Source organism: Castor canadensis, chromosome 6 (genome assembly GCF_047511655.1).
Source record: "Castor canadensis chromosome 6, mCasCan1.hap1v2, whole genome shotgun sequence".
Lineage (NCBI taxonomy): Eukaryota > Metazoa > Chordata > Mammalia > Rodentia > Castoridae > Castor > Castor canadensis.
This window is the reverse complement of record NC_133391.1, coordinates 109,531,390-110,108,105: the sequence shown is the minus strand read 5'-3', so window position 1 is coordinate 110,108,105 and position 576,716 is coordinate 109,531,390. Positions and strand designations below refer to the sequence as shown.

Sequence of the window (576,716 nt, the reverse complement as noted above, 5' to 3'; positions counted from 1 at the left end):
CTTTAAACTAAAGGAGAACCAAGGGCACCCTCTGACTCTCCTTCTCTACTGTCTCTTTCTCTCCTTCTCCTAGAAAGTACAGGGAAGTTTTTATCTGCATAAAGATGGAAGGGGAACTTTCCTTCCCCCTGAAAGGGAACTCCTTCCCCAGGAATCTCATCAACCAGGGAAAATTAACTATATCAGCAGAGAAAAGAATGAAGGTTAACATCATACCATGCATAGACAGACTTTGTCAGGGGTTATCTGTTATTTTTCTGAAGGCAAACTTGAGATGACTTTTATTACCTGAAAAGCTATTTATCTGTACAATAAGTCAACCTTTATTCACTATACTTTTGCTCCACTGATGAGTCCAGAATTGGTACCACCTCTCCTCAGAAGCCTTAACTCCTACTCCTTTCTGTAGTTCAGGAGGCCAATAAGTTTCAGTCATCTCTCCCTCCTTATATATTATGAATCTTATATTTTATGGGATTCCTGTTCATATGCATATAATCAAAATAGTTTTAACCTGTTAATTTGTCTACTATCAATTTGTTTCAGAGGCAATTATGGAAACCTCAGAGGGTAGAAAGCTTTCCTCTCCTCTACAATTTCTACTTTCTCCACTTGAATTGAGAGATCCCTAAAGATTCTATTCTAAGTTTCTTCAAATCATCCACCAAATTTAACAAAGTGTCTCACACAGAATAAGAGCTCCACATTTATCTTTGTTCATATTTTTCTCTGTTCCTTTTTTTCCAATTACCCAAAACTGATCATAGTAGCATTCCACTCTTGCCATGTGTGCTTTATCTCATAGGGATTTCAGAGCCTGCAAAACATAAAGCAATGGGATAGTTAACATATCAGGAACTAAATATGTGATCTTATGGAAGAAAAAGCAGAGACTAACATAGTTTGTGTTCTGGGTTATTTGTAAGCTGGTTGTGGATTACTTATGTGCTAGCAAGCTGATAAAATTGAAAAACAATAAAAAAATTCCCAAAAACATTTCAGTAAATGCTTGAGAATTCTAATTTTGAGAAACTTTGTCTGCATGAATGAGAGGAGGTAAGCAGTTTTGGAGTTCAGAAAATGAGACTGGAAAGTATGATGCTTTGGTATGCTGAGCACTTTGACTGAAGGACATTGGAAGGGCCTCAGAAGTGAAGTGTCTTTCTGACTTTCTTCTCTCCTTTCTTTTATTCACCTTTCTCCCTCACAAGACCATTTACTTCCCTTTAGGCAGGTCATAGGAACTAGAACCTCTTTCCTCCCAAGTGAGCCATAAAACCTAGAATTATTACTGTATCTGACAACACATCATAAGGCTGTCATTCCAGAGTGGGTCTTGCCTCATGCTTGGGGGTAAGAAAACCTATGTGAAAGAACAGGAAACCATATGAAAAGAATACGAATGGACAGGCCTTGTGGGTTTTCTCTCTCACTTTATCATTATTGGATTATACCCTCTTTGTCCAATCACATTTCTATACAGTTGTCCAGCTTCATTGAACATAAGAATAATAATTTAAAAAAAAGTGGATTTGCCTGTGTCTTTAGGTCTACACTCTGAAAGAAACTGTGCTACAAAACTGATTAAATAAAGCTGTTATCCTTTTCTCTTGTCAATGTGCCTTTTGTTATAGGGGTGTCAGAGATGGGTGAGGATAAGTATCACAGATTTCTACCCCTGCACCACAAAGATATGTTCCATGGGAAGCACTCCACCATGTGAATGAGAACCAATGAATATTTTGATTCCACTAAACCAGACTATTTCACACATGCTCACATAGTCCAGGTATAAAATATTTTCATTCTGAGTTGTATGTCTGACTGCAAGTTCAGCAATGGACTAGTTTCACTTTCTCCTGAAGAAACTACTTTCAGTGCTAGAAAATACAGCAAAAGCAAACCCTGTAGGGAAAACTCACCCCAATGCAAAGAATCAACTCCCCATGTAGCAGATCATTATTTTCACTAATTCTCTGGGAAGTTCCTTCTCTTGTTTAGTTCCCTGCCACCCAATTCAGTCAAATTCACTTAGTTTTCAGAGTCATCTTGTGATTATCACTAATGCTATCAATTTGCTATTTCAGACAGCTTGGGCTCGAGTTCTTATGAATGAAATTTACTCTTTCTGATCCATCTGTTTGCAAAATTCCCCCATGGATTCTTTTCCTTTAAGTTGTAAATTTCTTTGGCACTTTGGTGTGATCTGATTTGTATATAAAGTAGGGTTTTTAGATATGGAAATTGGCTGGTTTTCATACACACACACTTAACAAAACCCATCTATGTGATGATTTTCATTTATTACTCTGCCTGTTCGGTTTTGAATTCCCATACATGATATGGTGATACTGTTTTTGAACCAGGTGAGAATTGAAATTTAGACTTATTTGATTTTTCTAGTGAAGGATTTTCATGCTGTTTTCTTTTTAATTTTGCTGTTTTAAATGCTTTTCTAAAATTCAGATATTTAAAAGCAGTAGAGGACATTTGACCTGAATGAGCAAACAAACATGAACAATTATCATTCGGTGAGCTACATGTATTTTTAAACATACAAAATAAAAGTTACTTGTAATTAGTTGGTGACTTTTATATGAGAGAATTTGTACTACAATAAGAATAATTTTATACAATAATAGAGAATGAATTATTAGCGAGCAAATCTCAAGTAAAGAAATCCCCTCCCATTCAAACTGGCATAAATATCATAAAAGGACAGATATGTATGTCTCAGGCCAGTTTCAGAGATGCTGCCAAAAAGGTTAGGAAGACCCTTACTGATGTGGGACAAGGGCAGAGACAATTGCATAAAGCAAAGACTCTGTAGTTCCCTGAGCCTAAGAGAAATGAGGAGGAGAGCCTTCTAAAGGAGAGGTATAAGTCTTTATTCTTATCCTGTAAACTATCTCTTTCCCACCAGAATTTAAAAGCATCAAGCCTTAAATGTTAAATTTTTACTTTCAGCAAGAGTAAAAACACTTTGAAATCTCCTGGAGGCAATCATTAACCCCTACCAATGGCAAGTCCTTAACCGCTCTGTGCTCCACTTTCCTCATCTTTGAAGGCTGTATTGCATGCCCCTCACCAGCTTCCATATAAAGAAAACTGGCCATACACAGCTTACCTTTCACTCAAGCAATACAGCTTTGAATCTTCATCACATGCTATTTTTATATAACTAAGCCAAAATGGAGAATTGAAGCTAATATGGAAAATTTAAGTTTCATGTATAATTTTATTCTTGAAACATTCAGTGAATGCCTATCTTTTTAAAACCTATTTAAGTCTTATAAAACCAAGCTGTTTGGCAAATAAAGAAATAGATGTGATATAGGTCATAGCCAGGAGCAACTTTGCTTTGACTTTCTGCTTCAGTTCCACTAAAATGATTTGTACTAAAGTCACCAGTATTCTAATTATCAAATCCAGTGGCTACTTTACATTCATTATCATAACTGACCTCTCTGCATCATGTGGTATGATGGAAATGTGGACCACTATCTCCATATTAAGACTATTCTTCCTTTTACTTTGGTGAGATATGGTAGAAGACACAAGGATACAGACTCTGGAATCATATTAGTTTAATCCTAATCCTACCACCCACTAGCTGGCAAGTTACTTGGCCTTTCTCTGCCACAGGGTCCTCATCTTTAAAATGAACATAATAGAGTTTACTTTACAAGGTGTCATATTACTTAACTTGTGCACAAGACTTAAACAGAGCTTCCCCACATAAGACAACATTCAGTAAATATCAACTTAATTACTCATAGCACCATTTTCTATAGATTTTTCTTCCTGTTCTATTCATTGTCTTATGGTCTTCACTGGTATTAATTTCTCTGTCTATCCCATACAATCAGTGTCATGTTCTCTTCTTGCTCTACACACTCATCTCTCAAGATGATCTCATTCCTCCATACTGTCATATAGAATCAAGAGATGAAAGCCTCTGATATGTCAGTCTTTAATCAGCTCTCTTTTAAAGGCCAAGCTATCTCTTCAACAACTTACATGAAAATTCCTTTTCATTGTATCAATACCTCAAATTTAATATGTACAAATAGGAATTTACCAGCCTTTTTACTAGAACTTTAACCACCAGCGATGAGGACATTCTACTCAAAACAACATGGTAGGGTACCAAGAAGTGAGTGTTTAGTGAAGGATGACTGTACTCCAGGCAATTTCCAGCACACAGTGGGTAAGCAAAGAGATTTTATTCTGAGAAGCTAAATCTGGCTTAGATACTTATGAATCTTGCTTATAATCCCAGGTTCCGTTTTGTAGTGAATGGGGAGCCATTCAAAACTTCTGATTAAAGCAATTTCTAAAAAATATTGTCAGGTTTTTAGCTCTCATGTCAGCCATCAGACTTTGGGGATATGAATTACCTCCATCTCTATCTCTGTCAAGAAAAATCAAAGATTCTGCTACTCTCCATTTTGCTATGCATGGACTGAAAAGGTCCAATATGTGACCATGAATTATTTCCACCATGAATACCTGAAAACCAGTTGATCTGCTTCTGTGGGGAGTCTACTGAAATGAGCTAATCCACTTCTAGTAGTAGGACATCAAGCCAGTCCACAGCGGTAGTTTCATGGCCAGTTGGACTGTGTTGTCTTAACTTGTACTTGGGAGAGTATTTTTCACAGATATCCTGAGTTATGTTAGTGATCACAATGACAACAGGTTTCAATTTCTTCTGCTCTCAATATATTCATGTACCAAAATTACTGAGATCAGGGTCCAAGTTATGCTCTCATTGGTAATAATTTAAGTAACCCTAGAGAGTTGGTAGGGTAGCCTGACAACTCATAGGATATGTCTCAAGGTATCTTTGCTTTTTCATCTAGTAAAACACAAATCACTGGAAGCATCCCCACCAAGAGCCATCATCCTAGTATAGGATAGATGAGCACAGGGCAAAAGAAGATCACAAGTACTTCTGAGTGGGAGTGATGATAAGAACCTCACAGCAAAGAAGAATAATTTCTGTCTGTTATATGCTTACCATGCCAAAATTACTCAGGAAGGACTCTGATATTCACCCCACTTCATTCAACAACTAGTAATTTAGAACCAGCATATTAGATGAGATACTATTATTAATGCCAAGAATATTCCAGAACCAACAGCCCCAAATATCCCTGCTCTAGGGATGTCTATGCTATTTCACTGGGGGAAGATTTGAGACATGGGAAGAAGTTAATTTAGACAATTTTCCTTAGTTGTTTTATTGAGACCAGATTCCTTAATTGTACATTAATCCTCCAGTATCAAAAAAGGGGAGGAAGAGAAAAAAAAAAAGAAAAAAGCACACCCCTATATATATGAAGACATAAATATATATTATATATGTATATATTCATCTATAATCATACATATAATTAGCAACACCATTCCCCTCACCCTCATATATTTCTGTGAGGGGGAAGGTGTTCATTCTCTCAGATGGTTTCACAGTTGAAAAGCAAAACAGATGGCAGTTCTAGAGGAGGCAGCTTGCTTGCTGAAATGTCATGGATATACAGAAATAAAACTGAAAATGAAAGGCAAGAAAATATTCTCATTTGAATAATGAACTATCTGATGTTTCCTCAGAGCTGTGCAGCTCAGATAATGAAAAGAAACACTGTCAGTCTCTTTGTTCTGCACTTACAACAAAACTCAAACCACATGGTTGTCATGTAACAAGCTTCTCTGGATAATTCCTTGAAGAATAATGATCATTGTTTGATGGAACCACTTGTAAAACCCAGAATGTACCCAGAAAAGTTGGCACTTGTAGTAAACTATCGAATGGATAATTTGTGGTGACAAATGATACATTGAATATTACATTTAAATTTTAAAACAATTGCTCACACATAAAAGAAAACCATTGGCAGAGCCTGTGTTCCACCCCAGCTTCCTGTCTCTGTTCATTTCTCAGTGTTTCCTATAGTCGAAGGAAGCCCTAGGGACTTATGACAGGGATAGCTCAAAATGATGCCTGTAGAGCTTTACTAATCATTATTATGTTAAATACATAATTTGATTGCTTTGTACTGTGACTATATGTGCTTATTTCAGCCTCATAATAGTTGCCAGATTTGTTTTATGATTTGTATTCTGCAAAGAGTTGCACAGGCCACAAGTTTGCCTTTCTGCACCCACTACTCCATCAGTACTGTGCATACCAACAATGCCCATCATTGACTCAGGTAGCTTTGTGTAAACCTGAAGTGACAAAAGGGAGTAATTTCAGACAAATCAACAGAATGTAATTACAGATAAGGAGTTGGCTTTACTTCTCCCAAAAGTCTTTGAGGCCTGGAATAAATTTTGACTCAACAATTGAACTGTTTTGAGGATCAGTTGTTTACTTAAATCAATTATATCCAGATTTCTCAAGAATCAAGATACCCACCTGCAAAGCTTGGCCAAAATTTACTGTTTTTCCAACTACCTTCTGGGACAGAGAAAATCCCCAGAGAAAAATTAAGTGAAAGATATTGGACATGTGACCTCTAGCACTGTCAGGATAGACCAGAACCATCTTGTAAGACCCATGGGATCCCCTTCATGTGACACAACCATTGTGTTAGCCCTATGATTGCCACTCCACCTTGGGTTCCTTCCTCTCACAGCTGCTTCTGAGAACAAAGCAATTTGCCAGCTACCTAGGAACAGATCATCCTAGGTCTGAACAGGCAGTTATTTTACAGAGGAAAAGATGAGACACACTAAAATCAATGTGAGTCAGAGTTGAAAGATTGAATTTTTTCCCCTAATAGTTATTTAACTGACTAGTAAGAGGCCAATTGTTAGGATCTGAAAACAATTCAGAATCTACAGAAATCCTTTGATTGTGTTCTCTCAGGCCCAGACTTTGGTCTCAGGAGACCGAAAACTCTCAATTAATCATAGCAAATGATGAATCAGTCAATAGGGGACAGCCATTCTCACTGCTTTGCAGTGTGACAAATATTGGTTTTTAAAAATCAGGCTTCTCTACCATATAATGGAGAAATCAGACAACACATTAACCAAGTGGTCACAATTAAAATTATTAAGGAAGGGTAGATTTTCCATTTTAAAATGAAGTCAATAACTTTATAATCGAGTATTTTATAATATCAGTTTCTAAACTTAAATTAGGCTTCCTTCACGTTTATCCTTTGTTCAAGATACTCCACATGTCTGGGCCCTGTATTTATTATCTCATTTATCAAGTTGTTCCAAAATGGGATGCTGTATCAGAATCAATATGTTCTTCCCTTCCTTTCTGACTGCTGCCAGTGCTCACATTGTTTAAAAATGACCAGAAAGCAGAGGGAGAGATCATAGTCCACACAGGTCAGACCTTCAGGCATTATCCAGGCAATAAGCTGGATAATGAGGGTGGAGGGTGGATATGGGGAACAAACAGAAGATATCTGCCACAAAGTGGTTTGGATTTGGTTGACTGATTTAGTAACACAGTGACATCAGTCTAGATCCATCCATTAATCTGCTGCCCACAGCTTTGGCTCCAATCTAAATTCTTTCCCCAAAAACAGAGAAAAAAAATATTCCCTTCAATTTGAATGTCAAATTTAGGTCTCATGCCCAACCATAATCCAAGAACTCGTTAGGTGAATGCCATGCTCTGATTGGTATTAGCCTCATCACCAGAATCCTCCAGGAAGGAAAGTGGCTGATCATGATGTGAATCCACTATTTAGAAGCTATTTCTTTGTTCTTGCACAAAGGCAGGGATTGTAATGGAGGCTGTCACATCAACCTCAATGTCCAGTACACATATAAAGCAAACATCATAGTTTCTGGTACAGTTGGGTGCTTAATAATTCTTCTCTCCCTATGTAGCAAAGCTCTGGAAAGCACTGCTCTTGTTTCTGTAAACATTAAAATGTGGTATCTGTTATCTTTTCAGAGAGTTTGTAACTCAGACAAAGGAGATAAAGCATATTGACATAAAAATATATAACCCAAGTTTACAGGTAGCATGCTGTGTTCTAGTTCATTTTCAGTTGCTACAGTAAAATACCCAAGATTGGGTGCTTTGTAAAGACAAGAGGCTTGTTTAGCTCAAAGTTTGAATGCTGAAGTTCAAGAATCCCCATCCATTTGGCCTCTAATAAGAGTATCATCGCAGATGGCAGCATGGCAGCATGTGAAAGAAAATCAGAGAGAGCAGGAAACATTCTTGCTTTCTTATAACAACTCATTATTACAGGAATTCATTCCCTTCCTTTGAAGTGCAGCACTACCAGTGACCTAATAATCTTCCACTAGTCCTGTCTCTTTAAGGTTCCACCTCTTCACATTGCACACTATTGGAGCAGGCTTCCAACATACATGAACCCTTAGAGAACAACCGTCTCCAAACTATCACACATTTTTGTGCCCAACTAGAAATACAGACGTAGGAAATTTAGAAAAGTGTTTTCCAAGACATTCTACTATGGATTGGTGTACAGAGTAGGTAATTGTAAGAGTTTGGGAATCTATATGCTCACCAAGCTCAGACCATAAGTTCTAGCCTCTAAGAATAATTACTAACACACAGAATTCCACCCCATTTCACTTTCCTTGGTTTCAGTCACTACAGCCAACCATGTGCTGAAATTATTAAGTGGAAAATTTCAGAAATAAGCAACTTATATGTTGGAAATTGCATGATATTCTAAGTATATGATAAAATGTTCATGCCACCCTGTTCCATCCTGCCTAGTTCATAAATTATGTCTTTGTCAAGAATATTTATGTTTTCTATGTTAGTTACCTGCCCATTGCTCAGTGTGTAACCATCTTTGTTGTCATCAGATCATCTGTTTATATTTGCAGCGTTGGGTTCAAATAACATGTATTTTACTTAATGATGGCCCCAAAGTTCAAGAGTAGTGGATATGCCAAAGAGAACCTGTAAAGTGTTCCCTTTAACTGTCATCACATCATCACAAGAAGATGATGGGTAAAGGAGAGAGAGAGAGAGAAGGAGAGGGAAACCATATAGCTTACACTATATTGTTAGAATTGTTGCTTTTTAAATTACTGTTGATATTCTCTTACTATACTTAATTTATAAATTGAACTTTACTATATGTATGTATATATAGGAAAAAACACAGCATTATATAAGATTCGGCACTATTCATAGTTTCAGACAACCATTGGAAGTCTTGTAACATGTTTCCAGAGGATAATGGGGGGACTATTGTGCAGTATGATATATATGATATATATACATATCTTGATCATGGAGTGGCCTCCTATGGTCTCCTCTGCAAGCAGTCTTCATGGACTAATGTCCTTACCCCTGATATCTATTTTCACATGGCAGGCTCACTAGTAAGAACATAGTGGCCATCCCCTCCAGGGCTCACTCCTGGACACCCATGACTACTACCAGTGGTGCCTGGATTCCTCTTCCAGTAACATCTCTTGCAGAAGTGCTGTGCACCCTAGCAATGCCAATTTTCCCCACCACCTGGGGCTTCTCAAGGCCTGCCTCTGGTCCCTGGTGAACAAGCTTCTGTGGAGGTAGAAAAGTCTACCCTCACATTCACGGGCATAGTGCTGGAGTCCTCCGAGATCTCAGATCTCCCCAGACCTCCAGTAACATGATCACCTGACACCTGGCTAGGGAAGCCGTGAAGAAAAAGCTTTTTAGCCTATTGGGCAAAGCAAACACTTGAGCCCCCATTGGGGAGGCAATCACTGAACCTCAATATTTCCAGAAGTTTGAGGCACGTCACAGCCCTCGACTAAATAGGCTGCAGTGAATAGAGATAGAGAAGCAGTTGTGTTCTTTTTATGTCAAAACAGCACATCACCAAAAAAGGAAGTTAGTGCTCTTGAGATTTTCAGATACCTTATAACTATTTGCCTATACCAAGTAGATAATAAACTCAAGGAACCAAGAAGTAATAATGGTAAAAAAAAAAAAAACAAGCTACTATTTGTAAAATATTTAGATAAAAATTAAGGAAAGGAAATCCTTTGCTTTCAATAATGATTATCATGTACCATGAAACTGAAAGGTATAATTAATTGTTCTAAAGTCAGAAAAGGAGAAATAAAGACAGACAAAGCAAGCCAGTGGAAGTAGTTCTCCAGACTTTTTCATCCCCCACAGTGTTGCTATATGCCTCCATCAGGACTTGGATCCTCTAGTGTCTGAAAGGGAGGAAAAGATGAGGAAAGTGATGGTCCACAGTGCCTGAAGGTCAAATTTGAGAACAGTGTTTCTCAAAGTGTGGTCTGCGAGCCACCAGTGTCAGTTATACTTGAGGTTCTTGATTTTATGCAGGTTAGTGAGCCCTATTCCAACCCCAACCTGGGAATGTGCATTTTGATAAACTCCTTAGGTAGTTCTCGCTCCCCTTATGTTTGAGGACCACTTCTGTAGAAGGTGCCTCTTCAGTCTACTTAAACAAGGTTGTCTTTCCTTATGCTGAGTGCAAAATACATTCCTATAAGCTAACTTGTATTCCCTGAATTTAAGGCTGTAAGCATCCAATGGAGGAGTCATATTATTCGCTGCTATAACAGGGAAGGTGGAAAAGAGGAAAGATCAGGTTTGTCATTCAGAAAAAACAACTTACCACTCCTTTATACACAAAGTGAAAAAGCAAGTCCAAGAAATTAGCTTGTATTAGTATTTCTTGAGTAATTCAAATAACTGGATGTTGGCAATAGAACATTAGCTGAGCTGGTATCCGTTTTAAACATATTTTATGTTACTTTTCTTCCATGGAATACATGGCAACTCTCCAGAACCCTTTTGTCTGTTGTTGAATTATAATATTCTTCAACACAGAGGGTAAAAGTTTTTTTTATTTTTCTTCTTCACTTTGAAATTACTTCCCATGAGTTTCATGAACCCTGGTAATATTCTAATACTCTTCTAATCAATCTAACATTCTAAGCTGCCAGAGGGGATTTTCTATGCTAGAATTTACTTGGCACTATGTAGTTAATATCTGTTCTACATAGATCCTTCTATTATTTTCCTTTTTCTTATTTCTTTTGTTTCTTGAGAGAAACATTTTGTTCACTTTAGACCTATGTCTCAAATTTTAAAGGGTTTATAGAATTCCATTTCCAGAAAACTGAATCAGCAAAATCTTGTTGGTAATTTTCTTTTGCCTTACTTGGGGATTGTGATTCACTTCGTTTACAACAAATCTAAAAGGAGAATTATTAAATACTTGAGATGGATAAGCTTTTTGATTGATCTGGTTATTGCATTAATTCATATACAGTGAATTCCAATAACAAGCTTGATAATTATAAAATTGTTTTGTTGTTCCTTTAGCATTCTGTCTCAGTGAATATACCAAAACCTGGGATTTTGTTTTGTTTTGTAAGTACTCCAATATAGTCCAGAATCATAAAAACTATCAATTTTTGAGCATAAATATAAAATCCTTTTATGTAAACATTTATAACTCATGTTTCACAAGTTGTTTTCATTGTCTTAATTACTGACACCTAAAAACACCATGCTGCAAAAACTCCATTATCTACCTGCATAAAATGAGCCTCTATTTCTAAATAAGACCCTCTGTGTGATTTCTGTTGACTATTTGATTTGGTAATGTGAACAGAAGAATAATATTTGTCTGACAATACAGAACACAATAGCTGTGTTTAGTAATACAACTAATAAATCAAAGAGTAACAATTTTGGTTCACTAGGTTGTTATTGTTTGGTTTTATGGATTAATTTTGGTTTGTAATTGCTGTCATAGTTTAATCTTCAATGCAGTGCAGTGCTATTTAAGAATCACTTGATGTTAGTTGTCTATGGGTCTACAGCCTTGCTGCTCACAAGGCGGGCTGAGACCAGCAGCAACAGTGTCACCTGGGTAGACTTGCAGAATCTCTATTGAGTCAGAAGATGTGTTGAACTGAATCACTAGATGATTTGGATGCTCTTTAAATTTTGAGATGGTTTCTTCTTCATGGTCTACTGACTGCCTTTTTTTTGCATTCATATTACTAACATGTCTCCAATTTCTGGGAGAAATTATTTTTTATTATATTTAATAAAAACAAGTAGGATCCCCAAAAGTTTTCCTTAGCTTTCTTTTTTCCAACAAGATGGCAATATAAAAATACAAGCTTACCTTACTTAAATTGACTTTCTCCTCCCAAATGAATTATATCATATGAAAAGGTCTTTATCTTAGGATCTGTCTTTAGAAATAACCTCTCTATGATATAACTTCACTATTGCTTCAGAGCTTCACCCAAACATGTCTTAAGGTTATAAAATCCAAACTACAAAGGTGAGGGAAGGAAAGAATGGCAGCAGGGAGGAAGCACATGCCTATTCTCTCTCTTGTCCAGGGAGATTTCACAAGTATTTTAAAAGAAGGATGAGTGGCTCAAGTGGTAGAGTGCCTACTTTGCAAGCTCGAATCCCTGAGTTCAAACCACAGTCCCACTAAAAAAAAAGTATGCACTTAAAAGCAGAAAGGTTTAGCTGCAGGAATCTCTGCTCAGTAGCTCCTCTTTGTTGCATCCTCAAGTCTAGTCTAGCAGTTTGCAAACTTTAATATGTTGAAGAATTGCTATAGAGCAATGGGGAGCAATAAAATTCATCTTGAACTCTATTGCCCTTTAGGTATTATTGAGCACATGAAGTTTATCTCTTATGTTCTCATTCAAAAACCTCATCTCTGTACAAAGTTGTTCTGTATTTTTTAATATAAATAACTAAATAACTGAAGTCCTTAAGTGTTTGTATCATGATCAAATATTCAGAATTGCTGGATTATTTTGGCATCCATTTAGCATTTTTTAGACATATATTTTGTAGATAAAACAGTTTATAATTCAGAAAAATGTGCTAATGTTTAATCAATTATCTGGACAGGATATAAAGTAATAGAAAATTTTAAATGGAAAAATTGTCTGATATACACAAATTAGACACTATTCTTTTTATGTAATGTCCCCTTAGCTATATTATGATACTTTAATATTATATTAATTTTGTATGTTTTTTGAGAACATACACTGAATAATTATATGCTGAATTCTATATGTTATTTGCATTTATTAAGGACCTATCAATCAATGGGAGGATGTGGTAGTGAATATGTTCTGGTCTTGGAACCATTTACCTTTGTGCTATTCTTATTTTGTGATATGGAAAATTAACTTTTTTAAAAAAGCATGAATATTAAAGATTGACTAAGAATATAGAGCCCTGCCAAGTCAGTGCTTGTGAGTTAGTAAAAATGTTGGTTATTTTGCAAAATGATCCTTTCTGCTAATTTGGGTTTAAGGCTAAATAAGCATTATATAAATACATTGAAACTAGAATGCTGACAGAGTGGAAATGTTTTGTGTTTTGAAAATACCACAGACAACTTCTAAAACATTTAAACTTTGGCATGAACTCAACATATCCTCCAAGTTCCTTTCCCCTATTTCAAAATGTGAATACCTATAAGCCCACATGTTTCTGATTCGTTTGCAACTAATTCATCAAAATTGGCAAGATTTTTTTGCTAACCACAGGTCTAGGAAACCACTAAACAAAAAGCATTCTCAGATCTTCCATTTAGAAGAGAGACTCAACCTTTGACTCTGAGTGTCCTGAGCGTTCACTGAACCCTGAGCAGACATCAAGGGCTTCCTCCCACTCCACTTTTTTGGTCTCTTCTGCCATCGGAAAGCCCCAAGTCTCCTTTGCTTGCTGTGCTCTGAGAATATGTGGGACATGTTTATTAATAATATTGGAAACAGTAAATTCTCCCAAATATTTGTTCTGAATGGTGTGCCTCCATTGTGCATAGACCTTACTTTCCCCATAGAAAAAAGTTATTAGAAGCCAGCTGTATAATAAATTCAATGCATGTAGTTTCCTCCAGTCCTAACTGATGGTGTGTGTCAGTACAGGTCTTTTACTTAAACCTCTCTGCAGCCCCAATGCAGAGGCTGAGTCGGCATATTAATAATTAAACGTTGAATGCCAACACATCAATCTATCTGTTCATTAATCAGTTAACAGTAGTGCAGGTGTACTTCCCACATCACACATTCTCACAAATGTAACTAATCGTAAGATTCACCTGGGCACTTACTTAATGTACAAAATCCCAGGTCCCTGCTCAGGGACCAGGGACTATACATGTTTAACCAATGCTGTACTGGTGAATAATACTTGCTATTAAGCAGTTTCCCAAGTGCACCTGATTTTGAATCATTTAATCTTTCCATAATGATAATGTTTTCAGGCTAAAATATAATACTTAATACACCACAAGAGCTTTCCTATTAATATAGTTAGTTATCAACTAGAAAATTTCCTTTGTCCGACCACTATAATTTTTACTTTGGGAGAGGGGTCTCTATAATAATAAGCATGAAGAAGGAGTAGCATGAAGGGGCTGTTTAGAAAGGAAATGGCAAATGTTACTGGCAGCCACCATCTTGCTTTGGAACTTTCAGAGAACAACATTTAATCTATATAAAGTTAATCTGAACTTTAAGGTAAATATCAAAGTTGGAAACAGAGTTTCATATATTTGGAAAGCAAAGAAGCCCTTTATGTCATTGCTTTGATTTTTTTTTTTCTCCAAGTATTTACTTTTTTTTCTTTTGGCAGTACTGGGGTTTGACCTCTGGGCCTTCCACTTGCTAGGCTGGCGCTCTATGGCTTGAACCACTCATTCCTGTGCTTCTAGAATATGTAGGATTACAGAATGTCCCAACATATTCACCTTATTTGTTGAGATGGGGGTCTCACTAACTTTTTGCTCTGGCAGGCCTTAAACGGTGATCCTTCTGATTTCCATCTTCCAAGTTGCTAAAATTATAGGCAAGTACCACCAAGCCTAGCAATAATACTTTGGATTTTAGGTAACATTCAAGACAGTTAAAAATATGTATTTTCATTAATGAAATGGCATTGATTAAGAAAGTATAATCACTTCTATTGCTGTAACAAATACCACAAACAGCACTTCAAAACACATACCTGTGCTGCAGTTGCTATGGCTCCAAGTCTGGGCACTGCTTTGGAGCATTCTTGCTCAAGGTCTCATAAGGCTGCAATCTCTGTGTTGGCTTGAATTGGAGGCTTGAGGAGGGAATAATCTGCTTCCAAGCTGATGCAGGTTGTGGGAGTATTCATTTCTGACTGCCCTTACCTCTTACTGCCTGTCAGCTAGATTACTCACAATTCCGAGGCCTTTTGACAGGCAGCTCAAACCATGGTTGTTTGCTTCTCCCAGGCCAGCAGGAGACTCTCTTCAGCCAAGAGGATGAGTCTCACCCAGGAAAGCAGTGATGAGAGTGACAGTCCATCGACTTTGCAATGTTCTATTGGTTAAAAGCAAATCACAGGTTTCATTGCTCAAAGAGAGGAGCTTTGATGAGGGGTGTGAAGTCATTAGAGTCATTCTAAAGTAAGTTCACCACAGAGGTATAAACTGTGGTCTCTAAAGTATGTTCTTAGAAGACAATTGGCTTGAAATATGGTGGTAGGGCCTCATACATGGGAATCTCCTGAACTGCTCATTTAGACTAACAGATTAAGATCCATGCCTACAGAATCAGAATGTCTTGGAGCAGGATGGAAGAAGCTGGGTATTCAAAAGCTCCTGGGTGGTTCCCATATAATATTTGAGGATATCCCTTCTTGATTCTATGATTTATTTGTGAAAATTTGACCTTAATTTAAAAGACAATGAAGACATCAAAGATAACTAAAAATACACTGAATTTCATTAAAATAAAAAGTTCTGTTTTTAAGGAATATTACCAAGAAAGTAAAAAGATGACTCACAAATTGGCAGACAATATTTACAAACCATGTATCTAACAAGGGTCTAGTTTCCATGATACATAAAGAATTCTTATAATTTAAAGGGAAAAAACCAAATAATCCAGCTAAAAATGAGCAGAAAATTTGAACAGACATTTGAGAGACAATAACAAGTGTTAGTGTGTAGAGAAATTGGAATCCTTATACATTGCTGGTGGCAAGAACTTCCTCCTTAATAAACCTTTAGTCAGCCTCTTTTTCTCCACTTGGCATCGTCCGTGGCTTATTGACCTTCATCTGCTGAGTCCATTTCACTGAGAATTGTGTCAGGCCAGTAAAGCAAGAATTACCTACACTTGGTGCCCAACCCAGTAATTTCTACCCGCAGAATCCTCCACTCTGCCAATTGACTGTTCATCCTCAGCTACCCTTGTATTCAGAACTGGTTTTTTTTTATTGCTGTGCTGGGTGGGGGTGCATTGTAGCATTTAAAAAGTTCTTACAATGTATCAAATATATTATACTTGAATTCACCCCCCACCACCACTCTCCTTTATCCTCCACTCCCCCCATTCCTGGAACAGTTTCAACAGGTATCATTTCTGCATATACATACATGTGCGCTCAGTACTTGCACCATATTCATCCTCCTACCCCTGTTCCCTGCCTCCTCCCTGCTCCCACTGGTAACAACCCCACCACCACCCCAGGCAGGACCCATTCCACCCTCCTATTCTCTGATTTTGTAGAAGAAAAAAGAAAAAAATGACATTTTTACTTTTTGAGATAAAGGTAGCTACACAAGGAGTTTCCTTGTGATATTTCTATTTATATATGTATTATAGCCCCAATTGTTTCATCTCTATTTTTCTTCATTCCACCTTAGTCACTTTCTTACGGTGCTTTCAGCTGGTTTAAGAACTCTATATTCATTCTTCTATAGAGAGTGTATCAACCCACATTCATCTTCTTCGTTTCCGTCTTTTACCCTACCCTTCTCATATGTGATCTCCACTTAGTGTGACCAGTTTTTCATAATATTGCTATATTTGTATTAAGTCTATATTCCATATATGAGAGAAAACATGCAGCTTTTGACCTTGTGAGTCTGGCTCACTTCGCTTAAGATGATGTTCTCCAGTTCCATCCATTTATCTGCAAATGACAAAATTTAATTATTCTTTGTGGCTGAATAAAATTCCATTGTATATAAATATCACATTTTCTTAATCCATTCATCGGTAGTGGGGCATCTTGGCTGTTTCCATAGCTTAGCTATTGTGAATAGTGCTGCAATAAACATGGATGCGCAGGTGTCTTTATTGTAACCTGACTTACATTTCTTCAGGTATATATATCCCTAGGAGTGGAATTGCTGGATCGTATGGCAGTTCTGTTTTCAGTATTTGAGGAGCCTCCATACTGTTCTCCACAGTGGTTGTGCTAACTTACATTCCCATCAATAGTGTATGTATGTTCCTTTTTTCCTACATCCACACCAACATTTGTTGTTGTTTGTGTTTTTGATGGTAGCTGCTATTCTTTTTTTTTTAACTTTTTTCTGTTTTATTGTTTTTACATTTACTCACATGTATATACATTATTTGGGCTACGCCCCCCCACCCTTCCAGGCAGAACCTGTTCTGCCCTCTTGATATCCAATTTTGTTGAAGAGAAAACATAAGTGATAATAACAAAAACGTAGCATTTTTGCTAATTTGAGATAAAGATAGCTATACATAGAGATTCCTAGTGTTGCTTCCATGCACATGTGTATTGCATCCTGCCTTGATACATCTCTACCAGACCTCTTCACTACTTCCTAGTCCCCTTCCCATAGTGGCCTCTGCCAGTTTAAGATTACTTTATTCACTCTACAGTGAGCACATCAACCACAGTCCAGTTTTAGGTTTCCTTCCCTTTCCTATTCCTCCTGAGCGCATTCTCCCCTTAGTGTGTGACCCATGTCCAATAATATTACTGCATTTGTTTTCAGACTATAATCTGCATATGAGGGAGAACATATGATTTTTGGCCTTCTGAGCCTGGCTAGCTTTGCTTAAGATGATGTTCTCCAGTTTCAACTTACGAATGACAAAATTTCATTCTTTTGGGGGCTGAATAAAATTCCATTGTGTATAAGTACCACATTTTCTTAATCCATTTGTCAGTAGTGGGGCATCTTTCCTGTTACCATAACTTGGCTATTGTGAATAATGCTGCAATAAACATGGGCATGCAGGTGCCTTTGTAATAACCTGAGTCACCTAGGAGTGGTATTGCTGGATCATATGGCAGAGTGGTATTGCTAGATCCTATGTTTAGTTTTTTCAGAAGCTTCCATATTGTTTTCCAAAATGGTTGTACTAGCTTACATTCCCACCAGCAGTGTATGAAGGTTCCTTTTTCCTGCATCCTTACTAACATTTGTTGGTAGTGGTGTTCTTGATGATAGCTATTTGAACAAGAATGAGGAGAAATCTTAGTGTAGTTTTGATTTGTACTTCCTTTATGGCTAGGGATGGTAAGCATTTTTTCATGTGTTTTTGTCCATTTGGACTTCTTCCTTTGAAAAAGTTCTCTTTTCTTTAGTTCTTTATTGGTTCATTGATTTGGGGAGTTTAATTTTGAGATCCCTATATATTCTGGTTATCAGTCCTTTGTCAGATATACAATTAGCAAATATTTTCTCCCACTCTGTGGGTGGTCTCTTCAATTAAGAGACCATTTCTTCTGTTGTGCAGAAGCTTTTTAATTTCATATAGTCCCATTTGTCAATTTTTTCTGTTAGTTGCTGGGCCACTTGAGTTCTACTGAGGAAGTCCTTGTTGATACCTATTGCTTCCAGAGTATTCCTTGCTCTTTCCTGTACTAACTTCAGAGTTTTGGGTCTGATATAAAGTCATTGATCCACTTTCAGTTAATACCAGTACAGGGTGATAGGCATGAATCTAGTTTCAGTTTTCTGCAGGCAGATAGCCACTTTTCCCAGCAACATTTGTTGAAAAGGCTCTCTTTTTTCCATCATATGTTTTTGGCACATTTGTTAAAATAAGGTGGGTGTAGCTGTGTGAATTCATATTTGAGGACTTCATATCTGTTTTTGTGCCAGTACAATGCTGTTTTTATTGCTACGGCTCTGTAATATAGTCTGAAGTCGGGTTTTGTGATACATCCAAGGTTGCTCTTTTTGCTAAATATTGTCTTGGCTATTTACAGACTTGTGTTGCCAAATGATCTTTAGGGTAGATTTTTCAACCTCTGTGATGAATATCATTGGGATTTTGATAGGAACTGTATTGAACATGTAGATTGCTTTTGGTAGTATAGCCATTTTTACTATGTTGAGTCTGCCAATACATGAGCATGGGAGATCTCTCTATCTTCTGTAGTCTTTGATCTCTTTCTTCAGTGGTTTGTAGTTCTCCTTGTAGAAGTCATTTACATCATTTGTTAAGTTTATTCCTAGGTATTTTATTCTTTTCGAGGCTATTGTAAATGGAATTGTTTTCCTGTATTCTTTCTCAGTTTGTTCATCGTTGGTGTATAGAAAGGCTACTGATTTTTGTACATTCATTTTGTATCCTGCTACATTGCTGAAGGTGTTTATAGTGTCAAGGAGTTTTTGGGTGGAGTTTTTTTGGGTCTTTGAGGTATAGGATCATGTCATCTTAAATAGGGATAATTTGACTATTTCTTTACCTATTTGTTTTCATTTTATTTCTTCTTCTTGCATTATTGCTCTAGCTAGGAATTCCAGGACAATGTTGAATAGGAGTGGGGATAGTGGGCATCCTTGTCTCATTCTTGACTTTAGGGGAAATGGTTTCAGTTTTTCCCCATTAAGTATGATGTTGGCTGTAGGTTTGTCATATATAACTTTTACAATGTCAAGGTACTTTCCTTCTATTGCTAGTTTTCTTAGAGCTTTTATCATGAAATAGTGTTAATCTTATCAAAGGCTTTTTCTGCATCTATGGAGATGATCAAGTGGTTTTTGTCATTGTTTCTATTAATGTGCTACATTACATTTATAGATTTGTGTATGTTGAAGCATCCCTGAATCCCTGGTATGAAGCCAACTTGGTCATGGTGAATGATCTTTCTGATATATTGTTGGATTTGGTTTGTCATTATTTTATTGAGGATTTTTGTGTCAATGTTCATTAAGGATATTGGCCTGTAGTTCTCCTTTTTGGATATGTCCTTATCCAGTTTTGGGATAAGTGTAATACTGGCTTCATAAAATGAGTTAGGCAGTGTTCCTTCCCTTTCTATTTCATGGAACAGTTTAAGGAGGGTTGGTATTAATTCTTCTTTAAATGTTGGATAGAATTCAGCAGAGAATCCATCAGGTCCTGGACTTTTCTTTTTTGGAGACTCTTTATTGCTGCTTCAATTTCATTTTGTGTTATAGATCTATTCAGGGGGTTGATATTTTCTTGGTTCAATTTTGGATGGTTATAAGTATTAGAAATCTGTCCATTTCTACTAGATTTTCAAATTTATTAGAATATTGGTTCTCAAAATAATCTCTTGTGATTTCCTGGATTTCCATGGTGTTTGTTGTTATCTCTGCTTTTGCATTTCTGATTTTATTGATTTTGGTTTTTTCTCTCATTTTAGTCAGGTTTGCCAGTGGTCTGTCAATCTTACTTATTTTTTCAAAGAACCAGCTTTTTGTTTCATTGATTCTTTGTATGGTTTTTTTAATTTCTGTTTCATTAATTTCTGCCCTTATTTTTTTATTTCTCTCCTTCTGCTTGTTTTGGGATTTGCTTGTTCTTGTTTTTCTAGGAGTTTGAGATGTAGCATTAGGTCATTGATTTGAGATCTTTCTGTCCTTTTAATATATATACTCATGGCTATAAACTTTCCTCTTAGGACTGCCTTTGCTGTATCTCATAAGTTCTGTTAGGTCATGTATTCATTTTCATTAGACTCCAGGAAACCTTTTAACTTCCTCTTTTGTTTCATCAATGACCTATTGATCATTGAACAATGTGTTGTTCAGCTTCCAATTGTTTGCATTTTTTGCTGTTGTTTTTGTTGTTGAGTTCTAGTTTTAATACACTGTGATCAGATGGAATGCATAGTATTATTTCTATTTTCATATATTTGCTGAGGCTTACTTTGTGCCCTAAGATATGATCAATTTTGGAGAAAGTTCCATGGGTTGCTAAGAAGAATGTATATTGTGCAGAAGTTGGATGAAATATTCTATAGACATCAGCTAGGTCCATTTGTTCTATGGTGTGATTTATTCTAGAATATCTTTATTGATTTTTTGTTTGGATGACCTATCTATTGCTGATAGAGGGGTATTAAAGTCTCCCACTACCACTGTGTTGGAGTCTATCTATGTTTTTAGGTCCATCAGAGTATGTTTGATGAAATTGGGTTCATTGACATTGGGTGCATGTAGGTTGATAATTGTTATTTCCTTTTGGTGTATTTCCCCTTTTATTAGTATAGATTGTCTTTCTTTATCTCATTTGATCAATGTAAGTTTGAAGTCTACTTTGTCTGAGATAAGTATTGCTATTTCTACCTGTTTTGGGGGGCCAGTGTCTTGGTAAATCTTCTTCCAGCCTTTCATCCTAAGCCAGTGCTTGTTTCTGTCGATGAGCATGGTCTCCTGTAAGCAACAGACTGTTAGATCTTCCCTTTTAACCCAGTTTGCCAAATGGTGTCTTTTGATAAGCGAATTAAGTCTGTTAACATTCAGTGTTAGTATTGATATGTATGTGGTGATTCCTGTCATTTAGTTATTTTTGTTGTTTAAGGGTCTGATTGTGTGGAGTTAAATCAGTGTTAATCTCTACTTTCTTGCCTTTTCTTCTCCTGTGGTTTGGTACTGCCTGCCCTTTCATGGTTTTGTTTACTTTCATTTTCTGTGTGCAGAATTCCTTGAAGAATCTTTTGTAGTGGTGACTTGGTGGTCATATATTGTTTTACTTTCTGCTTATCATGGAAGTCTTTTATTGCTCCATCTATTTTGAATGATAGTTTTGCTGGATAGAGTATCTTAGAGTTGAAGTTATTTTCATTCAGTACTCAGAATACCTCACTCCATGCTTTTTTTGCTTTTATGGTTTCTGTTAAGAAATCTGTGATTTTGATGGATTTACTTTTGTATGTTATTTGTTTTTTTTCTCTCCTTCAGCTTTCAATATTCTTCTCTATTCTCTGTTCTTGTTATTTTAATGATAATACGTCATAGGATAGTTCTATTTTTGTCAAGTCTGTTTGGTGTCTGGAGGCTTCCTGTTCCTTAATGGGCATAGTTTTCTCTAGATTTGGGAAATTTTCTGTTTTATTTTGTTGTCTATGTTATGAATTCCTTTTGCTTGCAGGTCTTCTCCTTCTTCAATGCCCATGATTCTCAGGTTTGGTCTTTTGATAGAGTCGGTGAGTTCTTGCATATTCCTTTCACAGTTCTTGAGCTGTTTGACTAATAGCTCTTCAGTTTTTCCTTTAATTTTCATTTCATCTTCAAGTTCTGAGATTCTGCCTTCTGCTTCTTCTAGTCTGCTGGAGTGGTTTTCCATTGTGTTTTGTATTTCTGTTTCATTCTCTCTTTTTTTTTTTTTTTGAGTTTTTTCCATATCATGTGTCACTTCTTCTTTAATATTGTCAATTTTCATGCTTAATTCATTTATCTCTCTACTTATGGTGTTCTCTGTTTCACTTTGGTGTTTATTTAGGGCTCCTATGAGTTCATTTATTTGTTTTTGTGTCTTCTCATATTCTTTATTTTTGTTGTCTTGGAATTTCTTGAGGGCCTCTTGTATGTTTTGGTTGATCATGTCTAGTAACATCTCCATAAAATTCTCAGTGATTACTTGCAGGATTTCTTCTTTCAGGTTGTTCTTGTGGGCTTAGTTGGGTTCCTTAGCATAGTTTATCTTTGTTTTCTTGGATCTGGAACTGGGTATCTGTTTTCTTCATTTCCCTCTGAATTCTGTATTAATTTACTTTTTGGGAAAGAATGATTTCCATCCCTTTTTTGTCTTCCCACCACTCCACTTGGTGCTGTTTCTGTCCCTGGTCTGTGTGTCATTTAGTATTAGTTAACTAACAATAGTAAAACTAACAAAACAAAGAAAGAAAGAAAGAAAAAAAAAGAGAGAACCAAAAGAATCAAGAGGTAGAGGTGGTGGACAAACAAACAGGGAACAAAACAAACAAACAAACACATAAAAAAAATTCCAGGTTCAGGAACAATAGAATTTCAATCTTAGTAGTTCTGGTGTTACTCCTTCAGTGTCCAGTCCTGGTATTTAAGCAGAAGCTCTGTCTTAGTCTTACTAGGTGGTTGGGAGTCTTCCCAGTTTTTTTCCTGTCTTTCAGCAGTAGCTGCTTAGTCAGCTCCTCCCTTAGTGAGGTGTGGCTTGTCCTCAAGTTCTGGAGAGCTGTTCTTTGGCCCACCAGCCCACCTGCTTTGGAATTGGGTTTTTGCTGCGTTGGTTTGTTGTGGGTTTGTTTCTTTGCCTAACTCATTTTCTCTGGGGCAAGATCAGAGGTCCATCAGCCAGCTCCCTGCTGTCAGAATGTTATGCTATTTGCTGGTTGTTTTTCAAGTTTGCAACACCATTTGACATTGCATGTTGCTCACTGGCTCAGGAGATGAGCTTTGTGGACTGCTGTCTGCCCTATTTCAGACAGGGGGCTATCACCTGCCTGCTGTCGGCCCTTCTGCCTTTCCAGTCTATGTTTACTGAAAGTTCACATGGACATCAGCTCCTTGCCACCCCCCTTCTCTGGTGTGCTTAGAGCACCCCACCCCCTCTGTTGCTACATGTTTCTTTTAAGTTCCTTGTTTATTATTCAGTTTTTTTTTTGTGGGCGGGGGTTCAGTCTGTCCAGGGGGCTATGCTGGTTTATCCCAGGGGTGGCTGTGGGAATGTCATGTGCTGTTTATTTGCTCACTCTTTGGTCTGCTGGATGTCTCCCAAGCAGGTTTGGAGCCAGCATCTGGTGGTGTGGAAGCCCTCCTGTTTTTTCAGTGTAACGTGGTGTGGAGAAGCTTTGTACGGGCTGGGGGTTCAGGGTGTCAAATCTTTGATTCTTCTTGGTTTTTTTCTGCCAAGTGTGGCTCCAGCATCTCAGCAAAATTTTTGAATTATGGAGCTCATGCTGCCTTCTTCTGTACTCAAGTCACCATCTTGGATCCCTCTCATTCCTTTCTTAATAAGTCGTTCCCATGTTCTGACAATCCTCTTCTCTGTCTTCTTTCACTCTACATTCCCCTTCTCCTACTTCTTTTCTGGTGGTATCTTCTGGTTTCCTAAGCAGATTCCTCTTTACTTTTGGGCCCATTGGAGCTTCCTCAGATTTGAACCCACTTCTTTGTTCATTGTATACTCTCCACATAAATATCTTGGTTACTTCCTAGGCTGTAACTGTGACCTTTAGGTCCAAGATTTAACAAACTCTGCCATTAGAGAAAACAGCAGAAACACGAAGGTCATTCTCACTTTCTCCCCATCCTTCTCCCCTGAAGCAGATCATAAGGCCTTCATTAGATATGTTCTCACCCTATACTGAAGGGAAGGCACATCTTTATCTCTGAAGACATGGGGTCACAGAGAAGAATTTGAGCAAATAAGCTAGTTTACTATCATAGCCCCTTTGTCTAGTTATATTTCTCCACTATATCCATTTCTTCATCAAACCTAACATAAAAAGTTCACAGGTTTACCTATTTCTTCAAGACTTCATGTCCTTAAGATTTCTGGGTCACATTATGTTTAGGTTAAATAAATCTGTATGTGTTCCTCTTCTTTTTTCTTTTATTACTCATATGTGCTTACAAGGCTTGGGTCATTTCTCCCCCCTGCCCCCATCCCCTACCTTACCACCCACTCCGCCCTCTCCCTCTACCCCCCACCCCCTCAATACCCAGCAGAAACTATTTTGCCCTTATTTCTAATTTTGTTGTAGAGAGAGTATAAGCAATAATAGGAAGGAACAAGGGGTTGTGCTGGTTGAGATAAGGATAACTATACAGGGAGTTGACTCACATTCATTTCCTGTGCGTGGGTGTTACCTTCTAGGTTAATTCTTTTTGATCTCACCTTTTCTCTAGTTCCTGGTCCCCTTTTCCTATTGACCTCAGTTGCTTTTAAGGTATCTGCTTTAGTTTCTCTGCGTTAAGGGCAACAAATGTTAGCCAATTTTTTAGGTGTCTTACCTATCCTCACCCCTCCCTTCTGTGCTCTTGCTTTTATCATATGCTGAAAGTCCAATCCCATTGTTGTGTTTGCCCTTGATCTAATGTCCACATATGAGGGAGAACATACAATTTTTGGACTTTTGGGCCAGGCTAACCTCACTCAGAATGATGTTCTCCAATTCCATCCATTTACCAGTGAATGATAACATTTCATTCTTCTTCATGGCTGCATAAAATTCCATTGTGCATAGATACCACATTTTCTTAATCCATTCATTGGTGGTGGGGCATCTTGGCTGTTTCCATAACTTGGCTATTGTGAATAGTGCCACAATAAACATGGGTGTGCAAGTGCCTCTGGAGTAACCTGTGTCACATTCTTTTGGGTATATCCCCAAGAGTGGTATTGCTGGATCAAATGGTAGATCAATGTCTAGCTTTTTAAGTAGCCTCCAATTTTTTTCCAGAGTGGTTGTACTAGTTTACATTCCCACCAACAGTGTAAGAGGGTTCCTTTTTCCCCGCATCCTCGCCAACACCTGTTGTTGGTGGTGTTGCTGATGATGGCTATTCTAACAGGGGTGAGGTGGAATCTTAGTGTGGTTTTAATTTGCATTTCCTTTATTGCTAGAGATGGTGAGCATTTTTTCATTGTTTTCTGGCCATTTGAATTTCTTCTTTTCAGAAAGTTCTGTTTAGTTCACATGCCCATTTCTTTATTGGTTCATTAGTTTTGGGAGAATTTAGTTTTTTAGGTTCCCTGTATATTCTGGTTATCAGTCCTTTGTCTGATGTATAGTTGGCAAATATTTTCTCCCACTCTGTGGGTGTTCTCTTCAGTTTAGAGACCATTTCTTTTGATGAACAGAAGCTTTTTAGCTTTATGAGGTCCCATTTATCTATGCTATCTCTTAGTTGTTGTGCTACTGGGGTTTCGATGAGAAAGTTCTTACCTATACCTACTAACTCCAGAGTATTTCCTACTCTTTCCTGTATCAACTTAAGAGTTTGTGGTCTGATATTAAGATCCTTGATCCATTTTGAGTTAATCTTGGTATAGGGTGATATACATGGATCTAGTTTCAGTTTTTTGCAGACTGCTAACCAGTTTTCCCAGCAGGTTTTGTTGAAGAGGCTGCTATTTCTCCATCGTATATTTTTAGCTCCTTTGTCAAAGATAAGTTGCTCATAGTTGTGTGGCTTCATATCTGGATCCTCTATTCTGTTCCACTGGTCTTCGTGTCTGTTTTTGTGCCAGTACCATGCTGTTTTTATTGTTATTGCTTTGTAATATAGTTTGAAGTCAGGTATTGTGATACCTCCTGCATTGTTCTTTTGACTGAGTATTGCCTTGGCTATTCGTGGCCTCTTGTGTTTCCATATAAATTTAACAGTAGATTTTTCAATCTCTTTAATGAATGTCATTGGAATTTTGATGGGAATTGCGTTAAACATGTAGATTACTTTGGGGAGTATCGACATTTTTACTATGTTGATTCTACCAATCCATGAGCATGGGAGATCTCTCCACTTTCTATAGTCTTCCTCAATCTCTTTCTTCAGAAGTGTAAAGTTTTCCTTGTAGAGGTCTTTCACCTCTTTTGTTAGGTTTACACCTAGGTATTTGATTTTGTTTGAGGCTATTGTAAATGGAATCGTTTTCATACATTCTTTTTCCATTTGCTCATTGTTAGTGTATAGAAATGCTAATGATTTTTCTATGTTGATTTTATATCCTGCTACCTTGCTATAGCTATTGATGATGTCTAGAAGCTTCTGAGTAGAGTTTTTTGGGTCTTTAAGGTATAGGATCATGTCATCTGCAAATAGGGATATTTTGACCGTTTCTTTATCTATTTGTATTCCTTTTATTCCTTCTTCTTGCCTAATTGCTCTGACTAGGAATTCCGGTACTATGTTAAATAGGAGTGGAGATAGTGGGCATCCTTGTCTGGTTCCTGATTTTAGAGGGAATGGTTTCAGTTTTTCTCCATTAAGTATATTGCTGGCTGTAGGTTTGTCATATATAGCTTTTATAATGTTGAGGTACTTTCCTTCTATTCCTAGTTTTCTTAGAGCTTTTATCATGAAATGATGATGGATCTTTTTTTTTTTTTTTTTTTTAGATTTTCTTTTTTATTTAACTCTCTCTCTGTCTGTCTGTCTTCATTCCACAGACTTACAAACACTGAGATACAGGCATGCACCACCCCACATCCAGAAACTAATTTTTACATATTAATGAACATATGTGTCTTATATGGGGTACAGTGATAATTTGATATGTGTATATAAAGTATAATGATCAAATCCAGTAATTAGCATTTCCATTTCCTCTAATACTATCATTTGTATGTTTGGGAAACTTTCAAATTCTTTTCTTCTAGTTATTTTGAAATGTCTAACAAATGTTCTATCCTGTCGTTACCCCTTTTGAGCTGCAGAGAACTATTTTTTGTATGTGGCATTCCAATCTTTCTATCCCTTTTTCCTCATGTCCTTCCTAGCATCTCATGATCCCCTGTCTACTCCCAAGTTTTATGTGATCAACTCTTTTTGCCTCTTCGAGTGAGAATGTGTGACATGTTTCTTTCTCTCCCTGGTTTCCATGGTTTAATATAGTGTCCTTCTGCTCCATCCGGGTTGCTTCAACTGACTGGATTTCATCCTTTTATGAGCAAATAATATTCCACTGTGTATATACACCAGTTTTTAAAATCCATTTGCTTACAAATGATTCCATATATGGCATATTGTCTATAGTCCTGCAGTCAACATGGGAGTTCATATATCCTTCCCCAAAACTGATTTCATTTCCTTACATACAAGCCAGTCGTCAGTTTTCTTTTTTTTTTCTTTTATTATTCATATGTGCAAACAAGGCTTGGTTCATTTCTCCCCCCTGCCCCCACCCCCTCCCTTACCACCCACTCCAGCCCCCTCCCTCTCCCCCCCACCCCCTCAATACCCAGCAGAAACTATTTTGCCCTTATCTCTAATTTTGTTGTAGAGAGAGTATAAGCAATAATAGGAAGGAACAAGGGGTTTTGCTGGTTGAGATAAGGATAGCTATAGAGGGCATTGACTCACATTGATTTCCTGTGCGTGGGTGTTACCTTCTAGGTTAATTCTTTTTGATCTAACCTTTTCTCTAGTTCCTGGTCCCCTTTTCCTATTGGCCTCAGTTGCTTTAAGGTATCTGCTTTAGTTTCTCTGCATTAAGGGCAACAAATGCTAGCTAGTTTTTTAAGTGTCTTACCTATCCTCACCCCTCCCTTGTGTGCTCTCGCTTTTATCATGTGCTCATAGTCCAATCCCCTTGTTGTGTTTGCCCTTGATCTAATGTCCACATATGAGGGAGAACATACAATTTTTGGTCTTTTGGGCCAGGCTAACCTCACTCAGAATGATGTTCTCCAATTCCATCCATTTACCAGCGAATGATAACATTTCGTTCTTCTTCATGGCTGCATAAAATTCCATTGTGTATAGATACCACATTTTCTTAATCCATTCGTCAGTGCTGGGGCATCTTGGCTGTTTCCATAACTTGGCTATTGTGAATAGTGCCGCAATAAACATGGATGTGCAGGTGCCTCTGGAGTAACAGTCTTTTGGGTATATCCCCAAGAGTGGTATTGCTGGATCAAATGGTAGATCGATGTCCAGCTTTTTAAGTAGCCTCCAAATTTTTTTCCAGAGTGGTTGTACTAGTCTACATTCCCACCAACAGTGTAAGAGGGTTCCTTTTTCCCCGCATCCTCGCCAACACCTGTTGTTGGTGGTGTTGCTGATGATGGCTATTCTAACAGGGGTGAGGTGGAATCTTAGTGTGGTTTTAATTTGCATTTCCTTTATTGCTAGAGATGGTGAGCATTTTTTCATTGTTTTCTGGCCATTTGAATTTCTTCTTTTCAGAAAGTTCTGTTTAGTTCACATGCCCATTTCTTTATTGGTTCATTAGTTTTGGGAGAATTTAGTTTTTTAGGTTCCCTGTATATTCTGGTTATCAGTCCTTTGTCTGATGTATAGTTGGCAAATATTTTCTCCCACTCTGTGGGTGTTCTCTTCAGTTTAGAGACCATTTCTTTTGATGAACAAAAGCTTTTTAGTTTTATGAGGTCCCATTTATCTATGCTATCTCTTAGTTGTTGTGCTACTGGGGTTTCGATGAGAAAGTTCTTACCTATACCTACTAACTCCAGAGTATTTCCTACTCTTTCCTGTATCAACTTAAGAGTGTGGTCTGATATTAAGATCCTTGATCAATTTTGAGTTAATCTTGGTATAGGGTGATATACATGGATCTAGTTTCAGTTTTTTGCAGACTGCTAACCAGTTTTCTCAGCAGGTTTTGTTGAAGAGGCTGCTTTTTCTCCATCGTATATTTTTAGCTCCTTTGTCAAAGATAAGTTGCTCATAGTTGTGTGGCTTCATATCTGGATCCTCTATTCTGTTCCACTGGTCTTTGTGTCTGTTTTTGTGCCAGTACCATGCTGTTTTTATTGTTATTGCTTTGTAATATAGTTTGAAGTCAGGTATTGTGATACCTCCTGCATTGTTCTTTTGACTGAGTATTGCCTTGGCTATTCATGGCCTCTTGTGTTTCCATATAAATTTAACAGTAGATTTTTCAATCTCTTTAATGAATGTCATTGGAATTTTGATGGGAATTGCATTAAACATGTAGATTACTTTGGGGCGTATCGACATTTTTACTATGTTGATTCTACCAATCCATGAGCATGGGAGATCTCTCCACTTTATAGTCTTCCTCAATCTCTTTCTTCAGAAGTGTATAGTTTTCCTTGTAGAGGTCTTTCACCTCTTTTGTTAGGTTTACACCTAGGTATTTGATTTTGTTTGAGGCTATTGTAAATGGAATCGTTTTCATACATTCTTTTTCCATTTGCTCATTGTTAGTGTATAGAAATGCTAATGATTTTTCTATGTTGATTTTATATCCTGCTACCTTGCTATAGCTATTGATGATGTCTAGAAGCTTCTGAGTAGAGTTTTTTGGGTCTTTAAGGTATAGGATCATGTCGTCTGTAAATAGGGATATTTTGACAGTTTCTTTATCTATTTGTACTCCTTTTATTCCTTCTTCTTGCTTAATTGCTCTGGCTAGGAATTCCAGTACTATGTTGAATAGGAGTGGAGATAGTGGGCATCCTTGTCTGGTTCCTGATTTTAGAGGGAATGGTTTCAGTTTTTCTCCGTTAAGTATAATGCTGGCTGTAGGTTTGTCATATATAGCTTTTATAATGTTGAGGAACTTTCCTTCTATTCCTAGTTTTCTTAGAGCTTTTATCATGAAATGATGTTGGATCTTATCAAAGGCTTTTTCTGCATCTATTGAGATGATCAAGTGGTTTTTGTCTTTGCTTCTGTTAATGTGGTTTATTACGTTTATTGATTTTCGTATGTTGAACCACCCCTGCATCCCTGGGATGAAGCCTATCTGGTCGTGGTGAATAATCTTTTTGATGTGTTGCTGAATTCGATTTGCCATTATTTTGTTGAGGATTTTTGCATCAATGTTCATTAAGGAGATTGGCCTATAGTTCTCCTTTTTGGAGGTATCTTTCCCTGGTTTTGGGATAAGTGTAATACTGGCTTCATAAAATGTGTTTGGCAGTTTTCCTTCCCTTTCTATTTCATGGAACAGTTTAAGGAGGGTTGGTATCAGTTCTTCTTTAAAGGTCTGATAGAATTCAGCAGAGAATCCATCAGGTCCTGGACTTTTCTTTTTGAGGAGACTCTTGATTGCTGCTTCAATTTCATTTTGTGTTATAGGTCTATTCAGGTGATTAATTTCCTCTTGGTTCAGTTTTGGATGATCATATGTATCTAGAAATCTGTCCATTTCTTTTAGATTTTCAAATTTATTTGAATATAGGTTCTCAAAGTAGTCTCTGATGATTTCCTGGACTTCCATGGTGTTTGTTGTTATCTCCCCTTTTGCATTCCTAATTCTACTAATTTGGGTTTTTTCTCTCCTCATTTTAGTCAGGTTTGCCAGGGGTCTATCGATGTTGTTTATTTTTTCAAAGAACCAACTTTTTGTTTCATTAATTCTTTTTATGGTTTTTTTGGTTTCTATTTCGTTGATTTCAGCTCTTATTTTTATTATTTCTCTCCTTCTATTTGTTTTGGGATTTGCTTGTTCTTGTTTTTCTAGGAGTTTGAGATGTATCATTAGGTCATTGATTTGGGATCTTTCAATCTTTTTAATATATGCACTCATGGCTATAAACTTTCCTCTCAAGACTGCCTTAGCTGTGTCCCATAGGTTCCGGTAGGTTGTGTTTTCATTTTCATTGACTTCCAGGAACTTTTTAATTTCCTCTTTTATTGCATCGATGATCCATTCTTCATTAAGTAATGAGTTATTTAGTTTCCAGCTGTTTGCATGTTTTTTGTCTTTACTTTTATTGTTGAGTTCTACTTTTACTGCATTGTGGTCAGATAGTTTGCATGGTATTATTTCTATTTTCTTATATTTGCTGAGTCTTGCTTTGTGCCCTAGGATATGATCTATTTTGGAGAAGGTTCCATGGGCTGCTGAGAAGAATGTATATTGTGTAGAGGTTGGATGAAATGTTCTGTAGACAGCTACTAGGTCCACTTGATCTATTGCATATTTTAGATCTTGGATTTCTTTATTGAGTTTTTGTTTGGATGGCCTATCTATTGATGATAATGGAGTGTTAAAGTCTCCCACAACCACTGTGTTGGTGTTTATATATGCTTTTAGGTCTTTCAGGGTATGTTTGATGAAATTGGGTGCGTTGACATTGGGTGCGTACAGATTGATGATTATTATTTCCTTTTGGTCTATTTCCCCTTTTATTAGTATGGAATGTCCTTCTTTATCTCGTTTGATCAATGTAGGTTTGAAGTCTACTTTGTCAGAGATAAGTATTGCTACTCCTGCCTGTGTTCGGGGGCCATTGGCTTGGTAAATCTTCTTCCAGCCTTTCATCCTAAGCATATGCTTATTTCTGTCGGTGAGATGAGTCTCCTGTAAGCAACAAATTGTTGGATCTTCTTTTTTAATCCATTTTGTCAAACGGTGTCTTTTGATGGGTGAATTAAGTCCATTAACATTAAGTGTTAGTACTGATAGGTATGTGGTGATTCCTGCCATTTAGTTATCTTAGTTGTTTGAAGGTTTGATTGTGTGTACCTAACTTGATGTTACTCTCTACTGTCTTGCTTTTTCTTATCCTGTGATTTGGTGCTGCCTGCCTTTTCATGGTTAAGTTGGGTGTCACTTTCTGTGTGCAGGATCCCTTGCAGAATCTTTTGTAATGGTGGCTTTGTGGTCACATATTGTTTTAGTTTCTGCTTCTCATGGAAGACTTTTATTGTTCCATCTATTTTGAATGATAGCTTTGCTGGGTAGAGTATCCTGGGGTTGAAGTTATTTTCATTCAGTGCCCGGAAGATCTCACCCCACGCTCTTCTTGCTTTTAATGTTTCTGTTGAGAAGTCTGCTGTGATTTTGATGGGTTTACCTTTGTATGTTACTTGTTTTTTCTCTCTTACAGCCTTCAATATTCTTTCCTTAGTTTCTGAACTTGTTGTTTTAATGATGATATGTCGTGGAGTAGTTCTATTTTGATCTGGTCTGTTTGGTGTCCTGGAGGCCTCTTGCATTTGTATGGGAATATCTTTCTCTAGATTTGGGAAATTTTCCGTTATTATTTTGTTGAATATATTATGCATTCCCTTCGCTTGCACCTCTTCTCCTTCTTTGATGCCCATGATTCTCAAGTTTGGTCTTTTGATGGAGTCAGTGAGTTCTTGCATTTTCTTTTCACAGGTCTTGAGTTGTTTAATTAATAGTTCTTCAGTTTTTCCTTTAATTACCATTTCATCTTCAAGTTCTGAGATTCTGTCTTCTGTTTGTTCTATTCTGCTGGATTGGCCTTCCCTTTTGTTTTGCAGTTCTGTTTCATTCTTTTTTCTGAGGTTTTCCATATCCTGGCTGTTTTCTTCTTTATTGTTGTCTATTTTTGTCCTGAGTTCATTTATCCATTTATTCATTGTGTTCTCTCTTTCACTTTGGTGTTTATACAGTGCTTCTATGGTTTCCTTTATTTCTTCTTTTGCTTTTTCAAATTCTCTATTTTTATTGTCTTGGAATTTCTTGAGTGTCTCCTGTACATTTCGGTTGACCCTATCCAGTATCATCTCTATAAAATTCTCATTGAGTACTTGTAGTATGTCTTCTTTTAAATTATTCTTGTGGGCTTCATTGGGTCCTTTGGCATAGTTTATCTTCATTTTGTTGGAGTCTGTATCTGAGTTTCTGTTCTCTTCATTCCCCTCTGGTTCCTGTACTAATTTTTTGCTATGGGGAAACTGGTTTCCTTGTTTTTTCTGTCTTCCTGTCATTGTCCTTGGTGTTGTTACTGTCCCTGTACTGTGTGTAATTAAGTATTTTCTAGCTTGTAATAATAACAATGGTAATATTGAGAATGGAAGAGTGAGCTGAGATGGAAAGCAAGAAGTTAAAGAAAAGGGGAAAACAAATATACAGACAGGAGGGAGAAAGCAGAACAAGGTGTCAGACAAGAGAGTTTCAAAGGTATAAACAGGGAGTGTTAGTGTACTAATCGACAGTAAGCTGAACAGACAATAGAGAGACAGAGAGAGGATTGAAAATCAAAGATAAAAAAATAAAAAATAAGTATATGGAAGTAATATCTATTTATAAAAATGAATTAAAATAAAATGGAAAATAGAAAATTAAAAAAAAAAAAAAAAAACCAAAAATCTTCCAAGTTTATATGCAATGCAATTTCAGTCTTAATAATTTGGATGTCCGTCTCAATCTCCAATCCTGGAGTTGGTGCCTCAGATGTTGCAGATGTTGTTCTGTAGTTGTCTCATCAAAGGGGATGCATAAAGTAGAACAAAACTACACACTCACACACACACACACACACACACACACACACACACACACAAAAGCCCCACAAAGTGTCCCCAGTTCAAATGCAATACAGTTTCAGTAAGTTTTTCGGCTTGCAGGTGTAATTCAGTTGTTCTCTCATCAAAGGTAGGGAGAAAAAGAAAAAAAAGCGTCTGGAGACAGTTCTGAGAGTGGTATCTGCAACTGTGGCTTGCCTGCCTGCTGCTCTCAGCCTGTAGCTGGCAGCGTTATTTATGCAGATCTCTGGGGTGAGCTAGCACTCACCTGGTCCCACAGGCTTTGTTTGCTCAGAGTTCTCCTGTGCGGGGGGCCTCTGCTACAGGCTTTCCCCTTTCCAAGCACTGGGAAAGGTGACACTGCCCCGCGTTGTCAGGCCTGCGTGTTTATTTACAGTTCATGTGGGAAGTGGGTCTTCCCTCCTCTCACAAGCGTCCCCGCTCCTGGTTGCTGGGCGCACCCCGCTCCCGCCAGAGGCTCTCCAGCCCGCCCGGCTTGTTCATTTACAGTCCCGGGAAGGGTTCCCTTCCCCCAATCTTCAGTGCTCAGGGCGCCCCACCCTCTTTCCAGCGTGTCTTAACTGTTCTTATTGCTTATTACTCAGTTTCTCTTTTTTTCCCGGGTGGAGGTCAGTCTGTCCAGGGGGCTATGCTGCTCTGGCCCAGGCTTGTCTGTGGGGCTACTGCGGTACCACGAAGCTCACCTGGTCTGCGTCTTCCCAAGCCGTATGGGCGCCGGCCACTGGCGGCCCCCGGGGCCCTCCTCGTTTCTCCGTTTATCGTGAAGTGGAGATTCTCTGCGCCGGCTGGAGATGTGGAGGAGTCAAAGTTATGCCTTTTCTCCTGTGATTATGCCTGCAAAGTGTGTCTCCAGCGTCTCTCCAAGATTTCACTATAGGAGGCTAGCTTTCTGCTTCCTACCTCTAGCCGCCATCTTGGAATCTCCCCTGATGTTGGATCTTATCAAAAGCTTTTTCTGCATCTATTGAGATAATCAAGTGGTTTTTGTCTTTGCTTCTGTTAATTTGGTTTATTACATTTATTGATTTTCGTATGTTGAACCACCCCTGCATCCCTGGGATGAAGCCTACTTGGTCGTGGTGAATAATCTTTTTGATGTGTTGTTGAATTCGGTTTGCCATTATTTTGTTGAGGATTTTTGCGTCAATGTTCATTAAGGAGATTGGCCTATAGTTCTCCTTTTTGGAGGTGTCTTTGCCTGGCTTTGGGTGTATGATGTGTTCCTCTGATTGATTAATTGGTCTTTTATTATAGGGGTCTCAGACATGAACCTGGGATGGGTGAGGAAAGATATTTATCCTACCCTACATTTGTTACAATAAACACCATGTGAACTAGCAGTCATCCTCAGGTCACATTGTGAGTGACACTGTATTTAAACACCATTAACACTAAATTTTCATTTTAAACAGATTATTTCCTCAATGGCACAGACCATCTTTCATTAATCTCTATGCCAAAACATCTACTAAGGCACTTGACACGCTTGCATCTATACTGTAGGATGAATGGACAGACACTGTCTAGTGTCAGCCTTTTTCAGGACTTATCATTTCCTCTGTGCAACATTCTGTATATTGCATCCTTGCAGGCCCCTTCTCAAGACTACAACAGAAAGAATCATAATCGGTACATAGGGTAAGAAACACATGATCTTTATAATTTTTGTTGTTGTTGTTTTATTCATTGTGGGCTCACAGAAAGCCCTGGAGTAGTCACTTCTGAGATAGGAGAGATGCAGTGAATCTATGGCCAGAGAGATTTCCTCAGCATATAGTATACCTCTTGCTTTTTGATGGACTTCCACTGTCTCTCACCTCATCACATGTATACTTTCTTGGCTACCCACCCAGCTTCATTTCACTTTGTACACTGTACACCCATTCCCCACTCTTGCCACTTGTTTGTTTCCCAGTACCATGGCACAAGCCTATGCACTTAGCAAACTTGAAGGGAAAGAAAGATGTTATATTGCAGCATGTAGAAAGTGACTTAAAATTCTATTATTAGACATTCATGTTCATAAAAAGTCCCTCTGCTTTCCCAATGGTTCATCCCTTGGGCAGAGCCAGGTGTCTCATCATGTTGCTGGAATCCTACTCTTTCCATAAATTCTCAATTCCTTATTCAAGCTATTTTTAATTGAGTGGCCCACACTGATGAATTTCCTATTTCTTGTGCAAAACAGTTTATTTCTCTCTGGGTTTTGTAGTCTCTTTTCAGTCTGTTAGATATGCAATTTTACAGATACAAATTAATATTGCAAAATATGTTCTGCAACCTAAATGCCTAATCTCAATAAGATGTGGATAAAATCAACAGCAGCTTGAATGCTCTTAGGCTGAAGTGGAGGATGAGCTTTGGAGATGATCCACTTATCTTTTTTTCTTTTTAATAGAACTCTTTTTTTTCCTCTCTCTGATCCTTTCTTTTTTTCTTTTTAATAGAACTCTTTTTTTTCCTCTCTCTGATCCTTTCTTTCTTCCCCCACCCCACTGTATGACACAAAAAACCTTCATAGGTTCATAAGTGAGACAAGCTATGAACCTAAGGAAGCATGTATATTTCTGACAATGTCTGCAGAAATGATTTATTCATTGCACATTAGTTACTTACTTGTCTCTTTTCTATTGGTTATTTGGGGATGGTGAATCCTTAAAAGCTTGTTGTAAGGTAGGTTAAATGCTTGTCCAAAGAGAACTGATTTGGATGTTGCACTAGTTTGGAAATATTAATACTTCTTATTTTCTTTTTTTACACTTAAAATGTATTTATTTGTTTATAATTTAATTGTATATATTTGTACACATTTATGGAAAGCATTATGATAATTTAATACATATATACAATGTGTAATGATTAAGTCATGTTGATTAGCTTTCCATCAAACATGTATCATTTTTATGTTGAGAACTTGCAAATTCCTCTAGTTATTTTGAAATACATAATGAGTTGTAGCAGACCATAGTTACCCTACTGTTTAACTCCTTAGGAATGAGGTAAGAGTTCATTGACTTGGAAATATTCTGGCCCCATTGATCCAGCACCATCATAACCCAGTCCCTTGGCTATGTATTCTGGCTATGTTTTATCACTCTTTTGTGACATAGTCCCCATTCCTCCCTCTTGGACCAAGCATATCCTCATCTGGGCTATGATGTCATCTTTAACAACTGGAATGTAACCTTGTAACACTTCTATTTCCCATACTAGAGTACAATTAACACTCTTTTAGCAATCAGATGCACACACACCACACAAACACACAGAAAACCAAGCTCATTTAGAAAATGATGACTTTTCATTGCTTTTTTGGTGTTCTTAAAAAAAATTGAGATTTACTTCACACACTGTAAAATTCACTTTTTTTGGAGAGGCATGGACAGGGTTGCTATGTTGCCAAGGCTGGACTTGAATATCCTGAACACAAGACCTCAGGCTCCTAAATAGCTGGGACTACAGTCATGAATCACCATGCCTGGCTCTAATCCACACTCTTAAATTGTGAAATTCTGTGGCTTTTATTACATTCACATGGTTTTGCAACCATCACTGATATCGAGTTCTAAGTCAGTTTCATTCCCAAGAGAAAGATTATACCTATTATCAAATACTCATCTCCTCCTCCCCCAGTTTCTGTCAGCCAGCGGTTTCCTTTCTTTCTTTATGAATTTGCCTCTTCTGTACATTTCTTTATGTATTGCTTTTCTCATGAAGCATAATGTGTTCAGTCATCTATTAGCATGTGTTAGTATTTCATTTCATTTTATGAAACAGTAATATTCCATTTATAGACATGCTGCAATGTGTTCATCAGTTGAAACACATTTGAGTTGTTTCACTTTTTGGGTATTATGAATAATTATGCGATCAACATTCACATACAAGTTTTTGTGAGAACATATGTTATGAATTTTATGGGGTATATATTTAGCAGTAAAATTGCTGATGATTCTAACATTTTAAGAAATTTCTGAACTGCTTTCTAAAGCACCTTTCTAAATTTTCACTAGTGTCATATAAGAATATGTCAGAGGAAAAAAAATTGCATTTGTAATGCAATGCCAAATCTCTTGTACTGCAGAGTGATGCAAGCAAGGGAAAATTTATCTAGGACTGTTGCAATAGGAGAGAGAAGTTAGAAATCAATTCTGAATTCCACTTCATTCCTGTACAAATAGCTACCATCAATTGGTGGGATCCAAGATGGTGGTTAGGGTAGGGTATCAGAAATCCTAAACTCCATGACTCTAGAAACCACTTGAGACACTGCAGCTATACTTGTATAATTCTAATTGCTTCTAGCCAAAATAATAATCACCATTACATTAGGTGTGCATAAAACTCAAAGAATGACCTTAAATCAGCCTTTAATTGCACCTAACAGCCACAAAAATCCCATGCAGCACAGCCAGAAAGGTACCCTGGCAGTTTCTCTTTATTTTCCCCCCAAGAAGCAGAAGACAGAGCATCAATCAGAATCAAACTCTGTGACATCCTGGCCTTCTAACCTGTGGAAAGCTTACCCATGCCACACCACTTCTCCCCACCAGCCAGTTTTAAAGCTGCTTGCATGAATCTACACAATGAACAGGTAAGCATCACACACCATGTGTGACCCCCCTACCCACCTCCCAGGAACCTAATCCAGAGCAGCCCCTGGGCAGACTGAAACCCCAACCAAAAAAACTGAAAAACAGCAAATTGTAGTCTAACACTGACAGCAGAGGTGGGGGTGGAATGCTGAACCTGCCCTGGAAAATGGGGTGGTGCAAAGAGCTGAATTCTCAGTGCTGAGTTCTCAGTGAACAAATGTGGGAAAAGAAGCAAAGTCTAAGAGAGGGGGTGGGTGACAAGCCAAGATACCAAAGTGGGACAAGTGGTGGATCCTGGAGCTGATCTCATGGGACAAAGAGCAGTATTCAAAACTCAATTGCCCCACATTGCTGAGGGAGGAGCTGACTAAACAGAGTTGCAGCTGAAGGGAAAGCAGCTACTGCCTGGGGAAAACAACAACAGCTCTGACCACCTTGCATGAACTAGTAGACTTACCTCATCTCCTAATTGCAACTAGCTCTGTGGAGAGAAGGAACCAAACACTACTCACAAGCTAGTCACCTGGTGAGACAACATCAGAGCTCCTGCTTATATACCAATACCAGGATTGGATGCCTAAGGAATAACTCCAGAACTTTTACCAAAAGATTGAATATTTGTTGTTCCTGTACCTGTTTTGTTTTTGTATTATTAACTTCACCATTACCTTTTTCTTATCCCTATTCTTACTCCCTTCACTTTCCCTCCTTTTCCTATGCTATAATTCATTGTTCTCCCTCCCAACTACTCTTTCTTCCCCTTCTCATCCACTCTCTCCCCCATCCTCACTTTCCCCTCTTGTCCTCCCCCAACCTGTCACCACACTACCTGTCACTCCTACACATTCACCACCCACTGACTAGCCTACTATGCTAACTGTACACAACCCCAGCCCCCTGAAATCCCTGACACAAACAACCTCTACTACAACAACAGAAATACTCCCAAACATGCACAAAGACCACAAAACTCAGCAGCACAATACACTTCCCCCACCTGCCCACCCCTTTTTCCACCCCCCTCTTTTTTAGTTCCACCTTTACCAATTACCCAATCTTCTATATCTAGCCTAAAATCCATTACCCTCACCAAGCTCCCACTGTTTATAGATATTATCACCAAGGGGTTTTCTATATAATATGTAAACAACTGGTCTGGCATTGAACCTGTGAATTTGTTATTGATAAATTACACCTCCAGGCCAGGGACGGAAAGAGGACATCAACCTAGCTAACAACCAAGTCAGTCACAACACAAAAATTAAATCAAGGGAAAGAAAACAGACATTTAAAACCTGTTAGCCCATCAAGAACATAGTTGCACAGCACCAAGTGGAGCAATGAGAAGAAGAACGGATGGAAACCACTGTTCTCAAAAAATAATTCAATACAAGATATAGTGGGAAATGAAAAAAAGGATACCCAGTTCTGACCCCAACAAAATAATGATAAATGTCACTAGGGAGCCCAGTGGTGCCCACAAAAAAATCCTCAAGAGGAACTCTTAGATGAAATCACTGAGAAATTCATGGAGAAGATACTAGACATGGTTAACCAGAATGTACAAGATGCACTCAAGAAATTTCAAGACACCAAAAAAAAAAAAAAGAACATAAGAAGACACAGAAACAAATGAACTCAGAGAGGACTTCAACAAAAATGAAACAAAGGACACTATAAAAATTAAAGATGACAACAGAAAATATATAAGAGGAGTTGAACAAAGACATGGAAAACCTGAAAGAAAGGAAGAAAGAAAAAAAAACAGAAATCCTGGGAATAAATTCCCTTTAGTTAGAAAAAAAAAAAGCTACAGTGGAAGGCCACTCCAACAGACTAGAACAAGTGGAAGACAGAATCTCAGAGCTCAAAGATAAAATAGAAACTAAAGAAAAAAACAGAAGAAATCTTAGTCAAACAACTCAAAAGCTGTAAAAGGAATATGCAAGAACTCAGTGACTCCATCAAAAGACCCAACCTGAGAATCATGGGCTTGAAGAAGGAGACGAGGTGCAAGCCAAAGGGATACATAATATATTCAATAAAATATAACACAGAATTTCCCAAATCTCGAGAAAGTTTTGCCCATTCAGGTATAGGAGGCCTCCAGGACACCAAACAGACTTGATCAAGATAGAACCTCCTCACCACATATTATCATTAAAACAATAAGCACAGAGTACAGAGAAATAATACTGAAGGCTGTAAGAGAGAAAAAACTAATAATAAAGGTAAACCCACCAAAATAACAGCAGATTTCTCAACAGAGACATTAAAAGCAAGAAGGGAATGTAGTGAGGTATTTTGGGCACTGAATGAAAATAACTTCAGCTCTAGGATACTCTACCCAGCAAAACTATCATTCAAAATTGATGGAGTAATAAAAATCTTCTATGATAAACAAGAACTAAAACAATATATGACCAACACACCAATATAGAAGATTCTACAAGGAATTCTGCACACAGAAGATGAAAGAAAACAAAACCATGAGAGGATGGGAAGTATCAAACCACAGGAGAAGAAAAGACAAGGAATCAGAGAGAAGCATTGACTTGGCTGCACATAATCAAATCTTTAAACAACAAAGACAACTAAATGGCAGGAATTGCTACATACCTATCAGTATTAAATCTGAATGTCAATGGACTCAACTCCCACATCAAAAGACACTGTTTGGTGAACTGGATTAAAAAGGAAGATATGAAAATCTATTGTTTATAAGAGATGATCCAAAACAGATCATATCTTAGGGCACAAAGCAAGCCTCAGCAAATATAAGAAAATAGAAATAACCCCCTACATTTTATCTGATCACAATGCAATAAAACTAGAACTCAACAACAAAAACAATAGCAGAAAACATGCAAATAATTGGAGGCTGAATAACACATTGCTCAATAAGCAGTGGGTCATAGAAGAAATAAGAGGAAAACAAAAGGTTCCTGGAAATTAATGAAAATGAACACATGACCCACCAGAACCTATGGGACACAGCAAAGGCAGTCCTAAGAGGAAGGTTTATAGTTTATAAGTACATATTTTAAAAGGACAGAAAGATCTCAAATAAATGACCTAATGCTATATCTCAAACTCCTAGAAAAATAAGAACAAGCAAAACCCAAAGAAGCAGAAGGAGAGAAATAATCAAAATAAGGGCCAAAATTAATGAAATAGAGACCAAAGAAACAAGACAAAGAATTAACGAAACAAAAAACCTGGTTCTTTGAAAAAATAAACAAGATTGACAAGCCCCTGAAAAATGTGACTAAAATGAGGAGGGAAAGACTCAAATTAGTAAAATTGGAAACAAAAAGGGGAGATAATAACAAACACCAAGGAAATCCAGGGAATCATAGAAGAATACTTTGAGAATCTATATTCCAATAAATTTGAAAATCTTGAAGAAATGGACAAATTTCTAGATACTTATGACCATCCAAAACTGAACCAAGAGGAAATGAACCACCTAAACAGATCTATGACATGTAATGAAATTGAAGTAAGCAATAAAGAGTCTTCCAAAAAAGAAAAGTCCAGGACCTGATGGATTCTTGCTGAATTCTACCAAACCTTTAAAGTAGAATTAATACCAACTCTCCTTAAACTTTCCACGAAACAGAAAGTGAAGGAACACTACTTAACTCAACAACACATCAGAAAGATCATACACCACGACCAAGCTGGCTTCATACCAGGGATGCAGGGGTGGTTCAACATACACAAATCTATAAAAGGAATACAGCACATTAATAGAAGCAAAGACAAAAACCACTTGATCATCTGAATAGAGGCAGAAAAAGCCTTCAACAAGATCCAACACTGCTTCATGATGAAAGCTCTAAGAAAACTAGGAATAGAAGGAAAGTACCTCAACATTGTAAAGGCTATATATGACAAACCTACAGCCAACATCATACTTAATGGTGAAAAACTGAAACCATTTCCCCTAAAATCAAGAACCAGACAAGAGTACCCACTATCTCCACTCTTATTCAACATAGTCCTGGATTCCTAGCAAGAGCAATTAGGCGAGAAGAAGAAATAAAAGGAATACAAATAGGTAAAGAAACTGTCAAAATATCGCTATTTGAAGATATATTATCCTATACCTTAAAGACCCAAAAAACTCCACCCAAAAACTCGTAGACACTATAAACAGCTACAGCAAGATGGCAGAATACAAAATCAACTTACAAAATTCATTAGCTTTTCATACACTGATAACGAAAAACTGAGAAAGAATATATGGAAACCATTCCGTTTACAATAGCCTCCAAAAAAATCAAATACTTAGGAGTAAACTTAACAAAGAATGTGAATGACCTCTACAAGGAGAACTACAAACCTCTGAAGAAAGAGCTCGAGGAAGATTACAGAAGGTGGAAAGATTTCCCATGCTCATGGATTGGTAGAATCAACATAGTAAAAATGGCTATACTACTAAAAGCAATCTACATGTTTAATGCAATTCCCATCAAAATCCCAATGACATTCATAACAGAGATTGAAAAATCTACCCTAAAATTCATTTGGAAACAGGGGACCGTGAATAGCCAAGGCAATACTCAGCAAAAAGAGCAATGCTAGAGATATCACAATGCCTGACTTCAAACTATATTACAAAGCATTAGCAATAAAAACAGCATGGTACTGGCACAAAAACAGACATGAAGACCAGCGGAACAGAATAGAGGACCCAGATATGAGTCCTCACAGCTATGCCCACCTTATTTTTGACAAAGGTGCCAAAAATATACAATGGAAAAAAGCCTCTTCAACAGATGTTGCTGGGAAAAGTGGTTATCCATCTGCAAGAAACTGAAACTAGATCCATGTTTATCACCCTATACTATTATCAATTCAAAATGGATTAAGGACCTTAATATCAGATCTGAAACTCTGAAGTTAGTACAGGAAAGAGCAGGGAATACTCTGGAAGTAATAGGTATAGGCAAGACTTCCTCAATAGAACCCTCAATAGAACCAAGCAGCCCAGAAACTAAGAGAAAGGATAGACAAATGGGACTTCATAAAATTAAAAAGCTTCTGCACAACAAAAGAAATGGTCTCTAAACTGAAGAGAACATCCACAGAGTGGGAGAAAATATTTGCAAGCTATTCATCAAAGGACTGATAACCAGAATATACAGGGAACTTAAAAAAATAAACTCTCCTAAAATCAATGAACCAATAAAGAAATGGGCAACTGAACTAAACAGAACTTTCTCAAAAGAAGAAATTCAAATGGCCAAAAAACACATCAAAAAGTGCTCACCATCTCTGTCCATAAAGGAAATGCAAATCAAAACCACACTAAGATTCCACTTCACCCCTGTTAGAATAGCCATCATCAAAAACACCAACAACAGGTGTTGGTGGGGAAAAAGGAAACCTTGTACACTGGCTGGTGGGAATGCAAGCTAGTGCAACCACTCTGGAAAAAAATATGGAAGCTTCTTAAAAATCTAAACATATATCTGCCATATGATCCAGCAATCCCACTCCTGGGGATATACCCAAAGGAATGTGACACAGGTTACTCCAGAAGCACCTGCACACCCATGTTTATTGTAGCACTATTCACAATAGCCAAGTTATAGAAATAGCCAAGATGTCCCCACTACAGATGAATGGATTAAGAAAATGTGGTACTTATACACAGTGGAGTTTGACTCAGCCATAAAGAAGAATGAAATCTTATTATTCTCAAGTAAATGGATGGAACTGGAGAACATGATTCTGAGCAAGGTTAGCCAGGCTCAGAAGACCAAAAATCATATGTTCTCCTCATATGTGGACTTTAGATCTAGGGCAAATACAGCAATGTTGTTGGACTTGGGTCAAATGACAAAGGGAGAGCACATATGGGAGGAATGGGGATAGGTAGAAAACCCAAAACATGAAAGTGTTTAATGTCCCCACTCCAGCGCAGCTAATACAGAAACCTTAAAGCAACAGAGGTCAATATCAGAAGGGGATCAGGAACTAGTGAAAAGGTCAGGTAGAGACGAATCAACTTGGGTTGTAACACATTTGTACATGGAAGCAATGCTAGGAATCTCTCGGTATAGCTATCCTTGTCTCAACTAGCAAAAACACTTTGTCTTTCTTATTATTGCTTGTGTCTTCTCTTCAAAAAAAAAAAAATGGAGAAATGGGCAGAACAGGTTTTTCTTGGAAAAGAGGGGGTGTGAGGGGAGAGGGAGAGGGCAGGGGGCCAGGGGGAGAAATGACCCAAACAAGTGAATAAATGAATAAAACATTTTTATAAAAAAGAACCTTTATAAATGCTATAGTGTACCCCTACCCAGCACAAGAATAAAGGGGAAAAAAATCTACAGGCTATACTACTTATGCTAAAAGTACTAAAGGAAATCAACTATATGGTGGCAAGAATCTTCAAAAGTTAACACAGTTAGGTGACAATGGCTCACTCCTGTAATTCTAGCTATTCAGGAGGCAGAGATCAGGAGGATCACAGTTCAAAGCCAGCCCAGGCAAAAGATTGGTGTATGCCCCTACTGCCTCCTGTCAGACAAATACTTTCACTTACAACTTTGCCATCTGATCATCCTAGATGTCATCAACCTAGTGATAGAAAGATGTCAAAGTACCTTGAATCAGTCTCGTTTAAGTTCAAACTTTGTTATTTATTTCATCAACATTGACAAACCATTTAGCCCTTGCAACTGTAGTTTAGTCATCTACAAAACCAAGTTAGAATTTCTAGCCACATGTTCGTTTTCACATAATTGTTGTGAATATTAAGTAAAATCATATTTGCAAAGTGATATTTCAAAAGGCTCCTGCTAAATTGCAATGTTAACTGAGAAGACCTTATTATCACCCATAGTCACATTTGTGAATGATTAATTCTCATTAGCTTCCTCTCAGAGTTGCAATATATGCTTGGTTGATCTCAAAAAATGTCCATGGTAGAAAACAAAACCAGACATTGGAAGGCTACTGAGAAGGATGACAACAAAGTCCAGAAGATGTTGAAGAGGAAACTTTTTCAGGACCAGGTTTACTGAGAATAGAATGGGCCAAGAATTAACAACATTTCAAAGTCCCTGAAATTTAGTGAAAGGAGAGATTGTATTTTGAACAGAAGTTTTGAAGATGTTACATTGAAACACAAACGTAATAGAAAAGACTGGAAGAAAAAACAGCTTAAGTGCTGGAATAACTACCAGCAGATTTTCTAGTGTTCAACATACATTCTGAAAATGGCCATTTTACAAAACTTCCTCTCTTGCCAACCAAGAAGCAAGTGGTACAGCATCAGACCTCTGGATGACAATTATTGACCTCAAGAACAAGAAGTTTCTTTTCCTGGAACCTCAAAAATCACAGATAACATGACAATGGAAAACATGTTAAATCAACAAAAACACCAACTTCAGAGAGCAAAAATCATGGATTTCCCTTCCAAAATAGAAAATGTTTTACATTTACCTGACCAAATGCATGCTTGTATTAGGTAAAGACAGAATATTGTAATATTTTTCACTTCTTTTTTCTTTATTATTATTAACACATTATAAAGAAAATGAAAGTAATGGGTAGAACAGAATGCAGATTAGATGTCTTTATGGTCTAATTGGTTCTGATTAACACAGCTACTATTAGGGAATTTCCCATGGAGAGGGATTTAAGTCTTTTAGCCTTAGGCATGAGAAGCAGAAGTGATTCTTGGTATAGAAATAAAGGAAGAAGAACAGGGAGATCCTCTGCCAAGTAAAGGATTCTAAAGAGAGCCAAGATTTCTTCAGTTCATTTATTCATTCATAAAACAAATCCACACATCAATTATTTATTGAGCCCTTTCTTATGCTAGACAGATTGCCAATGCAGGGGAGAAAGCAGGAGGAAGTTGGATGGGGCCCTTGCTCTTATGAAGCTTCCAGTCTAGGGGGGAATATTTATATTAAATAAGTGATTAAACAAAGTACCACATGACTGTTTGGATAGAGTATGGGGGTGTTGGAGAGAGATGAATAGAAACTCCATTGAGGCTATGGATACTTCATCAATGTTTTCAACTTCTTTTCCTTAGGCTGTTTGCCACAACTCTCTTGATTCTCTTTCTTTCCCTCTCTCTCAGCCTCCCTTTACTTTTAACCAAATAAAAGAAAATTGGAAAGATTTGGGTTGCATGTCAAAAACTGAAGAAATTCCTTGGCATAGCACAGGCACAGTGCTACTTTCTATAGAAGCCAAAGTTAATCTGTCCAACCCTTGACATTCACAGTATATATTGAGCTTTGTTGAAATTAACCTTAAATGGTTTGAGTAAATTTCTTTCATTTTTATTATGGTAACAGAATCTAATGACTTCCTTTTGTTTGTTTCTCTCTTTGCCTTTCAGTTTGATGGTGTTTACTGACATCATAGCTTATGCTAGGAAACTATCAATGTTTCTGCCTGTTTGCTACTCTCTGAAATTCCTTCAACAATGGAAAGAAAAGGAAGTGATGTCTTGTATTTCATGATGACAGCCAGAATAAATAGAGCTGTAGGATAAGGGCTCCATGAGCACAAGCCCTCTTCCCAAACACCTTTTTATATTTGTAATTTTGTATTCTTTCTCTTGAAGAGGGACCCCAAATACTAGACTCACCCTCAAATGAAATATTTAGACAAAATATATGTCCATTACAAATAAAAATGTTGACCAAAAAATATTCATATCATAGTAGTGGGGTAGCAGAGTAAAAGGCACATTTGTAGGTAGGACAGATGATCAAGGAAGGAAAAGTTTATAGAAATGTACACAGCTGACTTATTCTATCCTTGCTTGGGGTAAGCACTATTGAAACATTCAATCATTCCACAAATATTCACTGTGTGCTCACTATATTCCAGGCACTGTTCTAGAAAAACAATATACATCAAGAAACAAAGCAAACAGTAATGCCTGCTGTGTGGAGCTTGCATTTCTAGCAAGAGAAGACAATGAACACTAAGTGTAATAAATACACATTTGTTACATTAGAGGATGATAAGTACAATGAGGGTGGGAAAGTACAGTAGGGTAAGAGGAGTTGAAAGTCAAGGGTGAAAAAAAAATTCCACATTGCTAAGAAAAGACTGGGTTCTTCTCTGGGAAAAAGAAAACTTTCAATGAATCAAAACAACTCTCTTCACTGAACACTTCTTTTTTTTTTTTCCAACAAGCCAACTAATCAGCACCAGCCTCTGGCTTCTAAAAATAACCAATTAGGAGTAGACTCATTCCAAACACCACCTTTGAGTGCCTATCCACCAATCAACAACAGTCTCACTGGAGTAATCACAAATCTACAGATGAAATTCATGACTTAAATTCTGCCAATCCTTCAACCTTATGTCTTTCAAAACTTTATATAAGATCAACATAATGGTCTGCTCTCTGCTTGCTTAGAGGGATTGAGTGTAAGCAGCATATCTCTTCTTTACCATAGAAAAGCAAACAATTGAACTTTGCCTTTTTATCTCATTCATGAGTGATGGACAGTTGGGTAGAGAGACCCCAATGAGAAGAGGATATTTGAACAAAGAAATGAAGAAAGCAAGAATATTGGCTAAGCAAATATGTGGAGAGAGAAATATATATAGTGACTAGATAGTACGAAGGCTCTACAATGGCAAAATGCCTGTCATGTTTAGGAATAGATGAAGCATTTTCTTTCTTCACCAGGCCTATGACTGCCCTCCTTCACCTAGTAGCCTGGGGACACCAACAAGTGGTATGATCACAATAAGTAGCTCCAGTGTTGTAAACCTCTTTGTGTCTGAGATTCCTTCACCCTCCCAGAAACACTACAGGTCTGGAGATATCACAAGAAGAATCATGTTACAGAAAGTAATGCCAGTCCAGGTAATATCTTCTTTCCAGCCTAAAGACACCAGCAAGAGTGGTCCTATCTTTATAAGCACATGACTCAGTAAGCATTTTTTTTTTACTTATTTCATGAGTTGTTTATATCTTTTCTTTTTTTCTTTCTCCTTTTATTTTATCATTTTTATGTTTATTTATATGTGTATACATTGTTTATGCCACCTCCCCCTTTCTCCTCCCTCCTCTTTAAACAAAATCTGTTGTATCCTCTTGTTGTCAAAGAGAAAACATAGGAGATAATAAGAAAGACATATTGTTTTTGCTAGTTTGAAACACAGAGAGATTCCTAGCATTGCTTCCATGCACTTGTGTATTGCAACCCACATTGGTTCATCTCTACCAGACCTCTTCACTACTTGCTGGTCCTCTTTCTATAGTGACCTCTGCCAGTTTAAAATTACAAGGGCTGGATGTATGGCTCAAGTGGTAGAGTACCTGCTTTGCAAGTGCAAAGCCCTGAGTTCAAACCCCAGTCTCACCGAAAAAAAAAAAAAAAGTGATGCTCCCAGAATAAGATTACTTTATTCACTCCTCTACAGTGAGCACATCAACCACATTCAAGTATTAGGTTTCCTTTCCTTTCCCTATTTCTCCCATGCATGTTCTCTTCTTAGTGTGTGACCCAGGTCCAATAATATTTCTGTATTTGTTTTGGGTCTATAATCTGCATATGAGGGAGAACATGTGATTTTTGGCCTTCTGAGTCTGGCTAACTTTGCTTAAGATGATGTTCTCTAGTTCCATCCATTTACTTGCGAATGACAAAATTTCATTTTTCTTTGTGGCTGAATAAAATTCCATTGTGCATAAATACCACATTTTCTGATCCATTAGTCAGTTGTGGGGCATCTTGGATGTTTCCATAGCTTGGCTATTGTAAATAGTGCTGCAATAAACATAGGTGTGCAGGTGCTTTTGTAATAATTTGAGTTGCAATCCTTTGGGCATATCCCTAGGAGTGATGGATCATATAGCAGATCTATGTTTAGTTTTATAAGGAGCCTCCATATTGTTTTCCAAACTGGTTGTGCTAGTTTTCAGTAAGCATTCTTCATCTTCATCTGCCAAAGACTTCTTTTCTGCCTAGAGGCACCAGACAGAATGGACTGGACAATCTCTCTCTGCCTCCTCATGTCACATTTGAGGGACAAATACCCCTGTGGCATAAGGTAAACCAAGCAGGACAAAATAGCACTACAAAGGCTTTGCAAATTATATTGCCACAGGAACCACAGTCCATGAAAGTAGACTTGCAACTGAATTCTAACCCTGAATAGAATGACTACATCCTAAAATTAAAAATTTAAATAAGGCCTGTAGTTTTCCAACACAATAGCAAAATCTTTAGGATATATTAAGAAATCACAGCTCATCCCAACAATCATGAAAATTACAATTTGCATGAGAAAAATGATAATTTGCATAAGAAAAGACAATTAACAGTACCAAGATGAATCAAATGGTAGAACTATCTGATAAGAATTTAAAGCAACTAACATTTGTTTTGAAACAAATTGAATAGAAAGTCTTAGCAAAGAAACAGAAGTTTTAAAAACAAACCAAACAGAAACTATATAATCAAAAAATAGAATAACAGGAAGCAAATTGAAAACAAGTAATAAAACAGTATAATAAAATACCAATAATTACATTAAGTTCAAATGATCTAAATTTATCAATGAAAATATAGAGAATGGTAGAATAGCCACAGAGATAAGTTGAAAGTAGAAAATAAAGACATGTCACGCAAATAATGATTTTTAAAAAGGCAAGAGTAGCTATTAGTACAGACAGTCCTAAATTCTTGATGTTTTGACTTACATTTTTTTGACACTTTGATGCTGTGAAAACAATACACATTCCATAGAAGCTATATTTTGAATTTTGAATTTGTATCTTTTCTGGAGTTAGTGATACTACAGCACAATAATCTTTTGTATGATACTGAGCAGTCTCCATTATTTGCAGTTTCCAATCTGCTATATAATTATGGGGTAATTAAGAGATGCTTTATAGTATACTGTGATACCAGCATTTTTTGGATACATGTATTCAGTAAATTACATGAGACAATTAATAATCATAATATAGGCTTTGAGATAGACGATTCTGTTCAATTGTTCTCTGAGAACATTTAAGGAAGGCTAAACTAAGCTATGGATCTTAGTGGTCTAGTTGTATTAAATGTATTTTTCATCTATGATTTTTTTCAACTTATAAAGGGTTTATTATTATAACCAGAGGAACATCTGCATCAGATAGACTATTATGGCCTGAATACTTGTGTCCTCCCAAAATTCATATGTTGAAACCTATTCCCCAATGTGACAGTATTAAGAGGTGGGGCCTTTGGGAGGTGGTTAGGTCATGATAACAGAGCCCTCAAGAATGAGGTTCCTTCTAACAGAGGACCCAGAGAGCTGTCTGGCCCTTCTATCATATGAGAACACAGCAGAAGATACTATATAGTAGGAAATGGGTCCTCATCAGATGCAAATCTGTTAACATTTTGATCTTGGACTTAGCCTTCAAAATTGTGAGAAACAAATTTCTGCCTTTTAAAAACTAACCAATCTTTGGTATTTTGTTATAGCTGCTCCAATTACTAGAAGAAAAAGGAATATTATAGAATGATAAAACAATCAATCTACCAGGAAGACATAACCATCCCAAATGTGTATGAACCAAACAGCAAATATTCAAGATGTGTGATGTAAAAACTAATAGAACTAAATAGACTAACAGGCAAATCCACAATTATGGTGGAGGCCTTAATATCTTCCACTCAATAACTGATAGAATATAAGACAGAAATTCAGCAAGGATATGGCAGATTTGAACAACACAATAAACCAAGATAGAAGGAGTGTTTTATGTATGAACACTCTACCCAACAACAGAACATACAATTTTTTCATGAACCCAGGGAGCTTCACCAAGATAAACCATATGTCAGACTCAGCTGTGAATCTAAACAATTGTTTAAAGACTTCTGGCATTTACTGTGAATAAAATGGGGCTCACTGAAAGTATTGAACAAGAGGGGACTTATAAGGCCAAAGTGGCTACTGTGTTTCCTCTTGTGGGGAAATGAGGACAACCTAAACAAGGAATACTATGCAATTCCATAGTATTGAGACATAATACTACTAGCACTACATGCCAGCAACTATTAAACATACTACTTTATTTAATCTCCACAATAAGTCTACACACTTATATTCATATATACATGAATATGTATCCTAAGAAGTCCCTCAAAGGAACGAGAAATGGAGATTTTGCAACCTGGTGGTGAAACAAATCTGGTAATAGCAGAGCTTGGCTTTTAAATTCCACACTGGTTAGGGATTCCAAGCTTTCATAAGATTAGGATACACCTCTTTGTGAATATTCTGTGATTAACTATTGACTTTTGCAAACTCACAAATGATCTCTTTCCTCCAAGAAACAGAAAAATTCCTTCCTATCTTCTACCAGTCAGTATGCAGTCATTGAATGTACTGTCTAGCCAGAAAGGTAGTTAAATATGGGATGACTTTTTAAAAAATGTATTGACTATACAGATTTGTAGAGGACAATGAAAAACTCTTAAAACATAAAGGTATTCTTTGGCCTCCTCAGACACCCAGAGGTATCTCAGAACTTCCTGGGAATCAACCCTCTGCTTGCTTACCATTCTCTGTGCCTCTTTTCTTCCTACCTGCCTCTCTAGATGGCCAACGTCTCAGCATAGAACTCTACTCAAGACAGAACTCTATGTGTCTAGTGCAGCATTTGCCACATAATAAATAGTTATAATTAGTTGAATGAGTTACCTTTAAATGAATGAAAAAAGAATAAAATTGTGATTTGGATGGGACTTGAATTTTTGTTCCTCTTTATAATCTATCTATGAGTCAAACATACAGTCATACATTATTCAGCAACCTTGAGGCTGCTGTTTCTCACTTTTGAGAGTTATGATGCTGTCCTGCAAACACCCATTAAAAGCCTTATGCAAAATCGTCAGATGTTTATCTCTAAGGACATTATGTGACCTAAGGCAATATTTTGGAAGCAACAAAAATGCCACTTTAAGTAGTAGAAAGTGGTTACTTTGTTTTATGTATATAATAAATTTGCTGTCTTTATTGTCACCTTCAAAATAAGAGAAAATACTTGTGCTTTGGCTGAAGTGTGGAGATAATGAAATAAATAGTGTGTGAGAGGCCAAATCTTTTGCTGACTTTTAATGATTAGTGATAAAGACCTTCACAGTTCAAAGGTATTCCTTCTGAGGCAGAGCTTTTCACCTTGAGGCAATCTTCCTTCTTTGTAAAACCAAGCTTGCTAATTGTATCCTCCTCTGACAATACAGGCTGGGTTCCAGTAACTACATAGGTTTCCCAACTATCTGGCAATAATGGGGACAAGAGAAGAATATATTACCATTAAAGACTTGTCCTCCAAACTAGAAGCTTTGGCATGTGCAGACATCAAAATATGCTAGGTCACTTTCTAAAGTACATTCGAATTCTAATTGAATTGTATGTTCTAATTAACAGTAAGTGGAGAACTTAAAATACAATCGTACTTCTAAAGGTATCTTTTGAAAAACTTCTGGCTTTAGTTATATTGAACAGCTTTCCCTTCTCTTGATAACTACGTGGCTCATATAGATTTTATAAAGATAACAATTTTTATAAATCTGGCAAAGGGCTGGATGTTTTTTCCCTCGGTTTTTCTCACTGTCATAATTCAGATGCCTGACTCAGGGACAGGAAGTGAACATGCGTGCCTAGAAGATAATTTTGCTAAAAACCATGACTATTTTGTTGCATGTTTTTAAAAAATTATATGTAATGCAGTGAATTCAAATTGCTTTCCATGTTTTTTTTCTTCAAATTCCATGCAGGTTAGGTTTTTTTTCCTCTATTATTACATACCCTAATGGGATATATTAATTAAGGCCAAAGAATTACCAGATATCAGTTTGCAAGTTGATTATACTTATGACTCTTTTGGCTACAAGTAACAAGCCAGCCTAAACAATTTGCATATTTATTGTCTTGTTAAATAGAAAGTCCAGAGTCTGGGCAAACTCCAGGCTTTGTCACCATCTCTCTGTCTTTCCTCTCTTTTGATTTCAATCTCAGCTTCATCCAAAGGCTGGTTCTCCTCATGCTCCTAGCAGACTAGTAGGTTAATCAGGCCATTAGCCTTTCTTCTTGTCCAGTAAGAGAGAGAGAATCCTTGCCAATAAGCAAGTTCTTTGTTGTCAGCTTGGATGGACCATCTTGGGCCCTATGCCAGTCACACTTACCAGGGAATATGAACTGGTTTAACTCTTTGATTTACAATATGGTGGCCTCTAGCCACACATGTCTACTAGTCTAAAATGATATGTGCTATAAGTAAAAAAAGCATACTGGATTTTAAGGATAATATAAACTGGGCACGGTGGTATATGCCTATAATCCTAGCTACTAGGGAATCTGAAGTAGGGGGATCATGTGTTTGAGGCCAGTCTGAGCAACACAGTAAAAAAAAGAAAAAGTAATATGAAAAAAATGTAGTAAAGTCATTAATTTCTATAATGAAAATATTTTATATATGTTGATTTAACCTGATTCTATTTACTTTTTTTTTTTAATGAGAGTACTAGAAATTTTTAAATTGTATGTAGGGCTCCCTCTATCTCTGTTGAACAGTGGCAGCTAACTAACCAGGACTCCCTGGAGTAGAGGTTATGCACACACTTGAATAAAATTCAGGGTTTTTTAGAAAGAGGAAAGGGACAACCACTGTTGTATAAGTAACCACATGGTATTATTGTCCTGGAGAATCATTTATTTAATTACTCTTGCTATTTTTACTCTAATTTCTAATGGGTGGCTGAAGAATATAGACAATCATAGTTATTTGTGGTTTTCATCTGGAACCAGGCAATTTTCTGTGGTCTTTCCACAGCCCCTGTACTGCCCAGAAGTTTTGAGATAGCAGAGATTTCAAATACTGTCTCTGCTTTCCCTATAAGTCCACTTATGACTGGGAACAAAGCTGGATTGATTTCACGGGCCTGAGTCTTCCACTACTTGGCCTTAAACAATTTTGTTGCATTTCATATCCAACATTTATTAAAGCTATATGTAGCAGCAATACCAAATGTACAAATTGGGGGAGAAGGGGGCAGGAGACTTTCTCTAGGTGTCACTTAATGCTTTTTACTCAGCACCATTTCTTTTTTCTCCTTTTGTTTCCTGCCTTACACTCATTCGTAGGCTCTTCTCCAATTTACCTTACTGTAAGGCAGCCCATTATTCTGTTCAAAAGCTAATTGTGCAATTATTCTAAGAACAAGGAGTCAATAGAGTTTAGAGAACAATCAGAAAGCATGTAGCAATTACTAAAGAAAATCAGAATGAGTTCTCAACAAATTGTATATTATGGTGAAGATACCCAATTACGAATCAAAGAATTTTCCTTGAGTAAAGTTTTGCCTCTCCCTTCATTGAAGGTGTGCCACGGGGCAGGACAACATTCTATTTTAGGTTCAACTTGCCCCAGCGCTGATACTTCACAGGCACACAGCAGTGTCTATACCAGGAATTCTGTAGCAATCAGAAAATAGTCTCCAAATACTCCTTCTGCCTCTCTGGCTCTCCTGAAACCTGGCAGGGGAGATACCACAACTCTTGGTACTAAGGGGTCCTACAGGACTCTGCACACTTTTAAACAACCTGTCAGTTGTTCAACATTTTAAACTTACCTTACACCATTGAGATCAGCTTTTATCTTTCCAGAGAGACAAATGATAATAAAATGCTTGCTATAGAAATTAAGAAGGTAAATTAATACTTTGTCCTTGATGACATGATGAAAACCAAAATTATTGTTACTTTTCTATTGATACATACAGGTTAAACATTTCTCCCATAAGAAGAGCCTGTGAGAAGACCACTGCAATCATAGACATGATACTGGGACTATGTACATACAATGGCCACCTGTGTGAACTGAGAAAGGTCCTTAGTTTTCCTGAGCCCTCTGTTTCCTCATGGGTGAAGAGCAATAATGACAGTCCCTACTTCACAATGGTATGAAGGTAAAAATGACATAACAAAATGTGAAAGCAACTAGCTCTGACCCTGGTTCATCACCAAAGCTCTACAAACCCCAGTTGCATTAGAATTTGTAAAGCTGGAGAACAACTGCTTGAAAAGAGTTTTAGTAACTTTATTAAAGTAAAACACAGGCAGAAAATGCATCAATTAGCAGTGTTTAGTTTAATGAATTTTCACAGAGGGAATCCATGTAACCAGCACCATATAAATAAAACATTTTTCATACCCTAGGAAGCCTCTCATGCTTCCTTCCAGTCCTCCATCCCTAAGGAGCTTTTGATGCCAAACTATTTGAATGTTTCAGTGTAAAAACAATGCTGTACATACCCCTATGGGCTTTAGAACAAACAAAAAAGATTTTGGTGTGCTATTCTCCACACTGAGCAGAGAGCATGTGATAAGCCAAGTAGAAGAGTTAAAGGTAAATACAAAATCTCTCTGCAAATATGTCTTCCAACTCTGACCAAAGCAGTGTTAAGGGGGACAGCATTTGAGATTATGGCTCCTGTTTTCCAAGGTTTTTAACCAAAGGAAAAGTAGAAGCAATAGTCTGGGGATCAGAAAGAATAGTTTTTATATTCTATCAGTGAAACTAAGGCCTAGGATGGGGTTGACTGGAAGGATTTCTGAGAGTAATGTGGAGCTACTCAACACTTTTGAGCCAAGTGTGACAAAATGAAAATATTCTTATAGTAGAAGATGGATAGAGGAAAGAGTGACCACAGAGAATTACCCTGGGAAGCAATCTAAGCCAAAGGAGCATCAGAATCATCTGGGGGAGGTTGATAAACCACAGATTGCTGTGGTGCTTTCCCAGGGTTTCTGCATTAGATGGTCTAGTGTACAATGTGAGAATTTACATTTCTAATAAGTCCACAGGTAATGCTGTTGCTGCTGGTCTTAGTACCACACTTACAGAATCACAGTTCTGAGCCCATGTTTCTCACCCTTCACAACACATTAGACTAATTTCTGGAGTGTTTCTTCATCACCTACGCTTATACTTCATGTCCAAAAAAATTGGATTTCATTAGTCTAGGTTAAAGTCTGTGCAGTGACATTTTTTCAAGTAATTCTATTTTATAGCCAAGTTTAAGATGCACTCATCTAGACAGCAACTCAGTAATGTGACTGCATATCAGAATTACCTAGGGAGCTTATTAAACAGATTCCTGGGCCCACCCCAGGACATTCTCATAAAGGAGATCTGGAATGTATCCCTGGCTTTTCAATGTTTCATCTTCCCAGATGGGTAATTCTAATGCAGCCAGTTCCCACACTGGCTTTGGGAACTGCTAGTCTGGAAAGAAAAGTAAATGCACAAATCCTGGAAAACAGTATGAGGAGTGGCACTAGAAGAGAGGAGAGTTTCAAGATTTGCTGACTAGTTAAACGGGGAGATCATGAGAAAGGAATCTAAGCCAAGAGAGTAGAAAATTTATCTAAAAAATTCCCAAGAAAGCCTTGTGTAGCAGCCAAGGGATTGCCATGAAAAACTGCTGGTGGCTCAAAGAACCACAATTTGAATGAATTCCCTTCTTGACTATACCCTGACACTTCCAAATACCCCATCTTGTCAGACCTTGACAGTCAATGGAGGCTAATTCCTGCTGACTAAGCCTCAAACAGCTCAAGTTTCTAATGCAGCACAACAGTTGTTAATTTTCAATAATGACCAAGGCAGCCAAGCACTTGTAATTCCCCTACTGCGCAAATGACAAGGAAAGACAAATTGTAATCAGAAAGTTCTTGGGAAAGGATGGGATCAGCGCAAAGGGGAATTGGTTGCATGATTCAAGTATTTAGAGGCAACAGGCTGTAATTACTGGGTACGTCCTTCTCTATAAGTAAGTATTTGAAGCAGCTTGAAAAGGCAATCTCTGAAGGACAGTTCCAAATGGGCACAGCCAATATTTGCCTCTGTGATCTACCATGTGTATGATCCACTGTCAATGAACTGGTTAACTCATTTCTTTAGCTATATGAATATCCTTAAGCAGATGAGAACCTCATCTTGCTCATCCATGAGACATTATGTATCTTAAGATGATTGATATATCTCTCACCTGAGCAACTGTGTATTTTATAGGTTAGTTCTCAGAGGACAATTCCATTTTCCTTAATTCTGCATTTCTGGGTTGGTTTCTCAGTCTCACTGTTGCCATATAAAGTTGTTCCATTGTTTTGACAAAGATCTAGCTGGATTAGGGCCTAATATTTTATTAGCTGTACATGGTGGCTCATACCTATAAACCTAACTACTCAGGAAGATTGCAGTTCCAAGCCAGCTCTGGTAAACATTTAGAGACCTCATCTCAACCAATGAAAAACTGGGCATGGTGGTATGCTCCTGTCATCCCAGGTACATGAGAATTATAAATGGAAGGATCACAGTCCAGGATGGACCTGGCATAAGAGCAAGATCCTACTTGAAAAATAACTAAAGCAAGAAGGGTTGGCTTTGTGGCTCGAGGGGTGGAATACCTGCCTAGCAAGCACAAGGCATTGAATTTAATCCTTAGTACCACCAAAAAAATGCATAACGTACTTTCATAATTAAAAAAGACCTAGTTAAATATGAGTTTATGAAGCCTGTACACTGAGAACCCAAATCATGAAGTCACAATACTTAGGTCACTTTTCACTTATGGCTTCCTCAGAAAGCAGGCAAGCAGCAGTCATCAGAAGGAAAAGAATCAGGCTCTGCAAATGGGCATGCCAACCTAAACCTGAAAAATGGTATATGTCACCATCATGTTTTTGCTTTATAGTTACATTAACAATGTTAACATGAGAAATATATCCAAAATACAACATTTGGTTGACATTTCCAGGGGCAGGGTAGGAGTGGAAGTGGATATGAACTCCCCAAATGCCTATTTGTTGCTTAGTGATATCAGGAGGGGGATGAAGATGCAAGTGGGAAAGGCTAGAATCTGCTTTTTCAATAGGAGCAACAGGCTCTATCTTCTCTGATCTCTTGATACTCTTCTATTTATGTCAGGCCTTCTGCATGACTGTGCTCAAATTCTTATTTAAATCCAATTAAATACGAGACTTGAGTAAACACACATGTGTGTTATCCAGAAGACAGTATTAAAGGATTTTTACATGTATGCCAGAGCAGCTGTGTCTTTTCTGCTATTTAAGATTTGGTGTTTTTCTTAGTATCCTTGAAGCAAAAAAAAAAGTAGAAGAAATTGGCAGTAAATATTAGTATTTTCAATTTCATACAAAACTAAAGTATCCCCTTTTGCTGGTCTTGCCCCCTTTTTGGTGTAGGCCAGACTGATGGTCTTAAAACTGTGATTACAGCTTTGTCTTTCAGTCTTTCCCCATTGCCAACAGAATAAATTTCAGTTCCCCAGGGAGACCTGGGTTCCCTCCTTGCTTATTGACCTTCTATCCTGCTATTTCTTTTCTCACATAGAATATTCCATCAAATCCAGACTCTTGCAGTTTCCCTAGCTTGGAATAATTTACTTGTGTACTTTACCTCAATTTTGCCTACAAATGAGAATTATGCAGAGTGTGGAACAAAACTGTCACTCATTATGGCTCTGGTACTTTGTTAATAGTATGATCTTGAACACATTATCCTTTCAGTTTTCTCTTCTCTAGAGCAAGGATGATAATATCCATCTGGCAAAGTTGTTGGTAGGATTAAATGAGCTTTCTTGTGCAAAACACCCAGAGCAATGCCTGACAGAAAGTGCTTAATATTTCTCACTTCCATTTATACTATAAGACTAAATTAAACAGTATTTTCTGTGTCTTATCTTAAAGTCTTATCTGAAAACGTCTCTGCTCTACTGTTCAAGAAACTAAATTTATTTTATTTTCTCCATTGTACCTGTGTTTCTAATCATTGCATTTACCCCTCTTCAACCTTTAATCCACATTCCTCCACCCTCACTTCCATTATCATCACGTGAGCATGTGAGTGTCTGATCCTCCACTAGCTTGTGAAATAGAAGCATAACATATACCTTTCTTTGCTGTTGAAAAGTTTCTAGACAGAAGGTTACCTGTGAAGAGCAAGACTTTTAATTTATAATATTTGTCAAGGTAAACTATAAAAGATTATCAGACATCACAAAATCTTAGTGAGCATATATCAACCTTTCAGTACTCCATGGACATTAGTGTGGAGTGGATCAAACAGTCAAGAACTAAACTTGGAGCATAATCATCCTGAGATTAGCGAGGTGACCTTGGATAAGCCACTCGGTGTCATCTAATTTCTAAACTGTGAGCAGTAATAGAATATTTGCCCTCTGTACTTCAGGGAGATATAAGAAAATGAGACAAAATAATGTTTGTGGACACTTCAGAAATATTACTTTGAGGGATATGAAGTAATTCTCAAGCAGGAGTGACTTTGCACCATCTGTCAGGAACTATTTGCCAATATCTAAAGACATTTTTGATTGTCTCAAATAGAGATTGCTATTGGTAGAGGGGAAACAGTCTATAGTTTACAGGATAGCCATCCTACAACAAAGAATTGCCAGTCTGAAAATGACAATAGTGATAAATTAAAAATTTATGATGAAAGTTGTACTATGGTATCTCCTCATATCCAGTTCTGTAATGTTTTTTTCTTATATCTTTATTGAAGACAACAAAAGATGACAATCATACTTAAGTTTTATAACTAAACTCAGTGACTCATGGGGTTTATTGAATTGTAACTTTCTAATACGCCTTTCTAACTATCTTAGTTAACTAACTGCTATTACTTAGCACAGTGCCATTCTATGCAGTTTCTTGTATTAACTCATTTCATGCTAACAACAACCCTACAAGTCATGTACTTTATTTCTCCTATTTTACAGATGAGGAAACAGAGGCAAAATGACAAAGTGGGGTTTGAACTCAGTCATGCTCCAGGCATTTTATGCAAAAAGCCAGGTAAGACCAAATCCTCTAAGTAGGGTCACCCACTGGGAAAATTCTGACTTCCTCTTTACTATGTGTTTTTAAGGTTTTTCTTTTTTTCATTGTCTTTGGCAGAGAGATCGAAACTGTTCATTTACCCTTCTTACCAGAGGATCTACTGGAGAGGAAAACAGCAGCACAGAAAAGGACATAGGAAAATAAACTTCTGGAGAATTTGGTATTTGAGCCTGGTAATGCTTGCACTTTGTGAGTTGCAAGGCAGTGGTTTTCAAACTATAGCAATTCAAGAATTACCAGGAGGGCTAGTTACAAATTCTGATTTCCCAGCATTACCCTCAGACATTCTACTCAGTGAATCTAGTGTGTTGTCTAGGACCCTACCTTTTAAACCAGCTCCCAGGTGACCTTGATTCAGGTGGCCCCAGGTGCACACCTTAAGAAACACTGCTGTAAATGCAGGCTTGGAAAGGAAAACTAGCTAATCCCAGATTTAGGTTTTTGTCTGTACATAAATTCAAACCACCTGGGTGTGAGCTTATTAATGGTTCCCTGGTAACTGGCAAGCTTCAGGCCAAGGAGCTTGATTGAAAGGGCATTGATGAGGAGGAAGGAAAGGAAAGAAAGGAGTAGGGGCAATTAAAACCACCTTCCAACTGAGGGGATTGTTTCCCTCTGGACAATGAAGGGACTGTGGAGCACCTTCCTCTTTGTCAGTGTCTCCCTAATTGGCTGTTGTGGCTATCATTCTGCCCCAAGGGAGATTAATAGAAACAAGCAGAGAGAAGAAAAGGATGCCAAATAACTTAGAGCAGGAACAAAAGAGGAGCCCTGAGCTCATTTCCACTGCTGAGGAAAGCCTGATTTGTCTCCTTCCCCAAGGTCCTCTTTTACACCATTTATACAGTCTTTCCCCTCCTTTTTCTTGTCTCCCTCAGAGAGACCAATAAACATGAGTTGTCTGTACAAGCAACGCTTTCTTTATTAATAATCCAGGGAAACTTCCAATGGCTCAGAAATCTGCTATAAAGTGATACGGTGTTATTACAAGTGGTGGTGTCCTTAGCCTTTTTCACATTTTCTTGGAGATAAAGATGAGGCAGATGTGCTTTTATTTTAAGCATCTTTCCAAGACACCAATTGAGTTATTTTGATTTTCATATTTGAGCGTTATATGACATGCATTAGCCCTGTATGCTATAGACAACTTGCCTTTCACTGAACTAAGTAATTTAAAGTAATTTCAGCCATATAGTGCAGATAGTGATTAAGACTTCCTGGCTTCAGTCCTAGCCCTCCAAATTGCTAGCTCTGTGACCTTGAGGGTTACTGTACATGTCTAAGCTGCAAGTACTAATCTGTAAAATTGAGATAATAATAGGATTCCCCTCCTAATACTCTCTCTCTTTCTCTCTTTAGATTGCTGTGACCACCAAACAAGACAGTATATGTAAAATATAACCACAGTAAATCTGCAATAATGTTTATTTCCATCATTTTTATCTTTTTTCCCTAAGTTATTAATGTTTGATATTTTAACCTAATTATCTGGACAAAAACTAGCAGAAAGAAACAAAAAGAAACAATGAAACAAAATGTCTCCACTCATTAGCATTGAATTTCAAATGCTCCTAGTACAGTGCAGGACAACAGATGAATTTCATCCAAAGGAAAGGACACACATTTTGGGAACAAAACAGACATAAGAGAATAAGATAAATCACTCAGTTGCCTACCACACACATTGTGAGATACTGAATGTGGATTAGAAGTTCTTACTAATAGGTTTCTAACCATTTCTTGAATGCTTTTAGATTTCCAGTCTGCAAACATATGACTTAGATGTGTGAAAAAAAAATATGTAATAGGTTGGAAGGAAAATTCAAGTGAGCTGGAATACAAGGTGCTCTGAAGTTCTGGCACGTTGTCTTAGAGTTCTCTGCATCAGGTAATCCTCCTAGTGTTGCTGACAACCTTTTTATTCACATGCAGTTTCCTCTGGCTGTAACTGGTAACAGCCCCCAGTCAGTACAGGGTTACTAAGCAACTAAACTTCCACTGACCTATGCAATGAGAGAAAGTCTTGATTTTCAAAAACAAAAGAAAACCAAAAGCTCCTCCAAGCAGAGCTAATAATACAACCTACTCTTCTCCCTAAGTGAACGGAGCCCTTAAGCTAGTTCACCTTTGCCAGAGAGCACAGCCTCATGGAGATCAAATTAGGGAGCATGTTGCAATTTTATAAAGTAATGTCAGCGATGTTTTAAATTATCATTATTAAATTTTATGTTGAAGTGGAACCTCACACAGTGAAGGGTGGTTGTGTCATTTCTCAGTTGGGCACCTGAATGGAAGGCAATTGTCACTTGAAATATAGCTTTAGCAACATGGCAGACTTTTAGTTTTGAACTTAAAATTGCTCTACTGTTTTTTGTGTTATCTGAGTTATACAGTCTTATATTTTTGAAGTAGCTAATAATACAAAGATGTTGATAAGGAATAGCTGACTGGATTATTACAGTTTAATAATTCAATATAGATCTGCAAATGTTTACATGATTTCTACCTTTCCCTTTAGGAGGACTCAATGAGATATTTCCATGTTCTAATTCTTCCTTTGATTAACATTTATTGAACACTAGATTTGTAGAGAGAACTATATGATATACTAGAGTTGAAGAGAGAAAAAGAAGATACAAAAAGAAACAATTGGGCACCCAATTCAAAGAAGTATCCATTTTAATGGAAGAGACAGACTACACAATTAGTATAAGAGATGATGGAAGGAGGAATGATGAGGCTCTCAATTATATAATAGTCAGGTAAATCACTAGCTTTCAATTGACAAATTAGAACATCATGGTTCTAATTTTTATTGGAATGGGGGAGAGTAATACAGAGGGAGAATTAGAAAGTTAGAACTTCCCAAAAGAAACTGACTTGAGCCTGATACCATTGTTTACCTCCCAACCCTTTTCACATTATAATATATGTGATATGCATGTTCCTATATGTACATATACATCTAGATGTGCACATACACAAGCATCTATATGTCATATTGTCATTTTTGCATCAAGGCAAAAGAATTTAAGACAGAGGAGAATAAGGCATTAGTGATCTAGGCTTGTCTGGTTGCTCCAAGAATGCCAGGATTGGCACTACTGTAACCCAACATTCCTATTGAGAAGCTCTGCATAGTTGAGATATGTTGTATACATGGGTATGCCCACTACAGTGCCAGTATCTCAAATAGAATATGAAGGAATGCTGTCCAGACACAATTAATGGTATGTGTGATGTGTCATGCTCAGCAAGATAATCTGAGCTACAACCAAATTCCAGGCCCAACACTCACTATCTTCTGTAACCTTGGACAAGTTGACTCACTTCTCCAAGCTCTGGAAAAAATCTTAGTAATAATATGCAAGGTCCTGTCAATCCCTGTTGGAATCTGGGGCAAAAGGAAGAATGTATCCTATTGTGTACACTGTACACAATCAAAATATTGCCCCCTGTTTTGAATTAAGAAAGAAAAGTTCACAGAAGCTCTCCAGTGAAAAAGTACAACTCTATAAAGCTCCACATTGCCCAATCTGTTTGTGTGCTTTTGTCAGCCCTAATAAACTTGCTGGAGTGGGGGTGTTGCCTATTGGAAATGATGGTTACTGTTGCACAACAATACAGAGTTTTAGAACAAACAGCAGCCTGTTTTTATTTAAAGTGATGATGCTTTGTCCTCCATAAATATGTACTTCTTAAAAAATAATCTTATTAAAATATTTGAGTTCTGAGTATATCAATGCTTCCTTCAATTTTGTGCCTATGATGAATGCATCACTCTACTCAACTTAATCCTGGTCCTTAAAATGTATTTTCAAGGAGTGCTGTACCATTGCAGTATGGTTTTACAATACCTGCAGATATTCCATTGGTTTTATAGGGCACATTTGGTGATTACCTCTGAAGTAGCTGTAAGAACAATATGCACTTTCATAAATATGCTCAAAAGATACATAGTGAGTTCTACAAAAGCCTCTGGATCCTGTCACAAAGGAGGTATTGATGACCCTTAACCAGAATGTACAAGGAAAGGTTCTCACCCACATAGGATCTCTCTTCTTCCAAATTCTAGGAACACCTTGTATATCTCAAGCCAAATTTACATTCTGAAGCTGACCTGTTGTTTTAGACACCCAAAAAGTAAACTCAAGAAGTTTTTAGGAACAGCACAAGGTGTTTTATGCCTGTAATCCCAGCCACAGGTAGGAAGACTGCAGTCTAAAGCCAGCCTAACCAAAGATGTGAGACCCTATCTGAAAAAATAAGATAAAGCAAAAAGGCCTAGGGGTATGATTCAACTGGTAGAGTGCTTGCCTAGTAAGTGCAAGACCATAAGATCAAATCCCACTACTGACAAAAAATAATAATAATAAATAAGCTTTTAATCTTTGCTTTCACCAAAAATAATTTGTAAGTTCTGTGTTTACCAATAGATTTCTGTAGAAAGCTCTGAAGGCCTGCTTGATTGACTTGCTACAGTCGCTTTTGCTTCCTCAGCTAGGTAACTGTTCTTTCAGCTCAAAATTGACCCTAAGTGAACAGACCTGAGGTTCTTAAATCCTCCTATGGCAGGAAGAATAACTTCCTGGTGGTCCAAGAGTGGTCCCCTACTAGCTTTGAAGGTACCTGGGCTGCCACTGAGCTGCTTAACTTAGTGTCATCAGTAGCAACAGCTCAAAAGCTTTCCAACTGAACCACTGTGCTGCAGTTTGGATCTAGAATCAAAACAGCTTAGCCGTGTTAAAGACTTGGTCCTTAGTTTGCTGCTATTGTGAGGTGATAGAAACTTTTTAAGAGGTGGGACTCACGGGAGATCTGGGTCCTCAAAGGAGACTGTGGGATGTCGGTCTCTTCCTCTCTCTTTTACTTCCTGGCCACCATGCGTGAGCTTCTTGTTCCACCACAGGCTTCTTACTATGACATACTGCCTCCCATAGGCTCAAACGACCATGCAAACTGTAAGCCAAAATAAACTGTATCCGTTTATAACTGACTAACTTGGGCATTTATTATAGTACCAGAACAATTCTGTAAAACTTTGGGAAAGTTTTACAGAAAAAAAAAAAAGTTGCCTTTGCCTCTGAGATGACGCCCCAGCACAGGAAAAGAACTGATATATGGGTATGTTCAATGAATACTGAAAAATTAGCACCTTGGCTGTTTCTAAGTAACTTTATTTATTCTGTACCAGTGTCTAGAGGAAGAAGTTGCATGGTAATTTTGCAATATGTTGTTTTCAGCAGAGGAAGGCAAATACAAAGATGTTGCCTAGCTTTTCATTCCCTTGGTTGTTCATAGGGAATCAAAAAAAAATTCAGATTGTTAAATATTGAAAAATATTAGTAATCAAAAGAGAAAGTTCTTACAAGAGGGAAGATATGACAAAAAAGTAATATCTAGACCTAGCACCGGGCTTCTCTCTTCTGATGAATTTGCAGTCTAAACACATCACCATATGTGTCACCCAGATCACCTTGTTTCCACGGAGACCAGGGCTGACAAACAGCCTGTCACCAAGGGTTATCGCCTTTGTCGGCCCTGGGTGCTGAAGCCTGTATGAGCAAATGTGGGATGAATGTTGGCTGCTGACTTCATCCTCACTTGGAACCCTATCTCTCCCACTGCTGAGTCACTGAGGAGCTCCCAGATTTGCCTTAGTCTGACTCATTTTACATTCTGGCTTTTCTTGTGTCTACACTTTCATCTTTATGTTTAATAAAAATAATACAAAATAACAAATAGAAGATAAAAAGCAGAAATAGTTAAAAATCACTGAAAATTATCAAATTATTTTAAAGAATAATAAAAAAATAAATTCAAAGTAATATTCTTCTTCCAGACTTTTCCCTGACTCCCTCTTCTTATTCTCCATCCCTTTTCTTCCTTACTTATTTGAAATACCACCAATATAGTAAATTAGTTCTCATGATTTTTTTTTAATAAATTGACTCATTGAGTTGTGAGAGTTCCTTAGATGCTTCGAAATGTGATTTAAGAGGGGCTTGGGGAGAGGATCAGTGGCTATAATGTGATTGAGTTTTGTCTCCAAGTCATCCTTTAACCAGACCAGTTTTTCTTTTTCCATGCATTTTGTGAGATTTTGGTTGAAAAAGATATTTGGCAACAATAAAATAAAATACACATTCTGTTTAATTTTTCTATTGGGTATGTGAAATTTTGATATTCTGCTTTTGTAGTAGCCATTTGGATGTGACTACATTGATATTACTCTTCTGAAGTGAGGATGCTTCCATATGGCCTAAAAGGCAATCTTGAATTGTACCCATGTCCTCACCTATATATCCATGCCATATCCTATGGAGCCATATCCATGCATGATTGCCTTCTTCTGATAGTCACTGTTGATGCTTCCCTCTATCCCCTGAAGAGAGCAGAGACCTCATAAAGTCTACACTCATTCCTGGCTGCTTTTACCATAACTAGTGATGTGAAATTCAGACATAAGACTAGAGAATGGGGCAGGCTGAATGGCTCAAGTGGTAGAGTGCCTGCTTAGGAAGAATAAGGCCCACAGTTCAAACCCCCAGTACCACCAAAACAATAAATAAATAAATAAATAAATACTAGAAAATGTCATAATGGCTAAACCCAATGTGCTATCCAGGGACTGCCTGTCTGCACAATACACTGTTTTTCTTGGTATAGCACACAGCATGTACAAAATGTGGAATCTCAGTTCCCAATTACTCCATCTGGCATTATCACTACTTCCATCCCTTTCTCCCTCATATTCCTGTACTCATGAATGAAATCTTAGGTCTCTCCATGACTCATCATCTCCTGTTCCAAGGGTAACCATTACCCAGGATTACTGAGGTTTCAAGCCTAATCTAGAATTATTTAAGGCAAAACAAAAATTTTCAATGGTGGAAAAAATCCAGATTTCCACATGTAAATTAATTTTTTGTAACATAGAGTTAATAGAAAAAAATGCTTTTTACACATGATTTGCACACTGATAAATTTTATGCATTTATAAACTAAAACCATATTTAGCAATCTAGCTTCTACTTTTTAAAGAAATATAAATTTACCAAATGGGAATACATCAAATTAAAAAGGAGTATAAGTCAATATACAAGAGAGATATCCACACACCCACGTTTATTTCAGCACTATTCACAATAGTCAAGCAATGGAATCAACCTAGGTGCCTCAATGGATTAATGGATGAATAAGATGTGGTGTATATACGCAACAGAGTATTAGTCAACCATAAAGAAGAATGAAAGTATATCATTTGTAAGACTATGTATAGAACTAGAGATCATTATGTTGAGCAAGATGAGCCAAGCTCTAAAAGCCAAATATGCCATGTTTTCACTCATGTGTAGAATCTAGACCTAAAATGATAAAAGGACACAAGCATAAAAGGTGGGAGGGAGGGGCAGCAGGAGGAGGGAAGGGGAAAGACGAGGGTACTGCAGAGGTGAACATAACTGAAACACTTTTGTGTGTCTGTGTACGTATATATATATGTATGTGTATACACATGTATATATATGAAGATAGCATAATGAAACCCACTGAATATTCATTGAAAAAGCAAGAAAGGAGGGAGGAAGTTCAAGAGGGTATAAAGAAGGGTTGAATTTGATCAAAGTACATTGCATATACTTATGGAATTTTCAGGGTGAAGCCCCTTTGTATAATCAATATACATTAATAAAATTTTTTAAAAAACATTTTCACAACCTCCAAAAAGAGATACCAGTTTACATTAATAAAATTGCTATGGTTAATCTTTACATTAAAATTAATCCCACAGTATTTTAAGGTACCAATCATAAACTGATGACTTCCTTAGAAGCTTACACTTCAAAAATACCTTTTACAACCTGCTTCAAGGATGTTTTTGGCATATGTTTCTTGGTAATAAAAATGTATTTTATACTTTTAGTGTCATTTTGGAGTGATCATATAAAATCTTCTCAGATTAGTGGTTTACAACAAAACTACATGGAGTTTAAATTTCTGTACCTCTATAATATAATTTAATAATTAGCAGGAAAAAGACCTCCTTGCTAAATACTCTTACTTTTTTTCCTTAGGAGTTTTTTGATCATCTTACTTTTTTATTAATCCTGATACACTTTAGAATCATTTGATCAAGAATTGAACTTTGATTTTGCAGAAGTAATATTTTTTCCAGCTAAGAAAAATGACAGTGTCTTAAGACATGCATGATCTTTCAATGCAATTTGATTAAATATTGTAGACATTTTCCTTCAATGAGGATTCCCAGAAGCTATGTTGACCTTTAATGCCTAACATTTGTCCTCATTATAAATTAGAATTTGTGAGCACAGTGGGTGGTTCATTCCATTTTGACTCTCTGCTTTTCCCAGGAGAAGTCTGGAGGTGAGAGCATGTTGTCTGATCCATCAGCACCTCATGAAGGTGAGGTGCTATTGGATCATAAGTGCATTCCTGCTCTCTTAATGGGAATCATATGGTATAAGCTGCTGTTTGGGAAAATAATAGTCAAGTACAGGTGGAAAGAGGAAGAAATTTTAAATTACATGTTGGAAGGATGGTTATTGAAGACTCATTTTGGTTTTCTTGCAAGTTATTTTTTATTTCAGAAAATGTATTCAAATGTGTCCATACACATAGTTTCTGACTACAACACAAACTTATCACCTGTTCCCCAGCCTCTTCCTTTACTGTATGTTGTTTTAGGTCACCATGACCAAGGATACCTTGCCTCAGAAGATGAGATTTATTTTAAAGATGCATGGTGAAATGAAGACACAACAGTTCTTTCAAGGTAAAAGGAAGAATGAAACTTGTGTGGGGTTAAATATAAGGATGCCCATTGAAATAAGACTGACAGAAAATAACAAGAGTTTTACATTGGTACATGTTACATATTTTGAAGTGGATCTTGTCTGTTCTACCCATAAATACTTTGTCACACAGGTAAAGTAAGAAAAAAATGAAACCCAAACAAAATGCAAGCTGTGCATTTTCTGATAATTGATTTGCATATTAAATGATCCACCTTCAAATATTTTGACCTCTCTTTGACTTTGCTATGAACTTTCTACTTACATTCAACTAAATTGACTGCTAACTAATAGAGTTGCCCACTCAAGCTTCAACTAACTAACACAGAATTTAAACTGACATCTAGAATACAATGCTTTCTCTTCTCACCTGCCATCCTAATAGTGACATCGTTATTTCTGCTTTCACTTTGAGATCCCTGACCACTGCTCTCTAGCTCCCTCCAGTATTATCCTCTTTACTTCTGAGCTTCCTTTTACTCAGGGCACATGACTTCTTAATGCCATTTTGTGTTTTGTCTCCCTCATCCTATGCCACTCCACTCTGCCAAATCTCTGCATTTAAACTCATCAAAAAAGAAAATCTGATTAGTTCAGCCCATCACCATCCTTACTGAAAAGCTGTTGTAGTAGCCTCTAAATGGGCTGCCTTTGTACCTGACATCAGTCTCTGGTACCACTAACTGTGGCCAGGGCAAGGTCACATGGCATGAGGATTGATGCCCAAGGAAGCACCCTGCAGCTGCTTTTTTCATAAATACACCACGTATATGTCAGCTTGCAGAGTGGAATGGCCTGTTCGGTATGGGAAAGTTTTAGATTTTTATTCATGTTAACCAAAGTCATCAACTCTTATTCTGCCACAAACACTACTCTTGGCATTGGTCATTGAAATGACAGAGCACCACAGAATGCAACTCACAGCAGCCTGTGTTGGCAGCAGAGATTTCTCGACATCTCTCAAGCATCAGTGAGGTATGTTAGTCAGGAAAGTGTAGCTGCTGATATGGTACATGCACAATCTGTGTTTCCTAAGACCTATCAGTTGCAGATAGCATGTGAGCATCAGCCAAACAGTATTTGTCAAGGTCCATCCTCTTGTGTGCTAAAGGAACTGCTCCCTCCCTTAAAATCATTACTGAGAGAGAGCTGGGAACTCCCAGAAGGCTTCTCACTTATACACTGAGATCTAGGTCTCCCGATGACTACACAGCTTGCCTGAATTCTATCCCTCCTTTGTCTTGAATTTCTGTGATGAACAGCCTGGCTGCAGCTGATGCTAAGAGTAGCAACTGTGTCTCCTGCCAAAAACACCACTGCAGCTGCTTGTGCTGCTACCACTGCCTTCCAGGCTGAAGCTACTCCTTCTTACAGCAAGGAGGTTACTAGAACTACATGCTCAATGTCAAGGGCACAGACATCAGGCACAACTGCAATAAGGTCTGGTTCCACTAATAATACTGCTTTCACTGCCAGCATTGCTGTCACCACTGTCAGGGCCATGCCTGGGGCTGTGAGTCTGATGCCTAATGTTCTTAATGCCCTGGAGAAAGTCAAGGAAAAAGTATATGTTTGATCTTACTTTTCTTTCATTAAAATTTCATCTTTCATAAACTTGGTCATGAGTCTACAGGAGCTGAAGTAGGATATAATATAAGTAACAAATTGCATTCAGAAGTACCCTTCTATTATATCAGTCCACTGACTTCTCTACATCTCTTTATTTCTTTGAGATGAGGTTTTTCTCACAAACTTCTTAGTCCCTCATTGTCATAGGAATAAGATAGGACTCAGCTATCCCTAAAGTAGCACAGTAATTAGCCATTATAGATACATCTTGTTATGTGATTGCTAATTTAGAGGTCAATCAGGCTAAAAAAAAAGCCTATGAGGAAATATACAGATGTCTTGATATCTATTATTGATAAGAAGAATTAGAAGTTTACCAGCTATATCATTCCCAGTATAAAGAAAAATGGTCAACTGGGATTATAGAAACAGGAAGACCAAGATGGAACATATTGTTACATTATTCAATGTCATCAAGAGGAAGAAGACACTGAGCCTGGTTGAAAGCTCTCAACCACTACAACTGTACAGTCTATTATAGCACAAATACTTCATTATCCTTACCATGACTTGGGTAAATATTTCATCAAGATTTTTCTAGTAATTTTGTTGTATTTCTTTGTTCACCAAGACAGTCTTATGGACTATTGTATAAGTTCACTTTGAGCATTAATAAATTTGAGCATTTGGGTATGAATCACCCAAATGGACATTTTGTGTTGCTACCTGGGTATACAGTAAGAGAAGTCTGACCCAGAGACATAAATTGATGAGTTCCAGCATAAAGAAGAAAGCAGAGGTAGATGAAATCACCGGGAGAGAGAATATTAATAAGAGGATAGGGCTGGGAACCAAGTACCTAAGAGCTTCGCTACCTAAATCTGACTAAAAAGGAAGAGTGTGGCAAGTGAAATCAAGGAGGGGTATCCCAGAGAAAGACTAGAAAACTGGGGTGCCATAGAATCAAGACAGAGAGTAAAGTGCTCTACAATGCTCCTGGGTGATCCAAAAGAATGATTTTCAAAAAGTTAAAACTTTTTAAAAAGTTTCATAAAAATATAAAATTTTCACATCAAAACTCCCTTGTACTATTAATGATTTTTAATATATAGTATATATAATGTATTATATATTATTCACACTAATCAAAGAATTTTACCAACTTATTAATTAGGGAGGAAAACAGTGTACTATTAAGACTGGTTATGGAGAATTTCAAAAATGGAGACATAAATGGTCAAAGGTATACTGAAATTAATTTGCAAATAAACAGAAATTATATTTACTACAATGCAGTAAAATGTAGTGTTTGGAGTTCTACGTTATGAAAATCAGTTGGATCTGCTCTAAACCAAATTAATTTGTTGTAAGAATCATTTGCATTTCTCTTGGCTAAGAATTCCTTGCATTGATATTAGTTTTATCTCTACCCCCTACTGAGTTGCAACATAGTTTAGTCAGTAAAAACTGAAAGGTATATTCTCCTGTAGACTTATTTAATAACAAGATCAGCAGACAAAACTACTAAAAGAATAATTAATCATCCCTTATCTCTACTTCCAAATTTTGGATTCGTTTTCTTAACAATATTCATGTTATAGGAAAGTGTTCATTATATTTAGCAACGTAGAGATCGGTGGTGACCTTAACAAGAATATTGTAGTTAAAGGAGGTGAGGACAAAAGGCACACTGGAAAAGTTAAAGAACAAACAGAAGGGAGACACAAGGAGTGCAGGTGATTCCTTTAAGACCATGAGAAGTAATGGGGCAACAGCTGAAAGACATGGAGGGAAAGGCATTTGATTTTTCTTTTTTAAGATTGGAATGACTACAGCATGTAAGCTTGCCTGTCCCTTAACCTATGTGAACATTTTACAATTTCTTCATTTATTTTATTTCTCACTTCAAATGCTTTGAAAAGTTCTGTGTTTTTTCACAATACTCTTATCCGCTGTGGCAAAGAAAATGATGGAGAAATGGGACTATTACTCCAAGTGGCCCTTCTGTCACAAATCCATTAAGAAAAACGACTGCATTACCCTTCCATGGTAGGTAATCAAGTCAAAAGTGAGTTTATGACTCAGGAAGAGCCATCTAGAGGTTGGCCGCTAACCAATGAGGCAGGCTGACCTAAGAGTCCTTGAAGCAAAATTAATATCAATTACAAGAGCCAAAAGACCTTCTCTCAGAAAGACTGAAAGAGATATTCAAAACAAATGAACAACTGGAAATAGGAAAAGAAAGGGAAAGATGCAAAGAAAGGTAAAAGAAGCAGCCATGAGAAAGTGGAAGTCTAAAACAAGAACGATGCATTTGGAAAGTGGGAAAAGAGGCAGAGAGATAGCAATGACAAAGAGATACACTACATTACAAGTGTGACGAAGAGGTTAAGCAGGGGATAGAAGTCATGAGCTTCTGAGGGGAATGGTGCCACAATTTCCCTTCTTGTCACCAGTATGGCTGTTGTAAGTACTAGTGTCAAACACACCATCGATAGTAGTTTTAAACAGGAAGTAGCTTTAAACCATTTTATTTTCTGAACCAAGACTTGTAATTATATGGTCTGACAATAAAAATATGCTTATGGACCCAAATACATAAAAGAAAACTATTTAGGGGAATAGTTAGGCATGCTTAGTAGTGAACATAGAGATGGTTTTCTGTATCATATTAACTAAGTACACATTATATTTACTGATTATTTTCTACTTTAAAACTTTGGAAAGTTACCCAAACTAAAGTCATTGCTGGAACTTACAGGCACTTTCAATTCACAAACATCTTCTTTATCTTCCTAAATTCACATCTCTATTTATGATACTTGCTTTAAATAAGGAATTAGAGAGACATTGCTTAGGGTTTTTTTGGGTTTTTTTTTGTTTTTTTTTAGAAATAATACTCTTTCTGATACTATGGAGAATGTTTCCTTTGTGTAGAAAAAAGTATTTATACTGTCTTTTTCTCCCTCAGGCTACTAAACACTGTGGTAGTCCTTTATCAGCAGTGTTTATACTGCATGATTTTGCTTATTTAGACTCTTGTAGAGTGTAAAATTATGGGTTTGGTGGTTTGTAACTAAAATTTGCCTCTCCACTTCCATCCTTCTTTTACTTACATTTAAAATTTTTTTGGTATGATTTTGTTTTCCTCTGTAAAGAAGATAAAGAGTATGTAAACTCCCCAAGGAACACTCCATGGATTCATAATTAGGGAGAATTCCTCTCCAGTTTGGAGCCACACAATTTTCAAATCAAGTCATATAAGAGGAGCACAGCTTGGGTCATGCATGCTGCAGGCAGGACTTTTGATATCTGCAGCTTTTTCTTACTAGGGTAGCTCATCTACTTGCCTTTCATCCCTCCCAAAAGAGATTCTGTTTTCTCTTTAATGTAGAAAGTAACTTAGGAAACCTGATTGGCTGAAAGCTGTTAGTTCATTTATTCTCTGTTTGAAGCAAGTCTAAACCTACTCTGAAGGAATAATTTTTTTTTTAATTTTTAATCTTTTTTTTATTATTGCTGTATTGGGGGTATATTATGAAATTTTTTATATCATACTCAAATTCACCCCCTCCCTCATTCTCCTTTATTCTCCCTTCCCCCATTCCTGGAACAATTTCAGCAGGTCTCATTTTTCCATTCTCATACATGAGTACATAATATTTTTACCATATTTACCCTCTTCACCCTTTCTTTATATCCTCTCCCCCTCCCACTGGTACCAATCCCCAGACAGGACCTGTCTTACTTTCCTGCTCTCTGTTTTTGAAAAAAGACATTTTTGTTTGTATAAGATAGTCATAAAGGGAGTTTCATTGTGACATTTCCATGTATATATGTATTATAACCCAAATTGGTTCATACCTTCTATTTTTCTCCTTTCTACTTTAGTCCCCCTTCTATGGAGATTTCAACTGAAGGAAGAATATGGAATGGAGTTATTCACCTCTATTCTTCTAAATAGGTATGTTGCTATGTTCTTCTGGACAGGGGAACACTGACTTTTGTCAATCTCTTAGGTTGGTTTTAGCTCATCCTAATTTTATGACTTTTACAATCATAGGGCCTCTTGGAAGCTAATGTCAATCTGCCTTTCATAAAACTGCATGGAGTTATAGTTGTTGAATCCACCTTAGTATGCACAGCTATATAGCATTTTTATTATTGTTAGTTTTTCTTTTGTTTTATTTTGGAAGGTAGGAAAAGTCACTTGTTTTTGTGGTTGAATTATCTTCAATGATTCAGACAATGAAAAGGCAAGAGAATTTATTGGTTCATAGAACCTAAGAATTGAAGAAACAAAATGGACACAAATGCTTCTGGGCTTAGGTCAACTGAAAAACTTAGCCTGAATATTTTAATGTCCTTTCTCCCTCTCTCCCGCCCTGGCACTTCTCCAGGGTTTGCCTTCATTGTTTTTCACTGAAGGCTGATCTCCAGAGGGTAAACTGGGAGGGTGGGAAAGAGCTGACAGGTTCTCATGGCTCAGCTGGCAGTTGCTATGTACCAGACAGGTACTGAGTCTCTTCTTACCTGGGGATCAAAATGTCTCAGGAAAGAGCTTTGAATGGTTCAGCCTGAACTAATCAAAGGACTAATCAACAGTGCTGTCTTATAAGAAGTTGGCGGCTTTCACAGGAACCACAATCTGGACTGGGGAGCAGGAGGAAATTCCAGAAGAAGGGGAGGAGCAAGCATATCTGCTATTCACAAAGAGAAGGAATAACATGTACTCACTAGAAAAATATAGCGTTAGTATGCAGGTGTAAGAATATTCTTTATCTTTATGTGAGTGAGCCACCTTAAATAAGCTAATCTGTCACTGCTCCAAATCTAGTCCCCAGATTGTTATTTTAAATATGTGAAGAAAGAGGCTTATTTACATGTGCTTATGTGATAATTCAAGGTTTTGTTAATTACAAAATGTTATCCTATAAAATTCAAATCTTTCTTCATTTATTTGTTTGTTGATTGGCTGATCTTAGCACCACAATGAAGTTTGAAATGCTTTAAAGGAAACACATCTAGATTCCTTCCATTATCTACGAAATGCTGAAAATGAAACAAATCTTTCCCATAGTCAGTGCTGCAGACAAGCTAGGATTTCAATCACAAAATCAAAGCATCCCTGTGAAACCCACCCTGTATAAGTCACATAAAACTGCCACTTGAGTCACTTTTTATTTTTTCAGACTTTATACCAAAGGTTATGTAAGCACTGTGCAGTCCATGGTTCATCCTAATAATGGATAGAGGAAAACTTCAAAAATCTCCTAGGAATTTCCTTTGATTATAAATTAATAGAAAGGGTGAAATTTTTGTGGGTAAATGGATAAATTTGACAAATGATTACTCATTAAAAACATAAACAAAAAGAAACTGAAGCTATAATGGCTTTGAGAATTGACCTCGCTAGCAAGATTATTTTCCTCCCTTTTCTTCCCTTTTTCCTTTTTTTAGATAAAGCTAAAGCAAAATGCACTGGTTGAAAAATTGAGCAAACCATTATCTCAGTACAGCTTTCTTACTCTCCTTTCTCCAGTATTTATCTTTTCATGAATAGTTGCAGTCTATCTCAATAAGCATTGAGAACATTGCCCACTGGAGGGCAGTCTGGCAATTCTTCAGCCAGGTAGGCTACACATATTTATGATAACTTACCAGGTGCCAGGCACAGTACTAGATGCTGGGGTTATAGTCTAGAATAATCAGAGCAAGATGCGATCCTCATAAAATTCACAATGTTCTCAGACTTCTCCTCTTCCTTTTTCTATCAAAGTTCTATCCTTGGACTTTCCTTTTGCCTGATCTCATCGGGTCATCCTATTCAATTTCCCAAGTATATGGCTTTCAAAGCTGTACTTTCAGGAGTCCAGTAGCACCCAATAGATCTAGCTCCATGAGAAACAAACCTGACCATTCGGTGGTGACTTCAAATTTGGTGTATTCTAAAAAGGAATCACTATCACTTGCCTTCAATGTCCACCTCCCCTCATGTTCCCTGCATTTGATAATTCAGCCTCAATATACCAACCCTGTCATTCAAACTTAAAAATCATTCCACTTGCTTCAAATAAGTCTTTTTACTTCCCGTATTTCCTCTCCAATCCAGATTAAATATTGGAGGTCATTCTCATTCTCTCTCTGGAGATGACCCACTTTCAATCTATTGAAAGTATACTCCTTTCCCAATAAACCTTACTATCACTTTCACTACAAAAATATTGATATCAGAAGAAAATTTATGACAATAACCTAAAAGCTAAATACCATCATATGCCAGAAAAAAAACTTTGTAAACTTGTTGGTTCATTTTTATTTGAGGCATTACGTTACTACTCAGATGAGAAGTTTTCAATGACTATCTACCCTTTCAAATATGTCCCAAACTTGAACCGAACACTCATTGTCTACATTTTACATTTATTTGCCCTCAAATTTTCCATGCATTGGACAACTTGATTGTTGACTGTCTTCCTCACAACCACAGTGAAGACAATCCTCACTCAGATTATACTTTTCCTTTATCTGAGAATGCACAACTACTAATCCATTTGTTCTGTGTCCTCTTCTTGCCAACAACAATTTTAACTCAGCCAGGAGCAGAAGTCATGTAGTGGGAGTAATGGCATTCCACCAGACACAGGATAACTGTGACTTCATCATCCAGTTAGCACACACCTTTATTTGGAAATTTCCAGCTCTGTGAGAAGGCTACTAATGAGTGTCTATTTTGGGAAAAGAGAGCGGAAAGTTTTATGGGACTTTAGCACAGTAGGGGGCCAAACAATGAATGCTAGTTTCAAAAATGAAAATCAAGAAATTGTTCTTGTAGCCTGGGTATCTGGGCAGTTTAGTTTATTGAGTGTGGTGGGGAAGATGAGTTAGGGTTTAAAGCCCTTTGCAAAGGGAGGGGAAAAGAACAGTTCAGGGAATAAGGGCCCTTGAGGGCTGCAGTGGAAAATTCTCAGGGTTCAAATCCTACAAGATGCAGATGATCTCTGCTGTCCTAGAGAGCTAATGAGGCCTCTTCCAAATTGCAAAAACTGACTGGAAATTTTCAGTAAAGAGATAAATGAACAAATTAATGCCTGCCTTTTTTTGATATTTTTGTAGTTCATTCAACTTGACAAAAAATGACTAAAATTTGGAAATTTCCTGAGGATTTACTGTTTATGCTTGCCAGCACACCTGAGTAAAATCAAACCCTCACAAATTACCTAATCTAACTGTACAGGTGGCTTCAGGGAGGAATAAATATTTGGATGCTTAAGGGCAAGTCGAGTACAAAACGTGCTTTGTGAAAATACCTGATGAATTTTGACATGACATGTTTCAGTATAACAATGGATAATCTGATAGTAAGGGCTCTCATGCTTTTGAGGAGCATTGGTGTCAATTTTGGGAACAAGGGTAAAAGATTGCACATTTGAGCTTCACTGTAATGCTCTTTTATAATTTGTTTTTGAGGATCTTTTTATTTTCTTCAAGAGCTTTTTAGAAATGTTCTAAATTCAATGGAAACAACAAAACACAGATCTATTATAGCCTTTTATATTTAAGGTTCAAGATTTGTATCAAGCTATATACATATCTTCTTATAGTTAATCTGTGTAAACTCAATTTGGGGAATTAATATTAAAAAGTTAGAAGTTTATTTCTTAGTTATTCATACCAATTTTCTGTCTGTGTGTGTAATAGACTTCTCAAATTTAGTTTGCATTATTCTGAACTCATGCTCTCTCTCCACTAATCTGAGACATTTTCATCTCAGTAAATGGAAACATCACTCTTCCAGTTGCTCAGGCTATTAGCTTGGAGTCATCCTTGACTCCATCCTTGAATGTTATATCCCAACATTCAAATGATCAGTATATTCTCTGGGTCCTATCTTCACAATGCATCTAGAAATCAGTGGCTTCTCATTCCCTTCTTCACTACCTTCCTGTTTCAGGCAACTGTAAACTGTAGACTGGCTTGCTGTAATAACTAAACTCTGGCCTCCTTCTTTCACTCTTACTCCATATAGTTTACTTGCAATAGGACAAAGTGATACTTTTAAAAACCTCATATTTTTCTGCTTTCCAATAACCTCCATTTCTCCCAAAGAACTCCTTTAAACTCCTCCAGATTCATAGTAAATCCAACCTGTTCCCTCACCATCTCATGTATGTCTTTGACCTCACCTCTTACTGTTCGTTTGCTGGCCTCCAGCCACTTTTCTTTCCTGCTGTTTTTCTATTCTGAAGGTGCTGGTAGCACTGTCTGTGGCTCATTCCTCCAACCTGAGCTTTCTGCTCTTGACCTCTTAGGACCCAGCCCAAGAGCTACCATCCTTGAAGGTAGCAGAGGGAAATCATCAAGAAAGTACAGCCTTTAGCACACTCTTCTGAAGTCTTCTGTTGAAGGTGTATGAAGAGTAGCTTAATAAAGTATGATAAAAGTGGAAGGGAAGATGGCAATACCTAATTAACTGTAAAGTAATGGTAAAATGATTCCTAAATGTACCCCATATTTATATTTATATTTCTGTTTTTCATTAAAACTATAATTAATTTTTCTCCCAGTACTGGGGGTTGAACCCAGTGCCTTACATGTGCCAAACCAGTATTCAGTACTTGAACTATATCCCTGGCCTCTTTGTTTGCACTTTGCTTTTAAGAAAAGTCATGCTAGCTTTGCCTTGGCTGGACTTGAACTCTGGATCCTTCTGCCTCTGCCTCCTGAGTAGCTGGGCTTATAGGTATGTACCACTCTGCCATTTTTTCAGCTAGAAAAAATGCCTTCCCATGCCATTTAGAAGAGAGATAGGAACTAGAGATTTTCAACAGGTGATATTTCTTAGCTAACCTAGAAAGACAAATATCACATGTTCTCTCAAATACAGAATTTAGTCCTTAAAAAAAGGAGACAAGTTTAAAATGGAGGAGGGGAATGATTTGGGGTGAGAACCAGCTAGCAGGAGCAGGGAGGATGAAGAAGAGGGTAAGATAGTGGATATAATTGAAGTACTTCATTACATATATGAAAACAGAATAATGAAACCCATTAAAATTTTTTAAAAAGGGGGTTCAGGGATAAGAATAATAGAATGGTTGAATTTGATTAATTATTATTATTATTTGATCATTATATACATGTATAGAAATACCACAGTGAAACACCTTTTTTCAATTAATATGCACTAATAAAAAAAGAGAAAGAGAGAGAAAAAGCATACACACATAGAAAGAACATAGTTCCTCAGCATCCAACTTAAGCTGCCAGGATGAGGTTTTCTTCCAGTTTCTGAGAAACTCTGGTTAGCTTTGGCATATACTACATTTTCATCACTGACACTTCTAGCCTATATAAACAACTGCACAGGATTATGAATTTTAAGGTCTTAAAATCTAACCAAAGAATAAAAGAAAGCAAAGTCTTCCCCAAAATGCATGTTCTGCGAGGTACACATTAAGAAGCATTGAAAAATTCACCAAAGTAAGCATTGCTATTTTAAGTAAGTATTGCACATTTTCTCAATTTTAAAAAATTGTTCACATGATCCATCTCTAATGGGTTTTCAACAGTGATTCAAAGTAAATATCAAATTTCTAGGACTGACTACATATGTGACCATCTTTTGGGAATACAGGAAAAGAAATCTATGATGCAGAAATATTCATAGAGAGCAGCCAGGAAAGAGAGAGACCAAAAGGAGCAGAACAGACAGGAGAGCAAAAGCTACCCCAATGAGCTTGAAGTCAGTCATTAAACACCTTCCCAAACTAAGCTGGATGATTTTGAGGGACAGAAACAAACAAAAGAAGTTATTGGCATTAAACATCCCTTGTTTTTAGATGCACTGTGATTTTTGCTTGACTTCATCAATAAAAGTAAGCATTACCTGTCTCTGTGGACAATTCAAATTTTGTTTAGAAATTGGCACTCTGTTCTTATAATTTTCATATTTTCCCAACTCATTGAATTTCCTGAAATTCTTTATAAGAATTCCAGATATTTCAGAATCAATTTTATTTCTTGTTAAATATGTTTATTTTCATAAAGTAATGTGTGTACATGGTTAAAACATAAGCTGGTACAAAAAGGCTTAAAATGCAAAGCAATAGTCCCCTATTTGCACCTCCCACTCTAAGTCCACCTTTTTATGTACCTTGATCCTCAGAGAAAACCATGCTTTTATAAGTTTTCTTACAAATATCTGTAAATTTATATACAGCTCTTTTATTTATTAATTGTAGTCATAATTGCTAGCTATCTACCACATTGTATTAGGATTTAATTCATTTAGACATTTGTATGCTAATTTTTCCTCTTGCCTTTGCTACTTTTGTTTCTATCAACTATAAACAATATCTTTTGACGTTGATGCATGGTTCTTCCCCACAGTTCAGACAGCTATACTTAAATATTTATACTGTCAAATTTGATAATGTTTCATTGTTGCTGCATCAATGAATCTTTGTATTTTTACATGTAGTTTATTGTCTTAGATGACACCTTTTGAGTACTTGATTGGTTATGTATCAAGCAACTGTCTAAGTACTTTGTGTTAAGTAACTCATTTAAACTTCACAGCAAGCTATCTATGATAGATAAGTACTATTATTCACGTGTTATAAAAATGAAACTGAGTAACATGAAAATTCAGTAAATTTCTGGATTCGCACAGTCAGTAAGATTTTTAGATCCTGTTTTCTTATAATTGCGTACTATTGCTTTAAGTAGTCAATCAATCAAAGTTTAATTCAAATTGAATGTAAGTTTATATTCAAAGGACAACATGCACAGTATTCACAGCAAAGCCAAGTAGTGTACTATCATTATTAGTTTCTTATTTGGTTTGTTTGTTTTGTTAAGAGTTCTTAAATGCTTTTCTCCCTTACATTTCTGTCTCCTAAATTCTTTTAACGTCCCAAGGGTAGTATTAAACCTCTCTGTTTTTTTGAGGCTTTTTTCTTCCAGCCTTCAACGTTTCTGCTCCACACTGATGTCCTTCTGCATAGTTATTTGCTGGGCTGGGTCATCAGCCTCCTAGATCTCATGTTTTCTTCTATCTTGGGTTAGTGTCATATTGTGCTTCAACATGTACTCAAAGTAATATTCTAAGAAGTGGCAGCAAAAAATATCTTTCAGGGGAATTACATTTTCAAAGTTTCTATAAATGTGTTCTTGTTTGAACAATTTGACTTCTTAGGGGATTCAAAGCTAGAAATATGTTTCTCTCAAAACTTTGAAGGTGTTGCTTTATTACCTTCTAACATTCAAAATTATTGAACGGATGACCAATATCATATTTTTTACCTTATTGATGTTCCTCTTCTTTTCATTAGCATAACTTACTCCTTGGTGTTCTAAATTTTATGACAATATGGCAGTAACAGTAAGTGGGAGGCTTATATGCTATGTGCTTGGGACTCGGTGGACTTCTCATTGGTCTTCTTTAGTTTGAAGACTTTTACCTGACACTCTGGGAAATATCTTTAAAAAATTCATCCCCTCTGTTTTCTCTGTTATCCTTATAAAATTCCTACAAAAAGGATATTGACTTTTGGAATAAATATATATGTTAATATCTGTTTTAACATTTCTCTCATATTTTCAGTCTTTTCAACTTTTTGATCTTTATTCTATGCTTAATTAACAATCTCTCTCACCCCATTTTCCTTTAGTTTCTTAAAACATTATCTATAGTTCTTTTATTTTTCTACTTGCTTATTGTTTGTGGCATTCTATTTTATGTTTTATGGTGTAAAATCTTCTCCAATCTCTTTAGTACTAATTAGAAGGATTTTTTCCCTTAAGTTCTGAATTAGCTGTTTTCTCCAGAATTACTTTTTTCTATTTGTTAAGTTTGAAATTTGTTCTTCTTTGTTTCAGGATTTTCTCATGTTTGATAACCATTGCCTCTTTGTTGTTGTTTATATTTAAGCACAAAGCCATAGAAGAGCCTATTTGTGAACCCTGTGAGGTTAGGTGGACCTGATTAATTAGCAAGTTATGCTCCAGGTCAAGTGGTCAGGAAGCCAGCCTTTATACAAGTGGATTCCGAAATGACACTACACAAAGGGCATTTGCTCCCATTCCCTTCCTTGTCATCCTGTTTCTCTTTAGATTGTTCATTTGATATCATGAGTAAAGGTCTTTCTTTTTCTCATTGGTTTGTGTGTTGAAGGGCACATGACTGGCTGCCAGAAGTGCTGTGGAGGGGAAGACTATGAGAAGATATTCTGTTCTGCATCTGGTTCTTCAATTAACCCCCTCTTCTGTGTCTCCTGTTTCACTTCTTCTCTCCACTGTCCTTGTGGTTTTAAGAGCCATATCTCTCTGGCAGTATGCAGGACTGTTGGGTTTCTTTCTTGTTTGCTGCCCTCTCCCCACCCCCCACCCCCACCTCACTTTTCAGCCAGCTTTTCCTCCAAGTCTACTAACATCAGTTATCTTTGCAGTGATGAACTCTCCATTCTGACAATGGCTCCCTTTCTGCTGTCTTCATGGTCATGAGTGTGTATCTTTACTATTAATGTTCCCACACTACAATCTTCACTACCAGAGTGAAGTGGTTTAGCTATTGAACATTCTCTGCTAATCCTTTTTCCTCTCATAATGTACCTCTCTTCTGCCTTCTGGATCTGAAAATATTTTCTTCCAGTTCTTCTCATTGCCTTGCACCTCAGTTTAATTAAATAAGAATTTCTAGTGTAGGGCATGAGATTTTTATATTATTCTGTGGATGACTATAATATGCACTGGAGCTGAGAACCACTATTCCTCTATTTCTGCTCTCAGCAAAAGAGGCAGTTTTCAGCCTATTTCAGGGCTGGTGCTTATCTCTTTGTGTGACCTAATCAACTTCCCTGACATTGCAGATAGTTTTGAAAGACTTACTTGATTATATATTAATAATCATTAATCAAAATTTGCAGCATACCCTATCAAGCTACTAGAGTATTTAGTTGTCAATTACAAGTAACTGTGTGTTTAATGGTCATAGGATCAAGACATTCTGAGCTCTGCATCATCTCCACAGATCAAGGAGACTAAAAAATATCCTGTGGTGTATATTCACAGAAATGTGGGTTTTAAGGATACTGACTGATATAACCTTATATGAGGAAAAGTGTATATTACTTATGTTAAGCAAATATCTGATAATATCCAGTCTATTCTGTCTACAGATTACCAATGCAGTAAGTTCCTCTAAGACACTATTAGAAACAGGCATATTTAAGTGTGTGCATTTACAAAACTTCTACTTAAAGTATGATTGGATTCTCTTGATTAGATAGCCTTCCCTGCCACGTCTTGCTTTTAATTAAAGCTGCTATTCTCTGGAAGGTAAATTTCTTATTGTGAAAGAATTCTTAAATTCTAGTTTGCATCATCCAGTGAATTTATTAAAAAATGAAAAATCCTGGGCTCCAATCTCAGAAAGGAAGATGTGGGTTGGGGGGGAGTCCAGAAATCTGCATTGAATTGTCCAAATTATTCAGATAGAAAGGGCACAGGGACCTTGTATAAGAATCCCATTCTAAGGCATCAAGGAGGAGGAGGTAGATTAAGTAAGAAGCTTGTACCTTCTGATAAATAGTTTAAGAGGAAATAGAACAGAAAAATCAATATGTAAAAGTCTCTAAAGTGATTGTGTTCCATTAGATTTAACTAGGTGGTAATTCTTCACATTATACATATAAATGAGCCAAAAGGATATGGCTGTCATTATCAAGCTAATTTCATTTTTAAAAGAAAATTTCATTTACTTAGGTAAGGAAATTTTAACTATCAAAATACCAAACTGTGAAGTGGCAATATTTTGTTTGATATGTAAAATTCCAATTTTATAGCATAATGTGTCTTGTGCATACTGGATCAATTTGTCTCTTCCAAACACAAAAGGCATGTAAACTCAATCTGACCTTTTCAAATACATTGCAGTTTTCATACTTGTCTTTTTCCAAGAATAACTTATTCTCTGAACTCCTATGTGTTAGCTCCTTGTGTCAGGGCAAACTGCAAATTTAAAGACAATGTGAGCAGATAACATGTTGGAACTGGAAGAATTTCTTTGCTGTCAACTATTTCAGGGACAATAAAAATCACCAAAGGAAGCTATTTGGTTAACCATAAAATATTCAAATAAAGGCAAGATTACAGTCAAGCTATTTTATTCATGTTTTTAAAAACTGCTACTTTTCACTATTATAAATGTAGACAGGCAGAAACCTGCAAACTCAAACTGTGAGGTAAGGAAAGGTGACAGAAGTCTTTGTTAGATTCTTGCAGTAGATTGACTCATCTTCTCGGCTGTCTATCCCCAAGACAGGTGGTTGTGATTGCTTTACAGATATTCATTTCTGCAGGGAAGTTAGTCACTCTGATTGAAAGGTCTAATGTGATTTGGCCCCAAATACCATGGCAAGATTCTAAATGGAATTTCCCCCAAATGTGAATGTCTTGCCTGTTTCCACAATCCCAGTCAAAGGTTGCTTCACATCTTACTCTCTTCCCATTCTGTCCCTTAGTTTGGTAGAGAAAAAGACTTTGTAATCCCTTCCCTTAAGTTGTTTTTTGTAATTTACTTTTCCTACCTGGTTGAATGTTTGTAGTTGGTATTTAATGGCCAAAAACTAGTCTGACTTAGCAGTGCTTAAATCTACTCAGCTTGCAGTTTTAAAGATGTTTAACACAAAGATGATTAATTTCTTTGTAGACATAGAAATCGCCTCACTTTTTGGCTAGTCACACAGGAGAGAAGAAGAAAAAAAGGAGACAAAGGAGAAAGGAAGATGCCCCTGGAGGGGCCGTGAACCGCGTCCTCTGTGAGGCCAGCCCTAGTTCTGTCTTTGTACCCTTTGCCTTCCTTTTATGTAACAGCCTTCATGCCAAGTGCTAGGTCTTCTTTTTCTATTGTTTATCTCATGGTTTAATTTTTAAAAATGAGTTTGCCTGATTTTTAATAATAATTTTAATAATAAGATTAAAATCAAGAGAGAATGGTTTGATAATCCACGTGTTATAAAGCGATGAAAGCATACTGACCCTTTAGCCAAGTGTGTATCAGTGAGTCAATCATTTTTATATCTTAAAATGCATTCACTGATTGGTCACTCTGTGCTAGGCACTGAATTGAAATAAAGGTCCCACTGAATACCACATTTATTTCACCCAAACTTAGAAAAAAATGCAATCTTAATTTCTACTTGCATTTATTTATTTTGTCTTACAAAACTATTTTTCATTTCCTGCCTTTTGCCATTATAAAAATATTTCAAATATTTAAAAAATTTTTTTCTAATAGTTCATTATAAAATCAGTCTTCAGATTATGGTACATGCTAGCATGTGACTGCCATAAAACTTACAGTCTCCTCAAGGAGAAAAAGTAGGAACTGTGATCATGATTCTAATTTCAGGCAGTGTTTTTAACCTAATTGCTAACAATAACTATTTCCCAATTTTTTTCTGGTTATTAAGGCCAATGAATACTAATGGGTATTAGTATATTCTAGTATATATTAGTGTATATTCTAGTATATATTAGTATATATTAGAAAATCTATGCTAATATAAACAGATTATTATATTAAGCATAGATTATACAAAATACTGATTATCAAAATATTTCCATTTGATTTTAGTTTTTTCTTTTAATTATAATGGAGCATGAGTTTAGCTGTCTTCATTTTATAATATTTCAAATCAATGAAAATAGATGGTTCTTCCTGGTTCTGTGATTGAATTCTTTGGGCCCAGTGAAAGGATGGACTAGCTCTGTCACAGACAGTTGAATGCAGGATAGTGGGCAGAGCTGAAGTGCAGAGGAATGGAGGAGGACTCTTAGTGGTTACCAAATACTGTCAAATAAATAATTTAAGTCTAACTTTTTTGATTAATACTAAAAGGCTGGAGGTGGGGAAATTTGGGCTGTTTCCTGCTGATAACCAATGTAGCATGTAAATTACCAAGGTAGCATCCAAAATTTCTGCCACCAGTCTAGATTTACTGAGTTTGGATTAGCAAGAAAAGATTTGAAACTATTACCAACAATCTTGACTGCTAACCAAATGTCCCTTCCACTACATTATAATATCCTGCTCTTCAGCAGTAAATATTTTGTTGAAAGAACTTTTTATAGGACATGGAGGCAAGAGGTTGGCTCTACTATAGAATCCCAGTAGAATTTTTTAGCTTTAATCTATTATGAGCATCTATCACAAGCAGTACATTTTCAACAGAGACATGTGTAAACACCAGAGCTGGCAAAGGTTGGAAGGTGTGAGAAAGAATGTCCCTCTTCTCTCATGTCCTGCCCCAGACTAAAATGTACCCATGACCTGGACATTTCAAAGGGTCTTCTGAAGGTAAAAACAGCATTTATAGAGCAGCTAGATATTTACGAAGTATTGCTCTTCTTTTTAGCACCTCCCTAAAACTGAAATCCAGAGCAACTGGAATCCTGATTCCTGAATTAAACCACAGGGTGCAGAAACAGCTTTATGTGAAGAGGGAGACTATCCTATTCTACAATCTTATTATGAAATCTAATGCAATTTAAAAGCAACTAGAAAATTTTTTTCCTAATATTACTATTAAAATGTAGCATTAATTAGTTGATGAAACTAATAATGTAATGAGATGAGAAAACAGGATTTTACAATAATAAAACCACAGAGAACACTGCATTCAATAGAAGTTCTTAATACATTTTTCTTTCTTTCTGGAAGTGATAGATAACAATACCAGAACTTTAAGAAGTGGAGGTAATTCTGTGACAGACAACCAGTTAGAAGGGTCAAATTATGCCACCAATCATTTACAGCTACATATACCCCATTAACATTTATGAATTGATAAAAGTTAGGGGTCTTTGGTCCCCATAAATTATATTCACTATACCCCCCCAAATTGTATAGCATTCAGCCTCAATTTAAAGCAATTTTTTGCCAGCTATATATATGACAAAGGATTAATAACCAGAATATACAGGCAACTCAAAACACTAAACTCCCCAAAAATCAATGAGCCAATGAAGAAATGGGCAAATGAACTGAGCAGAGGTTTTTCAAAGGAAGAATTCCAAATGGCCAAAAAGTACATGAAGAAATGCTTACCATCCCTGGCCACAAAGGAAATGTAAATCAAAACCATGTTAAGATTCTACCTCACTCTAATTCAAATGACTATCATCAAGAACACAAACAAGTGTTGGCAAGGATGTGGGGAAAAAGGAACCGTCATACCCTGCTGGTAGGAATGTAAATTAGTATAACCACTATGGAAAACAGTATGGAGGCTCCTCAAAAAACCAAAAATAGAACTAACATATGATCCAGCAATTCCATTCCTAGGAATATACCTGAATTAATGTGAGCCTGGTTGAAATCGCCAAAAGAAAGGGACTAAAGTAGAAAGGAGAAAAATAGAGGGGATGAACCAATTCAGGCTATAGTACATATATGCATGGAAATTTCACAATGAAACCCCCTGTATAGCTACTCTAAACAAAAACGTCATTTTTAAAAATAAAAACAGAAATGGAAGGCAAAACAGGTCCTGTCGGGGAAAGGGAGTAAGTTAGTGGGAGGGTATAATGAAAGGGTTTGGGAATGTGAATATGGTGGAAATATCACGTACACATGTATGTAAATGGAAAAATGAGATCTGTTGAAATAGGGAAAGGGGGAGACAAAGGAAAATGATGGAGAGAGTGAATTCAACTATGATATATTGTAAGAACTTTTGTAAATGTCACAAAGTACTCCCAGTACAACAATAATAAAAATTAAATAAATAAAAATACAATAAGAGAGAAAGAAATTAAACCAGCAAGGGTGTGGTTGGTGAAGACTGAAATGCAAAACAATAGTGGCCAGATGTAAAGTGAAATTTGAAACAAACATGGCCTCTTGTTATACACATACTGAAAATTTAGTCTTTGTCTTTTACAAATAACATAAGAAACTGTGGAAAGTCTATGGTGATAACTAAAACAAAGTAAGGATAAATCCCCAATCTCCTTGATTAGAGATACCTGGAAAATGCACATGAAGATTTCTGGCTTGGCTTTGTGTTGAATTACCTTAATATAATTCCTGTAGATTCACCATTTTTTAAAAATTGTGCATCTGTGAAGTCATTAGAATAACAGATTAAAGGACACTATTGAGAGGCATGTTTGTTGGACATCAGCTAGAGTGAATATGTCTATCCTATACTTACACAAACACCCACCATATTATAGTAATCTTTCCTCTCACTTCTGTGAGAAACATACTCACCTCTCCAAACTCAAAGAATGGACTCAGATACATGGAGTACAGTGAAAGTGAGACTTTAATGGCAACCTTGCAAGGCTGGGTGCCTCATGGGCAGAGACCCCAGAAGCTGTTACAAGCATTATATTGTCTTGTGAACAAATCTTCAGTTCCTCATTGGCTGACTACTATGGGGTTTACATTCTTTTCATGGATGTCACCCAATTCCTATTGGGTCATTTAAAATGTGTCTCTTGGGATTGGTCAAATTTTAAAGGAAGGCTTTAGGTGGTTATCTGCCATTGTGGTGGAAAGGTCTCCATATGATATGTGCTTTCTGGCACATAACCCATTCCCTCACTCTATTGTGATTTTCCCCACCCAGTTTAAGTTCCCTTATCAGTTGCCCCTCCACCAACATCCACAAGCTGATAAGCAGGTAAGGGACCAGGGTTAAATATCTTGAAAATGGACCACCACTGCCTTTATTTCTAACACTCCTTTCTTGAGAATCTTTGGAATTTTGATTGTCAATTATTACCTTCCAAAAAAATAAACATTATTTAGACTCAGCTGTAATTTTTGGATTTTCCTTTCTTAGTTAATATTTTTTTAAAACCCACAGCTTTTTCTTAATACTTACATTTTTTTCCTGGAATCTAGCTTTTAGCAATTATTCCAGAAAGATTGTGTGGGTGGTAAACTTCACATAGCCTTAATATTAGTTCAGATTCTTTGTTAAAATAATTTTCCCACAAAAATTATGAAGTTCCTTCACTAATCTGAATTTGATGTTGCTGATAAAAGTCAATAGAATATATGTTGACATACACAAAGTAATAAGATTCTTGAGTTAAAAGCATGAAAGTGGTAAATTAGTGCAGACATTTCAGTGAGTGATTAATATGGAAAGGGAGGGTGGAATGGACTCAAGGAAGTGATTGAAAGTTTAAAAGTGGTAGCATTAATAGATCAGGCATTCCAACAAGGTTAAAACATAGTCGGAGTGAGGAATACAGAGTAATTATGATGCTTAATTTGGCTGGGCCATGGTGCTCAGATATTTGGTCAAACATTATTCTGTTTGTTTTTGCAAAGGTGTTTTTGGAAGAGACTAATATTTAAAATTGGTGTACTTCCAATAAGGTAAATTGTATTCTACAATGTGGTAAACCTCATCCAATATGCTGAAGGCCTAAATAGAACAAAAGAATGACCACTCCAGAGTAAGAGTAGGTGACCTTTGGATGTGAATGCCATCACTGACTTTCCCTGGTCTCTGGGCTGCCTGTCTACCCTCCAGATTTTGTACTTGGCAACCTCCATAATTATATGAGCCAATTTCTTAACATCACTCAATCAGTGTTTCTCTTTCTACCCCATATATAGACACATTCTGTTGGTTCTATTTCTCTGGAGAATGCTGACCAGCAGTGATTTAAAAGTTCATTGGTCAGATGGGAAGTTGATGACTTTGGATTGAATTTCCTGAATAAGTATATATAAAGTTGATAGGCTGAAAGCATTACTGATAATTTTCTAAAATGTTTAACTCATTCACAGGGTATAATAAAGCATAGGGAGAACACAGCCATGCATGTTCTGATATGTGTACTCTTTAGGATATATTTAAGTTTAAGCCCTATTCATTAGGATATACTTCAGATGATAAAAAGAAGTAATAGTAATCAAAACATTGGTAATTATAATGATGATGGCATTGGTAGCTATAATAATATTAAAAGCTAATAGTTAACAAGTGTTAACTATTAAGTGTCAGGCTCTATGTTAAACACTTGAAGTAGATTACTTCATTTAAACTTCGCAAAAACTGTGATCTGTAGGCTGGTTAGCTCCATTATCAGAAACTAAACTTGTGAAGCTTAAACAAATTGTCCAAGACCTTATAACAGCTATGCACCAGTGTAGTAATTGGGATCATATCTATTTTATCATGTACTTACCTCTGCATTTTTTATTTAGACATTAATGTATATTAATGTATAATGACCTACCATCTCTACCCTATCGTGTCTTACAATATCTGTCCATGTATTATTCTGTTTGTCATCTCCTTCCTAGACTTTAGTGACCTTTGCCACTAACTAGACATTGATAGTTAGATAATTCACATCACTCTGGACCTTGCTACAATGGGAAGAAGTTGGCCAAGATGACCCCTATACCTCTTCCTGCCCCTCATTTAAAGAGATTGCTTATTTTCCTGTCATTTACTTCAGTAATTATGTAAGTTTTCTATAGTCACTTAATAACTTAGCACAAACTTAATGGCTTAACACAACACAAATTTACCATCTCAGTTTCCGTGGGTCAGGAATTTAGGCTCTGCTCAGAGCCTTACAAGGCCTTACCTTGAAATCAAGATGCCACTTCAGGCTGTAAGCTCATCTAAGACTTGGGTCTCCTTCTAAGCTTATCAGTTATTGACAAATTTTGGTCCCCTGAGGTTGTGTATTACTGTCCCTGTGTTCTTGCTGGCTCTCAGTCAAGAACACTCAGCTTTCAGAAGTCACCTGAAGTTCCTTGATATGTGCCTTCTCTACAACAGTAGCTCATGACCTGAAGGGAATGGAAGAATTTCTCTAACTTCTCTCTGTATCTCCTTGGAACTTGTCTAATAGAGCTCAGTTGATTAGATCAGGCCCACTGACATTGAAGAAGAGGATTCTTCTTGATTATACACAGGACTGCATATCAGGGAACAGGAACGTTGAGAGAATTCTGCCTATGACAGTAGTATAAACACCCTACTGTTATCCCTAAAGTCATTGATAAAGCAATCTTCTTTTTTTTTTTTTTTTGAAGATTAAAGGAATACTTTAATGTTTAGAATATGGTAACGGAATTTGGTAAAGAATTTTGGAGACAATGGCTTAGTTTCTAATCTAATGAATGTCAGTAATAAAGAGAATCATCCAAGATTTGAGTGGTGATAAGGCTTTCTGATTATTATCATTTACCTGGCTTTATTAGTATTTCTAGGTTTTGAGAAAGATAATTATGTACATTTAGTTGCTATTTAACCATGATTTTCATTGACATAGTTTTTATTAGAGCTGAAATGTAAAGCAATCTTCTTGCATAAATGTCAACAAAGATACTCAGCCTGCTGACAAAACTTGGATCTTAGGCATTTTTTACCCTGGTACTCAAACATTTAACTGACTCATCTTGTTTTCACAGTAGAAAATACTGTGAAAGATACAGAGATGTAACAATAGAGAAAGAAAGACTTTAAGGAATTGTATCACATGTCTGAGGGCCAAAGAAGTCTAAAATCTGCAGGTCAAGTCAATAGGTTGGAGAGCTAGGGAAGAGGTGATATAGCAAGTCTTGAGTCCAAAGGCAGACTTCTCCCTTGAGGTGTCTTGACCTTTTTGTCTTAAGGTTTTCCACTAATTAGATAGAGTCTACCCACAACATGGAGGCTAATTTGCTTTTTTCTCAAAGTCTACTGATTCAAATGTTAATGTCTTTCAAAAATATATATTCATAACAACACCTGGAGTTGTTTTTGACCAAACAACAGAGTACCATGGCATAGCTAAGTTGATAGTTCAAATAAGTGACAGCCATATCAAATTTTACTCAATTGCATAAAAGATATAAGAATGAATGCACAGCATCACAAGATTTTATTTTTTTAATGCCAGTCCCTCAATTCTTTTATTAAAAATATTTAGAGGGGTAGGCTGGGCATGGTGGCTCAAGATGGTAATCCTAGTTATTTGGGAGGCAGAGAGCAGAAAGATTGCTGTTCAAAGTCAGCCTTGGGAAAAAATTCACAAGACACCATCTCATCCAGTGGCATATGCCTGTCATCCTAGCTACACAGGGAAGCATAAATAGAAAGATCACAGTCTAGATTACCCTTGACATAAAGTGAGACTGTATCACAAAAATAGCCAAAGCAAAAAGGGCTGGCCACATGGATCAATGCTAAAGCACCTGTCCAGCAAGCATTAAGTCTTGACTTCAATCCCCCAGTACTACCAATATATGTATATATATTTTCTCAGAAAAGACTTTACAGATAACTCTCCCAATTTCTCCTTGTCTTGTATAAATCATGTTCCTTATAAAACTTTCTCTCATAATAACTACCACTTTCACTCTTTAAACTCAAGACTACTACATCGTGCTATGACGTCAATATGTTCTATTGACTTTCATCAGCAAAACTGCAAAATAGTGAAAAATCTTTAAAATTTTCTGTGGGAAAACAATTTTGAACCAAGAATCTTAATTACATTAATCATAAATTCCATTAATTATTCAATGAATTTTTCTGTCCCCTACCAGACTGTAAGTCCCATAAACGAAGTGACTGTTTTTTCTGCTCACTATGTGTAGTCAATGCCTAGCACAAAGGAGATCAAAACATATTTGTTGGATGAAGAATGTTCTGCTGCAGTAATTTCTCACAACACAATGTCATTAGAATTATATAGTTGTGTATATTGATAAAACTTGCAGGAGGCAAGATTTCAAAGGCAAAACCCATGTCATACAAAGCAAGGGACCTAGAGATTAAGGCTCACAGGAGATCTGAGTGGAGCTGCATTATGTTGGGGTCCCCGTGGTCAGTAGCAGCCATTACTTCTCTCTTTTCTGTCAATAAAGCATGAAGTGTGTGTGTTAATGGGGCTCAAGGTCATTTTCCTTTGAGAGAGTTAATTGATGGAAGGTTAAATAAAGCCACAAGTTTTTACTTAAAGGAAACAGGGAAAATGAAGAATTACTTTAATTATGAGCAATGTGTCAAAAGAAATGTTTCCCAAATTAATTTTCTCTAGAAGTCAAACAAATCTTACTATAATTCATTTTAATTCCCTATCCTTCTTTTACACACACACACACACACACACACACACACACACACACGTGTTCATGCCAGCTCCTCCTTAGATTACAATAAACACCATGAATTAAAGTTTTTCTTTCCAAGGTGTTTGCTTTCAAAGGAAGGTTTTTCTACATTAGTTAGGGAGAGACACTCCTCTTTGGTTGAAGAAGAGACTCTAAATAGTGATGGCAAAAGCCTTAGTCCCCCACTGGTCCACACACCCAGATACCCCAACGTCACAACACAGAGGCCAAGGTCAGAAATGTTCCACATCCAATTGTATCAATTAAAGGGAACCCAGTGAAGTACTCATGAAGAAAGCAAGCAGAAAGTTCTTGAAATGGTTTGATAATTGACATTTGTTTTTGATCTATCAGAATTCTTCTACTCATGTTCACAGTTTCTGAGTACTCTCTGAGGCCTTTCAGAATTAGAAATCAGTTTTCATCCCAGTAGTAGGGTAGTATTTAAAAGGATGGAGGAGGTGTCCTTTTGGTTTCTTTTTTTTTTTTCCTTCAATGTCATTAAGAAAATCCCAAGACTTTTTTCTTAAAGATTTGTGTCACCTCTAATCTCCCTCTTCATCCCCCCACACCTGATCTACCTAAGGAAAATATGCCCAGCAAGATAGCAGTAAGAAAAATAGGATGGAGAAGGGGAAGTGCGTGGGTGGAGAAAGGCATAGATCTAAGTTTGAGGATGGTAAATGTAGGGTGAAATTGTCAGGACTTAAGTAGCTTCCTCTAACTGCCATTTGCTTTGTATGGTGACATTACAATCATTAGATCTTGCAATTTGAAATTCCAAGAAAAGCAGTGAAAAACGGTGAGTGGGGAAATTTGAGGTTTTCTATACAATAAACTTTCATGGCCAGCAGCCAAAATCTTTCAGGGTTTTGAAGTTATTTTATGACTAGCCATCTTTTTTGTTTGTTTGTTTTTAACATTATATACTTAGGCATATTTTCTGGAATTTCAGGAAAGGAGTTCTCATGTATAGGCTTTGCCTGGTGTGAGTTGTGATAAATGGTAACTCCATGCAGAGTTTAATGACACTTGGGTAAAGCCCACTCCTAAGAATGCATGACAACTTCCTAACAACTTCATATTATATTAAGAAGGCATGAGCAGCATGAGGTCTTTCAGTGCAGAGTAGCGTAACAGTAAACAGAGTTACTGAGGATAGATAAGTACTAAGGTTGAGTGGAAGGTAGCCAGCAGGCGATACAATGTCCAAAGAAGCAGGACATATATCTCTATACCTATCTCAGTTGAAGTCAACCAGATTTATACAGACAAATGACTAAGGGTCTGAAAAGAAAACACTGAGTCTCTTTTTTGCTCCCCACATGCAAGGGAAATGGGCATAGTCTTAGAAATAAATGAGGAAAGCCAGGAATGGTGGTACATACCTACAATCCCAGATACACAGGAGGTAGAGAGCAAGAGGATCAAAATTTAAGGCCAGCCTGGGCAAAAAGTTACTAAGACCCTATTGAAAATTTAGAAAAATATCTGAAGGGTAACACAGAACTTGCAGGAATGCTGAAATTAAAATAACTTCTTTCTAATGCTTTGATTGACTTCATGGGAACTTAACTTCTTATCAAGGTGGGTTTGGCTGGTGGCTCTGTACTCATACTAACTAGTATGTTGGTTTATCCAGCACCGAACTCCTCCAGGTCCAAACAGAGTCTAAAAGGGGCAGAGGGACAAGGGTAGGGACTCAGATACAGAGCTTGCACTGGGTCACTGTAGAATGCTTTTCTGAATCACCTTCCCTCTGAAGAGGTCACATTTGGAGATCCCAGAAACCCTGGGCCACTGGAAGTGCATATGGCAGTTTTCTCCTCACATGGCTACTCCATCTGAGATGAGACGGGCAAATGTAAGACTATGGCAAACCCATGGTGGCCAGTTTACAGTTGAACTTCCAATCTGTGCAGTAACAGAACTGAAGGGAAAATGTCTGTATTTGAGGTAATCATAGGCTTTCTCCCCTAATACCAGCCTGTCCTGACATAGTGTCAGCAGCACAAAGGTCCCCAGTATTTTTCCTCATCACAGAGTAAAAGATGCATCCCTCTGCCACTCAGCTCCCAGCTCCCTGTCTGGACAGGACACAGCTGGGCTTTCATCTAATGATGGGTGGATTCAAGCTGATTACTTTTGTTTGCCCTTTATCAAAGATAAGAGACCAGGAGGTATTTTACATTTGTTTTGTACTGGGGGTACCAATGTAAGATAATTTAAGATTTTTCTTCTCAGAGTGAAGGCTAATTAATGGTTAAAAATCAGAAATAATCTTTTAAAAAAAGGACCACTAAGAAAATCACTTATAATTCTATACAGAAAGCATATATTATAAGCTTTATCAGAAAAATAAAACAGCACCAACTTTAAAAAAGAAAAAGAAAATTACCTGCATATTTTAAGGAATTGTGTTAGGGCATATTTCATTGCTATAAGGAAATTACAGAGTCAGGCTACTTACGAAGAAAAAGGGGTTGATTTAGCTCATAGTTCTGGAGGCTGGAAGTCCAAACAGTGTAGTCAAGGGCTCCATGGAAGATGGCAGGATCACATGTGAGCTTTTTAGCTCACATCTCCAAATAGGAAGCCAGAAAGAGATTCAGGGGTCAGGCTCAGGTTCCCACAACAACTTGCTCCCCAAGAACTCACTCTAGATACCAGTATTTCCTTCCTAGGTAGTGGCCTCAATGACCTAAGACCCTTCCACTAGTTCCCCTGTAAATCCTCCATCGCCTCTCACACTGTCACACTGGGACGAAGCTTCCAACACATGAATCTTTGGGGTTCAAACCACATCCAAACCAAACCATAGAAATGCTTGTCTTAAGGACAAATTGTTTTCTTCTCCTCACTCTTTCCTTGGCAATTTCCTCTACCCCTTGGCTCCAACTTTTACATGTAAGCTGGTGGTCCCCCAAATTTGTACTCATCTCAGTCTTTCCTATGAGCCTCACCCTTAAATATATCCATCACATTAATTACAGACTCCTCAGACTTAACAACTCAAACACTAAATTGTTTTTGCTTTCATGACCCTCCCCAAATTTTTACCTCCTGCTAGATTCTTTCCTCATTAATTATGCAATCCATCATTATTTCAACTGTTCAAGTTATCCTATCTTCCCCTTTCCTCTTTCTCCTTTATTCTATCAATTTTATCTTTCCACTATTATAATAACTATCTTTTACTTAACATGTATTCTATGGTAGAAACCGCTCTAATTTCCTTGCATTCACTATTTCATTCATAAAATAGTGTATTTTCTAAAACAAAGATGTTTTATAACATGCCATATAGTGACATACAACAGGTTATACAAGATCAAGAATTCAGACCCAGACTGGTTAGGTCTACAGCCTTACTGTTAATTCTAGTGCTATACCACTTTCTAAAATTAAATATTTATACATAGGTATTTATATATATACATGTCATCCATCCCCATGGTTATTACTTAGCATTCTGACCATAATATATCCAAATGATCCATCCTTCAGAATGAAGTTCCTGAAGTACAAATGTTTTTCTTACTTAATTTCAGCAGATTCCTAAGAATGATTCCCAACTTACCATTTTTTAAATTCATCATTTTCACAGAGTTTCTGCAAAGTTGGAAAATGTGTACATGCTTTGTTTTGGCAGCTCCAGCAAGTGACAACTTTCTGTCCATGGCATGAGTCACACAGAACGCCGAATTGGGAGCTCACGAGGTGTTGGAGAGGAGTGCAGGTGGAGCAGTATGCTAAGTGGCGTAGAGATGAAAGTCAGATGGGCCAAGGAAGTGCACAACCCTATGAACATGCAGAAGTTTCCTGCTTTGAGTAATCAGACTAAGTTCTATTCAAACTGTGATGGAAAAGCTCTGCAATAGTTACAGATGCAAGTTTACTTCTTCGGGTGCCACCAGAAGTTCCAGTGTGCAAAAAGACATAGGAAGCTCACAAAAGTTAGGAAAAAAAATGTATCTGCAAGGTAAAACTCAAAGTTGTTCTCACATCTGCAATGCCATTCATCTGTTCTATGATCTCATCTATTATCATTTAACTTCTTGTTTACCTACACCCTAGTCCATTCCTAATGGCTTTATGTTCCGAGCATACTTTCCTCTTTCATGACTAGCTATCTAAATCCAGTCCTCTCTTGTTATCTAAAGGCTGGAGGCTGGCTGCAGGACCCTCCTATAGATACCAAAATCTGCAGATGCTCACTTTTGTTATGAAAATGGTGCAGTGTTTGTAAATAACTTTTGTATATTTTCCCACACATTCTTTAATTTTTTTTGACACAGAGTCTTGCTATATAGACCAGGCTAGTCTCAAATTTATCATCCTCCTGCTTTGATCTCCCTAGTGCTGGGATTATAGACATGAACCACCACACCTGGCTATTTCTATATACTTTAAATCACCTCTGGATTACTTGTGATACTTAATTGTGATTATTAATCTTGATTGTCAACTTCACTGGATTAAGAGATTAGTAAAGCACACTTCAGGGTGTATCTGTGAGGGTATTTCCAGAAATGATTGACATATGGGATAGCTGAGGGGAAAAGTCTTGCCCTGAATGTTGGTGGCACTATCAAATAGGCTGGAAGCCCAGGTAGAATAAAATTTGAAAAAAAGAGTGCCATTCAGCATGTGCATGTTCCATTCTTCCTGAGTGAGTGACTCTAGCTTCTTCAATCTTTCAATACAGACTCACAGCAATGACTCTCCAGGAAGCTTCAAGGCCTCCAGACTTGTACTGGGACTAGCATCATTGGTCCCTTTTGTTCTGAGGTTTCCAGTTTCTTGGACTGAGGAGCTACTGGGGTCTCTAGCACACTTGCAAAAGCAAGTGTGGGATATCCAGCCTCCAATTGTTTACACCAATCTAATAAATCCTCTTTTATAATTATAATACAATAAATATGTTATGATTATTAAAATATATATTATATAATTATAAAGCACATAATTATATACTAATATACAATAATTATTATATGTAATAATTATATAATTGGTTCTGTCCCTCTAGAAAACCCTGGCTAATACTCTCAAACAATATAAATAGTTATTATACTGTATTGTTTAGGACAATAATTAAAAGAAAAAAGTCTGTATGTGTTTAGTACAAACGCACGTTTTAGAAAATAGTTTGATCTGCAATTAGTTGAATCCAAAGATGCAGACACAAAGAGCCAACTATGTTCTATTTCCTCAGTAGAATGCCTTTTCTTTTTCAGAATTTAGCTTAAAGAGTACACCTCAAGCTACCCTCACCCTTTACACTTGGGTTTATTTTTTGAGGTAGCATTTTTTTTTATTCATATGTGCATACAATATTTGGGTCATTTCTCCACCCTTCCCCCACCCCCTCCCTCCCTAACTCCTCCGCCCCCTCCCTCTCCCTGCCATCCCCTCGCTACCCAGCAGAAACCATTTTGCCCTTATCTCTAATTTTGTTGAAGAGAGACTATAAGCAATAATAGGAAGGAACAAGGGTTTTTGCTAGTTGAGATAAGGATAGCTATACAGGGAGGTGACTCGCATTGATTTCCTGTGTGTGTGTGTTACCTTCTAGGTTAATTCTTCTAAAACTAACCTTTTCTCTAGTTCCTGGTCCCCTTCTATTGGCCTCAGTTGCTTTCAAGTATCTGCTTTAATTTCTCTGTGTTGAGGGCAACAAAGGCTATCTAGTTTTTTAGGTGTCTTACCTATCCTCACCCCTCCCTTGTGTGCTCTTGCTTTGCCATGTGATCAAAGTCCAATCCCCTTGTCGTGTTTGCCCTTGATCTAATGTCCGCATATGAGGGAGAACATACGATTTTTGGTCTTTGGGGCCAGGCTAACCTCACTCAGTATAATGTTTTCCAATTCCATCCATTTACCAGCAAATGACAACATTTCATTCTTCTTCATGGCTGCATAAAATTCCATTGTGTATAAATACCACATTTTCTTAATCCATTCATCAGTGGTGGGGCATCTTGGCTGTTTCCATAACTTGGCTATTGTGAATAGTGCTGCAATAAACATGGGTGTACAGGTACCTCTGGAGTAACCTGTGTCACAGTCTTTTGGGTATATCCCCAAGAGTGATATTGCTGGATCATATGGTAGATCAATGTTTAGATTTTTAAGTAGCCTCCAAAGTTTTCTCCAGAGTGGTTGTACTAGTTTACATTCCCACCAGCAGTGTAAGAGGGTTCCTTTTCCCCCCCGCATCCTCGCCAACACCTGTTGGTGGTGGTGTTGCTAATGATGGCTATTCTAACCGGGGTAAGGTGGAATCTTCGTGTGTTTTTAATTTGCATTTCCTTTATTGCTAGAGATGGTGAGCATTTTTTCATGTGTTATTTGGCCATTTGAATTTCTTCTTTTGAGAAAGTTCTGTTTAGTTCACTTGCCCATTTCTTTTTTTTTTTTTCAGATGAACTGTAGACCTACTTATTTATTTATTCTTCTTGGCAGTTCTGGGGTTTAAACTCAGGGCCTTGTGCTTGCTAGGCAAGTACTTTACTACTTGAGCCACACCCCAGCCCTGATCTATATGAGAAAGAAAAAGCAATAAAGCAGCTGGAGGAAAACAAGAAAATAAGTTTGTGACTTTGGGGTAGATGAATATTTCTTTTTTTTTGTTTTTGTTTTGTTTTGTTTTTTGTTTTATTAATCATGTGTGCATACAATGCTTGGGTCATTTCTCCCCCCTGCCCCCTCCATCTCTCCCCCACCCCCTCAATACCCGGCAGAAACTATTTTGCCCTTATCTCTAATTTTGTTGAAGAGAGAGTATAAGCAATAATAGGAAGGAACAAGGGTTTTTGCTAGTTGAGATAAGAATAGCTATACAGGGAATTGATTCACATTAATTTCCTGTGCATGTGTGTTACCTTCTAGGTTAATTCTTTTTGATCTCACCTTTTCTCTAGTTCCTGGTCCCCTTCTCCTACTGGCCTCAGTTGCTTTTAGGGTATCTGCTTTAGTTTCTCTGCATTGAGGGCAAAAAATGGTAGCTAACTTTTTAGGTGTCTTACCTATCCTCATCTCTCCCTTGTGTGCTCTCACTTTTATCATGTGTTCAAAGTCCAATTCTCTACATTTGATCAATGTAGGTTTGAAGTCTACTTTGTCAGAGATAAGTATTGCTACTCCTGCCTGTTTTCGGGGGCCATTGGTTTGGTAAATCTTCTTCCAGCCTTTCATCCTAAGCCTATGCTTATTTCTGTCTGTGAGATGGGTCTCCTTTAAGCAACAAATTGTTGGATCTTCCTTTTTAATCCATTTTGTCAAATGATGCCTTTTGATGGGAGAATTAAGTTCATTAACATTAAGTGTTAGTACTGATAGATATGTGGGGATTCCTGCCATTTAGTTGTCTTAGTTGTTTGAAGGTTTGATTGTGTGTACGTAAGTTGAGGTTACTCTCTACTGTCTTGCTTTTTCTTTTCCTGTGGTTTGGTGCTGCCTGTCTTTTCATGGTTAAGTTGAGTTTCACTTTCTGTGTGCAGAATTCCTTGAAGAATCTTTTGTAGTGGTGGCTTTGTGGTCACCTATTGTTTTAGTTTCTGCTTATCATGGAAGACTTTTAATTGCTCCATCTATTTTGAATGATAGTTTTGCTGGGTAGAGTATCCTGGGGTTGAAGTTATTTTCATTCAGTGCCCAGAAGATCTCACCCCACGCTCTTCTTGCCTTTAATGTTTCTGTTGAGAAGTTTGCTGTGATTTTGATGGGTTTGCCTTTGTGTGTTATTTGTTTTTTTCTCTCTTACAGCCTTCAATATTCTTTCCCTAGTTTCTGTACTTGTTGTTTTAGTGATGATATGCTGTGGGGTAGTTCTATTTTGGTCTGGTCTGTTTGGTATTCTAGAGGCCTCTTGCATCTGTATGGGAATAGATTTCTCTAGATTTGGGAAATTTTCTGTTTTTTTTTTTTTTGTTGTTGAATATATTATGCATTCCCTTTGCTTGCACCTCTTCTCCTTCTTCAATGCCCATGATTCTCAGGTTTGGTCTTTTGATGGAGTTGGTGAGTTCTTGCATTTTCTTTTCACAGGTCTTGAGTTGTTTAACTAATAGTTCTTCAGTTTTTCCTTTAATTACCATTTCATCTTCGAGTTCTGAGATTCTGTCTTCTGTTTATTCTATTCTGCTGGATTGCCCTTCCATTTTGTTTTGCAATTCTGTTTCATTCTTTTTTCTGAGGTTTTCCATATCTTGAGTTCCTTCCTCTTTAATGTTGTCTATTTTTGTCCTGAGTTCATTCATCTCTTTATTAATCATGTCTTTGTTTCACTTTGGTGTTTATACAGTGCTTCTATGGTTTCTTTTATTTCTTCTTGTGCTTTTTCAAATTCTCTATATTTTTGTTTTCTTGGAATTTCTTGAGTGTCTCCTGTACATTTTGTTTGACCATATCCAGTATCATCTCTATAAAATTCTCATTGTGTACCTGTAGTATTTCTTCTTCTAGATTGTTCTTGTGAGCTTCATTGGGTTCTTTGGCATAGTTTACCTTCATTTTGTTGGAGTCTGGATATGAGTATCTGTTTTCTTCATTTCCCTCTGGTTCCTATATAATTTTTTGCTGTGGGGAAACTGGTTTCCCTGTTTTTTCTGTCTTCCCATCATTGCCCTTTGTGTGGTTATTGTCCCTGTACTGTGTGCAATTAAGTATTTTCTAGCTTGTAATAACAACAATGGTGATATTTAGAATGGAAGGGTGAAAGGAAATGGAAAGCAAAGAAGTTAAAGAAAAAGGGAAAAACAAATAAATAAACAAGTAGAAAAAAACAAAACAAACAAACAATCAAAAGTTTCAAAGATATAAACAGGGAGAGATAGTGTACTAATCAATAGGAAGCTGAACAAGCAATAGAGAGACAGACAGAGGATTGAAAATTAAAAAATTAAAAAATAATGAAAATAAAAATAAAAAATAAATAAATGAAAAAAAAAAATCTCCAATTTCAAATGCAATAAAGTTTCAGTCTTAATAATTTTGGTGTTAGTTCCTCAGTCTCCAATCCTGGAGATGGTATCTCAGAAGTAGTTCTGTCATTGTCTCATCAAAGGGGAAAAAAACTAAAACAAAACAAAACAACACAAAACAAAACAAAAAACCCCACAAAGTGTCCCAAGTTCAAATGCAATACAGTTTCAGTAAGTTTTTCAGCATGCAAGTTTAGTTCAGTTGTTGTCTCATCAAAGGTAGGGAGAAAAAAAAAGGTCTGGAGACAGTTCTGTGAATGCCTATCTGAGACTGTGGCTAACCTGCCCACTGCTGTCAGCCTGCTGTTGCTGGAGGCTTTATTTATGCAAATCTCAGGAGTGAGCTTAACACTTACCTAGTCCCTCAGGCTTTGTTTACTTAGAGTTCTCCTGGGCACAACTGCCACTGCTACAAGCTTTCCCCTTTCCACATGGGAAGTGGGTCTTCCCCCCTCTCCTGTGGAGTTTTCCTCTCACTGCCACTTTTTCAAGCTTTCCTGCTCCTGGTTGCTGGGCGTGTGCCACTGCTCTTGCCTTTTCCAGCCGGTTTGTTGTGAGGGATTTCCCCTCCCCCTTCTTCGGTTCTCAGGGTGCCCTGCCCTCTTTGCTACATGTCTTTTTTGTTGTTATTGCTTATTATTCAGTATCTTTTTCTTTTTTCCCTGGGTGGGGGTCGGTCTGTCCAAGGTGGTGCTATGCTGATCTGGCCCAGTGTTGTCTGTGGGAGTACCACATACCGCTTAGCTCACCTTGTGGTCCACATCTTCCCAAGCTGTCTGGGCGCTGCCATCTGGAATCTGCGTGGGAGCCCTCCTCACCCTTTACACTTGGGAGACAAGTTACTGTTCTCTGCTATTTTATATTCATTCATTTTCTCACTTAAACCACATTCAAAGATAGTGTGCAATACATAATATCATAGTTAATAGCTCATTTTCCTGTCTCCCTCACTAGGCTGTAAGCTCCTTAAAAGTAGGGTCCTGGTTGTTCATATACTAATTCTGAGCATGCTGCATAACACATGCAGGTGCTGTATAAATATTGGAATGATAGAAGAAAGAGTATCTATACTAATTAGGTCACTAGGTCATAAATGTCATTTTGATTCAGCTGAATGACATGGATAATATGCTCCCTTTTTACATTATCATTTTTATGCTATAAAGCATAAAGTTCTAGAAAACTTTATTTCACCTAGTTGTTCCCTTTTCCTAAAGTAACATGGAAATGCCTATTATGAAAACCCATAGCAAAGGGCCAATGCCTTTTAGCTGAGATGCTTTAATACAATTGCAGGGTGAAGGAAAGAAGTTCCTCTGTGCCAGCAACTTAATGTCTTCCTGTTCCAGTTGTTCTGCCAGGGATTGTGATTCAGGAACTGATCTCAAGCTGAGCAGAGGAAAAACTGAGATGCTTCATGAAAATAGCTGAATGTCATCACAGTTATTCAGGGAGAGGAGCTATGTCAAGAGCCATCCACATGTAAAATGGGCTTTCACTGAATCCCAACCATCTGCAGGGTCATGAAAACTCACTGTGCTTATATCTCCTGAGGGAGCTTTTTCAGCTTTGTGCTTTTTCTGGCACAAAGAAACACAGACACTTGTGATTTACTACTGGGCACTTATAGTGATAGAGTGAACTATTTCCTAGGAAAGTCAAAGACTGAAATGAGAAATTCTGAAAATAAAAATATATTCTATGTTAGAAAAATATATATCAAAATGCTTGAAAGTAGAGAAAAACACCAGAACCCTGATGTTGTGAATTAACAAGAACCTGAAAACATTATTGTTTCCAGCATATTTTTTGTAATTTCTAAACTATATTAGTTCCCTTTCTTACCTTAAGAATTGCAATATAGTGACTTTCTGAGAGAAGCTATTCTCTCTGCTTTTTACTTCTCCTTCCCCCAGGAGGAATGAGTGACTTAACTAATTGATGTAATTGGAGAGAGTTCATATCAATTAGTTTTGGTTCTTTTTTCTTTTTAGAAGGGATAATACATCATTTTGAGTGGTTATTTGTGACCATTTTTTTGGAAGTGAAAGACTATCATCTTTGTTGTCAATCTTTCCAAAATCTAGAAGAGGGGATGAGTGATCCCAACAATAATAGTTGTGATTTCAGATCCAGATCAAGAAAGTAGAATAAAATAAGCCTCCTTTCAAGCTCAGGACTCCATGGAAATTCCAGTGATTTTTCCAAGAAAAAAATCATTTTGTTAACAAAGAAGAAAATGGGAAAGGGAGTTAATATCAGAACAGATATTCTAATAAATTTTCAAGAGACAGGAAGTGAATAAAAGCCTATTGAAATATCAAGCAGTGCTTAACAAAGTGCAGGTCCCAATCCACAAGGAGCAGACTACAGAGGAGATGGAGATGGGAAACAGTCATCTCATTGGAGACAAAATATTGAAGTTGGCAAATAACATACAAGGTAGAAATGAGAAGTAGAACAAACAAGAAGATTGTTCAGAGCTCTGAATTCACATAGCTACCAACTCATTCCATCTCTCCTATGTTTCCCTAGCAAGTAAAAGAGGTCACTGTGAGACTACTTAGACTTCTATTGAGGTACAGAAGTTTAAAACTTCTTTGTTGTAGCATTTAGTGAAACTGCAACCTTTCAGTTGATGTTGAAATAAAGTAGGTCGCCCTGGAATAAAGTAGGTCATTTAACATGGCCTTGTCTACATACATAACACTGCTTGTCAAATTTCAATGCCATGAAAGAGACTTTTTAGGAAAAGATATATTCACACACTAGCAAAGAAAACTTACAAAAATCATGTGGAATAATGAGCCTCATTCATTATTTTTAAAAGTGATTGGCTCTATATCTGTATCTATCTATCTGTCTATCAAGTAAAAGACCAAAATAATAAAACAGAGAAAAATACTCTGCAGAGCACAGAAGAGAACTTAATAGTAGCTAGTACTTACAAAGCACTTAATTGTTCCCAGGATTTTGTATATACATTAACTTATCTTTTCTTCACAACTATCTTGCAATGTATGTATTAATATTATCCCCACTTTATAGCTATAGAATCTGAGGCACAGATAGGTGCAGTGAATTATAACTGTGAAGAACATATAGCTATTATGTGGTAGAGCCATATCAGGGCAGTATAATTGCTTTCTTAATTGTCTGAATTCTAATTAATATGGACGTGATGTGGGAAGCCATTGCAATCATGTAAAAAGACTAGAATGCAATGAATAAGGATCAGCCAAGCTTCAACAAAGATATTTTACAGATTAAAAACATAACAATGAAAAATTCAATAGGAGTTGGAGGACTGAAGGATAAAATTGAAGACATATCAAAGAAAGTGAAGTAAAAGAAATATAAAATATGAGAGAAACAAAACAAAAATAAGACATAATAGGCTAATCCAGGAGGTTCAGTATTTAATTAAATTGAAAGAATAGAGAAAATGGAATGAAAAATATCATTTAAAAATAACAGGGGAAAATTTCTCTGAGCTAAAAGATTTTCATTTGAGTATTGAAATGCCCACATTGGAAGTAAGCTCTGGATGAATCCTTTTTGTCAGAAAATATGGCAGAGATGGCTGGCTATGGATTTGTAATATTGTCTGGCAATATTTGCAAGATTCAGTTCCTGGAATAAAAATGGCATTGCTGTGAATATAGCAGCAAATCTTAAGAGCTTGATGAGGCAACAGACATACCATCAATATTTTCATACTTTGCCAACTCTTCAGTGTTTTTGAGACATTATTATTTCTCAAAACTTGTCTGGTACTTCTTAGCCCAAATTCCTGGTTCTGCTTAACATGGCCTTATGATACTTTTTTTTTTTTAAGTTAATTCAGCCACTGTTGGATTGTGTTCACAGAAAGTAGAACTTTCTCTAGGATCAGATTCACTGAAAATGCCTTTAGCTTTTGTTGTACTGTGCTTTCAGTCTCTGGCAACTTTTATTCTTGTGTCTTGTCCAGGCTCCTCCTGTTTATTTCCTAAGGCTTAGAAATTTAAGAAGATATATGTCCATAGAAAGTCTTACAGGTGAAGGCCTACATGGCTCAGTCATATATCTAAATTAGAGAACCCCAAATGTCCCTCAACTGCTGAATGTATAAACAAAAAACAGGACATCAATGTAATAGAATGTTATTCAGCAGTAGAAATAGAAAATTACTAATAAATCTGTTACCAAAAAAAAAGAAATGTTCACATTGTAGTGTGTGTGTGTGTTAATTGTCACTATGTGGTAAAATTTCAGAATATGAAGCATATTAAAAGCTTTTGAAGAAAAACCAGGTTAGTTATAATGAAATAAAAATTACATTGGTCTCAGACATCTCAAAAGCAGGGATGGGAAGGGAAGCAGGCACTGTGTATTAGAGAGCAATGCAGTAATTCTTCAAGATTTTAAAGGAAAATGATTTCCTACCTAGAATTCCACACTCAGCCAAAATATCAACACATATAACAACAGTTAAAACATTTGGAAACAGAAAATACTAAGAATATTGATTGCCATGTCTAAGACTGTACTTAAGCATGCATTGGTTGGATGACAAAAGAGAGAATATAGAATCCAAACAACAGAAATTCCATCTGGGAGAGTAGTGAAGAGAAGTATAAGAAGTACAAACACGACAGGTCTGTTGCTGAGCTATGAAGATCTTAGGAACTGGAAATATAGGAGGAGCCCATTCAGCATATTTGAAAGACTAAATAAACCTGATGATAGAAGTTTACTAGAAACCCCAGGAAAAACCAATAGTTGTGCTCCAAACATGAAGTTCTAACACACAGCATAACTAAGGTAATTGATTTTAAGTAACTCATGCCATGAAGGAAAGAGAATATACTTGATATGCATTCTAATAAGTCTCTTCTAAATAGCCCAAACAATGAAAATAACTCAAACATAAGAAAAATAAAATATTATTTTAGTCACAGTACTGAAAAATATCTACACTCTTCACTATGTTTGGAAGTTTGCCTAAGAGGCCCATGTGTTAAGACTTGGTCAACAGCCTGTGTACTCACTCTTGGGAGGTAATGGCGTATTTAAGAGGTGTGGCCTAGTGGAAGGAAGTTGGGCTACTAGGTGTGTGCCCTTAAAGGTGATATTGGGATCTTAGCCCCTTCCTGTCTTTTTGCTTCCTGGCCACCATGAGGTGAATAGCTCTTCCTCTGCCATGAGCTGCCTCCATTCTGTACTGGAGGCACAGACCTACACCCACAGGGCCAAGCAACCACAGACTGAAACCTCTGAAACCATGAGCCAAAATAAACCTTTCCTCCTTACAAGTTATTTATCTCAGAAATTTTGTCACAGTGATGGAAATTCATGTTGTATAAGTCATTTATTGACTTCCAAATTTTGTAACAAACCTACAAACAAATCACAGAGGCCTATTTACAGTACACAATATAAACATTAACAACTTTGATGATATAAAATTGAAGGTATAATTAGCAAAAAATGGGAGTGAGAAAATGAATATGTAGTGCACCAAAATCTTCTCTTACTTAGAAAGGTTTCCAGGTACAGTTGAAACAAAAAAATTAGAGATATATACAGCTTAAAGTAATAAAGATAACCCCTGTTAAGAAAGTAAAACATTCCAGCACTCAGGACAAGGAGGCAGAAGAATCGTGATTTTGAGGCCAGCCTGGGTTACATATTGAAACTGTGTCTCAATAAAAGAAAGTAAAAACATTAATATTTGTCATTTACATATGAAATAATAAACATTGAATGGAAGAAAGAATACAGTGAGATAAATTCTCATTCTTCATAGCAGTAAGTGTCTAAACATCATAAACCAAGACATAGATGTAAAAATCTAAACTTTAAAGCTATTAATGTAACCATTTGAATAAGTAAAACAAGAAATTTAAAATAGGTTGCTTTTATGAAATGGCACTGAGATGCTCAGGGTCTTGTGCTTATTAGGCTAGTTCTCTACCCCATGCCACATCCTCTTTTGCTTTAGTTATTTTTTCAGTAGTGTCTCATGTTTTTGTTTAGGGCCAGCCTCAGGTTTCAATGCACCTACTCATTCCTCCCATACAGCTGGGATCACAGGTGCACACCCCAATGTGCAGCTTATTTGTTGAGATGGGGAGGGCATCTCACTAACTTTTTGCCCATGATAACCTTAAACTGTCATCTTCCTGGTCACCTTCTAGTGAGTAGTAGATTTGCTTTTCAAGATTAGTTCAATGTTTTTTGACGTTTTATCATTTGAAAGTATTAGTTTGATTTTAATGTATTTATATTTTTAAGTAGCATCTCATCTGTGTCTATATCACAGGGCTAGTGTGAAGACTGGATATGATCTGGATGTGATAATGGATATCATGAATCACCATACACCTAAGTCAATATATAACAAAGGCCTAGTGCCCAGTGTTTTACCTGTAATCTTAGTAATCTTAGCAATGTCAGAGGCAGAGATTAGGAGGATGTTGGCTCAAAGCCAGTTTTGGCAAAAAAAAAAAAAAAACAAGCTTCTGTCTCAAAGAAGAAAAAAGGGCTGACCAAGTAACTCAAGTGGTATAGTACCTTACTAGGAAGCATGAGACCCTGAGTTCAAACCCCAGTACAAAAAACCTACATCTATACAAACAACAGGACTATATATAACAAAGTAGCTGTATTAGGAAAGATGCAAGAAAATGTGGAGTGCTATACAAATGTCAGTTTCCAAAGACAAGTAAGGAACAACAACAACAAAAAAAAATTCATTGCTCTTTGAAATGCCCGGATATTGAGCCCTGGAGATGTCCGTTACTGTGACATCCATGTAACCTCATGAATTTCTAGTTCTTTATCTATAACACAATCTGCACAGGGGTTGGAAACTCAGATTCTAGAACCAGACTACTTGAGATTCAATCTGTCTGTTAGCATTTATGAGCTGTGTGAACTTCAGTAAATCACTGAACCTCTTTGTGCCTCAATGTTTGCATTAGCAAAATCAGAAAATTTTGAAAGTTAAATGAATTAATGTGCATAAAGCCTCTTTCAAAGTCACCCCATACACATGCTTGCTATTACTATCACACAACAGTCTCAAAAGATTTCTTTTCAGAGCCTCTTAATTCCCACCTCCTGAGGGTCATTGTGGGTGCTCTTTTCTCCATTTCTGTTTTTCCCTCCTTTGTCCTGCTTTGCTACAATGAATCTTTCCTGGCTTCCTAAAATAAATAAAGATTTTTTTTTCAGTCTACCTTTTAAAATTTCTTTTTGTAGGTGCTAATAAATCCTAACACGTGATAACTGAACAGCAACTCTAGGTCACTAGCAAAGCATGTTCTCCCTCATATGAGGATTATAGATCTAAAACAAATGCAGAAATATTATTGGACATGGTTCACACACTAAGGGGAGACCACACATGGGAGGGATAGGGAAAGGGAAGGAAACCAAAAACTTGAATGTGGTTGATGTGCTCATTGTATAGGAGTGAATATAGCAACCTTAAACTGGCAGAGGCCACTATGGGAAGGGGATTAGAAAGTAGTAGAGAGATCTAGTAGAGATGAACCAATGTGGGTTGTAATACATATATGTATGGTAACAACACTAGGAATCTCTCTGTATATCTATCTTTATCTCAAACTAGCAAAAAACTGTTTTTGTTTTATTATCTCTTATGTTTTCTCATCAATAAAGTCAGAGAACAAGAGGGTTGAAACAGGTTCTGAGTAGGGGAAGTAGCAAGTAGCCCAAAATGTACCCACATGTAAGTAAATGCAAAAATGATAAAATAAAATTAAAAAACACAATTAAAAAAAGAAGTACAAAAACACAACATAGGATTAACTTTAAAAGGTACTGAGATTTAGCAGAGATTGTAACCCAACATACATATAAACTCATATCTGCATAGTTTAGTTAGGAACTGAATGTAGATTAAGTGCCTTCCCATGTTGGGACAATGTAAGACATCATAAGGACTACAAATATGTGGAAGACCTGCCCATCAGACTGCTTAGAAGTACTCATGAATCTACACAGAGCAAGTAAACTAATTCTGAGATTCAACAGTACCTTGGCAATTTGGTATGGAGAAGTCAATGGGAACATGTAGTTTAGCCTCCACTGTGTAGAGCCAATGATCACCATTTATAGAGGAGAGAACTTCCTTCTCCACTCCCCTTTTCACCGCCTCCCAGATACATCCTCATTCCCACATAAAACAGGCTCACTTCCTTACACTCCGTGGGAAGGGAATTGTTTATTAGACGAAGGTAGTTTTTGAAGATCTCAAATAGAGACTAACTGCTTTGTGCATGTACAAGTGGCACAACAAAGCCTATGAGGTAGACTAACTCAGAATGTCCCTGTGAAGAAGATGGTGACTTCTTTATGGTCTTCTATTGTTCCCATTTCGGAATCCTGAGCCTTCCCTACTTCAAGCTCCCAAACACACTCACAGCCATATCAAGGTGTGGTGGAGAGGCTGCAGGATAAGGGGAGGGAACTCTCCCTGGTTATATCCACTGTCTGGCTCTCCTGAGTACAAGTCACTTCCTTCCCTCATCCAAAGGAAGGGAAAATTATCTCCTCGAGAAATCAATACAGGGATCCAAACAACCCTGTGTTGGTCAGACTTTTTTAAAAGCACACGACAAAGTCCTTTGTAGTTGGTGTAAGTAGGAAGGAATTTATTAGAGCATATTGAGTAGCTTGTAGATTTTCAGGAAGACACAATCCGACCCAAGATTTCAGGAATAACTCCAGCTTCTCAGCAGAAGACAATCCTGGTACAGGATCTGCTTCACCTCAGCATCACAACCAAATCTCAGTCACAATGAAGAAACTGCCTCTAGCCCACCAACCACAGTACCATGTTCTCTAAACCCAAATCATAAAGTCACTGTTACCATCACCTAATCTCTGCAACCCTGCCTCAATCAAACAGATCCCACTTGCTTGCTGCTTCTTCATGGAACTTATTTCTGGCTAAGGGCATATCTGATAGACATGAGAACAGAGGTCCCATGTCCTCACCTTAATGGCAGAAGAGTTGGGAAATGAACTACTTTAGGTTCTATGTTGGGAAGGTGGGTGGAGATCATTTTGCGGGGTGACCATCAAAACATTCCAAAATTCAAATTCATAGGAACAAAAAGCAGAATACAGTTTACAAGGTGTCATAAATTATATACTTAAAATGTTTAAATGGTATTTTATGTTTACTACAATTTTTTAAAAAATGAACCAAAAGAAACCTACCCAAAATTATTTAAAGATACTGAAGTAGTCATGACTGAGAAATATTTACTGAAGTTCCAGTCTATTGTCTAATTGCAAAAGTGAATGTATAGACATTTGAGAAAAGTTGTGAACACTTTATTTAAACCATTCTACACAAACAGAATCTATACAAATATGGAAAGAATGCATAGAAGGAAATTCCACAAATTTCCTTTGTAAACCCACCCAATATTTAACAACCCACATTATTAAGAAATTCTTCTTTATATCTAACCTAAATCCCTCTTGCTACATCTAAAAATATTTCCCTGCTACTCTCTTTTGTGGAGATGGAGAACATCTGGCCTATATTTTGTGTACTTCACCTTTAGGCTAAAATAATTCTAGTTAGTTTAACCCATCCTAAAAGGCTGTATTCTCTGTCCCATGATTTCATCTTCTTATATCTCTTCTGAATCCCATTCCATTTTCTCTGCAATTTCCTTTCATGGTTAGTTCCTGTCTGGGGGCTGAGCATGGTAAAAAAAAATAGTCATTCTTGACATTATCAACTCCAGCTCCTAGTTTACAAACAACATTGTTAGAAGTACTTGAATTCATATTGAGTCATGGCAAATAAACTACATCCTGAGAACACTGTTTATGAAAGGGAAATTATGCTGGTATCTTCAAGACATGGGAACACAATTAAGAGGCCACAGGGACAAGAAAGCAGTGGTGAAGAGTACACCGTGGGTGTAGCAAGTGGACAATGAAATGATTGGGCATGAGTGTGGGAGAGCAAGCTACTCTCCTATGTCTTGGGGTGGTACTCTGGGAGGAAAGCTTGGTGTGTGGTGAAGCAAGTAGGTCACTTCCCCAGGGTAGTGCTTATGCATACAACAGGAACTGGAGGAGGAGGTATGAATGAGTAATTTGAATGGAAAACACTAGCTTTAAGAATTATTTTGTCCCCTGGTGGCAAAGGAGGGGGCTCTTGCTATTCCTTTTGGGATGAGATATTGATACAGGCAGCATTGAAACACTGATCAGGTAGACAAAGTATCCACAGAATCAAATACAAGTAATATCTTACACTTGTTCAGTACATTCTGGACTGTAAAGTCACTTACACATTTTGATTTAGTTTGTACCATAGTTTGCCCTGTGTGTTGGTAGGCCATATGTGTTATCACCATTCTATGGGGAAGAAGATCCGTACATGACCATATGATCAGTACAAGAGTAAAGATAAACTGGTTACCCTCTGGATTTCTATTTTGGTGCTTTTTGCTACACACCACAATGACATTCCTGGGAAATTCATCAGTGCAGGTACTCAAATCAGCACTTTGTTGAGATTCTTTTGGAGAAGACTGCTGCATAATTAGCTAAAGACTTCCATCACCTAAACATAAGTCATGCACAAAGCATGAGCTATAGTGCTAAAAGGAGTGGTAGTTCACATGAGGTAAGGGTAAAGAAGAGTGAGTTACTTCCATTGAACAGTAGCGTATGGTCTCCTCAAATAAATGATTACCTTCAGAGATCATTGTTTACTGTGGCTTAGGAGGAGATGAAGGTCCATTTGACTATTGTTGCATTGCTTGGTAAATAAACACTGAAAAGAAAGAAGACAATTTCTTTAAATATGTTTCTTTAATAATATAAAAAAACTATATTCAAAGAATTACTAAAGTCATTTCTCATTAACAATACTCTAAAACTAAACATTATTTCAGACTGATTAGGTCGTGTACATTGAATTGTTCATGAGTCAAAGAAGAAATGAATACTCTATTGCAACCAAAAAGACATTAATTTTTCCCAAGTAAGAAAAGGCTTCTTCTTACCACCCCCAGAGTTTCCATACAGATTAGATAATGGCCTATTTTATTTTAACAAAGCTTTCAGCAAAATGTTGACAAGTCCCACATGTGGCCTTTGATCCTAGGAAGCAAAGAGACTGTTACTATTCCTTTGAGAAATACAGTTGACCCAACAGATCAGAAGAAATAGAAAAACACATTGGCTGTAGTTAGTAAACTCAACTAACTAGTTACTGTAGTTAGCAAGCTCAACGATCCCAATGATAGTATGAATTTCTCATAAGTTAATTGCCATCACAATACCAATTTTTGTTTTACCATATTTTCATAGTCCCAAATGTAAATCAAAGGTAAACTCGGTGTGTTCAGTTGTTCATTTATGTATCACTCTGAAAGGAGCATGGAAAACACTCAGTCTATACCATTGAGTCAGACCATTTGAAACCACCAGTAAATAACCACAGTACACCCATATAATTGACACATCTGTCTCACTAATCAGAAAGAACAGAAACTAGACATCTTGTGTTCAACCATGGATGTGTACTATGAGCTATGGAATGAAAAACTAATTCTAGATACTATGAGGCTTTCAGAGAAAAAGTACAGAAAATGTATTTTGTATTGGACCTAATAGTTACGTCACTTTAATCAAAATGTTATCCTTGGCCCCAGGAAGATAAGATCTCTTACTGATATTTCTCATCTTACACAAATTTTCTCTTTGTATTCAGAAATCTTTAGGCTTAAAACTTCAACCATGGGATGATGATATTTATGGCAAGCTGTAGTCTTGCATCTGCCATCCCATCTATGTCCTAAAAACATTTCATTTTATTTGCTCGATTCCTCAGCAGCATAGTTTTATCAAGTCATTCATCTTTCATAGTTCATGTTGCAGATAAATCCAGGTAGCTTGCTCAATTCGTCTAATGTCATATATTTTATACTTTAAGCAGTATTTTCATACTGCTCTATGACAACCCTTGAATACACTATCAGGCAGATGAGGCATCTATGGATTGTTTCATTTCAGACTGTAACCTTGGCATGAAAAACAAGCTCTTAAAATCAACTGACAGTACCCATGTCCTGCTGTGTAGACTGAATAAATAGCCCATTTAACACAGCCAATGATCTCACAGCAGAAAGCCCTCAGAGGCTAGGGAAGTCAGTCTGTCCAGAGCTTCCACTGAGAGCTATCTAGCTGTCTACACTGCCTGTACTGTGCCCTGTTCTTTACCCTGTTCTCAGCTGGGCACTCTCTTTTGGGCTTGTTCTGGGATGGCAAAGATCCTTGTTCCCTGTGTGAGTCTACAAACCTTTTAGTAACCAAGCCAAAAAGAGTGAGCAATGTATACCAGAGCCAAACACACATGTGCTATAAATTCCATGAGGGCATTAAACTGAACATGTTGTCTCCTTCCTTTGAGAGATAAAGTAAGGAGAGTGATGAATCTGAGTTCCACTTCTATACACAAAATATGCAATCCTTCAGGGTGATTACCCATCAGGAATCTAAACACTAATAATATGTAGAAGTTTCATACTATAAATGAGGAAATTGATAAACCAAGTAATGAAGCGATTAATCCAAGTCAGTAGTAGAATAATGTATTAGTTTCCTATTGCTGCTGTAAGAAATTATTACAAGCTTAGAACAACACAATTTTATTATCTCCAAGTTCTAGAAGTCAGAAGTCTGGGTTGGCAGGGCAGCATTCCTTCTGGAAGTTCTACTAAAAAAATCCATTCTCTTGCCTTTTCTAGTTTCCATGGGCTACTGCTGTTTCTTATTTCATAGATCCCCTGTCTATCTTCAAAGCCAGAAACATAACATTATCAAGTTAATTTCCTCTTGATGTCTGCTTCTGTTCTCATAACTCTTTCTGTGACTCTGATCTTGATGTCTCCTTATTATAAGGAGGACATTTGTGATATGGCTCACCTAGATGATTCATAATAATCTTTCTATCTCAAGATCTTTAACTGAATCATACATGAAAATGGGTTGTTTGTTTGGGTAATGTATTTTGTTTTTCTTCATTTTTTTTCTATATAAGGGTAAGGTAACATATTTACAAATATCTGGGATTAAGAAGTGGAAAGTTTTTGACAGAAGGAGCATTGCTCTGGATACTATAAATAATAACCAGAAAGTCTAAACCAGATCAGTAACTAAAAATCTAGCAAACACATATGTTAATTTCATTCAAAATACATTTAGTAATTACTTACCTAGAAACCAGGTACTGTGATGATAAACATGGCAAAGCAAATAATACATCTAAACTATTCCATAATTAATTTCCAAAGATTTGTTTTAAGCATAATTCACAAGTAGATAAGACATCTTAAGTTTCTTCAGAAAAGAAAAAAATGATAATGAAACTGCACTGACATGCAGGAGACAAAAAGGCAAATATTTAAAAATGATTTTACAAACCAAAAAGAATGAGCTAAACAACCTAATAGAAAACATAGGAAAAGAGAAGCAATTTATAAAAGACATAGAAATGGGTAGTACATATGTAATGAGGAATCTTCTTTTATCTCCCACATTAGCAAGTGCTATGGATTACATGCCTATGTCTCCGACTTTCAAATGTTCAAACCTTAATCTCCAAGGTGATGATACTTAAAGGTTGGGACTTTGGGATATTGTTCGAATCGGATTTGGTCTTGAGGATGGATCCTCGATAATGGGATACGTGCCCTTCAAAGAAAAAGGAAGGGCCATTCTTGTTCTCTACACCACATGAAGTTAAGAAGTTGGCTCTCTATAAAGAAAAAAGAGTGTCCTCACCAGACACCAGTTGTGCTGAAGCCTGGCTTACCTCAAGAACTATGAAAAATAAATATTTATTATTTAAGCCACCGAATCCATATTATTCTGATATAACAGCTCAAACTACGAAAGTAAGATTTAAGAGATTAATAATAGTCTTTACAATGGCCTATAAGGTCTGCATCAACTGGTTATTCTGTCCCTCTCTGCTTCCTAATCTAAATTTCTCCCTATCTTACTTGTTCAAGTCATAAAAATGCCCTTTTGCACACACACACACACACACACACACACACACATATATTCACACAAATAAAAATTTGATTTAGAGGCTAGGTGTCATGGCACATACTTGCAATCCCAGCAAAATAGGAAGGAATAGATAGGAGGATCATTCCAGGCCCAGCCCTGGGAAAAATGAGAGACCCTATCTAAAAAAAAGAAAGAAAAAAACCAAAAAAGGGTTGGGAACATGGCTCAAGTTCTCAGCAAGCATGAGATCCTGAGTTCAAACCTCAGCATTGCCAAAAAAAATTGACTTAGCAATGCCATTTATAAAATTTTAACATGCTTAAATATTTATACAAATAAGAAAGGTATAAAAATATAATTGGAAAAATCTGGATATAACCTAAATGTCCTTAAGTAGAGATTTTGTTCAGTAAATTATTATATACTCATAAAACTAAACACTATGCAACAGTTAATTAACTGTGTGTAGAAACATTTCATACATGTACTGACATGGGAAAATTTCTGGACTGAGTCCTTAGTCACATGTATGTTTATATATTATATAATTATTAGTTATGCTTTATATTATTTATAAAATAAATATGTTTCATTGCATGTCCTTCCCAAACATCTGAAAATGGCTGGAATAGGAATGAAAGTTATTTTACATTTAGCTGAGCTTCAACACATATAACCCCTGTGGCAGAGGGAAAAGGTATAGCTATACACAGATGTAAAGGAGATTCAATTTAGTTCACAGAGGCTTTCAAGAGGAACTTAATGAAAGAGAAAAAAATTGCTAAATGTACAATTCAAGAAAACTTCCTTAACATAAAAGATGACTTAAAACTATATATTTAAAGAGTACATTTTGTGCCAGGGAATATTAATCCAGAACAGTCAACACTAAGACACATCCAGTAAACATGTTGGATTTAAAGTTAAGAAAAGAACTGTAAGCAGAATAGTCAAGAAATTTATAGTGGAAAAAAATGTTAGGTAGTCCTCAGACTTCTCCCTGCCTTCTCCAATGCCAGAAGTAGTAAAGCAACATCTATAAGATTCTCAAGGAAGAAAAATGTGAAGTGAGGATTTTATGCCAAATTATCCTTTAAGGACAAATGAACAGTTTTGAACAGAGAGGAAGCCAGAAAATATTTTTCAAACTCTTTGTTGTTAGAAGACAAGCCTCCACCAACTGAAGTCCAGGAATTATGACAAAGTGTTGGTAGCAATCACAGAACATTTTCAAATGCAATTCAAAAATCAAAAACAAATGTGAGCTGAGTGTAACTGAATAGAATATAAATTTTACAAATGCTGGCAGTGTAGAAATGACACAGCTAAGAAAAATTGGGAAAGAAAAGGAAAATGAAGAAGAGAGCTTAAACAGATTTCCCTTTTGCCTGCTTTAAAATAGCTGAACATAAAAGGAAAGCATTTGGAGCAAATGAACCAAGTAATTGATATTTTAAGTCTATTTAATAGAAAAATTAAGCATTATGAAAGATAACATTATTAATTAAATTGGGTTGTCTGATTACATGACATTAAAGGCATAATCCATGAAAGAAATAATTAAGTTGGACTTCATTAAAATGAAAAGCTTCTACTCTGTGACAGACACAGTGAAGAGAATGAGAAGACAAGTCACAAACTGGAAGAAAATGTTTGCAAAAGACCAATATGGTAAAGGATTGCTATCCAAAATATACAAAGAACTCCTTATAATATACAATAAAAAAGTGAAGAACCCAGTTAAAAAATGGGGAAAATACCTAAACAAAAACTTCATCAAAGATTTACAGGTAGCAAGTAATATCACAGACTGGGTAGGTTATGAATAATAGAAATTTATTCTTTTCACAATTCTGGAGGCCTGCATAGTCTAAGAGCATGGTGTTGGCATCTGTAAGGATCTTCATACTGTGTCATAGCATGGTAGAGGGCAAGTGAGCCTGCATGCATCAGACAAAAAATCGGGCCAACTCATCCATTTAATCACCAACCCATTCATTTGATAACAGCATCTATCCACTAAGGAGGCAAGCTTCTTCATGACCTCATCACCTCTTAAGGGGACCATCTCTCAATATTGTTATAATGGCAATTACATTTCAAAACTTAATTTGGAGGTAGTGGAGGCATTCAAACCCAAGTACATATAAAAACAGGTTAAACATTATATATCAACAGAAGATTACAAATTAAAACTACAGTGAGATAATACTGTATGTATGAGAATGACCAACATCCAAACAATTAAAAACATCAAATGCTAACAAAGAAGTGGAATAATGAAAACTAATTTATTGCTGGAGGAAGAAAAAATGATACAGCCATATTGGAAGGCATTTGTCAGCTTCTAATACAATAGCACATACTTACTGTATGATCCAGCAATATGAACACTTTGTACTGATAGAAAGGAGTTGAAAACTTAGGTTAACACAAAACCCTGGATGCTTATAGCAGCTTTATTCATAATTGCCAAAAACTGAAGCAACCAGGATGTCCCTCAGTAGGTGAATGTACAAATAAACTGTTGAATATCCAAACAATGGACTAGTATTCAGTGCTAAGAAGAAATGAGATTTCAAACCATGAAAAAACAAAGGAGATACTTAAATACATATTACTAAAAGAATAAAGCCAATTTGAAAAGGTTACATACTTTATGATTCTAAGTATACAACATCCTAAGAAAAGCAAAATGATGGAGGTAGTAAAAGGATTAGTGATTGTCAGTGGTTGGGGGAGGAAGGGATGATAGGCAGAGCACAGAGAATTTTTAGAGTAGTGAAACTATATTAATTCATTTTCTGTTACTAATAACACAATACCACATTTTGGGTCTGTTATATCTAAAAGAGTTTTATTTTGGCTCATGGTCCTGATTCAAGGTTGAAGGACCAAATCTGGTGATAGCTTTCTTGCTGGCATAATCCTGAGGTGGCACAGAGCATAACATGGTGAGAGAAAGACTACCCAAAGTACTTCTTATGGCAGACCTACTTTTAAGATAACCCATTAGTTGCATGAATTGTTATCCGTTAGTTGCATGAATTAAAGGCAGAGCTCTAATCACCTCTAGAAGTTCTCTTGATCCCAACTTCTTAAGATGGCACATGAAGATTAAACTTCAACATGACTTTCAGAAAGCACGAACCATAGAAGAAATGATTCCATGTAATACTACAATGGTTGGTGCACAGCACTATATACTTATCTAAACTCATGGAATATGCAACACTGAGAGTGAATCATAATGTAAACTGTGGACTTTAAGTGATAAAAAAGTGTCAATATAGGTTCATCAATTTTAACAAATGTACCACGATGGTGTAGGATGTTGCAGGAGGGAATAGGGGCTATGTGAGACCTCTTTATACTTTCTACCCAATTTTTCTGTAGATCTAAGTAAAGTTTATTAATTTAAACAATAAAAAAATTGAATGTTAGATGAAAGGATGGGGAGAAAGGAAAGTTACTAATCTCCATTATACGAGAGACTGGAGAAACAAAACGTAAGAGTACTGCCATGGAGTAATGCTTATAAAAGTAAATCCTTGACTAAAAGTATGGAACTTCATAAGTTTCAGAGTTACTACAGAATTTAAGCAAAGCAAAAACATAGGAGAAACCACAGTGTGAGAATCCTTCGTTTTTATTTTGAACTATAAAAACACAATACAGACTCCTAGAATAGCAGAGCAAGAGCCTTCAAAAATTCACTCCTCCATAAAAGCAATGAGGACATTAGAAAAAAGTAGCCAAAGTCAACTTTGTAGAGCTCTAAAAATCAACCAAAGGCTTGTAATAACTCAAGGAGTGTTTATTCAAGAAAAATGTCTGAATCTCAATAAGAACAGTAGATTTTGTGGTTCTTTATCCTTATTTCCATCATTCTCTCCTCAGCTTCATGGTAGCCTTAAAAGTAGGCAGCCTCACAACCATGTTAGCTGTGAAAAGTTATAGGCTAACAGCCCCTGGAGATGGAATTTTTTTGGAACTCCTCCCCACAAAGACTCACTCCAGAAAACTGTCACTATTTCACCTGTCTGGCAACTTGTTAAAAATGTTCTATTCTTAGGGCTTGTCTTTATTTTTACCTAATTCAGCTCTCATATTGTGTTAACAGCTACCCACAGGGAAAATTAGTTGGAAGCAATCATTTAACATGGCAGTTGCCTGAGACATCATTACTACTTCGGGCTAACAAGAGGCTAACCAAAAAGTTTCAAAGAAAAAACAAAGGAATGACATATCCATAGGGGGCCTTAAAAAATTCTAATATAGTCCTGGTAATCTAGTAGGTTATGTGCATGTGTAAGGCTAAATGAATGTTCAAGACAGACCTGAGAATGCTCTCTTCACTCACTGAGGCTTTGTAAAAGCAGGAAGAAAAAGCTAAGGCAGAGTTGTAAACTGTTTGCCAAACATTGAAAATATCTAACATACATAGATCCCTTGGCAAAGCTTGGGAGACTTATGGTTCAATGAAATTCAAGGAGGAGTCTGTACAATCATTAACTGACCACTGACCTAACCTAGCAGACTTTAATGGCCAAGTATGGCAAAGAATATAGACTCTGTAGAATTCACGTAGGAAACTTGCTAAACAAACAAACTGAACAACTATAACAATGACATATGCTGGAGAAAGAGTAAATCTGCTTTCCAGAATTACCACATATTATTTTCAATGTTTCTGTGGTTTTTGGTTTTGGGGTATGTGTGTGTGTGTGTGTGTGTGTGTGTGTGTGTGTGGTACTGGGGACTGAACTCAGGGTCTCACTCTTGCTAGACAGGTGTTCAATCACCTGAGTCATGCCTCCAGCCCATATATTTAGTTTTTACCAAAAGCTCATAAATTATACAAAGAAACAGGAAAATGTGCTCCATTCATGGAAAGAAAAAAAAGAGCAGTTATTAGAAACTGGTACTAAGAAAGTCAAGACATTAGACTTACAAAGATGTTAAATCAGTTATTATAAATATGTTTTAAAAAACTAAAGAAAATCATAAATGGGCTTAACCCACCTAATACATAAAGGATAATTTCACATTGGATCAAATAACAAAACCCAACTCCATACTATTTAAAAGAAATATACTTCACTAGAAAACATTTTCAGATACATTGAAAATAACAGATTTGGAAAAAATATACTCAAGAAGTATGAACAAGAATGGACTGATCATGACTTGGAATTCAGGTAAAAAAGCATTAAATGAGTCAAGAATGGCTTTTCATAATGGAAAAAATGAATAAACATTTAATGAAGATAAAAGTAACATCTGTGTCCATAACCAAGAAAAATACTAAGCAAGCATAAATAAAAGATTGTGGAGAAATAGAAATGCATCAATAGTAAGAGATTTTAATTTCTTTCAAACTATGACATCTCCAGTAGACAAATGATAAAGATAGGGAAGACCAACATAACTAATGATAAATAATGTCTTTGAGTGATTTACATTAAGTTCTGTGCACTAACAGGGTAGAACATACCTTTCTTGGAATATTCATGAAATGTTATCTTAGGTCACAACAAATTACAATAAACTCTTGAAAGTAGATGTAGTACAGAGTACTTTTCACTTACAATATAATTGGATACGAAGTAAATAACAAAAGTTGGATACACACCTCACATTGATAACAGGGTGTCTAAGCATAAGACTCTCACATTAGCATTCATCTCTTTTGTTGAAAAGTGTGGAAGCATGCAAGGCCCCTTAAGGTGTAAATTCATAATTGGTGCAATTACTTCTATCAATTTTATTGGTGAAGCAAGTCACAGGAGTAGTTTAGATTCTTGTGGTGAGGAAACAGACAGACTCTAAGACTTTTTTGTGTGAGTGGTGCTGGGAATCAAACCCAGAGCTTTGCACATGCTAGCAAGCTTTCTATCACTGAACTCTATCTGCAACCTCAGATTCCAAGACTCGATGGAAGGAACATCAAATCTACATTCCAAAAAGAATGGATATAGGAAAGGTTAAGATTTGGAAATATTTTTGCAGTCAGTCGACCATACTATCAATGACCCTACAGAGATGTGAGAAAAATGACAGTGTACATAGAAATAGAATACTGGATAGACTGGGCATCTCCATTGCTCAAAATGGAACAACTTCCATTTTGAAATTCATTCTCTCCCTCTCTCTTTCTCCCTCTCTCAATCTTTTACTTGACACTCTCTCCTTTACTTTCTTTCCATTCTATTTTATTTTTTAAATATTATCATGCTTACATAGTCCTATTCAAATCCTTGTATCTCTTTCCTTTTCCTTGGAGAAATTTCTCTTTAACTTCAGTAATCTCTCATTCTTCCCACTTACGGTATGTACTTGCAGAAATTAAAGAATTAATTTCATGTGTTCACTACTGTTTTTATTGTTGGTTTTAGTTGGTGAGAACTCCATGATTTCACAGCTCAGTGTAATTTATTTCTGAGTCATTTGAATATACACCTTATTTCATTAACTAATAAAGCTATGCAAGAAGATATTTCTATCAATGATAATCAGATAACTGATATTTTGCGCAGCATTAAAATTTTTTCAAACACCTTTCTTATTCATTAGTTCATTTATTTTTCAGCACAAAAGTAACTATTTAAAAGAAGTTATTTCTATCTAGCTTACCTTTAGTTTGAGGATTTTGTGTGTTTAGGTCACTGTTTCATAAATTTCAGAAAAATGTAGCATTTAAAGGGAAAACAATTTAAGAGCTAGGGATGTAGCTCAGTGGTAGAGCATTTGTCTAGCATGCCCAAGGCCTTGAATTCCATCCCAGCACCACAAGAAAAATGAAAAAAAAGGAACCACTAGTGTTAAACTATTATTTTTATTATATTGTTAAAGCATACATATGTAAAAAGAATTATAAACTATTTTGTCAGTTATGAGACAACTATAAAATCAAAATAGATTTACAAATTGATTTAAATAAAATTACAACATAATAAAATATAATTGAAATTAACAGTCTACGTGACAGATTATATCTTGTGGAAATGAAGTTGCCTGTCATAAGGCAAAGAGAGTTCTCATGCCTACAACTATATGTGCCTTTTGAAGATTCAGTTTTCCTTGCAGGTTTTTTCAATTCAATGTTATACCTATTGGTGCTATCTGTTGCTTTCTAAGTGCAAAGCCCATAATTTCTAAATTGTCTGTGGTCATTTTTCTAATTAGCACACAATAGGACTCATCTGTTGACAACAATACATCTGCTATCAGTAAGATCACAGGACCCTGTTCAGGTGTAATCATTCAGAATATCCCAAATATACTTATATGAATTATATTTTACCTTATTGTTAAACCAAAGCATTGAATTTTAAAATTATGGTTCAGTGCTCTTCCAGATCTCTCTGTTCGAGAAACATTTTAGGACTTTAAAAATTCTCCTATTGCCAGACAAACTTGGTATATCCTTGGTGAGTGAAGCCTGATTTTTAAGATAACTCATGACGTGTGCTTCCTCAGTCTTGTATTGTGCCCAACAATCTCATTCTGTGGCCTCATTTAAAAAATTACGTCAGAGTGGAAATCTCAGGAATTCAATGTTTCACCTTTTCCAGAGTAATAAAAGATGTGACAAGTAAGAATTCAGGGTCTCTCTGCAGATTTAATGTGGAGTCAATTAGAAGATATGTCAACACTCTAGGATATGCAGTTTGAGGTCAAGGTCTGGCCTCAGTGCATAGATGGAGAAAGGAAAGAGTAAAAATATTAAGAACTATAAATATATATAAAGTGTTATTTCTAGTATATTACTACATACATAGAAGTGGAATTTTGCAAATATCAGAGGTAGAACCTGAGTCATCCCCAAAGACTCTCTCTACCCCAAGCATGGGGTCTGTGAAGCCTACACACTTTTCCCAGCTGCCCTCAACACCTCAACTTCCATTGGCTACAGATGCTTACAAGCCACTTGCCAAAGTTGAGTTTCCAGAGATGCCTCTTTTATACCCTCTTCTTTGCCTCACCTCCTTTCTCTGCCCACTTGTTCTAGAAGTAACTGCTGTGGAAGTCCCTTCAAGGCAATATGTTTAATGGAAGAAAACAAACAGCAACAGGTGCTTGAAATTTGTTTCCTTCTTGAGAATAAAGACGGGAAACAGTACAGGTCTGTCTTGTAAGACAGAATTAACGTTTAAGCATAACCAACAACCATAGACAGAATCAATCAGTTCTCGAACACATTCTGAATGTGCTTATAACTGATTTTTAAAATCTTGGCTAAGGTTAAAAACTCTAGGACCTGGATTATTCATTGCTTTCAATACGCAAACCATGATTTTACCATAAAAATCTGGTAAAAACATAGGCAATAAAAGCGTAGTAACTACACAGATGTTATCATGCTAGCCTGGTTTATTGAAGGCAAACCTCAACAAAACTGTCATGTTTAGACCCAGAATCTAGGTTCCCTAATAATAAACACATTAAATTTCACAAAAGTGAGATTTTATCCCCAATTTGCCATGCTTACATTGTTTTTTAGAGACTGTGTTTCAAAGATAGATTTACTTCCCTTGGGCTTTATTTCCAAATTACAATATTTAGCTCAGTGCTATCCCTAATCTGTGATGCACTAGCAAGAACTTGTGATACACAAAGTAGTGGCTAATATTATGAAGAGCTCTATTAGCTGTGTCCTGAAGTACATTGAAGACTTAGTAGCATTCATCTTGAGTAGCTATGAACTACACATGAAAGCAAAAATTGTCCTGTCATGTTTGGTTCTATTTTTAAGTTTTTTTCCAACATGATACCCCAAGAATTCTCATGATAAACTGCATTTTCTTCTTTTCCCCATCACAGATGTGGAGATAATCATATGACACAGGCATTTTCAAAAGTTTACGTACATTCACACATACAGCTCCTTATGCTCACCACCATTTTAAATATCTGGATGGTACACTCCTCGTGTATTGTGCTCTTATAAGTGGTCCTTGCAAACTAAGAAGTAACTTTGGTTTGTCTATTATTTTACTAGGATTACCACAACCAAATGTCACAAAATGGGTGATTTAAGCAAGATGTTAATTTTCTCACAGGAAGGTTGAAAGTTCAAGATCAAAGTGTTAGTAAGATGGTTTCTCCTGAGACCTTTCCTCAGATTACAGCCATCTTGCTGTGTCTTCTCATGGCCTTTTCTCTGTGCTCATGGCATCTCTCCCTCTTCATATGAGGACACCAGTACTCTTGGGTTAGTATCTTATTCTTAACCTTTTCAAAGCTCTCTCTGAAAATATAGTCACATTGGGAGATAGGCTTCAACCTAAGAATTTGAGGAGAACGCAATTTAATTCGTAATAACCTATGGACTCATAGAATAATGGAGCGGTGTTCATTAGTATGTTTGTAATTAAAAGCAGCAACACATTTCTCCTCTACACTCTACAGATATCCTCATGTTGTATAATTTTAAGCTCAGGGTACAATGTCATGCACCTAATATTAAAATGGAAACACATATTCATAGATGTTCTCTGCTGCCTGAATCACCCTAGAGTTGTCTTTTTCATTGTAGAGATTGTAGAAATAATTTTATCATGTGTTCCAACTGATCAATACATAAGTGGCTGAAGTTAGATCAAGTAGTACCTTTCTGTCTGGCCAAAAATTTTAATACAATCTTATAAAACATTCAAAGAAGGCTGAAATAATTCAGTTTAGAGATTACAAACTACTCTGACAGAGCACAGACTCTTACAGAAGCAATGTTTAAGGAAGATCCTGATAGTCCTGCAAGCAACAAAGCATCTGAAACAATAACACTTCATAACAAGTACTCTTTAAGTTACAATTGGAATTGCTCTTCCTACTTAAATAAAGGATGCTGGGATTATTACTTGTTTTACAAAACAGTAGAGTTGATCCACTGCCCAATACACAAAGATGTAGATATGATCTCTTAGCAACCAGACAGAAATTAGTGTCTCCATTTGTAAGTGTTTGTAGAGTACATTACATTCTTTATTGTAAAGCTCTATAATTAGGAATATTCTGAGTACCCCAAAAATGTAAACTTGGCAGAGACCTTTCATTCATTATCAAGGTACATCAGAAGATGCAGATTGGAACAAATCAGATCAGGAAAAAAAAACATGTACAAAACTTCTTAGGTTTCACTTTGAAGTTGAAGAGAGATGGCACTGCCCCAAAACAACTTTGTCATTGTTGAGGTCTCCAGATCTCAGATATAGCTCCCTCCTTAGTACTCTGAATCAGAAAGGAGCCACATAAGCCACATAAACTATATGAGCACAAAGTCATGTAGACCAATGGGTTAAATGTTGATTTGTGCAATTAGCCAGCCCTGAGAGCTTTGATTTTCTGCCAGAAGATTATTATTGTAATTGAAATTAAGAATGGAATTACATTTGAACCTAAATAACATGATGTAGATGTTAAAACTGCTGTTTATCTGTTATGCTGAGCTATTTGGAACAATGAGCAGGACAGGGTCAACTTGTGAGAGCACTAATTTTAATTTGGGGATTGCCAATTTGTTGGCCTTTCACTCTTCCTTAAAGGAAATACAAGGTCTGAAAGAACTTTCTGAAGGCCTATATTCAAGTAGAAAATTAAAGCTGCTTTTCCTCAGGAGATATTTAACTTCTTCCTCCTCTGAGGGTGGTGCAGGCTTCACATTCATGTGTCTCAAGATCTGCCACAAAATAAGAGATTCTCTCAGTTGTAAGAGCTAATTACTTTGGGAATGGTCTGTCCACTTGTGTTTGTAGAGCACATTATATTTCAAAAAGAAGAGGAGTGCTGAGGAGGTGCTACTATAAAGATGTGACTTATAGGCCTAGTGTATCATAGAAAATCCAGGTTAAAGTTCGATTATCATAAAGCATAATTCTGACAGTTAATTTTCTGGTATCGTCATCCACTGACACTAGCAGATGTTTAATGAATGGGTATCAATGACAAACATTCATTATATCTATATTCATCAGATGACTGAGAGGACTATTATGGTAATTGAAATCAAGACTCACAAAGAAGCAAATCAGAAATTAGACAGTCACAAGAAGTAAATCAGTGAAAAGTGGGGCAAGATTTGAAAAAAGAACAGGCAAGATCTGTTCTATGTTTTCACTAAATGATTGTACATTCAAGTTTTGTTCTCATCTCTCAAAAAATATAAAAAAAAACACATACATATTGTTATATCCAAGCACACAGAACTAGATGGGTCCTTGGAAATATCAACCTTCAGAGAAAGGAATATTATTACTTCAAATTTATTTTACATATATATACAATCTCACTATTGTTACAAGAATGGGCATATAATATATTTTTTCTATAGTATTTCTTCAGTAAACATATGGGTAACAAAAAACATTGTATGAGAAAGAAATTTATTATGTACATATGATAATAATTGAACTAATTGTTTTGAAACAAAACACAAGAACTATGCATTATACTTTATTTTTTAAAGTGAAAACTTAAATTTTATCCATAGCCATGTAGGATTGTTATGGTAGATGACTAGATAACTCTAGTGACCAAAACAAAAAATAAAATAAAAGAGGACAAATTTGTAGGAAAATAAATGTGGGGAAACAATGCAAGTTGCCTGGTTGTGACTTATTTTTCAACCAATTTTTTTTAAAAGGCCAAATATTTAAGTACTAAGTCTTCATCCCTTTGTAGAAAAATCTATAAACACTAGACAAACTTTTATCCAGAGTCCCTAAATAAATCATTACCTCAGGTAGAAACCAAATCAACCCTCCTTTAATCCTCTTCAGTAAGCTTTTATCCCAAGCAGCCTGATCTTCCATCTGTTCGAGTGCACTCTACTCATGTGAAGGAGAATTCTGATTCAAAGCTTTTTGTGTGGCCGACCTAACTAATGACTTTAAAGAGCACAATGGTCAGTAAATTCTCTAAGAAGGCTGATTTCTATGACCTGCTCTATTATTATTTTTTTATTCTGAGGTAATTCTTGGACCTAGTAGAAGGAAATCTTTGTTTATTTACTTTGATCTTACTAAGAGCTCATTTAAAGCACAGGTCCCAGCTGGGGAAATGCATGTGTGGACAAATGCACTAAGCATGATTGCTTAGCATTGTACTTCTTTCTAGCACATTACTTGGGGTCCCTTCTATGAGGACCCTTGAGGGAAATTTCTTTCTAGTATCAAGTACAGTTAAAAATACCTGAACAGTTCATTTGTTTTTACATTGTGGACAATGCAAACTTTGTAACAAAGCTGGTTTCTGATTTTGTAATATTTATAGTGTGTAACCTAGATGTCCCTAGACCCCACCAGCTTAAGGGCACAAATAAGTCACATTAACATCAATTCCCAATACTATTAACTGATGGGTCTTAACCCCTTACAGAGAAGACTCCCTGCTGCAAACATTTCTACATATCCTACGGGGATACCATGTGTGCTTACATTCATGGCTTGTAGGTAGCAAAAGCCAATTGTTTTAGCCTAAGCAAAGAAAAAGAAATCCCATATGATGATTAGAGATAATCTTTAGAATCTTTTGCCCAAGAGACACCCTTGACTCAGAAAAGCCGAGAACTAGAGATTCAAGTACCATGAGGAAGTTCCCTCTTTCACTGCTTCATGTTGTATTATATTCTCTCTCCTCCTCTTTTCTTCTTCTACTTCTTTTTCTTTTTCTACTTATTTTTTACTTCTTCTTCTTCTTTTTCTTCTTCTCCTTCTCCTTCTTCTTCTTCTTTCTTCCTTCTTCTTCTTCTTCTTCTTCTTCTTCTTCTTCTTCTTCTTCTTCTTCTTCTTCTTCTTCTTCTTCTTCTTCTTTTCTTCTTCTTCTTCCTTTCCTCTTCCTCTCCCTCCCTCCCTCTCATCTCCCTGTTCTTCTCCCTCTGTTTCATTTCCTTCTTTAGCTGATCAACTGAGAATTCCCAAGTTTAAATTACACTCTTCCAGCCACCTGGAAAGGCTCTGAAATTATTTCTTGCTCTCAACTTTGAAGTTCTGGAGAAGGAGCCTATAGTCACCATTTGAGAAGAGTCCCCACCTTTTCAACAGCCCCACATGGCAAGGATGGCAAGGTCATGTGGCCCTGCAATGACCTGCTGGCCAGGTGGGGGGGATGTGTGGTTTCCAGAGAAGAGGATGATGAGCAGAGCTCCCTGACAGTGCATGACAGTTTAAGGTGAACTTGTGTGGCACCTCAAGGGGCAGTGGCTTCTACATTCTGCAAGGTTCCTGCCCTGCCCTTTTGTAATGCCCTTGCAACAAATCTCAAAGATGCAAATTCTCAAGATGCTGAAATTCATTCAGCTATTTTGGAAAATATTCAACACCCACTAAAGGTGAAAATATAAATACACATATATGCTTTGTGATCTAGTAATTCTTCTGATAGGTATATAGCAAAAGAAAATATATACATCTATGTTCTAAAAGATATGTTAGAATATTCACAGCAGCATTATTTGTAAAAAACTGGAAATTGCCCAAAGAACCATCAAAAATTAAATACGTAAAATAAATTGCACAGCCAGGCACAGTGGCTCATGCCTGTAATCTCAGCTACTTGGAGGAAAAGATTGAAAGGATAACAGTTTAAGGGCAGCCCAGGGAAAATCTGAACCAACAAACCAGGCATGGTGGTACGCAGCTATAATCTCAGCTACATGGGAGGCAAAGGTAGAGTTTATGGTCTTAGGCCAGTCATGGACAAGAACTCAGATAAATAACTAAAATAACAACAAAAAAAATTAAAGCAAAAAAGGGCTGGGGGCATAGCTGAAGTGGTAGAGCACTTATCTACCAAGCACAGAAGCCCTGCATTCAAACCCCAGTACCACTAAAATTTAATTAATTAACTAGTTAATTAATTCAATTGTAGTATACTCATGTACTGCAACACTATACAGTAATTAGGATAATTAAGCTACAACAATATGGTGTGATGCTGAGTGGAAGAAACTAGACAGAAGCAGATGAGACTCATCTTTGCAGCTACCATGGAGGCCATGCTGGCAGGTAGTGTGTGGTTGGCAGGGATTCCTGTGGGGTGCTGGTAGTGTTCTGTTTTTTGATCTGGATCCTCGGTATCTGAGTGTGTTCAGTTAGTGAAAATTCGGGAAGTTGTGCAATTATATGTACTTTTTTATATTCATGCAATAATTCATTAAATTATTTTTTAAATGCATGTGGTATGTAGCTTTGCTTCTATTTCATGTTTTTCCTTTCAATAGACTTTTCAAAAGTGAGAATCTTGGAAAACAGTTCTTTAAAAGTTGATATTTTCATTTATTATAAATGCCCTAAAAGAAAATGAGTGGCATGTATTTGTGAAAATGACAGATTACTAAATCAATACTTAAAATTCTAACATATTCCCAAACTGTAGGGAGAAACTAACATAATTAAACTCTCTAATGTTCATCTTATAACTACTTTAAGGTTAGGAAAACAGAAACTCGACAAACATAATCTTTTTGGGAGAAATAAAAATTGATTCTAAGCTTTGGATCTTAGCCTGCCACCTTTGATAATGAGCTAGAAGACAGCAGGAAGTAGCAGTAGAGTGGGAGCCTTGGGCAGCTGCCTTGCTCTGGCACTGGCTGTACACATAAACTACTTCTCTGTGTCTCAGTTATCATATTCATAAAATTGGGATAATACATGTTTGCTAAGGCTCTTCTGAGGATTAAATGAATTAATATATGTAAAGCTCTTAAACTGATTTATCCTTGTTAGGTATTAAATAATTATGTACTATAATCTGATCCCCAATTAAGAATAAACACAACCGCTCCTAATAACAAGATTTGTACATTTTTTCACTAAAGTTTAAACGAAACCATACATTCCTAGTTAGTATGAAGTGCTAAATGATCTGGTAAAACGTGTATTTGCTTATTTGCTTTGCATCTTATTGAAAACAGAAATGTCTTCAGGTTTCTGTGTATGAAAGAAGTTTAAAATGAATAGCAGATTATTTTATCAAAGACACTGAAATCTCCCAGGTTTGGAAGATTATGTCTGAAGGTGAAACTATGACCACCATCATTTCAAACCATAATTGCTCTTTGTCAAGTGATAGCAGTTGAAACCCTGATTTTTCTTTGAATGCACATATGCTTTTCCTCAAAAACCTATGACATTTTACTGCAATCTTAAAGTGCTCAGACATCAAGTGTAAAAACATGTCCATATTTTCCTTCAGTATTGAAGAATGACCTGCATGTCTTCTAGTTATGCTCTAAACATCTCTATCTATAGTCAACAGCTTCATGAAAAAGGAAATCCTCTGAGATAAATTAAGTACAGGCATTCTCTTTAGGGTTTATTTTCATCATTTAGGGTTTCTGAAGATAGAAATTTCTTCTAAACTTGTGGTGTACATTTTTCAAGTAAATACTTTTTGATAATCAGAATTAGAATTTTTCCACCTGCATTTTGAATTTAAGATAAGGGAAAAAAAGAAAAAAGAAAAATGAAGAAAGACGATGTTTATTCAGGGAAGCTGGGCAGTTGCTCAGCAATGATTTCCAGATGCTGCAGCCTTGAAAGACCTCAGTTTCCTTGGAGGACCCTGTGTCTCATGGCATGAGAAGCCCAAGAGGATGCATTTCCTTTCAAAACCACATGACTTCATCCCTTCAGTAGTTGCAACTTAAAGAAAAGGATTTACTTACACTGTCAGTTTATGTCAGTCTAGCTGACAGGCCCACGATGGAGCCAAGTTTGTCAGAGAAATCAGAACATCTCAGAGGAATTTGAATGTAAGAAATACCAATTTATTATAGATCCTGCTGCTATTTTAATGCTGCTGCTCATTTATCACTGTTCAAAGGAATGGGGAGTTTTGTATAACCTCATGTATAGAAAACAAGAAAAGCCTGTACTTCTGTGTTTTGATGTTTTTTTTTCTTAAAGAGGAGTTTAGTGACTTTTTAGTTAGTTGTTAAAAGTAAAAGATTATAATTGGCACCAACACCTGAAGAAATAAGTCAAAGACTTAATTCTACAAGAATTGTTTTTGTGGATTATATTGTTTTTACAATGAGTTTCCTGCATGTCATTGTGCTTAAATTGAATGTACTTTGTGCAATTCTGTTAAAAGGAAGGCTTTCTGTTACCAGTTTTAACAGACTTGATCATCATGATAAATTTATTAAGCAACAGGGCAAAGCACTGACATTCAAACTTGTAGCTCATCCCTTATCTCTCTGCTTTCACATTGCCCCTTACAGTCTATTCTCTAAACTATAACAGTCAAAAAGGTGAACATTCCTGTCTTTACTCAAGAACCTCCAATAGGTTTCCTTTGCATTAAACTCTTGATCCTGGCTTTAGAAGTCCTCCATATTCTGGGTTCTGCTTACCCTTAAAGTCCTTTCATTGTCTTCCCAACTCACTCATTGTGCTTCAGCCATATTCACCCAGTCAAGACATATTCTATTAATTAAAGAGGTTTTCAGTCTATCAGTTACCACTTCCTATCTCTAGCTCTCACCTTGACCATTGAAGAAATCCCTAATTGATTTATCTCCATGTGCCACAGAGATCTTTTGAAAACACTAATCTGATTACACCAATTAACTGCTTGAGATATTTAAGTGGTACATGATAGCCACCGTAGTCACATAAGAAGCTCCTTAACCTGGCTTCATAATATGGCTGCTTTTTATCTCTCTTGCCTAAGTCCATATCTGATACTATCATCCTGCCCTGCAAGCCCATAATCAACAATTGCCACACTTCTACTACAGTGTACAATTTTTAGTCATGTTCTCAAATGACACTCAAAAATATTCTCTTGGACTAAAAAGTCCCTTCCATTTTTTTTTTTAACTTTAAAAATTTCCCACCCACGATCACTATGTGACCCCAATAGAACTTTGTTCTTTTTCATAGGATGCAGAGATGTCATCTGTTGTAATTATTTTACCCCTTAGACCAGATGTTGGCAAACAATGACCTATGAATGAAATTTTAGCCCACCACTTTTTGTAACTAAGTTTTTATTGGAAAATAGCCATATCCACTCATTTGCACATTGTCTATGCAAATTTTGATGCAAAGTTTATGTCTATTGGCTAAACAACTTTTTTTTATTGTCATGCTGGGTGTGAGTACATTGTAATATTTACAAAGGTTCTTACATCAAGTATGATGTATCAAATACATTATACTTGAGTTCCCCCCCACTTCTCTCCCCCATTACCCTTCCTCTAAAATAGTTTCAACAAGTATCATTTTTGCATTTATATACATGTGTATACATTGTTTGCACCATATTCATCCTCCTACCCCTTCCCCCCCTCCCACCAGTGCAGCCACCTATCCCCTCTCCTGGGGCAGAACCTATTCCACCCTCCTATTCTCTGATATTGTAGAAAACATAATAGATAAAACTAGAAACATGACATGTTGCTAGTTTAAGATAAAGATAGCTACACAGGGAGTTTCCTTGTGTTGTTCTCATGTATATGTGTATTACAGCTCCAATTGATTCACCTCTTCCAGTCCTCTTCACTCCTCCCAAGTCTGCTTTCCATGGTGGCCCCTGCCAGTTTAAAATTTCTATATTCATTCCAGTACATTGAGTATATCAACCTCAGTCAGGTTTTTAGTTTCCTTCCCTTGCCCTATTCCTCCCTTGCACAGCCTCCTGTTGGTGTGACCCATGTTCCATAATATTGCTGCATTTGTTTTAGGTCTGCAATCTGCATATGAGGGAGAACATGTGGCTTTTGACCTTCTGAGCCTGGCTAACTTCACTTAAGTTAATATTCTACAATTCCATCCATTTATCTGCGAAAGACAAAATTTCGTTCTTCTTTGTGATTGAGTAAAATTCCATTGTGTATAAGAACCACATTTTCTTAATCCATTTGTCAGTAGTGGGGCGTCTTGGCTGTATCCATAGCTTAGCTATTGCAAATAGTGCTGCAATAAACAAGGGTGTGCAGGTGCCTTTATTGTAATGTGACTCACGTTCCTTCGGGTATATTCCTAGGAGTGGTATTGCTGGCTCATGTGGCAGATCTATGTTTAGTTTTTTAAGAAGCCGCCATACTGTTTTCCATAGTGGTTGTACTAGCGTACATTCCTACCAGCAGTGTGTGAAGGCTCCTTTTCCCTGTGTTCTCCCAACATTTGTTGGTGGTATTCTGCTATAGATATTCTAACAGGAGTGGGATGGAATCTTAGTGTGGTTTTGATTTGCATTTCCTTTATGGCCAGGGATACAAAGCATTTTTTCATGGTTTTTTAGCCATTTGAGTTTCTTCCTTTGAAAAAGGTACTGTATTCAGTTGCCCATTTCTTTATTGGGTCATTGATTTGGGGGGAGTTTAGTTTTTTGAGCTCCCTGTATATTCTGGGGTTATCAGTCCCTTGTCTGCTATATAGCTAACAAAGGTTTTCTCCCATTCTGTGGGTGGCCTCTTCAATGTAAAGACAATTTCTTTTGTTGTGCAAAAGCTAGTTAATTTCATGTAATCCCATTTGTCCATCTTTTCTCTTAGTTGCTGAGCTGTTTGTGTTCTACTTGGCAAGTCTACAAGGAAGTCCTTTCTTATGCTTATTGCTTCCAGTATATTCCCTGCTTTTTCCTGTATTAGCTTCAAGGATGTAGGTCTGATATTAATCGACTTTGAGTTGATACTTGTACAGGGTGACAAACATGGATCTAGTTTCAGTTTTCTGCAGGCAGATATCCAGTTTTCCCAGCAACATTTGCTGAAGAAGCTGTCTTTTCTCCATTGTATGTTTTTGGCAACTTTGTCAAAAATTAGGTGGACATAGCTGTGTGGATTCATATTGGGGTCCTCTATTCTGTTCCACTGGTCTTCACATCTGTTTTTGTGCCAGTACCATGCTGTTTTTATTACTATGCTTGTCATATAGTTTGAAGTCAGGTATTGTGATACTTCCAGCATTGCTCTTTTTTCCTCAGTATTGTCTTGTTTATTCATGGTCTTTTGTGTTTCCAAATGAACTTTAGGATTGATTTTTTTCAATCTCTGTGATGAAAGTCATTGGGATTTTGATGGGAATTGCATTGAACATGTAGCTTGCTCTTGGTAGTATAGCCATTTTTACTATGTTGATTCTGTCAATCCAAGAGCATAGGATATTTTTCCACCTCTACAATCTTCTTCAATTTCTTTCTTCAGGTATTTGTAATTTTCCTTGTAGAGGTCATTTACATCCTTTGTTAAGGTTATTACTAGGTATTTGGGTTTTTTTTGTTTTGAGGCTATTATGAAGGGAATAGTTTCCCTATATTCTTTCTCAATCTGTTCGTTGTTGGTATATAAAAAAAGCTACTGATTTTTGTAAATTGATTATGTATCTTGCTACTTTACTGAAGCTGTTTATGGTGTCTAGGAGTTTTTTGGTGGACTTTTTTTTTTTTGCCTTTTATGTATAAGATCGTGTCATCTGTGAATAGAGATAATTTGACTTCTTCTTTACCTATTTGTATTCTTTTTATTGCTTCTTCCTGCCTTATTGCTCTGGCCAGGAATTCCAAGACTGTGTTGAATAGGAGTGGAGAGAGTGGGCACCTTTGGGTCATTCCTGACTTTAAGAGAAATAGTTTGAGTTTTTCCCCATTAAGTATGATGTTGGCTATAGGTTTGTCATATATAGTTTTATTATGTTGAGGTACATTCCTTCTATTCCTAATTTCATCAGAGCTTTTATCATGAAAGGGTGTTGAATTTTATTGAAGGCTTTCTCTTCATCTATTGAAATGATCAGGCAGATTTGCCTTTGCTTCTGTTAACAGGCTGTATTACATTTAATAATTTGCATATGTTGAGCCATTGTTGCATCACTGGGATAAAGCTGACTTGGTCATGGTGAATGATCTTTCTGATATGTTGTTGGATTCAGTTTGCCATTATTTTATTGAGGATTTTTGCATAACTATTCATTAGGAGATTGGTCTGTAGTTCTCTTTTTTTGGATGTGTCCTTCTGGTTTTAGGATGAGTGTAATACTAGTTTCATAGAATGAGTTAGGTAGTGTTCCATCCATTTCTATTTCATGGAAAAGTTTAAGGAGTGTCAGTATTAGTTCTTCTTTAAAGGTCTGGTAGAATTCAGTGGAGAATCCATCAGGTCCTGAACTTTTCTTTTTTGGGGAGGCTTTTTATTCCTGCTTCAATTTCATTGCATGTCATAGATCTGTTTAGGTGTTTAATATCCTCTTGGTTCAGTTTTGAATGATCAAATGTATTTAGAAATTTGTCCATTTCTTCTAGATTTTCCAATTTATTTGAGTATAGGTTCTCAATGTAGTCCCTGATGATTCTCTGGATTTCCTTGCTGTTTGTTGTTATCTCCCCTCTTTGTTTCTAATTTTATTAATTTGAGTCTTTTCTCCTCTCATTTTAATCAGATTTGCCAGGGGTTTGTCAATCTTGTTTATTTTTTCAAAGAACCAGCTTTTTGTTTCGTTGAGTTTTGTATGGTTTCTTTGGTCTCTATTTCATTAATTTGGGCCCTTATTTTGATTATTTCTTTCCTTCTGCTTGTTTTGGGTTTTGCTTGTTCTTCTTTTCCTAGGAGTTTGAGATGTAGCATTAAATAATTTATTCGAGATCTTTTTGTCCTTTTACTATATGTATTCATGGCTATAAACTTTCCTCTTAAGACTGCCTTTGCTATGTCCCATGGGATCTGGTAAGTGGTGTTTTCATTAACTTCCAGGAATCTTTTGATTTCCTCTCTTATTTCTTCTATGACCCACTGATCATTGAGCAATGTGTTGTTCAGCCTCCAATTGTTTATTTTCTGCTGCAGCTTTTGTTGTTGAGTTTAGTTTCATTGCATTGTGATCAGATAGTATGCAGGGTATTATTTTGATTTTCTTATATTTGTTGAGACTTGCTTTGTACCCTAACATATGATCTATTTTGGAGACAGTTCCATGGACTGCTGAAAAGAATGTATGTTGTGCTGTTGCAGGGTGGAATACTCTGTAGGCATCTATCAATTACTTTAGATGTATAGTGTCATTTATTCTAGGATTTCTTTATTGATTTTTTTGTCTATATGACCTATCTATTGTTGATAGAAGTGTATTAAAGTTTCCTACTATCACTGTGTTAGGGTCTACATGTGGTTTTAAGTCATTTAGTGTATGTTAAGTTATAATTGTTATTTCCTCTTGATGTACTGATGCTTTTATTAGTATGAAGTCACCTTCTTTATTTCTTTTGAGTAATTTAAGTTTGAAGTCCACTTTATCTGATATAAGTATTGCTGTTCCTGCCTGTTTTTTTGGGGGGGGGGAGTGGGCATTAGCTTGGTAAATTGTTTTCCAGCCTTTCATCCTGAGCCAGTGTTTGTTTCTGACAATAAGGTGGGTTTCTTGTTAACAACAGATTGTCAAGTCTTCCTTTTTAATCCAATTTGCCAAATGGTGTCTTTTGATGAAAGAGTTGAGTCCATTAACATTCAGTGTTGGTATTGAGAGGTATGTGGTGATTTCTCCTATTTAATTGTTTTTGTTGTTTAAGGATTTGAGTGTGTGCAGTTGATTCAATGCTACTCTCTGAGTGCTTGTCTGTTCTTCTCATGAGGTTTAATACTTCTAGTACTTTCATGGTTATGTTTGTTTTCATCTTATGTACATAGCATTCCAATATTTACTACTTGGCCCTTATAGGAAAATATTTTGAGCTCCTGCTTTAGACTCTTGAAGACAATGGATCATGTCTCTTTCAATACCTGGGCCATAATTTTTTCAATAGTTATTAAGTGAATATTTGAGTGAATGAGAATACATATATGCTCTAGTGAAAATTTGGAGTCACACAACCAGATCCAGCTCTGCTACTTCCAGCTATGTGACCTTTCTGAATCTTAACTTTTACTTGGAGACAGTAACATTTATGTTGCAAGGGTTTGGGAGAAAACTCAATAAGTCCATCTATCTCATGTACCTAGAACTCTGTCTGATCCTTAACATTTCTTTTTTATTGTACTGGGATTTGAACTCAGAGCTTTGCACTTGCAAAGCAGGTGCTCTGTTGCTTGAGCCACACCTCCAGCCCCCTAATGGTTTCTCAATAGAGGAGAAATAGGACTTCTGATAACTCAACTTTAACAAATGCACCAGGTACTCTTATGTGCCCAGCATAGTTTAGATACTGGGAATCAAGTGACCAAAAAGAGCACTGGGGCTTCAGGCTTATAGCACTTACTCTAGTGTAGAAGAGAGTTAATCTGGAAATAAATAAATTTTTAAGTTTTCAGATTTTGATTGCTGCCAGTGAAGGGATTGGCTATGAAAGAAAGGCTGCTGTAAATGGGATAGCCATGGAGATGATGGCAAGGTAGCATTTGAACAGTCATGTAAGAATCTATAGAAAGCACAGGGAATGGTGAACACAACTTTGGAGAGGGAATGCTTATGGCCAGTGTAAGAAACTGAGATGGTGCCAGTTTGTCCACAGCATGGTAGGAAAAGAAGAGAGTAGAAGATGAGGTCAAGAAATAGGCAGAGATCAATTAAGCCATGAAGAATCTGAAGGCCATAGAAAAAATTTTGAACTTAATTATATATATGCATATGTAAACATAGTACTTAATTAAATATAGTATATTATGTATATAATATAATGTATATATATTATATACTAGAAAACTGTTACATGTTTTTTTATTCATTTATTCATTCCCCTTACCACCCACCCCCTCTCTCTCCCTCTTGCCCCTCCCTCTCCCCCCTACCCCCTTGCATCCAGGCAGAAACCATTCTGCCCTTATTTCTAATTTTGTTGAAGAGAGAGTATAAACAATAATAAGGACAAAGCATTTTTGATAGTTGAGATAAGGCTAACTATACAGGGAGATTCCTAGCATTGCTTCCATGCACATATGTGTAACATTCTAAGTTGATTCTTTTTTTTTTATTTTTATTTTTTTATTATTCATATGTGCATACAATGCTTGGGTCATTTCTCCCCCCTGCCCCCACCCCCTCCCTTACTACCCACTCCACCCCCTCTCTCTCCCCCCACCCCCTCAATACCCAGCAGAAACTATTTTGCCCTTATCTCTAATTTTGTTGAAGAGAGAGTATAAGCAATAATAGGAAGGAACAAGGGTTTTTGCTAGTTGAGATAAGGATAGCTATACAGGGAGTTGACTTACATTCATTTCCTGTGCGTGGGTGTTACCTTCTAGGTTAATTCTTTTTGATCTAACCTTTTCTCTAGTTCCTGGACCCCTTTTCCTATTAGCCTCAGTTGCTTTTAAGGTATCTGCTTTAGTTTCTCTGCATTGAGGGCAACAAATGCTAGCTAATTTTTTAGGTGTCTTACCTATCCTCATATCTCCTTTGTGTGCACTGGCTTTTGTCTTGTGATCAAAGTTCAATCCCCTTGCTGTGTTTGCCCTTGATCCAATATCCGCATATGAGGGAGAACATATGATTTTTGGTCTTTTGGGCCAGGCTAACATCACTCAAAATGATGTTCTCCAATTCCATCCATTTACCAGTGAATGATAACATTTTGTTCTTCTTCATGGCTGCATAAAATTCCATTGTGTATAGATACCACATTTTCTTGATCCATTGGTCAGTAGTGGGGCCAAGTTATGGCTATTTCCATAACTTGGCTATTGTGAATAGTGCCACAATAAACATGGGTGTGCAGGTGCCTCTGGAGTCACCTGTGTCACAGTCTTTTGGGTATATCCCCAGGAGTGGTATTGCTGGATCAAATGGTAGATCAATGTTTAGCTTTTTAAGTAGCCTCCAAATTTTTTTCCAGAGTGGTTGTACTAGTTTACATTCCCACCAGCAGTGTAAGAGGGTTCCTTTTTCCCCGCATCCTCGCCAACACCTGTTGGTGGTGGTGTTACTGATGATGGCTATTCTAACAGGGGTGAGGTGGAATCTTAGCATGGTTTTAATTTGCATTTCCTTTATTGCTAGAGATGGTGAGCATTTCTTCATGTGTTTTTTGGCCATTTGAATTTCCTCTTTTGAGAAAGTTCTGTTTAGTTCACTTGCCCATTTCTTTATTGGTTCATTAGTTTTGGGAGAATTTAGTTTTTTAAGTTCCCTATATATTCTGGTTATCAGTCCTTTGTCTTATGTATAGCTGGCAAATATTTTCTCCCACTCTGTGGGTGTTCTCTTCAGTTTAGAGACCATTTCTTTTGATGAACAGAAGCTTTTTAGTTTTATGAAGTCCCATTTATCTATGCTATCTCTTAGTTGCTGTGCTGCTGGGGTTTGCTGGGGTTTCGTTGAGAAAGTTCTTACCTATACCTACTAATTCCAGAGTATTTCCTACTCTTTCCTGTACCACTTTAGAGTTTGTGGTCTGATATTAAGATCCTTGATCCATTTTGAGTTAATCTTGGTATAGGGTGATATACATGGATCTAGTTTCAGTTTTTTGCAGACTGCTAACCAGTTTTCCCAGCAGTTTTTGTTGAAGAGACTGTCTTTTCTCCACCATATATTTTTAGCACCTTTGTCAAAGACAAGTTGGTTATAGTTGTGTGGCTTCATATCTGGGTCCTCTATTCTGTTCCACTGGTCTTCAGGTCTGTTTTTGTGCCAATACCATGCTGTTTTTATTGTTATTGCCTTGTAATATAGTTTGAGGTTGGGTATCATGATATCACCAGCATTGTTCTTTTGACTGAGTATTGCCTTGGCTATTCGTGGCCTCTTGTGTTTCCATATAAATTTAACGGTACGTTTTTCAATCTCTTTAATGAATGTTGTTGGAATTTTGATGGGAATTGCATTAAACATGTAGATTACTTTTGGGAGTATCGACATTTTTACTATGTTGATTCTACCTATCCATGAGCCTGGGAGATCTCTCCACTTTCTTTAGTATTCCTCAATCTTTTTCTTCAGAAGTTTATAGTCTTCCTTGTAGAGGTCATTCACATCCTTTGTTAGGTTTACACCTAGGTATTTGATTTTTTTTTTGAGGCTTTGTAAATGGAATTGTTTTCATATATTCTTTCTCAGTTTGTTTATTATTAGTGTATAGAAATGCTAATGATTTTTCTATGTTGATTTTATATCCTGCTACTTTGCTATAGCTATTGATGGTGTCTAGGAGCTTTTGAGTAGAGTTTTTTTGGTCTTTAAGGTATAGGATCATGTCAACTGCAAATAGGGATATTTTGACAGTTTCTTTACCTATTTGTATTCCTTTTATTCCTTCTTCTTGCCTAATTGCTCTGGCTAGGAATTCCAGTACTATGTTGAATAGGAATGGAGATAGTGGGCATCCTTGTCTAGTTCCTGGTTTTAGAGGGAATGGTTTCAGTTTTTCTCCGTTAAGTATAATGCTAGTTGCCCATTTCTTTATTGGTTCATTAATTTTTAGAGAGTTTAGTTTAAACAGGAATAAAATGATCTGATTCTTGTTGCTAAACAAAGAGTGTATTACAGCAGGGCAAGAGTAAAAATTGGAAGACCAGTTTGGAGGTTAGTACATAGAACAAATAAACAAAGAAAAAAAATGGTAGTGTGGCCCAGGATAGTAATGATAATGAAAGAGAAATAAGTAGATAGCTATCCTATAGGAAAGACTCTCATCCAGGTCTGAATAGCGCAGGTCTATCAAAGCACGTACATTCAATATTTCCTACAACATCAAAAAGTGATATGATCAAATAAACTCCAGCATCAGTAGTAGGCTGTCACTCTCTCTTTGCCAGTTGAGCTCATTTGCCACCTTTCATCCCCATATCAGCACCAGATCAGACCCTTTCAGGATGAAATAATATCATAATAATAATACCATAGTCCCTTTGTTTACTCTTATAAAGCTGACCCCAAATGGGAAAGCCTAGCCATTGGACATGGTTTATATCATTGGATCTTTCCTTTTTTCATCTATGGAGTTCGATTGCAATATCCAGAATCTAAAGAATATGTTGTGGGAGATTCATAACCCTTCTACCCAGGCCCCTGTAAGCCCCAGGGCCTTGAGCAGCCAAAAATGTCCTGCAATATATACTTCAACAGTGCTTTGTATAATTACAAAATTATTATACATAGGACACAATTTCTCACCCTTCACTTTCACATGTTACTTTCACTAGTGATTGCCTTGTGTTGCGATCATGCTTTCTCTGAGGTTCTAAGGGGCCTGCACCCACCAGAACTTTAAAGACATTTGCTTTCAAGGACCTGCAAGAAGTATATACTTTTTTACATAAATTTTTTTTGTTGTTTCATAAGAAACAAAACATCTCATGTCCAATAGTAGTTGGTAAATTAGAGCTGTTTGGTGATAGTTGTTCCTCAATAAGAAACCAAGTCTGAGGTTTCCTGAATGAGAGAAACATGTAACTGACCTGCGTCTGAATGTAAAAAAAAAAAAAGAATAGAGATCACTGTTTCTTAGGAAATTACTATTCTACTATGCTCATTTCTTAATTTCTAGTGAAATTTTCTACATTTATTTACTTTAAGCTTATTGAAATTTATATTTAAATTTTTCCTTGTCTCCATTATTGGTTCCCCCTTTCTTCTTCTCATTTTCTATGAACAAGAATCTCCACAGTTGCCTTTCATCTATAAAACACCAACCAGTCTCTTTCCACTTGCATTGCTTCAAGAAACATGCATGTTCTTAAAGATTCCTTTGCTTTCATTGCATAGAAATTCTATAAATATTCTAGAAAGTGAGTGATATTTATAGAAGTACTGATTTCTAGTAGATGTTTCTTTGTGTGTGTGAGTTCTCTTTTCACCATTAAATTGTATAAGTTGGCAGGCAATTGAGAATGATAAACAACAAACATAGAGAATAGGAAATTATACAGAAAGAAAAATAAAATAGGGATTAGAATCTATTTTTCCTTAAAGAACTCAAAATAAATGAAAAGAGATTTCATAGTGTTACAATAACATTAATAAAAATACTTCCATTTAAATCCATTTTTAAATTTCTCTTTTAAAATTGACTTCATATCTCCATGATAACCAAATTATAAATTGAAAAATGAGACCTGGTAAAACTATACCAGAAATGGGGAGAGGAGAATGATGGAAGGAGTGAATTCAACTATGAGGTATTGTAAGAACTTTTGTAAATATCACAATGTACCCCCAGCACAACAATAATAGAAATAAATAAATAAGCAAAGAAAAAATAAACTGTAAGTAAAATAATTGTGTAGATTTTATTCAGATTTATGACACTGTAGCTTTAAATTAGCCATAAACTTGAATCAGCAATGGTGGAATTCTTTCTGATTTATTTATGCTGGTGTTTCAACTGTAGCAAGCAAGAAGGCTTGCAAAACATGGATTGCTGGGCTTCCTCTCTCAGAGTTTCTGATTTAGTATGTCATGATAGACCCTGAGAATTTGCATTTCTAACAAGTTTTCATGTAAGAATGGTCCCAAGATCACAAATTGAGCATCACCAATCTATACCAAACTCTTTTTTGGTGTGAATAGGTACTGTAACCCAAAAGCAATACCAGATACTAACTGTTTGACACAAATGAAATTTGGATGTTACAAATGTCGGGAGGAAATTACTGTGGGCAATTTTGCTTCTACTCTTTCTGACAGCAATGGCTTGGCCTGGGTAAACTTGAAGTTGCTTGCTCCCAGCCAGATTGTCAAAACAAATTCCAAACAAGGATACTTGGCAAATACAATAAAAAGATTATAAATGCAATTGAGTTTGTGAATACCTAACAATTGTCCTTGAAAACTATCAGTTCAAAGCTCAAATTATGGACATGACGGATAATTGTCGTAATGTAGAAATGAGAAATACTAAAAGCAAAAAAGACACAAAACTCAATAGTTTTGCTGCTAGGGACTACCTGGGTGGCATCATTCATTCAGTCTTATTCACATCTTTGATGAAGCCAAAGTTACTCTTCAATGTAGTCAAAATAAATATTAGCAAGATAAGAAGGAAGGAAATAACAAGAAAAGATTTATGTAAATAAGTGCCTTGTAGAGACTTGCATTTTTAAGCACTTGAGAAAGAATCCTAGCTTTTCTTCCATTAGGAAAATAAAAAAAATTCTACGTTGTGAATATAAATCATGATCATTTACCTCCACAGGGACAGTGTCTGCTTCAACAATGCAGTTTGCAGAGATATGTTGTGCTAGGCAACTGTTTTAGCTCCACCGAAGCTGTTTGAGGACACAGATATGCACAACCTAACTTCAGAAATGCTTAAGTTCACTTCAGTGTGGTCTTTATGAATACTTGCTCTTCCTAGGTCTATTTCCTAGATGAAATTAACTTGTTTTGAAGTAGATTTTAGTCCTTTTGTTGCAGACCTTCTAAGCCTTAAGCAGGAACTTCAGACTTCAATATATCACGCCTCCCCAGAAAGGCCAGTAACAACCATAAAAGTGCTTTGTAATTTAAGGTAAAAAGGCACAATTATGAGCCTCAAAACCCTAAGTGCCAAAAAGCATTTTAAATAGGAGAAGACTGACAGGCCTGTCAGTGGTAATGCATCTGTATTTGCATGTGACCTAAAAGCCCTTTCAATGTCTGCAAGGAGAGAGAGAGAGAGAGAGAGAGAGAGAGAGAGAGAGAGAGAGAGAGAGAGAGAGAGAGAGAGAAGAGAAAGGGAGAGAGAGAAAGAGATCAGCCAAAGAAAAAACCTACAAGAAAGATTAATGATACAGCAAACTGCCTAGTTCTGTTAGAAGTCCAGTTGCGACCCAGAATCTGATACTCTGTGGAATAAGCTCTGTCTTTAGGGTTATAGATTTGTTTTCTTATAGGCTAAAGTTAGGGCAATAAGGGCAAAACAGTTCCTGCTTGGAAGCAAGGGAGTGGGGGGAAAGGGAAAGGGCGGGGGGAAGGGGGGAGTAATGACCCAATCATTGAATGCACATATGAATAAAGGAAATAATAAATAAATAAAGTTAAGGCAAGAAGGACAAAAATAATGTAAGATGTAAGCATCTTTTTAACTGCTGTGAACCCACAGAATTGAAGATAAAGACTGAACTGTCAACTTGAATAGAAGTCTCCTTTGTAAAGACTTTAGTGTCTACTTAACTTCTGGTCTGTTCATAGTATTTGTAATTGTTTTGTAGCACAGGGAGTTAGAAAATAAGTATCTGTTTCATTAGATTGACAGTAGGCTAAAGTCTTTGTTGACAAAGTTTGAAACAAAAATGCACTTCTTTTCTGTTTAGCAGAATAAACCTGTATGTAAAGTTAATGAATAGGTCTTGCAAAGGCATGTACAAAATATTAAATGTTTTGCTTATAAGTTATTTGTCTATTATTCTGTGGCATTTGTAGCATTCTGTGACACTTGGGGAGGGCTGATGCACTGAAGTCTAAAGTTCCTGCTTAATGCTCAGAAGGTCTGTAAAAATGGAGTCATAGCTTCTGGTTCAGAATTTGAAGATAACCCTATTACAGTGCATATTGTAAAAGTATTGAAATTTGATCAAGTACATACGCCTTTGTTTAAAAAAAGGAAAGTTTTGAAGTAATTTTACAATATTTTCCAACTATGTCTATGTCCAGTTTCAGCTGCAATTAGCATAAGGAGAGCTTCTCTTGAAGCTATTTACAGAATGAAATGTCTCTAGGGGCTAGTAAATTGCATGCTTTTGAGGTAATTTCCTTAGGAAGAAGCTTTTATACCCCACTATGAAATCTCTTGGACACCTTCTATGGAACTGTAGTTGACTTTTATAAACAACATAATAACTACATGTCAAAGGAAGAGTGATAAACTGTGGGTCTTCAAAGAACACAAAGGAGCCTACAAGCTTCTTTCTTCTGTTGACATGTATAACATAAAATTAACCCACAAAGACATTTGAAAATACACTTTCTTTTGCAAAGGTAGGTAATTATTTTCAGCATTACAAAGCAACCATACCTTCCTTGTTTAAAATACTCACTACTGTTTTGTTAGGGAAGAAGAAAATTCTTCAACAATGTAAGGATTTTTAAAATATATACACCTTTAGAAAAAATCATAGTATGTACTTCTCTTTCATATCATATAGAAGAACAGTATATTGCATGATTTGAATTAGAAAAAGTGTCCTTAAATGTCTCTTCTAGAGAGATTTATTTAGTTCTTGTTAGTGTCTAAACTATTAACTATTACTGGCAACTATTAAGTGTAAACATTAAACTTCATGTGTCCAATACTTGGGGCTATATACCTCCAATGTTTAATATAACTACGCACATTCTTTTTAGAAAAGACAAGGTATGGATGATCATGGAATTGTAACATAATATGTGCAACAAATCAAGAAAAAATGTCTAAGTTCCCAGGGAATAACCAATTAAAGGTATAACTTCAATTAAAGGATAAATGCCATATACAAGCACAAATTTTTTCACGGAGAATTTGGGGAATCTTAAATGCTCTTCAAGTTTTTAACTAGAATCATGTAGCATCCTGTCCTGTCTTCTGTGTGTCCTTCCCTAAGTGTGTATAAATGATGTCACTGTTGTTCATGGCCATCTCATCATCTTATGGTGGCTTAGTGTAGAAGCATATATTCTGATTTGAGCATTGTGTGTGTGTGTGTGTGTGTGTGTGTGTGTGTGTTTTAATTTATTGAGCTATTCTAGGGACAATCAAATGCGGTGGTAAATCAAGATTTTAAGAAAGAACTTATGCTGCCAAAACCAATTCATTATAAAATAATTTGAATGAATTCATTTTGATAGTAAATATTTCCATACATAATAGAAAAAAAGCAATAATCATATTAGCTTGGAACTTAACTCAAAATAGAATAGGTTCCTTAAGTGAAAAAAAGTTATATTGAGATATTGGTGTTGTAGTAATTTATAACTTGTAATTTTTAACTACATTAAATTTCTTTAGTGCTTTTGAGGGCTTTCAAAAACACTTTCAAATATATTTTCTTTTTCTGTCTTCCCAATAGCTTCATAGAGCAGAGTTAGTCACCATTTTCCAAATGGGAGATTGATGCTCAAAGTGCTTCAGTTACTTGTCTGTTTATACAACAAAATATGATAAAGCCAAGTCTAGCACTTAGGTTATCCAATTTCCAGTACAATGATTTTTTTTCTGTGTATATTTCTAATATAGTAAGACATGGAAATATTTTCAAAAGAAACTTATCCTCAACTTTCTGAAGATTTATTTCCCATAGCACCCATAGTTGTAAAGAGCCACTACCTAAATCCTCCCTCCCAACAACTCCATCATCCAACTGCCACTGTCCCTCCCTAGAACTTCAGGGACCTCCTATGATCCAACAACTGATGGGAGAAGGCCTACCTAAGTAGGAGGCCTGAGGACCTCCCTCCAGCCTTCTAGCTGGCGTATCTTCAGAATGGTCAAGGTCCATGGCAAACTGGTCATTAAACATTTGAAAGTCACCCTTTGTGTCATGGCCTACCTGATAATGGACATGGGCCCAAACCAGTTAGCATGGTAAATAAGATGGCAACTCCTGAACTGCTTAGTTCCCTTTATTGCTTACCATAGAGTGTTTCACAAAAGAAAAATTGCTTTAGGATAAAGTGTAAACATGAAAAGAGGTATGTGGCTGACAAGAAATACAATAAAACAAGAAAAAAAAAGAATACCCACCCACCCCTTTCCCCCGTCCCTCTTTCATTCTTCCTAGTTCCCAAATTTTATTCCCTGGCATCAATCCTAAAATAAACTACCTTGATTCTGACTCTTCTTTCCAGGAAGAATTCAATTAAAGCAGATAAGGATTTTCAGTAGGCCATTGGAAGTATAGTTTTGGAGCTCAAAAGAGAAGTAGATATTTGAGATATATACTTGAAAATCACTATTTAAAAGCAGTATTTAAACCTTAGGAGTAAATGGTAGTAGGGGGGAAAAGGATAGAAGAGGAAGAAATCTGAAAAAAGCAAAAAGCTTCAGATATAACTATAGAGAAGAGTGTCATTATCAAGGGAACATAGAGGAAGAAGATGCAGCAAAATAGGAAGAGAAAGAATAGTCACAGAAGTAAAAATACAATCAGAAGATAGTCATGGAGGCCAAGAGAGAATTTCCCACAAAAACCCATTTTCTATCTGTGTTAGTGCTCTGTTCCATGATGCCTAGCATGAAAGAACGAGGAAACACTGACAAAAGTATGAAAAAAATATATAGAAAGAAGAAACAATGTATTGTGTAGAACACTGTGTATTTTCAGTTATGCACCAGAGAATTACACATGAGCTCATGGGCAATGCTGCCCTTCCTTCCGGGCACCTGGTAAATATTGTCAGCATGAGTTTCTAACTTTGATTTCCTGTAGTCTGAGCATAATTCACAGTAGGTTTTCCTATGTATTTTCATGAGATAATTTACAAAATAAAGTGCCAGTTGTCTGGGAAGTTTATCATCATCAGTTGACAGCCACAAAATGATCTAGAATATCCAAACAGAGTGATTTTTTCAGCTTATTTGTTCTCTTCCAAAAAGCCCTCGCTTCATTCCTTTATTTTCAAGTGTGTGCCGTATGCCAATATAAAAGTGGCTACCATTGGGATCTGAAAATTTTTACCTATTAAAAATACCTTTAGCCAGGTGTGGGGGTACATACCTGCTATCCCAGCTACTCAGAAGGTAGAGATTGTGATTAGAGGCCATTCCTACCAAAAAGTTAGCAAGACTCCTCCATCTCAACAAATACACTAGGCATGTTGGTATGAGCCTATACTCCCAACTATGGAAGAGGTATAGGTCGGAGGACTGCAGTTTGAGGCTTGCCTTGGACAAAAACACAGGACTCTATCTGAAAAATAACTAAAGCAAAAACAGGGCTGGGGGCAAGACTCAAGTGTTAGAGTACCTCCCTAGCAAACAGGAGGCCCTGAGTTAATTTCCCAGTACTGCCATAAATAAATAAATAATACCTTTATGTATTTGCCAACATTTGATATAAGGCATGTATTTTTCTCTTATAAGTAGCATAAAACAATTGCAAGTTTTAAAAGAAAAGCTAAATTGGACCGTATAAAAAGATTTCCTTCATAAATTGTTTCCTGCTTAGACCATCTTATCTTTGATGAGTTTCTTCTGTTTGCTGACTTTTATATCCAGCCCAAATAAATGCAGATAAATAAGTTTTCCTGTGAAGGCAGTTACCAACAAATAGAGGTAAATGAGGGACAGAAATGTTTTCTCTGCGCTTAGTCAAATAGATCAAGGCAGAAAAACTGTACACTACAGCAGCTTTCATTATGCAAGGATTAAAATACAATAGTCCTTATTGTAAATATGTGGTACATTAGCTGTGGATTAATTTCTCCCTCTAAGGAAATGTGTGAGAGGAAACTGACAAAACTTAATCTTAAAATTACCTGATTTTGAATCTTCTCTTCAGATGGTGATGTGTTCATATATTTATTTTTAATGGATTTCATTTGTTCAGGCTGGTAAATGTGTCAGCTTTTATACTGTCATCTGGGGTTCTGAATATTGAATGGGTTCAACAGAAGAGAGCTGAGTTTTCTCTGATAGGAACCTGAAATGTTTTCCTTTGATGATTTGAAGTGAAGAGAATTTAGTAGAAGAAGTGAAATTCTTGAACAAGTTTCTAATTCACAAAAGACAACTGTGGCTCTAAAGGCACAACTTTTGAACTCTACTGAGGATTTGGCTGTGGGTGAATCCTGCCAGTATTAAGAGTCTCTTTGGAGAGAAAAAACAAGTAACATACAAAGGTAAACCCATCAAAATCACAGCAGACTTCTCAACAGAAACATTAAAAGCAAGAAGAGCGTGGGGTGAGATCTTCCGGGCACTGAATGAAAATAACTTCAACCCCAGGATACTGTACCCAGCAAAGCTATCATTCAAAATAGATGGAGCAATAAAAGTCTTCCATGATAAGAAAAAACTAAAACAATATGGGACCACAAAGCCACCATTACAAAAGATTCTGCAAGGGATCCTGCACACAGAAAGTGACACCCAACTTAACCATGAAAAGGCAGGCAGCACCAAACCACAGGATAAGAAAAAGCAAGACAATAGAGAGTAACATCAAGTTAGGTACACACAATCAAACCTTCAAACAACTAAGACAACTAAATGGCAGGAATCACCACATACCTATCAGTACTAACGCTTAATGTTAACGGACTTAATTCACCCATCAAAAGACACCGTTTGACAAAATGGAAGATCCAACAATTTGTTGCTTACAGAAGACCCATCTCACCGACAGAAATAAGCATAGGCTAAGGATGAAAGGCTGGAAGAAGATTTACCAAGCCAATGGCCCCTGAAAACAGGCAGAAGTAGCAATACTTATCTCTGACAAAGTAGACTTCAAACCTACATTGATCAAACGAGATAAAGAAGGACATTCCATACTAATAAAAGGGGAAATAGACCAAAAGGAAATAATAATCATCAATCTGTACTCACCCAATGTCAATGCACCCAATTTCATCAAACATACCCTGAAAGACCTAAAAGCATATATAAACGCCAACACAGTGGTTGTGGGAGACTTTAACACCCCATTATCATCAATAGATAGGTCATCCAAACAAAAACTCAATAAAGAAATCCAAGATCTAAAATATGCAATAGATCAAATGAACCTAGTAGATGTCTACAGAACATTTCATCCAACCTCTACACAATATACATTCTTCTCAGCAGCCCATGGAACCTTCTCCAAAATAGATCATATCCTAGGGCACAAAGCAAGCCTCAGCAAATATAAGAAAATAGAAATAATACCGTGCATACTATCTGACCACAATGCAGTAAAAGTAGAACTCAACAACAAAAGTAAAGACAAAAAACATGCAAACAGCTGGAAACTAAATAACTCATTACTTAATGAAGAATGGATCATCGGTGCAATAAAAGAGGAAATTAAAAAGTTCCTGAAAGTCAATGAAAATGAAAACACAACCTACCGGAACCTATGGGACACAGCTAAGGCAGTCTTGAGAGGAAAGTTTATAGCCATGAGTGCATATATTAAAAAGATTGAAAGATCCCAAATCAATGACCTAATGATACATCTCAAACTCCTAGAAAAACAAGAACAAGCAAATCCCAAAACAAATAGGAGAGAAATAATAAAAATAAGAGCTGAAATCAACGAATAGAAACCATAAAAACCATACAAAGAATTAATGAAACAAAAAGTTGGTTCTTTGAAAAAATTAACAAGATCGATAGACCCCTGGCAAACCTGACAAAAATGAGGAGAGAAAAAACCCAAATTAGTAGAATTAGGAATGCAAAAGGGGAGATAACAACAAACACCATGGAAGTCCAGGAAATCATCAGAGACTACTTTGAGAACCTATATTCAAATAAATTTGAAAATCTAAAAGAAATGGACAGATTTCTAGATACATATGATCATCCAAAACTGAACCAAGAGGAAATTAATCACCTGAATAGACCTATATCACAAAATGAAATTGAAGCAGCAATCAAGAGTCTCCCCAAAAAGAAAAGTCCAGGACCTGATGGATTCTCTGCTGAATTCTATCAGACCTTTAAAGAAGAACTGATACCAACCCTCCTTAAACTGTTCCACGAATAGAAAGGGAAGGAAAACTGCCAAACACATTTTATGAAGCTAGTATTACACTTATCCCAAAACCAGGCAAAGACACCTCCAAAAAGGAGAACTATAGGCCAATCTCCTTAATGAACATTGCTGCAAAAATCCTCAACAAAATAATGGCAAACCGAATTCAGCAACACATCAAAAAGATTATTCACCACGACCAAGTAGGCTTCATCCCAGGGATGCAGGGGTGGTTCAACATACGAAAATCAATAAACGTAATAAACCACATTAACAGAAGCAAAGACAAAAACCACTTGATCATCTCAATAGATGCAGAAAAAGCCTTTGATAAGATCCAACATCATTTCATGATAAAAGCTCTAAGAAAACTAGGAATAGAAGGAAAGTTCCTCAACATTATAAAAGCTATATATGACAAACCTACAGCCAGCATTATACTTAATGGAGAAAAACTGAAACCATTCCCTCTAAAATCAGGAACCAGACAAGGATGCCCACTATCTCCACTCCTATTCAACATAGTACTGGAATTCCTAGCCAGAGCAATTAAGCAAGAAGAAGGAATAAAAGGAATACAAATAGGTAAAGAAACTGTCAAAATATCCCTATTTCCAAATGACATGATCCTATACCTTAAAGACCCAAAAAACTCTACTCAGAAGTTTCTAGACATCATCAATAGCTATAGCAAGGTAGCAGGATATAAAATCAACATAGAAAAATCATTAGCATTTCTATACACTAACAATGAGCAAACTGAAAAACAATGTATGAAAACAATTCCATTTACAATAGCTTCAAAAAAAAAATCAAATACCTAGGTGTAAACCTAACAAAAGATGTAAAAGACCTCTACAAGGAAAACTTTACACTTCTGAAGAAAGAGATTGAGGAAGACTATAGAAAGTGGAGAGATCTCCCATGCTCATGGATAGGTAGAATCAACATAGTAAAAATGTCGATACTCCCCAAAGTAATCTACATGTTTAATGCAATTCCCATCAAAATTCCAATGACATTCATTAAAGAGATTGAAAAATCTACTGTTAAATTTATATGGAAACACAAGAGGCCATGAATAGCCAAGGCAATACTCAGTCAAAAGAACAATTCAGGAGGTATCACAATACCTGACTTCAAACTATATTACAAAGCAATAACAAAAACAGCACGGTACTGGCATAAAAACAGACATGAAGACCAGTGGAACAGAATAGAGGACCCAGATATGAAGCCACACAACTATAAGCAACTTATCTTTGACAAAGAAGCTAAAAATATACGATGGAGAAATAGCAGCCTCTTCAACAAAAACTGCTGGGAAAACTGGTTAGCAGTCTGCAAAAAACTGAAACTAGATCCATGTATATCACCCTATACCAAGATTAACTCAAAATGGATCAAGGATCTTAATATCAGACCCCAAACTCTTAAGTTGATACAAGAAAGAGTAGGAAATACTCTGGAGTTAGTAGGTATAGGTAAGAACTTTCTCAATGAAACCCCAGCAGCACAGCAGCTAAGAGATAGCATAGATAAATGGGACCTCATAAAACTAAAAAGCTTCTGTTCATCAAAAGAAATGGTCTCTAAACTGAAGAGAAACCCACAGAGTGGGAGAAAATATTTGCCAACTATACATAAGACAAAGGACTGATAACCAGAATATATAGGGAACCTAAAAAACTAAATTCTCCCAAAACTAATGAACCAATAAAGAAATGGGCAGGTGAACTAAACAGAACTTTCTCAAAAGAAGAAATTCAAATGGCCAGAAAACACATGAAAAAATGCTCACCGTCTCTAGCAATAAAGGAAATGCAAATTAAAACCACGCTAAGATTCCACCTCACTCCTGTTAGAATAGCCATCATCAGCAACACCACCAACAACAGGTGTTGGCGAGGATGCGGGGAAAAAGGAACCCTCTTACACTGTTGGTGGGAATGTAGACTAGTACAATCACTCTGGAAAAAAACTTGTAGGCTACTTAAAAAGCTGGACATCGATCTACCATTTGATCCAGCGATACCACTCTTGGGGATATACCCAAAAGACTGTTACTCCAGAGGCACCTGCACATCCATGTTTATTGCGGCACTATTCACAATAGCCAAGTTATGGAAACAGCCAAGATGCCCCAGCACTGACGAATGGATTAAGAAAATGTGGTATCTATACACAATGGAATTTTATGCAGCCATGAAGAAGAACGAAATGTTATCATTCGCTGGTAAATGGATGGAATTGGAGAACATCATTCTGAGTGAGGTTAGCCTGGCTCAAAAAACCAAAAATCGTATGTTCTCCCTCATATGTGGACATTAGATCAAGGGCAAACACAACAAGGGGATTGGACTATGAGCACATGATAAAAGCGAGAGCACTCAAGGAAGGGGTGAGGATAGGTAAGACACCTAAAAAATTGGCTAACATTTGTTGCCCTTAATGCAGAGAAACTAAAGCAGATACCTTAAAGCAACTGAGGCCAATAGGAAAAGGGGAACAGGTACTAGAGAAAAGGTGAGATCAAAAAGAATTAACCTAGAAGGTAACACCCACGCACAGGAAATCAATGTGAGTCAATGCCCTGTATAGCTATCCTTATCTCAACCAGCAAAAACCCTTGTTCCTTCCTATTATTGCTTATACTCTCTCTACAACAAAATTAGAAATAAGGGCAAAATAGTTTCTGCTGGGTATTGAGGGGGGGGAGAGGGAGGGGGCGGAGTGGGTGGTAAGGGAGGGGGTGGGGGCACGGGGGAGAAATAAACCAAGCCTTGTATGCACATATGAATAATAAAAGAAAAATAAAAAAAAAATAAATAAATAAAAGAAAAATGAAAAAATAAATAAAAAATAAAAATACTGTGCTAGGCACCAAATCCCTTCCCTTATTGGTTTTTGTACTCTTTCTAAAAGTGGAGGGGGGAGGGAGGGAGAGAAGGAGGGAGAAGACTACAACAGCTGTTGATTAAGGAAATACATAATGTTAATGCCAGAGAGCTATTATACATTCACTGTCATTGGAGTAAATGTTTTATTTTAAAAGATTACAATAGCATCTATGTACATTTGAAGATACAGGTAATTTTCATGGGGGTTCTAAACAATGAAAGCACCAAAAATGGAACTTTTTAAGATTTCTACATGAGCATCCATTTTTTCAAAACACACCTGTTACACCATATGGTATACAATAAAAGACATCATGCTGCAGGAGCAAATGAGTAATATTGACAAGGATGATCTGACTCAATTAAAATATCCATGCATCTTGCTGTTTGTATATTTTTGTCAGGTATGAAATGTTTTAAAGATTTAAGTTGCAATGGTTAAAGTGTCTTTTTCTACATCTCATTTCTTAATTTACATAACAGAAAGAACACAGTTATAACATTTGGGAAAATGAATCAAGTTCTTTATTACTACTGTGTTCTTTTGAATATCATTAAGTTGGAACAGGTTATTTCTATATAGTCAAAGTAAGCAATCTTCTACTGTTTGCACAAGATGTAAGTGACTGAGTAATTTTTTTTGAAATTTCAGTGTATGTCTTGATGATTTTTTAAAATTTTCCTTTTACCCATTACAAAGCAAAGTGAAGTCACCATGCAAACTTACTTATTGGCTTCCCTGGAAAGTGAAAGCATGGAACCAAAGCTCAAATAATATGATCTCTCTCTACCCAGCTCTCTGCTCTATCTAGACTGGCTTACAAGAGCAATAGTTCTATCCATTCCAGTAGAGACACCTCTATATCCCAGGCTTTCCTGGATTGGGTTTTACTTGTTTAACTTGAGTCTCCTGCCCATCTCTTAGCCAATCACCATGGTCCAAAGGATGGAATGCTCTCATTGGCCAGAATTGAATTATGTGTCTACTTCAAGGAAGATTGTACCCACATGCGTTAAACGAAAATGGCAAGAGGTGTATTCCCAAGGGAAACTGAGGTGCTTTACCAAAGTAAGAAACTGATACTGTGCCAACAAAAGCAAAATTATTCAAGTTGCTCTATCTTGGAAATTTTTACAGGCCTGAATGCAGAAGTTTGCTTGAAGACCATACTCTAGTAGGTCCTTAGCCCACAGGGATCTGGCATATGGGAGCCAGAATGCAGCTGGATGCAAAGGGACCAGAGGCTGGACCTTGCAATGGTGACCAGTGGGGAATGCAGAGGCCTCCTCATACTGTGGATCCACAAAACCTGATGATCTTGATACAAATATGAGGAAGGAAACCAATAAGTGACTATAACAGAATTTTCTATCAGCTTGGAGTGTTGGGTGCTTGATGTTTGATGACTAAGTTTTATGTGACCACCCATATTATTTACAGAAAGTGTTTAGAGTACATACAGATTCATGCCATCGTTTAAAAGATTATATGACTGGATTTGAAAACACTCCCTAGATCTAGGTAACATTTTTCAGATGTGGAAGCTGAATACATTCCTAAATATGCCTAGCTCCCTTTTAATATGAAACATTGAGAATTCACAGGATATGCAATTAATAATTACAGCCTCTATGGATGCAGGATGCAGGTTTTGTAGGTAGACTACAAGGATTTAAATTCCCACCTTAAAAAATGTGTTTCACCACTTTCTAGCTGTGTGGTCTTGGCAAAGACTTTTAAAAGTCTCACTTCATCTTTAAAATGAAAATTAAGGCAGTACCTACCTCACAGGTTGATGTAAGGTAATAAAGTTATTACCTACAAGGCATTAATATTCTTGACATACAGTAACTTCTCAATAAATATCAGCTGTGATTATTAATTCCCAAGAAAGCATGAAATGTCCATCAATGCATTGGTGCAAAATGCTTAGCCTAAAGACTTTCAGATGCAGTTAGCTGAATTACTGAAGGGTACATTTGCCAAGCAGTGAAGAAGAGGTATACATATTACTAGTCTTATTTGTATTTGCTGCAACCCAGTTGTCATCTGGATGTTTTCCTACCTGTACCTGAAGCCATGAACCAATCAACAAGTCTCTCTACTCCTACCTGCGTGCTCCCAACATAAGATTAAGAACACTTGGTATAAATCCTCATTTCATGACCAGGAGCTTCCATGCTTTCCAGCAATTCTGACAATTTGTAGTGTGATCTTTTCTCTGAATCTGCATGTGTTTCCTTTTTTCAGCCTGTGCTGATCTAGATCCAAAAAGTCAACTTCTTAGCTGATTTCCACACCAACAATTTCATGAATACTAAAATTTTCTTAAAGTTTTACAAGGTCATAAGATGAGGTCACATTTCACTCTGCCATTTGGTTTTATGCACCATACTACCTTTTTCCTTTGCTTTGACCTCTCTGGAACCACAAGTAATCCTTACTCACATCCCTTGGAATGAACTTATCACTTCCCAGCAAAAGAGTACAGTTTTCTTACTGAGGAATGTCATCACAAATATACACAGATATTTTTAATTTTCATGACATTGTGTTGAACTTCGCTATATATTCCCATTTAGGAGGTGCACACTGTGTAGCCACTTTGCAAAAGACCAGAGCAAAAAATGAGACCTTGAGTAAAGATGCTATTGCTCAGTTGATAACAATGCCATAAACGTGCCTCAGTGTTCCAGAAAAAGTGTCAAGAATCAGCTGGGAACCAGTGGCTCACACCTGTAATCCTAGCTTCTTGGGAGGCTAAAATTGGGAAGATTATGGCTTGAGGCAAGCCTGGGTAAATAGTTCATGAAATCCAATTTCCAAAATACCAGAGCAAAAATAGAATGGAGATATGGCTCAAGTAGTAGAGTGCCTGTTTTGTAAATGTGAAGCCCTGAGTTCAAACCCAGTCCCATCTCCCCAAAAAAAGTGTCAAGAGTATAGAATCTCTAAATATTTTTAAATGAGATATTAGTGTTTCAATACTCAAAATTATTGTGGATATTTAACTGTTGACAATTATCAGACTTTTACCTCTGTTTTTTTTCAAAGTTGATATTTTGTGTAATTTGTATTTGTTTAATTAACTTCTGAGGATTACGACTAAAACAAGCAACCTGATGTTTCTGACCTACAAGAAACTAAGATTCCTTCAGATTATCTGCATTTTCAAGAGAGAACAATGCCAAAATTACAAATTTATTTGGAAAAGTAACAATGAGTATGAACTCCAGCAAGGTAGCAGCTTTGGGTCTTTGTTGCTGATTATGTTCCAAGCTCCTGAAAGAGGGTTTAGCAGGTACTTGGACTGAGTAACACGATAAAACTTCATTTATTCAACATGAATTTATTATGTTCTTCTTAGGTATAAATCTGGTTATAGGTCAACTAGAGAGTGAATTTTATTTTTAAGGCCCCCAAATATTGAAATTTTTAGCACTTTCTTAGAGAGATTACCAGCTCCCACAGTTAGGAAGATTTCTCTAACAACTACTGTTTCATTTTTTTCTTTATTACTTTTCACAACACAACCCTTCAATTTCCTCTCATGTCGCTCTTCACTGGCTCACGAACAATTAGCCAGAATCTTTTTCTGAACCATTTGGCTTGCCTAAACAATGCATTTTATTCCAGCCATGACCTCTGAAGTCATTTTGCAAGAAACTATCAGTCCTCTATGTCTACACACATTAATTAATTGTTGAAGCTGACCTTTTGAGATATTGAACTTTTATATTTTTGTTTGACATAATTGCTACTGAGAGTTCCCTTATCCCATTTGAAGGAAGTCCAGAATGACCACAGGGTAGCTACAATTAACTAAGATTTCAGCCTATGCATTTTGTCTCATACCTTTAACTCTTAACTAACTTCTCTGCTATTGTCACAGATGTTAAATCAAGTTTGCACTCTTTCCTTTACTACTTTTAGTTAAAATTTTTAATTTCTGTACCATTTGTTGGCCTACAACTGAGGACAAATCTTGAGATTGAAAGGTTCATTTTTTATCTTCATGGTAGATGCAAAATACATGTTCAACTTGGAGGCAGGTAATTGAATGTGACCTATTAAGTATTCATTCCTGTCTTCCTCCTTCCCAAGAGCAACCAGTTTTGCCTTTGGGTTATCAGTCTTCTACCACTCTGCAGCAGGCATGTGGAGCCACTTTTGGCTCCAGGAGTGGACTCTGATGTCTATCCAGCTATATAGGTAACTCTTAAGCTGAGGTAGGAGAGTTAATTTAAACTCAAGACATAAATACCATCTGACTTCAGGGATTGGTTGAGGCTGGTCCAGAGTTAAATTTACAAGTTTATGCCATGGCAGCAGAAAAAGAAACTCTGTCTACTGTGATGTTTGCAGATGAGAACTGGAACTGCTGCAGCTGTTTTGCTATCAAGACAAGCCAATACATAGAAGAAGACAGAGCCAAGGGAAGTACTGAGAAACTAGGCCTGATTCCTGGTCAGACCATAATTGAAGCCTACTCAGTATAGCTTAACCAATAGCTACATATGCCAATAAATTTCTTCTTTGCTTGAAACAGGTTTTTCTGTTACTTGGATCTGATATTTTCCAAATGTACACAACCACACTCATTTTTATATATAAATTTATTTCTTTTTGTTTTTATTTGACCAAGAAATTTCTCCCAAAGAATGATGAAGGGGTGAATTCAACTATGATAAGTAAAAACTTTTGGAAATGTCACAGTATACTCCCAATACAACAACAATGAAGAAATTAAAAAAGAAATTTCTCCCAAATATACTCTTCTAAAAACATCTTCTTTGTTTAATTTCTGAATTTAAAATAATTTAGTTCTAAAAACTTATTTAAATTATTTTCAACTTTCTATAATTTCCTATCCTTTTCTTTCTTAAATTCAATTCACTTGAAATTCTTTCCCTAACACTCCTTTATTAGTTCATTGAATTATTAAAATTCAAGGTCACCAGTAGCAAAGTTGTTTCTTAAATTCACACTGCAAATTAATTAGTTCCTGCCAATAAGCTGTAAATATATGTCTTTGCTTCTATTTAGACCACAGAAACCATGTCATGTTAGTGGTGAAAGGAAGCTTAGGGGTCAGCTAATCCTACTTAATTATTTTACAGATGGAAAAAATGGAACCAAAAGACATTAAGTAGCTGGGCATGATGGTGTATGCCTGTAATCCCAGCACTTGGGAGGCTAAAGTAGTAGGATCTTGAGTTCAAGACCAGTCTGAGCAATATAGTGAGACTGTCTCATTAAAAAAAACAAAAAGGAAAGAAAGAAATTAAGTGAATTGTCAAAGGTCACAAAGTTAATGGCAGGTATCCTGTGATTCCTGGTCTCTTTCCATTAAGTCATGTGCCCCCATGTACAACAAAGCCCACCTAAAGAAAATATACAAAATGCAGCATTTTAGACTAGTTATAAGAAGATCATGTGTGATAAAATCAGTGTGCCATTAACCAGAGTCAATATAAAATGAGCACTAAAATGAAATGAATTGATTTTCAAGTCTCATTGGAAATTAGCATAATTTTCCAAAGTTAAACTTATAGTCACTAAAAATTAATTTTTGATCCTCTTTGGATCATAAAACTGACTTAATTTAAGGAAAAATTGTTTAAGATACAATGTAGATTGCTTTCATAAAACAATAGACATTTCAGAGATCAAAGAATATGACTTTGGTAGACTTTTCTTTCCCTACCTTAAGACACTGATATTTAAATTTTAAAATATTTTTAGGTGCTTCCTCAAGAAGAGATAGATATTCTTCTTTTGTTCTAGTCGTCTGTTTCATGGTCCTTAAAACTTCTCTGATAGCCAGGTGCCAGTGGCTCACACCTGTAATCCTAGCTACTGAGGAGGAAGAAATCAAAAGGACCGTGGTTCGAAGCCAGCCTGGGCAAATAGTTCTCGAGGCTCTATCTCGAAAAAAAACCTTCACAAAAAAGGGCTGGTGGAGTCGCATATAGGCCCTGAATTCAAATACCAATACCACAAAAGAAAAAAGAAAAAAAAAAACTTCTCTGATATCAGGATCAGCCCTAGAATTTTTTAAAAGGGAAGATTTCAGCTGCATCCAAAATCAGAACTCCAGGAAAACTCAGATATCTTCATTGCTTTCTAAAAACTACTCTGGTAATTCTGCTAGTTGGTCAAGTTACAGGAAGTATATGTCTATAACATTCTATAATTATGCATATGAAAACATTTCACTGTTGAAAAAGAAATTTTAAGCATACAAATATACCCAAATACCAAACACTCATCCAGTGGACAATACGTGAAATAGTCATTAAGGTAACCAGTAACATCTTCTCTGTTGGTAAAAATAAATGTGTACACAAAATAAAAATTTCATTGACTCTGAGGCTATTTATATTCCACCAAGAAAAAAGCTATTAATTAATCTAACATGCTTAATTATTAAATATAAAATACCTTGTTATTTCAAAGGTGATAAAACATGTATCTTAAAATTGGTGAAGTATAGTAAGTTCTCTTGAAACTGTAGTTACAAAGGTGCATTATCAGTTTGAAGTAAAAGAGGAAGACCTCTAGGATGTTAAAAGGGGAATCCCAAAATAAAGATTCTGGCAAGATAGCTCTGTGGATCTTATATATATCTACTTCTAAGACTTTTCTGATAACCTGAAATCCATTCCTGCTAGCTCTGAGAGTTCATGAGGTCTTGGGGGGCTTTGAATAAAACTGATGGCCCTTGATCTAGAACTCTAACATTTGATGTATACACACACACACACACACACACACACACACTTCTCTGAGAGGTCACTGAGAAACAAAACATTGAAGGCAGAATATGCTTTTTAAAAAGTGATTTTTCACAATGATGGCATTTAATTGTTGTGTATTGAGGTGGTGAATTTAATTTTCAATGTATGCACATGTGAACAAATGAATAATAAAAAAATAATATTTTTAATGAGTTTCAAATTATCACTACTTCTACCAAAAAATGTAGTTATTTCTCTTAGCTACTCAGCTTGATTTTCCTGAATAATGGAGGAGTCCTTTTAGTTTGTTTCATTTTAAAAAAAGACAAAATTTAAATGAAGCAGATTTATTTTTAATCAGACAGTCGTTATTGAAAAAATACTAAATGTATACTCTAGCCAAAGTAAACTTTTCCATTTGTTTCTTGATATTCATTTATGAATAATGGCAAATTTGAATTTACCCTTCTTTTTTGTTTCAAAAATACCCATGTTAATTTCATGGACACAATATCTTATTTATAATAGTAATTTCATGTATTTTTAAATTTATGCTGGTTGCTTCACTAATTCTGTTTTTTTTTTTTTTGGTATTGACTCTATTGTCTCCTTCAGGTAAATGACATTGTCTATGTGGATTATATTTTTGGGTTGTGCATTCATTTCTATTATTGAGAGCCTTATTAGAGTGTTTGAATCATCTGTTTTTGTAGATTCTTTTGGAGAAAATAGAAATGCTGTAGTTTGCACAGAATGCTGTTTACAGGAAGAAAAGTGCAGCAGGGTAGGATGTGCCACTAAGCAATGGCTGCTTTCATGACTATAGATGATACCCATTTGTCTAAAACAACACCAACCATCAGAAACACTTCCCTTTCTCTTGAACCAACATGCCCATTTTTGTTTTTCCCAACTGGAAGCAGATTACACGTTTAGGTTTTATTGTCCAAGGTAGGAAGATGAACAGAAAGCTCAGTGTACATTTTTGCCTGCCACTGATGAATTCCAAATAACCATCTTATCAAATGCCTAGACCCCGACTATGCTTGGCTTCTTCTAGCACTGTCTGACTCCCACCATTAGTACTCCCCCAAACACATCCTGATTTATAATTTCTCTATTCAATTTAATTCCATCTGCTTTCTAATATTCATGAATTCATCACAGGTCTTCCAAGTTCTATAACTTATTTTCAAAATAAGTTATATATGTATACATGCTGCATTATATTTTTAGAGGTTTGATGAAAAAGAATTGGGTGTCTGTTTAATCTCTTCTCTTCTTCATATTTCAGGGAACTTTAGTTTCTAGATTCCCTTGTTTACTTCTGAGGCTATGTAGACACTGGCAAAATGTGGAATATTGGTTGGATAAGGCAGAAAGCCAGGATATTTCTCTTCCCTTTCTATTTCTTTTGGCAAAGTAATGTCTTTGTTTCCCCTGTGGCTTCAGCACCCATTCACTGTTTCCATATGGGGACCCTGGTAAAGACTGGAACTAAAGATGCAGGTGACACTACCAATGAGTTGTTACTAGAGCATGGGAATAGTGGCATCCCAGTGTTTTTTATCTTTTATTTCTCTTAATGTCTTCTGCATTTACTTCTCTTCATTTCCATCAGGTGTAACTAATCTGAATTAAATTCCTTTCATCTAAAAGATCTAGAATGATTTATTTCTTTAAGATCACTGAATGACACAAAGTAGGAGGCTGAAGCACATTTTCAGGCCACCATCTTGAAGTCAATGTCAAGAAATGTTAATATATTTTGAGAGAAGAGTTTAAGCACTATGTAATATCATGTAGAAAACCAAGAACCCACTCTCTATTTGACATCCAGAACACCTAGCTAAGTAATTTGATTTTAGTTGGGACCATTGCATAGCCCTGGGTTTTCCAATGTAGCTACAATAGTCCCTTAGTAATGATGCTATTATTTATCGAACACTTCTAGTTTCCATTGTGATATTTGCAACCTTGTCCAAATAAAAAACATCTTCAACATGTATTGCACCTACTGTTATATTCAAAAGAATTTTGATGTCAACTCCATCCAGGATTCACTTTCAAAACTAACATTGATTTGGCCAAGAGCATCCTTCAATTATCTATATCTTTTAATTGCTTTGCAAATTATTTTACCTAAATTGCTTCCTAATTACTCCAAGAAATCAAAACCATTCTACCTTCATTGTCCATAGAGATCTCCCTCTCTACATTTTTCTTATCTCCTGACAGGAGAGGAAACGACAATAATAAAGGAGCCAAAGTTTTGCAAGCCATATTTCTCCAAGGCCCCTTTCCTTTCAAGAACTCATTAGAAGCATCTCCCCAATTTACTCCTTTATTTCAACTAAAATTTGAAATTCAAATAAGCTATTATGTATTACTTCATGTAAATGATTCAGGATTACCCAGAAACTAGTTCAACACGATATTTTTATACTAGAGATTTAGAGGGCCAAACCTCTTTTTTAATGAATAGTTACATTGTTGAACTAAACTCAAGAGCTTTAAATCATCCCAGTGATAGCTTGTTCATATGTATTTGCAACTAAATGCAAATCTATTTTTAAGTGATCTTTCATATATGAGTATGTTTCATACTATGAATTATAACTATTCATTATAATATGATAATTAAAATTCTCAGTTTGGATCTCTCTTATATAAATTTCAAAAACCTCAGATTTTTTTAAAGTTTGGAGAAACTACAGTTTTATAGCCACATAGAAGCTTTTAAAAAGTGGTCTATGAAAGCCTGGGCATAGTGATGCATGTCTATAATCCCAGCTACTCAGAAGGCAGAATTAGGAAGATCAAGGTCCATAGCTGGGAAAAAGCCTTGAGACGGTACTGAAAAGTAACCTAAAAGCAAAAAGGACTGAGGTGTGCCTTAACTGGTAGGGTGTTTGTATGAGGCCTTGAATTCAATATCCAGTACCACTGGGGTAAAAAAAATAGTCTTTGACAAAACAGCTTTTAGCTTCCCTATGAGTTTTAAGACAGCTATAATTTCTAATCAAAAGAACCAGTTGGTTTATTCAACCTCAAAGATTCCATGGGGCTATACTCTGTGAGGATGGCCAAAAATTGCTAATATGTAAGAAAAAATGTTTTCAGCTTTGAAATTTTCAGTAGATGCTCCTCCATTCTGCTCAATCTCACCCACTAAGCAGTTTCTTTCACTCACTGGCCTGACAAGGTAAGTCTTATGTCCTATCTCACATATTTGTTCTGATGAAAAATGTCTTATTTTGGGGGGCTAAAACAAGACACCATGGAATATCAGTACCTGTATGACTAAAATTTCCTAAGAAAGTAGACAATGTGTATCTTTTTCTATACTCATTTATTTTCCTCAACTTTCCATCTGGAACTACCATTTTCAAGTAATCACCAAAGATATGTGAAGGGCCAATTTGGCAGACTGTAAGTACACATGCTTCAGAAAATCTTTTTATTCATGGCAAGGCTGATTCCACAGGGACAGTAAATACACTCACAGTCAGCATCAGCTTCAGTCTGGCCTTACTCCTTCCTGTCTGAATTTCTGAGCTATATATGCTTTCACCATTCCAGCCCACTGACTCATTGAAAAACGCTAAGGTGATAATTAATTAGAAAGACTGCGTAGACCTTTCCTACATGTTAAGTGCATCTTCCTGCTAGAATTTGGCTCTCAGAAAAGTCATGTTTTGACTTACGTTGGCTCACTTTTCATCAGATTCACCAAGCTTTGATACCTGTGGCTTCATATTCACATTTTTCTTGGACTTTCAACTTTATTCGAAGTGCATGTAAATTTCACAACCAGTTGAGACAAACCAGATGAAAGATTTCAACCATATTCACTCACCAAACCAATCTGTTGCTGTTTTCTTAGGTTTTGGGGTCCGCGTCTGTGTGTTTTGGTTTGTATGAGCACAGATTCAGAAATGAGTGGGAAAATATTGCCTAACTGAAGGAGTGTTAATCATTTCCATTTAATAGAGGTAACATTTTCATTGCTACATTACTGATGGAGCCTTTCCCCCAGGCAAGAAACAATAGCAAAATCCCTCCTACCTGCAGTCTCAAATGAGTTCTAATCTGTCTGGAGAATTACTATCCCCAAGAGATGTTTGTGGAATGTTCTCAGGGGTGGTAGTACTCCTTGGGATGCTCTGGGAAGTTGTGAGGAAGCTTAAGTAAGTATTGAATCAGCCAGATGCAAAGAATAAGCACTGAATTTGGATGCTGGAGTTCTGGGTTCTAGCATTTGTCTTTTCTCAGCTGTGACTTTGAAACAATCAACATTTATGGAACACCTTAAATTTGCCAACTTTTGCAGTAATTCTGAAGAACATTAGCAATACTATAATAATTATTGAGCTCCGTTTTACAGATTAATATGTGATAATGCACAGAGAGGTTCAATGACCTGCTCAAGCTTAAACAGCCAACAATTACAGAGCCAGAAACTAGTTCCAGATTTTATTTTTCTGACTCTGAAGCATATTGCTTTCCACTATACTATGACAAATAATTTTCCTTTTCTGGGTTTTAGTTTTGATTTATTTTAATCTGAAAAATACAGTGATTGGGCTAAACCTCAAAAACCTCTTTGAATTTGGATACCCTATGATCCTACAATTGAGTGCAGTTCTTAACTTGGGGAAATACAGTTTGGTTCAGTTCAGCCTAAACAATACACATATTTATAAAATAAAGTTGAGCACCATTGGGTAGGAGGTGGTATAACCTTTAGGGTCTGGTATCAATCTGTGAAAGCTTCCGGACTAATGGGTTTTCATCTGGTACAGGCAGGAAAAGCGGAGATGGCAGATGGCAGGTGGGAGGGAGTCAGATCAAGCCTTTTCAGAGCTCTGGAAATTCACGTTACAGAGGATTCAAAGTGAGAGGCCATTAGCAGGTCTGTCTGACCAAATGACAGACTCTGGAGATCAGGCATCTTGCTGAGGAAAATGGAAATGGGCCTCTTACTCAGAATTCTTCCCTCTGTGGGAATTCAAAAAACATTATTGACAGACTGACTGAGGTGAACTGAACAGCAGAACCGCTTTGAAGCCCATAGTTATAAGCTATAATTGAGAAACTGTCCAGAGATTCAAATTCGCAGAAAACCATGAAAGAATAATGTTTCCATGTTTCAGAGCCTGCCAAAATCTAAAGTTTCCTTTCTGCTGTTAATTTCCTCCCTCTTCTAATTCATTTTTTAAAACTTTTACATCAAGGAGAATTCTATTTTGTAACTATGCATAATTAATGTTTAGCATTTTTCTGTTCAGTCTTCAAAATGTTAGCAAATGTTGACAGTGTAACTTTTCTAGTATGCTAGGGAAAAAAGGGTACTAGTTGTAAAAATTGTAGTATTTTTTCCAGACTAAGTGAGACATTATTAAGAAAGAAATTCTAAGATTATTGCAATGTATTATCCTTACAGAAATTCTTTAAAATAGAAGAAATTTCAAAAAGAGTGCTTTGGTAATATGCCCAAGACAGCAAGATAGCAAAGCCAGGGTTGTAACACTGGTCTGTTTGACCTCTGGTACCCTGCTCCTTCTACCCTATACCTTATGAAAGACATGTTTGACCATCAGGCACCCTTGCATGTCTTCTAACAAAAGGTACTGACATAGGTGGGCTCCAGTGGCTCACGCCTGTAATCCAAACTACTCAGGAGGCAGAGATCAGGAGGATCATGGTTCGAAGCCAGCCTGGGCAAATAGTTCTCAAGACCCTATCCGAAAAATCCTTCACAAAAATAGGGCTGGTGGAGTGGCTCAAGGTGAAGGCCCTGAGTTTAAGTCTAGTACCATAAAAAGTTACTGACAAAATATTTAATAGTTATTTCAGAATATCTTTACACTAGTCCTTTACAATATTGCTTGAAATGTCTGTAAAGTACAGCAGCAGCTCCAAAATATTTCTCTTGCTTTGCCTAAAAGGAAATTTTTGATGTTGAAATTAATGTGTGAAAATATTAAGAAGAATAGTTGTGAAGAAATCTTTGCCAGAAAGTTAAAATTGCTGTTTAAATGGACCTCCTTGTTAAGAAGTAAATGCAAACCTGTGGTAGGCAGCCTTAGAATGGTGAGATCCTTCTACACTTACTAATGGTCACCTTGGAAGACAGATCTTGCCCTTAGCGGAATGGTACCTAGATTTGATATGATGGTGTCCAACTTGAGGAGGGAAGAAAGAAATGAGAACACAACAAATGTAGGGTAGAAGATGAAATATCAAGGGCCCACCATGGATGCTTGTCCACTCCAAACAACTTCCTCTCACATTTTTCATGATTATATGGACAGGGAAATTAAATGACTTCTAATCAAATAACATTTCTGATCTAAGTTTCCCTGAATTAATTTTGCCAAAGGAAAAAAAGAACAAAGGCTTATAGCAAAGTGGCTGCAAGACTCAAATTTCTCCAGGGGAAAATGAGAAGTTATATAGCAGAGCACAGATTGAGATTTAAGTAGGAAAAAAAGAATCAATAGAACTGAATACACATCAGTCTTTACAGCTGACTCTCTATCTAAGCTTTCCATGTTGTACACTTGGCATATTCTCTATAATACATATGTATTTATATATGAAGCATTCTGCATCATTATAATCCCCACTTTTTTTTAACCTTCAAATTTGAAACACACCGCCCATTGAGTCTAAGGGTAACCTTCTGATCTTATACTTACCTCTGACCAATGAGTTGTAGGCAGAATTCTTTGGTGAATATTTGCCCTCCCACATAAAGATGACATCTTCCTTTTCCTTCTTCCTATTTCTGCCAGGAATTCAAGTGAACACTACTTAATCCTGGCAATCTTGCAGCCTTCATTATGAAAAACTCTCAAGAATGCTGAAAGAGCAGGAAAATAAAGACTTCCTTGATGTTATTTGGTCCTAGTCTTTTTTCTAGGATGCTTATTAGATAAGAAACCTTACAGGTTTCAACCATTATTCCTTATGTTTTCTGTTTCTTTCAACTAAAAACAATCCTAACTAAAAATATGTATGTCTCTGAAATGCTTAATTCTAAATGTCTTATAGTCCTGCAAAGATTAATAATTAATAATTGCTTTACAAGCATAACACAGTGAATTGATAATAAACTGCTCCAAGTGAATCCCATTTCTCCCCAAGATAAGCAATGACATAAGGGCACAACAAAAATTTAATACATCAGCATTTAAACATAAATGGCTCTGCATGTATAAATGGATACTGTAAATTTAAAGTATAAAAACATACTTTAATATTAATTTTTTCACAATTTGACTTTCTAAGAAAAACTTTGCCCTTCTCAAAGGATCTCTACAATATAAGTAAGAAATTTTTGGAGTGCATTTGGTAGGTACGTCATCTTAAGTGCAGAAACAGAGGCCTTAGAAATTACAGGGATGTGTTCACTTTATTCAAGAAAAAAATTACAAATTTCATCAGAAATGTAAACAGAAAACAAAGCTAAGAAAGTAAGCCACACTGTGTGAGGAAATCAGAACGTGACAGACAACCTCTTGATCTACTGTTTCAACTCCATTGAAACAGTTTTTTCATACTCTTTCAGTCTGATTCTCTGTGAAAGTTGCTCCCTTGTTTATAAAGACAGAAGTTAGGTGTAAACACTAGGAATGAGGCAGGGGCAAACAAATGTGGTTGGCCCACAAGCTCAGAGCTACATCCCATGTTGCAATTTATTTTTTCAAGTCAAAACATATATAAACTAAGAAATACTGCTAAATTTCACCAATATGACTATTCCTAAGGCACTCGAAAAGCCTCAGACATAAAATTGTCATGGAGGGTTGGGTGTTTAGAAATGACAGCTGGGTAGCCTCAGTCAACAGATAGCATTTGGATCAACAACCGTTGCAAAACATTCGCTCCAGTAGATAGGCCTCTTTTTACTTATATTAGATGGGTTGATTTTTTGTTTATTTGTTATGTGTTCTTGTACTTACTCTTGTCATTAAACTAGTAAGTCTTTTGTTCAACCATTATTTTATTTTTTACATGTGTTCATGACTAATACAGTGTCCTCTCACTATGGTACCACTAATAAACTTTGTATGCCCTTTTATTGTAAACTTTTAAATGAAGGTAGATATTAAACAAAAAATTTTAATTTCTTAAGGTATTTAAGACCTTAAAAACTTTTTTTTAGTCTTTTACTATAGAATTTTTCCTTTTCTTCCTTTTTTGAAACAAAATAAGATGAAAAGATTTTCTTTCCAAATTCCCAAATTTAATTGGAAAACCTCATCTATTATAGCAATTGAGTATCATTTTAAGGTCATTTTTATACCAGAAAGTTGACAGGATAGATGGTAGACTTTGAAATTTTGTAGTGCATCAAACACCTAACACTGTCAGCCTTTCTTTCATGGACAGAACATGCCAACGTAAATGTGCCACTTCAGCTTTATTAAGGAGTCAAATTATCAATTTGATAACAACCCAGGAAGGTAATTTCTGCATGCTGACCTTAGTTCACTGAAAACTTTAACCTTTTATTACCCTCATGCTTTAAACTATATCCTAAGAAAACAGACATGCCCGCACATTGCAATAGGCAATTTCTGTAATAATAACCATATTCCCGGCAATAACTGCAATAAGGATCTTATATCTGAATGATCAGTAATCTCCCTCAGTAACACTACATTTTACTTTTAAATAAAAATCAAGCCTTCAGTTTTATACATTTGGATTAGGGACTACACAATCAATTCAAATAGGCATGATCTCTTCCCGATGACAGCTTCAAAAAAAAAGGTAATATCATCATATCACCACACAAAATGTACAAAAGCTTGATCAATCATATTTAAGTCCTCATTGCTAACCTGCCTTAGGATTTTTAAAAATGAAAAAAGAAATTGTATTTACCAGAATTCCTTTCAGGGAGGACAATTAAATCTTTCAGAAAAAGTACCATGGACACTTGAGGTTAAAGAAGAAAGATTTTTCACATACTTTTTTTTTTCACTGTTTTATTGTTTTGCTGGGTGGAGGTACATTGTAGCATTTACAAAAAGCTCTTATAATATATCAAATATATCATACTTGAATTCACCGCCTCCATCATTCTCCTTTATCTTCCCTCCCCCAATTCCTGGAACAGGTATCATTTTTCCATTTACATACATGTGTTCACAGAATTTGATACTTTTGTGCAAGACAAGGTGAAATGATTTCTGGGTTATATCTGAAAGATGTGAGAAAAAAATACAAAGTAAAGGAAGTAGGGGAAGGGAGGAAAAAAGAGAAGACAAAAAGCTGCCACTTCACAGTTAGTCTTCATTCCCCTAATGTTACCAGTAAAGCTACAGGACATCAATATACTTCACTTTGTGTGAATCAATGAATGAATGAATTTATTTATTTATTTATTAAAACAGGCAACAAGGAAAGCAGCTGAGATTAGAGAGGCATTTGCTGAGAAGTGCAAGAAGTAGAAAGAAGAGAAGTAAGGTTTACATTTTAGGAGCTTTGAGTTATATTTTACTAATACTTCAAGGGGAACAAATAAAGTGTAGGTTTCACAGGCTTTTCCAGACCTTTAGGAATACAGCATAGTGAGTCTATCGAGTGCAATGGTCTCACCTATGGAAAAATGTCTGTAAAGAATAGTATTCATTGTTATTTACCCTAGATGATGTGTTTCATACTAACTTTTTTAGTGAGTGTTTTTATATCCCATAGACTTACATTTTATATCTATAATTCTGAGTGTTCTCCATTTAATTCATGCCTGAACTGGCTCTAGACAAATGGAGGTATTCCAAGCGTCCTTTTATATACCCAGAGTAGGTTTCAAGTGGTGTGTATCTCTCAAAATGTTTAAAAATTGTCAAGAATCATGTTTTTAATGTATGAAGAAGAAGCAAATTATAAATTCTCTTTAGGTTATTACAATGAAGCAGTCCCATTTCAACTGACAAATGGAAGTACTTGCCACATCCCTTTTGATTTATGTGGGGAAATTAGTCTTGAATTATGCATGCTATTCAAGGTAATCAGGAATGCTTCTTTGGCATAGACTATGATCATCCCTGTTATTAAAGAAATTGTGAAAAACATCAGAAAGTGGCTGGCATGAAATATGGAACTTGAATGACAGAACTGTAACAGGTAAAAATGGGAAACTGTCATTTCAGGAAGAGTGAAGACATGGAGGCAAGAAATCAAAGGGTGCTTGGACAAAAGTCTGTGATTCCATTCATCTGAACGTTGAGGTATGGGACTCAGCCTTAGAAGCCAGTTCTTGGCACAAGTATTGGCATTCTCATAATGGAACAGTGGTCAGGCTCCTTCAATAAGCTTTTTATGCTTATTGAAAGCAAGAGATTGGAGGATTCCATGTGTTAACTGTGGCTTGCAAATGAGTGTGACTGGAACCCAAATTATTAACCTATGAGTACTGCCAGCCTTGCCCATCCTTTTATTTGCTCAAAAGTATTCTTTTTCTATGCACTTTTTCCTTTCTCCATCCTCCTAGTAGAGTCCTGCCTCTTATATCTTACAATCAAAATGAAAAATAGACATTCAGAGAGGCAGAAGGCCCATGTCACTATTATTGGTATATAATGGGATGCAACAATTTTCAGAAAAACTTAATATACAGGCTGAAAACAGTTTCCTTTGAAAAAATCCAAAGCAAATCTAGATAATCAGAACCAGAAGTTTAAGAAGTACACTCTGCAGGAGATAGCTCTGCACCATTGTAATTTGGACAAAAATATAATTTATATTCATTGGTTAGTCTGATCAGGGGCTATTATGGAAGGCATAAATGACAGGCTAACAAGATTTTGCTTAATTAGACAGGAACTAGGGAGTCATTGTGGGCTGCTGAACAACTTGGTGATATGATTAATATTCACCTTTAGGAAGACTAGTCTAACAATTAATCAATTTAAATGAGAGAAAAAAAATATGGAAGACAAGTGAAATCAGTTTGCAGACTGAAATGTGCAGGTGAAAAGTAATGAGGAAGTATACTAGAAAAGAGGAATGAGAATAAAAACAATATGGCAGGATATTTGGAAACTAAAATGAGCAGGACCATTTTAAGAAGAAAAAGAAAAGAAAAGGTTAACAATGTGATCTTTCAGACTTAGGAAATGAAGGAATGAAAGTGCCATTAACAGAAGTAAGGGTGCGGGAATTCAAACTGACTTCGGGGTAGAAATAATAAGCTCAGTCTTACCTAGGGAGTTTCTGATATACATGTGGAACATCTAAGTGAGACCTCCCAGTGGACAGTAGTAAATATAAACTCCAAAAGGAAAGTCTATGTCTGTCCAGCTCACTTTTCACCATCAGCTCTCTGAAGCCCAGTTTATTATAGGTGATCAATAATACTACTGAATGAAGAAAAGCAAATGCAAGTCAAAGAAATAACCAGAGTTTTTATGGCAAACATTTGTAACTTTCTTATGTTCATTTTTCTTTACTCATAGATTCTGAGTTGCATAATCTCTAAAGGAGATCTAAGTGCCTGAAACACATTAAACCATCAGCACATGCAAATACAATAAGTTAGTGGAAGCTCTTTTAGTTTATATACATCCCTATTCACAATTCTCCTCCCCCTTTCTTATGTTCAAATGAAATAAATAACCATGTGTTATATTAACAAACACATGAATATACATATTCAGAAAACTTATTTTAAAGAAAGATAATAAAAAAGTAATAAGTAACAAGTTTATTTCATTGGTTTGGGAATATAACTTCAGACATTTTAATATTTGGTAATTTCTCTTGGGCTAATGGCCACTTGCAGTGGTTAGAAAATATATTTCAACTACAACAAGCCTGGAAAAGACCTACAGGTAACAACTTGGAGATCATTTTTTAAGGTAAATATTTTCTACTTTCATGAGTAGCTAGAGTTTCCCCATACTTGGCACAAACATGTGACTCACTTTTATCCCAACACAAACCTTTAGAGCAAATACAGACTGCAAGGATGAAGCTCCCAGTTAGCTCCTGAGATGCCAAGCTCTTCCCAAAATCCTTCCACCACTGCCTTGCATAAGGAGCTTCGTGATGAGCATTGTTTTCTATTTGGGACAAGCTTACTCACATATTTTAGATCTAAAGGAGTTAATATATGAGCATTGCATATAATACATTTATATTAAAAGTCTCTTTGGTCATTATAAATCATGCACTGAAGATGTTCTCCATAATCATGGCTTAATATAAAATAGAAAACTTGAAATTTTAGTCTGCCATGATTTCTCCCCTTGGGCTAAAATGGCTTCATGGAAATTAAAAAGTGGGGGCAAACCTTTAAAACAACATGTGGGATTGAGTTCAGAAATGAAAACCAGTTATGATTCCTTATCCTTAGTTCAATTCACATGACTAGTCTTCCAGAATGGTGAAAGGGAAAATGATTACTAATTTAATTTTTGTTTTGTTTTTGAAGACATAACCGAAATATTTTAATGTTCAAAGTAGCGATGGGTCTTTTTTAAGTATACAGACCACCGTAAATATACATAAAGAATATTAGAATTAATATGATTTGGGGGGCAAAACATTATTACAATTCACATTCAAAGGATTTTTCTAAAGGCTAAGTAACAACAGTCAAATAGCCTTAATAAAGGGCTTTCAGATTGCTTTAAGAACTGGATTTTCAAGAAATTTAAGGTATATAGGTTCCCAAACAAAGACTCTGAGCAAATAACTATTCAGTTCAGCCATCTCATTGTTAGTACATATCCCATTTAGAATGCCATCATAGAAGAGAAAGTAGAATTTTTGTTTTGTGGAAACTTCAGACAAAGATTCATACTATAAAAAGAAGAATTGAAAACATGCTCAGAAACTTTTGGGAAGGTGATTAATAATATTCCAAATTGGTGCTTACTGTTTACCAAGCACCTTTCAGCTCATTTTATTTTACCTTTGCAATAATCTTAAAGTAAACTGAATACATATTATTATTCCCCTTGAGCAGATGGCAAAATTGAAATCTCCAAGCACAGTATGTTAAAATTACTTTCAAAGAGTTAATAAGTATTAGAATCTAGAACTTACATATCTTAGATCAGACTTTTTTATTGTTTCATGCTATCTTTCTACAAATTACTGAAAATCCAATAAGCCATATCCCTAAATGGTTGGTAGTTGGAATCTAAATTTAACTGCACTCAATCCTAGAAACATCTACTTATGCGAACCATCAGTATTCTAAAGTAAATATATTAACATTGAACTTATAATATCAATATGGTAAAGAATCCAATAGATCTGGAACTCATTACTTTGATGGGTTATTGTTATTAATGGATTTTTCGAATTGAGTTTGTAAATATGATTTCATTTTCTACTTGTTTAATTATTTCACATGTAACCTTTTCCATATCTTTCCATTCCAAGCAATTCTACAGTTATAAAACACAGGTCCTTTGTTCATTCAAGTATAGAAAAATGAATAAAATTGTCTAATGCATAGTCTGAATTAATAAGATTTATTTTTCCTGTTTTGAGGGCGTATAGAAAGGCATTTTTAAAAATCTGCTCTACATCTTACAAATGAGGAAGTTGAAATAGAATCTTTCCCTCTTTTAAAATGGGATTTTCTAAGTTTCACAGTGGCACAGCCCTTAAGCTATTTTTCTGAGTTCAGTTCTAAAATTTTATTCCAGAATTAAATTATCAAGTTTCCCAGAATGAGCCCTGGAACATTTTTTCCTCTCTTTTCTCCCTCTCCAGTTAATGGAAAGTAAATCCTATCTCTTTAGGTAGGATTAATAACAATAGACATCTTTCATTATTACACTTTAGTATTTCCAGGTGTGAAAAAGCAGAAGGGTTGAGAAAAATTAAAAAATAATGATAAAGTATTCTTTTGTGTACTTTTTAGCATATACAGTTTGGCATACTCTTCCAAACCTTTCATGTAGAAAATGTTTGCATTCTTCCTGTGCTAAAGAAATTCCAACATGACTTAGAGACGGGCAATAAGATATGCAAGGTTACATAGTCAGAAAATGGTAGAGTTGGATTAAGAATCCAGGCATCTCTACTCTGAAGCTGATTTGCAGGGTGTTTGCTCTACCAATTTTTCTAATTCCAAGGCTAAAATTGAATAGCCAGGTGAGAAAAATGTGGACCTGTCTGAAATTTAGGAGCTCTGAATTCTTGCTTCAGCCCCACACACCTGATTTAGTACTCGGTCAGCCATGACATCATAGTTCCTGGCGTGGGCTCTAGAAATATGCAGAGCTTGATTCACACCCCTATTCCTCTATTCACCTTCTCACTGAGCTTCAGCAAGCTAGCTCCTCTCAGTTTTAGTTTCCTCATTTGTAAACTGGAAAGTTAGGGATCTTAAATACAAAAACAAAGGTAGAATTCTTCACCACAATAAATCATTGCTACTAGCATTTCACTTTATGCTAATTCCTCTTTTGCCAATAAAGCTCAGCAACTGATAATATGTATATAAAATTTCTTGGAGGAAAGAAAATTGAAACCCATATAGTTTTTATTGCGTAGAAAGTGCTGAACACACAGAGACACTTTTTCTCCAGGGACTTACATTCTATCTCTTGTAATTGTTGCGAAGACCTTTGAATGCAGATGTACAGGAAACATTTCTTGGACTGAATAAGTAATATGTCTTGCATAGCTAGGAGACTGCATGTTATTTATTTCTGTTTTTCTGTTATATTTAATAACTAATGCATACTGAAAAGCTTTACTAAATTCCTTTGTGAATTTTCTTGATCAACAAATAAAGAATCAGTATAATTACAGATAGGGCAAGAAGGCATTGCTTTGAGGAAATACTTGATGTTACTCAAAAGAGATGCCAAGCAATGTTCTGAGGGAATTTTAGTTGTTAAACTTCAATCAACATGAATTTAAAAATACTATATTTTAAAAATCAGATGGTTCAATTTGATCTTCATTCCTAGAGATTAGTCTTTCTTTTCAAGGATCCCTTTCCTTGAATGTACCTATCAACTAAATCAAGTTTGTATTTGAAGAAATAGTTATAGCTGCCAAGGAATGCCTGTTTTTTCCCGTCTGCTCTTGATTTTGTAATCATCTCAAAAAATGTAGGTTTGAAATTTGTTAGTAGCAAATGTAAAGATTGAGAAACTCAATCCTAATTCCAGAAGGAGTTCATTCAAAGACATCCCAAATGCTTTTTTTGGGTTGTGATAACTTCATTAACATACTTGTGTGCATTAATTCAGAATATCTTTTCACATGTTCTCAGTCACAAGTAATAAAAAACTCAAAATGGCTTAAACATTAAAGATATTATTGGCATATATAGCTGAAAATTAGAAAATAAGGTGAACTGCAGGGGAAATATTGATTACTGATTCTGGTTGGATTCGCCTATCTTTGTTCTGCTGTACTACTTGTAAAATGTGACCCTCAGAATGGAATAGAATGGTTTCAGAAGGAAGACACAAACCCCACAATCACAAATGAGCACAGACACCAGAAGAAAAAAAAAAAACTCTAAGAAGTATCTCATAAAATGAAGAAAACATCTTCACAAATATCCCTACTTACTCCCTCACTCAAATAATTTTGATTAAAATTGAACTGCAGGCCCACTTGTGTACCAGTACTTGAGTCAGTGGGGTATAGAATTACAGCCTCCCCAAGGTCAGTTTCCCCCAAGTAATCAGCTGTGTGAGAAGAAAGTGATTATGATCCTGAAAAACAGCCCTTTTGGAGAAAAGTGCAAATGTTTTAGATATTAAATAAATTGGGTTGAGATATGAAATTTTTATACTTTGGCAAGAAACCATGTCACAAGGCATGGATGAGATTAAACCTTAAATTTAATGGCTGGGATAAATCCAAGTATAGGAAAACAGACCTCTGCAAATATGTTTCATGCACGTATAATAGTGCATATTGCCTCTTAAAATATAAACCAGAAGATTTCATGCAAACTAGCATTAAAAAGAAAGAACGAGGTTTCTTATGAAAAGCAATCCTCTTTGGGATTAAACATGCAGGACTGCTGCAGCATTGGGATTCCTATAATGACAGAGACTACTATAATGTACAAATTAATTTCAGCCAGTGATCTGTCCAGAACCTAGTAATAGAATCGAACTTCCCTGGAAATGAGATTTTACATGCAAGAAGATTTATATAACATTACTACTGTTAATGTTTACTGTAATTTTAAAAAGTAAAAAAATGAGGGATTTTTCAAAGCTCTAATGAAGCCAAGAGGAAAATACAGACTTTCTAAAATGGTATTTTGGACACTAATGGCTTCACAAAATAAGAAAAAAAAAGTTTAAATTTATTTTTATTTATTGTTCTGTTCTAAATGTGCTTCTAAATATTTTCCCCAAAGAAGCATCTTTCTAAAACCCATTTAAAGTGGAAAATTGATTATTTATATTACTTGATTATTTAAGTATTGATAGAACAAGAAGCACTATTATAATGCCTAATTATTGTCCTCAAAGACTTTAAAACCTAGTCTAGAAAACTGATCAAAAAAGAAAAAGAAACAAATGGCAATCAATAAAAGAAAGCTTTAAATTAATCACTATGTTATAAGGTATAAAGTAATTGATGTAGAAGAGTACAGATGAGGAAAATTGTGTTTTCAGGCAATTACTGAAGCCTTCCTAATACACTAAAATGTATCAAATCAGGTTTTTTCCATAATGTATCATTTAGTCTAACAACAACCCTACAAATCCCAATAACTATCATCAATATTTAATAGACAAGAGAATTAAGGCTTAAAGAGATTAATTTGCCAAAAGTGAAAAAAAAAAAGTAAGAAGGATTAGGAATTGAGCAAATATTCTATAGTCTAGTTGCACAGCAAATAAGATATTTTGCGTTTATACAGTAAGATAAACTTAAAAAGCACTTTGCATACTTAACAGTTCTTCCTTAACCAAGGACAATTAAGGGAACAGTATGAGTGAAGACATGGATGCCAAAGATTGTGATGAAAATTGGGTTTCTTAAAGAATCTGCCCAGACTGAGTTTAAAGTTTGGACATATAGTAGGGGAGAAAAGAGTAGCTGTATACAGTATGGCTGGATTATAGAGGTTAATAAAGGCATTTTTGAGTTTAAAAAAAATTTCTTGATATAAAATAGCTAGTTCAAGTTCTCTGATCTCTCTTTCTCATCCTTAGCTGCATTTTCAAATTTTAAAGCACTTAAAATGAATCGCCAGGGACCACCCAAAATCTTTTAGATGTTTAGATTAAACTCAAAAGTGTAGAAGTGTTCTTAATAGCTAAAAGAGTAATACTTTTCAAATCCTGAGTCAGAGTACCGCAGGGAGAAAGCAAGAGACATTTTGGTGACCTGGAAATCCCACAGACCCCAGGTGGCCTCCCTAGGCAGGTCCTCCACATTCCACACACTTTGCAGTCTAGATTTGCCATGTTAGCTTGAAACAGAATGCGGCCTAGCATCCTGTAGAGTCGAAATCCCTTCCTAAATCAAAATGGAAAGAGCTCCAAAATAGAGCTCACACTCATGTTTATAAATACGTGGATAACCTCTGGGAGAAAAAATAAAAAATGGTCATTGTGATTATTCCTGGGAAGGGTTGCTGGTAGCCTGGGGAGAAAAGATATTTAATTTTCCCTATCAATTACTTATACTCTTTCAATTTAGTAGGCTATATATTTGAAAACATTCATATTGCAAGGGAATTGGTATCTTATTGAAGGCTGTTATCATGTTACCTCAAAGTCTTTCAATGTTCAGGTGAAATACCTTTGATTTCTGATTTGTAGTGTCCTTTTCATCCTGGTTAAGTCTTTTCTGGTTTGCTGCATTTCATCCAAAAAGTTGGCACCTAAAACTAGACATAGCATTATAGGTATTATCTGGCCCAAAAGAGTATAGGAAATCTGTACTGCACCTCTTATTTATTGTAACTTTATTTATTTATCCTCAAAGCTTAGTTGTTTCAGCAGCAGAAACCTCTTGACTCATACTGTGATTATAGTCCAGTGTAAGTCCAGGTTTATCTTCTCCAAGACGCTCTTTCACAACTAGTATTTTTAACTTCATATGTATTATTGTTAAATCTCATTGTGCTTATGTTGGCCCATTATTTCAACTTATCAAGGCCTTTATTTGAATTTTACTCTAGAAGTCTCCTTTCTTGATTTCTGTCTCTATAAATTGATGTATGCATCATTAACTCATTCCTTGAGACCACTAGTAAGCAAGCAGAATAGAAAAGAACCTAGCTTTAGGCTGCCAGTGCCTTCCCTCCCTGTTTCCAGATTAAAGTTAGTCCTTCAATATTTTTTTGAGAAGAGTCATTTACCTGTTCTATTGAGTGCCCACTATGTGCTATGGCTGCTTTACATATTCAAGGTACAGATGTGAGCAAAATAGACCAAGCCTATGCCCTCATAGGACTTACATTCTAGACCACAATGACCAGTATTAATAAGAAAATTTTAGTATGTTTAATAGAGGTAGATGCTAAGGGACAAAACTAAAGCAGACCAAGGGGATATGGAAAGCTACTGAAATGATATTTGTGTAAAGACCCAAAAGAACTAAGGCAACTTAGAGGGAGAAGTTCCCAGACAGAGACAACAGCAAGGGCACAACACCCTGATAGCAAAATTTTTAACTTATTCAATAAGCAGCAAACTTGGGACAGGCTAAGCCATGGGGAAGTAGTAGAGATGAGTTATGACTGAAGTGTGAATAGGGGAACCAAAAGAGCTCACCACTGGAAGTTGTATTATCCACTTCAAGTGAATTTGGAGATTGTGGGAGTGACTTTTGTTTGTCCAATGCCTATGGAGCCTTACTGCAGTTAGGGCAGACAGGAATATGAAAGGTCTTGCAATATGAGGAATATTTTGCACATAAAAAAACTGTTTCATCTGAAATGACAAGCTCATCCAATGAGAGACCTCGAATAACTTTAGCCATTATATAAACTCTGGATTTTACTCTGAATGAGACGGGAAGTCATTAGAGGTTTTGGTGCAGAAAAATGAATAGTCTAACATATTTTTCAAGACTCAGATTAGCCTTTGCATTGGAAGTGAACTAGCCAAGATAAAAGCACAGAGACTAAGAGGCTTTCACAAATCTGAATGTGGCAGTACACACTTGTAATTCCATCATGCAGGAGGATGAGACAAAAGGGTTAGGGTTTTGAATTTAGGGTTGAGACCCTGTCTCAAAAAGAAAGCTGTCAAGATAAGCCATGCCAGGTCAGTAGGAAAGAATAGGTGAGAACTGGCTGAATTCTGGAAGTGGTGAAGACAGAGTCAATCTGCATTGCTTATGTATTAGAAGTGGAGAGTGAAAGAACAGTAGAGAATGGATCCAAGAGTTTTGTATTGAGCAGTTAAGAAATAGAAATACCACTCTTTATAATGGAACACAAAAAGACAAGATTGGGAAGAAGAGATTAGGAGGAAAAACCACATGTGACACCATGTAGATTGATAGGCCTACATATATAAGGACACACATTATATGTAGATATGGTTGCAAAGAGATGAAGACATAGACATGGATGTTGGCATAGATAAAACTACATAGAAATTGAAGCAGCAATCAAGAGTCTCCCCAAAAAGAAAAGTCCAGGACCTGATGGAATCACTGCTGAATTCTATCAGACCTTTAAAGAAGAACTAATACCAACTCTCCTTAAACTGTACCATGAAATAGAAAAGGAGGGAACACTGCCTAATTCATTTTATGAAGCCAATATAACTCTCACCCCAAAACCAGACAAAGACACCTCCAAAAAGGAGAACTACAGGCCAATTTCCTTAATGAATATTGATGCAAAAATCCTTAACAAAATAATGGCAAACCGAATCCAACAATATCAGAAAGATCAAACACCACGACCAAGTCAGTTTCATCCCAGGGATGCACGGGAGGTTCAACATATGCAAATCTATAAATGGAATATAACACATCAATAGAAGCAAAGACAAAACCACTTGATCATCTCAATAGATGCAGAAAACGCCTTCAACAAGCTCCAACACCACTTCATGATAAAAGCTCTAAGAAAACTAGGAATAGAAAGAATGTACCTCAACTTTGTAAAGGCTATATACGACAAACCTACAGCCAACATCATACTTAACTGTGAAAAACTGAAACCATTTCGCCTAAAACCAGGAATGAGACAAGGGTGCACACTATCCCCACTCCTATTCAACATAGTACTGGAATTTCTAGCCAGAGCAATTAGGCAAGAAGAAGAAATAAAAGGAATACAAATAGGTAAAGAAACTGTCAAAATATCCTTATTTGCAGATGATATGATCCTATACCTTAAAGACCCAAAAAACTCTACTCAAAAGCTCCTAGACGCCATCAATAGCTATAGCAAGGTAGCAGGATATAAAATCAACATATAAAAATCATTAGCATTTCTATACACTAATAATGAACAAACTGAGAAAGAATATATGAAAACAATTCTATTCACAATATCCCCCCCACAAAAAATCTAATACCTAGGAATAAATTAACAAAGGATGTGAATGACCTCTACAAGGAGAATTACAAACACCTGAAGAAAGAGATCGAGGAAGACTACAGAAGATGAAAAGATCTCCCATGGTCATGGATCGGTAGAATTAACATAGTAAAAATGGCCATACTACCAAAAGCAATCTACATGTTTAATGCAATTTCCATCAAAATCCCAATGACATTCATCACAGAGATTGAAAAATCTACCCTAAAGTTCATATGGAAACACAAGAGACCGCGAATAGCCAAGGCAATACTCAACAAAAAGAGCAATGCTGGAGGTATCACAGTACCTGACTTCAAACTATATTACAAAATAATAGCAATAAAAACAGCATGGTACTGGCACAAAAACAGATATAAAGACCAGTGGAACAGAATAGAGGACCCGGATATGAATCCACACAACTATACCCACCTCATTTTTGACAAAGGTACCAAAAACATACGATGGAGAAAAGACAGCCTCTTCATCAAATGTTGCTGGGAAAAGTGGTTGACCTCTGCAGGAAACTGAAACTAGATCCATGTCTATCACCCTGTACTAGTATCAACTCAAAATGGATCAAGGACCTTAATATCAGACCCAAAACTCTGAAGTTACTACAGAATGGAGCAGAAAGCACTCTGGAACTAATGAGTATAAGCAAGGACTTCCTCAATAGAAACCCAGCAGCCCAGCAACTAAGAGAAAGGATGGACAAATGGGACTTCATAAAATTAAAAAGCTTCTGTACAACAAAAGAAATTGTCTCTAAACTGAAGAGAACACCCACAGAGTGGGAGAAAATATTTGCCAGCTATACATCAGACAAAGGACTGATAACCAGAATATACAGGGAACTTAAGAAACTAAACTCTCCTAAAATCAATGAACCAATTAAAATATGGGCAACTGAACTAAACAGAACTTTCTCAAAAGAAGAAATTCAAATGGCCAAAAAACACATGAAAAAATGCTCACCATCCCTGACCCTAAAGGAAATGCAAATCAAAACCACACTAAGATTCCACCTCACCCATGTTAGAAAAACCATCATCAAAAACACCACCAACAACATGTGTTGACAAGGATGTGGGGAAAAAGGAAACCTAATCCACTGCTGGTGAGAAAGCAAGCTGGTGCAACCACACTGGAAAAAAATTTGGAGACTTCTTAAAAATCTAAACATAGACCTGCCATATGATCCAGCAGTCCCACTCCTGGGGATATATCCAAAGGAATGCAACACAGGTTACTCCAGAGGAACCTGCACACCCATGTTTATTGCAGTGCTATTCACAATAGCCAAGTTATGGAAACAGCCAAGATGCCCCACTATTGATGAATGGATCAAGAAAATGTGGTACTTGTACACAATGGAATTTTACTCAGCCACGAAAAAGAATGAAATTTTATCATTTGCAGGTAAATGGATGGAACTGGAGAACATCATTCTGAGCGAGGTCAGCCAGGCTCAGAAGACCAAAAATCGTATGTTCTCCCTCATATGCGGACTTTAGATCTAGGACAAATGCAGAAATGTGGCTGGACTTGGATCATATGACAACAGGAGAGCACATATGGGAGACACAGGAATAGGTAGAAAACCCAAAGCATGAAAGTGTTTGATGTCCCCACTCCAGAGGAACTAATACAGAAACCTTAAAGCAACAGAAGTTATCATGAGAAGGGGATCAGTAACCAGGGTAAAGATCAGTTAGAGATGAATCAAGATGGGTCATAACACGTGTACATGAAAGCAATGCTAGGAATATTTCTGTATAGCTATCCTCAACTCAATTAGCAAAAACGCTTTGTCTTCCTTATCAGGCTTATGTCTTTTCTTCAACAAAATTAGTGATAAAGGCAGAACAGGACTCGCGTGGAACTGAGGGGAGCAAGTGGGGAGAGAGTAGGGGAGGGGGGCATGTGGGAGAAATGATCCAAACAATGTATGCACATGTAAATAAATGAATAATTAAAAAAAAACTACATAGAAGTGGATAAACGCAGAAAGAAATCTAAAAGAAGCCAAAAATACTGACAAGAACTATCTCCAGTTTTTGAGGTCATTGATTATTTTCTACTTTTCCTTACTTGCATTGTAAACCATTACATTAAATGTCTTAGTTTTATGGAATGTAAAAATTACTTTTTTAATTTTATTTTTGAGTTAACATACATTAATCATACGAAATAATTTCATTGTGATAATTTGATTCATGTGTACAGCATACCTCGATATGCTTCTTGATTACGCCTTCTTCATATGCTGGGATAAACCAAGTTCGAAAGGCCAGATACCTCATGTTCTTGCTCATTTGTGCAACCTAGACCTAAAATGATGAAGAGGACAATAACAATGAGACATGAACATAAATGGGGCTTTTTAAGTGGGCTTAACTGGAACGGGGGAGGGAAAAAGAAGGGATACTGAGGGGTGAACAGGATCAGAGTAAAAGTTATTTTGAGTACCCACAATATAACACTACTTCACAAAGCTCACTTGTGACAAACCTCTGATTTGATTTTTCTGTTTACTGGACCCTTTCTACTCCTCTTTCTCCAACTGCTTACCCATCAGTTACCAGCTGACTCTCTACTCACAGATGCCACTTAGGGATTTTAGATCTCAGCCTTACTCTACTGTGGTTATTAGTAACCATGCAATGCATTTCCAGAACCCTAGGATTTTGTTCCAAGGAGAAATGGTGGAATTGTTTGCAGCTGGATGCTCTTTGAAAGAACAGGCCTCACATATTTACTAGAGCTTTGGGGGATTGTAGGAGGAGAGAAACAATTGTCACTCCAGTCCCCTTTCCTGGCAGCACCTCAAAGTTTACAAAGTGAGAACAGCAGTGCCCAGCTGCCCTGAAAGCCAAAGAGAGAGTGAAATTTAAAACTTGAATTGCGTCTCTCTTCTCATTATGTATTATTTGTCAATCATGGATAAAAGGTGGTTTCTGCCCTCCAGCTGCTAGCCCTGGGGTGCATATATCACTCAGTGGTGCCACTTTCTTGTGGAATATTGCAAGAAAAATCAATGACTGCACCTTTCTTTGAAAGGTGGGCTTTTTTCCCCTTCTTTTTTTTCCTTTTCCATTTTTAACCAAATGGTAAGGCAAGTCATTTGGAAAAGAAAAAAAAGCATAAATTTTGTTCTCATGATAAGGGACATCTTAAGCTATAAAATGATACCTTTTAGGACACATATAAGGAACATTCTGCCTTTTATAAGAAGTCAAAATATCTGAAATTCACTGGATTAATATAGTAGGGGGATACTGTACTCCTTTGTTCTGCACATTGCAAATGGGCAATAAAATAGACACCATCATTCACTGTGAATTACAGACCTTTATCAACAGATTGATTTTCATGCCCAAATTTCAAAATTATTTCACAATATCAGAATGCATTGCTCTTATTTGGACATTTTTCACGTGTAAAAAATCTTAGGAGTGAGAATCTTTTTATGGCACTGTGAAGGAAAGACACAAAGCTCAGAGATGTTTTAAGCTCATGTGATAAATGCATACTAAGCCATATTACATATGACATTTTGTCTAATGTTCCTAAACAAAGCACCAGAGAAGCATGCGATTTATCCAAATGCATTCATGGAAGAAGCTCTTTAGTACCTGTTTCTACAATTTGTATCTTTAGTTTTTATGAAAAAGAAAATTCTGTGGAAGAAATGCTGAACTTTTCTTAAAGTTTAATTAAGTACACTTTGAGAATTAGTGGTCACAGTATTTATTCTTTAATAAGATATCCATCACTAAAACAATTAGATTACAATAAATGTATATCTTTTACAGGTGAATCAAAATGCCAAACAATCGATAGCCTGGAACCAAACAGAGCTTTGTTGAAGTAAGATGGAAAATTTTCTCTCTCTTGTTATCTTTCTTTCTTTGTTTCATAATTTCAACTATGGATAGAAATTGATGCCAACTGGAAAAATTCAATAGTGGAAGCCCCAGAAATTCAAGCGTCCCTCTTGCTTATTTAAATAGTAACACAAGATGATTGTACCTATTGTCAATTTTACAGGTTTGGGCAGTGAAGACAGTTCGATGGTTTCAGCCCATCTATTTCTTTAGGCTTATAGTCTCTGGGCAGTTTGGGTGCCTTGCAGTAAGCTAAGAATCAAAGAGAAGTAAAACCACTGAGGGAGACCCAGAAGAAGGCACCGAGCTGCTCAGGCTTCCAGCTGAAGCTATGCAATGCCATGGCATTTCATATGGTTTTCATCTGAAGCTATGAAGGACATGTCTGACTGTACCTATGAATGTCTGATTTCAGGCCTCTATATAGGCTGGTTCTGATTTATGCCTAACTTACTCCAGGCTCCCTAGAAATGAACTTTGGTGAACTTGATATAAGTTCAATATTCACAACCAAATCTGAGCTTCCAGAAGTTTTTCCTGGAATTCAATTTCAAAATGAGGACATGTCTTTCCAAGGTACATGTTTCAAACTATTGGTGATTAATGTGGCCCTAATATCTGTCAGTTTTAATGTCATTCATTTCTGAATAACTAGAATACATACAAGAATGGAACTTTGGGGAGCAGCAACTTGAAGTGGATAGTTGTAGAATACCTTAGATTTCAAAGTGTATTCCATAAAGGAGCTTCAAAATAGATGAGGATTCTGTGGTGGCACTTTGCAACAAGCACTATTAGTTGTTTTGAACACTCTTCTTTCTCTCTATCTCTTGCCAAACCCACCCTACCTAAAGTAAGACATGAAATCAGCCAAACTGAATGTTTGCTCTTTCTTTATTGGTCTCCTTTATACCCTTTATCTGAGATAACTTTTCTTCCTTTGCCATATGCTTATAACTTCACTAATCATAAAGCCCAGTTTATATCTTCTTCATCCAAGGAGCCTTTCCTGACCTTGTCAACTGGAAATGATTCCTCTTTTATGTTGATTTCCAGAAGCCTATGGAGTGATCTCATCATCATGATGTATATACATATATTATCTCCCACATTTAATTATAAGATGCCCATCACTCAATGTTTAGAAAGATAATAGTCATTGACTGATATTTGTTAAAATAAGAATGAATGAATGAATATTCACTGTATATAAACATAAAGTGGCAGGAGGATTTGCACATAACCTGTAAGTTCCATAGTGAAAGACAGGATTTTAGAAAGCAGTGCCTTTTTAGGGCCTTTATTACTCTTGTGCATTGTCTAATTAATATCAGTCTTTCTATCACCCAGAAGGGTAAGCATCTCATTGTTCTCATCCACTGCTATATCAGTACAGTAACTGGCACATAATAGACACTGAGTAAATGTTTTTGAATAAATAACACAATGAATTAAAAAAGAAAACAAGGAATCTTTATGCAATGCAAACCTTTGGGCTTAAAAGGAGAAATTTTAAGACATCAGAAAATATACAAACAAAATAAAATTTAAAGCATCTTAAAGCAAACCACCAAGAAAGTCTGCCAATTTTTTCTTGTCCTTGTCCAAGCCTCCTTGAGCTTTGAGATGTCCTGCTGTTCAACATCAAGCCAATGAAACAGCCACAAATGATAATCTATGTAAACTCAACCACTCTCTCATTAGCCCAGAGCAGATTGTACAAACTGATACTGGCTCTTGAGAGTTCTTCTCTAAGGCAGTCTCTTATTTCCAAAGTAACTCCCAAGCTTGATAAAATAGATCCGAACCTTTGGAGAAGAGATTAACATCAGACTCAGTGGGGATTTTTAATCACATTAAAACAAGATAACATTTTATCTGAGAGAAAATTTATCCTCACTTCTAGTCTGTGTTATTTGTGCAACTTGACACATGGGAATTCTTTTGACAAGCTATCTGGTCCTTTTCATTTCATGGGCTTTATTGCCTTGACATCTAAATGTCTTTAATTTATAAGCATTCAAATGATTCTTGATTAAAAGAAAACAAATTTTATTATTATTCATGCTTTATTTCATTCCTAAAATAAGTATTGCAGTCAAACTCCTAAAGAGAGCATGTTAGTATCACATTTCCAATTAGAACTCCAGGTTCATAATATCAGTACCCAAATCTGACAACACAAACAAATTCATTTAGTTTTGTACTCACAACTTAATATTGTTCAGATGAAACCTAAAAAAAATTATGCACCATTCATGAAGAAAGATTGATGCATATTTTAACAAACTTAAAGCAAGTAATCTCTTGTTTCAAATTCCTCACAATTCTAGGCAGTTCTTGTGATTTTTGATGGCATCATATCCTATTTTAAAATACATAGAAAGGTTATTTATAGAACAAAATATTCACCTCTTTCCATAAAGATTTCCTACATAGTCCTTATTATTGCATTAGAAGAATAGAAAACATGTCTCCATTTTAAAACTGAAAATGAATATTATAAATAAAATTATAAGAAAAGAGGTTTAAGCTATAAGCTATTCAAATGTTTTTTAGTATCTTTAACAATCTAGTGAACATTATGCATATATTGATGAACTGGCCAGGAAATATTTCTCAATCACTAATATAAAATGAGATAAAGAGCCAAAATGTTTTATCTCCAGTTTTATGCAAATTACTATTAGTGAATTATTGGTTATTTTTACTTACTCATTATAAAGGTAGTTAGCACTAATAGACCTTTCTGTTAATCTGGCATTTTACTGTTTATAACTGCAATTAACAATCAAATATCTGTAAAATTGTTTCAAGAGCATACTAGTATCATATTCTCCCTTAAACTCCAGTTTTGTGATGTTAAGCACAAAGGCAGACACTTATTTTACTTTAAAATGTTAGGTAATCTAGTATGTTTGTTTGATATACATTCTAGGAAATACTCATGTCATGAATTCTAATTTCCAGATACAAACTATAATTACATGTATAATTGCAATTAGGAGCTGGACTTGTGCAGTAAAATAGCTTCAGAGTTTTGACAAGGAAAGCCTTTCATTATTTTAGGTTCCAAATTTTTCATTCAAAAACACAAAACAAGCACCTCAATAATGAGTTCAAGTATAATCATATGTTTTAAAAGGGTTACATTAGTCAATAAATAACAAATAGCCATAAAAATTAGCATTTCTTCTCTATCCTCACTCACTCATAGAAATAGTACAACCAGGCCAAAACTATGCTACCAGAGGACTGAAGGTGTGGCTCAAGCAGTAGAGTGCCTATTTTGTAAATTTGAAACATTGTGTTCAAACCCAGTTCCACCAATGAAAACAAACAAACAAAAAAGCTATGCTACCATATATTCCCTCTTTTGTGACAATAAAAACAGATCTATGCATTAGGCAGGATGGATATTTTCCCTGTATTTCATACATGAGAAATTTGAGGCTCTGAGAATCTGAGTAAGTTCCTCAAGATGACACAGTTGGTAAGCAGAAGACCCAGACTTGGAGAAAGAAGAGTACCTGTCAGCAAAGCTAATGAAATATTATGCACTCAGGACAGGCTGAACTACTAGCTCAATTTTCTATATTTTTCTGAGAACTCTGACTTCATTTTCTAAGGGTCATTCTAATTGATTTCTACTCTAAAATATGATAGTATGTTCTCCAAATGTGATCAGTTTATTCCATTCAGATTTCTATTTTCCATTGTCTTTGGATTCAAGTGCTGATATTCTTATATAATTCTTTCTAGATTGTCAATCAAAAGACTTACAAATTTTCCTTATTGTCAAAGAAATCTCTTCCTGACAGAAATCAGAAAACAAGAAAGTTTTCTGATTCAGGTCAAATCATATCTCAGGAAAAACTGACTTTGCATACAGTTACTCAACAAACATTTACTTGATTCTTTCCATGCACCTAGTAATGACTGAAGAGACATGACCTAATGCAGAAGATCTGAAGTAAACCAACAGATGGCTACAGTGTGCTACATTATCTGGTCTAATGAAAGGAACAAGGCAAAAAGCTTCTAGGAATGGGTAGGTGACACTGACAGAAATAGAGAAGGCTAATAGAGAAGGAAACAATTGAGATAGCAACCAAAATATGAAAAGAATTTGCAAGTAAAGAAGGCAAAGAAGAATAATCCAGGCAAAAAAGATAGTTGCGTGGCCAGTTATGGCAGTTTTAAGAATCTGGCCCTTAAGGATTTGTCCCAAATCCTTGGCTAGTAAAATCCTTAAGGATTTGTCCCAAATCCTTGGCTAGTAAATCCAAATTGTATGTCATACTAAAAATCTGACCCTGATCCTGAGATGACAGTGAGCCATTGAAGGTTTTTAAGCAGGGATATGCTTAGACTTGCATTTTAGAAAGATCCTTCTGGCTTTGGCTTTCCATTCCATACCTATTCCATTTCTAGAATATTAGTAATCACCACTGGAAAAAAAAAATCCTTTGTTATCCTCCAAATCAGCATCACAGCCTTACAGAAGAGCCCACCCAGCAAGTTTTTAATTGCCTCTCTATCTAACCCTCCAAGTATCTTTGGTATCTTCTTTTTTCATGAATGGCATGATGCATCAGACCACCAGGTAAAAAGCCTCAGGTCACCAATCAAACAGTTAAGAAATGCATAGAAAGATAGAGAATGGCTCCTAAATATCTCATTTCAAAACCATGTGTAGTTTATTTTTGCTATTATTTTTTAACAATCCAGATTTATTGAGATACCACAAAGCTCACCCAGTTGAGATTTGGCCTAATATGAAAATACAAATTGACTTTCCACTCTAAGAAAAACAAAGCAAGTGACATTTCCTCAGAGATCAACATTTCATTCCATTCAAACTGTCCATTCTTTCCAACTGTCTTAGTTGTAGGTCATTTGTCAACAAGAGGGTTGTTTATTTTTTTAACCATGTGTCATATGACCCAACTGCATCATCTATAATAATTTTCAAGAGTAAACCATACAACCAGGACCCTCTCTCAAACACAAATCCTGATAAAAAGTCAAATTGGCAGCTGCTGTGTTTCTGAATGGATTGTTGTAATTTAAATGTCTCATTCCATGGGGAGCTAAGTGAGGTGACAAAGCCCAGAAGAAGCTCAGAAGTAAGAGTGTTTGTGGGGGTAGCTGAACTGTGTGACCTCAGAGTCTGCCTTCCAATACAGTCTCTGGGGTCAATAAATATCCTCCAGAAGTACTAGGAACTCAGGACAAGCTTCTTGGGGGGTTTCTTTGAAATGAAAAGTTAGTCTGCAAGTAGGTGGATATGATCAAGGAGATTTTTTTTCTCTAACATCTTCCATAGAAAAGTATTTTTAAGTAGATAGCTAAATTGTGAATGGCTGCAATGATTCCTTTTAAGAGAAAAGAGAAAGTTGGTTTTCTTGAATAAAATCCATATTATAATGGAATAGCATTGGGAACCATTAACAGGCACACTGCTTACCTTAGCTCTATGCATTCCCTACTTTTATTTAAACAAAAACAAAACAAAAATGAAACAGAGATCATTGTAAAGGACTTAAAACACTTTAGTATTGTGATCAAATTTTCTCATGAAGGGCAGGTCTTATTTTTTATTCTAAAATTTCAATCTTCAAATTGCATGCTGAGTCAGCTTTTCTATGCAGTAAATTGTATCATTCATTTAGCACTCAAGAATGCCTAATATACGTCCCCTTAAAATTTAGCTTGTACAGTACCATAGTTCTATATCATATCCTTAAGGCCTAACTCTTAACATTGGCTAAATATTTAAGGTACAGTTTTTATTGTTTATAATTAATATTTTTTGAAGAAAACCTACAGTAGTATCTTTTGGTTAAGACACAAGCATTTTATAGATTTATGTTTTATTAATCACAATGAACAGTATTATATACAATAAATACTTTAAAAATATTCTAGTCAGTTTAGCCCTTTTTATCAATAAGGTTAAACTCACCACGAACACCAACATTTATGAAAGGATCATGATGAGATTAAGAAAGATTTAAAGACTGTCTATAATAGGTCACTGGATGTAAGGGCCTAATTATCATGGTATGAGGTCACGTACCATATCCTAGACCTTACTGTGAACATTGGATTCATGTTCCAAGTGATATATAACACCAATTTTAATTCTAAAGGATCTAGAATTTACTCATATTTAATTATTTATGTTATATATTGAACCAATTTCTCACCTTCTGTAAGAGCTGCCTCATAAGTTTTATGAACCTAAAATTTCCCCATGGGCCATCTCCATGTGTTCAGAAGTGTTCTGTGCCACTTGAATCAAGGTGCTGTATTTACAACCTGCAAAATGCTACACAGCTTCCAGTGATTTCAGACCGTGAGTGGACATTGGACATGGAGGCCTTCTCATTTTCCTAAAGGACCTCTCTAGACAAGAAATCTGATCCTGCCCTCTTTTGAACCCCAAATCTAAAACTGTTTCTGTGGTGCACCCTTAACCACTCTAAACACATCTAACCACACTGGAAGGTCCACTCCCAAAAGATGTCTTAAAAATAAGTTTAGGAATCTTCTCAGGTCTTCTCTGGGGCTCTTTTCCAAATTTGTGCTTTTTTGTTTGGTTTGAATAAGAACCGGAACCATTTCTCATGAGGAAACAAGCAGGAAATGAAACCAGTGCCTCCACAAATCAAATCCCAAAGCCTAGATTTGTCCTAACAACAGAGATGATTTTTCTTCATGAACTGCTGCTTCTTTTGGCCCCGGTCTACCTTAGTTCTTGAGTACTGGCTTTGGCTTTGTTTTTATTCTCTAGTTCTTGGCTTAGCCTGCTACTTGCGTTATTATGTTTAAATAAAACTATTTAAAGAACAGTGGTTAATGGCTTAATGTTAAATTCAAAGGAGTGCTTCAAAAAATCTGTGGTCATCTCCATGTCCTATTCTCATATTCACCTATTTCCATGACTTGAATAAGACTGCGTACTTGTTAAATTTTCAAACTGTATATGGTAGAATTGATATTAATGTATTTTATACTTATTGAGTGGTTTACTGTTTCAAATGAAATCTGCATATAATATCTCTCTTGATTCCAGATATGATAGGTACAGATGATAAGGCAAATTTCTTCTTAGTATGAAGGGTAGCTTTCCACAAAGTGACATATCCAAATGAAACAACAAGCCCTACAAAGAAGAGAGTTCTAGGAAATAAAGATACTTGAGTTGATGGTAAAAATTTGACTCTCAGGGATTTTGTGGAATGATCCTTGGTTTGAAGGAAAGTTTGTATTAAATGACACTATAATGAAAGTGGGGGAGGATTTTTATCAATTCAAATGTATTATCCATTTAAGAAACAAGAATGCAAACTACAATTTTCTTAAGATGCTGTTTGTTAAGATTAAAGTTTGATCACATGTAGTTGAGCAATTCATTGTTTTTAAAAGTTTACGCTGAAATTTTAACAGAAATCTGTAGTAGTATAGGTTTAAATCATGGCCTCTGGACAACACTAGAAATATGAGGTTTATTCCTCCTCAGATCAAATCAGCCAAATACTGAAGAATTAATGGAAATATCTAAAAGATTAAATTCAAGTGGAAGCAACATACATATGAAGACTGAAGATGTGGCCCAGGTATAATAAGAACAATAGGGGTGAGGAGAGCACAGAAAATGCTGAGTGCCCAGTTGAAGGGAGTGGGATTACTAAACCAGCATGAGCGCCAGTGACTCACTCCTGTCATCCTAGTTTTTCAGGAGGCAGATACCAGGAGGGTTCAAAGCCACCAGGGCAAATAGTTCCCAAGATCCTATCTCGAAAAAACCCATCACACAAAAAGGACTGGTAGAGTGGCTCAAGGTGTAGGCCCTGAGTTCAAACCCATGTACCACACAAACACACACACACACACACACACACACAAAATGTGAAACAAAAGACAGGAAAGAGTAATTTCAGAGTCTAGAAACCTGATAAATGCTACCACAGTCAGATTATAAAGGTTAACTTCAGCTGTCCTAAGTCATATAGACAGTATGTGCTATTGATATGATGTGATAAGAATGGTGCTTTACCTCTGTGGTCTTCCTCCCCCAAATCCGTAACTCTAAACTACTCATGAAAAAAACTTAAACAAATTATCACTGAGGGACAGTCTACAAAACACCTCCAAACTGCCAAGGTTATTAAAAGCAAGGAAAGCCCTACAAACTGTCACAGACAAAAGGACCCTAAAAAGATACGATGACTAAACATATAGTGGATGGGATGTTGAAACATAAAAAGGACATTAGGGAAAAAAACTAAGGAAAATGGAACAAAGTATGGACCGTATTTAATAACAATGCATTAATATTGATTCATTAATTGTGGCCAATCTTACATACTCATGTAAAATATAAATATTTGGAGAAACTGAGCATGAAGTATATGGGAACTCTGTACTATAAATCTAACTCTGTTTCTATAAACTTAAAGCTATTCTAAAATAAAACTTTATTAAAAGAAATCTAAATACATGATCCTGTCAGCAAGTAGAAATTCACAAAGGATGACAGAGTTTAAGACAGGAGGATTGTTGGGAGGTAGGAACTAGCAGAAGGGTGGAGGGTGAAAGGAGGGTGAAGGTGAGGCAGGCTACAGTACGGAAAGTTCAGGACTCATATGCTGGTTGCCGGGGATGGCCCAGACCACCCCCACCGGGCCAGGAATTGCCCATGCCCCTCCCCACTCTGATTGTTGGATGGGAATCTCCCTGTTCTCCCCCTCTCATGGGTTACTGTAGGTTTTAAAAGCACCTGAAGAGCAGAAACATGCTCTCTTGCTTCTGGCTTCCACCTAGGCCCACATGCTTCCCTTTGTATTTCTCTTCCCTAAATTTTAATAAATTCCATTTATACCCACGTGTCCAGCCCTGGATTCTTCCACACAGGACAAAGAATTTGGAAGTCTTCTGATCACAGGCCAAACCAGCGCCATTAACAAAAAGAGGGTGAATATGACCAAAGTACTTCATGCACATGTATGAAAATAGAATAATGAAACCCTTTAAGAGAGGGGATGAGGGAGGATAATAGGGGGTGAATTTGGTCAAAGTGTATTATATGTATGTATGGAAATATCACAATTTATGTATGCTAATAAAAATATATTATTTCCAAGAAAAGAAATTCAGCACTCATCTTTCAAAGTTGTGAAATCAGGTACTTTTTGAGACAAGGTCAGTATCCAGTAATCACTGCACACTGAGGGAAGGAATGATTATATGGCTCAGTGTATCTAAGAGGTGCTTTGCTAATAATGCTTTTTAAGAAAGAGTTGGTAAAAGCAAAAGGTAATGAGCTGCTCATAATTTGGAGACACATTAGTTCCTTCTGGTCCCTCAGGCTCCACTACATGTCCTGTTATAAAGCAATGGATTTAATCTGCCCTGAAGATTTATGTATCATAGTTATTCGTCACTTGGGGCTACTAAACCTTGAAATGTGGCTGAACCAAACTGAGGTGAGCAAAATACAAACTGGATTTGAAGACAAAAAATTCACGTATCTCACTAATATACTGCTTGCATGTCGAAATGATGTTTTGTCTATAATGGATTAAGCTTAATTCATTAAGCATTTATTTCACTTCTTTCCTTTTACTTATATTATGGATGAAAGTATTGCCATTTAAAATTACATATGTGGCTCAGGTTATATTTTTATTAGACAGTGGTGAATCAAATGTATCCTAGGAACCTGGAAAAGTTCATGGATCTCCCAAAAGCACACAGGAACTCTCCCAGAAATTGTCAGACCTTACTGTGAGTTTCAGGCCCCCAGACAAAGCAATTTCTTTAAGATGAATTTTCCCTACCATAAAAAAAAAAAAAAAACCACTGGCAGAGACAATAGGCTTCCTTGATTTTTCTCCTTTATTTCCTTGAAGATCACACTTAAAAAAGAAAGTTGGAGAGTCCCTTGAAGGATTTGTGCATGAGAAAATTAAAATACATAATGAAATATGTGTCACTACATAGAGCACTTTTAATAGTGTATGTGTGTGTTTTAAAAAAGAGTTTTCCTTGAAGGTGACATAGTTTCATTCAAATTCTATTTGGAACCAAATTTTTTTTTTAAACATGAACATTTCTAAGGTAGTATTCACATTACAACAAAGCAACTGGTAGAGCTACCAGACAACCAATGAGAACAATGAATGGAAGATGTATTATTTTGCTCGCAGAAGACCGAAGAAGAATGAGTTTCAACTACTACATGGGGAAAAGTGTGTGTGTGTGTGTGGAGAGGGAATAATTTTATTTTAAACTAAATTTTGTTTTTTTAAATGTGTACTTCCTTAAATACATTACCTTGAGATCAAAAAGAAAGGAAAGGCACATAGAAAGTTTCAGTTTTACTTAGCAACAAAGGTAAATCTGATTGTACATTTTAAGTTTTACTAAAGTTTGTCATTATAAACAAGGCATCTCAATTATCAGAATTTATTGTCACTGCTCTAAAAGAAATTATCCAAATGAAATAAGCCATGTTTTATATTTTTTTCAGGTAAGAGCCTTAGAAATTAAGATAGGTAGGACTGAGTGTGGAATTGGAGGATGAGACAGTATAAGACTACTAGTTATAATTTATAATTTTACTATTTATACAATGATGGAATTGCAGAAGATGCATCCCAAAGTTTTAGGAAATAACTTGGAATATCTGGTGAGACAAGTGAGCGCTGAAAGCCCAAGATATTTGCAGTTACCTAGTCACTGGGATCTGGGGGTAGGACTGGTGTTCTAAGTGAGCTTCTCAGGCTTGTTCACAAGTACCATGCTGGCAGGCACACCCAGCTAGTATATAGTATTGACATCTGTAGAACAACTACTGTCACATTGGGGAAGCAGAGGAGGATTGAGCTTGATTCTTTTCTTTAAGCACAGAGGAGAAAAACCATCTCTCATCTTTTTCTGTACAGTCTCCCACCGAGACAGTCCTGCTCAGCATTATGAATGCTGCTCTCATGGCTTTGTTGTGGCTCTGTCTGAATGGTGTCATTTTGCCTCACAGGCTCAATTCGATTAACTCAGATACCTGTGCAAAATTTTGAGGCTTCTAAAGCAATCACACGAGGCTCTTTGTAGGAGTCTCCATATATGTCCTCAGGCACATAGAGAGCAGAAACATGGCCAGTGCATTTCAGCATCTGTGCAGGACAGACATGCTCACCACTTTGCCCTGGCAGAAACCACCTCGGTTTGGCCCCTTTATTCAAGCTCTGAAATCAAGTATAGTGTTAAGGACCAGAGAGACCAGCCCGGCCATGCATGGGTGCAGAGCACATGAGAAATAATTTAGCACTCACCAGCTGCAGGAGTGGAAGCCCCTGCCAAATGCCAGTGATTCTTCTCCTCTACCAAGCAGTAGCTACTTCATCTCCTGGGCACCAAGCCATATTGCAGAAAGAACAGGACTGCTGATGACTGAGACAACACACACAGCCTCCTTAACAAGACACTACTGTGAACTCATCTGCACCCTTAATTTGTTTAAGAATTGAGCCATTAGCAGCTATGAGGATACAGGGAATGGTTCATTGAAATAATTGTACAGCTAATGATCAAATGCGAAGTTTTTAAGTGAACACATTATATGATTTAGAATACTTGCTTCTAGGGTAGATTCTAAGTAAGACCCAATTTTAAATACATGAATTCTGGAGCTCACTTTGTTTTCTAATTTAAAAAGAAACAAAAAATTAAAAACAAAAGAACCCATGAATAAATAAATGAATGCATAATAAACAAGCCAGCATTTCCTATTAGATCTCAGGGTGATTCTGTGGAGCCAGAGGGTTATCAATCATTCTAAACAGATGGAAATCAATAGACCCTAGTATGTGGGGTGGGGAGGCAGAGTTTATGAAATTTTGGCTTCCTCGGCAGTGTGGAAGACAGCTCGAATCCTCCTACCCAAATGTAAAGTCTCACCCCACACTCAGTCTCATCTAGATCGGATCTGTGATTTCAACATCAAATGCTGTTTACCATGGCATCATTGCTGCACTGTGTTTTTATTGAAAATGGCGGCTCTTTTCCAACAAACTCCTTGGCTTCTGTTTATAGCAGTCTAGGTCTGTGTTTGTTGTCAGCCTAAGGGGTTAAAATTCATTTTAAATAACAGCTTGATGGATGTAATCCTTTCTTTCACTTGCCTCAGGAACAGTTTGGTAATTTGCATTTAAAGTCACAGAATCTATTTGATCTTGAGGGCAAATTTTATTATGGTTAGACTTTCTTATTTTTGAAGATAAAAGAAAAGCTAACGTGTCTATTTAATGGTCATTGAACTAATATGGCATGTTTCAGCACGATTTTTGAATTCTAACAATAGGTTAATTCTGTAATATTTTTTAAAGATGACAATGCTATTGCAGTCAACATGTTTAAATTTTTTTTTTCAAGAATGTAAGGCCTTAAAGCATTCTGTGGTCTTAATCTGTTAGAAGTTCTAAGGAATGCTTTAGTCAATTAATAAATAATCCGTACACTATTGAAAGTCTTTGAAAGCCAACATTTGTGGTGATCAGGGAACATCAGTTAATCATATATTAGGGATAATTCCTTTGTTCCTCGTGTGAAAGTGGTTTCTAGCAGACATTCTTATATTCCCATATACAGTATTTATCTTGTGAAAGGCAAACTAATTCAAGCAAGCCAATGTGACCTTTAAACAGTGTTCTTTTTTGTCTCTTGGAAAACAATTTAAGAGGCTTCACTATATGAGTGGGATTTCCTTTTTTCTAGTCTTCAAAAGATTTTCTTTCATCTTCATTTTCTTTTTCTCCAGCTACAAAATGTGCTCATTATGGGTCTATCTGTCAGATACAAAAGGGAGGAGACGCCTTCTATTTCAGCAGGTATGAATTCCAATAGCTGCCTTAATCACCAGAGAGTTCACTTCTGCTCTATTTAATAAAACCCAACACTTTGGTTGGAAAAACTGAAGCCTTAATTTATTTGAGTATCATATGTAATTACAAGTTTATTTTCCCAGCGGGTTATATGTGTTTTCACTATTTTTTTCTTTCTGAATATTTCTGAAGGAAAACTCCTCATATGGAAAATGAAGACTAAGGAGCAATGAAATTAAAAATTATGCCTTCAGATAGCAAAATAATTCTATTACCAAGGAATTAGAGCAAGTGACAGGATGCCATTCTTTTCTACATAAACCAAATCTCCTTGAATATCATTGGCACTTTGTTGATTGGTTTTTCCCCCTCAACTAATCTGAAGCACATTTTTTGAGTCAAGTATACCTTATGGCATAATACAAAAGGTTTGATGACTTTAAAGAGCTATTAGTCCCTGTGGACTATGGAAATGACCAATACAGGTTATAAAATGTGTCTTTTGAAGCTAAAAACAACTCCAGTATTACATTAGTATTATAACAACTACAACCTATTAATTATTTTTCAGATTAACCATCTTTTAAGAAATTAAAATGTTACAACTAGTTCAAAGAGGAAAACATTCTAAAAATAATCAGTGTTAGGTCCCTGAGGAAGTGCATTTCTTCCATCAAGGTCACCCATATCTTGATCCCCCAGAATTCAATGTGTGAGTTTTAGGAAAAGTCTTCCCTCTGAGCCTAACTCATGGTTAATTCATATTATTAAAAAATGAATTTAGATCACCTTAGAATTTTTGAATCAGAAGAAACCCTGGCAACCTGTGCAGAGTCTGAAAGTTTTTAAATGGAGTTCCTAAGCTCCCTGAGTATGTAAGCAAAATTGTTTATAGGTATCAGTATACTTCATACTTCTAGAAAGAGGATCCTTAGGTTTTTATCAGGTTAGGTTCTAAGAAGTTTATGACCCAAGAAAATGTAAAATTATTAATTTAGTTTGTTCTCCATATCTATAAGAATTTTCCATATTATAACACATACCCGTTTATGATAATATATAAGAATACTTTTTCTAATGTAGCAGACTAAACCATCAACTGATGAACATTCTGCATGCAGTCAGCTTGTGCTATCTGACATTCTGCTCATGTAGTTGGTTCAGTGGATTTAATGAGCAAAATCAGAAACTTGGCAGCACAAATCAAAACTTTCTCTAACTTGTCCTTGATTTCCTAGGTCAATTATTTATTATATCCAGATAAATAAAACTGAAAATATTTATTTTTTATACATCAATGTTAGTTCTTAACAAATCTCCATTCTATATATAATAAAGTGTATTTAAAAGTTAATTTTTGTACATTTCCAGTTTTGTCAGTAAATTAATAAGGTGTACAGGGCTATAATTTTTAGTATTTATGGGCTGAAATTAGAAATGTGAATTTCATTGAGGAGTGAACTAGAAACCTGTAAAAATTATGGGTGACATATGTACCATGTGGAAAACATTGCTCAAAATTCAAATTGTACCTTTCAAGTATCTCTCACATCTCAATATGGTTTTGTTTTTCTAATATAAAAAGGTCAGATCACTGGTATTCAGTGTCTCTTGCTTAGATTTGACATCCTGCAGTACCAGCGAAACTGTTTTTGTTTTGTTTTCTTGCTCTGCTTCTTCTGGTGTTGGTTATTCTTCCTGTCTCCCTGCCTTCCTTATCCCACACATTTTGTGTTTTCCCCTTCCTGCTCAGCTTTTCCAACCAGAAAAAGAAAAAAAAAAACTTTTAATGTTATGCAAAAGTCAGCCAATGTAAACTATCCTGACAATTATGTGGAAAACAACATACTTACGCTTCATAAGTAATTGCATGTACATAGAGAGTAGTTCTCATCCAAATTATTTGGGACCAGAAGTGTTTCAAAATTCAGATATTCTCACATTTTTGAATATTTGCATACACATGATGAGCTTTCTTCTAGATGGGACCCAAGTACAAACATGAGATGCATTTATGTCTTATATACACCTTCTATACACAGCCTGATGATAATTTTATGCATTATTTTTAGTATGTCCACATTTGATTATGACCCATCATAGGAGGCATCATATTGCTATTCTAAAAGTTCCAGATTTTGGAGCATTTCAGATTTTAGCTTTGCAGATTAGGAATTAGATTAGCTTTGCAGATTTAGTAAGAAGAGTCAAAGACTCCTGGTAATCTGAAAATAAAGAGGAGGCATTACACTTTTTAAATTTATGTAAAATGTACAAAGACAATGAAATAGGATACTGAGTAGGTGGCCAGGGTTGGCGGGATTGCTCAAGTGGTAGAGCGCCTGCCCAGCAAACATGAGGCCTTGAGTTCAAACCCCAGTACCATCAAATAAATAAATAAAATAAAGGAAAAGAGATCAGAGTAGGTGGCTACAAATGGTGGTGAAGTTTCCTCAAGATCAACTCAAGGAAAAGGCTACACGTTTGGTACTGTTGATACCAGACAACAAGAGAAAGGCATTATGATATAAATGCCTTATACTAATTTCAACACTGATGACTTTCTTATTTTCACACTTCCATGCATTTAGAGGTATATGACATGAAGAGATCTGATCCTGGTGTCAAGTCATCAAGGTCTCCAGCTGGAGCTATCACTTGACTAATCACTGTTACTAGTGACTCAATTATGTGAAACTTTGGTTTGTTTAATGAAGATAATAGTGGTATCTATTTCATAAGTTTATTGTAAGTTTTAATAAGATCATAAATAGAAAACAAAATGCCTGATATGCCTTAACTAGGCTCACAAACATTACAATTATTTAAAGAGTTATTTATTATTGATAAACTCTGTAACTTGTGCTCCTGAATCAGAAAACATGCTTCAGTGTTGCTCCCATTGAGGTTGTAACTTTTTCCTCCTAACATCTTTCTGTACCAATGGTTCTCACACTTTAGCCTAAGTCAGTATCTCCTAGAAGTCTTGCTAAAAACACAGATCGCTGGACTATACTTCCAGAATTTCTGATTCAAAAGTCTGGAATGAGCCCAAGACATGGCACTTCTCACAAGCTTCCATATGGTCACTAATATGATAACCAAGAACCACACTTGAGTGTCAGTGATCTGTACCAAGGGTTGGCAAACGTTCTAGGAAGTACGAGATATAAATATTTCAAAAGCAGTCATAGACAATATGTAGACAAATAAAAGTGGCTGTGTTTTGGTTAGTTTATTTTTGTATGCTGAAATTTAAATGTTGTAACATTCTCAAGTCATGAGTGTTTTTGATGTTTTAAACATTTAAAAGTATAAAAACCATTATTAGCTTGTAGGTCATATAGAAATCAGTGGTGGGCCATATTTGGCCTGTAAGCCATTGTTTATCAGTCCCTGTTTGGTGCTACAGAGACCCAAGTACTCTTCACCTGCCCAGTCTGTGACATGATCACCTATCTTTCTCCCAGACTAATAGTTTGCTCACTACTGACATGATTCTCACTAGCAGGTTGGCTCAATTACTGGTGAGTCATCTACTTACTACTGTTATTCCTAGAGGTGCTGCTCCTGGTAACCTAGCTTACTAGCTACAGCTTGAGTCTTTGTTAGCATAAATACTTGGTTATTATATGTAGTGGTATCAGTTCATTGTCTCTGTAGTATTGATATCCTCCTTCTTTTTGCAAATGTACACTGATTTTCCTTTTAACTTTAATTTCCTCCACTGGTAGTAGTCTTGTGATATGGCAAAGTTAGGCCAATCAGAACATTCGAATTCTCCCGGTCATGGTTATTGGTTTAGGAGTGAATACTTAACCTTGTTCAGAAAAATGAAAGTGAGGGGGTTTTGCCAGAGTATTATGTAAAAGATGTTTATTTGCTTTTTATTAGGATCTAAGGAAGAGACCTTTTCTCTTGCTCTAGACTATCTAGCCAAGATGAAAATCTGGAATTGCTGTAGCCATTCATGCTGTGATGAAAGAAATAAGGGTGAGGCAAAAAAGAAATATGGAGAGCAGAGCTGGGAAAATTTTTAAAACAACCAGAGCTCTATTCCCAATGTGAACTTTGGGATCAAGCCACACGTGAATCTAAAGTATTATGCAGGACTATTCAGCTATTTGAGAGATTGGTTTTATTTTATTAATAAAAAAGATTAAGGGCAATGTTTTGTTTTTTTCTAACCTGAAACTGAACTCATCCTAATCAATGACGTTAGTGAGGTCTGAAATAAGTATAATGAGAAAAAAATAGAGAGGGATCAGGATGTTTATATTCTAGTTTCAGATTAACTATGTCTCTGAAACACTCTGGACCATTGGGTGAAATGAAAGGAGTTGATTAGATTAGTGGTTTTCAAACATTTTCTAAGACTGAGACCCTTTCATCAAATGAAGTTGCTAGGGTTTGAATGTGTTCTCCAAATAGCATATATTAATCCCTAGTGCAAAGTGTTGGGAGGCAGGACCTAATGGGAGGTGTCTAGATCATGAGGGCTCCACACTCATCAATAGATTAATGTCCACTATAAAGAGGCTTAAAGCAGCCAGGCACTGCTGGTGCTGAGATCAGGAGGATTGTGATTCGAGGCCAGCTGGAACAAATAGTTTGCAAAACCCCATCTCCAAAATAGCCAGAGCAAAATGGACTGGAGGTGTGGCTCACACAGTAGAGTGCCTGCTTTGCAAGCACAAAGCCCTGAGTTCAAAACTCCTTCACATTTTTAAAAAAAGAATTAAGGCTGTGAGTTCAATCTCTTATTCTCTCTTGTGCGCTCTCTCTCTCACATATACACATACACACATATCTATAAATCTTTCTCCTTCTGTCTTTGGATGATACAGCAGGAAGGCCCTCACCATACTCCTCATCTTGGAATTTCAACCTCTAGAACTATGAGCCAATGAATTTGATACTCATTATAAATTATTCAGTCTCAGTATTCTGATATGGAAGCATACGATGTACTAAGATAAAGTATTATGCAGAATTCAAAGAATTGCTATCCAAGTGGAAATCCATAAACTCCTACTATTTTCTCATTTCTGTGACCTTAAAGAATTTCCTATGGCTTTGAAGATCATTGTTTGAAAAGAGCCTGGAGTGGCAATCTGGATGCTGGAATTAGAGAAAAAATGATTTGGTGTTTGACATGGATTCAAAACTAAGCTGTGCTGCATTGACTACTGTGGGTAAGTTACACAACTTACTTAGCTTACTAACCTTCATTTTCATCTTCTATGAACATAATAATCATTATACCAATCCTACTAGGTAGGTTCCTGGACTAGGAGATAATGCACTGGAAATTTTCAGCACAGTTCCTGACACTGTGAGAACTCAAATCTTAACTCTGATTAAAGTGCCTTGTAAAATTCTTTGAGTTTAGCAACCATCAAAAAACTTCATAAATCTTTTTCCCTTCTTCTTTTTCTCTTGTGGGTTATACTTCAATTAGGCATTACACCCAGGAATAGGGGATAAAAAGACAAGTGATTAAACCATTTCTGTGATCTTAATTACCACTAATTTAATGAAGCTCTTGGAGTGGCAGAATGAAATGGTTTCTGCCAGTCTGTTATATCAAAAGATCATTTGGTGAGTGGAGGGATTTTCAAAGCAAGCTGGCAGGAAGTGTAAGCATCCTCTGATGTTGTTTCTCATTATAGAAAGGTGACCTCTGGTTTATCTAGAAACATCTGGAGATGCCGAGGGACCTTCCAGGAACTCTCTTTTTGTGAAAGAAGTTGAACATTCAGAAAGTGTTTGACAAATAAAAAGCATAATTATGACTTTTCAAGAAGAGATAGATAACACTTTTGACAAGTCTTGTGTTTTCCAGTATTTAAAAGCATCACTAAGCTGTTGCTTAACTTTATCTACTTGTCCTTGTCCTAGCAAGAAGATGAAAAACATTCAGCAACTACTTATCTTAGGAGATCCTGACAGGAGGGCACTTGACAGTGAGTTCTTCCTAGATTCTCTGGATATTGTAAGAGTCTCTGGAGAGTTTGCACGTCTTGAAATAGTCTTCCTCCAAAGGGAGTATGTTTAATATCACTATTTTAGTTTCAGTAACAGGAATGGAGTTTAGTTAATTTAAAGAAAAAAGAAGAAAATTAACGGAAGGAATGGAGTAGAAAAGTTACTAGAAGATTTGGAAGGCTTTCATGATTATTTCACCAGAGTACTACCATTAGTACATTTTAACTCTACTTATTCCAAGCCTCACTGTATTGCTAAACTAGATTTTAAATACCTGAGGGAAAGAATTTGTTTGCTTAGTTAGTCAAGTGTCATCATCACCTGGAAGAATCAGCAAAATAAGTTGAGTTGGTACTCCAAGAAGGTACAGTACAGAAAAGTTATGCTAACTACATATCACTTGAACACTTACAATCACCATAAAAGAGCTAGTGTTGAATGCAGGCATCTGACTTCTACAGAAAGAGGAAGTCCATTTTTGTTGAATTCAATGAAATCAAAATTTTTTATTTGATAAAGCAAATTTCAGATATATATTGAGTATACATCTGCATTTTGAGGGCCAGGCCAAACTAGATGCTTTATTTTCTTTTTGTTCAAATCTTCATATACAATGAACTAATAAGATAGAAGCTGTTTAAGATGCTGCTTAGTGATTATAAAGTTATGATGGACAGTTTGCATCTTGCAAGAGTCCTCTTGAAGACTGTTATCTGGAAAAATCAATATAGTATATGGTCACCAATAGTAGTAGCAATTGCAGCTTATGTGTAACATGCAGCCCTCTCATGAGGCCCTTTTCCCGTATACAAGCACTATAACGACTGGCCTGTCTCTAAGCCTAGCCAGCTTTTTCCAATGAATGGAACTGGAACTCACTCCAGAAACAACTTAGGTGGGCCTTGTCCTGTCAGGGTGGTGGTCGTGGGAGGGACTACATCTGAACTCAGTTTCCCACGGGGAATTTTGATTGCTACACTCTAGGTGCCGAAAAGCCAGTATCTCCTGTGGCTGCTCTAAACAATTAACTGGGCAATTTTGTTTGGCAGGTGAATCTGAAACATTTATTCCCTCAACCAAGGTTGTTTTCAACAAGGGCAATGTCCTTTTTCTGGAGTATATCTGTGAACCAGTCCATCTATGAACCTCTGAAGGATGTGTGGTGACTGGTTATCTGAGAAACGGCTCACTTTTTTGTCTATACATCTTTACCAGTCATGTTGTTCATGTTAACTCTGGACACTGCCAAACATATGACTGACCAAAGTCACATTTAGAAAGATTACAGAAATCAAGAGACTAGAGGTAGAATCAGACAAGCTTTGCCCCAAATGTCTGTTTTGTTTAATAGTGATTGTTAAAAGGTTATCTGGCAGGAGAGTTCCATATGTTTTGAGGGAGTTTCATTGTTATTCTTGGGATGTGTGTATGCAGGGGAACTGAATAAATAAATGTTTCTGTCCATTTAACATATATTTGCTTCTAGTACATCTGGGGTCTGAGAATAAGAGAATAGCTCATTGACTCAGGGTTTTGTGTAGAGTCAGGACAAATGTCTTACAAATATGATTATATTGTCATCACTATTATAGAGATAATGTTTTCCTTTTTGTGTGTGTGTTTTACTCTGTTACACGTCTCCAAATTCCTTCTCTGATTTGATTTCCACTTTTCATGTATGCACATCTTTACTATCTACCTGAACTCATTGAGGAGAATGAGAAAGCATTAATGATTAGGCATTTGGGATGCAAATTTGTTGCTTTGCTGGTTGTTCAGCATTTGAAACCGTCTCCAATATATGAAGACTCTGCCACTGTGTAAATCTTGGTGGGGACAAGGCCTATTGTCCTGTATCAGTGTGGACCAGAAGTTCTCTCCTCGCTCCTTGGTTTACTGGCTATCTGGACCGTTCTATGAGATAACAACAGTCTTCCAAAATATTTATTTTCTTTTTTTTTTTTTTTCATTTTTCTTTTATTATTCGTATGTGCATACAAGGCCTGGTTCATTTCTCCCCCCTGCCCCGACCCCCTCCCTAACCACCCACTCCGCCCCCTCCCTCTCCCCCCCCAATACCCAGCAGAAACTGTTTTGCCTTATTTCTAATTTTGTTGTAGAGAGAGTATAAGCAATAATAGGAAGGAACAAGGGTTTTTGCTGGTTGAGATAAGGATAGCTATACAGGGCATTGACTCACATTGATTTCCTGTGCGTGGGTGTTACCTTCTAGGTTAATTCTTTTTGATCTAACCTTTTCTCTAGTACCTGTTCCCCTTTTCCCATTGGCCTCAGTTGCTTTAAGGTATCTGCTTTAGTTTCTCTGCGTTAAGGGCAACAAATGCTAGCTAGTTTTTTAGGTGTCTTACCTATCCTCACCCCTCCCTTGTGTGCTCTCGCTTTTATCATGTGCTCATAGTCCAATCCCCTTATTGTGTTTGCCCTTGATGTAATGTCCACATATGAGGGAGAACATACGATTTTTGGTCTTTTAGGCCAGGCTAACCTCACTCAGAATGATGTTCTCCAATTCCATCCATTTACCAGCGAATGATAACATTTTGTTCTTCTTCATGGCTGCATAAAATTCCATTGTGTATAGATACCACATTTTCTTTTTTCTTTTTTTTATTTTTCTTTTATTATTCATATGTGCATACAAGGATTGGTTCATTTCTCCCCCATGCCCCCACCCCCTCCCTTACCACCCACTCCGCCCCCTCCCTCTCCCCCCCAATACCCAGCAGAAACTATTTTGCCCTTATTTCTAATTTTGTTGAAGAGAGAGTATAAGCAATAATAGGAAGGAATTTTGGGTTTTTGCTGGTTGAGATAAGGATAGCTATACAGGGCATTGACTCACATTGATTTCCTGTGCGTGGGTGTTACCTTCTAGGTTAATTCTTTTTGATCTAACCTTTTCTCTAGTACCTGTTCCCCTTTTCCCATTGGCCTCAGTTGCTTTAAGGTATCTGCTTTAGTTTCTCTGCGTTAAGGGCAACAAATGCTAGCTAGTTTTTTAGGTGTCTTACCTATCCTCACCCCTCCCTTGTGTGCTCTCGCTTTTATCATGTGCTCATAGTCCAATCCCCTTATTGTGTTTGCCCTTGATGTAATGTCCACATATGAGGGAGAACATACGATTTTTGGTGTTTTGAGCCAGGCTAACCTCACTCAGAATGATGTTCTCCAATTCCATCCATTTACCAGTGAATGATAACATTTCGTTCTTCTTCATGGCTGCATAAAATTCCATTGTGTATAGATACCACATTTTCTTAATCCATTCGTCAGTGCTGGGGCATCTTGGCTGTTTCCATAACTTGGCTATTGTGAATAGTGCCGCAATAAACATGGATGTGCAGGTGCCTCTGGAGTAACAGTCTTTTGGGTATATCCCCAAGAGTGGTATTGCTGGATCAAATGGTAGATCGATGTCCAGCTTTTTAAGTAGCCTCCAAATTTTTTTCCAGAGTGGTTGTACTAGTCTACATTCCCACCAACAGTGTAAGAGTGTTCCTTTTTCCCCGCATCCTCGCCAACACCTGTTGTTGGTGGTGTTGCTGATGATGGCTATTCTAACAGGGGTGAGGTGGAATCTTAGTGTGGTTTTAATTTGCATTTCCTTTATTGCTAGAGATGGTGAGCATTTTTTCAAGTGTTTTTTGGCCATTTGAATTTCTTCTTTTGAGAAAGTTCTGTTTAGTTCACGTGCCCATTTCTTTATTGGTTCATTAGTTTTGGGAGAATTTAGTTTTTTAAGTTCCCTGTATATTCTGGTTATTAGTCCTTTGTCTGATGTATAGTTGGCAAATATTTTCTCCCACTCTGTGGGTGTTCTCTTCAGTTTAGAGACCATTTCTTTTGATGAACAGAAGCTTTTTAGTTTTATGAGGTACCATTTATCTATGCTATCTCTTAGTTGCTGTGCTGCTGGGGTTTCATTGCAACATATTTATTTTCTGAAGAGCCCTGCCCCACTCAGCCTTTATGTTTCATTGGAAGTAGAGGATTGAGAAAAGCAGAAAGTGAAACTAGTCAGTAGTGCAGAAAGCAGAGACATTCATCCATGAGTCTGCAGTTCCGGGGCAGGGTGTAGAGGATTTCTCTATAGAGTAGGAAGGGTTTTCATTGTATGCTTCTGACAGCTATCAATATCCCTGTGATTGCATAGAGCTTCTGAACAATGGGGTAGGTAAGAAAGCTATGACTCAAAAAAGAAAAGAATAATCAACAAAATTTAACCAGCCAACTGTGTTTACCACAATGTGTGAGCTAACTGTGCTTCACTGATACTTTTACTCACTTTCTAATTCTTGATGGTTAGACATTTTCTGATTTGCTAAAATCACCTAGTAAAGAAAGGGAATAAATCTTTAAGAGAGAAAAAAAAAGATTTCAATTGACATGCATAAATTCTCTATAACACACTTCTTCAAAATGGCATCATTAACCTTGTTTTAGTAATTAATATTACTCCAGAAAATTTTTTTAAATGTTCAAAGCCAAACTCAGCTACAGTATTGTCCATGCACAGATTTTCTACTCTGTTTTCTAGTTGATTTGGTTGGGGAGGGTCAGGCTCTTGGAAATGTTTCAGTTTTTCAAAAGTCTCAAAGTGTATATAATTGAACACTATAATAAATGCCAGATTCTCCAGTATTTTATAAGGTATGTAAAATGAATGGAGAGATGTTTACCATTATTGTTATAAACCAGAAAACCAGGAAAATTCATGCGGTTGAAACTTTTGTGCCATGTAATCTCATATAGATGAATTTCATTTCATTCTTGATAGATGGAAAATAATTGAGTTTCTTCATTAAAAAAAAACTAGCTTACTGGGCATTAATTTTATATTATTTCTAGAAATTGGATCACTGTTACTCTGTTGTATATGTAAAACTTTCATTGACTAGTATATATACATTTTAAGTTTATTATCTTTTGCCTTTACAGAAAACCCTTGGCAGACTATTCTTAATGCATATATTTTGAAGACAACTGAGTCTGTTTCTTGTCAGTTCTAAATGTAAATGATTTGCTTTTTTGATGGTTGAAAATGCTTGAAGTCAAGGCATTAGAGGGTAAATTCAGTCCATTTGTGCTTCTTCAAAGAATTAAGAATTTACATGATAGATGGAAGTTTACTAAAACTGTTCACATTCTGGATTTCCAAAGGCAAATAAGGAGTGACCACCCTTTAAATACTTTTAATTCATATGAAACATCCAGTTTGAGAAAGTGAGTGTGGGAGAAAGAAAAAATAAAACAAACAAACAAACAAACAAAAAACAGAGGCAGAGAGAAAATAACAAAGACCTTTCATATTCTTGTGGGAATGAAACAAAGAAGAAAAAAAAATCAATAAAGCCACTTGGAGTAAGTCTGATGGTTAGAAAATGTCAAGCATGTATAAAAGAGTAGGATGTGAAATTCAAATGTACATGCTTGTCATTTATTTTATCTATTTTACCACAAATATATAGAGTTAAAAAAAGAAAAATAATACTATTATTCCTACCTCCTAAATAAAGCCATTAACATGTTGATATGTATTTTATAGTTCTTTTCCTGTGAATGTATTTGTAACATGATTTCATGTTAATTATGTGCATACTTTCATGTCCAATTTTTACTTTATTATATACATTTAATGGCTTTGTAAATACTGTTTTGTAGAATAAAAATAGTGAATTGTCAAATTTCCCATAAATTGGTCCTGTTCAACTTGCATTATTAAAATGGAGCCTAACCACACCCTGAAGGAGTGAAAAACTAAAGCAAAGGCTGTGAGTTAGAGGCCACATGGCATTCTGGCTGTGTGTCAAGGGGTTTGCTCCATCTGAGTGTTCTATGGAACACCCACAATCTTGGTTCACTGTCACAATTCCTGTGTCTGCTATTGTGTCTCCATCACTCTCTAAGTGTATTCATGAATATATATATATATATATATATATATATATATATATATATATATATATATATATATATATATATACATACATATGTACGTGTGCTTCCCACCTGGGAACCATTAGTTTCCACACTAAGAACTTAAAAAAATAATAGTTATCCTTTTCCATTTTGCTCAGTGTCTCAAAATGATTCAGAGATGTGGATTCAGACATTGCACTTTAGCTGCAGGTTCCTGCATCTGATGCATAGGTACTTCATTCAGATTCATGGTGAGGGAAGGGAATTATTTAAAATGCATTATGTCCTACTCTGTTAAAAACTTATAAAATACAAATGTAAAGCTTTTATATGTGCAATTTCAGCTTACAGGTAAGGTGGAATGGAGAGATATTTCCAAGTAACCCTGAAATAATCAGAAGTAAGCTGTCAAAATTTTTTGTGTATAAATGTATAAGCAAAAGACCTACTCATGCCGGTCTGAGTGAATATTGAAGATAACTTTTTAGCTTAAGTACATATGTTAACTTAAATACAAGCATTAATCTTAAGAGGGCACTGATGTGATTTGTGCTATGCTGTCCTTTTAAATATGTCATTTCCAGAGTGGAAACAATTTGTGTACAATAACAAGCTATAGGTTAAATAAATTATGTTATACCATAGAATACTGTCTAATTATTTTTAAATGTATAATAGCAAAAATCTGTAAGTTGTGCAAAGATGTTCAAAATACAGTTAAATGAGGAAGGGTGAAGCTAAAACTAGCATGTAGCATTTTATTCCATTTTGTAAAAGTAAACTGTGTATCTTTATATAGCTCATTAATGGTGGTACTTCAACTTGGCAGGGCTACTGAAAATCTTTATTTTTTTCTCTTTGAGTTTTGTACATTTTCTACAATTCACAGATTTTAGTTTTATAATGAGAAGCATATCATTTTTAGGTGTGAGATTAAGGATGTCATGGAATCTTATCCCCTATGTGATTCTGAGGGGGACTTAAGGAACCATATTTTTGAAACTCAGAGGAAGATAGGAAGTCTCTTGTATTTAGTAACTCTTACAGTGCTATAATTTGTTGAATTGGATTGCAAGTAACAACACATAAAGGGCAGAGAGTAGGGGGAAATAATAAGTAATTAAAGAAGACCTATAAGTATTTTATTTTTTGTTTTCTTCTCTTTATCTTCTTTCAAATTGATGTGGATATTTCCATTTGTATAGAATAGTCAGTGGGGGAGTTGATTCTTGCTGACATTTCCAAATAAATGAAATTAATGTAAGAATTAAGTCAAGAAAGTAGTAATAAGTACAAGTTCCATGAATATTTCCTATGGAATTAACTGCTAGTATAATCACACAATGTTTCTTATAGCACTTCAAAAATAACAAAGTGAGCTCCCTTGTAATTTCTGTGAAGGTGAATTTCTGAGTACCTTTTACAAATGTACAGCTTTTAGCCACAAGATTTCAAGATTCTCAAGGATATGCCTGGAAAAAAAATGTGACTCTTTCCTAAGAGTGCTGCCCATGTTTAAGAAACCGCTGAGAAATACAAATGGGGACAAGTTAGGAACAATTTGCACTACCACAGAGGACGGTCATTGCATTTCAGAGCTGGAAAGGCTTTTTGGAGATTTCCTAAACCAAATCTGAGATGAGACTTGCCCCCAAATTCTGTACCTTCCCTTCCTGTAAATGGAAAAGGAAAACTGCATTCACTTTCTTAGACTGAAGTTCTATTTTCATTCTGTTTTCTCAGTGTCTTTTGGCATTTGTGCCATAACTACAACTACATATACTTCATTGAAGGAAAAAGTGGAAGTAGGAAATGCATCATTAGCTTTGACTAGATTATGTGGACAATAATTCTAACTAGGATGCACTCAGGATATTTATTCCCTTTAAGAGAAAATTAAAGAATTTAGAGCTTATTTCAGTTTGAAGCTCAATAAATTTCCGAGGGCCAGTTTTTCTGGATTTCCATGACTAATTAAAAGATGACAAATTTAGATGAGGCAGAAAAGGCCCCTATGGGATAGATTAGGGAGTGTTAATGTACTTAAGTAGAAAGAAAACTCCTGTAGAATTGACTCTGGTAATTATGAGGTTCTGCAAAGTCTGCTGATCACACATGCCAGCACCAGCTCTCCAGTATTGTCCAGTGACCACTCATTTCCTTCAAACTCCGCTGGGTGTGATGTGCAGTGTCCAGGATCATCTATCATTTTGTTGGACTTCTTCATAGCTCCTCTGTTTCCTGGCTGAGTTATTTATGTAACACAATTCCACATGGGAAAGCCCAGCTGTTAAGTTTTAGAATCAGGAATAAGAACACATTTTTATTAGATCTTTCATCTTGTCTACAGTGTTTTTCTTGGTTTAAATAATGATAACAGTATGCTAGTTCCTCTACCATAACTCACTTCCCGCTAACTGCTTTTGGAGGGCAGAATGTCATTTTCATACTTCTGGGGTTACAGAAGGGGGCTTATATCAAACTAAATATGAAACCAATGTGTGGGATTGTGTAACCACTGCTGAGTTTGAACACTTGCACCTGGTGTGGGCATTGTACAAAACAACAAAACTTAAGGTTGCAGATTGTGGGCAGCACAGATGAGGCAGAAAAGGTCAGGGAGACCTGAGGAAAAGTTCAGAAGATTAGAAAGTTTTGAGATGAAGGAAAGTGGTACTGTTCATAGAAACTGGAAAACCCAGAAGCAGCAGATTTAGAGGGAAAATAGAGTTCTGTTTGGCAAATATTAAGTTTAGTTGCTGGGAGGAAATATATGTTGAAGGCTCGTAGAGGGACTGACAACTTTGTAATGTATCAACTTATTAGGCTGTACCCCATTTCCTAGAATTTCTTTCCTTGTAAAATTCTGGGTATTGTGGACCACAGGAAAGAACATTGGGGGAAATTTGTTCAGCAGAGGTAAAGCAGCAGTCATTTTTGTAGCTTGAACATAATGTCACTGGCTTCTTTCTGTAGGAGATTCACAGTACCAAGGTCAGAACAAGAACAAGTCAGACCATCCGTCCTGAAGTTTTTAGTCTTCTCTTCTTGAATACCTGCCATGGGGATTTCAGCTCCAACATCAGACCCAAGACAGCAGCCTTACAGACTGCTACCCTAGTTTCTTCAATTATGTACGGTCAAATATTTTGCCTGAGTCAACCAGTCTTTTCTATGGCTCAAAGTCCGGCATGATTTGGCCCATTTTTTTTCTTCACTCTGTATGTTTATTCTCCATGTTGGTTTTCTGTTTATCTACTATTGCAAATCTCAAGCTCTTTCCTGTCTCTGAATATATTGTCCCTTTTGCCTCTTTGATCCTGTTCCTTATCTGCAGTAGGTCTTAGCCTAACTATCAACTTCATACACTGGTCTTCTCTGGTCACCTCATTTGAATCATTTTTCAGTTTTTTTTTTCTTCAGTCTTTACTATAGGTTGTGCATACTTGCCTATTTTTTTTAAGTTGGTCTTCACTAACAATCTAAATTCTAGGAGTTGTATTTACCTTGTTTTACTAGACTACCCTGACCATGACAGATCTCAAACGAAAGGACTCATCTAGATATGGGAGCTAGGAAAGACTCTACCCTATAGATCAAGATTAACAAGTTATTAATTTTTCCACTTTGGAGGGCCTTAAGGTAATCCCAAGTTTACCTCACTTCTTCATGGCAAGTCAAACTAATTGCCTGGGGAATCAGGGATCATCTCAATAGTATACTATGCCAAATTTCTGTTATCTGTGGCAGATTCAATTAAACTTTTTTGAAGATCCTTGTGACTGAAATACTGAAAAGTAACAAAAAAACAAAAACAAAAACAAAAAAACCCAAAACCTGGAAAAAAACATTCAACTAGCATAATGTGTTGAGAACTGACACTGTATTTTAAGAGGTAAGAACAGTAACCCATTGACAGATGTTTACTTATAAAACTTTCCAGAAAACTCATCTAACTTGATTATCCTATATTTGTGTGCTACAGCTTAATTTCATATTGTAAAGTTCTTAAAAACATTTTATAAGCCACAGTTCTTATTTTCCAAGATTTACTAGTGGTGTTATTTGTAAGTTGAAAGCAAAAAAACTGCATTTCTACTAAATGAAATCAAACACCATCTTATTTCCAAGAGCCCCAATGCATGTTGTATTTTATTTTTACAAACTCATAATTTCTAAGATCAAATCCTTTTTTATAATCTTGAACCCGCAGATCAGTTTTAACATTTGGATACTACAAATATTTTTAATGCTGGCCTTCTTAAAATCCTATATGCTTTAAATACTTACTTTTTTGAACAGTTTAATATCTGCACATTGTTTTCACTACTTAGCCTACCTAGAATGAATACTGATCAAGTATGTTGGAAGTAGCTGATAAACTCCAGGTTTTGGCACTTTGGCAATAAGCCCTATATCCTTACACATTTGTTCCTAGGCATCTTCCCTGTCAAATAAAACTCTTAACAATAGTGTCTGGGTATTACAAAATTCCTGAGTGTTCTCATCCTCCATTGTCTGTGTGAAGTGATCCAACTTAATTTCCAAAATTTGTTTTTCACTTTTTTTTCTGCCCTATAGACAATTTTGGTGATGGACATTAATGTAAACCCTCTGAACTGAACAGATTTTGCTTCCTGAATAGGTTCAACGGTCTAAAGCAAAGCCATTTGGGGTTCTTTTGACTTGTTAGAAATCAGAAATTAACTTTTTCTATAAAGTCACACACCAATTGGTAGTTATAATGGAGCAACAAGGAAAGTTTACAATATACACTGAGGGAAATAACTACATACTCTTTTCCTATTCATATCTGGAATATGAGTTCTAAACCTAACTAAAAACAAAACCGTTGAAAATCATTCAGTTAGGTATGAATTAGGTTAGGTTAATCTATTAACAGGCTTAACAAAGTTTTATCTGTGTTGATCAAAACTTGGGATGGTAACAGTAAGATATTTTCCAAAGCAAGGCATATCCAAAAATGGATCTTGGCCAGCCATGAATTAACATGTAGGCAAAAGGTTTTTCTGTTTCTACCTTACTAAAAAGGTGACAATTCCAATTTTTTAACCTCTAAACAATCATTTCACTTATCTGGCAATAAGACAAAACTAGGAGGCTCTTGATAGTTCATTTGGACTTTTATTACATACCAGACATATGAACTTATCAGAGATTAGGATGATTATCTGTAGTCTTATTATCATAGGACATGTATTTCCATATCTTCATTTCTGATATTGGAATTCCATTTAAGATTATTTTGGGATTAGTTTGAGGGCAAAGTAAGAGAAGAGCTATGCAGATATTTTTCAGAAGCTAGCAGCAGTTCTGATTAACAGCAACAAAACTGTGCAATATCCACATGCTGCTGGTATTAGTGACATATTTCACACATTTATCATTACTGGATGAATTCCAAAGAAAGAGTGGTCCCCCCCAAACCTTTCATTCTTGTTTTCAGTTTGCTAGGATCCAGTAACTTCTCAAAGGCTTTTATAAAATGCAAGTCCTTGATTATTGAAGATATTTTCTGTGCACCTAGGAACTGCAGACAGTGCAAACATCCTTTTCACATGGATGGAGCATAAGCTTTTGAAGAGTTCCTGAAAACATTGACTCAAATGACTAGTTGCCTCTACCCTATATTCTACTTAGGTTTTTCTCTGGAGAATATGCTATGGCATTCCTGGTCCAAAATTAGCCATAGAAATATTCAACCTTGTTTGCACATGTATCAAAGAGAATTTTATTTTCTTCATGGAAGTCTTTTGTGTTAGGCAAGAAGGAAAATATACTCAACTTCAATTGTGAGGTAGGTAATACATAGGAATGAGAAAAATACAAGTCTCTTAAGATCTTACCTCTGTCCACCTTTTTGGCTTATGTGTTAATACTCTGCAAGTGGCACAAGCTTGGCATGTATAGTTCTGTACACCACTGTGTTTTTGCAAATGCTCTCAAGTTCATCTTATCCAATGCTTTTTAGAAGGAAGTTAACATCCTCATTGAATAGTCAACTCTTGTTTCCTTCTAGAATCCTGGGATTCTCTCAATAATAACTGCTATCACATATTTTGAATATATCACTTCATCTCTTACCTACTAAATTATAATTACAAGGAAGAAACTGTACTTATTTATTTTCAATGGCAATATAACATATGCATTCTATAAATACTTACTGAAAAAATATGTATTATTTACAAGTACTGAAGATTTGTCAAAAAAGAGGCAGAGATCTGTTCAGTTTTGACTTTGTAAAGTTGGAGAAGTTAATTCACTCAAACATCTATTTTGCCCTAAGTTAAAACTAGACTAATTATCTGATTGCCAAGACGAAGAAATCTATTACAAATTACTATTATCCCTATCAGGAAAAAGCTTGATTCAGGGTAGTGCCTGCACAGAATAGGGGTCAACGAAGACACTGAGTTTGAATCTCAATTTTTTAAGCTACAGGGGAATTTTACAGACTATGTAGCCTTTTGATTACCCATCTTGTAAGACTGCCTGGAAAGAAGACATGACCCTGTCATTGGCAAAGCTGAAACCAAGTGGAAAGTAAATATCAGAACAAAACAAATTCCAAGAGACATGGAATCAAAAGATTCTGAAGCCATAAAGGAAGCCAGGGAGAGCACCTGAACCTAGCAAGCTATGGACTTCACGGTCCATTCTTCAAGTCTTGCAGCAAGTCCATGTGACAGAGGCAGCACAGTTGATGGGTAAGTTGATCTTTAATTCTCCTCTACATTCCACAAGATGAGTATCTGAAGTCTGTGGGCTTAAAAGCCCCTACACTGTTCTTTGGTTTTAAAGTATAGTATTCAGTGGTAACTGAAAAAAATAAAGATGTTAACTGCTTTTCTTCATAAGATCCTTTGTCTTTCCCCCACCTCCTAATGAACTTGTGTTTAAAGACATTAAGAATGATTGGGATTAGAAATAAGCTGCCTTGAACTGTTCAGCTCCTAGGCATAGTGAAAAGTTTTACTATTTACCACAAATATTTCAGGTTAAATATTTCTTAAACGTACATTCCATCTACCTCTTCTGACATGCAAACTCAAGAAACGTCTTAAAATAGGTTATGTTAGATTTGTGTTAGCATATTAAAAAAAGCTGACAAAGCTTTGGAAGTCCAGTTGGCAGCAGAGATGTACAAGAGATGGTCACCTACAAAATAGACCCAGAAAGGTGACTTATTCTGAATGAATATGCTGACACAAGAGTCCTATTCTGGGATACCCTGACAATTCTTGATGTTAAACCCAATGTTACCTAATGTTAAACCTAAGGGAGTTCAGAGTAGAATCATAACCCGATTCCTTGTCCAAAGCAAAATATGCTACTTTTAACCACCTACAGATGTGAAAAAAATATAAGTACAGCAATATCCTACAAAAATGCTTTTGTTTTAAAAAGAAAAAAAAAGTAACACAAAATAAGCTTTCTTGATGCTCTCCTACAATTCATTCCAAGTACTTTAAAGTGGTCTTTAAACATTGGTGACTTAGCTGGGCATGGTGGTGCATACTTATAATCACAGCACTCAGGAGGCTGAGGCAGGAGGATCACCTATTCAAGGCTAGATGGAATACACAGTAAGACCCTATTTCAAAAAAAAAAAAAGTGGCTTCAAATTCTATACTTTGTTTCTACTGAAACAGTTACAACAAATTGAAAATAATTCCTAAATAATTTTTCCTTAAAAAAAAGTTTCTTCTTTTTACTCTTAATGGTTGAGAACAATATCTAATTAGTAAACGATAAGTACTTTTTAATCTAAAATTTAAGTTTCTTTAGCTTTGAAACAGCCAAATAGTAATATTAACCATAAACTTAGAACTGTGTATTGCAAATTTGTATCACATTACTAATATTTCTCTTGCCTATATTAAAATTTACTGAAAGTCTTCCTTCAGTATTAAAACTTAGACACATACAATATAACACAGATTAAGTAGATTTGAGAGCTGTTTATCATCTACAAAGTAACACAAGACATTCCAGTTCAAGTTGACAGGCAGAACATAAGCTCGATTTAAAGCGCTGCATTTAAAAACAAAACACAAATTCAGTTCATTTGGTGCAATTAAAATAAATGTTCCAACTTGAAGACTTGACACTAAAAAAGAATGAAAAACACATATAGGATTATCATTCCACAATTGTTCTAGTTTGATCTTTTCATTCTAAGAATGCTGTCATTTTCAGATAATGACAGCTAGCTAGCTGGTCACATTCATGCTTACGACATGTGTCCACACTTGATCAGAGGCCTCAGAGATTGCTATGCCCATTGATTAGCCTAAATCTTTTTATGTTAAAGATGAACATTTCACCAGTACCACTTTTAAGTCACATCTCGTTTATTTTCCTGCTTAAGAACTGCATAGGCTAGTTTTAAATATTTTAAACACCTGTAATAAACTACAGAATTTGCTAAGAGAAGAGGTACTCCAGTTAATAATCAAAATGATGTAGCCAGAGGAAGAGCAAGCATTATTAAATATGAATGCAATCCTTACCAACACAAAATTGAATCATTTTTCTCAATAAAAAAGGCTAGTCCAATAAAGGTCTCCTTTTATAAAGATTTATCATTTCCAACTCACAGTGAAAGGAATTAAGAATAATTTACTAATTTTTTTATACTATGTGCCTGTCTTAAAGATACCTTACTACAAACTGGTATCTGACACAACAGAATGACATTTGTAGAATGTAATATTGGAGAGACAGTACTGAGGTTGATTGTTACAGACCATTAAACTCTTTGTGTACTAAATGGTTACACCTTAATTATGTATATAGAACATTGGTCCAATAACAAAAATAGAGAACAACATCTAGAAATTTATCTCATTCAATGTTCAGAGATAAAAAGGCTGATATTCTTTCCATTATTTTCTGTAGGCAAGTCCTTGTTCATACTGAAATCTGATGGCAATTAAATTCTAGTATGTTTTCCAAGTTACTGGATAAAGAGGATGCTGAAGGCCATCACGATACAGCATACTGCAACATAAGGACTCTTTCGTTCACCTGTTGAAAATAAGATGTTCACCTTGATTAAATGAGTGACTAACACGAATTTAAGGTTATTATATCGGAAGAGGGACAGGTAAGAATCAAGATCAAGTTCTTATCTATGAGGTGAATATACAGAACAGGGGCAAACAAGGAACTAGATGCAACATAAAAACAAGTTCAACTAAACTATTCTGATTTATTTCTGAAACCAGCTTCTTTTGATGTACTTAGAAAATCCTGAAAGCACCATTTCTGTGCAACTATATTAAACCCAGATATTAAAAAATACAATGGAGACTGTAGAACAGAGATTTAAGGAAAATGATCTTAAGCAACTCAATTAAAGCCAAACAGTTCATTTTCTTCCTGTAAAAAAAAAAAAAAAAATCTACCTATACAAAGAAAGCCTAACATAATAATTAGCCATAATTTTTTTCATCACTAGTAGCAATTCAGGGCATTTGCAGAGGAAAAGAAAGCATTCATGCATGGATAAACACAATGGTCAATATAATTAATTTAAAAAATGGACATAAAATACATTTGCAGGAAAATGAATGGAACTAGAGTATCATCTTAAGTGAAGTTAGTCAGGCTCAAAAGGCCAAAAGCTGCATGTTCTCCCTCATATGTGGATTATAGACCTAAAACAAATGCAGTAATATTATTGGACATGGGTCACAGACAAAGGGGAGACTGTGCATGGGAGGAATAGGGAAAGGGAAAGAAAACTAAAACATGAATGTAATTGATATCGTCACTGTATACAAGAGAATACAGTAATCTTAATCTGGCAGAAGCCACTGTGGGAAGGGGACTAGAAAGTAGTGAAGAGGTCTGATAGAGATGAAGCAATTTGGTTTGTAACACACATATGCATGGAAACAACACAAGCAAAAACACTATATTTTTCTTTTTATTTTACATGTTTTTTCTTCAATAAAATCAGAGAACAAGAGGGGGGAGCAGGTTCTGCCCGGAGGCAGGGGTGGGGTAGGGACCAAATAATGTATACGCTTGTAAGTAAATGTAAAAACGGTAAAATAAAATTAAAAAAATGGACATAAAAAATGCTTAACAAAAAAAGTAGAAAAATATTTCTGAGACACATTTTTACCAGATCTGTTATAGGCCAAGTGTCCCTCATCTGAAATGCTTGATATGAGAGGTATTTCAGAGTTTTAAAAAATTTGCCCTCAAATCTGAAACTTTTTAAGCATTGTGTCTATGCTTAAAAAAGGTTTAGATTTCTGAATATCTCAGGTTAGGGGTGCTTGATCTGAGAAATGTAGAACTTAAAACCAACAACTTCTATATGAGGTAATTTTCACATTTGTTAAGGGGTGCTTTCTATCTGTAGACCTTCCTTTGTATAATGTGAACCTGAAGTTGGCTTGTGAAACTAATAAATAAAGATCCTGTGACTGTTAGTTAAACTTATCTTAACCTTTTCTATAGTAAATGCAAGGCTATACTAATTCATAAAACACTAGGTACAAAGAAAGCAAGAAGGAAGAAATCGTGTCTAGAAATAACTTTGAGATACATCTGGTATGCTCCGCTAGAGACAGTTTAAAGTGAGTTCTTTTGTAGTAACTAAGTGTTTTTAACTACCTCTGGAACACATCAATCTTAACTACCATTATTAATTAAAATTCTCAAGTTCATCTTCACTTTTAGAGTTTCTTCATTGATCTCACACTGCCATTGTGTTATTAGGTTTCCGTCACGGCACTATTCATAATAGCCAAATTATGGAATCAGCCCATCAATTGATAAAAGGATAAAGAAAATGTGGTGTATTTACAGAATGGATCTTTATTTGGCCATTAAGAAAAATGAAATTATGCCATGTACTGGAAAATGGATATGATCATGTTAAGTGAAATAACCCAGTCTGCCAAACACAAGTATCACATGTATTTTTTTTCTCATTTGTGGAAGCTAAGAGGAAACTAAACAAAATAAAACAAAAAAACTCAAAGTCATGGAAGTAAAAGGGGACTACCGGGAAGGTGGAAAGGGAAAAGAGGAAGGAAAGTGAGGAGATAAGAAAGACTAATGGAGGTAAATATGATCAAAGTACATTTATATGCTTATATGGAAATGTCATGATGAAACCCCTTACCGCATATATATAATTTAATACATACCAACTGAAAAATGGAAGAAAAAAAGTGCAATTTCAGTAAGTATTTCTAACACAAAAAAAAGTTTAAATCTTTTGTGTGCTCAATAACAATCCCAGAAAATATCACATATATTTAAAAAGCAAAAATTTGGTGATTTTCTGAACGTGTTTTTTAGCTCACAGACATTTAATAATGTACTGCATTCTAGAAAATCTAGAAAGTTAGAAATATTTTTATAATACCATCACCTCAACTGGAAAAAAACCCAAAACCCTTTTAAAGCTAAAGAATTATCTGGGTTACAATTTTAAACAATGCTAATTCACACATAAATTTCAGACAAATTTCATAAGCTAGTATTCTACTCTTATTAAGGATAAACAGCCTCATTATTTAGGGTAGCCTTATTAAATACCTAAAGGAAGTAATTAATATTGTCCTAAATTTCCCATCTGCTGAAAATTAATTTTTGAGGAAGTTATTTTCTTCATCTGACCTAGAATGGTATAATTTACATATGGGTTTCATTTTCCTGTTTTTAATTTTCTTAAAAGAGATTGCCATGTGTAGAGCTAAACATCTTAGGTTGAACTTGAATAAGAATGTTACTTCTTGTCTGGTCTTAGGACTGTGTAAGTGAATGTGAAACAGTTGCTGTAATGTGATGTGTAATATGATAAGATGATTTGGCGAGGTTTTTTTCCCATTAAAACTGCATCCTTTCCTTGTGGACAGATTGTGTGTCAAGAAAAAGAGGAGCATGTGCTTGAGAAAGCAGCATATCAACATCAACATTTCTAGGAACACCAACATTTTGCCAAAATATAAAGCTAATGTTTTTATACAATTGGTAAGAACAAATACTTTAACTGAACTATTCAACCTATAGCATTCACACAATCTAGTGAAAAAAAGAGAAATAACAACTAAGCAAACAAAAAAGAAAGGGCACCTTTCAGACATAAAAACAGATCATATTACAGGAAATCATTAAGAAAACTACAAAACAGATGTCTTAAAACTTTTATAGTCTCTTCAAGTAATAATCGTGAACAAAATGGTCACTTGGGTGACCACTGATGGCTACTGAATAAACTGTACACACTTCTCTATTATGTAAAATTGATTTAAAATATCCTAGTATTTTCCAAATGAGTTAGCAACATTAATGACAAAACTGAAATGGAAACTCAGCCTCTTAATACTAGACCTGCTCTGCCATTATTTTTTCTCTCTGCAGTATTCTTACCACTCAATTCCTTGGTAATATTCTTTTCTTTTGTAGGGTGACTTCTCTCTGAAGCAAGCATTTTGGCTGATATATATTTACATTTGCCATTAGCTAGAACTATTAACTATCGAGGGTGCTATTCTGTCTTTCTCTTCTTGGTTCCCTTTGAAGTGTTTAAGATTTCCTCTGTTATTTTAGAGTTTGCAGCTGTTGTACATGACTGAGTGCCAGAGAAGTCTGCACCACACATCTCTGCAAATGTCGGCCAGGCCTTCCGAACTCCAGCATTACTAACATCTTGGTCTGGATAATTACATTGTGAGGGGCTTTTCTGGGCATCCTACGATGTCTAGTGAGATCCCTGACTGTTGTCCACTGTATGTCCCCCACTCTGGTTTTGATAATCCGAACTTTCTAAATGTCCCATGACTAATACAAACTTATCTAGGCTACATCTGTGCTTTTACTAACTTAAGGTCAATGATATTTCTCCAAAAGCTGATTCTTAGGTCTTTCTTTATGAAAGAGAATAAAACATGACAAAGAACACAGAAGGAGGACAACTGAACATGTTAAGATCACACTGCAGTCTCTGGAGAATAATGTCTACTTGAGGGACACTATATTAGAATAAGGGTCTTGAAAAAGATATTTTTCTGTGAAGTCCTTTATACTTGTACTATGGTTTTCTACAAACCTAAAAGGTCATAGAATCTTATAATCTCATCTTCACAGATTTAGAAAGAACTTCTGGATAATTTAGTATTATGCTTACAATTGCCACTGTTAGTGGGATCTTGCCTATCATTAAAAGCTCAACGGAAGAAAAACTGTTCTGAAAATCAGTTTACTGGTTAATAACATAAGACCTTTTACACTAATTCTCAGGTCATCTTTAGAAAATTCTCTAAGTGTTATAAGAATTTAGTTTGTATTGTCCAATATCTAAACAATTTTGTTTCTTGTTATAAACCATCTTCTAAATTTCCTCCATCCCCAAGAAGCTGAAAACAAAATAAAGCAAAATACTCGAAAGGGAACACAGTTTTTCTAATGGAAATGACTCTTTTAATCACCCATTCTATTTAAAGGCCTAGGTTTAGGGCATTCAAGATGTTATTAAACTGGCTACCATTAAAATGCTTGATGTAGAAAGATTTTATGAAAGCCTGACAGCTTTATGAAAGAAAAGGTAGCTATGTGCAAAGTCAAAGTTAGAAGAGTATTAAAAATAAGTTTTGGTCGTGCAAATAGTTCCAAAAAGAACAAGAAATACTCATTTTTCAGCCCAAGTGGTGTAAGACAACACAAATGCCATACTGTGTTGTTTTCTTTTTAATTAGGCATACTTAAAAAGGGGTGTAATCTGTTACTCAAAAAAATGGCAAATTACAGCAATAAAATATATTTTAATTCATTCACTTACCAATCATTGAGTCTACTATGTGATGGGTTCAGTGTTAAATGTTTTATATATTTATATATATGTATACACACACACACACACACACACATATATATACACATATATGAATGGGATAAGAGTTTCTTATCTATATCTACATACTTTTTGAACTATCTTAAGCTGTTCATTAGATGAGAAAGTTACCGAAACAGCTTTTCATTAGATGAAAAGCAGTTATACAAGAAATAGAACAGCATGTTCCATAGTATGAACATATGCATACAAAACTGTATTATTTGTTTAAAGTCTCTTCAGAACCAGAAACTCATGGCATGTAATACATGAATCAGAGAGTTTTTTGTTTTATTTCCATCTCCCTGTTAATGAAATATTGTGAAAACCTCATCAAATCTAGTTTTACAAAGCAAAGAACTTGGAACTCTGCAAACTTTTACAAAAGTGCAAGTAAACGGGAAGTCTGTACTTTAAAATCTGACGTTTGATTTCTTTGAATAAAAGACATGAATAAATTGGCCAACAATTTATAGCTGAAAAAATGGAGGGAGATTAGATACATACCAATTCTGGCGCACTTCCAAAATATTCCCAATAGTCTGCACAGAATAAAACAGAACAAAAGTGGTTACTGATTACTGGGAATATCAAGTAAAAAATTAACCAAAAACTGGCAATTTAACTTTTAATGCTTTGGTTCATTTCTGAAATCTGCTTGTTTGACAGAGTCACAATATATGTACAAAAATAGGACACAATAGCCTACAAGCCATTAGTGAATAAAAACTGCTATGAGCTGGAATATATGTGTCGTAGGTCAAAACCAGGGTAAGTCAATGTGAGAGTGGCAAAAATTTTCAAAGGTTTTACTATAACTTCAAGTACTTTACCATTTTCAAAAGTAGCAAATTAAAATGCTTATTTGATTAAGTACCAATTTTGAGGAAATGATAAGTGAACACAAGTTTTAAATGAATTTCATCATTAAAGAATGTATTTCTCATAGAAGCAGATCTATATTTAAATTATGTATAATCATGAATTCCAATGATAGTATTTATCTGTGTCATTCAATAAGGAGGAATATAAAAATATATGATTTTAGTTCATAGTTTAGGAGAAACTGGATGAGTTCACTAAGTATGACATTAAAAACACATATTCCAAAACTAAGAATTACAATGAAGATGTTTCTTTCAATTCTATGAATAAACATATTATGAATTAAATACATAAAAGTGGATATTGCATTTATTTGACATGTAAAAAAAGCAAGCTTTGGAAAAAAACTGAACCTTTAATGAACAGAGACATCTGAAAGAAAAAAATACAAACATGGCAGATGTTACTTTGCTGGTCTGACAAGAGACTAGAATTATGTGATGGTACATTTGGTTACAAATTAAGATATATCAACATTATTTGTTGTTTACATTAGGATTGGTTCAACAAAATCACAATACTTAAATTTCAGGGAAGTACACTTTTCTTGTCCTCAAAGAAATGGCTGGCTAATGAATCATTACAACTGGATGGTTACAAGAAAAAGAAAGTACTGGTTCAATTACATTCTAGGTATAGTATTCTGTCAAAGTATAACATCATCCTGACCTCAAAGCAAAAAGCCTCTCAGTTCAGAGTAAATGGAATGGACAAAAATACAAGTTTATTTCAGAGAACAGACATTCTGATAGGTAAAACCTTATTATAGGAATAAAAGGACCACAGCCAAACATATTTGTAAAAATAATACAAGCTAATGTCAAGGCTAGATTGTGGATTAATTCAGTCCAACTTACAGGATGCACACTCGTGAGCAAGCTATTTCATCTTGTTAATAATAGCACCCACTTTTGTAGGTTGTTATGAGGAATAAATGAGTGATTATAGAGAAAGTCCTTGGAATACTGACTAATGTGCTATGTTCAGAAATACAAAGACAACAGGTTAGATATATGCAAAAACATATTGGTTCCTTGATTCTAAAAATCTACTGATCATAATACACACTAAAAATTTAAAGCTACTCTGGTTGAAAGAATGATTTGAAGGACCCAGAACAGAGTATCTGAAGCTCTTCCATGGGAAGCTTAAGAGCTCCACAGATAGAGTCAGTAATCTTAAGATCACAAAATCAAGTTTTTTTTCAGGGCTAATATTCCAGAAGACAGCATCATTAAGAAATTGGTACAACATCATTCTTAACTCACAAATGAATAAAGAATCTTAAATTGGTCTAAGGTGGGGAGGAGGGATAAGAGCAAATGATGGACGGGGTGAATCTAATTAAGATATATTGTAGTACAAATGCAAATGTCTCAATGAATCCCCCACTGTCCAACTAATGTATATTAGTAAACAACAACAAAAATTCTAATTTGGATTTAACTCAGACTTTCAAGTACCACTTTGGCTGTTTCAACATATTACTCTACTTAGATACATTTTTGTAATATCCCAAAATGCTACTTAAAGAAAATAAGCAACCCCATTAGCTGATAAAAACCAATACAATTATGCTGCTTAGTTTCCATGGCTGTATGCCAGTAAGTAAATCTGCTGATAATGCTATTAGGAAAAAGGCAAACTGGCGATCTTTTATTGCTGTTTAGTTCTATATTAAATAAGCAAAAATAAAGTTATTTCAATAGTAAAGTCACAAGCACATTTTATATAATCTATCTTGATATCTCTCACCTGAGCGTGGTAAATGTAATGAAACAAAGAGTTTATTGTGAGCCTCATAAAACATGTAATTGTAATAAATAGGGAAAAGAATTAAAAATTTCTTCCATAGAAAATAATCCCTATGTATAATGAAAATAAAATGGTCCTTAACATTTATAGAAGGAGAAGTGAAGATTTTTCTTTAAAGCTTTCAAACAGTTAACTGTATTAATCTATACTTTAAGATATAACAATATTTGGTCTGTTATGTATGAGAAATATACTACTACTCAACCTCTACTGTAAGGTTGGCAGCCCTGAGAACTCCTTTTGTAATGTAGCATGTTATGGATGTATTCCTACCCCTAGAGTAATGAGGGGTAGACATTTCCACATGCAACTTCCTCTTGAAAGAAAATTTCCTAACTGCATCAGAAGAATACAAATATTCTATTTTACTATTATGTGCTTATTCTTTAATGACACAATTTCCTAAATATTTTATTAGACAGATATAATACCTATGTATTGTATTAGAACCCAAACAACTGATAAATGAGAACAAAGTACTGAAGAATAAATACAATAGTATTTCAGAGAAAAAGATTAATAATGTCTACAAAAGAGGTGGGGCATTGTCATAACTGACAGACAGTGAGTACTTGTTTTCACCTCTAGTGTATTAAACAATACTGCTTTTCTCTTAACAGATTAAATTTCAGATCACTTTTGAAATTTAACTTAATTTAGTAAGATACTATGAATATAGTTTTTGGATTTTTAACAGTAGGGAGAAAATAATGTAAAAAGTTATTACAAACTAAATTACAAATAGTTATCTAATGACTTTTATGGTAATTTACATTCACTGTCTGTAAGAACAGATTTGGGTGATTATAGACATCATTAACAACATACCCAGTTTTATTTCTGTCCAGGAGGCTGGGCGCCAAGGACCGGATATAAGCACATGTACATATAAGCAGCAAGATTACAGTCAACAGACTCTGAAAATTGAAAATGGCAGACTAAAAAGAGAAAAAAAAAAACAAACAACAAATTAATGTCGCAAGAAAAACTACTGAGGCAGAATTGTCAGACAATTCCATATCAAGAATCATGCTTTTGTTTCTTCAAAAAGGCAAACAGAACATGTCCAACAACACTTAAAACCAGAAAAATAAAGTGTTCTAAAGCTGTACTTTCCTGTTCATTATATGGGAGGCAAGAAATGCAACAGGAACTATAAAATTTAAAATCTTGAAATATGTCAAGATTTCAAAATTGCTGACCAAAGCACTGTCAATATGTAGTTAACACAGAGGTCTCTGACTACTTAGTCCAGTAGACTAAGGTCTATTGGAACCTTAGTGGAATCACTGGCTTCTCTAAAGCTCTGTTTTGCATCCTTAAAGCAGGAGTGACTGCAGAGAAGATTAAAATCTGATCAAAGTTCCTTAAAATTTGAACTTTTTGGGGGGATAAATAAGCTGTAAATTTAAGAGAGCATGTCCCATGCTCTGACAGATATAAGGCTATTAGACAGTGGTAAAAGAAATGGACCTACTTTTTTTTCCACTATTGACTCTTCAGAAGTTTTCTTTTGGCAGTACTGGGGTTTGAATTCAGGGCCTTGCGCTTGCTAGGCAGGTACTCTAATTGAACCACAAGCCTCCCATCCAAATTATTCTCTATTTAGTAGTTCATTTTTAATTCTAAAAGTTAGCACAGAAATCGTAAGAAACCATAACTTTCCTGATCAAGCACAGGAAATTATAGGCTTCAAGTCGCAGTAAAATGGAGGAGGCCTTACTCTGCTTAAAACTCAGCTCCAGTGTCATCTGTTTTAAGAAGTTTCCTTGAATCAACTTTCCTCTTCCCATCTCCTGTTTCCTATCCAACTCTCCATTCTTCTTTTTTTTTTTTTTCTAGAAACAAGGTCTTACTATATAGCCCATACTGCCTTTAAAATTGCAATCCTCCTATTTCAGTCTCATTTCAACTATACCTATATATACATTTCACACAGCAGGCAGCAACATGGGTATTTAGTAAATTTAGAACTGTTTCTTGAAAGGTCAGGAAGAGTAAGAATTATAAAATTTAAAAAAGACTAACTTGTTCCTTGCAAATGAGTGCTTACCTGTAAAGTCCAAGAGTCTAGTGAAAAATGGTTATAGACTTTAAGAAAATTAAGTAAGGTAGCTGGGCATATAACTAAAATATATATGTCAACAGCCTTCACAATTATGTTATCATCTAGTTGAAAGACATAACAGACTCCATTTATGATAGGAAACATAACAAAAAGCTAAAATATGTAAGAATATGTTTAATAAAAAAATGTGCAACATCAGCGTCAACAGAAAAAGTTGATGGAACCTTAAAGCATATAGAAGAATGTAAGACTAGAATTAGAATATACTGACATACCAGGCTCTTATTTTGGAAGGCAACATTACAAAGCTAACTCATAAATTTAAAGTGAACTTACTACCAACAAATATGAATAGTAAGAATAGGCAAGAGAATTTTAAGAAAAGAACTAGCCCTGACAGAAATTAATATTCCTTTTAACTTTTCACATATTTATAATAAATTTATATAAACTACTGGGAAACAGAAAAGAATTACACATCTTATTTGTCAATATTCTTAAGGACTAAAATATTATGCATAATACTATTTGGAGAGGAAAAATAGGACACAAGATTTCATAGGCAGCATATCTTTAGTTATGTAAACCTTTATGCAAAAGTGGGAGAATGCAAAGATTATCTCTGAATAGATTTTACCTCATTCCCTACTTTTCCTGATTTCTCAAAGATTTCCTAAGTGTTACTTTTATGGTCTGAAAAAGATAAAAATGAATTGCAGTTACCATTTTAATACTTTTTTGTTATGCAAAGGACTTCTTCATGAATATACCAAAGGTAAATTTTAGTATGGCTGTTTTTAAATTAAATTGGTTGTTAATTTTTCATCTATGAAAGCAAATGGTAACTACTGATCAATTCTAGATAGAAAACACACACAGTACCTCACAATGCGTGTTTCAAAGGTCATACTATGAAGGTATATATGAATATATTATTAAATAGTATTGGGTAATAACTTCATGAAATCCAAAGCAAAACGCCTCCTAGCCAAAAGACTAAATATGTATTTAGTATATACTATCTGGGAAATGAGTGAGACACTGAGAATTTAAATAGGTACATGGCATGATTCCTTCCTTCATGGAGTTTATAGCTAACAATTACTGAAATTCATTCAGTGCTGTTCCACACTATTTATCCTCATGTCCAAGGCAGGTATTATTATTATCCTTATGTTACCAGATGAGACTATTGAGGCACACAGCGTTATACTGAAGTTAGAAAAAGACTATTTTCAAAACTAAATAGCAAAACATTATAGCATGTACAAATGATGGCTTGAATCATGGGAACAAATACAAGATTTCAAAAGGAAAAGCTTCAAAAACAAAGCAGGAACAGAGTCAAACCACAAAAGGCACAATCTAGTTGGGCTCAGAAAAGACAGAAATGTGGAGAAAATACCCCAGAGAAAAGGAATTTGTATATTTACGGAATAATGAACAGATTTATTTTAATAAGCAAAAGATTCCTGTAATGAAGTAGTTGGAAAAGAAATTTGCAAAGTGGGTTTATCATCTTCCTACTGAATCTAAATTCAAGATTTTGTCACAGCTCTGTTTCTTCCCCTGAATACCTTTTAAATATGCTTAAATGGTATGATGGTTAAGATTGACTTCTCACTATGTGTGTGGTGGGAAGAGAGTAGGGATGACAATGAAATGCTGAGCATATGAAAATTCATCCTTCCCTTCTTTTTATCTTTGTATGTTTGAAGTTTTTCATAATAAAAGATAAAAAGGCACTTAAGAACACACCTATTATTAAAGTGGAGTGTGTATGTATACATTTGCCTGTATGCAACCATTTACAAATGAAAACTTTACAAGCACAAAAATGATATATACAACTTTGTTCTGGGTGTTTGAAGACTAAAATTTAAACAAATAATTTTAGATGGCAAAGTCTTTTAGATGTACTTAGACTCTAGTCAAAAGAGTGTTTCTAAGTTACGGACATTAGCCTGCCACCTATAGCATCCTTTTTAATGCTTAGCATCTGTTGTTCACTAACATAAAATTGTATGCTCAGGGTTAGATGAAACAGATGTTCCTGTTTCAGTAAAAAAATAACTAGGATTTTCAATAAGAAAATGTTACTGAAAAGAAAAGAGAAAACTAAATAAGGAAAGATATATCATAAAATAGATGACAAAGGTGTAAAAGAAGTAAAATTCATTTATCAATTTAATATCCTTTAAATCATGAAATCTTTTGCAAGGTACTGTTTCTGTATGCCAACTGTTCTTGAATGACTTGTGAACTGACACATTCTACCAGTCTCAACTCAAGAGTTACCTCTTCTGTGAAGTCATCCCTGTCTGTACTCTACATTCCAAGAAGCCAGGGTTGTTTATATTTACCTGTTACAGACACACCTTCCTTTGATAGCACCCATCAAACTGTAATTGTCTCCTATTTTATTGAGATTATCAATAATCCTTTGACTATTAGATGAAATAGTATATAGTAGTCACTGGAAAATGGGGAATGAATATGAATATTGTAACAAATCCAAGAGCATTCTCAAGATTCCAAATTAACAATAAGCATTATTTTAAAAAGTACATAAGAGTGCTCAATATAATATTCTATTATTCAAGAGAAACTTCCATATACTGTTGTGAATTTATAATTGTTTGTCAAAAATATTTTGGAAAACCAAATGGAAAGAACTTCCTAATGCTTATATGAAAGACCTACAGGCTTCAAGGTAAAATAAAGGCCTGAGGTAATTTCTACCTAGTATCAATGCCACCCTTGGAACTCAGAAACTCTAATTTTATCAAGGGGCCAGCCTTGAAGATATTCACCCACTGGACAGGATATATTGTTCTGACTTCCTATCTCTTTGACTTTGAAGATCATTCAGACTTTGAAGGTTACTGACAGAAATGCCAAGTAATTCTCAAGTTTAAGGTTTACCTAGTTTTCAGTGGTAATCTAATGCTAATCACCTTCATTTTTTGTGCCATGATTATGACACTAATGTTTTAGGATTACAGACTATTTTCAACTTAAATTGGTTTAACTTAATGTTTTTTTGGCATTAGGATGGAGTGAAAAAAACATGTACTAAGTAGAAACTGCACTTCAAATTTGGATCTTTTCTCTGGTTAGTGATATGGATTATGATACTTATCTCTCCTGATGCTAAGCAGTGGTAGTGAACTGCAGTTCCCAGTCAGCCACTCACTTGTTCACGAAGGTAAACAACTATACATGGTAACACACTATAGTGTACTATGTTGCTGAGCTATGATGTTTGGGTGTATTAAATGCATTTTTGACTTCAATATATGGTATGTTTAGTGTGGACAAAACCACATCAGAAGTGGAGAAGCATCTGTACACAAAATTAAGAACTACATTAACAAAAATACAAGTAAGGTGCTTACATGATAAAGAATAATTCGTAAAAGGTCTCAGATGAAAAAATACACGCTATGCACATTTACTAAAATAAAGTGTAAATATTACCAAGAATAACTTAGTAAGATTACTGAGATATTATTCAAAGACATGAACAGGAGAGGATATACTTAGATTTATAAAAATGAATTCTATCTCCTAACTTCTTAGTTCTAATGTATATTATTTGATATTGCATAACTGGATGTATTAAACAGGGAAACACACTTTTTTTTTAAAATACTTCCCAGACACTATCTCAGGGTGTGACAAACCTCTGAGATTCCTCAATTAACTCAAAGCTAGCATGAACAAAGCAGTATGTATTTATAGGCAGACCTCAACCACATCATCTGGCATACTCTGAAGTAGCACTTGATTTTATGTTTTAAATATTTTTCTTATACTGGCACTCCGCTGTAGGATTTCTTATTACGGTACTCCCATAGATAGTCCTTAAGGCAGTAAGTTCAAGGCCATCCTGGACTACATAGTGAGACCTTGCCACAAAAAAAAAAAAAAAAAAAAAATTAGAAAAAAAGGAAGGAAGGAGAGACTGCCTTACTATCTCTTTGGAAATTCACATTAACCTTGGTCTGGGTCTCTCTAAAGAAGTAACTACTTATTTTTCCACTTGGCTAGAAAAATTACCTGACTTTGAAAAGGAAAATGAGTTCTCCAGGGCAAATACATCTTTCTCTACAGTTTTGCCAATTGTCCTCAAATAATAATCAGAGACAGAATTGTCCAATGAGAATACTAAAGCTTTACAGATTCATTTTAGTGTGATGTACATTGTTCTTGACTAAAGATGTCACATCAAATAGTTGATATTTTACATATGCAACCATGATTTTAAAAAATATGCAACAATTAACTATTTAATATCATCTCGAATTCAAGTACACCCTACAGTTTTCAATACCTTTGTTTCTGAAAAATAATACATTTTTCTCATAGGAACCATACTAAGAAATAAAAACTATCCCTGACTAGGTTCAAACATCAAAAATCAATGGTGCAAATAATTGTATTATAAAAGAAAGCTAAAGAGCTGAAATGACCTCTACAATTTAAAACATTATAAGACAGGCACACTAACTATCGAGGGCTTACCAATACTCTATGCTCTTGGTGGAAACTGATCTCCTAGTTACTAATGACATTCCTTCTCTTTATATTTTATTATTTTTTTGGGCAGTACTGGAGTTTGAATTCAGGGCTTCACCTGCTAGGCAGGTACTCTACCACTCGAGCCACTCCATCAGCCCTTTTTCATGTTGGGTAATTCTGAGATAGGGTCTCATGAACTATTTGCCCAGGCCACAAATCATAATCCTCTTGATCTCTGTCTCCTGACTAGGATTACAGGCATGAGCCACCCATACACAGTATATATTATATGAAATACATGGCCAATGTAAATAATTTAGAAAGCATAGATATATTCAGTATAAAATATAAACACCTTCATCCTGCTCTTTTCCCATTCCCTAGAGTAATTTAACTAAATGATCACTGTTAGCAAGCTGATGCATAAAAAGACACTCACTAGAATTCATTCAGGTTTTGTTATTTTTTAAAAGGATTGTACTACACAGGTAATTTTTTTAAAACTTCCTTGCTCTGGAATAGTTTTGAATTTTGGGTCTACTCAGTCCTGTGTGATCAGGGTCATGTTTACTTGATGCCTTAGTTTCCTATCTGTCAAAAAGGATATTATTTTACTAACGCTCATAAACAGGCAGTTTGTTTCCAAAATTTCACTATTATAAATAATGTGCAATAGCTAAACTAATCTATTCTTGCACTGGAGAAGTTCTTCTTTTTTAAGTGGGGCCATTAGAGTTCTAGAAATGCTGGATAAAAACTCAACATTTTACATTTTGATAGATTCTACTAGTTTGCATTCTATAAAGAAAGACTGAAAAAATTTGTATTTTTAGTGTGTTCATTGAATTTAAAAGAGCCTTCGTGACATAATTTAGATGGCACCACGCATCTCTTAAGTGAGCTGTGGAAGATGTTGGAAATAAAACTTTGCTCCCTAATGAACTGGTATCCTATTCTGTTGTAACAAATTACCACAAACTTAGTGGCTTTAAATAACACAAATAATCTTATCCTTCTAGATAGTCTAAAATAGGTTTGCTAATTTCTTCTGGAGTTCTGGGGAAGAATCTGTTCCCCTGCTTCTAGAGGCCATCTACATTCTTTGGCTAGTGGCCCCATTATCACTCTGTACCTGGCAAACACATTTCTCTATGAGTCTACAACTTCTTTCTCACATGGTTCCTTGTGATTAAATTGCCTCCCTCCTCCTAATCCAGGATAATCTTCCATATCAAAATTCTTACCTTGAATGCAAAATCCCTTTTGCCAAGTAAGGTGACATTCATAGCTTTTTTTTTTTTGGGGGGGGGAAACGACACATGGCATTGTGTTTACCATGTGTATAAATACCTTCTTCTTCTTTTTTTTTTTTTTAATAAAGACTTATCCATTGACCCAGGGCTGTCTGTGGCACCTTCTAGAACATAATACCAAATACAACAGAATTAAGTAGTTAACCCTTGGGATTGCAGAATGCAGCAGCCCTGCATTGAATTTAGATCACTGCTCTCAGAGTTGTGCTCATTACTTTAGAGGCACCAAAACGACAATTCTCCCAAGGCCCTTTCATTGTTTCTTTCCATTGCAGATCCATCACACCACACAGAACTAAACAAGCTTCTAATAAGCTAGTGCTCTAAGTCAATTTAAACAAACCAGAAGGAAATAAACTTGATGACTTACTTTGTATAAACATAGTGAGTAAATTACAGTTGGTTAGGTCTTTTAAAGTCATGACAATAATTCACACTTTCATTTGGTCACCATAGTAGCAGATGCAACACTTTATCAACGAATTAGATGGACATTGATCAATGCAAAGCTTTATGTTTTGAACAATAAATTACTTGCAATGTTGACAGCCTTTAAAAAATTCTCTACTTTCAAGTCCATTTGAAAAGGTGAGTGCTTGTTTAGTTTCAATTTTTAATCATACGTTAGGTATTACGATATATTTTCAGTCATTCCTGAATGCTAAAACTATATTAATTTAGTTTGGATATAAGTAAAAATTCAGTAACAGTGGGTTATTTGATGTATAAATAAAAATAGCATATCAAAAAGCTCAAGGAGTTTGTTAATAATTTAAATTAGAAACTGCCCAAAACATTAGAAACAGAGGGAAAAGAGAAAAAGATCCAAGCAAGAAAAAGTGTCAAAAATAATAAAAGCAAAATAAATACATTAATAAGCTAAGCAGGCTGTCTAGAAAATGCTCAGTAGTGAGTTACTAACTACACATAATCTACAGAAAGGACATTGATTAAATCTAAAGTATTTTTATTAGTATTTGTACCGCTTTGGCTCCAGGTAGCTTATTTGAGAACTGTCAAAACAAAATGTTTAACCAAAGTGTTGAATAAGGGCCTTCTTTATGCATTATAGTCTTTCTTAGAGCTTCAAATGCTGACTGATTATGTTGGAAGTTTTACTGACATTAATATCTCCAGCTTAACTCAAGTTCATTTTTAAGTGAGATACCTACTTCTTTTACATGGAGTATGTTTATTTCTCTCTGCAGGTAGAAACATGACCTAATTATGATAAAAATTACACAGCAGTGGAAAAGTGGGCCAGCATCTTAGCATTCATATCTCTAGGTTAGATTAGCATTTTCCAACTAGTTTCTATTGTAAACTCACATACACCAACATTGTTTGTCTCTGGAGGCTGGTACCAGTGGTGGGGGCGAGGATATAAGGAAAGGGAGAAGGAGGCTGAATGTGGTAGAAATATCATGTACTCATGTATGAAAATGGAAAAATGAGACCTGTTGAAACTATTCCAGGAATTGGGGAGGGGAATAAAGGAGAATGATGGAGGGGGTGAATCCAACTAATACATTTTAAGAATTTTTATAAATGTTATAATATACCCCCAGTACAACAATAATATAAAAAAAGAAAAAAATTGAAAACATGGAAATACAGGGATAAATGCTGCCTATAAATGAATATACAAACATATACACATCCCATTTGTTCAAGATAAGTGACCAGAATTGACTGGAACACATAATCTGTCTCTTCAGCAACAGTGGCTACTAAACACTTGGATTCCTTAACATATACATTTGTCTTTGGATAAATCCACATTTTCCTTATCAGTTTCATTTGATTCTATTGGTCTTCTTTCAAAAAATGTACAAAACCCATCTCTACTTACATTTCTCACTTAGAAACTTTCATGGTTATGAGTAAGGTCTGATCCAGTAGACGCATCTCGACTATGTTCTAGACTGGCAACACTGGTGGTCATTTGCAGTTCAATAGTAAAGTCAAAAATCGTAGAGCCATTAGTAGAGTTAAAGAATATGAATAGATGCTTCACAGGAGTCCTTGATAAAATGACGTGACAAATGAAGGTATTCTCAAGACAAGGGGTAAATTTGCTATGAAAATGTTCTTTGACCAAGCAATCAGGAAATGACAAAGCCTGGCTGATGAAATGCAAAACATTTTGAGTGCTGGGTGTGCTCTAAATTTTGGATGTTCATCAGTTATTTGGAGCCTAACAACCACCTTTCAAGTCTTTGCTCTCATTTCCTGCCCTCTTCTCTCCACCTCCTCCCCTTTGTCTATACATTATCCTGTTATACTAAAATAAATCCTTGCTTCAACTTAAAAAAAAAAAGTTCACAAATTTGGACTTAACTGGTGTGGGAATCTATAGTTTCTCAAAACTCCCTGAAAGTTTTTACTTGCTAACAGTTAAAGCAATTTGCTAGAGGATAAGCACCCACATCACATTCCTATGAGCTGATGCAGTTGTTTTCAAGGTAAAGTTCATGGAACTCTTTCATGGGTTCATGAGGTCAAAATTATTTTTTTAATACTAAAAAGATGTTTGTTTTTCTACTGTGATAAATGAAAATGCATTTATGATGCAAAAAGAATTGAGGCAATAGAATTATACCTTTACTCCCTTTCTACCCCACACCAACCTTGTTCTTCCACTTGGAATTTCTGTAGAATTAATGACATTATTGCATAGTAGAAAGAGCACAGGATTTGGTGACCAAAAAAAATGTTAAGCTGCCTCGAAATTTCTTTTGCAATTTTAACTTACAGTGCAAACTTTTCGGAGAGGCCTAATAACCTACAACAAATAACACAAACACATATTAAAATCCCAAAGGGCGGGGTGTGTTAGAAGGTCCCAGGATACACAGCACATTAATCGCCAAGAAGAGAAACCCATTGTGGAGAGAACTGCAGTCATTAAAACCAACACTGTAAGGTAGCATCTTTAGAGTTGAGAAAATGATACTGAAGGTGTGTAGCCTAGTGTTAAACATTAATAACACCTTGGGGGGGGGGTGGAGGGAAGAAGGGAGAGAGATGAGGAAGAGAGGGAGAGAGCACGCAAGAGAGACGGATACTTCCAAGGGTCCGTGCTCAAGATAACCTATGTGACCGCCGGGTACTGCATTATGGGAAGCTAACGCACTTCTAAACAAACAAGGCAGGAGAGCGGCCTCTGTGGGAGACCCTGGCTCCGCGACCCTGGGGTTTTCCTCGGATGGTGGGCCCGATTCTCCCTAGACAGGCGTACAGGGACCACACGGCTCCATGACCCGTGCAAACTCCGCGTCCGGGAGAATTTAAGTTTTAGTGACTAGGCTCCTTGGCCTGCGCACCCAACGTCGCCGAACTAACCCCCTGCCCTACCGCGAGTCCACAGCCCCTGGGGAAGCACAGGTGCGAACCGGTACCGCCAATTCTTACCATAGTGAGGCCAGCGATGCCCCAGCCACATCACCCTTCCGGGCCCGGGGCGGAAGAGGTGTGAACGTCCCGCCAGCTCTCTTGGCCTCTCCGCCAATCCGGTTTGGCCATTCACGGTGACTCCGCCCAGGCTCCAAGATTCAGGCATTGTAATAGGCTCCTCTGTCCAGGAAAAGGCGGAACTTAGAGGAGTAACTGCAACCCTGCGGAAGTAGCTGACACTCTAATTGGCTGTCGGTATTTATCTGCAGGAGCTGGCATTTTGGAGGAGACCGGAAGTGGAGTTACTGAGAGGTAGGACCCGGAAGTGGCGGCAGCTCCTTTAAATATTAATAAATGATTTGCTGTTTTCCTCTTTCTTATTTTTTAAAAGCCCCCTTTTATTTATCTCTAGAAGTATGGCTTGCGTGGGCTTTCCTTGCCTCGGATCTTCCTCAGTGGGACTTGTGCTGAGTTAGCGATGCCAAGTTTCCAGGCCTCATGCCCCTTAGGCATGCTTATTTTAGTTACTCCCCTGGCGCGGGAGGATTAAATGAGTTACTAGTAGTCATCTAGCCAAGTGTTTGCTATTATGTGCATGGCTTTCTCTTTCACTAAATTAAAAGCCCTCCTGAGGAGTAATGATAGAGGAAGGATTGATTTGCATATATTAGACACACAATAAAAGGTTTTTGAACTAAATTGGTATTGCTATTATACCAGACCACTTTTCCCCTATTTTTCTTACTTTGGGTGTAGTATTGCCAGTGTTGATGGTTTCCTTTTGCATTAGTTACTTTTTCATTCACTGATGTTTGCATATATTGACAATGGTTTTTTTCTTGCTTTCTCTGATCCTTAACTAGTTGAGCTTCTCTGTGTGTGTTTTTCCTCCCTGTGCCCTATGCATTTGCTTAGTCCAGTACTTTTAGATTATTACCTATAAAAATTTCGATTGATGTTTATAATTTTTTTTCATCTTAAATACTCTTTTAATCTTTCTCCAGGTTTTTTTTTTTGTGTGTGTTGGGGTTTGAACTCAGGGGCTCACACTTGCTAGGCAGGTGCTCTGTCACTAGAACCACTCCACCAGCCTTTTTTTTTGTTGGGTATTTTTGAGATAGGGACTTGTGAACTGTTTGCCTGGGCTGGCCTCAAACCACTGTCCTCCTGATCTCTGCTTCCCCAGTAGCTACCATTACAGTTGTGAGCCACTAGTGCCCATCCTCTCTCTCCATTTTCAACCTCATTCATTTGCTCTTCTTTGGAACAAAAATTCTAGAGTTCTCTATGCTCCATGTCTCAACTTCTTTTTTAGCTTACTTCAATATGGCTATTGCTCCAATACATCTCCAAGATTCCCTTATTAGTGTCACCAGGGGTCTTTGGATGTTGATAATTCTCATTCATCAAAATATTTGGCCTAATCAGCAGCTTTAGACAGATAACCAGTCCATTGTCCTTGGTATATTTCTTCACTTGATTTCCAAGACTATACTCTGGTTTTCCTCATCCCTCTTTGGTTATTCCTTCTTAGTCTGCTCTGCTGGATACTTTTATTCTTCCCAACTTTTTATTGTTTAAGTGCTCTAGGGCATAATCATTGTTTTTCCTTTCCTTTTGATGACATAACCAAATCTTCTGATTTTAAATATCTATATAACAAAAATTTCCACATTCATGTTTCTAGCCGCTTCTCTTTCTGAACTCTAGGTTCAGATTCACATAGCCAATTTTCTTCCTTAGCATGTGCATTTATGTTTTCAAAAATTATCTCAAATATCCCCAACTGAACTTCCTTCCTCCCAAACCTGTGTTTTATTTTTTCTCATCTTGTTGATGGCAACTCTATGCAGCACATTGCTCAAAATTAATGTTTGGAGTTATTCTTGACTTCTTCCTTTCTTTTATGATCGATCCATCAGCAAATCCTGTTGCCTCTCTGTATAAAATATATCTAAAATTCAACAGTTTTCTACTACTTTTCTGTTAGTACTCTCATCTCTTGCTTGGATTTCTGTTATTGACCACTGTCATTTCTTGCTTGGATTACAGTAATAATGTTCCCACTTGACTTCCTGCTTTCTTCAACCCTTGCCTTTTTGCAGTTTATTGTTATACACTAGCCAGACTGATGTTTTTAGAATATATCAAAAATTGTAGTAAGATGTAGGATTCTAAGTGCAACATGTTATCCTAGATTGGATTCTGGAACTCAATAAGAACAATAATGGAAAATCTAATGAAATCCCAATTAAGTGTAGAATTTGATAGTAATGTATCAGTGTTGGTTTCTTAGTTTGATGGTAATATAAAATGGTAATAATAGAGGAAACTGGTTGAGGGGTTTATGAGAACTCTGTATTATCTTTGTAATTTTTCTGTATATCCAGAATGGTTCCACAATAAAAAGATTATTAAAAAAGAATGTAACCTTATTTCTTTGCTTAAAAAATTTTTTATGGTTCCTCATTTGATGCATGGTAAAAGCCAATGCCTTTACATTGACTTGCAAGACATATGATCTAGTCTTCTCTTACTCTAACTCCATGTCTTTGCATGTACTCTGTCCCTTAGCTGCTATGTCTGTCTTTTTTTTTTTTGGTATTGGGGTTTTAATTGGGGACCTTGCTAGGCAGCCACTCTACCACTTGAGACGTGCCTAGCCTGCCATCTAAATTTTTAATACACTTGGCTCACTTCTATCTTCATTCCTTCTCAGTGGCTACCTTCTTTACTTGTAATGCTTTTTCCTAACCATCCATGCAGGTATTTTCTTCACCATTTTTGTGTACTTCCTCAAATATCACCTTTTGAGAAAGCTTTTTTTCAGCTTCCCTATTTAAAATTATAGCTTGCAATAGTCTATACTCTCCACCCTTCCTCTGTATTCCCTGGTTTATTGTTTCCTTTTGCTATATCAGCTACCATTAGATTATATATTTTATATTTGTTGTAAGTATTTTTGTTTTCCTTTATTAAAATGTAAAGTTACAGGCAGGGATTTTTATCAGTTTTGTTCTCTTAGGGGAAGTTCTAAAGACTTTGAGGTATAGAAGTACTGAATGGATTTTGGTTGAATGATTGAAATTGACTGAATATTTGATTTTGTAATTATTAATTGGCCATCCAAAACACTAACTTATCTATAATATTTAAATATCATTGCAATTCTTGCCTCCTATGCCTTTGCTCATGCAAACTCTTCTGCTTAGAATGTCCTTCTTTTTTCTTCTATCCCCTAAAATCCTTTTTATTTGCTTTTAATATTCACATAATATGTAATTAAAAGGAGCCTTTCTAAAAAGTCATGCTGGTTAAGCCCCACTTTTCAGAGGAGCTCTCACCCTGCCATTGTTCTTTCCATGCTCATAATTTTATTTGAGTATTTGTCTCACTAGCAAGTTGATAATGTGTTTTATTCTCTCAAACCTTGAGTACATGAGGAATAGTCAATGAAAGCTTTAATGACATGACCAAAAACCCTGAGGTATGAAGTAGTAGATTTCTGTTTTCAAGCTGGGTCTTCTAAGCATAAAATCAACGCTTATTTCCTATTAAAAAAAAATAAGATGGAGCCAGGTGCGGGTGGCTCATGTGTGTAATTCTGGCTATGCAGGGCAGAGATCAGGAGGATTGCAGTTGGAAGCCAACTTTGGGCAACTGGCTTGTGAGACTGTTCAAAAAAAACCCTTCACAGAAAAGGGCTGTCGGAGTGCTCAAGTTATAGGCCCCAGTACTGCAGAAAAAAAAAAAAAGGTGACTGTCTTTAAAATCATAGAAAAATATTCTTTTCACACAAGCAGGAGATAGTTAATGCAATTTGAGCAATTTGTTCCTTTGTCATTTGTGAACCTACTATTGTCAATGAGAAAATGAGTTGTATATTGACTGAAATAATTTATCAGAGGGTTATTGCAGTCAGCAAAATTTTAATGTTGATGACCTTTTGTTTTTTCAGGGAAAAAACACTGTTAAGATTGTATTATCAAAAAAAAAAAAAAAAAAAAAGCCATGCTAGAATTTCAAATTGCTTAGAAGCATTCATTTTTTTGTTAGATGCTGCTACAAACACCAGCTTTATAGTAAACTTTTGCTTATGTACCATTGGGAAATCCCAAGGTGTTTATAATAATTCACAAAGATTTTCTGTCGGTAATATGGACATTTGTTTTTAAGATTTATTTAATGATGATTAGTTTGTTAACATATTTATAACATTTGGTACAAAAATTAGGTAACTTAATTTTGTATTTAAAACTCTCTTTAATATTAGATAAGACTTACCCGTTACTCTTTATGATGGACATTCTGAATTCAAACTTAGCACATCATCATCGTTACTGCCTATAAACCAATGTAGGGACAAAGGGAAATTTCTCTTTTGCTTTCTGATACCTCACTGATATAAACTGACAAAGATTAGAAAGGAGAAAAGGCATCCAAATTTATTAACATGTAAATGAGTGAAAATCACAGAATGGGGAAACTCACATGAGTGTGATTACTTAACAGCCCCAATTACTCAGAAACTCCCTTTTGCTTTGGAGAGGGGGAGAATTGGGAATGTCAGAGGAACCGTAAATGGTTTTTAGGGGGAATCCATAGATTTGGAGAACATACAGTAGCTTGAGAGAAATTCTGTTGGGCTTACAGAACACACGATTAGTAAATGATCCTCTCTGGAATCTAAATAGAAGACAATGGTGAGTGACAAAAGTCTTTCCAGGTATGTTGACAGACTTCATATCTCTTCCTGTGATATGAGTTTAGTTAATGGAAACTTGAGGAAAGGAGTGGAGATAATTGTTTCCTTCCTTTATAGTCTAGACTTTAAGCAGACAAAGAGATATCAGAGGAGCAACCTCTTTCAGCATTTGCTGTTTTCTAGGTTCCTTTAATTTAAAATAATCGACATAACCAGTGTGCCATATGTTGGGGTGAAAAATATGACTCCTTTGCCAATGTATTATATATGTATTATACCTTCACCCAAGTCCTCAAGAACTTAATAAATCAGGAAATAGTTTAACTCTGTGAGGACATCAGCATTAATAATAGGGTTGAAAGTGATGATTAGGCTTGGGATTAACTAATCAAAAACAAGTCTTTCTTGTGAGCACTATATTCTGACTATGTGTATCATTCACAGAGCTTTTCTAACCCAACAGAAGTGAACAGATATTGAAACAGCAGAATTCAACCTGATTTTTATTTGAAAGTATTTTATTAGCTCACTTGTAATTTTCTATAAGCAGAAAATCAGAATATTATTGAGTAAAGAGGAATTTCATCAGTTGGAAGAGAAACAAGTGGCTGTTAGAAAATAAGATACAAGCATTGGTGAGGAAACTTGCAAAGTCCTGACTATAAATATTGACATACTGAGATGCGAATATTTATCACAGAATATGGAAGTTCCTGTTTAAGAAATGTGATCCTAGCACTGAAAACAGCATATCAATAAATGAGGAACATATCCAAATGAACAGCTGCTCAGAGAAAATGAATTACATCTTTCTAAGCTTTGGGACACTTAAAAAGTTAAAGTTTGAATGTTTATGATGTTTCTTTGGTAGATACTTATACTACATAGTATATTGATATAGTTGCATATGTGAGTTGCTGTGGGCTTTAAAAAATGACAGCATGGTATCTATAACTTTCTAAATTAATTTTGCTATGATACTCATCTATAAATTGAATATTAAAAACTTACTTTAAGTTTGTGTTTGGGAATCAACCTTTCATTTTTAATGTTATTTTTACAGAGAAATTGACTTAAGTCATGGCTTAGATATTACTTTTTGAGAACCAAAAGTTTGTGTGTTGACATCTTCCTAAATAGCAAAATTTCTAAAGTTTAGATTTGATGAGAAATCTGTGGTAGTTATCATTATCTGTCAACTGTGTTTCCGAAGAAAGTCTGTGGAAGATAAAGTACATAGAATTGATAATGTTTGGTTGAATGTCCCAGATTACTACTGGTAATTCCCATGTGAATATGACTGTAACTTAAAGAAGTTTAATGCGAATTAGGACAACATTTTCAGCTTTTTTATTGGTAGGAATCAGGCAGACAATCTTACATCCATGTTTCAAGTTTCTAGATTTAACTTAACATTAGTTGAATGACAGTTCAAAAAGAGTCCTAGAACAACATATACTGTAAGTATCAGGACTTATCCTCTCTTTCTCTTCTAATAGCAGAAATTGATGGCTTTTTTATAGTAATGTAATCATTTAAGTACATCATAATGTTATGAGTATATTGTGAAGAATGAATGAAAAATATAATTGAGATCATATATTCTGTCAGAAGCTACATTTGTTTGTATAAACAAACATCTTGATAAACATAAAAATACAAATTTTACAGGTTTAAAAAGACTCATAATCTTTTTAGTCATATTAGTCAAAGATAGAAGAGAAAGCAAAACTGTTTTAAAATGTAACTTGACTAGATCCCTCTTTTAGAGAATTTGCCAGTATTCTCAAATAAAATGTTGAATTTGCGAAGAAAACATTAGACTTATTAATCAGTAACTTTAAAAAAGTTTGAGAACACTTTTTAGCTATGTGACTAAAACTTGAATCTTTGTTTTAATAGACATACAATTTTTTTCCCTAGACCCTTTAGGGTCTTATGCAAAATATTCATTAGTTGTTTTCTTGAAGCACCTGTTATCTGTTATTTATTCTGTAATGATAACAAAATTGTCAGTGCTCTCAATGTTATGTGCTTTAGACTTGGTAAGATTATAAGCACATTTAGCTGGGAATATAAAAGTTCTTAATATTGAATAGTATGATTTTAGTATAGTGTTCCCCAAAGTGTACTACTCACATTAATGATGGATTATACACATTACTTATAACTTTTTTTAGGTAATATGAGATAGTTCAGGTTAAGAGAATTAGGTAGTTTGCTGAAGTCCACAAACCAGTAAATAACTGTAAGAATTCACAAAGAAGTCATAGTTATCATTTGTCTATTGTTTGAGCAAGCAAGATGTCATACTAAAATATACAAAAATTTAGCAAAACCTTGTTTTTGAGAGTTTCATAGTTTATTTTGGTGTATGTCTTTATTTGACTTGAAGCTAGGTCCCTTGTTATAATGAAAAGCATGTACTTTACTTGGCATCTTTGTGGACATTTTGTATTTTTAATATATCATTGGAAATTTGTTTACCTTGACCAAATTTGAATAGTCATATAAGCAGTATTGAATTTAATAATATGCATTGCACTTGTTAATAAAAGGAAAATTTGAAGGCATTAGAATTGCATTGTTGTAGCTTTTAGTGAATCTAGTGGTTATTGTTAGTATTTGAATTTTTCTCATGATATTCTTTTACATCTCTTGTTTTTATATTCTGTAATTTTTTTATATTGTAGAATGCAGCAACTTCATATTCTATCTGTTATGTACTCAACATCTCTTTCTTTTTATTTTGTTAGTACTTTATGTGCAAGTAGCAAAAATTATATACTGTCATATATATTATCTTATAATCTTTTGAAACTAGAAATTAATTATAATTTATTATAATTTTGGTTTGATTCTATTTTCTCATGTTCTCCTAACTGTATTGATGGCTTCTGGAAGGAAGGTGTAATTACTTTAAAAAAATTTAATCTGCTGGAAGCAATATTGGGCATAAAATTTCAAATAGTACTTCCTTAATGAATGTGTGGTACATTCAACTAACTTCTTGAGAGTTGTTATCAGTTGATTACTTCAACTTAATGGGAAGTTATGTTTCATATATTAAGTGACTCTGAAACTAGCTTAGTTTTGAATTGCTTTTTGAATCAGCTTTTTAAATTTTGCTTTGTAAAATTGACCTCTCGTATACATGGTGGTTTCATTTCATTAATTCTTTTAGAGAAGGGTTTGAATAAAAATTAAGTTTACTAATGCATATAACATTTCCAGCTTTTTCCTAATGAGAAAATTGTTCTTGATACTTCTGTAGTTTGAAGATTTTTTGATAATTTCGTTGTGCTTTGTAGGCATGACTCTCTGATTCAGTGCTATTTTTTTTTAGTGCTGTCTTTGAAGAAGTCTGGCAGTCTTTTAAGGACTTAGTTTAAAAACTGATGTTAAGTTGTAGGTGTAAAAAACCTATCTTTTGATTAATGTTTCTGATCAAAAAAGATAGATTCTCTTTCACAGGTGTGTAGCTTTGTGTCACTGCTGCCTACAACAGATAGTTCCACTTTTATAAGCAACTTTCTCATGTCCGGCACTGACATTCCACACTGCAGAAACACACCCTTGTAAATTTCAATCCTTGATAACAAATGACTTCTATTTAGATTAAATATATTGTTTATTTCTGTAGGGATGGAAAGGTATGATGCTTATTTCCCCAATCCTAAGAGTCATAGACAACACCCCTGTAACAAAAGACAGATTAACAAGAGAAAAATGTAACAGATTTATTTAATCAAAGTTTTACATGAGCTGGGTGCCTTTAGAATGAAGACCCAAAGACCCAAGCGATACTATTTTTGTACTTAGGTTTGATGAAGAATGGACAGTGATGTAGAAATGTGAGTGGATAAAAGGGTATGATCTAAGGTAATAGACTGAGGAGAAAAAACCCAGTAAGTCCTGTGTGTTCAGGTTCTTCTGGATTTCTGTTGTAATACTCCTCAGGTATGGGGGCAGGACTAGAGAATTTCTCATCTAGTCAGCTTTTATACAGAAAGACAGAGGATAGTCAGAGTAATATTTCTAGGTTTTATGGCTGGCATTGGCGGACAGAGGTTCTAGTTTTATGATTTGCCTTGGAGAAAAGGAATTCTGATTTCTATGACCTGCCTTGGGGAAGAAAGGGAACAGGAGAAAGAAGGACTAGAAAGGGTTAGAAGAAACTTTGCTTCTCATGCTCTTCCACTGTACTTTTAGTTCAAAGTACTCAGCATGCCAAATAAGAGCCATACTTTGGGGTGCCATTTTTTGAGACTGAAGACTTTATTCATATATTGTAGAAGCCAAAGCATGGGAATCCAACAGAGTAGTACTAGAATTCTGAGGCTATGAAAGTTCTATTTCAAAGAGTCATGAGCTTCTGAGTGACTTAGTGTGCATAATTGAGACTATGGTCCTTAAATGAAGAGAAAGCTGCCATAGTTTCTCTGAGCATGATTATCCTGGTATCCTTTCTATGTTAGACCCTCTTTTTTCATCTCTGATTGTGCAGTTATAAGATGGTTGATAGCTGGGGTCTTTGGATGCTGATCAAAACTGCTTTCAAGGCTATTGGACTTTTGAAAAGATGAATAGATTTTGACAGGTACAGACTAGTGATGGGTATTTCAGGAAATGGAACAACATAAGCAAAAGGTAAGCAATGGTATATTCAGAACTGCATGTGTTCATCCCCTTAAATCTTAGGCTCCCTTCCCTCCAGAAAGCTTTCTCTGACTGTTTCAATTCAGGTGGGCTCCCTGATACCTTTTACTACCATGTTAAATCTTTCACTGTACTTTTTTGTAACATGCTTATTTGACTCTCTTGTGGTAAAAGCAGAAATGTTCTGAGGTCAGGTAGATGTCTATTTTATTCACACATAATATTATGATATTTCTAGTACCTAGCATAGCACCTGACATTTGGCAGGATCTAAATAAACACTTATGCCTGGATAGCCATATTTCAGAATTAACTCACTTCTTGAGAAGCCATTTGGTTCTCTTTAGCCAGTAACAATAAAAAGTATTTGATTTGTCAAGTAAAGATGCCTTGTTCCAAGGGATTGGGAGCAAAGGACTTGGTTTCAAATCTGATAGAGGTTACAAACTGACAGCTTTAAAATTTGGACTGAAGTTTTCTTCATCATGCTGAGGTGTTCCAACAGAAACAGCCACTTTTGCAACTCTCTAACACCAAGTGGCAGTCCAGCAATTCATTGTCTATCCAGAGTTAATGTCAGATCCCACAGATTATTGAGCTCAGGCTGATCAGACTGTTCCCACTTCAGATTCTAGTTTCAAGTCTTGGACCAACCATACTTATGATCAGCTGTCTATAAATTCCATGCCTCCCCTCTTCAAGTTTGATAATTTACTCAGTGACTCAACAAAACTCAAGAAAAACTTACATATCTTTGCCTTTAGTGTTTTAATATAAAGGAGGATACAACTGAGGAACAGCCAGATGGAAGCGATACATAGAGCAAAGCATGGATGTGTGGGAACATAGCTTCAGTGCTCCCTACATGCTTTACCCTCTCAGCACCTTGATATATGTGCCAACTCTGAAGTTTTCCAAATCTCCTGATTTTATAGATTTTAATCTCTAGCCCCAGAATGGGGGTGAGGTGGGATTAATGGGGAGTGAAAGAAGACTGAAAATTCCAGCATCTAGTTACTTGGTCTTTTTGATGAACAAGTGAGAATGGTCTGAGGTTGTTTTGAAGATAAACCCTAAGTCATCTCTATAGCATAAAATCTCGTGGTTGAAAGTATTCTATTATGAATAAGAAAAGTTATTCTTATCACGTAGGAATTTCCAAGGGTTTTAAAATTCTGTGCCAAGAACCAGGCACAGAGACCAAATATATTCTTATTACACCACACTCACTTAGTGGTTTTTTTATATGTATACATATATATGTATATATACACATGTATATTTCTGCATTAAAAATAGGGATTTGTTAGCTTCTTGAGTAATCTTGAATAATCAGAATGGTAGACCAACAGGGCTGGTACTTACAGTTCTAACAATCTGATTTGTATTGATTAGTAACTACCATATTTATATGACCACCTTATAGTTTCCATTTTGACACAGTCCCCACTCCTCATGCAATGAATGTATATTGACTTCTATTGACCTGCATAGTTCTAGAGGTATTAGAACCAGAAACTTTGCTAAAGAGAACAGAGCTTGATTTAAATTTTAGGTAAAAATTTCAGTTCAGTTGGAGAATCCATCACCCAGGAGAACTCAAAATATAAACTCTTGCTTATATCTTAGAGCTTCTTCCCCATAGAGCTTCCTGAATATATTCATGAATGTGGTTGAAAATAACTTAGAAAATTTTGCCTGGGAAATAAATATGTAGTTACTCATCCATTTAGGAATATAAGTTCCCATGTGCTGTTTATAACTCTTACTATTATCTGAACTGAATGAAATTGCCATTTTATAGGTTAAAAATGTTAAATATTTGCAATTTCCTATGGTTCTCTTTTCCTGTCTTTTATTTATTTGTTTATTATTGTTGTACTGGGGGTACATTGTAACATTTACCAATGTTCTTAAAGTATATCATAGTTGAATTCACCCCCTCCATCATTCCCCTTTAATTCCCCTCCCCCAATTCTTGGAACAGTTCCAACAGTTCTCATTTTTCCATTTTCATACATGAGTACATAATATATCCACCATATTTACCCTCTTATACCCTTTCCCTACATCTTCCCCCCTCCCACTGGTGTCAACCCCCAGACAGGACCTGTTTTGCCAATTATATAGGTAAAAAATGTTAAACACAGGCAGTTTCCTATGATTCTCAAATATTATTGTATGGTTAAACTATAGGTAGTGTCAACAATTGATATTTTGTAGTCCACCCTGAGGATTGTCTAATTTCTCTTTTACCCCAGTCTTGTCATTCATCTTCTTGTTTGTTATTAATAAGTAGACAATAAATGGGTACAGTTGTAAGTAAATAATGGGTATGTGAGTGGAGGATAAGTACAGTGCATGTCTTGTTCCTTTTGCATACTAGTGCTTTTAGTGACATCTCAGTCTGAGCAATAGATTTTTCAAGTAGAAAAGACTGCATATGAGTTTAACTGTTGGTGTTTCATAGGGGTACCCTCACTTTTCTGAGACTAAAATAAAGTGGAGGTATCAAAAAGTTCTCATTGAAAAATGATTAGTGCTTTGTCAATACCATATTTCAGGTACTGTCTTATCTTTCCTCTTTAGTTGAGTGTCTTTTTTTTACATAAAACTGCACTTAGAACTAAAGCATTCCCATAACATTCTAAAAGTTTCTAAAATGATAAGTATACCCTCATTCTTTTTGCCAAAGAATGTAGCCATGCCTTTTGATGGATATGAATTAAGTCGTAGTTTTGGAATTTCATGTTCAATTTTAAGGGCCTTTTGGATCTGGGTCTTAGATTCTTTGTGGCAATTTATTCCAGAGTTATGTTATTTTATTGCTTTTTAATACTTCATAGGATAAAAGAAAAGAGAGGAATTAAAAAAATCATTAAAATCAATTTTTATTAATGGTGTGTATAAAAGATAAGCAGAGGAAACTATCAGTAATATATTTGGAACAGTAGCCACTGGTATTCCACAGTTGTAAAAGGTAATTGAGAACAGACTGACCACAGCAGACATGCCCTAATTTTAGACTTATTTTATGTTTCTAATGTTTTATTCTTGAAACATCAGATTAGTTTATTGTCTCCCTTGACCACAAACTATATATTTGAAGTTTTCAAACAAGATTATGTTTACTACTTCAGAGGGATGAACCATCTTGATTTTGTAAGCCACAGGACTTTCAGGCAAACCTAAGCAGGTAGTTCATTTTGAAAAGTATTGGAGTGGAGTTATTCCTGACATAATTAGAAAACTATTTAATAATGCTATGAATTGTTTGCACTTAAAGCTTAAAATATTCTAACTTGAAAATATTTCATGGAAGTATTTTTCTATAAGAGGGTTGATAATTTTCTTGGAAATTTGGAAATTTAAAAGTAAATTGATTTCATGATTTGTTTTCATAAATTTTAATTCTCCATTTAGTAATACCAATCAGCATGTGGATATGCTATTAATAATGAACAAGAATAAATTATCAATTAAGAACCTAAAGTGGGAATTCTGATATAATCTTTCAATAGTACATGTTGCTCTCTTTGAATATTTTAATGTGATAAGACAAAGAAAATCTGTCACCATCCTTTTGGTTTGCAATTACATTTTCTTTTTGTTTTTTTCCTAAAAAAATAAGATAAAAAAATAATGTGACCAAGAATCTAATTGCAGACTGTTAGCATCTTGTGTTGTGTGCTAATCCTTATTCTGAACTCACTTTAGGTTATCAACATACTTTTCTCAACAAGGGGGTACTTAAGTTAATTGCTTCATTAGAAACAGGCATTTAAACGTTTCTGATCTGTAGGTACAACTCTTTGGCAGGGTTGCAGAAGTTTGAACACCTGCAGTCCAAATAGCCTGAAAGGAACTATAAATGACTCTAAAGGAAAATGAAAGAAGCTCAAGTTCGGAATAGTGTTATCAATGATACAGTGTTGTAACTAACTTGGGCTGACCTAAGGAGTTGGCTTCTGCACTGCTCCCTATCAGCATCCAAAAGGGCATACAAAATTCTTTGTAAACTAATTTAAAAAGTGTCTTGTTTATTCAGAAGCAACTGTGAATGGTATTTGTTCAGACCAAGATCACGTCAATTGTGTACCAGCCAACAACTTATTTCTCTTCTAAGAGAGAGGCCATGTATCAAAGACAAAGTACTAAAGATAAGCTTCTCAATTCTCATCTGTTCTGAGCTCTCAATAAAGCTACTGATGTACAAATTGGGTGGGACGCAACTGTTTCCACCTGCAGACTTGTCTTAGCTCCTTGGCTCTGACTGGGAGAGGTGCTGTTACTAGTGTGACCTTCAGTGCCCGTAGAAAACAAAGCACAGGCTTTCTTATAGTCCTAATCAATTAGTCCTTCTGAAGAGCATTACACCCCCTTACTTTGAGTAGTCCTGGGACAAAAAACTGTGGCTGTTCCCATTTACTGGGCTGGTGAGAGCAGAGATGGTTGATTTGCTCTTACTGAATCCTAGAAGACATTCCAAGTTAGTCTTCTTTTTGTTTCTGTGGTTGGTTCTAAGATATTTTGTACTTAATATTTAATGAGAGGGTGATTTCAGTAAGTAAAAGAATGAGCTATTTTTGTCTCCAATAGTATCTTATCAGGAAACTAAGACTTGATTTTATGAAAACATTTCTGAAGCTATTGAAGCACACAATGGGGTTACTTATATATAATATTATGCTCATTAATATTATGCTCTATGTATTATTCTCATTAATATGTTAGGTACTTAAATGCAGTTCATAGGTAGCATCCAAGTTTCAAAACCAAGTGTCCTAAAATAACAAACTCTTTGAAATCAAAATCATTTAATTTTATATTGTCTAGAATTAGTCAGAAAATTGGACAATATTTGAAATGTGAATAATTCCAAGATAGATTTAAAGTTGATCCGATCTTCAGTGTTTTTGTTTTTTTTTTAACATTATTGAAATTAAGCCCTTTATATTGCTGTGAAAATAGAATGAGTGACAGGCAGGCATCTGAAATAGTGATTTCAAATGAATTTACCTCTATAATTAGAATTTTGTCACTAGTTCCAAATATGGTAATGAAAAAAGCAATGAAACTAATTGCAGTTTTAGAGTAATTCAAAGTGCTGTATTTTGCTTGCACAAAGTTAAGTTAATGCTAACAGAAGCCATGACTCTTAAGACATGTTTGAAAAGAATAATTTGTGTAAGTGTGTATGCATCTGTGTGTGTGTGTTTGTATATAAGTACTAAAGAGGCAAAAAAAATGGCATTTCATAAGTAGTTTTTGTAACATCACCCCTCCCAAATTGTGGGAGGTAAATTCATTAAAATTATGTGAGCCTCTAACTATATGTGATTTTCAATGATTGGCATAAAAAAACAGAAACATACATTTTCCAGTAATTTTCAAATTTAAGGATTATAGACTGTGAGTAATTTGCTGCATGTTAAATGTATTGACTAATTGATCTAGCAGTAATATTCACAAATGAATAAAGCATTTCAGAATAAAATACATCTAGGCATAAAGGACCTCATTATAGAAAAAACTTTTGAGTGAAGTACTTAAAAATATACTTTTATATTCAGTGATCATGATGTCAAACATAGAAATTTAATTACTTAAAACATTTTGGATGTTTAATTGGGGGAGTTTACAACATTTTATAATGTTATCTTTTATTGGAAGAATAAGTAGCTTTCTGAGTAAATAGAAATTAAATCTATGGCTAATTTTTATCAGTGTTAGACAGTCTTATTCTTTTAATTTTAGATTTTTTTTTTATTCCGAGATTCTCTCTAGCTTGCTTGTGCCTTTTAATACAAGGGGCTATAGTTTTAGTACTGTGTAACTAACTATCCGCTCCTACAACCAGAAGTTAGAAATTTATACTAATTTAGTCTTGCTTTGTGAGTCACTACAAAATAGGTTGTTTTCATTTTCATATTCAGTTGCAAATTTTAAAGATATGCTTTGTTTATGAGAACATGATATTTCAAATTGAGTAAACAAATTAAAATGGGTAATTTTATGGATTTGCAGTTGGTAAATTTTTTAGTCAGTTATCAATGAAATGCCAATTTATTTTGGGATCATTGTAGCCTATTATATATGTGGCATAAAAACTTAAGCATTTTTTACCCTTATTCCCAAGCAAGATAGTAAAGAATATTATTTTAGCTGTTTAAGGATCATGTAGAAGAGATTCATGCTATGTGATGAAAGAATAGTTCTTTCTAATAGTTTTTTTTTTATCATTGAAGTTTATGCTTTTTTTCCTGGTTTTGACATTCATAATGATTTTTTTCCTTGCATATTTATAACTTCTATGCTATTTCTCTAGTTTTGTTGGCTTCTTTTATTGTTACATATACTTTAATGAAGTACACGTGTTCTAAAGATATTCTGACGTTAGAAAAATATAGTTACTTGCTTTGAAACTACGTAATGTGTATCTGGTACTTTTAAAGTCAATCTGTACAAGATGCTAGGGTGATTTACCAGAAGAACCACTTTTGAATTCCTAGTAAGAGAACCTTTAATCCTGAGAATGACAGTAGGATCACTAAGTAAATTAGTTAATTTCCTTTTTTCAAAAAAATAGCATTGTTAGTCTTATAGAATAGGTAGTTTTGTTAAGAACTCTCTTGATATACTTGTGATTCTTGGAGGTAGGAGGGATATAGCCAAATATTACTGCTCATTGATGTCTGTTAGTGGCTCATTTCTATTGGCAGGGCACAGAGTTCTATGCTTGAGCTCATCCTACTCAACATTTTACATAAATAATTTGAATTCTTAGAAGAGAGGTTTATTAAGGTTTCCAGTGACAGAGTCAGGGAGAGATTGTAAATGTATTAGGTCAGAATGAAACTTGACAAGCCAAGTATAAAATATTAAATTGCATCCCTGCAAAAGAAATCAAGCAAGAATACCAAAAATGACAAACATAGGATGGAGTAAATAAATTTGGCTTCTGAATAAAATATGTGGAGAAACTTAGTTTTACTTGACACTAAACTCCTATTTGAAACTCAAATAGGAATTTAATATCAAACCAAAACAAAACACTATACAACCCTCACTAATCTAACTACCATTAAAAATAGCAATTAAAATTAAATTTGATATTTCCTTGAAGCTATGGAAGTGTACTTTATGATGAGGCAATAGTTTTTGTCTTTTTAATTGTCTATATCATGACTAGAGTTTGCTTTGTGGACTGTGCTTAGTGTGGTAAAGATTGACTGTGATAAATTCTGTAGAGAATAATCAATGTGATGAAGGCATTATGAATTATGATTTGTAAGAAATGTTTCAATTAACAGAAAATATCTGGTGTTGAGAAAAGGCCTGTCTTATGTAAGAGCATTTAGACTTTATTTATATAGTCCCAACTGATACTACTAGGAAAAATGGGTAGAATCTGTACATGACAGATTTGAAATATTTTAAAATAAATCCAAGGACAAGTATTCTTTACCTGGTAAGTTTAGAAACCAATTTCTTGCAGTCCTGGTTTTTCTTAACTTCAGCCTTACTAGACTTTTCATGTCTAATAATAGGCAAAGTTCTGTGGGCTTGAATCCTTGGACTATTACTTTATCTCCTTTTTTTTTTTGTCAGTACTAGGGTTTGAACTCAGAGCTTCACACTTGCTAGGCAGGTACTCTAACAGTCACTCTACTTACTAGCTTTTTTTTGTGTTGGGTATTTTCGAGATAGGGTCTTGAACTGTGATCCTCCTCATCTCTGCCTCCTGAGTAGCTACCATTCAAAATGTGAACTATCTCCATTTTTTAAATATTGGACTTTACTTCTGTTTTTTCATTCATAAAATGGAGATGCTAACAGTTGCTATATTCATATATGTCAGTATACCTCAATGGATTATTATTCAGTGACTAAGAATGCTGGGTGCAAAACTCTGTATCTACTCCAAAAATTCTTTTTCCACATAATATTATACGTTAAAATGGAATATGAACCAATATCAATTTATAAGGCCTATGTATATCTGTATAAAAGGACACGGAAGAAAAATGGACAGATTAGCAGTTTTTTTCCCCATTGTTCAAGTTCTTGTGAAATTACAAAGTATTAAGCCAGACATCATGGTACATGTCTTCTGGGGAAGTGGAGACAGAAGGATCACATTTTCAAGGCCAGCCCCAGCAAATGTAACCTGTCACAAAAAAACAAACTAACAAAAACCTGGGGGTGTGGCTCAAGTGGTAGAGCACTTGCCTAGCAAGCATGAGGCATGAGTCCCTGAGTTCAATCCCCAGTACTGTTTAAAGAAAAAAAAAAAAAAAAGGAAAATAAGAAAAATTATGAAATTTGTTATGATAGGGCTGGGGACATGGATTAAGTGGTAGAACACCTACCTCGCATGTATGAGTTCAAGCCCCAGTACTGCCAAAATAAATAAATAAAACCTGAAGAAGTATTTTATGATGAAGTATAGATATAACCTCCAGGATTTTTTGCATGCGTTTTTATTTTTTAATGAAGTCTGGGGAATGGTGCTTTCATGTAAATAGTTTGACCTCTTAATATGTGATTTTGACATTTGTAGGGTATGTTCTTTTGATTTTACATGAGATAGAGAAAAATTTCACTAGGATAAAGGATAACTATTAGTGAATATTTGGTTGTAATATCAAGTAAATACAGCCTTCAAAGTTATTCATCAATTGATGCACCAGGAGTATTCCAACTTAACCAATGGAAGTTTTCAATGATCTGATACAAGTTTAATTAAGAATTTTTTTTCCCTTTTCTGTTCAGGGCATGGAAATTTTCTGTCAGGTTCAGAGATTCAAACTTGAAAAGATGAGCTGGAGGTATAGCTTTAGTGGTAGAGTGGTTGCTTAGCATGTGCAGGCCATGGGTTCAATTCCCAGTACTGGAAAAAAAAAAAAAGAAAGAAAGAAAAGCCAAATGCTTATCACCATATATAGAGTTTTTTAGTACAGAAAGAATTTTTTGTTTAGAGCTTTCTTATAATAGTATTTGTAATATCAATGTGCAGCTGTATCTACATGTGAGTAGATACTTAGTCATTATGAGATCAGAGTAAGTAGATTAATTTCTTTCATTCAGAAATCACTTTCAAAATATTTAAAATCAACAGCAAAAGAAGTATGAGACCTCTCTTCTTAAAAGGAAAACAGTGTTGAGGGAAAGGGCTAAGTAATCAAAAGATATACCATCCTTATTTATTTGAAGGCTTAATATTAGAAAGATGTCAGATCTCCAAATTAGCTTATCAATACCACTGGGTACTTTTGTAGAATTTGACAGTCTGGTTTTAAAATTCATATGGAAATACAAAGGACTAAGATTAACCTAAACAATTTTGAAGAAGAGCAAAGGTGGTATAGTTTACTGCATTAGTTGTTAAGATTTCCTATCAAACTACAGTAACTGTGATAATATGAGATTGGTGTATCACTAGACAAGCTGACCAATGAAACTGAAATAGGAGAAAATAATCACAATATTCATCAGATAAAGGATTAAAACAAAATATATAAAGAGGTCCAAGATTTAAACAGCAAAGGGACAAACAATCTAATTTGTCTACAAAATGAATTAAGTAGACAGTTCTCAAAAGAAATACAAATGTCCAATAAATATATGAAGATATGTCCAACATCCTTAACCGTAAAGGAAATGCAAGTCAAAACGACACTGAGATCCCATCTCACCAGATCTGGAATGACCATCATCAAGAAAACAAACAATAACAAATGCTGGCAAAGACGTGAGGGAAAAGGTACACTGTTGGAGGGAATGTGAACTAGTCCAATCACAGTGGAAAGCAGTATGGAAGTTCATCAAAAAAATTACAAGTAGAGCTATCATATGATTCTACTATACCACTCCTGGCATCTAGCTGAAGAAGTATACATACAATAGGGATTACTGCACATTCATGGTTATTGCAACACTATTCACAGAAGGTATGCTGTGAATTAGCCTTGGTGCACAACAACTAATAAATGGGTAAAGAAAATGTGGTATATATATATATATATACAATGGAGTACTTTTCAGCCATAGAAAGAAGGAAAATGGATGAAAGTAGAGATCATCATGTTGAATAAGATAAACTCGAAAAGAAAAATATTACATGTTTTCACTCATGCAGAATCTAGACCTAAAAATATAGTAAGGCATGATTGTAAAAGAGGACAGTTTGGTGGGGAGAACTAGGGAAAGGGGAAAGGGAAAAGAGGTGTGTATGGTGGTGAAGTATATTATATGTGTGAAAGTAGCTTAATGAAATGTACTAAAACCTGTTAAAAGGGGGTGAAGAAGGAAGGGGTTTCGAAAAAGTAATGGATGAATTTGGTCAAATTACATTATATGAATGTATAAAATATCACAGTGAAACAGCTTTTTACAATTATTTGTTGTTAATAAAAAATGAGCGTGGATCCAGGAAAGCAGCTGTAGATCTATGCATACACATGGTTCTCATGTGTTTTAAAATGTCTTCTTTGAATGTTTCTTTTAACATCATTTTCCATGTTTTTATACTTCTACAAAGAAACAGATGGCTAAGTAAAAGCTGTTTGCCCTCCCCACTCGTTCTGTAAATTATCACAATTTTCAGATGACTACTTCCCCACAATCACCTGTGCTTGTCTGCATTGGCAGCCTATGAGGAGTCTTGCGTTCACAGCAAGAAAAGGGATTTAATCAATTTTCCTAGATGGGGAGATGACCTAGATTGTAGCCCTAACTCAAAGTATTCATCTCCAAACTCAAGTGCTCAAAAATACTCCATGAACTTTGCTGAGTTGAAGTACTCTAGGGAGAAGAGCAAAAGCTGGATGCTCCCTAGTGGGGCTGGACCTGCTGTGGTTATTCAGAGTGACTAATTCAATTCAGTGGATATTGAGTCAGTGACTATAACATACCTGACTCCATAGGGGATGCTATGACAAGCGCATGTCCTTCAGGTAAACTAAATCTTACAGGTTTTGAATCCTGAGAGGGGCCATGCAGACTACCAATGGCACAAGGCAATTCATGAAGTTTGCCCAATGGGATAGAAATAGACAGCATTCCACTGTAATGCAAGAGAACTGCAAGAGTCCTATGAAGGTGATCTCCTCTGCTTGAAGTTACGTGTTTTACCACCTAGCAGTTACACCACCGGAAAACTCACATGTGAGCTCAGGGAGACCTGCACAAAGACAGTCAGTACAGCTTTCTGTGTAATGCTTAAAAGTTAGAAATTATCTAAATACCTATGAATATGTAAAAAGATGACTAAATGAGTTATGTTCACATAATAAAAAATTTGAACAGACCAGAATATTAAAATGTTCAAAAATATATGAAAAAGTTCAGCGTCCATTATTCATCAGGGAATGTGAATTGAAACTGCAATGTATTACCACTACATAGCCACCAAATGACTGCAATGAAACAGGAAATATTTACAAGGATATGGAGTAATCTGAACTCGCAACATCAATTGTGAATTGGTACAATCTTTTAAGAAAACTATTGGCTACATAGTACCCAAATAATGTGCATATCCTTTAATCTTGCAACTACAGCATGTATGTGTGTATTTATATATATGTATATGTATATATATATTTATCTCTAACAGAAGCACATAGATATCTTCTAGAATGTTTATGGCAGCAGTATTTGTATTTGTAATAGTCAAAACCTTGAAAGTACCAAATACCTATCTGTAGAAGAATAAACACGTTTGTTTTTACTGTTTTGTTTCTGTTTTTGCAGTACTGGGGGTTGAACTCAGGGTTCTGTGCTTGCTAGGCAGGCCTTCTACCTCTTGAGCCCCACCACTAGCCCTTTTGATTTGGTTATTTTTAAGACTGTGCTGGCCTAGGAAGACAGGCGTGCATCTTCATTCCCAGCTTTCATTGGTTAAGATGGAGTCTTACAGACTTTTGCTCAGGCTGGCCTCGAACTACAGTCCTCTCATCTCTGCCTCTGAGTAGTTAGGATTACAGGTATAAGCCTGGTCTTATTATATCTTTATAATGAAATACTATGTAGCCCTTCTGTAAGACACAATGTGGATAAGTCTCTCAAGCATAATGTTGAGTAAAAGCAACCAAGCACAAAATACAACATATGTATAGTTATATATACATAACCTACAAAACATTTAAAAGTAGTTTTTGTTAGAAGACAAGATAGTGGAGGGAGTGGGACAATGTGTTTTGGGGTGTTAATGTTCTGTTTCTTGACGTTGGTACTGCTTACATGGATTTGTTCAATTGTAAAATTCATTGAGTTGTATTTTTGATTTCTGCTTTTACCTTCAACATAAATTTTTTAAGATGAAAATCAAAAGGTTATTTGTCTCAGGTCATGATAATTTGATATAACCAACTCTACTGCAGTGTTCATCTTTGTCGCGGACAGTATTTGAATCATAGAGCACGGGTGCCTTTTTCTTAGAGACGGCACCGATTGGGTTCTGAGATTTTCTTTACCGATGGTTTATTTTTATTTTCCACCTTTGTTTCATATGGTCTTTCTTCAGATAGCAATTAAAATACTTGGTCAAATTTATCCTCACTAATTACAGTCACATCCTAGCCCTGAGATAACTGCTAGGTAATTCACACAAGTACTTGAGACCATTTTTTTGTTTTGTTATAGAGCTGGTTGTTGACCCTGGGGGAAAGAAAAAGGAAAAATTACTCTTTTTATTGTTGAGATGGTAATTTTTATTTAGCTCCATTACTCATGCCAATCATTTATCATTTATGGGTCTCTGCTTTTCTCATCTGTAAAAATCATGAATCAGTGTTCAACTAAACTGTGATTCACTGAGTTCAGTGATTGACTGTATTATTTAGATTTTTGACTTTCTTTTTTGGGAGTTGGTGTAGTACCGAGAGAGCAGTACAAAAACATTGTCATTTGATAATAACAGTTTATTATAAAATATTATTTTTATTTTTTCCATTACAGGTTACCAGAAATGGAGAGAAAAGTAAGCAAAATCTGTCTTGCTTCTGAACCCAGTGTAATTCATTTTCTACAAGTGTCCTGGGAGAAAACATTAGGATCTGGTTTTGTTATTACACTTACTGATGGTCATTCAGCATGGACTGGGACAGGTAATATTTAAAAGCAATGCATTTAAAGTAAAATTTAACATGCCATTCTTCAGTCCTCAATAGACATGGGTAAAACTAATATTATTAACTCTTATTTGTTAAGACTGTCCAGTTTACACACAGCATTGTAATATTTAATGTCATTTTGTTAATTAATATTAATAGAAATATCAGCATGGACCTCAGCTAATTCTAGTCACCATAGGAGTCTTTGTACTTGTATTTGGTCAGAGTTTTAAAATGATCTCTTTATAGAAAAGAAACAGTACTTTTTCCTTATGTCTCCTCTCAGCATTCCAGGTAAATACTGGGAAGCAGAGAAAATGCATTTATTGGTTCAAGAATTTGTGTTGGATTGAGGGCATGGAGTCATGGTGCTTTTCATTTTACTTCATCTACTTATATATTTAGAATTATTTTCCAAAAAATATGTACTACATTTATAACAAAACAGAACTGTGGTCTAAAATTTTGCAATGCAAAGTTGGGCTTTTTTATGACACAGACTTTAAATTTTTGTAAGATTTTTGTTGATAATCTTTTAAAAATGCTAATGACCCTTAAATAATGTAAAGAATATGTTAGGTATAAAGCAAAAAAAATAGAATTATGTTTTGCTCATGTAGCAAAGTTTTAATATTCTTAAGTATTTTATTGAAATATTTTTAAAAATTCTGTAATTATGCAGGTCATTTCTAGAGTTGTTGTGAATGATATTTCAGATAAAATAAGTTTTCACTAATTTACAGGTTACTTTTACTTCCTCACTTTTGAAATATTTCTCTAATATTTTTACTATAATTACTACATCATTTTAAAGTTAAAATGCATTATGATTTTTTTTGTTTTTTTTGACTTATACAAATTCATAAAACACAGGCAAACTGAATTTATACTTGAGAGTTTATTTTCATTTGTTTTTTATTACAGACTGGGAATGTTGACATAGGGGTTATTGTAAAATAAAGAAATTTCAAGGGTGATGCTTGCAATACTCTTTATGGTGTCTGTGCAAGGTGTAAATTTCTATGTCATTGAAATCAGTTGTTGGAGTGGAAGATGTTTTTTCAGGTTAGCCCTGTGTGTGCTGGAGAATTGTAACCTGACGACAGTTCTTGTTTTAGATTAAGAAGAATTATTAAGGCTAAAAACAATGGCAGTAGATTAGCGCTGTTCTTTTTTTATTGAAAAGGTATCTTAAATATATAAAAGTGGTTAGAAAAAAATAAGCTGTTTACTTCAAAGTTAGCATATTTTTGAATGAAGACTCCATATTGAATGAAAAACTTTCATATTTACTTATAGTTGACATTAATCATAAACAGCATATTCTATCATTTGTTTTCTAATTATTGGAATTTAGAGTGACAAAAATATGATATCAAATTTCTTTCTTTCTTTTTTTTTTTTTGGGACTGGGGTTTGAACTCAGGGCTTCACGCCTGCAAAGCAGGCATTCATTTTTGTTTTCTTTAAGCAACAAGAGTTGTTTTCTGGATATCAAATTTCTTTATTCTCTGGTGGATTGTTGAAACATTTTGATTCCTGTACTAAACAGGCTGTCGAGCAATGGATTTTATAGTATAGATTATGATCATGTTTTTCAAAGATAGTGAATAAAATTTTAAATTTCATGCTTTATGCTTATCATTACTCATTTTTATTTTCTTATTTAAATTTTAGTGACAAAGTACATAAGCAAATAAAAACATTGTTTCTATGTTTAGTTAAGGATTATTACATAAATGTAACGGTACTTTACATATAGACAATGATATGATTAGAAACATTGAAACAATTAAATAATTGAAACATGAAAATAAATTTCCTTCCTATACCTCATCCTGGTTTTTTGTTGTTGTAATAGTTCAACTTTTTGATTGCTGCAACCTTCAATTTGGATAATTTTTTCTTTTTCATTTGAATTAAATTAAAAGGATGTGGAGTTCCTTTTCATCTCCCACACACTAAACTGACTGATTTCTTTCCTATTGGAAGTGTTTTATCTAATGAATGTTTTGGGGGTCTAATTATCTTATGGCCTATCATCACTTCAATATTACAGAGGATTGTATCACAGGGTTAATTTGCAAAGTGAGTTAATGATCTATGTGACTCTCGTAAAAGTTGATGTCGGCAATAAGAAACTTAACATCATCCAACTCTGGAGTAGTTTTAAGTTTATCAAAGAGTGATTCAGGCTTCGTTGATTACTTTATTACCAAATAATAAAACAACTGTCCTAAACACAGATATTGTTTTTCATATGGAAATGATGTGCCAGATCTCAGTGGAAAAGGGATTTTTAATAAATGAAATAATGAAATGTGTTTATGATGTGATAGTATTAAGATTACTAGTGGGATAATAAAGCTGCGTGTCTGCTGAACTCCGTGTAGCTTAGGATAGGTGCACTTTTTTGGTTAGTTGTGCATAGGCAAGAAGGAAAGAATCGTGCTTCATTATGTCTTCATCCACCTACAAACAGTGTTAAACAGACACTTGATTGGCGAGTAGTTTGAGAATAGTTCCTTGTGTTTTGGTTTTGCTCACCTTTTCATGATGTGATTGAGCTTTATTCTTTTGTTTGTTCGTTTGTTTTGTCAGTACTGGGTATTGAGCACTGGGCCTCAACACTTGCTAGGCAGGTGCTCTTCCACCTAAGTCATGCACCAGTCCTTGTTTGCTAAAGTTATTCTCAGGAAGGGTCTTGCAGAGTTTTTGCTTGGGTGGCTTCAGGTCAGGAGATACTCCTATATTTGGCCTCCCACATAGTTGGAATCACAGCCCTGATCTACCATGCCTGGCTTACTGATAGAGATGAGGTCTCCCTAGCTATTTGCCCAATCTGGCCTCAATTTCCATTCTCCTAGTCTCTACTTCCCAAGAAGCTGAGATTACAAACATTAGTTACTTCGCCTGGCCAGTTATAGTTGTGTTTCTTACAGATGTTCTTAGCATAAAATCCAACAGGTGACTCAGTTTGAATAGGTAGTCAAATTTTCACATTGAATTTTATAGGAAATGTATGGGTAATTTTTTTTTAACTAGTACTTCTTTTTACATTGTTTTTAAAGAGAAAGATGACTTCTTTTCATGTATTTTTTTTCTCTCTCCTGAGTACTTCATAATGAGAACAGAATTCATAGGGGGAGGAATAAAAGAGGATAGCTTAGATGATATCTAAAGCATTTTCTAAGATATGAACAGTCAAATGTGAGCTCCACATGACTGGCATTTTTGCTTGCATATTTTTTGTTGTATTCCTGGTGCCTGGAATGATGGGTGGCACATTGTATTTGCTTATGAAGCATTCTATGAATGGAGGAGTTGAAATATTAAATATTAAATATTTTCAGATAACCTTTCATTTTAATGAAATGTAGAATTCTTTAAGCTAGCTGTTTTACCAGTAGGTGGTCTTTATGTTCTAAGTTCTCTAAGTTCTCTTGTAGCTTCATTAAAGATGACATTTATTATCTATTTCCCTGTGAAATATTTTTTCTCCTTAGGTATTAGTAACTTTTAAAAGTAATTCAAACACAAGATTTTAAATTATTCCATAAATAATTTGACAGCATTCCTTAAATAATTAGACAGCATTTGTCATATTTTTAAAGACCTATTAGGGTAGGTCTACTTGAAAATTCAATAGCTTTGCTAGTGACAATGCTCTCAAATATGTATCTACTTCAGAGAGAGAAAAAAGTGAAAGTGTTTTAGAAGCTGTAAAATCATATAGGAGTCTGTGGTAATTTTATCTGTACCTCTGCTCAAAAGCATGTGAAATATGCAAATCATATTTCAGGATCAGAAGTTGTCTTAAAAACTGATCAGGTAAAATATATGGGCACATTATAAGATTCTCTCTTGTATTGCCTGTCATTGGGTCTCCAAATGCTTGATAGGATATACAAAGTAGCCATGAAAAGGTGTTTTTTATCTTAGGGATTCTTTAATTAAGATTTTCTCATATTCTGTAATGTTTCAGACTAATATGTTTTTCAAATCATGGAAGGAAATAATTTATTCAGTGTTTCTGCCTCACCTCAAAACAAAATAACCGGAGAGACCTAAGTATCTATCCCAGCTTTACCACTTAACCTGCTCCATCACCCAACACCATTACTTTATCTCTCTGAGCCTTTGTTTTCTGTTTTGTAAATTGATAGTAACCTCTATCTTTTAATGGCATGAGGAATGAAATAGATAAATGTAACCTAAAAGTATAAAAGTATAGAACCATTTTGGCCTTTTATCATTGTGATAGCCTGAGTTGACACAGGAAATCACCTAACTACACACACATTCCAAAGAAATGTTAGATTAAATTCTGTATTTTAAAAAGCAAACAAATATACACATTGTTGCTTCTTTTTAATTAGCATACATTTATTGTACAAGGGGGTTTTGTTGTAATAATTCCATAGATGTATACAATGTACTTTGAACAAGTTCATCCCCTTTATTATATTCCTATAAGTCACTCCCTCTTTTATATTATTACTTGTGAATTGTAAGAAAAGGAAAACATCAATGCCATGTATGCAAAGATATCTGAAAACCAAAGTCAGTGGTGAGAACCTGGAGCTTCATAGACTATCTGGGCTGTATTTTTCTCTAAGTGACTATGATTTTGATGTCTAAGTGGAGCAAGACGCTGAGACTGCAGGCCTGTGGAGTAATTGGAGCTGAACTCTAAACATAATAAAAGGAAACTGAAAACGTTATCAGCCTAATGAAATCATCTTAAAACCACCACTCTCTGGTTTGTAAATGCACCATAAAATCACACCAGTCCCTAAGGTTTATGACAGAGGAAGAGCTCCCAAAATGTTAGAATCTTATCCTGTTTTATGGATGGAAGGGACTTTAAAATTGAACTTTGTCTCAAGTATAAAACCCATATTAAGAAATTAGCTTTTTTTGTGCTTTTTAATTTATTTATTCATTTATTCATATGTGCATACATTGTTTGGGCCATTTCTCCCCCCTACCTCCACCCCTCTTTTTCCATCCCCCCACTCCCCTTGCATCCAGGCAGAACCTGTTCTGTCCTCTTCTCCAATTTTGTTGAAGAGAAGACATAAACAGTAATAAGAAAGGTACAGCATTTTTGCTAATTTGAGATAAGGATAGCTATACAGAGAGATTCCTAGCATTGTTTCTGTGTGCATGTGTATTAGAACCCAAATTGATTCATCTCTACCAGACCTTTTCATTACTTCCTGGTCACCTTCTCAAAGTGACCTCTGTCATTTTAAGGTTACTATATTAGCTACTCTACAGTGGGCATATCAAAAACTTTTAAGTTTTGGGTTCCCTACCTTTTCCTATTCCTCCTGTATGTGTTCTCCCCTTAGCATGTGACCCATGTCCAATAATATTACTGCATTTGTTTTAGGTCTAAAGTCTGCATATGAGGGAGAACATATGATATTTGGCCTTCTGAGCCTGGCTAACTTCACTTAAGATGATATTATCCAGTTCCATTCATTTACCTGTAAATGATAAGATTCCATTCTTCTTCATGGCTGAGTAAAATTCCATTGTGTACAAGTACTACATTTTCTTGATCCATTCATCAATAGTGGGCCATCTTGGTTGTTTCCATAACTTGGCTATTGTGAATAGCGCTGCAATAAACATGGGTGTGCAGGTGCCTCTGGGGTAACCTGTGTTGGATTCCTTTGGGTATGTCCCCAGGAGTGGGATTTCTGGATCATATGGCAGGTCTATGTTTAAATTTTTAAAAAGCCTCCAAATTTTTTTCTAGAGTGGTTGCACCAGATTGCATTCCCACCAGCAGTGGACCAGGGTTCCTTTTCCCCCACATCCTTGCCAACACATGTTGTTGGTGGAGAACATCATTCTGAGTGAGGTTAGCCAGGCTCAGAAAACCAAAAATCATATGTTCTCCCTCATATGCGGACTTTAGATCTAGGGAAAATGCAGCAATGTTGTTGGACTTGGATCACATGACAAGGGGAGAGCACATACGGGAGATATAGGTAGAAAACCCACAACATGAAAGCACTTGATGTCCCTACTCCAGAGGACTAATACAGAAACCTTAAAGTAACAGAGGTTAACATGAGAAGGGGATCAGGAACCAGTGTAAAGATCAGTTAGAGATGAATGAACTTGGGTTGTAACACATTTGTACATGAAAGCAATGCTAGGAATCTCTCTCTTTAGCTATCCTTAACTAGCAAAACCACTTTGTCATCCTTATTATGCTCATGTCTTTTCTTCAACAAAATTAGTGATAAAGGCAGAACAGGATCTGCCTGGAAGTGAGGGGGGGAGGGGGAAAGAGGATGTGGAAGGGGAGGCAAGGGGGAGAAATGACCTATACAGTGTATGCACATGTGAATAAATGAATAATTAAAAAAAAAGATGATGTTCTCTAGTTCCATTCATTTACTTGCAAATGACAAGATCTCATTCTTCTTCATGGCTGAGTAAAATTCCATTGTGTATAATTACCACATTTTCTTAAGCCATTTGTCAGTAGTGGGGCATCTTGACTGTTTCTATAACTTGGCTATTGTGAATAGTGCTGCAATAACTATGGGTGTGTAGGTGCCTATGGAGTAACCCAAGTCGCATTCCTTTGGGTATATCCCTAGGAGTGGGATTGCTGGATCATATGGCAGATCTATGTTTAGTTTTTAAAGGAGCCTCCATATTGTTTTCCAGAGTGGTTGTACTAGCTTGCATTCCCATCAGCAGTATATGAGGGTTCCTTTTTCCCCACATCCTTGCGTATATGAGGGTTCCTTTTTCCCCACATCCTTGCCAGCATTTGTTGTTGGCGGTGTTTTTGATGATAGCTATTCTAACAAGAGTGAGGTGGAATCTTAGTGTGGTTTTGATTTACATTTCCTTTATGACCAGAGATGGTGAGCATTTTTTCATGTATTTTTTGGTCATTGGATTTCTTCTTTTGAAAAAGTTCTGTTTAGTTCAGTTGCCCATTTCTTTATTGATTCATTGATTTTTGGGGGGTTTAGTTTTTTGAGCTCCCTGTATATTCTGGTTATCAGTCCTTTGTTTTATGGATAGCTAGCAAATATTTTCTCCCACTCTGTGGGTGGTCTCTTCAACTTAAAGACCATTTCTTTTGTTGTGCAGAAGCTTTTTAATTTCATGTAGTCCCATTTGTCCATCCTTGCTCTTAGTTGCTGAGCTGCTGCGGTTCTATTGAGGAAATCCTTGCCTATACCTATTGCTTCTAGAGTGTTCCCTGCTCTTTTCTGTACTCACTTCAGAGTTCAGGTCTGATATTAAGGTCCTTGATCCACTTTGAGTTGATATTAGTACAAGGTGATAAACATGGATCGAGTTTCAGTTTTCTGCAAGCAGATAACCATTTTTCCCAGCAACATTTGTTGAAGAGGCTGTCTTTTCTCCATCTTATGTTTTTGTTCCCTTTGTCAAAAATAAGGTGGGCATAGCTGTGTGGATTCATATCTGGGTCCTCTATTCTGTTTCAGTGGTCTTCATATCTGTTTTTGTGCAGTACTGTGCTGTTCTTATTGCTGTTGCTTTGTAATATAGTTTGAAGTCGTGTATTGTGATACCTCCAGCATTGCTCTTTTTGTTGAGTATTGCCTTGGCTATTCACAGTCTCTTGTGTTTCCAAATGAAGTTTAGGGTAGATGTTTCAGTCTCTGTAATGAATGAAATGGATTTTGATGGGAATTGCATTAAACATGTAGATTGCTTTTGGTAGTATAGCTATTTTTTACTATGTTGATTCTACCAATCCATGAGCATGGAAGATCTTTCCATCTTCTGTAGTCTTCCTCAGTCTCTTTCTTCAGAGGTTTGTAGTTCTCCTTATAGAGGTCATTCACATCTTTTGTTAAGTTTACTCCTAGGTATTTGATTTTTTTTTTGAGGCTATTATAAATGGAATTGTTTTCATATATTGTTTCTCAATTTGTTCATTGTTGGTATATAGAAAAGCTAATAATTTTTGTAACTTGATTTTGTATCCTGCCACATTGCTGAAGCTGTTTATAGTGTCTAGGAGTTTCTGAGTAGAGGTTTTTGGGTCTTTGAAGTATAGGATCATGTTGTCTGTAAATAGGGATATTTTGACTGTTTCTTTACCTATTTGTATTCCTTTTATTTCTTCTTCTTGCCTACTTGCTCTGGCCAGGAATTCCAGGATTATGTTGAATAGGAGTGTGGAGAATGGGCACCCTTGTCTCGTTCCTGATTTTAGGAGAAATGGTTTCAGTTTTTCTCCATATGATGTTGGCTATAGGTTTGTCATAGATAGCTTTTATGATGTTGAGTTACATTCCTTCTATTCCTAGTTTTCTTAGAGCTTTTATCATGAAGTGGTATTTATCATATCAAAGGCTTTTTCTGTATTTATTGAGATGATCAAGTAGTTTTTGTCTTTCTTCTGTTAATGTGCTGTATTACATTTATAGATTTGCATGTGTTGAACCACCCCTGAATCCCTGAGATGAAGCCGACTTGGTCATGGTGAATGATCTTTCTGATACGTTGTTGGATTCAGTTTGCTAGATATTAGCTTCCAAAAGTGATCCAGAACTGGTGAAACCTTTAAGGACTCTGAGAAGACAGTCATCAACTTTCATTTAAGACCACTTCCTCTGCCCAGTGCACTTGCCACTCTTGTCTAGAGGATATCCATGCTCAAATATAACAAAGCATAGAAGGAAAAAAAAAAAACCAAAAACCACAGAACAAAATGTGGTAACACACACACACACACACACACATGCACACACACACACACACACACACACACACACAAAAGCCAGGATTGGATTGTTTCCATAGGAAGCAAACATAAATATCAATTTGAAAAAAAAATTTAAATATGTTTAAAACTTTCTAATATTTAGAAGAAGCTATAATCATCTGTTTTTATTACTATCAGGAAATGTCTGAGGCAGGCTACTTTTGAAGACAAGAGGGTAATGAAACTCATAGTTTTGGAGGCTGATAGTCCAATATCAAGTGAAAGCAAGTGAGCCCATTGCTTTGACCTCTGGCAAGGACTAATGGCAAATGGGCAGTGAAAGCTTGTATAGGAAGAAGAGCTCACATCTTGAAACAAAACCAGAGAGCAATTTAGGATCAGGTTCACTCTTAGAACAACTCATTGTGATAGCTACGTTAATTCCTTCTGAGGGTCATGTTTTGAATGACCTAAGCATCTACTTCTATAGCCCTACCTCTTTTTAAAAAAATTTTTTATTTTATTCATATGTGCATACAATATTTGGGTCATTTCTCCCTCCTTCCCTTACCTCCCTACCCCCTTCCTGTTCCCCCCACCCCCTCGCTACCAGGCAGAAACTATTTTGCCCTTATCTCTAATTTTGTTGAAGAGAGAGTATAAGTGATAATAGGAAGGACCAAGGGTTTTTGCTAGTTGAGATAAGGATAGCTATACAGGGAGTTGACTTGCATTGATTTCCTGTGCATGTGTGTTACCTTCTAAGTTAATTCTTCTTGAACTAACCTTTCCTCTAGTTTCTGGTCCCCTTCTTCTATTGGCCTCAGTTGCTTTAAAGTATCTTCTTTAGTTTCTCTGCGGTGAGGGCAACAAATGCTATCTAGTTTTTTAGGTGTCTTACCTATCCTCATACCTCCCTTGTGTGCTATCGCTTTATCATGTGATCAAAGTCCAATCCCCTTGTTGTGTTTGCCCTTGATCTAATGTCTGCATATGAGGGAGAACATACAATTTTTGGTCTTTTGGGCCTGGCTAACCTCACTCAGAATGATGTTCTCCAATTCCATCCATTTACCTGAGAATGATAACATTTCATTCTTCATGGCTGCATAAAATTCCATTGTGTATAAATACGACATTTTCTTAATCCATTCATCAGTAGTGGGGCATCTATAGCCCTACCTCTTAATGGTCACACCATCTCTTATAGAGCCAAGCTTCTATTAGGACTAAGCTCCCAACACATGAAATGTTGAGGGATAAACCATATCCCAACTATAGCAGAAGGATAGGGCAAGAACAGGATATTATGAAAAAGAAATAAAGAGAATATCTAGAATTGAAAATTTAGCTACTGAAATAAAAAATTTTATGGTTGAGTAAAACATCAGTGTTAAAGAAGTCAAGACAAGAGAATTGAAAAGCAGATACATAGTATAGTATGTTATAGAGGAGATACTCAATAGATTTTAGTTTCCTTCCTATTCCTTCTTTTGTCTCCTCCCTTCACTCACAATTTCTATTTTTGGCACATGAGATTAGAAGAGTAAACTTCACTTTTACTTAATTTGAGTCTGCCCACATGAGTGAGAAATATATGGTAATCTCTAGAATCTTTGAGGAAGGGATAAAGATACTGTAAAATACTGAATTAATCATTGTAGGAAATGATTTACCTGGTTATGACCTAAGAGGAACTACTCAAAATGGTACTTTCTGTGGTAATTTAGAATGCATGTATTTCATGTGAAGACTGAGAAAGCATTTCAGGAGTTTAATGATTTTTAGATGAGATTTGAGACTAACTTAATGTGTTTGTAAAAAGTCACTAGTTCTACCAAAAAAGGTATACTTTGTCTCAAACACATGGGGTAGGGATTCATTCTGCTTTTTGTTTGAATTTGTTACATGTGAGATAAATTAGTAGTAACAGGTAAACATAGTTTCTCATGTTTAGAAATTTTTTATTTGAACACTTTTATTAATGATCTCCATAGTTTCTGCATCAGAGATTTCCCAAGAAGCTGATGACATGGCAATGGAGAAAGAAAAATATGTTGATGAGCTGAGAAAAGCATTGGTGTCAGGAGCAGGACCAGTGGACACATACAAGTTTAATTTTTTAAAAGAGTCTGGTCATTTCTCCTTTGAGAAATGTCTGAAGGATGTTTCAGTAAGTAAAACTTTTCCTAACTTTCTGAGTGGTAAAATGTTAAGAGCTGTGATTGAGAAATTATGTTCAATATTTAAGTAACTAGCATTTTATTCCCAGAAAACACCTCAAATGAAAGATTGGAAAGTACTTGAGTTCCAAGTTATAAGAATGCTTCATGGCTTTCATTAAAACCTGAAATTAATGATTGTGTAAGAAATTTTATTGGAAATTTATTCATTTTTAATGTTTAAAGTTTTCTTAAGTATCATAGAGTTTACTACATGAATGAGCTGGTTCAAAAAATAATGGATCAGATGTTTTAGACTATTGTTTCAAGGCATTGTTAGCTGAAGTTTGGGGAAATAGTTATTGTATGTTAGAATCGTGCATTTTTACCTTTGGATATTTCACAATTAGGACTTATTTTCTACTATATTAGAATGTATTTAGAATTTTAAATGACATAGTTAAGTGTAATAAGGCATAATTTGGAATTAAAACTACATTATTTTTATTTTTAGACTTAGAAATACTAAAATAGAAGGAGATAACTTTAGCCCAAACTTTCCAAAGCTTGCATGCTTTGCAGGCAAGATTATCTGCTACTTTATCTGCTGAGTTCCTGTGCTAATTCAGATCAAGGCAGTGGCTTATTTTTTTTAAAGTTCTTGCAGTTTCCATCTTTGTATTTTACCTAAATTGATTAGGGATTAAATTTTTTTAACCAGTGGTTTATTGATCAGATATGTTATCTATAGTAAAATAAAAGGAGATAAATCTTTACTTCATTAAGTTTGCAGACTGTAATTGAGAGTTTGTTTTAGAGTTAAATTTAGTTTAAAAATTCTTTTAAAATAGCCTCTAACTCAGAACTATTAGTGATTTCATCAACTAGAGAAATATTTGAAGAAATGAATGGTATAATTATTTCAAGTATGTATTATATATTGAGTGACTGGCTTAGGTAATTTCTATTTAGAAGATGTATACTCTTTCTAATTAGTTGTCAATTTACATAAGTTTCAATATGTTGAGTTCCTTATAATGGTGATTTAAAATAGGTAAAGTAAAAAGATTGAACTGACTGCCACAATTTTGTTATTTATTACACTTGTTCTTTCCTGTGGTCCAAGCTCAATTAGATGATATTAAACACAACAGAACTGCTGACTGTTTCTTCTAATATTTGGGCAAGGATCATTGTCAGATGGGAGTGATGCCATTTCTCATTCAACATCATTTGTATATTACAACTGACTTTATTTTGTGTGACCAGTTTCTAGTTTTCATCTGTTTTGTATATACTGATGCATAACATCAGTGAGGTACCTGTTGGAAAGCTAAAAGCCTTTTGGTCTCTTTGGCATGGTCAGATGGAGAACTTGGTACAGTAGGAATGGTTGGAGTAGTTGACATGAGTAGCATACATCTGGATCTGCTGCTTTTGTGAAGAAAGAATTTCACGTTCTCCTGACTCATGTCTTTTAGGCTTGACATATATAAGCATCAAACACACTCAATAATCCTGGAAGATTTCTTGCTTTCTGTCCTGAAATTAATCAATTTTATTTGAGTCAAGGACTTGAACTACTACCTTCTCAACAGCTTTTCTTAAGAAATGGAAATAGCATAAGAGATTCCCAGAAGTGTATAAGTGTGTTGGTTCCCCAAAAGAATATGTGTTAAAGCCGTACATTATAGTTTAGATGACTGTCTCCATAGTTATGCATTTATTTATTTGTTTATTATTAAAAAAGAAGGCTGCTCTCAGTTTGACAAGGAGTTTATTCATTGCTTGGCTTGCTTGCTCTCAAGTGAGAGTTCTTATTTTTGGACATTTAAATAAATAAAACTTTCAGTGCAGCCTTATGAATCCAGCTGATAAATTACAAGCTTATTTGGCCTAACAGCCACAGAATCTTCTAGTATTCAGGATGTGTTTCTGCAAACTGATTTTGGAGTGATAATATCTTGTAAATTGGAACCATTGCTGGATACTCTTTAAGGTTCATTGTGGTTGGATGACCTAAAAATTACAAAGGAATTTGTATTCTTTTCCTTGATGACAGAGACTTCTTATTGCTGCCAAAAGTGATCTCTAAAACTTAGAAGAAAGGAAAAAAAATGAACATAGATTCAACTCAAAAGTAGTGAATTCTGCTGTTTCTTGAAATAACATTGTTCCCATGGCAAAGAGAACTCTTGGAGTGCTAAGTACACTTGCCACCAAACTCATGCTTTTGAGAGTCAGGGTTTTTGGGTATTTGTTGTCATCAAGTCAGGGAGATGGCTTCACAATTTGAACATTTTGAATATCCCAGTCATGTAAGATTTGTTTGAAATTTACATTGTTATCAAATTTATATCCTGTGGCTTTCCCCACTTCACTTTTTGTAAAGCAAGTAGCCATTAAATTTTGTATACAAAAAGACTTGACCTTTGTGAATGAAATACTATCTTTTGTTGGAGTGTTAGAATTGTCAATTTTTGAAGTAAAGACATATTTTAAATGTAATACCTGTTTGTTGATGTTTAGGCTCCTTTTTTTGTTTTGGAAGTAATAGGTCCATATTTTCATGTGATTACTTTTGAGCTTATAGTTCTCCAAATTTTATTTATGTTCTGTGTTTTTTTGGGGGGGTGGGGCATTGCTGGGGTTTGAATGCAGGTCTTCATGTTTCTTAGGTTGGTACTCTACCACTTGAGCCACTCCACCAAGTCCTGTTTTGTGTTGGGTATTTTCAAAATAGGGTTGCTAGAACTATTTTCTTTTGGTGGTACTGAGAACTGACCACAAGGCCTCACATTGCCTTCTGCCACTTGAGCTCAGCCCCAATGCTTTTGCTTTTAGTTTGTTTTTCAGATAGGGTCTCATACTTTTTACCCTGGCCAGCTTCAGACTATGATCCTGTTACCTCTGCCTCCCAAGTAGTTGGGAATACAGGTACGACCCACTACCCTCAGTTTGTTTGTGAGATAGGTTCTCATTAACTTTTGCCCAGACTGGCTTCGAACTGTGATCCTCCTATCTCTTCCTCTGGAGTACCTGGTATTACAGGTGTGTACCACCATGCCTTGCTCTCCGCATTTAAGCTTAGTTCCACTGAAATTCACGTTGAGTGATCAATTAGACACTAATTTCTTTCCTTTGTACAATATGAACCTCTGTGACCCTTCCCACTAAGTGTTCTGCAATTGATAGTAGGTTGTTCTGATCGAACAATATTGTAGAGCCAATATTTGAAACTCATCTACCAAAGTGCTGTTACTCATTTAGGACATCATTCCTGTACTTGATATTACTGTTTTCTTTCTGTCTTTCACAATTCATACTGATTTTCAGGAGTGATCTTGTCATTTTAACAATGTGTCTTAAATTGGTCCTCTTCCTTTTTTCATTCATGAGTCATTTAAAAAAAGACATAATTATTGTTGATAGGGATAATGTTGAATAATCATTTAACTCAAATTGCTCATGACTGTTGTTTTCTCATCTGTAAATCTTTTTAGTGATTCCTTAAGCATACTGTAGTTTTATATTTAAAAAAATAGCCTTAGCCCTAATACAGGAAATCCACAAGGTAAATTTAAGTACGATTTTGTGTGTGTGTGTGTGTGTGTGTGTGTGTGTCCCTGACATTAGATATTGGATTAGGTTACAGTTGAGGGCTACAAATTTCTGTACATAAATAGCATAGAGATTTGTTTTTCTGTGATGTAGAAAACCAAATAGGTAGGTCTGGGTTAATGTTATGGCGTTATGATGTTAGAGACCCAGGATTTTTTTGTTGTTTTGTTTTGTTTTAGTGTATTGCTTTGTCCCTTTCAGCAGGTATTTTTTATCTCATAGTTCAACATTGTTGCCCTAGCTTCCTTCACTCTGGACTATTATGTTCATGTTTTAGGCAGCAAGACAGAGTTACAAAGAAAATAAAGAACATATGCCTTTTTTTTTTTAAGGCCGCCACTCCAAAATTGCATATATTTCTTTGCAGTCATTCCATAACTTAGTCACATGGCTTCACACAGATGGAAGGGAATCTGAAGTAAAATCTTTAGCTGTGTTCTTTGCCCAGAATTTTCCATTACTCTGTAAAAAAGGGTAGGATCATAGGATGGATATTGAAAAACAAGTAGCAGTATCTGCGTGTTAACATTCAGGAAAGAGTAAAACATTTGTCATTCAGAAGGATCCACTTTTTTGTTGCAAGGGTATTTCTCTAGTATTTTCATTACAAATAACTCTCAGGCATATTTTAGTTTAAGAAATGTTAGAAGATATAAAAAGGCACAAGCTATTCTGTCTCATTATATATATAATTTTTGTTGATTTACATTTTGGTGGAGAAATACATCCTAAACTCAAGCAGCCTCCTTATATTTAACTTACATTTCTCTGATATACTTAAATGAGGTAAAATAACACAGCCAGAAAAAAATCCAATAGCCAAAGTTGTTTTTAAAAACAGCAATCCAAAATCTTATATTACTGCCATGTGTTCCTGTGGTTTGTGAATTCAAAGGAACATTTCCATATGAAATATCAGAATTGGAGCATTTATTGTGGTACTCTGACAAAGACTTTGTCAAAAAGAGTAATGACTTTCAGGTTTGTGGGAGTTTGGGTTACAAATGTGTTGTTAGAATGCCTGAAAAAAGTAATCATAATATTCTTTATTTCTATGATACAGGAATTGTATTGTATTCCATTTGTATAGTAAACACTTCAAAATTTCCTTATCCTGTTGGAATGTGGGAACTAAATTAGTAATACACATGGTTCAGAAATTCTGTTCAAAGTATATATTTTACATATCTTGCTTTTCATAGAAAAACCTTGTTTTAAAAACATACTAATTTTTAATTATAGTATTTGGTGTTAAAGTATTCAAGCACTCCTTTTCTCTTCCCTCCCCCCTGCTTTGATTTAAAGTATTTCTTTTTTGAAAGAAACATCTTAGTCATTATACCTTAACTTTTTGTTACTCCAGGGTTGTTCAGGACAGAAACAGTTTATCAAAAGAAGTAGAAAGTAACATGTAAAAATTATGCTGTAAAATGACTTTTTAGTATTACTGATGTTAATATTTGCTTATTACTTTTCCATTAATCTTCTTGAGATGTATTCTCTCGTGTCATCAAGTAGACTTGATCTTTTCACTGCTTACGTGTGAGGAAGTAGGTGCTGAAAATATAAATAAATGTTTAAAAATCCAGAGGTAGTAAGCTAAACAGAATTCCCACCCCTGTCTTATGACCCCCCAAATTAGTTTTGTTAAAAAAGTTATTTTTGTTTAGGTGTAATATGTATGCAATAACATGTGCCTTTGTTATTCACCACACAAGACAGTTTCTTCATGCCTCTTTGCAGTCACCTTTTATTCCCTCGTCCCTTCCTAGTCTCCTGACAATAGACAGCCACTAGATGACTTTATGTCATTATACATTAATTAACTTCACCTGTTTTACAGTTTCCTATAAATGAACTATATAGTAAGTTCTCTGCTTTGCAATTTTATTTGCGTAGTATAATGCTTTTGAAATTTATCATTATGTACTGTGTATCAGCAATTAATTTTTCTGATTGCTAAGTACCATCCTGTTGTATGGATATAACACATTTACTTTTTGATGGATGGTAGCACTTGTGTGCTAACAAATAGCTGTATGCATTCATGTATTCACATAATTCTTCATGTGCGTATGAGTTTATTTTAAAAACAGCTTTATTGAGATATAATTATCATATAATATGTACATATAACAAATGTACAATCAGATAAATTTTAATATGTATACATAACCAAAAATCTGTCACTTCATGAGGATGATAAATCCTCATCCAGCACCAGTTTTTTTGTTCCTTAGTGTAATTTTCCCACCTTTTTCTCCTCACTCAATTTCCAGACAACTGCTGATGGGTTTTCCATCACTATAAATTAGTTTATATTTTCTAGAATTTTATATAATGGAATGACGTGGTGTGTACTCTTCCCGGTCTTTGGCCTCACCTCTCTTTCATTCAGTTTAATTATTTTGAGATTCATCAATGTTGTTGTATGATGCCATAATTTATTCTCTTTTATTGGTTAGTAGTGTTCCATTTTATGGATATACTCCCATTTGTTTATGCATTCACTTATTGATGGACATTCGAGTTCTTTCTAGTCCTGGACTCTAGTAAATAAAACTACTATATTTGTATGTGAATCTCTTATGGACATATGTTTTGATAATGTTTAAGAGTACAGGTTGAATTCTATTATAGTTGTATATTTAACTTTTTAAGAAACTACCCCAGAATTTTCCATAGTGAATATAGTATTATTTTATATTCCCACCAGAAGTGAGTTTCATGTCAACACTTGACATGGTCAGATTTTTAATTTTAGGCATTCTTATAGGTGTGTGATAGTATCTTGTTGCATTATAAATTTGAATTTCACTAATGTCTAGTGATGTTGTTTATCATCTTTAGATCTTTAAGTACTTGCTTAAGATGCTGTACGTATTTTGTGTGTGTGTGTGTGTGTGTGTGTGTGTGTGTGTGCGTATGTGTGATTGGGATTTGAACTGATGCTTTATCCTTGCAAAGCAGGTGCTCTGCCACTTGAGCCATGACTCTAGTCCATTTTGTTATGGTTATTTGGAGATGGGGGTCTTGCAAACTATTTGCCCAGGCTGACCTCAAACCGTGATCCTCAAAATCTCAGCCTCCCAAGTAGCTAGGATTACAAGCGTGAGCCACTGGAGCTCAGCTCTTTACAGATTTTTTATTGGGTTTCTTGCTTTTTTTATTGCGTTTGAAGATTTTCTTTTATATTTTGGATAGTAGTTATGTAACAGTATATGATTTGGGAATATTTTCTTCTAATTTGTGGGAGAAGTGGGGGAAATTCTTAATATTGAAGATGTTAATTGTTTTTTTTTTTTTAAATTCTAAATAATGGCTACTGCAAAGATTTTCTCCTGCTTTCACGAAAGAGTATTATAGTTTTAGGCTTTACAATTAGAGTCTGTGATGTATTTTGAGTGATTTTTATATATGCTGCAAAATAAAGATTGAAGTTCATTTTTCGGATATGGCTATCCAGGCATTCTGGCATCATTTGTTAAATTTCCCGCAGAATTTTCTAAGATGATAGTTGATTATTAACAAAAGTACTATCTATCTATTTGTGTATCATCTATCTATCTATCTATCCATCTATTATCTATCTATCAATCATCTATATGTCTGTCTTTGGACTCTATTCAGCTACATATATCTATTTGTTTCTGTGTCAACCACAAACTCTTTTAATTACCTATGGTGATAATAAATCTTTAAATGAGGTGGTATAATTCCTACTCTGTTCCTTTTCAGAGTTACTTTGAATATTCCATGTACTTCAAATTTTTTAAACAAGATTTTGAATTTGTCAATTTCTACAAACAAGTCTGCTGGAATCTTAAGTGGGAATGCATTGGATCTACATAATGGACATCTTAACATGTTGAGTCTTTCAAACAAGATATTGTTCTGTTTATTTAAGTTAGTATTTCCTAACTTGGGGAGATTTTGCTCATCCAGGGACTTTTGGGAATGTCTGCAGATATTTTGTATTATTATGGCCAGTTGCTGCTACTGGCTTCCAGTGAGTAGAGCCCATGTAGACTGCTGAGCATTCTACAATGTTCAGGACAGCCTTCCTAAACATAATGTTAGTAGGGTTGAAGTTTAGAAATACTCAGCAGTTGTTTGCCCTTTTCAAAGTACAGATCTTACTGATATTCTATTAGATTTACTACTTTGAAGTATAAATAGAGATCCTTGATTTCAATTCTGTCTTCTTACTTGATGCAGTAATTTGAGCATGTAAATTTCTTTCCAAGTACTGCTTTAATTATACTTCACAGATTATAGTATGTTGTATTTTCACTTCATTTAATGTACTTCTGTAATTTCTCTTTTGATTTCTATTTTCTTCTTCCAGTTATCTAGAAGTTTGTAGTATAGTTTTTCATTTTTTTGAATATTCTAGATATCTTTCTTTTACTGGCTTTAAATTTAGTTCCATTGTTGTTTTATGTTGTTGTAAATTTATCTGACTTGAATCCTTTTAATATAAGTCCCAAAAAAAGGAACATGTGTTATGGTCCTGAATGTGGTTTGTCATGAATATGATCTGTCATGTTCAATGATCTCTGTGTAGTGGAAAGTTATATTTATTCTGCTATTGTTAGGTGGGTTATTATATATATATAATATATATTATTATAATTACATTAATATATTATATTAATATATATAATATATATTATGTATATATAATATATAATATATATTATGTATATATTATATATACATAATATAATATAATATAATTAATATATAATATAATATAATATATTGTGTATATATTATATATAATATATATTATGTATATATCAATTGGCTCAAGCCAGTTGATGGTGCTAGATTGACTATATTCTTCCTTTTTTTTTCTATCTCTTCAACCATTGCCTAAAATCTACAAATGTAATTATACATTTCTTTGTATCTCCTTGAAATAGTATCAAGTATTGCTTCATGTTTTTTAAATCTTTGTTAGTATGCTCAGAACATTAAGCTTTGTCATGTCCTCTTGATGAATCCACTCCTTTTTCAGTATGAAATAACATTCTACTGATTTTCTTTGATCTAAAGCCTACTTTTTCATCTTTAAATATCTTTCTCCTGTATTTTAATTGAAATATTTATGTCGTTTACATTCTTTGTAATATTTCTCTAAAATACAAGCATGACTGTTTGTTTTATATTATATGTGCATGATTTGTGCTATAGTGGCAAAGTTGAATCATTGCACCAGAGACCTTATGGTGTATAATGAATAAATTGCTGACTACTGTTGTAGGATGAATCTTTAGGACTTTAGGACTGTGAGTTCTGAATTGTATGGTATGTGTTTATTTATTTAATTTTTCATTTAACAGTTATTTATTGCATGCTACTGCACTGTTTTCCAAAGTACTGTGTACCATTTTATATTCCTACAGAAATACACAAAAGATCTACTTTCTCATTAGCACTTGGTGTTATCAGTATTTTTTAATTTTAGGTATTCTAATTTGGTTTCTTATAGTATCTGCTATAGTCAGCTTTGTGTTACTATAGTAGAATACCTAAGACTGGCCAATCTTATTTTTGAAATTTATTTTTATTTAGTTATGTATTTTTGAGACAGGGTCTTACTATGTACCCCAAGTTGTCTTCAAACTCACTATGTAACTCAGGCTGGCCTTGAACTAGGTCAGGATTCTCCTGCCTCAGCATCCTGAGTAGTGCTGCGATTTCAGGTGTGTGCTACCATGCATGACAAGACTGAGTGTTTTATAAAGAACAGAAATTTATTTTCTCACAGTTCTGGAGGCTGAGAAGTCAGAGATCAAGGTGTCAGTGTTTTGTGAGTTTGTTTTTTTTTTAATGCTACTTCATTGCATGGTGGAAAGACAAAGTAGTGCCCACTCTCCCCAACAAGCCTCTGTAGAAAGACATTTAATCCTATTAACGAGGGGAGGAGCCCTCATGAATAATTATCTCTGAAAGGGCCCTGCTTGGAATATGATGATATTGGCAGCATCTGAATTTTGGAGGGGATTCATTCAGACCATAGCATTTTCTTTTTTTTTATTCATATGTACATACAATGTTTGGGTTTCCCCCCTTCCCCCACCCCTTCCCTTAACCCCCCCACCCCCTTCCTCTCCCCCCCACCCCCTCGCTTCCAGGCAGAAGCTATTCTGCCCTTATCTCTAATTTTGTTGAAAAGAGAGTATAAGCAGTAATAGGAAGGACCAAGGGTTTTTGCTAGTTGAGATAAGGATAGCTGTACAGGGAGTTGACTCACATTGATTTCTTGTGCATGTGTGTTACCTTCTAAATTAATTCTTCTCGAACTAACCTTTTCTCTAGTTCCTGGTCCCTTCTCCTATTGGCCTCTGTCGCTTTAAAGTATCTGCATTAGTTTCTCTGTGTTGAGGGCAACAAATGCTATCTAGTTTTTTAGGTGTCTTACATATCCTCATACCTCCCTTGTGTGCTCTCACTTTATCATGTGATCAAAGTCCAATCCCCTTGTTGTGTTTGCCCTTGATCTAATGTCTGCATATGAGGGAGAACATACAATTTTTGGTCTTTTGGGCCAGGCTAACCTCACTCAGAATAATGTTCTCCAGTTCTATCCATTTTCCTGCAAATGATAACATTTCATTCTTATTCATGGCTGCATAAAATTCCATTGTGTATAAATACCACATTTTCTTAATCCATTTGTCAGTGGGGCATCTTGGCTGTTTCCATAACTTGGCTATTGTGAATAGTGCTGCAATAAACATGGGTGTGCTTGTGCCTCTGGAGTAACCTGAGTCGCATTCTTTTGGGTATATCCCCAAGAGTGATATTGCTGGATCATATGGTAGATCTATGTTTAGATTTTTAAGGAGCCTCCCAATTTTTTTCCAGAGTGGTTACTAATTTACATTCCCACCAGCAGTGTAAGAGGGTTCCTTGCCCCTGCCCCCCCCCCCCCCCCCCCCGCATCCTCACCAACACCTGTTGTTAGTGGTGTTGTTAATGATGGCTGTTCTAACAGGAGTGAAGTGGAATCTTAGTGTGGTTTTGATTTGCATTTCCTTTATTGCTAGGGATGGTGAGCATTTTTTCATGCGTTTTTTGGCCATTTGAATTTCTTGTTTTGAGAAAGTTCTGTTTAGTTCACTTGCCCATTTCTTTATTGGTTCATTAATTTTGGGAGAATTTAGTTTTTTGAGTTCCCTATATATTCTGGTTATCAGTCCTTTGTCTGATGTGTATCTGGCAAATATTTTCTCCCACTCTGTGGGTGCTCTCTTCAATTTAGAGACCATTTCTTTTGTTGAGCAGAAGCTTTTTAGTTTTATGAAGTCCCATTTATCTATGCTATCTCTTAGTTGCTGAGCTGCTGGGGTTCCATTGAGAAAGTCCTTGCCTATACCTATTAGTTCCAAAGTATTTCCTACTCTTTCCTGTACCAACTTTAAAGTTTGGAGTCTGATATTAAGATCCTTGATCCATTTTGAGTTAATATTGGTATAGGGTGATATACATGGATCTAGTTTCAGTTTTTTGCAGACTGTAAACCATAGCATTTTCTTATTGTGATTTTAAGTGATCTCTAATGGCTAAGGTTGTTGAAATCTTTTTGTGTTTATTTGCTGTCTTTATACCCTCCTTGATGAAGTACCTGCTTAAGTTTGTTTACCCATTTTACTATTTGTTCTTTGCTATATGTATAATTCTCAGATATCTATTATTAGTCTTATGCTGGTCTGTTTTAAACTGGTCTGAGTTTATGTACATGGTCATAGTAGACATTCTTTATGTCAATTAAAAACCTTACCCCATACGAGGTGTACCATTTGAAATACACTATGAATAACATCATTAACTGTCATTCCAATTTGTATAGCCTTTATAACCTTTTAATACTTTTGGTACCTGAAAAAATTCAGAGGGGCTTGGGTCTCTCATGACTTCGAAGAGACCCTGTTAGATGTTTTCATATTGTTATGCTGTGTACTTTATTGAATACGAGTGTATCGGTAGGCTAAGAGCTTCCAATTTCTTTGCTGAAATTGGTATAGTAACATAGCATGCATTGATTATAATTGGCTAAATAGTAAATAATTTTTTATTCAAAAGTGGAAGTATCCAAATAAGTGAATTATTCTGAAAGAATATTTTAATGGTTACCCATTTAAAAGATACATCGTTATAATAATTAAAGAGTAGGGTTTTTTTGGCAGCACTAATGTTTGAACTCAGGGCCTTGCTCTTGCTAAGCAGGTATGTACAGTACCACTCGAGCCACACACCCTCCAGATGCTTTTTCTTTTTTTTATTTTTCAGATGGGGGTCTCGCTTTTACCTGGGACCAGCCTTTGACCATAATTCTTCTGCCAGTGCCTCTCAAATAGCTGAGATTACAGGAGTGAGTCACTGTGCCAGGCCAATTTCTTTATTTGCACAATTTCTGGTAACATTGTCAAATTTCTGCCTACAAGTAATCCAATAGCAATCCACTATTGGAGATATGCCTATAATGACTTGAACAATAAGGGAAAGTTATAGTGATATTTTATGATTTGTTATAGTTGTGGTCATTTATATGTTTTGACCTATTTTGATTGTTTCCATTTCCGACTTAGAGAAAAGTTGAAAAAGTAGTAAAATGAATTCATGCATACCTTCACTCTATGTCCTCTCATGTTCTCATACATAACTATATATAGTACAATTATTAAAACCAAGAGGTTGACATTTATATAGACACCTAGAGATGTTATTTGAATTTCACCAGCTGTTCCACTAAGGTCCTTTTCCAGGTCCAAAATCAATCCAGTGGCCCAAATTATATTTAATTATATCTTTAGTGTTTTGCAGTCTTTGCCAGTCCCTCAGATTTTGTTTTACATGACTTGACTCTTTTGAAGAGTGCTGGCTGGTTACTTGGTAGAACACCCTTCAATTTGCTTTTTTTTTTTTTTTTTTGATACTTCCCCACAATCACTTTAGCTTCATTGATTTTTGATAGTAATAGGAGTTATATGACATTTATATGCTGGCAATATTATTAATGGTCATATTAACTTTGAATAACTTGGTTCAGGCTGTGTGAGCCAAATTTTCTACTATAATCTTTCTATTTTCTCTTTTTATAATTAATAAGTATCTTGTGCAGAGAAACTTCAAGAGTATATAAATAGTCTATATTTAGTTATACTTCTGTACATTCATTTTAGCATCAATGAAAAGTTTAACTTTCAGCAGTTATTACTTGATAAACTTATGATTTTGTATTTTTATTTGAAATTCTATCATAAGGAAAAACTTTCTTTTCTCCATTTATTCAATTATTTATGTTGTTGTGGACTCATGGATATTTATTGCATGTAGTAAATTGTTATTATTTATCTCTTTGCTCATGATTTGGCCATTGGAAAGTTGTTTTTTCTTGGTCATACTTGGGTTTGAATTCAAGCCCTCATGCGTCCTAGGCAGATCCTCTGCCACTTGAGCCACTCCTCCAGCCCTGGCCATTGGAAGATTTATCAGTTGACTCCTTATTTTGTAGATAATGTATCAGGGTTGTATTGTCTTTCCTGACCCAGCTCTACAATCAATCTTTTCTCCACAGAGCCTTGCTTCCTTTTATTTGAAATTGTGTTTAGTAATCAAGATCTGAGTGCTAGCTGGGCACCAGTGGCTTAAGCCTGTAATCCTAGCTACTCAGGAGGCAGAGATCAGGAGAATCTCAGTTTGAAGCCAGTCAGGGCAAATAAATTCTGAGATCCTATCTCGGAAAAACTCCTTCACAAAAAAGGGCTGGCAGAGTGGCTCAAGATGTAGGCCCTGAGTTCAAACCCCAGTACCACAAAAATAAATAAATAAATAAATAAATAAATAAATAAAAAATCTTGTATTTAAAGAGATGAAGTAGTTTCAATTTGTGACAGGATGAATTAGAAACTTTTGTCTCCTCTCTATGGTCACAGATAGTCTACTGTCCTGTTAGAAGTATATTGTTTTATGTGTGCTGTGAAAATGGCTTATCCTTAAAGAAGTTTTGACTTTTCCTTTTACTTAAGACTGTCATCTCTTTTCTTATTATTCCTACAGGTTTTCTACAATGTATATTGAATGTTGCCACTTAATACAGAGATCCAATAGCTATCAGTGTTAGAATGCTTTTTGTAAAACATGATTGTCTTTTGTAGATTATTTTACAGACTGCTTATAACACTATGGAGTAGATGATTATTCATTAAGATGATTTAAAGATAAATGATTTTTCCAAAGTCCTGCTCCACTGCTGACTTGATGTTTGGAGAATTTGTTTTGTTGTTATTTTAATCTACCTTTGTACTGACAGTATTTTTAAAGTCTGTTTTGCCAATAAGTGGAATGACAATATAGAAATGAATATAAAACAGCTATCTGGCCAATTTTAAGATAATTCACTAGTTTATTTTGCAAGTTTACCCACATTTGCATTTCCTTTTAACTAAAAACACATGACTGTTAAAATTAAAAAAAATTAGCATTAATCATGGTATCAGTAGTCCACTTCTTTTGCTTCTTACTGCTGCTGATGGGTATTTCCTACTGGTTGTCATCTCATTTCATACTGAAGAAGTTCCTTTAGCATTTCATGCAGTGCAGATTTGCTAGTCATGACATTTTTTTTTTCCAAAAATGTCTTTATTTTTCCTTCAATTTGGGAGGAACTTTTCAAAGGATCCTGGACAAAGCATCTTGGAATAAAGTTGGTTTGTTTGATTGTTTCAGGAATTTCAATATGTTGGTTTCCTGTTTTCATATCCATTTTTTTTCAGATGAGCATTTAGCATTCATTTGAATTATTATTCTCCTGTGTTTTATTGTTTTAACCTTGCTGCTTTTTAAAAAAATTATTATTGTTGTGCTGGGTGGGGGTACATTGGAGTATTTACAAAAGTTCTTCTAATCTATCAAATAAAACCTTGCTGCCTTTAATCTGTTCTGTTTTCCTTGGCTCTCGGCAGTGTGACCAGTATGTGATTAGCAGTAGACTTTTAAAAGTATCTGTTTTTCAGAGTTGGCTGAGCTTCTTGAATCTGTAAATTTATGTCTTTCACCAAAATTGTAAAATTCTTGACTATTATTTATCAGTTGTTTTTTTCACCTCATTCTCTTTTTCTACTTTCTTTCTGAAAGGTCTAAATCCTTTTTCACATGTTTTGCTTCTGATTAGATAATTTGTATTAATATTTATTAATGTTCATTATCTCTTCTTTCACCTCAATCTCATGATCTAAATAAATTCATATTTTTTTGATATTTCTATCTGTATTTATTTATAGTTTCTTTCTACCAAGACTTTATCTTTTAATTTGTTATCATCACATTTTACTTTTCATCTTTGATTATAGCTTGTACAGATGATTTAAAATCCTTTTCTATTAATTTCTATATCTGGATAAGCTCTTATTAATCTCCACTAATTATTCTTTTAAATATGCTTTTATTTCTTCATTTTTTGAGGGTTTTCAGATGTTACACCAGACATTTTGAGGGCTGTATTATAGAGAGTATATTCAGTGAGACACATTTGATGAATATTGTGGTTTTTTTTTTTTTTTTTTTTAATCTTTTTCTTTTGTGTGTGTCTTTGAAGTCAGTTAATATGGCTTTACTCCAACTTCAAATTCTGTTTCCCATGTGGTGGGTGTTAGCTGAAATTTCAGGTCAGTTATTTTAAACTTAGCAGTGCTGCTTGCAGTCTGTTTTATATTGATGGTTTAGGGTTTTGCAAGAGATTTGAACTGTTTATCCACAGAATTTATAGCTTCCTTTCTCTGGTTCTCCTCTTTCTAGAATTCTCCACTCACTTTCCAAATGCCAGGATTTTCCTGAGAGCTTGTCCTTTGATTCTTCTGGAAAATAAGACTATGCTTTTGATTAAATTTTAGCTACTCTTCATGGGAGAGATTGAGCCTCTTACTCAGGTTAAAAGCCCTAAAAGTGGGTATCGTATTTAAAGTTATTTGCTTTTATCCCAAATCAGCTTGCTTTTGTTCACTTTCCTGAACATTCATGTCTGTTTTAAAAATACTTTTTCCAGAGTTTATGATTGCTATCTCTGGTAGGGTTGACCCTGTGGGAACAACCTGATCATTACTAGAAGCAGAGCTCTGCATTAACTTTTGAGCTCCTCAGTTCCTTATGTCTCATGGCTTTTCTCCATATTTCAACAAAAGTATGTTTACAGTGCAGAACTTTCTGCTTGTTCAGAAATTAGTATTCTGACCTAATTCTTTAGAATTAGTCTATCTGCTGTCCTAGTTTATGCCTTGTCTAATTAAATTCATGCTTGTGTTTGAAAAGTGGAACATTTCCCGGTAAAGTAAGCACTGAAAAAGAGTTTTATGAAAGTAAGCAAAGGGCTACTTAGGCTTTTGCTAAGTAGCAAAAAGTATCTAATGGTGAGATTTGTGAGACTAAACAACTGGCAAGGGGCCTTTCTCCCAGCTATTTCAAACAGAATTGGAAAAGTCGGGGGAAAAACAGGTAATAAGTCTAGGACATTCGTTGCCAATTGGACAGTTTGTGTTATCTCATAATTACCTTTTCTAGTGGCCAATAGACTATGGGGTCATTAGCAGGGAAGCCCTTTAGATTGTACATTATTAAATATGAGTATCTGAATTGGAATAGGAAAATGAATTTCTCTTAAAATTTTTCTGGGAAGGAAGGAATTATATGTTACTATTGTTTTGTTTTTGTGTTACTCAGAGTTGAACTCAGATCCTTGTGCTTGCTAGGTAGGCACCCTGGACTTGAGCCAAGCCTCCAGTGCCTGCTACTATTCATTTTTATGTGGTCTTCATGAGATTCTATAAGAGGGTGCTTGAGCTATTTTGTCTATATATTCCTAGCACCCAGCATTGTATCTGACACACATCCTCATTCAGTAAGTTCTTGTATCCTTTCTACTTTTTGCTGAGCTTTATTACAAAGCAACATACTCTCAAATTAATGTCAATTAAGGTTGATGTTTTCTATGTTTCTTCTCTATATTTCCTTTTTTTACCCCAAGTTCATAAATCTGAATTTCAGGTATTTAGGTTTTCTTTGTAGTTTTAGTCACAGGAAAATTAAAAATTTAGTTTGTTAGGAATGTGAAATGCTTTATTGGAAAACAGAATATCAAAGGATTTTGCTGGAACAGGGAATATTAAACAAAGTGGCTAATCATACTGAATCTGAAGTCAAATAGTCCTAACTGCATTCTGTCTATAAAGTGACTTTGACTTTGAATTCTGGCTACAGAGTATACTCATTTGGTGACTTTTGACAAATTTCTTAGACTATTTGAAGCTCAATTTCATTATTTTAAAAAAGTAGATCCTTTAATCCCAGCTTCTTGGAAGGTGAAGACCAGAGGATGGCAGTTGAGGCCAGCCCCAACAAAAAGCTATGGCAATCCTATCTCAAAAGTAAGCTACAAATGGCAGTGAGTGTCTATGAGTAGAACTACTCAGTAGGTGGAGGAAGAAGGATCATCATCCCAGAACAACTCAGGCAGAAGTGGGAGACCCTATTTGTAAAACAAATGCAAAAGGACTGGGGACAAGGCTCAAATGATACATAGAGCACTTGCCAAGTGTTTACCCTCATGGCCCTGAGTTCAGTTCCCAGTACCACAAAAAAAAAAAACAGTTTGGATAGAATCAACAGTTGAATCTATCAACAGTTGAATGGATGAAGAATATGTGGTATGTACACACACACACAGTAAAATAATATTCAGTCTTGAAAAAGAAGGAAATCCTGTTATTTGTGATGACTTAGTTGAACCTGGAAGATATTCTGTTACGTGAAATAAGCAGTTCCAGACAGACAAATGCATGATCTCACGTCTGGAATAAAAAAGTTGAACTCAGAGAAGCAGAGAGTGGAATGGTGGTTTCATAGGGTTGGACAAGGAAGAGGTTTGAAGAGATGTTGGTCAAAGGATACAAAATTTCAATTAGATAGGAAAATTCAAGAGATGTATTACACAACATGCTGAGTGTAGTTAAGCAGTGTGTAGTAGTCTTGAAAATCTCACAGAAATGTTTGCTTTTAATGTATATGGTAATTTTCTTGATTTACTCAGTTCACAATGTATACATATTTTAAGACATCATGCTGTAAATGAGAATTTATAATTTTTAATTAAAAATAAATCAATTCATAACATGTGCAGAATTCTACCTTATAATATGGCAAGATGGAATTTAAAATGAATACAGGGTATAAAATCATTTAGTACTATTTGTACCAGATACATAGTAGGTGATCAATAAAAGGTAGATATGGTCACTGTTTTTTCTGTTCATTTTAATTTCCTTTGTGGTTTCTTCTTTTTTGCTTTATTTGTTTATTTGTCTATATATTTATTCATACAGTATTGTACCATATAGCTCAGGCCAGCCTTAATCTTGAACTTGTCATCCTCTTCCATCAACTTCCAGAGTGCTGAGCTTACAGCAGTGATCTACAACACTCAGGCTTTTTGCTTTTTAGATAATTTGTTTTGATGTGGCATCATTTAATTGCTCTATAACCTTGAACATTTCTGGCTTAACTTTTGATCCTCAGTTAAATTGTTTATGAAATGAGGGGTTGAGTTATCCTTTGTGTCAACTCTGATTGATTGTGGAGCTTCTTGAATGGTGTTTTTAAAGGAGATTTAAGTTACTTTCATGGCTCACTGCACATGTGCTGTAATAGCAGGAATTTGTGAGGCAGATTTGACACCATTCCCTAAGTAGTCATAGCCTTGGTTTTTAATTTTCAATTGATGACAATATAAAAAAAGTCCTTAGAAACTTGCTTATTACATTTTCTAAAACAGCTTGTTATTGAGCACTCACTTTATGTACATCATGTTAGTGCTTCCATGAGTCTGCAAGGGATAAAAGTGTCAGAGATTGGATGACTTTTTCTGACATAACTTACTTAGGTCATTTAGACTAATAACAATGAATAATAACATGATAAATTGTACAAAAGACAAGAAATTAGAAGAGATTGTATCAAATATTTTTAAAATGACCATTTATGCTTTTGTAACAGTATTTAATAAGCTAAGAGTAGTTAAACATTTATCAGAAAAAGTAAGAGTTTATGATTTTGCTTTTGCAACATTGTACAGTGAATAGTACTATCTAAATATCAGAACTTTATTGTTGATTATTAGTGGTTCAGTTATCGGATTATATCATTGACATATAAATGTCAATATTTAACTTCTTAATAGTTTCTGCAGCCATGTATATATTTGAATCAATCCATTGGTAGTTCTTTTTGACAGATCCTGCAATGTGAGAAAAGTCTCCTCTGTACATAGTCTTACTTTTGGTTCTTTTTTTCTTCAGGTAATCAGGTTTAGCAGGTACTCTTCAAATGGCTAAACTATAATGAAGTATTACTTTATGTTCTGATACAGAACATTTATTATTTTTTTAATGTAGGAAATATATATAAAAGATATGTCACATGTTATACTTTTGTTATACATTATACTTTAATAGTAGCATGATGATTAAAGACAGCTTTAAAGCGAAATGAATTATTCATTTAACCAAACAAAAATTCAAATATTTCTAGCATTCTTAATTACAGTTATTGCTCTCCTTTTTCTCTTTTGAAGCCATGATCAAAGAAGTTGCATTTCTGTGTGACTCAGTATTTTTTAAATATTTAACCTCAATTCAAAGTAGTGTTTCCCACAAAGTGATAATGTTGTTAGAACTGTTTTATAAATGTACTGCTACACTAACCAAGTAAGCTGCTCGCTGGTATGTTGTACATGTTCTAGATGGTAGCTTGTTTCTAGGGTTTTGAGTAGTGAGAACAGAATGTGTTATTTCTCCCTATTAAAATAACAGTTTGTTTGGTATACTGTGTTTGAAACCAGCTGCAACACCAAAATGGACCACCCACAGAGAGACTAGTGAGGGATTACTGAGCCTTGGTTGACTGAACTACTGCCACCTAAACAAATATCATTGCCAGTGATTTAGTGGTTGGGCTAAGTGACTACTTAGAAGTGAGTCTTTCCAAGTGCTTGAGCTACTGAGATTCTATATTAAAAAAAAAAAAGCAGAAAGAAACTTCTTTGATAAAAGTTAGTCTGATCATTAAATTGAATCTTCAAAATAGAGACTAATTTACACCTCCTTTATCTTAATATATATTATAATTTTTAAATAGCATGCAAATACTTCTTGTTCAATATAATCATTCTTCATAAAATATTTTGCTTGCATTATTTGTATATTGTTTGGCATTACAGTGTTTTTTTTTTTAATAGCAGTTGTCACTCTGCTATCAATTTTATTGGATGTCCTAGAGTTATACATATTCATAGCAGTGTATTATAATGAAGTAATTATATTACTTTTTAGGGGAAGCTTTTGGTGTTAAAAGCTTCCTAAGCTTGATTTGGTATGTCAGGGTTTGAATGGCAATGTAACTGTGTGGTCTGATGATTTATTGTTTCAAAAGCAGAGGTCACTTGGAGTACAGAGTGGTTCCCAGGTAATTTAACTAACTGCTCAATTGAGGGGAAATGTCTGCTTAAAGATGAAGTGGCGCTTTCAATGGTCACAGAAAATATAGGTGCAGTAAGACTGCACTTCATGGTATTAACTGCTTACTGTGAGTGTGAACTGTTTACAAAGGTTCTACATAAACACACGCACACACAAGTCCTTACACTGATGGAATATGTAAAAAAAAAAATAAAAAAAAAGACAAAAAAATAGTAAGAAAAGAAAGGTTATTGGACTTTTATGCTCTGAGATTTATTCTAAAAGTATGACTTAACCCTTTGAAAATATTCTGTACTTGGTCTCATAGTTATAAATCATTGTGAAGCACTTCTTAGATTTATTATGGTTGGAATTATTACCTACATGGTAAAGATAAATCTAATTATTTAGAACTGTGTGTGTTTGTGTAATTCATAAGCTCTTGGTCAAGAAGATTTTTAAAATATCAGTATATGTACCTTATTAGGTATAGAGTAAATAATCTTAATCTAATAAATTTCAAAATAAGATTGATTTAAAATACACACAAATTCCTCAATAAACATTCTTATATAAACAGAAGCATATAGCATGTTTTAAGTGACTAGTTTGACTATGGCCCTCAACATAGACTGGCTGTGTAAGTTAAAAAATGAGTTAGTATAAATTATATCACAATTTTGTTAACTTTTATATTGAGTCATTTCCCAATACTTTATCTGCCTATATTTAATTCTAGCATGAAGATGCATCATTGACTACTCAATACTAGAGTAATTTAAAATCTAAACCAGGAGGCAGCTCCCTATATCATCATGGTTTAGATATTTTTCCAACATATCAAAATAATGTGCTTAAAATACTGTTAAAACTCTTAGATACTTTTAACATATAATTAAGTAATAGTAATTTTAGCATTTAGAATACTTAAAAATGCTATGTAGTTTTAATGTATTCATTCTAATACCAAGGCTTAAAGAAAACCTCTTTTTAAAGGAATTTATTTTGAGAATCATTTTAAAAACAGTTATTTCTACAATATTTTGTCTAAACCTATTGTTATTTTTGATTATTTTTCTCTAGCTTTGCACAAGTAATATGAATTGAACATTCATGTATTTTTATATAGTGATTTTTTTATATAAACTTGTAGATTGAAAGTAAGAACATAGGAAAAACAAGTTATTGTAAATAAATTAGTTGTGAAATGAAATATGCTTAATGAAAAATGACTGCTAATTATTTTATTTTGAAATTTGTAGAAGGGCAAGCCAAAAGAGAATACAGCATTTCACTTGAAATGAGGTCTTCATGTATCATAGCTTCTAATTTTTTCTTTCTTCTTCAATGCCTAAACTTATATGCAGTGAAATATACAATTTGATGAGATTTGAAGAAGTATATACCTATGTAACTACCACCTCAATCAAGATACAGAATATTAACATCATGGTAGATTGTTCCCTTCCATCAGCCTCCCCCACAGGCAGCTATTTTTCTGATTTTTCTCATCTATTTTTTTGGCTTGTTCTTTGACTGCATAGACATAGAATCATATAATATGAAGTCTAATATAGACAGCCACATTTGCACCCATATTAGTAGTTCCTCCTTTTTTATTATTGCATAATATTCTGTTATATTGATGTACCACAATTAATTATTCTGTCAGTGGATAGACTCTTGCATGATTATAATTGAAACTATAATAAATAAACCTATCAACATGCATGTATAAATCTTTTCTCAAATGTATGTTTTTATTTCTTTTGAATAAATACTAAAGAGGTATAGCATTTTGAAAGATAATTTTTTTCCTAATAAGAAATTGGCATACTGTCTTCAACAGAGATGGTACCATTTTACACTCTTACCAACAAAAAATCAGAGTTTCAGTTGTTTCTTATTCTCACTAACATTAAGTAGAATCAATCTCTAATCTTAACCATTCTGCGCATGGTATCCTGCATGTTCCTATTGTTTCTGCTGCCCTGAAGTCCTGTTTTTTTCCCTTCTCATTTCAGTGAGATCATCCCCCATTAGCTCAGGAAGATTCAGTATGCTTTACATTTCCTACTTGTGATAGCTACTATTCCCAGTCAGAAATCTGGATAAATTAGGAGTCATTTTGTGCAATTGTCCTGTCTTTTTGTGCCTATTGTCTGATGCCTGAAAAGTTACTTCATGTGTTTATTTCCAGACTTATGGTATTGGGTGTTTATCATATTAATATTATAAGATAGGAATACAAACCTGGCACCAGTTCTTGGCCTTGATCAGAACAGAGTCCCTGCTTCTCATCCCTTTTTATTAAATCTGTTTATTCAAAGAGTTTTCTTTGCTATACTCTTGACAATGACATTTTGGTTTGCTTTTGGGATCATTGTTTGAATATTGTGTCTACTGTAAATTCACTTATGAATATGTATTTGGTATACATAGTTTGTTTCCTAGTTAAGGAAATACTGCTTATGGTTACAATTCAAGTGCAATTATTTTAGAGTTAGTTTTGGGAACAATAAGTGAAATAAAAAGGTGAATATGCAAATAATTTTATTTTCTTTTATATCGATGTCCTGTTTGATTTTCAGAGAAAGGTAGAGGGAAAGCTATAAAAAATTTGGATAAAGCATATCCAGATATGGATTGTGAATGTTAAGACCTGTAATGAAAGGGAGAGGAAAAGTAAAACAATAAAATTTGCCTGACTGACAAACAAAAAAAATATGGCTGATTAGATTGTGATAGTCTCTTTTATTAATTTTTAAATACCAGAGACTGTTTATGTAGTGACTATTGTTCAAATTTTTCCACTTAACTTTCTCTTTTGGCAGATCTTATAAACTAGGTATATGGCCTATTAGCACAAATGCCATTTTTCATAGAGGGGGTTTTGTTCTGCTCTAATAGTTCATGTGTGGCTTTGGCTTTCTGTTTACATGGCAGAAACTCAGTAATTCACAAAGCCAAGGATAGTAGAAGGCATTTAAGAGCTAGCTATAATATTTTGGAGATGGAAGGGAAATGAATGACTTGTAACTCAACAAGTGGTATGGAAATAGGATCTAAGTGCTCTTAGAGAAGGTTGCTTCCAGACAAACTGATTGCTAAGCAGAGAGCCTCAGGAATTGAGGTTCCAGTTATGTGTAAAAGTGGAGATATAGAACAGTGGCTAAAATCATGAAGATTTGTTTAAGGCTTGTAAAGGACACTTAGACCACCCACACAGCCATATACCTATTTCTCTTTCCTCGCATTCTCAGAAAAAAAAAATAAAGAAAATCTGGATTCACAAGATCAAACACATCTGAAGGAAAATTGAGGGGCTATACAAAAACTATAAGAATTAAATGGGAGTCTGCATAATTAAAAATGGAAACTGGCTTTCTTATTGCTCAGTTGCAAGACTAGTAGCAGCTACTCTATAACTTTCAAGTAATAAGCTGGTCAAGAAAACAAAAAACAAACCTCCGATATTAGCATGTGAGGGGTTGGTGTATCTTGGAAATGCAATAATGTCTGTGTGACCACAATATGTTGCAGTTTCTCTATGTAGATTTTACAGTCATGTTTTAGTTCTTACTATTAAATATAAATGGATAACAAAGTTTGCCTGACATTTGTGGAAGTTGTGTGATATAAAAACAGTGATCAAATCAAATAAAAAAATATAAAAGACTTTGATTGAACAGGAACCTTAGGAGACAGAATAACTTTTTAATAACTTACAATTAATAGCTTCAGATGAATAATAGCATTTGTATCAGTAAAGCAGAAATAAGATGCAGGCTCATAAAAAAGCTTAAGAGAAAGAGCTCTTATAAATTAAGATATATTTAAAAATATATTTGGATAAAAAAAGATTCATGTGGCGAGTTGCCCAAGAAGCAAAATTAAAAGTAAAAGAAAAAGAAATAAGCAATTAAGAAGGAAAGATAAGAAAATTTGATGATCAATTTAAGGAATCCATTCTCTAGTACGTGTTCCACAAAATTTAAAAGAGGAAGGTGATACGAGAACAAGGTAATTTTTTTTTTGCATGTGACAAAAACGAAACAAAACTCTACAAACAAAATAAAATAGCAGTAACAACAACAATAAAACCTGTTATGTCAGTGAAAAAATTGTTTAAAAAAATTCGGATGCTGTATTATTGAAAATGCCAAGGCCAGGCACCAGTGGCTCATGCCTGTAATCCTAGCTACTCATCAGGCAGAGATCAGGAGGATTGCGGTTTGAAGCCAGCCCAGGCAAATAGTTTGCAAGACCCTATCTTGAGGGGAAAAAAAAAATCACAAAATAGGGCTGGTGGAGTGACTCAAGGTGTAGGCCCTGAGTTCAAGCCCCAGTACTGAAAAAAGAAAAGAAAAGAAAATGTCTATCCTTATTTTGAAATTTGTTCTGTGTCCTATTTGCTATTTATCAGAATTCTACAAATAGGTGGATAGTACATTATACTTAATGCAAATGCAGTTTGGAAATATTTATGCATACAGATATGACTGCTCCATTGTCTCTCTGCATGAGGAAGCACTCCACAAATCTAAATTCTTTTTTGAGATTTTATCTCTTGAAAGCTATGTGAACAAAGCGTTTACATTTAGTAACTTCATACTTTCGAAATGGTGATGTGTCCACCAAGTAAAGCACAGTAGTGTATCAGCCTCTGTCCTGGTCTGTTTCTGTGTTATGATGAAATACAAGACAACAGATGGATTCATGATCTAACAGTTTTATCCATTTGAAAAAAATTCTTGTTTTCTTTTTAATAAAGTCAGAAAAGCAACCATGCTACATATTACATTTTACAAGAGGAATTTGATCTCTTTGTAAATTGTGAAAATATCATTATTTGTATTCTAGTACCAATATAAAAGGTTTTTTTGATAAGATCATTGTTAACCTATGAAAGAGACTTTGTCTTTAGTACATTTAAAAAATAAACCAATAAAATTCACCTAATTTATATTAAATAAACAATTATTTCATGCAAAGATGTTAATAATGTCAAATATTGTGAAGTTATTATGGATTTTGAAAAACAGTAATTTATGAATTGACAAAGGCAATGTGGTATCTAGCTTTTATGATACATAATAAATATTAATATACAGACAATTTTAATTATAGGCATAAGATGAGGGTTTTTTGCCCCATTTACTGAAACTGCTTTCTTACAGTTATGAAACCAGAAATATGATAATCACAGAGAACTAATTTTTCATAAACATTGAGCCAAAATACAGTATGTTTATTTTGTTCCTAATTAGTATACTTATGCTCATTCCTTTTATTGTTCTCCACCTCAAACCCTCACCAAATTGTTTTAGTTCTCCAAATGTTGTATGCTGTGTGAACTAATACCATCCAACATAATAACATCCTAAACTGCACTGTATCCAAGTATGCAAAGTAAGAGAGGAAATATATTAGAAACTAAATTACTGTAACTTATGAAGTTTTGTGGAACTTTTGTTAATACAAACTTTTAAGATTAGTAAACAGAATCACTTGAAAAATATCATAATAATCATATATTAAGTTAAAATGTTTTATAACTTTAAAAATTACAATTCTTCCATACTTTTTAAAAAAGAAATTTTTAAAAAAATTTACTTATTTTCAAATAAAATCATTTTATTTGATTATTTATTGAAATCATATTTTTATCTATTTGAACGCCAGATAATTTGTCTTTAGTGAATTGATACCTTAATGCATGGTCAGTCTAGTGGGGGTTGTTGGAGAACACAACAATATTTAAGTGGGAATGTTTGACCCAGAGTGCTAGTGCATGAAGGTTCCAGAACACTGCTGTGTTAGTGAAACAGGTAGGCACATTGAAAAAAGAAATGTTTAGATTTAGGAAATTTGGTGAGCATGCTATAATGATGTAGTTATGCATGAACAAGACATCACTATATGTAGACAATCCTTTTTGGTGTGGTGATATGCAAACAACCATGATCTTACTTCATATAGGTTGAATCTCTTCTATGTACTAATGTGGAAATATGGAAGTTATTTTGTAATCATGAAAATTGAGGGAGAGGTAGTTAGGGGTAGAAATTCTCATAAAGATAACTAAAATATATGATAAACCCCAAATCTGCTGGGGCAGTGCATTTAAACTTCTTGGTAGGAAAATTCACATTGTGAAATGTCTCAAACACTTCCAAATAAGAGACACCTGATAGGATGAAAGAATATTCTATTTTACTACTTAAAAAATTGAGTTCCATTATTATCTCATGTCTCCTATATTGCACTATAAATTTTTCATATATCCTTTAATTTTGGTGATTTCAAATGCATAGAATTTTAAATTAAAATGAGTAATTTCTTACATGTAAACATTTAGAAGAGATTCTTATTTAAATATCTGTTTAATTGTTTTTGTTTTTGTTGTTTTTTGCAATATTGGATATTGAACCCAGTGCCATCTACATGCTAGGCATGTGCTCTGTCACTTGAGTCCAGTCTCTTTTGTTTGTATTTTGTTTTTGATTGGATCTCCCTGACTTTGCCGTCCTCGAATACTTGACCTCCTGCCTCTACCTCCTGACTTCCTGGGATTGATTCCTATGTTGAATTTTTCATGGAATTTTTCAATATTCCATGACAGAAAAAGTAATGTCTTCAAAAACCTCATTCAAAAACAAATATATTAAGCAGATGAGAAAACAGAAAGTTTGTACATTATATTTTAATAAGATTATTCTAATAGGTGGATGGATAACAGATTTCTTCTTACCACTAGAGAATACACACTTGTTTTTCATCATGCTAAAACATGACAGAATTTAACTGAACTAGTTTGCAGAGGAATTCTCAAAGAACCTTATAGTTAAATATTCTGTATTGACATAATTGTAAAATGACTATATCTCCAACAAACATAAAGCACAAGAAAATTCATGTGTCAAAAAAGAAATTAAAAGAAAGATTATGAAATATTTAAAATTGAAGAGCAGCCAAAACACTGCACATCAGTTAAAAAATTGGCATAGCTTTGAATGCACACTTTTCCAAAGATTGACAATTGATGAACCAGACTTTCAACTCATAATCTGTACTCTCAGATAGAAGGTATACAACAAGAGAATACCTAGGATTATGCTGGAGTGAGACCCAGAATGACGAAAATGCACTTGAGTTAGAGAACATAGTGTGTCTTAGAGCAGGTGATAGTCAGAGGGCCAGAAGGAATGAGTCCAAGGGTGCTGGTGGCAGAGGGTAGTTATCTATAGGCTTGATCATTTTGAGTTAGAGTTAAAATGTTCTTAATATTTTCAGTAGTTTAATTTTCTATCTTTTTAAAATGCTTATATTTTTCTTCTTAGAAAATTCATGCACCAAAAAGGAAATTAAAATTTCTAATTTCTTAAAATATAGACAGCTTCCAGAATTTATATAGCTATTTCATGTTTAAAATTATGGATGATTTTATATTTTACCAAATCTAAAGTAAGTACTTATTCCGCTAAGAATATATGCTAGTGTGACATGGTAGTTATACATACCTGTATTCTCACCCCTTGGGAAGCTGAGGCTGGATAATCACAAATTTGAGGCCAATTTGTGCTACATAGTGAGTTTGAGGCCAGTCTACACTATATTCTGAAGACCTCTCTCAAAAACAAAATAAATGTGTTTGTGTGTGTGTGTGTGCACGTACTGATTTTACTACTCTGAGTTGTAAATTTTGTTTCTTTAGAGATTGATTTTCTCGCAGTACCTGATTTAGTATAAGAAAAAAGGATAGGCCATTCCAGGTCATCCTTCCATTAAGCTAGAACAGCTGGAGTTTGACATTTTTCTTCCCTTCATCTAAAAACTAGAAATGTTCATATTGGATCTTACTTGTCTTTTAAATATTTGGTCTCCTGTGCTCTTTTTGGCTTGGCTTAGTTAGAGTGCAGTATGAATTTGAGTGAAAAAAAAACCAAAACAACTTCTCATTTCAGGATTCAGTGTTTAAAATAAACAGGCTGTGTGTTTATTACTGTGGAAACAAGACAATAAGTAGGACCATAAACAGAATGATTTCAAAAGCCTAAGTGTTTAAATACCATCAGGACTGCAACAATGCTATTATTCTTTCATAACCTTTGTTCTTCTCTAATTATTTTTGAATTTATGATGAATATTTTCCGTATATCTATCATTTTCATTTTAGAGCTTTAGTAGAAACTTAAATCACTTTTCCTACTGGCTAGAGAACTTGAAGATATACTTTGTTACAGCAATTCACTGCTAGAACCTTTTGAAGATGTTAGATTCACATGAATTATAGACTTCTTTGTTGGTGAACTGCCAGAGAAATGTTTAGTGACTTTGTATCTCATGAACTTACTGCATCCATCTGTTTTCTTGGATAGTCTTTTCAGAGCTGCCCACTCTGAAACCTAGCTGTTACTGTCTAATTCTTTTGTTTTTATATAACACAAGTAGTTATTTCTCTTTGCATTGAATAATTTTGTGCCTTGTGTGACATTTGACTAAAGCTTAGTGAGACCAAAGTTGCTGAAAAATGAATTCAGGTTGATTCTCATTCATGGTAGTTCTTGTATCCTCATTTTAAGCCATCCCTCTAGGTTTTCAGAAAAGTGTATTTTCTATTTAACTAGATTAGTTTTCTATTACTGTGCAATCTATTTTTACGAACAGCCATCTATTATGTCTGGTTTCTATGGGTCAGGAGTCTAGGCATGTCACAGCTGGGCTTTCTGCTCAAGATCTCCTGAGGTTGAAATCAAAGTAACAGTTGGGCTACATTGTCTGTCCCTGGCACTCTGGTTCTTTCAAGCTCACGTAGTTGCTGGCAGCATTTAAATCCTTGCTGCCTGTTAGCCAAGGTTGCTCTCAGCAACTAGAGGGCATTCTCATGACACTTTCTATCTTCAAGGCCAGCAACACAGAACTTCTCTCAAATCTAATTTTCACTTTTTATTTATTTACTTTTTTTTGGAGGTACTGGGGCTTGAACTCAAGTCTTCATGCTTGCTACACAGGTACTCTACCATTTGGCCCATGCCTCCAGCCCTTTTTGCTTTAGTGGTTTTTCATACAAAGTCCCTGATCATGATCCTCCTACCTCTGCCTCCTTAGTAGTTGAGATTATATAATATACCACCATACCCACCTTGTTCTTTGAGATAGGGTCTTGCTACCTTTCTTGACCAGACTGGCCTCAAACTATAATCCTCCTATGTCTGTCTCCTATGTAGCTAGGATTATAGGCATGATCCATGACACGTAGCCTAATTTCCATTCTAATGAATGAAACACAATCTCTCTTATGACTCACTTGATTTTATCAGGCTCACTTAAAATAACAGGAAAGAAAAGGATTATAAGGGTATGTATATCAGAGGTTCATAATCTTGAGTGCCATCTTAAAATTATTATGCCCAATTACTGAGATAGTAGATGGTAGTAGATATGTATTTCTTTATTTTCCATATTCAAATGTGTCTGTGTTCCCCTTTCCTCTAGTGTCAGGAAAGAAACCTTCTAAATTTAAATTCTTCTTCACTAGTCTTTCCCACACCTCCCAAACTTATACCTGCTTGTGTTTCCACTTGCACACTCAGATTTTCTCTTGAATTTTCAGTTTCCCCTCTCTACTTGCTCCCATTCCTGAAGTCCTCAATTCTTTTCAATTATATGAATCTGATTGTGCTTTTCTACTGCCAGGTTTGAATCCACAGTCTTTATTTTTTTCCCTTGGCTTATACTCATGCAAACAACTGATCTTCATGTCTAAGTCCTTCTACCTTCATCTGTCACCAGAGTGCATCACTAAAACACACACGTACACACACACACACACTCACACATACACACACACACACACATATTTGGCAGTACTAGGTGTTGAACTCAGGGCCTCAGGTTTGCTAGGCAGGTGTTCTAGCGCTTGAGCTATGCCCCCAGTCTCTAAAATGCAAATCTGATCTAATCATACTGTTCTTAAAAATCATTGGAAATCATCTTTGTCTTTAGCAAAGGAACAAATATGCTTTATAGATATGTGTGGGCCTTATATGTAGAAAAATTTGATTGAGTTTCCAACAATTAAAATCAGCTTTTACCTAAAACCATCTGGTTTTCTGGACTCTTGAGAAAAATTAGACATTGATTATACTGTGATGCAGTTACATAAGATTCACTACCATTTACTAGTGACTAGGAAATGACTTCTATAGTTTGCCATTGTAAAAACTTTACTCATTTATCATTTCTGCTTTGCCCCCATAGACGTTTGACTTTGTACTCCTTGGTTCAGTGCCTTACCATGGCATTCATGATTTTCCTAACATCCCATTCAGTCTTTTCAAATCCTGTTGTGATTTAGTTGCATGACTACATTTGTTTCTTCTGCCAGATCATAATTTCCATAAAGACAGAAAGTGTCTTTATGGAAATTATGCTTCCCTTCTCTGTCCCTAGCACAGTTTCTAATACACAGTGGATACTCAGTTAAGTTCCTTTGAGTAGCGTTCATTGTACTTTCATGCTGACATACTGATTTTATGTGTCCATCTACAGTTAGTCCTACGTATATATAGGTTTCCCATCCACAGATTTATCTAATAACTGCACATTGAAAATATCTCTTAAAAGTTACATCTGTTCAGAACATGTCCAGACCTTTTTGTGTTGTCATTCCTTAAGCAATGTAATATAACTGTTGATATAGCATTAGATGTTATCAATAATCTAGAAGTAATTTAAAATATTTTTGGGGGGAGGGTGTGCAAATACTATATCATTTCATATAGGAACTTGAGCATTTGTGGATTTTGATATCGGCAGGAGATTCTAGAATCATCTGTGGATACAGAAGGTGGTCAAAATCAACACATATGAAAGTACGTGTCAGATCACTAGCATTATTGAAAAATCTCAGAGCAAAACTTTATCAATAATGAACCAGCACAGTCATTTTAATTTGCAATGAATAATCCATAGTAGTACTATGATAGTTTAATGAAATTTCTTCAACATTGTCAGTGTCTTGATCCTTTCATTCTTTTATGGAAGTGTGGAAATTGGGACTTCCTGTCAGCGTTGTATGTTCAGTTTTCTGGAGCACACTGAGAAAAAATAGGGATTTTAGTTGACTCTGGGTCTTTTCTTTGGAAGATACTAAAAAATATTTTGTTTTTTGATATCTGGTAATCAATATTCATATCTTCTCTAAACAAGCCTTCTAATGATTGTTAGTCTTTGAAGTGTGTTTTAAACTGACTAGTGAAAGTCTTTTTGAGAGTGATAGGTTTGGTTATTGGTAAATTAAGTACTGATAATTAATGGAATTTCCATTGTGGTTTTTCATGTTTAGATTAGATTTAACATATGAAAATATAAATGAAATTATTGAAATGTAAGTCTAGAAGGATAAAATTTACACCGATGTCTACCTATTTGTATTGTCCTGATAGATTTTGAGGATGGCCCTTCCTCTGCAGACAATACTTCTGGTTTTCAGTAATGTCATATTGAACTATGAGAAATACATCTTTATTAACCAGTATTCCAGAAAAGTATTTTTTATGAAAGTAGAGTATCTACTTGTGTTAAAAAGAATCAAACAATGCTATTGGCAAGCAGAAGGAAATAATGTTTAACCCAAGACTGGGTGGCTCCTCTAGCTTACTTGCTAAAGAGATAATAATGGAAACATTTCCATCATTGCTCTTTTTTTTCACTCTTTGTTAAATTATGAGGTTCATTTTGTGATCTGGTTTTTGTGCTGTGTCTCACAGGTTCAAAACCTTCCTGGACTGTTTGCTTTTTGAGTGGTGGTTTGTAGTGATGACACAAATTGTCTACAAGAATATGTTTTCTGCTGTGTTCCAACCTCAGTCACTGTTACCATATTTTCTGGTTTCATATTTAGATATTATTCCAGAATTTCTTCATTATGTTTTTTCTTATGTTCAATCTATATTCATGAAAAAGAAATATGGATACAAGTAGTTCTTAACCACTTCACATCTTTCTGTTGAATTGGCTAGAGGATGACCAGCACACAGTGGCAGAATTTAGGTAATGATGTATCTTTAGGATATAACTACAGTTTCTATAAAGGTGCAATACTAGCTATTGCTATTTTTGGTACTGCAAATGTGTCTACATTTCCTACATATTGATTGTTCAGTTTTTCATGATGTTACTATTACCCAAAAATGTGCTTTCTATTTTGATATTAGTGTACTTGTGAAGAATATTGGATATATTAATGAGTGCCTCTAATAATTCACCCACATATATACATAATTTATTCATAAATCTTTTTGCATATTAAACACTACACAGGAGCATTGCTTCAGGAATTTGGTGTTTAGGTAGTTAGTAGATATTCAATTTCATAATATTTATAAATTATATGAAATTGGTTAGATTTTTTAAGATCATACAGAAGAGATTTATACAGATGACAATTTCATAAATTATATGAAATTGGTTAGGTTTTTTAAGATCATACAGAAGAGATTTATACAGATGACATTTATACAGATGCAAGTGTATTAGAAATACCTACTGAAATGAATATGTTGGTGAAGGAGAAGGTAAGGAAAAATTGGAATATGGCCTCTTTTGGTCCCAGTCACGCCTGGCTTCTAAGTGCTGTAAAACTCGTATGTGCTGAATTGAAGTATTAGCTTTATTCATTTAAGAATAATGTAACCTCATAGGAACCACCTTCTATTTGTTTGCTTAAAATCACCACTTCCCTGGTGACTCAAAAGAAACATGGAATGCGACAACAACATTCACTTAGTTTATAGAATCCCTTTGTAAAGAGGTTAGTTCAAGACACTTCAGAAGTAGGCAGCCAGACGAGTAGTCAGTTCTTTTGTGATTTCCTTTGGCTCATGAATTGCTCTAGTTAGCAATAACTGGGTATGAAATTTGAATTTATCCTAACCATCAACTAGTAAAATCTTGTCATGAATTTTAAGATTTTTATTTATCTTTCCAAGATGGGACTATATATATGTGATAGGCACACTGGGTAACATATCCCTTCTTCAAACTATAGCAAAACACTGATTTATAAATTTATGATAATACTTGAAGTTTCATTATTCCATAGATTTATAAGCTGTTTGGTAAGGAGGGTGTTTTTTAAGGTTACTGAACTGTAACCTTAATCATAATGACCAAAGCATTTCTTATCATTGAACATAAATCTTGGCTCTGACCTGTTAAGTCATTTAAAGAAAAAAATTAAAAATTTTATCAATTATTCATTTTGTCTGACATATTTTGTTTCTCCATGGATATGACTTTTCATATGGCTATGAGTCTTAGAATATATTGTGTTTTCAGAATGCCACCTTCTCTTCTGCTGCTCCTTGACTTTAAGTTTTGGAATTTTTCCCTTAGCACCCTGTTGATTACTAAATTGCCAAATACAATCACTGCTATAGTATTTGAATATTTTCTTGGCAGTGGGTAAGTGTTGTCATTTGAGATTGCTTCATAAAAACAGTTCATAGAAGTAGAACTATAGCATGCCAAAACAGTTGATTTCTTTTGGACCTAACTAAAACTGAGTTCCTGGTTTTAATATTTGCTAACAGCAAGGTGCTATTCTGTGTAATATGACTTATTTACATAGTTATCACACAATACTTGGTATTCATGTAGAAAGGACATTATTTCACTGCAAATGGTAATTTTAATGGTGTTAATATTTCAACTCTTTTTGTCTGGTCACATTTATATTTCAAGTGTTTAAATGTTGAAAATTCATGCTTGTGGTATTATAGTCGTGTTTTGTAATAATTTTTCTGAAAAATACTACTACTGCCTTTCCATTATGTAAAGGGGATATGCTATCTATTTTATCTTCCTCTAATACAGGCTGCCAAGTGAAGAAACATTGTTGAATTTAATTTCAAGTTTTCATGTAGAATTCTACAGAAACTTAGTGGCTACATTTAACATTCCGTATACTATTTTAATCTTATACCCAGAACTCACAAATTGAACATATTACCATTTTTTTGTTTTTGGCAGTACTGGGTTTTGAATTCAGGGTATCACACTTGCTAGGGAAGCACTGTACCACTTGAGCCATACCCCGAACCCTTTTTACTTTTGATTAGTTTTCAGGTAGGATCTTGTTTTTTGTCTGGGACTGACTTTAGGTATTGATCTTCCTGTCTCTGCCTCCCAAGTAGCTAGGATTTCAGGCATGAGGAATTTATTACTATTTTACTACATAAAGATTTCCTTCTGATGGTGCTGGGTTTTGAACTCAGGGCTTCCCACTTGCACTCTACTACTTGAGCTATACCTCCAGCCTTTTGTTATTTTGAAGATAAAGTCCCTCTTTTTGCTCAGGGTGGCCTGGACCCAGTCTTACTATTTTAGCCTTCCCATCTTTGCTGTGATGTCAAGTGCACACTGCCACACCCAACTGGTTTTTATTGAGATGGTCTCTTTTGTCTGGTCTGGCCACCAACCATTCCTCCTAATCTTAACCTTCTAAGTATTTAGGATTATAGGCATGAGCCATAGGTACTGAATGAAGATTTCTTTATTAACTGACATAATACCTGAAACTTAGCGAATACTTAGTACATGTTAGTTATTTCTAGTAGTATTAGAAAAATATTATACTAGAATTTTCAGATTTTTTTCCAGGTGTGGATCCTTAGAGTCATACTTACTGAAACTAAAAATTAGATTTTGTTCTCCTCCCACGATAAGAATATTTGGAAAAATATGTACATATGTATATATATATATATATATATATATATATATATATGTGCATGTAAATACATATATATATAAAAGGATATGTATAAATGAATAATCATTATTAGCAGACTTTCATAAATGTTAGATAAATTATTAGCAGTTCAAATTATTTAGACCACCATAAATGACACTAATTGAAAATGGATTAATGATGGTAGTATAGCTACTCCTAGCTTGTCTATTGAATAGTGCTAAATTATAATCTGTATCAACTATTTTAAATCTTTGGCAATGGCTCAGCATAATTCATTCACTCTTTTATTCAATCAAATACTTTTTGGGTGCTAAGAATATATTGATATAAAAGTTAGCTCTTTCATGAGACTTTCTCTTGGATGGGTAGGAAGACAAAATGCATAATTTAAAAAATTCAAGGTAGTTTTAGTTGACAAAAAGTGCTAAGATGAAAGTAAAGAAATATAATTTGATAAATAATGCTGGGTGGAAGCTATGAGAGGCTTCTCTGAACTTTCCCAAGAAGAAAGATGACCAGCTTTTTAGGTATCTTTTTGGTAAGGTCTCTTCCTTACTTGGGTTAATTTTGCAAAGAAATGTATATGTAGAAGTGATTTTAAGAGAAAACAGTCAACAAAGTACTGGGAAATGATTCTTCACATCAAGGTTAATAAAATTGCAGAAATTATTAAAATTTTATTTGTTTAATATTAATTAGTTACAACAGTGATGTTAGTGTTATTGGTTTATTATAGTAAAGATTTACTCCAGTAAGTTACCCCCTTTATTCATTGTTTTGACGACTGGCTTTAAATGGTGTTTGTAAAAAAGTGTGTCTGGGGGGTAAATGTAAAAAATGCAGCCTTTGTACTTTATGTGTATTGATTATTAACCTTTTATTTTGAAACAACCTTTGAGGTAATTTCAGTAAAAACACATAATGCTTGTACAAAAGCAGTGACTTTAAGTCAAATGAGGAGAGCTAATGTAGAAAGAAGAAGGAAATTTCTGTCTCAAAAAAGCTTTAGTTTTAAAAAGCACAAACCTTAATCATGGTATTTTCACTGAAGGTCCTAGGAAGGGACAGTGTATTACATTGCTCTCAACATCTACCAAGTAGTAAGCAGTAAAATTATCAGCTTGTTCATATAAAAACTTTTTTATTGATTTTGAGTCTTAAAAATATTGATCATGATATGAAGGGCTTTGAGAAACATAATAAACAATATTTTAGTTAGCGGTTATGGAGCTGCCTCTGCAAATAACTTTTTTTTTTTTTTTGTGATACTAGGGCTTGAACTAAGGGCCTTGCTCTTGCTAGGCACATGTTCTACCACTTTAGACATATCTCCAGCCCAGAAACAACTTTTCTTTATTTGGGGCTTCATTGAAGGCACAAGATAAAAATAATTCTGCAGGGATGAGAATGAAGTGGTTTAAGTATTTAACAAATTCAGCAATGTACAGAGCATGAGACAAGAGTATGAAGACTGAGTTTGGGGTGAAGGACTACCAAATATTTTGGTTAAGAGGCTTAAAAGTGGGCAGTTGTGAGAGATCAAACAGGCTGCCACCATAATGGGTCTTACCTTGTTGGTAATAGGAAGACTTTAGAGTCTTAAGCCATGATTGACATTATCAGATTTATATTTTAAAAGATCGTTCTGGTAAATGCTGACTAGAAGCTATAGAGGGTGTAGTTAGAAGGCTGTCACAGTAATCTAAATGGCAGTTAATGGGGCTTATAATTAAGATAGAAGTAATTGAGATGGAGACAAGGTGACAAATTTGAACTATTTAGGATGCAGTGTTGACAAAAATTGGCAATCAAATGGGTAACATGATAAGGAAAAAGGAAAAGAATGAATGATGGTGTTGAGTTTTAATTTGTGTTACTAGGTGGGTAGAGGTTTTGGTTATTAGAAGTGAAGCAGGTTTTGTGGCAAATGAATGAGTTTAGTTTTAAACATGGTAAATCTGAGTAATCTTGGAGACATCCAAATGGAGACATCCAGTAGGAAGCTTAGTATGTGGGTTTGAAGCTCAGAATACTGACTCACCTAGAAAGACAAACTTGGAAGTTATCAGAATATTGTCAATACATGATACCTTGAGAATGCTCTAACTCACTCAGAGAGACTGGGGAGAAAGAAGAGGAGTTGAAAATGAGAATGTAACCAGCCATTAAGGAATTGTCACAAAAATAGGAGTCCACAAAGGACACTGATAAGCAGTAGTAAGGGATATAGGCTGGAAACCAGGCATGTTTGCTGTCACAGAAGCCAAGCTGGTACATTGAAAATCTAGTTTTTCCAACACCACTTACTGAAGAGGCTCTCTTTTCTCTAATGTATGTTTTTGGCTCCTTTGTTTAAAAATCAGATGAGTGTAGCTCTGTTTGACTCTGGGTCATCTAGTGTATTCTCTGTCTACATGTCTGTTTTTGTGCCAGTACCATCTGTTACTGTGGTTCTGTAGTGTAATTGGCTTCAATATTTTTCACAGGGCTTTCATGACCTGGTCTTAGTTTGCTTCTCCAGATGTACTATTTATTACTTCTCATCTCAATCTTTATTTCTCACTCATGTTTTTTCCAGTGTTTTAGATGTGCCATGTTCATGCTCATCTATGGGCTTTTAAATCTGCTATTCCTTCTGCCCAAAGTAGAACTATACTCTCCTTACTCTAATTGCATGGCTAGCTCTTATGTAGCTTTTAGGTCTCAGCTTAATGCCAGTTTACTGTCCTATATATAGCTACTATCAAAGCACTCATAACAATCATATGCTTTAACTAAATTGGTGATTTAATTATCTACCTCTAGATGATAAGTGTTATGAAGACAGGAAACATTTTTACCTTTTCTTTTTTTTAAAAAACTTCTCTAGATTTTCTTTTGTAAAATGTCTTGCATAGTACACAGCATCTTCTTAGGGTATATATTGAATGACGATATGAAAGATGTATAATAGAATTCTTGAAGAGTCAGAGAATGATATCTAGGGCAAAGTTGGAGGAATTACTCTTCTGGTGTAATCAGAAGGTACTTTCCTGAAATATGAGGCAAGAATGGGAAGATTGTAGAGACCTACTAAATTTTATTTTCAGAAAAATTGGGGATGGGGGGTATGCTAAGGAAGAGGCACATGGTAGCAGAGACCCCTGTGGGGTTAAGCACAGGTGTGACTTCCAGGGGGTCACAGGCTTACCATCTTCAATGTTCAAGCACAGGCTTCAGCTTCTTACTTCTCTTTCCAAATGGATTTTGTCTGCTTTCTTGTTCTCATGATTAAAATAATAAAGCCTCGACTCTGTTGGAACTCACCATAAGCAAATGCTGCCTCTCTACCAGTTTGCATTATTCACAAAGAACTATAGAGACTCAACTCCTCATTAATTGATTTCTCAAGAATCAGATTTGTCCAATCCTGGTCTAATCAGTTTTGGCATGGGAGATTCATGACATACAAATACAGCAGTTTGGATTGTGAAATAATGTACTATCTAAGGAAAGTATTTGGAAAGGAATCCATAATTATCTTTAATTTATGGAATAAAGATGTGTATATGAGTGTCAGAAATCAGAAGTAATTCTTGCTTGATCTGGAATTTTAGACTGAATCAGAAGGCAAGGCCATCTGCTAATGTAGAAAAAGGGTAAGGAAGGATAGTGTTGAGGATTTGGAACATCTAATGCAAAGAAGGGGCTTTCCAGAAAAAAAAAACAAAAAAACAATGATTTCTCCAAAGGGAAGCTGATGATAGTGTCAACTTATTTTTTACCATATCTGTAACAGCTCATGCTCATTTGTCCCCTGATAGAAATGAGAAAGCAGAAGTCTAATTTGATTCAAATTGAAAGGAGTTGTGGTTAGGATATTGTTAAGAGTGTGGTTGGAAAAGGATTCCATGGAATCTGAATTATAGAGAAGCTCAGCTTTGGAGGCAAAAATGACATGAGGAAACAGATGGTCACAGTATAGGAGAATTATAATAAAAGTCAGAACAAGAGAGATATAGAGGCAGACATTTATAGCCAGATCCTCACACACTGGAATTAAGGTTCAGAGGAAACCAGGTATTTGATATGAGGAGGCTGAACTAGGAATATGCTTATTAAAAAAATCTCAGTAGCTCTAGTTTGTAAATGAATGCTCAAAATTGAGCCACAGACATTGTATCTAAAGAGAATTATAAGTGTCTCTTTCACAGAATCCCCCCAAATTCCTGCTTATTTCAAATGTGACTTTCCTTTTATATTCTTAGTAGCTACAGGAATGAATATATTAATTAGAACTTTTTGTTATTGTCCATTCGGATGCTATAATGTATTGACACAAAATGACAATTTTGCTTTCATCATAATTAATGGTTAGAAGTTACTGTAGCATGATATTTTGCTGGACAGCACTTGCCTTTTCAGGAGGTCATTCTTGCCTCCTATATATGACAGACCCATGCTATCAGACTATAAAAAGATATTGTTATATCCATTGTTGGTATTGTTAGATTAACAGAATGTTCTGTAGTCATAGAAAATAGCCTACAAATAGAACTAGTTCACTTTTTTCCATTTTTATCTTATTAAAGTTATAAATGCATGATAATTTTAAAAGTCAAATAGTTTTTACAAAGCTTATAATTTTTAAAAAAGTGGCAATCTTGTATCTCACCCTTTCCTGTCCTAGATTCTCCATACAACTCTTTCCACCAATTTTTCTTTTCAAAATGGCTTATATTTCTATTTCTCTTTTTTGGTGTGGATATTATCTATTACTTTTTTAATATGGAAAATAATTAGCACCCCTCCAAGAAACATTCCTTTTCATTTTTCTCTTAACTTTCTCAAGCTTAATCTTTTAAATCTGAATTTTTAGTTATTACTAATACTGAATATATTTAGTGTTATGTTTTTTTTAAGTTTTACAAACATTCAAGACTGCATTAGTGAGCTTTCTGTCACTGTAACAAATACCTCAGATAAATCAGCTTGAAAGGAGCAACAGCTTACTTTGGTTCACAGTTTCAGAGGATTCTGTCCATGTCACTTGGCCCTGTTGCTTTGGGCTTGTGGCAGCATAGCACATCATGGCTGCAGTGCCTGGCAGAGGAGGCTTGGTGACCTCATAGAAGCCAGGAAGGAAGAGAAAGAGGAAAGGGTGTGTGTGGGGGGGGCTCCCAATATCCCCATCAGGACATAATCCCAACTACTTAACTTTATTCAATTAAACCTCACGTCTTTGAGGTTCCACCACCTCCCAGTAGCATGACAAACTGGGTAACTTTTTATATTTAAACTCACAGAACACCGTGGTTATATTTTCTTTCTTGAAAATTTTTCTAGAGTTCTTAAAAATAAATGTCAGTTTTTATGTATACATCTCCTAAATTTTCTGAGGGAAATAATACTCTTCTCTCAGTAATTAGGCATGTTATATAATGTACTAGTTCTTTTTATGTGTGTGTGTGACTCACTTCTTATGGAATTCCCTGGCCTCTTCATCTGAAGTGATAGCTCTTTAAGCCAGTTTTACAACTCCTTTATGAGATCTTCTTTCACTAGTATATTAGATAATATTCAATGAGAAACTGTAAACCACAGTAGGTACTTCAGAGACAATTTAATAGAAGGAATTACTGGTAAAAGTGAATGCCAGAGTTTAATGATTTCAGGAAGAGTCTACTTCAACAAAGCCATGGAAACAAAATGAAGAGATTGGTGTTACTAGAACCAATGTGCTTAGAAGAGATGCCCTATAGCGCTCAAACTTGAGACTTTGAGTGCTGCTTGACTGTTGGTGCTAAGCTAGAAATGCAGTGAAGGTGCTGTAGGGCTAGGGCATAGACTGCTGAAGGGAAGCTGTTGCCCTCTAAGGTCTTCTGAGGGTTGCAAGTGACAGTAACAGGAGAACCCTGAGTGGGAAGTTGAAGCAAAATGCCATTGCTGAAGTAATACTAATGAATACTGGAAAAAAAAATATATACATATAAACCCTCCAAAAGCAGGATGAAAACCTTGTTTCAACTTACTCTCCAGTCTTCTAGTATGTCTAATTGTCAGAATTGAAGCCAAGTGTAGGAAGATTCTGACAAATACAGTATAGTATTAGTGGATATGGTATAGAAGGGTTGAAATGTACTGAGTGATAACTAGCAGAATCCACAGCTACTCAACATACTTAATGTCTTCCTATGCACATTTGAATTTCCATATGAAATGGTACTAACAACGTACTGCTTTTTTTCTTTAAACATTCCTGTTTGTATTTATTTATTTATTTTGAAGGCTTCTTTATTTTGTAAATTTAGTTTTATTGTTTTTACATTTACTTACATGTGTATACATTATTTGGGCCACCTTTCTTCCCACTCCCACCTCCACAACTTTGTGCAACCTAACAAGATCCAACTGGTCCTCCCTTTCTCCCTCCTTTTCTTCCTTTCTGTTTGGTGTATTGGGGTTTGAACTCAGGGTTCATGTTTGCTAAGCAGGCACCCTGCCACATGAGCCACTCCTCTAGCACTTTTTGCTCTGGTTATTTTGTAGATAGGAGCTCATCTTTTGACTAAGCTGGCCTGAACTGTGATACTTCTATTTTAGGCTTTTTGCCATAGCTAGGATGACAGGTGTGCACCACCAAGCTTAACTATTAGCTGAGATGGGAGGGGGGCTTCTCTTGAACATTTTGTGTGGTCTGGCCTCCAAATGTGATCCTTCTGATCTCACACTCCCAGGTAGCTAGGATTACAAACATGAGCCACTGGCATCCAGTGAACTGGTTTTTTTCCTGCTATGATGATGAACTTATTCTCACTCCCAAAAGTGTTGGAATGAATTAACCCTCTGATGCCAAAAACAGACACACAAGAGACAGAGAAAATCTTGACAAAGTAATTTCTTTTGATCAAAAGGGTGCAAGCATGTGCTCACTCCTGCTAAGCAAACATGCAAACACAAAATGGCTGACTGTGGCTCCTCCTTATATCCGTGATGCAGTTGTACCTGCCTCTAACCTAGGATTTGTCCAGGTCAAAGATTCACAATCTCCCTCAATTGGCTAAAAAGCTTGGAGGATGGGTGAGGGCATACAGTTTGGTGGACAATGGAGTTGTACAGGAATCCAGAAGAAGAAGCAAGGACCCTTTAAATGTGCAAGTCACCTAAGATGGTGACCTAAGGAATTTTTAAGTAATCTAAGAGGGTAACAAATACTTTGATAGAAAAGATCATTTTTCTTAAAATTTCCCCACTCTTTTTAATTTAAATTCTTTTCTTCAAACTCATTTAGGAGCCATTGGCTCTCATGTTCCTGTGTTTCTAATAGAAACAGTTATTTTTGTAGGCAGAGGTGATTGTCTGGTGAGAGCTGTCTCTATTAACCACTGTATTTGTCCTCAGACACAAGGAATTATGTAACATCCTACTAAAATTAAAACTCCAGCCACTACGATCAACGAGATTAAGATTGAGGTCATCCAGCCCTTCCATCTCCCAAACTGCTTCATTGAAAGGATCATTTATACTTAAGTTTTCAGCTAGCTCATTAGATAAGGTAATTAATCCCTGTAGGGCCTTAGTAATAGTTCCATCAGGGACTGTATTATTTGGTATATACATGCAACACAAAACTCCAATCATTATGCAAACTTCTCCCTTTTCGGCCAACGTCATGTCTAATGTTAGTCTGTTTTCCCAAGCCATCTGGCTAGCTGGTCCCAGTTGCTCTGCTATTCCTTTGATAGCATCCCTGGTATAGTTAACAACACTTTATTGGTTATAATAAGTATAATTAATCCAATCGACATTTTTATTTGTAGTGGACCACCAAAAGAATACTGATTTAAACCTCGCTGCAATTTGCTTCTTAGCTTTGCGTTTGTTTAGCACTCCCCTAGGAACCCCAATGGCATCAATGTAAACATGGGAATCAAAAGAGCCTCTGCAGTTGGTTGCATTGTCTATGTCTCTCCTTTTTCTAGATGTTGTGGCATGGGCTGGGGATCTAAATGCTAGGGTGAAAGGGATTGCTAACTGCACCAAAGCACAGGTGCCTGCCAGGTTACCTGGAAGAGTCTCAAGTAAAGGTCCTCCGCAGTACCACCAGACATCAGCTCTGCCCACCAACAGTGTGGACTGGTTTGTGAGGCTGTTGAAGGACAGGCTTTCACTGCATCCCATCAGGTTTCCCACATTTGTCAATTGTCCCCCCAGCTGGTGAGACATGAGGTATAATTGATGTCTAGGGTGGTGGCCTGATAGTCCTCGGGGGCTGATCCGCAGGACCTCTGACCTCTGGGAACGGTAGTGATAGCATCCAGCAGGATTTGTTGCCCCAAGCCTTGGCATCCTGAAACAGAGCCAACATGCAATACATTCCACCTGGGTCTGAGGACTATCCTAATGAAAATGGGACCACCTGAGACTCTGGTTTCCTAGTAGTACAAATGTAGCAATCACTCTTATTTAATGTGCAGACAGAATATTTTATCCATTCCATCCAAGCATTTGTATCCTTGTCCCCGATTTCAATAGTCACAGTTTGTCTTAGGTCCTTGACTTCTACTACAGTTACCTGAGTTCGATTGTTGTATAAACATGGAGGTAACGTTGGAGTGGAGGTAGAACTGGGTGTCACCTGGGAGGGGTTGGGAGCTAGATGGAGCTCAAAGGCACCTAATGGGTCTGTCCCTGAGACATCTGCCCCCAACCCGTATCTATGAAATACAGATGGTTCTTGTGTCATACTCCAAGGGCTTTCTATGACTAATCTAAGTGGCTTACATTGTTTATCTTTACAAGTAGAAGAGGGGTGTGTCTGAAACAGCTGTAATTTTGACTGTAGTCTGTTAAAAGACTGTTGATTATTTTCTGTGGTGGTAATCGGAATCTTTCCAGTGCCTTGGGATCTAGTCCAGCCCTTAGGATTTTCATAAAAGAGGGGGGAAGTGTATCCTTTATATCCAGTGTTCCACTCCACATCCATCCACTCTGGACAGATACCAGGCTTCCCTGTGGGTCCCAGGATGGGACACATATAAAGGGAGTATCCTTGGAGTTGAAGTTAGATGTAAGGTCTCCGCAAGGAAGGACCTGACATTCATTGAATTCAACAATTAAGGGAAAGGTACTTTGAATTGCATTAATAATAAGCATACCATTTCCCAAATGAAAGAGAAAGAATATTTTCACTATAGTCTTTTTAAAGTCAATTTCGTGTTGCCTGGATGTGAGCACAGCCCATTGTTCCTTCTGGTCAGGTGGGGGCGCCTTCTTTACATGTGTGTGATGAGTCCACTCCTGTTCTGCTGTCAGGACAGCTGTCTCTGTGGTCAGCAGGACCAGGAAGGGTCCTTCCTAAGCTGGCTCAAGCTTATTTTCTTTCCAAGTCTTGTTAAGCACATGATCGCCAGGCTGGTGTGGATGAACAGGAAAGTCAAGTGGAGGAGCCTGTGCTAACAATCCTTTTTTCCTAAAACAAAGTAAAGGAGAGGACAATCCAAGCATATGATTTTTGAGGAAGTAGTCTTTAGTTTCAAAGGAAGGTACATCAGTAACAGAGATAAGATAAGGAAGCCCATAAAGCATTTCATAGGGGAGAGGCCTATATCCTTCCCAGGGGCCATCCTAATTCTGAGTAGTGGTATGGAAGACATTTAATCCAAGATAATCTGGTCTCTAAGACTAATTTAGTGAGTTAGTTTCCTCAACCCTCCCTGAGGAAGGTGGATGCCAGGGAATATGATATTCCCATTTGACCTCTAGAGCCATAAGTCCCTTAAAGATGTTGGCAGTGAAATGACTCCCATTGTCTGGGTCTGTATTTTCTGTAACCACAAACCTTGGGATTATATTTTCTAGTAATACCCTAGTTACATTTGTAGCAGTGGCCCCTAGGAGAGGGATGGCCTCGACCCAGTGAGTGAGGCAGTCTATAATAACCAAGAGGTATTTAAGATGACCTGTTTTGGGCATCTCAGTGTAATCTACCTGAATTCTTTGGAAGGGTTGCAACATGGGGTTTCTACTGGGCTGGTCTCTGTCTCAGAGCTTGCTTGTTAATTTTTCAACAAGAAAGACATCCTTCTGATATTTGTTTGGCTAGTGTATAGATCCCTATACATCCATAGGCTCACAAAATTGCATCACACATGGCTTGGGGTCCCTAGTGGCTCCCCTGGTGGAGATTGGTAAGGAGTTCTTTCATTGGGGGCCTTGAGATCATTTCCCTCCCATTGGGGAGAACACATTTTCCCTGTTCAGTCCTGACTGCCTCAAGTTTTTTAGTTGTTCTTCCTCAGAGCAGGTAAAGATAAGGGTGATGTGAGGAGCAGGGAGGTGCAGAATGAGAGATAGGACCGGGACCTCAGTGGTGAGGACAGCCTGTCTTGCTGTCTCATCTGCAAAAGAATTTCCCTGAGCCTCAAAGTTTGCCCCCTTTTGGTGTCCTGGCATGTGGACTATGGCTATTTCTTCAGGTAGTTTTAGGCTCTCTAATATTTGTTGGATTAATTCTCCATGTACCAAGTCTTGGCCCTTGCTATTGATTAAGCCTGGTTCCATCCAGATTTTTCCAAAGGTGTGGACCACACCAAATGCATATTTTGAATGTATATGGTCACTTCTTTGTCCTTTAAGTGCTTTAAGGCCTGATTTAGAACAAACAATTCACAAGTCTGTGCCAACCAATTGTTAGGGAGTAGGCCTGATTCTATTATAGTCATGACCTCCCTGTCTACTATGGAATATCCATTATGCCTTTTTCCGAGAGGATCCATCGAAATGGAACCCAGTCTGGAGAGGAGTTTCCCTGAGATCTGGCCTCACTGTTGTTTGATGTTCAGTAATATCTAAATATTTATGTTTGGGGGGGTTCCTCCTTCCTGCTTTCCTGCCAAGAAAGTGGCTGGATTTAGGGCCTCATCAGTAATTAAAGTTAGGTCATCCTTTTCTAGCAAGATAAGCCTTATACTTTAGGATCCTGAAATCCGTCAGCCATCTACCCACCTTCTGGTTTAAGATTGTTCTAACTTGATCGGGAGTGCTAGTAATTAGGTTTCCCCCAAAGGTGATTTTTCTACTTTCTTTGGTTAGAAGGGCTGCTACTGCCTAAATACACTCAGGCCAACCTCAGGTAAGGGGATCCAGGAACTTTGATAAGAAGGCCACAGGTTGACGTTGGCCCCCATGTTTTTGGGTTAGCACCCCAAGGACAACTCCCTTATTTATATTCACAAAAAGGTGAAAAGGCTGTTCAAGAGAGGGCAAGGGGAGCTGTGATAAGGGCTTGCTTTAGGTAATCTACTTGTTCTTTCTCCTTGGGGGCCCAAAGGAGGGGGTCAGGTCAATTTGAGATATAAAGATTTACTTTTAAGGGCATATGAGTCTATCCACAAATGGCAATATCCCACTAAGCCAAGGAACTTTCTCAATTCTTATTTTGTTCCTGGGAAAGAGAGACCAGTAATTCCTTCTATTCTTTCTTGACCAAGCCTTCGTTGGCCCTTACTGATTAAATTTCCCAGATATTTTACTTCAGTCTCAGCAGACTGTAACTTATTCTTTGAAATATGAAGTCCCGGCTTCCCAGGAAATTTATAAAGCTAATAGTGGTGTTGATTACTTCTTCCTGATTATCCCCTGACAAAAGTAAATCATCCACCTATTGGAGGAGGCACATGTGAGCATCTAATATGAACTTTTCTAAGACTTGTTCTAAAATCTGGCCAAAGAGGTGAGAAGAGTCAGTAAATCCCTGGGGAAGGACAGTCCACCTGTACTGTTGCTTGTGTCCTGAGTGGGGGTCTTCCCATTCAAAGTCAAATATGTCCTGACTGTTCATATCTAATGGGAAGGCCCAAAATGCATCCTTTATGTTCAGGGTTATAAATAAAAATTCTAGCATTTTACGTATGATAGGATTTTTTCAGGTAATTCCAATTAATATTACATGCTTCTCAGTTTACCTTTAGTTTGCATTTAAGTTGAATTAAATTTTCTATTTAAATTTCACTAAGCTTATTATTTTTATTCTTTTCATTTTTCTTTATTTTTAGAAAAAGTCTTTAATATGATGTGTTCAAACATTCAGAAAAACATACTTTTTAAACACTGAGAAATCACTAGCCAATCAAATTCAAGAACTCCTAAGACTTTTTCACATTTGGTTCAGTTCTTTTTTGAAGAAATAAAACCTTACTTATAGTGGAAAGCCCTACCTGACTCTCTGTGATCCTGTTCTCCTTCTTTCTTCCATAAAAGGAGTCACCTTCATGAGCTTTCTGCATAATCATCTTATACAATCTTTACATGCTTACACACATGCAATCCTAACTTATTTACATACTTCTCTTCTGTGTGTTTTCATACTTCAACAAGTAACAAATGTGTGACTATCAATTTTGCAACTTGCTTTTCCATTCAGCATTAGCTTCAAGTTCATTGGTTGTAATTATATTTTATAATTATCCTACAGTGCATTCATTCTCCCATTAATGAACATTAAGGTTGTTTTCACTTTTTCACAAATTCAGTCAATACTACAATGAACAGTTTTACATTTAACTCCAGACATGTGGGTTCAGATGTCCTCTAGCATATGTCTAAGGAATGAAATTGTGGTGTTATAATGTGTACACATTTTCAAATTTAGACTTTGCTAAGTTGCTCTCCACACTTGCTCTATGAATGTATGCTCCCATTTCACTATAGATATAGACCACTAGGATATGGTTTCATCAGATTTTTAAAAATTTTTTGACCAACATGATAGATATGCAATGGTATCTCAGTTTTAATGTGCAGTACTTTGATTACTTTTTAGGTTTCTTTGCCATTTGGCTTTCCTAGCCTGTGATTTGCCTCTTTAAATTCTTTACTCATTTTACTACTGGGTTGTTTGACTTTTTAATTGATTTGTGGCTATTATTTATATATCTGAGATCATAAACCTTTTTAGACATATAAAAAAAAACCGAAAAGCAAAATGCATCCTTTAAGTCTATTACACTAAACCACTCATGGTTATATGGAATTTTGCTGAAGAGAGTGTAGGGATTTGGGACTACTGGGTGTTTAGCTTGGACTGTTTGATTGATGGCACTAAGATCTTGAACTAACAGGTAGGACCCATCTGTCTTTTTAACTGGGAGGATTGGGGTATTGAAGGGAGGTATACAAGGTTCAAGAAGCCCATCTCGTATCAGTCCCTCAATAACTGGCTTCTAACCTATCCTACCCTCCATAAGAATAGGGTATTGTTTTCTCTTACCAACCTCCCCAGTCTTTAATTGAACTTTGATAGGTGTAACCTGGAGACTGCCCCAGTTCCTGTCTCTAGCCCAGACTATTGGCTTAATTTGTTTCTCAGCCCATGGAGTAAGCAGATTTGTTTCTCAGCCCATGGAGTAAGCAGATTTAGGGATGCTTGTATTTTATCCCTTTTTACATGTAAACCAATTCCTAATGGGGTCATTATATCTCTTCCAAACAGGTTGGTACCTGCCTCAGGGACTAGGAGAAATTGTATCTTACTGGTCCTGTCTTGGAAATAAACATCTGTTTCTTGTAATATTTTAGCTGGAAAGCTTTCTCCCTTTACCCCAGAAATTATCATACTCTCTGGGGAATAGATTAAGCCCCTGGGCAGAAGACAGAGGGAGGATCTGGAGGTGCCTGAGTCAATCAGGAAGGTGACAACTTCACGTTGTGGTGCCAATTCTAAATTTACCAAGGGCTCTGAGTGGGACCCTTCAAGATAAAAGATCCCCTGACTCCCCTATTCTTCAAAGGCCATTAAGGGAACAGTTTCCCTATGCTGTCTTTTGCATTCTGAATATTCTCTCAAGTGTCCAGTCTCCCCACACTTAAAGTACTTATTTTCCCCTCTTCTTTGTTTCATCTTCTGACTTTCTGGTCTCTTACACCCTGATAAGGTAGGCTGGACCAGTTGAGGTCCAATAGGATATTGGTTTGGCCTTTCCCTATTAACCTGCTGTCTGATAGGATACTGATTTAGCCTTCCCCTGTTAACCTGCTTGATAGTGGATAACATAATCTTTGCTTTTTGTTTTTGTTTGTCTTCCTCTATCCTTACATATACCTTTTGTGCCTCTCCTAATAAAACCTCTATGGATCTATTTTTCCAATTTTCTAGTTTTTGTAATTTTCTTGCTATATCTGGCCACCTGTTTGTAAGAAAGTGAAATTTTAACATTCCCTATCCCAAGGGTCTTCTAAGTCTAGCCCAGCATACTTTCTCATCTGATGCTTGAGGCAGCTTTTGAACTCAGTAAGTCTCTCATCCTTCCCTTGTTGAACATTGAAGGCTTTAGAGAGGTTTTGTGACCATGGCACTGATTCCCGGATTCCCCTTATTATTAAATCTCTTAAATCCCTCATATTTTCTCGGTGTCCTGGGGTGTTGTTATTCCATTGGGGATCTTGGTTAGGAAACAACATCAGCCACTGGGACAGAATGTCCTGGAGGGGATGTTCACATTTCCAGATAGCCATTGCTGCTCTACAGATCATGGTTCTTTCCTCCCCTGACAAGAGGATTCCCAAAATAAACATTAACTCAGCCCAAGTATATATCTGTAGTCCCAAAAATTGATCGACCTGTTCTGAAACCCCAAAGGGATCCTCTATAAGGGGTTGCAACTCCTTTTTAAAGTTTTGGACCTCAGATCTGATAAGTGGAGCATTTACAAACCCAATTTCACCCCCTCTGAGGGGAACCTCCCTGAAAGGAAAGACGGAGTATGGTCTTTCCACTTAGGACTGAGGAAAAGGTAGATTCTCAGTGTCCTGATGACATTGCTGTAACTCCTTTTGGAGTCACAGTAGGGACAGGTTTGGGGTAAGGAGTGTGTGTGGGGGGGCAGGGAATTAAAGGGGGTTGGAGGTGGAAGGACACGGAGAAGGAAGTGGAGAAGCAGAAGCCTGAGGGGCTGGGAGTTGAAGGGGGTGGAGGTGGGAGGGTTAGGAGGGGGAGGTGAGGAAGCAGAAGTCTGGGGTGGCAGTGCAGGGGCTAGCTGTGGCACCCGAGCCAGAGGAACAGCACGGTTATGGGGCAGGGGGAGGGAGGAGAGTAAATCCCAGTTAGAAGGAGTTTTGGGTTTTTTTTCTTTTTGTCTTTTTTCCTTTTCTTTAAGTGGAAACAGGACTACAGGACTTTGTCTCCAACAAAGGGCATATTCCATCTCCTCTTGAGTGACTGGGCTCTTGTCCTTACATGTTCAATTAATAGTTGACAGACCCAGTTCTCGTCAAACCCAAATTTTGGCCAAAAAACCAAAGGCTTTATGAATGGTCCTTGGGTCCAGATAAAACAATAGTATTTAACCATTTTTTGTTTCTTTTTCCCTTTAGTACAGGGGCTATCATTCCAATATTTTGACATCTTCCCTAGGGGGCTCTCAGAATGTATTTTGTCCTGGGCCTTCGTTTTCTGGCCCCCCCTCTTTGCTGCCTTTCAGGAGCTCAACCCTCCCTTTTTGCCTTGGAGGTTTCTTGCACTCTGATTCTTTTTTGCTTTGTCCGTCTCAGCCAACATCCTCCGTGGGAGCTTGAGGCACCATTTGGTAGGCGGGAGGTCAGTGTAAGCTCCTGACCTAGTTTAGATTTAAAAAAAAATCAGCCTTAAATAGTATAAGGTCACCTTGGAACTTTGGATCAGGACTCCACTTTTGCCACATGTCACCTGATATGTCTCATTCACATATTACACAGCCCCAATATCCTGACCACCAAGACATTACTTGGTCAATCCCGTGACGTTTCTTGTCTTGGTTTGTGCACAAAACTCACATGGTTTCTGTGGTTTCTGTCTTCAGAACTCTTTTACCAGTGTTGTCAAGAAATTCTGGAGTCCAAGTTCATTTGCAGATCTGGAAAGTTGTTGCCATTAGCCATACCTCAGGACCACCACAACCAGGAAGCAGGATGTGTCACCTAAGATGGTGACCTGAGGAATTTTTAAGTAATCTAAGAGGGTAGCAAATACTTTGATAGAAAAGATCATTTTTCTTATAAAAGGAAAAAAAGGTGTTCAATTCTAGATACATTAATGTATCATCAACTTGAAGAAAAAAAAAGACAAAAAAAATGCAAAGACCCAACACCTAAATATTGTGTAAACTAAATCTAAATTATAAAACTGTCACTAAATATTCTTACATAAATTAATGCATGGAAGAAAGGAAGGAGGATAAAAATCAGTTAATGTGTACGAATCCTTTATCCATCATATTGACGATTCATTTTATTTTTCTTCTTTCATACTGAAATTCATGTTCTTTTGACTCTATGTTGTTGCCCTCCCAAAATTCCTATGTTGTTCCTTCTGTTGTTTAATCCCAGTTTAAAGCCAAAACATATTTTTAAATAGCTTCTTCTCTGAATAGGTCTTTATCATTTTGAAGGCATTAATTCATTGACTTTCAGTTTCCACCATTGCAATAGAAATTGACTGCCATTTTACTTCTTGATTGTTCATATGTAGCCTATATTATTTTTACTTCTTGATTGTTCATATGTAGCCTATATTATTGTTCTGGAAGCTTTTAAAATCCTATTTTTGTCCCAAGTGTCCTAAAATTTAGTGATGCTATACTTTAGTATGAATCCTCTTTTGTGATAGTGTTTTGGGTCTATAGTGAACTCTTTCTGTTTAGAAATTTTCATCTTTCAGCTCTTGCATATGTTTACTTTTATATCTTTTTAAATTCCATTTGCCATGTTTTATCTTTTGGCTAACTCCATTATGGATTTTAAACCTCCTGTACTAATCCTCTAGTTGTATAGTTGTATTATATTTTCTCCTCTATTTTTCATTCCTTTATATTCTGTGTGTGTATGTGTTCCATCCTTTTGCATTTGCAGCCTGTACGTGTGATTTCTACTTGAGTTCCGGCACTCTCCGCATGTACTGTAATGTGTCCTCTGGAGAAAAGTCATGTAAATATGGGATTTTATCCTGTTTGACTATCCTTTGTTTCTATATGCTTTTAATCATTCTCCAGTCCCTTGAAGTAGTGTTATTTTTGCTGTTGGGTTTTTAGTTTTGCTTTTGTTTAGTCTGATATTTTATAATTATCTTCAGGAGGTCTAGAGAAATATAACTTGCTTTCTCACTACCTGAAGTAGACCTACCTTAATCACATTCTTCCAAGAAAATTCCGTTAAATGCAGAATTACTACCCATTATACTCCCCAACTTTTCTCACTCTAATCAAAAATAGATGATACTTTTTTATTTTATACTCAAAAACCTTTGGTAAAAGAATTTTTAATCCATAGCTTCACAGCACAGTTGTTTGGTGTGAAGAAAATTGCATATTCTGGGCATGGTGGGACACCTGCAGCACAGAATCAGATGCCTGAGGCCACGCTGGGCCTCAGCAATGCCCGGATGCATCCCTCTCCAAAAACGCCTGGAACAGGGCCTGTATTAAAAAGAAGTTTGTTTAAGATTTTCTCTTAGAAATAAATTCATCAACTAAAGACAAAATCAGCATTTTTCTTGATGCCATGTTTTAGCATTTTGTTTAAATTGGAGATTTAAGGAAACTTGATATTTTTAGGACATTCTTTAAGGATCACTAGTTTTATTAGTTTATGACATTTGATAATAGAATTATAATTAGTGCAGTAATTTTAAATGAATTTTTTGTTCCCCAAAAGTTTCTAATGTGTGTGCATTATCTTCTAACCAATCATGCTATTTCATCAAATAAGTATGTATGGTTCAGGGCATTTTTGTTTTGGTGAAGGGAGGAGCTTGGACTAGTTACCTGACATTTTCAAATGAGAAGGAATCAAAATTTTAGAGTCAGGGATAAGCAAGAGTTACTGTTTTAATTTTCCTAGAGAATGTTATGGAAGACCCGATTAATTGTTACTAAACAGGGTAAACTGGTTCAAATCCAGAAAAAATGATGCTTGATATTTTATACAATGTCCTATTAAGTTTTATTTCCTGAGTATTCCTTAGCATAGTATTTTGTTTCCTTATAAATTTTGTCCAGTGTTTGCTTGCTCACTGTTTCTGTGAGCAATGGAAGCTATGCAACACAAATAGTGATTTCAGCCCCACTGACATTTTTTTTTCTGTCACAGCCACTGTGAAATGCTGCTGTGTTAAAGTATTCAACTATTTTTAAATGGCAAATCAAATTTTGACTAAGGATAGCAGTTTCTTGTGCCCTCAGATGTTATTTTCATTTTAACTTATTTGCAAAATAAGCAGCCCTTAGGTATTATTCATAAATCTCCAATCCGATGTACCTTATTTAGAATGAAGAGGTTACAATTGCTTATTCAGGACCCCTCCACAAGGATATGTCAGTATTGAGAATTTCTAAGGTTTCCATATGCTATACAGTTGTTTTTGATGTAACCAATGGGTTGAAAATAATAATAGTAAAGACAAAATAGGCAATTGTACTCATATCTCTGCTTATAGATCTTATGATAGTTTTACCAGTTGCAAGTTAGAGAGTATGATTGAAAAATAAACAATGGGAAACTTAACCACATGAAATAAATATAACTCTTAATTAGATGACATTGTTTCTTGAGTATGAAATATCTCACACAGGCTTGCATATTGGGGGATTTAGCTGATAGGATTTTGAAAAATGATGAGATTTTGAGTACTCTTATCTAATCAATAAATTAATCCCTTAAGGGATTTAAAATATGATGCCATTATTGGAAGTGATAAAAAGTAGGAAGTGGGGCCTAGAGGAAGAAGTAGATCACTGGAAGTCCTGTCCTGGAAAGATGTCTTTGATCTCTTCTTCTGTGTCCACTCTCTGCTTCCTTTCCACCGTGAGGGTAACTGCTTTGCTCTACCACATGCTCCCACATAATGTTTGATCTCACCACAAGCCCAAAAGCAATGGAAGCAAGTAACCTCTGAATCCAGGAGCCAAAATAATTCATTCCTCCTTTAAGTGATGAAAAAGTGACTAATTCAGACTAAAGAGAACAACATAAAGGTCTCAAGTGGATGGGCAGTATTATATTTGACCCATCATATCCATGGGTTCTGCAGTCACCAACCAAGAACTGAAAATATTTGGGGAAAAATGTACTGAATATTTGCAGACATTTCTCTTATCACTTCATAAACAATATAGTATGACATCTACTTACATTGTCTTTACAGTGTATTAGGTATTATAAGTAATCTACAGATTCAAAGTATACAGGAGGCTGTTGGTTACATGCAAATACAACACATTTTGTTTTAGGTACTGGACCATATATGCAAAGTTTGGTATCTGAGGGAAGCCCTGGAACCAATTCTCTATTGATTCTAAGGGATGACTGTACTTTGTAATTCAGATTGGAAATATATTAATTCTTTACAGAGTAATTGAAAAGTAACCTTCTAAGCCATACTTTCAGAATTTGAAAAAGAATTATATTAAGCTATGATGGCACACAAAAATGTATTTATTTAATGCATACAACTTAATGAGTTGGAAAGTAAGTATGTACTTGTAAAACCAGCATTTTTTTAGTTCTTATACTTTAGTTTTATTTTGGATTTGTCTGAAATTAATATTCAAAATGTCTTGGGAACATTCTTGGAAAAACTAGTTAAAAATTTTTTTTGAAAAAAGGAGAGATGGAGTTTATAATGTTGAGTAATAAAATGTTGTAAAGCTATGGTAATTAAAAGAACATGTTATTGGTACATGGATAGAAGGTAATGAGACTGAATCAGAAACTCATGAACATACTATGTATATATAAAAAATTTCTTGTAATGTTGCTGTTTAATATCAGTAGGTAAAGAATAGATTGCTAAGCAAAGAACAAGGGAACCTTAGTTATATATTTGTAGAGAATAAAAATGAAATATATGTAAGTAGCTAAATTCTCTAGTGGGTAAAGACCTTAAAATGAGACTACTATGTAGATTTCACTGTATTAAAATGTAAATGCCTCATAAGCATTATTTCTAAACCATAAAAATATTTACTACATTTATGACAATGTTTTTAAAAGTTAACATTTTTTACACCCTTACTATACATATGGGGCTATGTTTGGGGTAGGGAATAAGATAGTACACATTTATAAGTAAGATGATTTCAGATAATAAAAACTGGTGAACATTGTACATTTTCTCCTTGCACTATTGTCATTTCTTTTAAGGACTGTTCAGAGGCTTTTGTCTCCAGTTAAGGTATTCAAGAAAGGGTCTCTAGAGACGTAGTGTTGCATATTATAAAGTAAAGAAGAATGCCATGTGAAATTCAGGGAGAAGAATATTCTAGGAAGAATGTGCAAAGACCCTGTATTAGTTTCTTGTTACTACTAAGCAAGTACTACAAACTTAGTGGTTTTCTATTCTCTTCTATCTTCTAGAAGTTTCCAGAATTCCTGTGATTGTGGCTACTTCACTCCAGTGTCTGCATCATTATCACATCATTTTCTTACTCTTGATATCTTTTTTCTCTTTTCTTTTCTTTTTGCAGTACTCAGGCTTGAACACAGGGCCTACACCTTGAGCTGCTCCACCAGCCCTTTTTTGTGATGGGTTGTTTTGAGGTAGGGTCTTGCGAACTCTTTGCCCAGGCTGGCTTTGAACCATCATCCTCTTGATCTCTACCTGCTGAGTAGCTAGGATTAAAGGCATAAGCCACTGGTTCCTGGTTATCCTACCTTTTTCTTATAAGGACCTTTCTGATATCAGGTTCTCTTGGACAGTTCCTGATTACTCTCCTCATGTCAAGATCCTTAATTTAATCATAACTGAAAAAGTCCCTTTTGCCATAGAAGGTAATATTCACAAATTACAATTTGTGGAAATTACAACATGGACATCTGCCTATCACACACTCTGATCAAGTGTGTTCACTTTGAATAATTTAAAATTACCACAAATGTAGTGTCTGAAAATAATATAAACTTGCTATATTACATTCTGTAATTTAAAAGTTGGGTATCTCTAATCCAAGTATTGGGCTAGAGGAGTAGCTCAAGTGATAGAGCACCTGCCTAGCAAGCATGAGACCCCGAGTTCAAACCCCAGTGTTGCCAAAAAAAAGAAAAAGTTGGGTATAATCCAAGTGTCATGAGGTTGTATTCCTTTCAGGAGCATTAAAGAAGAGCCCATTGGCTTTTAGAAAGCTGCCTTCAAATTTCCTGAAACTACTTATATTTTTGATTCATGGCCCCTTCTTCTGTGTTCAAATCCAGCAGTTTTTATCTCTGTATCTTCATTACCTATTCCACTGACTGGAGCTGAGGAAGATTCTCTGATTTTAAGGATTTATGTAAGTAGATTGGGTTCATAAAATAACCTAAGAAATTAGGGTATATACATGTTTGGGGAGCATCATTGTGTCTACCACAATTAGGAGTAACTGAACCTATTTAAGTGTAGAAAAAAAAACAGGCTGAAGCCTATAAAGGCGGGGTGAATGTCAGGAGTAGAGAGATTGAAAGGGGAGTCCTGAGCCAGATTGTTGTCTACTTGAGAGTATTTGAAACAAGAATGAATATAATTATATGAAGAAATATGTGTACCCTATTCTTTAGAACTTCTTGTGGTGATGGAATGATTCTGTATCCTATGCTGTCCAGTATAGCAACCACGTGTGGCTATTGATAAGATATGAATTGTGTGATGAGAACTGAATTTTTTTTTTGAATTGGGTATTGAACTCAGTGCCTCCTGTGTATTGCATACATGGTATTCCACTGAGCTACTTCTTCAGCCCTAGGAACTAAATTTATAAGTTCATTAGTATAAATAGCTATGTGTGATTATTGACTACTGGAGAGGACAGATGACAGATCCATTTTGGGAAATGTTTTATTCTGACAGGAGCAGAAAAATGGATAGAAGGTAGGATCCCAGTGATATGGGATTAAAGAAGTCTTTCATTTTTTTGTAGACTGGTAATATAAAGGCCTATTTGTACATATTCTTGAGTAACATTATAGCAGCTAAAAACCACATTCATTTGTTATCTCATGGATTTTCTAGGTCAGGAATCTAAACACAGATTTGCTAAAATTCTTCTGAAAGCTGCAGTGAACGTGTCAGCCTGGGCTGTGGTCTGATCTCAAGGTGAAGGGGCTGCTTTCAAGTTCATGTGAATGCTGGCACAGTTCAGCTTTTTGTTGAACCTTGGGCCTCTGTTTCTTGGTGTCTGTGATTAGTTTTACATGTCAACATAGTGGCCCCTGGTGCCCATATATGTAGTCAGAATTTCTGGATGTTTCTGTGAACGTGTTTCGGGGTAAGACTAACATTCAAATCGGTGCACTTTAAGTAAAGCAGATTGCTCTTCATAATGCATGCAGGCCTCATCCAATCAGTGGAAAGCTTGACTAGAACAAAAGACTGACTTCCCCTTTTCAAGAGGGTTTTTCATCTGTCTTCAACTGCAATATTGGCTCTTCCTGAGCCTCAAACTTGCTGGCCCTCCCAGTAGATTTTAGACTTGCTCATTTCCGTAATTGTATGAGCCAATTCCTTAAAATAGATAAATAGTTTTATGTATCTTTCTATATATTTATGTACATAAATATATATATTTGCGTATGTATATACATATAACTTCTATAAAGTCTATAGACTTTGTAGACCACAATAAGAAGTTCAGAATTTTAAAAAATTGTAATAAGAAGTAACCTCAACGCACACATATACACACATGCACACACTTGTTCTGTGATCAGAGGGCACCCCTTCAGTTCTTAAATAATTGTTCATGAAAGACTACTCTCATGTTCTTTTTTTCCCCAGTGGATTTTATTTTTTCATTTTACCATTTTTACATTTACTCACATGTATATACATTGTTTGGGCCATTTCCCTCCCACCCCACCTGCTTCCAGGCAGAACCTGTTCTGCCCTCTTGTTCTCTGATTTTAATGAAGAGAAAACATAATAGATAATAATAAAGACATAGCATTTTTGCTAATTTGAGATAAAGATAGCTATACAGAGAGAGTCCTAGCATTGTTTCCATGCACATGTGTATTGCAATCCACATATCTCTACCAGACCTCTTAACTACTTCCTAGTCCCTTTCCCACAGTGGCCTCAGTTTCAGATTACTATATTCGCTTCTTCAAGTTTTACATTTCCTTCCCTTTCCCTATTCCTCCTGTGCACATTCTCCCCTTAGTGTGTGACCCATATCCAATAATATTACTGCATTTGTTTTAGGGAATTGTGTTGAACATGTAGATTGCTTTTGGTAGTACAGCCATTTTTACTATGTTGATTCTGCCAATCCATGAGTATGGGCGGTCTTGCCACCTTCTGTAGTCTTCTTTGATCTCTTTCTTCAGTGGTTTGTAGTTCTTCTTGTGGAGGTCATTTACATCATTTGTTAAGTTTATTCCTAAGTATTTGATTCTTTTCGAGGCTATTGCAAATGGAATTGTTTTCCTGTGTTCTATCTCAGTTTGTTCATTGTTGGTGTATAGAAAGGCTACTGATTTTCTATGTTCATTTTGTATCCTGCTACATTGCTGAAGCTGTTTATGGTGTCTGGGGGTTTTTGGGTGGAGTTTTTTTTGGGTCTTTGAGGTATAGGATCATGTCATTTTAAATAGGAATAATTTGACTATTTATTTACCTATTTGTACTCATTTTATTTCTTCTTTTTATCTAATTGCTCAGGCTAGGAATTCCAGGAAAATGTTGAATAGGAGTGGGGAAAGTAGGCATCCTTGTCTCATTCCTGACTTTAGGGGAAATGATTTCAGTTTTTCCCCATTAAGTATGATGTTGGTTTTAGGTTTGCATATATAGCTTTAATAATGTTGAAGTATATTCCTTTTATTCCTAGTTCTCTTAGAGCTTTTATCATGAAATGATGTTGAATCTTATCAGTGGCTTTTTCTGCATCTATTGAGATGATCAAGTGGTTTTTGTTGGTGCTTCTATTAATGTGCTGTATTACATTTATTGATTTGCATATGTTGAACCATCCCTGCATCCCAGGGATAAAGCCAACTTGGTCATGGTGAATGATCTTTCTGATATGTTGTTGGATTTGATTTGCCATTATTTTACTGAGGATTTCTGTATCGATGTTCATTAAGGAGATTGGCCTATAGTTCTCCTTTTTGGATATGTCCTTGTCCAATTTGGGGAATGAGTGTAATACTGTCTTCATAGAATGAGTTAGGTAGTGTTCCTTTACTTTCTATTTTGTGGAAAAGTTTAAGGAGAGTTGGCATTAGTTCTTCTTTGAAGGTCTGGTAGAATTTAGCAGAAAATCCATCAGGTCCTGGACTTTGCTTTTTTGGAAGATTCTTTATTGCTTACTTTAATTTCATTACATGTTATAGATCTGTTTAGGTGGTTAATATCCTCTTGGTGCAGTTTTGGATGGTCATAAGTATCTAGAAATTTGTCCATTTCTTCAAGATTTTTCAGTTTATTAGACAGTAGGTTCTCAAAGTAGTCTTTGATGATTCCCTGGATTTCCTTGGTGTTTGTTGTTATCTCCCATTTTTAGTTCATGGTTTTACTGATTTGGTCTTTTCCCTCCTCATTTTAGTCAGATTTGCCAGGGGCTTGTCAATCTGGCTTATTTTTTCAAAGAGCCAGTTTTTGTTTTATTTATTCTTTGTCTAGTTTTTTTGGTCTCTCTTTCATTAATTTCAACCCTTATTTTTATTATTTCTCTCCTTCTGCTTGTTTTGGGTTTGCTTGTTCTTGTTTTTCTAGCAGTTTGAAATGTAGCATTAGGTCATTTATTTGAGATCTTTCTGTCCTTTTAATATATGTACTATAAACTTTTCTCTTAGGACTGCCTTTGTTGTGTACCATCGGTTCTGGAAGGTGGTATTTTCATTTTTATTAACTTCCAGGACTTTTAAATTTCCTTTTATTTCTTCCATGACCCACTGATTGTTGAGCAATGAGTTATTCAGCCTCCAATTATTTATATATTTTCTGCTATTTTTGTTGTTGAGTTCTAGTTTTATTGCAGTGATCAGATAGAGTGAATGGGGTTATTTCTATTTTCTTATATTTGCTGAGGCTTGCTTTGTGCCTTAAGATATGATCTTTTTGTAGAGAAAGTTCCATGGGTTGCTGGAAAGAATATGTATTGTGCTGTTGTCAGATGAAATATACTGTAGACATCAGTTAGGTATATTTGATCTACGGTGTCATTTAGTTCTAGGATTTCTTTATAGATTTTTTGTTTGGATGACCTATCTGTTGGTGATAGAGGGGTATTAAAGTCTCCCACTACCATTGACCTGATGTCTATATGTGCTTTTAAATCCTTTTAGTGTACGTTTGATGAAATTGGGTACACTGACATTGGTTTCATATAGGTTGATATTTGTTATTTCCTTTTGATGTATTGCCCCTTTTCTTAGTATGAAGTGTCCTTCTTTGTCTTGTTTGACCAAAGTAAGTTTGATGTCTATATAACATCAATATAATACTTATATAAGTATTGCCACTCCTGCCTGTTTTAGGGGGCCATTGGCTTGATAAATCTTTTTCAGCCTTTAACCCTAAGCCAGAATTTATTTGTGTCAATAAGATGAGTCTCTTTTAAACAACAGATTGTTGACTCTTCCTTTTTAATCCAGTTTGCCTGATGGTGTCTTTTGATGTGGGAGTTGAGTCCTTTGACATTCAGTGTTAATATTGATAGGTACCTGGTGACTCCTGCCATTTAGTTGTTCAAGAACTTGATTGTGTGCAGCCAAATCAATGCTACTCTCTGATTACTTGTCTTTTATTCTTCTGTGGTTTGATTCTTCCCATCTTATCATGGTTTTGTTTGCTTTCATCTTCTGTGTGCAAAATTCCTTGTGAATCTTCTGTAGTGGTGGCTTGGTGACCATGCATTGTTTCAGTTTGTATTTATTGTGGAAGATTTTTACTGCTCGAATAGTTTTGCTGTGTAGTAGTTTCCAGGGGCTGAAATTATTTTCATTCAGTGCCTGAAATGCCGCACTCCATGTCCTTTTTGCATTTAAGGTTTCCATTGAAAAATCCTCTGTTGTTTTGATTGGTTTAACTTCATACATTATTTTTTTTCTTTCTTACAGCCTTCAATATTCTTTATCTGTTCTCTGTGCTTATTGTTTTGATGATAATATGACATGGGCAGGTTCTATTTTGATCAAGTCTGTTTAGTGTCCTGGAGGGTTTTTGTACCTGAATGGGCAAAACTTTCTTGAGATTTGGGAAATTTTCCATTATTATTTTCTTGACTATATTATGTATCCCTTTGGCTTTCACCTCTTCTTCTTCAATGGCCATGATTCCCAGATTTGCTCCTTTGATGGAGTTGCTGAGTTCTTGCATATTCCTTTCACAGATTTCAGTTGTTTGGCTAAGATTTCTTCCATTTTTTTCCTCTATTTTATTTTCAAGCTGTGATATTCTGTCTTTCACTTTCTCTAGTCTGTGGGAGTGTCCCTCCACTGTGCTTTTTGTTTGACTAAAGGGACTTTGTATTTCTAGGATTTCTGTTTGATTCTTTTTTCTGAGGTTTTTTATATCATTGTTCAACTCCTCTTTTATATTTTGTGTTGTCATCTTTAGTTCATATATTTCTCTTTTGTAGTGTGGTTTCACTTTCACAATTGTTAAAGTCTTCTCTGACTTCATTTATTTGATTCTGTGTCTTCCCATGTTCTTTATTTTTGGTTTCTTGAAATTTCTTGAGTGTATCTTGTACAATCTTGTTTACCATGTCTAGTATCTTCTACATGAATTTCTCAGTGATTTCTTCCAAGATTTCCTCTTTGAGGGTTTTTTTGTGGGCCTCATTGGGCTCCTTAGTGACATTTACTATTGTTTTGTTAGGGGTCAGGAACTGGGTATCCATTTTCTTCATTTCCCACTGAATCCTGTTTTGAATTATTTTTTTGAGGACTGGTTTTCATCCTTTCTTCTTCCCATTGCTCCACTTGGTGCTGAGCAACTATGTCCCTGATAGGCTAGTTGGTGGTTTTAATTGCCTGATTTGTTTCCCTTGATTTAATTTTTGTGTTGTGACTGATGTGGTTGTTAGCTTGGCTGATGGCCTGGAGGTGTAATTTAGCAATAACAAATTCACAGGTTCATTGCCAGACCAGTTGTTTTCATATTATATAGAAAACCCCTTGCTGATAATATCTATAAACAGTGGGAGTTGGGGGTGTAATAGGTATTAGGCTAGATATAGAAATCTGGGTAATTGGTAAATATGGCACTAAAATGGGGGGGGCAGGAAAAGTGGTGGTTTGGTTGGGGAAGAGGTATGATAGTTCCTGGGTTTTGTCATCCTTGTGTGTATTAGGGTGTATTTCTGTTGTTGTAGTGGAGCCTGCATGTGTCAGGGATTACAGGTGGCTGGGGTTGTATACAATTGATACAGTAGGCTTGTCAGTGGGTAGTGATTTTGTAGGAGGGTGGGGTACTGTGGGGACAGGTTAAGGAAGGATAGAAGGGGAAGGTGAAGACAAGGGGAGGGAATGGATGAGAAAGGGCTGAAAGAGTAGTTGGGGGGAGATTAATGAATTGTAGTACCAGAATAGGAGGGAAAGTGAAGGGGGTAAGATTAGGTACAAGAAAATAGTGATTTTGAAGTTAATAATACAGAAAAAAAAAAAAAACCCTACCAGGAACAACAAAAAGTTCAGTCTTTTGGTAAACATTCTGGAGTTTTTCCTTAGGTGTCCGATCCTGGTATTGTCATTCAAGCAGGAGCTCTGATTTGGTCTCATCAAGTGACTGGCTTGTGAGTAGTATTTGGTTCCTTCTGTCCACAGGGTGAGTTGCAATTGGGAGGTGAGATAAGTCTGTCAGTTCATGCAGGGTTGCAGAGCTTTTGTTGTTTTTATCAGGCAGCAGCTGCATTGCCCTTTAGCTGCAACTCTGTTTAGTCAGCTCCTCCCCCAGCAAGGTGGGTCAACTCAGTTTTGAATACTTTCCTCTGTCCCATATGATCAGCTCCAGGATCCACCACCTGCCTTGCTTTGTGAGGTTGGTTTGTTGCCCTAGCCCTGCTCTCAGCCTTTGTGCCTCTCCCAGCCTCTGCTCGGTGCTAGTGGCTTCTCTGGGAGGTTGGCTTGTCACCACACCACTGCTCTCAGGCTTTGGGCCTCTTCCAACCTCTGCCTCGTCCTAACTTCCTCTCTGGGAAGTTAGCTTGTTGTCCCACCCCTGCTCTTGACCTGTGTTGATTTACCCCTTCACTGAGAGTTTGACACTGAGAGTTTCTCACCCCACCTCCAGTGTCAGTATTAGATTACAGTTTGCTGTTTCTGCTTTTCAGTTTTGTTGGGGGGGTTCCGTCTGCCAAGGGATGCACTGGATTATGTTCCCGGGGTGAGGGGGTGAGTGGGTAGGGGAGTCATGCATGAATGCATTATGCTTACCTGTTTGTTCTGCAGGTTCACGCATGCAGTTTTCAAACTGGTTGGCAGGGAGAAATGGCACAGTAGAGGGAGGTTTTCCACAGGTTAGGGGTTCAGGATGTCACAGAGTTTGATTCTGATTGGTGATCTGTCTTCTGCTTGTTTGGAGAAAAAGGAAAAAAAAAAAAGAGAGAAATGGCCAGAGGCCTTTTTTCCTAGGGCAGGACATGTCTTGTTGGCTGTGCTCCATGGGATTTTTGCAGCTGTTAGGTGGAATTATAGGTGATTTGAGGGTCAGTCTTTGAAATTTTATGTGCACCTAATATGATGGCGATTATTATTTTGGCTAGAAGCAATTAGAATTACCCAAGTGTAACTCTGCCATCTTGGATCCTACTACTCTCATTTTCTTTCTACATGGTTGGTAGCTTTATCAGAGTTAGCAAGGAGAGTGTCTGTTGGCAAGGTAGATACACCAGCCATTTATATTTGGTCACTGAAGTAACATGTCACCTATGGCACATTCTGTTAGGATGCAAGCCATAGGCCTGCACACAGTCAAGGACAAAATGCAGTTACATGGGATTTGAGCAGCAGAAAGTAGAGATAATCCAGGACATTTTAGAGGAAACTGAGGAAAATTCCTACATGATCCAGACTCCTGTCTATTTTCCCCATCTTATCTCCTCTTTTTGCCTCAGTTTTTGTTCTCTTGTACTGACCTTCTGTTATTCCTAGAATATGTCACTGAAGGCCTTTTTACTTCTGCCTAAACTCAGATCTTCTCATAGAAATCACATGTGCATCTTGAACTATTTGTTCTAATATCACTTATTTAATTACATCTTACTCTCTTTCTAATATATCTAAAGTTTTAGTCCACTGTTTACTATCACATTACCCATTTTATTTTCATCATGTATAATTGTCTGAAATTACTGTTTGATCATTGTGCATCATCAAATGTAAATGTAAGCCCTGTGCCAATATCTTCAAGTGTTTCCCCTGCAGTAATTTCAAAGTTTCAAGTTTTATGTTAAGATCTTTGATCCATTTTGAATGCACAGGCAACAGCTTTTTGGGTTAATGAATGCAATTATATCAAATTAAAAAGCTTCTGTGTATTAAAAAAATAACAACCACAATAGAGAGACAACCCACAAGATGAGAAAAAATTTTTGCAAGGTATTCTTCAGGCAAAGGATTATCTAAAATATATAAAGAACTCCAAAATTAAGCACCAAAAGAACAAATAATCCAATTAATAAGTGGGCAAATAAGTTGGACAGTTCTCAAAAGAAGTATAAATTAATACATAAAACAATCTTCAACATTTTTAGATATAAAATGCTTTAAAGGATTTGCTCTTACCCCAGTCTGAATGTCCATCATCAAGAAAACAAACAATAAAAATTCTGGAACCAAACACCTGCTTGTTGGTATCCTTTTCTCAGTTTTAGCTGCTTTCTGAGATAAATGTGACCAGCTGTCAGCTTAGATATTTTACTACTCATTTAGGAGATTCATTTGTAATGTTCTTTATTTAAATCTAAAATGGACATGGATCAACATGAACTAGAATTCAAAGTTCAAATATCATATCATATCTATCTATCTATCTATCTATCTATCTATCTATCTATATATCTCTATATATAGTTGCTTCAAAACATTTAATAGTTAATTATTATATTATTAGACAAATACAATTATATAATACAGTGTAGTCAGTCTTTTGTTGTTGTTGTTGCAGATTTTTTTGCATGGCTAGACATATGCTCTATTACTTACCCACATCCCAATCACTTCTTTTTTTTTCCCCCTATAACTTGACTGATTTCCTATATTACTAAAATTTGGAAACCATATGTTGTAGCAATTTTGCATATGTCCACAATAAATATAAAATATTTGGAATTATAAATTACAATGGATATACTTCACTTTTTTGTGTGTACACATATCTAGATCCAGCTAAACTTTTTTCTGATGTGAATAAATTTAAAGGAACTTATTAAAAAATTGAGATAGTATATGACCATTACTTGCCTTGTAATAACATCAAGATGTCTTTATTCTTTCTTTAATTCTTTGTTTTGCTTTCCATTAGAGCACTGAAAATTCACTCTTCAAAGTTATCTATTCTATGTTGATAATGTACCAAAATTGACATCTTCTAGTTGACATGTTGTGAACAGGATATCAAATCACACCTTGATAATCCTCTTCTCCCCAGAAACACTGAAAATAGCTACAAACACTTCCTCAGGAATCAGTATTATTCATAGCATGTGCTTTGTAAACTTTACTAATGCTGCATATTCACTTTTGCCATTATTGTCATTCCAGAGACTTGAAAACTTTATAAAGGCTTATACATTGTTAAAATTTGTTTTTAATTTTTATCATATCTACATATTACTATAGTACAAGTGCTAATAAACAAATTTAACTATACATTTTTGTTTAAATTATACTAATAAAATATACCTGCCTTATATCTTTAGATATCTTAAAATATTTCATAATTTCTGTTCACAGTATCATGTTCCAAATCCTTTCATTTACCAAACATATTTATATTCCCTTATTAGTGAGGATCATTTCAGTAGATAAATTATCATGTTTTTAGACATGATACCTAATTAGACACCAATATTTGTCCAAAGTTGAACAAAATACTTGAGAAGATACAGGAAAATTATAAGATTTGGCCCTGATTTTAAAATACTTGAAATCTAAAGGTGAAGACTTAAGTTGTGAAATAAAGAGAGAGAAATAAAGAGAGAGCAGGATGAAACCAGATGATAAATTGTATGAGACCAAAGTATTAAGAATATAGAGTCCAGTAATCTTAAATTCTGACTAAATTAAAGAGAATTTGGTTAGGGCTTTGAGATGATGGGGAAGAGAGTGTGGCATTTAATTATGAACTTGAAGGACTGGCAGATGAGCAAAGCCTTGGACAAAGGATATGTGTAAGTTCTCTAAAATTTAAAATATTTAATGCACATCACATTAAAATGCTAAAATTATTTGCTTTATTAGCTAGAATGAACCATTATGTGCCAGCTAGCACAATCCACTGTGATTTATCATTAATGTTTAAAAAGTTCATTGTTCTCAAACTTTTCCTAAAGAAAAGTGAAAATCTTAGAAAATTAGCACATTTCTGGACTTTCAGTGAGATTGAAAACTGACAGCAAAATAAAATTATTTTGTCCATATCTCTAAGGGAAAAGAGAGATGTGCTCTCTAAAAAAGTATTTAATATGTTATTTCTGACTCTAGTCATGATTTTTTATTATAGATTATTTTGAAATGACCTAACTAATAGTGAACAACTCTGCTCATAGCTCTACATGTGAAACAGGTAATTAAAGATTAAAAATTGACACAATACAATGTAGATTTTGTGCACATTTTCTGGCTTTAAAAATAATCATACTTATGTTGCCTCTTTTCCTGGTGTTGAGGGGTCATTTAAGGATGAGTTGGTTGTAGGGCTAGAGCTCAGAAATACTTTATGTTCCTGAGTTCACTGGACCTTCAAGAGGAGACGCTTATTGAAGTCTAGTACATATAGGCATGTGTCACCTTTTGTCTGTAATAATGTGGACAGCCTGAAACAGCAGCAATGATGGTAGGAGAGCCCTTACAACCCTGGCTCTGAACTATGTGCATATAAGTAAAACATTTCAGCAGAGCCATTTTTCTCATTTATTTGAGAATTAAAAATAACAAAAACTTAATCTGGATATATCAAGTAAAATCCTTTCCTTGAGGTCTGGGCATAGTGGCTTTTGTCTGTAATCTTTGCTATTTGGGAGGTAGATATTGGGAGGATCGCAGTTTGAGGCCTGTCCTGGCAAAAACTTCAAAAGATCTCATATCAACAAAAAACAGGGTTTAGTGGTACACACATAGAATCCCAGCTATGTTGGAGACATTAACTAGGAGAATAGAGGAACAGACCAGCCCAGGCAAAAAATGTGAGATTCTATCTGAAAATAGCTAAAGCAAAAAGGACTGGGAGCATGGCTCAAGTTGTAGAGTACCTGACTAGGAAACTCAAGGCCCTGACTTTAAACACCAGTATCACACCTTCCCCTCCAAAAATAATCAGTCATTTTCTTGGATTGATTTTCTAGGTATTTGTATGTTATTTTATTTTTATTGCTTGGAATAACAGATGTTATTCCAAGATGTTAGAGCACCAGAAACTAGTGAATATAATTAGAAAAATCATACCAAAATACAGTTGCCTACATTTAAGAAGAAATGGAATTTAAGTTGTATTTTATACTGAATAGTTAAGGAAACAAAGATTTAATATTTCTTTTCTTGTGAATATTTAATAAATATATTTGAATGATGTTTTGACAGAAGTTGTTATTGATGGTTTAGAATTAATCCTTTCATTGCCATCTGAGACAAAAATACAGAGAGCTGGACTTGTGTTTATCTCTGCATTTTTATTTCACAGATTTTTTTATTCAAGATCAAAGTGTGGATAAGTTCTTTATCTATTTGGCATTTTGAAACTTTCAAGTGATGTAGAACTCTTTCTTTTCTAACAATGTAAATCTGTGTCAAAACTGACAGTTGTGATAGTGAAAGTATATAAGATAACTTTATGGGTTTATGTTTTGCTGATAATATAATCTGTTGTCTAAAAGTAAAGCATGTTTAATTTTTGTCTTGTTTCACATCAACTCAAAAATAATATTGTACAGATGACCTTTTCTTTAACTTTTTGTGAGTTTAACCCTCAGAGAAGCTTCAAAAAGTAAATACTCGAATTTACTTGTGATTCACTCATCTTTTACATAGATAAAACTTTCTTATTTAAACATATATGCTTGTGCAATGGACTCATGTTTCATTGCATGAAAAAAATGCAAGTGCTCTTGGCCATTTGATTCCAAGTTTAAGAGAAGTAAATCAGGTGTGACAAATATTACAAAATAATTTCAACCGGATAAATTTCTTAGCATGTTTCCAAACTTTTTTTGTTAAACACTTCTCAAATTGCTTAATTTTGAGCAAGTATATGAGCCTAATATAAACATGCACTCAATGAAATTTATCATCTTCTTTTAGTAAAAACAGGAAGAGATGAGATGAAATAAATTAAAGGATTAAACAAGCATGGTAATCTGTTTGGATTTAAAAAGGGTAATATGCATGCACAGACACATATATAATTTCTGTAAAATACTTCTATAATATCAAAGCATGTAAATCTGTTGATTTTCTTTATGTTTTAAGCAAGTATAAAAATGTTTCTCAACACAGGAATCATCTTGTTTAAAAGCTAAAAAGTTTTTAAACCCTAAAAAGGGTTTCTGTAATGGTACATAATCTTCTACCTATATGTTCTATCTGAAGATTTAAAGTACATTAACAAACATAATCTATCCTGAGAAGTTTACTTTCCAGGGCTATATTTCCAAATGATACTGAATAAAATTAAATGAAATCATTTGTAAATTGCCACTCTGATTGCAAGCATTTTATTTCTATTTATGTGATTTCTAGTTTTATTTGTAAATTGAATAGTAGGTATTTGTCTCAGAATTTTCAACCACTGGTATTCCTCAATACATATGTAAAAACATTTATAGAAATGCTTTTTAGAGTGATACACTTTAGAAATGTTGTTATTAGATAAAGGGCACAATAGATTTTAGTGACCTAGAAAGGAAAGAACGAAAACCAAAACCTCCAAACAAAAACAAATACTCTCAGTTTTACTCTTTTACTGCTTACTCAGTACTATTAGAATCTTTTTTCAGAAATATGTATAAGTTCTGAGCCAAATTCTTTCCCTTATTAGATGTCCAGTTAAAAAACCATTTATTTTGAGAAACAAGATGACAGAATTGTGGGACTTTGGCACTTTTGGTAGGTTGAATAACTTCTCTACACCTCAGTTTACTAATCTGTAAAATGAATATTATAGTAGATCCTTTTTGGTGAAGATTGGTGAGATCATGTTTATGCTATGCTTGAGTTACATTTCACAAGATGTGATAGCTATATAATAATATTTTATTACCATATAAATTTAATATTAAGGATAATTACTACTAATAATTGCATTTTATTATTCAGGCTTTTATAACTAAACTCATATTATAAAGTGTCTCCTAGTAGAAGAATTGTTATTTTTAAAAGTTTCACCTTTATGTAGAAGCACTAAAGCTTGACACTTAATATTATTTTGGTAATTTACAGTAATGAATTAGAGTCCTACATAAAAGGATACTTCTTATGTGGTATTCCCAGGCTTATCAGTTTCTTAAAACTCAACTTTTAAATATTACCGTATTTTTTATATTTCTTCAGTAATAGGTTATATGTCAGTTATTCCAATTAACCATTTGTATTAGTAGAACCTAGAGTTAAAAATCTTCACATATATCTCATTTACTTACTTTAAGGAGAGTGACTTAAAATTAGGCTTTAGCAAAAGATGATGTGGTATGCCTAATGGGATATATATTTCTTCTTTTCTGTGAGAAAGTGAAAGAGTGACTTACCCCTTATATAGACTATTTTTAGGCTATTTGCCAGTTTATGATAAACTTTAGTAGGAAAATAGGAAGTAGCCTAGTTTTTCATTCACTGTATTTGTATCTAGTAAATGCACTGTATTTGAATCTTATACTTTTTTTCTCCTCAGAAGAAAATGTGTATGTTTAAAATGGACTGTTCAATCTTGATATCCCCAAACTAATTTTTTTTCCTTTCATTTTAGTTCAGACTTGGTTCCTTCAACCTAGAGAAAGTTGCAAGTCCAGCTGAGGTCATTCGAGAACTTATTTGTTACTGCCTGGACACCGTCACAGAACACCAAGCCAAAAATGAGCACCTGCAGAAAGAAAATGAAAGGCTTCTGAGAGATTGGAAGGATGCTCAAGGGCGGTATGTACAGAGTGTGCTTGCACCATAACCCCAGGGTCCCTTTGTCCTGTTTAGGTATAAGTAATGACTCATAAATTTACCATGTGTGAAGAAGAGCCTATATTTAAAATCAAACCTGTCATTAATTATGCCTTAATAATACTAAGTTACGATATATTATTAGTCACTACTATATATTACAGCAGTGTATTATCAGTTTTAGGTTATTTAGTGTTTGGTAACATCAACAAACTTATAAAAAATAATTAGCAATTGGACACTGAGGATCAGAAGCCAGTATTATACCAGTAATGAAAATTTAGTAATAAGGCTGGAGGGTAATTTGATGGTACAGTATGTGCTATGCATAAGCCCCTATACTCAATCCTTTGTACTCCCCCCAAACTAGTGGATATTCATAAGGAAATGATTAATTCATCTTTATTTATAGAATAATGAATAAAAACACATGAAATGTAAATAAGCACAATTTCTTATTTGGAATCAATAAATTGTAACTATTGCAAATGATGTGTGTTTTGGCTCTTACTAGAGACTTATTTCTTGTGATTGAAAATTCATACTGCAAGCATTTTTGAAAGATGAAGTAATTGTGGCTACTGGATAAGACATTTAGAAACCTTTTATTTTCCTGGTTTTTTCTCTTATTTTTTAACTAATGAAGAAAAATGTTACACATTTTCTCAATTATGATTTAGCTTTCATAGCTAAATTGTAACCTAACCTGGCCTAGTATGTAACTTTATTATTCTTTTGTACAGAAGATTCTTGAAGGAAATACAATGTGTGTTATGATCTCTTATATACCCATAGAAACCTAAATGATATGCATGTTTGTGTGTGTTTGTATATAACAGTGCCTGTGTCAATAACTATTACATTCAGAAGAATTTTTATCTCTTTTTCAAGCTAATTGTTCTTACACATAAGAACATTTATCTTACTTAAAATCTTTTTAGGGCAGCAATTGTGATTATTCTACATAGACATTAATAATTATGTGAAGAAGTGCATGAAATGTAAAGGCTTTACAGCTACCTATATGTGTATGTAAAAGTGAGAATAACTAAAAGAAATTATTTTTCTGTTCATTTAATAGTATTTATTAATTAATAGAAACCATAGAAAATTAAGTTAACACCTGGCTATATTTGGATTTCACTTATTATATTAAGGAAACATTTATTTTGTTCTCTTTTGGTTCTAAACTAATTTTTATCTCCATTTATACATAACGTAAATAATAATAAAATAGAGTCTGATTCAAAGTTATGTATTAGGAAGCCATATAGAAAAATAACTTTTGCTCTTTAATTTGTTTCATTCATTTATTATGAATCAGTATCAAATGTCTTTGTTAGAAAGAATATTTGGACCTACATTGTGGCTTGATTGTGTTTTTTTACATATGAGATGAATCAAATTAAAGGTGATACACTGTGTTCGTGATAAGCCATTATGTTTTTATATTTGAAACTCAAAAGACCCTCATGATGACAGGAAATTTGATCTACAAATTGCCCAGAAAAATGCAGGGTCGGCACTTGGTACTTGAACAAATTGCTTTAAAATGCCTGCCAGAGGTTGAAAGAGGTATTAGCTCATTAGTATTCAACACCATTCCCATAGAATTGAAAGCAGCAGGAAGGAAGATGAGGCAGTAGAGACTACCACACCCTGTGCTGTGAAACTGCATGCAAGGGATACATATATTATGTGGAGCACAGATGCTCGATTTGTGCTTTCTAAACTATCTAGAAAGTGCTTTTGTTTTACTGTGGCAAGAGATTTCCTGTTTGTTCAAAAGCACAGCTACATATCCTGACACCTGTCTTATTCTTTCTGGGCGATATTTTTGTTGTTACTGTTAATACTGGGTTAGGTGTCTTCTTTTCCTGAGCTAACAATGTGTGCCATTGGGGTGAACCTACAAGCCAAGAGGAAAGAGTCCTTTCCAGAGAATTTCAGGCTCTTGTTTGTCATCCAGATGTTAGATTAGTAGCTTTGTGTGTTTCTCATGTTTGGTTTTCTTCCCTTTGAGAGGAGAAAGTAGCTGCTTTAAGGAGCTGTAAATATACCTTAGTATTCTCTCTGTACAATTTTAGTATCCTGGAAGTGAGCAAAGGATTTATAGCACCAGTTTCCATAAGGCAGAGGTGCTAAGATTTGTATTTAGAGAGATTAGAAATAGGAAATGAGGGCACTGAGTTAGGTAACTGGTTACATGCTAAGTAGAGAATTGTAAGAATTGGTGTCCTGATGTTAGGCACAGCTACAGAGGAGTTTTCAGGGAAGTCTCTGATTGTGACAGTTTCCATCTTTGATCCAATCATTTCTTCCATTCCACTGTTACAGACTGCATGTGGAAGAGAGAGGTGTTAGAAGTGAAGAGGGGCACAAAGTAAGGGATGGGAATTCCTCTAGAAACTATGATAGATGGACCTGAAATGTATTTGATGCATAACAGAATCTAATATGAACAAAAAACAAACCATTAGATGCATTTATTGACATGGAAAGTATTTATGATATGTTAAAGGGAGAGATGTGCATTATCAAAAATATGAATGCTATCCCGTTGTAGGCTAAATATAGAGAATATCTAGGAGACAATTAAATGTTAATGGTGGATTCTGGAACTGTAGGTTAAATTTTCTCTTTTGGATGGTATTTTTCACATACATTTTCTCTTTAAATATGTATTACTATTATGATTAGATCCAAATGTAAACCTTTTTGTATTGGGAATGTCAGTGAGGAGTAAAGGAGGCTTGAGTAAGGAAGGAAGAATTACAGTATGAGTACAAAGACTGAGCTTCAATGCACAGACTCTAAAGTATTTATTTGCTGTTATTTTTAAGTTATTGATTAATAATTATCTTTGCTCCATTTTGAATAATAAGTGGCATTATAGGGTTAATTTTGTATAGTTTAAGCAAGGATGAAATATTAGAAAACTTGAATATGGATCTTCAGGTTATTATCTGTATTTATTTCACTGGATTTTCCTACTTAATTTCAAATAACAAGTCTCAAATTCCATGTTACTAAATAGGTCTTTTGTTTATATTTAGACCTCAATGTAGAAATTGTCTGGCTTTTTAAAATGTTATAGTTATTAAGCCCATAATAGGAGGCAGTTTTCAGCGAATTGAATTGACACTCATGGATTCATTAGAATAGAAGACCTTGAAAGCTCTTTTACTTTGTCTCTCTCCCTTTAAAGTAGAATCATATTATCTCCATATGAATTTGGTCAGATTTTTAAAGACCTCAAGAGTTATCTTCATGTCTCCTTGGTAGCCCATTACAGTCACAATCAGAAAATTTCTGCTTGCCTCTATTGGTAACCTGAATCCTTCATAGTGTAGTTGAGTGCCATTGCTTCTTGTTCTACCATCAGAAAGCATGGAGAACAGCTGTTCACCATCTTCTCCAGGGCTTAAGGCCTTATTAAATCTTTACCAATGCTTTCTCTTCCAGGTCTTTTTGGCATTCTTTGTCCTCTTAACTCTATTCAGATTTTGTTTTGCTTTCCAACCTTGACCTTGGTATCAATTTGGCCAGAACTGGTTGTTAATATAATGATTGCTATACTACTGTTTCTGTACCATATGTTCACGTTTATGTATCTATTTTATTTTGGTTGTCATTTAATCTATTGTTTTATTTTGGATATTATTTCTGTATGTAATTTTTTTGTTTTGCTATTGTTTTTGTTAGTGTTTTGACATATTATTCAAGAATGTTTTACTACCCTAAAATATGTTATTTTGAATATTTAATATTTTTCTGTATTTAGCTTTTTATCTTTTTGTTATTTTTTTAACTATCATCCTTTAATCCAGGGTCTTAGGTATCTTAGTACTAAGGTTGCTGATTAAACTAACATTATTGATCATTTTCATAGTTATGTTGAAAGGATGAAGTGTCATTCAGCCTTTCATGTTTGATGTTATTTATGGTTTCATTAGTATTGAGCTTTGTGTTAGAAATGATCTATGGACTAGTTGTAGTCTGCTCTAGTGGTTTATGGGGTTACTTTTAGTGTCACTAGACTTACACGTGAATCTCATGTCTCTCTTCCATTAAATAATCTCAGCTAATAATTCTTGCCCAATTCTTGAGACACAGGCTTGGCAAGAAGCAAGCAAAATGGAAGGCATAGTAATATAGTGCTATATAGAGGATTGATATTAAAAATGTGTTGGTCATATGTTATGGATTTCTTTCTTAGTTACTAAATATTGAGTACATGGGTAGCACTCTCCAAGACTGTTGAGAGAATAATGAGTAAATTCATATCTTTAAATTGTGTATAATAATACGCTATCGCAGCCAACTGCCAATCTCAACTTTTCTAGGAAATGTTATCTAGTTTGATGGTGAGATGTTTGGTTGCAAAAAAATTGCTAAAACTGAGAATATTAATCACATAGTACATTCATTCTATTGACTTTTTCCTTATCACAGAAATAATATTACCTTTGACAATATAGTTTTGGTACCAGTTATTTAAATTAGCAATATTGTAGGCAAATTACATGGAATTTCATTTTGGTATCTGTTTAACTTTAATGTGTTACACCGATTTTAATTTTAATAAAGTTTTGAGAATTAACTTGATAGTTGATAAGTTTATATAATGTTTGAATCAAGAATTTTAAGTGATTTATATGGAAATTAAATATGGACTTAAATAACATAAATTTCTAACTTCTTACAATTTCCAAAATCTTATATAAGACATTAGAATATTTTACAAGATTTTTGTTACATATTTTTATGTAGTTTTTACTTTGTGTATGTTTGAAGGGCTTTGTTATTATATGCTAAAGTATTTTAGTTGTATGTATGCCAATTCGTTATTTTAAGATTATGTTATTGTGTTACATTAGAAAATATTACATGAAGAGGAGAGTGTGCTCATATAACAGCTTGTATATGAAATACAAATGCAGTGACAGTCCCCTGCTTAAAATAAGCTGGTAATATTAGCAGTGCCTCCTTAATTTTGATCCTGTTTGTCTGGCATTTTTTGGTATACGTGTTTCTCAAAGAGCTTTGCTTGATGAAAGGAATACTGTTAAATTATTTGTCACAAAAGCCAAGGAAGGTGAAAAGTATTATAGTTACAATGATGAATAGCTATTAAATGGTCAATAATGGGTCACACATAGGAGAGTAGTGTCATAAAATTAAAGTGGAGCTGATAAATTCCTATTGCCTAATGATATTAAGGCTGTGCTAACATCCTAGTGCAAAGCGTAACTCATGTATTGTGATTATGCTGGTGTAAGCAATCCTACTGCATGGCCATTTTTTACAATATCAGAAATACAATTATGTGTAGCATCTAATGCTTGATAATGACAACTGTAACTGGTTTGTGTATTATGTTATTATACTTTTTATCATTATCTTGAAGTGTACATTTTTGACTCCTTAATAAAGGAAAATTACTGTAAAATGGAATGCTATGTTACACCAAGAGCAGCCTCAGACATCTCGTATTTACCGTATCTCTTGATTGCATAAAGAGGCCACATTGAGTAGGCTGTACCACCCAGATTTGTGTAAGTAGACTGTGTGGTGTTTGCACGATTACAAAAGTGTCTGATAGTGCATTTCTCTGAATGTGTCCCCTTTCATTAAGAAACGCATGAGTACATTCAAAGTGCATTTTCCTTATAAGAATTCGTGTCAGGGCTGGAGGTGTAGCTCAGCAGTAGAGCATTCGCCTAGCATGTATGAGGCCCTAGGTTTAATCCTCTGCATATAAAAACAAATAAACTAAAAGATAACCATATTGGCCTTTCCATTCAGTCATTCATCCTTTCTTCTTCAGAGGAAGGCCATAGCTATGGTGTTCAACTAGAAAGGCGTGATCCTGAAGCCCCACTTCCAGAAACACTGACAGTGGCCTGAGGCCACATGGCTCGACTGCTGGCCCAAAAGACCCACAGGTGCAAGGCCCAGCAATCAAAAGCACACAGGATGGCCCCATGTCCTGCACGTGGATCCCTATGTATCACCCATAATAAGAGGTCCTTGCAGTTAAGTATCAGAACAAAGCACTAACTGGCAGGTGTTTAATTTGGAAGAGTATAAGTGTAGCAGTACCCATAGGAAGGTGGCTCAGACCATTGGTACCTCCATATATTGAAAAAGGCACAACAATAAATAATCAATGGATTCTCTGCAGTTTAATGTGCAGTGGCTAAAAGAGTGCATATCCAAGATCATCCTCTTCTCCAGTAAGCTCTCATCCCCAAGCAGAGACACAGTTCTGCTAAACAACTCAAATTATGCATCTAGCTGGCAGGATTAGTGATGCCCATGTGGAATGTCCACAGAACAAGAAAACTAGAGTCATCACCAAGGAGGACTTCAAGACGTTTTCCATTCTCCCTACATCCGGAGTCGATGCCCGATTGGCATGCTGACAAAGGGATCAAGGGAAAAAATATGTGCATATTAACTATTCATTTATTTAATAAATACCTAACTCAACATCTGTCAAATTCCAAACACTTTGCTGAGCACTGAGGTTAAAGCATCCAGTAAAACACACATGCTCTCTGCTCTCCTGGAGTTTACAGCTTTAGTAAAATCTATGCTATAAGAAATTGCTATAATTGGTTCCAGAAATATATTGACACATGTTCATTTTCATCCTATGATAAATTTTCTGCATCTCTAAATTAGTATAACTTTTAGAAATGATGAAGGTTGTTTGTGGTGAAAAGTATAGCATGTTGACACTTTTGTTTCCATTTCTCTGTAATACATGTGTGTAAATATATATTTAGTATGAAAATACTAGGACACATTAACAGAGGATAGTAAGCAGGATGGTAAAGAGAAAAAACAGACAGAAGTTGACTACATTCAAAAGAATATTTTAAGTGAAATAATTTGTACATAAATCTGTAAAATAGGAGTTTACTCATGTTCTGTGTATATGTATACATCAAGTATATATAACTTCTGCTAGTTTGCTTTCTGTGCATATCTCTTGTTATATAAAAAATGCAATCTGTTGTTACTTCACTTGAGTATTGTATGAAGAATTATAAATAATATAGAATTTCATAAGTTTTTGTTACATATCTAAAGCTGGAGATATATAATGTTTTATAATTTCTGCTTCATTATTATCTCTTTGGAAATATCGTGTAGGATACTTTAATTCATTATATGTGTGTATGAATTTAAATCCACATTTGTGTGTGTGTGTTACTGGTTTATAAAGATATAACTTGATAAGTGACGTTGTTGTGGAGTAGTTTGTGTTCTAATAGGGCAATAAAACAAATGGTTTATTGCTTTATGAAAAAACAAGAAGATAGTTGCTATGATAGTAATATTAAAAAAATACTGAGGAAACAGGCAATATTTGCTTATTAGAAATTCCTTCCAATGAAACATACTGTTTTAAAACATGAATAAATTATTATATATAAGCATTTAGATTTTTAAAAGATTTATTTCAGGTTTCTGATCCTAATATCATTCACAAGTTACTAATATTAATAATCATTACTTTCTAATTTACTTAACTATCTCCTTAAAACTTTTAGGGCAATGAAAACAAATGTAAAGTGATTTTTAATCATATTTTCCTCCATAAGTCTTCCTGAAATGTTTTTGAGTATTAGATTGACTATATTAATGTTAATGTTGTTTTGCTTAATGTTTTAGATTTGAAAAATGTGTGAGTGCCAAGGAAACTTTAGAGACTGATCTTTATGAGCGGTTTATTCTGGTGTTGAATGAGAAGAAAACAAAGATCAGAAACTTACATAAATTGTTAAATGAGGTTCAAGAATTGGAAAAGAATACTGAACATGACAGGTATAGTCTTTTTAGTTTGGGAAGACAGGTACATAAATTTAAATAGAATTTCTTGATAAACTTAATGAAAGCTTGATGCCAGTTTTTAATAATATGAAATCATTTGATAGTTCCAGTTTAGATAATTCTGGCTGTTAAGCAAGGAATGTTATATGCTAGAGAATTCCCACCGTGATCTCTCCGTGTTTGCCCACTGTCACACTGAACTAAAAAATTGGCATGAGACTTATTTAAATGCTGTTTAACTCTTACACATCACTAAGAAAGGAAAAATTAATTAAAAAACTTGTCTCCTCCAAGATTGCAAAGATTTTTCAGCTTTGTAACCTTGCTGTCTAAGCATTGATTAACTTTAGAATCAAGTGGTTAATGTTAAATTCATGGTAACATTTATGTTATTGAATTAGAGTGTGGTTCTCTCTCATCAATCTGTTGAGTTTTCTCTGAAAGTAATATATATGGTTGATTCCTAAGATAAAACCATGGGTCACAAGCGGTTGATTTGTCTTTATACAATTATAATCTGAGAGAAAATGTACTTTATCAATGAAATAGTATAAAAAAGATAACATTTGATGCCAACTGGTCCTCTTTCAGGTACTCTGGCACTTTTGTCTATTACTATGTGTCATTGAGCCAATCCTTTAACTCTCTGAACCTCAGCTTTTGGGGCAATGAAATGAAATGCAGAAAGCTTTGGGATTATTAAAACATTAAATCCTTGTGACCTAGAGAGATAATTTGGTAAAGTAGTATTTTATAAAAGAATAAAAACCAATTCAGGAAGCAGTTATGGTGAGCATTAAATAGCATTCAGATTGTTAGGTAAAGAGAAACCTTTTCTTAAAGAGCATTAATATACACTTAAAAAGTGGTTTTGTCTAAATCATATTAGGGTCATTTTCCAGGAATATTTTCTGTAATTACATATTGGTAAATTTGATATTAGCCAGATGTTGAAGTAATGATTTCTAATTCTACCCTTTTCTGTTTCTAGGGAAACTACAACCTATTCTGAAATAACTGCTGACCAAGATGCAATCTATGATGAAAGTACTGATGAGGAAACTAGAAACATGTCTGGGCCATCAGTACTGACTCCAGGTAAGATGTATACATTTATTTCTTTTGTTGAATAACTTATTTGAGCTTATTACTCTGATTAGAACTCATAATGAAAAAACATCAGAATGTTCTTCTATAAATTTGTCTATGATTTTTAGTTTATAACCTTAAATAATTAATGTTGAAAATATTTACTGTAAAATGTAGCAATTCATTAGCAACCACATGACAAGCAGGCCTGCATACACACATACACCAACATGTACCTTTTCCTTATTAAACAAGCATGCATAAGCAACAAGGAAGATACACCTTCTTGCTAAGTATCACCAGCTCAAAATTGGTTGCCTTTAGCCTTTATCTATCTAAGACTGTGGATGGGGTACTATAACAAGGTGATCCAGAATGCTCTAGATTAACTCTAAGGTTGAGGTTTCCTCTCCCTTTTCAGGAAAAGGTTTGCCATGTGGTAAAATGGTATAATTGAGAAGAGAAGGGAAAATGCAATTTCAGTTTGAAGGAGTTGATTCTTATTCAGTCCTCCAGATCAAGTACCTGGCAGATTTTTGACCCTGTGCATTGCTTTTCTAGAGTTACATAGATTTCCTATGGGTGGTAGAAACAGAAGCCTCTGAACTTATTTACTATTTAGAAAGTTTAGACTTAAAGCTAGTAGCATAAAATGTAAATGTTTGATTCATTCATTTAAAACAGATTTTGGGGTGTCTATTTTATGCTAGAAATTTTTCTAGACAGTAGAAAGCAAAGCACAAACAGTCCATGCCACTGTGGAGTTTAAATTCTAGTCAGGGAAATAAATTATAATAAGGGGAATAAACTAGCTATAAAGCATAAACAGGAAAGGATGATAAAATTTCTAGGATAGGAATAAGTATAAGGATTGTGATTTTAGCTCTGGTTCCAGAAAAGGCTTGAGTGAGAGCATATCAGACAAGAAAAAGTGCAGAGACAATGATGTGTTCAAGCTGTAACTGACAAGTTAGTAGGGATAAAGTGGAAACATAAAGGTTGGGAGGATGAGGTCAGAGAGATAATGGGCCATGTTATGTGTATGGCCTTGTATATAATTGTAAGGACTTAACCTTTTCCTTTGAATTAGATTGGAAGGTGTTGAAACATTTTAAGTTGTCAAATGACATCTCTGACTTAAATTTTAGCATGATTAGTCTGGTTGTTGTGTTGAGAATAGATTGAAGGATGACAAGAACAGAAGAAAATATAATAGACAGGAAAGTAGCTCAACAATTGGGCGAAGGATGAAAGTGGCTTAGACTAGAGTGGTAGAGAACATAATGAGCAATGAGCAGATTTTGGATAGTTAGAAGCACCAGAATTTACTGAACTGACTATATCAAAAGAAGAGCAAGTAATGAAGACAGAAGGAGTAGTTAGGAGGGAAGAGGAAATACTCTAAATGTGGTATCCCTGGGAGCCAGGTAAGTAAAGTATTTGAAGTAGAGTGAATATCTGCTGAAAGTTGCTATTGGGGTAAGGAAGAAGAGAATTGAAGGTTGATTGACAGATTTAACAATACAAACATTGTGGACCTTAATATAGGATTTTCAGTGGGATGTTGGAAGATAGGGAAGAATAGGTGGGTCAAAAAGAATAACAGGAAAGAATTAGAGATGAGACTGCAAATATGGGAAACAGTTCAACAAGCTTTAAAGAAAAAGAAAGACATACAGAGACAACTGGAAGGGGAAGTGTGGTAAAGACAAGTGTTTTGTGTTTTGTTTTTGGACAGAAGAAAGAATATGTTTGCATACTGATGGGAGTGAACAGACAATTAGTATGTTAGTTTAGCTAGGATCATGGATACGTCCCATAGTGACAGGAGAGAAGATAAAATAAATAGATGCATATGAAGGTGACTAATTGCAGTCATGAAAACTGATTGAGGTTGATTGAACTAATTAATTGATTCTCAGCAAGTTTGATTTGGATCACACAATCACACAAACACATTTTCAGATGAAAATTAAATTTTTGGAAGTTATGTTGTAATCAAAGTCTCACAAAGAAAGGGTATCTGCACTCTTTCCAACTTAAACTTTTCAGAATTTTTATTAAGTACAATGGCCTTTGATTTCGTTTCTTATTCAGAGTATCTCACCAACATTTAAAGTAGATGAAAATTTTTGTTGAAGAGGAAAATTTATGGTTAACTGTGTGTATGACAATAGGGTCTTTTTGTGTGTTCAGTCTATTTTAAGCACAGCTTCAATCTATAATTGTACTATTTTAAATTTGGCAAATTTCTCTTTTCTTAGTTTATTCTATATTTTCCCTGTTTTTTATGTGTCATTATTTCTTCATCTCCTAGCTTACTACACATTTGATACATAAGTCTCTGTTTCCAATTTTTTTTTCATTTATCTTGTTTTTGCGAAGTTTTTGATGTCAGGAATTAAAAGCATTTATATTGGAAGTTTTATCTATCTTTTTTGTTTTTCATCAGTAAGAAATATTCAGGAAACTGATATTTGCTGAATTAAAAAATGAACACAGAATAGAAATTGATTAAAAGTGTAAAATTCAAGAAAGGAGGGTATAAGAAAGAGTAATAGAAGGGGTGAATTTGATCAAAGCACATTATCTTTATATATATATATATATATATATATATATATATATATTATATATATATATATATATATATATTATGTATATGCCTGTATATCATAATGAAACCCCTTTGTCTATCAAATGTATGTTAAAAATAAAAATTTAAAAACTTAACAAAATGAATCTCAGATCTGAAATGCTTAATAGTATATTAATAATTAGATTCATAGATCTAAGTAAAAACATTGTGTATATTAAATAAATGTTCTCCTTATAATTTACTAGTTTCTATAATTAATTCTTTTACAGACACATTGGTGGAGATTAATACATTTACTCTGTCTTTAAGAAAGCAATTTCTTCAAGTGACCGAATGTGTAATTTGTTACTAAATTTATTATGTAAATGGATTTTCATCATTAATTATTAAAATTCCCATATTCCTTATGAATTCTTCACATTACTGCCCCATCCCTGGATGATAAAAGAGGCTTAGTGAGATAAAGAGCATTTAATGAGGAGTGAATATAAGAAAAGAGGTGAATTTGATCAAAATACATTATATACATAATTGGAAATATCACAATGAAACCCCTTTGTGCAATTAATATACACTAAGAAAAGATTATTTAGTGACTATATTCGTTGGAGGAAATGATCTATTTAATTTTATGCAGAAGTAGGGTAGGGATACTGTAGTCTGAAAGAAATTGATAGGTAAGTTTTGTGAATAAAAATTTTCCTGCTTTTATTTTCTCCAAAGTTTTAAGTTTTTCCCATCATTAGGATTGATCAGAAATGATAATGATAAATAGTCCAACCTAATAAACTGCACCATGCTCATGTATACTGCACTATATATTTGCGTGAGAGTCCTCTAAAAGGGCTGGGGGGAGAGTTTAGTGGTAGAGTATTTGCCTAGCTTGTGCAAAGCCCCAGGTTTGATACCTAGCACTATAAACAAAATAAAACAAAATAGCTACAAAAATAAAGCAAAAACAACAAAAATAAATTAAAAATCCTGTAAAACACTCATCAGTAGTTCATTGGCTAAAAGCAGATCTGCAAGTATTCTGAAACTTGAACATCACAAGTTATACCAATCCCTACATTTTATATTTCTCTGTAATAAGATTTACTTTCCCTATGTCTTGACTTACACGATTTACAGATAGGCCATAATGACATTAATGTCTTTATTTCTGAAACTATGATTACATCCATAGGCCCTAGAGTTCATAGTGTTATCATTTTGTTTCAGATTAAGATTGTAGTAGATAAAATAGTTGTCATAGTCTCTACTTATTGCTCAATTCCTGAATTACAAAGATGGATGGGTTATTTTCACTCCAATCTCTTTGACATTAACTCTTCATAGCTTTTAAAAATTTCCTGGTAAAGTATGGATTTCTTGTCTCCAACTATTTTATTTTGTTTGTTTTGCTTTCATTAGGAACCTGTGTAGTTATTGAAGACATTCTGAAACAGCCTCCTCTACAGGAGACTGTTTCTCGGGTCCAAATCAAAGAAAGTGCTGAAAGTATAGAAAGATATAAGCACCACTATTATAGCAAGAGACTGAATTTTGTGGCATTTCACCAAACTGGCCTTGCATTTATACTAACAGGATTACATATACCTTAACAAGCAATTTATTTTAAATATTATTTCAGAACTATATTGATGCTATAACAACAGCAAGACTGTATGTGCAAATAACTTAAAATATATATAAATGCTTTAAGAATTTTAGCCATTAAAATATTTCTTCGTCTTAACATAATTTAAAAATCATGCAGATGCTTAGTTGAGAAATTGGGTTTATTTCATAGCAATTGGGTCTTCCTTCTGAAATATTTTGAAGTTGTGCCAGTTATCCCCTAGTTAGTCATGACATGAAGAATTATTTTAAAGTCATTAATATTTTAATAATTGAACACTATTTTAAAATTGTAATTATTTCTATTAATAGAAGTTGACAGTATTTCTTACAATTTCAGAATAATTGAGCCAGCCTTCTAAAAGTGCAAATAAGAAAATGCTTTTCTACAATGTTTTACCATTTTTAGCTTCATATTAAAGGTGAATAATCATTAAAAAACAAAAACAAAATAAGCTTTTTCTCCACTTTTCTGTGTAACTATTAGTCCAAAGATTTAGCACCTTAGTTTAATTAATCCCACTTCTTGGCCAACAGGAAAGTCCCTGTGTAATTGCTATCAGTCATGTGGGCTTCTACTTAGTAGATGGGCTTCCTGAAAGGAAGTGTGGTTATAGAATGGCTTTTTTGAAAATAAATGAATGGCTATGTCAAACAGTTGATGAATACTGATATGGTTGCTTTTTAAAAATAGAACAGAATCCAAAATTTCGAAGTATCAAAGGGCTTGTTGCTTCAAACAGTGTCTGTCTACTCACACGGGATAACAACATGTACTGCCAAAGAGATTACTAAGAAACTCAACTTTAGAATTACAGATTATGCTCTCAATCTTATCCGACTTGTTTATCTAGACACATTTATTTATAAATTCTAAATGAAAATCTTGATTTAATAAAACTTACCATAATGAAAAGCAATTTGAGTGTATTTTCTAGGAATAGTGTTTTTAAAAAAATATATAGCATTGTTTTTTTTTTAAATTCATATGTGCATAAAACGCTTAGGTCATTTCTCCCCCCTGCCCCCACGCCCTCCCTTACCACCCACTCCGCCCCCTTCTTCTCCCTCCCCACCCCCTCAATATAGAGGAGACTACCACTGTTGTGGTAGTTTCTACCACAGCGGAAACTATTTTGCCCTTATCTCTAATTTTGTTGAAGAGAGAGTATAAGCAATAATAGGAAGGAACAAGGGTTTTTGCTAGTTGAGATAAGGATAGCTATACAGGGAGTTGATTCACATTAATTTCCTGTGCATGTGTGTTACCTTCTAGGTTAATTCTTTTTGATCTAACCTTTTCTCTAGTTCCTGGTCCCCTTCTCCTATTGGCCTCAGTTGCTGTTAAGGTATCTGCTTTAGTTTCTCTGAGTTAAAGGCAACAAATATTAGCTAATTTTTTAGGTGTCTTACCTATCCTCATATCTCCCTTGTGTGCTCTCGCTTTTATCTTGTGATCAAAGTCCAGTCCCCTTGTTGTGTTTGCCCTCGATCTAATGTCCACATATGAGGGAGAACATACGACTTTTGGTCTTTTGGGCCAGGCTAACCTCACTCAGAGTGATGTTCTCCAATTCCATCCATTTACCAGCGAATGATAACATTTCGTTCTTCTTCATGGCTGCATAAAATTCCATTGTGTATAGATACCACATTTTCTTGATCCATTCGTCAGTAGTGGGGCATCTTGGCTGTTTCCATAACGTGGCTGTTGTGAATAGTGCTGCAATAAACATGGGTGTGCAGGTGCCTCTGTGTCACAGTCTTTTGGGTATATCCCCAAGAGTGGTATTGCTGGATCAAATGGTAGGTCAATGTTTAGCTTTTTAAGTAGCCTCCAAATTCTTCTCCAGAGTGGTTGTACTAGTCTACATTCCCTCCAGCAGTGTAAGAGGGTTCCTTTTTCCCTGCATCCTCGCCAACACCTGTTGTTGATGGTGTTGCTAATGATGGCTATTCTAACAGGGGTGAGGTGGAATCTTAGTGTGGTTTTAATTTGCATTTCCTTTATTGCTAGATATGGTGAGCATTTTTTCATGTGTTTTTTGGCCATTTGAATTTCTTCTTTTGAGAAAGTTCTGTTTAGTTCGCTTGCCCATTTCTTTATTGGTTCATTAGTTTTGGGAGAATTTAGTTTTTTAAGTTCCCTATATAAAATATATAGCATTGTTGCTAGGATTGACATCATAGGCTGCAGAAGTCTAGATTTCTTATAGTTCTAGATCTTCTAGTGTAAGCCCATCATTTTTCCAAAGAGAGAATAGGGGACCAGAAAGGTTAAGGGCACACAAGAGAGAAGAATGAGAATGTATTTGCCTTCTAAAACAATAAATTAACCATATTTGCATATATACTTTTGAAATATAAAAACAATTAGAAATTTCCTAACAGTGATACAAAAGAATATTGAGAACATCTTTTTTTTTTCCTATAGAGAAGAAACATTCTATTTGTGCTTATTTGCTCCAGAAAGATAGTCTGATCATCAGACTCAACAAATAATGACTCATGATATGTAACTTGTGGAGAAAATCCTTCAAGATGAAAGGAAATTAATAATGAATGGCAACATGAATCTATAGAAAGAAATAAAAGTAACTAAAAACATAAAATATTTAGTCCATGTGAAATACTCTGCAAATATGTACTTTTTCTTTGGTGAGGAGTTATTTATTTGTTATTTGTTTATATTTTATTAGCATATATTACTTGTATAGGGGGTTCATTGTGACATTTCCATATATGCTTACAATGTACCTTGTTTAGGTACATCCCCACTATCATTTTCCCTCACTCCCAACCCCACTAAGAATAATTTTGACAGTTTCAATGTTCTGTCTTCATACATCTATGTGAAGTACATTGACTTCTCCATCTACCCTCTGCTCTGCTCCCACTAGTCCCCTCCCTTAATAGGAACTATTTTACATTCCTTTCCTTCATTGTTTCAGTGTCTGTTCATTGTTTGAAGGTCTTTTGCCATGTTATTTCACCTGTGAATATACTGTATTTTAACTAGTCTATTACTATTACTTACCCTTTGCTCCCCACCCTCTATTATTTATCAGCTTTCTGTGCATTTCCTTATGCCTTTTTCTGCAGATGTGATATATTTCACAACTACTATCAATCTCTTTTCCTCCCCCTCTTCTCTTTGAAATAGTCCCATTATTTGAAACATGTCACGTGTGTGTATTTATCCTTTTAATCTATATTGCAGATACAAGAAAAAAACATGCCACTGTTGTTTCTGTAAACCTGGCTTACTTTGCTTAACATGATGATCTCTAGTTCCACACATTTACTTGAAAATTTCATAATTTCATTCTTCTTTGTGGCTGAATAATATTCCATTGTGTAGTAGATATATAGAGAGAGATGTATCTATCTATCTAGATAGATTTCTATCACATTTTCTTAATCCACTTATAAGCTATTGGGCAACTGGGATGTTTTCATAGCTTGGTTATTGTTTATAGTGCTGCAAATAAGCATGGGTGTGCATGTGTCTTTCTTGTATCCTGACTTACATTCCTATGGATATGTGGCCACTAGTAGTGGTATGGCTACATTATATGGTAGTTCTGATTTTAGGTTTTTTAGGAACCTCCATACTGTTTTCCAAAGTGGTTGTACTAATTTACATTCACACTAACAGTGTATAAGAATTTATTTTTCCCTGCATTCTTACCAACATTTGTTGTTGTTTGTGTTCTGATGATAGCCATTCTGACTGGGAGTGAGGTGGAAACTTAATGTGGTTTTGATTTGCATCTCCTTTATGGCCATGGATGTTGAGCATTTCTTCATGTATTTATTGGCCATTTGTCCTTCCTTGTTTGAAAAATTTTAGTTGCATTCATTTGCCTATTTCTTCAGTGGGTCATTGATTCTTTGGTAATTTAGTTTTTTGAGCTCCTTTTATATTCTGGTTCTTAATCTCTTGTCAGATGTATAGCTATCAAAGATTTTCTCTCATTCTGTGGACTGTCTCTTTGTTCAAGTTACTGTTTCCATTGCTGTGCAGAAGGTTTTTAGTTTCATGCAGTTCCATTTGTCAATTTTTTCTCTTAATTTCTGAGCTGTTGGAATTCTGTTCACAACATTGTTAGCCTATGCATCTGTGTGCCAGTGTTTTCCCTATTCTTTCCTGGATAGTTTCAAAGTTTCAGTCCTTGCAGTAAGAGCTTTGATCCACTTTGAATGGATGTTAGTACAGAGTAAAAAGGATCAGCAATCAGCATCCCTTCTCCACCAGACTGGCCTTCAATCAGTCTTCTTAACTAATGGGTTTCTTGTGGAGAAGGATGGTCAGATTCCCTCAACCTGTACTGGCCTGTGCAGTGTCTCTCAGGACAGAAAACTGTTAGCTCACCTGAGTAGTTTGCAGACTTCTCTTTCTTATCAGAGGGAACACAGGTTTGTGTTTTGTGACTGTCCTGTGGCTCGGGCTAGGCTGTTAGCCCTGTATGTCAATGTTTAGTACACTGGGTGGTCCTTGTGAATGGGAGGTAAACTTTGGTTACTCAAGTCTGGACAGGGAAAGAGACAGGAAAAAAAAATTAAAAGAAAACCTCAGGCAGTGGAGGTGGCAGTGGTGGGAGAGGGATGGAGTGAGTACCTGTTGGCAACTATGCACCTGCAGCAGATTTGCCCTTTTAAAGGCTTATTTAGAGGTTGGTCGTGCTAGTTGTGGTCTGTCTTCATATTGGTACCCTCTTTTTTAAGCAAAATAACCTGACCACCTACCCTTGCTGTCATAAGTCTGAGCTTTCTTTTAGATTTGTGAGGCTTCCAGGATGTGGTGGCTGTCAGCAATCTGCCATCTCGAGTACTCCTCTGTACTTTTTTGTATCCTCATAATGTGTTTAGTAGTAGATTGTGCAATGCGACTGTTACGATGCTGTGATGTTGGGCTTCTAATGTGAAGCTCTAATATACACAACAGTGATAGGAGTGAGTAGCAACAGTGCTATATTGAAATATTCTTTCTACCTCTAACCAGGGTAAAGTAGCACTATTCTGAAGTTGATTAATAAGTTAAAGTATTCAATTAGTAATTTAAAATATTTCCCAAAAGAATACCCAGGTCCAGATGGCTTCACTGGTGTTTTCTATTAAATGTTTAAAGAAGTTGCAGCAAATCCCTGATAAGTGCTTTCAGAATAGAGACAGAGTTAATACTTCCCATCTCAGTCTCTGAGGCAAATATTATCGTAATATCAAAGCCATGGGACATTGCTAGAAAATAAAACTATATAGTAATATCCAGTCTGAGCTTAGATGTAAAAATTCTAAACAAAATATTAGCAGAGTGAGATAGCAACATGCGGGAAAGATTATGTATCATGACTAGTTGATTTTCATCCTTCTAATGAAATGATAGTTTTGCATCTGAAAATTAACCTATTTTACCTCATTACTAGGGTTAGGTACAAAAACGAATGATCATGTAAATAGATACTGAAAACCACTTTACAAAATCTGACACATATTGAGGACAAACACTCTCAACAAACTATGAATAGAAGGGAACTTCTTCAACCTCATAAAAGCATCTAGGCAGATACCTGCTCACTACTATTATGATGCTTCATTATTCTGAAGTTGTCCCTCTCATTGTCAGGAAAAAGGCAAGACTGTGTGATCTGTTCCCTTCAATTCAATTTTATACAGGAAGTTCTAACAAGGGCAATTAGTTGGGAGGATATATATAAAATATCCCTATTGGAAACAAAGTAAAACTATGTAGATGATATGATTTGCTACGAAATTCAGTAAAAATACAAAGATCTAATAAATGAGTTAAGCAAAGTTGTAGTATACAAAAATCAATTGCATTTATATATATTTGTAATGAACAAGCCCAAAACAGTTAAGAAGACAATTGCCCTAATATTAAATTGAATAAAATACCTAGGAATAAGGTTAACAAAAAAAAAAAAATCAAAACTTGGGTATTGGTTTAAAAAGACTTAAATTAATGAAAAAAAAATCTTGTGTTCATAGATTGAAAAGCTTAACACTGTTAAGTTAAAGACCCCCATACTGATACACATTGTTGACAAATCTAAGTTGGTGTTTTAGGAATAATTGACACACTGATCTTAAAATTCATGGATAATTTCAATGGAGCCAGAATAGTGAAAACATTCTTGGAAGACAAGAACAAAATTGGAGAACTCTTACTGATTAATTAACTCAAATAGATCATAGGTTTCAATGTAGGAGCTGAAACAAGGACAATGTAGAAAATCTTCTTGAACTGAATTTAGGCAAAGAGATCTTAGTTATAATGTTAAAAGCACAATACATAAAAGTTAAAAGTTGATAATCTTTCATCAAAAAAAATCTTGTACTTTAAAAAGGCATCATTGAAAAAAGTGAAAATACATGCCATAAATTAGGAGAAAATTTCTAAAATTATAAATCTGATATGGAATTTGTTTCAACAATATATAAAGAGTAGTTACAACTTAATAAGAAAATAAACAAACCAATTCAACAATGAACAAAAACAAATGAAAAGATGTTCAAACTCATCAGTCATTGGAGAAATGGAAGTCACAACTAAACTCAGTTACTACTACGTGCTTTAAAATGGGTACAATCTGAAGGACAGACAGTACCAAGTATTGGAAAGGATGTGGAAAAATTGAACCTTCATACATTGCTGGTGAGAATGTAAAATGTCTAACCAATTTAGAAAACTGTTGGATAGTTTTTTCAGGGTTATTTCAACACAAATATATTATCTCACAGTTTTTGTGCATCATGAATGGATGTGGGTTAACTGCATCTTGGTCATAGTCTCACAAAGAAAAACTCCAGGAGTTAACTAGGCTGCATTCTTTCAGATACATGGAATTTTCTTTTAAGCTCAGGGGGTTGTCAGCAGAGCTCAATTCTGTGGTTGTAGGGCTGAGTACCCCATATGCTTCACATTTAACCAGGGGCTGCTCTGAGATGGTAGTAGCCTCCTATACTTGCTTGTCACTGGCATCCTGCATAAGACCTTCCAGGAAGGATCCAGTCTCTTTAGGAGCTTACCTGAGTAGGTGAGGCCTACCTAGATGATGTTTTTTTTTTTTTCTTCTTTTAGATTTATATTCTGCTAAATATATATTTTGTGATTTCTACTTTCAGGAAGATTTTTAAAGTATTTCCTATTTTTTAGTATCTTTGAAGAAGAAACTAAAGGTATTCTTTGAAGATATTCTGTTGATGTTAATATTCATGCAACTTTTATTCTAGAATAAAGATAGTATTCTATATAGTATTTTATATGCCAAATTATGATGTTTTTACTTTTATTGAAGGACTATAAGAAAAAAAGCAAAATTGTGAGACAAAATTTATGAGAGATGAGAAAATATAATTTAATAAGCAAAAGGAATAAATCATAAAGGAATAAACTCATCCATTCACATACATTAAATTTAAAATGTAGTATCTGTGATAGACACAAAATAAAAAGGTAAGAGACAGGGAATGACATCGGTAGTTTATTTACACCAGTGACTACATGCTGTGGATCCAAAATCTAGCATGAGTGACAATTACAAAAATGTAACCAAGTGAGATTACACAAAGATATAGTTGAATGTACATAATAGTTCCAAACAGTAATAAACTCATACTGAGAAAAGGATAAATAAAATGTGATATAGTCACACAATGAAGTATTATTTGGCAATACAAAGAAGTGAAATGCTGGTAAATACTACTTCAGGGATGACTCTCAGAAAAATTATGCTAAGTGAAGTAAATCATTCACAAAAGTTTGCTTAGTGTGTGATTCCATTCACATGTGATATCAAAGAAGAGGCAAATTTATAGATGCAGAAAACAGATTTATTGCTTGTAGTCGCAAATGATCCAAGAGACATTTTGGAGGTGAAGGAAATGTCCTAAAACTGATTATGGTGATAATGATACACAATTAAATTTACTAAAATCATTGAATTATACATTTTCAATGGGCAAAGTTTTTGGTGTATAAATTGTGTATCCATTAAGCTGTTTCAAAAAAAAAAGTATTTGATCAACTGGAGATATTTCAAAACTCAAGAAAAATAATCCAAATAATTTCAGTTTTTGAGAAGTGTTCTTTAACATCCAAGATTAAGAAAACTGAAGTTCATCTGGGCTGGTGGCACACCCCTGTAATCCTAGCTACTTGGGAAACTAAAATCAGGAGAATCGTGGTCGGAGGCCAGCCTGGGCAAATAGTTAGCAAGATCCCCATCTCCAAAGTGGACTGCAGGCATGGCTTAAGCAAATGAACACCTGCTTTACAAGCACCAAGGCTTGAACTCAAACCCCAGTCCCACCAAAAAAAAAAAAAGAAAAAAGGCTGAAGTTCAAAAGCATAGGTTCTGTTCAAGAGTAAATTATAAAGTATAGACCTGAAATACAAGTTTCTTTAACTTTCTTTCTTTCTTTCTTTCTTTCTTCTTTTTCTTTCCTTTCTTTCTTTCTTAACATTGCACTGCTTTAACATATCCATAATTTTTTTCCAAAGTCATTTGCATTATTAACCAATGAAAAAGAGTTTGACCTTAATTCAAGACTGCATATGGCAGCAAGTTCTTGTAGTCTCCCTCATGCAAACTGTAAATAAACAAGCTGGCCAGAGAAGGCAGGAGTGGCAACCCTGCCTAGCAACCTTGGAGCAGGGAAAGCTTAGAACAGTGGCTGTTGTGTGGAAAGCTCCACCGGAGGGGGGGGACTCCCTCATGCGAACTGTAAATAAACAAGCTGGCCGGAGAAAGCAGGTGTGGCGCCACGTCCCCCAGTGTGCTTGGAGAGCACCGCTGCACTGGAGAGAGGGGGACAGGCACCTCCCCACATGAACTCTAAATAAAAAAGGACTGGAATTGCAACAGGTAATATACTGGTAGGACTATACTGGAGAAAACAAAAGGGGCATGCGTCCAGGAGAACTCTAAATAACAAGTATGCAGGGCTAGGTGAGTGTAAAGTCATTCCTGAGATCTGCAATAAATAAAGCCTGCAGCAGCAGCTGGCTGACAAGAGGTGGCAGTTCAGCTTCAGCCTCAGATGGACAATCACAAAGCTGTATCCAGACTCCATTTTTATTCTCCTCTGATGAGACTGAAACTATTGCATTTGAACTTGGGATATTTTCTTTTTTTTTCTTTTTCCCCTTTGATGAAACAATGACAGAACTAATACTCAGACACCAACACCAGAACTGGATGCTGAAGGACTAGCACCAAATCTATTAAGAGTGAAACTTTATTGCATTTGAACTTGGAAAAATTTATTTTATTTATTTTTATTATTATTTTTCTTTTATCCTCTCTCTGTCTTTCTAATGCCTATTTAGCTCACTGCTGATTAGTACACTATCTCTCCCTGTATATTTCTTCAGCTCTGTTTTTTGTTTTGTTTGTTTTGTTTTTTATCCCTTTTTCTTTACCTTCTTTGCTTCCCTATCCTCTCACCCTTCCATTCTAGGTATCATCACCGTTATTATTATAAGCTAGACAATACTGAATTACACACAGTACAGGGACAGTAACAATGGCAAGGGCAATGATGGGAAGAAGGAAAAGAGAGGGAAACCAATTTCCCCCCAACAATAAATTAGTACAGGAACCAGAGGGGAATGAAGAAAAGAGATGCCCAGATATAGACTCCAACAAAACGAAGTTAAACTATGCCAGAGAAACCAGTGAAGCCCACAAGAGCAACCTGAAAGAAGAAATCCTGCAAGTAGTCAATGAGAATTTTATGGAGATGATGCTGGTTATGGTCAACCAAAATGTACAGGAGACACTCAAGAAATTCCAAGACAGCAAAAATAGAGAATTTGAGAAAGCACAAGAACAAATAAAAGAAACTATAGAAGCACTGTATAAACACCAAAGTGAAAAAAAGAACACAATAAATAAAGAGATAAATGAACTCAGATCGAAAATAGACAATATTAAAGAGGAAGGGACTCAGGATATGTAAAACCTCAGAAAAAAGAATGAAATAGAAATGCAAAACAAAATAGAAGGCCAATCCAGCAGACTAGAACAAGCAGAAGACAGAATCTCAGAACTTGAAGATGAAATGGTAATTAAAGGAAAAACCAAAGATCTATTAGTTAAACAACTCAAGACCTGTGAAAAGAAAATGCAAGAACTTACTGGCTCTATCAAAAGACCAAATCTGAGAATCATTGGCATTGAAGAAAGAGAAGAGGTGCAAGCAAAAGGAATGCATTATATATTCAACAAAATAATAACACTAAATTTCCGAAATCTAGAGAAAACTAGTTCCAACAGATACAGGAAGTGTCCAGAACACCAAACAGACCTGACGAAAATAGAACTACCCCACCACATATTATCATAAAAACAAGAACAGAAATTAGAGAAAGAATACTGAAGGCTGTAAGAAAGAAAAAACAAATAACATACAAAGGTAAACCCATCAGAATCACAGCAGACTTCTCAACAGAAACATTAAAAGCAAGAAGAGCTTGGGGTGAGATCTTCCAGCTTGGGGTGAGATCTTCCAGGCACTGAATGCACATAACTTCAACCTAGGATACTCTACCCAGCAAAACTATCATTCAAAATAGATGGAGCAATAAAAGTCTTCCATGATAAGCAGAAACTAAAGCAATATATGACCACAAAGCTACCACTGCAAAAGATTCTTCAAGGAATTCTGCACACAGAACATGAAACCCAACATAACCATGAAAGGGCAGGCAGTACCAAACTACAGGAAAAGAAAAAGCAAGAAAGTAGAGAGTAACATCGATTTAGCTACACACATCAAGACCTCAAATAACTAAGATGACTAAATGACAGGAATCACCACATACCTATCAGTACTAACACTTAATGTTGATGGACTTAACTCCGTCATCAAAAGGTACCATTTGACAAACTGGATTAAAAAGGAAAATCCAACAATCTGTTGTTTCAGGAGACCCATCTCATTGACAGAAATAAGCATAGGCTTAGGATGAAAGGCTGGAAGAAGATTTACTAAGCCAATGGCCCTGAAAACAGGCAGGAGTAGCAATACTTATCTCTGACAAAGTAGACTTCAAACCTACATTGATCAAATAAGATAAAGAAGGACATTCCATAATAATAAAATGGGAAATAGACCAAAAGGAAATAACAGTTATCAAACTATATGCACCCAATGTCAATGCACCCAATTTCATCAAACATACCCCTGAAGGACCTAAAAGCATATATTAACTCCAACACAGTGGTCATGGGAGAATTTAACACCCCACTATCATCAATAGATAGGTCATCCAAACAAAAAAATCAATAAAGAAATCCTAGATCTACAATATACCAGAGATCAAATGGACCTAGTTGATGTCTACAGAACATTTAATCCAACTTCTACACAATATACATTTTTCTCAGCAGCCCACGGAACCTTCTCCAAAATAAATCATATCCTCGGGCACAAAGCAAGCCTCAGCAAATATAAGAAAATAGAAATAATCCCCTGCATTCTGTCTGATCAAAATGTATTAAAACTAGAACTCAACAGCAAAAACAACAGTAAAAATCATGCCAACAGTTGGAATCTGAACAACACATTGCTCAATGATCAATGGGTCATTGATGAAATAAAAGAGGGAATTAAAAGGTTCATGGAAGTTAATGAAAATGAAAACACGCCCTACTAGAACCTATGGGACGCAGCAAAGGCAGTCTTGAGAGGAAAGTTTATAGCTATGAGTGCATATATTAAAAAGCTGAAAGATCTCAATTCAATGACCTAATGATACATTTCAAATTCCTAGAAAAAGAAGAACAAGTAAATCCCAAAACAAATAGGAGAGAAATAATAAAATCAGTGAAATAGAAACCAAAAAAAACATACAAAGAACAAATGAAACAAAAAGTAGGTTCTTTGAAAAAATAAACAAGATCGATAGACCCCTGGAAAACTTGACAAAAATGAGGAGAGAAAAAACCCAAATTAATAAAATCAGGAATGCAAAAGGGGAGATAACAACAAACACCATGGAAGTCCAGGAAATCATCAGAGACCACTTCGAGAATCTATATTCAAATAAATTCGAAAATCTTAAAGATATGGACAGATTTCTAGATACTTATGATCATCTAAAACTGAACCAAGAGGACATTAATCACCTGAATATATCTATAACACAAAATGAAATTGAAGCAGCAATCGAGATTCTCCCTAAAAAGAAAAATCCAGGACCTGATGGATTCTCTGCTGAATTCTATCAGACCTTTAAAGAAGAACTGATACCAACCCTCCTTAAACTGTTGCACGAAATAGAAATGGAAGGAAAACTGCCTAACACATTTTATGAAGCCAGTATTACACTTATCCTAAAACCAGGCATAGACACCTCCAAAAAGGAGCACTATAGACCAATCTCCTTAATGAACATTGATGCAAAAATCCTCAACAAAATAATGGCAAACCAAATTCATAGTTCTGCCATTTGATCCAGCAATACCACTCTTGGGTATATACCCAAAGGTGAATGCGACAGAGGTTACTACAAAGGTACTTGTACACCCATGTTTATTGCAGCACTATTCACAATAGCCAAGTTATGGAAACAGCCAAGATGCCCCACTATTAATGAATGGATTAAGAAAATGTGCTATTTATACACAATGGAATACTACTCAGCCATGAAGAAGAATGAAAGCTTATCATTTGCAGGTAAATGGATGGAAGTGGAGAACATCATCCTGATTGAGGTTAGCCAGGCCCAGAAGACCAAAAATCATATATTTTCCCTCATATGCGGACTTTAGTTCAAGGGGAAACACAATAAGGGGATTGGACTTTGATCACATGACGAGGCAAGAGCACACAAGGGAGGTATGAGGATAGGCAAGAAATCCAATAAATAAATAAATAAATAAAACAAGACAGCATTTGATATCCTCAGTGCAAAGGAACTAATGCAGAAACTCTAAAGTGACAGAGGCCAATAGGAGAAGGGGACCAGGAACTAGAGAAAAGGTTAGTTCGAGAAGAATCAATTTAGAATGTAACACATATGTACAGGAAAGCAATGCGAGTATACTCCCTGTATAGCTATCCTTATGTCAACTAGCAAAAACCCTTGGTCTTTCCTATTATTGCTTATATTCTCTCTTCAACAAAATTAGAGATAAGGGCAAAATAGTTTCTGTCTGGTAGCGAGAGTGTTGGGGGTGAGAGGGAGGGGGTGGGAGAAGGGGGGAGAAATGACCCAAATATTGTATGCACATATGAATAAAAGAAATTAAAAAATCATCAACTCAACATACTGAACACCCAAAAAAATAAAATAAAATAAAGTATAGCGTGAACTCATAGAATAATATTAAACTTCAGAATACGCAGAGACTTTCAAGAATTCAGAGGGCCTTTACAAATGATATATGTACCATTGTGGTAAAAATGATGTGAAATTGTCTTAGGACAAATGTTAGTTGATATACTTAATATTAATTAATTATAGAAACACTATACAAATGCTATTTAATTTGATGAGTTCTATCTCAAGTTGACTTCTTAATTTGTGCTTCTTAAAGATTTTTTAGTGGAAGGATCCTCTGCACCCTTTGGAGTTGTGTATAAAATTAAATGTATATAAGCATAAATTAGCTTGGTAGAGCTGTTATAATAAGTACAACAAACTGGATGCCTTAAACAACAAAAACATGTTTTCTTGTGGTTCTAGAGGTTGAAATTCTGGAATCAAGATATTGGTAGAATTGGTTCCTTCTGAGGACTTTGACAGAAAAATCTATTTCAGGCCTCTCCCCTGAGCTTAGAAGTGGTTGTCTTCTCCTTGTGTATCCTCACATCATCTTTCCTCTATGCCTATCTGTCCCTCTCTGAATAACTCTTTTTCACAAGGACACCAATCATATTGGATTAAGGACCACTTTAATGTATTTATTTTTACTTGGGTACCTCTATAAATACCCTGTCTCCAAGTAAGGTCACATTTTTAGGTACTGGGTTTAGGACTCCTAAATACCTTTTTTAAAAAGGTAGAATAGAGGTATTATAATTCAAGTTGTATTAAAACAAATATACTGGTTTAGTGATCTTAATTTTTGTCATATTTCTCAATAGGGATCATGTTCCCAAAAAAGATTTGAACTATTGACCTAGGATAATGGTATTCATTACAGAAAAGATAGAGTAAGGGGAAAGTAGGGCCTGTAATGGATGAGATAATGAGATGAGAAGAGAAATTAGCAACATTCAAAGAGGAAGGTAAATCACTGATCTGTCAGTACACTGGACTGGAGAATCTGTCTAAAGCTGCACCATTCAATAAGGTAGCCACAAGCTGCATGAAACTTTTGAAGGCAGAAATGTGGTTAGTTCAAATTGAGATGTACTGTGAATATATACCATACACTGAATGTCAAAAACTTAATATAAAAAATGTAATATGTCTCATCAATATATGTTTATATTATATGTTAGAAAAATATTTTGAATATTTTAGTAGTTATATTAAATATTAATAGCTTTATCTGTTTCTTTTTTGTTTTCTTTTGTATTGCAGTGAATTAAAGACAGAGTCTCCTGTAAGCTAGGCAAAGCATTCCACCACTGAGCTACATCAATGCCAGCCTTTTTAAAATGTGGACAATAGGAAACTGTCCACATTTGTGACAATTTATATTGTGACACATTATATTTCTATTGAACACAGTCATCTTGATTTTCTAAAAAGGTTCATCTTATACATATTCTGTCGTTATAAATTTATATTATTGTGAAAAGAGGTCAAATTGTACTACCAAGTCTTTATAAAGCTTTTAATGTAAAGAAATATTTAAGTTATGAAATCTAAGTACTCATGTATGACCTTGAGTGTGGGCATACTTGATGTGTAATGTGATGCCTTGTTTTGTTTTTAATTCATTGTAGTAAAACCAACTTGAGAATGACTGGTTTATTTATTAGTATGTTGTAGGAAAGTGAATCCAAACATTTTCTTTGGTCCTGTAAAACTCTAACCATGACTGAGTTGAAACAAAGTGAATATAGTAATAATCTCTAAATCAGCTGAACATTGATAATGTAATATATTGAGTTATCTCTCCCTAATTGTGACAAGGAGCTCTACTACAAGCAGCACTTCTGGTCTTTCAAGTCAATTCATCAACATCACCTATATGCCACATTTAAGATCAAAAGTATAGGCAGCCTTACCAGTGATGAGGTTCTGGAATATTGCCAGACCACCAGCATTGATGTGATACTTGCTAAACTCTGAGAACCTGGAGATGTGTGAAGGATGGATATCAGCAGGCTTACTAGCAGATCTGAATGTATAGTGTATGAATGAGAACATTACCAAATAAAGTGGCCATATAAAAACTCAATGTGAGATCCTAAGTGCCAAAGTAAAGCTTGTAAAACTGAGCAATGCTAAGAAATAGTAAACCCAGTGACATTTAGGATTTTAATGGATATGATTTGTGGAGTAACAAAACATAAAAAGAACTTAGGGTATTGCTTATTACATTACTTTCTAAACCATTGTAATACCCATGTTATTTTTCTAATTTAAATGGATAACTTAGATGAAATCAAAAGTCATAACTTACTGAGCCTTGCTATGTAATAGGCTATGTATTCTGTTTTTCCTTCAGTCACATCAGTGTTTCAGAACATCTCTGTGAATTTATTTAGACAGGGTTCTCCATTTTTCTGTGATTCTCCTTATTATCTTAAATTTGACTCACTTCATTCATTCATGTCACTTCTGGAAGTGAGTCTGTGACTCCTGTAAAATGATTATACTGATGACAATGACAACTAATAGTATAGTTCTCCTTCAGTATCTACAGAGGATTGTGCCAGGAGTCCCCATGGATGCAAAAATTTGTGGGTGTTCAAGTCCCTTGTATATCGTGATTTAATATTTACACACAGCATGCACATTGCATCCACACAGTTGGGTCTTTGTAACTCAGGTTCATCATTCACAGATTCAACCCAGTATCAAAAGTATTTTGTAAAAAGATTTGCATCTGTACCAAAGATGTACAGACTTTTTCTTATGATTTCCCCTATATAATACAGTATAGCTATTTATATAGCATTTATTAGGTATTCAGAATAAATGCAGAGATGATTTAAAATAGAAAGAAGATATGTACATTGTATATAAATATTATAGTGTCTCATAAATGAGACTTGAGCATCTGAGGATTTTGCTATCATGGGGTACTATAATTACTCCACTGTGGATACTGAGAAATGACTGAACTTTAAATCACCTGTCATAAAGAGGGTTTAATGAGGTAGAATTAGATTTCTAATCTAAGTCACCTTGTGACATTTAAACCTTAGTGATAAACTTTCTTCATACAAAAACAAAATCCTGTCATGTTCAGAAATGAGTTGGCACTGGATGTCGATTTTAATGAACTTGCTTTCCCAGTTTGGGCAACATTTTCATCCATAAGGCCCTGTGATATCCTGCTCTCCCTATTTCTTTCTTTTTCTTTTTAGTATATAAAGGGATTTCATTGTGATAGTTCCATATATGTATATGATGTACTTTGATTAAAGCATCCCCATGATTATTCTTTTTTATCTCCCAACTCCTTTTTTTAAAATCAATTTAAATGAGTTTCATTATTCAATTTCCATACATGTTTGTCTTTGTAATTCAGGTTTATTTCTTGTAGGGAACTAATGGTTGGCTCTTGTGTTTTTAATCCAGCTCGCTAGTCTGTCTTTTGATTGGAGAATTGAAACCATTAATATTCAGAGTTATTATTGAAAGGTAAATAGTAACTCGTGCCCTTTTGTTGTTTTTGTAGTGTTTGATTCTTTCCCACTCCTCATTTGCTTATCTACTCATCTGGTAGGATTTATTTTTTCTCATATTTCCATGGTTGTGTTTATCTTCCTCTTAAGTATCTTCTGCAGCATTGCTTTAGTGGTCATAAATTCCTTTAATTTATTTTCTTATGGAAGGTTTTTATTTCTTCTTCAATTATGAATAATAACTTCTCTGGGTAGAATAGACTAGCTCAGTAGTTATTTTCTTTCAGAACTTGAAATACATCATTCACGCCTTCCTTCTGTGTAAGATTTCTTTGTGCAATCTTCTGTTATTCTGACTAATCTGCCTTTATAAGTAATTCTCCCTTGCAGATTTTAATATTCTTTCTTTCTTCTCTATACTTCATATCTTAACTATAATATGATGTGGGGAGGTTCTATTATGGTCTTGTCACTTTGGAGTCCTACAGGCTTCCTGTAACTGAATGGGCATGTTGTTTTCAAGATTTGGGAAGTTTCCTGCTTTTACTTTATTGAATATGTTTCATATGCCTTTAGCTTTTGCCTCTTCCACTTCTATGCTCATGATTCATAAGTTTGGTCTTTTATCAGAATCCCAGAGTTCTTGTATATTCTGTTTGTACTTCATTCTTTTTTCTTTATCTTCATCTGATTTTTCTTCAAGCCCTGATATTTTGTCTTCCATTTGATCCAGTTTCCCATGGAGGCTTTCAGGTGAATTTTTTATTTGACTTAAGAGCTTTTCATTTCCAGAATTATAATTTGATATGTTTTCACTATTTCTATTTCTTTATTGAATTCCCCTTTCATTGTCTTCCTTATTTCATTTAGTTGTTTATTTGTATTCTCTTTGAATTCATGCACATTCTCTTTCAATGATCATTCTTATCATCATTCTGTTGAGTTTATTATTTGAGATTTTATTCACTTCACTATTACTCAGATTCTTCTTCATGATTATGGACTTTTTGAGGTGTCATGTTGCCTTGTTTTTTGTTTTTGTTTTGTTTTTACCTTTTTTGTGTTTCTTTGTTGAGATTTCTCTAGTCTGAAGTCAAGTCATTTGTTGCAAGTTTTAATCACCTAAAATCTTTCAGTTCAATTACTCTCTATGTTATGGCAGAGCTGGGTAGTGGCAAGATTAATGTGCCATTTCTTACCACTGGCCTTGGCATTAATAATAAATACACCAATTTAAAATGAATCCAAGTATTTTCATGAAGTAAAAAAAGCATTAGCAACATCATCTACACCAGCAGTTATATTATGTATGAAAGATACAAGTTTTCTTACATGGTACAGTAGAGGTTTGAAAATTATTCAGGTAGGATTTAAAAATTAGGCAGTAAAATTAAGAGGATGAGGGAAGAAAGAAAATGAGGAGAAAGGGAATAAAGTGTGTGGGCTGAAGGTAAACAGAATAAGAGTGTTCAGGAATTTAATAATTATTGTAGAGAAAGCTGTTTTAGTCAGGTATTACAAAGGCATAGAAAAATGAAAAATAATAAAAAAAGATAGAATAAATTTTCAATAGAAAAAAATTTAAAAAGAAATAAGAAAAATAAAAGCAGTGCTTTTTTGTTGAGGAGAAGACTGTATACTTGCTGAGCTCTGTCAGTGCAAAGGATGTTCTTTTCCAACCTCTGCTCCTCAGCATTCTTTCTACAGATCTCATGTTTACTCATCTATCCCCTCATGGTCTGAGGATGTCTGGGATTCTCCTCTGAGTGCAGACTGGTGTGGTATTCCATTGTTGGTTAAGATTCTGGACCAGGGGCAGTGACTGGAATGAGTTAGGGCAGGTACTGTGGACTAGCAGCAATTCCCAGGGGTTAGGCTGCTCTGCAGGGTTCTAGTAGAGGTGGACAGTTTCAGATGTGTGATGTAGCAGTTGGAGGAGGGTGATGGTCTCTGAGCACAGCTAGTGGGTTAGGGAGTACTTTGCCAGGTGTACTCACTCTCAAAGTTTACACTTTGCCCTACGTAGGAGACACAATAGCAGCTTGGCTTGTCTTCTTTTTTTCCACTTTCCACATAGGCTTGCAGCTTAATATTTCCTTTGCAAAGTGAAGGGTGAATAACTCTTATTGCTTGTTCATATACCTATGCTGCTGAGTTGGGCCATGGGTTCAGGCTGTAACCAGCCAGCTTACTTGTTCTGGTGCCCATCCTTTGGCTTATGTAAGGGTGCTAGTCATTGAGGATCTTCACCTGACCTTTATACTGGAGCAAGGTGTATGCGCCTCTAGACAGCCCGCATTGCCAAGAGAATTTGTTGTGTACAGCTTTATTTACTTATACACACAGTGTTCAGAGTGATGTAGCTGGTTAGAGGGAACTCTTAACTGGTTTGCTCACTCCAGCATCTGCCCTGTGTATTGTGGGAACCCAGGTGCCATGTATCTTCACTCCACCACTGAATCAGAGTATGACCAGAGAATGGTATGAGGGCATCTGTTCAGCTCTGCTTCTCTCTATAGAGAGACCTGTGGCCACTGCATTTAAGTATACATTCTAGGCTGGGTGGTGGTCTTAGGGATGTGCCCTGCTAGGGGAAAATCTGCCTGGCCTGCTCACTTCCATACCCGCTCTTTGCGTTTGGCAAGGTACATACATAGTGATAGGTCAGCTTCTGTCCAGTGGCCAGGAAAAGGCTTACTAGCCTACACTTTGCCTTCTGTACAGTTGTTTTGTTCTCAGAGTGGTATATGCAGGAAGTTCTTGCTATAAGCAAAACAAACCAAAACAGAAAAACAAAAAAAAAAAAACCAAATAAACAAAACCTGGGCTGAAATGGTCAGGGAGATCCAGTCCTACTTCTGAGGCAGTTCTGGGCTCCACCTGGGCAACATTTTCTCTGTTTCTTTTTTTCTTTCTCTATCTTTGTTTCTTTTATAGATATAAGGTTTTGTATACTTAAATTTTTTTCTCTTTCATCTATTGTCTAGTCTTTTACTTGTGCCTACCCCTGACTTACTAACTTATTCACCTTTTCATGTAGCCTTGTACCTGTTCTTCCCTCCCCTCCCCCCCAGTTTGTGGTGACACAGGAATGTGGTATGAATCTGATATCTTCCTCCCATTCTCTTTCTCTCTACTACCTATCACTGGGGTAGAGTTTAAGAAGTTGAGGCAGAACTGGAAATGATATCACAGTAAGAATGGGAACTTTAAAATTTTTTATTGTATGAGATGAACTTGACTTATGAGACAATGACATATGCTGTGGTTCTCTCAGGAACTGTGATACCTACAAGATGCACTAAGTAAAATTATGCAAGTCAGCTTGAATTCTTTTTTTTATTATATCATCATGACCCCAAGATTGCTGGGACTAGTAACAATCATAGTGATGATATGAGATCAGGGGTGGTTTCAAGAATGGTTAACTCAAAAAGCAATGATGGATTCTGAAGAAGCTATCTATCCTGCTTTAAATGCATTTATAAGAAAAAAGTTAAAATTCAGTAGAAACAGTAAGATAAATTTGAACCAGAGAAATATCTTTAGAGAAGTGATCTTTATTTCACTTCAACTGTTCTCTAAGAAACAAACCACTTAACTATTTTTTGTTAAAGATGACTTTTCCAAAGAAATTTGGAAAACAATGAGTTAATAAAAATTGAACATGTTTGTTTACTTATAAATTATTCATTCGTTAATATAGCAATTAATATGCAGCTTCACTTTCACTGAATTAGGAACATAGCAGGACATGCACCATTTTCCACATTTCAATGTTAGCATTATTAAAAAGTTAATTAATTTCCAGCAGAACATTAGAAATGAAAAATTAAAGTGAGTAATGATATTTGATATATTTAACTTTTAAATTTTTCCTTTCATATTAGAATTTATTTTAAACAGTATCTACTGGAGTTGAGGCTCCCTTATATTATCTCTGCATTTATCTTTTTCTTTTTTTTGTTATTCTATTTCATAGTGATACATGTAGCATATTCAATTTGGAAGTATAAACCTATGAAGTTAGATAGTCTTTTATTTAAAAAGTTTAATACTATCAATTGAGGAGTTTACAAAATAATAATTTTTACTTAACCTCACAAATTCTTGCTACTTTCCTTATTTAAAAACAAATTCAAAAGCTAATTAAAGTGACTTCCTTTAAGAAAAATATCAGGGTTTCTTTTTTAGGATTATTCAACTGCGTATCAGGCCTACACTGGAGCTCTTTCTCTACTATATTATGATACAACTTTCCAAAGTGAAATAAAAGTACACTTTGCTATCATTGAAGTCAGGATTCACATGAATGATTTCTCTAAACTATGTACAAAGTATCATGTACTTCTTATAATTTTTATTACAAAGGAAATCAGGATTAATGAATCACTTTTTTAAAAAATTTAATTGCTTTTTAAGTGATACCCTTAAATATCCTTTATACAGGTTTTTGTTTTGTTTTGTTTTTACCATACTGGTGTTTGAATTCAGGGCCTTATAGCTTCTATGCTGGTGCTCTAACACTTGAGCTATGCCCTAGTTATTTTTTGCTTTCAGTTATTTTTCAGGTAAGAGCTCACTTTCCCCCAGGCCATCCTCTGACATGCTGCTTCTATCTGTACCTCCTGCATAGATGGTATGACAGGCACATATCACCATGTCTAACTTGTTGTTTGAGATGGGGTCTTACTAATTTTTTTGCTTCGGCTGGCCTGGAATCACAATCCTCCTGATCTCTGCCTCCCAAGTAGCTAATATTATAGGTATTAGTCACTTACCTGGCTTTCTTTTTACTTTTTTTTAATACACTATGATAGACAAAACAAAACAAAATACCATCTGATAGTTAAATAGCCTTTCACAGCCATGCTGTTGGTTAGAAAGCCTTTATACTAAATGCCAAGCTCGAATAGCTTATGTTACAGTGTCATTGGCAGCTCAGTCCCTTGGTAACTTGGAACTGAAGGTCCTTGCTTTGAGAAAATATGATAAAGATGCCACCACTTTGTTATCATTGTTCTATTGCTTTACTTCATGCTTATTTAGGAACCAAAAATTTAAAACAAATTATGAACTTTAAGAACTAATCTCTGTTCTCTCTTAGAAGGAAAATATGACATCTCTTGAACCAACAGCTCCTTGTAATACTAAAGAGGAAATGTTACTACCATGTAAGAAGATTTTTTTTCTTTTTTTTATTGTTTTATTATTCATATGTGCATACAACGCTTGGGTCATTTCTCCCCCCTACTCCCACCCCTTCCCTTACCACCCACTCCGTCCCCTCCCTCTCCCCCCTACCTCCTCAATACCCGGCAGAAACTATTTTGCCCTTATCTCTAATTTTGTTGAAGAGAGAGTATAAGCAATAATAGGAAGGAACAAGGGTTTTTGCTAGTTGAGATAAGGATAGCTATACAGGGCATTGACTCACGTTAATTTCCTGTGCGTGTGTGTTACCTTCTAGGTTAATTCTTTTTGATCTAACCTTTTCTCTAGTTCCTGGTCCCCTTCTCCTATTGACCTCAGTTGCTTTTAAGGTATCTGCTTTAGTTCCTCTGTGTTAAGGGCAACAAATATTAGCTAATTTTTTAGGTGTCTTACCTATCCTCATATCTCCCTTGTGTGCTCCCATTTTTATCATGTGCTCAAAGTCCAATACCCTTGTTGTGTTTGCCCTTGATCTAATGTCCACATATGAGGGAGAACATACGATTTTTGGTCTTTTGGGCCAGGCTAACCTCACTCAGAATGATGTTCTCCAATTCCATCCGTTTACCAGCAAATGATAACATTTCATTCTTCTTCATGGCTGCATAAAATTCCATTGTGTATAGATACCACATTTTCTTAATCCATTCGTCAGTGGTGGGGCATCTTGGCTGTTTCCATAACTTGGCTATTGTGAATAGTGCCGCAATAAACATGGGTGTGCAGGTGCCTCTGGAGTAACCTGTGTCACAGTCTTTTGGGTATATCCCCAAGAGTGGTATTGCTGGAGCAAATGGTAGACCAATGTCTAGCTTTTTAAGTAGCCTCCAAATTTTTTTCCAGAGTGGTTGTACTAGTTTACATTCCCACCAACAGTGTAAGAAGGTTCCTTTTCCCCCGCATCCTTGCCAACACCTGTTGGTGGTGGTGTTGCTAATAATGGCTATTCTAACAGGAGTGAGGTAGAATCTTAGTGTGGTTTTAATTTGCATTTCCTTTATTGCTAGAGATGGTGAGCATTTTTGTCATGTGTTTTTTGGCCATTTGAATTTCAAGAAGATATTTTTTACATGGGAATGCTTGTGTATTTATCTTGTTTAAATACCAAATTTTAGCATCCATGTGTTTTAGATAGTACAGTACTAATGTTCATTTCTTATTGCAGTGTCAGCATCATGAAAAATAATGCAAATCCGTAAAGAAAGGTAGCACAGCCTATTTTAACAGGAAAGATTGAAGCTGTGAGCTGAGGGCTTATGTCTCAGAGTTATTATTAAGAATATTAATATGAGTCATTTATTCAAACGTCAGATAGGGAATTACAAACCCATGTATATGTAAAGAATTTGTACTTTATAGAGCATAGACTACCATTATTCTTATGAATTTTATTCTTTTAATTAAGAATTATAAATTCCAATGAACTTTTAGATATAGTTTTGTTTCCTATACTTTGTACTTTTGTTCTCAATGTTCTAAAAGGTAGTTGAGCTGGTCTTATGTTATTTTTGCACTACCTAGTCAGTATCTTGCACACAGTAGGATTTTTACCTTTGTTTATTGAGTGCTAGATGAAGATCTTTGCAGCATAATTGAATATTTTAGAGACAACATAATAAATTAAGTTTAAATTGGATTATTCTTTTAAAATCATTTTACCTACTGTGTTGTTCAAATACCATCTTTTAAAAGTTGTCAAATTTGGGCTTTTATCATAATTATCTGACATAACATCAAGACTACCAAAGAGTTTATTTTAGCACTGTCACATTGCATAAACAAAAGCCAGCAGTTACGACTTCTATTTGGCACAATTTCCTACCTATTTCAGGAGGATAAAGTATGGTTTGTACTAGCTTGTTTTTCTCCAAGCTTCATAACACTTACTTAAACATGTGCTATACTCAAAGTAGCCTAAAAGGCTCCATTCATTCTCTGTTCTTTGGCTGGTGTGCTACTTACTCACAGGTTCATTGACTATGATTGATTATAAACTGCCTTTCAGACCCACTTCCATGGATTCGTCATTTATTAAAGTTTAAGTGAGTCACAATTCCCTCTGCTATTGGGCTTTGCAACGTGTAACAAGGTGTTTTTAATGACTTTTTTCTACAAAGTGTTCTCCATTCATCTGTAGGTCAGCTTGATTTAAATCTACTTTGTTGGACACCACACCAAAAAAAGAAACAAAAACCTTTTATTCCTTATTAACTTTTCTTTCCATGAAACTAGATCCTAGAGTACTTTAAAAGCCAGAGTGTAAACTAATTGTTCCTCCATAAAATATTTTCTTAAAAATAAACAGTTACAATGCTCTGTCAGTCATTTTACCAACATAACCTTTTAAAAATAATTTTTTACATTACTGATAAATTTTAGAATGTACAACAAGCCACTGTTTTAGATAGTTGTATACCTGCCTGGTTGTGAACTCTGTATGCAAATAGATAAAACCGTGATTTACTCTTCCAGAATTAGCACAGTTAAAGTTTGAACTCATTTGTGACAACGAAGCATATGTCATTTAATTACTCACTGTTATTTAGGCTTCTTTCCCTTCAATTAATACTTATATTTGATTGTTAAACAAATGTTAACTATTACATGGGTGCAGTGATAGGATTTAAAGTAAACAGTATTAAAATTAAAAAACTAACTTGTCATTTATCATGCTGGAAAATAGTTATTGAGGCATGGTTTAAAAGTCAATTGGATGCACAGAAGGGATCATTCTCTAAAGTAAACGTTTCATAGTTTAGTAAGTCTGATGCCAATATAAATCCTACTTATTTCTCCAACTTCTAATTGGATAACCACATGTTCTGTGTCTGTGCAATGGGTCAATATAACTATCCAACTGATTCTTATTTTCTTTGGAAATGAATCCAGAGAGAGAATAAGGGCCTTCTCTACTTTTCCTTATCCTTAGGCACTGTAGAGGAAGTTGCTGATGTTAAAAGTCAGCTATATCACTTTTGAAGTGTCTTTTTAGTTGAATGTAAGCTGATACTTTGTGTATTGATTGCTTCATTTGGGGGGAAAAGATTCTTCTCCAGAAAAAGACAGATCTCTCTTGGATTTAGGATCCAGAATCCTTTACTTCACAGCACATCTATGTACAAAAAAAAAAATGTAGCTCATAGCAATAATTTCAAAGTGATTTACAACACAATCATTTACAGCATTATAGGATCTAGCATTTAGATATAGAGCTACAGATACCTTACCTCTCTGATTAAGGCATCTTTTGCTAATGTTTCTGCCTCTCATCTCATCTTCATTTGAGGAGAAAGTTAGAAAATCTTCAGATTTCAACTACCTTTAAATTTGTAGTTTTCCAATGCAATTAAGATCTACTTTTTCTTCTTTAAGGAGGTTGAAGAAAGTCTACAGTGTGCTAGGAGGTAATTGCATGATGCTGTTTGATGGAAATTGTTCTGAAATTTTCTTCTGCTTTTGTCTCCCCAGAAATTCTGAAAGAAATTATATGTGCCTCACTGTTGAAGTCACAACTTAATTTTCTTTTATCTGATTTTCAAGAAGCCCCAAAGTACTTGATAATTCTGCCCATCAGAAGGATAATCTAGAAATGTACTGAAGGGAAGTCTACCAGCATAGGCCAGAGCATCTCTCCTGTGCTATCAGTGGAATAGGTAGTTGACCTTATTTGTGTTGCTGAAGAGTTAGATTGGGGGTCTATATTATTCTCACACTGTATTGTCAAACTTCTCTTACAAGTATGTGACTTGGCTTTTTTTTCCTCCCAATTCTTATATAAAATGGAAACTATAGGTTCCATGAGGTTTAAAGTTAAACCTCTTTAAGTAGATACATTTTATAATATAATGTAGTAGTTATTATCACTATAATTAAATCTGCACATATTTTAATATGATTCCTATTACCCAAATAAGAATTAGTTGCTCCTGTTGCAACTAATTAATAATAACGCATTATTATTAATGTCACTGTTATTGGTGGTGGTGGCAACAGTAAGAAGACTACTGTCATGTATAATAAAATTTGGTAATATTCATTTTAGTAATTTAAATATTTAAAACTATTCATGGAATTTAATCTTAGTAAAGTTGACAAATCCACTTACAAAAAGATGGTCCTCAGAAAATGAGATCTTGCCTCTTAAACAAATACATTTGATTTTAGGAAAGAATCTTTCAGACATCAGAGAAATATGAGGTGTTGGAAAAAGCAATGACCCTTCATACCCTTGGGCATTTTCAAAATTTGGACAAAGCTGCTATGCTCCAGTAATACTTTGAGGGGCTTATCTAGGTCAATAGATGTCATTAAATTCTCAGAATGTTTTTTCATGGGTAAAGGCTCTTAACTACAGCCTGACTTTACATAAGACAAAAATAAATAATAAAGAATGAATGAGATAGAAAGAATATAAAAGCACACTAGAAAATAATGATGTATACAAAGTATTCATCTATGTGTACATATGAAAAAATGAGATCAAATTATATTTACATAAGTGAAGTTTCTGATATTGAAGGAAGTTTGATCTTTATGAATGAAATTGAGTTTTCATGAAAGAAGCAAGCTTAAACCCTAATATTTTCAGTTGCAGGTTCCTTTGGTTTGTCAGTAACTAACTAACTAAATAAACAAACCATTGTGTCGGGAGATGTAAAGGTGATGAAAATATAGAATTTTTGAAGTAGAAACAAGTGCACAAAATGGTATTAACTTTTCCTTTAAGAAATGTTTAGTAGCTAGGAGATTACAAATGGGTGTTAATGATTCCAAGTTTTAGGCAACTCCTAAGTGGGCTGATGTCTCTTCAGAAAAGATGTTTAAATACTTTTTACATTAGACTCTGCCATTAATAATTAAATGTTTCATGATTCTGTTCTCCTAGAGTTTAAAATTTAGTTGGGGAAAATAGAAATAATTCAAAGGTAAAAGAAAATAGTGTGGTATCATCAAATGAATTTATTTACTCCATCATTTGGAAAGTGCAAGTGCATCCCTGACCTCTGGGATCCACATTTAAGGGATGTCACCTTAAATATGACATTGTCTCTGTCTTCTGGGAGTTCATCCTTTAGGAGAAGAGGAAAACAGCTAAACAAGTGCAGTGCAAAATAACAAGTGTAAACATAGTGCTTTTATCATAGGCAGAACTCAATATATAGTAATTACATAAATATCTACTGTATGAATATTTTAAAATACTATTTAAAAAAAGCTCTGAAGATGAAAAAGGAAAAAAAGCACCCTGCAACTGTAGATTTCAGAGGAGGTAATGTTTGAACCATATATAAAAGAATTAGTAGGATAGGTAAAAAGTGAGCAGAATGAGAAGGTAGCATAGAACACTCAGGTGTAAAAAATAACATATGCAAAGCCATGAAGGTGTTTGTTAAACAAATAAAATAGCACATATTCAAGGAAGGAAAGAAGTTAATGGTTGCAGCCTCAGAATGTATCGCTGTAGTGGTGAGAAATAAGCTGGGTAGAAGTCTGAGAGTAGTGCAGTTTCTCATTTAAAAAAGATAATTCTGACAGGTGTGTAGGATGGACTAGAGAGAGCAAATCAAAAGGCAGAGAGGAATTTAAAAAGGATAATGAGAGACAGGAGACTGAGAGCTTATTTGAAAGTTGAATTGCTGGAACCTAATGGTTTATTCCATACAAATGGAAGCATTCTGACTTTTAGGTGATGCTGTAAACTTCTAGGTAGATGGTAGGCTAGTGACCAAAACTAATGATATAAAGTGTTTACATTTGTGCTTTAGAGCCCTCATATTTAAGAAAAGAAATGTCCAGGAACCAGATGGAGTTCTGTATCAGAGCTACAAAAGCACATGAGGGTAGATTCTATGCCCCTATGGTACATGATGGCTGAAGCTTCATGAGTGGGTAAGGTCACCAGAGAGGCAGCACCACGGCATACTGAGAATCCTGAAACTTATCCTCAAAGCACACTGTCAGGAAAAATGAAGTTTATTTTTCAGGGATTTCTTAGGTCGCCCAAATTAAGTCAAACGGGCGTGTAAAAACGAGTGGTTATATTTAATTAACATCTAGTGAATGTCCTGCAGGAATCTCTAAGAGTGATTCATTCAGCCTGTTAAAAATTTAAGGTAAATATATGCAACTGATTTGTAAGACTTTAACTTAATGCATTTTTGTAATCATTCCGTATAAGTTTATTTTATATTACTACATAATTTTAGAGACCTTTTTTATATAGTAAATATAAGATACATGTGAGTTGGCTTTTGTTAAATAGAATAATGTTTCTCTACTCTCAGTTCACTGATATTTTATCTTCTCACTTCAGAGTCTGTCTTTCCAAATTGGGGTATGCTGTAAATAAAACTTTAAATGTTTTATTGTGATTGACAGTAAAAGTATATTTCACCTTTCCAGTGAGCATACAGATGGTGCATGCATATAAGTTGACACAACGTTGCATGAAACATTACTTAAGCCTTGTTTTGTTCTTGAACTCTGATATTCTCTAATGTAATTTATTTTTAAATGTTAGTTGCGACTCAATTTACTTTATAACTTATTAATAGGTCTTGATTGTCAGTTCAAAAATCTCTACTCCAGTCATTTTTCTACCTCCTTAATCTCTTCAAGTGTTTTGTTTCATTGATGCTTATTCTGTCTGTCACCTTCAGTAACTGTTTGAGACTGTAAGCATGAAATTTCATGAAACTCTAAATATGCATAATTATCATTTATCATAAAAGAAATAATTAAGAAACCTTTTTTTCTCACTTGGCTTATCTTTAAAATGACTGTTCAACCTAGCCTTCATTTACCTTCAAATTTCTTTTGTTTTTATAGTCAACATTAGATACTTTAGCCCTCCCATCACTGAGGCCCTTTTTCCTGCATTTATTCCCTTTGGAATCCAACCAAAATCAATTGCCTTATTATTGGTAAGAACTTATACAATAATTTATATGCTAGCCTAAGTGCTATATAAATATTAGTACATTTTCTTTGCTCTAATATGAAGTAGGTTCTATTATCATTCATCATAAGATTAAACATTTTACCTAAGATTATGTAGAAAGTAAGTAAGCAGAGAAACAAATTCAATCCCAGGTATCATATATGACTAACTCAAGATGATTTCTGTAACACCACACTGCAGTTTGTATTATCAGCCATGATACTTCTGGCTCATCTCCCACCCTCCTCTTCTCTCTCCTGATTTTACCATTTCTATTCAAAATCAACTGTGTCATCTTTAAATACTGACATGTAGCATTGGAGTAATAGCATAGCAGTAGTGTAGTTAGTGAAAGGTCTGCCTATATACTTTTATTATCTTAAGGTATGAGGACAATACTTTAAAGGATGTGATGCCGTCAAGTTAATTCACAGTGATAAGAAAGTTAAGTGAAAGCTTCAGGACAAAGGAAAATGTGCTCAAGAACCCATTAATTTGTCCGTGGTACCATAACAACATATGATAGACTGGAAAGTTTAAGCAACAGAAATGTATTTTTCTTACATTAGGTGTTGGTAGATTGGTTTCTCCTGAGAATTGTCCTTGACTGGCACATGGCTCCCTCTTTTCTATGCATACACATTCCTGGTGTCTCTCCCTCTTCTTGTAAGAGTACAAGTCATGCTAGACTAGGCCCTATCCACATGATCTCATTTAACCTTAGTGACCACTTCAAAGGCCTTATTTCCAAGTATAGTCATATCCTGAGGTACACTAGGGATTTAGGACTTTAACTCAAGAATTTAGACAAAATGCAATTCAGTTTCTAGCAAGGAGTTTCTCATTAACAATAAATAAATAAATAAAGGCAAGTCTACTGCCTATACTTACTTTAGAGAGGATTGTGGATAATTTAATGAAAATGAGAGTAAGAAAGAGATAACCAGAGAGAAAGTATTGATCCTGATATAGGAGACAGGAGATTGGAAAATGTGCTAGTTTTATTGACCTAACCTGCCTTCCAGGTAATAAGCTGAAGTTGGCATTCAAGAGTCTTCAATGTTTACATCTCTGTCGTTTATATGTCTGCCACTAATACAGTCTAAATTAATAGAGTGTAGAAAGCAATAGTGGGGATGTGCCAGATGAAGCATGCTCTTAGAGGATATCTAATTTTAAACCCTGCATACATTTAAATGCTTTAGAATTGAGATGGTGTAACTAGTTCAAAGATAAAGTTTTCCTATTTTACAAAGATTTTGTTAGTATACAATGTTGTAAGAAATAGAAAAATAAATATATTTACTCATGTGCTTGAATTATTATAGATATGTTCTTTTTTATTGGGTCAGAGGTTCCTATTAATTCACATTTAGCATTTTTTTTATTGTACACTAAACATTATGATTTCTTTGTTGTGGAGAGCCTGGAGTGGATATCTTTCTTTAAAGAAGTTTGAATATTATTCTGGCAGGCAGTTAATTTGCTGGAAATTCAGCTTCATCCTTTTTCTACTAATTTTTAGCCAGAGTTACATCTAGTCAAGGCCATTTAGGGATGTCACTTGAGTGCTCATCATTTTTGGCAAGATTTTTTACTTGAATGTTAGAAATTCTACATCTTCTAGTACCTATAAGTGTCATCTGTATTTCTATTCAGATCACAGCTCATAGCTCATCACCAAACTGTTTTCTGTTTAGCCTTAACAGAGTCTTACTCTGTGTGTGTGCTGCTTAATATTCCTCCAGTGACTTATGATGATTCCTTTTGAGGCTCATTTTTGTACAGTTATCTTTGCTACTCTGCCTTATAAGTTTGAACTATTTTGATGGCACTAAACCCTAATTTCTCCCATTTTAGTTGAATGAAGTCACTGTATTCTGCTTAAGTTCCATCTACCTCCTGTGCTGAGGTTCAGAAAGTGCCTCCAGGTAGAAAGACAGAATGATCCTGGGGCTCACCTCTTGCATTTATTTCCCTTCTCTTTGGAAGCAGAGTCCAGACCACATTGGTGACTAATGTTGGAAACCAATAATTTTCTTTGTAAGAAATTGAAAATATCTCTAACATAAGTCTTATATAAAATCAAATTACACTTCATAGAGGTTTTCTTTTACTGAGATCAATTTTATAAGTTTCATACTAATAGTACTGCTGTTTTAAGGTTGATCATGCCTATATATTAGCAAGATATCAAAGATAAATCACAGGGCTGCTGAAGTGGCCCAAGTGGTAGAGTACCTGCCTAGCAAGCATGAAGCCCTGAGTTCAAACCCCAGTACCACCAAAATAAATAAATATATAAATAAATAAATCACCATGAAACATTAACATAAACCACTTTATAAAAATCTCATCTTGACAAAAAGTTCAATCTTGGAGGCATCACAATACCTGACTTCAAACTATACTACAGAGCCATAACAAAAATAGCATGGTACTGGCACTAAAACAAACAGGAAGACCAATGGATCAAAATAAAAGAGCCAGACATAAACCCATGCATCTATAGCCAACTGATCTTTGATAAAGGAGCCCAAAACACATGATAAAGAAAAGATAACCTTTTCAACAAATGCTGCTGGGAAAACTGGATATCCACATGCAGAAGACTGAAACTAGATACCTATCTTTCACCCTGTTCCAAAATCAACTCAAAGTGGATCAAAGACCTTAATATAAGGCCTGAAATTTTGAAACAACTCCAAGAAGCAGTAAGAAATACACTGGAACAGACAGGTATAGGGAACAACTTCCTAAACAGAACTCACAAGGCTCAGCATTTAAGAAAAAGAATGAATAAATGGGACTGCATCAAACTAAAGACCTTCTGCAGAGCAAGGGAAACAAGTCACCAGACTCAAGAGACAGCCCACAGAATGGGAGAAAATCTTTGCTAGCTACTCATCTGATAAGAGACTAATATCCAGAATCTACAGGAAACTCAAAAAACTTAGCCCCCAAAGAATCAACACCCCAGTGAAGAAATGGGCACATGAATTAAACAGGGAATTTTCAAAGGAAGAGGTACAAATGGCCAGTAAATACATGAATACCTTCCCTGGTTATAAAAAAGATGCAAATCAAAACAACACTAAGATTTCATCTCATCCCAGTTAGAATGGCTGTAATCAAGGGCAATAAGAACAACAAATGCTGGCAAGGATGTAGTGAAGCCAGAACCCTTATACACTGTTGGCGGAAATGCAAATTAATACAACCACTATGGAAAGCAGTATGGAGATTCCTCAAAAAACTAGAGATAGAACTGCCATATGATCCAGTGATACCACTCCTGGACATCTACCCAAAGGAACATAAACCAGTAGACAATACAGATACCTCTATACCGATGTTCATCACAGCACTATTGACAATAGCCAAGCTCTGAAAACAAATGATGCCCTACAATTGATTAAATGATCATGAAATTATGGTATATATACACAATGGAGTATTACTCAGCCACAGGAATAATGACATGGGATTTATGGTAAGTGGATGCAATTGGAGATCATGTTAAGTGAAGTTAGCCAGGATCAGAAACACAAAAGATGCATATTTTCTCTCAAACATGGAAGATAGATCCAAAGATAAACATATACACAAAAACTCAGTTGTAGAACATGTTTGTAACAGTAGAACTACTCTACGGAACTTTGAGGAAAGAGAGAAAGGAAAAGAGAATGATAGAGCATCAGTAATATGCCATAAGATGTGAAGTAATACCATAAGATATGAAGGTAGAGGATATAAGGATGTGTACTGAAAGGTGTTGAAAATGGGGGGTGGAAGGTAAAGGAGTAAGGCAGAGTATTTGAAGAGATTGAACAGACCAACGTAAAGCACACCCACAGTGAGCATGCATTGAGACACCCCTTTGAACATCAACTCAAATATTAATAATGAAATCCGGGACTATAACATAGGCACAGTGTGTGTGTGTGGGGGGGGGTAATAGTGGGAGAGGGGAGTGTGAAGGAAGGAGATTAAGGTGATGGTATATGGTTGATGGACTTCACATACCTATATAAAACAGAACTAAAAAACCTCTTCCAGTTGCTTTAAGTGGAGTAGGGAGGAGGGTGGGGGGGAGAGATGTTGAGGGCAATGTAAATAATGTGCAATATGAGACAGATCAGAATTATCACTGTGAATCCCCCCTGTATAATAAATATACCCTAATAAAAATTTATAATAAAAAACATTAATTTTTTAAAAAATCTCATCTCGAGAAAGCAACATGTTAAAAATCACTTGGGTTAAGACGATGTTCTTAGAATGGTTCTATTAAGCAAGTTTATTTGCTTTTGACGTCCTCAAATAACAAAATCAACAAGCTTCTGTAGTTAATGAAGTTTAGAAAAAACAACAGATTTTTGGTAATTAAAAAAATACTCAGGGCTTAAATCATTATGGTGCCCTATTTTCTTTACTGTAATTACTGAAACAAGAGATTTTGAAATTAATCTCCAAGCCTATAAGGCTTGGAAATGGAGTTTAGGAAGTGAGTTATATGACCCTACTGATCCTTTGACCTATCATGTTTGGTGTAATTGCCTAGAGTTAGTAGATTTTAAAATAATTTGCTGTTCCAAAACATAAATGAGTAATACATAAGTAAAAACTAGGAATATAATTTCTATTTTCATCATAGAAATAACATATTAATAAACATAAAATAAATGAGAAGTTAAGTAAAATTATGTTTTAAATAATATTTTGCTGAAAATGCACAGATGCTAAAATATGTCAGTTTAAAGTTCCAATAGCAATGTCCATTTGATATCTGTATTTAAAAAGAATGATTACTTACTTAAAAAAATAGCTATAGATATAGCAAATAATTGTATGAAAAGCAAGTGAAAACATTTCATGTGATCAGAGAAGGGAATACAAATTAATTTTAGAAAAGGTTCAGTAAAAATTACTAGATTTCTTCTACCCTCTCCCCATCTCCTTTTCAATATTTCCCCCTTAATCTCTCTCCCTCCTTCTTGAACACTTATTCTTGAGAATTATAGTGTTTTTCACCCTTATTTTTCTTTATCTGTAACTTTTCAAATAGTCACACAAATAGAGACTTTTTTCTTCTGTACTTTCCTAGCTGCATTATGATAACCTCCCTTGTGTAACTATGTTCCTTGGCTAAGATATCTGGTAACGATTATTTACAAATAATGTACTCCTTTGTACAACATTATGGTATTATCTTCAGGGACATTTAAAATGCCGACTCCAGTTTAATATATTAGGCTTCAAATTCAGTGTTGGCCTTATAACGAAAATTGCAGTGGTTTTTTTTTTTTAAGTCATGTTTTTGGATAAAGTAATCCGTCAAACTTTTACTTTGCTGTTTTTGTTAAAATCTGCATTTAATTAGAGAAGTTTTGCTTTTTTTTTCGATTTTATTTTTAAAATCTTCAGTATTTTCCCTGGTGCCATTTTCATTCAATAATAATATTTCAGGAAGCTAATATGTACCAGGTAACATGATGAACCATTTTTCTAAGTGTCAGTTTTATTCTAAATATAAAAAATATGGCCATACATGAAACATTTACTTTGTTAGAAAGATGTTTCTATACAGGAAACCTTTACCTATGTTTCTTTTTTCCATTTAATACAAAATGGCAGCACTAAAACTGACTAGCCTCTCATAGCAACAGTTTGTCCATTTTAGTTTATGACAAACATTAAGGTAAATGCATTTTTCTGCAAAAGCTCATGTTATGAATTTCAGAAATAGTAAGATGGAACTCCATGAGTGCAGCTATGATACTATGTTGTCACTTCCAGTTTCAAGATTAAAATACATTGCCCTGGTGAAGTAGCTCAAGGGGTAAGAGTGCCTGCCTAGCAAGTATGAGGCCCTGAGTTCAAACCTCAGTGCCACCTCCCCCCCCAAAAAAAAGGTTAAAATACCTGAGACTGATACTTGGACTTTCTAGTCATCCTAGGCTGGCATTATATACATATATCCTCTTTAACTGTATTTTCTAAGTGAGTAGAGATTTTACAAGGGAAAAGGAAATTAAATTTTTACATTGTTGTACTAACTGCATACAAACCCAATTAACAAGTGTTTGTCACAAAGCAGTAGATTTCACCAAGCTACACTGGAGTTCATACAGCCTGGAAAAACTTATGAACAATTATGGATAACAATTTAGGACTATTGACAAAGAAATGGAAAGTACTCTTTAGGTGGCCTAGCAAGTAACCTGATGATGCCTTCATTCTTATCTTTGAAGAAAGGAAACAATTAAATATTTATGGAACTACAGAGAAATCTAAGGAACCATCAGAGAGCCGATTCATTTTCTACAGAGGATTAATATTATGCTATTGGAGTAGCAGGTTGAATCCTTCGTTATTGATGATGTATTTAGATCACTGGAAACCATGAGTGTTTTTCTTCAAGAATATATTTTCTCTATGAAACTATGTACCATAGTATTCATTACATATTTATTCATGTATACCATGCAGAGTTATTTATGGTACTCTATATTACTTTACTTAATTGGCAATTTAAGGAATTTTTAAGAGTAATTATGATTGTGATTGTTTCCTTTGTACATTCACTACGCTATTCATCCCCAGTATATCCACCACTCAGTAAAAGAACCCTAAACAATTTTCATCAATTTTCTTAGTCAATTTATTTTCCTCAGTCACTGACTTTAACCCCTCCTCCATAGTGTGGTTGTAGAAGTGAAAAATGCTACACTTCAGGACATATAGGAGCAACACCAAACCAAAACTTCTGGAGTTAGGAAAACCTTCCTGACAGAAGTGCTATCTTCACTGAGACATGAAGGGGGGATAAGAGATGACTAGTAGGCAGAAGATCACAGGAGCAAAGTCCAGAAGCAGAGGGAGAGAATGATACTTTAGACACATTTCAGTATGACTGTAAAAATAAGCTGAATCAGGAAAAGACAGGCATTTTAAAATATTGTAGAGAATTTAATCTTTATCTTAAAGGCAGTAGCAAAAAAGGAAAAGAATGAATGATCAGGCTTGTGTTTTTAGAAAAATTATTCTACTTTTTTTTCTGGATACCTTAACATTCTTTATTGGTTACAAAAAAAGAGCAACACATTCCACATGTACTTTTTACTAAAGTGTTCATTGTTGAATGCTCCATTCTACAAACTACCTTGGATAACCCAGGAATATTGTGGCTCCAGATGTCTGTAGTCAGGATGGAGGCATATTGTTTGGTGGTTAATGGGGGTCTGCCTGGGGCTCCTGAAACCACTCTGCAAATATTCCCCCAGTTCTAGGATGATCAAAGTGTATAGACACCATTAGCATCTGTTTCTCCCCTGGGTCAGAGATACCATGGAGGGAAATGCCAAGTTGAGGGACTAGAGACACCTGTTCAATCAGCACAGTGAGAAAACAATAGCCTTGTATACCTGGAGAGACCAGGAAGGTTAGGGTCCCATCAAGGACGCCATGTTCCTATCACTCTCCTGTGTGGCAGAAGACAGAGGATGGTGTAGCCTGCAGTAGGTGTGTTATTCAAGTGCTGATTCTAACTCCAGCTTCTGGTCCTCATGACACTCCATCACTAAGGAAAATCTACACACTTCTGGCCCTGGGTGCAGCTGTGTTGGGCAGAAGTCTGTGGTAAGGCCTGAGGATAAGCAGTGCTTCTCCACTGTGCTATGCAGGTCTGTGCCAACCCAACTTCTACCTTCAGTCTGCAGGCCACAAGTTCTTCCAGTTTGAAGAATGCCTCATGTCTGTCAGTGATGATGCATGACATGGAGTTCACAGGAATCACTAGGTATTAGCGGATCTATTTGTATTCCAGAGAGAATTAATGGTAATGCTTGGGGTATATGTTTATAAACTGTAGTAATAATTTAGGTAAATCATTATGGAGATGCTGGGATGCAATGAATTATTAGATATATTCAGGAACATTTTAGGTGGTGCTGATTAGATTTACAAAATGAAGTTCTGAAAGTCACCAAAACTGAATTCCAATTTGGAGTTTGGCAAGTTGTCTTGGTAGTGACATTAATTATAGTTTTCATGCTGAATGTATTACTAAGACAGCATGCTCAAACTGAGTGGTTAACACATTGCTAACAATTTTTGTCAGGTAAGACAGCGAAGCAAACCTTATAAATCCTCATAGGGGAAAATATACAATCATAGTAATTTTCCCAAATAATTTTTGTCAATTTAATACTTAAAATAATTTCTGCTTTTACTTAATTTTATATATCAAAAGCAGAATGGTTTACCAGTTGCTCATTTTAAAAAAATAAAACTACAAAGTTATTGTTGGAAAATAAAATTTATAAATAACTGATATAATATAAAGAGCATCATGTTGATGTTTATAAATGAAGATTTTTAATGACAAATTTTCCATTTTGGGCAGACATTTCACCCAATACTAACTTAAAAGTGCCTCAAGGTGGTCTGAAAGGACATTTAGTTTATCTTAGCAAATTTGACTGATATAAGATCATTATTTTTAAAAAGCATAATCAGATATATTATAGAATCAAGACCTTCCTAATACCAAAGCTAACTGTTTTGTATAGCTTCTGGACAGTTAATTTTATAGATTATTAAAAAAAAACCTCCAAACAATTGTCATATGACTTGCCTGTAGTCACTGAGATAATGATTAAGAAACCCAAGTTCAGGTTGCTTCTGACATATTTTATTAATTCAATATAAATATTAATAATATTTAACTTATTCTTAATTCTTTTTTTAATTTATTTAACTTTTTCTTAATTCTTCTTAGTAAAATATTGCCTTATCACATTTTGTTTGAAAGCTAGTTGGAACATACCTAGCATTGTAAGAATCTACTTTTTGAAAATCATTCCACACTTTTCAAGGAATGCCTCTGAAATTTGCCATCCCATTTGCCTTTTCAAAGAACCACTGTCAAATCTATATGACAAAGACATTAACATCAGTGTAAAGGAGCTTAAAGGTATGCAAAAAGTGATTTCTCTTAATTTATCAGTCAAGCCCTTCTATCCCAGTTAAGGATCAGAGAGATTGTGGCCCACAGAACAGATTCTCAACTCCCAGTTCACTGGGTAACCATGTAGCCTTCACTTTTGACATTTTTAGCAGATTTTTATTTTAGTTACTAATCAAGCTAGTGATTTTTTCCTAATTCTAACCAGTTAACCCAGACACTGTCGTGATATGCTAGTGTTATATTACTTGAAAAAAAAAACATGAAGAAGAACGAAATGTTATCATTTGCTGGTAAATGGATGGAATTGGAGAACGTCATTCTGAGTGAGGTTAGCCTGGCTCAAAAAACCAAAAATCGTATGTTCTCCCTCATATGTGGACATTAGATCAAGGGCAAACACAACAAGGGGATTGGACTATGAGCACATGATAAAAGCGAGAGCACACAAGGGAGGGGTGAGGATAGGTAAGACACCTAAAAAACTAGCTAGCATTTGTTGCCCTTAATGCAGAGAAACTAAAGCAGATACCTTAAAGCAACTGAGGCCAATAAGAAAAGGGGACCAGGAACTAGAGAAAAGGTTAGACCAAAAAGAATTAACCTAGAAGGTAACACCCACGCACAGGAAATCAATGTGAGTCAATGCCCTGTATAGCTATCCTTATCTCAACCAGCAAAAACCCTTGTTCCTTCCTATTATTGCTTATACTCTCTCTACAACAAAATTAGAGATAAGGGCAAAATAGTTTCTGCTGGGTATTGAGGAGGGAGCGGGAGGGGGTGGAGTGGGTGGTAAGGGAGGGGGTGGGGGCAGGGGGGAGAAATAAACCAAGCCTTGTATGCACATATGAATAATAAAAGAAAAATGAAAAAAAAAAAAAACATGAAATTTTTCCTATACTAGTTCTGTTTTACTTCATTTTGTTCAGTTTTTTTCATTTTAATGAAATCCTCCCTAAACTTTATAAAAAGTTTAACTTTCATTAAATGTTGACCCAAATAATAAAAACAGTGAAAAAAAATTTTAAATCCTTAGAAATCTCCAGGAACAAAACACAAAGGCCTTAGGCCGAGGCATGTGCAACCACGAAAGCTTTATGTTGGCACCAAACGTCTCATGGTATAGGTTGCTGTTGAAAGCTGAGAAATTGTAGTTCTGTTTTCTGGAAACTTATTAACCATTAAAAGTGATTTCCCAGGTTGTTATTTTTAACTGCAAAATGATATATAAATTGAAGACTTAATGTTGTTCTTTCATAAGCTGTTTTTTGCAGGTAACATATTTTCCTAATTTTACCTGGACTGACAGAGCAGGGATAGATAATCAGTAGTGAAGTATTTCACATAGATGCAAAGTAATTCTTAAGAAATTAGTTATTAGTAACTCCATTAGTATTTTAAAATTTGTAGCAGTTAATCCATGAATACTTGTTAAGGAATTATTATGTGTTGCACATTGTGCTAATATTACAGTGAATAGGGCAAATTCAGCTTTGCCTTCATGGTGCTTCTTAGTGTTAGATAAATTATTACAAATGTGATACAGTCTACTAAGGGTGTTAGAACTATCCAAAAAGATGACTGTATAGTTCCAATTCATATTTTCTGTTGGGTTTCACTCTGAAATATCTTCTCAGTGTTGGGAGTGTTGCTCAGTGGTACAGCACTTACTTAGCATGTACGAAACCCTAGGTTTGATCCCCAGCACTACAGGGGGGAAAATGCACTCAAACATCCACAAAAATTAACTTTTAGCCTGTTTAGAGTAATTTAGTCTTTTTGTTTTCTCTAAGGAAATCTATTTCAGAGATACCTAATAATAACAATTATGCTTTTAAAAGAAGAATATGTATAAGAAGAAAAACAGCATAAGAAATCAAGTTACAATAGTGCTTGGCAATGGAAAATAAAAATTGAAGCTTCACAGATTAATTTATAAAAAACAGTGAAAGGTTGGAAAGCTGTGTCTTCCTTACACTTTATAAATCAATTCCTCTATAATGCTGTGTGGGTTATGGCTTTTTTGCAAGTAGGTGCCGTCTTCTGTCCTACTTAGTTATAAACTTTTTGAATGTCTTCTAGACAGTGCCTAATGTAGAAAACACACAATACAAATATTTATTTATTGAATGAGTGGAAGAATGAGTGAATCCTTAAGGTTTAAAGAACTGAGTTCCTTTGGTGGTAAAAAAATGTTAAAACACTTAAAAAAATTGAACACTGTGTTGTTTTGTAGATGTAGAATATAATCAACCTGCATTTTTTATGCTCTGATTACTTTAGGAATCTGTAACTTATCTTCAGTGGCCCACCCTGCCTCTGACATCAAGAGTATCGAATTTCCAAATATAACCTCTTAGATTACCGCAGTTTTAGTAGATATTTGTTGTTAAGTGTGACTTCCAGCTGTGCTGGCTAAGAAAAAAGCCTGACTGGGAAGAGTATCCCTACATGGATTACATGGATGGACACGCACACACACATACACTTTTCCATGTTTAGTACTATGTTAATTATCAGTTTATTTGATGATCTCTAATTAATAGATTGGACCATTAACCTTTTGGGTAAGATGGTTATCTGTTATTCAGATTAGATTGTGGAATGGGGCAGTTTGAAAAAGGGCTGTTTGATGAATAGTGAGGAAAAATTATGTTTACTTGTTTGGTCACATTAGAAATTTACTACCTCAAGATAGCTTACTTAAGATGCTGCTTTTTGAAGTGTGGTATGACCCACCTTATCTCAGCTTCTTTTTCTGATTATCTGAATTCTTGTCAGAAAGACATACTGCAGAAGCACAAGATAGCCTGTGGCACTGCCTGTTTATTTTCACTGTGGAAAGGAAGAATATGTTTTTGAAACTTCAGATTTACTTAGGATTATATTTTAAGGTTTAGATTTTGTGAGGGGTTTTCCTTAATGTTTTATACCTTGGAAAACAGAACACAATGACTTGTTGATTATAAATACTCAATGTACACTTATAAAATGAATAAAACAGCCCTAACCAATCATAGCAATCTGGGTACTCTACATTTCATAACAGATGGTGGTTTTGTGACAATTGTGTTATTTTGAATTTAGAAAAGCACTAATTTGTATTACCTTTCAGTTTTTTCTTTTATTTTTATTTATTTAATTATTTATTTATTGGTGGCACTAGGGTTTGAACTTAGAGCCTCCTACTTGCTAGGAGGGCACTCTTACTCCTAGAGCCATTCCACTAGCTATTCTTTTCTTTTTATATTTGTGAGAATATCTAGACTATGACCTAAAAGTTCTTCAGATCCATCAAAATGAATCCCATTTTGGATTTGTAAGAACAAAACTTTTGTTTTAAATAGTGCAATGATGCTATTAAATATATCTGACATTTCTTGGTTTACAAAACAATTTGTAAATGTATAAAGAGATTTACAATCAGTTTACATTGATTACTGTCATCATCGCATCTCAGAAATTACTGTTAGTATGTAATGTGCTCAAGGTACATGGTAGAACTGGAGACCCACACTCAGGTATTCCCACTTCATTTTCCCCTATTTTTCATCTGGATGTCCATAAGAAAGAAAGGTTTGACTTTTAAAAATGAAATATACTTTTGAAGCAAGAGCTCCCATCCTCACATTTCTCATGTATGAAACTACTGAATGGGCTGGCAGAGTGCCTGCCTAGCAGCAGGAGACCCTGAGTTCAAATCCTATACTGCCAAAACAAAAACACAACTATTGAGTAATATGTTAGCAATATAGCAAAGCGTAAGGTCTGAACTCACTGGAGTATTCATACTGTAATTGGGGAAATGAGATAAATGTAGAAAGAGAGTGGCCATGTTAGCTAGTGTGTAAAATGAATGGTGTAAACTATAAGTCCTAAAGCAAAGAGGACAATTTCTGTGTATTGGTTCTGCCAGAGATGACTGAAATAAATTGCACTAGGCTGGAAGAGAGCACATTGGTGACCAATAAAGGAGTGGAGAGCATTCAAAACAGGGAAACTAAGGAATGAAAATGAAGATACAGGAACCCTGGAACCCTTAATATCTTATAGACTGTGATAGAAGATTCCTGGGAGACATGGTCACAAAAGTAGGTGAGAGTCACATTGTGGATGGATTTATACATAGAAATTAGATCTTAGAACTACATGATATAGGCACTGGGAGACCATTGATGGTTTTTTTAGTCATAACATTTGCAAACAGTACACATTAATTTTTCATGGTCAGAGGACCTAATGATCCTCCTTCATTTTAGAATTTAATCTGAGAGCTTCCTTACCATTACCATGAATAACATGCTCAGGACATTTATATCTATATATACATGTATATATTCATGGGTATGTATGTGATACATGTATGCATGTGTATAAAACTATTGAGAGCATAGAAATAAATGTGTGTGGCACGGAAAGGAGAGGAGAGGTAGTAATCTCCATTGTAGACTCTTTGCTCTAAGCTATATATGATTTAAACAGAAAAAGTCCATAAATATGAAATAATGAGAACCTCATAAAACAAATTATGAATCTGAAAATATAGGTCAGAAACAAGCTTACCCAATTGTTTAACTTGTGAGATTTAATCAAACTCCTGGTAGTTTAGCCAAGTGTCATTTCATTTTGACATTGAGAGTGCCCAGGGAAGCCAGCAGTCTTCTCATGTCTTCTTATTGCTGCCAAGATCCTGCAGTTCTTCTGTCAGATGAGAAGAAGTGTAGCTTTTTGTGGAGCCACCTTTCACAATAGCAGGGCTTGTGTAAAGATTCTCCATTTTCTAGAAGCACTGAACCTAACCAGAACTTGAAATTCATCCCACAGCTATTGCCAGTCAGTATTTCAACTGTCGTAGGTAATTGGCAATGGCTTTTTTCTTTTGTTTTGTTTTCCTTTTTAAAAAAGGTTACTGGAAATGGTGAAAGACACATTGTCATGACAGAGAAATTGATAACAATATTAAAAACTGAGAATTCTGGAAGTGGAATCACAGAAACAAATTTCCCCAATTACTATTGAATCTGTATATTTTGCCTAGATTTGAAAGCTTGCAGTTTTAAATAACATCTGTCTCTATCCCTTCTCCTCTACCCACTCCCATTTCTTCCATTTCTTCCCTGCTGTCCATACTTTTTTGGTTTTATTTCCTGAATCTTTTTCTCTCATGAACATAAATCCACCCAGGCCATACCATATATCTCTTCATTACTCTTTGGACATTAGTTGTTCTTTTACAACTGTATTCGAGTTCTTCCTCATATCTAAAACAAATGTATATAACCTAGCAAATTTAATGTGAACTTTAATTAAAAATGAGATGCATGACTTGAAAGTGAAAATTTGGATTGTTCCACTTAAAACTACAGCCATATCATGATCTCCATGGGGATTACTTCCAGAACCCCAATGGATACAAAAATGTCTGGATTATTTTGAAGTCACTTTTGTAAAAGAGTATAAGAGTATTTGCATGTAATTTACATACATCCTTCCCTATGTAATTCCTAATACAATATAAACGCTATTTAAATAGTTGTCTTTACTATGTTTTTTAGGGAATAATGACAATATAATCTATATATGTCAAGTAACTGACACATTTTAACAAGTTTTTTTTTTATCTGATTGGTTTAATCCATAGATGTAGAATATGGAGGGACAAGTGTATATGAAATGTATGAAGAGTATAGGCATTTTGGAAGTCCCAATACTTAACTTCCTGCCAATATATTCCAGTTCCCTTCTGTTTTGTGTGAAACAGCTTTGCAGTTTTAGAGATTCACAGTCATTGTTCAAGAAACTCTTTGTCAGAATAGAATTTTGTATCTAGCATCAAGACCAACAGGAATGAGAATAGCAAACATCACAAGTAGAGGATAGAGGCAAGATAGATTAAAATTTGAGAAATTCTTGAAATGAATAATTTTGGTCTTAGGGAGCAGATATCTTTTCCTGTTTTCTAGAATTGGAGGGTGGAGAGGAAAGGATATAACAGGATATTTTGCCCCTCATTAATAAGGCTAGATAGATAACAAAAGTTTCTTTTAAACAAATGTTTAAAGTAAGAAAATCTATTGCAATACAGTTGGCTATTACATGTGCCTGAGAAACTGAAGGGAACACTGTTTCCCATGGAGTAGACACAAACCAAAAAAAAAGATATATTCTGTTTAGACAGTAACTAAGCTTATACAGCTGCCCCCTTTCCTCACGCCAGTTTTATAGAAAAGCTCCTCTGTAATTGTCAAGAGAAATGAATCATAAGGTTGAGGTGAGCTGGCCAGAAATATCTGGTCATACACAACTTCAGATGCTTTGTGGTAAATAGTGATAGTCACCAAGAAGTTTGAAGTGTGAGATTAGATTTTTACCCTATTATTTTCTTCAAAGTAATAATAATAATATATTCTCAGATTAAATTTGCCACACATGTATTATTAACTAAATATTTACTAGTAAATTAAGTATACAATAATCCATGAAACTGTCCTATAAACTTGAAGAAATTGCAAGCTCTCTATCCTTTTAGGTTTCCCAGTCACCACCCAAATAAAAGATTCACTTTTGGCAAATACAAAGACTCCTGAAGTAAGAATGATGATTCTTACTGTCATCATGCAACTACATTATCCAGAGCTCACAGCTGGACACCAAACCACTTAAAGCTTTAGCATAAGAAATTATCTCTAAGAATACATTGGCCTCATGGGAGTTTTATAACTTGTACATAAAATAGTGGGGAGTATCTCTAAAGTATTTTAGCCAATCTGTGTATCTCAGGTACCTTTAATTTCACACGAGAGCCCATATGCAATAATCATCAACCTAGTTTACAAGCATTGTTTTTACTAAAAGGCACTTATTTTAAAATTCAGTATGCTTCCTAGTGAATAATCAGTTATTGAAATATTAATAGTAAAAGTGCCTATATTAATACCCTCAGGAGTACAGGGATTTTTAATTGCGTTGTACTTCCCCTGGTTTAGGTATTCCTGATTAAAAGATGGAAACACCTGGGTTATAAGTCTCCCTAGCTAACACACATTTAGTCTCATTGTGTTGTTTTCTATTTTTCCATTTACATTTGTCTCCTGAAATTCCTATCATTTCTTCATGGTGAAAACTTCCTGCATGAATTCTTTCTTCTGGCTTTTTAAAATGTACAGTACACATGTCTATAGTCACCTTACTGTTCAACAGCATTCCAGAGCTTCTTGATCCTGTGTAACTGTAACTTAGTTCCCATTGATCAATCTCTCCCTGTCCTTCCCTTGCTCTTTGTTTCTCTGACCATTGGTTACCACCATTCTATTCTCAATTTCTGTGATATCATTATTTTTAGGTTCTACGTATGAGAGAGATTAAGTCACCTTATATTTTAAAATGAATTACAGGCATTATAACAAGTGGTGCAACCATTTCACACACTATGTGTGCTTGCCAATTTGTAAGCTGCCATTTGGAGTTTTGAAATAAATGACAGAAATTTTTCACAATTTCATTTTTTTTAAATTTACCTTATGTTTTAGTTAAACTTAATATTCTTTTTCCTAGATATCCTCCATAATATTAAGTATGATCTCCATTTTGCAAATCTATCTATAATTTAAATATCTTGTACCTCTAACACTCTTCCTAGTTTTTTTCATACACTCTGTACTTGCATTTTTATTAGTCATCTCATAGCTTAATAAAAAACGTGAAATCATTCAGCTTGAATGTGTTAGGAAAAATAATTCCTATTTTTTATTTAAGCATCTCTACTCTTGATACATTTTAGGGGGTTAATAAAATAATATAAAATTAATTTAGTGGCACCTGGATTTTCTTAAAAACTTAAACAGCTTTGGAAAGTAAAATATGCTTTGATGGATATTCAATATCTTAGCAAGGTATAATTTTCCCACAAGGAAAATGATAAAATATGAGAGCAAAGGCTGTTTTTATTTGGGCAAGTAATAGCATTTAGTAATGGTAAATATTTCACAAGGGTATTTTAAGAATTCTTAAGATAATGCACATAAAACTCATAGCACAGCACCTAGTACATGAGTTCTCAAAAACAGTAGTTACTATTAAGGGAAAAAAAAAAAAGAATTAGGATGAGTTTCAAAAAAGTGGCCAATAGAGTTCAAGAAATCTCAGTGGGATCTAGTAAAGCATGAGCTGCATGAGTGAGGACTCAACATGCAGGGTTTTCTACTAGAATATGATAAACATGTACCTGTGATATGTGTGCACACTTTTTCTGCAGAATTTCATGCTAAAAATAATGGCATTTAAGGGAAAAATTAAAGTTTGAACAGAATATTCAAAATCTATGCAGTTGTGTCATTGTTATTGTTAGGTCTCCAGTTAAAACCTAATAAAAATCTAGCTCCATTAAATCACCAGCAACACTTACACCCAGGATCATTAGTCAACTGACTCTTTGTATCACAGTTCCTCTGAAAAGGGAGGAAATGTAGCTTATTGAATGCATTTGATTCCAATATTTTCATTAAAATTAAAACCCTGAATCAAAATACAAGGAGGAATGTTTTCAGTTCTTCAGCTATAATCACTAGTTTAGCAGAGAGTTTAAGTTTTTAAAGTATAGTTCATGACTCATTGTCTCATTAAACCAGCCCTCATTAACCAGCCCCTACTTATGCTAAAGGAATGAGCTAACAGGATTTTCAGCTTTTCACCTGCTGTCATATAAATGTCTGCATATTGCCTAAGCTTTCTCTTTAACTGGGATGGAAGCTTATCCCTGACCACCTATAAATGTTGCTATGTTGGAAAAAAAATCATATGCACCAACAGGATATACTAAAGATCAAATTATGTTTATGTCATTGCTGTATTTACCAATAGTAAAGCACTCCTTTCTTTACAGAAATATGTGTTGCAGCAGAATGTACAATGTATTGGACGAATGAGTAGATATTCTGCATTCCTCTTAAACTTTTGGAGTTAAGTTTTACTAGAGAATAAAAGAACATAAACTGAGCATGTTTCTATTGTTGTTTCTGTTTCACATGTAACAAACACTTTGAGGCATAGTTTAATAACTTAACCACATTAGTGACATCTTTTACTATTTCTGTGCATTTTTGTTGCGCTTATTCCCCACATTTGGATTAAAAGTCTGTGAAATTAAGTTCACGCATGGTGTTTCATAACTGTAATCCCAGCTGCCTCTTCAGGAGGCAGAGGCAGGAGGACCTTAAGTTCAAGGCCAGCCTAGGCAAAAAGGTAGGAAGACCCTGTCATAAAAACAAAAGGACCAGGAGCATAGCTCAAGTGGGAGAGCACTTGTCTAGAATGTTTGAAGCCCTGAATTATAAAACCCCCAGTACTGAAAAACAAACAAAGCATTTTGACATTATCTCAAAATTACTAACATAAGTTCCTATACTTGCAGATAATTACTATTCAATATCAACTCAATTCATATCATTCCTATAGCCCTTTGGTTTTCAGTTTTTTTCCCCAAACACCTTCTGCAGGTGCCTCTACTTCTATCCAGTTCTGACATCAAAGGGTTAAGCTGCATTAATAATGTGTTTGGGAATGTTCTTCCTCAGATATGCAAATACTATTTCATAAATTATTCCATGTGTGCCATATGCATAATGTTTTATGTTGGTAGTAAAGTATTGTACACCGTCACCTGACTGACTTCACCAAATCTGCATAAAGGTATGAGGATTAGTTTTGCTATTTTTTAATTGTGTCACCTCATATCAATGCTAAAGCAGCAAGTTGATATTTTATTTATAAATATGTGCATAATATTGATTATGTTTTTACTTTACTTTATTTTAGCCCCTTTAAGTAAAGAAGACTACATTATCTCAAGTCCTGATGTCACTGATATTGCACCCAGCAGAAAGAGGAGGCAACGAATGCTCAAAAATCTTGGAACAGAACCTAAAATGGTTCCTCAGGAGCAGCAACTTCAAAAGAAGGAACAGTAAGTCATTGTATTTTTTGTCAGTGAGGTGAGATTTTTTTAAAAGCTATTATGTAATCTTAAAATTGTATTTTTATTTCTGATATTATTTTTAAGAAGAAAAATGATGATTTGGGATATTATAAAATGCTTGTGTCAATCTCTTTTCTCTGCTATTTGATTTATTCCCATTCATATTTAAAGCAGAAATTCCATAAATAAAAGTAAATACTTTTTTCTTGTGATTTTCACAGATTAATTAGAAATGCATGTAGAATACTAAAAATATTAGACTTCATCTTGCATTGGGTAAAGTGTTTCAATCTAGTTTACTGCTTAATAGAGACCCATACAGCATTCAAATTAGTCACTTGATTTGGTTATGCTTGGAATTTTTTTTAAGTAAAAACTCTCTCTAAACATCTCTCTAAACATTCTATTAAATTTTGGCACTAAGTATTTTATTGTTTCTGCTTTTCTCACTTTGGTTCAGACTACCCTTCATGAATCTACATTCTAATTTATTGTAATGAGTTGAAAAGTTAGAGTGATTAACATTTCATCACAGCAAAACAATGAGCATTTATAAATAATATCAGTCGACTCCTCAGTGAATGTGCAAAATCATTTATATGTTTGGCTATGTGCATACAGGCTAAGAGGATTTGTCTGACAAAGATTTCACAGTATGAGAGAAGAAAAAGTATATAACTGTTTTCTGTTGGAGAGTTGCATCTTAGGACTTCTCACTGTACTTGCAAACTAAATGGAATATTTGGGGGTATTAACATTTTCTAGGTATACTATATTGCTCAATCAAGTTTCTGATATGCATAGTAAGAGAATGAAAAGTTAACTCTGAATCATGACTAAATATTTTTATGTAGTTTTTTTAGTAAAGGCAATTTTTTTTCCTACAAACATCCAGGCAATTTTATTTTCCTTTTCTTATCCACTTTGGAATGATTATGTCAATATTTATCTCATATACTTTTACCATTTGAAAAGTTAAGATTAACTGTATCAGCTTTTTTGAATTGTCTGCTAATTACTACATTGTAGGGCCAGTAGCCATGACTGCCCCTAGAAAAGTAAGACAAGTATAAGGTATCAGGGAGAATTTTGAAGATTCAAGGAAATGTAATTTAGCACGTAATCAATCAGATGTTGAATCTTGATACTTAGCTTTATAGTTCTTTTTAGTCTGCTTTATAGTTCTTTTTAGTCTGCCTAAGTGAAGCAAAAAGTGAAATCACGTAGTTTTAGTTTTATATTTTGTACTTTAGGTTGTTTTTCCATTTTGATATAGTAGACAGAAATTTTATATTTCTTGAAATGTTAAAGTAGTAGTTCTACTTTCACCACTCTTTTTTTCTTTTTGTGGTACTGGGGTTTGAATTCAGGGCCTATATTTTGAGCAACGTCGCCAGTCCTTTTTTATGTTGAGTATTTTCAAGATAGGGTCTTGGGAACTATTTTCTGGGACTGGCTTTGAACCACATGCTCCTGATCTCCACCTCCTGAGTAGCTAGGATTACAGGCATGAGCCACCAATGCATGGTTCACAATTCTTTTTATTAGAAAAAAAGTTAAGCTTTTATAAAACAAAAGCATGGCTATAACTCTTTAAAAAAAAACCAAAAAACCTTAGAATGAGTCAATCTCAATTACTGATGATTAGCCTTTTATTTTATGTTTTTAATTAAACTTACTGCATGTTACCCTTCCTCCCCAAGTACTTTTCATCAGTAATATATACATCATTTAGGTAAATAGGCTCTGGCTCTAGTCTCCCAAGCCAATACAGATGTGGTTAGCTTGCTACTTCTGAGGGAAAAGACATCAGGCCAGAATTTTAAACTTCACAGCTCACTCTGCTCATCTTTAACAAATTCTATGGCCTCGTCTGCATTTTCTCCATGAGGCTTTTCCAGGTCTGGATTTTAAGGGCACACAGACTGTGGGGAATAGAGTGATAGTGTGTACTATGATTTAATTTCTTTTTCTCCTTACAGGGCTTTGTGCAAGTCATTTTACCTTTCCAGGATTTAGTTTTCTTTCATCTATAAATTGAAAGGATTAAGCATGGTAATCTGTAAAATCTATTTCTATATTTAGAATTCTGTTACTGCTTTAACTATTCACCAGTTTCACAACACCGATACGGTTTAGTAATAACTATCACAACTCCTATCACAACATCATATCATGATATATAGAAACTCAGTGTGCATAACTTAAACATCACATTAGATTTGTGTTCATTATTAAAAAAGATTTGTATATAAACTTTCAAAATATTTGGACAAACTATGTCTATCAAGTATATAAAATTTGTAGTAAAGTTGTTCATACCAATAAAAATATGGTATAATGAAATATGCAAAATAATTTTTACAAGAAAATGTCTGAAAGGTGCTATGGAATTATTTAACCATAGTTTGAAAAATACTCTGTAAATATATTTATGTCATATTTAAGATGGAGAAGTGAAATCTGTCCTCTATATTGTTTTTGGTAATAAGTGTTTAAAATTTCAAGAGTTACTTTTAAACAAATAACGAAGTGTCATAATAATGCCCCAGGTCCGTCCAGTTTTGTCACTGCAGCATGTCTTAGCTCCTTTCTACATATTTCCATGACAAAAAGACAACAGCTTTTCCCTCCATGCAGATGTAAAGTACAAGGTAAAGCAGAGGTGAACTCTCACAGTTGTTTGGACTTTGAAACACAATTTAATGAGTGGATAGCAACACGATTAGTAAACAACCAAGTGTCATTCACACAGAAAAGTACAGCACATTATTTAGGTTCTGTTAAAAAAAATGAGAAATCTCTAATAAAGATAATTTCTCAGCAGATTGTATGATATTATCAATTGGCAAAATTCCATACATTTGTGAAAATAATTATTCTTAAACTATGTAAGAAAATACTATCTAAACCAATAAAGCTAAAAATGCATTTCAAAAAGTCAGTTTTTATAATTGAGTATTCCAGTGGGTTTTAGAAGTTCTAAAAGTCACTCTGATATATTAAAAAAAATTTTGAACTCAAGATAATTTTCAAAATATCTAAGTTTATGCTAAAAATGTGATAGCATCTTAAATGAAAACTATTTGCTACGGAACTATCAATCATAGTATGCTAAAAAGAACATCAAAATCATTATTGTGCATGAATTTAAGTAACTTACCTAGGTCATACAGATAGTGATTTTAAATAATTACTCAATAAATTAATGAATAACATACTCTTAGTGTTCATAAAAGGGGAATAAGAGACTCTCCTTTACATGGATGAGTTATTTCAAACTCACTAAATTTAGCAGCAAACCAGTTCAATTATTATTGTTATGGTATTACTAAGTTAAACTGTTAGTTCAGCATTAACCACTCATTACATTTTACTTAACTGTTTAACTACATGGTGTTCCTCTTCAGTTTATTATACTGAAGGAGGTATCACTTGCTTATAAAACTTATTAAATGTACATGAGATATCTCCTTCAGTGTGTTTGTAAGGACGTTTACTAGAAGTAACTCTTAAATGACCAGTATCAAGTTTTTGAAATTCTGAATATTTAAAAGCTTCTCACATGGGGAATGACTTTTCTTCTGTTCTTTTCTAACTTTTGATACTGCTTTGTAACACTTGTTAAGAGTTGTCAAATTATCAGATGCCATCATTGTATCTTTTTGGTCTAATGATTTAAAATTATTTAAAGTTATTTTACTTGGTTTTTTCTTTCTTCTTTTAGGCTCTACTTTCAAACTGCTTGATGTTGTACAACTTTGGGTTACCAATAATAAAACTTTCATTCTTTTGGAACACAGGAAACTAGGAAATTGAAAACATACTGAAATTTATGTAGAATGCCCACAGGGGTAATCACTTAAATTGGCATACGTTAGCAGTCCTGAAGTGCAGAAATTGTCCTGCCATTTTGCCTTTTTCTGATAAATATAAATGCTTTTTTTAGCAATATTTTTAGATTGTTGATGATTTCCTGCTTTTATTAAGACTCTGAAATTCTTGAATCTGGTACATAGTGATAAATATTCATTAAAAAATTAGTGTGACTAATCTATACAATATGACTGTACTTCAGAAACACTCATCCTGTTCTGTCAACTCACATCAATACTAAGAGTTATTATTCAACATAACCATATGCTGTGCATTCCTTGCTGTTTACTATCTTACACCACTTGAAGCTGTGATCTGTAGAGTTGCCCTATATGTCTTTTTAATCCTGTACATTAAACAAAATGAACCAGCTGACAAAGACTACAGAAATTGTGAGATTACTTTCATATTTATATACTAAAATATTATCAGGTAAAATTCTGAATATAAATAAGAACATTGTAAAACTTTCTGTAAAATGTAATGATACAATATGTATATAAGACAATATTGCTGTATTTGGGCTTTATTTGATACCCAGCTTAAAATTTTAGTAATATCATTATTTATATACAATATAATAATGAAGGAAGAAATTTTCATTTAAATCTTTTTTAAATTTAAGACCTGGTATTATTTCTTCCAACATCTTATAAAAACTAATATAACTAGGTCCAGCTGTTCATATCAGTAAATAAAATTTTATTAATAGCATTCTATTGGTACATCCCGAAGTTACTTCTGACAGTCTTCGCTGCATTAGTCCAAGAAATTGATCAATTAATCCATTCATTTTCTACTTATTTAGCTAAATTGAGATAATTTTCCAGTTTTACTGAAATTAGCAGCCAAGTAATAAAATCTAACAAAGTTCCTCACTTAAATGATTTAATTAGTGCCTTAATGCTTGACACTTTGAACTTTTTGCACCAATTTTTCCCCCATCTAGAAATTCTGCCTTTCCTTCTACTGTGTTGTTTCTCATGTCTGTAGGTTCTGTCTCCACAAGTAAACAAAATTTAAGGGATTTTGGGACTACCATCTGAACAAAGGCTTGGTAGCTATGCACAGATATTTATAAATGAAATTTTTTCTCTCAAAATTAAGGCTTCAGACCCCACAAGATGTGGCCAAGAAGAGAGACAAAACCAAGTTGCAACCAAACCTGGATTACTTCTGCAGATCAAGATGAGAAACCAGACAGAAAGATATGCCATATGCACCCAGTTTTCAAAACTGGAATATACAATTCTGTGGCCAGGAGAACAGTAAAATAGATTGGTATGAACAATGTGCCTCCAGCTATAAGATTTGGTGTAGAAATAGAGAAAAGAGTCAAGACATTCATGAAATTAAGTGATAATGAGTTCAAAATTTATTCATTATGATGCCATTCACAAACTTTATTCTGTAAAAATATATGAAGGGTTAGTACCCTAATCAAATAAGTATAGAAATTGCCTCATACATATGGGAAAAACTTCAGTCCTTTGTGCTTCTTCCCTCAAAACCTGGAAATTCATATATTAAAGAGCTCTGAGAAACACTACAGTAAATAATTACTATGTGCCAGGTACTATGTTAAGCACTTGATTCTCATCCCATTAATTCATTTAATTCTCACCATAACTCTGTGAATTAAGGCTCTCTAGTTGTTAATAGCTGGATAAAGATGAGTTTCAGTGGGGCTTTGCTCCTTGCTCAGAATTACTGTAACAAAACAGTAGAACAGAACTGTATATACAGGGATTGGATTGATAATACCTGTCTGCCTTTCAAGATGGATATAAGGGTCACTTGAGATCCTGTGTATAATAGCATTATCTAAGTAAGATGTTCTAGGAATATGATATACTGTCATTTTTTAAAAAAACTTGTTTTCCCCCAAGCTTTTAGCTAAATATTGGAATTCTTTTCTTGGGAAGGAAACTGTTTTTGGAATTTTTTGAACTTAGAGTATGTTTTTCCTTGTATTTCTTATGGAAATGAGTTTTTCCCATCCCCTTTTATGTGCTAACTCTAATTCTATTTAGTAATCAATAAGGTATGATGTAGGAAGAAAATAACATATTTGGAAGACTGTGTTTTAAAAGCAGTTGATTAAATTTGAGATACAAGGACTGGAGGCATGCCTCAAATGCTAGAGCGCCTGCCTTGCAAGCATGAAGCCATGATTTCAAACCCCAGTATTTTGGCCAAAAACCTAAATTGAAATATAAATGTGTTTATATCTATATGTGTGTGTGTGTGTGTGTATATATATATACATAAATATGTATAATACATAAATATGTATGTGTATAAACATACATACACATATCTGTATCCTTATATATATATATATATATATATATAGAGAGAGAGAGAGAGAGAGAGAGAGAGAGAGAGAGAGAGATGAAATCACATGTCTCAATTTCAAATGTGGTAGTTGGCCACTCTATTTTTTCAAAAAGAATGTATTTTCATGTTTGTACCTTAATTCTTAAAAATTGCTTATAAAATTTTTTTCTAGTTTAAATTTCAAGCCATTTGAAAATTTTACATGTATTTTCAATCTATATGGAGAATATATTCTTCAGCCTCAAATATATAATTCTTACAGTTTTTGGTATCTGAACTTTAAACTTCTCTAGTATCGAATTAGGAACATAAAATGAATGTTCAGTTGCTATGCTTTTACTTTGGTCATCATGAACAAACCTCACTTTTTACACAACTTTAATTTTATCATAATGTTTATGTTAGTTACAAAAGTAAACACAGTGGTAGTTTTAAAACCAGATAGGTTTTTATTAGCCTCACTCTTTGTTTACCTAACTGTTCGGACTGCGGCTCACTTTTCTTGCTGCAGGTTTTGATTAACGGCCCCTTGGACTTGTTCCAGAGTACACTGTTGATGGTCAGGGCACTTCAAAGATGATTTATTAATTGTGTTTGCAACTCAAAATAAGTAAAGATTGATCATATGTCTTTATATGTTTGCCAATAAAATCAGGAATTACATTTTGAAATGAAGTTTGCCTGAATTTTTTTAAGAATATAGGAAGGATAAAATATTCATATTTTTAAAAATGTGTTTATTATTAAGCACAGCTTTATAGCCTCTTAAAGCATGATACTAAATGTATCAGAAATTTAGTCTTATGAATGCTAGCATTTTAAGTGCTATTTTAACAATATCTGAAGATACTATGTTTCAAGGAGGCTTACAAAAGCATTTTGAAATGTATTTCCATGTTTATAATTCACCCTGAGAACTACCCTTACTACAATTCCCCCAGGCTAGTACATTCATTTAAATTTCAAATTGTGACAGACTCAGATTTCTGTTTAAAAATAAATTTATTAGGACTTTATTATAATCTTTTGTAGTGTCAGGTAAAGAGAATTTATTCTATGTTTCAAATATATTATCCTTCTGCATTTCCCTAAGTTTGGTTTGGTAGTAGTTATTGTTTCAGGCATTTTATACTTTATGCACTCTAACCAAGTTAGAATAATGTAAATATATATTATACTTGTTCAATGGGGTAACTGATCAAAAGAAATGACTCCCTACTCATAATTTATAATTCAATAATGAAAGAAAAATAGTTAATTTTTAAATTATTTGGTATGCTGTATTCAACATTTACATTGAAATAGTGAAATTTTATAAATTAAATTATCTACTATAACATATAACCAAGTATAAAGTAGGTATATTTTGGTATTAAAATGTCATGAAATAAAATGTTTTATCACACTAGAAATAAAGGCTATTTCTTGTATTCTGAAGTATAAATTAGTTATTCTAAGCTAAGGATATATGAGCATGGAATATAACTGAGATATTGGCAAATGTAATAAATACATCTGCTATGACAATGAAGAACAGTAAACTTAAACTAAAAATACAGAGCAATCCATTATATTATTCAGACTTTTGTTTTCTTTTGATAAGTCATTACTAAAGGGAAAGGAATAGACATAAAGTTTGCTTACTTAAAAATCTTTTATAGTAATCTTGTTTCTGAAAAATTCCTATAAAAGTTATAATTTAAATAAAACTTATACATTGCTTTTTAAAATGTATTTTTATAAAAAGAAGATAAATAATCAGTGTATTAAAATAATGTTATAATTGTCAGCATTATTGTGTGCTTACTTTTGCATATATCACTTGTGGAAAATACAGAATAAAGGTGGGAACAGGGTCTCTCTCCAATAGTCTTTGTATATGTAGGAAGATTAATCAATGGCAGATTATATTTTGGAGCCACATTATACTTTCTGATAAAGTCTTTCATATGTATATGACTAACTGTAATATGTCTAAAAGGTATCAATCCATAGTAGGTATAAGATCTGTGAAATGTCAGAGGAGAAAGAGTTGATATTCCATTCCATTTGGAGAACGGTGTGATCAAATCAGAGAAGCCTGATAAGGAGGATTATCTGAGTTTGGCTTTGAAGCTTAATATGTTTTTAAAGTCATAAAGTGAAGAAACATAATGTAGAGACAAATAATTGAACCCTGATTACAGGCACCCATTGTTTCTTTAAGTGATGGAACATACTTCCACCATCTGCTCTATCTGCAGGTTTTAACACAGCATGTGGCTGCCAATTTAGAAGTTATGTTTCTTTTTTCTTTCTCTTTTTCTTTTTGGAGACAATGTCTCACTATGTATCTTAGACCACAGAGGCTATATTTCTCAGCCTTACTGTCAGTGAGGTGCAACCATGTGACAAAGTCAATGTCAACAGGATAGCAAGAGAAGTGATAGAATAGAAAGAGAAATAATACGTGTTCATGATGTGATTAGGCAGACATTCCCATGTCTCTCCTCACTTTCAGCTATCTTCCACATAGAATTAAAGGAAAGCATCCTTGCTAAAGGAAGAATCCCGGTCCCCTAGATAACCTCATGAAGCAGGGCAGCATACCCACATGGACTGTTCAGACACCTCTCAATTGTCATATGAGAGAAATAATTGACTATCTAACTTGATTTGAGTCTCTTAGTTAAAGAAACTTAGGATACATTTTAACTAAAAGAAAGGCTATCCTATGAGGGAAACAGACTGGTTAAATAAATGCACAGAGAAAATGTCACTGATTTAGAGGACCAGTTCCCTATTATTTAGTGCATAATATATGTATGAAGCTGGCAAGGTAGATGGAAATTAAATCATAAAGAGACTTACATGTTTTGCTTGTTTGGACTTCTTTTATGAATGCAAACAAGGAACTGTTCAAAAGCATTGAGCAAAGAATGGCATAATGAATGGTGTTTTAGGAAAATTTCCCTGAAAATGATATATTTGATGGAGGAAAAGTTTACTGACTGACAGTGAAGACAAAAAGATATAAGAACAATCTAGGAAGACTTATCTGAGAAGGAATACTGATACTAATTGTGGGACAGATTGTAAAGGAAGACAAAAGGTGACTGTCCTCTTACTACCAAAGACAGGGAAACCTCATCAGTTTTTTTTTTTTTTAATTTTATTATTCATATGTGCATACAAGGCTTGGGTCATTTCTCCCCCCTGCCCCCACCCCCTCCCTTACCATCCACTCCGCCCCCCCTCTCCTCCCCACCCCCTCAATACCCAGCAGAAACTATTTTGCCCTTATTTCTAATTTTGTTGTAGAGAGAATATAAGCCATAATAGGAAGGAACAAGGGTTTTTGCTGGTTGAGATAAGGATAGCTATACAGGGAGTTGACTCACATTAATTTCCCATGCGTGTGTGTTACCTTCTAGGTTAATTTTTTTGATCTCACCTTTTCTTTAGTTCCTGGTCCCCTTTTCCTATTGGCCTCAGTTGCTGTTAAGGTATCTGCTTTAGTCTCTCTGTGTTAAGGGCAACAAATGCTAGCTAATTTTTCAGGTGTCTTACCTATCCTCACCCCTCCCTTGTGTGCTCTCGCTTTTATCATGTGCTCAAAGTCCAATCCCCTTGTTGTGTTTGCCCTTGATCTAATGTCCACATATGAGGGAGAACATACAATTTTTGGTCTTTTGGGCCAGGCTAACCTCACTCAGAAAGATGTTCTCCAATTCCATCCATTTACCAGCGAATGATAACATTTCGTTCTTCTTCATGGCTGCATAAAATTCCATTGTGTTTAGATACCACATTTTCTTAATCCATTCATCAGTGGTGGGGCATCTTGGCTGTTTCCATAACTTGGCTATTGTGAATAGTGCCGCAATAAACATGGGTGTGCAGGTGCCTCTGGAGTCACCTGTGTCACAGTCTTTTGGGTATGTCCCCAAGAGTGGTATTGCTGGAGCAAATGGTAGACCAATGTCTAGCTTTTTAAGTAGCCTCCAAATTTTTTTCCAGAGCGGTTGTACTATTTTATATTCCCACCAACAGTGTAAGAGGGTTCCTTTTCCCCCGCATCCTCACCAACACCTGTTGTTGGTGGTGTTGCTGATGATGGCTATTCTAACAGGGGTGAGGTGGAATCTTAGCGTGGTTTTAATTTGCATTTCCTTTATTGCTAGAGATGGTGAGCATTTTTTCATGCGTTTTTTGGCCATTTGAATTTCTTCTTTTGAGAAAGTTCTGTTTAGTTCACTTGCCCATTTCTTTATTGGTTCATTAGTTTTGGGAGAATTTAGTTGTTTAAGTTCCCTATATGTTCTGGTTATCAGTCCTTTATCTGATGTATAGTTGGCAAATATTTTCTCCCACTCTGTGGGTGTTCTCTTTAGTTTAGAGACCATTTCTTTTGATGAACAGAAGCTTTTTAGTTTTATGAAGTCCAATTTATCTATGCTATCTCTTAGTTGCTGTGCTGCTGGGGTTTCATTGAGAAAGTTCTTACCTATACCTACTAACTCCAGAGTATTTCCTACTCTTTCCTGTACCAACTTTAGAGTTTGTGGTCTGATATTAAGATCCTTGATCCATTTTGAGTTAATCTTGGTATAGTGTGATATACATGGATCTAGTTTCAGTTTTTTGCAGACTGCTAACCAGTTTTCCCAGCAGTTTTTGTTGAAGAGGCTGCTATTTCTCCATCGTATATTTTTAGCTCCTTTGTCAAAGACAAGTTGGTTATAGTTGTGTGGCTTCATATCTGGGTCCTCTATTCTGTTCCACTGGTCTTTTTTTTTTTTTTCTTTTTCATAGTCAATGCTTTTATTGATCTTTTTTTTTCTTTTATTATTCATATGTGCATACAAAGCTTGGGTCATTTCACCCCCCTGCCCCCACCCCCTCCCTTACCACCCACTCCACCACCTCCCTCTCCCCCCACCCCCTCAATACCCAGCAGAAACTATTTTGCCCTTATCTCTAATTTTGTTGTAGAGAGAGTATAAGAAATAATAGGAAGGAACAAGGGTTTTTGCTGGTTGAGATAAGGACAGCTATACAGGGCATTGACTCACATTGATTTCCTGTGCGTGGATGTTACTTTCTAGGTTAATTCTTTTTGATCTCACCTTTTCTCTAGTTCCTGGTCCCCTTTTCCTATTGGCCTCAGTTGCTGTTAAGGTATCTGCTTTAGTTTCTCTGAGTTAAAGGCAACAAATATTAGCTAATTTTTTAGGTGTCTTACCTATCCTCACCTCTCCCTTGTGTGCTCTCGCTTTTATCATGTGCTCAAAGTCCAATCCCCTTGTTGTGTTTGCCCTTCATCTAATGTCCACATATGAGGGAGAACATACGATTTTTGGTCTTTTGGGCCAGGCTAACCTCACTCAGAAAGATGTCCTACAATTCCATCCATTTACCAGCGAATGGTGAGCATTTTTTCATGTGTTTTTTGGCCATTTGAATTTCTTCTCTTGAGAAAGTTCTGTCTAGTTCACTTGCCCATTTCTTTATTGGTTCATTAGTTTTGGGAGAATTTAGTTTTTTAAGTTCCCTATATATTCTGCTTATCAGTCCTTTGTCTGATGTATAGTTGGCAAATATTTTCTCCCACTCTGTGGGTGTTCTCTTCAGTTTAAAGACCATTTCTTTTGATGAACAGAAGCTTTTTAGCTTTATGAGGTCCAATTTATCTATGCTATCTCTTAGTTGCTGTGCTGTTGGGGTTTCATTGAGAAAGTTCTTACCTATACCTACTAACTTTTTTCTGAGGTTTTCCATATCCTGGGTGTTTTCCTCTTTAATGTTGTCTGTTTTTGTCCCTGAGTTCATTTATCTGTTTATTCATCGTGTTCTCTCTTTCACTTTGGTGTTTATACAGTGCTTCTATGGTTTTCTTCATTTCTTCTTTTGCTTTTTCAAATTCTCTATTTTTGTTGTCTTGGAATTTCTTGAGTGTCTCCTGTACATTTTGGTTGACCCTATCCAGTATCATCTCTATAAAATTCTCATTGAGTACCTGTAGTATGTCTTCTTTTAAATTATTCTTGTGGGCTTCATTGGGTCCTTTGGCATAGTTTATCTTCATTTTGTTGGAGTCTGGATCTGAGTATCTGTTTTCTTCATTCCCCTCTGGTTCCTGTACTGATTTTTTGCTGTGGGGAAACTGGTTTCCCTGTTTTTTCTGTCTTCCCGTCATTGTCTTTGGTGTTGTTACTGTCCCTGTACTGTGTGCAATTAAGTATTTTCTAGCTTGTAATAATAACAATGGTAATATTTAGAATGGAAGGGTGAGCTGAGATGGAAAGCAAGATGTTAAAGAAAAGGGAAAAACAAATACACAGACCAGAAGAAGAAAACAGAACATGGTATCAGAGAAGAAAGTTTCAAAGGTATAAACATGGAGCGTTAGTGTACTAATTGACAGCAAGCTGAACAGACATTAGAGAGACAGAGAGAGGATTGAAACTCAAAAATAACAAAAATAAAGATAGGAATAAAAATAAAAAATAAGTAAATGAAAGAAATATCTATATATAAAAATGAATTAAAATAAAATGAAAAATAGAAAATTAAAAAAAAAAACCCAAAAAACCAAACTTCAAATGCAATGAAGTTTCAGTCTTAATAATTTGGTTGTCCATCTCAGTCTCCAATCCTGGAGATGGTGCCTCAGATGTTGTTCTCTAGTTGTCTCATCAAAGGGGACGCATAAAGTAGAACAAAACTACATACACACACACACACACACACACACACAAAACCCCACCAAGTGTCCCACATTCAAATGCAATAGTTTCAGTAAGTTTTTTAGCATGCAGGTCTAATTCAGTTCTCTCATCAATGGTAGGAAGAAAAAGAAAAAAAAAAGAGTCTGGAGACAGTTCTGAGAATGGTATCTGCAGCTGTGGCTTGCCTGCCGCTGCTGTCAGCCTGCTGTTGCTGGTGGCGTTATTTATGCCGATCTCTGCAGTGATCTTAGCACTCACCTGGCCCCGCAGGGTTTGTTTGCTCAGAGTTCTCCTGTGCGGGAGCCTCTGCTACAAGCTTTCCCCTTTCCAAGCACACTGGGAAAGGTGACACTGCACCCTCATGCTCAGGCCTGCGTGTGTATTTACAGTTCATGTGGGAGGTGGGTCTTCCCCCCTGTCCTGTGCAGTTCTCCTCCCACTGCCACTTTCACAAGCTTTCCTGCTCCTGATTACTGGGCGGTGCTGCTGCTCCTGCCAGCCACCATGTTTGTTTACAGTTCACGTGAGAAGTGGGTCTTCCTTCCTCTCCTGTGGAGTTTTCCTCCCTCCGCCACTCTCACAAGCTTTCCTGCTCCTGGTGGCTGGGCGTGTGCCCCTGCTCCCGCCAGAGGCTCTCCAGCCCACCCGGCTTGTTTATTTGCAGTCCCAGGAAGGACTCCCTTCCCCCAATCTTCAGCGCTCAGTGCGCCCCACCCTCTTTCCTGCATGTCTTTATTGTACTTATTGCTTATTAGTCAGTTTGTCTTTTTTCCACGGGTGGAGGTCAGTCTGTCTAGGGGGCTATGCTGCTCTGGGCTGGGGTTGTCTGTGGGAGTACAGCAGTACCGTGAAGCTCACCTGGTCCACGTCTTCCCAAGCCGTCTGGGCACGGGCAACTGGTGGCCCGGGTGCCTCCTTGTTTCTCCGTTTAATGTTAAGTGGAGATTCTCTGCGCCGGGTGGAGGTGTTGAGGGTTCAAAGTTATGCCTCTTCTCAGTGATTATGCCTGCAAAGTGTGTCTCCAGCATCTCTCCAAGATTTCACTCTAGGAGGCTCACTTTCTGCTTCCTCCCTCTAGCTGCCATCTTGGAATCTCTCCCTCATCAGTTATTAAAAACTGTTTGGTAGACATGGCCTTTCTCAACACACTTCATTTATCTTACTTTAAAAATTAGCCTATTACGAAAGTTTAATACACAAAACTTGTGGTCATAGGCATTGGCTTCCCAAAATACTGGAAAAGTTCCCTTTTCCATGCTGTTATACTCAAGTATATAGATTATAATGCATTAATAGTATATTATTTTACTTCATTTTATTTATTTCATTTATCTTAATTTAGCATATAAGTAAGTACATTAATCAGTGTGCTCTCTTCAAATTGTGCTTTAAGAAAGTTTGTCACTCTGAAAACCTTCCTTAATGTAAGGGTTTTTGTTAGCACAAGGAAATATTTTTTTCTGGATATGTATTCTCATTGCAATTTAAGTCATGGAGGTTCTTTTGCTTGGAGATATATCTTTTATTTAGGGACTGCACATTGACCTTATCACTATCATTATCTGTTAAGGGTACACTACTGATTTTCAAAAGTGTTTTCTACAGGGCCAGAATACATGACTTTCTAGAAATTTTCAGATGATAGGAGATAAGACATTAATTGTATTTACAAGTGAATTTGGCAAACTAATGAAGTAATGAATATTGGCATAAAACCAAACAGGTTCCTATTTCAAGGACCATGAAAATAATAATTTTCTACTTATCAACGTTTATTTTTGATTAATCAGTAAAAGGTACCACAGAAACTGTTTAAGAGAACATTTCTTATTTTCTCAACCTGCTAAGTAATCCAGATGACAATCTCAGTATTTTCACTGAATAATAAGATGGTCTTTCAAGTCTAAAGTATACTTTTGGAGTCCTCCATCTAAGCTGCTAGGAACATACAGCACTATCTTCCAGAGAAAGAAAACAAACCTAGGATAGGGAAGAAACTAACATTATAAGCCACTATTTAGACTATTGTTGTAGGCCTCTGTCTTTTATCCCCAGCTTAATGTAACAATGAAGTACCTACCATGTGCCAAGAACTATATCTTGTACTGAGGCCACAGTACCAAACAAGATGGACCAGGTACTTTCCCTCAAGAAGGATATGATATAGTTCTAGAAACATACCAATGAATAATCATAATATAGTGTGATAATAAGACCATGTGATATAATATTTCTAGGTAGAGCTAGAATGCCTAATGAAAATGAATACTAGAGGTAGCCACAGGTAACAAAGCTCATTAAGCAAGGATGGATACACAGGTAAATGTTTATAAATGAGAAAATATATAACATTTGAGAGTCCAAAAATTAACCTACAAAATTGAGAATTCAAGTTGATAGTTACACAAATAAGCATCATAAACTACCATGACACCTGACATGCAGGAGGTCATTAATAATTAATTATCAAGTAGATGAAGTAATAAATGCATCTTTTCTACAGTGAGATAAAGGAAATACTAAGTCTCTCATTCATTTGAATCTTCCTTTTCTTAAGTGGTCCTACTGTCTACACAGAAGTTAAAGGCTGAAATTTAATTCTTATCTCTTGTTTTCTTTTCAACAAAATCAAAGAACAAGAGGGCAGAACAGGTTCTGCCTGGAAGCAGGAGCTGGGGGAGGGGACAGCAGTGGTTCAAATAATGTATACACGTGAGTAAATGTAAAAATGATAAAAATAAAATTTTTAAAAATGAAATTTAAGAATCAAATTTAAGTGTCCCTTTTCCCTTACTCCTGTAACCAAGAGAAGAACTAGTAAAACATTCCTAAATTGGGACTGAGCTTGATCTTTTGTAGGGACCAAAAGAAAGCTAATGAATCGGAAGTATTATCAACTTGAACAAATGTTCAGTATCAGAGATGTGGGCAGAGTCAGATCGTATCAGACTATATGGGGACTATATAGACTGGTGTAAGAAAGTTGGATTTTACAGTGAAGAAAAACTTTCTTCATTGTAAACCATTAAAGGATTTTAGTCAAGAAGGTAACATAATCTGATTACACTTTTATAGCAATCCAATGGCTGCTATTGGAAATATGAAGTGAAAGTGAAACAGTGTATAAGTTGTGTGCTTTACAACCTTACACAATAATCCTGAGCAAAAGTAAGGATGCAATAGAGGTGATAGAAGTTATTCCAGGAAAGGTATGATGATGATAATTAGGGTGATAATAGCCAAGGTGACAGAGAGATTTGCTGATGGAATAGTTGATGGAAGAAGGCAAAGATAAAGAATGAGAGGTGATGATATGGAAGAGAAAGGAGTCAAGATTCATTTCTGTGATTTTTGGCTTGAGTAACTGAGTGAAGAACTGAGCCTCAAGAGATAAGAAGAGGCATAGATTGAGGCATAATATGGAGGATGACTATTAACCATCCAAGAGGATATATATGTCAGAAGGGAAGATTCCTGGATGGATTTATTGTTCTCTGGAGAAAAACTTAAAGTAACAGAAAGATTTGGGGACTATTGGCATATGCCGTAAGTTCTTGTTATTTACAGTAGTCACATTCTACAAAGTTACTTTGACCATTGAATTAACAAATGATGAACATTGTTCCTAGGGGAGATATGGTATTGGGTTATGTACCTGGAGCCCATGGTCAAATATTCATCAACTGATCAACATTCATATATACATACATACATATATATATATATATATATATATGTGTGTGTGTGTGTGTGTGTGTGTGTGTGTGTATACACATAAGTGTGTTTCTGTTTAAATACACACATATTCTCTGTAGTATACACCATAGCCTTTTCGCACATTGGTCAGCACTTCTGTACTTGAAGGCCATTTTAAACAGCAAAATCACCATCACTAAAAATACAAAAAAAACACAAAATGAGAAGTACATGGCACTAAATATATCACCAAAAGACTATTTGTTTATAATATGAGGGCTGAAATAATCGGCACCTTGTTTAACCTCAGCTGAGAATGTGTGACTGTTGGACTCAAGTTCTGTACTTGTGTATGTCCACAAATGACTGAGAAAGTAACTTGAATATCGGTTTCTAGCTTAAAAATAAATTTTAATGAATACATAAATTCAGAAATGCAGAATCCACAATTGGTGAAGATGGATTATAGTTAATACTAAAGCCTTGGGACCAGGAGAGACATCTAGACTTTCAATACGGGATGCCCAAGATTGAGCCCTGGGACATTCCAAGATTTGAAGGTCATACTATGCACATCACAGGTTATAGGCTAAGTCTTATGGAAGAGAAACTAATAATATAGGAGAAATGCAATCTGATTTTGATTTAGTTGAAGTTAGAAACATGGTTCAAAAAAGATTGGATGGGTCATCTTCCAAATGCTGCTGAGAATTCAAGTACCATAAGAACAGAGAAATGCTAGAATTTTCAGGGGAGCCTGAGACAGGTGACCAACTAGAGAATGCAGTGAGAATTAGAATATACAGAATATACATAAATTTTTAAAGAAGTTTTGCTCTAAAAGTAGCAGACAAATAGAAAAGTAGCCATGGAAGGCTGTAGGCTTAAGGGAAGTTTTTGTTTGCTTCACTGCTTACCTGCCTGATTGTTTAATATATTAGATAAGACAGTCTGTTTTTATGCTTTTGGTAATGAACAAGTCAAGTTACAAATATGTTCTTGACTAAGTAACTCAATATTTTTTTGCTTCCATTTTTCTCTTATATAAAATGAGGGACTAAAGCAGTCAAAACTGTCTGATTTACTTTATAGAAAAGGAAACAACAGACTATAGTGGCTTGGAGTATAAATTCTAAAATCCAACTGCCTGTATCTGCATTTTAGCTTCACTACTTACTACCAGCAAGATTTTGGTTATCCTTCTTAACATTTTTAAACTCCAGTTTCCTTGATCAATAAGAAGAATGATACTACCCACCTAGATTTGTGGGACTTACGAGCCAATGCATGCAGATTCCTTGGCACAGTGCCTGGCATGATTAACACTTAGTACTACTAATGAATTTTTATTCATCATCATTACTTTTACCTCTCGACTCTTAAATGCTATCCTTACTTATATTGCATGTTATTTCAGCTCTCTCTACCCATTCTATATAGTATGTGCAGAGAATGGAAATATCTGTTATAAATAATGATAATTTCTATTAATGAAGCAGTAGAAAGTGACATATTTAAAAACAGAATTCTTTGGAGGAGATTTTGATCCTGCTGTATCATCCCTGGGCATATATCCAAAGGAATGTAAGTCAGCCTATAGTAGAGATAGCTCCATACCCATGTTTATTGCAGCACTACTCAAAATAGTCAGGCAATGTAATCAGTCTAGATGCTCATCATCTGACGAATGGGCGAAGAAAGTGTGGTGTATATATATATATACAATGCAATGGAGTATTATTCGACCATTAACAAGAAGAATTAAATTTTGTAGTTGGTAGGAAAATGTATGCAACCGATCATGTTAAGTGACAAAAGTCAAACTCAAAAAGATAAATATCACATTTTTCTCTCATATGCAGAACCTAAATCTAGGTAAATAAATTACATGAGTGTAAAAGTGAGACTGTGGAAGGGAACTAGCAGGAGGGGAGAGTGAGTGATGGGGTATGAATATGATAGAAGTACAGTATATGCATTGTGAAAATAGCATATGAAACCCATTAAAACTGTAGAAAGGGGGAGCTAAGATGGCGGATAAGAGTTATAAAGGGAGTGAAAATGAACAAAGTACATTATATGCATCTGTGGGAATAACACAATGAAACCCCTTTGTATAATTAATACATGCTAATAAGAATTTAAAAAATGAAAAACTTCATTTAGTAAATCTTTGGAGGCTTAATATTTCACAGACACTATTTTCAGAGATAGGATAATGAACAAAACTAAGTCCTTATTTACCCAGAACTTAAGTTTTAGTCAAAAAAATTAATCTTGAGCTCATTACAAATTTCAACTTCTTTTTAAAGTCTTACAGCATATGTCTTTTATAGTTTAAAAAAACATGTTTTTTAGAAAATGAAAAAAAGAATGAAAGATTTTTAAAAGGCAAAGAAGGAGAAAGGAGAGAAGGGAGGAAAGGAGAGATGGAGGAAGGAAGAGAGAGAAGAAAGAGTTTCAGTAGGATAATATATAAAGGTTAAAATTTATTTTTTATTATGGATTAAATTATTGTGAAAGTATGCCAAATCCTCCTTGAGAGGTTACTATTCATTATTTTTCATGATTCAGGTTTACTATCACTGATTTACAAATCATCATCTTACTTTAATGCTAAGTGATGTTTGAAATGTATTATGTATCACTGTTACTTAAATTCATCTCGGAGGTCAGGCCTTCATTTTTTCATAGCCAGGCACTTCATTTTTCTTCAGGGACTAGCAGATAGGACACATAGGTAAATGGAGGATTTCTAATACAAAGATAGGCACACGCTATGTGTTATAGGAAAACAGAAGGGGTTTTATCTACCACACTTAATCAACTGCTGACTCAAATGCATTCTTGAATCATCTTTTGATGGTTACATTATACCATGTATTTTCAGTAATCCAACTGAAATTTTCTTTTGATTAAAGCCACCTGAAAATTTGAAGAGTTGTTCTCTTGATATCTGTATTATTTTATTTGTGTTTTGTTTTGCTACTATTTTTACTGTCTTACTTTTTTATTTTACATTTAAACTACTGTAAACCTAGCCTACATTTCAAATAATTCACAATGATATTGCATCCAATCTATTCTCTCACTAATTCTGAATTTTGGGGATATGTAGATTACTGATATACTTTGTAAATCCTAAATATATTACTATTTGTACTCCCATTTGGATCACAAGCACTAAGGGGAACAAAAACATGATTAATCTTAAGCAGCAGGCATTAATTCTTTTTCTTCCTACTTTTTTTTTAAATTTGGCCCACTTTTTTTCAGGTAATTATTATTATAGTATTAGAATGGAATTTATTGTTTATCTAACCCAAGATCTGTTGCCATGGATGCATTGAGCAGTAGAAAATGTAACAAAGTTGCTGTATGTTTAAGAGCCATGTTTATAAAAAAAAAAAAAAAAAGGTTTATCTTTATATGTGCTGCTCACAGTAGGGAAGGATCCATGAGGATATATGTTTCCCACTTCATACTCCAGCACTAAGTCCTTTTTGTTTTCTCTCTCCTCCCTCCTCCTTTTTGTGGTTTTATTATTTGAAATTTCAGAATCATTATAAAGTATCCAAAGGTGATTTTACATTTTGTAACTTTGATACCTTCTCTACCTATGCCAGGTATCTTGTGTGTATTTAAATCCAGAGTATCTTTCCAGCATATATTTGTTGAGTGCCCAATAAGAGCCAGGCACTGATCTTAGTACAGAGGATATGATGGTGTGAAACAAATAAATATAAATGCAAGCGAGAACATAGCAGATAATAAAGAGCTATGCAAATAATTAAGACACGGTGATATGAAAGAGTGATGATGAGTGGTTCCTCTTTAGATGGAAGGCCATTGAAATTCTCTAGGAATTCAAATTTAAACTTCTCCTAGGTGATATAGGAACAAAGGCAACTGTCTTTCTACCCACTGAGGATTTGATCATTGAATGTACTGAAATAAACTGACAATGGACAGATTGACAGGAAAAATTTTTTTACAAGTTTGTTTTATGCATGGCAGCCTCATAGGAAAGTGATTATTCCACAAGGCAGTGATATTTAGAAGTTTATAATACCCTCTTCATAGAGGATAGGGAAGTGGGATTTAGGCAATTAAGACAGAAAGTAAATGATTTTTAGGGATGATAAAAGGGCCCAAAGAACAGATGACAGCTTGTGATAAAGTCTATTAGGGCTCCTGACATGGTGTTAACTCATCTCTCTAGGTGCATGAGATTTCTAGGTAAGGGATTCACAACTATTGATTATCTCCTGGAGGCAGCCTTTGGATAGGTAGGGAAACTTCAGAGGAGTTCTTTGCATTTGTAGCTGTCTAACTTTTTCAGTTTTAAGTGATCCATATACTGAAGCAATATACTTTGGAGTTTCCCATGCATTCCCCATGGATAACAAGCAGATATCTTGCAAAGATTGAAAAAACAGTAATGCAAAAGCCAAACCTGGCATGTTGAAATTGGTGATCTGGCCCTATAAGGGAAAAGGAAGTGGTAGGTGATGTAAATAGTGAGATACGTGGAGTTAGATCATGCAGGGCTTTGAAAGCCAGTGGACTTTAAGTTTTACCCAAAGTATAGTAGTGAGTCTTAAGAAGGAGAATGACATGATGTGATATTTGTTTTTCAAAGATTGCTATGATCACTCTGTGGAAATGAATTTGCAAGTGGAGATTTAGTAATAACAGATCAGGAAGAAGATTTTACAGTAGTCTAGGTAAACTATTGTCTAGTAGTCTACAGTAGTCTAGGTGCATAGTAACTTTCTGGAGAGGCACTGAGGAATTCCTAAGTGATATTAGCAGTAAAGTTGCCAGTACTAACTGTTAGCCTTGACGTAAGAGAATAAGGAAGTGAGGGCAAACAGAGGGATTCCTGTCTTTTATCTTGAAGCTGGATGAATGATACAATTTGCAGACAGAGGAAGGATTTGTCAAAGAAGCAGGTTTAGTGAACAACAACAACAACAAAAAGGAGGTTATGTTTTGGCTAGGTTGATTTTAAAAAACTTAACAGATTAAGTTTAAAAAGCTTAACAGACATCAAAGCAGAGATATCAAGATAAATGAGTCTGGAGTTCCTGGGATGAATGGGATCTAGAGACAAAGATTTGAGGGTTCTAGACACTTAGGATTTATGACTATGAACTTAAAGTGAGAACAGACAGCACAGGTGGGATTCTTGTTGACAATGCATGAATGATTCCCAATTATGGAACTTTAAACAGCAAATACCATAAAGATAGAGTTGTCGCTGTAGTGTTAGAGCTCTATGCTTTATTCTTTTAATGGGTGGTAATATCTGTGAAAAAATAAAGCCAGTCAGAGTTTGAATATTTATTTTGTGAATTACAATGGATTAAATGCTCATGTGGTTCCTTTCTGGTTTCTCAACTGATATGTCCCTCACAATTTTAGTATTATATCAGGGTTAGAGTTAAATATATGTATATGTATATGTGTATGTATATATACATATATATATGTGTCATATATAGTCAGTGAACCAAAAGAACTTGGTGGGACTCTTTTAAGTCACAGATTCTGACTTCACAGTCTAGACACGCAGAGAAAACAAAGATACTTAACACAAAATAGCAAAGTTATTTCATTAACTTTGAAAATCATTAGTTTTGTTCACCATCTATATCTAGCTCTCTGCCTTCTGGGCACAAGGTAAAATTACACTTCATAGCTATAGTTGAATGACACTGTTAGGCTAGCTCTTGCCAGCAAGTTTTGATTAAGAGTGGCATGTATAACTCCTAAGCCAGACAACTTTCTTTTCTTCTTATTGACAGTAATGTTGGTGGTAGCCCTGTCATCTTTAGTTAAGGAATGAGGACAGCAGAGAGTGGAGCCCCTGGGCCATCTGCAATGAGAATAGTTTGCATGAGAAATTAAATCTTTGTTGTTTCAAGCCAATGTTGGAATTTGTTACTACACTATAATCTAGCCTATTCTGACTGATAGGATATGGAGACTTGTCTAAATATAGCATATGCTTAGTACCATCACACTCTTTTTTTAAAAATGAGGAACTGCAAAAATAACATGGGGTAAAAGCTTATTACCACTGCCTTAAAAGGTATATTGACTCTAAGCAGAGTAGAGGGTTAGAATAAAATGTTGCTTATTTATATTGTCAGAAACTTATAATTTGGAAACTTTGTTTTTTCTTAGTACCAATGTAATTATACAATATAGAAACTTTTGGACAACTAAAAATTCTTTGACACTTTTGCAAAGTAAAAATTAGTATCTTGTTTAATAGAGAAAAATGCACCAAATTTTAGTTTTTTCCAAGCAGACAGTAGGAATATATTTTATTATTCATTGAGCTATTTAACAAATGCTCCTTTATAAGCTCATCTTGTGCCAGTTGGGCAAATGGAGTCAAGCTCCTATCCGAAAGGTTAAGAGAGAAAACATTCAGTGATTTGACATCACTTTGCCCCACCTAATGACCTCACTTTCCATTTGACTTGCTTGTTGTCTGGATTAGTTATTCACTGAACTAAAAAAAAAAAAAAAAAAGAATACTAACCAAAGTGAAGTTGTAGTCTTCATTTCCATAAAATAGGCAGAGATTAACCACAATGCAGATGATCCAGAAACTTATAAACTGAGTAATTTTTAATCATAGAATTTGTGAGGTGGGAATAGAATAAGAAAGTACTTTTCTGTTAAATATTTAATGAGGTCTGTCTTAATCCATTTGTGATGTTATAACAAAATACCACACACTGGGCAATAAGCAAGAGAAATTTATTTCTCACCATTCTGGAGTCTGAAGATGAAGATCAAGGTGCTGACATTCAGTGTCTGGTAAGGACCTTCTTGCTGAATCTGTACATGACAAAAGAGATCAGTGCTGTGTCTTAACATGGTAGAAGGCAGAGTGGGAAGGAGCCTAAATGAGTTCCCTCCAGCCCTTTTATAAGACACTAATCCATTCCAAAGAGCAGAGCCCTTATACTTAATCACTTCCCCCAAAAGCTCTACTTCTTAATGTCTCACAATGGGGATTAAGTTTTAACATGAATTTTAAAGTGGATACTATCATGCGAGTCATTGTGTTATCTTTATCCATTATTTAGTTGTAAATTGAATAGAAAATTACCCAAATAAACCATGATTTAAGGGGCATCATACACAGTCAATGTCTATGCTCACATTTCTCTTTACTCATTATTTCTATTTCCTCTTTCTTAAGAGTTTATTTTAGTGTACTGTGTACCTACACTACACTAATGGTATTTATAGAAAAAAATCCTGATGTTTCAAGCTAATGTTTCAAAAGATCTCTTCTGTGCCTTCTGAATTGAAAATGCATAAAATTCCACTTAAAAAGACATATTATGGGTAGGCACAATGGTACACTTATATGATCCAAGCACTCAGGAGGCTGAGGCAGGAGGATTAGGAGTTCGAAGTCCATCTGGGCTACATAGTAAGACCCTGTTTCGAAAATATAGCAAAGAAAGAAAAAAGAAAAAGATGTAACATTGGTATAGTTATAAACTTACCAAGCAAGGAGGTAGGAGATGTGGGTTTAAGATTCAGCTGTGTGATTTACTAACTGGATCCCTTGTTTAACCTCTTTTAAATATCGCTCCTTCTTTCTGTGTACATCATTGCCTTGGTTGAAGCCCTCCTTACGTAACTCCTTTCCAGACTTCAACACAGCACCTAGAATCTTCTAAGATGTTAACTGACTTTAAGTCTCTTAATGCATCCCTACAGTTTTCAAAATAAAGTTGAAATGCCTTAGTTTAGTACACAGAGCCTTTCATGAGCTAAATCTTGCCTTTCTCTATAGTCTAAAGCTGTAAACTGGCAGACTATTAACCAAATTTACCTCACATACATGTTTGGTCTGTTTTCACAAAATTCGGTGCCTATATTAACTTAAAAATGAGATTTCTGGGTTCTCTTGAAATTAGATTATCCCTACATATGTTGGCAATTGGCTATAATGATTGTTCTCTTTAGAGAGGACATTCACTTTTTAATTTGTTACAAGCCCCACTCATAAAGTTCCATTGTATAACTTGTGAGCATTTGATTTTGTGTCCCCTTCTTGCTTCTTCTTTAACCACTTTTTAATATTCATCATTGATACCACTGAACTATACCAAATTTTTCCAAAGGTTTATGATTACCCTTGCCTGGAATTCCCTCCTGCCCTACCACTGACCCATTTACTTTCCTCAAAGTATAGTACAAACCCTGTATTCACAGAAAACTCACCCAAACTCCCTTGCTGTGTACCTGCCTCACCTTATTCTTCCATAGCAGCTATCACAATTATAGTATAATATTTTTTGGTTTTCTTGTCTATACCTCCTACTAGGTTATAAACTATACAAACACAGACCTATATATGATGTCTTTGTGCCATAATTGGAGCTCTAGCCATCAGAATATCTGCCATTTTATAAGAGTGAGTAGCTGACCTAATAAAGTCACTGTGAGCCTCAGTGCCTCATCTGTCATGTTCTGAGCATATATTAAGTGATCTACAAGATCTCTTCTCATTTGAAAATCTGTTCTATTCCATTCATTTTTTTGGAATATGGAGTCAGAGGCTGCTTTGAACTAAGTTTAACAAAGTTCAGATACATACTAAATAACACTTAAACTTAAGAATTGTCATAGATGGGTAATGACTTTTTTACTTGGATTTGTCTATATTTCCACATTATCCATGGAGAAGATGTAAACAGACCAAAAAATGTTTTCTGGGGAAAAAAAAGTTAACTGACAGAAATAAATAGTCTATGAGCCTCCCAAAACTTCCCAGCTTATCATTTTTGGCATCTAAATCATGTTTGTAAATCTGCTTCAGTGATGAATCACTACTTGTCATTAAGTCACAGAGAACATTGAAGATATAGTTCAGGCTCCTCATTTTACATTTGAAGAAATCATGGTCAAAAATATTTAAATATATAGAAGAAAGACATCAAAACTTGTTGCTTTTTCTGATATCCACCCAATTTAGAAAATGAATATTCATAATTCTCACTTCTTCCATTTATGTCTGCCTAGTTGGAACATCCATCATTGTGCTATTTCTTAATTTTTCCTTTGAGTGAAAACTAATATTTTTGAAGTGCCAGTCCCTAAAATTTCTCCATTTAGAAAAATTGGCACAAACTAGGATATTAACACAAGTCCTAACTTTTATATGATTCATTGTTCTGTTTTCTTCAGTTAGTGTTTATAATTGTTTTATACTGTTAATTCATTCAATGTATATGTTCACTCAGATTTATAATTTGGAAGTGAACTAAATTGACCCAAATATTATTTTCCTACACTTTTGGCATCAGATAGGAAGACATTAGATAAATGTTCCATGTGCCCCACCTTCCTTCTCAGACATGAATGTACTTGTGAAGCACCCTGCCTTGTATTTCAGGATCTTAACTCATCTCTGAGTTACCTCGCTATGATCACAGTGACCCCTCCCCAAAGTGATGGCTTTGAGTAATATTTTTGCATGGTTTCTTTTTTAGTTTTAGTATTGAGATGTAATGGGTAAGTATCCAATTAAATTTGGAAAGTCTGAAGAAATAGTGTGAGGTAATGTGTTTCAAATAAAGAAAAATAGGAAAGCAAAGAAACATCAGTCATTCCTCTTAAATCATCTGCTAACTGCCCATAGGCAAATACTTCATAATGCAAGGCAATCAGAACATATATGTGGAGGGTTTTTAATTTGAAGTGGATGTAATATAGTATATTGTTGATGTTCCTATTCATGAAAAAAAAAACTTGAAAAGAGAGGCTTTGTAGATCATTCTTTCATCTGATGTTCACTGTGGTAAAAAGATAAACCAATATTCACAGTAACAGATTTATAACCAGTCTTACCACATGGAATCATAATGCAGAGACTACAGAATATTTATTTATTTAGGTGATACTAAGGTTTGGACTCAGGGCTTCACGCTTGCTAGGAAGGCACTCTACTGCTTGAGCCACAACTGCAGCCCTTTTTGTCTGGTTATTTTGGAGATGAGTTCTCACTTTTTGTCCATCCTGGACCATGATCTTCCTATATTATGCTTCCCACCATCACTATACCCAGTTTTTTTCTGTTCAGATGGAGTCTTGTAGACCACCATCCTCCAGATCTCAGCCTCCCAAGTTAGCTAGGAGTATAAGCATGTGCCACCATATTTGGCTCTAGTGTTTTAATGTACTTCAAGTAAAACTTTTTCAGTCTTATTTCATATAGAGAACATTTTGTTTAAAAGAATTTTAATATAAACTGGAATAAAAAATGCAATTGTTTTTACTAAAATAAGTCTCTCTGACCAGCATGTAAGTATTTAGGTGAATTTTTAAAATATTTCTAATGTCATAGCTTTGCAACCTCTTTTCAGATTTAGTCATTCTAAGTGTTCAATATGTTAGGGCTATAACTCATTTACTCTGGTAATCAATCACAGAAGCTTACAGATACAAAAATGGAGTTAGATTTGTAAATGGTCAATTTAAAACTTGAATCTATAAGCAAATGTTTTCTTTTGAATAACTTTTGACATAATATTTTATGTTGGAAATATTATGTACACAGGTATATAAATGGAAAAGTGAGGCCTGTTGAAACTATTCCAGGAATGGGGATGGGGATGAAGGAGAATTATGGAGGGAGTGAATTCAACTATGATATATTATAAGAACTTTGGTAATTGTCACAATGTACCCCCAGTACAGCAACAATAAAAAAAGTGTTTCCAATAGTGCATTCACATATGACTAATTAAAAAATTTAATATTAAGGTATTTTTGAGACACTTCTTGGTTATATTTTTAAGTTAAATACCTGTAATCACACTACCAGATTTTTTTCTAAATAATATTTGAGAACAACATTATCTCTCTCTCTCTATATATATATATAGCTTTCAGGGCACACATACATGTATTATTTCGTTTGATTTTACCCAAACTCTGTGAAAATGAGTGGTGCACTCAATATTTCATACCTATTATTTGATAGAATAGGCAGGAGCATGCTGCTTGGCTGGTACAGCAACTCAGGTGGTTAGAGTGCCTGCCTAGCAAGCATCAGATCTGCAGTTCAAGCCCCAGTACCAAAAAACAAAAAGAGCATGCTGCTTGTGTAGAATTATGTTTACTAATTTTTAACCTTTATAATTAAATACATTTACCATAGAATTTCTTAAGATTAATAAAAGATAAAAGAAAGTTGCAGAATTTTGCAAGCATTGTAATAGCAGTTAATAAAAATGAAAAGTTCTAAGCAATTTCTGTTGGTACACAAATGTGTAGAATAGTTACTGCTAAAAGTGGTTATCTCTGGTGAACATGGGAGCTGGACTGGGTGGAGGAGGGATTTCTCAAAGGGAAATTCATCCTTTCCCAAAAGATTGTCTAATACATTCATGTATGTCTGTGGAGTTAAAAATAATATTTAAAACTTTAAGAAATGCACAGGTAGACTCTGAGAGCTACTGACTATACCAGAAAGTCCTAGGGAAGGTATATGGCTTAAGTCACTGCTTTTTTGTGCATAAAATAGATCATTACACAGTCTTTGAAATATCTATGTAATATTTTTTCATCACTCATTTTGACCTATTAGCTTGCAGAAACAAAGGAATTGAAAGTAAGCATCTTTCCAGAATAATTCATAGTTTTGGGAAATATTCACCAAGAAAAATTGGCTGTGTTGCAATATTGTGCAACAAATATCAATCAAAAGGGGGACTGTTTGTTTCATTAAAATAGTCTTGATAAATTAAAAGTAATAAATTAAGTTGAAAACCACGAATATGTTCTTGTAATTAATTCTGAGTTGTATAATTTTTTTCTGGCCTCATCGGTATTTCCTCTGGGCTTTATTTAGAGGGGCGGAGGCATGGTCTGTGATTCCCTCCATGTCACTCCACCCTCCTGGAATGTAGGAACTGGTTTTCAAAAGCTAAAAACATGACTTTCACAGGAGCTTGTTATTTCTTTTGTCAAAGTTTACTTGACTCAGAAGTGAGATTAGTCTAAGATCTCCCCTGCCTTTGGCACATGTTCCTCTAGAAACAATAGACAATCCAGCCCTTAATTCCTGATTAGTGAGATAATATTCATAGCTGGGTGAGGTACTAGCAATGGAATAATTTGACAAAATGCATCTCCAACTGAAATCTAAATGCCACACTTGGGACCAATGGACTGTTAATTAGTCTGGCTGCGTGAATTTCAGTTTCCTTTCTCAACCAGTCAACTACATGTCTGAAAAGGTCTAAAAAAAGCTCCCAGCACAGTTCTTTTCTGATCTTTCTGGCTTACACATTTGCTGTTCTGTGCTTGTCACCTTTATTCTGTGACCAAAGGTCTTCATCTTTGCTTAGTGGCTCTCTGATACAGTTTTCTTTTTTTTTTTTTTTTTTCTTTTATTATTCATATGTGCATACAAGGCTTGGTTCATTTCTCCCCCCTGCCCCCACCCCCTCCCTTACCACCCACTCTACCCCCTCCCGCTCCCCAGTTTTCTAAGATGTGCTTTTTATAATACAGGGGAGGCTACATTTATGATAACAAAAATAGTGATAGCAATTATATGAGGAGTCACCACATTAGCATCTATTATGTTTCCATTATTATGACGCACTGATTCTTTTTAGTCTATAATCTTGCAGAGTGTTCTTATTATCCACATTCAACAAATGAAGAAACTGATATATAGGGAAAGTAAGTATCTTGCCCAAGAATACATGTCTAAACAATACTCTCCAAGACAAACCTGCCTACTAGTAAATCTCACTTTGCATTGCTAACATAGATAACAAATGGAAAGATTCCATTGAACACATATTGCTATCAAACTTAGTTCTACACAATACAGATTCTTCGTAATTTTGATGTTTCCTTTAAATTAAACAGATACAGGAAAGATAGTTACTATTTTTCCTGGCATTTTTCTGCTTCAAAAGGCTATGTTAAATGCTATTTCTCAGATATTCATACTAATCTGAATATCTGCCAGTCAGTAATATAACTATTCTATTCTAGAAATGGTTTTCTTTCTTTCATTTTGTCATTTTACATTTACTTACATGTGTATACATTGTTTGACCCACCTCCCATTCCTCCTTCCCCCTCCCCCCCATAGAAATGGTTTTCAAAAGTTGTGTACACTGGCCTCTGCTCTTTAGTAACTAAAATTATGTCAACACAGTCACTGGTTTGGAAAAATGAAAATGGATTCTATTCAGTCAAAATCGTTCCAGGCCGGGCATGGTGGTATATGCCTATAATCACGCCACTCAGGAGGCAGAAGTAAGATGATCACAGTTCAAGGCCAGCATGAACAAAGATAGCTCAAGACCCTATCTGAAAAACACACTCAAAACCAAATAACTGGGGATATGGCTTAAATGGTAGAGTTCTTGAGTAGCAAGTGTAAGGCCCTGAGTTCAACTCCTAGTCCTAGAAAAACATCATTTATTGATTAAATAACTGTTAGGAAAATGGCTTTAGAATCATAAGATCTAATAACTGCCAGCTATTTTGATATTTGTCAAATCACAGCATATCTCTAAATTTCCATTTTATTCCTCTGTTAAAGGACATAATGGGTTGTCTTAACTAAGTTACTTATTTTTGTTTTAATATTGAATGAGATGATTTATGTAAAGCACATAGTATGGAGAATGTTTCATAGAGAATGTTTCTCTGTATAGTTAATGTTTTATTTTATAATAACTTAAATTTAATTAAGTAGCATAGTCACTTGGTACTTTTTTTTTTTTTGGCAGTACTGGTGTTTGAACCCAGGACTTCATACTTGCTAGACAGGTGCTCTATCACATTTGCCACTCTACCAGCACATGACACTAAAAATTTATTGAGGTAGATCATAAAACATTTCAAGGTTTTGGTGAAAATTTGATTTTCATTCTCAGCTAGATTGCAGATGCATTAATATGTGATACATATCTTGAAGCTCTTGAAAGGATTCCTTACAAATTGTATTCAATAGTAAAAATGGAATTAATGGTAGAATTTATTATTTGGGAATCTCAGCATGTGAAATCATTTGATTTTTAGATCAAATGAGAAAACTTGTTATTGAGCATCATTATTCTGGTAGCATCAGCTATTTCCTTGGCCAGTGAATGTCAAAGACCTAAACATGGCTTCAGTGTCATTGGGAAGCCTCAGGCAGAAAACAGCAAATGGAGAAATGTGAACCAGTCATGATTCTACAGATAAACAGAACCAATAAAATGTGTGTGTGTGTGTGTACACATATATAAATATACAGTGATTTATTTTACAGAATTGGTTCATGTAGTTGTGGGACTGGCAAATGTTAAAGATGTGTGGTAAGCAGACTAGCTGGAAAATCATATAGGAATTAATATAGTCTTGAGGCAGAATTTTCTTCTCTGGGAAATCACAGTGTTTGCTCCTAAAGACTTGTAACTGATTGGATGAGAACCACTCATATTTTCAAGGCTCATCTCTTATACTGAAAGTCAACTGATTGAAGATGTTAACCACATCTGCAAAATACCTTTACAGCATTAACTAGATTACTGTATGACTAAATAATTAAGTACACATATCTAGAGAATTAACATATAAAACTGTCACAGCCTGAGAACAGAAGGTACCTGAGAAGATTGAGACAAGGAGGAATATTGAGAGAGGTAACAATCTAGGTTCATTGCAATAATGCAGATAAGTGAAGATGACAAAAGTAGTCAAAAAGTAGATGAAAAGTTTGAGATCAAATCAAAACAATGCAAGAGAGGGAAAGTTGAAAGTATTTAATTACCATTTGGAAAAACAATATAACCAGCAGTAAAGGCTGTTCATAAACTCAGTGACACCAGTGTTCTAAGCAGTTCCATGCAGGATTAAAATTGGTATATGTTTTATATCTAGCTCTTTTTTCAGCATACTGCCAAAAGTAACAATATAGATTTTTGATGACTCTTTTCTTACCCATTCTCCTATCTTTCTTTACCCCATTTTAGAGGTATAGTCAACATAGTCTTGGATAGGAGAATGGACAAAAAAGGGCAGAAATACTGAGAAGATCTATGAATAAGCTTGGCATTTCGTATATTCATAAGGTTTCAGGGACAATATGACAAAAAAAAAAAGAAAAAATTTCAGTGCATAATCTTTGGCTGAAGCTTATCCATCTATGTGTTTAAAAGCAAGCCACAATCCAACTTCAGATACCATTTTACAATCTAGAATAGTTTTCTTTGTTCACATTATAAATGATTCACAATGGAGATGGCAGACAGGTACCAAGAAATCTAATCATAAAATCCTCATGATATATTCTCATCCAGATAATATTTGAAAGATTGTGGATTTCTTTTAGTGCTTTGACCCTCTGTATTATTAAGGCACTCTAAAATATTTAATTTTCTTATTTAAACACACTTGATGAATAAATAACTGCATGTTCTATAAAGTGTAGAGATGTTACAATGTACTTCCTCACACATTGCCTAATGTAAGAAAATTTACTCATCTTTTCACAAAAAGAACTTTTGGGGGGTTTTGTTTCTTTGATTTGGAGGTACTGGGATTTGAACTGAAGACTTCATACTTGCTAGGCAGGCACTCTACCACTTGAGCCATTCCACCACCCCTTTATGGTTTGGGTATTTTTCAAGATACAGTCTTGCAAACTATTTGCCTAGGCTGGCTTCAAATTGCAATCCTCCTTTTCTTTGCCTCCATAGTAGCTGGAATTAATATTACAAGTGTGAGCCACTGGCCCTTGGCTAAAGAAACAGCTTTTTGAATTTATTGGGTTTTTTTTTTTTTTGTTTTCATCAATTCTGTTCTAATATTTATTAGTTTTTTTCCTTTTACTTGCTGTAGGCTTAATCTGCTCTTTCTCTAGTTTCCTTAGAAGTTTAGATTGTTGATTTCAGATATCCTTTTTAAATACATGCCTTCAAGAGTACAATTTTTTCTCTAAGCACTTGGTTTCACTGAATATAAGAAAATTTGATAAGTTGTATTTTCATTTACTTCAAAGTATTTTGTTTCTCTTGAGTTTCTTCTTGGTCCATGTGTTTAGGAGTATGCTTATAAGTATTTAAAAGTGTACTATTTAATTTGCAAATTTGGGAGTGGGGTCAGCTTTTTGTAAGTGATTTCTGGCTAACTTGCATTATAGCTTAAGCACATACTTTTTTCATTTCTGCTCTTTTAAATTTGTTAGGTTATGTTTTATGACCCAGAATGTAGTCTATCTTTGTGAATGTTATATGTTATCTTGAGAAGAATGTGGATCCTGCTGTTAATGGGTAGAAGATTCTTTAAGTTTCAATTTAATCAAGTTGATTGATGGTGCTATTCAGGTCAACTGCATCTTTCTCCTGCTTGATCTAAAAATAACTGAAAGGAGTTTTATTCCACCTTCTGTCATGTATTTTGACAACATCATCAGGTGCATACATGCTCAGGATTATTATGTTTGGTGTCTGTTGGGTCATCTCATTCACTTGCCCAAGAAAGTCTTTATTTTTCCCTCACTTTGAATGATCATTTTGCTGAGTGTAGAATTTTAGGTTTCTTGCAAGAGTTAAGTATTTTGGTCCACTCTTTTCTAATTTACATATCTTCTGATGATAAGTCACTGTAATCTTCCTCCACACGTAATACAACCCTCCCCACACCACTACCATCTCTGACTTCTTTCAAGATTTTCTGTTTGAATTGGGGTTCCTGTAACTTTTTTAACAGCATGTGCCTACTGGTCTGTTGTTGGTTTCTGATGTTCATCCTGCTTGGTGGATTTACCCTGCTTAGGCATCCATATTCCAAGTGGGGTAAGGTCTTTGTTAAGGAGAAGGCTCTGGGCATATTTCACAAAGGTGACTTTTCCCTCCCCCTGCCAGAATCGGGAAATTTTCCTTAGATATTAACAGGAAATATTAATTTCCTTAATTAACAGGAAATATTAATATTAGGGAAATGTTAATTTCCTTAGATATACAACTTTGTGGGTTCCTGAGTTAAACTCTAAGAAAGGGTGGTTATTCCCCAACACTGTGCCTGCCACCCAGGAATTTCTTATTGTCATAATATTCTGTATTTAGCCTCTAGCAATTTATTAAAATATCCCTACCAATTTTTACTTCCAGTGGCTTATTCTCCAGGTAACTGGATTTCAGCTGTGACTGACTCCTTGGGTTTGCCTGTCTCTCTAGATTTTGCATTGATCATATGCCCTGCAAGTTTCAATTATTTGATTGGTTTAAGGAAAGTCATTGATTTTTCCATTTGTTCAGTTTTTCTTATAAGGGTAGTAGTGATGACTTCCTTTACATCTTGGAAGTAAAAACAGCACCCTCATATAATAAATTAAATTTATTTAACCCATAAATAAATGTAAAGATAATATATTCTTATTTTGACTAAATTTTATTTTATAATTGAAAAATTATAAAACTGAATTGTATACACATTTATAGGGTTATTTATAAAGTGGATATATACTCTGAATTTTACTTAAGAAAATACAAAGGTAAACATATATCTATATTCTATTAGTTTTATAAATACATACTTCATGATTGCTGCATCTTAAGTATTCTGATTATATTATGTACCATTACTATTTATAAAGATTATCTTCTAAAATCAATCTTCATTACTTTGATAATTTATAATGCATATTGTCAAGGCTCAACCTAGCAGTTTCTTACCTGAAAAATAACTGGAAAGATCAATTTCATTTTGTCTATTATTTGCATAAGGAGAATATTTTCATTGAGACTTCTTTCTTAGAGTTCATGTAGCAATTTAGACAGCTCAAGGATTTTCTAAATAAGTATAAAGCAGTCTTATGTTCCCTCCAATTCTATTTTCACGATTCAGAGATTTATACATTGCTCTATAATTATTACACCTTATGAATATTAGCATGTAAAAATTTATTCTTCCTTAGGCATTATAATGTGCCATTTTTAATGTATCCATTAAATTATTACTTTATTGGGTTTTGTATTTTATTCAGTTTAAGTAGATTATGAATAGATGGAATATGAGTAAATTTAAATAGTTTATAAAATGAACCTTGCCAGTAACTTTTAGTGTCTCTAAACATGTAAGTATGTAAATCACAAATACACAAAATGTAGGTGTCTTTTTTCCTCAAAAATAAGACAAAATATAAAAAATATTGAGATGCACCATAGTGAACCAGAAAACTTAAAAGATGAAGAGTTGAAAGACCTATGTTCTAAACTTTAGTTGTGCCTGCCACATGTTTGTATGACTTTGCATTTCTTACCACCCCTCCCTCTTTTTAAAATTTCATTCGTAAATGAGAATATTGTTGTAAATAGAGTACTTTGAGATCATAAATCATAATTTTTTGTCCTAGTCCATCCACACCAAGCTTATGTGTTTATGCAATTATGAAAATTATGGACGTTTTAATGGTTCACTTTCCTATAAAATTTGCCTGGGTCTCTTTTTTATATTTTTTGGGGGGAAGGGTAGGAGAACAACAATACTTTTCCCTAAGTAAACTAACAATGCTTTTCTCACACCAAACTTTATGGACTGACATTTAAGCTAAGTAGATGGATACTTACACGTAGAATAGTTACTGTGTCCACAGGGCAGAGTAGAATATCTTACCTTGGATTTCACTCATCCTTATGCCACAATGTGTGATTCATTGTTTTAGGCTAATACAGCAAGACCTGTCCTTCTGAAATTCATACACATCCACTTACTTATCAATGTGGTCTACCAAATCATCTTAATTTATTATCGGTGCTTGCCTCTGTGACAGCTAATGTTAAGACTTTTGGGAAAGGTGGCAGGAAGGAACAACTAGATCCTGAGGTGTTGCTCAGTAAGGGTAAATGTTAATCTCAAGATGTATTTATATCAGATTGATAGATAGACCAGACATGTATATAAATGTGTATCCATATATTTACATAAACATTATATATGTTTTGTGTGTGTATTATACGATGTAGAGTAAGGTACAGTATTTGTGGGCATTCTGTGAATGAGATACAAAGAAAGGTGAAGTAAAGTTAGCAAGGTTTTTTTTTTTTGCAATACTGGGGCTTGAACTTGGGGCCACTTGAACTTGAGCCACTCCACCAGCCCTTTTTTGTGATGGGTTTTTTCAAGATACGGTCTCCAGGAACTATTTGCCTGGGCTGGCTTTGAACCATGATTTTCCTGATCTCTGTCTCCTGAGTAGCTAGGATTACAGGCATGAGCCACCAGTGCCCAGAGCTAGCAAGTTTTGTAGAGAAAAGTGTAATTTGCATATTTTTTATACAGCAGAATCTCATATACAGTTCATTACTTGAAATGGTTAGAAGTGTCTGGCAAATGACAGGTCCCCTAGATGTATGCTCTGGGAAAGTTTGCAGACTGTAACCCTGTAACCCTTGCTTAAGATTCACATACACTCTGGCATGTTAGCTTTATCGAATCAACATTTCCAAAATATGTTTTAATTTAAAATTTTTTTTAACTGGAGCCCTTCATGGGATTTGGGGATACACTGGCCCACAGCAGTTTCTGATTATTACTTCTAGAAGTATTCCCCCACAATCAGTGGAATTAACTAAACATTTTTCTGCTGAAGAATTCAAAGTGTTATTCCTTCTCCACAAACTTAAACTCAAAATCCAATTTAAAGAAAATCTTTAAAGATGTATTTAACTTTCTTACTGTTTGCCTTATGGTAATGAAATAGCAATATTTTTATAAATAACATTTTGAATGGTACTGTATTTCCAAAATTAATTAAATGATTTAATTTCCTTATTTTGATAAAATTAATTTATAGTTCTGCAAGTTAAACAAAGCAGTCCTTTCTTCTCACTCATCTAGGCTCGTCAACATCCCAAAAAACTAAATACACAGGATATTCCTTTTCTTGTTTTTCTTTAAACTTGGTTGTTGGTGCAATAGCATATTAACTGAATTGTTTTTCATAAATTCACAATTTAAGAAATTTATTATTTGGACTAGATGACAAAATATATTTTAGATTTCCTCTTCTTAAGAAAAGAGAGGAAGTTGTCTTTATCTTAGTGTAGATGTAATGACAGGATAAAGTGATCTTTTCTAACTCAATATACAGTAATCTGGATAGAATTAGTTACAATTGTCATGAACAATAAGAATAACAATGAGATTTATTATAGGTCTGTTTCTTGCTCAATATAATGTCATTTAACAATTATGAATTAAAATGTAAATGAGGATGTGGAACTCAGTGTTTGTCAGCTGACAAAGCTCTTTCCATGGATTCAGTCCCAGCCCGCCACACTAAAGACTCTGAGACTCTGTGTCTCTCGTTATGGGCCCAGCAGAAGACATTCTTCATTCTTTCTTGTTTATCATCAGTTATATTCTTCTTATGTATCACCATTATTTGTTCTGCCCCTTCTTAAAGGAAATTATATTGTTTTCCATGACCAAATCTCAAGAACTTTAACTCTTAATATTATTCTGTGCTTTACCTATCAGTACTTTTCTCAAATTAGACCTACTGAAATTCCTCACGTTTTCCTCATTTCTTCAACCCTTCATATGTATTTTTCTTTTTTTTCTTAAACTACTCTCTTTGTTTTAAAATTCTTTTCCTCCATATCTTTTGTTTTATCCTTTAAAAATTATCTCTTCAACCAGGATTTCTAGGAAACCATGAGAATAAAATTAATTTCTTTCCTCTTTGATTTTGTGGTCTATTAAACACATCAGCTAATGTCTAGCCCATTTTGCCTTGTTTGTGTGTATGACTTATCTCCATTGTTGGTTTGAAAATTGCATAAAAACTTAGACAGGACTCCTGCATCTTCCATATTCATAGCACTTAGCATGATACTTGTACATTGAGTTATAGGTATGCAAAGAAATATTTGTTAAATTAATAAACAAACGAGTAAATGTGTTTTTATATCTGATTACCTAAGAAAAGGTTTTGTAAATACATTCATAAGTGTATATAAGTACAGAAAATGTTAATGGTATTGAGCAGAGTAAAACCATTTTTTAAGTTAACATTATAAAAATAATATATAGCTATTTTTAAAAGTTGGTTTTGTAAAAGAAAATAGTATAAAGTGATGACATTGATATCTAACTGTAACTCTTCTGGCATCTTTTAAAATTTCTTTTGAAACTATTTGAGGATATTTGGCTTTGGTTTTTTTTTCTCTTTTCATCATAAGCAGAAGGGGCAAAATGAAAAATTTAGTATTGGTGGACGTCTAGAGATTTAAAATTTGGGTTTTTTAAACAAAAATGTGAAGTTATGACTTGTTCTAAACATGGAATTGTAACAAGGAAGCTTTATCAGTGGAAATTCGTCTTCACTATATGATGCTGTCAAAGTCATAGACTTACCAGGCACTGGTGGCTCATCTTATAATCCTAGCTAATTGAGAGGACAAGATCAGGAAGATCATAGTTTGAGGCCAACCCAGGTAAATAGTTCCTAAGACCCCCATCTCCAAAATAACCAGACCCAAATGGACTGGAAGTGTGGCCAAGCAGTGACGTGCCTACTTTGCAACCACAAAGCCTTGAGTTCAAACCCCAGTCCCACAAAGTTTTCATATTTCAGTGTCATGGACTCCAAGTTCTCATGACTATCAGCTGAACTTAAGGTAAACTGGCAAAGCAAAATTTTTTTAAAACCAGTGGACAGCTGAAGGATATGTGTGCCTTATAAAAACTAGGGTCAGTGTTTGCTACTAGTAGCAAGTTCTCCCTGGATGGCTTTTTAGGAATTGATAAGACTTTTGGTTGTCTTATTACTTTACAACAAACAATAATGATAACATAGATAGTTACAGTTAAAACATCATGTAATAAAAATAAAATAGGTAAATTCCACCTCAATTCTAAGCCTGATTTTTGATATTCATAAATTATTAGTGATTTATTATTCCCATAAATTTTGTTAGCTTTACTGATTATATTTTTTCTTCTAGCACTGACTTTTTCTGTGCATGATTTTATAAAGCAAGAGAGGTTTTTTTTTGAAGCACTTATGACACTGGTAAGGCAGGTAAATAAAAAAAATCAATAAATAAACAGTTTTCCCAAACTATAAAATAGCATTTTTCAAAGTTTTTTACGTTGATACTAATACCTCAAAAGTAAATACATGCTAAATAAGAAGGAGAAGTGTTTGCAGAATCTACAAATACAGTAGTCAATGTACTGAGTGAATGTGAAAGGGTTTCTTTACTTCTCAAAGCTTTTAATAGCATAGTGTAGATCATGGACTCTAAAGAGAGACATACAGTGTGTAGCACTCACAAAAATTGTTTCACTGCACAATGTTTTTATTAAATATCACACATTAGTATGGAACATGTTTTCTAACACTGAGCTAGTGTTTCTTTTTTTTTTTTCTTTTATTATTCATATGTGCATACAAGGCTTGGTTCATTTCTCCCCCCTGCCCCCACCCCCTCCCTTACCACCCACTCCGCCCCCTCCCTCTCCCCCCCACCCCCTCAATACCCAGCAGAAACTATTTTGCCCTTATCTCTAATTTTGTTGTAGAGAGAGTATAAGCAATAATAGGAAGGAACAAGGGGTTTTGCTGGTTGAGATAAGGATAGCTATACAGGGCATTGACTCGCATTGATTTCCTGTGCGTGGGTGTTACCTTCTAGGTTAATTCTTTTTGATCTCACCTTTTCTCTAGTTCCTGGTCCCCTTTTCCTATTGGCCTCAGTTGCTTTAAGGTATCTGCTTTAGTTTCTCTGCATTAAGGGCAACAAATGCTAGCTAGTTTTTTAAGTGTCTTACCTATCCTCACCCCTCCCTTGTGTGCTCTCGCTTTTATCATGTGCTCATAGTCCAATCCCCTTGTTGTGTTTGCCCTTGATCTAATGTCCACATATGAGGGAGAACATATGATTTTTGGTCTTTTGGGCCAGGCTAACCTCACTCAGAATAATGTTCTCCAATTCCATCCATTTACCAGCGAATGATAACATTTCATTCTTCATGGCTGCATAAAATTCCATTGTGTATAGATACCACATTTTCTTAATCCATTCGTCAATGGTGGGGCATCTTGGCTGTTTCCATAACTTGGCTATTGTGAATAGTGCCGCAATAAACATGGGTGTGCAGGTGCCTCTGGAGTAACAGTCTTTTGGGTATATCCCCAAGAGTGGTATTGCTGGATCAAATGGTAGATCAATGTCCAGCTTTTTAAGTAGCCTCCAAATTTTTTTCCAGAGTGGTTGTACTAGTCTACATTCCCACCAACAGTGTAAGAGGGTTCCTTTTTCCCCGCATCCTTGCCAACACCTGTTGTTGGTGGTGTTGCTGATGATGGCTATTCTAACAGGGGTGAGGTGGAATCTTAGCGTGGTTTTAATTTGCATTTCCTTTATTGCTAGAGATGGTGAGCATTTTTTCATGTGTTTTCTGGCCATTTGAATTTCTTCTTTTGAGAAAGTTCTGTTTAGTTCACGTGCCCATTTCTTTATTGGTTCATTAGTTTTGGGAGAATTTAGTTTTTTAAGTTCCCTGTATATTCTGGTTATCAGTCCTTTGTCTGATGTATAATTGGCAAATATTTTCTAAGTAGAAAAAAAATGATAGGCACGTGTAATCTACATTTGTGTCATAAAAAGTATATAAATATGCCATCAAAAAGACACACACCTTATAGTCAAAACAGAGCTTTTTGAAGAAACTTTATGAATAAGCTTACAAATATAAAAAAATAATTAAACATTGTGGTATTTGCTAAAAAGAGAAATAAATAGGGAGTTGCAATAGAGAATCACAGAAAGAATCTACCTTACCTACAGGGATAAGAAAGACTCCAGGAGAGTAATATTTAAGGTGTGTACAAAGAGAAAGAGCTAGTCCTTTTGGCATGAGGTATTCTATGAAGAAAGGACATATACTAAGCCTCAACCTGGGAGATGTGGGGCTTGGCATGTTTAGATAGACACAAGCACAGAAACACATACCTTGTTTAGTATGGAGCAATAGAAAGAATCCAGATCATGCAGAGCCTAGATGCCAAAGTTAGGAAGTTTGGAATTTATGTGCAGAGGGAGACTTTGGTAAGATTTTAGCCAGTGAATTATGTTATTTGATTTACATTGTGAGATGACTTTTTGTGCTCTGTTAGATTGAAAGTGGGCAAGAGTGGAGCTCTCAAAGATCAGTTAAGAGACTGTTGTAATCCAAATGAGGGATGAAAGGGGTGATGTATGTCAGACTGAAGACTGAGTTTGATGCTTTCCAGTGGGAGATAAGAGGGAAGTAGCCAAAAAAAAAAAAAAGAAGAAGAAAAAGAATCTTTGTATCCTCTGTTCTCCTTTCCAAATAGCAGAAGCAGTGGTGTCTAGCACTAGTTTATGCCAAAGTATAAAATATACAAATTAAAATTTTCTCTTGAGCTTGACTTGACCGGTGTAATGTTTGGAAGGTTTGCAAAACGGTTGATGGATATGATGTGTAAAATCCCTTGAAATTCACATTTCCTCTTTGTCTGTTTTATTCACCTGATTGAGATATTTTAATTTATTTCAACACACTTTCTCTTTGAATGAATGTCATTTGTGTTCACCTTAATTATTACAGTCTTGTAGAGGACATACAAATGAAAATTAAATTGATACTATGAGAAAAAAGAACTTTTTTGGCAAGGAAATGCCCAGTGGCTTTCTCTGTAATAGCTGTACTTATTACTATCATTATACTTGCCAGATATTATTTCCCCTAAATTTGAGTACTGTTTCATGTCATTTATGGGCTTTGAGTTGATGATTAAAAATTAAAAACAAAACTAAGCTATGGAAGAAACTCTTCCATGTAGAATGCTTGTGCTATGTAGAAGTGTTGTGCACATTAATTCAAATTAATTCAAATTCAGATTGCATGTATTTTTATGTTAGCCAAATTCCATGTTAAATGAACATTATAAAGAAAATAGTTTGCTTCTCGTGCATTTACTGTATTTTCCCCAATCTCAGTACTTACAGACATTTTCTCTTGAGTTTTCTAAGATTACTGAATGAGCACACAATATGTAAGAATTATAGAGCTGTTAGTATCAATTAACAGAATAACCAGTATTTTGCTTTTGAGAATTGGTTGAGAAGAAAAACTAACAGTGATGATTATTAAATGTAAATGGTACTAATGAGTGAGATTATAGAATGCTTTAAAAATATAACCAAAAGATACTATGAGCCCATTTCTTTTTGTTATACATAAAAGAGGTATTTGCCTTAAAGTTTGGTTCCTAAATTCTCTGTTTTTAAAGAGTGAAAAATCATGTGCTTTAGTATCCTTATTCATCAAAGAATTTTAAATTAATAGGCATGTATTTAGTATTTATATGCTAGGTCTAGTTGTCATTAGTTCTCTTTGGAACTAAATTATTAAAATGAGCGTGAATATCTATGAAGATAAGCCCTTTCATGTACTCATCAAAACTTTGTTTTTCTCATCTTGTTTGTCACAATTTCTACCTGATACATCTGCCTGTATCTAGATTTTCCTTTGTCTAAGCCATTCTCCACCTTGTACATTATCCTAAAATATATCATACTATTTCTTGTTTAAATTCATTAAGGTTAAAATCCAAACTTTCTCTCATAGTGTGTAGGACCCTTTAATTCATCATCTCTTTGTGTCTCTCTGTTAAATAGCAGACACATTCTATTATTATTACTATTACTGCTACTTCTACCACCATCACCATTTTACAATTTTGGAGATTGAAACTCACAAAAGTTACAGGACTTGAGCAAGGACACAAAGATAAGTAACAGAGTTTAGATTACATATTTTATGAATTTGACCTTTGAAGTTTGTTGAAGATTATCTCATGGCACCATAAATGTTCTGTATCTGCTGGAAAAGCTGTCTATAGTTGATGGGTAAAGTATTCTGTATACATTCAATGGGTCAGATTTGTTAATCTTATTATGAAGATCTTCTGTTCCAACCCATTTTTCTCCACTTGTTCAGTGAAAAGAGATGTATTTTTTAAAACTCCCAATTGATAATAAATTGTATATAAACTTAATAGTTGTCAGTTTGAGGCTCTAGTTTTAGATAAAATACTTTTATCTAATAGAATGGAAGAATAGAGTCTTTAATGATTATAAAATGACCTTCATTATTCCTAAAAATGTTTTTCTCTCGAAGTCTAATTTGTCTGATAACATAGCATAAGATCTTTCTTTTGGTTAGAGTTTATCTTGTATATACATTTTTTCCATCCTTATTACTTTCTGCCTTTAGGTATACTTACATTTTTTAAATCTCTTTAGATGTACAGCATTTAGTGAATTTTTTTTCTTAATTCCATCTGATAGTTTTTATCTTTAACTATTATAGAGAAAATATGGTTTCTTTTCTTTGAGTGACTATTCTAAAATTACATACTTTCTTAACTTATGGAAATACAAAGGTAACTAAGTACCCCTTTGCTCTTTCAAACAACATAATCATCTAAAAGACTAAAATTTCTTTCAACTCTAATTCCCTGGGGAGAGGTACTAGGTTATAGTTAGATAGGAGTAAGAATTCCTGTCATGCTGTTGTACAGCAGAGAGATTATAGATAACTATATTGCTTGCATATTTTAGAAAGCAAGAAGAAAGGGTTTTAAATGTTTTCACCATTAAAAAACACTAAAAATATGAAGAGGCAGATATGCTTGACCTTACTTAAGCATTATGCAACATATAGATGTATCAAAAATGTCACCTGGTACCCCATAAATGTGTAAAATTTGTGGATTTATATATTTAAAAGTAAACTTAATTTAAATTTAAAAAAAGAATCCCAAGTAGCACAAAAGCCCTTTAACTCTCTTAAATGCCTCCATTTCTAAGACTCCCAGCAATATATGGGGGAGATTTTTGTATATTTGAAAATAATGTGTTCTTTTCCTAAGAGTAATATATTCTTCTTTTGTTTTATATAGCCAATGCACAAATTTGTAACTTTTAATGTGTTTTTCTCTCCTTGAATCTTTGCCCTACTATTTTCTACTTTCTTAAGTATTTTTTTCTACCAGTAACATGGTTGTTTATTGTTATCAATTATTATGTACTGTACATTTCATGTGTTCTATACTTTAGTGTGACTGATAATAGTATGTTTTTCTGCATCAGCATTATCACAAACATATGATGAATGCCATGTGCTATGACATTGCAATGACTACTGTTTCACTAAGCCATAGGAATTTTCGGCTCCATTATAATTTCATGACACCACCATAACTAAAAAAATCTTTATGTGGTGCATGGCTATAACAAAAATTGATTCTCAGTTCTGGAAGCTGGAAGTTGGTTCCTTCTGAGGGCTGTGAGGGAGCCTGCTCGAAACCGCTTTGTTAACTTCTGGTAACCTCAGCCATGTCCTGGCTTTTGCAAGACATTTGCTCTCTGTGTCTTCACCATCATCTTCCCTCTACATATGTCTCTCACCTTATCCACATTCTCACCTCTTTAAATAATAAGACCCTGGTGGTATTGGATTAGGGTCCTAATGACTTCATTTATTAGAACATTTATAAAAACCCTATTTCCAAACTAGTTCACATTCACAGATACTAAAGGTTAGAAATACAATATCCTTTGAGGGTAATGGAAGTATATTTCTTTAGAATTTTGCTTGGTGACATTCTATTAGAAGCAAATTTTCTTTAAGTTACAAATTATTATTTATTTCATTTTTGTCCTCTTAAAAATTTCTACTGGAGTTAAAATTCTAGGTTAACAATAATTTTCTTTCAACATACTGAAGACTAATTTCATGGGAATTTGAGAACAGATTCATTTCACAGTTATTCCTTTGAGCTTATCTGTCTTTTCTTTATGGCTGCTATTAAGACTGCCTCTTTCTCTTTTGTGCTATGAAATTTCATTATGACATGTCTAAGCAGTCATTACTTTTTAGCCACTTTGCCAGTGACTTATAATTTTGAGGGTGAGGGTTAGTAACCCATCCAGTTTGAAAACTTCTCAGCCATTAATTTATCAAAAATATCTTCTATCCCATTCTCTGTGTGCTTGCCTTTTGGCGTGCCAATGAGACATATTAAATCTTTTTACTCCATTTTCCATGTCTCTTACTCTTTTTTGTATTCCATTTCTGTGGCCTTCTATGTTGAATTCTGCATAATTTTTTCTAGCCTATCCTTCAGATCTGTTTACTAATTCTGCCTTCAGACATATGCAACTAATGTTTTAAACCTGACCATTGGATTTAGAACTTCAAGAATTATATTTTTCATTTCTAGTTATTGTATATGGATTTTTTTTTTCAAATAGTCATTTGTTAACACCCCTGGCAAACCTTACTAAACTGAAGAGAGAAAAAACTCAAATCAGTAAAATCAGGAATTCAAAAGGAGAGATAACTACAAAAACCACGGAAATCCAGGGAATCATCAGAGACTACTTTGAGAGCCTACACTCTAATAAATTTGAAAATCTTGAAGAAATGGACAGATTTCTAGAAACTTACAACCACCCAAAATTGAGCCAAGAGAATATTAATCACCTGAATAGATCTATAACACAAAAAGAGATTGAAGCTGCCATCAAGAGCCTCCCAAAAAAGAAAAGTCCAGGACCTGATGGATTCACTGCTGAATTCTATCAGACATTTAAAGAAGAACTGACACCAACTCTCCTTAAACTGTTCCACGAAATAAAGAGAGAAGGAACACTGCCTAACTCATTTTATGAAGCCAATATTACTCTCATCCCAAAACCAAAGACACCTCCAAAAAGGAAAACTACAGACCAATTTCCCTAATGAATAACGATGCAAAAATCCTCAATAAAATAATGGCAAACTGAATCTAACAACACATCAGAAAGATTATTCACCACAACCAAGTTGGCTTCATCCCAGGGATGCAGGGGTGGTTCAACATATGCAAATCTATAAATGCACATCAATAGAAGCAAAGACAAAACCACTTGATCATCTCAGTAGATGCAGAAAAAGCCTTTGACAAGATCCAACACCACTTCATAATAAAAGCTCTAAGAAAACTAGGAATAGAAAGAAAGTACCTCAACATTGTAAAGGCTATATATGACAAACCTACAGCAACATCATACTTAACTGTGAAAAACTGAAACCATTCTCCCTAAAATCAGGAACAAGACAAGGATGCCCACTCTCCCCACTCCTATTCAACATAGTACTGGAATTTCTAGCCAGAGCAATTAGGCAAGAAGAAGAAATAAAAGGAATACAAATAGGTAAAGAAACTGTCAAAATATCCCTATTTGCAGGCGATATGATCCTATACCTTAAAGACCCAAAAAACTTTACCCAAAAACTCTTAGACACTATAAATAGCTATAGTAAGGTGGCAGGTTACAAAATCAACTTTCAAAAATCATTAGCTTTTCTATACACCAACAACGAACAAACTGAGAAGGAATATATGGAAACAATTCCATTCACAATAGCCTCAAAAAAAAAATCAAATACCTGGGAGTAAATTTAACACAGGATGCGAATGACCTCTACAAGGAGAATTACAAACTCCTCAAGAAAGAGATCAAGGAAGACTACAGAAGATGGAAAGATCTTCCGTGCTCATGGATCAGTATAATCAACATAGTGAAAATGGCTATACTACTGAAAGCAACCTACATGTTTAATGCAATTCCCATCAAAATCCCAATGACTTTCATCACAGAGTTTAAAAAATCTGCCCTGTAGTTCATTTGGACACATAAGAGATGGCAAATAGCCAAGGCAATACTCAGCAAAAAGAGCAATGCTGGAGGTATCACAATACCTGACTTCAAACTATATTACAAAGCAATAGCAATAAAAACAGCATGGTACTGGCACAAAAACAGACATGAAGACCAGTGGAACAGAATAGAGGACCCAGATATGAATCCACACAACTATACCCACTCATTTTTGATAAAGGTGCCAAAAATATATGATGGAGAAAAGACAGCCTCTTCAACAAATGTTGCTGGGAAAAGTAGTTACCTGTCTGCAGGAAACTGAAACTAGATCCATGTCTATCACCCTGTACTAGTATCAACTCAAAATGGATCAAGGACCTAAATATCAGACCTGAAACTCTGAAGTTATTACAGAAGGAGCAGCAAACACTCTGGAACTAAGTATAGGCAAGGACTTCCTCAATAGAACCCCAGTAGCCCAGCAACTAAGAGAAAGGATGGACAATTGGGACTTCTTAAAATTAAAAAGCTTCTGTACAACAAAATAAATGGTCTCTAAATTGAAGAAACCACCCACAGAGTGGGAGAAAATATTTTCCAGTTATACATCAGACAAGGGATTGATAACCAGAATATACAGGGAACTTAAGAAACTAAAGTCTCCTAAAATCAATGAACCAATTAAGAAATGGGCAAGTGAACAAAACAGAACTTTTTCAAAAGAAGAAATTCAAATGGCCAAAAAACACATGAAAAAATTCTCACCATCTCTGGCCGTAAAGGAAATGCAAATCTAAACCACACTAAGATTCCACCTCACCTTTGTTAGAGTAGCCATCATCAAAAACACCACCAATAACATGTGTTGGCAAGGATGTGGGGAAAAAGAACCGTAATCCACTGCTGGTGGGAATGCAAGCTGGTGCAACCACTCTGGAAAAAAATCTGGAGACTTCTTAAAAATCTAAACATAGACCTGCCATATGATCCAGCAATCCCACTCCTGGGGATATACCCAAAGGAATGCAACACAGGTTACTCCAGAGGCATCTGCATACCCATGTTTATTGCAGCACTATTCACAATAGCCAAGTTATGGAAACAACCAAGATGCCCCACTATTGATGAATGGATCAAGAAAATGTGGTTCTTGTACACAATGGAATTTTACTCAGCCATGAAAAAGAATGAAATCTTATCATTTGCAGGTAAATGGATGGAACTGGAAAACATCATTCTGAGCGAGGTCAGCCAGGCTCAGAAGACCAAAAATCGTAAGTTCTCCCTCATATGTGGACTTTAGATCTAGGACAAATGCAGCAATGTTTTTGGACTTGGATCACATAACAAGGGGAGAGCACATACGGGAGATATAGAAATGATGTCCCCACTCCAGAGGAATTAATACAGAAACCTTAAAGCGACAGAAGTTAACATGAGAAGGGGATCAGGAACCAATGTAAAGATCAGTTAGAGTTGAATCAACATGGGTCATAACACATGGGTACACAAAAGCAATGTTAGGAATCTCTCTGTATAGCTATCCTTAACTCAACCAGCAAAAACGCTTTGTCTTCCTTATTGCGCTTATCTCTTTTCTTCAACAAAATCAGTGATAAGGGCAGAACGGGACCTGCCTGAAACTGAGGGGGGTAGATAAGGAAGGGGGAGAGGGGAGCAGGGTGGAGAAATGACCCAAACAGTGTATGCACATGTGAATAAATGAACAAAATAAATAAATAAGTCAATAAAATAAAATAATTGAAAACAAAAAAAGATCTTACTGTTATAATTTTAAGCTTATATTTTAATTTTCTTCAAATGTAGTAAGTATGGTTATTTTATTGCTGTGTAAATTATAAGTTTGAGATCCTTACAACCACTTTCCATTGCCATCATTTCTGTTATCCTCACTCATGTGCCTTGCTTCCTTCTGAATGAAGATTAATTGTATAAATTTCATTTTTCTTGGAAATTCTTCGAATCTGTTATAAAGGTCTTTTCTCTGAAAAAAGATTTGACTTCTACCACCTGGTAGCATTACTGGTCTTGGATCACTTTAAACTAATGGTTAAGGGTTTTTGTTTTTAACTACCCAAATAATATTAATTTTATCTGCATATATAACCAAGGGCAAGTTTGTAGTTATAAAGTGAGTTGGTGATGTCTCAACATTATAGGGAAAGGTCTCTATTAGACTACTCATTTTGAGTAGGGCTTAGGCTTTGTTTCTTTTGTATTGTTTTTCAAATGTCTATAAAAAATGGTGGTTATATATGTACATGCACACACAATCCAGAACTTTTATTTATTTTAAGCCGAAGCTATTACCTGAACACCTAGAGAATTTCATATTATTAGAAACAAATGCAAATCCTTTAATATCTGAAATTTAGCCACAATTGTGCTAAATGTGTAAAGTAGAATGACATTATGTGTAAAGTTGATAAGAGACAGCTTGTTATAATACTCAAATTTTGCCTTTCATAGAAAACAAGTTATGAAAGACCTAAATGAATGATAAATAGGGTTCTTGGGATGATGAGAAGTAATAACAGCAGTTACTATTAATGATTTACAATGTAACAAGTTTTCAAAGTGCCTTACATGCACTCCATCATTTGATCCTTGTACTCATTCCACGGAATGAGTTAATATTTTTATCCTTTTTTTATATGTGAGGAAACTAAGGCACAGAGTTAAGGATAGTAAATGGTAGAAAAGGAAGTCAAGATTAGTTAATAGTAATCTAAAGTTTATACTCCATACTATACTGCTGCCATAGCAGTAAAAGAAAATGAAGGTTATTTTTATTTATGCACAGGAAAAAGTTTCAAATTTATTTTCTTGTGAATAAAATTAAAGCAAAGCATTCACTTGTAAAAACAGTTATATAGTGTAGATGCCTTTGCATAGATGGTGGTTGATGAATAAATGTTTTTATGATAAAAAATTAATTATAATTGTGTTAGTGTGAAAATAATATTATTTTAATAATAAACTATAAAGAAAAGCAATGATTTATAATACATCTAAGTTGTAAAGGAGATTATGCCAAATCTTTTAAAATGGGTCAATTAAAGTATCCTTAATTTTATAACAATATAACATGAGAAAATTAAATATAATCTAGCAAAAAAAGTACAAATTATACAATTACAAATCCAGTTAGAGAGACAAAGAGCACCTTGTTGGCTATATATATTTAATCTCTTATACACTAAACTGTTTCAGAGTGACAATCTTAAGATAATGATTCAAATGAGTCCAATTTCTAGTTCAAAAAATGGTTTCAAATATAAGTAAGGAAAACTTTGACAATATTGTAAATGATTCATGGAGAATAAGGAAATAATGAAAATGCAGTCAGATTAATTACTTTGAATTCAACTGTAGTCCAACTCTTAATTATCTGGCATAATTGGGGCAAAGAATAGAGAGAAAGGAAACCACAAGTTACCCAGAGTTGTGGTTAATACAAAACTACAAAACTCATTTTTAAAATGACACTAAATAAATTTATTATTCATTTTATACTTCAGAACTCAATCCATAAATATTATCCAAAAATGTAAAAGTGATGCAAGTATACATGAATTATACCAGATCTCATAAATTGTCTGCCAAAAAAATATTAGGCTGTTTAACAACTTCTTGCTAAACATCCCTGTATTCATGAGACATGAAATAAGCAGACAGATGCCACCATTCTGTTTCATCACTTCCTTATCTAAGTTCTTCCAAAGTTCTCTGCTCTATGGTATTAAAATACACGACATGCAGGAAGCAGGGCTGAGTGATGGGCCTTTTTCTATCAGGCTGTCCTAGACAACTTTGTGCCATCTGTTGGTTACTACAAATGTCTTTCAGTATATGGACAATTCATAGTAGTTTAACTTTCTACTTTGGGTTTGTAAATAATTCATAATAATTCTTACTATTCTATGTTCATTCCTTTAGTTATCTTCTGTCAGATAATAATTGAGTGCTTTCCCAAATATGTAGTCATTCAGATAAATTCTCTACATTGGATTCTATGAATAATGTTTAATTTGCTTCAGAAAACTAAAACTCTTAGGTTTTTTTTAAAGACACATTCCAGTTGGTTATCATTTTATAGTTACCTAAAGATATATGCAAAATTGAATTATTGAACTGAGTTGAATTTCTGAATTAAAGCAAGATTAGAATCAAACTAATTCTAACTCATTCATATCTTGATACCATTTTGTAGAGATTGAGGAAATAAAGAAAAATTCCAATAATTTAATTTTAGGGACCTGATGAAGTTTTCCCATCAGTAACTCAATAGAGATGCGATTAGTTAGAGTAAAGTACATGGTTTATTCAAATTTCTTTGGTTTTGTCTAATCCAAATGAGTGTTGCAAGGTTTTTTTTTAATCAGTATTCCAGGGGGTAGAGGGAGAAAAAATACTGTTTGGTGAAATATATTTAGAAAATATTAATTTAAACAAAATTAGGATATTTATTACTTGAAGAACTCGGAACCTTTAAGACATATAATTTAATTGTCATAGTAGGGTCTGGAATATGTTGTATTTCCCAAAATGATTGGATTGGTGAACTTTTTAAATGTAGAGCCTTCAAAGGACTCATGTTATGGAGAAATAGCCTTCAAAATTCTGCCCTCCAGCATGGTCTATCACATTAATTTGGATTAGGTTAATATAGAGGTCTGAAATTATTAAAACTCATTTCTTTAAAATAGTTTCTGTAATGATGGCTAAGAAATTGATAACAGTGTTTAGTACCTAGAGGTATTTCAATATAAATATTTATAAGCATCAAAGGAAGCATCAATTAGTAGTTACTGAAAACTAGAATTTGGAATCATATTAAAATTTATTCATGATTAGTAATTTGTATGTTCATCTCACTTCAAACATAAAACAAAAAATATTTCTGTACATAGAATCAAAATCATTATTGAATTCCCATGTTAGGCTTTCTAGTCACATTTGAAAACAAGGCCAAACTTAATAAAAACATCAAATGATAAGTAAATCTCTTACAGTTGTGTATTCTTAACATTGCCTGTAGTCCTATCTACATGGGAGGCATAGGGGTCCAAGACTGACCAGAACAAAAATGCAAGACAGAGACTGGGGCACATGGCTCAAGTGGGAGAGCATCTGCCTATCAAGCACACAGCAGCTCTGAGTTCAAACCTCAGTACCACCAAAAAATAAAAAAGATTGACTTTTAAAGTACCAAATGATTAAGGTTTCTATGTTAGCTTGAATAATTTCTTAATCAAAAGGAAATGTTGGTTGCAAAGAAAATAGCATAATACAGTGTTCAGCCATTGTGGCTTGATACTTGGCATGACTTTTGATTTTCAAGTTAAGTAAATAATACATGGCAATTGGGGGAAGGGGATGATGGGAGCAGAGCCCCAGCCACGTCTTCCTCTCTTACCCCAGTAAGGTATTGATTAGGCAATAGGATCTGCCTCAGTGAAGTGCTTCAGTTTGGGTAGCCTGTGCATTAGACATGCTGGAAATCCTTACTCATTCTTTTGTGGCTTCTTGTTCAAGATGAATCATCAAAGAAACCAGAACAGAGAACAGAATCCAAAAAGAGACAAGGGAACAGAAAAAGGGAAATTTCAAAACTCTAAAATATGTCAGTGTTCAGTTCCTTGGTCATACCTTTTTTTCTGTGGAAGTAAGCAGTCAAGGTTGCTTCTGTTTGTGATTTGGGGTCTTTAATATGCCTGAAGGAGATGTAATTTCTCTCTTCTTCCTTTTTACATAGTTCAGGTTCACCCTTGGCCAAATATTAAACAGAAATACAAGACTTTTTTCCTGAAGTATTTCAGTCCAATACATTTGCTAGTAGAAGAATTCTAGAAGTGCTCAAGGAATTCTGATGGGAATTTTACTTTCATTAATAAAAACTGGTAATGTTTACTAACTTGTTCTAGACAGCACATTGCTCTTGCCAATTGTTTGGGGTTTGGGGTCTAGGGAGGAATTGCAGAGGATAGGTAATGTTTCTGCCTATATGGTCACTCCACAAGCAGTTTTGGCAGATTCTACACTATATTCAACAGTGAAGGGCTACTATCTTTCTAATGCAGCTCACTGAATATACTTATAATTTAGGCAAGGAATGAACAAATAAATGAAATCCATTCTTTTGAGGCAAAATAGGATACATGTCAAGAAAACTATAAAGAGAGTACTTTTGATTATCTTAAGAGAATTGTAAACAGAGTGTCAAAGACTAAGGTAGGGAGGAGGGTTTTCTCAGATGTTACTATCAAAAACTTTATCCTCAAGTGGTTAAAAAAAAACTTTTTTTTTATAAATGTAGAGGCAAGACAGTCTTCTGACACATTCAGAACATAGAAACAGAAAAGCAATATACTTAAAGAGCAGAAAGTGTGGTTTTTTTCATTGAAATAGATCTTAGTAGGAAGGCTAAGAGAGAGAACTAGAAACAGAAGAAGAAAGTCATGAAGCATTTATGTATATTTCTATTTACTCTGTGTACAGCTGTAAAATATTGGCATTCTAGAGCCATATGGAATTCTAGATAGAAAATTCCAAATAAAATAATCAAATAGAGTTAACATTAAATAATCAAACTGTTTTCACTTTTATGAAGCAGTCAATATATTCTGTATCTTACTACAGCATATCATATCCTCCTCTTTCTCTGTTTTTCCATGAATCCCTAAAAATTCCTCAGAAATTGCAGGTAGACCAAGAAAGTTGTCGTAAGTGAGAAGACCTTCTTCCTTCCTGCTCTCCTTCATTTCCAGAGCAGTTCAACTTTTTACAACTTGGCTTGTTAGAAGATGCCTACAAGATTTCATATGAAGAAAACATTGCACCAATAAAGCAGTTTGAAGTCAGGTGATTCACATTTGTAATCCCAGATACTTGAGGGGGTGGAGGCAGGAGGATCACAAGTTTGAGGGACCAAGTCAGGCAAAGTTTGCACAAGACCATATTTTAAAAACAAAATAAAATAAGAGGGATGGGGCATAGCTCAAGTGGTAGAGTGCTTGCCTAGCAAGGCCCTGGTTGTGTGTGTGCGTGTGTGTGTGTGTGTGTGTGTGTGTGTATGAGAGAGAGAGAGAGAAAAAGTTTGAGTCTAGTAAGAAATTCTTATGTTGTCTTTTTAATGAAGAAAATATTGGACTCACTCTAAGTATTCTATTTTTCATAATAGACATAAATTTCTTGAACAGGAGAATGAATAGATGAGCATGGATGATGGGAATAGTACATGGTGTGGTTTGTTTGAATGAAGAGCTATGTGTGTGTAAGGAGAAAGTTAATATTTATTATAAAAATGGACCACTTTTAACCATTTACATTTTGGAGAAAATAGAAATCTTTGTTAATATCTAGATTGCAGTATTTACAAAATAATTTCATGGTTTCATTAGAAAAATCAGTCCCAAATGTTTCCTATACATTTAAACATGATTTTTCTCCTTAATTCAAAGGCTTCTCTTAAAATGTTGCTCTTTATAGTCTAAGAAAAGTGTAAGTACTTGTAATATTTGGCATATTCTTTATGAAATAAAAAAGGATTGATGACCCTTCTTAAATACATATCCTAAACTTAAAATATAGTAAATATAGTAAATATAATCCTTATCATGTTTTTAAAATGAATTGCTTCAAACAGTTACTCCTTATTAGTCCATAAATCACTTGTTAATGATTGCACTATCATTCAATCATTGTCCAGTTTTGTCTTAATTCATAATTATTTATATTATCTAACATTTTTAATCCAAATACCAAAATTTGATTTGAGTTTTCCATACTTCCATATGTGGGAATTTGTGATATTAAAACCATCTTTTTCATTTATTGCACAGCAAGAAACAAATCATTAGACAATACTATCCATAGAAATATAATTTACAACTATGAGAAGGCTGTTCATAACAGTCACATTAATTTCACAAACATTAAAATATGTCAAAGCTGAAATTTTCTCTGGTCTCCATAAGGTCACTAGGGTTTACAGCATATGATTTTCATATGCTTTTTGAACAGAAAAAAATACGTTTGAGTCTTCTAGAAAATAGATTCAAGTTTTAAAGGGAAAGGGACTTTTTACATACCATTCTGTCATCTCTCTGCAATCATTGACTAAGTACAATTTGAAAGCACAGAAAGCTAATATGAGTTTTAAAACCAATTTTTCTGCTATAGAACATTTAGAGAAAAAATAGACATATTCAAGATACTCCTTTAAGCTTAGTGGTATGAATTTTAGTATATTCTGAAATGACACATAACTAAGTACCTATGAATGCAAAAGCAAAATAGAGCATCTGACAAAATAGAGTATCTAGGAGCTGACATTACTACTGAGGATAAGAGAGTATATAAAAAAAATCGCTTCTCGGCCTTTTGGCTAAGATCAAGTGAAGAGATTATATAAAAATAACTTCACACGATTGTAATCCTGTGGTGGTAAAGGCAACAGACCACAAGATACTCCAAATCCCTTAAAGCTAAAGTGGTGGGGGAGATTTTAGGGAGCACGAAGAGGTTCCTTTAGTCATGGCAATAGTGACAGAGAGGAAGGAAGAGGCTATTTCACCTTGAAGTGCCAGGTGAACCAAGGCAGCATTTATTATTTGGTGACTTGGTCAGGCTAGATGGTATACAGAGGGAGGTTTATCTAGCAAAGCAGCAAGAGTCAGAACTAAAATAGGAAGATGACCCAGTTGGGAGAACAGTGATAAAGAGAAAAATCCTCCTGGCAGTACTGTTTCATTATTTTTATGTTTTGGTATTTATTCCGTGTACCTTTCTATGGCAAGCAGAATAATGCCTCTGGCTACCCGTTAAACAAACAAACAAAAAAGATGTCCACTTTCAAATGCCTAGAATCTATGAATATATTACTTCTATTATAAAATATGAAAAATATGACCACCATAGTGTGGTCAACTAACAATACTTCCCAAAGATATCCAGATGCTAATCTTTGAAATCTGTTACCTTAAATAAGAAAATGAATTTTAACAGCTGTGAATAAATTAAGGATCTTGAGGTGAAGAGATCATCCTGCATTATCCAGATGGGCCCTAAATGAATCATGAGTGTCTTTCTTAGAGGGAAAAAGAGGTCACCTGATGGAAGCAAGCAGAGAGAAAAGATGCTAAACTGCTGAGTTTGAACATCCAGGAAAAGAACATAAGCCATGCAGTGTAAGAACTGAAGCTCTAGGCAGTGAAAAAAGCCAAGGAAACCAATCTTCCCCTAGGACCTCTGAAGGGAGCATAATCCTGTCAACACCTTGACTTTAAGCTTTGTAAGACTCTTTTCAGATTTGTGGCCACCAGAACTATAAGAGAATAAATTTCTATTGTGTTAAATCTTCAAGTTTGTGGTAATTTCACCATAGCAATCTAATAGACATTAGGAGCTAGGTACTTACAAAGTCTTTGGAAATCCTGGACTGAGCAGTAGTAAGGCTCTAGGAATGATCCATCTTGTCTGCCTTTAGTATACAAGAAGCCATATTCTAATATAGTCACCAGAAAGTTCTTCACAAAGGCCTGACAATTTGTGAATGGTCATGAGAGCATGTATTCTGGCCACTATTCCTTCTTAGTTGCCTCTTGATATACAGAGAGCTAAAGAATGGACATAGGAATTTGCTACAGAAAATCCCCATGTTCTCCATCAAGACATTGCTTAGGGAGGCTGGAGGTCAACAACAAAGATAGTAAAGTGAACCAAGAAGATGTCATCTGCCTCACTTTTTTCCTTCCAAAATATCTCAGTAGGTCTACAGAATAACAAGGAACCATAGTTTTTAGCTTTCCAGCTTCCACAGTAGTATAAAGTCATTCTAAGAAAGAGTAAGATAAAAGATGGTCAGATAAATTAATGACATTCCCCACAAAAGGTCTAAGATTATTTATGTAATCATTTTAGGCTCCATTGCCTGTGTTTTTATAGAACTACTTTATAAGCAATATGGATTAATAAAATGATGTCAGTTCCACACAGCAGCATAGAGGGAATGTCTGTTGTGAAAGGAGCATATGATGTCACTATGGAAAGACACTGAAGAATGGAAAGGCTTGACCCCTGCTCTTAAAAACTGTTTACACTTTGTGCAGAAACAGAACTAATACCTGAGTAGGTTTAATACATAGGAAATTATCGTTAGAAATCTGTGTGATAAAGTTGGAAATGAATTCAGACGTCTTCATATGGCAGGAGAGTGTTCAAAGAAGACACTTCTCTGAGAAGAGTTGGAAATGCATTTCTGGATGGTGGAGATCAGAGACAGGAGTACATTTATTCCTATGTTTGATTGCAGTTGGTTGGTACAGGAGTCAACATGGAGACTTTATGGAAGTGAAACTCCTAAGACTGATGTAGTTGCTAAGTTGCCAAGAAGCTCAAATCAAGGAACTGGTTTTTCTTAGTGAAATGGTAGTAACATGGTTAAGTCCTTTGGACTAAGGTCTGAGAAAGGAAATTAGGAAAAAGAACACTTGCAAAATTCATGTCAGGATGCTGAGATGGCATTCAGAGGGCAAAAAGCAAAGTCTTACACTTATTGCTGATGAAATTTTTTCTATAAAGGCAGTGCTGATGGTATACAAGTAGCTCTTTTATTTTCTTGACTTTTTAAAGTACAAGTAACAATACAGGTAGTACGAAATACCACAGTACAGAAAAACATAAAATGAAAAATATAAGCTTCTATGTACTCTACCCACCTCTGATTCTTCTATCTAAAAATTACTGCTATTAACATTCTTATGTATGCTTGTAGACAGCATTTTACTGATATAAAGTCCACATATTAATGTACATAAGTAGATTCATGAACTACACGACACTGAGCCTGTTCATTGACAGTTTCAATACACAACACATTTAAATCTCATGATCCCAAAATATCTCATTGTATAAATTTCCCACGATGCATGTAACCCGTCTACTACTGCAGGACACTTAAGTGAGGTTTTCCCCCATTTTTAAACTACCTTCTCTGTTTAATCTGTTGGAACTCACCTCCTACTTTTCTCCCCTGTTCACTCTGCTGCAGGTACAACAATCTCCAGCATATTCTTTGAATCGATCAGCTGTGGTGCTGCTTTGCACAAGTATTCTTCTGCCTGGAATGCTCTTCCTTTAGATACTAACTTGCCCCTTCTCCACAATTTAGTCCCTATCTAACTTCTCGGCGAAAACATATTTCATCCACACTCATAAACTTTACCTCTTTAAAATTTTTGTCCATTGGTCATATCACCTAGAAGATTATATTCTAATTTGTATATCTCTTTTCACTAAAGTATGTTTCATACAGATAGTAATTTTTGTATGTTATTTATTAGCTTTCTAAGTAGAGACTTTCTAGACATATATGGCCAACTAAGAACATAATCTTAAATTCTTATTATACATTCATGCTACTTAGTCATTACTTACTTGCATTCTTGTTCAACATATCTCCTGTTTGGTTTTCAAACATCTAATACTATATAGACTTTTTTCCCTTGGTAAATGCTATTTTTAATATATATTTTCTTTAAAAGTATAGTTATAGCATATAATAGGTACCAGTTTTAAAAAATTTTAGTACTCAAATAAAGTACAGCCCTTACTCTAAAAATAGATAAAAGTCATTTAGATAATTATCTTTTAATACAGTTTTTAGATAATATGCAGCATAGTGAAAAGAAACCATTTTGATTGCAAGTAAACATTCTAATTATAAATTAAATTGTGTTTAATAGTCTGGATTATCATCACCCAAAATGGAAAGAAATAGTAATGCATATAGCTCAAATTTATATGATGTGGATGAGTTTTCAGTAAACAATGTTGTCTAACCACTGACTAAACAATAATTTTGTACATTAAGATTGCAGTAAATTTATATTAGTTTCACTTCATTTTTTAAATTGCAAAATGTACCACAAGTTTCATCAGATGTTTTAGAATGACACGGCAAAGTACGTCAATAAAATCTCCAGCTCTTTTGACAAGTATTATCCTCTGATAATACTTTTTTCATTCCTGCACCTGAACAAAATTAACAGTTTAGGTCAAATTATCTTCTTAGAAAAATTACTTTTTAGTAGTCTTTAATATTTCCATTAAGTCACAGCAAATATTCACCAATAAGACTAGTAAGTTTATTTTATTTTTAAAATTGTTAATCTTAGCAGTGTGTAGAACAAGAATGTACCATACACACAGACAACGTGGTAGCTTAATAAATGTGCAAATGAGTTAAATCTGTCTGCCATTTAGGCAAGGCATGGAGTTCTTATTCTACAACATTGGCAGGAGTTGTTGAATACAGAAAATAAGATAGTTGTAGAGCTGTGGTATTCCCTGAAGAATAGCCTCAATTGATACATTTAATACCCATGATCAAGATGCAAAGTTAGGTTACAATGTGTTGTGATATTGTCCCTTTTCACCCATGATGAAACCATACCAAAATGGCACAAAGACCAAAACCCAGCCAACTATCCACTGGAGGCATTCATATTCAACTTCTGGGAGGTCCATTTTATTTCTATGAATTAGTGAAAATTTTGTTATTGATATTTATAATTTTAAATGAAATAACTATTTGAATTATATTTTTAATTAGAAAAATAATGAACTTGTACTAGTAAGTTATTTCCTATTTTATATGTTCTATGCTTTCACACTTAACACTTACTTAACTACTTGTTAACAGTGCTGGGTGGATAATTGGTTTTAAACCACCAAGTTTGTGTTAATTTGCTACAGCAGTCATAGGAAACAAAAATACTGAATTTGAATATTGTTAGACACTTAATAGGAACCTAATTATAAAGCAAATTCAGTTATTTACTATATAGTGACATTAAAGATGTTATAGTTAGCCTGTTAAGCTCTCTAGTAGTTTTTCCTCAATTCTAAACTCTATTGAATACTATGTACTCATAATTTTCCATAAGTTTCCTCTGTAAACTTCAGTTTTTCTTTTTATACAATTAAAACTTCATTGAACTCTCATACATATTTGTTTATTTAATAATTACATAGTACCTATTCTGTGCCAGGCAATATGCTTAAGGACAAAGGTAACACCATGAATAAGAAATCTCTCCCTCACTAAATGTGATTTGTTGAATAATGACTCCCCAAGATGTCTACGTCTGGATCCTTTGAACAGATGAATGTTACCATATATGGCAAAGGCTTTGAAGATATGATCAAACTAAGGATTTTGAGATTATCCTGGAGTATCAGGGTAGCTCAGATGCAGTTGCATGTGTCTTTGAAAGGAAGGCACAAGGCAATCTGGCCCAGGCAGGGAAGGAAGAGCAGTGTGATAAAGGAAGCAGAGATTTCAGAGACAACAGATTGTCTCCTGATGACTTTAGAGAGACCACAGCCCTACTGACACCTTCATTTTATCCCAGTGGTAATTTCAGACTGTTGAACCACAAGACTGTGAGAGAATAAATGTGTGTTATTTTAAACCACCAGAGTTGTGTTGACTTGCTACAGCAGTCATAGGAAACAAATACAATGAGAATTCAAAGACTAGTGAAAGAAATGAACACAAAAGCAAGTAGGCATATTGCCATGAGAGCACTACTGGGAAGTAGGAAAGGGGAGTGAAGGCACCGGTGGGGCATTAACTCTGGTGGATTGAGTTCTATAAAGCTACTTAGAAAATCTAAACTGAAGCTTATAGGAAAAATAAGAGTTTTCTAAGCAAGGAAGAGAGTGCAAAATTGTAGAAACAAAAAAAATATGAAGAGTTTTATCATACAATTTCAAATGCGGACTTAAAATCAGAAAATATTAAATCCTAAAATAATTTTCATTTAATTTTAAATTTTGATTGGTAATATTTAACAAGAGTTTTAAGGCTATGAATCATTCTTGGAAAAGTTAATAACATGTACCCTACAAGTAAAATAGCGGGAATATCCCAGTTTTACAAAAGTTTAATAAAAATATTTCTCATTTTTTCATATTTTCATTTTTTTGATTAATAAGGTTTTTTGCCTAGAAGTAGTAGATAGAGGTTATTTCCATGTGTTCATTTGTCAAAATATTAGGAACTAGTCAACAAAATATCTGATACTGCTTTGAACTTAAAGAAGTTTTACAGACTAAATAGAATTTGGGTGAATTTTGAAACCTTCAACTATGATTTATGAAAGTGAGAGAATAGTAGATAAAAGATGTTACAAACAAAATGAAGATTTACTAAGACGTAAGGCAGGTATCAGGGATTTGACTGTGAAAACAAAGACAGTAAATTTTGTAAAGGACAATTAGGTTATGCAGGGATGACAAGAAAAGTAAAAAAGGCAGCTGTTGGTTTTAGTTCTACATACAAAGCCAACAAAGTGAATTAGCTGATTACTAGATATTGGGAATTTCATTCCCACATCACAGCATTAGACATTATCCAACTTTTCAATTTAGTTAAGGAAAGAAGCCAAATACTTCCCTAGTACCTCCCAAAGCACTCAAAAATTAAAATTAAGAGTATGTTTTAGCCATATGTACCAGGTGTCCTGTGGAAACCCAACCCTTGCTTGCCTCCCCATTATCCCCAACTCACCTGAGAGCCATGGAACTCACAACTCTTTTCCAGACCTTCCTGGCTTCTGGCCCAAACTTTTGGTAAATGAACCATGTCTACATCCCAATTACGCACAGGTTTGCAAACAGCCCATCAGGGAGGTCTCACTTCATGTTTTATTTTGGCAGAGGCTTTTCAGGGATAATTGCCTCCAGTGTAGTCTACATAACTTTGCTGTTAATGCAAATGAACATAGAACTGCAAGAGACATTATAGTTCATTTAGACAGATGACAATTTTGTTTGCTTTATTAGTGGTCTAAGAGAACTCTCCTATTGATAAAACTTAAAAAATATTTTATTCACATGCACAGTAATTTTGCTTGAATGTTTAATGATACATAGCATAGGAAATCCTCTCATTATTCCTAAGAGCATAACTTCATCTTTTTCCTGATATATATCACTTGAGATTCCCATGAGAATAATCAGAATAATAGTATTTTAGTGCTGTCACCTACACAAATAATATGTACACTAATATTCACCTATAGAAAGATCTTATAATGTCTACTTCTTATTTAACTGCAAAATAGGTTTCTATGACTATCCTAAAATTTGTTTAACTTAGCAAGGTGCCAGTAGCTCATGCATGTAATCCCAACTACTCAGGAGGCAGCAGAGGTCAGGAGGATTGTGGTTCAAAGGCAGCTGGAAGGAAATAGTTTGCAAGACCCTATCTTGAAAAATCCAATTAAAAAAAAAAAAAGGCTGGCTGAGTGGTTCAAGTGGTAAAGTGCTTGCCTAGCAAGTGTGAGGCCCCACACTGAGTGGCCCCAGTACCACTAGATAGATACATAGATAGATAGATAGATGATAGATATAACTCATAGTTTCTTAATTAGGTGTCCAGGTATTGCACACATATTGCAAATATCACCCACTTATAGAGATGTAAACCTTTCCACTAATTTTCGAGGGTTTTTTGTAAGATGTGCCCACTGACTACTCTTTTAAATATATATTTAAATACATACACATATATATATTTATTTATTCATACACACACACACACACACACACACACATATATCTTATTCCTGTCCACATCAGCCTAAACACAAATACTTGAGTCATTCCAAAATTCTTTGGTCTACTAGTCTCTAGATAACAAAGTACTTCTAGTTTCATCATTTGACAATGCTAGACATGCTGAACTTAAAAAATAGTGACCAGTTTAATCAGTCAGTATACCATTGTGAACTTTATAAAAGTCACAATTTTACTTGGGAAACTTTAAGTTTATTGAGAATTTCAATAGAGCTTAATTCTTGCTAAGAGATTATGTTCATCAGTGTTTCTTTTTTTCTAGGTATATAAAATGGGCCTGACTTTTTTCATTCCTGTAGCCTTTTTGTATAGCTAGAAGATAAATAATACTGTTTCTGTTATTCTTGGAAGACAAACAGACACTTGAATTCCATGTTTGTTAATGCCAGTGGATTCTTCCTATGGCTGTCCTTGTTTCCTTGTAACATGCTCTGGTTAGCCATATGACTTTGCTGAGTTCGTGACCTCTTTAACATAAAGATTTTGAATGGGTCAACATAATATACCTATTATTACAATCTAAATTAAAAAGCAACCCCACACTATAAAAGCAGACTGAAAATAATTTGAAGGCTAAGCATGGTGGCTCACTGCTGTAGTCCCACCTACTCAGGAGTCAAAGTTCCAGAGGATCACAGTTTGAGTCCAGCATGGAAAAAAAAGAGTTAGCAAGGCCCCATCTCAACAAACAAGCCAGGCATGGCAGCACATTTCTGCAAATCCCAGCCATGCAGGGATCATAGGTACAAGGATCACACAGTACTAGGCCAACCCTGAAGAGGAAGTGCAAGATCTAAATAATAACTAAAGAGTGAAAAAAAAGAGCTGTGGACATGGATCAAGTGGTAGAGAGCCTCTCTAACAAGCACAAGATCCTGAGTTCAAACCCCAGTACTGCCAAAAAATAAAAAGTAATAATTCAAAAATAGATTTACCAAAGCCTCAGTAGGTTGATTTCCATCTTGGTGATCGTGAGGAATTGGGCTCTCTCATCACCTTTGGCTGCTTCCACAGATGACATGGGAACCTACAAGTGATTTCTTCTAAGAAGTTCTCAAACAATGCAGTGCAGTAACTCTTAACATGTAAACGTCCCCTCTTCTCTCCACTGTGGCCTGACTCCAAAGCCAACATTTCCTTTCTGCAGTGAGGGGAGGAGTGTCCTGCCTCATAGTCACAGCCATCACAAGTTGAGATCATTGTGGAAACCGTGACCTTCCCTGCTCTCAACCATATTCTGTTGTGATTAATAGCAGCTTTCCTCAGAATTCCATTTTATGTACTCTTCATATTAGAACCTGTGTCTGAATTTTAAAGTATAACTGAAAAAACTTAGGTTATCTTTCTAACCAAGCTTGAGCCATTTCACGTGTTGTATTCTGGGGGAGTCCACTTTGCTTCTGGACATTTTAGTGGCATCACGTCTTCTACCCTTTCATTTTGAACTACGCTGTAGTTTACTTCTTGAGGTTTACTTTGGCATGTGTAATTCTGTCCTTGTGTAACATGACTTTTTAGTTCTATATGGTTATATTTCCTTTGGTATTATTGCAACCAATTCTTAGGAAGCAGCTTTCTATTAAATAAGCTATTTCTTAAGGAATGTAAAAAGAAATACAAAATCTAAAGGAGCACATTAAATGTTCTTTTGCAATTTGACACTCACAAGCCCTCCTTTCTGAATTGCTTTACTCCACTCCCAGAAAATTGGTAAGGAACTCTTACTGCTGTCCCATGGGTATGTATTTCAAAACTAACAATATATGGAGTTTTTTAAAAACCAGTAGATTTTTTAAATAATTAGTGGCATAAATCTGCATACTAATCAGAAATAAAAGCTCATTATGAATGTTAAATTGTTGGGAAATTATGGGGAAAGATTGGTACTTAAAATTTTTGTTTTGCTTTATTGTGATGTAATTAACATAAAATCCATGCTGCTTAGGTGTGTATTTCTATGAATTGTACCAACTTTACACAATCAGACAGGGGAACCTCCATCATCCCAAAAATTTTCCACATGCTTATTTGTAGTCAGTCTTCTCTCTCTATCCCCAACCCTGGTAACCACTGACCTGATTTCTGTCCCAGTAGTTATGTCTTTCAGAATGCTATAAAAAATTATACAATTCATAGCCTTTTGAGTCTAGCTTTTTTCTGTACTGTAATGCCTTTGAGAAAAGTCCCTGTAGAACTGTATCAGTGTTTCAGTGCACTATCTGAGTAGTACTGCATATGGGAATTTAGCATAGTTTTTCCATTTACCTTATGAATTCTTTGATTATTATTAACTATATTATCAGTAGTATATTAAAATATAGCTACTGTTTCAAAGTACTTAATGCGTGCCAGGTTCTATTGTACACATTTTACATTATTTAAATGATTTGATGCTACAAATTATAGCATATTATTGTTTAACACTAGAGATAGACTTTAGGTCGGAATATAATCCTCTGTACTTACTATTGGTATGAACTTGAGGCAGCCACTTAACATCTACTAATTTTGCACAACTGTGTGATAATGTGTAATAATACCACCTCCTAGTGATATTATAAAATTAGGTCGGTTAATACCTGTCTGTAAGTGCTCATAACAGGATCTGGCTTGTTGTGCTCAGTAAGTCAGTTATGTTTTGCTATATACTTTTGAAAAACCTTACAAAGTAAGCATGTCAGTATCCCAATTCAAAGAAGAGAAAGGCTAAGAAAAGTTCTTATTTCCTCCAGATCACATGGTCAATAAAAGAGTAACAGATCTGAGATTTTAACCCCAGCTTTCTCTGACTCCAAAATTGATTCTTTTTTCATTGGCAAGATGCTATTTATTATTAAACCTGCTGGTTCTTTCTCTGAAAATATAGAAAACTGGACTTCTTGAGGGACCCTTACACTAAAATCTCACTAAACCCTACATAAATCAAATGTAAGTATACTGCTAATCTGTACAAAAAAGCACTTAAAATTATGGAAAATTTTCAAGGCCAAAACAACAACAATCTGAAGGCAAAGCAGACAGCTTCCTGTGAGCAGTACAAACTGTGAAGTAGGGCTACCTTAAAGGTGTTGGTTGAGCACAGTACATTGTGCTCAATACTACATTGGCCTCTGAATACCCTGGGGTAGTACTTCTTGGAGGAAAGTCCTAAGGTTTCCCAAGGAACAAATTATCTCAATATTATCAAACTTTTCCCGAAAATTAAATGGGAGAACACTCCTAACTCATTCTATGAGGCTAATATAACTTTGACTCCATAAACAAACCAAAATGTTGAAGAATGTTTTACAAAAGGAACATTACAGTCCCAGTATTATTCCAGAACATAGATGCAATAATTACAAGTATCAGCAAACAATCTACACTTCATTTTGCACAGTAAAAATTTTAAGAAAAATATGAGGGAAAGAGGGAGAAATTTTAGTTATGCAGATGAATAAGGTCTAGGGTTCTTATGTACAGCAATATGATTATAATTAACAATACTATATTGTTAGAAATTTGCTAAGAAGAAGGGATAAATATTGTGTATTCTCAGTACAAAAAAAAGTAAAGTGATGAATATGTTAATTAGTTTGATTATGGTGCTTATTTCACAATGTACATTATCAAAATATCAACTTGTATACCTTAAACAGGCAAAAATATTTATTTTGCAATTAAACTTCAGAATAAATATTAGACCACATTTCTTAAAGGAGAAAACTATATGATGAACCCAATGAGTACAAAGAAATTTAATAATATTTAGCACTCAGACATAATAAAATTTCTTTACAAATGAGTACTTACAAAATTTTTCTTATATACCTAACATGGAACCACAAGAAATAGAAACTTTTCTTGATCTCCAGATGCCCACAGTCACTACTTCAGTAATCACTGGTGCCAGCCAGTACAAGTATAGTACAAAAAAAAATGAAATGTATGTGTCTGGGAAAGGAAGAAAATTTTCAGTATTAATAGTTCATATAACTAACTGCATAGAAAATTCAAAACAATATACAGATGAATACTTTGAATTAATAAAGGCATTTAACAATGTAGCTTAATATATAATAAAATACAAAAATCAATTGCATCAAATAGCTAGAAAATGTAATTCAAAATGTACAAGGATTAAGTTATAAAAGATAAGGCAAATCATAAAATTTGAAGGATATAAAGATTCAGTATTATAGATTTCAGTTCCCCCTAACTTTTTTATAGGTTCACTCAATTTGTCATCAAAATCTCAACAAGAATCTGGCAAGTTGTTTCTAAAATTTACATAGAACAAAAGGGTAAGAATGGCCAAAGTCGTCCTGATGAATAGTGCAGTGAGGGAATTTTTCCTGCAACATACCTGACTTGTATGGGAAGCATAACTAGTAAAGTGCAATGTTGATGGTAGTTAAACTATTGTCTAACACCAGGATAAAATCCCAACAATACATTCAAGTTTACATGCAAATGTGGCATGACAAGTGGCAAAGGAATTTGTGCAGTTCATTTGGGAAAGTATCACCTGTATAATCATGATATTAGATAAACTTATTGAAATATAATAAAACTTGATCCCCTCATGCATATATGAAAATGAATTTTGAATGGATTAAAAATATGAGTATAAAAGATAGTAATTTAAAACTTTCAGACAAAACCATAGGAGGAGTTTTCATGGATTTGAGGATGAGAAGAACTTGTTGAATGAGACAAGAAGACTATAACCCATAGAAGAAAAAAATACATCTTTTGGCCACATTAAATTATACTTTCTATTCATCAAAAGGTATATTTTTTGAAGATACTGTGAATGGAGTTGTTTCCCAGACTTCTCAGCCAGATCATTATTGGTATATAGAAAAACTACTGAGTTTTATAAATTGATTTTGTTTCCTGCTACTTTGCTTAAGGTGTTTATCAGATCTAAGAGTTTTTTGGTCTTTTTGTGTAGGATTATATTATCTGCAAATAGGGATAATTAAACCATTGACAAATATCACATGTTCTCTCTCATACACAGAATCCAGATCTTAAAAAAAAAAAAATAAAGACAAGGGTGTAAAACAGGAGCAGGGGGAGGCAGGTAGGAGGCGGGGTAAAAAAGAGGATGAAGGGAAGTGAAAATGGTCTATGTCCTTCATAGACATGTATGAAAAAAAATGAAACCTGTTAAAATTGTTTTAAATGGGGGGAGGGGGATAAGAAAGTAATAAAACAGATGAATTCCATCAAAGTACATTATATGCATGTATGGAAATATCAAAATGAAACCCTTTTGTGCAATTAATATATACCAATATAAAAAAGAAAATAATTAAAAGATACCAAATAATAACCCACATTCTTTTTTTTTTCATTTTTCTTTTATTATTCATATGTGCATACAAGGCTTGGTTCATTTCTCCCCCCTGCCCCCACCCCCTCCCTTACCACACACTCCGCCCCCTCCCTCTCCCCCCCAATACCCAGCAGAAACTATTTTGCCCTTATCTCTAATTTTGTTGTAGAGAGAGTATAAGCAATAATAGGAAGGAGCAAGGATTTTTGCTGGTTGAGATAAGGATAGCTATACAGGGCATTGAATCACATTGATTTCCTGTGCGTGGGTGTTACCTTCTAGGTTAATTCTTTTTGATCTAACCTTTTCTCTAGTTCCTGGTCCCCTTTTCCTATTGGCCTCAGTTGCTTTAAGGTATCTGCTTTAGTTTCTCTGCATTAAGGGCAACAAATGCTAGCTAGTTTTTTACGTGTCTTACCTATCCTCACCCCTCCCTTGTGTGCTCTCGCTTTTATCATGTGTTCATAGTCCAATCCCCTTGTTGTGTTTGCCCTTGATCTAATGTCCACATATGAGGGAGAACATACAATTTTTGGTCTTTTGGGCCAGGCTAACCTCACTCAGAAAGATGTTCTCCAATTCCATCCATTTACCAGCGAATGACAAAATTTCGTTCTTCTTCATGGCTGCATAAAATTCCATTGTGTATAGATACCACATTTTCTTAATCCATTCATCACTGGTGAGGCATCTTGGCTGTTTCCATAACTTGGCTATTGTGAATAGTGCCGCAATAAACATGGGTGTGCAGGTGCCTGTAGAGTAACCTGTGTCACAGTCTTTTGGGTATATCCCCAAGAGTGGTATTGCTGGATCAAATGGTAGATCAATGTCTAGCTTTTTAAGTAGCCTCCAAATTTTTTTCCAGAGTGGTTGTACTAGTCTACATTCCCACCAACAGTGTAAGAGGGTTCCTTTTTCCCCACATCCTCGCCAACACCTGTTGTTGGTGGTGTTGCTGATGATGGCTGTTCTAATAGGGGTGAGGTGGAATCCTAGCGTGGTTTTAATTTGCATTTCCTTTATTGCTAGAGATGGTGAGCATTTTTTCATGTGTTTTCTGGCCATTTGAATTTCTTCTTTTGAGAAAGTTCTGTTTAGTTCATGTGCCCATTTCTTTATTGGTTCATTAGTTTTGGGAGAATTTAGTTTTTTAAGTTCCCTGTATATTCTGGTTATCAGTCCTTTGATGTATAGTTGGCAAATATTTTCTCCCACTCTGTGGGTGTTCTCTTCAGTTTGGAGACCATTTCTTTTGATGAACGAAGCTTTTTAGTTTTATGAGGTCCCATTTGTCTATGCTATCTCTTAGTTGCTGTGCTGCTGGGGTTTCGATAAGAAAGTTCTTACCTATACCTACTAACTCCAGAGTATTTCCTACTCTTTCTTGTATCAACTTAAGAGTTTGGGGTCTGATATTAAGATCCTTGATCCATTTTGAGTTAATCTTCATATAGGGTGATATAGATGGATCTAGTTTCAGTTTTTTGCAGACTGCTAACCAGTTTTCGCAGCAGTTTTTGTTGAAGAGGCTGCTATTTCTCCATCATATATTTTTAGCTCCTTTGTCAAAGATAAGTTGCTTATAGTTGTGTGGCTTCATATCTGGTTCCTCTATTCTGTTCCACTGGTCTTCATGTCTGTTTTTGTGCTAGTACCGTGCTGTTTTTATTGTTATTGCTTTGTAATATAGTTTGAAGTCAGGTATTGTGATACCTCCTGCATTGTTCTTTTGACTGAGTATTGCCTTGGCTATTCGTGGCCTCTTGTGTTTCCATATAAATTTAACAGTAGATTTTTCAATCTCTTTAATGAATGTCATTGGAATTTTGATGGGAATTGCGTTAAACATGTAGATTACTTTGGGGAGTATAGACATTTTTACTATGTTGATTCTATCAATCCATGAGCCTGGGAGATCTCTCCACTTTCTATAGTCTTCCTCAATCTCTTTCTTCAGAAGTGTAAAGTTTTCCTTGTAGAGGTCTTTCACATCTTTTGTTAGGTTTACACCTAGGTATTTGATTTTTTTTGAGGCTATTGTAAATGGAATTATTTTCATACATTCTTTTTCAGTTTGCTCATTGTTAGTGTATAGAAATGATAATGATTTTTCTATGTTGATTTTATATCCTGCTACCTTGCCATAGCTATTGATGATGTCTAGAAGCTTCTGAGTAGAGTTTTTTGAGTCTTTAAGGTATAGGATCATGTCGTCTGCAAATAGGGATATTTTGACCATTTCTTTACCTATTTGTATTCCTTTTATTCCTTCTTCTTGCCTAATTGCTCTGACTAGGAATTCCGGTACTATGTTGAATAGGAGTGGAGATAGTGGGCATCCTTGTCTGGTTCCTGATTTTAGACGGAATGGTTTCAGTTTTTCTTCATTAAGTATAATGCTGGCTGTAGGTTTGTCATATATAGCTTTTATAATGTTGAGGTACTTTCCTTCTATTCCTAGTTTTCTTAGAGCTTTTATCATGAAATGATGTTGGATCTTATCAAAGGCTTTTTCTGCATCTATTGAGATAATCAAGTGGTTTTTGTCTTTGCTTCTGTTAATTTGGTTTATTACATTTATTGATTTTCGTATGTTGAACCACCCCTGCATCCCTGGGATGAAGCCTACTTGGTCGTGGTGAATGATCTTTTTGATGTGTTGTTGAATTCGGTTTGCCATTATTTTGTTGAGGATTTTTGCATCAATGTTCATTAAGGAGATTGGACTATAGTTCTCCTTTTTGGAGGTGTCTTTGCCTGGTTTTGGGATAAGTGTAATACTGGCTTCATAAAATGTGTTAGGCAGTTTTCCTTCCCTTTCTATTTCATGGAACAGTTTAAGGAGGGTTGGTATCAGTTCTTCTTTAAAGTTCTGATAGAATTCAGCAGAGAATCCATCAGGTCCTGGACTTTTCTTTTTGGGGAGACTCTTGATTGCTGCTTCAATTTCATTTTGTGTTATAGGTCTATTCAGGTGATTAATTTCCTCTTGGTTCAGTTTTGGATGATCATATGTATCTAGAAATCTGTCCATTTCTTTTAGATTTTCAAATTTATTTGAATATAGGTTCTCAAAGTAGTCTCTGATAATTTCTTGGACTTCCATGGTGTTTGTTGTTATCTCCCCTTTTGCATTCCTGATTCTACTAATTTGGGTTTTTTCTCTCCTCATTTTAGTCAGGTTTGCCAGGGGTCTATCGATCTTGTTTATTTTTTCAAAGAACCAACTTTTTCTTTCATTAATTCTTTGTATGGTTTTTTTGGTTTCTATTTTGTTGATTTCAGCTCTTATTTTTATTATTTCTCTCCTTCTATTTGTTTTGGGATTTGCTTGTTCTTGTTTTTCTAGGAGTTTGAGATGTATCATTAGGTCATTGATTTGGGATCTTTCAATCTTTTTAATATATGCACTCATGGCTATAAACTTTCCTCTCAAGACTGCCTTAGCTGTGTCCCATAGGTTCCAGTGGGTTGTGTTTTCATTTTCATTGACTTCCAGGAACTGTTTAATTTCCTCTTTTATTGCATCGATGATCCACTCTTCATTAAGTAATGAGTTATTTAGTTTCCAGCTGTTTGCATGTTTTTTGTCTTTACTTTTGTTATTGAGTTCTACTTTTACTGCATTGTGGTCAGATAGTATGCATGGTATTATTTCTATTTTCTTATATTTGCTGAGGCTTGCTTTGTGCCCTAGGATATGATCTATTTTGGAGAAGGTTCCATGGGCTGCTGAGAAGAATGTATATTGTGTAGAGGTTGGATGAAATGTTCTGTAGACATCTACTAGGTCCACTTGATCTATTGCATATTTTAGATCTTGGATTTCTTTATTGAGTTTTTGTTTGGATGACCTATCTATTGATGATAATGGAGTGTTAAAGTCTCCCACAACCACTGTGTTGGCGTTTATATATGCTTTTAGGTCTTTCAGGGTATGTTTGATGAAATTGGGTGCGTTGACATTGGGTGTGTACAGATTGATGATTATTATTTCCTTTTGGTCTATTTCCCCTTTTATTAGTATGGAATGTCCTTCTTTATCTCGTTTGATCAATGTAGGTTTGAAGTCTACTTTGTCAGAGATAAGTATTGCTACTCCTGCTTGTTTTCGGGGGCCATTGGCTTGGTAAATCTTCTTCCAGCCTTTCATCCTAAGCATATGCTTATTTCTGTCGGTCAGATGAGTCTCCTGTAAGCAACAAATTTTTGGATCTTCTTTTTTAATCCATTTTGTCAAACGGTGTCTTTTGATGGGTGAATTAAGTCCATTAACATTAAGCGTTAGTACTGATAGGTATGTGGTGATTCCTGCCATTTAGTTGTCTTAGTTGTTTGAAGGTTTGATTGTGTGTATCTAACTTGATGTTACTCTCTACTGTCTTGCTTTTTCTTATCCTGTGGTTTGGTGCTGCCTGCCTTTTCATGGTTAAGTTGGGTGTCACTTTCTGTGTGCAGGATCCCTTGCAGAATCTTTTGTAATGGTGGCTTTGTGGTCACATATTGTTTTAGTTTCTGCTTCTCATGGAAGACTTTTATTGCTCCATCTATTTTGAATGATAGCTTTGCTGGGTAGAGTATCCTGGGGTTGAAGTTATTTTCATTCAGTGCCCGGAAGATCTCACCCCATGCTCTTCTTGCTTTTAATGTTTCTGTTGAGAAGTCTGCTGTGATTTTGATGGGTTTACCTTTGTATGTTACTTGTTTTTTCTCTCTTACAGCCTTCAATATTCTTTCCTTACTTTCTGAACTTGTTGTTTTAATGATGATATGTCGTGGAGTAGTTCTATTTTGATCTGGCCTGTTTGGTGTCCTGGAGGCCTCTTGCATTTGTATGGGAATATCTTTCTCTAGATTCGGGAAATTTTCCGTTATTATTTTGTTGAATATATTACGCATTCCCTTCGCTTGCACCTCTTCTCCTTCTTCGATGCCCATGATTCTCAAGTTTGGTCTTTTGATGGAATCAGTGAGTTCTTGCATTTTCTTTTCACAGGTCTTGAGTTGTTCAATTAATAGTTCTTTGGTTTTTCCTTTAATTAACATTTCATCTTCAAGTTCTGAGATTCTGTCTTCTGTTTGTTCTATTCTGCTGGATTGGCCTTCCGTTTTGTTTTGCAGTTCTGTTTCGTTCTTTTTTCTGAGGTTTTCCATATCCTGGCAGTTTTCTTCTTTATTGTTGTCTATTTTTGTCCTGAGTTCATTTATCCATTTATTCATTGTGTTCTCTCTTTCACTTTGGTGTTTATACAGTGCTTCTATGGTTTCCTTTATTTCTTCTTTTGCTTTTTCAAATTCTCTATTTTTATTGTCTTGGAATTTCTTGAGTGTCTCCTGTACATTTTGGTTGACCCTATCCATTATCATCTCTATAAAATTCTCATTGAGTACTTGTAGTATGTCTTCTTTTAAATTATTCTTGTGGACTTCATTGGGTCCTTTGGCATAGTTTATCTTCATTTTGTTGGAGTCTGGATCTGAGTTTCTGTTCTCTTCATTCCCCTCTGGTTCCTGTACTAATTTTTTGCTGTGGGGAAACTGGTTTCCCTGTTTTTTCTGTCTTCCCGTCATTGTTCTTGGTGTTGTTACTGTCCCTGTACTGTGTGTAATTAAGTATTTTCTAGCTTGTAATAATAACAATGGTAATATTTAGAATGGAAGAGTGAGCTGAGATGGAAAGCAAGAAGTTAAAGAAAAGGGGAAAACAAATATACAGACAAGAGGGAGAAAGCAGAACAAGGTATCAGACAAGAGAGTTTCAAAGGTATAAACAGGGAGTGTTAGTGTACTAATCGACAGTAAGCTGAACAGACATTAGAGAGACAGAGAGAGGATTGAAAATCAAAGATAAAAAAAATAAAAAATAAGTAAATGAAAGTAATATCTATATATAAAAATGGATTAAAATAAAATGGAAAATAGAAAATAAAAAAAAAAACCAAAAAACTTCCAAGTTTATATGCAATGCAGTTTCAGTCTCAATAATTTGGATGTCCGTCTCAATCTCCAGTCCTGGAGTTGGTGCCTCAGATGTTGTTCTGTAGTTGTCTCATCAAAGGGGATTCATAAAGTAGAACAAAACTACACTCACACACACACACACACACACACACAAAAGCCCCACAAAGTGTCCCCAGTTCAAATGCAATACAGTTTCAGTAAGTTTTTCGGCTTGCAGGTGTAATTCAGTTGTTCTCTCATCAAAGGTAGGGAGAAAAAGAAAAAAAAGCGTCTGGAGACAGTTCTGAGAGTGGTATCTGCAACTGTGGCTTGCCTGCCTGCTGCTCTCAGCCTGTAGCTGGCGGCCTTATTTATGCAGATCTCTGGGGTGAGCTAGCACTCACCTAGCCCCGCAGGCTTTGTTTGCTCAGAGTTCTCCTGTGCGGGAGCCTCTGCTACAGGCTTTCCCCTTTCCAAGCACTGGGAAAGGTGACACTGCCCCCGCATTGTCAGGCCTGCGTGTTTATTTACAGTTCCTGTGGGAGGTGGATCTTCCCCCCTCTCCTGTGCAGTTTTCCTCCCACTGCCACTTTCCTGCTCCTTCTTACTGGGCAGTGCTGCTGCTCCTACCGGCCACTATGTTTGTTCACAGTTCACGTGGGAAGTGGGTCTTCCCTCCTCTCACAAGCTTCCCCGCTCCTGGTTGCTGGGCGTGCGCCCCGCTCCCGCCAGAGCCTCTCCGGCCGCCCGGCTTTTTTATTTACAGTCCCGGGAAGGATTCCCTTCCCCCAGTCTTCAGCGCTCAGGGCGCCCCACCCTCTTTCCAGCATGTCTTAACTGTTCTTATTGCTTATTACTCAGTTTCTCTTTTTTCTCTGGGTGGAGGTCAGTCTGTCCAGGGGGCTATGCTGCTCTGGCCCAGGCTTGTCTGTGGGGCTACCGCGGTACCGTGAAGCTCACCTGGTCTGCGTCTTCCCAAGCCGTATGGGCACCAGCCACTGGAGGCCTGGGGGCCCTCCTCGTTTCTCCGTTTAACGTGAAGTGGAGATTCTCTGCACTGGCTGGAGATGTGGAGGGGTCAAAGTTATGCCTTTTCTCAGTGATTATGCCTGCAAAGTGTGTCTCCGGCGTCTCTCCAAGATTTCACTATAGGAGGGTCGCTTTCTGCTTCCTACCTCTAGCTGCCATCTTGGAATCCCTCAATAACCCACATTCTGAGAGAATTTTTTTTTTTTTACTTTTCACTTTTATTTGTAGCATCAAGTGGTGATGTTGGGATAAATACAAATATCATCATGTCATTTACCATGTAAAAACCTCCAACACTTTCAATTGCTTTGAGGATAAAAATCTCACATTTAGAAAATTTTTTCAAGTCTTTTTTTCCCAGTGCTACTCTATGTCACCTTCTTGAGGTTCAAACCTTCCAATTACTCTAAAATACCTTCACTCATAATCAGTTGACCCAACTCTACTGATTACGTGCTTTTCCCTACTTCTTTAATACTTCATCTTTTCCTAAACTTGCATTTTTATTCTGAGAGAAAATATCTTAACACATATAAATGACAAGGAATTTATATTCTCTTGTAATTCAGTCACTGAAAGCCTAGCATCTGAATAGAAAAATAGGCAAGATTTGGGCAGACATCCAGAGAATAAGAAAAAACACAAATAGCTTTCACACCTATGAAGGATGATCAATGTCATTATCTCTCCACAAAACACTTATTAATTACAAAGGGGAAAAGAGAAACTTTATAGTAAAGAAGCATGACAGACAAAATGTTGTGATCAAAGTGGTGGTTCAACAGTAATGGTACAAATTGAAACCATATATCACCCAATCAAATGCAATAAGAGCATAGCAACATTCTGTGATTGTTCTGCCAGAGGTACATAAGTATATGCAAACCATGAGGCAAACTCAAATTAACATACATTCTACAACATAACTGGCCAATTACCATAAAGAATACCTCAAGAAATGACTAAAGCATTAAGGAAGCAGATCAAAGGGATATAACTGCTAAAGGAATGTGTGCTTTTGGTTATAAAGTATATTTGGAAACTGAGGATCTAGGTATAGGTAATGCATCCATGTTAATTCCCTGCCTGATGGCTGCCATTAAGTAGGAGATGTTCATGCAGACATTCTTGTTCTCCAAATGCTAAAGTATTCAAATACTACAGGGAAGATGCAGCAGCAACTTATTTTGAATGATATTATTTCTGGAACTTTTCTTTCAACACAAAAAGTAGGAAGACAAACTTTTGTGTTTTTTTTTAATCTTACAAAAAAGATTATTTTAAACTATTCAACAAAAATTTGAAGTTTTGATAATATCAAGTGTTGGTAAGAAATTGGTCAGCTGGAACTTTTATATACCACTAATGGAACTATAATCAGACAATGTAATGTTAGGAAACATTGAAAATTAAGGAGATAGATGAATTATGTTGAGTGAAAGAAACAAGTCACAAAAAGTTGGCCACCATGTGACTATTTTTATAATACTCAAAAAGATGGCTACATTTATACAAGATTTAGGAATATGTATAGACATAATATAACTTCATTTAAGGCAAGGGTGATTAACACATAATACAGGATAGGGTCATACCTCTGTGGGAGGCAGGGTGACAAATGTGATATAACCACAATGGCAAGTGTGGGGTTGTAAGTTACGTGGTTGAGGGCTGGCAGAACGGCTCAAGCTGTAGAGCACCTGCTTAGCAAGCTAAAGGCACTGAGTTCAAACCCCAGGACCACCAAAAAAATAAAAAGCTAAGTGGTTGAATTATAGGAATTTATTTTATTATTATGTTTTCTAAATTATGTATATGTTATATGTATAGTGTATATATCAAATACTTTTAAATATTTGAAATCATCGAGGAGTGATTTACAACAAAATGGATTTTCCCTTTTAATGCTATCAAGAAACTATTTTAAGGCTGGATAGAAAGAGGAAAGATAAAGCAAGATCCACCTGTCAGTTCGTTTTTTTGACTAACGTAATCCAACAGTAGACAAAAGAAAATACAGGGCTGACACATTAAAATATAGGTTGGTACTGTGTTTCATAGGTCTTAGTTATTCAGGACATTTAAAATTGTACTTTTTCATCTCATTCTCACTCTAGAGATGATCTGCTTTCAGTCTATTGAAAGTATACTTATTTCCTAATAAACTTTACTATCACTTTTACTATAAAAAAATTGTACATCCCTCACCATCAAAGTACAACAGGGATTGTTACCAGCAGTGTTTGACATGTTTGATGCTGTGTGCCCTCCTTTCCTATCTGAAGTCCTCCAAACAAATAGACTTTGGTGTGCTGATTCTCTTTGTTTTAAATAATCTCTTTGAAGAAGAAAATCAAAGTTCTCTAAAAGGCTTTGCTGTTAAATAAAGAGTTCCATTTCTATTTGCCATTTTCTTTTTCTTCATGGTGCTCTGGCACATGAAGAAAACAAGCAAAATGATTATGTAAATAGGTAGACACCTTTATGAAACACAGACTAGTGACCCTTGCAGCTCTAAGGATCAGTGTTATAAAACATAGATGCTTCTTGACAGCTTTTACGTGGGCTTTGTTTATCTTTAAATCCATACATATATTGACTCAACATTTAAACTAAATGCAATATTTTCATAAGGTTGATACTAAGCTCACATTCTGAAACATCATAAAAGAATTTTTACCCAGATAGTCATTTATTATTAAGTAGATAAGAGTTGTATGACCACTAGATATTTTCTCTTCTGGTGAAATAACATCCTTTTGGGGGAAAAGTTGATATAAGGTAAGCTTTGTTGGCATATCCTTTGCTAATAAACAGCAATAACACCCATCACAAAGATATTTGACTGAAAACATATAATCATCACTTACTTTTTCACAGAGATAATAGAGCAAAACAGCATAAGAAGAGTGTAGGGCTGGTAAAGTGGCTCAAGCAGTGGAGCCTAGTAAGGGTGAGGCCCTGGGTTCAAACCCCAGGACTGCCAAAAAAAAAAGTTTATATTTCAGCATCTCAAAGTAACAATATATATTTTTTCTACTACTTCTGGATGGATGGTACCATATGGCTTCCTCATAAGTGGACCTGTTACTAATAAAGTAGGACTGATGTGTAGTTACATTTTCAGTGATTCATCTGTGAAACACCCTGGGTTATTTTACATTAAAGCATCTGGTTCACATGTGTACAGTGGTTATTCTGTGGTGATTGACATCTGTATTCTTCTAATAAAGCCCTAGTTGTACAGATGTGAGCTGTTAACGTTTTATACAGACAAGACTTGCATTTGAAAATCCTTTCCTCAGCTCTTCCCAAATGTGAACATTTCAGTCTTACACATGCACAAACACACACACACACACACACCCCTTATACTGTGACTAGAATATAATATAAATATTTCATGCAATGTATTTCAATCAATGAATAAACGTATGCTGGCACCTTTATATTTTTTATATTCGTTTATACTATGGCATCTGGTTTAGATTGTAAACTCAAAAGAAGGCAGTGACATGTCAACTTCATATTATGCAGACAGCATCCAGTAAAGCATAATTCTCTTTTGAGTGCTTGCTAAATATTTGTCAATCAAGATAGTAATGTAATGACATTAAGAAAAAAATAGCATTTATGATTTGTAAACACCTTTTGTACTTTAAGAGGTACTTGCTATACATGGTCCCACTTTCAAGTTATATCATGTTGTTTTGAGCAAAATTATATCATTTTATGTTAGAATAATTCTCTAGTGATGGGTACATGAGATTTTTAAAGAGGCAGAGTTCAAGGCATATTTCATGAAGACAGCATTTTAGCTGAGACTTCCAAAGTAGTTAGAATCTGCACACATAATAATGAAAGACATTTGAGGCTACAGGGAAGGAGTCATTGGGTAAGAGTGTGGAGGAGGCAGACAGACCTGGGCTCAGTTCTTTTTGGCCAATTTGCAAGTTGTGAGGCCTTGGTGAGTCATTACTGTATTTAAGGTTTTATTCTCATCTGCAAAATAGAGACCAGAAGACGTCCGTGTTGCTGTGATTATCACATGGATAAGAAGCTCAGCACAGTGCTTGGCAAACGAAGAATGTGTAATAAATGTTAGTGACAGATGAACAGTTATAAATTGACATTTAATAGTACTTTGAACATTGAACTAAAAAGCAAAAATGGAGCAAAACAAACAAAAAAGCATGGAGGGAAGCCACAGGCTGTGTGCAAAGATCTAAAGATCTAAAACTTCTAATTTCCTATTTGCACAGAGAAAAGTAATAAAAAATCATCTTTTCCCTCTTAAGTTACTCTTTTCTACATGTTACAAAGTGACCTCAAAGCAGAATCATGTACACTTGAATTGAAATATCAATATGATAGCTGGGCACCATGGTACAGGGCTGTAATCCCAGATCTTCAGGAGTTGGAGGCAGGAGGATAGCCAATCTGAGTCCAGCTCAGAGTTAGCATTACAGAGACCCCCATCTCAAAAATAATACCAAAAAATGGCTCACAACCTAGCTCAAGTAGTAGAGTGCTTGCCCTCCAGGCACAAGGCCCTGGGTTCAATCCCTAGTTCTGCAAAAAAGAAAAACAAAATCAATGTGATTAAAAAGTTTTCAATGCATAAGCTACCTTTGTTTTTCAGTCTGCTTATTTATTCTCTTCATACTCAGCTCAAAATTTTGTAGGCGCTGTTTCTGAATCTTGGGGAAAGCTTCTGCATGCCTTACTTTCAAATTAATAATAACCAGTTATTTCACTTTTAAGAAAGAGTTTGTCCCATATGCTTGTATAGTAGATTAAAAACACTTATCAGATGACCTAATCTAAATTCACCAAGAAAACTGCATAAAAATTTTACTCAGTTGGATATTTTTAAGGTCCACACCTGATGTAGCATCAGAACTTTTGTGACTGACAAGGGGTGGGGGGAGTAGTAATCTTCAAAGAGAAACCTAAACATTTTTTAACCACTTTTCTAATTTGGTACTGTGTAAGTATTTCAACAAATACTTGATTCATTCTCACAGTATTTAATACTTTTTCTCCAGGTTTTCATGGACAGACACTGTAGTAGTTTATTCCTATCAACTTCTTTTTATCTGTGTAGTATATTAATCTTCCTGTGGTAAAAATCACATCATAGAACTTGCATATTAAAAATTCATTTAACTTTCAAGTAGTGAAAAAACACATATGCTAGTCTCTTGGGAGCTGTACTACAAATCAGTAGTTTGTACAAATGACACCATAGCATGTTTTAATAGTAGAGAGAGAGAGAGAGAGAGAGAGAGAGAGAGAGAGATTGACAGTCTGGAGTTTGAACTCAGGGCCTCCCACTTGCTAGGCAGGTACTCTACCACTTGAGCTACTCTGCCAGCCCTGCTCAACTAGATTGTGAGATTTTCAAATATAAAAGATTTTTTAAAAATCTTTGCATCTCAGAGCATAGTATAGTGCCTGATAATGAGAAATAGTGAAGTAAAGAAAATATAAACAAGCCTCCTGGGCATACTGGGGGAAGGGGAAGTTGGGAGGGGCAGGCTGCAGCGGGAAGATGGTGGGAGGGAGCCTGGGGCTGGAGTATCTGCAGGTCCCACCGATCAGCGTGTCCACACCACCGCTGCTGTGCAGTTGGAATTGATCACACCTTTTCATTTGTACTTCAATCCTGAATTATTTTTAAGCACTTTCAAATATGGAGGTTAATCACAAATTTCTTATTTTTTGGACCAGTTGGATTCAATTTTTTTATTTAACATTTTTCTCTTTTTGGTTTGTTAGCTTTTTCTTAGGCCAGGCCTTTACAATAATGCTTTTCTGTGTGTGGAGCCAAAGAAATCCATATGTAGGCATGAACTGCTTTGGCCTTCTCAACTTCCAGGCCCCACTTCTGCCCTTGGTGCTCATGGGCTTTTCCTTGTTGGGGATTTCAATCATTGCGGACCTTTGGGTATTATAGTTGGACACATATATTTTTTCTCGGGAGATGCATTTCCCAATCAGCATGGCAGAATAAGAATTCTGGAAACACCATCTATTATGAGGACTATTTTTAATGCACAGATGATGACCCAAATCTTCTCTCCACTACCTGAAGAGAGAACCGGAGGCTTCTCCTGGGGTGAGGACCAGCGCCTTGGAGATAAAACCAGACTCAGTGAAATAGTCATTGGGATTCTTTTATCCTTTGTTGCAAAACTTTGTCAGCTTGACAGATTTTAACTCCAGAAGCACTTCATGAAATGGTACACTGACTAATCCAGAAGACATTTCCAGCAGTTTGGCCAGTGGTTCCTTTTTATACGGGTACTGAAAGTGTAATAATCTCTTGGAGCCAACAAACTAAAGAAACATATCCTGCTTCCCCTACCAAGTACATGAGTACTTGAATTGTGTGGCAAAAGGCAGGGCTTTTTCTTCCTGTTATTTGATAGATGAGACCATGAGGTAAATGGAAGTTTCAGAGAGGACAAAATAAAACTTAATTCCATTTCTCTTTCACTGAAAAAAAAAGGATATATAAAAAATAGGTTCTTACCTATTAAGTTCTTATGATTATACTTTCTAATAGTTCGTCTGTATCATAGACAAACTATTTCATGTTTGTGAAATGGTTGGAAATGTGTTATTCATAAAATTTCTGAAAGATGTGTCCTGAGTTTAAGTTTAAAGACAAACTTAAAAATAAAACCAATTCTTCAGTTGCCAGTCTTCTATATGTGAAAAAGTACAAATATACAAACATGGTTCCTGTCTTCTGGAAACCTCAGTTCTTACAAATGGGTTGCTTAAAGTGTTTTTTGTAGTCACTTCCAATTTTCTCAGGTCTAGAGAAGTGTTTGGTGATACAATAGAAAATACCAAACATCTGTTTTCTTTTACAATATGACAAATGGACCTATTTTTATATAAAATACTAAGAGAATGCACTTAAGGCAGCTATTTGAAAGAATTAGAATTTAAGTTGTTTTGTTTCTTCTGTAGAGGCCTGGTAAATTTTTGAAGGATATGTGGAAATTATATATATGTAAAGGAAAATTATGATCTGACTTTAGTATTCGGGTAAATATTTTCCATGCATGTTTATAGCTTGTTCAGTTTTCATGGTTTTCTTTTGGGATTGCATGTGAATTTATGGATAATAGTTTTTCTAATTCCAAACAATTGTTAGAATTTCTTGGTTTAGCATTTTAATTTCTACTGATTAAATTCTAATTTTTGAAATCTGATTCTCCTTCTTGATTGGTTATTTATTGTGGGATTGATGATAATAATTCCCTGTTGCTATCAGGGGTATATTTCCAGAATAAAAAATGTATGGAGCAGATTTTATTTCTGCTTTGACTTACTTGCATTGATATGAAAAGTATGGTGACTTAGTTGCCTTATTTTATAACAGCTGATAGAAGAGGTTTAGATTGACTTTCATTCCTAGAGCCTTAGTGATAATAGTAATTGCTGTTATTATTATTGTTTAATGAAATGTTAGAGAAAATTCAACTACTTAGAGTGTTACACTGGCTGGCTTTTGAGTGTGTATACTTAGAAGATGGCCAGCATTTGCTAGTGAGACTGTTTTGCAATGAAGACTGATAGACCATTCATTTAATCACAAATTTCCTATCCCAAACATTCTGGTAAAGTAGGGTACAACTGAGCTAATGGTGTTAATGTGAACTTCTAAACATATATATAGATAAATTCCAAAACTACTTAGAAAAACAAATAAGTTAACCCATAATACAAAATGAGCAAACTCCTGGCCAGAAATAGTTATCAGAAATTAAAATTTCCTTGATAAATCATAGGTGCAGCTTAAATCTTTCTGATGTGATGGCATTTCTAAAAGGTCTTTTTTTTTTTCAACATGTTTCTTTGTTTTATTTTCATACAAGTATATAAAGTACATGGACTATCTTTCACATCTTTTTTTTTTTATTCATATGTGCATACAAGGGTTGGGTTATTTCTCCCCCCTGCCCCCACCCCCTCCCTTACCACCCACTTTGCCCCCTCCCTCTCCCCCCCACCCCCTCAACACCCAGCAGAAACTATTTTGCCCTTATCTCTAATTTTGTTGTAGAGAAAGTATAAGCCATAATAGGAAGGCACAAGGGTTTTTGCTGGTTGAGATAAGGATAGCTATACAGGGAGTTGACTCACATTAATTTCCTGTGTGTGTATGTGTTACCTTCTAGGTTAATTCTTTTTGATCTCACCTTTTCTCTAGTTCCTGGTCCCCTTTTCCTATTGGCCTCAGTTGCTTTTAAGGTATCTGCTTTAGTTTCTCTGCGTTAAGGACAACAAATGCTAACTAATTTTGTAGGTGTCTTACCTATCCTCATATCTCCCTTGTGTGCTCTCACTTTTATCATGTGCTCAAAGTCCAATCCCCTTGTTGTGTTGCCCTTGATCTAATGTCCACATATGAGGGAGAACATACGATTTTTGGTCTTTTGGGCCAGGCTAACCTCACTCAGAATGACGTTCTCCAATTCCATCCATTTACCAGCAAATGATAACATTTCGTTCTTCATGGCTGCATAAAATTCCATTGTGTTTAGATACCACATTTTCTTAATCCATTCGTCAGTGGTGGGGCATCTTGGCTGTTTCCATAACTTGGCTATTGTGAATAGTGCCGCAATAAATATGGGTGTGCAGGTGCCTCTGAAGTAACCTGTGTCACAGTCTTTTGGGTATATCCCCAAGAGTGGTATTGCTGGAGCAAATGGTAGACCAATGTCTAGCTTTTTAAGTAGCCTCCAAATTTTTTTCCAGAGTGGTTGTACTAGTGTACATTCCCACCAACAGTGTAAGAGGGTTCCTTTTTCCCTGCATCCTTGCCAACACCTGTTGTTGGTGGTGTTGCTAATGATGGCTATTCTAACAGGGGTGAGGTGGAATCTTAGTGTGGTTTTAATTTGCATTTCCTTTATTGCTAGGGAAGGTGAGCATTTTTTCATGTGTTTTTTGGCCATTTGAATTTCTTCTTTTGAGAAAGTTCTGTTTAGTTCACTTGCCCATTTCTTTATTGGTTCATTAGTTTTGGGAGAATTTAGTTTTTTAAGTTCCCTATATATTCTGGTTATCATTCCTTTGTCTGATGTGTAGCTGGCAAATATTTTCTCCCACTCTGTGGGTGTTCTCTTCAGTTTAGAGACCATTTCTTTTGATGAACAGAAGCTTTTTAGTTTTATGAGGTCCCATTGATAAATGCTATCTCTTAGTTGCTGTGCTGCTGGGGTTTCGTTGAGAAAGTTCTTACCTATACCTACTAACTCCAGAGTAGTTCATACTCTTTCCTGTATCAACTTTAGAGTCTAAAAGGTCTTTATTGCTCCCTTTCTGATCTAGAATTATTTTATTCTGTGTGAGTCACATATGAAAGTAGTGATAGTTTTTTTTCACACTCTAAAAGAAAAAAAGGCAAAATACCCTCAATAAAAGTCAATTTATTCAATTAAGATTCAGTTCTTTATTCAAAGGAATGTGTCAAATTCTGAAATGATGATTCTAAATTGTAGTCCATGTCAAGTTGTGTGCAGTATAGAATCAAAGATATGCAGAATTAAAATCTGTGATTGACACTTCTTCCAATGAGAGGGGGTTTCTGTGCCCCTCCTCTTAAATGTATGTGGATGCACAAGCGATGCTGTGTGATTCACAGAGGCTGCACCAGAAAAGGTAACCCTGTGCTTAGAGCCTCATGCTTTTATTAACACGGCTACTGGAGGTTGCCATGTTCCAACGAAGCCATGCCATAGACTCTAGAAGCCAAATCCAGCCTTTGAGGTCTTCCAACCCAAGCACTAGAAATAAGTGAATGGACATTTAGATGGCTTCCAGCCTTGTGTCACTCACAGTTTTCCAATATTCACAGCAAAGCCCATGACACTATGGAACAGAAATAAGCTATCACCACTGTAATAAGAAGAGTTCAAAAGCAAAGGAAACTACGTAGAAAATTAGGGAGACTAAGAGAAAGTGTGCTTGGTGCATGAGAAGTTTGGCATGGCATAGCACAGGATAGTAAGAACCAGAATGATAGACATGAAGCTGAAAATTATGCAGAGTGTTTTGTTTTGGGTTTTTGTTTGTTTGTTTGTTTTGTTTTGCTATGCTAAGAGAGTTTTAACTAAAACCTTGTAGGAGTGGAAAGTAATAATCAGAATTGTCTTGTAGAAAGGTGACTAATTCATAGCAGTATGGAAAATGAGCTGAAGGCTAGATTGCAGTATACAGTGCTATAAGGAGGTGGAGGTAAGAAAATCACAGTCTAAGGCTGTCCAGCCAGGGCAAAATTGGAAGATCCTATCTGAAAAAAAAAACTAAAGCCAGAGCTCTGGGGGGCTTGGTTCAAGTGGTAGAGCACCAACCTAGCAAGTGCTAGGCCCTGGGTCAATCCCCAGTATTGGGGGGAGAAAAGGGAAAATGAGCTGAAAGAGAATTGAAAAACAAGGAGAATAATGATTACATAGTTCAGATAACAAATCAAGACTGAAATATGTAGTAATAGCAAAATAAAACCTATAAAATAACAATAGGTGCTTGCATTGTTAAATCACTTATTTATGAATTTGTATGTTCAAGGCATAGTAATTAAATGCTACAGCCAAGCCTGCATCGTAGCAAATTAAACCAATGCATTTTACAAACAACTGATTTTGGTAAATTTTTATGTTTCTGAGTGGCATGTAAATGTTCCTCCATTGTGAATTTTGGAGAATTATAATTAACCTCATTTTTATGTTTTTCTTAAGCCACTGATTGAAGTTATTTAAAGATATGAGATCACATTGTATTGGTCAGTGTCCTAATGGAAGCATATGTTATACTTCCTCAGGTTCTTTAAAATAAAATATAATAAAATAAAATATTCATTATAAAATCTTGAAAATATTAATACATGTAGGCATAAAGATTTCACAGTGAGAAAATGTACATAGTACACTTAGATAATATAGTTATGTGAATATAACAGAACTTTAGTCAACTGAATGAATTTGATGACCTTTTTTAAGTAACACTCAAGATTACTTCACATATTTCTAGTGTGATAAATTAAATTTTAATAGTAGTGACACATAAACTTTTATTGGCATCATAATTAACTATAAATGTGACTAGAGGTATGGCTCAAGCAGTAGAACTCCTGCTTTGGAAGCATGAATCCCTGAGTTCAAACCCCAGTCCCACCAAAAATAAATAAATAAAATAACCATAATACTGTATATGTAAAAGACTTTTCCAGGGGACAGGAAAGTTGACTGGGTTGTTCTCAGTAATTCCAAGACTACACCCTCCATGGTTTGTACTACCTCATCTGCACCGTGAATTATTGCTGCTCACTGCTCAGTACAGAGATCTATTTTAAAAGTGTTCTGCCTCCCTATACATTTTGGTTTTATTTACAGTTTGGTTATATTTTAAACATCAACTGAAAAGTTCAACCTTTTTATTTCAAAATCAAAAGCCACAGTATTCTATAGCTCATTTCCATCTGCTTTCCTCCCATGCTGTGCTCCCTTTCTGTTGTATTTGTTTAAGAAAGACAAAACATCTCCCAGAATTTGAGCGATGACTCTCTATATATTTACTGATAATATCAAGTTGAATTATAACACTTCATAAAGAAATAGTTCCATAGATTTTTTTCAAAGTTAATGTGTCAGTTATATGATATTTGTTTTATATAAAAGTTATTTGATATTGATAATGTTACAAAGTAGTTTTTTCTTCTTTTATAGTTCAGGCTGCAGAATCATTGCAGTTACTCATTTCATGAAAAGCCTAGGGAAATTTTCAGCAGAATATTACACCAAGTATGAAGCCCTTTAAGCTTGTGACCCTGTGGGACTGGCAGCATAGGTCACAGTCGTTATGTTCTAATAATGGTGCTTTAACAGCCCTACTTTTTAGAACTGTTGTAGTGAAACACGGTGCTCTGCTTTGTTATTTTATAGGCAAGAGCCACTATAACTGTGTATTTATGGGGCGTTGAGAAGCTCATGTTGTTCATGCCTGATATTGCTTGCTTGTTCTTTTTTAAAATCCCAGCTATTTGGTTCAGTCCCTGACCCATGGTAGGTACTCAATGCATAATGGATGGGTTGGAGATGGATGATAGTAGTCACCAACTTGTCTCAATGATTCTGGTTCCACTAATCTCTGTAGACTACCCAATGTGCATGTTTTTGACCATTGGATCATACTACTTGGACCTGGCAGATGCCTCTTCCAACCACCTTAGGTGTTTCTTTTAGCTCTGGGCCTTGCATGTCCTGCACTTATTCCTCTGTTTCTCTATTCAGTTTTCAAGAAATTATATATATATATATATTTACAGTACTGGGACTTGAACTCAGGGTCTTCACCTTGAGCCACTCTACTAGCCTTTTCATGAAGGGTTTTTTCAAGATAGGGTCTCGTGAACTGTCTATCTGGTCTGGCTTCAAACCACAATCCTCCTATTTCTAACTCCTGAACAACTAGAATTACAGGCATGAGCCACTGGCACCTGGCTAAGAAATAAATTTAATCTGGTAGGTTAGAATAACAATTGAGTCCTAACGAAGTTAAAACTGGAATGGGAGGCAGAATAATGCCCTTCCCCCAAAGTCCTCTTAATCCCTAGAATCTAAGAATAGGTTAGATCACATGGAAAGGGAAATTAAGGTTGCAAATTCATTGAGGCTGCAAATCAGCTGATCTTAAAATAGTGAAATTATCATGAGTTATCCAGCTGAGTCCAAGGTAATCACAAAGGTCCTTAAGTGTCAGAGAGAAGCAGTGTCAAAGTGACTTGGTGTGAGAACCACACCTGCCATTACTGGATTTGAAGATACGAAAGAAGAGGACTGTTAGAAGTTGGGACACTAGGAAGCAGCTTCTCCACTACAGCCTCCAGAGAATAACATGCCAACCACATTGATTTTAGCCAAGAGATGTCTGTCAGCCTCCAGCCTCCAGAATAATAAGATGATAAATTTTGTTTTAAAGCATACATTGTGATAATTTATTGCAGCAGCCATAAGAAACTAAAAAGCTCTTCCACATATTGATGAAACTATCATTCTTGGCCCACATTCATTAAAAGTCACTAACCTCCATGGCTGATAATACTCTGCCCATGTGTTTTCTACTTCTCTTTAAGTGGAGTTGGCTAAAAGTAGAGTTCTGTCTTCTGAGTTTTGGGGCTCATGCTAGTAGATGTTATATTCTTAGGGAAGCAAGTCATGCAGCCCACTTCAGAGACACTAGTTTCTTGGGGTAATGATGGTTGTGAGATTGAGAAAAGAAGCATTTGGTGCCATGTTCATATATAAAACTTATGTTAAACACGGCCCTTTTTTCTTAAAGCACTTTTTAAAGTATAATTTATGTATAAGGTTTTTTTTTAAATCCCACCAGTTCAGGAAAATATCTATCAAAAGTTACACTACAGGAGGATCACTGGTTTGAAGCCAGCCCAGACAAATAGTTCAGCAAATATTTCTCAAGACTCTATCTCGAAAAAAACCATCACAAAAAAGGGCTGGTGTAGTGGCTCAAGGTGTAGGCCCTGAGCTCAGACCCCATCCTTCCAGAGCTATTCTATACACACAAGCATGTGTGTAAGTGTGTGTGGATGTGTGGATGCACATGCGTATACACACATATGTATATAATGTATATCCACACAGTCTTCTATACCTTGTTTTCACTTTACCTAAAAGTTTAATTAACAGGTTTATTTATGGAAGAACTCCTCATAGCTTTTAACGTATAAAATGCACATGAATCAGTTAGAGACTTAGTTAGAGGAAAAGATATTTTCTAGCTTTTTATAACACAGATCTTATTTTTCAGAGAACTTCTCACGAAACTAGTTTTTGAGACATGCTACACACATTCAAGCTGTCTTTCTGAGAAAAGGAAGCATCCTCCAGGGTAAAAACACAAATCAGTGGCCCCCATACACTCATGTAGCATAAACAGGATGGGTTTTGGAGTGAGAGAAACCTAGGCTAACACTGGCTCCTCTACCAACATGCCTACCTGCTCACTCCCATACTTACTGCTGTGTGGCTTTGGGCAAGGTTGTTTAACTTTATTGAGCCTTCTTATTAACACTATTTCTTTATTTAGTCAGTTGTTTTTCATTAATTAATACATGCAATCAATGGAACAAATGGGTACCAAATATTGTGTAAGGTCAGATAAAGCAGAGCCTCCCCATACACACCCGAGAAGCTTCAAGGCCAGTAAGTGAGGCTTCATTTGTAACACCAAGCAGCAGCAAGCTCTCAGATCACCTGACCCGTCTTAAAATTGGATGGAACAACTTTCTACCAAGGGGACAGTTTTCTACTTTTACAGGCATAAATGAACAATATAAAATGTCACCTATACCATTTCAAAACTTAACCGTGAATGCAGAACAAAGTAGAGTTTAATATATGATATTTGACACATTAATTTTTAAAGCATGTACATAGACTTTAGTATTGATTATCTAATGAATTACCAGGACAGTGTTATTTGTCTGAGTAAAGTACAGCAAGAGTGACAAAAATCTTCCAAATTAGTGTTAAGAAATTTCTGCATAAGTGGCTGGCATCTTTATGGATTATGGATATATTTATCTTAATGGATGATTTAAAATTTGAATTACTGTGAACTAGATAATATTATTTTCAAATCCATACTATATGTATTTTACAGGAAAATTTTAGACATCCTTTCCCAATATCTATAAAGCTTGTAAGAGCATTTTTTAGCATTAAATGTATTTACTCTTCATTATTCTTCTTTCCTTATTTTATTTAAAAATCACTTATTTCAGAAGGCTATCTCATGATCTTCTTATTCTTGATTCAGCAAGGTCAAATTTATTAGAATAAATCTTTAGTAATTTAATTGACAATAAGTAATGTAGTTTCTTTTATTTTTCACTTCGGTTGCCAGAAGGAAAGAGTAAACTTCTCCTCTTTCACTTTCTCTGGCCAGTGAAATGACGTCTAGACACAGTGAATTCCAGACAGTGTGCAACACTGGTTTTACTGGATCCTGATGGCTTCAATCTGTTAATTTATTTAGAAGATGCTTTTAGTTTTTATAAGGTCAACTAGAAATTTGTAGGCTAGTTTTGCCATTTATTCTAAGATCAAATATTTTTGAAAATACTAATGGTCAATGTGAAAATTCACTGGAAACTTCAGTGATGTCAACTCTTTAAGTACATTATTTAAAACTTTTCTCATTTAAAAGATGTTTCTATAATTAAGTTTATTCCATAATGGGGACCCTGCTAAGGTCAATATGATAGCTATCTAGTTACTTAATAGCAGCCAGTGCCTAAGATACTGGTTCAACAGAGGAGTTTTTGTTGTTGTTGTTTATTGCAGGGGATTTTTTTTAGGTTATTTTGATGAAGATTTAGTTTTATACATTCTAAAATCAAATCACTAGATATTTTGTTTTGTTTTGATTTTTGAGATTGGGTCTATATGTTGTCCAGGCTGACCTCAAACCTCCTGCCTCAACCCCTCAAGTGCTAGGATAATTGGTGTGTACCACCATACTTGGCTAATATTTGGCTTTTGTTATTACCAAATAATGCCTGTCCCAGCCAATGCACAGGTCTGATTCTCATCTAGTACACTGTCCTAACCCTACCTCTTATCCTCCCTCTTCCATGGCTGAGCTTTTTGATAAGTCCCAGGACAAAGGCAGAGATGGGGTTGGAAAATGCCAGAGTAGTTTTCAGTAATACAAAGTTGTGCTATATACACTTCTGTATTTTAAAATAAGAGAAACAGCTCCCTCAGAATGCCCTATCTTGGTGACTTGGCAGGAGTTGAACATTTGGTACAGTTTTGCTATGACGCGTAACATTGCCTGTTCTTGTCTGTTATAAATTGTGAGCATAGCAGTATCCTCCAGATTATTCTTCTCAACTCCAGATGCTTACTTAGTAATGGATGAAATAATTTACCTAAGGTATGCCTACAGATCCAACAGTCCAAGTTGTATGGTGCCAGCATTGTGCCAAGTGGAAGCAGCACAAGCCATGGGCATACAAAATAAAATAGGCTCTTCTTGCCTTCTGTTACAGAACTCCCCATTGATTCTCTTCATCTTCCTTGAATCTTTCATTTTTAAATCTCATTTTACTCCATATCTCGGAAGCTTTCTGCCCCTTCAATTTTAATCTCCACTGTTTATAATACTAAACCTATTTTCTTTGATAGACTATTCTCTGGCTCATCTCTTCAAACCACTCATTTGCCTTTAGTGAATAGTAATGTGGTACTGTCTACCATCTCTGTACATTTACTCCAGACATTTTTCCTGAACTCTATCTATATATAATTACTTACCTACTCAAAATCTATCTTGAAGAGATACCCTACTGGCTTCAGATGTACTCATTATGTCTAAACTTGAACTCTTTGTGCCTATTACTAAACCTACTCTTCTGTGTCACCATCTTCACAATAACCAAAGTCTGAGACCATTGTAGTGGAGGAGCTAAAAACATCCAGAACTATCTTCTGGATAGAGAAGATAAGACCTAGAACTATATGTACAGACATATGCAGATAAATGATCCATACTGCATGCACACACACCATTGTTCAAGATTAATATTGTCAGTTTTCCATGTTTTTGAGCATTAAATAAATAGAATCTTACTGTGTGCATTATTTTATGTCTTGCTCTTCTGCTCAGCATTATGTTTGAGATTCATTCGTGTGTACTGCTATAATTAACATACCCATTTTCCTGTGGACATTTAGGTAGTTTTTAGTTTTTCACTATTATAAACAATGCATATAAGTCTGTGTGCATATATCCTGACGCACATATGCAAAGGTTTCTCCTGAGCATGTTTCTCCTGAATAGGGGAATTCCTGAATTACAGGTGCATACATCTTCATATTCCTTGCCATTTATTTTTTTGGGGGGGGCTCATTGCTCTTTTTTAAATTTGCTTTTATTATTCATATGTGCATACAAGGCTTGGGTCATTTCTGCCCCCTGCCCCCACCCCCTCCCTTACCACCCACTCCACCCCCTCCCTCTCCCAACCACCTCGTCAATACCCAGCAGAAACTATTTTGCCCTTATCTCTAATTTTCTAGTACAGATAGTATAAGCCATAATATCCTTATCTGGTTGAGATAAGGATAGCTATACAGGGAGTTGACTCACATTAACTTCCCGTGCGTGTGTATTACCTTCTAGGTTAATTCTTTTTGATCTTACCTTTTGTCTAGTTCCTGGTCCCCTTTTCCTATTGGCCTCAGTTGCTTTTAAGGTATCTGCTTTAGTTTCTCTGCATTAAGGGCAACAAATGCTAGCAAAGTTTTTAGGTGTCTTACCTATACTCACCCCTCCCTTGTGTGCTCTCACTTTTATCATGTGCTCAAAGTCCAATCCCCTTGTTGTGTTGCCCTTGATCTAATGTCCACATATGAGGGAGAACATATGATTTTTGGTCTTTTGGACCAGGCTAACCTCACTCAGAATGATGTTCTCCATTTCCATCCATTTACCAGTGAATGATAACATTTCGTTCTTCATGGCTGCATAAAATTCCATTGTGTATAGATACCACATTTTCTTAATCCATTCGTCGGTGGTGGGGTATCTTGGCTGTTTCCATAACTTGGCTATTGTGAATAGTGCCACAATAAACATGGGTGTGCAGGTGCCTCTGTAGTAACCTGTATCACAGTCTTTTGGGTATATCACCAGAAGTGGTGTTGCTGGATCAAATGGTAGATCATGTCTAGCTTTTTAAGTAGCCTCCAAATTTTTTTCCAGAGTGGTTGTACTAGTTTACATTCCCACCAACAGTGTAAGAGGGTTCCTTTTTCCCCACATCCTCGCCAACACTTGTTGTTGGTGGTGTTGCTGATGATGACTATTCTAACAGGGGTGAGGTGGAATCTTAGTGTGGTTTTAATTTGCATTTCCTTTATGGCCAGAGATGGTGAGCACTTTTTCATGTGTTTTCTGGCCATTTGAATTTCTTCTTTTGAGAAAGTTCTGTTTAGTTCACTTGCCCATTTCTTTATTGGTTCATTAGTTTTGGGAGAATTTAGTTTTTTAAGTTCCCTATATATTCTGGTTATCATTCCTTTGTCTGATGTATAGCTGGCAAATATTTTCTCCCACTCTGTGGGTGTTCTCTTCAGTTTAGAGACCATTTCTTTTGATGAACAGAAGCTTTTTAGTTTTATGAGGTCCCATTTATCTATGCTATCTCTTAGTTGCTGTGCTGCTGGGGTTTCGATAAGAAAGTTCTTACCTATACATACTAACTCCAGAGTATTTCCTACTCTTTCCCGTATCAACTTTAAAGTTTGGGGTCTGATATTAAGATCCTTGATCCATTTTGAGTTAATCTTGGTATAGGGTGATATACATGGATCTAGTTTCAGTTTTTTGCAGACTGCTAACCAGTTTTCCCAGCAGTTTTTGTTGAAGAGGCTGCTATTTCTCCATCGTATATTTTTAGCTCCTTTGTCAAAGACAAGTTGGTTATAGTTGTGTGGCTTCATATCTGGGTCCTCTATTCTGTTCCACTGGTCTTCATGTCTGTTTTTGTGCCAGTACCATGCTATTTTTATTGTTATTGCTTTGTAATATAGTTTGAAGTCAGGTATTGTGATACCTCCTGCATTGTTCTTTTGACTGAGTATTGCCTTGGCTATTCGTGGCCTCTTGTGTTTCCATATAAATTTAACAGTAGATTTTTCAATCTCTTTGATGAATGTCATTGGAATTTTGATGGGAATTGCATTAAACATGTAGATTACTTTTGGGAGTATAGACATTTTTACTATGTTGATTCTACCAATCCATGAGCATGGGAGATCTCTCCACTTTCTATAGTCTTCCTCAATCTCTTTCTTCAGAAGTGTATAGTTTTCCTTGTAGAGGTCTTTCACATCTTTTGTTAGGTTTACACCTAGGTATTTGATTTTTTTTGAGGCTATTGTAAATGGAATTATTTTCATACATTCTTTTTCAGTTTGCTCATTGTTAGTGTATAGAAATGATAATGATTTTTCTATGTTGATTTTATATCCTGCTACCTTGCCATAGCTATTGATGATGTCTAGAAGCTTCTGAGTAGAGTTTTTTGGGTCTTTAAGGTATAGGATCATGTCGTCTGCAAATAGGGATATTTTGACCATTTCTTTACCTATTTGTATTCCTTTTATTCCTTCTTGCCTAATTGCTCTGGCTAGGAATTCCAGTACTATGTTGAATAGGAGTGGAGATAGTGGGCATCCTTGTCTGGATCCTGATTTTAGAGGGAATGGTTTCAGTTTTTCTCCGTTAAGTATAATGCTGGCTGTAGGTTTGTCATATATAGGTTTTATAATGTTGAGGTACTTTCCTACTATTCCTAGTTTTCTTAGAGATTTATCATGAAATGGTGTTGGATCTTATCAAAGGCTTTTTCTGCATCTATTGAGATGATCAAGTGGTTTTTGTCTTTGCTTCTGTTAATGTGGTTTATTACATTTATTGATTTTCGTATGTTGAACCACCCCTGCATCCCTGGGATGAAGCCTACTTGGTCGTGGTGAATAATCTTTTTGATTTGTTGCTGAATTCGGTTTGCCATTATTTTGTTGAGGATTTTTGCGTCAGTGTTCATTAAGGAGATTGGACTATAGTTCTCCTTTTTGGAGGTGTCTTTGCCTGGTTTTGGGATAAGTGTATTACTGGCTTCATAAAATGTGTTTGGCAGTTTTCCTTCCCTTTCTATTTCGTGGAACAGTTTAAGGAGGGTTGGTATCAGTTCTTCTTTAAAGGTTTGATAGAATTCAGCAGAGAATCCATCAGGTCCTGGGCTTTTCTTTTTGGGGAGACTCTTGATTGCTGCTTCAATTTCATTTTGTGTTATAGGTCTATTCAGGTGATTAATTTCCTCTTGGTTCAGTTTTGGATGATCATATGTATCTAGAAATCTGTCCATTTCTTTTATATTTTCAAATTTATTTGAATATAGGTTCTCAAAGTAGTCTCTGATGATTTCCTGGACTTCCATGGTGTTTGTTGTTACCTCCCCTTTTGCATTCCTGATTCTACTAATTTGGGTTTTTTCTCTCATTTTAGTCAGGTTTGCCAAGGGTCTATCGATCTTGTTTATTTTTTCAAAGAACCAACTTTTTGTTTTATTAATTCTTTGTATGTTTTTTTGGTTCCTATTTCGTTGATTTCAACTCTTATTTTTTTTATTTCTCTCCTTCTATTTGTTTTGGGATTTGCTTGTTCTTGTTTTTCTAGGAGTTTGAGATATATCATTAGGTCATTGATTTGGGATCTTTTTTTTTTTTCCATTTTTCTTTTATTATTCATATGTGCATACAAGGCTTGGTTCATTTCTCCCCCCTGCCCCCACCCCCTCCCTTACCACCCACTCCACCCCCTCCCTCACCCCCCCCCAATACCCAGCAGAAACTATTTTGCCCTTATTTCTAATTTTGTTGAAGAGAGAGTATAAGCAATAATAGGAAGGAACAAGGGTTTTTGCTGGTTGAGATAAGAATAGCTATAGAGGGCATTGACTCACATTGATTTCCTGTGTGTGAGTGTTACCTTCTAGGTTAATTCTTTTTTATCTAACCTTTTCTCTAGTACTTGTTCCCCTTTTCCTATTGGCCTCAGTTGCTTTAAGGTATCTGCTTTAGTTTCTCTGCATTAAGGGCAACAAATGCTAGCTAGTTTTTTAGGTGTCTTACCTATCCTCACCCCTCCCTTGTGTGCTCTCGCTTTTATCATGTGCTCATAGTCCAATCCCCTTGTTGTGTTTGCCCTTGATCTAATGTCCACATATGAGGGAGAACATACGATTTTTGGTCTTTTGGGCCAGGCTAACCTCACTCAGATTGATGTTCTCCAATTCCATCCATTTACCAGTGAATTATAACATTTCGTTCTTCTTCATGGCTGCATAAAATTCCATTGTGTATAGATACCACATTTTCTTAATCCATTCGTCAGTGCTGGGGCATCTTGGCTGTTTCCATAACTTGGCTATTGTGAATAGTGCCGCAATAAACATGGATGTGCAGGTGCCTCTGGAGTAACAGTCTTTTGGGTATATCCCCAAGAGTGGTATTGCTGGATCAAATGGTAGATCGATGTCCAGCTTTTTAAGTAGCCTCCAAATGTTTTTCCAGAGTGGTTGTACTAGTCTACATCCCCACCAACAGTGTAAGAGGGTTCCTTTTTCTCCACATCCTCGCCAACACCTGTTGTTGGTGTTGTTGCTGATGATGGCTATTCTAACAGGGGTGAGGTGGAATCTTAGCGTGGTTTTAATTTGCATTTCCTTTATTGCTAGAGATGGTGAGCATTTTTTCATGTGTTTTCTGGCCATTTGAATTTCTTCTTTTGAGAAAGTTCTGTTTAGTTCACGTGCCCATTTCTTTATTGGTTCATTAGTTTTGGGAGAATTTAGTTTTTAAGTTCCCTGTATATTCTGGTTATCAGTCCTTTGTCTGATGTATAGTTGGCAAATATTTTCTCCCACTCTGTGGGTGTTCTCTTCAGTTTAGAGACCATTTCTTTTGATGAACAGAAGCTTTTTAGTTTTATGAGGTCCCATTTATCTATGCTATATCTCTTAGTTGCTGTGCTGCTGGGGTTTTGTTGAGAAAGTTCTTACCTATACCTACTAACTCCAGAGTATTTCCTACTCTTTCCTGTATCAACTTAAGAGTTTGGGGTCTGATATTAAGATCCTTGATCCATTTTGAGTTAATCTTGGTATAGGGTGATATACATGGATCTAGTTTCAGTTTTTTGCAGACTGCTAACCAGTTTTCCCAGCAGTTTTTGTTGAAGAGGCTGCTATTTCTCCATCGTATATTTTTAGCTCATTTGTCAAAGATAAGTTGCTTATATCTTTCAGTCTTTTTAACATATGCACTCATGGCTATAAACTTTCCTCTCAGAACTTCCTTAGCTGTGTCCAATAGGTCCCAGTAGGTTGTGTTTTCATTTTCATTGACTTCCAGGAACTTTTTAGTTTCCTCTTTTATTTCATTGATGATCCATTCTTCATTAAGTAATGAGTTATTTAGTTTCCAGCTGTTTGCATGTTTTTTGTCTTTCCTTTTGTCGTTGAGTTCTACTTTTACTGCATTGTGGTCAGATAGTATGCACGGTATTATTTCTGTTTTCTTATATTTGCTGAGACTTGCTTTGTGCCCTAGGATATGATCTATTTTGGAGAAGGTTCCATGGGCTGCTGAGAAGAATGTATATTGTGTAGAAGTTGGATGAAATGTTCTGTGGACATCAACTAGGTCCATTTGATCTATTGCATATTTTAGATCTTGGATTTCTTTATTGATTTTTTGTTTGGATGACCTATCTATTGATGATAATGGGGTGTTAAAGTCTCCCATGACCACTGTGTTGGCGTTTCTATATGCTTTTAGGTCTTTCAGGGTATGTTTGATGAAATTGGGTGCGTTGACATTGGGTGCATACAGGTTGATAATTATTATTTCCTTTTGGTCTATTTCCCCTTTTATTAGTATGGAATGTCCTTCTTTATCTCGTTTGATCAATGTACGTTTGAAGTCTACTTTGTCAGAGATAAGTTTGCTACTCCTGCCTGTTTTCGGGGGCCATTGGCTTGGTAAATCTTCTTCCAGCCTTTTATCCTAAGCCTATGCTTATTTCTGTCAGTGAGATGGGTCTCCTGTAAGCAACAAATTGTTGGATCTTCCTTTTTAATCCATTTCATCAAGCGGTGCCTTTTGATGGGTGAATTAAGTCCGTTAACATTAAGTGTTAGTACTGATAGGTGTGTGGTGATTCCTGTCATTTAGTTGTCTTAGTTGTTTGAAGGTTCGATTGTGTGTACCTAAGTTGAGGTTACTTTCTACTGTCTTGCTTTTTCTTATCCTGTAGTTTGGTGCTTCCTGTCTTTTCATGGTTATGTTGGGTTTCACTTTCTGCATGCAGAATCCCTTGCAGAATCTTTTGTGGTAGCTTTGTGGACACATATTGTTTTAGTTTCTGCTTATCATGGAAGATTTTTATTGCTCCATCTATTTTAAATGATAGTTTTGGTGGGTAGAGTATCCTGGGGTTAAAGTTATTTTCATTCAGTGCCCGGAAGATCTCACCCCACACTCTTCTTGCTTTTAATATTTCTGTTGAGAAGTCTGCTGTGATTTTGATGGGTTTACCTTTGTATGTTACTTGTTTTTTCTCTCTTACAGCCTTCAATATTCTTTCCTTACTTTCTGAACTTGTTGTTTTAATGATGATATGTCGTGGGGTAGTTCTATTTTGATCTGGTCTGTTTGGTGTCCTGGAGGCCTCTTGCATTTGTATGGGAATATCTTTCTCTAGATTTGGGAAATTTTCCGTTATTATTTTGTTGAATATATTACGCATTCCCTTCGCTTGCACCTCTTCTCCTTCTTCGATGCCCATTATTTTCAAGTTTGGTCTTTTGATGGAGTTGGTGAGTTCTTGCATTTTCTTTTCACAGGTCTTGAGTTGTTTAATTAATATTTCTTTGGTTTTTCCTTTAATCACCATTTCATCTTCAAGTTCTGAGATTCTGTCTTCTGTTTGTTCTATTCTGCTGGATTGGCCTTCTGTTTTGTTTTGCAGTTCTGTTTCGTTCTTTTTTATGAGGTTTTCCATATCCTGGGTGGTTTCCTCTTTAATGTTGTCAATTTTTGTCCTGAGTTCATTTATCCTTTTATTCATCGTGTTCTCTGTTTCACTTTGGTGTTTATACCGTGCTTCTATGGTTTCTTTTATTTCTTCTTTTGCTTTTTCAAATTCTCTATTTTTGTTGTCTTGGAATTTCTTGAGTGTCTCCTGTACATTTTGGTTGACCCTATCCAGTGTCATCTCTATAAAATTCTCATTGAGTACCTGTAGTATGTCTTCTTTTAAATTATTCTTGTGGGCTTCATTGGGTCCTTTGGCATAGTTTATCTTCATTTTGTTTGAGTCTGGATCTGAGTATCTGTTTTCTTCATTCCCCTCTGGTTCCTGTACTAATTTTTTGCTGTGGGGAAACTGGTTTCCTTGTTTTTTCTGTCTTCTCGTCATTGTCTTTGGTGTTGTTACTGTCCCTGTACTGTGTGCAATTAAGTATTTTCTAGCTTGTAATAATAACAATGGTAATATTTAGAATGGAAGGGTGAGCTAGATGGAAAGCAAGAAGTTAAAGAAAGGGGGACCTGAATAGACCTATAACACAAAATGAAATTGAAGCAGCAATCAAGAGTCTCCCCAAAAAGAAAAGTCCAGGACCTGATGGATTCTCTGCTGAATTCTATCAGACCTTTAAAGAAGAACTGATACCAACCCTCCTTAAACTGTTCCATGAAATAGAAAGGGAAGGAAAACTGCCAAACACATTTTATGAAGCCACTATTACACTTATCCCAAAACCAGGCAAAGACACCTCCAAAAAGGAGAACTATAGGCCAATCTCCTTAATGAACATTGATGCAAAAATCCTCAACAAAATAATGGCAAACCGAATTCAGCAACACATCAAAAAGATTATCCACCACGACCAGGTAGGCTTCATCCCAGGGATGCAGGGGTGGTTCAACATACGAAAATCAATAAACGTAATAAACCACATTAACAGAAGCAAAGACAAAAACCACTTGATCATCTCAATAGACGCAGAAAAAGCCTTTGATAAGATCCAACATCATTTCATGATAAAAGCTCTAAGAAAACTAGGAATAGAAGGAAAGTTCCTCAACATTATAAAAGCTATATATGACAAACCTACAGCCAGCATTATACTTAACGGAGAAAAATTAAAACCGTTCCCTCTAAAATCAGGAACCAGACAAGGATGCCCACTATCTCCACTCCTATTCAACATAGTACTGGAATTCCTAGCCAGAGCAATTAGGCAAGAAGAAGGAATAAAAGGAATACAAATAGGTAAAGAAACTGTCAAAATATCCCTATTTGCAGACGACATGATCCTATACCTTAAAGACCCAAAAAACTCTACTCAGAAGCTTCTAGACATCATCAATAGCTATAGTAAAGTAGCAGGATATAAAATCAACATAGAAAAATCATTAGCATTTCTATACACTAACAATGAGCAAACTGAAAAAGAATGTATGAAAACAATTCCATTTACAATAGCCTCCAAAAAAATCAAATACCTAGGTGTAAACCTAACAAAAGATGTGAAAGACCTCTACAAGGAAAACTATACACTTCTGAAGAAAGAGATTGAGGAAGACTATAGAAAGTGGAGAGATCTCCCATGCTCATGGATTGGTAGAATCAACATAGTAAAAATGTCGATACTCCCCAAAGTAATCTACATGTTTAATGCAATTCCCATCAAAATTCCAATGACATTCATTAATGAGATTGAAAAATCTACTGTGAAATTTATATGGAAACACAAGAGGCCACGAATAGCCAAGGCAATACTCAGTCAAAAGAACAATGCAGGAGGTATCACAATACCTGACTTCAAACTATATTACAAAGCAATAACAATAAAAACAGCATGGTACTGGCACAAAAACAGACATGAAGACCAGTGGAACAGAATAGAGGATCCAGATATGAAGCCACACAACTATGAGCAACTTATCTTTGACAAAGGAGCTAAAAATATACGATGGAGAAATAGCAGCCTCTTCAACAAAAACTGCTGGGAAAACTGGTTAGCAGTCTGCAAAAAACTGAAACTAGATCCATGTATATCACCCTATACCAAGATTAACTCAAAATGGATCAAGGATCTTAATATCAGACCCCAAACTCTTAAGTTGATACAAGAAAGAGTAGGAAATACTCTGGAGTTAGTAGGTATAGGTAAAAACTTTCTCAATGAAACCCCAGCAGCACAGCAACTAAGAGATAGCATAGATAAATGGGACCTCATAAAACTAAAAAGCTTCTGTTCATCAAAAGAAATGGTCTCTAAACTGAAGAGAACACCCACGGAGTGGGAGAAAATATTTGCCAATTATACATCAGACAAAGGACTGATAACCAGAATATACAGGGAACTTAAAAAACTAAATTCTCCCAAAACTAATGAACCAATAAAGAAATGGGCATGTGAACTAAACAGAACTTTCTCAAAAGAAGAAATTCAAATGGCCAGAAAACACATGAAAAAATGCTCACCATCTCTAGCAATAAAGGAAATGCAAATTAAAACCACACTAAGATTCCACCTCACCCCTGTTAGAATAGCCATCATCAGCAACACCACCACCAACAGGTGTTGGCGAGGATGCGGGGAAAAAGGAACCCTTTTACACTGTTGGTGGGAATGTAGACTAGTACAACCACTCTGGAAAAAAATTTGGAGGCTACTTAAAAAGATGGACATCGATCTACCATTTGATCCAGCAATACCACTCTTGGGGATATACCCAAAAGACTGTTACTCCAGAGGCACCTGCACATCCATGTTTATTGCGGCACTATTCACAATAGCCAAGTTATGGAAACAGCCAAGATGCCCCAGCACTGACGAATGGATTAAGAAAATGTGGTATCTATACACAATGGAATTTTATGCAGCCATGAAGAAGAACGAAATGTTATCATTCGCTGGTAAATGGATGGAATTGGAGAACATCATTCTGAGTGAGGTTAGCCTGGCTCAAAAGACCAAAAATCGTATGTTCTCCCTCATATGTGGACATTAGATCAAGGGCAAACACAACAAGGGGATTGGACTATGAGCACATGATAAAAGCGAGAGCACACAAGGGAGGGGTGAGGATAGGTAAGACACCTAAAAAACTAGCTAGCATTTGTTGCCCTTAACACAGAGAAACTAAAGCAGATACCTTAAAGCAAATGAGGCCAATAGGAAAAGGGGACCAGGAACTAGAGAAAAGGTTAGATCAAAGAGAATTAACCTAGAAGGTAACACCCACACACAGGAAATCAATGTGAGTCAATGCCCTGTATAGCTATCCTTATCTCAACCAACAAAACCCCTTGTTCCTTCCTATTATTGCTTATACTCTCTCTACAACAAAATTAGAGATAAGGGCAAAATAGTTTCTGCTGGGTATTGAGGGGGGGAGCGGGAGGGGGCGGAGTGGGTGGTAAGGGAGGGGGTGGGGGCAGGGGGGAGAAATGAACCAAGCCTTGTATGCACATATGAATAATAAAAGAAAAATGAAAAAAAAAAAAAAAAAAAAAAAAAAAAAAAGAAAGGGGGAAAACAAATACACAGACAAGAAGGAGAAAACAGAACAAGGTATCAGAGAAGAAAGTTTCAAAGGTATAAACAGGGAGCGTTAGTGTACTAATTGACAGTAAGCTGGTTGGCGTCTTCCCAAGCTGTCAGGGCCTGGGCGACTGGCGGCCCTGGGGTCCCTCCTGTTTTCTCTGTTTAACGTAAAGTGGAGATTCTCTGTGCTGGCTGGAGGTGTGGAGGGGTCAAAGTTATGCCTCTTCTCAGTGATTATGCCTGCAAAGTGTGTCTCCAGCATCTCTCCAAGATTTCACTATAGAAGGCTCGCTTTCTGCTTCTTCCCTCTAGCCGCCATCTTGGAATCTCCCCTCCTTGCCATTTAATGCCTAATGGTTTTCCAAAGTGGTTTTGAATGTTTGCAATTGCATCAGCAATGATTTATCTATTTATTTTGCATCCTTTGAAATCCTTGATATTTTTACACAATTAATTTTTGCTAATCTGGTATAAAATATCTTCCAGTGGTTTTAATTTGGTCACTAATGAAACTGAAATTATTATCATATGCTTATTTACTCCCACTGCCCTCTTCTTTCTTAGAAGTTCTTGTAGCCTTCAGCATATGTTTTTTATGCTGGATTTTAAAAAATTGTTTTTAGTAGTTCTTTGGGTATTAATCTTTCATTAGTAGCAGATGTTACATAATCTTATATTGTATGACTTGTAAAGATATACTGTATCTTTAAGGTATCTATATATAAATAGAAGTACTTTTTTTTTTTTGGTGGTGCTGGGGATCAAACAAGTTCTTACTTCTATGTGATTGAGTTTATCTATCTTTACATTTTTTCCATTTCTACCTTAAACTTCCTTATCCCAAGATACTAAAGATATTCTCCCTTACTTATTTCTAAAAGCTTTAAAGATTTGACATTCTCATTTAAGTGTTTAATTCACCTGGAATTGAATTTTATGTATGCTTGTATAGGATAAGATATAACACATTCCAGGTCTTTTGCCTAGGTAGAGACATAGTTAGGGCATGTGAAATTGATTTTTTTTTTATTTCAGCATCATTGTTTGTGTGAGAAGGAAAATGAGCATGATATTTTTAAGTGTCATGATCTCATCAGTCATTACACAATTTTCTGGACTTCTACATTTGCTCTGGTTGACCCCTTGAAATGCTTCAGTAGTATTCTCAGAATATTCAAGCAATTTACTCTGAACAGTACTAAATGCTTCTCATTTGAAAAAGAAAAGATTGCTATTCTAGCCATAGTAATGCCACTTTAAAGTATGCAAAAATGTCCTTAACAAAATCACTCATTTTCTGAAAATATCATTTTAAAAGATGTTGGGAGCCCAGTCCCAGTGGCTATTGCCTGTAATCTTAGTTACATGGGGCAGAGATCAGGAAGCTCCTAGTTTGAGACCAGCCCCAGCAAAAAGTCACAAAGGCCCTGTCTCAACCAATAGCTAGGCACAGTGATGTGTGCCTGTCATCCCAAACTATGTAAGAGGCTGAGATTGAGAAGATTGTAGTTCTAGGCCAGCCCAGGCAAAAGGTGTGTGAAATCCCCATATCAATGGGAAAAAAGCTGGTGTGGTGGTGTGTACCTGTCATCCCAGCTTTCTCAGGAAGTGTAAAATGGTCCAGGCCAGCCTGGGCAAAAAGTGAGACCCTATCTCCAAATAACCAGAGCAAAAAAAGGCCTGGAAGCATGGTTCAGGTGATATAGCACCTCTTACCTAGCTGGAAGCCTGGAGTTCAAACTCCAGCACCACCAAAGACAAACAAACAAAAAGACCCTGGAGACTGGGGGTATGGTTCAAGTGATTGCACACTTGCCTAGCAAGCTCAAGGCCCTGAGTTCCAACCTTAGTACCGCTAAAGGGAACTATTTTTACTCTGTTGACTCACCATGCATATGAAAACTGTAGAACAATGATCTTTCATTGAATAATTCTTCCTGGGCACTTTTATGACTAGGAACTATGAACAAGCATCAAAATCTATTTTGTAAGTACCTTATGACTTTGAATGAGATGGCATCCATAAATGGAGCACTAGAAATCTGTTTGCATCAAACTTGTCACTTGAGAGTGTTGCTTTTGTCTTTTGCTACTTTTTTAAAAACTCAATAGATATCTGTCTTCTGTTTGTACACTGTTTAGACAAGGAAAAAAATTGTAGAGGCCTTTCCAAGTCTGACTTTTTAATTGAAATAATCCAATTCTCTCTTGCCTAAAAGCAATAAGACTTTTAGGGTCAGAGAAAAATGTTTGATGTGTTTTGAGTTTATTTGTGCTGTATCATTTTCTGCTCCTTTAGAATATATTTTAGATACTGAGTTACCCATTATAATAATTATAATTGTGCTTATTGTTAATTTTAAGATTGCAACTCCCAGAGGGTAGTACTTACCATCTTAATAATGCATTGATGCCTAGCACTATGGCATTCCTATGAGGATACCATCTTCATTTGGCTTGCTCAGGATAAGACAGAACCATCCCAGGTCTTGTAGTAGCCAACAGTGGCTAATTGTATGCAGTCAAGAGGCCATGGAGAAACATCTGGCAGATTCATTTCTAATAGTCTGTGCAACTAAGTACAGATACAGCGGTTTTTAAATGCTCATCATCCACATATACTTGATATTTGGGGATTTTAGTTGGTTATGCATTTATTCTACTATTAGCAGGAAACATTAGCAGCTAACAATAATATATTTCAAATGTTTTGTAGGAATTTACAAGCATCTTCCTTTACATTACATCATTTAATCTTTAGACCACCTCTGAGGCAGATAATATGTCAGTTTTACAGGTGAGAGAATGGAAGCCCTGTCAGGTTAAATGACTTGCCCAAAGTCACATCACTAATAAGAAGTACAGATGAATTCCAACCTATGTATTCTAACTTCAAGTCTCATACTCATTTAGCTATGATTCCACCAATGCCTTTGAAGTTGGAATATAGAAATATTACTGAATATGACTGAGTTGACTGAGCCTAATCGTAATTGTCCCTGAAGGCATCTTTAACTGTTAATACTGAGGACATTTTATTCAGGTTCCATTGAAACCCGCTGACAAGGTTTATAACTATGTGCTCCTGAGCTTTACTTCTGATTGAGCTATGTTATCCTCCAGCCCATCCTTCTGAGCACCAGTAACAGTGGTCATGGCAGTGAGCAAGCCAGTCTTCCCTGGAAGAAACATTTATATACAAGAGAGGTCAGTCCAGGAAACAATAGCTATAGTGCTAGACCTCAAAAAAGTTTACTAAATGAAGATATATAGATTCAATAATTGAATGTTGGACAATAACATCTCTTCAACAACTGCCACGAATGTGAGAGTCATTTTAGTTATATACATCTAATCAACTAATCAATTGACCACTAGAGGAAATTCATGTGACCAGAAATCTACTGCTAAGATATTAAAGTAGATGTTAAAAGGTAAAACTTAAGGGAGATAAAGAAAAAATAAATTGTTTTTGAATCATTAAAGGAATGCCTGAGAAACTTTCTATATCTTTGCCTAACCATGATTACAGCCTGGAGGATAGGAAGTTTTATTTCCTGACCTTGATTGTCAGTATAAGCCTTGAATTCCTATTATCTCAGTATGGAGACAGATTAATTCTTAAGCAATTAAAGAAATTAAATTCCCTTAATCGCTTTTTCCTTATAGATAACAGCTTAGAGAAATAAATCTCTAAATCATTCTGAAACAGGATTTAACTTATATGTGTCTTCATTTTCTTTGATTCTACAATGAAATTTTTTTTAAAAACTATCTTGATTTTCTTTTTACTCTAGGCTTGCCCCTTCACTTTCTGAGACATCGAAAAAGGAGCACATCTCAGCTGATAACATGTCTTTAGAAACTCTGAAAAACAGCAGTCCAGAAGACCTCTTTGATGAGATTTAACAGTCCTGAAAAGCTACTTTGGTGTTCACTAAACCATGTTTTCTATTCATTTCTTCAAAACCAAAATCCAAATTTTCAGCCCAGCAGTAACTATTACTGTACCTTACAACTTAATTTCATACACACTTAGTTGAGTCCATTGTGCAAAATGAATTATGTATGTATATGAAGATATGATTCAATGAAAGTGGCCCATTACTCAAAATATTAACTCACTTTCTTATAATCAATCTCATACTTTTGCTGCAAGGGACACATTTATTGTATTCATTAATACATAGTATGTGTGGTAAATGTCTAATGTCCTATCTAGGAAATCTTTGGAAATAGGAAAAATGGAAATGTCTGCAGTTCTTTTTAGATGTTTATATTTTGATCAACATGATTGGGATTTTAATTTGTGGAATGATATGTAAAATATATCTTTACTTTGTACATAAACTGATAATAAAATTTTTGATACACTGAAATTTTTGTGTTCTTGATAAAATGTGTTATTTACCCTAACCTCTTCCTTTATAGTAGAAAAATAAAATAAAATACCTTAAAAAGTGCTTACTAACATAAATGTTACCCCTTTTTGTGTCAAAAGAAGGCATATTTTTCAGGGATTGTTATACTTGAAAACAAAGACCTTGCTGTGTGTATCACCAGTAATACTATTTTTTTATACTTGTTAGTTTTACTTCCTAACCTCTGATTCTTCACTGGTTTGCATTTGAATATCTATTCCCTCCAAGCTACTCAAAATTAATGACTACCATGTTGTCAAATCCAGTGATTGGTCCATTCTCAGTCCTTAGCACACTGATAAAGTGGATTACTTCTCAATAAACAGTTTCTCCACTTGACTTTTACAATAACATATGTTCTTTGTACTCCTCTTTTTTTGGGGTCACTCATTTTTTAGACTTCTTGGCTGGTTCCTTCTCCTTTACTACCAGTTGAATGTTTGATTGCCCCAAACTCAATCTTCAACACTCATTTCTTCATTGTCCATATTGTCAACCTATATCACCCTAGATTGTGTGTGGTTTTGAATCCCATTGTATCTCCGAAGTTACTGTAGTTCTTTCTAAGCCAAATTTATGACAGGTATTGATATGTAGATATACATGTGCACACAAATGTAACACACACATATACATATAATTTGTCATTAATTTGTCACAAGAGAAGTTCTTAAACTTTCTGAGAAATTATTACTTTGTATCAAATCTTGATACATTTTGGAATTTTCAAATACAGATGACTATACCTATCTTTGGATGTTTTAGCACACACAAAGTAGAGATATATCCCAGCCATGAAAAGAAATTGGGAGAAACTGAAGACTGAACTGAAGATGAGGTATCTACCAAGGATCATATGAGAGTATAGAAGATATTGTGGGCAGTGTGGGGAGGGGAGAGACGTAAGATTAATGCCTAGATTTGTGATCATGACTCACTAAAATGAAGACATCCCCGGGAAAAATGTTGTTCAGGCTTATTGGGGAATGTGAACAGTAGCCAAGTTATGTAATGAAGATATGAAAAGAATTGAGATCTGTAGCACTTCTATAGGAAAGTATGAGCTCCAGAAAATGACAGGTCATGGGACCCTATTTCAGTGTGAAATGGGGAAAGAGGCCAGGTAAGAGGGCTTATGCTAGATATAGCACAGAAGAACAACCAACCATCGTATTTTCGTGTCTCTGTCATTCTTGCAATCAATATTTATAGAATTCTTCAAGTAAAATTATACAGTTGACATCTAAATTGAAGGAAAGACCTCATGAATTTACCTATAAGTTAAGAAACCCAAAAACCAAGTACCTATATTTTGTACTCATTTCAAATGATTTTGTGAGAGAGAGTGACATAATCACAAAAGAACTATTCATGCATCCATTTGTAGCTGTTCATATGAATTTAAATTTTTCATTCGTGATCTGACAACTTCTGGTAAGTGCTTTTCAGAAGAGCAGATTTCATTTGTAAGTGTTCTATGAACTAACCTAAAATGATGTTTTCTATGACTTCATTAGAAAAGGAAAGCTTTGTGGCTACTTTAAGTGATCATTCACTGTCTGTCTTCCTAACTGGCAAATCTTTCTTATCTATTTGACCCAGAATTGTCCAGACAACCTTTGACTTACCTTTTTCCTTTCAGATTATTCTGTCCTTTGTCCACTGTTATCTTCTTTTTCTGATTTTCCTTTCCTCTATTTGAATAAAATCAAATATGAATTGTATTGTTCATATGTTGACTTTTTTCTTCCTTCTTTTGGGAGCCCTTTCATCCTAATCTCAACTCACAATCTCAAAAAGAATGATCCTTTCTAAATGAGGGTGATTGTCCCTAAAGTCTCTTGGTTCTTCAGGAAAGGAGAGAAAGATTAGAGTCCTGTACCCATCTTGATATTGTGTGTTACTGCCTTCAGGGCAGGAGGAATTTTGGTGGCCTAAGTACTAGTAAATGGAAAGATTTAGAAAGTATTTTTAACTTAGCTGCAATCTTAGAAATAATACAGCCAGTCAAATATACATAGGTGGGTTAAATAATTTTTATGGAACCATCTCATAAAGACCCTTCTAGGAATGCCTTACTTGCTTTTCTCCAAAAGATGAGCCCAAGACAAGTGCTTGTATAAAAGCAATGTACTTGGGGATGTGCTCTCAGGGATCAAAACTGCAAGATTGGAGCATAAAACAGGAAAGAAGGAGAAGCCAAGGCAAGCTTGCCTTATCAAGATAGCCATCCCTGTGAGTGTCGTATGCTCCATCCACCAGAATCTCCAGAGAAACACTTTGAGAATCTTTTCAGAAATATGCATGTAGGGGCAAAAAGGAGAAGTATTTATCCATTGGTCGCCATTTCCTATTGCTCAGGGGTAGTCTAGAAGCATTGCCACTTCATCCTTCCAGATGCCCATTTGTGAATACACCACACATTTTTGTAGGTGACCCATGAGATAGCCATGGAGAAGCCCTAGGATAGAAAATAAGAAAAGCATACTTCTCAATTGCACCTACTTGAAGCAGGCAAAGCCTACCAGAAACTGAGTACCAGAGAATTGTTGGCATTCAAGTGAGGCCCAGAGGATTTTGAAGCGATGCACAGGAAATATGCCTAGGACCCTGCCTCACTTAGCCATAGCGGCATGGGACCAGGGGAAGAACTTGGGTTTGCTGAAGAGGCCATCCTATACATGATGTATGTATGGAAGAAGCTCTTATTATGGTTGTTGCTATTCCACTATAAATCCACACATAATTAATCATACAGAGTTATGTATATTCAGATTATCTGCCAAGTTGACCCTTTCTTTCAAAGCTCCTTATTCTTGGTCCTTTCTAAGTCTGATGCTGTTCTGAATATATTTGCAAATTTCTGTAGATTATATTTTCATAGTCACTTCTGTTCTGGATTCCTGCTTCTTCTGGGCTCTGAATCTCATTTAAGTTTTACCTATACTGACTTTCTTCTTTCTCACCTCTGTGCCAACCTAACCATAGAAGTTATCTCCTTTGATTTTTATGACAAAAGCACTCAAATTTCTGTGTGTAGCAATTTATTGAAGGTGCAGGTTACAGAGAGTATACTAAGCTCAAAGAAAGCAAGAAAGTTATATTTTATTTTACCATACTGCTATTCTTTAAAGTGTTCAGACTTTCGTACTACAAGAATTTCCCACTGACAATGAGTCTCCATTTAGTCCAGCCTCCTGCCTGATATGTGTGCCTCTTTCTTTCTTGTCTCTTCTCCTCTCTTCTTTCTCCCCGTTTCTCCCTATTCCTGTCACTTTCTCAACTTAGCAGTCTCATTCTTTTGTTCATCCCCTGTTTTTAATCAAGTAGTCATGAAACATGTTTCTATGTAACACATTTCCCAAGTGCTAAATATTAGAAAGAATATTTTTTACCCCTTACTGCACATATAATGGCATGTTCAGAATGGCATGGACTTCCAGACAAAACTACACATGGCTGAAAATATGAGTCATCTAAGGAAGCAATATGACTAACGGCAGGGGATGGCTCTCTCCACCAAAGTATAGGAAATGTAGAATTTCAGAGGAAAATATTTTTCCTATTCAGGGCTGCGGGCCTATCTCAAGTGGTAGAATGCTTCCTAACAAGTGCTGGGACCTAGGTTCAATCCCCTATACTACTAAAAAAAGTTTTTTTATACAAAAGAAAAGTCTGAGTGTTTTGAATATGATGATGTATTCATGTAATGACTTACTTATTCAGATTATACCCCCAAAGACAAAATTTGAATTCCTCTATCATGGCTATAAACTGGTTGTCTTTCCTTAAGATTTGGAATATTACAACTTTTACAACTAATTTGGATATACAAAAATTTATTACCCAAAGACTAAGTATATTTAATATAAATTTTACATTTTGCAAGAGTTATGGTATTTGAGGAAGTACAGAGAAAAAAGGATATAATAAAATATTAGTTTTTTTAATTCTATGTAAAATATTTCCATTTCTGAAGATCATTTTCATTTTTCCACTACAGCCCTAGCCTATTATACATGATATCAGTAACTTTCATAATTGTGTACAATCAGCAAATGTTAACTAAAGATTTTTAGGTAACAGTAGCCAATGTTTTCTTTCATTTTCATGATCATTTGTATCAGTAATAAATTTTTTTTGTTCCAAGAATTTGAAATTTGAACTACATTCAAGGACATGGGGCCTACAGCTTGTCACAAAGTTCTCAAATATAGTTAGAAGACAAGTCCTAAATGTATGTGTATGTATGTTGATTCATTCATCAAACATTTACTGAACACTTTGTCCCAAGTATTCTTCCAGGCACTAGACATATAAAAATGAAGAAGATATTACTCTTGCCTCTCTGGGAGTTTCAAAGTCTAGATAAAGGAAGAAAGTGGCCATGTATATAATCCAGATGTGTGACGTGTGCCCAGGATGTTCACAGTGCACAGCGGAAAATCAGGCTGCTCTTATTTCTTTGGAAGAGTTCAGGGAGAAGAGGTTGAAACCAAAAGAAACCTGAAAAGGAGACAGATGAAGTTTGAGCTGCACTGTAGGAATCACTTGAGTTTGCCTGGTGGTTGTACATAAGCTCAGCCGTGTGCAAGGCACAGAGGAGTAAGTGTGCATGTTCAGTGAAGCACAGACTGAGAAGGTAGGGTAAGCTGTCCACCAAGACTCTTGAATTTGGCACTAAGAGTTTAGATATTAACCTGAATGAACAGTTATTGAATGAACTTGTTCTCATTTTTTAATTGTATAAAATAATAGATTTCCTTATGACATTTCCATACATGTATATAATGTATTTGATCATATGCACACCCTCCAATTTGTTTTTTTTCCCACCTCCTCTTCCACCGGTCTCCTTATTCTTCCCAAATAGTCCCCCTTCTACTTTCATGTCTTGTTTTCGAATCTAGACTCTGCATATTAGAGAAAATATGCAACATTTATCTATCTAAGTCTGGCTTATTTCACTCAGCTTGGTGATCAGTAGAATTAATACTGTGAAAAAGGCTACATTATTGAAACTGATCCTCAAAAACTTAAATATATAAGGATATTAAGGGACATAAAGGAATGACCTGACTGGATTTATACTTTTAAATGGGAACTGTGAAGGTTAGGTGAGGGTACAACCATAAGCACTCAGAGGTCTCCCATTTCTCTGCAGATGCTGTGATTCTCTGGTGCTCTTCCTAGCCTGTTTGGGAAATTGCTGAACTTCAATTCATACCAACAAGCATTCACAAATTCTTCCAGAAATCTTTGGAAATTTAAAATCTACCAATAGAGTGACAACCTGCCCACAAAAGAGGGAGTCTTTCCAGTGCTTGTCCTTTGGGCTTTGGTCACATCTTCACATGTAATTTTAGGAGCATGTTAAGCCTTTTGTGGAATTAATTTCCTTTCTTGAACATTCTCAACCCTGCTTTGGTATCTTTATTCCTTGACAAATGCTACTTGTATACACCTTTGGAGTTGCTGTCATTGTCATCACTAATTCACTTCTCCTCACACCTCTTTCTGGAGGCCTTATGTACAACTAACCTGTTGCAAACAATATTTACATTTCTTCCTAAAGGCCCAGGTATTTTGTGCAAAGGTACTGGTTCTGACCCAGTCCTTGTAGGGATGGGTTGGGGAGTTCTATACAGTGGTGCCATTCAATGAACGTTAAGTAACGTAAAGACCATAAAGTGAATAAGGACTTTGTGAACTAACTTTCTTATTTCCTGGAATTTTGATCCCAGGACAATTAAGAGCTATCGAGCATCATTTTCCCCAAGTAAAAAGTGGCAGAAAGTCATTTTTAAAATGTCAAATTTTGTTTTCAAGTTTAAACAGAAAACTTGATACAGTGTTTATCATTGTCTTTGAGTGAACATTCACATCAGCACTATTTCAGCACAGATTTCGTGGACAAGTACATGAGGAGGCACCTTTTCTACCTCACTAATGATTTTTGCAGTAACTGAACTTTATAAGAACATTAAAAAAAAAATCTTCCTTAGTCAACCTTCCAATGCGCTTGAAAATAATGAGATTTTCTATTACTTCCCTTCATCTCCTTATCCGAGAAACATTTGCAACCAGGCCTTCTGTGAATGTGGCTAAAAAAAATAATAGAATCATTAAGAATGTCTTAAATGAAACAACTACCAACAGCCTGGGAGCCCAGACACAGGTGCCAGCATCTTCACTCAGAATCATCCATCAGTCCTGCTAATAGAACAACTCCAGCAGCCTTGCCTTATAAAGAACTGTGAGGTTTAGTCCTTATTTTATTCTACTTAATTAAAGAACAGCTGAAAATCCTGTCTTGCATTTTCGACACATGGTTCCAATTAGTGCTGCAAAGCAGAATCCTGACTTTGATAAAAGCAGTGACGTGCACCTTTGGTGCCTGTACAATGTACTCTTTCATTTTACAAGGTGGCTGAAGTGCAGTTTTAAATATCTTTTTTAAATGTTAACTAAAACCCAGGGGTATAAGCTTAGAAAGAGGTGAAGAGAGGCAAACACAAGTTTGTTTGAATTGCCGGCAATAGACTTTTAGAATCCTGTGTGCACAAGGGGACTTATTTGGTAAAACCTGCTCTGGCCTTTGCAGGCTTGTGTGCAAAACGCATTATAGTTCCTGAGAGTTTCACTCAGAGGCCATTAGATGAGAGCTCTGTTAGCTCAGGAAATACCACTTACTGTACTGTAAATTTGCTTAATGTGACCACTCTGCTCAAAGGCAATAGAAATCTCCACTCAAATAAATTGTCTCAGGTCACACTGTAACTGATGGACACTGGCCTGCAGTGAGACTCTTCTAGGTGAGACGGTTTAAATAAAAAGGTAAAACTGAGGTCCCAGAATATGAGAATTAGATATGGAAATGCCTGATTTAGGTCATCACATCCCATCTTCTGCCAAAATAAAAGGAATTTGCAAGAGGAAAAAGTAGTATAAAATTAGAAAAATGTTTTACAGCTGCTTCTCATGAAGTGCTACCATGCTGCCCCGTGAGCATTAGACGACTTTCCACTTTGGGTTATGAAAAAGCATGACGTGTTACGTCTCAGGTTCACTCTATTGTTAGCCCCTGCATAAAAGCTAAGAGCAAATATCTCTGTGTCTGGCTTTTACCATTCAATTTTTGACCCATAATACTCAAACTAAAGAAACACGACCCTAAGGAACCAAAAACTTCCAATGACATTATTCTGAAATTCACCCAAGGATCAAGGCAAAAACAAAAATCTGAGTAGTGCAAAACTTAGTAAATAGATTCTTTATAATTAATTTCAACCTAAGAGAAAAATTAATTGAGATGGACTTTTAGTGCCAGAGACTGTGTGACAACAGAATCACTATGTGTCTTCTCTTACTCCTCACAATTATAATACAACTTTCCAGTTTTCTAGGAGGGGTCCCACATAATAGCCTGCAGACCTGTCTTTACACACATCACTTACTCCCTCCCTCAGCTTTCCCTTTCTACTGACCATCTGTGATCTACCTATCAGGTGCCTTGAGAGATGTATGCCACCTTTGATGGCTGTCTTAACTGCCAGACTAACTCTTATTTACAGATGGGTGATTATTTTAATGAATAATGAGATTTAGAATATCTCTAAATGATGGTCCCAAACAAACTGTGCTGTAGGTACATTTCCCATTATCTTTTGAAATTCACTCCAGCCAAGCCATTGTTTCTACCACTCAACCAAAGACTTCTTATCTAGGTCACCAAGACATTCGCATTGCTACATTCAGTGGCCATCCCTAAGTCCTCATCTTAGTCACACTGCAACACTGATAAATTAAAATGCTTTTGTGTTTGTAATTCCAGATACTGGAGAAATGGAGATAGGGATGGTCCAAGTTTGGGGCCAGCCCAGAGAAAAAGTGTGAGAGATACTATCTGAAAAGTAAATAAAAGCAAAAAGGGATGGGATTGTGTGACTCAAGTGGTAGAGAAGCTGCCTAGAAAGCCTGAGGTCCTGAGTTCAAACACTCATACTGCCAAATAAAATAAAACACTTGTGCTCTGTTCACTAGTCTTTCTTAGTTCTCTTCCTAGTCCATGTACAATTCCCTCTTTGGTTCTTTCTGCCTCCACCTAAGTTTCCTAATGTCTACGAAGGTCTCAGTGCTTAGATATGTTCTTTTCTCTACATTGGCTCTTGCTACGTACTGAGTTGTGTCCCACTCAAAATTCACATTTTGGATGGTATCTGAAGGTGGGGAGGTTGGGGGTGGGGAATTAAGTTTAGATAGGTCATGAAGGTAGAAGCCCCATGCTGGAATTAGCACTCTTATAAGAAGAGAGAATAGAGCTCCATTTCAGTCATTTGGGATCACAGTGAGGGTAGTCATCTACAAACCAGTAAAGAGCCAGAACTGAATCAGCCAAGAATTGAAAGAAAATAAAATTCTGCTTTGAGTTGCCCAGTCCATGGTATTCTTTTTTTTTTTTTTTTATGGTAACCAGTATGAGCTGACAAATACAGCTCTCTAAGTGGTCTCATACAGCCCATGGCTTTAAGTAACAGCATACAATGAAAACGTGCCTCCTGGCCCTCTGCTCTGTACCCAACAGACATGTTAAACCTAAGATTTAAGAGTTCCCTACAGCATTCTTCTTCATCAGTCATTCCCCTATAATAGAAAAGCCATTCCCCTAGTAGGCCTTGAGTTATCTATTTCTCTCACAAACTACATCGAATTCACAAGCAAAATACAACCAGAATAAAATTCTTTTTTATGAACTTCAGAGCTACAAGTTGCATATTATTTCCCCTGGGTAATTGCAGTAGTCTCTTAACTAGTCTCCCTGCAACTCTGTCCATAGTAGCCAGTAAACAAATTAAAAGGTCATGTTCACTTACCTTTTCTCCTCAAAATTCTCCCATGCCTCCCCTGTACAATCAAGTCAAAAGTCAAAGGCTTTGCCATGACTTAGAAAGCTCTGGAAATGACCTACCTCAACCCTATCTCTCTGACTCTATCTCTGGTCTTGCTACCTTTTGCCCTCTTTCTGCTCCGACCACACTCATGCCATTGCTGTGCCTTGAACAAGCCAAACATCTGCTTTTACATGTGCTGCTCCCTTGGCTGGAAAGCCCTTCCTCTTAGATGAGCACATGGTTACCTCTACTTTACTTGTGTTTCTGCTCAGATTTCATGTTTTTACAGAAGTATTCCCTGATCGCTCTATGTAAAATAGTCTCTTCCTCCCCCTACCTGTCACGTTACTGTTCCCATTGCCCTGATTGGTTATTTTTTCCACCACATATCAGAACTTGACATTCTACAGTGTGTATCTTTCTTCCTTAACCAGTTTTTCCCACCAGACTATAAGTATGACTCAATTAAGGATTTTGTCTGTTTCATTCTGCCCTAAAATCTCATTACCTGGAGAAGTACTGGATATAGTAGATGCTCATTTATTTAGAGATGATGCTTAACTATTTAAATCTGTATTGTGGTAACTACAAGAGTGTTAATGTGTTAAAAGGCATGATATAATTTGTTGACTGGCTTACTGAAATTTTAGTAGAATGAACTCTTCACTAAATATATCTTGAGAAATTGGTCTCAGGGATAACACCAGAGTCTCTTCACATTGATAGGATTCAAGTTTTACCTTGCTGTATACAAATCTTCTGACCAAATCCCATCAATGTAAGGCTAACACTGAAATCATATTAACTCTAAATATCCAACGTAAAGCCTTTAGCCATCACCATATGGCTGTTGAGTGTTCTCTTTCTAAATCCATTCTGGTCATTGTTTATCATTTTAGCCATCCATCTGGCTCAAATTTTAGGTCTCTGTCCTTCCATGGGCCACTATTCACTTCTCCATTTTCCTAGAAAGGGTTACATTAAGCTTCTGAAGCTCCATCATCCCTCAAACAAGCATTAAACTTTCTCTTGAGGCTTTACACAAACATAGCACAGTAGACCACGGCTGTCACTTAAGTCCTTCCCAAGGTCTTCAGTGACTTCTGTGTCTCTAAATGCACTGGTCATTCCACAGTCTTCATCTTATTTACTGTAGCACTGATTATGTGAAAACCTGAGTGGTTAGGAGTACAGTGATGGAAGTGTACCACACTAATTTTTTTTTCACACTGACATTTTATTTACCTCAGTCAGACCCATAGGGAGTCACCAGTAACATTTGATGTTGCAGGAACCACATGTCTGTGTGTTGCAGCACACATATAGGCATACTCTCAATGGAATCTCCTCTAACATACCTTTCTCCCGGCCCAAGCATCAAGAGGTTCCAGGAAACAAAGAAATCACTCCTCTCCTGAAAGCCTTGTTTCCTGGGCCATTATTGCATATCCTATATCTGCCTCTTTCCAGGATGATTATGTTAATATGCTAAGGAAGGTCCCACGTCCTACCTCAGAGTTGACCTTAACTCATGTACTTTAGCAGGCAACTGGCTCAATATCAGTGTATTTCCCTCATGCTGGGACTATTCAGTCACTTATCACCCCAAGTATGAGACATCTGTAGTTCCAGTTTGGGCTGCACCAAGCCCAGTCTAGAGCCTTTAATCCAAGGTCATCTCCAGCATATCCAGCCTCCCCAGAGTCTGTATTCTCTGACTCTAAAATCTTGATGTATAATATATAAACCATCAATAGCACAAACATCATTTGTATTTCTGTATACACACACACACACACAGGCCTACATGCTTTGAGTGGGTTTCCCCAAGAATAAATAATAGCATGCTATTGTAAAGCAGCATAAATCCACATATAAATAAAAAACACTTCTGGCCTGGACTCTGCCTTTCTTCACCCCAAAATTGTCTTCAACAAAAGAAAACTCTGTTTTAGATCACATCTAATTTATGTGGCTAAATAGACCTGTCCTCTGGGCTGAAAATATCTGTATTCGAGTTGTCATTTCTTCCCCAAGAACAGAGAGTATTTATTTTTCAGAATGGAAATGCATATTGAATTCATTTTCCCAGAGTACCAAAGTCCTCTGCTCTAGGTCTCCAGTCTTAAGATACAAAAAACCCACTCACATTGAAAAAATGACACATTCCCCAGTTTCTGCCTTTTGAAGACAGTCCCATACAGGAAACCCCATTGCATATGTTATGCCAAGTGTTTGTCGTTTACACATTACTTCTCTGTAATCTGAATGTCCTTATCTATTAGATAATAGTGGTGCTTAGAAATGCTTTCAAATTCTCACAGCATCTTCTCTGAATTGTGAAATCATAGCTGCTTCTAGATTGAAAACAGTAATATTCTTCAAGCACATCCAACTTTCCCACAGTCTGCAAAACTGTGAAGTAAGAAAGTTGTAAAGACTTACATGGTTACTTAGAGTGGCCTAAATTAAATCTTATCAGTTGTGCTTTCAACTCTTCAATGAAGTGAAGTCATCTTTTTTGTTTGTGTTTGCTTTCACTTCTGCTTTTATTTTTTAAATTTCTGCTGCATGATCTAGCCCATTGTATCTCTCAAAGTTTTTCAGTAGATCCTCACTGTTTCTAGCTTTCCTACTAACAAAATATACCTGCCCTCTATCTTATCCTACAGCTCTCCTAAATAACAAGGTAACTAATGAATTGACACCAAAGATGCATGAGTTTTCTGTCTTCTCATATGAACAGTTTAACAGGCCTATGTTGATCTAACCCAGAGATACTGACATATGATTTTAGAGTTCAGAGTCAACCAGTGGGATTATTCTTTCTGTCAATCTTTCGGAAGCCCCAGAGTGCACAGCACAGGCAGCTCTGTCTCCGTGTGCAGGTCAGGAGCTGGCCCACATGCTGCACAGACAACAGAGCTTATGCAGAAGCTTCAAACAGTTTTAAAAACATGACCATGGGTCTTTATTTCAATAAGAGCCTCATGAGACCTCAATATACAAAACACCAAAAGAGGAATTACTATGGTTGGAGAAAGATCCTGCAATTCTGCTCTTTAGTCCTTTGGGAACAAAATTTGCTTTGCTTTGGTCTAGTGATCATGAGAACAGGCCCAAGAGCCAAATTTTAGTTGTGTTTAAAACTCAGTTCTGGTGACCCTTGGAAAATGTCTTTCTTTCCCTTAACTTCAATTTTGTCATCTCTAAAATGCAGCCAATAATTCCAGGTGGTTTCGAGGACTGAGTGAGATAACATAAAACATGATTAGCACAGTGCCTGGTGATCCAGAATTGCTGGGAGAAGTCGGAGTGATTGTTACTGTTAATCTGCTGCCACTTTCATCTAAGCCCAAAACTGTTCTGGGGGAGGATGAATGCAGTGTAACACCCGAGGCAGCAAACCTGGTGCTAGGGACTAACCACATCCCTGAGGGCAGCAGAACAGTCGCTTTTTTGTGAGCTGGTTTAAATCACTCCCTGGTGTGGTTAACAGTGACTAACACAGTGGGAGGGAGTTGACCACCCTCTTACAAGACACTGTTGGGAAACTGACTGTGCTTTTGCTTGCAGAAATTTGGGTCATTGATAAGCTCTGATCCTTGTATGAGCTTAAATACTTCTTAACTTGGAACAAATTTATTTACAGAAAAAAAAATCACAGATATACTAAATACAAATTTCTGGGAATTCCTACAGACTTCCTATGGTAATAAATACTCTGTTGATGGCATATTAATAGCCTTTTGATAAGACAGGTTGTATTCCCATATAAGGTCTTAGCATGGAGGTAGATGTAAGACTTGGTAGATGACAGGTATTGGGACATACAGACTGGAGAACTGATGTTGAGTTCAGAAAAATTGCCCCATTTGACCACAATATTGGAATTATTTTTGTCTCTAATAGTGCAGTGAGACATAATAGCTCAACTGTGAGTATTAGAAATGTTATTAGCATTAAACAAATATGTAGCAATTTGTATGACTTCTTAGAGTGGCTGAAATACAGTTTCTCATTTTTTATACTCATTTACATATTGCTTAGATAGGATCACAAAAATAATTTTCTTGCAAAAATATGACGTCCACTGCAAATGGTATATATTTACCACTAAAATACCAAGGAGAATGCACAAACCAACAATGGTAATATGGAATTCTTAGTATTTTTCTTCCCTTATATCTTTTCATCTATCTATACTCATTTTAATTTGATCCAATTTGTTGACCCCAAACCTGACTATACTGCCAAACTCTTGCTGGGAGCCTGAGAAAGGATAACAGCCCCTGATTTTAGTATGAGCTATTTCAGAGATAGTCTTACTTTCCCCAAACTTTCCTTGGTTCCATGATGACTGATGCCCCATTGCTAGGGAATCAAACAGAGTCTCATATGCTAGGCTGGACCCTTAATGCTGAGTTACACTTCCAGCCCTAGGTGTATGATTCTTGTCCCAAATTCCCTGATACCTCAATTTGAAGAACAATAAGTTTGAACAGTATTTTCTGTCTGTCATGGGAAATATCTTCCTACATGGAAGGAAGATAGGTTCCTCCCAGACCCATGGGACTCCCACCTTCAACATCTTGTATGTGGGTCACTCAGACATGCCCCCTGATATCATTCCTAGGGTAGATAGTCACCATTATTTCCTCAGTTCTTTACCTATCTCTGGCAGACACAGAGGAAAACCAGTATCTTTCAGGGCCTCCACTGCCTGTCCAAGTGTGTCTCTGCTTTTGAAAAGCATCAACAAGTTCTAAGTGAATTCATAGCCACTCTTACAACTTTAGCCATACCTTGTTCCTACTCCCTGCTTTCCAAGTTGGTCAAAGTCACCAACATTACCTGGTTACCCAAACTGGAAATCTCATCATGTTGTTATCATCAACTTTTTCTTAAGTATTCTCCTAAATTCTGGTCCCCAATCAATCTTCAAATTCTATCATTTCTTCCTGTGTAACAACTAATTCTCTCTCTACTAGCACTAGCCTCATGTGTTCCACTTAACATGCACTAACCCAGGATGGAAGTGTTAGTGGAGGGAGAGAGAATTAGTTGTTATACAGCAAGAAACACCAGAAATAAGCTGTGGCACAGAATCAATGTGCTATTGACTGTTGTGCAGTATTGATGTCCTGCCTCCTACAACCCTTCTGCCCTGTAACTTTACTCCATTCCTTTCTTTCAGTCCAGTCGTTTTCCATTTCTATACACTTGAATAGCTCTTTACTTCCTTCATTAAAAAAATTCTAAACTTCTTGAAGTATCTTACAAGGCCTGCCATGATATGATGTTGCTTCACTGTAGTGACATTTTCTCTTATCTTCCTCTGCCCCAAAAACATCCTGTATGTGATTGGGTTCCAGTTACCCAGCTCTCCAAGGCTCCCTCTTTGCTCCTGAGTCCCTACATCAACTCTTCTCTGTTTTCAGTGTCCTTTCTCACTACACTTCCCCATTCTCTGTCTAACTCCTATTTATCTAACAAGTGTTAAATGAACTGTCATTTTTCCCGGGAAACTTTCCTTGACCTTTCAAATCCTAAATTGGCATTCCTTGTAGGTCCTCTTCTACCACTGAATTTTATCTCCCATCACATTTATGCACTCTATTCCAACTTCATGTTTGCTTTTACGATTATCTGAAACTCAGTTCATGAAGACAGGCACCCAGCTTTCTTTTTCACTGTTCTATTCCTTCACACAGAACAAGACTTCCTGAAAACATATGAATAAATGAATGAGTATAATGTAAACAAACTTAAAACATTTAAAGGAGTGATCAACATGTCATATACATCTGAGATGGCCAGTGAACTGAGACCCAAGAAGTGAACTTTGGAGCCAGAAATAAGTAGTTTGTGACTATAACAAGAACACTTTCAGTGGAGTAATGAGAGTGGAAGTCAGAGAGGAGTGGATTGAAACTGGTTATGGTGTGAGTATGTGTAGACAGCAAAGGTAGACAAGTTGATTGAAAAGTTGGGCCATGAAAAGAGGAATAGATTGTTTGATACAAGAATGTGAAATGCATATACTGGAGCCTATACATAAAAGATTAAAGAAATTGTTGGTGAGAAAATCAGACCTCTCCTTAGGGTCACCCAAAAGGCAGACACCCAAAAGGAAGCACAACTGGGCAAATGTCCACCAGCACATTTTGAAACACAAGGTCTGATAAAAATGTGCTAGGATAAAGGAGAAAATTCCAGAAAATGCTCAGAAAGTGTTTACAATGTTACTTAGCTATGTTTTGTGCAGCAAGTAATAACTTTATTCTTAGATTTTTTTTGGGGGGGGTGCCTATTATGACAATGTAAAGGGAAACAGCTGGGACTGAGATGCAGGAAATGCTTCCATCACAAAAGTACGGATGGTCATGCAGCAAGCACCCACATATTCTCCTCCCCTATTAAGGGATAAAGTATTAAAATACAGTTGAAGACCTGGTGAATCTTGAACTGAAGATGACTTTTCTCCCAGATGTATAAATCTCCATTCAAGATGCAATTGACTTTTTAACATGAAAAATATTTCCACCGTGGAGAGTCATAACAAACTTGTTGAAGTTTATACAGAAAACACTTTCAGTAAACACAGCAGAGTACAGAGGTTCAAGAAGAAAGTGTTAGGGTTGGGAGGATAAAAGCAATGGAAGACCAGCAGATGTGCCCCAAGCCCTTCTCCTTGTCATCAATCATAAGCCTGTCTTGCTACATGGTTCTCAACCAGTAGGTCTTGGACCCCTGAGGGTAGCTGAATTTATTGTGAGGGTTCTGTAAATCCACGTGCACATTCAATGTGAGGAGACTAAATAAATAATATTTAACACATGCACACTACTATTTTTTTTACATGTATATAGATGAAGTGATGAATAACATACAATTATACTTACTTTTTTCACGAAATCAATAGCAGGCTTTGATCATTATATATCTTCTCAATCTACAGACATTGAAAGTATAATTTTTAGTATGCCATAGAGTCCTACTCAAAAATGGTTGGGTTGTTACACTTGGCATTTTTTTAAAGTACATATAAAGCCACTATATGATAATTTAAATGGGAATCTAAATGTTTTATTTCATTTTAATAACTATTTGCAATATCAAAGAATCTGTCCTTTAAAATAATTGTAATATGCTCAATGAACAAACTTGTTTCACTCACTCATTCTGCAGAATGTGTGTTTCTGCTAAAGCCCTTCTTAGTCCAAATTTAACACATAGCCCAGTCACACTTTGAAAAATGAAATAGAAATCTAGAGCCAGTCTGAGTGGGGTTTCTCGTCCTCTCTTGAACACTGATGGTACTTACCAAGACAGAAAAATGGAGGCAGAAATCCCTCCCTCCTTCTACTTGCTTTCTGCCTACAGAGATTGTCTTTTGTGCTTTATTCATGTTTTCGTGTGTCACAGCGTCACAGGATACATTCACAGAAGAGGTTAAAGATTACAATTTGAGATGCTGGCAGAAAATTCTCAAGTGCGTTACTCAACTCAAGTCAGACGTCACTGGCTATCATTTTAAAAACTAGTGGGTGTAAAACTTGCTGTTCTGTTCTATTTGTCTGTGAGATAATCCTGACTCTCCCTTTCCCTCCAGGATATGGCTGCCAAAAAGAATGAATCCTATACCTACCTCATTCATGATGACCTCTGAAACAAGAGAAGCAAACGTTTCTTACTGCTAACTAAAAACATTTCCCCTAAAGACTCTAAATAGCAAAAATGCCTGTTCCAATGATGGATGATTCCAGCAACACTTTTTTTCCTTTATTTCAGCACAGTGGGGACAGAGTCACAAGTAGGATTAAGTGGGTCAGAGTAACTAACTTGGACATTCCAGTTCTGGATCTCTTACTGACTAGCTCTATGCTCTCAAGCTAGCTTCATATCCTCTTTTTGGAAGTCATTGTCCTAGAAAACGAAGCTTACTTGCATGTACTTCCCATGTAAGTAACAGCTAAGGCAAATGCTGTACAGAGCATCTTCTTTCCAGATTTCCCCTCAAGACTTCTTAAGTCTCTTAATTTCATATATGAATTTACCAATGCCCAGAGCTACAGTCAGAACAGCTTGAACTCAAGATCAGTCCTTTGTCTTGCATGGGCTTATTTATCATGTTCCTTGATCTACCTTATGAAAATAGAAGACACTTTTTCCTTTATGTCTCTGCTTTGGTGAATATCATCTAAATTGGTAATTTCTCTCTCTTTTTTTTTTGTTTTAGGTTTTAGTTCATTGCTTTGAAACTCTGGATTCAAGAGAGCTGCTGAAAACTTAAAAAGATGTACTTTGGACATCTCAGGTAGATTTTTAAAATAAAAACAAGTGTGCCATTTGTTACCCATAAAACATACTTTGTCTTTTGCCATCATAATTCATTTATCCTAAGACTAGGTAGCAAAACTTGATCTTCAAAACAAACAAAAATGACCCTCTGAAATTGCAGGACTGGATTGAGCTATTTGCTCAGTAATAAAGAACAATGACAGAATAGACTTCATTAAAAAGCAGCAAGATGGAAGTGGTCTCTTGTATGCTTGTGTGCTTGAGCCAAATAACAAAAGCATCCTGTTTTTCAGACATGGGACTATGCATTGTCTACTCCTGCTGAGTATTTCCCACATGATACTCTATGGACCAAAAAAGAGAGTTGACTTACAGAATTTAACCTCTCTTGAAATAAAACAAAACATACATGTTTTAATATTACTAAATGATTTGATGTACCATCTTTAATAAAGTTCTAACAGGATTAAGTTTAAATTCCTCAGATATAAGCTAAAACATATAGTTAGTATATTTCTGTAACTTTTGTGACTATATCAAATGATAAATTTTATTTTCTAAAATAATTTGTGAACCCTACCTTGATTCAGAGGGCTGAAAGGAATAAGTAATGACCAACACGATAAGAAACCATGTGTGTAATAATGTGGTGAAATGAAATAAAAGAAGCCCTGGAACATTTTCCTTGTGTCTGACTTGGCCCAATCTGTTGACCATTTTGGCTTTTAATTGTCTCATTAGAAATAGTATTCAATGAAGATATCCTTTAGACAAATTATAAATAATGTGCTAATGTGTTTGATGAGAATTTGCACTTTTCTTTCTTTGAAGCTTAGAAACTACTTCTGGTGATTATTATAATTGAAGTTAATTTGCACACTGGATTCCCTTTATTTCTCTTTGACCATGATTTTGAGCTGAATATGAACCAAGGAGAAGTAGCACTGGTGCTAATCCTAACTTGGCAAAATTATTAGGTTCCACCCCATCAGTCACCAAAAACATTTGCGTTTAGTCAGAATACCAATTTGTCACTTCATAAAACCAAATCTCTTCTCCATCCCACAACAACCTGTTCATAGACCATAGGGAATGTGAAAGGGATGTGAACAGACTCATGGAATAATAGGGCCAGGCCCTCTCAGACGTCGAGAGGTCTGAGACACTTCCATTTTTAAAGTATCCTTGATTAATTAAAAAAAATAATAAATGTCAGAACAAAAGTTGTAACATTTTAACTCTTTAAAATAATTCAGTAAACACATGAGAAACAAAATTGTCTTTTGGAAAGGCACGCTCATATGGCCAAAATAAGGCTCTTTGTGAGTATATGCCTGGGCTAAATGGCTTTCCTGAATGTTTCTAAATTCCCTATCATAATAGCTCCTTCTCAGAGCAGGTTAGAAATCTTGAGACTGTATACCTTCATTCTATAGATAACAAAACTCAGGCTGAAGAATGTAAATTATGTGCTTTAGAGTATAGCCAATTAGTTAAAGAAAAGGATTCTCTCTCTCTCTCTCTCTCTTTCTCTCTCAGCATGTAAGACACGGAGGAGATTTTGGGTGTGTGGGATGACTATTGGCAGTTGATAAGTTGACAAGTATTGGGAACATTGTGGCAGAGAAAACAAATATTGGGCAGAGCCACCACAAAATGGCCTCTGCCTCATGGCCAGATGTGGCTAATCGACTCCAGATTGATAATTCCACATGGTTTTGATAAGGACAATGATTATGACATTGCCCCATAAGGTGAAGGAAAAACAATATATTCCTTTTCAAAGTTCCTTACTTCCAGTACTTTTATTTTGTTTTCTGTTCTGTAATTGAGAATCTATGTGAGGGGCAACTTTTTTCAATGGATTATTAAACTAGAAGCAGGGACATTAGGAGTTAATTTTGACTCAGTTTTTTGTAAAACACACTATTCTCTGAGTCATGATTTGGTAATTCGTGTCTCAGAGCTGATTTTCTTTATTTGGGGGAAGTTTTATTTTTCTAGAGAGCCAGAATAATTCCTCCCTTTTAGCCATCAGAAGCAGAGATGGGAAAAACTGCTTTTTTTGTATCTCTCTCACGTTGTTGGTATTCTGAGCTCCTTAGTAACTTGGACAGCCACCTTGAACCAAAAGTTAAGCAAATACTATTGGCTCTCTCTCACCCTAGATCACTTCCAGCTGTTAGTATAATATAAATATGAGCTCCTCTAGGCTAAAAAAACTTGTCCTTTTAATTGGATTGGCATAGAAAGATTAGATGCAATGATAAAAAAATGGTATCAAACTCTGTGCTGTGAGAATGTCAGGATATGGACACAATCACACTGTTAGTGAAAATGCAACTCAATACAAATGTTCTATCAGGCAATTTGGTAGTATGTATCATATATATATATATATATATGGATATATATATATATATATATATATATCCAACTCATATGATATTTATATTCAATTCATATGGCAGGCTATATACATTGAACTCTCATTTTTTTCCAAGACCCCATTGAACTAAAAGTATAGATATATAGACTAGGATAGTCCTTTATAGCCACATCTCTCTCAGTGTTCAGTAAGGAAAATCAATTCAAGTAATTTGACAAAGAAAACTCAATACTGAGTGCTATTTGTGAATATGTGGTGTGATCTATAAAGCTAGATAAATTAGCAGCATCCATTACTGCACCACCAATAGGATTCCAGTGACCAAGGAATGAGGTGTTATTGGTAGAGTACAGGTACCAGGACTATCAGGCAAGAACTGGACCATGGATTAAGAACCTATTTGGGGTCAGAAGGTATTGGACTGGGTGAGATGGAAGAAATGCTGCTGATTCTAGAGAGGGTGTCTAAGGCAAAAGACATGGGAGAAATACTACCTTTTCTCATTTTTCCTCTTTCCAATATCCCACTGGTGCTTCCCAATGGCTGAATCTAGATCAGAGCCATTTGGTGGGAAATGTCATTTGTAGGTGTCATTTCCCTGTGACAGACAGCAGGATAGGGACACAGTAAGTAATGGTTAAGAGGAGAAATGTCAAGGCATGGTCCCAAAGTCAAGACAAAAATAGTGTGTGTCATCAATAAATTCCTTGTGGATAAGAGTCATTTGGCCAAAGGAAAAGAAAGAGAAATCATCACCCTGCAATACATTGAGAGTTGTGTAGAGGAAGATAGTGAATGTGCCTTTGGAACATCAGAGATGCCCTGGGTACAGAACAAGTTGGGGAGAGAATGAAACATGGAACTAAAATCAGAAGATTATTTCAGGCCTGAATATGACATAATTCTTCCGGTCAGCACCTCATCCCTAATGTGTATACACTGAGAAATCAAGAAGCATTTTGTTCCCAGGCAAAACATACGATGAATTCTTTCTAAAGAAAATGAATGAACTTTGAAAAGCTAATATTTCTAACTTGGGTGGTGTCTCAGAGAAAATCCACCATCATTTGAGCATTTACAGACCTTCAGCTTAACAGTCAGACCCCGATCCACTGATCCCAAATCAAAGTTACCAGTCAGCATTGTCTGCCCATTCCGGGAAGAAATTCTAGTAGAAATGAGAAAGACTTTGTAGGTAAAACAGTCCTGTTTACCAAAAAACCAGCAGCATATATCCATCTACCCAAATCTCCTTCTTTAATAACATCCAGAAGCCACTAACATGTAAGGAAAGCTAGCAACATATAAAGAGAAATAAATGAATTTTTAAAAACAGAAAAATAATCTTGAATGAAGTGGAAATAATTTAGGAAACAAAAGAGAATTTTAAAATCATTCTTATAAACATTCTCAAAAAGAAAGATTTAAGGAAAATCACAGCTAACCAAACCAAAAATAAAATTGAATAAAATGAGAAAGCAGTCTCAGAGATTTAAATATAATTGCCAAAATTAAAAACAGTAGATTTGCCTTAAAACAAAGTCAAGGAAGCCTACCAAAATGTCAAACAAAAAAGAGCAAAAGATGACAAATAAAAGTAATAAAAACCTCAGAAAGAAAGAGGCAAAGAAGTGTTGAAATTATTCAAGCAAGCAATAAAAAGATACATACTAGAGCTAAAGACAGATGAGAATCTTTAGTTTAAAATTCTCCCTCTAGGGTTCATTCAGCACAATTAATGAATGGACAAAGACCCCATCTAGCCACATTGTGTCAACATTTCAGAAAAACATAATTTAAAACAAGAGACTCAAACTCTCTAGAAAGAAAAAAGTCACAAGTTACAAAGGAGAGAGAATCAGACTGATACCCTAAATATTCTGCAGTAACATTATGCCCCACCTACAAAGCTATAAATATAAGGTCAAAGATACAAACACTAAGTATGTGAGTCACTTCTGTATCATGTCTTATGAAGATATTTGTGTGTGCTTCATTAAGAGACCTATAAACTAGGAAGAGGAAACAGTAATTATGACCTAGAAGAGGAGTAAAGGGATGCTTCAAGTTGTGACTGACCTAGGGAACATTCAATCCTAGAGGAGAATTCTAAAATAGAACACTAATTATCTCATCTTTTGTGTGACATGAGGTCGAAGGCCAAGAGACAGTAAGACTCAAGAGACAGGCTTCTGGGATAATATTTGCTTTGTTGAACAGCTAATAAGGTTTAGAGTATGGAAAAAAAAACAAGCTAAAAGGACAAAATGCTGCAAGGGTAGAGGTGGGAAGTGATAGAAATTCCAAGGGAGAAAGTCACATTAGAAAATTCTGATGAAAATAAAAAGCAAAATAAATGCTATGATTTTGAGCCAGTCATATGGACCTTTGAGCTAGGAGCACTACTCTTTGGGTGGCCTAGATTCCTATAAAAGGGCCCAGAGAGAATGTACTGGAAGCTTTGTGTACTGCTCAGAATGGCTCATATTTGCTTACACTTTAACGGGCAACTTTGCTCAATTCGTTTTTTGGTTTTGTAAAACCAAAACCTACAGACATGGTATGAAAGGATTATTTGTGGTTTTAGGAGAGCACAAAAATGTTAGCTACTTAGTTTATTTAAGTGGCTGAGCAAAACTAACAGAGATGAAAGAAAAACTTTCTAAAAGGAAAGATGAGAGAAATAAGTAGAATACTAATTATCTGTCTTTCTTTTTTCTTTGGCAATACTGGGTATTGAACTCAGGTCCTCACACTTGCCAGGCAGTTTTCTACCACTTAAGCCACTCCACCAACACTTATCTCAATTTTAAGGGTGTTCAAGGGTCAAGAAATACTGTCAAAATTAAAGAAGTAAGATTTTAGTCATATTATCTATCTAAAGTTATAATGAAACCAATATTAAAGTTAAAGTTAAAATAAAATTTTGGAAAAAGAGAGTAAGAGGTTTAGTGAATCTAAATTCAGGGCATCACTGCATATTGTATAAAGCAGTCACATCAGTAAAAACGAAGAGCACATGCAGTGTCTAGTTCCTTAATACTCAAAGTGGTTTGCAGACCAAAAATATTGGCATCAACTGTTACCAAAGCCAAATCTTAGTAGACTTACTGGAATGGAATCTGTACTTTGACAAGATTCATGCATGCTTTATAAACATATTACAGTTTGAATAGCAGTCTTCTAAAACTGTGATTCTCAACCTTGATTCTGCATTGTTAGAGTCACTGGGGGAGCATAAAAGGTCAATGCCCAGGCTCCACATTAAGAATTTATGCTTTATTTGGCTTGGAAGGACTCTAGAAATTGTTCTTTTTTATTTGTTTGTTTCTCTTTTTATTTTGTGTTGCTGGGGTGAGAATCAGTATTTTTCTTTAAACATCTTTGAAGTGGTTCTTATGTGTAGTCATAGTTAAAATCAATTGCTAGGATAATAATAGTAAGTGACCAAGAGGATGGAAAAAGAAAACAATTTAGAAAAATTACTTTGGGATCTATCTGGGTAAAGGGCTAGTGATAAAAAATTATTTTAATCTTCAGAAATTTGTAATGTTTGTACTGTACACATGTATTACTTTAATATATAGATTTATTTTTCATGTATGTATATTTTGACTTAGCAATTACATTTCTAGAATTCATTTAAGAAAATAACTCATCAATTATCCAGATATTTATGTTTCTGGAAGTTCATTATGATAACACTCATAATTTTAAGAATTTGTAAACAGTATAAATGTCCATCAAAAGAACAATGAGCTGGGCACCAGAGGCTCACACCTATAATCCTAGCTACTCAGGAGGCAGAGGTCAGAAGGATTGTGGTTTGAAGCCAACCTGGGCAAATAGTTTGAGAGATCCTAGCTCAAAAAAACCCATTACAAAAAAGGGCTGGTAGAGTGGCTCAATGTGTAAGCTCTGAGTTCAATTTCCAGTACCACAAAAAAAATAACAATGAATAAAAACATGTAACATAACACTCAGAATCTTTAGTAGATAATAGACACCTAATTAATGCATTAATATTTGTATATATTTGTGACATAAACTGTTAGTTGTCCCTTAATATTGACTGTTGTCTCTACAGTAAGAGAGTCTGATGTGGGATTGGTCACACAGAAAATAAGAGTGATTTCCATCCCTCCCTTGTATCTATGTATATCTGCATTACTAAATTAGGACCAAAGAGATGTCATGAGAAGTTGTTCTTAATGGAAGAGATAGGTCTTCCTCCCCCATCCTGCCCTTTCCTTCTTGCTGACTGGAATAGGTCACTGGAGCTGAAGAGGCCATTTTAGAAAATGAAGTGATCCAAGATAGCAAGGCCAGGCTTGTCAAAGCAATAGCATAAAAAGAGTCTGCACCCCTGATACCATGAAGTCCAATGCCAGCCATGAAATGCCTTCCTCTAGTATTTTCATAAAAAAGAGATCAAGTTCTGATTTGTTTAAGTCATTAGTTTTATTCTTCTCTAACTTGTAGTAATCTCATTCAAATGAGTATAATAATCACAAACAAAAATAAAGTTCAAGATAAACTTATTGAAAGACAATAGGTTGCAAAATAGTTTATTTTAAGAACAAACAGACAGAAATAAGAAAACAGAGAACTTTACCTAAACACTATGGACCAGTTAAAACTAATGGAAATTCCACCAAACAAGAGCAAACTACACAATCTTCTCAAGTGCACATAGAACGTTTTCCAGGATAGAAAACATGCTAGGCCACAAAGCAAGTTTTAACAATTTTAAAAAGACTGAAATTTTAAGAAGAATGAAATTAAGAATCAAGAGCAATCACCATCCCTAGCAATAAAGGAAATGCAAATTAAAACCACACTAAGATTCCACCTCACCCCTGTTAGAATAGCCATCATTAGCAACACCACCAACAACAGGTGTTGGCAAGGATGCAGGGGAAAAAGGAATCCTCTTACACTGCTGGTGGGAATGTAAACTAGTATATCCACTCTGGAAAAAAATTTGGAGGCTACTTAAAAATCTAAACATAGATCTACCATATGATCCAGCAATACCACTCTTGGGGATATACCCAAAAGAATGTGACTCAGGTTACTCCAGAGGCACCTGCACACCCATGTTTATTGCAGCACTATTCACAATAGCCAAGTTATGAAAACAGCCAAGATGCCTCACTACTGATGAATGGATTAAGAAAATGTGGTATCTATACACAATGGAATTTTATGCAGCCATGAAGAAGAATGAAATGTTATCATTTGCAGGTAAATGGATGGAACTGGAGAACATTATTCTGAGTGAGGTTAGCCTGGCCCAAAAGACCAAAAATCATATGTTCTCCCTCATATGCGGACATTAGATCAAGGGCAAACATAACAAGGGGACTGGACTTTGATCACATGATAAAGTGAAAGCACACAAGAGAGGTATGAGGATAAGTAAGACACCCAAAAAACTAGGCAGCATTTGTTGCCCTCAATGCAGAGAAACTAATGCAGAGAAACTAATGCAGATATTTTTATGTGACAAAGGCCAATAGGAGAAGTGGACCAGGAACTAGAGAAAAGGTTAGTTCAAGAAGAATTAATTTAGAATGTAAAACACATGTACAGGAAAGCAATGTGACTCAACTCCCTGTATAGCTATCTTTATCTCAACTAGAAAAAACCCTTGGTCCTTCCTATTATTGCGTATACTCTCTCTTCAACAAAATCAGAGATAAGGGCAAAATAGTTTCTGCCTGGAAGCGAGGGGGTGGGGGGGAGAAGAAGGGGGTGGGGTGGTTAAGGAAGGGGTTGAAGGGAAGAGGGGAGAAATGACCCAAACATTGTATGTACATATGAATAAAAAAAAAAATCAAGAGCAGTGAAAATTGGAAAGTCTATAAAACCAATCATTTTAAGAACCAGTTGGTCAAAGAAGAGCTCTCAGGGAATTGGAAAATGCCTTGCCTTGAAATAAATGAAAATGAAAACACAACATGTGAAAATTTGTGAGATGCAGAAAAAGAAGTACAAAGAGAAAATCTATAGCTATAAATGCACACATCTTAAAAGAACAAAGACCTCAAGTTAAAAACATAACATTACACTACAAGGAACTAGAAAGAGAAGAACAAACCCAAAATTAGCAAAAGAAATGCAATAATAATGATTAGGGAAAAGATGAGTAAAATATTTCATTTCCAAAAAGGAGACATCATTGAAAAGAAGAATTTTTTTAAGAGATTGACAGAGATAAGACTAAAATGGCAGAAATTAGAAATGAAAGAAGAAACATTACATAAAGTAACAAAGGAAATATTGCATATAATTGTATAGTAATGAATTGGAAACCATAAGAGAAATGATAAATTTCTGAAAACACATAACTTACCAAACTGAAACATGAGAGGCAGAAAATTTTAACAGGGCACTAGATAGAGGAAATGAATCAGCAATCAAAAACCTAGTAACAACAAAAAGCCCAGAAGCATATAGTGTCACTAGAAAATTCTACCAAGCATTTAAAGAAGGACTAATACCAAACCTCATTAACTTTTTCCAAAGATTCAAGAGGAGAGAATAACACTGAGATTTTTCCATAAGACTAGCATTATCTTGATGACAAAATCAGACAAAGACACTGTAGGAAAACTATTACAAATCAATGCCCAGATAAATATTAATGCAAAAATCTTCAGTGAAATGATAGAAAACTGAATTCAATAGCATATTGAAAGGACTACATGCAATGACCTAATGGGATTTATTCTTGGAATTCAAGGATGGTTCAACACACAAAAATAAATCAATGTAATACACAATATTAATAGGATGAAAGTCAAAAGATTGTCATCCCAATTGATGAAGAGAAAGTATTTGACATGATTTAATACCCTTTTATGATAAAAGCTGAACAAATTATGAATAGAAAGCAGCACCTTAACATAATACTATATAAAAAGCCTAGAGAAAATGTACACAAAAGTAAAAGTTTGAAAGTTTTCCCTCTAAGATCAGGAACAAAACAAGCACACCTGCTTCCATCATTTCTATTCGACCCAGTGCTGGAAGTCATAGCCAGAGCAATTAGGCAGGAAAAAGAATAAGAGTCATCTAATTGGAAAGAAAGAAGTAAGATGATGTGACTTATGTAACATGAAAACCACAAAAGAATTCAGCAAATTTGCATAATACAAATCAGCAAGCAAAAATCAATTGAATTTCTATACACTAATGATAAACATGAAAATGAAATTAAGAAAATAATTTAGTTTACAATAGCATCAAAAAAACACTAGGAATAAACTTAACAAGGGAAATGAAACATTTACACCATGAAAATTATAAAGCATTGCTGGAAAAAAAAAAGAGAAAAATTAATGGGAATACATCCCACACTTGTGGATTGAAGGCTTAATATTGTTACAATATTAACACTACTACATACATATCTACAGAGCCAATGTAATCCCTATCCAAATTCCAGTGACATTTTTTGCATAAATGGAAAAAAATCATATTAAAATTGATATGGAATTTAGGAGACTCAAGTCTCGAGAATTGTCAAAACAATTCCTGAAAAGAAAAACAAAGTTGGAGGACTCCTAATTTAAAACTACATCCCACTTCCTAATTTAAAAGTACATCACAAGCCAGGTGTTGTGATGTATTCCTGTAATCCCAGCACTAGGGAGGCTGAGAGAAGATGATCATGAGTTTGAGGCTAGCCTGAGCTACAAGAATGAGTTTGACAGTAGCCTGGACTATAGAGTGAGACCTTGCCTCAAAAAACAAGAAAAATTACAAACTACAGTATTCAATGTGGAACTTACAAAAATACAGACATATAGACCAACAGAATAAAATAGAGTCCAGAAATAAACCTTTTGACATCTGGTCAGATAATTTCTGACAAGAGTGCCAAGACATTCACTGGACTATTTGTTCAACAAATGATGTTAAGAAAACTGGATATTCACATGAAATTTGACACTTACCTTATGCCACATGTAAAAGTTTGCTCAAAATGGATTGAAAACCTAAATGTAAGACTCAAAACTATAAGATCCACAGAAGAAAACAGGATGAAAACTTCATGGCATTGCATTCACAATGATTCCTTGGTGTGACACCAAAAGCACAGGCAACAAAAGCAAAAGAAAAGGGACTACATGAAAGAAAAATCTCTTGTGCATCAGAGTACACAATCAACACAGTGAGAAGGTGACTGGGAAAAGGTGCTGGAGGTTCACATCTGTAACTCTAGCTACTTGGGAGGCTGAGATCAGGAGGATTGAGGTTTGAGGCTAGTCCAGACAAATAGTTCATGAGACCCCATTTCCAAAATGGACTGGAACTCTGTCTCAAATGGTAGACCACCTGCTTTGTAAGCATGAAGCCCTGAGTTCAAACCCCACTCACATCAAAAAGAAAAAAGAAAGAAAAAGAAAAATAAGAATGGTGACCAAACTCTTACAGAATGGGAAAACATATTTGCAAATCATTTATTTGATAAGCAATTGGTATCCAGAATACAATAAAGTAAAAACCCTACAACTTAATGACAAATGTCAAAGAATTTGATTTTAAAATGGGAAAAGGACTTCAATGGACATTTCTAAGAAAACAAACAAATGGACAATAAGCATATGAAAAGTTAGAGAAATGCTAATCAAAGCCACCAGATATTACTTCATAACCATTAGTATGACTGCTATTTTTTAAAAAGCAGAAACTAATGGGTATTGGTGAGGGACAAAGAAATTGGAACATTTGTGCACCTCTGGTAGAAATGTAAAATGGTGTAACCATTACGGAAAATGGTATGGTGATTGCCCTCAAAGTTAAAAATAAAATTACCATATGATCCAGTAATTTGCTTATATATCTGAAAGAATTTAAAAAAGGGTCTAAAAGAGATAGTTACACATCCGTATTCATATAATCAAGAGGTATAAGCAACCGAAATGTCCACCAACAGGTAAATGGTTAAACAAACTGCAGGATGATTGTACATGGAGTATCTTTTCAGTTTTATATACTACAACATGAACCAGCCTTAGGACATTATGCTAATGAAATAATCCAGTTACAAATAGGCAAATATGAGGTATCCAAAGTATAAGATATCTAAAGTTCAAATTCATAGAAACAGAAAGTGGAATGGAGGCTTGGGGGTTGTCAGGGAATATGGGGGGTGTTTAATATAGAAAGCGTTTTAGTTCTGCAAGATGCAAATATTCTCAGAGTAATGTGAAGAAACTCAATAATACTGAACTGTACACTTAAAATATTAGATGGGAAAGGCTGAAGTTTAGTGATATCAGTGACATAGCACTTACCTAGCATGTGTAAGACCGTGGGTTCAACCTCCAGCACAGAGAGAGAGAGAGAGAGAGAGAGAGAGAGAAAGAGAGAGAATATATGAAAGGAAACTGCTTTAACCACCAAGTGAAAAGGACACATTTTAGTTGACATACATGACATTGTGCATGTATGTTTAAATGCACATTAAAATCTGTGAAGAGTAGATAACAAAATGCTTGTTAATGGCTGTCAAAGTTATAATTGAGACATTTTTGTAGACTATGATTTTTGTGCAGTAAGCACAAAATATTTTTATAATTATGAACAAATGAAGCTGATCCACTTTGAAAAACATAGGAATACAATTTCCATTGGATCTCACAATTCATGAATGACTCAGACACTAGAAACCAGTACTTACCAAAGAAGCAATTACATTCTTCGGAAAGTTCAAGGCTTCAAGATTCTGTGGGAATCCTTGTGTAATGTTTGAATTGTGGGGCTGCTTTTCTTCTCTCTAGTCTTGGAAATAAGTAAAAACTCCTTAGCACACAAGATGGAAAAGCTGTCTTCAAATAACAAATTTTGCTTGGTAAATGTCTTAATAGTTCTTTAAATTACCAGTAAAGTAGAAGTAGACATTGGGGAAAATGGGGGTGGGGATTAATTACTGTAGACAGAACTGCTTTCCTTACCACCACGTATGTGTTGATATTTTAGCTTTAGGTTGCAACTCATTTATCTTGACCCTGCTAGAGTATCCTGAGTCGCAGTGACACACAGGTGGGTCATTATGTCACCATTGTTTATGATTATTTGTGCATGCTCTTTTGCCTTTAGAATCTCTGATATATTGCTACACTGTATTGTACTGAAAAGGAATTCCTTTTATGTTAAATGACTGGCCACATGAAGTGACCATAAAGATGGTAAGAAAGAGTAAACTATATCTTCTGGACTATCACAACCAAAGACTCAGAAGTTTTAATGTAAATGTCAAAAGTCCTTTGTTACTCTGTAAAGCTTTTAGATTCTACTAGACACTAAAATCTATCAATAAACCAATGTACATTATGATCAGTAAGTTCACGGATTATTCTTGCATGGGACTTTTGTAGTGTTTAACCATTCTAAAAATACTGGATCTAAATAATCTTTTTTACTCCACAAATATTATATAATATAGCAACAATCTTGGCAACCCAGATTTACCAAGCAAACAAATTTAAAAGAATAGAAAATTAAGAAAGACTTCATAGAATGAAAAGTCATCATAGATTGAAAATAAGTTAGCTACATTTCCATCAAATATTTAACAAGTCTTCAATCTAATATTAGAACTGCAATGCCAGACAATTTCTGCCCTTATTGTTCGGTCTGAACGCATGGCTTTCATGTGTGAGCAGCATCTCTTCTCATTTTGGAGTCTCCTCAGTTGTAAGGAATAACCCCATCACATTTTGGATTCCTCCTTTCCTCCCATAATATATTTACTCAGTGTAGGATACATCCACACTCGAATAAAACAAACTAAAGATTAAATTGTGTTGAAGATAAAATTATTTTAATAATTTGGTAATGTTTTATACTTAAATGATATAGTTACATAGTCCTTTATGGTATTGATTGCAATTTTAGAGTCATGAAAAAAAGAAGAGAGATAGATAAAGGAGGGAGGAGAAAGACAGTAAAGGAGAAAGGAAAGAAGGAAGAGGAGAAGAATGGTAAAAAGGAAAGGAAGGGAGTTAGGTAGTGAGGGTGCAGTGTTTTCCTTCAATCAGAGAGGTTAAATTTTACTATGTGTTTTTTAAAACAGAATTTTAAAAATAAGGTCATGCAAAGGAAAAATAAAGACATTTTCTTATTGTCTCCAGGAAAATTTGGCTGGCAAGCCACAGCGTCTTTTTTAGTGGATTTGTGCTGACTTAGAAAACATCTCAATATCTGGATTTTAAAAAATTGTGCTAGGCTTGCAAGTCCATAGCAGATCAAGAGTAAGAACTGTCTTAGGATGTTTGTTGGTTTTTCTTTAGTTTATATGTAGCCAGCTGGTTTCTGACCTCTTTGTGTAAATATCTGGCTTTTCACATAATCAGATTCCATATTACCTTATTATGACATCATTCTGGGAAGGCTTTGATCCTTCACTAACTTTTGCAGACCATGCACATAAACTTAAATAATAATCAAAATATTGCTACTTATCCACTAAATCCCACAGCTTGTGCATAATGTGCATACAGTTATTTGTTGTTTATATAAGTATATTTGTACAACACATAGACCTTTAGAGGGGTTAGCAATATGCTTAAAAATATATCCTACTTAATTCTAAATTACTGAATTTTCAAAAATGTTTTGGTATCTCTGGCAAAATAGACATTTATTGTATGCTCCCTTTTTGCAATTGGTACCAGTTGATACTTTTGTTCAATTCATATTTTAAAAGTAGGTGAATTGAAATGTAGGATTTAGAGACCATATTACATACCATTTTTTCCACATGGATAAATGAAAATGAAGCTTATGCTATATTCTTTGAAAATCTAGGAACCAGAATACAAAAGGCACAATGATCTTTCAAATAACAAAAAATAGCTTATTTAGTGCTTGATTAAGATAAATGACACAGGCAGCTGTAAAAAGAATTCCCACTAGCCATTGACCCACAAATTGTGGTGTCATTTTTCATCTTTAGAAAAGTATCAAAATAAACTTACAATAACACCAATTCTTTAGAGATATAAGGAAATATCCTAAATTCTGCTTCAGAGGGTAGCCATTTTAACTGTGATTTTTTTAAAGTTAAAATACATTAAAACATTCTGGTTTCTACAGAACCTTGAAGATTACTAAACATGAGTCATTTTTCTAGAGTATCCCAATGTCTAGCACAGTGAATGATACATAGTAGGCAGCCCTAAGTATTGTTGAATAAATAAATTTTAATGATATTTAGCTCATGTGAAAATTTGGATACTAAAAGTGATACTACACACACAAAAGATGTACAGAACTAATAGATACATAGTAGTAATGAATGTTCATCAACTACTTTTTATGTGCCAGCCATTATGCTAAGTGCTTTCTATGCATTCTGTTATAAAATGATGAAAATAATCCTTATGGAGATGGTAGTTTGGATATTTTACGTGAGAAAGTCTGGCTTACAGAATATTAGTAATGTGTTCAAGATTGTACAGCTAATAAGGGAGGAGCCCTAGTTAAAGTTCACTTCATCCTGGCCTTAAAGTACACATTTTTTTTTAAAAGTATGCACCACTCTCTCTCAATACACTGTGGCTTCTTGGTACTTTTATGGTCTTTAAGTTCAATCATGAATATAGCTACAGAGAAAAGAAAGACTACATTTAATTGCTTTTGGAAGAATGCAGGGCTTTCGTGAAGCAGTACGTTTTCTGTCAATAGATAAATGTTTCCATTATTATAGTATGCAGAAATGAAGAAGTCAATTCCATTCTGTTTCTTTCTGCACAGCACAAAAAGTATTATCCTGCAAGTCCATTTTCACAAATGGGAAAGGAAGTAGGTATAAGGATTTAACTGCCACATTTTTATTTCTAATAGGAAAAAACTGGCAATAGTCTCAATGCAACTCAGTAGAGGACTGTTAAACAAATCAGGATTGTGTACTGGATAACAACAACAGAGGCTACATAGTTATTTAAAAGACTGATGATGGGCTGGGGCTGGGGGTGTGGCTCAAGTGGTAGAGTGCTTGCCCAGCATGCATGAAGCCCTGGGTTCAATCCCCAGTACAGAAAAAAAAAAGACAAATATAATTCAGATATGGAAAAAGAAAAATAATGAACTGCGTGTAAGTACACATCTATATACCTATCTTCTTGTGCATTTGTAGAAAATGTGTAACTTTTCTCTCACATTGTCACCTTCTGTAATATTTGAACACTTTTCCATATGCATGTATTTTTCCAATTAAAATAATATTTTTTATAAAAAGCAAATTTAGAGAGGTGGTGTTTAAGTTCTCTCTTCTTGTATACTGGTTAAACTTACTGACTCTTAGGATGAACTGGGGAAAAGAGTAAACTTTGCACTTGAGAAACCTGGCAGATGCTAGGCTAACCAGCAGATCTTGATTAACACCATCAGTAAAAACATCAAAATGATATGTCCCTCCTGACATGAGGTACTGAGAAGGGGATGTGACTTCTGTAAATTTCTGCTGCAGAATCCTAACCTCCATCTAATCATGAGAGAATGTTAGACAAACCCAAACTGATGAACACTTTACAAAATACTTGACCACAGAAATGTCATGGTCACAAAAGATAAGGAAAGACCAGAAAACTGCTACCGATTGGAAGACACTGAGGAAACATGAAATGAGGTATGATTTGAACCCTGGAACAGAAGAAGACATTAATGAGGAAACCAGGTAAACCTGGGTAGAGTTTAGTACCAATGTTAATATCTTAGTTTTGATTGATGTACCACAGTTATGTAAGATGTTGACATTGGAGGAACCTGGCAGAAGGGTATATGGAAGTTCTGTATCCTATTCTTACACCTCTTTTGTAAATCTAAAATTATTCAAAGGAAAATTAAATCAGAAGAAAGACAGGAGACTGAGTAGTTCAATGACTTGCTGAGATCATGGGAGCATCAGATTCAAAAGCCATACAACCACAAGCAATGTCCATATGCTGCAGAAAAACTGACCTCCCCAATATATCACAATCAGTGCTGCTTGGACTACCATCCCACTGGCACTGGATATGAGGTCCACTCAAAGGACACTGTCAATTGTGCCCTGGAAAAGGGGCTTGTTGCAATAGCCACTGGTTCTAGGAAGAATTTCCAGATATCTCTGCTTTTCTGTATCACTAGCCCCCTACTTAAAATAGAGAAAGCCATTCCAGATGCTGATGCCTAGTTCAAGAGAAACAGGGAAAGTTTTCAAGAATTCAAGAGATAATTAGTTGCTAATAAGAATGAAAAACTATTCTTTGTTGATACAATTGGAACATTCAAACTAATACCTTTGAACAATTGATTCAATCTAGTTGCAGAAACTTAGAAAAATGAAGAAGAAAACATCTTTGTAGAAATGTACTTTGATATTTTTGCCTCCTAGTATTCATTCTCTTATAATTCATCATTTTTCTATATTGTCTGCCCTGCATTTTCACTAATTAAAAAAAGAAAGCACTGAATTGTTTACAGGTAAAAATATTTTCCCTGTCTCATTGAAGACAATTTTGAGTCACAAAGCTCTTTTTAATTTTTATCTATATACTACTTATTAATCATTAATTAAATACATCGATGATTTACTTTATGAAAGAAACCAAATGGATATTGATTTGTACTCAAATCTTAAAAATCAAGTAAGTACTATTTTCTTTTTCCTCTTTTGTGAACAATTAAGATAGGATATTGAGACAGAAGCACAGGCAAGTTTAAACTATAACCATATTTCCAATACTGGCAAATTCTCCTTTGTTGTTACTGTGTTACCTTCAGTCACATTCATGGTCTCTGCTCCTACCACATTTGTTCTCCTTAAGATTCTAAAGAGAGTTATCTGGCTTTTAAAATGGACAGAAATAGAGCTGATAAACTCTGGTCAATAACATTCTTGCCTTCATGAGAGACTCTGGCTGTCACTATGATAAAATGTCTAAGGAAAGAGAAAGGGAAAACATGTCCTTTCAGCATTTAACACCAACTGTTGCCAAGGATCTAGGGAAGTACTAAGAATTGTTTATTGTGTAAAAATTCATTCTAAATGATTCCACTTGATCAAAATCTTGGGTCATGTTAAAGTTACCCATTCTTTACAACCATGCTTAGGACAGCTGGACTTGACCTCCCCATCATAACCCAGCCACATTTGAAGGATATGGAAAAGACTGGCTAAACTTGGGCAATAAACTGTAGCTCATACTTATGCCCAGTCAGCTGCAGGGAAAGAAGGGCAGAAACACCTACCTGCACCCAGACCTCACCTCCAATTATTGTTGCCTTGTGAGTATTTTAGAACATCTAAAAGTCAAATTGTGTCTTTCTTTGTAAGTCTAAAATTAAAACCAAGAGAAGATTCTTCTGTCTGAGTGAGAACTCAGAGAACACAAACTTGAAAAATAGAATTACAAAAAAAGCAAAGCTTTATTTATTGTCTCCATTGTCCCTAGATGATAAAGAAAAAGGAGACAGAGCCCCTAGCCTAAAGAGAAGTGGGAGTTACAACTCTTAATGTTCCAGAAAAGAGGAGAATCACTCAAATACAGGCTAAAAACACTCATAATGACAGTGATAATAACTAACATTGAGCATGTACCATGTACTAGATTTTGTTTTTAAATGATTAATTTTTAATCCCTGAAGCAAGTAAGTGCTGTTTCCTGATGTAAATGGTAAGAAAGATGGGCACTGAGGTTTTAACCAAATTGCTAAGTGACCCAGCTGCTAACGGTAGAAGACAGTATTTGAACTCAGGTAGTTTACCTAAACCCTACTATCTGATTCTTTAAGTGGTCGTAGGTCCATTTGATTGTTGAGAGGAGGGCAGGAAGTCCCCAGCAGGTTCCAGTAGGGATAGTGGGGAGAGAGCCAGTCTGACTGCATGATCTGCTCTGCCAGAGTGGTTGCTAGAAGCAGCCATGTTTTTTAAAAGATCAGTAGGGCTTTTGCTGCCAAGGCCACATGTATAAATAACACACCCATTTTTCAATTTATGTCATTAAACACCAATCATATCTCTTATTTAAGCATAAAATTTGTGCCAATGTTCAGATTCCAGCACTATTTTAGTCCGGGTAAGTAATTGTAGCTGTAGTAAATAGTCCTATTGTTTGGCATATTTTGTTTCTTTGGGATATTTTTATCTATCTATCTATCTATCTATCTATCTATCTATCTATCTATCTGTCTATCTGTCTATCTTTCTATCAATCATCTACAAACATCTCAGTGGCCTAAGGCAGTAAAAACTTACTTCTTTTTCTTATCCTTGTCTGATGCATGTTATCAAGAGTCTCTGCCCTACCCAGGTATTTGGGGATTTAGTTTACTTCCTTCAACACAAGGCTGCCAGGTGTCATCTACCAGACAAATAAAGGAAAAGGGAAAACAGGATTCCAAGAGATCTTTAGATATCAGGCATATAGCTTCTCCCCACATTTCATTGGTCAGAATATCAGGAGGCTGGCAAATGTGGTTTTGGGTTGGTCCAAGGTCTAAGAGGCATATCATGTGTGGTTGGCACTGACCTCAGCTACACAAACTCTAGCCAGTATCACCCACTGTATTTTTATGGTAGGGCATATAGCTTTCAATTGATTTAGGAGACCAAGGGAAAAAGTCACATTTCTTTAGTCTCTGGAACCAAAGGGAGAAAATCTTAACGCAGGACTTGTCATCCATTCCCATCCTTCAGTCAACCCTGTGGTCAGCTTATAAACTTGGCTTCTGGACTTTAAATGGCCTTCCTCTTCCAATTCTGGTGTCATCCCTTAGATTTTGTCAATGGAATAATTCCACCGCTACTTTCCTACCACTAAGCTATTTGTGTTCATACTTAATAATGTATTTTCTCCCTGACATTGTCCTTGAAAACAGAGTTGCTGTTAAAAATTCAGATTATGTTTTGTTTTTCTTTTATTAAAAATAAAGTCATGACTATTTTCTTAAGGGTATATCTGTCACTAAATTTATAAAATCCTGAAATAAGAACATTTGATTCTGCAATTATAATTTTCAATATTTGTGTTGAATAATATAGACTCTTTGTACAAAGTAGAAAAACAATCTGAAGTTAAGCAACTACAACATATTTAAGAGAGCTAAATGGTCATAAATGCTCCACCAAAGCATTTAATGTTCCTTATTGTGTTGGCTGTGGAAGTGATCAATCTGCATTAGGGATAAAAGAACACAGCCCATTGCCCATATTACTGAGTTAAGAGTAAAGGTAAGGAGTTTATGCTCTGGAGACTGGCTATGATGGGTTTATTGGCTGTGCGTTCTTAGGAAACTCACCCAACCTCTTTGTGCCTCAGTCTTAGTACATACCTTAATGGTTGATGAAAGAATAAAATGAATTTAATCCTCATAACAGCCTTATGAGGTGGCTGCTATTACATTGATACAAGTGAAAGCACTTAGACAAGTGTGTGATGTATATCAAGTATTCAATATATACTAGCTACATCATCAGCAGTATCATAAATACTTATATTCTCATTATTTTCAATCAAGAAAGAATTTTTGCATTTTCAGATAAAAATGTCTCACTTTCATTGAAATCGGTATGGAAGTTCCTCAAAAACACTAAAAATAGAATTACCATAGTGTTCTTCTATGCCACTCCTGGGTATTTACACCTGAAAGAATATAAGTCAGCTTACAACAGAGATATCCACACATCCATGTTTTTTGCAGCACTGTTCATAATAGCCAAGTTATGAGATCTGCCTACATGCCCATCAACAGATGAATGGATAAAGAAAGTATGACATATATACACTATGGAGTATTATTCAGCCATAAAGAAGAAGGAAATTATATCATTTGCAGGAAAATGGATAGAACTGGAGATCATCATGTTAAGTTAAATAAGCCAGACTCCAGAAAGACAAATACTTCATGGTTTCTCTCATATGTGGAATGTAGATCTAAAAAAACAAAAAGAACATGATAAAATCAGAACTACTGGGGGGGGGGAACAGTAGAAAGGAAAAGGGGAAGAGAATAAACAGGATGATGGGGGATGAACATGATGAATTACATTGTATGCACATAGGAAAATGTCATAATGAAACCCATTTAAAAATCATAAGAAGGGGAGTGGGAGGGGGCATAAGGTAAAGGAAAGAATAATAGAGGTGATGCATATTATCATAGTACCTTATTTGCATGTATGGAAATATCACAATGAAACCTCTGACTTTGTACAATTAATATGTATAGTAAAAAAAAAACAAAAACAAAAATGAAATGTTGATTTTTGTTTTGAGCCTGTTAAAATCTTTAGACTGTGTCCCAGAAAAAAATTCTGAAATGAGGCTTTGCTGTTAATACAGCCAAAAGTCAGTGGGCTTGGTGCCCTCATTCTTAGCTATAATTCATTTATTTTATTTTTTATAATTTCTTTATTCACTAACTTATCCAATCAATGCTTATCACAAATCTACTTTGTGCCAATATTGTAGCTCCATTACCTACTTGTTGTGTGTACTAAAGCACCTGTCTTTACATGAGCATGACTTTCTTCATGTGAGACGTGGAAATAATACTATCTACTTTCATCATTGCTGTGAATAATAAATTAAGCAGTTTTGCAAAGCACTAGACTAAAATAAGCACTCAATAAATAAATAATTATTCTTATAAAACCTAATAGGAAAAGTCTTTTTTCCTGAGACATGGATGGGTTCTTTAACATGGTTTTTCAAACTGTGAATCTTGGTAAGTGATGAAATCAATTTTTAATCAGTTTTGAAATGGAACCAACATTTTTTTTTAATTCTAGGAATTTAAAAATTTTCTCCCAATATCTTCAGTGACCCACTGTTCACTAAAAAGTATATTGTTCAACCTCCATGCGTTTGTGTGTTTCTATAGTTTCTGTTGCTCTTGACATCTAATTATATTCCATTATGATCTGATATGGTGTAAGAACTTATTTCAATTCTCTTATATTGGTATTGGTTAAGACATGCTTTATGGCATAGAGTGTGATCTATTTTGGAGAAGTTTCCTTGGGTAACTAAGGGAACCAACATTTTTAAAGCCAATTTTTAAAACAAACGAATGTCATACAGCGGTATGGAGGAAAAGATTAAAATAGAATAAAACAGGTGAGAATACATCATAGGGATTATAACTTTGGATTAGCTTATATATATACTTATATGCATATGGATATTGACTGGGAATAAAACATATTTCTTACTAGGTGCTACAGTAAAAAGTAAGGAAGCTTTTAAATAGTAAATGAATTATGCCGTGTGGATGTCTTTAATTGCCCAGAAATCAGAATATTGTTTGTGTTTTATAGGAAACTTATTTAATGAAATTTCTTTACCACATGTGGCAGAAATAGTAAATAGAGAATTTTTAAATAAATCATTACCAAGTTTGCTGGTGCTTTGGTGAAGGGGGCAAAACTTAGATAAAAATTAAATACTAGAATTATTGATAAATAACATTTTCTATGCTGCCTCCACTCACTGTCATCCTTTTATAAAATCAAAATTTTATGTGTAATGGAGATAAGCCATATGGATGTACTACACCTTTGAAACAGTCTGCATTAAACCTGTCCCTTCATAGTTGAGGTGAAATTTGTAGTCCTTTGTTGTTTCTATTATATGTAATGACATAGACTAAAGGGAAGAGAGCTGTCATCAATCGCCTGAATAACACAGTGAATAATTGCTGTCTTCTCAGGAGAGTCCTTTGCCCTAAAAGCCTTCAACTCCAGATCATCTGTCTTTAGAGTTTCTTGGGCATATAGGCCTCCTGTCTCTTTTTTCAAATTAAGGGCACTCAGCAGAGCTGCCACATTGGGCACTAATGAATTCTCTGAGACTAATCTACACAGTAATGAGAACTGGAATCTGTCACTCACTCTCCCAGGAGTTAATAGTTCACACACCGTTACATCACCCTATTAAAATAACTTATTAGCTGCATTGCTTGTCTGCTACTATTCATTAAGAAGGTGTGACCAAAGAGACATGCATTTGTACAAATAATGCAATTTAATTTGCATTGTTCTCCATTTTACTTTTATGGCTGAATTGACACGAAGTGCAAGAAGTGTAAGCATTTTATGCAGTCTATTGATACCATAGGGAAATATCAAAAATTATAACTTTCATCAATTGGAAGAAAATTTTAGTCAATAATCTGCATCCAATTAAAAATTGTGAAGAAACTGTATACTCTATTCCCTGCATTTCTGCCCACTGGAAATATTTATTTTTATAAAAGTCTTTCATTACAGCTATAGCATACTATGCCATGAAACAATTGGTTAATTATTCTAAGAGCTAAAGTGGCCAGGATAAATTCAGATGGAATAATCAGGAGTGGGGTACAATTTTTATCACAAATCCATCAAATTGTGTAAAAATGTTTTGCTGTTTGTTTTTGTCAGTGTAATAGCTGAGTAAGACCATGGGTTTTGACCTCCTATGGTGTCTACTTAAGTCCTGATTCTCCCTTTTGATACTTGGGTAATCTTAGGGGAAAGTATTTACCCTTTTTATCCTCATTTACCTCATGTGCAGAATAAGAGTAAGATAATTCCATCCTGTCCTTGTGATTATTATTAGAAGGGTTAAATGTGCTTAAGCAGTGCTTGGGCCATATAAGTCCTCAATAATTAATTGTTCGTTCTTATTATCATCATTATCCAATTTCTTCCAAGGAAAAATAAAAAAAATGTATATTTAAATTAAAAACTTTCCATTTGCCTTTGGTGAAGCTGTTCAAACTGAAAATATAGAGTGAAGCTTTAACTCTATTGGGTAGAAATTTGGACTCTTTATTAAGCTCTTTGCCCCCCTCAACTATCCTGCAGTGCTGTCCTCAACCACCTTTCCCTGAAGAAGAGCACTTTTTTCAGGACACTACTACTTATTAACCTTGTGACTTGGAGCAAGTTTTTTTAAAAAACTCTAAAGCCACATATTCTCATCTTTGGAAAAGAGATAATACCTCTTTTCATATAGTTTTGTAAACAATAAATCAAATGAAATAAAATCTGTTAAGCATTTGTTGTTGTGTCTAGTTCAATAAGCAGCAATTGTTAGGACTATCACTTTTTTTTCTTGACAGTACTGGGGTTTGAACTCAGGGCCTCATGCTTGCTAGGACGGTGCTCTACTACTTGAGCCACTCCACCAGCCTTTTTTTGTGAAGGATTTTTTCAAGATAGGGTCTTCCTGAGCTATTTGCCTGGGTTGGCTTTGAACCATGATCCTCCTGATCTCTGCCTCCTGAGTAGCTAAGATTACAGGTGTGAGCCACCAGGGCCTGGCTGTCTTGATTATTATCCTTCATGATACTACTGATCCACCAAGAGCAAGACATGGCTCTGGATTATTTTCTAACAGTTGTATAAATTCAGGCTATACCCTCTTTACCCTTTACTGGTCTCTTATGTTCTCAAAAGCCCACGGTCCCCAGGGGGCTGCCTGGAAATACACTAGTTATAAAACTGAACTTTCAAAACTGGACCATGTCATGCTTAAATAGAATTTATAACTTTGGCCTCATTAGCTCAAACTTTTAGCAACCTATACATAATAGCCGATGGTAATGTCCTAGTTGTTTTCTTCTTAGATCATTAATTAGGTTAAATACTATTAAAATAAATTTTAAATAGCACATGGATGTATATTATTAGTGAACAGTATCGACCACCCATAGGCTTTCAAAAATGTTGCAATTTAAACAATATTCCAAAAATAACAATCACATGGACGTACTTCTACAATAGATGGAAGAAGAGATTCCAGATAATTTTGTTTCTTTCAGAGTCAAAAAATTCAAGAACAGCTGATAATTAAAATCTCACCTGAACACTATTTAAAAAAGCTGGATTCTTTCTTACATTTGGGTCTTGGCATGAATGTGTCCTGAAATTTTATACCTGCAGAAAGTATACAAAATTACATGTTAGATTTCTGTCATGTTGCATGAAATATGTCTTTCCAGATTTATGTTTTCTACAAATTTTATCAGAGTTCTCTAAAAGGCAATATGATTTTTAAAAGAAAATTCTTAATAAAAAATCTTAAAAATATCTGTAAAGAGATTTCTTCATTGTAATTTTTCTTATCTAGTCTGACACATCTTCAATAGATTGTTCACTACTTCAGAGTAGAAGAAAAATAATTATAATAATATGTAACAGAAAATACTTTACAATGGATGTGGTTTCCACATGTCCATCATCTAACAAGTCCTTTGCATATACTAAGTCATTTAATCTTCACATCAATCCTGCAAAGTAGGCACTACTTTTATCTTCAGTTTATCTTGCAGAAAAACAAGCCACAGAGCAATAAAATAATTTATTAAAATCACAAAGGTAGAAATTGGAAGAATCAAAGAAAAAATACCATTCTTACCCTAAAATATCATCTGTCTAGCATGGTTACATTATCTCATGTTTTTGTATTTATTATCACACTTGTGGCATGCCAGTTGCTGATGTGAACTACTTTACTGAACACTGCCATATAATTCCTAATTAAGAAAAAATCCCTTCTTTTATACAGCCTGATCTCCCTAAAAGTAATCTATATCTCTTTTCTGTTTGCATGCTCTAACTTGCAAGTATAGGTTAAATAAAGCAAATCTGAGAAGATATTTTTGAAATTGCATTATCAATTTCTGACACAAAATTGAATGACTTATTGGCTCTTGAAGGTGACATGGTAACTTAATCAGGCTCAGATAAAAAGGAAGAAAAAACAAAAGCAAGATACAATCCCTATAGCTCTTTAACAAAAAAACTAGGCAGGGTATGGTGGTATGAGTCTGTAACTCCAGCGCCTGGTGAGAATGGGAGATTGGTCTTCCCTTCACAGCAAGACCATGGGGAAGGGAAGGAGAGGAGAGGGGAGGGAAAGGAAGGGAAGGATAAGAAAAAGCTAGTTCTGGGAATAAACCTGTTAGGGTAACACCCTAATGTGCATAAGCTGTGTGGTTTGGGAAGTGGCCTTAATTCCAGTGGCAGGCTCTGATTTTATTAAGCTGATGATAGTTTCATCTTCCTTGCCGATATTAAGTGAGAAACCAATAACTAAGCCAGTCAGAACAAAACCTGCCCCTGGCTGCCATTTACTCAGGAATGTATGACCTAATTGACGCATCCCATAGTTGAAAGATTACTTCTCTTGCATCAGAGAAAGAGTTTGGGGATAAAGTTAGCAATGTGGACAACACAGAAAGGACCTGGGTATATGGAAACATTCCTGAGTGGCTGAATCAGCAAGCCCTGAAGGCCACACTATCTTAAACTCTCTTTTGAGGGAAAAAAATTTGCTTTATCAAAGATTACACTTGTTTTAAGTCTGATATTGTAATTTGTAGCCTAAACACAACTAGAAAACTCATCTTCACTCCCCAGAACCAGCCAGATAGTCCTATTTTAAAAAGATAATTTGGGTCTGTTCATTCTGAATCACTGATAATTTGATTTGGGTATATGAAATGACCCAGATTCATATTCATATTAGTAAACACACAATGTAGCACATAACAGTCACATAAATGCAGGAGCTTTTATCCATATTACCTATAAATACCTCCACAAGAAATTCAAGAAGTGAGATATCATTATCTACATGCATTAATTGAATAAGTAGAAGCTCAGAGGGGTTATGTTTCACAAAGCCACACTGTTAACTGCTAGACAAGTAACACTATTGTTTCTTTCCCTATACTTTATTTTGTGGCAAATCACGAAAATCATCATGTGTATAACATTTTATAATTCTATGTCTTATATTTCTCAAGTTTCTTCCAGTATGGCATATGTGTGTGTGTACATATTATATCTCTGTGTGTTTCTGCAATATATATAAAACATTTTAATTTAGCCTTTAATTTCCTTATTGTTTCATAATTCTCCTTTTCTTGGATTTGCTAATTTATAACATTCTAATGTAATTCTAATTAGAAAACATTTGTTCCTCATTCTAGGACTACTTACTGAATTAAGTTTGAATAACATAGCAAAGAGAGATGATTATCACATATGAGAGTGAAGCAATCCAATGTAACATAATGTCTATCACAGATGGCAAGGTCTCTATGGAGCTTTTAAAAAGCCTGAAGTTCTTCAGAGAATGCTACAGTAAATTCTTGTCAGTCTTATGTAACAATTGGTCTGGAAAGGTAAAAACTCAAGTAACAAAAAAATCACTCCTCTGTTTCTCCCATCTAGTGCTTTCTCCTGAGTGTGTTTCTCAGGAGACCAAGGAGACTTGCATTTGTTGTAGTTTCAGACATTAACATGAGATTACTTTTTTGATCACAAACAAATGAAGTTTAAACCCAAGTGTGCTACACAAACTGTCTAGAGATGTTGCAAACTTAGAGCTGGATCATATGGCTGGCAAAATATAGACACGGGAAAATAGGGAAAGTTTAGACTGACCAGCCATGCTAGCAATGATTTAATTTCAAGGAGCTCAGCACTAAGAAAGCAGCAGGCAAGGCTGTTCAAAGTGTGGTGCTAAATAGTAATTTCACTGTGCATTGATAGTATTATGTTGGAAAGGATTCCATGGACATAGTATGTAGAATTTATTCTAATACCTCTGTGTGTGTGTGTGTGTGTGTGTGAGATCCTTAGGGGACCAATGTTCTATAAAACTTACTTTGGGAAATGTTAGGTATAGCATGACAAGAGCTCCATTTGAAATAGGTTATCTGCTTGAAATTATAGTAGTAAAGTGGAGAACATTTGTTTCTTTACCTATTTGTTTGGAAGTATTCCTTTGAATCATTGTTTAAGTTGAAATAATAATAGCAGTTTGGACAGAGTATATTGTTACTTTTGTTTTTACAATGGTTATATTTTCATTTCTTCTTCTTATTCCTAAGGAAATGGGATGATAATTAAAAAAAACTATAGCTGGCAGGCTAAATCTGGCCTGCAGCCTAGTTTTGGACATGCTGGAAACTAAGAATATTTTTTAAAGGTTTGGTAAGAAAAAGAAAAAGGGAGAAGAGTATGTGACAGACATCATATGTGGCCTGCAAAGGCTAAAATATTTATGACCTGGCCTTTGACAGAAAAATTTTGGCAACTCTTTGACTAGGTTATGTGGTTACACTATGGTAACAAACAATTCACACTCTGCAGTCATTTTTGCCAACAAAAATGTATTTCTTGCTGATGCAACATATTCAATAGAGGGTGTCAGGAGACTTCTTATCAAGATCACTCATAAACCTAGACTGGAGAAACTTCTGATCATTATGTACTTAATGGTCACCATAGCCAAACTGGCACTCAGAATTTGCATCTGGGTGTGAAATATACCACTCTGCTCACATTCCACTAGCCAAGCAAGTCACATGCCTTCAGTTAACTTGAAAGGAAATACAATCTAGCCTTGTTCCTGGAAGACAGTATATCAAAAAATAATTGGTGAATGATGGTATAAATGTAGGCTACATAAATATGTGAGTGTGCACAAGTGTGCTTATGCGCAGAAAGCTTGTGTGACTCTTGGGGATATACCAAAAGACTGTGACTCAGGTTACTCCAGAGGCACCTGCACACCCATGTTTATTGGACTTTGAGCACATGATAAAAGTGAGAGCACACAAGGGAGGGGTGAGGATAGGTAAGGCACCTAAAAAACTAGCTAGCATTTGTTGCCCTTAACGCAGAGAAACTAAAGCAGATACCTTAAAAGCAACTGAGGTCAATAGGAAAAGAGGACCAGGAACTAGAGAAAAGGTGAGATCAAAAAGAATTAACCTAGAGGGTAACACACACGCACAGGAAATCAATGTGAGTCAATGCCCTGTATAGCTATCCTTATCTCAACCAGCAAAAACCCTTGTTCCTTCCTATTATTGCTTATACTCTCTCTACAACAAAATTAGAAATAAGGGCAAAATAGTTTCTGCTGGGTATTGAGGGGGTGGGGGGGAGAGGGAGGGGGCGGAGTGGGTGGTAGGGGAGGGGGTGGGGGCAGGGGGGAGAAATGACCCAAGCCTTGTATGCACATATGAATAATAAAAGAAAATTAAAAAAAGAAAGCTTGTGTGAGAAGAAGAGGGAGAATTCATGTCCTGTGAAACCTGATTTATTGATCCTTCCATATCGATATATGTAAGTAGATATAGGAGTCATTACTGTATAAATTGAAATATATTTGCTTTATGTACATATTAAATTCCTATCCTATAAGAGATATCTATTATATAGTCTATATTGACTTCATATATAAATATACAACAGAAACCTTCCCATAGGTGTATATCTATGGTGAGGACCTTATTATGCAATTACTAAATTATAAAATTATATATAGACATATAGCCATCTATAGATATATCTGTTATATATATGGAATTCAATATTAAGTATATAGTAGATATAGCTGTAGGATAGAAATTCAATTTAATATAAATAATAAAGAACTCAGGTTTCATGGGATATGGATTTTAGATTATGTGTGTGTTCTACATTAGTGCTAATGATCAATAAATATTTTGAAATTTTCTTCATATATACATATACATATATATATGTAAAGAGGACTATATGTGCATACATAATCAAGACTCTATCATGTACAAGTTATTAAAAAAATACGAAAATGAAAATAAATTTAAACTTCCTTCTTAAAAATTTTGCTTGTTTTTAGACAGTCTCCTAATGTAGCACAGGCTGGCCTAGAACTCACTATGTAACCCAAGCTGGCTTTGTACTCATGATCCTCCTGCCTCAGACACCTGAGTGCTAGAATTACAAGAGTGTACCACTATACCCAGCTTGAAACTTTCTTTTTAAATGTAATATTCTATTCTCTAAGGGTCTGATATTCTTCAGTATACATTATTTTACATCAACATGTATCCCTCTAAGTTGTTTGAAAGTCAAATGATATAATTCTTATTTCAAAATTCATAATTTTAAGGAACTTTTTTCCAAAAAAATAGGAGGAAAGAAGGAAGGGAGGGAGGAAAAAAAGAAAGAAGGAAGTTCATTCTAGTAATGTGAATAGTTAACTTTTAATTAAAGCTTTTAAAGTTGGAGCTTTTGTGTAATGAGTTTGCTTAAAATAAAGGCACCTTGCCAGGCACCAGTGGCTTACACCTGTAATCCTAGCTACTCAGGAGGCAGAGATCAGGAGGATTGTGGTTCCAAGCCACCCTGGGCAAATAGTTCTGCGAGAACTTATCTCAAAAATATCCTTCACCAAAATAGGGCTGGTGGAGTGGCTCAAGGTGAAGGCCCTGAGTTCAAGCCTCAGTACCTCAAAGAAAGAAAGAAAGGAAAGGTACCTCAAGTATTTCTAACAACTAAAAAGTAATCAAAGATAAAAGTGAGAGCACACAAGGGAGGTGTGAGGATAGGTAAGACACCTAAAAAATTAGCTAGTATTTGTTGCCCTCAACACAGAGAAACTAGAGCAGATACCTTAAAAGCAATTGAGGCCAATAGGAGAAGGGGACCAGGAACTAGAGAAAAGTTTAGATCAAAAAGAATTAACCTAGAAGGTAACACCTACACACAGGAAATTAATGTGAGTCAATGCCCTGTATAGCTATCCTTATCTCAACCAGCAAAACCCTTGTTCCTTCTTATTACTGTGTATACTCTCTCTTCAACAAAATTAGAGATAAGGGCAAAATAGTTTCTGCTGGGTATTGAGGGGGTGGGGGGGAGAGGGAGGGGGTGGAGTGGGTGGTAAGGCAGGGGGTGGGGGCAGCATTGTATGCACATATGAATAATAAAACAATAAAAATTTAAAAGAAAGGTGGTCTTATTTCAGTGATTAAATATATTCAGAGATGAATAATTTTTTACCACTAAAAAATTTTCTCAATATAATCAAAAAAAAAAGTAATCAAAGAATCATAAGACGATAAATATTAGCATGAGAAGGAAACCTGCTGTTGATTCTGGTCTTTCTTATTTTATAGATGAAGATGGTGAAGTTAGTAATGATAGATCCAAAGTACAAGGTTATTGTAAGTCTTTCCATTTCTAGATAATCCCTTAACCATGTAGTTCTTTTTCTATATTAAACCTTTTCTAGGTAAAAGACTTCCATCATTTTGAAATCATGCTCAATAGCTTTTAGTATGATTTCATGTTGGAAACAGTTGTTCTGGCAAAGAGAAACCTCCTTCCTGCTGGAAAAGAAACTTTTACTAAGTTTTCCAAGTGCATTGTAAATTTACAGTGTTCTTTTACTATGTATGCCAACATACACAAGGCCAAATTGTAGTCTGAAATAATTCCACCCCTGCAAGTAGGCACCATTCTTGGCTCAGTGATAAAGCAAGAAAATTGTGGATGATAAAGGAACCAACATAGAAGACTAAAATCTTGATCCATCTCTCTCACCCTGTACAAAAAACAATTCAAAAATGGATCAAAGACTATAATGTAAGACCTGAAACTTTGAAAATACTACATGAGAACATGTGGAAAACACTTCAAGATACAGGCACAGGCAAGGACTTTCTGAATAGGACTCTAAAGCTCAAGAAATAAGAGCAAGATAGACAAATGGGATTGCATCAAATCCCATTTGTTAATTGTTTCCCAGAAAAGGAAACAATTAACAGAGTGAAGAGACAGCCTACAGAATAGGAGGAAATCTTTTTCAACTATTCATCTGATAGGGAATTACTATCCGGGATACATAACTCCAAAAATAAACATCAAAAAATAAATGATCCAATCAATAAATGGACAAATGAACTGAACAGGCACTTTTCAAATGAAGAAGTACAAAGGGCCAATGGATACATGAAGAAATGTTCAACATGCTTAGCCATCAAGGGGATGTAAATCAAAACATTGTAAATTACATTGTAATTCATCTCACCCAAGTCAGAATGGCTATCATCAAGAAAACAAACAGCCACAAATGCTGGTGAGGATGCAGGAGAGAAAGTAACCCTCACACTGCTGGTGGGAATGTAAAGTAGTGCAGCTTCTATTGAAATCAGTATAGAGGTTCCTCAAAAAACTAAAAATAATTTCCATGATCCAGCCATACAACTCATGGGTCTATAACCAAAGGAATGTAAGTCATCATACAATAGAGATTCCTGTGCACATATGTTTATTTCAGCACTATTCATAATAGCCAAGCTACAGAATCAATCTAGGTTTTCAACAGATAAATAAATAAAGAAAATGTGACATACATATACACAGTGGAGTTTTATTCAGCCCTAAGAAGAACAAAATTATGTCATTTGCAGGAAAATAGATGGAACTAGAGCTCATCATATTAAGCTATATAAGTCAGACTCCAGAAAGACAAATATTTCATGCTTTTTTCTCATATGTGGAACCTGGAATTTTTAAAAAAAGATGTGACAATAGAAATGGGACTATTTGCAGACAGTAGAAGTGGAAAGAGATAGGGGACCAAAAGGAGGAGCAGTACAAGAAAGGATAATAGGGGGGATGAATATGATCAAATACGTGATACATGCATGAAAATGTCATAATGAAAACCGTTATTTTGTATGACAACTATATACTAATAAAAAAAATAACAATTACGAGTCATCTTCTTCCTTTTCAAGCATACATGCATCCTTTCTTTGATCAGATATTACAGAGACTTTTTTTCTTTAGCCCTGTTTTGTCATTAAAGGGCTATTATGGTCCAAATGGCAAGATTCACAGGGTGGGGGGGGGAGGGGTTCTTGAAAGGGAAAATTTCTTTTCAGAAGAATAAATCAAAATATTTAAAGAGCAGAGATTTTGTAGAAAAGCCATCAGTGGAAGAGTCCAAAGCCTGTCTTCCATCTGTGTTTGGGAAATGGTTAACAGCAATGTGTGGGAAGTCAAACAAAAATGGAGAGCAGAGATTTTCTTTGCTTTTTAAAACAAGGATGTTTGTTTAAGGAAAGCATGTGTGGGGTCAGGAAGGGGGAGCAATGTCTCTTGTGAAAGAAAGAGGCTATGGAGAGACACACACCAGCCGCTCAAAGGACTTTTGTGCATGAAAGATAGCAAATAAACCAAAAAGGCAATTTTCATAAAAAAGATTTGCCTAGCAATAGAGAAAAGACAGCTAAATTATAAAGTTGTTGCTGGATTATTAAATCTATTTGCATCACTGATATCCATCTCAGTTGGCTTTTCTGGGGTTTTCCATCTTTTCTCTGAAAGCCTCCTTATATCCATTGAGCTTCTTCTGCAATTAACCAGAAGTTTAATCACTGAGAAATGTGATTGAGCTGCTTTGAAAGACCCTGACTTCCAGCTTAAAAAAGAAAATGTAAACGCAAAGGTAGAGTCATAGCTGATAGGTCAGATTCAAGGTCTCTGGTTATCTGCAGGTTGGAAAATAAAAAGAGGAAAGCATTTTGTCAGACAATGTACGATGTGATAAAGAAACAACAGGAAAAAATGGAAACTTTTTAAAATAAGGAGTAAAACATCCAGTCAGGAAAGTACATTTTGGTAAAGATTATGTCTATTGAAATAAGAGTTGGAAGAATCATTTTATATGGCTTTATTGAGTCATGAATATAAGCAAATTCAAATACTTTCAACACTTTAAAAGAAGCCAGTAATACCTTTGGTAATTAATTACCCTCAAAGAGAAACAAGTTTGAGTCTCAGCTTTTTACCAATGGAATGAAAGGCTGTCTCATTCTCTGTGAAGTTATGAAAATGGTAACAAAAATTTTTTAAAAAATCTTATCACCACCTATTTAGACTTCTTATGTAAATTCAAGTAAATATGTGAAAGTATAATTTATATTTGCAGCAAAATAAAACCAATTTCAAAGACATTATCCCAAAGTAGTGTATCATTCAATTTCAGAAAACAAAAACATCTTCAAGCTTTATATGTTACAAACCTTATATATCACTAGATCATATTTAATCACTGAAGGGTTAATGTTCTATACACATTATAATTAAAAGTAAATAGGGGTATACACTATATAATCCTGAAAGGTGCTAAATGAGGCAAATATTTCACTTATGTAAAAATAAATAAGTTCCTAATTTTGAAGCATTAATTGAACTTCCCATCAAAGAATTCTGTGATGTTTGTCCATTTATCCACACTTTTCTCAGACTTATGAATATTTATGAGCCACAAGGTTCAAATCAGAATTATAAGAAGTGAGAGGTAGTGTCTTCCAGATGCAAAGGGCGCTTTTAATTTTACCAATTTTCCAGATACTCACAGGCATCTTGTCACGCTTGAATAACCTATTCAACATAGAACTGCCATCTAATCAAAGTACCTGAAGTGCAAAAACAAGAGGAAGCTTAATGAAGCAAAAATTGCCTATTCAGTTGGAGATACAGGCCCCTTTACTGTAGCACAATTAAATAAAGCATAGTAGAGGCGTCTATTCATTGATCCAAGATACCTTCTGTTTTGCAGACAGGAAACCTGAGAGATCAATTAAAGTCTGTATCATGAAATGTGCATGGAGAGTCTGTGTATTTCTTTCTCTCTCTCTCTCTCTCTCTCTCTCTCTCTTTCACACACACACACACACACACACACGCCACACATACACACACATTGTATGTGTGTTTATGATGAAGAATTAACCATATATAAGACATATGTTCAGCAAGGCGCCTGTGATTCATGCCTGTAATCCTAGCTAATCAGGAGGTAGAGATCAAGAGGATCCTGGCAGCCCAGGCAAATAATTTATGAGACCCTCAAAAAAAAAAATCCTTCACAAAAAAGGTCTGGTGGAGTGGCTCAAGGTACAGTCCCTGAGTTTAAGCCCCAGTACAAAAAAAAAAAAAGAAAGAAAAGCAAAAACAAAAACAAAAAACCAAAACACATGTTCAGTGCCGGTAGGAGATACAAAATCAATCCAAATTGCCTCACTACTTACTGGAAACAATAGCCTTTATCATGTACCAACAGGCTTGTTTAGTTTTTAACACAAAAGGTTATTATGCAGGCCAAGAGTATAGGAGATCAGGCACTGGCAGTTGCAGGAACAGAAATTTACTGACTTGATGAAAAAAAAAATAACAGTTATTTTGGGATAATGAACTTTCTCTTCATAATGAACTATGTTGAATTTCTCAATCTTATGGGTGTGTTCATGGGATAACTGCAGGCTTGAAAGCCAATGGCTTATTTTGTGTGGGGAGAGGAAGCAGAAGACTGTGGGAGGATTAGCAAGAATGAAGTACATCCTTTCCCCACTTATAATTAATTCTGCAGGAACCAAGAAGCTTAGGAAATGGGAGTGACAACTGGCCCAGACACCAGCAAAGTCCACAAGTAGAAATGGAAACTGGCTGAGATCAATCAGGTTCAGAAAATGGGAATAGTAGCTAAGAGTTTTAAAGTCCATTAAGAGAACACTACTCATTTATGCATTGCTATTTTAGAAAATATATTTTGAGTAACTAAATATGTAAAACACTTTGGGTGTCAGCCACTAGATGCATAAGAGTAAAGATAATGACTGTAAGAAGCTATAAGCCTCTTATAGTTTATAATCTAGTAGTGAATAGTTGCTCTTTATGTCATGAGGCTGTATCATCTCTTTTCTTGAGCTCTCCAGGATACAATCCATACTTACTCACTGTCTTTAGTTGATATGTCTCTTTAAGCTTCTTTCATCTGGAACAATTCTTTAGTGTTCCGTCCATTTTCTTGACCTTGACTCTGAAAAATATAAACCTCTAATTTTGTAGAATGTTCCTCACTTTTGTTTTGTTTTGGTAATGCTTTTTTTGGGAGGGATGGGGAATATTATAGAAGCGATATTTAAGACACTTTTTTATTTTCATATATTAGTTGTATAAAATAATGGGTTTTGCTGAGCGCTGGTGGCTCAGTCTGTAATCCTAGCTGCACTGGAGTTTGAATTTAGGAACTCACACTACAGGTAGTCTACCCTTTGAGCCACACTCTCAACCCTGCTTGTGACATTTGTATGCATGCATAAAATGTACTTTAATCTTTTGTCCTTCTCAGGGCATTACAAGAAGGAGATATGTCACATTTTGGAATAATCTAAGCAAGATGTAGCTTTTAACTTATTTTTCTTGTTATTTTATATTTCCCTTCAATCTCTCCTATTTCCAGACTTTAGATATCCATCTTACTAGTATTTACCTAGTCTGAGCATTTCCTTCAAACTCCAGACTTCCTTACAAATCCAATTTCTTACTTAACAGTTCCACTTAGACCTGACTCAAATTCCAAGTTCAAACTCATGGTCTTACTCTAAGCACTCATCCTTAGCCAGTATTTACCATCTTACCTAATCATATCACCATCCAATTAAGTGTGCAAGTTACAATTCTAAAAGCAATTCTATGTGCTTTCTTTCTTACTCCCCAAATCAAATTTACCACAAAATCCTGCCAATATTATCGCCTAAATATTTCAAATGACAGTTCATTCTTCACTAACAGTATTTTGTTATAAAAGACCATTGTCTACACTAACTACTTGGCAAAGTCTGGTAGCTGGTTTTCCTACATTTACACTGCCTCCTTCCAAACTTTCCCATATTATAAACAGGATGATTTTCAAAATATTATTATGATCAAGTCACACTCAACTACCTCCCCCCAGGCGCCCAAATTCCCTCTATTTAATTCCCAGTTCTCCTAGAGTGAAGATCAGAATACTTAAGTCAATTAAATCTCTAGATGGTCAGACCTTCGTATGCCTCTCTACCCATCTCACGCTATTAGCTCCCTTTATTACTGCCCTCCAACTGTACTAACCTTTTTAAGTTCTGAAGGCAGCTACTGACCCATTCAGCCTTTGTAGAAATTGTTCACTTCATTTGCACCAAATCTCTTTCACTCACCAAGTTAACACCATTCATCCTTCAGAACACAGATTCAGTGCCTTTCCTGACTATCACTATCTAAGTCAGGTTGTTCCATTATATTGCATTTATAAAACACATTCCTTATATGCAAAGCACTTATATCTATGTAATTTGACATTATTTGTTGTGATTATTGTAATAATGTCTATCTTCCTCAGTAGAGTACAAGTACCATAAGGGCAAGAAATGTGCTGGATTTTGCTCACTTTCACTTTTTCAGGGTTTTTTTTGTTTTGTTTTTTGGTGGCACTAGTGTTTGAACTTAAGGCCTCAAGCTTTCTAGGCATTCTACCACTTGAGTCACCCTCGTAAGCCCTTTCTTATTTTACTTATTTTTCAGGTAGGTTCTCAAGTTTTTGCCCAGGGTCAGTCTTTGACTTTCATCCTCCTACTTATGACCTTCTCCACAGCTGGGATCATAGGTGAGGCCATTATGGCTGGATGGCTTATTAATTGAGATAGGGGTCTCACTAACTTGTTTACCCTAGCTGGCCTTGAAACACAATCCTCCTAATTTCTGCCTCTGAAGTAGGGATTACAGGATTTTGTTCACTTTTCTATCACAGCACCTAGCATACAGTAGGTGGTGTATAAATTTTTGCTGAATAATTGAGTAACATAAGTTATAAAGGTTTGCTTTATAATTCAATGGGCTAAACAATGCATACATATGACGTGAGACAGTTTATTAGTGCTAAACTTCTGCCTTAAGGAACGCAATGGCCTTTTGGGTCTCCAAGCCTGAAATATGCATTAGAGCATGCTATAACACAACCTAAATCTATTCCTTTTAATCACAAGTATGTTCCCTTTTTTTGGGAAGATTTTCTGAAATGTGCTAAGCTTATTATTCATCTGAATTCCTCAGGGAAAAACTCTCTTTTCTTTTTATGAAAAGATTATGAAATAGGTTCATAAATCCAATTTTCAAATTAGTAACCATGATGAATGAGGTAAGGATGATATTTCTGTAGGTACAATTTTTTCCAATAAGTCAATGACTCTCTGGTCCCTCAGTTTCAATCATGGCCATCTCTGCATTAACCAACAGCCTGAGGAAATTAACTTCCTCAGATTCTCTCAACACAACATCCATCAAGCATGTGGCTTAACTTGATTACAGTCTTCTTTCAGTTAACCTGCATTTCTCTTTGATCTGTGCAGATCTTCAGTCAAGCTGTAGCTAGTTATTTTGCTATAATAAAGTTTTGTCATCTAAGATTAAGCAAGGTCAAGACATGCTGAGGAGAGAGAAAAGAAATGCTATTGCATGCTGTTCTAAAATTTTTAGGTCACTGATTTTATTTGGAGATACCATTTATCCTAATTGCTTATAGAAATGATTTGTCTCAAGAAATGTACACACTTGTATTTAAAGTTGATCTGTGTGAATCAAATTATTTTTGAAAATATAAACTGTGTTAGCTCTTTTGAGTAATATTACAGCAAACTTTTACAAGTTATATGCCTAGAGGGTAGGATTTCGACTAACTTTCAGTGCCTTTGTACCTGAGATTTCTGTGGATTTAGTATAATTTGAGTTTTAACGATAAACATGTAATATTTTTAATTTTGCAAAAATAAACAAGACTAATTCTAAAAGACCCATCTGGTGAATCCTTTTTCAAAATTTAAACTTTATCTTCTACTAATAATGTTGTAAGCCACAATATTTTGTCACCTCTACCTAACAATGAGAATAATTTAAATAATATTTTGATACTTAAAACTAATCAGAATACTAGAGATGTAAAGAAAACTAAATGAACTAAAATCATGAAGGCAATTAGCCATTTGAGAGCAAAAAAGAACCATGGCTACTTTCATTTCTGATGCCACAGTGGGAGGAGACATCTGCTAGAAGAGTGAGAGACAAAATAAATAAACAAAATAAAATAAAAACAGCTAAACTTTCAACAAACTTTTAGCAGTTGCATATGAACTGGGGTGAGGGATCAGAATCCCCAGACTCAGCCTGAGTCTCCACTCACCTACCAACTCTTTTCCATGGAGTTTCATTGAGTGGGTTTAGGTAGAATAGTGAAAGATGGAGTCAGAGTAAGGGGATGGGAAGAGGTCCCTTGAGGATCTCCAAGCCTTCCCTGGCAGTAAGGTAGTATCTGCTGAAGGCTGGGGGTGGGGCTGGAGAGTAAATTCTCTTGCAAGCTCTCAAGGACTCCACAAAATGTGTTATCTTAGCCTTCCAAAGACTGAGATCAGAAATTTTCTAGGATACAGAAGCCCAAAAACTTCACTAGAGAGCAAGGAGAACTTCCCAGAACAGCTCCCCGCCCCCCCACAAAAGCTATCATTCACAGGTTAATAAAAGTATTAAGGTTGTTAAAGAAACATCTTCCATATTCAGAAAGCTGGTGGCAAGGCTACAGAGCACAGAGATCTTTGGAGTTTTGTAAATGTACAGATCTCCAGTCCTGCTGAAAGAAAAGTGCTGATCTCACCATCAAATCATGTGAATATAATGGATACCTGAATAACTAAAGTCCAGACCCAGATTAGATTGACTCAGTCCCCCACAGTAGTGGTATGATAGAAGAAGGGTGTACCTTGTTCTAAAGGTAAAGATAATGTCAAGTTCCATTGTTGGTTTACATCTGATGTTGGATACAGAGTAGAAAATCTGAGTCATGCCAAATGGTAAGAGAATTTGACCTAGAGTAAAAAACAGAAGTGGTCAATAGACTCATTAAGACTATTACTATTTTTAGTTTTTTTCTCTCCAGTTCTTTCTCTGGCCAGTAGTAAGTTCCAGTAATAAGCTCACGCCTTTATTTCTCTTTTCTTTGGGCTAAATAGACCCGTGATTCTTGTTGGCCAATATCTGAAAACTATTGCTTCATATATTTTTGCTACATTTTCTCATTGCTTAAGAAGAAATAATTTAACTGGTCCTTGGTAATTCATTACAACAAAAAGGAAATTCTACTGCTGTTTCTCACAATCAAATGTAAAGCATAAGCATGTTAGTGAGTGGGCAGAGGGGAATACAGAGTGGTTACAATGTCATTCTTTAACTGTGTTTTAAAGGAATCTGGAGCTAGCTACTTCAGAGCCAAGCACCTTTTAGCACTAGGTGAGGCAAGTACATTAGGGAAAAACTCTTATATTTATACACCTTCAAAGTGTCCTTTCCTTTGAGTTCAGCTAAAACTTTCTGGGGAAAAGTTGAATATTCCGGAGTATTCCTATCTGCCATCTTAATGATACAATCTGTGTTTGCCCAGAAGTCTTCCTGTTTGCTATTTTAACCTTTCAAATGTGTGCTCCATAACCTTGAACTAAGCATGCTCAAGAAGGTGTCTACAATTTTTCCTTAATTTTTAAATTTTTATTTTTGAATTATCATACATTAATAATACCAGGGGATTTCACTGTTATAATTCTATATATGCATACAGTATAACTTAAACAAGTTTATCTCCTCCATTTTATTTCCATTCCCCATCTCTCTCCTCCTCCTTCTTACAATGTTTGGTGGGGTACATTATGTTGCCTTCATATGTATACATGTAGTGTACTTCCAACTTCTTCACCCGTAGTGTCCTTTCCCCTTTCCCATTTCTCCTTCCTTCTTCCTGCTGATCTCTGTCAGACAATCCCCCATATAACTTCATATCCCACTATTATCACCATCATCATCATCATTTTAGGTCACAAATGAGTGTGATTTCCAGTTCCATTCATTTTCCTGACAATGACATAATTTCATTTTTTATGGCTAAATAATATTCTGTTACATATTATCTATATGTACTCCTATTTTCTTTGTATGTTCATTAGTTGTTGGGTACCTCAGCTATTTCCACAGTTGACTAGTGTTAAAAGACTTGCAATAAATGTGGGTGTTCAGGTAACTCTCTTGTATATTGATTTACACTCCTTTGAATGTATGCCCAACAGTGGTATGGAAGGGTCATAAGATTATTTATTTTTAGCTTTTTGAGGAAACTTCCTAATGATTTCCATCGTGGTTGTACTAGTTTATATTCCCACTTACAGTGTATGAGGGTTCCTTTCCCCCAAAATTCTCACCAGCATTTGTTGTTGTTTTCTTGATGATTGCCAATCTGACTGGGGTGAGATGAATGGAATTTTAGTGTAGTTTTGTTTTGCGTTTCCTTTATGGCTAAAGATGTCAAGCATTGCCTCAATATTTATTAGCCATTTGTATTTCTTCTTCTGAGAACTGTCTATTCAATTCATTTGCTCACTTATAAACTGGATTATTTGTTCTTTTGCTGTTTTGTATAAGAGGTTTCTCACCTCTTATACAAAGATTAATCACTTATTTGTTGAATAGGTGACAAAGACTTCATTTGTTCTATCTAAAGGTCTTCTCTTGATTCTAGTAACTATTTGTTTTGATGTATAAAAATTTTAATTTGATGCAGTCCCATTTGTTAGCTCTTGATTTCATTTCCTGAGCCATCTTTCTTTCTTGAACTATGATCCTAAACTGAGCATGTTCAGAAATATGCCCACACCCAAAATGCTTCCCTATATTGTAAATGTGTAGTTGTAGTCTTTCTGAATAAAATCCCCACAATTCCTTTGCTTAAGGAGGGCAGTGCTTTTGAAATAACTCCAATCCTCTCCCTATCTGCTGCAGATAATAAATATTTCTATGTTCTTTTATCTTCTGGTTGTGCTTATTGGCTTTGTGCTAATAAAGAGAAGAACCCACTTCACTACCTCATCCTGTCCTCAAACTGCCCAGAGTTCCATAACTGCAATACAATTCTATAGTCACCTCTTCTCTTCCCTGACATGGTGGCCTTCTTGCAAGTTTGTAGAACTACTACAAGGACTACAGAACCAAAGGTTGGCTAAATTGTCCTCAGGATATCAACAAAGCAGACTTTGATGATGGGAAAGCAGACAGATTGCAGAAACTCCCAGAAAATGTGTGAATTGTGTTATTATTGGCGCTATAAAAACTAATCACTGACAAAAATGACTCCCAGTTGTTTGATCTCCTTGAGATGCATTACCTGACTAGGCATACAAAATACATTTTAAAAATGGAAAATCATCTAATACGTACAAGAGAAGGATCCTAAATTTGGTATCAGAGTATATATCTGTGACAAGCACACTTGTGAGACTGGGACAATGATCAAGAAGCCACAACCTGGCTTCCCCATAGTTGACAGAGATGGTTTCCCATGGTGAATAATGTAGTTCACACTTGTCTGTCACCTTTGCACGTTCTATAGGCTTTACCAACGCATTCTCCTCCACTTTCTTCCTACATCTACACCTTTCCTTTCAATAAAGTAATTTGGTACTAAAAAAATGAGATACTAACTTACCTATGAATAAATGTTAAACAAGTTGATAACAGAGGTTGGCAACTATTACATGGTAGCAGAAGGAAATTTGGTCTATATATCTTGACAACTAGCTTGAGGAGTCTTTTTGGTGGTACTGGGGTTTGAACTCAGGGCTTCAAGTTTGCAAAGCAGGTGCTCTACTGCTTGAGCCACACCTCCAACCTGAGGAGTTTTTGTTTTTGAAGCAAAATAAAACATAAAAAAGTGGTTTTATGACAGTAAAACACTTTATAGGTCACTTTTAAGAACTAGGTTTTGCTCTTTAGTATTTTCAACATGTAATATTATAATCTGTTTTCAATGCTTTAGACTTTCCATACATACAAATGATTTTTATCAAGTAAATTTTCTTTGTGATTCTTTTAGGTTTTATTTCATTATCATGAGCATTTATCCTACAAGATTCACCCCACACTGATAATCTTGCTTTCTAAGAACTATTAGATGGACAAGAAGCCTTTGAACATAATAAGAGTTCATTCTTAGAAACAGGAAGCAAAATTTTGCCAAGATTAAACAAGCCTAAATACCAAAGGTTCAATGTCAGGTTGGAACAGAAACCACAAATTTTGACTGGTTCTAAACTTGGCATTGTAAGCCTCACATGAATTGTTTCTACTATTGTATGGAGGAGATTGGTATGTACAGTTGAACAAAGACAGAGAGACCAGTTAAACTAGCAGAACATCCATGAAAGGATAAAAAGGTCTGCTTTAGTGAATATGGTTCTGGAGCCCTAGTCTCATGCTCTGTTTTCAACACAGTGTCGAAAATGAACAAAACAAATTCTTTCAGAATAGTCAACTAAATGTTCTGAGAATCAGTAGCACACTTATAGAAGAATCTCAAATACACATAAATCCTTAGAAGGAAAGTCCAAAACTATGAAATGAGACAAAAAGGACAGAGTTTGAACATGAAAAAAAAAAAACTGTTTTGTAATTATTATTTACTTAATTTACATGATGCAATTAACAAGGCCAAAATTCCTTCACCTATCAGAAATCTAAAAAAACCAAAAGGTATTTATTAAATGTTTTCAAGTTACTAAAAAGACAGTGAAATATACATTAATTTTTTACTATTTGACAACTGGAATATGGTTTGTCATTGTCAATGAATCTCATGGAATTATAGAATTAAGTTTGCTAGCTTCACTGTGTTTCTTGAAAGGCCTCATGACTCAGAAACACTTTTTAAGACTCTTTTTAAGAGTCTGTACTTTTTAAGACTCTGTACAAAAAAAGTATAAAATGTAGACACAATGAATTGTTCTAAAATAAAATATCATGAAACCATCACCTGAGTCAAGCAACAGAACAATGTCAATAACCCACAAGCCCTTCACAAAGTTCATACCATACTGAGTTGTTCATGAAAATAAGTTTGATAATGGCTTTTTTTTTTGAGAAAACTTATAAATTGTCTCCTCAAGAGTTAATATCCAAAATAAGTAGTATATTCCATCCTCATTTGAATAGTCCTAGCAAATTAAAATCAACAATAAGTCAAGATTTACATTTTAGTTTGAGTGGAACACTTCAAGCGAGGAGTTAGAAGTAATGAAGACAGCCAGCCTGCAACAGAAGACTTAGCTTTACCTAGAGGTGCCTTGCTTCATGAGAGCCACTCAAAGGCTTTTCTCTGTGGTCTGAAAACTCTATCAAAGAAAACAGGCAAATAACATAAGGTTCAGAGGCAAAATTTCTATAGGAGTACATGAATGAGTATTAGCCTAATCTAGCACTTACTTTCTTTTTTTTTTAATTTTTTTTATTATTTTATTATTCATATGTGCATACAAGGCTTAGGTCATTTCTCCCCCCCTGCCCCCACCCCCTCCCTTACCACCCACTCCACCCTCTCCCTCTCCCCCCTACCCCCTCAATACCCAACAGAAACTATTTTGCTCTTATTTCTAATTTTGTTGTACAGAGAGTATAAGCAATAATAGGAAGGAACAAGGGTTTTTGCTGGTTGAGATAAGGATAGCTATACAGGGAGTTGACTCACATTAATTTCCTGTGCGTGTGTGTTACCTTCTAGGTTAATTCTTTTTGATCTAACCTTTTCTCTAGTTCCTGGTCCCCTTTTCCTATTGGCCTCAGTTTCTTTTAAGGTATCTGCTTTAGTTTCTCTGCGTTAAGGTCAACGAATGCTAGCTAATTTTTTAGGTGTCTTACCTATCCTCACCCCTCCCTTGTGTAGCACTTACTTTCTAAATTAAAGGAAAACCTTGCTTTCCTTACAATTTGCTTTGTGTTTTTGCTGCTGTCTTTTCCAGGATCTAATGCTTCCTCTCTGTTGGAAGCTGTTTCTGGCAGCACAGATGTGGAAGAACATCTACCACGTAACTAGAGATTTTTTACAAATGTCTTATAAGACAGATTCATTTCAAGATGGACCACATATCTAATATGATTTTCCCCACTTCCAATTTTTAGTACATATTTATATGCAATCTTCTATGTATTTTTAAGATTTTGCATGCTGATTTTGTAAAATTTTGATAAGTTTGGTACAATTGTCAGGCAAGTAAAGTTACTCTCTCTAGTTTTATCAAGAATGAATGAATAAATGAAGTTCTATTTATGCGATCTTGTTAGCAGACTCTGGGCTGCCCATATCTGGGACTCCTTGTCCCAGCAGAAAGCTTATTGGAAACTCCCTGACTAGGACAAAATTGAAATGCAAACTAGATATTTTTTTTCTTTCTTTTTCTGGGGGGAAGGGGCTACTGGTGATTGAACTCAGGACATGTAGGCAAGTGCTATAACACTTGAGCCACACCCTCAGTCTTTTTGCTTTTAGTTTATTTTTCAGATCAAATTTGAGCTTTTACCCAGGCTGTCTTTGGATCTGGAATCTTCTTCCTCTGCCTTTCAAGTAGCTAAGATTACAGGTCTGAACCACCACACCCAGCCCACACACCCAATTCTTGCATCCTAACTTGTTTACCTAGTGAACTGCTGCCCAATTTTCTAATCCAGGGGTGGTCCTCATCACCTTGCTTGGCTCTCTGGTTCTCTTGCTTGGGTTTTGGCTTTGCTAAATTGTCTGACTCAGATATGAGTCCTGAAGCAAGCCTGGTTATGGCACTGCCTCTCTGTTCACTTGTGTTCTATTTCAACTAAACCACTGGCTCATCAGTCCTACTTTTTGCCTTTGGTTCCCTGACCAGCTCTGAATCCACATCCTCTTATAAACATTCATCCTTGCCTTACTTTTCCCAGGGCCTGTCTTTGCCTTGTCCCATGACACAGAGTGCTCTGGGCACAAGGCAGACATCATAACTGGTCATTGTTTTGTTTAAAGCACTATTTGAATTGTTACTGCCTGTTAACTCATTTGTTTCTCCAACTATATTGTTCCTGGTTCTAGAAATCCAGACAGGTTCTATTTCTGCATTCTAAGCAACCAGCATTGTGCTGCAAACTTAATGGGATATGATACAGTTTTATTGACAAAAATTTTTAGCCAGGATCAGGATAATTAAAGTATCTAATTAGGGTATCTGATTTGGGTAATCAGGGTTCCATTGCTATCTTAGGCAAGGGATATGTTATGCTTGGTTTTCAGCAACTTCATGGGCAAAACAAGGATGCTGAGTGAAATGCTAAGATTACTTTTAACACCAAAATTCTTCAACTCTGCTTAATATTCAGACTTGACTATGAAATCTTTTTAAATGATAGTATTTGGTTTTTGATAGTACTCGGTTTTCACAGGAAAGGAGAAGTCCTTATTGTTCTCACTACTATTAAAAACTGTAATTTTCAGACAAAAAACTATTTTTAAAGCAACTGATACATATTTACCTTTCTTGTGCTCACCAAAATGTTCAGTAGATTAATTCTAAATTAAAAAAGCAATGTAAGAGATGAAACGCCACCTAGTGGGCACAATCCTGGTCTGTGTCCTCCCCGCCAAAACAAGAAGGAGCTTTGTTCTCTGGCCAATGTCTCTTACCTTAGTTTCTCCTTCCTACACCTGCCACTCACATCAAAATTTTGAAATCACTTTGCTTTCTACAACTCACAAAAAAGCATTCATCTTGGTAAGAAGAAATACGTTTATTTGGACCATGTTTGATTTAATTTTTACCTATTTTTTTCACATTTACATGGCAATAGGCATTTTAAGAAAAAAAAAAAAAAAGATAAAGTCCAGCAATGTCAGACTACTGGGTCTTTTCAGTCTCTTATCAATTTGGTTTGAAAACAATCCTTGAGCGTTCAGAGACGCCTTGGCTACACAGACAGAAAAAGGATAGTAGAGTTCACATGTCTCCTGAGCAGAACACGCAAGAGAGCCCAACCTTTCATCCAGTTCCTCACCCAAGGCTCAGCATTTTTCAACTTTGCTTGTTTTAAATGGAAATCATTTATGGGCTAATCTAGGGTTGGGATTGGTAGGGTTATTTTGGTGTGAGGTGGATAGTGCTTTCACCAAGTTTAAGGAAATAAAAATGATCTCTACTTAAAATGAACAAAAGGACATGACTATACTAACTAGGTTTTCTTTTTCTACTTTGGAAAAAAAAATTCATGAGTGATACTCACTAAGGCTCAAAGAAGCTTAGGAAAAGGTGGTAATGGTTAATTAATGAAACATCAAGAGGATTGCTACAAACCTCCAGCCCAGCTTCTTATGCCTCTAAGGTACTTTACTTCATTTTCATAGCAGAAACTTGCTCATTTAACCAGAGCTAAGGATTCCTTCCAACAGCCCCAGGTTAGCCAGCAACTCATATTGTAATTGCATCACTTTATTTCTCCAGCCTTCTTACATACAGATTTTTCTCCTTCTCACTAGTGTTTTTTTTCTTCTGGCACTAAATACCTTCAGCCAGCTTAGGACATTATGATATTTTAATCTCTATTTCCTACAACCACCAATCTAACATAAAATTTCTTCACTTCTGTGCAGATTTTCATTTAATTTTTCTCTCTGTGTCATTTCTTATTATGTTTCAAAAAACTTTGAAAGTTTTATGAACCTACGAATAATTTTCATTGATCCTAGTAGCTATTCAAATTAAAGTTGCCTCCCCCTCTATATTTCCATGCTTCTTCTCCTTCCTTCCCTCCCTCCCTTCCTTCCCTCCCTCCCTTCCTCCTTCCTTCCTTCCCTTCCTTGAAAATCATTCAAAAATGGTTTCAGATAAGGTATGAATACAATCTTCTTGAGTTCTATACATATTTCCCACTGTCAATTCTGTACCTCAGTCCTAACTAAACTGTCTAAAGGATTCTGTCAAGGTTCTAAGCAATATTCTTGTCCTTCTGTTCTTGAATAGGTTCAACAGGTTTGCTCTTCTTATTTATGCCTTCTAGAAGAGGGTCTATAGGTCAATCCAAACAGCCAAATAGGAGGAACTCAGCAGAGAAAAGTAAAGAAATTGTAACCCTAGGGTTAGCCTTGGTCATGCATTGCCATCTACAACCTTAAGGGGTAGTGTCCTTGTTCCTACAACATATATCCTACCCTTAGCAAAATCCCTACAAAGACCATAGACAAAGACTAATGTCAAAATCAATGTACCAATACATAAGCATAAAATAAATATCTATACATATTAGGTTGTCTTAGGTGTTGGATATAAAATGGAAATAAGTGTAAGGTTTCAGATTTTTTTAATTTTGAGAATTCATACTGTTATTGGAGTGGTAAGAGTAATGTTCAAACATTCATGGGAAACAGATAAGTAGGTGTATCACAGATAAAACTTAATTTTTTACAGAATGAAAGGCAGAGTTGGGGCATGTTTGTTAACCAAGAACTTGATGCTAAACCCTTTATAGAATTAATTATAAGCATTACATAAAAGTAAGTAAAGGAATGTAACTATATGGTATGAATGTTTTTAATGGGTGTACCAGGAGCTCAAATAAGGAAATGTGGCATAGTTGGTTGAATGGTGGCTTGACAAAAATAAAGTCACATATTTATCTCTGGAACCTGTGAATATGTGGAAAAATGTATCTTTGCAAAAATAATTTAAAATCTGAAGATGAGATTACTCTAGATTACGTAGGTGGGCCCTTGGGCAAATGTCTTTATAGAGACAAAAGTGAAGACTTAGATGCAGAGGAGAAAACCATGTGAAGACAGAAGCACATACTCAAATTAGGCAGCCATGAACCAAGGCACCCACCCCTAGAGCATTTGGAGGGAGAAGACCCTGCCAACAGGACTGTGGTCCATACTATAAGGGAATAAATTTTCTATTGTTCTAAACTGCCAACTTTATAGTAATTCCTTATGACCACTACAGTTACTAACATATATGGTATCTCAGTAAGTTCCTGTGACTATTACAAAATGGTACAGACTTGGTAATTTATTTCTCACAGTCCTGGAAGCTGAGAAATGAAAGATCAGGGTGTCTGCTAAGAACTTAGTCTCTACTTAAAAGACAGTACTTTGTTTTGTCCTCTGAAGAGAATGGACACTGTATCCTCACATGGCAGAAGGGAAGGAAGGACAAAATGAACCAGCTGGTTCCCTCAAACCCTTTTATAAGGACTAATCCCATTTCTGAGGACAGAGCCCAAAATAGCCTAATCACCTCCAGACTGTTCACCTCTTAATACCATCACCTTAGAGGGGTAAATTCCAACATAAGAATTTTGGAAAATACATTCACACCATAATGTTACTGGTGGGTGGTCTTAGAAGACCCTGGTTGAAAAGATCTCAGGTCCTTAATAACCTGAACAAAGAACTGAGTGAAGATACAGATTGAAAAGCAACAGCAAAGATTTATTGAGAGAATGAAAGTAGGAAAGCAGCCTCCCCAAGGCAGGGGGTGGGGGAGTCAGGCTTCTGTGAGGTAGCTTAAGAGCATCACCTGTGGTTCAAGAGCACCAGTGGGTATTTATACACTACTAGGGGTGTGTGGGGGTTGGGGGGATTTGGGTGGTACTTGGGAGTGGGTTTGGTGATTGACAGATTGATTGACTGCACATGTAAATTCAGTGAGAGGCAAATCCATGTTCATTAGGTTGTAATTAGGGGCCCTTGTGTGCATGCCCCCAGTTTGGATGCAGATGAAAATGGTTTTTCAAAAGGGGCATTTTGAGGCAGTTCTGGTGGAGCTAGGTCACCTGTTCCTTGTGAGACAATCTGCAAGAAGGCAACCTATTCCCCAAAACCTTGTTTGGGCACTTTCCCTGAATTTCCTGCCTCAATAGCACATGGTCACCAATCAAATAAAACCATGTTTATGGATCCTATTTTACTTCCCATAATTCCTGTTTTACCTTTACTATTATGAAGCAGAAATTAGAAGTATAGCCATATAGGATTAATAAAATTCAGTAGAGTTTCTGTATGGTATGTAACAGCATCTTTGAAGAGAAGTCTAGAGATAATGATGACATTTAAAGAGATTTATCCATGTGTATTTGTTTTGCTTGTACCTTTTCCCTCATTTGAAATTTTGGGTAACAACTAGAAAAACAAAGGAATAATCTTTGGGTCATCCGATACCTTCAAACCAAAGTGTATCTGACTTATTGAGGCAAATCTACTTAAAAATTTGTATTGTTTTCCTTATATGCAATAGTTGAGAAAACAATATCGCAATTCTTTAAAATATTCAATTCTTTTAAGCACTTTGATCTACTACCATGTTTCTTCATTATTTAGAATCCTTAAAGCTGTGTTTGTGTTTGATGACCAGAGCCAAAGTCATACATTGTTGAAATTTGACCCTGAATGTGCATAATTAAAAGCATTTGTATTTTACTCTGAAGACTGACTCCATCAAATATCAATTGTTTGCAACTGTTATTTTTCCCTTTATTACTCATCTTAGGGGAAATTTTAAGACATAAATCTGAAATAATGAGATTGATTTCTGAAAAAAATGCCAACTACATAGTAAGTGCTCAATGAATACTTGTTCAATGAATGAATTTATTCAGCTAAAAGTTTGAATTTAATTAGGAGTAACACAACTAAAATAATCTTGCTGAAACTGAAGATATCTGTAGAAAGTCAGAGACAGCCATAAAATAAAACCCATCTTATTTAGACAGA

The 576,716-nt window shown here is 35.4% G+C and overlaps 2 protein-coding genes, 1 long non-coding RNA gene, 1 other non-coding gene and 1 pseudogene across 8 annotated transcripts; 2 read left to right on the top strand and 3 right to left on the bottom strand.

The window, feature by feature from the left end:
* Nucleotides 1–219,394: 219,394 nt before the first annotated feature.
* Nucleotides 219,395–239,488, bottom strand: Tmem167a (transmembrane protein 167A). Of its 2 annotated transcripts, XM_020167083.2 has the most exons (4): nt 239,326–239,449; nt 228,835–228,944; nt 225,814–225,848; nt 219,395–220,478 (listed from the first exon to the last, which is right to left on the bottom strand). In XM_020167083.2, the coding sequence occupies exons 1-4, from the start codon at nt 239,326–239,328 to the stop codon at nt 220,408–220,410; spliced, it is 219 nt and encodes a 72-aa protein (XP_020022672.1). In that variant the 5' UTR covers nt 239,329–239,449; the 3' UTR covers nt 219,395–220,407. The 2 variants fall into 2 exon arrangements, with proteins under 2 accessions (XP_020022672.1, XP_073933256.1); XM_074077155.1 differs by lacking the exon at nt 228,835–228,944 and having other exon boundaries at nt 239,326–239,488.
* Nucleotides 228,182–228,316, bottom strand: LOC141424563 (small nucleolar RNA U109). The gene has a single exon (XR_012449461.1). It is a non-coding gene; the product is annotated as a small nucleolar RNA U109 (small nucleolar RNA).
* On the bottom strand, nt 235,914–239,319 carry LOC141424177 (uncharacterized). Its single transcript, XR_012449124.1, has 2 exons — nt 237,764–239,319; nt 235,914–236,015 (listed from the first exon to the last, which is right to left on the bottom strand). It is a non-coding gene; the product is annotated as an uncharacterized lncRNA (long non-coding RNA).
* Nucleotides 239,489–239,496: 8 nt separating the features above from the next.
* On the top strand, nt 239,497–509,844 carry Xrcc4 (X-ray repair cross complementing 4). Of its 4 annotated transcripts, none has more exons than XM_020167077.2 (8): nt 239,498–239,619; nt 261,635–261,783; nt 272,509–272,684; nt 342,674–342,840; nt 350,545–350,697; nt 351,695–351,801; nt 403,732–403,879; nt 509,263–509,844. In XM_020167077.2, the coding sequence occupies exons 2-8, from the start codon at nt 261,645–261,647 to the stop codon at nt 509,372–509,374; spliced, it is 1,002 nt and encodes a 333-aa protein (XP_020022666.2). In that variant the 5' UTR covers nt 239,498–239,619; nt 261,635–261,644; the 3' UTR covers nt 509,375–509,844. The 4 variants fall into 4 exon arrangements, with proteins under 4 accessions (XP_073933253.1, XP_020022666.2, XP_020022671.2 ...); XM_020167082.2 differs by having other exon boundaries at nt 239,529–239,619; nt 261,635–261,656; XM_074077152.1 differs by lacking the exon at nt 350,545–350,697 and having other exon boundaries at nt 239,497–239,619.
* On the top strand, nt 483,779–486,026 carry LOC141423912 (derlin-2-like; annotated as a pseudogene).
* Nucleotides 509,845–576,716: the final 66,872 nt, after the last annotated feature.

Coding starts and splice junctions, on each gene's coding strand:
- Tmem167a (XM_074077155.1), bottom strand. CDS start 239,473: ATGCCTGAATCTTGGAGCCTGGGCGGAGTCACCGTGAATGGCCAAACC. Junction 225,849..239,325: donor GCATCGCTGGCCTCACTATG/GTAAGAATTGGC, acceptor TATTCTGTGCAG/ACTATTGGGAATATTTTGGA. Junction 220,479..225,813: donor TTGGAAGTGCGCCAGAATTG/GTATGTATCTAA, acceptor TATTTTCAACAG/GTGAACGAAAGAGTCCTTAT.
- Xrcc4 (XM_020167077.2), top strand. CDS start 261,645: ATGGAGAGAAAAGTAAGCAAAATCTGTCTTGCTTCTGAACCCAGTGTA. Junction 272,685..342,673: donor AATGTCTGAAGGATGTTTCA/GTAAGTAAAACT, acceptor CTTTCATTTTAG/TTCAGACTTGGTTCCTTCAA. Junction 403,880..509,262: donor CAACTTCAAAAGAAGGAACA/GTAAGTCATTGT, acceptor TTTTTACTCTAG/GCTTGCCCCTTCACTTTCTG.